This window comes from Ovis aries, chromosome 19 (assembly GCF_016772045.2).
Source record: "Ovis aries strain OAR_USU_Benz2616 breed Rambouillet chromosome 19, ARS-UI_Ramb_v3.0, whole genome shotgun sequence".
NCBI classification, from domain to species: domain Eukaryota; kingdom Metazoa; phylum Chordata; class Mammalia; order Artiodactyla; family Bovidae; genus Ovis; species Ovis aries.
Genome location: NC_056072.1, coordinates 52168356 through 52735483, shown reverse-complemented (window position 1 = coordinate 52735483; position 567128 = coordinate 52168356). Strand labels below are relative to the sequence as shown.

The window sequence follows — 567128 nt, the reverse complement described above, 5'->3', positions numbered from 1 at the left end:
GGGTCCTTTACAGTCTTGGGTTTCCAGAGGCCATACTCACCCTTGGATGCAGTGGGCGGCAGTCACTACCCAGTTGAGGTCAATGAGGGCCCCTCCACACACGTGCTCATTTCCCACTCGGAGGCTCACTTCCCAGGGCCAATGGCGAGACAGGTCCAAGTTCTTCGGCCACCAAGGTTGGCCACAAGCTTCAGGAACAGTGTGCCAGGGAGATACAGTTGGCCACACAGAGGAGGCTAAGGATGACTAAGACCAAGATGCCCCCAGGGGAATTTGCACAAGGCTGTAAACTCAGGGACTTGCTTCCATTTCAAACAAGGGGAAACTAAAGGTGAGAGAAGAGCAGCGGCCTACCCAAAGGCACTGAGCTGGACAGAAAATGACAATAACAGAGATAAAAAGCATCAAAACAGAGAGATGACAGGAGGAGGAGAGAGGTACTGAGACACACAGGGAGCGAAAAACACAGAACTTCAAAACTAGGGAGAAGCATAGGAGCCCCAAGACAGGAAATGTATTTTCTTCTGTTCTCAGGCCATGTTCCTAAAAGCTTTTCTGCATCTCTTAAATGCAAAAGGCCTCTGTCCCCATCCTACTCAGAGTCAAGAAAATCTCCAGACTTCTATGTCAGAAATCTTTACATAGACAATTCAAGAAAAAGCCCCAGCATGGAGCCAACAGAGGCCTCCCACTCACAGCTTACACACTGTTAGTTTGCAAGCAGTTTCAACAATCAAGTTGTATGACCATATGAATGTGAACATACATGCAGAATTGTAAATAAAATATTAGGCAATATTATATTTTTTAAAATAATGAACCATGATCATGTAGAGATTGTCCCAGGGCACAAGGGTAGTCCACAGTGGAAGCACTCTTGGTGTATTCTCCACATAAACAGTTCTTTTTCTCTAAGGAAAAATCATGTGCTTTTCTCAACAGATATAGAAAAGGGCATTTCAAAAACTCAACACAGCTTTATGACTAAAAAACAAACTCTTACTTCAGCAAAGTAAGAAAATCTACAGGAAACCTACAGGAAACATCATACAGCATTAAAGAACAAACCAAAAAAATTCTACTTTCAGAAGCCAGGAGTAATGATACTTTGTGGGAGGATGGCAAAGGAAGCAACTGGGGTGACAGAAGGGAGCTTCTGGGTGCTGGTACCACTCTACTTTCTGACTGGGTGGAGACTGCACAGATGCATTCACTGTGTGATAATTTCATGAGCTGGGTACAAGATTTGTGCACTTTTTGTGCGCATGTATATAATACTTCAATAGCTGATTTGTAAAATCAGTAACATTTCTCTACCCCAACTGACCTGAACGTATCACAACTATATTCAAAATAAGATACATTTTATAGCTACAAATTATAAAACACCCTGGAGTTCAAGTATTCAACACTAAGCCAGATGTCTGTGGTAATACATTTCAAACTCTAATAAAGGACACGGAAAATGACTGGAATAAATGGAGAAAGACCTAGTGTTTTAAAACAGAATAAATATTTCAGATGCAATTCTTCCCAAAATTAATCTGTAAAGTCACTTTCCCATTTCAAATTTTTAAGAAATTTGATAAACTTACTTTAAAATTGAAATAGAAAAACAAAGGTCCATAAAGTAGAGCAAAGAAGGGATACTTGTCCTAGCAGATACTAAGGCACACAACAAAGCCATAGTAACAAGAACTGTGGTACTGACAAGGACAGACAAGTGGACCCAAAAAAGGAACAGAGAACTTGAAATTGTTCCTCAGAATACAGGAACTTAATGTAAATAAAGGAGCTACCACAATCTGAGTAAATGATGGACTGTTGAGCAGATGGTGATGGGAAAACTGGCTCATTATAAAATAAGAAAAAAAAAAAAACAAAACTCAATTCTTCTCTAGTAGTACTTGAACACCTTGAAGGTAAAACTGTAAAGTTAACAGGCAAACATGTGACATAGGATGGAAAAGTACTCTTTAAACAAACCTCAAACCACAACCCATAAAAGCAGTAAACTGATTAACATGATTACATAAAAATCAAGGATTTTTGACCCCAGGAACAAGGTTAACAGACAGATGACAGATTAGTAGGTAATATCTGCAATGTCTAAGATCAATGCTTTTGTTAGGAATATACAAGGAACTCTAGGAAATCATCAAGAAAAAAGAACAATAGACTATGTACAAAGGGATAAGGACAATCAATTTATCAGAAGAGGAAATTCAAGGGGCCAAAAGCACAATGAGACATGCTCATTAGTAATGAGGAAAATCTCAATTAAACTAAAGAGTCAGTTTTTTTAATCTATTAGATAGGCAAAAGCTGGATGAAGCCAAGGGGTGGGAGGTCTGTAACAATATATACAACTTCACAAATTGCTGGTAGGAATGCAGAGGGCTGAATTTTTGAAATTCATAGGTTGTACTGTGATTACCTAAGAGAATATCCTTAGAAAATACACATCAGAGTATTCAGAGATAAAGAATTGTATGCTACTCTCAACTGATTCTGAAAAAAATTATGTATATGTATGTGTTCTTATACTATTTTCAGTCTTTTGTACGTTTAAAATTATTTCCAAGGAAAATATTTTTTAAATGGAGCTAAATGAAAAGAGGAGGAAACAGAAAGAGATCTAGAGCACATACTGTTTATGTAAGTTACAAATACATGCACATAAAACCACAATATGTATTTATGGCAAAACACAAAGATATGTATCGAACATACAAGAAAGGCTGGGAGGAGAGTGAAGAGAAGGAATAGGGGTGGGGCAAAGATATAAGAAGAAATAACTAACTTAATCAACCAAACAATCCCCAATAAATCGGGGTGCACCTGTTACAATGGAAACCTATGAACAAACAGGGGCAACACAACCCTCCACCGTTAAAAGTCTAAGGAAAAAGACAGGAAGATCTCAGAAGAGCCAGGCTCTGCAGACACTTCCATAAGGCCCAAGAGGCTCCATTTGTAAATGAACAGTTCAGAGCTCAAAAGGTTTCTTCCTGGGCATGTTCCCTGATGGGATACAGCCTCAGTTGAACTTGAAGAGGCTCTGCATTCCCACAGGAGGCCCAGATACTCTTTCATTGTGCACTGTTGAGTCTGTACTTCCTGACAGGCACAGGCTGTTCTTTAGAAAGCAGGCCATTTACACTGAGTTTCTGCTTCTTATAGACCCAGAAACACTAGCTCTGTGACCCTCTTCAGAATATACCCTCCCAGGATCCAAGGTTTTCTTGAGGCAGGGTCTTACCCTACCCACCTGGTTTGGTGCTGTCTCCTTTGTAACCTGGAGGAGAAACGGGGAACAGAGATGAAATAAGAGGTTGTAACAGGATGACAATGAAGTACATTTTTCATTAGTTCATTCAATCCTTCACCAATTATTTCCTAATCTCCCACTCTGTTCCCAGCCCTGGAGCCCAAGGACAAGGGGCTGGGGGTTGTATCAAGAGACAGAGGTGTATCAGACAGACCCATCCTGTATGTGCACTTGAGGAGCAGGTTGTCCAGAAGAGAAGTCACAAGTAAACACATAGTCACTCATGTGAGATCAAGTGGGGACAAGGCTCCAGGTGGGAGGTAAGTCCAGAAGAAGACAGAGAGGATTCTGGAAAGAGGGGTTATTGTGCCAGATCTTAAAGATGAGAGAGTAAAACAGAAATGAAAAGTGACAATGACATTCTTTATGAAAGAAGCATCATGGTGTAAGCTGGAGACTCTAGAGGATAAAGGACAAAGCCTGTGATGGCAAGAAATGACGCCAGGGGAAGAAAGTCAGGAGTCAATCAGAAGTGCCTTCATAAGTCAGGCCAAGAAGCCTGGGTGAGACTCAGGGAGGAGGGAGGCCAATGGAGGTGTGACATGGTCAGGCTTGTATTGTGAAGGCAGTGTGCAGATTAGATAGGAAGGTGAAAAGGCTGCGTGCAGTAAGATTTCACCAAAGCCGTGGCAGAAGCCAGGCTACAAATGAAGAGGGCTGCACGAAGTGGCAGTGGCAAAAGACTTGATGAGCTGGATGGGACTAAGGAAGATAGCCGAGTCTACGGATAACTCCCCAATTTCTGATTTTAGAGATAAACGACTACTATCCACTGAGTAAGAGGACAGAATAAGAGAACCTAGTTTACCGGAAGAAGAGGATCTCAACTTTGGAACCCAAGGAGCTGTGATGGCTCTAGGTCAGTCAAGAACAGGTGCCCAGTATGTTGCTGTGCATCCAGGCACATTGTTTCCTGAGGGAGCAGCATCACATAAATGGCAGCTGCAGCTCAATACCCAGGGCAAGTGAGTTCACTCAAGGAGCAGTGAAGAGGGAACCCAGACAAGACTTCTGGGAACACCAATAAGTCAGGGATGACCAGAACATGGGGCGCCTAGGAACACAGAAGAGCATGGGAGTCACTCTGAGGTAGAGGAGAATCAGGAACATGGCCTGAGAGAAGCAGAGGGATTAGAGAAAATCAGAGGGAGGAGTGGAAAGGTCAGCGATCACAGGGCAAAGACATGCCAGGAACACGCTAAGGATTGGTTGAGAAGGGAGGAAGCACCCGAAGGAAAGATGAAGTGAAAACTTACTTCGAGAAATCTGGCAGTGAGGGGATGAGACAGGGTGAAGAAACACAGTAAATAGAAAGGGAGAGGATACAGATCCATGAGCGCAGATGGAGGGCCCAGAGTCCAGAGCTGGGGTGAGCAGGCTAACCTTGAACAGGAGGCCTGGCTCTGATTCCTAAAGAAAGGGTAACACTCAGGTTTGGAGGGGCCGCCGGGCCTGAGGGAGTCAAGGGAAACAGCACCTGAGGGCCTGTGTTTTCTGAGGGAAAGAAGCCACTGCTAGTGAGGCCACCCTCAGAAGAACAGACGGTCTGAGAAGGTGAAGTGACCACACTGGTTTAAGTGTGGGGAGACCCTGGGCTTAGCCCTCACAGCAGGGGTGACTACCCTCGCACCATGGGGCCTCAGGAGGCTGTAGGGCTGGCAGGCCTAAGGGTAGACGCAGAGAGGGCGGGAGTTTGCGAGTCCTGGAACAAGGGAACCGCCCTGAGGGAGGCCCGAAGGCCCAGTAGAGGAGAAGGGGCTCCGGGCTGTCGGGCGGCAACAGGGCCCATCCCGGCCTCTCCCGCGGGTTGGAGGGCAGCGTCGGGGGAGGACGACCCGGAGCGGACGGGAGCGGCGCGGAACAGACGCCGCCCTCACCCGAGTTCAGCAGCAGCAGTAGCAGCAGCAAGAAGCTACGGCTCAGGCCTAACGGCCTCGAGGCTGCACGCCCTGCGCTAAGGCAGAACAGCAAGGCGGCCATAAGGCCCCTGAGGCGGCCTCTAGCGGCAGCAGCGGCGGCGCGCGTGAACCCCGGACGCCGCGACGACTTCACCCGCACTTGACGCACATGACGGAGCTTCAGACACGTGACGGCCCATCCAGCACGTGATGACGTCGATGTCGCGCAATGGTGCACCTGGAATCCTGAACGCTCAGCAACGCGTAGGCCCACCTCCTGCGGGCTCCGTGAAGATGACTGCGGAGCCTTGGGCCTCTCGTTGCCTCCTCAGTGGCCGGTGCCATGGAAGTACCCCCAAGTGCCTTATGTTGGTGACTGTACCCCCAAACCTGGCCAGTGAAGGCACATCCAAATCCTCAGACTGGTGTTGGCGACATGTCGCCCAGCCTCTGATCACAACCTTCTTTCCCTTGCGTTGAAGAGTTTCTCAGTTTATGTTGTTTTGAGACTCTGGAAAGATATAGAAAGCACCAGAAAAGAACACTAAGGCTAGGGAATTAGGGAAGATGTCCTTAGGAAAGTGACATTTAAGCTGGAAATCTGTATGCAGTTCAGGAAGCAACAGTTAGAACTGGACATGGAACAACAGACTGGTTGCAAATAGGAAAAGGAGTATGTCAAGGATGTATATTGTCACCCTGCTTATTTAACTTCTATGCAGAGTACATCATGAGAAACACTGGACTGGAAGAAACACAAGCTGGAATCAAGATTGCCAAGAGAAATATCAATAACCTCAGATATGCAGATGACACCACCCTTTTGGCAGAAAGTGAAGAGGAACTAAAAGCCTCTTGATGAAAGTGAAAGTGGAGCATGAAAAAGTTGGCTTAAAGCTCAACATTCAGAAAACGAAGATCATGACATCTGGTCCCATCACTTCATCGGAAATAGATGGGTAAACGGTGGAAACAATGTCAGACTTTATTTTGGGGGGCTCCAAAATCACTGCAGATGGTGACTGCAGCCATGAAATTGAAAGACGCTTACTCCTTGGAAGAAAAGTTATGACTAACCTAGATAGTATATTCAAAAGCAGAGACGTTACTTTGCCGACTAAGGTCCATCTAGTCAAGGCTATGGTTTTTCCTGTGGTCATGTATGGATGTGAGAGTTGGACTGTGAAGAAGGCAGACTGCCGAAAAATTGATGCTTTTGAACTGTGGTGTTGGAGAAGACTCTTGAGAGTCCCTTGGACTGCAAGGAGATCCAACCAGTCCATTCTGAAGGACATCAGCCCTGGGATTTCTTTGGAAGGAATGATGCTAAAGCTGAGGCTCCAGTACTTTGGCCACCTCATGCGAAGAGTTGACTCATTGGAGAAGGCTCTGATGCTGGGAGGGATTGGGGGCAGGAGGAGAAGGGGATGACAGAGGATGAGATGGCTGGATGGCATCACTGACTCGATGGACATGAGTCTGAGTGAACTCCGGGAGTTGGTGATGGACAGGGAGGCCTGGCGTGCTGCCATTCATGGGGTCGCAGAGAGTCGGACACGACTGAGCAACTGAACTGAACTGGTGTATCCAGGATTGGGCGATGACAACCAAGATTCCTGCTGCTTTGGGAACCACATTCTGCACCCTAGCATCTGCAGCGGTCCAGAATATGAGTTCCACTAATAGGAGGTGAGGAGAGGTGACGTGTGCCACTTCGATGCAAAGGCAGTAAAGAGAAGATTGACTTCTCTACTGTGTTGATGCAGAGCAGTGGCTCTCGAAGTGTGGTCCACAGAGCAGCAGGAGCAGCACCTGGGAACTTAAGAGATGTACATTTTTAAGACCCACCCAAACCTACAGGATGTAAAACTCTGGGAGTGGAATCAGTTATCTGTAGTTTAACAAGCCTTCCAGGGAATTCTGAGGTAGGTAAGCATGAACCATAGGGCTGAGAGGACATAATATAGAGAAAAGCCACTTGCTGACCAAGAACACCTGATTGGGATGACATAGGAACAAGAAGTTCAATTTATTTTGTTAACCCGTGAATATTCAGTGACTTCTTTTTTTTAATTTTATTGAGGTATAGTTGATTTATGTTAATTTCTGCTGTACAGCCAAAGTATTTATTTATATAGATACTTAGATTACATGGAGTGTCCCAGGTGGCTCAGTGGGTTAAGAATCCCCCTGTAATGCAGGAGACACAGAAACACGGGTTCAATCCCTGGGTCAGGAAGATCCCCTGGAGGACATGGCAACCCACTCCAATAGTGTTGCCTGGAGAATCCCATGGAAAGAGGAGCCTGGCAGGCTACAGTCCATGGGGTCGCAGAGTCAGACATGACTCAAGTGACAGAGTACAGAGATTATATAGATGCATTCTTTTTCCTTTTTTCTTCACCATGGCTTATCACAGGACATTAAATATATTTCCTGTGTTATACAGTGGGATTCCCTGATAGCTCAGTTGGTAAAGAATCTGCCTGCAATGCAGGAGATCCCGCTTTGATTCCTCATCGGGAAGACCTGCTGGGGAAGGAGTAGGCTACCCACTCAAGTATTCTTGGGCTTCCCTGGTGGCTCAGCTGGTAAAAAAAAAAATCCGCGTGTTTATCCATTCTATATATAATTGTTTGCATCTGCTAATCCCAAACTCCTGATCTAACCCTCCCTCACCCCTCCTTGGCAACCACAAGTCTGTTCTCTGTGTCTGTTAGCCTGTTTCTGATACATAGATATGTTCATTTGTGTCATATTTTAGATTTCACATATAAGTGATATCATATGGCATTTGTCTTCTTCTGACTTAACTTCACTTAATATAATCATCTTGAGGTCCATCTAGGATGCTGCAAAATAATGCTGGCATTATTTTGTTCTTTTTCATGGCTGAGTATAATCCGTCATATATATGTGCTATATCATCTTTATCCATTCATCTGTCGATGGACATTTAGGTTGTTTCCATGTCTTGGCTATTGTGAATAGTGCTGCTATGAACACAGGGGTGTGCACATCTTTTTAAATTATAGTTTCATCCATGTATATGCCCAGAAGTGGGACTACTGAATCATTATGGCAACTCTATTTTTAGTTTTTCTGGGACCCTCCATATTGTTTTCCATAGAGGCTGCATCAATTTATATTCCCACCAACAGTGCAGGAGGGTTCCCTTTTTTCCACATCTTCTCCAGCATTTTTTTGTGTATTTTGTTTATAATGGTCATTCTCACTGGTGTGAGGTGATACCTCACTATAGTTTTTATTTCTGTTTTTCTACTAATTAAAAATGCTGACGTTCAGCATCTTTGCTTGTGCCTGTTGGCCATCAATATGTCTTCTTTGGAGAAATGTCCATGTAGGTCTTCTGCGCATTTTCTGATTGGGTTGTTTTCTCTGTTGAGTTACATGAGCTGTTTGTATATTTTGGAAATTAAGCCCTTGTCAGTCATATCATTTGCAAATATATTCTCCCAGTCAGTAGGCTGTCTTTCATTTTGTTTATGGTTTCCTTTGCTGTGCAAAAGCTTGTAAGTTTCCTTAGCTTCCATTTGTTTACTTTAGCTTTTATTTTTATTGCCTTGGGAGAGTGATCAAAGAAAACATTGGTATGATTTAGCTCAGGGAGTTCTGCCTGTGTTCTCTTGTAGGAGTTTTATGGTGTTATGTCTTATATTTAGGTCTTTAAGCCATTTTACTTTTGTGTACAGTGTGAGGCTGTGTTTTAACTTCACTGATTTACATCAGTTCAGTTGCTCAGTCATGTCTGACTCTTCGTGACCCCATGGACTGCAGCACGCCAGGCCTCCCTGTCCATCACCAACTCCTGGAGTTTACTCAAATTCATATCTATTGAGTGAGTGATGCCATCCAACCATCTCATCCTCTGTCGTCCCCTTCTCCTCCTGCCTTCAATCTTTCCCAGCATCAGCGTCTTTTCAAATAAGTCAGTTCCTCACATCAGGTTGCCAAAGTACTGGAGTTTCAGCTTCAGCATCAGTCCTTCCAACGAATATTCAGGACTGATTTCCTTTAGGATGGATTGGTTGGATCTCCTTACTGTACAAAGGACTCTCAAGAGTCTTCTCCAACACCACGGTTCAAAACCATCAGTTCTTTGGCTCTCAACTTTCTTTATAGTCCAACTCTCACATCCATACATGACTACTGGAAAAGCCATAGCCTTGCCTAGACGGACCTTTATTGGCAAAGTAATTCTCTGCTTTTTAATATCCTATCTAGGTTGGTCATAACTTTTCTTCCAAGGAGCAAGCGTCTTTTAATTTCACAGCTGCAGTAACCATCTGCAGTGATTTTGGAGCCCCCCAAAATAAACAGTCCATCACTGTTTCCACTGTTTCTCCATTTATTTGCCATGAAGTGATGCTGTGAAAGTGCTGCACTCAATATGCCAGCAAATTTGGAAAACTCAGCAGTGGCCACAGGACTGGAAAAGGTCAGCTTTCATTCCAGTCCCTAAGAAAGGCAATGCCAAAGAATGCTTAAACTACTGCACAATTGCACTCATCTCACACACTAGCAAAGTAATGCTCAAAATTCTCCAAGCCAGGCTTCAACAATATGTGAAAAGGCAGAGGAACCAGAGATCAAATTGCCAACATCTGCTGGATCATCAAAAAAGCAAGCGAGTTCCACAAAAACATCTATTTCTGCTTTAATTTCTGCTTTATTGACTATGCCAAAGACTTTGACTGTGTGGATCACAATAAACTGTGGAAAATTCTGAAAGAGATGGGAATACAGACCACTTGACCTTCCTCTTGAGAAATCTGTATTCAGGTCAGGAAGCAACAGTTAGAATTGGACATGGAACAACAGACTGGTTTCAAATAGGAAAAGGAGTATGTCAAGGCTGTATATTGTCACTCTGCTTATTTAACTTCTATGCAGAGTACATCATGAGAAATGCTGGGCTGGATGAAGCACAGGCTGGAATCAAGATTGCTGGGAGAAATAGCAATAACCTCAGATACGCAGATGACACCACCCTTATGGCAGAAAGTGAAGAAGAACTAAAGAGCCTCTTGATGAAAGTGAAAGAGAAGAGTGAAAAGGTTGGTTTAAAGCTCAACATTCAGAAAACTAAGATCATGGTATCCAGTCCCATTTCATGGCAAATAGATGGAGAAACAGTGGAAACAGTGGCAGACTTTAATCTTTGGGGCTCCAAAATCACTGCAGATGGTGACTGTGGCCGTGAAATTAAAAGATGCTTGCTCCTTGGAAGAAAAGTTACGACCAACCTGGACAGCATATTCAAAAGCAGAGACATTACTTTGCCGACAAAGGTCCGTCTAATCAAGGCTTTGGTTTTTCCAGTAGTCATGTATGGATGTGAGAGTTGAACTATAAAGAAAGCTGAGCGCCGAAGAGTTGATTCTTTTGAACTGTAGTGTTGGAGAAGACTCTTGAGAGTCCCTTGGACTCCAAGGAGATCCAACCAATCCATCCTAAAGGAAATCAGTCCTGAATACTCATTGGAAGGAGTGATGGTGAAGCTGAAACTCCAATACTTTAGCCACCTGATGCAAAGACCTGACTCAGTTGAAAAGACCCTGATGCTGGGAAAGATTGAAGGAGAGAGGAGAAAGAGATAAGAGGATGAGATGGCTGGATCGCATCACCGACTCAAAGGACATGAGTTTGAGTAAACTCCAGGAGTTGGTGATGGACAGGGAGGCCTGGCGTGCTGTGGTCCTTGGGGTCTCAAAGAGTCAGACACGACTGAATGACTGAACTGAACCGAACTGATGGGAATGCAGACCTTTGGTAATAAAGTGGAGGTGACCAGCAAGCAGAAGCAGGGGAGGAGGAATAATATTACTCATGCCCCTGCCTGAGTAAGTTTTACTCCCACTTCCAGTCTCTCTTGATTCTCTACTCTAAGCTACAAAGGCTATGAAATTAGCGTACAAAGCTCCCCACAGACATGCTGATAACTATAATAGGAGTACAGGGAGCAGGAACCTGCTAGCTAAAACCATTCCTAGACTCATCAGTGAGTAAGTGTGGACTCACCTCCCTGTCTAGAGCTTAATGAGAACCATGAATAGTTTCTTAGCCAAATGAGAAACTAGTTTTCTACAGAGTATGTCATATGCAACCCCACAACTGCAAGGAGAGAAGAGCATCAGAACACAAAAGAATAAACATTTATTCAGCTGACATCAGAAATCTCCATACTCCATAACTGCCTCAACACAACTTGGGGTGAGCTTGCATGTGACCGCTGGAGCACTGAGAAGAAGGTTCCAAGACTGAGTTGCCCCAGGAAGATTTGTGTGGCAAAGAATGGGGACTCGGATGCACACTGGGCAGCAGGGGACCTTCTGCCAACCCAGACAACTGAGTCAGAAGCGAACACGGTGAGGCCTCCTCAGTCTCTCCTAACAATCACCACGCAGACTGGTTTGATAAAGTGTCAGGTCCAATGCTGTTGCACCGTTGATGATGTCTCTTCTTTGTTAGATGATGCCCAGACGTAGATAAAGAATCATGAAGCATCACCTGGCAGGTTGCTGTCCATCCAGCTGGGATGGTTTCACCCACTCCTTCCCGGCAGGCAGAGCACAGCCAAGGAGGAGGCATGATAATGCAGGTGCCTGGAACAGCAGGCTGGGAAACATCCAGGGTTCCTTCCTTGCTACCGCTTTCTGTCATGTGGATCTCCACAGGGTCAGTGGATCCCAAATGGAATTGAGGAAACAGCACTGAGTAGGAGTGGGAGGTCAGAGGCAGAGCTAATGTGAGACTCAGAAACGGGGGGGAACATGGACCAGGGTGATCACAGGGCCACCAGGAGGCCCAGGGGCAACACCAGGGACAGTGACAGGATCAAGAATCCAGCTGAGGCACAGGAGGACACCTTAATGATGTGATCAGTGATCCAGTCCTTGTACGAGCTAACTTCTGTATAAACTATAGGCAATTCACTGCGACCACAGGCAATGCCCCAACTCACAATCCCCACCTGGACCCAGGTATCATTAAATTCACAGACCAGGGGACCCCCAGAATCTCCCTGGAGAAAAAAAAAAAAAAGAAACAAGGATGTAAGGGGATCATCATCAAAAAAGGCTGATTTCTAGCAAGGCACTAGGGATCTTGCTAGTGTCACCAAGGTCCTTCCCCAGGTACCTAGCAGGCCCAGGTTTCCTTGAATGACATTTGAGAGCTGAATATTTTAACATCATCTGAGAAATACTACTGCTTCTCAGATGCTCAGGAACCCACAGGAGCTATAAGGCCAGTAAGCCCTGGACATCAGTCCTGCCAGGATATACTTAAATTCTCCTTCAGTGCCCCTAAGCCTCCCCTGCCCCTGCGCTTCTCCAAGCCTCCCAACACCCAGCAACTAAAGGGGCATCCCCTGGCACTGTGAGTAGCTTCCAGAACCCTTGTCGGGCTCTAAGGCCAGAGTCTATTCCACTGGTCAGTACTGGGCCGTGCCAGCTGTGACATTCTCTCACTATCATTCCAGCATGGGGGGGCCAGAGTCCTTACCTCTGGAGTCACCCGAACTCTCTGCCCGCCCTAAACCCACACATCCAACTACATCGTCTACCAGCAGCCCCTCTCTCCAAACACATCCAGACTTGCTAAACCCCCAGCTGATACACACACTGCACATCCTTCCTCAACCCTGTTCTGGTAGGCCCCTCACCAACCAGCTCATCATAAACTCAGAGTCCTCCTCAAGCTCGCCCTCACCCCAACCTCACATGCAGTCGGTGACTAGAAGTGGTGACACAAACTAACTCCTTTCCCCGCCCCCACCCCCACCCCCAGCGCAGGTCCCGCCTGCGGCTCAGCACCACGGCCCACACAATGAAGAACAAACTCCTGGCCTACAGGCCTGCCTGGACAGGACCGAGAAACACAGCACAGCCTGCAGGCCACACGTTCTGACTCCAGCCCCCTACTCTGGCCATACTGGCCTCCTCACTGCTCCAGACCAGAAACCCATTCCCTAAACATGGCCGGTGCGTCAGACCTTGAGCCGCGGACTCACTGCTCCCTCTCCCAGTGATGTTCTCCTCTTGCCAGGACCCAAACACTCATCCTCTGAGACCGGTCCCCTATCCCCTGCTCAGGAAGCTGCTCAGGGCAGAGGGGAGGCTGTGGGCCCAGGGCTCCTACAGGCACTCCCGGGGGGATCCGGGACTTATGTCTCTGGAGGGCCCACATCTGTATAATAAGATGTATAATGTCTAGGTGGAGGGTTGTGAGCTGGGAGACTGACCTAATGTGGGTGAATGCTCACACTGGCACAGGAAGTGACAACAGAAAGAACTCAGTTACAGAAACTACGTGATTATCATCATCACCCCCAACTTCACCACACCCGGAAGCACCCCCAGGATGGGAGGGCTGCTCCCTATTGGAGGAACAGGCCAGGCCAGCTCATGGGTATCTTGAGGGGTTCTCCCCTGAATCTCCTTAAGTAAAGGCTGAAAGAGGAGGTGGGAAATAACCCAGGCCCTGCTACTGGGGAAGAAGGAAACTGCACAACCTCAGTACAGAGGTGGCAAGGGACCCATCAACTCACCTTGCAGGGGCTTTTAAGATATTCGTGATAGCCACAGATCATCCCTTTTCGAACTAATGTACGACGATATCCTAAATGTGTCTGCAATTTCTCATTACATAATGTGTGGCGAAGAAGGATTTGGTCAGTCTCCTGAAGAATGTCTGGCAGCACTTTGGCTACAGAAAGACAACTCAGAAATAAAACGTTTGCTTGAGTTGACTAGAACGGGGCCCCCAGATCCCATGCTGGGTCTTTTGTGTTTGAGTTTTTGGCTGCACTGTGCAGCATGCAGGATCTTAACTCCCTAACCACAGATCAAACCTGCACCCCCTGGAGTGGGAGCGTGGGGTCTTAACCACTGGACTGCAAGGAAGTCCCACACTCTGGGTCTTGATCAGTGCATTCACACTCCTTTCTTCTAAGAGAAGGAAGGACAGTGGGTTCTGAACCATTTGATACAGAAGGACCTGAGGCCACCTGCTCACACAGGGAGCAGACGAGGTAAGAAGCTAAGCCAAGTCAGAAGGAGGAACGGATCAGGACACAAAGAGACAAGGCTTCTTACAAGGCCTGATACAAAAGCAAGTGTCATCACTCTGAGTATCAGCAATAGCAGTGACAGGTGTCTGTACAGGGCTCGGTCACAGACTCCAGGACAAGGAGTGCCCACGGGTACCAACCCAGCCTCTTCCCAGGGCTGCTCTGGCTAGACCCACATCCCAGGCACAAGAAACTCCCTCCCCACCTGGCAGGTAATTCCAGAGCAGGACAGCTCTGACTGGCAGACAGCTCATCATCCTGGAGCTGAAGTCCACCCTGGAGAGGACCCACCATACCAGGACCCCCACCCCCAGGTCTAACGCAACAGGAGGAATCCCTACTGCGCTGCAGTCACTCCCAGGCAGCCTCAGCTCCACCTCCTCCCTTGCCCACCTGTAGAGAACCAGCCTCCCTGACCCTCCCTTCAGCCGACTGGCCAACCCCAGGGCTCCAGATTTCCCCCTCAGACCCTGCCTGCCAGTCTCACCGTGTTCCTTCAGTTGGCCCCATCCAGTCACCCAGCACCGTGTCCCAGTTTCCGCTTCAAAATTCTTTACAGGGAGACACACCGGCTGGATGGATGCAGAATAATTCACAGAGTGGGCCAGCAGAACAAGAGCTATGTCATTAGTCAAAGTTCTAACATCATAAAAGCTATGGCAAACGATGTCTCGAACTGGAATGACCATTCCCAATTGGGGACGTAACAGTGTGCTTCCCATCCGCACTGTATATTCCTCAAAGCTGTGGAAAGAGAACATGGCCCTCACAGAGATGTTGGAGGGGCTACGCTCCCCCCACCCCACCCCTTCCAGGTTCTTCTCATCCTGATCCCATCTCCTGCAACAGCCATCAGGGCTTTCCAGGTTGCTCAGCAGTAAAGACTCTGCCTGCCGATGCGAGAAACATAAGAGACTCAGATTTGATCCCCAGGTCTGGAAGATCCCCTGGAGGAGAGAGTGGATACCCACTCCAGTATGTTTGCCTGGAGAATCTATGGACACATGAGTCTGATAGGCTACAGTCCATAGGGCCACACAGAGTCGGACACGACTGAAGTGACTTAGCACACATGACAGCCACTGGCCTTTTTCTCCCTCTAAACCACATCCCCTTGCAGAGCCCTAACCACTGGAGTCCGTGGTCTCCAACTGAGGTCCCACAGCCACTGGAGCAGAACGTGGGCTCTTGGTAGAAATGCAAAACTCATGTAGCACTCGCAGTGAACATAAACTAGGGACTGTGGCCTCTTTTTCAGATGAAGAAGAGGAAAGGGGCAGGAATGGCTCCACTTCTTAACAGCCTGAGCAGCAGGCCAAGCCCAGAACAGAAAACACTCACCCAAATATGCAGTGAGCTGCAGTCAGGACCCACCGCGGGGCAATGAGGGAGCCTCCGCACACGTGTACATTGTTGATCTGCAGGCTCACCTGCCAGGGCCACTTTCTGTCTGGGGCTGGCATTCCACCAACTATCCTCATCTTCCGATGGCCACATGTTCCTGGGCTCAGTAAAAAGACGGGCTGGAGATGAAGCTGCTGGCTCCCTTCTAATACCTCCACTGCCTTCCACCGCCACCACCACTGTCTTTGCATCTGCGCCCACCCCCATCACCGCTGAGGGAGAGACAGGTTTCCTCTCAAACCCACCAGGACAGTCACCCAGCCAGGGATGTGCTGCCTCTAGTTCCCAGGCAGGCCTGTAGAGCCCCGTGCAGAAAGAAGCAGTACCTGGTACGAACGACCCTCCAAAGGGAGGCGGGGTCTGCAGAACATCTTCCGCTGGGGGTGTAGGCAGCCCTGGAGCTGTTGGAACCGCCTCAGATTTCAGGGGTCCTGGAGCTGAGGGGGCCTCTGCGTTTGCCCGGCTCATTGCAGAATCCTCCTTGGGTCGGGCACGCTCACCTGAGGGAGGCCAGGGACCAGTGAGAAAAGGAGCGGCCTGGAGTGCGGCCCGTCAGCACCGGCCTCTGCCCGGGGCACCATCCCCAGCTCCCCCTTCCGTCCCCCAGCCCTAGTCCAGCCGTCAGCCCCAGCTGCCACGCATCAGTGCAGCCTAGCCACCTCCAGTCCTTGCCGGCCCTGTCTCACAGAGCTGTGGCCAAAGGAACAAGAGCCAGACCAGAAGGCCGAAGGAGCTGCCGCCGCCGCCACCGCGGGAAACTCCCAGAGACGCCATAGCCACCTCTAGCCGCCTCCGCGCTCTGCGGCGCCCCCTCGTGGGGGCTACGCGCCTGCCCTCCGGTTGGAGGGAACACAGAGCCGGGGCCTGCGGCTCCAACATCTTCACTTTCTGCTTCTTCAGCCGTGCTTCTTCAGTCCAGCCCGGTTGTGGTTTTAAGGCCCTTGAACTCGTAATTAAGTTCTCCACCTTCAAGTAGAGATATCAGGAATTAGATGCCTCAGCGTGATCTAAACACTGGAGACTTAAAAAAAAGAAGAAGAAGAAAAAATGCGATCTGCGCAATGAAACATAAAAGAAAAACAAATGGAAGTATGATAAATAGGAAAACACAGGGCAAAATGGCAGTTTCCAGCCCGAATATAATAGCGTCTGCAAAAAAACGTGAATTAGTTGAACATACCAAACAACAACTTTCAAACTGAAGGAAAAAGCAAGGTCCAGAAGTAGATCACTGAAGACACAAATTTACACGGAGATACAGACACCTGGGAAGTAGAGAGACAGAAAGCAGAATGCCAGGACACACTGGTGCAAAAGAAACCAAAAAACAGCTGGGATGATATGTTAACATTTGTTTATTAAATGAGAGCATAAAGAGAAGACTGTGTAAGGGACAGAGGGAGTCAGATACATAAGATACATAAGGAAACGCCTTTAAAAGGCGAAGCACAGGGGACCAATTGCAGGAAACTGGAAAGTTATAATTTCCTCATGATTTCCCTTTTAAAGAATGGCCATTCACTAGGGTTTTGACTTTGTTTCAGAAATATGGGATTTTTAAAAATTGATTTTAATATTATTGCTATGTGGCTCATGAATGGAATGTGTCTCACACAGATTCCCTGAGATTGTTGATTTTCCATAGGCTCTTTAACAACTTTATTTAACTGCACTGTGTTCAGTTGTGCATCCCACTCCAGTACTCTCGCCTGGAGAATCCCAGGGATGGGGGAGCCTGGTGGGCTGCCGCCCATGGGGTCACACAGAGCTGGACACGACTGAAGTGACTTGGCGGCAGCAGCAGTGTTTAGTTGTGGTACACATGCTCTTCTCAGCTGCAAAAGGTAGACTCTAGTTCCTGACCAGGGATCAAACACGGGGGCCCCCTCCCGCCCCGCCCTCCCTCCCGTCACATTGGGAATGCAGAATCTTAAAATTGGACCACCAGGGAAGTCCCTCTTTAGGCTTTTACTCTTCAAGTTCCCTGAGCATTCAAAAAGAGTAAGTGTTCTCTGTCGGTAGTTGTAAGATTCCTCATAGCACTGTTAGGTCTAGATGATAAATTGTGAGAGGCAACTCCTCTGTGTTTTTGCTTAATTTTACCTACATAACTTATCACCTTCCTGAGAGAAGCATATAAGAAGCTCCAGTTTCCAATGCCTAACACATCACTGTGAAGAAAGCTGAGCGCCAAAGAACTGATGCTTTTGAACTGTGGTGTTGGAGAAGACTCTTGAGAGTCCCTTGGACTGCAAGGACATCCAACCAGTCCATTCTAAAGGAGATCAGTTCTGGGTGTTCATTGGAAGGATTGACGCTAAAGCTGAAACTCCAATACTTTGGGCACCTCATGCGAAGAGTTGGAAAAGACTCTGATGCTGGGAGGGATTGAGGGCAGGAGGAAAAGGGGACGACAGAGGATGAGATGGCTGGATGGCATCACCGACTCGATGGACGTGAGTCTGAGTGAACTCTGGGAGTTGGTGATGGACAGGGAGGCCTGGCGTGCTGCGATTCATGGGGTCGCAAAGAGTCAGACATGACTGAGCGACTGAACTGAACTGAACACATCACACTTCTAACCAAGTACACAGGCTCCTCATCTCCCACTTTCTAGAGAGTAATGGATGCCATGAAAACTCCTCCAGTTAAATGGGAAACTCGTTTCCTAATATGCTATGTGTAACACCACAAACTTCAGGAGAGCACAGCTTCAGAACATACAAGAGACTCTCCAAACATGTATTAGTTTCACACCTGAAATTTCCACTCTCCTGAATGCTGAGTGGTGAGTTCAGAGGCGCCACTGCAGCGCTGGGAAGGTGGTTCCAAGACTGAGTTGACCCATGAGTGTTTGTGCGGCAGAGCCTGCACGCTCACAGAGCGATCTGCACTGGAAGCAGAGGACCTTCTCCCAACCCAGACAACTGAGTCCAATATGGAAATGACAAAGCCTCCTCCCTCCCTCCCGATAATCATCAGGTGGGCTGGTCTGATGAAGTGTCAGGTCTAACACTGCTTCACCGGTGACAATGGAAAAATGTTCTGCAAGACTCGTGCAGCATCCTGAAGCATCACCTGGCAGGTCGCTGTCCATCCAGGTGGGATGGTTTCACCCACTCCTTCCTGGCAAGCAGAGCACGGCCTACAGATAGGCCTCGATGAGGCAGGTTCCTGGAGCACCAGGCAGGTACCATTTCAGTCTTCACTTGCAGCCACTCTGTCCTGTGGATCTCCACAGGATCAGTGGACCCCAAATGGATTTGAGGACAGGGCATTGAGTAGGAGAGGCATCTCAGAGGCAGGGCTAATGTGAGACTCAGAAGCAGGAATGGCAGAGGCCAGGGTGATCACAGGGTTGCCAGGATGCCCAGAGGCAGCAACAGACACAGTAGCAGAATAAGGAATCCAGCGTCCAGACCCGATGCCTGACTCATTCTTTCAGTGATCCAATCCTTGTAGAAACTAACATCTGTGTACACTGCAGGCACTTCTTTCAAACCACAGCGATCACCCCAGCTCACAGTCCCCACCTGGACCCATGATGTCTGAAACTGACAGACCAGGGGACTCCCAGAATCTCCCTGGAGGAAAAGAAAGAAACAAGCAAAAGAATGGAGGAGATAATCATAACAGGTTGGCAACTATGAAAGGACTGGGGAGACAGGCACCAAGGTCCTTCCCCCGGCCCAGGTTTCCTTGAATGACATTTGAGAGCTGAACACTTTACCATCATCTGAGAAATACTATTCCTTCCCAAGTTCTAGGAACGCACAGGAGCTATACGGCCAGTAAGCCCTGGACATTGGTCCTGCAGGGATATACTCAAATTATCATCATAACCCCCACTTTACTGCATGCTGGCAGCACCCCCAGGATGGGAGGGCTGCTCCCTATTGGAGGAACAGGCCAGGCCAGCTCACAGATGTCTTGAGGGGCTCTCTACTGAATCTCCTAAAGCAAAGGCTTTAGGAGAAAAAGAAGGTGGGAGATAACTCAGGCCCTGTTACTAGGGAATGAAGAAACTTTCAGGGGACAACCTCAATACAGAGGTGGCAAGGGACCCATCAAGTCACCCTACAGGGACCTGTGCTCTTTATGTTCTGGGCACAGACCATCCCTTTTTGAACCCGATTGTCTGATTTGTTTGCTGTTTTCTCGACCATCACAGCACATTGCTTTAGGGGAATAATGAGTTGCTCAGCTTCCTGAAGTTAAGGTGATGTTGAACCTGGGTCTACAGAGACAATTCAGGAGTAAGAGAATCTGCATGAGTGGAACACGGCAGGGTCATTCAGATCCCACGGTGGGTCTTGATCGGGGCATTCACATTCCTTCCCTCTTAGAGAAGGAAGGACAGTGGGTTCTGTCCCATTTGACACAGAAGGACCTGAGGCCAACTGCTCACACAGGGAGCAGACGAGGTAAGAAGCTAAGCCAAGTCAGAAGGAGGAACGGATCAGGACACAAAGAGACAAGGCTTCTTACAAGGCCTGATACAAGAGCCAAGTGTCATCACTGTGAGTATCCACAGTAGCAGTGACAGGTGTCTGTACAGGGCAGGGTCATAGACTCCGGGACAGGCAGTGCCCATGGGTACCAACCCAGCCTCCTCCCAGGGCTGCTCTGGCTAGACCCACATCCCAGGCACAAGAAGCTCCCTCCCCACCTGGCAGGTAATTCCAGAGCAGGACAGCTCTGACTGGCAGACAGCTCATCATCCTGGAGCTGAAGTCCGCCCTGGAGAGGACCCACCATACCAGGACCCCTGCCCCCAGGTCTAACGCAACAGGAGGAATCCCTACTGCACTGCAGTCACTCCCAGGCAGCCTCAGCTCCACCTCCTCCCTTGCCCACCTGTAGAGAACCAGCCTCCCTGTCCCTCCCTTCAGCCGACTGGCCTACCCCAGGGCTCCAGACTTCTCCCCTCAGATCCTGCCTGCCAGTCTCACCAAATTCTATAATTCGGCCCCATCCAGTCATCGAGCACTGTGTCCCAGGTCTCACTTCAAAATTCTTTCTAGGGAGACACTGGCTGGATGTATGCAGAATAATTCACAGAGTGGGCCAGCTGAAGAAGGGCAATGTCATTAGTGATAAGGGGCTAATTAAAATCCGTATGCCAAAAAATGTGTTTAACTGGAACGACCACTGTAGTTTGGCAACCCGAAAATAAGTATGTGGTTCCCATCTTCACCGTAAGGTCTTGAGAGCTGTGGGAAGACAATATGCCCTCACAGAGATGCTGGAGGGTCTACTCTCTCCTCCACCCCTTCCAGGTTCTTCCCAGCCTGTTCCCATCTCCTATACCAGCCAACAGCCTTTTTATGTTCTAAACCACATCCTCTCCTGACACCTAACCACTGGAGTCAGCGGTTCTCCAAGTGAGGTCCCAGGACCACCAGAGAAACACCTGGGATCTTGGTAGAAATTCAAGACTCTTGTTTCACTCATAGTGTATATGACCTCCTTTTAAAATTAAGAAAGGAAAGCTCAGGTACAGGCTCAGGCAGGGGGATGTGAACGGCTCTGTTTAATGTAGCCCAAGCAACAGACCAAGCCCATTGGCCCAGATACTCTCCCAGTTACACGGTGAGCTGCCGTCAGCACCCACTGTGGGGTGATGAGGGAACCTCCGCATCTGTGCCAATCTCTGAATTGCAGGCTGACCTGCCAGGGCCACTTTCTTTCTGGGGCTGGCTTTCCACCAACCATCTCCAAAATCCGATGGCCACAGGCTCCTTGGCTCAGTAAAGGGAACTAGAGTGAAGCTGCTGTCTCCATTCCACCTTCTCCATCACCTCCACTTCCTCCACCACCGCCAACACCAACACTGCTTCCAACTCCACCTCTACCACCTGTGCCTCCCAAAGCAGAGCCAGGTTTCCTCTCAAATTATCCAGAATGGTCTAACCCTGCAACCCAACCCACCCCTGCTCCCCGACCCCTGGCCAGGACATGAACCCAGTTGGGCTCCAAGCTCAAGTACAGCCCTGTCCAAAGGCAGTACCTAGAGGAGGCAACCCTTCCAACACAGGGGTCTGGCTGGATCCCACAGTCTCTTTCGCAGTGGGCGTGGGTGGCACAGGAGCAACGGCGGGTACTGGGACCTGCAGGGATTGCAGGTGCCCTGAAGCTGTTGATGCCTCTGGGGTTGCCAGGCTCATTGCACAATCTTCCTTGGGCCTGGCACCCTCACCTGGGAACAGGAGGGTCCAGTGAGAAAAGCAGCTGGCCGCAGCAAGGACCCTCATCACCGGCTTCTTCCCAGAAAACCGTCCCATCTCCAAACCCAAATTCCGAACCCCCACCCCCGAACCCCACCTCCCAGTCCCAGTACCTACCCACGCCCCCTGCAAGCAACCCCCACCCTCAGCACCACGCAAGCAGCCTAGCCCATCCAAGCCCAATCCCTGCCTGCCGTGGTCTCCCTGAGTTGGGGCCAAAGGACCAGGAGCCGGACCAGGAGGTCCAGGGAGCCTCCGCCCCTACGGGTGTCGCTCAGAGAAGCCCTGGGCACCTCTAACAGCCTCCGCGCTCTGCGGCGCCCCCTCGCGGCATCCCCGCATCTGGCTTCCGGTTGCCAGGAACACAGGGCTAGGGCCGGATCCCAAGGCTGCTCCTCCAACATCTTCCTTCTTCCTCAGCCATGCGCTTCAATCTATTCTGGTTGTGTTCTTAAGGCCTTTGACTTAATTAAGTTCTCCACCTTAAAGGAGAGATATTCTGGATTAGATATCTCAGCGTGATCTAAACATGGTAGCCCTTTAAAAAAAGAAAAGAAAGAGACACAGATGCAATCTAATCTCTCCAGTGAAACATAGAAGAAAATCAAAAGAAACAAGGTAAACAGAAAGTGCGGAACAGATGGCAGTTTTGAGCCTGAATATAGTAGCATCTGCAGTAAGGGTGAATGCATTGAACATACCAGACAACATAACTTTCAAGTTGGAGGAAAAGCCAAGGTCCAGAAACAGACTCTCTGAAGAGACAGACTTACACAAAGAGATACACACAGGTGGGAAATAAAGGAATAGAAAGGGAAATGCCAGGTCACACTGGTGCAAAACAAACAAAAGCCAGTATAGCAATATGGTCATTAGATCATAGCGTTTAAAGCAAAAATGATACAAGGGACAAAGGGAGTTATGTACAGTAAGACCAAGACATAAAGGACAGGATACGATGACAGCCTTTAAAATGGAAAGCAAACGGGACCCATTTATGGGAAACAGGGACTTCTTATACACTCCTCTTAGGAAGCTGACAATTTACATAGGCAAAATTAGCAAAAATATAGACTACTTGACTCTCATAACTCATCATCTAGACCTAACAGTGCTATGATGAATTTTACAACTACTGAGAGAGAACACTCTTACTGAACACATAGGGAACTTTCAGAATCAAAGCCCTAAGGAAAATCAATAATCTCAAGGAACCAATGTGATACACATTCTATTCATGAGCCACACATCAATAACATTAAAGCCAACTTTAAAAAATACTCTATTCCTGAAAAAAAGCCAAAACTCTAGATAAAGGTGCACCTTTAAAAATTAGGAAATCACGAGGGAAATTTGACATTTTAGAGATCAGTACCAATGAAAGCATTACCTATGAAATTGTATATGATACAGCCACAGTGAACTTCCAGATGTTCCAGCTGGATTTAGAAAAGGCAGAGGAACCAGAGATCAAATTGCCAATACCTGTTGGGTCATAGAAAAAGCAAGAGAGTTCCAGAAAAACATCTACTTCTGCTTCATTCACTACATTAAAGCCTTTGGCTGTGTAGATCACAACAAACTGTGGAACATTCTTAAAGAGATAGGAATACCAGACCATCTTACCTACTTCTTGAGAAATCTGTACACAGGTCAAGAAGCAACCATTAGAACCCAGACATGGAACAACAAACTGGTTCCAAACTGAGAAAGGAGTACGTCAAGCCTGTATATTGTCACCCTGCTTACTTAACTTATATGCAGAGTACATCATGCAAAATGCCGGGCTGGATGAAGCACAAGCTGGAATCAAGATTGCTGGGAGAAATATCAATAACCTGAGATACGCAGATGATACCACCCTTATGGCAGAAAGTGAAGAAGAATTAAAGAATCTCTTGATGAAAGTGAAAGAGGAGAGTGAAAAAACTGGCTTAAAACTCAACATTCAAAAAACAAATATCATGGCATCCGGTCCCATCACTTCATGGCAAATAGATGGGGAAACAGTGGAAACAGTGATAGACTTTATTTTCTTGGGCTCCAAAATCACTGCAGATGGTGACTGCAGCCATGAAATTAAAAGACACTTACTCCTTGGAAGAAAAGCTATGACCAACCTGGACAGCATATTAAAGAGCAGAGACATATCTTTGCCAACAAAGGTCCATCTAGTCAAAGCTATGGTTTTTCCAGTAGTCATGTATGGATGTGAGAGTTGGACTGTAAAGAAAGCTGAAGAATTGATGCTTTTGAACTGTGGTGTTGGAGAAGACTCTTGAGAGTCCCTTTGAGTGCAAGGAGGTCAAACGAGTCCAACCTAAAGGAAATCAGTCCTGAATATTCATTGTAAGAACTGATGCTGAAGTTGAAACTCCAGAGATCAGTGAGGGCACCCCCTTGAATGCTGGGCTGGGAAGCTACCCGAAGCCAGACAAAATACCTCTTGAGAAGATTCTAATCAGAATGCCTGCAGGCCACAGGGGACCAAGAATAGTGCCTGGTCCATCTGCCAGACTGGAAAAACTCAAGATTCACAGAACATTCCCTAGGGTATTTAGGAAGGTCTTGCCTCAGCAACAGGGAACAGTCTCTACACTGAGAATCACTCCAGGCCTGCTAAAAAAGGTAAAAACAAGACCTGAGGACATCAGTTTCCAAGGAATTTAACTGCACGCCAAAATAAAGCCCAAGAATATTTCTAGGAAAATATCAAACACCATTGTAAAGGTCACAATGTCTGGTATCTAATCACCTAACACCCACATTCAATTAGCCACCTATCATGGGATTAATGAAACAATCATAATTAACCCAGAACTGACACAAATGTTAAATGCACAGGCAAGAACGGTAACACAGCCACTAGAACTGAGTCCTACATAGACAATTAGACTTTAGGTAGACATGCTGAAGACGTAAGAGGACTCCAATCAGACTCTAGGCATGAAAATTTGCATGAAGATGAAAAAGGTACACTGATGATGGGTTTAACACTATAATAAACAATCAGAAGAACTGATTGGGCAACTCAAAGATGGACAATTTAATTAAAAACAATTTCATAATGAAACACTGATACGAGAGCATAAAGTGCATTGTAAGCTGGGGACAAATACACGTGTGACTGAACTTCCAAAGGACAGCAGGCCAGAAGGATCAAAAGTAGTCAAAGAAATAATGCTATATATTTTCCAATCTGGTAAGAACTATAACTTCAGAGATCTTACAATATGCTCCCTGAACACGAAAATAAAAAAGAAACATGAAGACAAGAAGATCAACGTAAGACGTAAGCAAGTTGCTCAAAACAAATGAAAAAGTAAGAGGAAAAAGATAAAAATGACAGGACATAGAAACAGTGAAGTCACCGAAAATGTCGCTGGGCATTGTTGTTTCAGCTCTCATATGGTAAAGGGATGTCCTAATCCTAGACTACTCAGTGCCATATTTTTGCATTTCTGTGCTATTGGCTGGTGGTTTCACTGTTTTAAAAGGCCCTGCCCACACTGTTGCAGTGCTGTCTAGCACTCCTGAGGGCTCCAGCCTGGGATGTGCATTGCAGAAAAAACAGATGCGTCAGGACACCTCCACACACGTATCAACTACACTGCTGTTGGCCACAAGTTCAATGGCACTGAATCAACAGACTGTATTAAATAAAGTGCTTTTAAGCAAAAAGACACATAAAATAAGGTCACATATTTATCACTCAGTGAAAATACTATGATCAGAGGTTCCCAGGAGTCTAATCCTGCATTTGCCTGAGAAGCAACTCTTCAGAGTTGCCTAATTCAGTGCTCAGAGCTGCTTCATAGAACATATCACCACAAAACCTGATGATTTTACCATGAGGGCTTAGGGTGCTTTGTCACACAGCAATAGGTAACTGGGGCACTTACTGAAAGTCAGGTTGTCCTACCTTGGCCTGGCCAAGGGTCCTAGATTAGTCCCCTGGAAACACACTTTGAGACAGATCTGTATGCCAGGGTTTGTTGAGGAGTGCTCTGGGGAGGATTCACACCTGGAAGGGGGCAGGTGAGGCAGAACTGGGCAATAGGAGAAGCTTAGCAGTCATGGGGTTGTAACTGAGGTCTCAGCTGATCTTCAGGAAGCCCTTCCAAGTTGTCCTGAAAGGAGGCAAAGAGGCTGGGCCTTCACATTCCTGCTTGACAGACAGACATTTAACATGGGCTACCTGCTGCAAAAGGGTGTCGTCTTGAGTGAACTGAGTGCGGCGCTCGCCAGTGAGGGAGCTATGACCATATTCACAGATGCTGGAGGACACGTGTGACTTAGCAGAAATGCCACCCTTCACTACTGAGCTCCTGAGTCCTTTGGACATGATCCTAGGATCCTTGTCATTTGGAGACCTTGCTCACCATCTGGTGTGACAGGCTATTTCAGGGTGAATTCACACATTTCCTGGCCCACTTCTGGATATTACTCAAGCCATTTCTCCAAGAAGCCCTGGTTTCTGTGGGTAGAAAATTATTATTTCAAACCACAATTTGGGCATTAGAAACTCACATCAGTATGCCTCACTAATCCTTATGACTGGAAGCCTGCAGCATTTTCTATGGGTTTTGTGTCCTTGTCTTTTCAAGCCCAATATTTTTACTAGAACTCACTTCCTACCTGTCAATCTCCTCCTCTCCCTGTTACCTAGCTCTTTCAGAGGGTGGTTCCATCCACCACCAAGCCCTGACCTAAGGGTCATCCTAATGACCACCTCTTCCCTCCCACCTGAGCCCCACATCTTATTTCTGCTCAGGGCCTAGTTCCTAATCACAACAGAAAGTCCGTGTGTATTTGCCAGAAAGGGCAAACGTGGCTGCCATTACACTGGAGGTTGCCGCTCTCGCTTCTGAGAGGCCATGCCTGATGTTTCTAGGACCTAGAGGCTGATGCTCAACATCTGAGTTACTCGAACTGAAATCCCTTCCCCACCATAGGAAGAACATTCTCCTGTCAGCAAACAAAATGCACCCGAACTGAGGTTGTAGCCTTCCCAGGGCTTGGGACTTCTCCTCCAGCAGGGGCTGGAACATCGGCTTCCCGTGTGGGATTTCCCCTCTTTGACAAGACAACCTGGGAAGGAAAAGGAGGGCAGAGCAATGAGCTGAGAGGCCCTGAGAGAAAGGTCTAAGGTGACAGAGGAGACATCAGTATTCACTTTCCCTTCACTCACTCACTCACTCACCAAACAGTTCCTGAAACTGCTCTATCTGAAACCTGGAGCTAGAAGCGGGAAGACACAGAGCCTCTTAAGCTTGGGCACAAAATGCCACCGAGAGGAAAGCAGAGTAGGGAACCTGCCCAGGGCCACCAGTCAGGGGAGCCCAGGAGAAGCACATTTCACATCCCAGGGTCGTCCACAGGAGACACTCTGGGGAGGACTCAGTGCTCATATTGAGTCTCAGCCAATGTGGAGGCAGAGAACGGGAAATGAGGAGCCGTACTGACATTCTCAGCAGCAGAACATCACTGGACAGAGCAGGGGAGCGTGTTCTGAAAGAGGGCTGCAGGTGAGAATGGCAGGGAACAGCCAGACTCAGGCCTCCGAGTCCACGCGACTTTCATTTCTGTAAATAACAGTACTAGAATGTAACTGTGTGTGCTCAATCATGTCGGACTCTTTGCGACCCCATGGACTGTAGCTGCCAGGCTCCTCTGTCCAGGGGATTTCCCAGGCAAGAATACTGGAGTGGGTTGCCATTTCCTACTCCAGGGGAATCTTCCCAACCCAACATCTAACCTGCGGCTCCTGCACTGGCAGGCAGATTCTTTAGCAATGAGCCACCTGGGAAGCCCATGGTTCCTCTGAGGTCCACTTATATCTGGAAGCTTGAACACAGACCAAGGAAGGATGGGTGGACAGGACACAGAGCCTGGGAAAAGATCAGCAGCCAGTCCAGGTGACCATGGGACCCTAGGCCTGCTGACTGAGAAGCCACACACACACACAGAGCCAGACCCTCCATTCTAACCCCTGAGAACTCAGCTCTTTGGGTCTCCTCCAGGCATGTCCCTTATGAGGCGGCACGAGAGGCGCAAGGCTGTGTGAGCGTGTCACGCCCGCATCTCCGCCCTCCTGCCTCCAGGCTCCCATGCAAACTCACTTCCAACAGCCCTGCTTGGAGCATGCTGACGCCTACAAGAGGAGCACTAATGCCTAAAAGAGGCCCTGGACCCACTGCCTAAGACACCAGCAGACTTCCATCCAGGGACAGGCTCCTCATCTCCCACTTTCTAAACAGTAATGGACACCATGAAAGGTCCCTCAGCTCAATGGGAAACTCTTCTCTACAGCATGTCATATGCAGCCCCACAACCTTCAGCAGAGCAGAGCTTCACAACACGAGAGACTCTCTAAGCATTTATTGAGTTGACATCAGAAATCTCCGTGCTCCTTCATGTCTCAACACAACTTGGGGTGTGCCTGGATGTGGCCACTGGAGCACTGGGAAGGGGGTTCCAAGACTGAGCTGCCCCAGGAAGACTTGTGTGGCAGAGGCTGGACCCTCACAGATGGATTCACGTCGGGAAGCAGGGGACCTCTGGCCAACCCAGATAGCTGAGTCACATGTGGACGTGGTGAGGCCTCGCTGTTTCCCAACAATCACCATGTGCCCTGATATGATAAAGTGTCAGATAATGCTGCTGCCAGGGATGAGGTGAAGACGGTCTCCAAGATGTGGGCAAAGCCTCCTGAAGCATCACCACAGGTCACTGTCCATCCAGCCGGGATGTTTTCACCCACTCCTTCCCGGCTCCAATGTGCGGCCATGGTGCAGCATGAATGAGTAAGGGTCCTGGAGGAGTGGCCTGGGAAACCTCCAGAGTTCACTGCTGCTGCCAACTCTCTGACATGTGGATCTCCACAGGGTCAGTGGATCCCAAATGGGTTTGAGGAAACAGCATGGAGCAGGAGTGGGAGGGAAGGGGCAGTGCGGGCATGAGACTCAGAACCAGGAGGCAGTATGGGCCAGGGTGACCACAGGGTCACCAGGACGCTCAGGGCCAACATCAGACACAACCCATGGCATAAAGAATCCTCCTGAATGCAGAGGCCAGGGTGACCACAGGGTCACCAGGACGCTCAGGGCCAACATCAGACTCAACCCATGGCATAAAGAATCCTCCTGAATCCAGAGGCCAGGGTGATCACAGGGTCACGAGGATGCTCTGGGCCAACACCAGACACACCCGTGGGATAAAGAATCCTCCCAAATCCAGAATAGAAGCCTGACTCAGTATACCATAAACCCAATCCTTGTAGAATCTAACATCTGTGTAAACTACAGGCGCTTCTCTGAAACCACAGTGAACACCCCAGCTCACAATCCCCATCTGGATCCATGTGTCATTAAACTGACAGACCAGGGGACCCCCAGAATCTCCCTGGAGAAAAAAAAGAGACAGACAAACACAGGAATGAATAGGAATCATCAGTGGAATGGGCTGATAGTTCGCAAGGTCCTAGGGAGATAGGCAGTAAGGTCTTTCCTCAGGTACCCACCAGGCCCAGGTTTCTTTGAATGACATTTGAGAGCTGAAAACTTTAATATCATCTGTGAAATACTATTCCTTCCCAGGTGCTCAGGAACCTACAGGAGCTAAAGGCCAGTAAGCCCTTCTCCAAGAGGAAGAGACTGTGAATGCCCTGATCAAGATATGTGCAAATTCTCCTTCAGTGCCCCTAAGCCTCCCCTGCCCCTGCCCCTCAAACCTCCCACCAGCCAGAAACTAAAGGGGCATCCCCTGGCACTGTGAGTAGCTTCTAGAGCCCTTCTCGGGCTCTAAGGTCAGAGTCTATTCCACTGGTCAGTCCTGGGCCTTCCCAGCTGTGACATTCTCTCACTATCATTCCGGCGAGGGGGCGCCAGAGTCCTCACCTCTACCCTGAAATCTCTCCCAGTCCCAGCTCCACACATTCAACTACATCCTCTTCCAGCGGCCCCTCTCTCCAAACACATCCAGACTTGCAAAACCCCCAGCTCACACACACACTGCTTGATGTTCCCCAATACTGTTCTGCTGGCATACAGGCCTCCCTGGACAGGACCGAGAAACACAGCACAGCCTGCAGGCCACACATTCTGACTCCAGCCCCCTACTCTGGCCATACTGGCCTCCTCACTGCTCCAGACCAGAAACCCATTCCCTAAACATGGCCGGTGCGTCAGACCTTGAGCCGCGGACTCACTGCTCCCTCTCCCACAGTGTTCTCCAAACACTCATCCTCTGAGACCAGTCCCCTGTCCCCTGCTCAGGAAGCTGCTCAGGGCAGAGGGGAGGCTGTGGGCCCAGGGCTCCTACAGGCACTCCCGGGGGGATCCGGGACTTATGTCTCTGGAGGGCCCACATCTGTATAATAAGATGCATGATGTCTAGGTGGAGGGTTGTGAGCTGGGAGACTGACCTAATGTGGGTGAATGCTCACACTGGCACAGGAAGTGACGACAGAAAGAACTCAGTTACAGGAACTACGTGATTATCATCATCACCCCCAACTTCACCACACCCGGCAGTACCCCCAGGATGGGAGGGCTGCTCCCTACTGGAGGAACAGGCCAGGCTTGCTAGAGGTGTCTTGAGGGATTCCCCAGAAATCTCCTTAAGTAAAGGCTGAAAGAGGAGGTGGGAAATAACCCAGGCCCTGTCACTGGGAAATGAGGAAACTGCACAGCCTCAATACAGAGGCGGCAAGGGACCCATCAACTCACCTTGCAGGGGCCTCCACTCGTTTCATGATAACCACAGATCATTCCTTTACGAACTACCTTGGGAAATGGATTTTCCTGTTGCTTGATCATCCTATTACATTTCGCGTAGTGAAGAATGACTTGCTCAGTCTCCTGAAGAGTGGGTACACGTGACGGCTCTACAGAGAGGCATTCAGTAATGAGTGGATCTGCATGAGTAGAACATGACAGGGCCCCCCAGATCCCACGGCGGGTCTTGATCAGGGCATTCACAGTCTCTTCCTCTTAGAGAAGGAAGGACAGTGGGTTCTGTCCCATTTGACGCAGAAGGACCTGAGGCCAACTGCTGACGTGGGGAGCAGACAAGGTAAGAAGCAAAGTCAAGTCAGAAGGAGGAACGGATCAGGACACAAAGAGACAAGGCTTCTTACAAGGCCTGATACAAAAGCAAGTGTTGTCGCTCTGAGTCTCCACAGTAGCAGTGACAGGTGTCTGTCTATACAGGGCAGGATCATAGACTCTGGGTCAGGTAGTACCCACAGGTTCCCTACAGCCTGTAGGCCAACCCCAGGGCATCTGACAACCCCTCCTCAGATCCTTCCAGCCAGTCTCACCTAATTGTAAAGTTCGGCCCCATCCAGTTGCCCAGCACATTGTCCCAGCTTTCACTTCAAAATCCTTTCCAGGAAGGCACACTGGCTGAATGTACGCAGAATAATTCACAGAGAAGGCCAGCAGAGCAAGGGCAATGTCATGCCTCATAGTGCGATAACTATAGTACTTATAGCAAATGATGTCTTGGACTGGAATGACCACTGCATTTTGGGAATTCAACTGTAACAATGTGTCTCCTAGGCGCACTGTATATTCCGAATAGCTGTGGGAAGACAACATGCCCCTCACAGACATGCTGGAGGGGCTACACTCCCCTCCATCCCTTCCAGGTTCTTCCCCGCCTGTTCTCATCTCCTACCAGCCATCAGCCTTTTCCTCCCTCTAAACCATATCCCCGCCTCATCCCTAACCACTGGAGTCAGTGATTCTCCGAGTGAGGTCCCAGGACCACAGAACAGCCCCCGGGATCTTGGTAGAAATCCAAGACTCGTGTTTCACTCAGAGTGAATACAAACTCGGGGCTGTGACCTCATTTTAAGGTAAAGAATGGAAAGATCGGGTAGGGGCTCAGGTAGGGGGCAGGCCTGGCTGCTTCCTTGTCAGGCAGCCTGACCTACAGCCCAAGTCCACCGCCCCAAAACTTACCCTCTTACACAGTGAGCTGCCGTCAGTACCCAACGTGGTGCAATGAGGGAGCCTCCGCATCTGTGGACACTGTTGACCTGCACGCTCACCTGCCAGGGCCACTTCCTCTCTGGGGATGGCACTCTACCACCTATCTGCATAATCCGATGGCCACATGTTCCTGGGCTCGGTACAAAGGACTGGAGGTGACGCCGCTGCCTCCCTCCTAATAACCCCACCACGCCCACCACGCCCGCCTCCCCCACCCCCACTACTACCAGCGCCTCCTCTAACGCGACACCACGCCCACCGCGCTTCCGGGCAGAGCCAGGTTTGCTCTCAATTCCGCCAGGACAGCCTGACCCTTCAGCACCCCGTCAGCCAGGCAGGATGCCTCAGGGGATTCCAGGCAGGCCTAAGCCGTCCTGCACAGATGCGGTACCTTGAGGAGGCAGCGGTTCAAAAGCTGGAGTCTGTGCACGTTTCAAAGTCTCTCCCACTGCAGTTGTGGAAGGCGCAGGAGATCCAGTGTGTGCTGAAACAGTCACGGTTGTCGGGTATCCTGAAGTTGAGGGGGCCCCCTGCACTGTGGGGCTCATTGCAGAAGCCTCCTTGGGTCCGTCACCCTCACCTGGGGAAGATGAAAGAAAATGGGAAGAGACGCTGACCAGAATGCACCCTACACACCACTGGGCTCCCGGCATAGCAGCCTGCTCACCCTCGAACCCCACCTCCCATCCCCCACGACCCACTCGCCAAGTCCCATGACCCACCCCCACCCCCAGACGAGGAACCCAAGACCAGTCTCCTCTCATTCCTGCCCGCCCGGGTCTCACTGAGAAGAGGCTGAAAGACAAGGAGCCAGACCAGGAGGCCCAGGGAGCCGCCGCCACAGCGGGGACCACCTGGGGCCGCCATGGGCCCTTCTGCTCGCCTCTGCGCTCTGCAGCGCCCCCTCGCGGAGGCTCTGCGCGTGCCCTCCTGTTGGCAGGATCACATGGCCAGGCCGGGGACAAATCCCAAAGACGCTCCTCCAAGATCTTCCCCTCCGGCTTATTCAACAAAGACCTATTCTAACTCGTGTTCTTAAGACCCCTGAACATATAACTAAGTCCTTCGCCTTAGAGATAGTCTGGATTCTATCCCTTAGCGTGATATAACCACAGGAGCCCTTTAAAAAAGAAAGAAAATAATTCAAACTAGGCTTTCATTAATATTTCACCTCACATCTCTAATTATCAGACTGTATCCTGACTAATACAATAAACATAATCTGAGATTTAGTTCTTATTCTCAAAAAAAAAAAAAAGAAAAGAAAAGCAATCTGCCCAATGAATGATTTAAAGATTTTTTTAAAAAGAAGAAGAAAGTACGGTAAACAGAAAATACAGGGGAAAACAGCAGTTTTGAGTCTGCATATAGCAGCATCTGCAATACATGTGAATGAGGAAACCATATCAAACAACAAAAGGACTTTCATATTGGAGGAAAACGCAAGGTCCAGAAATAGACTCTCTGAAGAGACCAATTTATACAAAGAGATACAGACACATGGAAAATAAAGGAATAGAAAGGGAAATGCCAGCTCACACTGGTGCAAAAAAAAAAAAGCTAGGAGTAACAATTTGGTTATTAGATGAAGCATTTCAGGCAAAGGTTGTATAAGGGACAACAGGAATTACAGTAAGAACAAGACATGAAGAAGGGGGTGCAACAACAAGCCTTTAAAAGGTAAAGCAAATGAGACCAACTTATGGGAACTGGGGCTTCTTATATACTACTCTTGGGAAGCTGACAACTTACATAGGCAAAATTAAGCAAATATATAGACTATTTGACTCTCACAACCCATCACCTAGACCTAACTGCACTATGATGAATTTTACAACTACCAACAAAGAACACTCACTCTTATTGAACACATAGAGAACTTTCAGAATCAAGGCCCTCAAGAAAATCAATAATCTCAAGGAACCAATGTGTTGATTCTGTTCATGAGCATCAATAACATGAAAATCAACTTAAAAAAAAAAAAATCTTCCTGAAAGAAAGCCAAAACTCTAGATAATGATCCTCTTTTAAAAATTAGGAAATTATTTTTTTTTTAATTAGGAAATCATCGCTTCTCGGCCTTTTGGCTAAGATCAAGTGTAGTAAAATTAGGAAATCATGGGGGAAATTTGACATTTTGGGGATCAATACCAAGGAAAGCATTACCTATGAAATTGCATGTGATACAGCCATAGTAGTCCCAGAAAGGAATTTATACCCATGACTATATCAGAAAACAAAGACAACGGATAACAAATGAGCTAACTCAACTAAAAATGGGGGAAAAACCATAGAGTAAGCTCAATGAGAAAGTCTGGGAGAAAGGAGGAAATAATGAAAAACAGGAACAGGAAAAAAAATAAAATAGAGGAAAATTAAAGAGAGGATTGACACAATCTGAACTCTGTTCTTTGAAAAGCTTAATAAGAGACAACGTTTTAGAAAACAAGAGAAAAAACATATTACAAAATGAAAAAAGGGAAGCAACTTAAGCATATGTTTAATCCTTAAAGAATACTACTAAATGCCTCTGTGAATTCTCCTATGCCCAAGAGAGACCAATAGGCATTGCCCTTCCTGCCTCAAAAAGCCAAAAAATGACAAAAATATGAGACAACACTTTTCAAGACACTGGACATCAGGCCACAAAGGACAGACTGCTGATTGAGTGAGTAAGCCTACTACCCTCTGCTGACTGCCTGAGGCAGGACTGCAGGCAGACAGTGGGGAGAGTTTCAAAGGAATTTAACTGCACCCCAAAATAAAGCCCAGGAATACTTTGGGGAAATATGAAAATATGAGACACCAGGTAGAGGTCACAATGTCTGGTATCTAATCACCTAATACTCACCACTCAAAGAACGAGAAAATACAGCCCATCAAGGCAACAGTTAATCAATCACAACCAACCCGGAACTGACACAAACGTGAAATGCACAGGCAAGAATAGTGAAGAAGCCAGTCTGACTGAGTCCTACAGACACTCTCAAACCTTAGGTAGACATGCTAAAGATTAAAAGGACTCCAATCAGGCTCTAGATATGAGACCCCGCGTGTGAGAGATGACAAACATACCCTGTGATGGGCTTAGCACCATAATAAACAGCTAGAAGCCACTAATGAACTCAAAGGCATGACAATTTAAAAAAAATCACAAATGAAACACCAGTAAGAAAGCATAAAGAAACAGAGCACTGTGAGCTGGGGACAGACATATGGGTCACGGAACTTCCAAAGTGTTTCAAGAGACAAAAATACTGTAAGAAAAAATAGCAAATCCTCTCCAGATATGATAAAAGCTGTAACTCCAGTTCAGTTCAGTTCAGTTCAGTCGCTCAGTCGTGTCTGACTCTTGGCGACACCATGAATCGCAGCACGCCAGGCCTCTCTGTCCATCACCATCTCCCGGAGTTCACCCAGACCCACGACCATCGAGTCCCATAACTCCAGGGATCTAAAAAGCTCAATGAACATCAAACAAAGAAACAAGAAGATCAAAGTACAATATCAGAAAATTTCTCAAAACAAAAATATAAGAGGAAAAAAATGAAAATGACGGGATATTTTATAGCAGATACAGTAGAAGTGATGTTCTTAGTTGATGTCACCAAAGGTGGTGTTGGGGTTTCTTGTTTCAGCTCTCATATTATAAACAGATGTCCTACTCCGAGTTTACTCAGTGCCATATTTTTGCATTTCTGTGCTATTGGCTGGTGGTTTCACTGTTTTAAAAGGCCCTGCCCACACTGTTGCAGTGCTGTCTAGCACTCCTGAGCGCTCCAGCCTGGGATGTGCATTGCAGAGAAAACAGATGCGTTAGGACACCTCCACACACGTATCAACTACACTGCTGTTGGCCACAAGTTCAATGGCACTGAATCAACAGACTGTATTAAATAAAGTGCTTTTAAGCAAAAAGACACATAAAATAAGGTCACATATTTATCACTCAGTGAAAATGCTGTGATCAGAGGTTCCCAGGAGTCTAATCCTGCATTTGCCTGAGAAGCAACTCTTCAGAGTTGCCTAATTCAGTGCTCAGAGCTGCTTCATAGAACATATCACCACAAAACCTGATGATTTTACCATGAGGGCTTAGGGTGCTTTGTCACACAGCAATAGGTAACTGGGGCACTTACTGAAAGTCAGGTTGTCCTACCTTGGCCTGGCCAAGGGTCCTAGATTAGTCCCCTGGAAACACACTTTGAGACAGATCTGTATGCCAGGGTTTGTTGAGGAGTGCTCTGGGGAGGATTCACACCTGGAAGGGGGCAGGTGAGGCAGAACTGGGCAATAGGAGAAGCTTAGCAGTCATGAGGTTGTAACTGAGGTCTCAGCTGATCTTCAGGAAGCCCTTCCAAGTTGTCCTGAAAGGAGGCAAAGAGGCTGGGCCTTCACATTCCTGCTTGACAGACAGACATTTAACACGGGCTACCTGCTGCAAAAGGGTGTCGTCTTGAGTGAACTGAGTGCGGCGCTCGCCAGTGAGGGAGCTATGACCGGATTCACAGATGCTGGAGGACACGTGTGACTTAGCAGAAATGCCACCCTTCACTACTGAGCTCCTGAGTCCTTTGGACATGATCCTAGGATCCTTGTCATTTGGAGACCTTGCTCACCATCTGGTGTGACAGGCTATTTCAGGGTGAATCCACACATTTCCTGGCCCACTCCTGGATATTACTCAAGCCATTTCTCCAAGAAGCCCTGGTTTCTGTGGGTAGAAAATTATTATTTCAAACCACAATTTGGGCATTAGAAACTCACATCAGTATGCCTCACTAATCCTTATGACTGGAAGCCTGCAGCATTTTCTATGGGTTTTGTGTCCTTGTCTTTTCAAGCCCAATATTTTTACTAGAACTCACTTCCTACCTGTCAATCTCCTCCTCTCCCTGTTACCTAGCTCTTTCAGAGGGTGGTTCCATCCACCACCAAGCCCTGACCTAAGGGTCATCCTAATGACCACCTCTTCCCTCCCACCTGAGCCCCACATCTTATTTCTGCTCAGGGCCTAGTTCCTAATCACAACAGAAAGTCCGTGTGTATTTGCCAGAAAGGGCAAACGTGGCTGCCATTACACTGGAGGTTGCCGCTCTCGTTTCTGAGAGGCCATGCCTGATGTTTCTAGGACCTAGAGGCTGATGCTCAATATCTGAGTTACTCGAACTGAAATCCCTTGCCCACCACAGGAAGAACATTCTACTATCAGCAAACAAATTGCACCCGAACTGAGGTTGTAGCCTTCCCAGGGCTTGGGACTTCTCCTCCAGCAGGGGCTGGAACATCGGCTTCCCGTGTGGGATTTCCCCTCTTTGACAAGACAACCTGGGAAGGAAAAGGAGGGCAGAGCAATGAGCTGAGAGGCCCTGAGAGAAAGGTCTAAGGTGACAGAGGAGATGTCAGTATTCACTTTCCCTTCACTTACTCACTCACCAAACAGTTCCTGATACTGCTCTATCTGAAACCTGGAGCTGGAAGCGGGAAGACACAGAGCCTCTTAAGCTTGGGCACAAAATGCCACCGAGAGGAAAGCAGAGTAGGGAGCCTGCCCAGGGCCACCAGTCAGGGGAGCCCAGGAGAAGCACATTTCATGTCCCAGGGTCGTCCACAGGAGACACTCTGGGGAGGACTCAGTGCTCATATTGAGTCTCAGCCAATGCGGAGGCTGCTGCTGCTGCTAAGTCGCTTCAGTCGTGTCCGACTCTGTGCGACCCCATAGACAGCAGCCCACCAGGCTCCCCCTTCCCTGGGATTCTCCAGGCAAGAACACTGGAGTGGGTTGCCATTTCCTTCTCCAATGCATGAAAGTGAAAAATGAAAGTGAAGTTGCTCAGTCGTGTCCAACTCTTAGCGACCCCATGGACTGCAGCCCACCAGGCTCCTCTGTCCATGGGATTTTCCAGGCAAGAGTACTGGAGTGGGGTGCTATTGCCTTCTCCAATGTGGAGGCAGAGAACAGGAAATGAGGAGCCGTACTGACATTCTCAGCAGCAGAACATCACTGGACAGAGCAGGGGAGCGTGTTCTGAAAGAGGGCTGCAGGTGAGAATGGCAGGGAACAGCCAGACTCAGGCCTCCGAGTCCACACGACTTTCATTTCTGTAAATAACAGTACTAGAATGTAACTGTGTGTGCTCAATCATGTCGGACTCTTTGCGACCCCATGGACTGTAGCTGCCAGGCTCCTCTGTCCAGGGGATTTCCCAGGCAAGAATACTGGAGTGGGTTGCCATTTCCTACTCCAGGGGAATCTTCCCAACCCAACATCTAACCTGCGGCTCCTGCACTGGCAGGCGGATTCTTTAGCAATGAACCACCTGGGAAGCCCATGGTTCCTCTGAGGTCCACTTATATCTGGAAGCTTGAACACAGACCAAGGAAGGATGGGTGGACAGGACACAGAGCCTGGGAAAAAATCAGCAGCCAGTCCAGGTGACCATGGGACCCTAGGCCTGCTGACTGAGAAGCCACACACACACACAGAGCCAGACCCTCTATCCTAACCCCTGAGAACTCAGCTCTTTGGGTCTCCTCCAGGCATGTCCCTTATGAGGCGGCACGAGAGGCGCAAGGCTGTGTGAGCGTGTCACGCCCGCATCTCCGCCCTCCTGCCTCCAGGCTCCCATGCAAACTCACTTCCAACAGCCCTGCTTGGAGCATGCTGACGCCTACAAGAGGAGCACTAATGCCTAAAAGAAGCCCTGGACCCACTGCCTAAGACACCAGCAGACTTCCATCCAGGGACAGGCTCCTCATCTCCCACTTTCTAAACAGTAATGGACACCACGAAAGGTCCCTCAGCTCAATGGGAAACTCTTCTCTACAGCATGTCATATGCAGCCCCACAACCTTCAGCAGAGCAGAGCTTCACAACACGAGAGACTCTCTAAGCATTTATTGAGTTGACATCAGAAATCTCCGTGCTCCTTCATGTCTCAACACAACTTGGAGTGAGCCTGGATGTGGCCACTGGAGCACTGGGAAGGGGGTTCCAAGACTGAGCTGCCCCAGGAAGGCTTGTGTGGCAGAGGCTGGACCCTCACAGATGGATCCACGTCGGGAAGCAGGGGACCTTTGGCCAACCCAGATAGCTGAGTCACATGTGGACGTGGTGAGGCCTCACCGTCTCCCAACAATCACCACGTGCCCTGATACGATAAAGTGTCAGATAATGCTGCTGCCAGGGATGAGGTGAAGACGGTCTCCAAGATGTGGGCAAAGCCTCCTGAAGCATCACCACAGGTCACTGTCCATCCAGCTGGCATTGTTTCAGCGACTCCTTCTCAGCAGGCAGAGCACAACCCAGGTTAGGTGTAGATGCGGTAGGTTCCTGGAGCAGCAGGCTGGGAAACTTTCAAGGTTTCTTGCTTCCATTTCTCAGTCATGTGGACCTCCACATGGTCAGTGAATTTGAATGAAACTGAGGATAGGGCATTAAGTAGGAGTCAGAGGTCAGAGGTAGTGCTAGTCCAAGACTCAGAAACTGGAAGAAACGTGACCAGGGTGATCATGGGGTCAGCAGGATGCTCCAAGGCAGCACCAGACAGAGAGTCAGGCTGAAGTAGCCCATTGAGTCTGTATGAGAGGCCTTACTCACTCTAGCAATGATCCAATCCTTGTAGAAACTCACTTCTGTATAAACTCCTGGATACCCTCTGCGACCACAGCCAACGCCCCAGCTCACAATCCCCACTTGGACCCATGAATTATTAAATTCACAGACCAGGGGACCCCCAGAATCTCCCTAGATAAAGAGAAAGAGACAAACACAGTGATGGAAGAGGGACAACATCATGACAGCCTTGTAGCCCTGCAAGGCACTGGGAAGATGGCGTGCATGGGGCTCTCCAGGCACCGCGAGGGCTCCAGCAGCCCTAGGTTTCCATGTATATGAGATCTGAGAATTGATAACATTTACCCAAGTTGTGTATGGCGTCAATAAAGTCTATACCAAAACCTGAATATTCTCAAAGAAAATGTATGTACCCTGAGACATTAATAATGAATAAAATCCTTACCTGTTTACATTGCCTGTCACTTAGAAGAGGCTATAACATATGACTTGTATTACTGGTATTTCATGCCTGACTCTCCCCTCCTCCCCTGTCTCACTCTAGGCAGCATGAAGTCCTCTCTCCTGAAGCATCAGGTCAGACCAGCCCAGCAGGGCCTTGGCGGCTTATCCCCGTAAACCCTCAACTTGAAGACAGGTGACAGAGGCACTGCCAGACCATGTAGGCCCTACTGCCTGTGGATGAGGAACACCTGGGAGGACAGCCAAAATGCAAAGGCAGCGAAGGGCCCATGAACTCACCTGGCAGGCATCCTTTCCTCTGGAGCTGGTAGCACAGACAGCCCCCTCCTTGACCACATCAAAATGACTTTCCAACTTTTCGCTGAGCACCTCATTACAAGTCTCATAGCGAAGAATGTTTAGCTCAGCCTCCTGAAGCTCTACTGTAGCATCTTTTGATTCGTCTGTAGAGAGAATGTAGGAGTAGTTTAGATCTGCCTAGTGGGACAAGACAGGTGCTCCCGGTACCCACTCTGGATCTCTATACAATGTGTTCACATACAGACACCCTCTTAGGGGCAGTGGATATTGTTCCCGTTTGACACTACAGGACATGAGGCCCAGAGCTGATATGGCGAGAGGAGTGGTAAGACTCAAAACCAAGACAGGTAGAGAAGAACTAATAGAGGCAACCTGAGAAATCAAAACTAAATATCTGTCACTCTGAGCATCATTAGTAATAGCAACAGGTGTCCTGTCCATCAGTAAAGTATTTTTAGTTTAGAGCAGGATCAGACTCTCAAGACACATAGTACCCCGAAAGTACCAAATCCACCCTCTCCCTAGGGATAGAAGTCTCTACAGTTTCTTCCAGAAGCATCCAATGGCCTCTTAAGTCACAGGAAGCTCCCTGTTCACCAAGACCAGTACTTCCAGTTGGGACAGCTCAGATTAGCAGACAGATCAACATCCCCTGAGTTTAATAATCCACCCTGGAGAGAACCCACTGTGCTTGTCTCTCAAGACCCCAGGTCCTGACATACCAACAAAAATTTGTAACACCATCAAATCACTCCCACCAGCATCTTCTCCACCCTCCTTTCTTACCTACTTGCTAGAAAATTGCCTCCCTGTCTCTCCCTTTAGTTTGGAGGCCCACACCTGGGCACCGGGCAGCCCCTTCCCTAGCCCAAGTTTGCTGCCATCTTGCTTCACAGTCTCACCTTCTTCATTTACTTTTCCCCATCCAGTCACCCAGCACTCTGTACCAGCTTGGACCATGAAAGCCTTTTCAGGGAGGCACACGGGTTGGATGCTCGCGGAGAAATTCACAGGGAAGGCGAGCAGAGCAAGGGCAATGTCATTTTCGATTAGTCCAACAGGATTAAAATATTGGTGGATAACGATGTCTTTGACTGGGACCGTGACTGCCCTTGTGGAGGTATGCTGCAACTGTGTGTCTCCCATCTTCACTGTGTATTCCACATGGCTGCAGAGAGATCCTGGAAGCTCTACACTCCCCTTCCACATCTTCTAGGCTAGGTGTTATCCTCGTCCTATCTCCAAAGCTGCTCATCAGTCACCTCCCTCCCTCCAGACCACATCCCTTCCCAGACCCCCTGATCTAGCAGTTCTCAAAGTTTGGTCCCCAGATGAGCAGCACTGACGTCATATGAGGGCTTGGTAGAAACACAAATTCTCAGGTCCCACTCCTGACCTACTGAATCAGAAACTCTGGGGTTGGAGACACACAGTTATTGTTTTAACAAGTTCTGTGGGTATACCCATGCTCATTAAAGTTTGAAACCCCTGAAAGTAAAGCCAATTGATCAGCTACAGTCCATTCCCCTTAAATATTTCCTTTTGCAAGTCTTTGCACATATATTGTTTCCCAACTGGCATCTCTCCCCATTTCTTGCCACTTGACTTGAAGGCTAATCCGCACAGGCTTAAAAAAAAAAAAAAGTAGCTTTGAACCTGATTTGGGGTTTTGACTTTCCAGCCTATCAAGGGCCTAACATTACCTACCTCTGACTATAGCCTGAAGAGCTATAGTTGGGACTGTGACCCTTGGTTTCAGATGAGGAAGAGGAAGCTCAGGAAGGGGTTAGGACTAGCTCCAGGCCTGACCTGAAGCCAAAAGCCCAGAGCCCCCAAAACTCACCCAAATATGCAATGGGCTGCGGTCAACACCCACCGACTGGCAATGAGGGAGCCTCCGCATATGTGTCTTTGATTGACCTGCAGGCTGACCTGCCACGGCCACTTCTTCTCTGCGGCCGGCCTTCCACCAACTATCCTCGAAGTCCGACGGCCACATGCTAGAGCAGGTCAGTGAAGGGAGAGGACTGAAAGTAAAAGCCACTGACACCACTGCCTCTAGAGCCTGATGAGCCTCAAAAGTCTCAGAACCCTCAGAACAACGCCATGTCCCCTCCGAGCCCCAGGCCAGGTCTGTATTCCCCTAAGACTCCTCAGAGAATGGCCATGTCCTCTCAGATCTCAGGGGCAGAGTTGGGTCTGCTCAGATGGCCCAGGGAAAACTTGTGCCCCCTGAGAGTCTCCTCCCCAAGGGCAGGGGCACCTGCCCCTCACACCGGGCTAGTTCTCTGCCACAGGGCTTGGCCAGGAAACATCACCTGAAGGAAAGAGGGGTTTTGGGGTCTCTCCTGGTGCCTGTGAGGGTGTCATAGCCTTGTATGAATCAGAGTCCTTTAAGGTAAACGCCACCAAATTAGGGGCTACCGAAGTCATGCGGGATTCAGGGGCCCCGGAAGTTCCCGGGGCTCCTGGAGGAGGCAGCTTCCAACGGCGTGCTCCTGGGTCCTCGCGACCACCCCCCAAGGTAGGTGGAGAGGGTGAGGGCAGAGCTGCCCTGCCCTGCTCCCCATCCCCGCCCACCACGGCCTCACTGAGCCAAGGTTGAAGGGCCAGGAGCCAGACCAGGAGGCCCAGGGAGCCGCTGCCGCTCTGGAGCACACCAGGAGACGCCATGGCACCTCCGGTAGTCGCCTCCAGGCTCTGCGGCGCCCCCTCGCGGCAGCTGCACGCCTGCCCTCCTGATGATGGGGAAACAGGGCTCCGTGGGGGGAAACCAGTCCCGCCCCGCCCCCACCTGTGGGGTCATCAGTGGGGCGGGGCCTGGGCCAGGCAGCGCCACAGGGTTGTGACTTAGGCGAGTCCTTTCTCTTCCCTGGCTCTGAGCCGACTCATTAGTGAGGGGCTCCCAGATGCCTGCCATCCCCTGGCCAAGGTCCCTGGCCATAGAGAGTGACAGCCATACCACTGCCGCACAGAGATGCGTCCATCACTCCCTGTAGGCCTGGATTAGGCCTTTCCTGGCATTTCCCTCCCCTTCTTGTTGGCAGTAAAAATTTAAATTCCTCAATTTAAACGCTGCACTGAACGTTAGCAACACTGAGTTAGGCATGATACTGATATCTTTTTAAAAACCGACATCCACATTTAAAGAACCATTGGTAAAATGCAAATTAAAATCACAGTGAGCTATCACTACGCATCTAATAGACTGGCTAAACCTTGAAAATTGTGACAACACCAAATACTGACACAGATGCAGATATGCTGGACCACTCATACACCATGGTAGGAATGTAAAATATTATAGCCACTTTGGGAAACAGATTGGCAGTTTCTTATAAAACAGAATGTGCAATTACCATATGACTCAGTAATTGCACTCCTGGGCATTTATCCCAGTGAAATAAAGATTTATGTACACACTCATACAGGCACAAACACACAGATACTTTGACAAATGTTTATAGTGGCTAAATTCATGGTAGCCAACATCTGGAAACAACCTTGTAATAGACAGAATAATGGCTTCCCAGAGAAATTCCCATTCTAATCACTAGAATTTGTAACTATATTACCTTACATGGCAAAGAAAATGTGATAAAATTTAAAACTCTTGGGAAAAGAAGATTAACCTAGATTGCATACATAAAGTAGCCACAGTGCTTTGCAGTTCCTCCTGTCAAGAGACAAAATCAGGGGCTTCCTCAGTGACTCAGTGGTAAAGAGTCTGCCTGCCAATGCAGGAGACATGGGATTGATCCCTGATCTGGGAAGACCTCGCATGACGTGAGTAACCAAGATGTGCGTCTCAACTACTGATTCTGTGCTCTGGAGCCTGGAAGCTGCAGCTACTGAGCCCACACGCCACAAGTACTAAAGTCTGCGAGTCGTAGAGCCCGTGCTCTGAGATCAGAGAAGCCGCTGCAATGAAAAACCTATGCACTGGGACTAGGGAGTCGCTCCTGCTTGCCACAGCTAGAGAAAAGCCCTCACGGCAACGGAGACTGCACAGATAGCCGAAAAAAAGAAATAAACTAATTTTTAAAAGTCACTAGGAAGAGAACTCAATAGATTTTTGAAAGAAGAGAGAGGCAAAGTCAGACTGTGATAGAAGCCGCCACGTCGGGCTGTGCTGGGCTCAGTCGCTTCGGTCATGTCCGACTCTTTTTGCGAGCTGATGGACTGCAGCCCGCCAGGCTCCTCTGTCCATGGGATTCTCCGGGCAAGAATAATGGAGTGCATTGCCATGCCCTCCCTCCTTCAGGGAATCTTCCCAACCCAGGGATCAAACCCACGTCTCTTACGTCTCCTGCATTGGCAAGAGAGTTCTTTACTACCAGCACCACCTTGGAAGCCCCACTTGGTCTATCAGTTCAGTCGCTCAGTCATGTCCGACTCTTTGCGACCCCATGGATGCAAGGCTTCCCTGTCCATCACCAACTCCCAGAGTTTGCTCAAACTCATGTCCATTGAGTTGGTGATGCCATCCAACCATCTCATCCTCTGTCATCCCCTTCTCCTCCTGCCTTCAATTTTGCCCAACATCAGGATCTTTTCCAGTGAGTCAGTTCTTCACATCAAGTGGCCAAAGTATTGGTCGGTATGACCTGGAAAATCCTATGGTGCTAGAGTTTGCTGTGGTGAATTAAAATGCTTGTAAGAAGTCTTTGCTATGTCGTAATTAGAGAGTCACAGTATAGAGCCCTACAGTTCCAAAGCAAGACCACACTCTCTGCTGCAAAGAAACTATATTCTCTGAAAAGCAACTTCTGGCACACTACTGAATCCGAAAAAGAAACTAAATGCCAGACCACAGGACATTATGTGACTAAGAGACCAGTGCCTCCTATTATAAGGTGAATATTTAGCCAAACTAAGTCACCTGGAGTAACAGGCAAATTTGGCCTTGGAATGTGGAATGAAGCAGGGCAAAGACGAATAGAGTTTTGCCAAGAAAATGCACTGGTCATAGCAAACACCCTCTTCCAAAAACACAAGAGAAGACTCTACACATGGCCATCACCAGATGGTCAACACCGAAATCAGATTGATTATATTCTTTGCAGCCAAAGATGGAGAAGCTCTATACAGTCAACAAAAACAAGACCGGGAGCTGACTGTGGCTCAGATCATGAACTCCTTATTGCCACATTCAGACTTAAATTGAAGAAAGTAGGGAAAACCGCTAGACCATTCAGGTATGACCTAAATCAAATCCCTTATGATTATACAGTGGAAGTGAGAAATAGATTTAAGGGTCTAGATCTGATAGATAGAGTGCCCGATGAACTATGGAATGAGGTTCGTGACATTGTACAGGAGACAGGGATCAAGACCATCCCCATGGAAAAGAAATGCAAAAAAGCAAAATGGCTGTCTGGGGAGGGCTTACAAATAGCTGTGAAAAGAAGAGAGGCGAAAAGCAAAGGAGAAAAAGAAAGATATAAGCATCTGAATGCAGAGTTCCAAAGAATAGCAAGAAGAGATAAGAAAGCCTTCCTCAGCGATCAATGCAAAGAAATAGAGGAAAACAACAGAATGGGAAAGACTAGAGATCTCTTCAAGAAAATTAGAGATACCAAGGGAACATTTCATGCAAAGATGGGCTCGATAAAGGACAGAAATGGTCTGGACCTAACAGAAGCAGAAGATATTAAGAAGAGGTGGCAAGAATACACGGAAGAACTGTACAAAAAAATCTTCACGACCCAGATAATCATGATGACGTGATCACTAATCTAGAGCCAGACATCCTGGAATGTGAAGTCAAGTGGGCCTTGGAAAGCATCACTATGAACAAAGCTAGTGGAGGTGATGGAACTCCAGTTGAGCTGTTTCAAATCCTGAAAGATGATGCTGTGAAAGTGCTGCACTCAATATGCCAGCAACTTTGGAAAACTCAGCAGTGGCCACAGGACTGGAAAAGGTCAGTTTTCATTCCAATCCCAAAGAAAGGCAATGCCAAAGAATGCTCAAACTACCACACAATTGCACTCATCTCACATGCTAGTAAAGTAATGCTCAAAATTCTCCAAGCCAGACTTCAGCAATACTTGAACCATGAACTCCCTGATGTTCAAGCTGGTTTTAGAAAAGGCAGAGGAACCAGACATCAAATTGCCAACATCCGCTGGATCATGGAAAAAGCAAGAGAGTTCCAGAAAAACATCTATTTCTGCTTTATTGACTATGCCAAAGCCTTTGACTGTGTGGATCACAATAAACTATGGAAAATTCTGAAAGAGATGGGAATCCAGACCACCTAACCTGCCTCTTGAGAAATCTGTATGCAGGTCAGGAAGCAACAGTTAGAACTGGACATGGAACAACAGACTGGTTCCAAATAGGAAAAGGAGTACGTCAAGGCTGTATATTGTCACCTTGCTTATTTAACTTATATGCAGAGTACATCATGAGAAACACTGGACTGGAAGAAACACAAGCTGGAATCAAGATTGCTGGGAGAAATATCAATAACCTCAGATATGCAGAAGACACCACCCTTATGGCAGAGAGTGAAGAGGAGCTAAAAAGCCTCTTGATGAAAGTGAAAGAGGAGAGTGAAAAAGTTGGCTTAAAGCTCAACATTCAGAAAACGAAGATCATCACTTCATGGGAAATAGATGGGAAACAGTAGAAACAGTGTCAAACTTTATTTGGGGGGGCTCCAAAATCACTGCAGATGGTGACTGCAGCCATGAAATTAAAAGACACGTACTCCTTGGAAGAAAAGTTATGACCAACCTAGATAGTATATTCAAAAGCAGAAACATTACTTTGCTGACTAAGGTCCGTCTAGTCAAGGCTATGGTTTTTCCAGTGGTCATGTATGGATGTGAGAGTTGGACTGTGAAGAAGGCTGAGAGCCAAAGAATTGATGCATTTGAACTGTGGTGTTGGAGAAGACTCTTGAGAGTCCCTTGGACTGCAAGGAGATCCAACCAGTCCATTCTGAAGGAGATCAACCCTGGGATTTCTTTGGAAGGAATGATGCTAAAGCTGAAGCTCCAGTACTTTGGCCACCTCATGCGAAGAGTTGACTCATTGGAAAGACTTTGATGCTGGGAGGGATGGGGGCAGGAAGAGAAGGGGACGACCCAGGATGAGATGGCTGGATGGCATCACAGACTCGATGGACGTGAGTCTAAGTGAACTCCAGGAGATGGTGATGGACAGGGAGGCCTAGCGTGCTGCGATTCATGAGGTCACAAAGAGTCGGACATGACTGAGCAACTGAACTGGACTGAACTGAACTGAAGTCATAAACTCAGTTGGAAAAAGCAATTCATCAGTCACTGGAAGCCATATATTTGGGATTAGACCATGGCAGGTCCTGAAATCACAAGTAAGCTGTGCAAAGAAAAGGTGTAGACACCACCATCCCCCATCATGGCACTTATGTGTATTGAACTGAAGCTTCTCCGTCAGTTCACACTCATAGCCTGATAGGCAGTATCCTATGACCAATTGATGAAAGAAGAAAAAACCTGGGCCTGGCTCACAGATGGGCTCAAAATCTTAGTGCCAGCTGAAAAGAGACAGCTGTGGCACTAGAACCTCATTGAGTAGTTACGTATACACATGTATATATTCTTTATACAGCTAGCATTGCCTGTTGATAATGCCTTTGCTGACACCACTATCAGTGGACCCATGAAACGTGTAACTTACCATCATGGAATCCTGAATAACATCACCTGACATACAGGGGCCTGCTTTTTGATCAGGAAGGTGCCAAGTAGGTCCATGATGAAACGATCACTGGAACAATCATAAACTTCATTATACAGAAGTTAGATCAAATATTGGAATGACCTTTGTATTCGTTTTCTCTGTTCTGTAACAAATACAAATTCAGTGGCTTAAGACACATTTGCTACACGTTTACTATCTTCCAGTTCCTGTGGACCAGGAGTCCAGGCACAGTTTACCTGGGTCTTCTGTAAGGCTGCAATCAAGTTGTCAGCCAGGGCCAGGTTCTCATCCATCAGGAGACTCAACTGCAGAAGAGTTTCCATCCAGGCTCAATCAGTTGTTGCCTGAATTTGTTTTCTGTTGCTGTGGGACTCACGGCAGCTTGCTTCTCCAAAGCTAGCCAGGGAGAGAAAGACACACAGAATGAGTCCTCAGCAAGATAGGAGTTTTACATATTGCAACATAATGTTAAGAGTGACATCCCACTTCTGAAATCAATCAACTTTTCAAATGTCCTTGATGGGGAAGTAAAAATGATTAATTTTATTAAGTAGTGACCTTTTGGTCCACATTTATTTAAGATTTGGGGTAATGAAATGATTATGCACAAAGCACTTCTGCTATATAAAAAAGTAGGATGTTCACTCAAGCAAGCTGCACATCTGTTAAGCTGAATTATCAGTTTTTATCATGGGACATCAGTTTTACTTGAAAGAGTGACTAATAAATTGTGGTCATTTAGACTTGCATATTTGGCAGACATATGCTCATATAAATAAAGAATAAAGTTTTTTAAAAGAATCTGCAACTTTTAAGAAAACAAATGACAGTATTTGTTGCCAATGATAAGATTTGAGCTTAGAAGGGAAAAGTTTTGGAAAATTTATGTTTGCTATCATGATTTCAACACCTTTCCAATAATTAAATACTTTTCTGACAACAGTGGTAACATGGGTGAGTGTGATTTTTTGATAGTATGTAATGAAATGTGTCAACATTTGGGAAGTTTATATAACAAAGTGAACCAATATTTTTCAATGATTTACAAAATTATGCATAGTTTGAAAAGATCCATTAGAAGTGAAAGATAAACTTCTGAAGTTCAGTGTATTCCATATCCTTACTTGTCATCTGTGCCTTCTTTCTATAAAATGTTTGCTCACAACATCTATTCGGTTTTATATTTGAGCTGATTTTAAAGTACTTTCTGTTTAGTTTTTTTATCCTAATCCTTTGTTGGAGTGTTGGTGTTGGAGAAGACTCTTGAGAGTCCCTTGCACTGCAAGGAGATCCAACCAGTCCATCCTAAAGGAAATAAGTGCTGAATATTCATTGGAAGGACTGATGCTGAAGATGAAGCTCCAATACTTCAGCCACCTGATGTGAAGAACTGACTCAATGGAAAAAAAACCCTGATGCTGGGAAAGATTGAAGGCAGAGGGAGAAAAGGACAATAGAGGATGAGGTGGCTGGATGGCATCACCAACTCGATGGACATGAGTTTGAGCAAGCTCCAGGAGACGGTGATGGAAGGGAAGTCTGGCATGCTGCAGTCCATGGGGTCTTAGTCAGATACAACTGAGTGACTGAACTGAATGCTTTGTTAGTAATGTGTATTTCAATTATCATTCATAATCATGATTTGTCTTTTCACTTGATTACACGTTTTGATGAACAAAAGTTACTTAACTATAATGCAATCAGAAGTAACCATCTTTTTCTTTATCATTTATGCTTTTGGGGTCTTATTTTTAAAAGCCTTCCACACCCGGAGTTTTAAAGGTACTGTCCTATATTTTCTTCTGAAAGTTTTAAACTTTTGTTTTTCATGTTTAGTCTTTGATCCATGTATTGATTAAATACATAGCATGAGACAGGAATTCAGTTTCATTTTTTTCTACTTAACCATGTCTCCTAACACTATGTATTGAAAGGCCTACTATGCCCCCATTCACCAACAATGTCACCTCTTTTATGTATATACGTGTTCATAGATACTGAGTCTGTTTCTGACCTCTCTAGGCTTTCCATCATTCAATTCACCTATCTCTGTGCCAGTACTATGGTTTCTTGACCACCAGAGCTTTGGCGCATCAACAGATGAGAGAATGCATTCTCCTACCTCAACTTCTTCATTAGGGTTTTGGCTACTCTTGGTACGCCATACAAGTTTTAAAATAAGGTTGACAATTATTTAAACTGTTGAACATTCTATTTGAATTGCATTAAATCTAAAGACCATCTTGGGGAGAACTGCCATCTTCATGGTATTACCCTTTCCTGTTCATGAACTTGGGGATATCTCTCCTATTTAGATCTTCCTTCACATCTTTCAGTAAAATTTCATAAATGTTTCCATTAAGTCGCGGACATCTTTCAGAAATGCAATTTTATGTTATTCTTTTATTTAATAATGCTATCAAGTTACTTTATCAGTTTGGACAGTTTGTAGATTTTGGTGGGTTTCTATATTGACAACCAGGTCATGTACAAACAATTATATTTTTTCTGTAATGAACATGTTCTCTTTGCTCTTCATGAACATTCTCTCATTCTGTTTTGGTTAGTCCTGCCTTGCTTTAAAAAGAAAACTAACTAAAAATTATAAATTGTTTACACAGTCATGATTTTAGATATCTGTTTTTTCTTCTTTGCTCACTTTATCTGTTAAGGTACAGGCTGAAATGTGGTAACAGAGATATCCGAAGATACAGTGGCTTAATAAACAAAGTTTACTTCTCTCATACCAGTCCAACTCTAGGCAACCCAGGTCAGTTTCTGCCACCCTTAAAATGGGCATATACCTCTGCATCCAAGATGGCACCTTCATCTTTCTCATCTTCCACTTTGGGGAGGGGAAAGAGCCAAGAAAGTCTGCCCATGTCCCTTTGAAAGGCACATCCCCCCAACAGCACACGTTACTTCTATTTACATCTAATGAAACATAAATTAGAGACATGGTCCCCCTAAGCTTCAAGGGAAGCTGACAAAGGTAATTTTTAAGTGGGTGACCACACAGATCACTCAGGATCCATTTTACCTGTTTGGTGTACCCATCCCCAAACTGCTCTGGTTACAGCTACTAAGAACTCACACCTGCATCATTCTCAGGAGGTTTACCTTTGGGAACATGGAGTCTCATTACAGGAGGTGACAAGGAGTTGCATTCCTACTTTTGATCCTTCCAGTCATCCTGGTTTCCAATGTGCCCAATGATTTAGTGGTACTAGGGCACAAAAGCCCAGCTCCTGTGCCTTAAGACTGGAAGAATTCTCTAGTATAACACAGATCCCAGAATTATGCTAAGCATAGACTTCAGCTATCATCACTTTCTTACTAACTTCTTCCCCTTTCCCATCCTGCTTCCTTCACACTCATACAGATTTCCCCTGAAAATAACCCTCTTAAATGTTTGGACATGAATCCCTGTCTCAGAACTTGCTTCTAGAGTAATGATCCAGTGGGTGCTGGAGCTGTCTTGTACCAGTTCATGAGAGCCAGTTGTTAATTTGCAGCAATTTTGTGAGCTATTTGTTTAAAATTACTATTATTATTAAAAATTAAAGTATAAAGCCTACAGTTAAAGAAATTACATTAAAAACAAAGGTAATAAATAATCAAAATCCATCACTTTTTCATTATTTTACTGTATTTACCTGTGCTTTTGAGGTTATGCCTACTGTAGCTGTATGGTAGAAATTACGTATAATGGTGCACATCTCTGCACAACTCCAGACTCAATAATGTCATGTTATTTAACTTATATGCAGAGTACATCAGGAGAAACGCTGGGCTGGAAGAAGCACAAGCTGGAATCAAGATTGCTGGGAGAAATATCAATAACCTCAAATATGCAGATGACACCACCCTTGTGGCAGAAAGGGAAGAGGAACTAAAAAGCCTCTTGATGAAAGCGAAAGAGGAGAGTGAAAAAGTTGGCTTAAAGCTCAGTATTCAGATCATGGCATCTGGTCCCATCACTTCATGGGAAATAGATGGGGAAACAGTGAAAACAGTGTCAGATTTTATTTTGGGGGGCTCCAAAATCACTGCAGATGGTGATTGCAGCCATGAAATTAAAAGACGCTTACTCCTTGGAAGGAAAGTTATGACCAACCTAGATAGCATATTAAAAAAGCAGAGACATTATTTTGTCAACAAAGGTCCGTCTAGGCAAGGCTATGGTTTTTCCAGTGGTCATGTATGGATGTGAGAGTTGGACTGTGAAGAAAGCTGAGTGCCAAAGAATTGATGCTTTTGAACTGTAGTGTTGGAGAAGACTCTTGAGAGTCCCTTGGACTGCAAGAAGATCCAACCAGTCCATCCTAAAGGAGATCAGTCCTAGGTGTTCATTGGAAGGACTGATGTTGAAGCTGAAACGCCAATACTTTGGCCACCTCATGCGAAGAGCTGACTCACTGAAAAAGACCCTGATGCTGGGAGAGATTGGGGGCAGGAGGAGAAGGGGACGACAGAGGATGAGATGGCTGGATGGCATCACCGACTTGATGGACATGAGTTTGGATAAATTCCAGGAGTTGGTGATGGACAGGGAGGCCTGGCATGCTGCGATTCATGGGGGTCACAAAGAGTTGGACACGACTGAGCAACTGAACTGAACTGAACTGAATAGCTTGGAATCAGCCTGGATGGAAGTATTTCTATCACAGAAATGTGCAAATGTTACAGATCAGGACTTTTTTCCCCTACAGAGCAACTTGTTAAAAATTTTCAGGCACCTTATGAGAATTACCTAAGGCATCAGGTCATTGCATAAGACATCTACTGTTACGAAAGCAGAAGAGAATGGATATTGGGGCTAATTAGAATGCCACATAGGCCTGTTTTTGTTAAAAGCTGAGGCAGAAGTTTCATAAAGTAAAATACACAGATCTTAAATGCATGATTTAATGTTTTAATGAAAATATGGGACCCTATAACCACCATCTCAATCAAGATATAGAACATCTTGGAGTTCCCTGATGGTCCAGCGGTTAAGAATCTGCCTGCCAATGGGGACACGGGTTTGATCCCTGGTCTGGGAAGATTCCACATACCACAGGGCAACTAAGCCCATGCGCCACAACTACTAAGCCTGTGATCTAGAGCCCCTGAGCCGCAACTAATGAAGCCAGTGTGCCTAGAGCCCAAGCTCTACAACAACAGAAGTGAGTGAAGTCGCTCAGTCGTGTCTGACTCTTTGCGATCCCATGGACTGTAGTCTACCAGGCTTCTCTTGTCTACGGGATTTTCCAGGCAAGAGTACTGGAGTGGGTTGCCATTTCCTTCTCCAGGGGATCTTCCCGACCCGGGGATCAAACCCAGGTCTCCTACATTGCAGGCAGATGCTTTAACCTCTGAGCCACCAGGGAAGCCCTCACCACAACTAAAGAAAGCCTGCTTGCAGCAATGAAGACCCAGTGCAGCCAAAAAATATTAAGTAAATAAATAATCTTAAAAAGAGATATAGAACATGTCAAAACCCCAGAGAGTGTCTGTGTGCCCTCTTCAAATCCATCACGGGCAACTGCAGGCCACCTGTTTTGCTTGTTTGGTCTTCACATAAGTGGAATCAGAATACTGCACTCTTTCAGGTCTGACTTCATTCACTCAACAAAATGTTTTTGAATTTCATTCATGTTCCTGTATATAACAGCCGTTTATTCTCTTTTATTGCCAAGTAGTATTTTAGTGACTATCATTTATCTGTTGACAGACATTTGAGTTGTTTCCAGATTTGAGCTATTATGAATAAAGATGCTATGAACATTCTCAAGTCTTTGACTACACATTGTTGCTTCTTTATTCTAGTCTGTGGCTTTTATTTTCATTTTCTTAACAGTGTCTTTGAAAGAACAGGAGATTTTCATTTTGATGAAATCCCATCTTTTTTTTTTTTCTGAAACGGTTCATGCTTTTCTTGTCCTATATAAAGACTCTTTGCCTACTCAAGGGTCACAGAGATTCTTCTTCCAAGTTTCTTACATTTAGTTCTATAATCCAGTTTGAGTTAATTTTTCTATATAATGCAAGGTAAGGATTGAGGTGCTTTATTTTTCATTTATTTTGTATAGGAATGTCCCATTGTTCCAGCATCATTTGTAAAAATAAAACTATCCTATCTCCAGGTGAGTTATCTTCGCACCTTTGTTAAAATCAACTGGCCATATAAATGTGGATCTGTTTCTTAACTCTCTATTATATTCCCTTGATCTATATGTCTGCCCTTATGCCAATACCACATTCTCTTGATTACTATGCCTATATATTAAGTCTTGACATCCAGTAGTTCTTTATTTTGGCTATTCTAGGCCCTTTGCTTTTCCACATATATTTTAGAATCAACTTTTCAATTTCCACAACAAAACCTCAGGCTTGCTTGAAATTTTTCAAATTTGGAAATATCACACTACCAAATTTCAAGACTAACTACAAAGCTGTAGTAACTAGGACACTGTGAAGTTAGCATAAGAATATACAAACAGATAAGGAATTGAACAGAGTCCCAAAATAGATGCACATATATATTGTCAATTAATTTTTGATAAAGTATCAATGCAAATCAATGTGAAAATAAATGTATTTTCAACAAATGGTACTGGTATTGGATAAACATTAGAGAAAATAAAACCTTGTTCCCTATCTCACACTGCATCCCCAAATCTAATAAACCTCAGACTTCAATGTAAAATTTGAAGTTATAAAGCTTAGGGAGGAAAAAATAGAAGAACAATCTTTGCAACCACAAGTTAAAAAGTGAAAAAAAGCAAGCCACAGATTTAGGAATCAACAATAAAAAGATAAGCCTCTTGATTTTAAATGCACAAAAGAATTAGAAAGTTGATTCACAAAAGAAGATATACATATGATCAATAGTACAGGAAAACGCGCTCAATATCATTAGTTACAGGGAAATGCAAATTAAAACCTCAGTAAGAGACCACTTCATACCTGTTAGAACTGGCAATCTTCACCAAGTCCTGAGGCGGGAGGATATGGACCAAGAGGAAGCACCATTTACTGCTAGTAGGAGCGTCGGTTCAGTTCAGTTGCTCAGTTGTGTCTGACTCTTTCCGACCCCATGGACTGCAGCACGCCAGGCCTCCCTGTGCATCATCAACTCCCGGAGTTTGCTCAAACTCATATCCATTGAGTTGGTGATGCCATCCAACCATCTCATCCTCTGCCGTCCTTCTCCTCCTGCCTTCAGGATCTTTCCAGCATCAGGATCTTTTCAAGTGAGTCAGTTCTTTGCATCAGGTGGCTAAATTACTGGAGTTCCAGCTTTAGCATCAGTCCTTCGAATGAATATTCAGGACTGATTTCCTTTAGGATTGATTGCTTTCATCTCCTTGTAGTCCAAGGGACTCTCAAGAGTCTTCTCCAACATCATAGTTCAAAAGCATCAGTTTTTTGGTGCTCAGCTTTCTTTATGAGCCAACTCTCACATCCATACATGACTACCGGAAAAACCATAGCTTTGACTAGACAGACCTTTGTCAGCAAAGAAATGTCTCTGCTTTTTAATACGCTGTCTAGGTTGGTCATAGCTTTTCTTCCAAGGAGCAAGCGTCTTTTAATTTCATGGGCACAGTCACCATCTGCAGTGATTTTGGAGCCCAAGAAAATAAAATCTATCACTGTTTCCACTGTTTTCCCATCTATTTGCCATGAAGTGATGGGATCAAATTCCGTAAGCTTGGTTTTTTGAATGTTGAGTTTTAAGCCAGCTTTTTCACTCTCCTCTTTCACTTTCATCAAGAGGCTCTTTAGTTCTTCTTCACTTTCTGCCATAGGGTGGTGTCATCTGAGTATCTGAGGTTATTGATATTTCTCCTGGCAATCTTGATTCCAGCTTGTGCTTCATCCAACCTGGCATTTCACATGATGTACTCTCCATATAAGTTAAGTAAGCAGAATGACAATATATAGCCTTGACATACTCTTTCCCCAATCTGGAACCAGTCCATAGTTCCATGTTCAGTTCTAACTGTTACTTCTTGGCCTGCATATAGAATTCTCAGGAGACAGGTAAGGTGGTCTGGTATTCTCATCTTTCTAAGAATTTTCCACAGTTTGTCGTGATCCTCATGGTCAAAGGCGTTGGCATAGTCAATGAAGCAGACGTTTTTCTGGAATTCTCTTGCTTTTTCTATGTTCCAATGGATGTTGGCAATTTGGTTTCTGGTTCCTCTGCCTTTTCTAAATCTAGCCAGAACATCTGGAATTTCTCAGTTCATGTACTGCTGAAGACTAGCTTGGAGAATTTTCAGCATTACTTTGCTAGTGTGTGAAATGAATACAGTTGTGCGGTAGTTTGAGCATTCTTTGGCATTGCCTTTCTTTGGGATTGGAATGAAAACTGACCTTTTCCAGTCCCGTGGCCACTGCTGAGTTTTCCAAACTTGCTGGCATATTGAGTGCAGCACTTTTACAGCATCATCTTTTAGGATTTGAAATAGCTCAACTTGTATTCCATCACCTCCACTAGCTTTGTTCATAGTGATGCTTCCTAAGGCCCCCTTGACCTCACACTCCAGGATATCCTCCTCTAGGTGAGTGATCACACCATTGTGGTTATCTGGGCCATGAAGACCTTTTTTGTACAGTTCTTCTGTGTATTCTTGCCACCTCTTCTGAATATATTCTGCTTCTGTTAGGTTCATACCGTTTCAGTCCTTTATTGTGCCCATCTTTGCATGAAATGTTCCCATGGTATCTCTAATTTTCCTGAAGAGATCTCTAGTCTTTCTCATTCTATCATTTTCCTCTATTTCTTTGCACTGATCACTGAGGAAGGCTTTCTTATCTCTCCTTGCTGTTCTCTGGAACTCTGCACTTAAATGGGTATATCTTTCCTTTTCTCCTTTGCCTTTCATTACTCTTCTTCTCAGCTATTTGTAAGCCCTCCTCAGACAACCATTTTGCCTTTTTGCATTTCTTTTTCTTGCGGATGGTCTTGATCACGGCCTCCTGTACAATGTTATGAACCTCCATCCGTAGGTCTTCAGGCACTCTATCAGATCTAGTCCCTTAAATATATTTGTCACTTTCACAGTACAATCGTAAAGGATTTTATTTAGGCCATACCTGAATGGTCCAGTGGTTTTCCCTACTTTCTTCAATTCAAGTCTGAATTTGGTAATAAGGAGTTCATGATCTGAGCCACAGTCAGCTCCCGGTCTTGTTCTTGCTGACTGTAGAGAGCTTCTCCATCTTTGGCTACAAAGAATAGAATCAATCTGATTTCGCTATTGACCATCTGATGATGTCCATGTGTAGAGTCATCTCTTGTGTTGTTGGAGGAGGGTGTTTGCTATGACCAGTGCATTCTCTTCACAAAACTCTGTTAGCCTTTGCCCTGCTTCATTTTGTACTCCAAAGCCAAAGTTGCCTATTACTCCAGGTATCTCTTAACTCCCTACTTTGGCACATTCCAGTCCCCTATGATGAAAAGGACATCTCTTTTTTTGGTGTTAGTTCTAGAAGGTCTTGTTGGTCTTCACAGAACTGTTCAACTTCAGCCTCTTTACAAATAATTTGGAAAACTCTGGAATTTTCTAATAAAGTTAACCATACATCTATTCTATGAATGAGTAATTCCATTCCTGTGTTTATTCCCAAAAGAAGCAAAAGCATATAGGCGCGAAAAGTCTTGTACCTGAGTGTTTATCAGTACCTTTGTTCATAATAGCCCCTAACTAGAAACATCCCAAATATCCATCAACAAGAGAATTAATGAACTGTGAAAACTCATGTAATGGATAACTATTTAGCAATAAAAAGGAAGCAACTGATGATACACATGACAACATGGATTAATCTCAAAAACAGTATGTGGAATTCAATGAAGGCAGTCAAAAGGTACAAACTTCCAGTTATAAGATAAATAAATTCTAGGGATGCCATGTGCAACATGATTAGTATAATTAACAATATTGAATGTTACATATGAAAGCTGCAAAGAGAACAAATCATAAGAGTTCTCACAAGGAAAAGTGTATTTCTATTTCTTTAATTTTGTGTTTATGAGATGATGGCTGCTCGCTAAACTTAATATGGTAATCATTTCATTATATATGTAAGTCAAATCACTATGCTGTACGCCTCAAACTTATACAGTGCTATATGTCAATAAAACTGGAAGAAAAGAAGACAGAAACAGTATGTGGAAGACAGACCCGAAAGAACAGACTGTATGATTCCATTAACGTGAGGTACAATAATCTGCAACTCTAATGTGACAGTGAACAGAACAAAGGTTATCTCTGGGAGGGGATGATAGAAAGGAATATAAAGCAACATCCTGGATTAATGGAAATGTTCTCCAGCATGATTCTGGTGATGTTAACATGGGTATATATTTGTTAAAACTCATAAAACAGTACACTGCAATATGTGCATTTTACAATATATAAATTATACCTCAATAAAGAAAATAATAACAGAGAAACGCATTGAGATAATAGTCACTCATCGACATAAACTTCTAACCTTATCAATTTTTTAAATATGACTAGAGAAGGAGCGCAGAATTGATGCTTTTGAACTGTGGTGTTGGAGAAGACTCTTGAGAGTCCCTTGGACTGCAAGGAGATCCAACCAGTCCATCCTAAAGGAGATCAGTCCTGGATGTTCATTGGAAGGACTGATGTTGAAGCTGAAACTCCAATACTTTGGCCACCTGATGCAAAGAGCTGATTCATTGGAAAAGACCCTGATGCTGGGAGGGATTGAGGGCAGGAGGAGAAGGGGACGACAGGGGATGAGATGGCTGGATGGCATCATCGACTCAATGGACATGGGTTTGGGTGGACTCCAGGAGCTGGTGATGGACAGGGAGGCCTGGTGTGCTGCAATTCATGGGGTCGCAAAGAGTTGGACACGACTGAGCGACTGAACTGAACTGAACTGAGAGAAGGAAGAAATGGCACATAGCAAAGTAGGAATAAAAATAATTTAGTTGAAATAAGAAATGATTTTAAAAGCCTATATGCATAACAATCCAGAAATAAAGCTATAATACCAACTGAATTAGTTAAAGTGAGATTTTTCTATGAGTAACTGAAACTGAAGATGATGGTGGTTCAATTAAGAGAGAAGTTTATTTCTCTCTTGCATAAAGAGATGTGATGGCAGCTTTATAAATTCCAGAGAGTCAAGTTTCTTCTGAATTTCTGTTCTATACCCTTAACATGTTCCTCATGTTCCAAGATTGCTGCTCAAGCTCATCACCATGAATATACTCTAGCCAGCAAAGAAGAAAATGACAAAGGGCTTGTTCTCCTTTCTTTAAAAGGTATCCTTAATACCTTCCAAAATTCATACTCAACATCACTATTTACATTTTATTGGCCAGAACTTATTGCCAAACTTAAGACAGGTGGGAAGGTTGGAAATGTATTCTTTATCCTGATACCGTATATGCCCAGAAGGAAGGGTCCGAAAGAAGCCATAAGAGAAGACCATCAAGTTGACGTTTTTATTCACCTAACTATTCACATGCACCTTCTCCCCATATGCAAAATGCACAATCCTCTCCTAAAAGAAGGCAACCTCAAACTGTCATGAAAGAAATTAAGAAACTGTGAAGTGCTCTGCACAAGGACAGAGAGGTAATCTGGGACCACATGGTAGTGAGGGAAACAGGCCAGCAGAGACACACTGTGTGTGAGTGTTGGACCCTCAGTCATGTCCAGCGCTTTGCGACCCATGGACTGCAGCCCACCAGGCTCCACTGCCCAAAGAATTCCCCAGGGAAGAACATTCCTTCTCCAGGGGATCTTCCCAAACTAGGGATCAAACCCAGGTCTCCTGCATTGCGGCCAGATTCTTTATCATCTGAGCCACCAGTAAGCACCCCATACTGTCCCCTCCCTGAGTCTCAGTGCTGTTCTCCATAGCCTGGCCAAGGCAGTCTGGTGCTCCAGCCTCCATATACATAGACGGGGAGCAACAGAATCACACAGAAAGGTGGGGTGATGTTTGGGCACAACGCCCTGTCCCCTCTCCGGCTTCCAGGCTTCTCTCTCACTCCCTCCTTCCCAGATGCAGTGGCTAGCAAACTCACCTGCAAAGGTCCCTGCACAGACGCTAATGGCTACAAGGGACACAGCAGCAGGACCCAACTGCTAAAGCCATCTGTCCGCTCACATCACATCACATCACTTCACTCCAGGGCTTTAAAAGACCATGAATACTTTCCTAACCTAAATGTGAGATAAGTTCTCTTCAGTGACCCCAGACCAGTAGAGATGCAGAACACACACGACTCTCCAAACATTTATTGGGTTGACATCAGAAGTGTCCACATTCCGTAATACTTCAACACAACTTGGGGTGAGCCTGCATGTGGCCACTGGAGCCCTGGGAAGGGGGTTCTGAGACTGAGTTGCCCCCGGAGGGCTTGTGCGGCAGAGGCAGATACTCACAGGCGGATCTACACTGGGGAGCAGGGGACCTTTTCCGAACCCAGATAACGGAGTCACGTGCAGACGTGGCAGGGCCTCCTCGCTCTCTCCCAACAATCACCACACAGATCGGTTTGATAAAAGTGTCAGATCTAACACTGCTTCACGGGTGATGATGTCTCTTCTTTGCCAGATGTTCCCCGTGATGTGGATGAAGCATCATGTCCACCTGGCAGGTCGCTGGTTTCACCCACTCCTTCCTGGCAAGCAGAGCATGGCCAAGTTGTAGACATGGATGAGGCAGGGAAACTTCCAGGGCTTCTTGCTGCCAGCTTTCTGTCATGTGAATCTCCACAAGATCAGTGCATACCAAATGGAATTCAGGAATTGGCACTAAACTAGGAGTGGGAGGTCAGAGGCAGGGCTAGGAGTGAGACTCAGAAACAGGGGGCAGTGTGGACCAGGGTGATCACAGGGTCACCAGGAGGCCCAGGGACAACACCACACACAGCAACAGGAAGAGGAGCACCACTGGATACAAAGAGGCAGCCTTGTTCACCACTGCAACTAGCCACTTAGAGTAGACGGCGGTTTCTGTGTAAACTCCCGGCGTATTGTTACGACCACAGCCAACGCCCCAGCTCACAATCCCTACCTGGACCCATGTGGTACTGTACTGACAGACCAGAGGGCCCCCAGAATCTCCCTGAAAAAGAAAAAGAAATCAAACTTCAGGAATGGAAGAGCACCCACATCAGAGCAGGCTGACTGCGAGACGGACATCTGTGAGCCTTCCCCAGACATCTCCCAGGCCCAGATTTCTGCGATTATAAGAACTGAGAACAGAAGAGTCAACTGGAAAATTTTAGTATCCTCTGAAGGTATTATGACTGGTCATTTCCTATACTACGTGCCTGTGTGCTAAGTTGCTTTAGTCATGTCCAACTCTTTCAGCCCGCCAGGCTCCTCTGTCCATGAGACTCTCCAGGCAAGAATACTGGAGTGGGTTGCCATGCCCTCCTCCAAGGGATCTTCCCAACCCGGGGATCAAACCCAGGTCTCCTGTGGCTGCTGCACTGCACACAGATTCTCTACCACTGAGCCACCAGGGAAGCCCTCCTATACTACAGTGGTTGTTAAACACGTCAAATATGACTTCTGCACTGAGCCCCTTAATCCATACACCTAGCCTAAGTTTCTCTAGAGCTCCTGACCATATAGCCAACTGACTCCATATATTAAGCTACACTCTCAAGACATCCCACATACTCATCCCAGCTCATGCAAACACTGCACATCCTTTTCTAAAATTGCTCTGGTGCCCCCCCCACCAACCAGCTCAGTCAGAAACTCAGAGTCCTCTTCAAGCTCTCCCTCGCTCCCATCCTCGTGTGCAATCGGTTACCAAGAACTGATGACAAGGTCCTTAAGATCCCCTCCACCCCTCATGAGCCCAGGTCCCACGTGGGGCTCAGCACCATTGCCAACATGGAGAAAACAAACTGCTGGCCTACAGGCCTGCCTGGACAGGACCAAGAAACGCAGCACAGCCTGCAGGCCACGCATTCTGACTCCAGCCCCCCACTCTCGCCATACTGGCCTCCTCACTGCTCCAGACCGGAAACCCATTCCCTAAACATGGCCGGTGCTTCAGACCTTGAGCCTCGGACTCACTGGTCCCTCTCCCACAGTGATGTTCTCCTCTTGCCAGAATCCAAACACTCATCCTGAGACCTGTCCCTTGTCCCCTGCTCAGGAAGGCGGCTCAGGGCAGAGGGGAGGCTGTGGGCCCAGGGCTCCTACAGGCACTCCCAGGGGGACCTGGGACTTATGTCTCTGGAGGGCCCACATCTGTATAATAAGATGTATACTGTCTAGGTGGCAGGGTTGTGAGCTGGGAGACTGACCTAATGTGGGTGAATGCTCATACTGGCACCGGAAGTGCCCATAGAAAGAACTCAGTTAAGGAACTACGTGATTATCATCATCACCCCCAACTTCACTGCATCCTGGCAGCACCCCCAGGATGTGGGGCTCCTGCCTATTGGAGGAACAGGCTAGGACAGCTCACGGGTATCTTGAGGGGTTCTCCCCTGAATCTCCTTAAGTAAAGGCCAAAAGATAAGGTGGGAAATAACCCAGGCCCTGTTACTGGGGAAGAAGGATACTTTGAGGGGACAGCCTCAATACAGAGGTGGCAAGGGACCCATGAACTTACCTGGCAAGAATCCTTTCCTATACTATTATAGCCACAGACCACTCCTTCTTGCACTAAATCCTTATCTGTTCGTAGGGCCATCTGGAGCAGCCCGTTGCATTCTTCATAGTACATGATATACTGGTCGATCTCCTGGAGAACTTCAGACACAAGTGGGCCTTCTACAAACAAAGAAGAAACTCGGCAGTGGGTAGATCTGCACAGGTGAATGATAAGCCCCCAAACACCTTGAATCCCCCCTGAAGAAGGCATTATAGAGGTTTTTATCCCCATCTGACAATGGAAGAAACTGAAGCCCCAAGCTGACAAGGAGAGAAGAGAAGGTAGGAAGCAAATCCACGACAAAATAAGGAAGAACAGATCAGGACGGGAAGAGGCAAGCCTGACCATCGTGAGAAATGATAACCAAGCGTCTGTCACTCTGCGTATCAACAGTAACCATGAAAGGCATCCCTTACATCACCAAAGTGTCTTTACTTTAAAGCAGAATCACAGATGCTCAGACAAGGAGCACCTGAAAGCAACAATCCAGGCTCTTTCCAGAGATAAGAGGCCCTATAGCCTCACCAACAGGGGTCTTCTGGCTCTGCCAAGACCCCCAAGGACAGGAAGTTCCCTACGCACCAAGGCAAGTACTTCCAGCAACAGACAGCTCTGACTGGCAGACAGCTCATCACGCCCTGAGCAGAAGTTAACCCTGGAAAGAACTCCAGAGCATCCAGTTCTGTCCCCAAGGAACGTAAAAATACCCCCAAACCAGTCAGGCACACATCCCCAGAAATCTGCAAGAGACTTTGCCCATGTATTTCTTCTTCAGAGAACAGCTCTGGTTCCCAGGACTGGTGCCTTTCATAAATGGCTGGCATCAAATATTTGCGTTGCAACAAAAGATCTCAATCAATTTGAGCTCCAGCCATTTGGGAACCATTAACCTGGCTGCCCCCTTACCCACCTGCCAGGTGGTCAGCCTCCTCCCACCCCACCACTTTAGAGTTGTTGCTTACTCCAGGGATAAGGCTGCCCCCCTCTACCCAGGTTACTACCTTCCTCACAGTCTCACCAAATTCTTGCTTCCTTCCCCATCCGGTCACCCAGCACCTGGTCCCAGCTTGCACGTGGAAAGTCTTCTCAGGGATGCATATAGGCTGGATAACGCCAGTGAAATTTACAGGGTAGCGGAGCCGGAGAAGAGCAAGGTCATTTTTAACGGTTCCACTTGTTGAGAACTGAGGGTGAACGACGACATGGCTGACAGGGACCACCAACCCTGATAATATACCCTGGAGATTCCGATCTCCCATCATGACAGTGTACTGGTAACGGCTGTGGGAAGAGGACATGTCCCTCATAGAGACTCTGGGAAGCATCCTTTGTGCCTTTCCACACACATCAGCTGTTTCCCAATCTGGCCCCAACCTCCCTCACCACTCTCTCCAGGCCCCTATCCCCAAAAACCCCTCCTAATGACTCTCAAAATTGATTTGCTACAACTGGTTTTGATCATCAAATTACCATTCCTGGTAACAAGACTACCAAAATGCAGAATCTCTCCCATTTTGATTGTGTGGGCTTTGGTTTGGTTTGGGTTTTCTATCAACTTGCAGGGCAATAGAAACTAAAGGGTGTCTGAGGAGGGCAGGACTCTCGCATCTCCGCTGTCATGACTCACCTTAAAATGCAGTGGGCTGCAGTCAGCACCCACCTCTCTGTGACGAGGGAAGCTCCGCACACATGTCTGTTACGGACCCTCAGGCTCACCTGCCAGGGCCACTTCCCTTCCTCGCTGTCCTGTCCTCCCAAGATTTTCAGGAACACTTGGCCGCACGCTGGGGTGAGGACAAGGCAGCAAGGAAAACCTCTGAGAAACAGGCCCTGACTCCCGGGAGCCTCCGAGACAGCCAAGAAGGCCATGTCCTCCTAGGCTCCAGGGCAGCATTTCCAAATCCGCAGGCCTTGGATCCGCGCACGAGGCGCACCCCCCACCCTCGGGTTCCACAGCAGGCCTGCGCTGATTCAGACCCCAACCCTCCCAAGCCCCTGGGGAGCAGCAGCTCCCACCCTGGCGCCTCAGCCCGCCCCTCCGGACGCCCAACGCAGAGAGTCACCTAAGCTAAACTCCACCAACTTGGGGACTTCCGAAGCGCCTCCAGGGGCTGGCTGGACCGCCGTGCGGTTCTTAGTGCCGCCTCCCGAGGGAGCTGGAGAGGGCAAGGGCGTCGCCAACCCATCCTCCGAAGCCTCCGTGAGCCAGGGTTGAAGGAGCAGAAGCCAGACCAGGAGGCTGTGGGGGCCGCCCGGGGACGCCATGGGCTCCGCGACAGCCTCAGCGCTCTGCGGCGCCCCCTCGTGGCCGGCAGCTGAGTAGCGGCATGGGGACCACGGCGCATCTCGCCGCTGCAAGCCGGCCTGAGAGCGCAGTCACGCTCTCGCTCTCAGACCCTCAGCCGAGACAGTCTCCAGCCGAAATCAGCCCACGACCGAAGGGTTAGAGTCCATCTGAGGAGACTGTCCTTGCTAGGGGCCTGCCGATTTAATGTTTTTGAATTGTGGTGCTGGAGAAGACTCTTGAGAGTCCCTTGGACAACAAGGAGATCAAACCAGTCAATTCTAAGGGAAATCAACACTGAATACTCATTGGAAGGGCTGCTGCTGAAGCTGAAGCTCCAATACTTTGGCCACCTGATGCAAACAACCGACTCACTGGAAAAGACCCTGATGCTGGGAAGATTGAAGACAAAAGGAGAGGAGGGCAACAGAGGATAGATGGTTGGATGGCATCACCGATTCAAGGGACATGAACTTGGGCAAACTGGGAGATAGGGAGGGAGGCCTAGCATGCTGCAGTCCATGGGGTTGCAAAGAGTTGGGCATCACTTAGCGAGTGAACGACAACAACTTAAAGGCGGGCGCTTCCTGACACCCCTGCCTTTCTTGGTGTGGTACCTGGCCTGGAGCTGGTGAGGATGGGCAGTCTCGGAATTTGCTGAGGAGCTTTAATTCTCCATAACAGTTCCTCAAGGCAGGGCTCATTCACCAGACCTAGACTTGGAGGTAGGGGGACTGCAAATGAAGTGGGCTGGACAAAGGGCCTGGCAGCCATGCTCTTTCCGTCATGGGGATAGATACCTTTTAAAATGAGCCTCCGGCAAAGATACCTGTGGGTCAATCCATTCTTATTAGCTCTCTGTCCCTGATGTCTATTTGTCTTTGTTGCTTAAGTGCTTCTACCAGGCCTCCGCCTCTCTGGGTTTCATTATTCCTGTTGAAGTCAGGGGGAAAAACAACAATACTAATGTTTGAGTTTCAGTACTTCTCACTTTTCCCCAGCCAAAAGAGGATTGCCAGTTACAGTTTTTTTGAGGATGTGGGTGTTCCTCTCACAATTTATTTTCAGTGTCTTCTTGAGGGGGGTATGATCTAAATCCCTCTCTCTCTGCATTTCTCTCTCAACATTAAGCCAGGAAATTTCTGGCATATCAACTTCCTTTTGTACAGTCCACTACTGCATTCAGGTTTAAGACAACCCAATAAACAGGTATCCATAGAATCATTCCTACTTGCCTGAACCACCAAACTGAATTCCAAATTTCTAGCAAGTGCGCTCTTCGTAAATTTGGTCCCAACCCTACCCAATCAAGGGTCCCTCAAATCCAGTCGTATCCATATACCCCTTGTTTGTTCCCATGTAGATCAGCAAAATCTTGCAGTTCTTTTTGTAGGGAAGCCTTCTACCCTGGGTTATACTTTGCCCCTGTCCTAGAACATGCTGGGATCTTACGCTAGTTATTAGGTCTAGAAGCAGTGAAGACTGGGGTGGTATAGGCAGAGAACTGGTGTGCCCTCATTACGTAATTTACTCACATGAAGTCATTACAGTGTCTCTAAGGCAGAGAGACTAGCCTTATTGGATGGGAGGAGGCGCTGTTTCTGTTAGCAAGAGAGGCTCAATGTGGCTGGGGGTCAGGGTGTCCTAAATCTATCCAAATGTATACCCCCTTGTAGATTTTCAGGGTCTCACTCCCAAATCTATGGCCTAACTTTTTCATAAGAGTGCTGATGAATCTCTTAACTCAGTTGATGTTGAAAACCAGCAAACCCAAAAATCATGAGCCCTAAACCCTGTGCTCCACGAGAAGCCACTGCACTGAGAAGCCGACTTGGCACAACTGGAGAAAGCCCATTGCAGCGATGAAGATACAGCGCAGCCAAAGCTAAATTATTTTAGACAGAAAAACCAATTGCAAGCTTTCTATTAATGGTGAACTACAATGATATTTTATGCGTTCCATCGTTTTGTTGGTTTTGTTTTGTTTTTTTTTGTTTTTTTTGCCACATGGCATGTGGGATCTTACCTTACTTCCCCAACCAAGGATCAAACTCGCCCCTCTGTATTGGAAGTGCAGAGTCTTAACCGCTGGACCACCAGGGAAGTCCCTCTACATTTCATCTTTAAGAGTGCATCTCATGCAGAGAAGTGTCACCAAATGCTGCTAGTAACCCATGAACATATGGCTTGGAGCAAAAAAATCTTCACTTGAAAGGTATTTATTGAGTTCTTTTGGATTCTTCTCCTGTCATTTGCCTTTTATCCTGTCACTACATTGCAAATTAATCACTTCATTGAAGTTTAGGTGGAAGCCACTCAACCACCATGTTACACAGATTTTTGAAATATGTCAATCTCCTTTATGCTGACATTGAGGTACAAAAACTGCTTCTGGAACAGTAACAGAAAGCTCAGAAAACATATCTACTGCAAATGTGCGTGGAAATGCCTATCTTACATCTTGTCTTAGCTTTGGACAGCACAGGGACTTCATAAAGTAGCTAGATACAACTTGTGATTCAAAAAACGTTACTTATCATCAAAGTGATTTACCATAATAGAGATAATAATGGGCTTCCCAGGTGGCACAATGGTAAAGAATGCACCTGCCAGTGCAGGAGACAGGAAACACGGGTTCAGTCCCTTGGTGGGGAAGATCCCCAGGAGTAGGAAATGGCAACCCACTCCAGGATTCTTCCCTGGAAAATTCCATGGACAGAGGAGCCTGACTGGCTACATTCCAGGGGGTTAGAAAGAGGCGGACATGACTGAGTGATTGAGCAGAGCATGAAGACAATAGTGAGGGAAAAACAGAATCATAAAAAAGACTCCATTAATGTAAAGAGAAGGAGAAAGAGAGGAAAAGAGAAAGGAGACAGGACAAATAGAAAAAAACAAGCAAGATGGTAGATTTTAATCCAACAATAACAGTACTTACAAAGGTAAATGAATCTATTAGATTAAATTAGTAGTTTTATTAATTCATGTTCATGTTGTATTATATAAATTAAGACATACTGTCGAGATTTTTTTTAAAAGCACAACTATTTATCCACATTAAACATAGACAGGTTATAGGGGAAAGTATAGAATATAACACATAATGCAAGCACTAATCAAAAGAAGAAATGGCTAGATTACTATCAGGTAAAGTCAACATCAGAACAAAGAATATTGTCAGGGATAAAGATATTAATAGCATAGTGCTGTTGCTGCTGCTGCTAAGTCGCTTCAGTTGTGTCCGACTCTGTGCGACCCCATAGACGGCAGCCCACCAGGCTCCCCCACCCCTGGGATTCTCCAGGCAAGAACACTGGAGTGGGTTGCCATTTCCTTCTCCAATGCGTGAAAGTGAAGTCGCTCAGTCGTGTCCGACCCTCAGCTACCCCGGGGACCGAAGCTTCCCAGGCTCCTCCGTCCATGGGATTTTCAACTAAATATGTTAGGATCCTAAATGGAGCTTGCAACAAATCTTCAAAATTAACAGAGCAAGGGCAAAAAAAAGACATTATGACCACAATTAGAATTTGGAAATTTAACATATCTTTCATAATTGACAGAAAAAGTATACAGAAAATTAGTAAGTATATATAAGATCTGCGAAACACTATCAGTGAATTAGACCTAACTGACGTTTATAGAATACTCGACCCTAACAACAACAGAATATACTTTTTTTGAGTGCACATGTAGCATACACCAAAATACAGCATATTATGGACCATTAAACAAATGGCAGCAAATTCAAAAGAATTAAAATTATACAAAATATGTCTTCAGATTATGAGTATTAAGCTAGAAACCAATAATATAAAAATATCTAGAAAACAGCAAAATGTTTAGACAGATATTAAAACTATGATTTTGTACTTCCAGAATGGTTGCATGAGGAACTTAACTGATTCTCTCTTTAGAGAGCAAGCTATTTATAGCTGGTGAAAATTATTAGAAAAATAACTATTTAAGTTCTCTGGAAATTGGCCTGAGAGGACACAGAAAACTGAGAAATATTTATGCAAGAAAATCTAAAAAATCTTGGTGAGAACGAAGAGTTCTTGGCAAGAGTCTGTGGTATGTGAGCCACGACCGGCTCCTATCCCCACTCCTTAGCTTCGTATTATGGAACTCTGCTCTGGGCAAGTGGCCAAGTCAACGGGTCTCCCTCTCTCCCAACTACAGTTTCACTCAGAAGTAGATAGCTGTGTCTTTCACTCTCCCAAGAGCAACTGCAGAAGCTCTATTCTAGCAGGCGCGACTAAGAGAACCAGAGCTTCCTTCCCTCACTTAATTCCTGCTCAGAGCAGAGGCTCTGGTCCAGGCAGAGCAGGCTAAGAACCCCAGGTCTTCAATGGCCCTCTCCCAGCTCCCTCCCAGAGCAGAGATTCCACACCGGAGCAAGGGAGATACTGTCTCACTCTCCAGTGCCCACTCCTAGAACAGGAGTTTCACTCCAGGAGAAGCAGGCTGCCATCCGCTTCCCTAGCTCTGCTGCAATAATAGCTCAAACATCCTGCCCGGGAGAACAGGCAGGCTGAAAGAAGTGCTCTGTGACTCTGGTTGAAATAACTGAATTTATCATCTGGAACAGAGGGTGGAGAAACTCATGCCTAATGGAGTTGTTAAGAACAAAAGAGATCTTCCTGGTGAGCAGTTAAGAGAGCGTCAGTAGCTTCATGAAGCTAGCGACAGATTAACAGCAGATTAACCAGAAGTTTAAAAGAGAAAACCAGTGAAAGAGGTGGCCAAGAAGAGTGCTCCTGGAAGCACACTCATCCCCGGGGGGTCTAAACCGCTGTGCATGGGCTAGGCTACGCCAACCCAGGAACAGTAAGAACAGGAAGCAGGGGTTTCGCTGGTGGCTCAGTGGTAAAGAATCTGCCTGCCGAGACACAGGTTCGATCCCTGATCTGGGAAGATCCCACAGCCTGCGAAGCAACTAAGCCCCTGCGCCACAACTACTGAGTTTGCGCTCTAGAGCCGGGAAGCCGCAACTCGAGCTCATGCACCCTAGAGCCCATACTCCTCAACAAGAGAAACCACCGCAATGAGAAGCCCAAGCACCACAACTAAAGAGTAGCGTCCCCTTGCGGCAACTAGGGAAAACGTCGTGCAGCAACTAAGAGAAGCTGCTCAGTCATGTCCGACTCTTTGCGACCCCATGGACTCTTTGCGACGCCATGGACTGTAGCCTACCAGGCTCCTCTGTCCATGGGATTTTCCAGGCAATAGTACTGGAGTGGATTGCCATTTCCTTCTCCAGAGGATCTTCCCAACCCAGGGATCAAACCCCGGTCTCCTGCATTGTAGACAGACGCTTTACCGTCTGAGCCACCAGGGAAGTCCCGGGGAAGTCCTGGCAAGTCCTGTTGCTGCACGACGTTTTCCCTAGTTGCCGCAAGGGGGCGCTACTAACAGACAAAATAATAAATAAAATGATTTAAAAAAAAAAAAAAAAAAAAGAGCACGAAGTAGAGCAAATATAAATGCGCTTCCCAAACCATAGACAGATCTATCAGCAGAGGGCAGAACCCTTGCTAGTTCAGCGGATCAAAGCACAACCTCTGACCAAATACTGCCTGCACAGTGAGCTTTTCTGACCCAGGGGCAACTCCTAAAAAGCCCAGCTTAAAAATAAAATCACACTCATCCATAGTTGGCTGAGAGGCAGTGCACATACCAAAGGCTGTATCTTTTAGGAATGAATGGACAGGGAATTTCCAAGTTTCTAGTCATCAGATGAACATGTGGGGGAAAAGTAAATTCCCTAAACGGTGAAAACAGTCTCCAAGACATGCACACATTTCCAAAGGTAAACAGTGAAAATAAAACTAACCAAAGGGGCTTACACACAACCAGTGACCAAGAAGAGGCTTATGCTGATCCACGAGTTAACACTAGGAAGCCAGGCTACAAAATAAAAACAAGGAAAAAAAAAAAAAAAAACACTGAGCAGGGATATCAGAGGCTGCAAATTGAGGGGGAGAGACTTCACAAAATTATCTCACACAAATACTAAACAAATAGACAAATGATCACAATCCAGGGTAAGCAGGAATCAGTATCCAAGTTTGTTATACTACATTATCTGTGATGTCTGCTATTCAATGAAAAAATTACAAAACATACAAAGGGATGAAATAAAATTTTAAACATAAACTTCTTTCTCTGCCTGTTTGAGCCACTACCCCCTCATCTTTAGTGCGCATTGTGTATCTGCATCATATAACTAAATCCATTTAGAAGACACGGGAATGCCTACTCACCAAAAGAAAAGCAATTTCCTCCTGACACCAGAAGGTAACTCCTTAGGAGATAACATTCCTTTCTCAATCCTATAAGAGGTCACAGTAACCCTCTAACCTTACTGGACTACGTAAATTGTCAATATGTGACTCTGATACATAAACCTTGGTCTCAAATCTTATACAACTGTGCAATGACCTCTAAGAGGCAGAACAATACAATTCGGAGAACTTTCTAAAAGACTGTCTCCTGGATTATAATCCTCAGGTTGGCTCAAACAAAAGTTTCCATTTCTTTCTTAGACTGACTAATTTTTTTTTATCAATAAAAGATACACGAAAGTTTAACCAATAAGTAGGAAAACAAGCAGATAACAGAAACTATCTTTTAGGGACCCCATGTGTTGAACATAGTAAACAAAGGCTTCAAAATAGTTATTTTAAATATGTTCAGAGAAGAAAAATAAGCATGCACACACATACAAACACACATCATCTCAGCTGAGGCAAGAACATTCCTTTCTTTGGGATTCCCTGGTGGCTCAGACAGTAAAGTGTCTGCCTGTAATGTGGGAGACCCAGGTTCAATCCCTGGGTTGGGAAGATCCCCTGGAGAAGGAAATGGCAACCCACTCCAGTACTCTTGCCTAGAAAATTCCATGGATGGAGGACCCTGGTGGGCTACAGTCCATGGGGTTGCAAAGAGTCGGACATGACTGAGCGACTTCACTTTCACTTTTCAACACTCTTTCATAATTAAAAAAAAAAAAAAACAGTAAACTAAGAATAGAAAGAAACCTCCTCAATATGATGAGGGCCATATACAAAAAAGCCACAATGAGGGGCTTTCCTGGCGGCTCAGTGGTAAAGAATTCGCCTACCAATGTACAAGACATAGGTTCAATCCCTGGTCCAGGAAGATCCCACACGCCGTGGAGCAACTAAGCCTGTGCAACACAGCTGCTGAGCCTGTGCTCTAGGCCCAGGAGTCACAGCGACTGAGCCCGGGTGCCACAGCTACTGAAGCCCACATGCCTAGAGCCTGTGCCCCACAACAGGAGAGGCCAGCTCAGTGAGAAGCCTGGGCACTGCAGCTGGGGCCCCTCACTCACCGCAACCAGAGAGAGCCTGCGCAGCAGTGGAGACCCGCCCAGCCAGAAATAAACTAGATACATAAAGTCATATAGAAAAAGAGAAACACCCACTATGAACACCATACTTAATGGCAAAGGACCTAAGGCTTTTCCCCCAAGATCAGGAACTAGACAAGGAGCCCCACTTCCACCACTTCTATTCAACACAGTATTGAAAGTTCTAGCCAGGCAATTAGGCAAAATGAAGGCACCCAAACTGGACAGGCAAAAGTAAAACCAACTCTGTTCACATGATCTTATATATAGAAGTCCCTAAAGATTCCACACAAAGAAAAAGCCTAATAGAGATAACAAATGAATTCAGAAACGTTGCAGGATATAAAACCAACACGCAAAGATTTGTCGCATTCTATACAGTAATAGTGAACAATCAAAAAGGAAATTAAACCAAATATTAACCAGAAATCAATGACAGCTTAAATATCAAACCGAAAACTGTGAAACTCCTAGGGCTTCGCTCAATGGTAAAGAATCCACCTGCCAATGTAGGAGACACAGGTTGGATCCCTAACCTGGGAAGATCCCACATGCTGCGGAGCAACTAAGCCCGTGTGCCCCAACTACTGGGCCTGTGCTCTAGAGCCCGGGAGCTGCAACTCCTGAGGCCCGTGCACCCTAGAGCCTGCGCTCAGCAACAAGAGAAGCCACCGTAATGAGAAGCCCTCAAACCACAACTAGAGAAAGCCCGAACAGCAACAGAAATCCAGCACAGCCAGAAATAAATAAATAAAAATGTTAACACTCCTAGAAAAAATTATAAGGGCAAAAGCTGTGTAACCCTGAAGTAGGCAAATACTTTTGTGAAGTAATGCGTGCTTAGTCACTCATTCGTGTCTGACTCTTTGCAACCCCATGGACTGTAGTCCGCCAGGCTCCTCTGTCCATGGGTTCTCCAGGCAAGAATGCTGGAGAGCGTTGCCATTCCCTCCCCCAGGGGATCCTTCCCACCCAGAGACTGAACCTGTGTCTCCTGTGTTTCCTGCATTGCAGGAGGATTCTTGACCTACTCAGCCACTGGGGAAGCCCCTTTGTGAAGCAGACGCAAAAACAGTTGATCGAAGAAAAATCGATAAAGTGGACTTTATCAACATTAAGAAATTCTGTTCTTTGAAAACTACTGCTGAAAGAATGAAAAATTCAAGGCAGAGATTGAAAGAAAATATTTGCAATACATCTATAGGACAAAATATTTGTATCCAGAACACATGAAAATTCTTACAACTCTGTAAGAAGACAAATGGCCCAGTAAAAACAACAAAAGCCAAATACTAGTGGCAGGAAGCAGAGCAGTGGTTGCCTTGGGCCAGGGGCAGAGGGAAGAATGAACCGTGAAGGGACACAAGGGCACTTTTACAGGGCTGGAATTGTTCTGCATCTTGGATATTGTGGCTTTACAAATATATATATATATCTCAAAGCTAGTCAAATATGTGCAATTTACTGCACTGAAAAATACACCTCGCTAAAATTCATTTTTTAAAATAAAATTAGGATTAAAAAAAGGAAATTAAGAAAACAAGTCCATTTGCAATTTATATCAAAAAGAATAAAATACTTAGAAACACATTTAACCAAGAAGGTGAAAGTATACTGAAAGATACAAAAACTTCCTTTAAGGAAATTGAAGACTTAAACGGAAAGGCATTCTATATCGAAGAATAGGAAGACAGAACAGAGAGCTCAGAAAAAAAAAAAAAAAACACCTCACATATATAGTTAAATGATTTTCAACAAGGATGTCAAGAACATTCAATGAAAAGAGGATGGAATTTTCAACAAACTGCGCTGGTAAGACTGCATATCCTCATTGAAAAGAATGAAGTTGGACCCTTACCTTACACAATATACAAAAATTAACTCAAAATGGATCAAAGACCTCAGTGTAAGAGCTAAAACTATAAAACTCTTAAAAGAAAACATAGGAAAACATCTTCATGAGATTGGATTTGATGGTGATTTCTTGGGTATGACTCCGAAAGCACAGATACAAAAGAAAAAACAGATAAACTGGATTTCATCAAAATAACTTTTGGTTTACAAAGAACACTATTAGTAGGGTTGAAAGATAGTCCACAGAAAGAGAGAAAATATTTGTAAGTCATATATCTGATATGGGATTAGTATCCAAAGCACATAAAGAACTCCTACAACTCAGTGACAAAAACCCCAACAACCCAGTCCAAAAATCAACATAGGTGGTGGGATGGAGAGGATGGGAGGGAGGCTCAAGTGGAAGTGTATATATATATATACACACATACTTATGGCTGACTCACATTATTGCATGGCAGAAACCAACACAACTTTGTAAAGCAATTATCCTCCAATTAAAATTAAAAATAAATAAATTTAAATGAACATAGAAATTGAGTAGACATTTTTCCAAGGAAGATACAGAAATGGCCAGTAAGCACATGAAAAGACATCATGTTTTTTACCCAACATCACTAATCATTAGGAAAATACAAATCAAAACCACAAGATATTACTTCATACCCATTACGATAGCTAAAAATAAACTATCTAAAATCAACAACACAGAAAATAACAAGTGTTGGTAATGATGTGAAGAAATGGAACCCTGTGCATTGTGGAGAGGGGAGAGGAAGGAAGGAAGGGGAGAGAGCAGGGAGGCAAGCAGAGGGGAGTGCAGGGAGGGAAAGAATGGAAGAAACTGAGCTATTTATACACAGGAAAATCAAAATGCATCATTTGTGGAAGATATAATTGCTTTCTAAAACAAATCCAAACAAACCACCTGAAAAATTAATAAAACTATACAAAAACAAACTAAGAGGGCTGGGGGAAAAGATCAATATACAAAATCAATAACTTTCTATCTGTAGCAATAATAAATTAGAAAATGTAATAGAAAAAAAAAGATATTGCATTAAAGATAGCCGCACACATTTTTTAAAAAATATCTAGGAATTGGCACAAGGCTTTCTACCATCTGCCTGTGTTCCTCTGATCTTTCATTTTTTTAACTTTTTATTTTGTATTGGGTAGAGCCAATTAACAAAGTTATGATAATTTCAGGTGACTAGCAAAGGGAGTCAGCCATACATATACATTTATCCATTCTCCCCACGAACTCCTCTCCCATCCAGGATGCCACATAACAGTGAGCAGACTTGCACACGCTATACAGTGGTCCTTATTGGTTACCCATTTTAAATACAGCAGTGTGCACATGTCAGTCCCACACTCCCTATCCTTCCCCCATCCTTCTCCCCGGCAACTCTAAGTGCATTCTCTACGTCTGTGAGTCTGTTTTCTAAGTTCATTTGCATCTCTGACCCTTTCTTTCCACTCTCATCCTCATTTACAGGGCTCCAACCCTACTGGCCTCTTCCATGTGCCTCACTAGCTCCTGCCTCTGCCCCCAGATAACCACACAGCTTATTTCCTCACCTCCTGGATCTATACCAGGATCAGTAAATTTTTCCTGTAAAGGCCAGATACTAAATATCTTAGGCTTTGCAGGTTGAGAGACAAAAATCTAGTGTATGCAGGTACTTAGATAACAAGAAAGAGAGTTTCCACAAAATGTATATTGATGAAATTCAATACACAACGAGAAGAACTGAGTACTGGGTTTGTTTTGTTTTGTGTTTTGTTTTGTTCTGGTTTGGTTTGGGGTAATACAGGTCTACCAAGAAGAATGGAATTCTTTAGGGGGATAACGTCAAAATTAGTGTTCCCTATCATGGAAATGATTGCAAATGCTCTTCTGGAAAAACTATTCTTGGCTAAGAGGCGGTGAACCAGATTTGGGGTGTACTCAAATGTCTCCTCCTCACTGAGGCTTTCCCAGGACACCCTCTGAAAAAGTGTGCCCCTCTACTCTGCCCTCTTGATCACCCTTATCCTCTAATTTTCTCTGTGGCACTTCTCACAATTTGAAATACTATACGTTTTACTCAGTATATGTGGGCTGTCTTCCCCTTCCATACGTAAACTTTCTGGGGACAGGGTTTTTATCTGTCTTGTCACTGCTGGGGTCCCAGCACCCAAACAGGGCTGGCACAGAGCAGGCACTCAATAAGCATCTGTTAAATGAATGAATGAATGAATAAAACTCTGGGGAAGAGAATTGAGCAGAGTTGAGATCAGGCACCTGTAAGCACTGCCTGGCACATGCTTTGCTCGGTATTAGGGTTACTGTTGTTCCTTTCAGCGGGGGCCCAAGCATCCAGAAAGTATAAGCCCCAAAGCAAACAAATCTTCCAGCCACCAGATGCGTCCATCGCTCACCTATCCACCTGCTACAACCCCTCTCCCTGTCCCCCAGAGGGTTCCTGTTGCTCCACTGAAATCTGTGTCCTCCTCTGGCTCTCTTTGTCTCTCAGCTACAGACAGGGCTTCAGGACCAGTTCCCAGGGGCCCTCGCCCCCTCCAGGGCCTCTAACAGAGTCCCTACTCACTCCCGGGGACGCCTGGGACCCAACTGTCTGATTCCACTCTCCATTCTGGCCCCCACCCCACCTCTTCATTGCCTAAGTATTCTGGCCCCCCATCTCTCAGCCTGACTAACTGCACCTCACTCTTTGCTTTCTCCTCTGCAAAGCCTTTCCTGACACCCTTCCCTCACGGGGTGTCCTCAGCCCTCTATGCTGGCCCTTCACTGAACACTCTCATTCCACCAGGACATCTGTGCTGCCCTATTTATCTCCCCGCAGGCCCTTCCTTTACCTCCCAAACTCCGCTCCAGGAAGACCTAGACTGGACCCTTGGCCCCTTAGCTCTTGAGAGTCCCCGCCTCCAGCCCCCTGGAAATTACTTGTTCCTGGAGTCCATTTGCTCCCCCTTGCTGGTCCCCTCTCTAATCCCACAACAGCCCCATCCTACAGGGGAGGAAAGGAGAGGTTGGAGGTTAAGCGGTTTGCCAGGACCACACAGGAGGCAGGAGGGAAGCGGGACCCTGGGCAGGGCTGAGGAGAAGGGGCGCTGGTAGCACTGGCCTGGGGTGCACGACACGGCAGACAGACGGAGGGACAGATTTTTGGATGAGCCAGCCGCTGGGCTGGGGCTGGAAACCAGAACGCCTCCTCTCTGCAAGGCCAGGCGTCAGGGGCTCACCCTGAGGCGGCTCCCCCGCCCGCTGGCCCACCGCCAGCCGTCATCCCCGTGAGGTCAGCCACGGGGCCGCGATTTCGGGGAAATACCAGCTCCTTATTAAAAACAGGCGGTGGTCAGGCCCCTGCTGCTTTCCCAGTAGAAACTAGGCTGTTTGTTCCAAGAGGAACAAGAGTGGGCAGGGCCGCGCGGGGGCCAGAGCCGCGGTACCTGGCGGAGGGTCCAGGCGGGCCTGAGGAACGGGGGGTGAGGTGGGGGTTGGCTTCCCACGTCTTAGCGAAGGCAGCCGGTAAGAGGACTGCCGCCCAGCACATGGCCGCTAGGTCAGGGGCCGGGACCCGACACCGCGCGAGGCAGACGTGACAGGCTTCCCAGCAGCTGGACCTCGGCTCCAAACTCCGGGAGCCGGCGGCGCCTGAGACTCGGGCGGGTGGGCTAAGCCCCGCCCCTTCCGGGCGCAGCCCCGCCCCCTGTCCCGCGGGCGCCCGCTCGGCTGCGAGCCGCCGGGCCCTGCAGGGGGCGCCAGAGGGCCGTGCTGCACGCTCCGGGCGCCGGCCGCCGGGCATCTGGAGCGCGTTAGACCTGGGCGGCCGGCGGCGGCGTGAGCTCATCCCGGCCGGCCCCGCTGCGGTTTCCAGGCGCGGCGGAGGGAGCAGAATACAGAAGCTCCGCGCCGCTGGCCCCCCGGGGGAGCGCGGCGGGAGCCGAGCTCCTCCGGGATGTGGGTGTGAGCCGGGGCGGCGGCAGTGTGTGTGTGTGTGTGTGTGTGTGTGTGTGTGTGTGTGTGTGTCCCCGCAGGAGAGATCGCCTGTGCTAAGTTGCACACATCACAGCACATACTCCTCATTTTACAGAAAAGAAGCCTGAGTGCAGGGGAGAGAGGAGAGGGCCGGCTGGGTGACGCATGGCTATGACTCCAGGTGCCCCGCCCCTCAGCCTGTGTCCGTGTGTGTGTGTGCGCGTGTGTGTGCGCGCGCGCGCGTACCAGCGACAAGCCGGCCCATCGTGTCCCACAATGCCGGGGTCAGTGCCGGAGGTGGCCAGGGGGCGGGGTTCCTTCCCCCCATAAGACATTCTTCCTGGTCCCTGCCCCATCCCCTGCCCACCCGGATCCGCGCAGGACCTTGACATTCATTTCCTTCAGGAAGCACCGAGAGACTCACACAGAACCCTGGTGAACAGTGACACACACGTAGGTCCAGACTCGCACGTGGAGCTCACACTACACAAGAGAAAACTTTCAGTTGTCAGGGCTCCACCGAACTGGGAGGGCCAACAGGCAGGTTGCAAAGTGGTGACAAGCTTTGGAGGGGCCTCTTGGTGAGATGCCCCCATCTCTGCCAGGGAAAGGGAGCAGGAGGGGCTGGAGGTCACTGAACCCTGCATCCTGGGGGCTCCAGCTCCCTACAGGATGGGGGCACTTGTGGGCAGCAGCAGACGGAGGGGGAAGCTGGGGCTGGAGCAGGTAGCTCTGAGGGTCCAGGGCTCCCTAACCCATCAGGCTGCTCCTTCCCTTGAGCCCTCACCTCAGGGACCTACTGTCCCAGTTTTGGGTGGTCATCGCACCAGCTGTGCTGGAAACTTGAGGGACGTAGCCCAGCGCCCGCCAGCCTTCCTGGCTGGGCTCGAAGCTCTATTGTGCTGCCATCCTCCTCTCCTCGCCCCACAGCTGGGCAGAGGCTCACAAACAAAGACCCTGCCTGCAGAACAAGGCACAGGTCTCCATCAGCCTCCTCACTATTGCTCCCTGGGCCCAAAGCACACATCTGCAGGGGGCTGGGGATGCTGGGCTTGCTAGGAGCTCTGGGCCTCTGTGACCGCACTGTGTTGCCACCTGTGAAACACTGAGGCCATCCTGCCCTGGCTAGGCCTCCAAGGGAATGTAAACTGTAAAGGGCTGTGCAGCTACTGTGTCCCCAAGGGTCCTCAGCTCCCAAGACACTGGGGCCAGCTGGGTGAGAGATTTTTTTTTGTTTTAACTGGAATGACTCTGGTTTGCACAACCAGAGCTTCCAAATTACTTAGCAAAACATGTTTGCTTTTTAATTAACATGTGCTTGAAAAACAATGGTTTTAATTACAGTGGGTGGGGGAGAAAAGGGATGCTGAGGGAGAAGACTGTAAGTTCCAAGGCTCTGATCAGACTTCTTAAAAATAAAATGGGGTCTTTGCTCCAAGCTGGCAGAGGCTGAGAGGCCAGGATCCTTGGGGAGCCTTAGAAACGCCTACCTGACTTCACCCTCTACAGCTTCCTTTCTGGGCGTTTACCCTTTTGCTGACAGTTTACTCACTTACCCACTGTTCCCTGGGCCCCTCTGGAAAGGGGTGTTTTTTTAAGAAAGCAGTCTTGGGGAGTAGGTGAGTAGGGGTCCATCAGACAGAAGGAACAGTGTGAATGAAGATGGAGAGTGTAGACCTTGTTGGGGGAACATTAAGTTTACTGGGGAGGGAGGGAGAGGAGGTAGGGGGAGGTGACCCATAAAAAAGTCAAATGCCCCAGACTGGTGGGCTGGAAAGGCAGAGCTGGTCCTAGGGACACTGAGGTCCAAGCCCTGGTGAAGGCGCCAGGGGTGGTACTGAGCTGGGGCCAGGAATATAGGAGCGGAGGGGGGTGAGGCCACAGGAAACAGGAATCGGCAGAGCAAGGGGAAAGGCTATGGAGACTGGAGACAGGAAGTGGCCTGGGGCTTGGGGGCTTGCTGGTCGGATGCTGGTGGGCTCCGTGGATTTGATTGGTCCAGCAGGGAGGCAGTGTTGACCCCACCATCCTGCAGGCAGGAGACACGTCCGCGGCAAGTACTCAGAAAATGCTTACAGAAGGGCGAGGATGAGAAAATCCATCCAAGTCAGCAATACCAGCTCCCCCACTGATCATTCAGGGCCAGCACTGGGGTGCAGGCCCATAGCAAGGGTCAGCGTGGAGATGGGGCAGGACCCCCAGCCCCTCACCCATGCAGAAAAAGGGAGGTTGAGAGGAAGATTTTGGGGAGTGAGAGTACCCCCAGGGGTCGGGTTAGGTGACCTTGAACCCCCAGCTCCCAGTGGCCCATTCAGGACCCTGTTTCTCATTAGGCGCCTTCTAGCCTTCCCCAACCAGCACCCCCACATGAAACACGCCTCCCTGTACTTAATTCATTATGTGCAGGGTGGGAGGCCCAGTGGGTGGGGTTTATTTTTTACCCTGAGCTCAGACATTCCTTGCTTTATTATTCTTCACATTTCAAAGCAACTGTTGCCGCCCCTACCCCCATCCACACCCTCCCACCCCTGCTCCTGTCTGCCCCCAAACCCCCCCAGCCGGAAGCTCAGACTCCAGAAGTAGACTCTTCAGGGCTCAGAACAGAAGAGTTTCCCACACCTCCAGCCCCACATAGGAGGGAAACTGAGGCCCAAAGAAGAAGCCCCAGAGCAACCTGCAGGGGACCCCCCTCTCCCACAACACTGCCTTCCTTGCCTGGATTCACCCCTCCAGGCCTCCTTCCACAGAGGTGACCTCAGAGCCCTTTGTGGTGCAGAAACAGCCCTTGCCTTATGGCACCTGGAGCAGGTGCTCGGACAGTTCTCCGGGCCCAAGACAACTGAGCCCCCTCTGGCTCAGCAGCTTTACAGAGGGCAAGGCCCATCCTGGAGCAAGGGGTCAGCCTAGAGAATAGCAAGACTGGGGTCAGCCTAGTGGATCACAGTAGGGTCAGGTGGGATGGGGACACGTCTAAGGATCCAGTTTCTGAGAACTAGAGAGGCCTGGATAGGTTTTCACCCTACGTCAGAGAGCTGCCTGCCTGGCTGAGCGGTCTCAGCTGAGAGTGAGCTCCCTGTTGCTGGGGGTATTCAAGCAAGCAGCAGCTCATCAGACTTGTCCTGGAACAGATGTTGGCTCTGATGTCTGAGGCCCCTTCCTGCCCAACTGTAAGGTCGGAGTCGGGCTGGCAGGCACGCACTGATAAATGGAATCAGGGTCCCTCCCTGCTCACTCAGGTCTGAAATCATAGGCCACAGCAGCTGGGCCAGAGCCTGAGTTGGACCCAGCCAGGGAATTGTCTCGGAGAAGGCAATGGCACCCCACTCCAGTACTCTTGCCTAGCAAATCCCATGGATGGAGGAGCCTGGTGGGCTGCAGTCCGTGGGGTCACTAGCAGTCAGACACGACTGAGTGACTTCACTTTCACTTTTCACTTTCATGTGTTGGAGAAGGAAATGGCAACCCACTCCACTGTTCTTGCCTGGAGAATCCCAGGGACGGGGGAGCCTGGTGGGCTGCCGTCTATGGGGTCGCACAGAGTCGGACATGACTGAAGCGACTTAGCAGCAGCAGCAGCAGCAGCAGCAGCAGCAGGAAATTGTCTTAGCTCACTGCAAGGTGAACTAGTGAAGCGCAGGGAGCACAGCGGATCCATTATCACTGTGCAGTGATGGGTTAAATGGGCCCTGCGAGAGTCAGGGGAGGAAGGCAGCTGCAGGGGTCAGGGCCTCCTCCTAGGAGGGGACTCTGACCACACGGGAGACCCAGGCAGGAGCCCAGGCAGGGCAGGCAACCCAGGGGTGCTGGGGACTGAATTTCAAGGTCCCTCTTGCTGCTCTCACCATTTTGCCCCTGCTGACCGTAGAGCGAGGCCTGTCCGCCCTGAGTCCAGGACTTGACGGCTGGATCCTCAGGTGCCCAGGACGGTCGGAGTCACTCTGCCATGTGACCCTGGAGCCACAGCAAGCCTGGCGGTGTCCCTCACCTCCAGCTCTACCCTCCAGACCAAGGCACCCTTTTGGCAAGGGAATGCACAGAACCTGAGCTCCTGAGAGAGGGAGAAGCTGGCTACTAGCAGCCCAAGCCGTCTCCACCTAGAGCCGTGGGGGCTGGGTGTGTACCCTCTCGAGGGCTCCCGGCCCAGGCCTTGCAGAGGAACCCCCTGAGGCTCCCGGATGTGCCCAACTTCCCTTCTCACCCCTCAGCCCTGAGCACTGCTGCTCTGCGCCAGCTAGAAGGCCTTCAGTGTTTGCCTTTCTGCCCCAGCTGCCACCATCCCAGCCCTGAGCTGCAGCAAGGGAGGCGAGGTCACTACCACACTGACTTCCCACCAGAAGCACGCATAGTTACGGGCATCCAGCAGTTTGGGAATACCTGAAATCTCAGGATCCCAGATATTCCAATGCAGGGAGCTGAGGCATCTTTACTTGTGTGCTCCACCCTCCCCAGCCCCAACCTCACCAGTGCCTGCTTGTCCCAAGGGCTCATGCAGTGCCCCTGCCAAGCCTCCACTCCCCACTCCATCCCAACTGGCCAGGTCTCCATTAGTCACAGTTCAGCACAGTCAGCACCCGATTCAAACGAGCCTTGAACCTGAAAAGGACCTGTCCCATTCAAGGGCCTCTCTCTGGGTATCTGGGGAGATTTTTTTCACTGCAACAAACTGAGATTTCCTCAAAACTCAGAAATGGACTTGTAAGGTCTTATTCTGCCAAGTTAAGACACGGAAAACAACTGCCACCAGCTACCATCCCCATTGTTTATAAACGAAATAATATTCTTAAGGCAAAAAAAAAAAAAAGGCAGAATGTAATCTTTGACAAAAAACACCCAGGCCCTGAAGATGCATAAATTGAGTTTCATGGATAACATGCAACATGGGCCTTATTTTTCTCCAGTGAAAGCAGTCTTGTATACGTCGTGTGTTGCACCCTGGGACTTGGAAACACCCAAGTGCTTCCAATCTCCAGCAGAGCAAGAATCCCTTCTGCAGCTTTTCTGATTGGAATCGGTTCCCCTCTGCTTGCACACCCCTTGGGACAGGGTGCTCAGTACCCCTCCCAGTTAGCCTGGGAGCTGAGGATGGCATTCTAGAGCAACTTTAAGTGGCTTCCAAGCAAGCCTACTATGGAGAGAAGGAAAGAGATGAGGAGGGGAGTGATGGACGACGTACTGAGAGGAGAGAAGACAGGCCTCCAGACCCGGGGCAGAGGGCTGGTAGGGAAAAGGGGTGCTCATGTTCAGCTGGACCAAAGTATAAAAATTAAGAAGTTGGCCAAGATGTGAGACTTCCCAGGAAGCACTGTCTACCCCACCTCAGGAGCTGCAGAGCCTTCCACTGCCTTTCCCCATTCCCAACCCTCCAGAAAGGCTCTCATGCTTGCCAAGGCCTCAGGAGACGCCAGGTATCCAGATCCACAGACCCAAGAAGAGACTGGAGGTTGGAAGAAAATGGTGACGTCTCAGGTGTCCATAGTCCGGCTGGGGAGGAGCAGCGGGCAGTGGGCCCTTCCCCATCATGGGGAACCTGGGCCCTGGCCACTGAGAGTGGAGGGGCCTGTTGGGCGGGCGACCCTGGGGAGCCTCGTGTACACACTCACATACACTCCACATTCCAGCTGTGCTCTGTCAGGGTTTGGGCAAACCAGGATTGTGTGGCTTTGGGAGGGAGGCAACAAATAACCCCTAAACTTGGGCAAGGGCGGGCCTGGGGCTGGCTGGAAGGGGCTTGAGAGAACCCCAGGGAGGCTCTTCTGTGCTGGGTCACTGGGGTTCAAGGTCTGGGGTTTGCCTGCTGTTCCCTGAGGTGCCTGGGCTCCCTGGGGTGTGGCTGACCCGGTACCGAAGCAGGCTCATCCTTGCCGCCTCCCCTAAGCCCTCCTCACCACCCAAAACCTCAGAAACAATAGCAGAGCACTCCCAACCTGGCACCCCCAACCCCCCCTTGCACAGGGTGAGGGCTGCCCAATTTCCGTTTGCTGCCCGCCCTTCTCCGCCACCTCCTCTCCACACCCCACATCTGACTCTGAGCACGCCTTCACTTAGATCCTTTTACCCTACCCACCCCCCATGACCCAATTTCTCTTAAGATCTCTATCAGCTTTCTGTCAGCCTCTCTGCTGCAGTGCTTTGATCCCCAGAGTCCAATGTCTCATGCCCACAGTTTAACTTCCTTCCTCCTTGTGACCTGATAAGAGCCTCCTCCGATACCTGATTTCCTCAAGACCCTGCCTGCCTTCATTCCGCCCCAGCCTGAATTTCTGATCTTCTTGGCCCCGCATTCAGTGCTATCTGCCCCACATCCTGGTGGTGGCCCCCACATCCTTACAGATGGTGTCTGGCAAGAATATGCAAGTCATGGCAGGCTGCCAAGCGCCCCAGAGAGCTGAGCTGAGACCTCAGAGCAGAGAGGGCCGCTTACCTCTGGGGTCCTGAGGCTGAATTCTGCCCCTGGCTCCCCAGCCCCCTGATTGCCCCACTGACCCTGCCTGGACCAGGACTGGAGTGATGAATACTCCTGTCACCTCAGAGAGACCTCAGAGATAAGGCCTCGGACCAGATGGGGGAAGAAAGGCATAGGGAGACCCTAGACCACATTCCAGCCAAACGGGGCACATGACCTGGCACCTGAGATATGGAGGAGACCAGGCTACCCAAAGGCAAGCCCTTTGCCACCCACCCATCCCTTCCCACCGGCCTCAGGGACACCGGCTGGACCACCCTGCTTGAAGAGGGAGCTGGGACCAGTGTTTATGCAACTGTGGGGAGGCCACAGCCTGGCAGGGAGTGCTGCCTGCCCAACACAAGCACTGACTCAGCAGAGCCCCCCAGCACGTACACACTCAGACATGCACACAAACAGACGCACACACATACACAGAGGTAAACACACACGTGCATATGTGCAGACGCATGGGCACCTGCATTCACAGGTATGCGCCACACTCACAGACACAGTCACAGACACAAGTAGGCAGGCACACTTGTGGACGCACACACACATGGACACAGGGACACACAGAAACGCACACGCATGTCGCCCGGCCATGGCAGGTGGGAGGCTGCTGATCGAGAAGCCTCACCCCCACAGCTGAGTTCCACCCTCCAGGCCTCCTCCACTGTGACACTCAGACCCACAGTCAATGACCCAAACCCACATGGGGTCAGCACAGCCACATACAACAGGCAGAATGCCCCCAGAGTGGCACCACGGGCATGAGTGGGACGGAGACATTCCTAGTGGAGTAGAGCCCCAACAAGAGGGCACCAAACAGTCCCAAGCAGGGCTCAGCAGACACCATATCCCCAACTCGGCCTCTGCCAGCCCCTGCAGCCTGTCCACTCTCGGTCCACCCTGGAAGACAGGAGGGTGGGAGCTGCAAAGCGTCCTGTAGAATGTGTGGGGTATTCCCTTCCACCTCCAGGCCCAGCCAAGTAGGGTAGTAACTCCCAGGAATTAGGGGAGCCTACAGGACGGAGGGTGTGTTTGGGAGAAAACTTGGGGCCCTGCAGGACCATCCTAGAAACCAGAGGAGAGGTGGGCTTTCTTGGGAGAGCAGAGCACACATCCCCTGAGATCCCGCACCCCTGGAAACTTGGAGGCAGGATGGCTTCCTGCCTGGGGATGGTGACAGCAGGTGTGATCCCTGCTGATGGGACTCAGCCCAGGGCGGGCATCCCTGGAAAGAAGAAGCTGGACCACTCACCCAGGCGGCCCCTGGAGACCTTTGAAGGGAATCTTAGCTGTTCCTGGACTTGATGTCCGAGAGCAAGGTGGCTAGGACAGACAGGAGCTGGGGCCTGCCCAGAAGGATATCAGCCAATCAGGGGGCTCTCTTCCCTGACTGGGGCCAAAGGGAGACCCTGCTGTTGTCTGTGGAGGTCCTCAACCATCCATTGGCCAGGGAGGCTAGCCAGAGTCCAGCAGAGTCACACACGCATATGGACACCCCTACTAGAGCCTCTGTTTCCTGCCCCACCAGCCAGCCGCACTGTGCGCGATGGAAGGGCAGACCATGCTCCCCACCCCACACCAGATCCGGGGCTGGACTGGACTGTGTTTAGATAAGGAAAGGAAGAAGAAAGCCTCAAAATCTGCCCAAGGTGTGGCTGAGAGTGTTTTCAAAAATAACCTGGAATCTGATCGCTTTGCTCCATATCCACTGGACCAAGCGTGCCTCTTATCTCCCCTGGACCCTCCTACCTGGGGTCTCTGCTTCAGCTCCTGTCTGCCAGTCTGTTCTCCACACGGCAGCTGATAGAACATCTCCCCAGAGCGCACACCAAAGCCCTTCCCGTGGCCCAAGGACCCTCCTTCGCATCCTGTCGCCGCCCCACCGCACTCTCTGCTCCTGTCTCCACTGGAATGTCTCTTCCCTCTGATGCCCTCGTGGGTCCCTGGAGCAGACGCTGAAATAGTGCCTCACATGGATGTGCCAGCCTACCTCTGGGGCACCACCCCAAGCAGCAAAGGTGGGAGCTGGTGAATAAGTGGTCTGGTTCCCTCATCCCCTCAGTGGGACAACACCACCATCTCCTGGAGGTCCCCACCAGGGCTGAACCCCCAGGATGATCTGCTCTCATATGCCCAGGGGAATTCCTTCCCTGCCCAGATGCTTTCTCCTGCTCCCTGAGGCTACCTCCCAGGAACACTACTTGCATTCAAGTCCTTGTCTCACCCCTGCTGCTAGGAAAGCCCAGCCTAAGACAACACCATCTCGCCTCTCTTGTTTTTCTTTTCTTTTTTTAAATTTTATTATTATTTTTAAAAATTTATTTATTTTAGTTGGAGGCTAATTACTTTACAATATTGTAGTGGGTTTTGCCATGCATTGATATGAAACAGCCATGGGTCTTGTTTTTCTTATCTTCCACGACCCTTCCCCATCCCTCCCTCCCTGCAACCCCTGGCAAGCACCATTCTATCCTCTGTCTCCATGAATTCTAGAAACCTCCTTGGAGTGGGATCGTGCTGTAGTTGTCCTTCTGTGTCTGGCTTCTTTTACTTAGCATAATATCCGCAAAGTTCATCCGCATTGTGGCGTGTGTCAGAATTTCCTTCATTTTTAAGTGAGAATAATATTCCACTGTATGTATTGACCAACCACACTTTGTTTATGCATTCATCTGTTGATGGCCGCTTGGGTTGTTTCCACCTTTCAGCTATTGTGAATAGTGCTGCTGTGAATATGAGTTTACAAATACCTCTTCAAGTCCCTGCTTTCAATTCTTTTGGCTATATACCCAGAAGTGGAATTTCTGGGTCATATGGTAATTATGTTTTTAATTTTTTGAAGACTGCATACTTTTTCCACAGCAGCTGCACCATTTTATATTCCCACCCAGAGTGCCCAAGGATTCCAATGTCTCTCCCTTCTTGCCAACACTTGTTACTTTCTGTTTTCTGGATAATAAGCATCCTAATGGGTGTGAGGCAGTATCTCATCGTGGTTTTGATTTGCATATCCTAAAGCTATGATTTGCATATCCTAAAGTTATGACCAACCTAATAGCATATTAAAAAGCAGAGACATTACTTTGCCAACAAAGGTCCGTCTAGTCGAGGCTATGGTTTTTCCAGTAGTCACGTGTGGATGTGAGTATTGGACTGTGAAGAAAGCTGAGCGCCGAAGAATTGATGCGTTTGAACTGCGGTGTTGGAGAAGACTCTTGAGAGTCCCTTGGACTGCAAGGAGATCCAACCAGTCCATTCTAAAGGAGATCAGCCCTGGGTGTTCATTGGAAGGAATGATGCTAAAGCTGAAACTCCACTACTTTGGCCACCTCATGTGAAGAGTTGACTCATTGGAAAAGAATGATGCTGAGGGATTGGGGGCAGGAGGAAAAGGGAACGACAGAGGATGAGAAGGCTGGATGGCATCACCGACTCGATGGACATGGGTTTGAGTGAACTCCGGGAGTTGGTGATGGACAGGGAGGCCTGGCATGCTGCAATTCATGGGATCACAGAGTCAGACATGACTGAGCGACTGAACTGAACTGAACTGAATCAGTGATGTTGAGCACCTTTTCACATGCTTATCGTCCATTTGTATATCTTCTTCAAAGAAATGTCTGTTCAGGTCTATAGCTATACCACCCTAAATGCATCCAATCTCATTTAAAGAAATGTCTGTTCAAGCCCTTTGCCCATGTTTGAATTGGCTTGTTCATTTTGTTGTTGTTATTGAATTGTAGGAATCCTTTATATATTCAGGATATTTGCTCTTCTCTTCTCAGTCTTTGCCCAACCACTGCCTTCTCAGATAATCCCTGATCTGATTATTTAACAGGCCAACCTCCTTCCCAACACAGACACTCACATGCACACCCTAAACACACACACACTGCACAGCCCCTCCCCTGCATTGGGCCCCTGCCCAGCCTTGGTCACTGGCTGATACACTTTATGGCTTGGTGATTTGTCAGGTTTGTATGAGTGCCAACACGGTGGAGGGTTTGACTGTTTCCTCCAACCGCAGTATTCCCAGGGCCTAAAGGCATACAGTAGGTGCTCAATAAATGCTGAAAGGATGAAGGGAAGGTGAAACAGACTCCTACACACACACTCACAGGCCCTCACAGACTCTCACACATACTGCCAACACTCTCCACACACGCCTGCATACACACACCCTCACATGCAGAATCCTGCCATTCTCCCCATAGCATACCAATTCCCCCAGGCAGCTTGATCCATGCAAGCCTTCTCACCCGCTCTCACATGCCTGCACTCTCACCTCACAGGCAGGTGCGCTCATGTCCAGCTGCACCCTGGGGGGGCTGCCCTGACCTCCCGAGTCCTCCTGGCCTGCAGGCTGTTTCCTGCCCTGGTGACCCACCCTCCCCACTCTGGGCCCTTGATGCCCCCCACACCTCTTATCTCTAGGGTCCCCAGCCCTCCCTGCAGAGCACTGCTCTTCTTCCGCATCAAATCAGAGTAGATCACCTCCTCCAGGAAGCCTCCCCTCACCCATCCCACTGGGCTCTGAAAGTGGGAGAGGGCCTCACCCCAGGACAGGGAGCAGCAGTCAGGCTGGCACTGGTGGGGGCAGCGTATGCACCCCCGGTTGTCATTCCACACTTGTCTTCTGCTGAGAAGCTCAGGGCTGAGGAACCACTGGTGGCCCTAGGGTGCTGCCCCTCTGGCCGAGAATCACACCACAAGCAGAGAACCTCAACTTCCCATCCGTGTCAGGTGGGGGTCTAAGGCCTCCTCAGCCCTGACAGCCTGGGGACAATACTGGCTCCTCCCCCACCGCCCATTCCCACTGTAACTCAGGCAGAGCCGTTCTCCGCTCTGGGCCTTGGTTTCCCCACCTGTGACATGGGTGGCTCTGGGCCAGCGCCCCCCAGTTCCCTGATGGCTGGTCACGGGGTTAGATAGCCCGCACAGGACTCTCAGGCTGTTGGGGCATCCTTGTGTTAGAGGCCAGAGCATGACTGCTATCTCCAGAAGTTGGGGGTGGGGAGGGGAAGCAGTCATCCAGCTCAGCCCGGCGTCCTGGCAGGCAGGCGCTGAGGGTTTGGCACACCAGATGGCACAGTTTCTATGGGATAAGCTGGGAGGCGAGATTTCAAAATGATTCCCCCTCCCATTTTGTCCAGAGCTCACCCTGTGTGGCGGCGCGTAGATATTTTACAAAAGTCAACCAAAGGGCTACAGAGAAGAAAGAAGGCGGGAGGGGGAGGGCGGGGACTTCCCTGGTGGTTCAGTGATTTAAGAGTCTGCCTTCCAATGCAGGGGACGTGGGTTCAATCCCTGGTCAGGGAACTAAGACCCCACATGCCGTGGGGCAACTAAGCCCATGTGCTGCAATGAAGTCCCAGCATAGCCAGAGAAAAAGAGAAGGAAGGAAGGAGAGAAAGAGAGGAAGAAGGAAGCAAGGACGTTAGGAGGAGAAAGTAAAGAAGCCATTTATTCATGAGGCCCAAGGGGCGGAGACAGCGATGCAGTCACTGGCCAACCTAGCCTGATGGCAGTGATGACGGCCTGCAGGGAGGTCTGCAGGGTTGTGCAGAGAGAGCCTGTGTAGGCGTTTCCATGTGCTCCCCTCCGGCCCTTCACAACTCCAAGCCTCTGGTGTCCACATCACGAATAGAAGACGAACTGGCCCAGCGCCGTCTCTCCCAGGGCTCCCTGAGAACAAAGGTGGTCACAGGTTACTGCAGAGGGGGCAGCCAGACAGCGGGATGTCAGCTGAGGACTGACCCCCAGAGTTGCTGGGGCTGGGGAGGGGCAGCAGGGACGCTGGATGAAAGAGGCAGGAGAGGGACCACAGGACCGACATCAGCAGAGGTGGCAAAGGTGGTCCCAGGTTCGGAAGGGAGTAGGGCAGCCTCACCTGGGGTGAGAGGTTCAGCCGGCCATGATGTGCTTGACAAATGCTGGAAAGAAGGAAAGAGTGAGCTGCAGGGTCTGGCCCTGGGTAGCCAAGGGTGGGACCCTAGGACCCCAGTACCTCCCCGCAGCAGACTCCCTGCCTGCTGAGTTTACCTTCATAGTTGATGCAGCCATTGGAGTCTTCTTGCCCCGCCATCAGCTTCTCCACCTCATCTTCTGTCAGCCTCTCACCTAGCAGGAGTGGGAAGCTGAGTCAGCACTGTCGAGGTGCGAAGGGTGGGGGGACCCCTGACTGCCTCTGGACAGGTGGGTGTGCCTCTCCAGTATTCCCCATGCCTCAGATTGGTACACCCCGAAGCCTGAGCTGTCACCTGTCAGTTCTGAAACCAGGAGAATCAGTGACAAGTCAAAAAGAACAAGGCCTGGGGTGCAAGCCTGGTGCCCGCTCTGAGCCTAGACTCCGTCCATAACAGCACCATCTTGGTGTTCAGGTCCCCAGCACAGACTGTCCCCTGTCCTCAATAGGCTGGTGGGTCTCCCTCCATCAAGAGGAGACCAGGGAGGATGTGCAGGATAGACCTGGGGACCTTGGGGATGATCGGGAGGAGCCCTAGAGACACCACCACTGCTCCGCAGATAAGGCTGGCCCTTCCCTTTCCTGACTCTGTGCTTTTGTGTGCCGTGCTGGTCCCCGCAGTGGAACGCCCACCGCAGTATCCTCACAACTCCTACCTCCCCCAGCCACACACACTCACACACACGTACATAACCTCAGCGACCAGCGCAGGGCTGATCACACAGTGCTGCTGCTGCTGCTGCTAAGCCACTTCAGTCCTGTCCGACTCTGTGCGACCCCATAGACGGCAGCCCACCAGCCTCCCCCGTCCCTGGGATTCTCCAGGCAAGAACACTGGAGTGGGTTGCCATTTGCACTCAATAAATATCTGATGCAGAAAGGGTCGCTTTGAGCAGACACGATCTGAGCTCAATGAATATTTGCTGTAGGAAAAATTCTCTTTGCGAAGAGGACATTCCTGCCAGCCAGGCCCCTGATGGTGGGAGTCAGGATGCCCAAGAGGCAGGCACAGTACCTTCTCAGCTCCAGAATTTGACCTTGAGGCAACAAACACCAGGACTGGATTGACTGACCCTCCTTGGGTGCACCATCCCATCTCGCCCCATCCCCCGAGGCCTTTCAGCTCTGTGAGCTGCACCCACTGGCTTTCTTTATCCCCCACCTAAATTTCTAAATTCCCTGCATAGATTTTCTAGATCTCCTGCTGTGGAGGCACCTTGATGGCATCACCCTCCATTTCATGAGGGAGAAGCAGGCGGGGGACAGCGTGCTTTCTCCCAGATGTCCCCAGAAGGTGGGCTGGGAGTGGCGAGGAGGCCGCCCTCACCCAGCGTGGCCAGCATGTGGCGGAGCTCGGCGCCCATGACTGTGCCATTGCCCTCTTTGTCAAAGACCCGCAGCCCCTCCACGAAGTCCTCATAGGTGCCGGTGTCCTTGTTCTTGGAGATGTGCTGGAGCATGGGCAGGAAAGTGTCAAAGTCCATCATCTTGGAGTTGAGGTCTGCGGAGAGATGGCCGAGCACCTGGCTCTGAGGGGTGGGCGGGCAGCCTCCTCGCCATGTTTGACAATGAGGACCTATTCCCCTCACCCAGCTCCCCAGTGCACTCCACACCAGTTTGCCATTTACCAAGCGGTCCACCAGGCACTTTACAGTCAGCTGAGAAACGCATGACTGCCGTGGTGCTCTGCTGTTCATAAGAACAGCAGCACCACCATGGGCTGTCTAGCCCCTCTGTTCTCCTTTGGGGGAGCAGTTCTTCCTAGCACCTCGTTATTTTTCTTACAGACTCCACTCTCCCCGCCACCTGGGGTGGGACAAGAGCAGCTGGGCAAGTCAGAGACCTTGTCTGGGGCTTCTGTACCTGCGGCGGGGCCTTGGGTCTCAGTCTTCCTTGGGGCAAAGTGGGCAACCATCTCTGGCCAAGGCGGTGAGGGCAGCTGGCCCTGCCCCCTCCCCAGAGGGATGCCCAGGGGGCCAGGAGGGACAGGGCGAGCAGGTGGGAGACCCAGGCCAGGTCTCACACCTCCACTGGAGCTGGTTTGCGCTGTTGTCAGTCCCCGATGACCAGGAAGCCTGGCTAATGGGCATGAGGCCAGATGATACAGGGACCATCGCTGCTTGTAAGCAGCCCCCGAGGCTGGGCTCCAGGTCCTCCTCCAGACAATGGGAGGGTGTCAGAGGAATGCACAGTGGGGAGATTCCCATGTTGCCCACCCCCCGCCAGCGATGGCAGTCTCCCCTGGGGACTGGCGTTAATGGGGACATCTCAGGCTGAGCACACCCACCTTCCTGCTTTGGCTTCCCCAGGACGCGGAGCACCTCGGCCTGTGTCGGATTCTGGCCCAGAGCCCGCAGCACGTCCCCACACTGCCCGTACGTGATCTTCATCTCGCACTTGGGCGTGCGGTCAAACAGCATGAAGGCTTCCTTGAACTCTGCCGGGATGGGGCGTGAGCTGTGGACACTTCCAGAGGCAGCCCACCCGACTCGTCCCACACTGCTGGCGGGACTCTCAGCCTGGGGACCCAGGACCCAGCCCTGCAGCCCCAGGGCTCAAGACCCCCCAACACATACTCACCTTCAATCTGCTCCGGAGTAAACTCGATCTGAAAGGAGACCCCCCAAATTCTGAGTGCCGGGTTCAGAGGATGGGGCCAGGCCTCCTCCTGGTCACTCCACTCCATGGCCAGCCAGGGCCTCAACCCCTTGGTTGCCCCAACCTGTCTACATTTCAGGATCCCAGCTTCCACCGCCCAAGACCTCTTGAGGTCCACCTTGACTCCCACCCCCCACCTCCTTACCCCTCCTCACCTGTCCTACCTGACGGCCTTGAGTTTGTGCATACCCAGATCTGACACCAGTTAGGCCTCATCCGGGGAAGTGATGCGGAGGGAAGCCTTGTGCCCTGAATCTCCATCCCAGGGTGGGCCTTACCTGAGACCCCCTAGTCCTAGACAGACATGCCTGAGGCCACAGGATCTAACCACACTGGCTTTGCCAGCTCTGCTGGGCCTGGGGCCCAGTGGGCAAGTCTGTCTATGTGAGATGGGGGTGCCTCATCTCCCTGGGAGGGGTGGCAGGCGGCAGGAGGGGCTGGGCTGAAGGCACAGGCCAGAGAGCCCTGCAACATAAGAGCTCACCTACAGGAGGGGTGTGTGTGATGAACATGCGCATTCACACACCTGTGCGTGTGTCTGCCACCCCCACCCCCCCAGCCCTCAAGGCTGAGCACTGTCACCCACCTGGCCTCGCCTACACCTAAGTCTCACACACCCCCATTTGCAAGCCCAGGGCAGCCCCCAGCGTGGCACAGCAGGGGGCTGTTGAGTGTTTGCAAGACCATGGCAGGGGTACCTGAGGTCAGGAGGCCTCCTGGGACCCGGTTTCCCCCTGTTTCCCCCTCCTCACTCGATACCAGGTCTATTTTTATCACTGCAGTCACTCAGCCCAAGGTCAAGGGCGCACCAGGGAAAGGAGCTTGGGGGAGGGGGACTTGACTGGCACCTCGCCCACTGCGGCTCCTGTGGAGTCCCCGCCCCAGCGCACCCTAGCACAGAGCAGAATCCTGCCCCAGCCACCCTGCCGCGATGCCCCTCCCAGCCCTCCAGTTCAACCTTGTGTTGGGAAGACCCGACCAAGTTGTTTCTGGCCACCTGAAAGCTCCCTCCACCAGGAAGCCCGCCGAGATTAGGTGCCCTGGGGTCCTGGCCTGGCTTTTTGCAGGGTTCCCAGGAGAGACCTCATGAGTTCCTCTGCTCAAGGGCGAATCTGCAACCTCAGATCCAGGGAAACCACACAAAGCCACCATGGGCCCTGGGGTTGTCCAACCCTCTGCCTGTGGGATACACGCTTGAGGTCTGAGGGTGGTCGGGGTGCGGGCCGACTCCAGGGATCACTTGCTGCGAGTGGTTTCCGACAGCCTGTGAGGAGGGCTCATTGTCCCATTTCACAGCTGAGGAAATCAAGCCTTAGAGCAGCGACGGCAATGGAGCAGATTTGGGATCTGAACCTGTGTGCTGTGCTAAGTCGCTTTAGTCGTGTTCAACTCTGTGCAACCTCATGGACTGTAGCCCACCAAGCTCCTCTGTCCATGGGATTCTCCAGACTGAAGAATACTGAAGTATTCTTCAGAATACTGAAAATACTGAAGTGGGTCACCATGCCCTCCTCCAGGGGATCTTCCTGACCCAGGGATCGAACCTGAGTCTCTTGTGTCTCCTGCGTTGGCAGGCAGGTTCTTTACCACTGGCGCCATCTGGGAAGTGGAGATGGATCTGTGAGGACCAGCTGCAGTCTTGCTGGGGACCTTGAAGGGCTGGGACGGCTCCACAGGGCACCTTTGCCAGCAGCCAGGGCAGTGGTGGCCAGTAGCCAGCCAAGAACAGACGCAGGCGGGATGCCGGGTGCGTGCCACTATGTGGATGCCACAGGTGGCAGTCACGGTGCATTCTCCAAGTTTAGACTCTGAGAAAGACTTCTGAGCCAAGCTGGGGAAGGGCTCTTGGGGCCACTGGTCACAGCTCCACGACCAACTTTCTCCATGACCTACCCAGACTGGCTCAGCGTCGCCACCTCAAAGCTGAGGCCCCACCAGCTCTGGGGCTCAGGGACCTTGGCGGGGGTGACCGTGACCCAGCCTGAGCAGGAGGCTTGCTTCTCTTTGCTTCCCACCCTGTCTCCCCCCAGGGAACTTGGCATGGACTTAAAACCCCACAGTGTGACAAAAAAAGCCCCTGCCTGGCTGAGGGGGTGGGGGACACTGGCGGGCCCAGGATTCCCCAAGGATGTGAGGTCCAAGGAGAAGGACAGGGGAAAGTCAGTTTCCAACCACCAAAAAGACTGCCCCTTCAGCAACATTGGGGCAGTCCTGCCTGCTGTCTGACCACCGTCTCTCCTGCTGCAGCCCTCCTGATGCTGAAGCTTCCAGCTAGAGCTCAGTACTCACTTTCTGGAGCCCACTCTTCCACTGGGTAGGTCCACTCTGGGATTCACTTACCTACCCTTCCCTTCCTACCTAAAACACGGCCTCCGCACTCACCTTGATCTTGGAGGGATCAAACTCAGCTTCCTTGGAGGGCTCGGGTGCAGGTGCGGGTGCAGGTGCGGGAGCCGGAGCTGCAGCTGCTTTGGTGCCTGCCTTGGCCTCATCCTTCTTGGGATCTGGCTTTTTGGGAGCCATGGAGGCTGTGAGCACAGAGACAGGGGTGGAGAGAAGGAAGCCGAGAGCAGGGTAGGTGAGCCTCCTGCAACTGGCCTTTATCCCGCCTGGATACCTCATGACCCCAGCCCCACCCCTGCAGGGCACAATGGGGACAGGACCATAAAAGGACATTGGTTAGACTCAGGGGCTATTTTGGGGCCTGGGGAGGGCATTGTTCAAGCTCAGGAATGGGTGGGGGAGAGGGAGGGCTCTCCAGGCCTCCCAGTCACCTGTTGAGGAGAGAAGGGGGAAGGGTAGACAGAGGCCACTGCTCAGCCCGCATGCATACCCCGAAAAGCACACACACACACACACAAGGGCCTGCTGTCCCTTGGGAGGCCAATAAACTGAACAGGTGCGGCAGGATGGACCGAGGGCATGTTGGGTGTTGTGCTGGATGCCGAAGGACAGGGATTACCTAAGGGCACCCCTTGGGTTACACTTCCCATCTGCACCTCGAATTCCCTGTGTCTACATGAAGGCGGAGAGGGAGGGCCGTGTCTGTCCACATGCGTTGTCTGTTTGTCTGGGTGTTTGCATGCAGTGGGGAGGGTCTCTGCGTATCTCTGGTAGGAGGATCCGTGTCTCTGTGGGGCCCATTCCGGTCCATAGTGTTGCCTCTGTGTGTTTGGGTTGGGTGTTTATTGTGTCTGTGTGAGCGTCTGGCTCGCTGGCAGCTGCGGCCCCCAGCTCTGGGAATACCCTAAATGGCAGTAAAAGAGGGTCTGCTCCCTCGAGGGCCGTCACCCAGCCCGGTTCAGCAGCCCAGCAGCATCCACCGCCTCCTGCCCCAGCACCTGCCTGGCCCCGAGGTCAGCGTCTTGGTTTCTCCCTCGCTTCCTACGGCCCCTCTCCTACGACCCCTTTTCCCACACACATCAGGGTCTGCTCCCCACCAGACCCTCGTTCACACACCATATACCCTCCGCCTTTTCGCCTCCTCTGGTTGGCACATTCAAGGCGTGGCCTCACTGCACCCTCCCGGTCCCACCGCCCCAGGCTGCCCTCTGCCAACCTTTTAGCTGGGGCCCTGAGAGGGTCTGTGTCTCTGAAGGACCCCAGGGGGCTGGGAGGGGTGCCCCGGGGGTGTTCAGCCCAGGGCACCCCACCTTGTCCTACCCCCTAGTGCTACCCTGAAGTGCTAGCCCTCGGCGGATGGCAGTGACATTGGGCAGCCTAGCTGGGTGACCCTTGGGGGAGATGGGAGGGCAGAGGTGGCAGGAAGCCCTTCCAGGCACAGAACTTAGAGCCCTGGGACATCTTGCAAACACATTGGGCTCCGTTCCTTGCCAGGAGTCTGTGCTGGGGCGGGGGGAGGCGGGGGAAGGAGGTGTTCCCTGTTATTTTTAAATGCCTGGAGCCTTTGATAGAAACTTCAGAGGCATTGCCCCCCCTCCACAGGCCCCTGGGGATTTCCCAAGTGTAGCGAGGCGCTGGGGGTAGAGCTGGAGGGGAGGCTTCACCCCACCTGGGTGCCCCAGGTCTTCCTGCGGAGCCCAGGTCCCCTCTCATCCTGTCATTTGGGCTCCTGGTGAGGGGGGGGAACAGTGGGCCAGGGGTGGGGCCGGGTCCCCTCCTTGCTGGAACACAGGACGGTCCTCCCCTCATCTGGAGGACAGAACACCCACATCTGGAAATCTGACAACATCCGGCGCTGGGGGAGAGGCAAGTCTTTCACTTTTCTTCCAGATGTTTGGCAAGAGTATTGAGAAAGAAAGGGGTGGGGGAGGGTCCTCAGAGACCAGTCAGAAATACCACAAGAGGAGAAGACAGACAGAGGGGGACACACAGAGAGAGAGCTCTCTGCTGAACTCAGGACAACTGACTCTGGACGTCTTACGGAGAGTCCAGCCACGCACAGGCACAGCTAACAAGACACTACCCAACCCCCTTTCATTCATCGTGGGGGGAACATGGCGGACATACACAGGGGTGCCCAGACCCCCAAGCGCATTGATCCATCCGTATACAACTGCCATCCCCCAGAAACCACTCACACCAGCGAGCACGGGAGGAGATGAGTGACATGGCCTTCTTGAGGCTTGGGTCCCAGGTCTGTGACGGGGTGCGCAGACTCAGCAGGCCTACTGGAGCCACACAGCATCGCCTTCCTCTGCCTGGTGAGGGGGTCAGGCAAGGGGGCCCTTGGTCCCCTTCCCTCAAGCCCAGAACAGATACGGATCTGCAGTGGGGAGATTATGTACAGAGCCATCCTCCACCCCTTCCCCAGGACTCAGATGGAAGTCCAGACCTGGGCCTTTGACTGTCGGAGCTCTGATTCCTGGGGGCAGCGGTGCCCAGACTCTCCCCACAGGGCCAGTCTCAACCCATTACTAATGCCCAGCCCCCAGCAGGGACTCTGCAGGAATCAGCCCCCTTGACTTCCAGCAAGATGGACTGTGGAGGACAGGAGGAAAGCGGGGCGGGCAGGTAGGTGAACAGGGGCGGGGGCTTTATGACAGGGAGAGACAGGCATGGAGAGTAAAGACAAGCCACACAAGGCTTGGTGCTCACGCCTCTCTCCCAAGCCCCAGCCTGGGCTCCATGCCCTTTAGGAATGACAGCCCAGCAGACAAGATCCTGGCAGAGCCTGCGGGAGGAGAGGGAGTCTGGATCCTTCTCCTTTGACTCCCCCAGCTCCAGTGTTTGAGCTGTGGCCCAGCCAATGCAGATGGCACATTCCAGAGCCCTCTCTGGGGGCAGCCACCTTACTTCCCCCCGCCCCCGCCCCGCAGCTGAGGAACACGTGGGTCCCGACTTCTGAGGGGCCCATGGAGAGAGGCAGGAGACCCCTGGCCACACTGGCTTCCTTCTTAGTTCTTTCCAGACCCCATGCCTTTGCTATTTCCTCCTCCTGGTGTCCTTGTTTAGGACCCTGGCCATGGCTTGCTCCTTGTCACCTCCAGGTCTCAGTGAGATATCACCTCCACTTAGCAGCCTCCTCAGACTGCTCTGGACCAGCTCCACCCGCCTTGTGTCTCACCCTGAGCCCCCATGCTTGCACCGTGACATGAGGCTGCTCCCTTGCTTCTTATGTGCGCCCTTTTCCTTGAATGTCAGTTGGCATAGGAAGAATTTTTGGTCTTCCAGGGCTGCATATCCACAGGGTCTCAAACAGAGCCAGCAGTACCCAGTAGGCACTCCATAAATGTTGGATGAGCTGATGTCCCAAACATCTCAATTTACCGACCTCTCACAGGAAGACTGGAACCCTTGGCCACACCCCATCCCTGGAGTAGGGCCAGGGGAGATTTGCTGATGGAGCAGCAGTTCTGGTGTCTGCCAGGGGCGCCCCGGACAGCAGTGCAGCCAGCAGCTGCCCCTCAGCCCACCTGCCACCCCCTCAGCTTAGGCCTGCTCTTCACGACACTCCCATCCATTCTGAGACTCCTCTCAAGAGCCTGAAGCTGTGGGGACGGTCAGAAGGTACAGGCAGTGACCTGACCATAATGACCAGCCAGCAGGGGGCGTAGAAGGGACAGGAACTGGTCTTTGGATCCTGAACCCAGACCCTGGAACCCAGGATCCCAACTCAGACCCAAGACTCCAAATCTGGAGCCTGGAATGCCAAGCTCAGATCCCAGACTCAAGCCTCAGGATCTGACCAAACTTAGATCCTGAAACCCCAAACCCACGACCAGACCTTACTCTGAAGACCCAGACCCCAAAACCCAGGGTGTCCAATCCAGACCTGCCACCCAGACACCAGACCCCAGACCAAGGATTCAAGATTCTGAAAACAGAGTCCAGATCCAGGGCTCAATACCCAGGATCCAATTACTCGAAACCCAGACTCCAGACCCCGTAAACCCAAACCTAGACCCCAGAACCCAGACCCACGAAAGCGGCCACTGGTTTTCCAGATGGACACTGCCTGCTGCCCGGTGCAGACAAGGGCGGGGCTGGGGAGGGATGGGCTCCTGGCAAACAACAGAGGGGGAGAGCTTGGCAGACCTTCCCGCCAATGTTCAGAGGGGCTTAAGGAATGTCCCTCATCCTGTCACAGCCAATTAGTGAGCTCAGAATATGGTGGCCACATGCAGGGAGCAGTGGAGAGTGCAGAGAGGGAGGGATGGGTAAGGCCTGGCTGTCCCTGGGGCCCAGGAACCAGAGGCAGGGAAGGGGGGTCGGGCTCCCCACGTGCCCTGTCCCCCAGGCCGCAGGCTCCGCAGGCCGCCCTGGCCCGCCCAGGACCGCCTCTCCTGGCCCACGGCCCCTGGGCTGGGACGTGGGCCCAAACTTCCCGGAGGAGTCAAGAACGCGGCCTGGGCCAGACCCAGAGCCTTAGAAGTAGGTCAAATGTTGCTGTGCAGCAGGTCTCGGGGACCCCATTTGGGTGGGGGCAGGCCCGTGGGCGGCAGTCACCCACCAGGGCACACGCGTATACCCACACAGATGTGCGCTCATCGCAACGTGCTGGGCGCGCATAAACATGAACCCTGCGCAGAGCCCCTAGTCCCTGACCAACTGCTTAGATGAGGGGACCGAGGCCCCAGGAGGGGCGGGAGGAGCTGCCCAGCCTCTCTGGCTACAGGCGGCACGAGGCAGCCACGAGGACCCAGAGAAGGAGAGGAATTTGTGCGCCATCCCACGCTCCTGGAGCCTTGGGTGAAAGTCTGACTCCAGGGAGGACTTCCCAGCAGGGTTGCTCTGCCACCAACAGGATGTGGCCTGCTTCCCGGAGGCACAGCCCCAGGCCTTGAAAGATGGGAAGCAGCGGCCAAGGGGGAGGCCGGAGACTTCTGCTGCTCTTGCAACCCACCCTGGCTGGGCCTGGTTCCTCTGGGCCTCAGTTTCCCCATCTGTACAATGGCCGTGGGTGGGGCCCAGTGATCCCGAGTTGGAGGACAGTCACTGGCCCTGAGCAGTGATGAGCCCATCCCCACCACCCCCACACCACACACAGACAACTCTGTCCTCTGCAGGCCAAACACACCCCTCAGGCCCCTCCCTCTGCCCACTGTGCTGACGGGGACCAGATGCTCCAAACTTGTGGTTCTGGGGGTGGGGGTGGCAAGGCCCAGCGGGCTGGCAGGCAAGCCCTGGGTTTGGCCCAGGGACCTATAATCAGCTCCTGCCCCTCTGATCCCGGCCCAGGACTGACGCTTGGGGCTGTGGTGTCCTGGCCGGCTGTGGCCACGGCCGCTATATTTGGGAGCCCAATTGAGGATGAGGGAGGGCTGGGCGGGAGGCAGCCTCCAGGGACCAGCGCCTCAGGGGGGACAGGGTGGGGGACACTGTTGTCCCCCTCTCCTTGCAGGAGGGCTCAGCCTTGGCTACAGGGACCCACTTTGGGGGGGGGTGTACTCTGCTGTCAGGAGCCCAGCCTGAGGGGACATCAGCCTTGCCCTCAACGGCTGGTCTAAGGAGGTAGATTGGAAATCTGAGTGCGTGAGAAAGGGGTCGGCGGGGGGGCAGGGGTGACAAGATGAATGAGAGTGGGAAGGAAAACAGCTTTCACGGGGTAAGGTTTGGGGGAGAGGAGTCTGAGGTGGGAGGGATAGGAGAAGAGGGTGCCAACATGCTACGCAAAGGGATGGAGAAAACAGAGCCTTGATCCTGGGGTCCCAAGGAAGGGAGTGAGGTGCAGCCTAGCTCTGGTTCCCCCGTTCTCCCTGCTGGTGGAGCTTCTAGAGGGGCTCGGCCCCTCCCCCAGCATGGCCTGTGGCCTCCCTGAACTGCCCTGGACATTCCCCGCCGCTGGGCCAAACCCTGTACCCTCCCACCAGCAGCTTCCCAAAGAGCAAATATTTATTGTCCTTGGAAGAAAAAAAAAGAGTCCCCTTTTAGGATCAGGGTCTGGGAGCTGCTACTGAGGCTTGCAGGGGCTCCGCAGCGGCCCGAGATGACCACCTAGAGGCTGAGGGCAGAGGAAGGAGGGTGAGCTGGCCTCAGGGGAGAGGGGCCAAGTGCCCCAGGGTGCTACTGGGAGGAGGCTCTGCCCAGGTTTCCATCTCCCCAAGACTGCCCCAGAACGGGTCCAAGAGGGTATAGTCGGCGACCCCAGGGCATGAGGTATGAACGCGTGTGTGAGTGGGTAGATGGGTGCAGTCCGTGTGTGACAAAACGCATCCCTGTGTGCACGGAGATGGGAACACACACGGGGTGAGATCTTGCGGGCGTATGTTGTCTCGTGTGCTCACGTGTATTACATGAGGCTGTGACCCCACGTGTGTAAGAAGCATGCCTGGGCGCGCCTGGATCTGTGTGCGTGTCCATCTGGGAGCCCGTTCATCTGTTGGCATGGGGCGGGGTAGGGGCATGTGGACACAACCTCTGTTGAATGGGCAATTCAGTCAAAAATGCAAGTAAATTTAGCAGGGGGAAAAAAAAAAACCCTGTCAGTCAGACGAGAAGTCTGAATTGGGTGGTTGTTTGACTGGATGGACCGACTGTCTCAGGCAAACAGTTCACGCTGGCTGCGGGGAGGAACCAGCTCCCCTGGGCCGTCATGGAGAAACTGGAGACGGGGACCCTGACTGCGGCAGAGACCAGCCACAGAGGCTGACAGAGAGGTGGGGACGGGCCCAACAACCCCGAGGTGGAGACAGGGGCGGGAGGGTCCTTGAGGTCGGCCAGAGACAAAGGGAGCGCGCAGGGCAGGATGGAGCTGCCCAGAGCCTGCAGACAGTGCGAGTGCACAGAGCCCTCCGGCCCCAGCCTCAGCCCTGTGCCCAGTATGAGGCAGACTCAGTCTTCCCTTCCACTCCCCCTAAGGCAGCACCAAGTGGACAAGAAGGGCTCATCAACATGGGATGCAGGAAGAGAGGGCGGGATGGGCGCCACAAGGAGGCAGTGACAGGACTGTAGGGCAGGGAACAGGGATGGTGGGCGGCGGGTGAAAGCAAGGCGGCGAGGAGGAGGTGAGGTCGGGGTGAGAGAAGCCGAGGCAGTGGTGGCCGGGAGGGCCGCTCCCCGTCCCCTTGCAGGCCGCACCTAGCGGTGGTGGCCCCACCAGACCCCGGCTGTCCCCACCCTACCCTACCTAGCACCAGCTGTGTCCTTGCCTCCAGTGGCCACACAAACACCCTCTGTGGCTCAGGGTGTGGAGCTGCATTAAAAATGGCCCAAGCCCCCGGCCAGGAATAGTCAGGGTCAATTCCCGTACCTGCTGGTGTGGGTATTTATATCTCTGCGGCCCGCCTACCCGCTGTATTTATGTCTGAAGTACAACACACACATGTGCATCACACACCACACAGACCCACACACACATTCACAGGGTCCCCTGGTCAGGCTAACCCACCCGCACTGTGTGTCTGTGTCTGTCTGAAGACACCCACTGGTCCCTGGACGCTCCCCCCAAGCCACCTGATCCCTTTCTATCAACTCTGGGGCCGACCGGCATCAGAACAAAGTGCGTGCGTGCACTGATGCACGTATACGTACTCACAGGCTCACGGTCGCTCAGGAAGCCTGCCCGCAGGTGCTCGGACCATGAGCCGGCACACTCCTAAACACACACCTTTAAACACAAACCCTCACACTCTGTAGATGCCTTTGCACACACCCTCATACCCAGGTGCACATACCCTTTGCCCACAGATGCCCTTTGCACGCGAGTGTACACTCATTCACGTGCCTTTGCATACACACACCCCTGACACCTCACACCTTCAAACTTGTGGTGTAGAAAGAGCTCTGGGTGGGAATTAGAAGCTCTGGGAAGTAGGAGAAAGGCAGAGGGTGAGAGCAATGAGGGCCCCATAGCAGGCCTGCCTGATGATGGGGTCTGGGGGGCAGTGTGAGTGCACATGCATGTGAGCTTGAGCGTGTGTGTCCACAATCCTGGAACCTTTCCATGGCCTCCCCTCCAAACCCCCTGGAGAGCCATCCCTATCCCCACCCCGTTCACAGAGGGAAACAGAGGCCAGAGCAGAGCAGCTGGGCCTGGGGAGGTCAGCATCCCCAGGTTCGGGGCCTGCGAGCCTTAGCATCTGTGTTGTTCTTGGAACGCCCGGGCCAGATAAGGACCAGGGTCAGAGCTCGGCTCTCGTGGGAAAGGACTCTCCGGAAGGCTCCCGATCCATTCCTTTCCCAGATGTTGGACCCCAGAGCAGGCAGTGGGAGGGCAAAGGGGATGACGGGGAATAGTCAAGGGCCATTGCACTGGGCTGCAGAGCTGCAGGGAGACCACGGCAGATTCAGACTCACAAATGCCCAGGAATTCGCAGTGACCCCCTCAAACCAGTCCAGGGACCTCCAAGCATGGGGGCCTGGAGGAGAGACACAGAGAGGACACCCAACCCCCAGCTCTCTGCAAAATCTAGATTTGAGACCCTTGGCTCCAGAAAGCCTCTTATATTCTGGAGCCAGGGTTAATGGTCAGAGACTGAGAAGTCTGTAGCCTGGCTGGCTGGAGAAGCTGTTTTGGGGGTAATGGATGGAGTGCTGGGAACATCAAAGCATTACGTCCCATCCAAAGCTGATCTAGGCTCTGGTCCTGGGATTGGTTATCAGAGCCAGCAGGGGACCCCTGTTCCAATCCTGGCCCCTCACTGACTACTGAAGACACTTCCCCTCTGGAGACCTCAGTGTTCCCCACCCTGTACAATGGAATGGGGTCTTGGGTCGGCTCAGCAGACACACAGACCCCTCCGGCAGTCAGTTTGGGGGCATTTTTTGACATGGGTCTCCTTCCCCCACTCGCACCAACCTTTGCCCCTTGCCCAGGTCACAGTGCCTTGGAGAAGGCTGGAGCTTCTTTGAGGGAGTTTAGAGCTTAGCGCCAAGTCAACAAGGGAACAATCGGCTGGAATTCTGCATGAATACAGGGCTCATCCAAGGCTGCAGATAACGGAGGAGGGTCTGGGGGACTCCTGTGCCCCTTGGGACTTTTGCCTGCCTGTAAGCCCCACTCCTCTGAAATCTTGGTCTCTGGTAGGCATAGCAGGCCCCTCCCCAGCCCACTTCCCACCTAGCGTGCTCAAAATCCCCATAATCAATGTAGATGCAGTTTGGGGTCAGGAACCAAGAGGAACCATCAATTGCTCCAGCCAGGAGCCCTTTCCCCTTCCACAGCCCCCTGCTGGCCTTGGGGTCTCCCCAAACCCATCTTCCTACTGAGGTACTGAGGACAGAGGCCACAGGTTCAGCTGGGCTGGTCTAGCCTGGAGCACTGGAGTGGACGCTCCCTGCAGACCCAGGCCACCCAAGCTTCAGTCTCCTATCTAGGAGTTGGACTCCAGCCCCTCTGGCTGTTCCCTAGCTTCCCTGATGGCTCGGATTGTAAAGAAGCTGCCTGCAATGCCGGAGATCCGGGTTTGATCCCTGGGTTGGGAAGATCCCCTGGAGAAAGGAATGGCAGCCCACTCCAGTATTCTTGCCTGGAGAACTCCATGGATAGAGGATCCTGGCAGGCTACAGTCCACAGGGTCACAAAGATTCGGACATGACTAAGCAACTAACACTGTCCCCCCCCACAATCCATCAGGTTTAATCTCATGAGACTCCCTGGAAAAGAACTTTCTAACACCACAGGACAAGAGATGTGTCCAAAGGCTGCAGGAGGCTCCTTCTGAGATCCTGGGATTCCCTCCCTCCTCATGGGGAAACTGAGGCTCAGAAGAGGAAGGCCGTCTCCATAGCAACTGAGCGATAAGAGGGGCAAGAGGCAGTCCAAAGCTCCAGCAAGTAATTCTCCTCTCCCCCAGAGATACAGGATGAGACAGGGCTTGGAGATGACCCAGGGAGATGACCCACAGAGATTACCCAGTCCCTGCTCTCAGGGCTTGTAGTATCTCAAGAGAGGGGCAAGAATCAAGAATCTGAGGCCTCACAGAAGCAGATGCAGGAAGACCTAGAAGAAAAGGGGACATTGAAGAGCATATGAAACCCCACCCCCCCACCACTAAGCAATGAAGAGGAGGGCAAGTCCGGCAGTAAGGGGCAGAGACTCCTCGGGGTTCAGTCAATGGGAACCCCAGGGCAGTGGGGCCTGAAGGGAAGTGGCTCCCAAAGGCAGGGTGTCCAAGCCTCTGAAGCCAGCCCAACACACAATAAGGACTCAAGCATTTGAGGAGTAAGTGATTTGATTCAGGAGCGCCACAGAAAGGCATCTGATCAAAGGAGCGGCTTCATGAGGTCTGACTCTCCAAAATACTTTCCTTTTTCTCCCATCCCGCTCCTCTCTCTGCTAGGTCATCACTTCTTTGCCCCCGTCCACCCCCAAATAGCCCTTTGTGGTCATGCTTAAATTGGAAAATGTATGTGGAGCTCCGAGTGGGAGGGGCGGGGGTGGCCACCCTTCCATCTGCGACCCAGCTCTGCCCCCTCGGCCAGGAATGGCTTCTGGAGCTGGCTGTGGGGCAAAGGGCATTGCAGGAGGGGCGGGATATGTTAGGTGGCCCAGAGGTCAGTGCTCCTGTTCCCTGCCTCTGCACCCTCAACACCAGCTCGGGAAGGCAGGAAAGGAAAGGGGTGCTGCAGAGGCAGGGGAAGCTAAACTACCAGCCTCCCGGTGGAGAGCATGACTGAGTCCATGGTCCCTAGGGCCTCTGCTTTCCCCCTGGGAAACAGGGCTTGAGATTTTCATTCACTCCTGAGGAGGCAGAGGGGCCCCAGAGATGGAGCAGCGGCCCAGGACAGAGGAGCTGGGTGTGTGGCTCTGAACTGCATCCAGTCTTCCCTGGATCCAGCTGGTGAGCAGTGCCCCCTCCAGGCTCCAGGGAGGTCGCTGAGCCAGGCATAGCCGTTCTTCAGTCACCCCCAGATCCTCCTCCAAGGTGGTGACTTACGTGTCCCCAGCTGGGACCCTTCAGCCTCTTCCACAGCCATAGAGGGCCCTGGGTTTTGGGAAGGCTTGGGGACTTGGTCTGGGTGACCTCTGGCCTGCCATTGTCCCTCTCTGAACATCGCTCTCCCACACAGTTTTATAAACTTCCCCAAAGTACTTCCCCTTCTGGCCAGTTCAGCCAACGTCCACGGCGCCTCTGGGCCAGGCTCTGTGCCTGCCGGGTGTTGGACAGCCAGGCAGACACAGCCCTGGTCGCAGCCCGAGATGTCCCCAGTGTCACTGCCAGTTCACCGCTTCGCCCGGCTAGCGAGCCCTGAGGCTTTCAGGACGAGGGGAAACTGAGGCCCAGAGAGAGATGGCCCAGCAGTCCTTAAATGGCCTGGTCTGAACAAGGACCACCCACATAGAGGGTCCCTCCAGGCCAAAGAGAACCCCCACTTGCAAGAACTAGGGGTTCCCCCACCCAGGCCTCCCCACCACTGACCCCAGGCGAGACCCAGGGTCTGAGCTAACCCCCTTCCCACTCCTCCCTCCTCCTCCCTGGCCCCCTCGTCCCTTCAAACCGCAGTGCTCAGCCGGCCTCTGGAACGCGTGCCCAGGACCTCAGTGATATTTTGAGTTTAAGAAAACTTTGCAGTCGGCAGGAGCTCTTAAAGGTTATAAATAGCAGCAGCAGGAGCCCATGCCGGGAGAGGCGGAAACACGTGTCAAACACGCCTGGGAGGGGGGTATTCCGAGGCACAGACCCCCGTCCCCCCCCCCCCCCCCCTCCCTTCCCCCACCCCCACCACCACTAGGGACCCACCAGGCTTCAGGGGATTTTACAACCGCTGGAGCGGGAAGTCACACTCCACCTGGAAGGCGTCAGGGAAAGGAGACTCCGCTCTTGCCCCCAGCCAGGGTCCCTGAGGGGATGGCCAGGATGCCCCCATGCATGTGGGGGAGCTACTGAAGAGAGTCTGGGGTGGGAAGTCTTGCTCCCACCCTCACCCTCCCTGGCCAGCATGGAACCCCGGCGGCTGAGCGGAGTTTTGGATTGCATCCCCTCTGAGTCCGGTCAGAGCAAGCCCAGGGCAAAGAAGGGATTTTTCCAAGGTCACACAGGAGTTGGGGGTGGGGGGGATCAGGCCCCCAACCCACAGTTGTTTTCACGAAATGCTGTTGCACCCCTTCCATCTCAAGGGACCACAGGACAATATTCCACCACATCTGATTAAGCAGAGTGGGAGGATCGCGTGGTGGGGCTCTTGGTATGAACCACCCCTCCTGATCTGCGAGTAAGCAGACCTTAGGACCTCATCACTCAGTGACCCATCCAGTCCCCGCGTTTCCACTTCTCATGAAGATCTGCCTTTGAATAGATGAGGAAGAGAGCGCTGGAGACGACCAGGGCCTCTCTCCACCCCGGAGGGCTGCACACCCATGCCCACCTTGCCAGGGCATGGCTTGTGGACAACCCAAGGGCAGGCGTAGGGTCCTCACCAGGAAGTCAGCTCTGGTTTGGACCACCACAGGGTCAGGCTTGCCTTGAAGGCCACATGCTTGGAGGACATGTTCTCGGGAGCCTGGTCCGAGGGAACACAGCCATGAAGACCCCTCCGATTTCCCCAACTGCTCCACAGTGTACGTGGGCAGAAACCGTTATCCCAAGGCAAAGCTCTGGAAGCCAAGGCATGTCTGGGTCCCCCATGGCCATCCCAGCCTTTGCCTCCCTCATGCCCCACCTGCTGCCCACAGCCTCCAGCAGGTCTGGGGGCGGCAGCCAGGCCTGGCGTCCAGGCGCTGTGCACCTCAGGGAGCCCCGAAGGGTTTATGGGGCTCCCAATGAATGGGCCTGTTGAGCTCAGAGGGGGCCGGGCCCGAGTAAACATGACTGGGTCTGAGCTGCCATTCTCCCCCTGCCTCCTTCCTCAGGACCCGGGACCAAAATACGACTTCCTGTCCCCGGAGCTGAGCGCTAGACTCGCCCCTCAGAACCCTGGGCTGGGGCCCACTGGAGGAACACGGCCTGACCTGCACAGGCAAGCCCCCAAGGCTGATGGGGAGAAGGGAGCTCAGGTTTTCAGATTCCCAGGTCTGTGTCCAGGACCCAAGGGCTTGGGCACTTTATGTGGCCCATTCAGGCCCTGAGCTGCCCATCTGCTAATGACACATTGAGAAACCGAGGCCACGAACAGGATCCACAGGTCAGAACAGAACAGGCGCTGAGCCCCAGCCTCTTGCTTCCCTGGCCAGGAAGGATGGGAGCAGGGGGTGTGTGTGGGCTCAGAGGAGGGACAGACTCCATGGGGAAAAGCTCAGGGCGCTGGGAAGTTTGACACAGAGGGCACAGGAGGTCTTCTCCCTTGAACACAGCTGCCCGCTGACCTGTAAAGCTGAAGTCAGCCCCCCGCCCCTCCAATGGCCTTAGTCACAGAATGGTCTCCTTGCTCGGGATACTCCTTGGAGTCAAACACTGGGATTCGCCCAGGCCAGGAGCAGGAACCCTGCAAGCTCCTGTAAGAACCCTGTTTGTCATAGTCTGGCTACGTGCCCCTGGCCAGTCCAAGGCTACTCTCTAAGTTTCATCTTTTCTTTTTTTTTTTGGTGTGCCGGGTCTTAGTTCCCCACCCAGGGACTGAACTCACGCCCCCTGCAGAGGCAGTGCAGAGTCTTACCCACTGGACCACCAGGAAAGCCCCGCCGAGCCTCATTTTTCCCTACCTGGAGACCAGGTATTGACAAGCTCCCCACCCCTCTTTCCAGCCTGTGAACTAGAGAGTTACTTTCGAAACCACCCTCCTCCCCAGGAGCCTGGAAGACTGGGGGAGAGGTCGCCCCTGAGGTGGGGGGCCCTAGGAACATGCCCCAGACACTAGGGGTGGTTCCGGGCCAGTCGTCTCACGTGCTAAGCACTGGGGGTTGTGGCTGGAATGCGTAGAGCAGCAGCTACCACGTGAATCATTACACCTCGTCAGGCTGAGCCTGAGACTTCCAGACTCAAACCAGCTCAGACTGGGCTCCGGCAGAAGGGCAGCCTCTGAGCCCCGAGGTGAAGTCCCAGGATCTTGCACGATCTCCTCCTCACCATCTTCACCCTTGGCATCCAGGTCCAGCACTGGTTCTGCTACAGTTCATTGTGCAGAACCACAGAGGGAGGTCACCTGTCATCTGTCCACCACCCCCCTGTAGCCTGCAACAAGCCTTGGCAGGGGGCAGCTTGGGGACCAGTGGGGGTTGGGGGGGGCGGTCAGAGTGGAAGTGAGCAGCCTGTCAGGGCTTCCTGGCTGATTTCACATCAGGAGCACATGTTCCAGTGAGTAAAGAGTCAGATAGAGAGAGGGAGGCGTGGGTCTGCAGGGATCAAGACAAGGGCTGGATAGAATGAGGGTCCTCATCTCTCTTAGCTGGGGGACACTGGATGCCCAGTGCTTGGAGGGCAGACCTTCCCAGCCTCAGTTTTCCTGCTTGTGGCCTGGGTTTGAACTACTCTGGGCCATCATCTGATTTCTCCAGGTGTCCAAAACTTGAATGAAGTCACTCATAGGGGTTGTGCTCATATTTCATGGAGGCCTGAAATTTCTGAGATGCAGAAAATGCTGGAAGGGGCAGGCAGGGGGTACACAGGAGCAGACAGAAGGACAACTAGTCAGAGGAAGGCTTGGCAGGGCAAGGAGAAGACCACTGAGGCACAGACACACCTGAAGGGCTGAACTGGCCTGGGCACCTGGCAGGCAAACCCAGGGACAGTAGCAGAGAGGGACAGTAGCAGAGAGGCCCAGCCCAGGACACCTGAACACTGATTTGCTTGGACCTGCCTCTGCTCCTTGACCAGGGGTCTGGGACAAAGTCCTGGGCTAGTGCAGAGTTTGGTAAAAAAATAATTAATTTTTTTTTTTTCAAGTGAAAGCTCTGACTCAGGCCTTTTCCTGTCCCGGACAGCAACATCCTTGCTTAGGCCTGAACCGCAGAAGCTGCTCAGGGCTATCCATGGCCTTCCCATGGCCAATTTGAGTCTGCTCTGTGGCTCCAGGCCCTACTTGGACGGTCTTGTGGGTTCCAGGTGAGTGGGGTCCAGGGGAGCCCTGGGACTTGAGTGTAGCTGGAAGAGGAGAGACTCGGGGCACCTCGTTTGGTTAGTGTGTGTGTCCCTGTGCCCGCGGGACAGAAAAGGTATGCCTACTAGGAGATACTAATGGATCTGGTGTTACTGCAGCAGGGGGCTGTGATCATGTGACCAGAAGGGACAGAACTCCCACAACTACAGCCGCCTGCCCCTGCTCCAGGAGCGTTCTCTGCTTGGGACGGGGCAGCCCAGCCCCCTGTGTCCCAGCTTCCTGCCATTCACCTCCCTGAGAAGTGAGAAAGCCAGGCCTTCTGCTGCAAGGGGAGGGGGCTGCCCAACCAGCTGCCTGGGAGCCTCCAGTGACTCATCCGGGTGGGGGGTGTTTATGAGCAGCCGAAATGGCTGTAAAAGTGGCACCTCGGCTCACTTATGGCCTGGCCATCCCCTCCTCAGCCAGCCCCTTGCGTTGAACAGCTTCCAGAGGGGCCTAGGAACCTGGAAAGAGGTCTGGGATTGAGGCCTGGTGGAGGCTCAGCTTGGGGTCAGGGTTCAATCAGGGGTTAGAGATCAGACTGGGATAAGGATGCAGGGGTAAGGCATGGGGGTTAAGCTAACTCTAGGGTCAGGGCTGAGGTTGGGATTCAGGCTGACTTTGGGGCCAGGGTTGAGGAAAGATGGGGGTGGGGGTTTGCTGTCTGTGGGCTAATTCTCCCAGATAGCCTCCAGGCTAGGGCAAGGGGTTTTCTGAGGGAGTGAGGCCAGGCTGCAGAGGTCTCAGAGAGCCTTTGTTTTTCCTGTTTGAGTCTGGTGCCCACTCTGGCCCCAGGGTCTGTGTACCTTGGCCAGAGCCCTACTCATGGTGGCAGTGACGGCAGCAGAGGCCTGTCAGCCCAGGGCTGCTGAACCAGAGTCCGGCCCCTGCTCCAGTTCTGAGCTCCAGCAGGCCTTAGCCCCTCCTCCTAGGCCCCAGCCTGGGGGTCAAAGAGGGGCGTCCCTATGGGGACTTATTCCCACTCACCACCCCCAACCGGGCCTTTCCAGACACCATTGAAACTGACCTGAAACTGACCCTGGGGCCCTGGGGCTTGCCTGTCAAAAAGGGTGGGCTGTGCTCTGCCAGGCACTGGGGTGCTACCAGTTAATGTGTGACACCCCCCCAACCCCATGGTGGCACTTTAACCAGAGGCCTGGGGCTGATTTAGGGGGTCAGAGGCCCCACCCACAGTGATGGAATGTCCAGCAGAAGTCTGGACTGAGGCACATGAGTTATAGCTAAGGAAACACCCTTATGGGGCCCACAGCCCATTAGATCCTTCTCTGCAGCCCTATCCATAGCCCATCCTGGTCCTCTCAAGCAAAAATACTGTTTCTCAATCTCAAGGTTGATGGTGTCAGATCTGAGAAGGACCCCCTGCGTCAGCCGCTAGCTCTACCCCTCAGTGCCTCCAATCCCTCCATGAATGTTCTTTTCCTATCATCAAGGGCTGTGGGTCATCCAATCATAAAACTTGGAATTGAATTGCTTAGAAACAGAGACATAAAGCTTCTCTGGAGTGTTCCTGAGGTGCCTGCTCTGGGCACCTGAGCCTCTCTGTTCCTGTTCCAGAAGAGCCCATTCATCACAGCGAGCAGCCCCCAAATCTGAGCGGCTTCACCCTCCCCAATAGCAGAAAAGATGGAGATGCAAGGAGACAGAGATGTCCTTTATGTCAGGCAAAGAAGTATGATCCTGGAAGAGGAAACTACAAAGGCAAACGCAGGGGAGTGAACACAGAAAGAGGGCCAGGAGTCTAGTGAACTAGAGAGTCGCCTTTGGAGGAAACTGCCTCCAACAGGACAGTCCTTAAACACCAGGATGAGAAACTTCAGGGTAGTGGGCATGGAAGAGAGTATGGCCATAGAAATGTGAAGGAGACTGCTGTGGGTACAGTCTGGGAGATGGGGGGATTTGAGCAGGCACAGGGATGGGTTGCCAGGAAAGTTGGCTGCAACTGGATTCCAGTGGACTTAGGGCTTGTGCACTCATTCATCTTGAAGAAAGGGGCCAACCCGGAGACATGGGGGCTGTTTGAGGGCCCTGAGGAGCTCAATTTCCACAGGCTGAGCCTGGGGAGCCCTCAGAGTCCACGGGTCTCTGGGAAACCCAAGATACCCACCCTCCAAGGCACTAAAACAGTAAAGTCAAAAGTGCCCTTTGAATCAGCTGGTCAGCTTCCCATTTTACAGATGAGGAAACTGAGGCTCAGACAGCAGGAGAGTCGTCGTGTCCAGGATTACACAACTGGTAAGTGGGTGAGCTGGGGTTGCCACTTAGGGTCACGACAGTCACATTAGCTTCCTCCTGAAGATACCTAAAGCCCTCTGCTTCAGGCATCCCCGGCCTTCCCTGAACCTCAGCTTCCCCACCATATACTTCGAGGTCCTAGGTTTAGGGTCCAAGGCTCCCTCCTCTGAGCACTCCTCTCCGGGGCGGGGAGGGTGCTCATAAGCCCGGCCCCCACCCGGCCCCCGCCCCCAAAGCCTCCTCCCGCCCTTTTCCCAAGTCGAGGGTCCCCAGTGCGTCAGAGCCGGCCAAGAGTTTTGGGGGGTGTGAAAGGGTGGAAGGGAGAGGCGGAACCTCACGGTGGGGGGCTCAGCTGAGTCTAGGGTCTTGCAGCCTCTAGCCGCCCCGGGGTGGAGTCAGGGGCGGAGCTACAGAGGCCCGGCCGGCGTCTGGATGGGTAGAGATTCGGAGAGACCCGGACCCGGGAGAGAGACTGGGGAGGGAAGGAGAGGGGTGTGAGGCCAGAGACGCGGGCAGGGACGGGGGCGGGCCTAGGGTACAGCACACCGACCCACTCGGGAGCTGCCTGAGGCTGGGGGTCCAGGCGAGGGCGGGGCGGGCGGGAGGGCGGCGGCGGCGGCGGAGCCAGGCTCAGGGGCTGGCGGCCGAGCAGCCTCCCCGGGGATCCCGGTCCAGCCTGAGCGGGAGTCCCGCGGGCGGACAGACAGCGCTGCAGCCGGGGGCCCGCGGGGTTCCGCCCGTGAAGAGGGCCTGTTTGCGCGGCTGAGGGCCGCTATTCACCGGCCCGGGCCGGACGATCAGAAAAAAAATAAATAACGTCTGTGCCTTCCCGGAGAGGGAAATGAAGCGGCGGCAGCGGCTCGCGCCACGTTCTCGGGCCCCGATGTCAGAGCTCCCGGCCCCGTCCCCTGCACACTCACATCCCGCCGCTGTGCGACCCCTGGCCGCGGCCTCTAGGGAATCGTCCCGGAGCAGGGGCCGCGGGCTCCGCTCCGCCGCTCTGCACACCCGCGTCGGAGACGGCGGAGGGGAGCGGGGGGCGGAGAGGCCCAGGGAGGGCGCGGGGGAGGGAAGAGGCGCCCGGGCCGCGGGGGGAGGGGGAGCGGCAGACGCCGAGGCGAGGGACTCGCGCGGCGGGCGGCGGCTCGGAGCGGCGGCCGGGCGGGGGGCGCTGGAGGCCAGGCCGGCCAGGGGGGGATCCCGAGAGCTCCATGAAGTCCCCCCGGGGCCGCGGACGGGGCGCTGTCCTGGGGAGGCTGTCGGGGGATCCCCGACACCCATGGCTAGGCGGGGGCCGCGGCGGCGCGCTCGGAGTAAGTCGGGGTTGGGGGCCAGCAGCGAGGGGAGGGGGGTGGAGGTGGGGAGGGTGACTCCCGGCCCGACCAGGGCGGGCGGGCGGGCTGGTTTGTCTCGGGGTCAGCGGCGCCTCTTCCGAGCCCCGTGGAGCCGTCAGCCCCGCGCCGCTCGGCTCCGTGGCTTTTTTGGAAACTTGCAAATGTTTTCGTAGAGAGAAAAGGGGGAGGGGAAGGAAGGAGCGAGGGAGTGACCGAAACGGAGCTCGGGGCTGCTGGAGGAACGGAGGCCAAGGCCGGGGGAGCTAGAGACGGACTGACAGACAGGCAGACAGACCGAGCGTCCCGGCCGCAGGCGCGCTCTAGCGGCGCGGGAGCAGGCGGGGCTCCGGCCGAGGATGGAGAGGGAGTTGCCAGAGCCCGCCGCCGAGGGGATGGGGTTGAGGGGGCCGAGGGGCGAGGAGCTGGCGGCCTGATCCTCGAAGGGCTCAGCGTCGTTGCAAAGTTGGGCTTGAGTACCCAAGCTGCACGCCCGGAGCTGCGCAAAACGCGCCCCTCGCCCCGCCCCGCCCCCCGACTTGCGCTAGCGGCGGAGCTAAAAATAACAGTCCCGTTGGCCCCCCGCAGACCGCGACCCCAACCCCTCCCCCGACCCCTCCCCCACTGGGCGTGGGGGCAAAGCCACAGCTCCCAGTTCCCCAAAAGAAAAAAAAAAAAAGAAAAGGCGGCGCGCGGTGGGGGGGGGGGGGCGGGGGGCGGGCCGGGGGCGGGGGGCCCGGCCATATGGATGTGATTTCTCCGCTCGGAGGCAGACGGGCAGCTCCGCAGCTCTCGGCGCCCGCCCGCCGCCCGCCCGGCCCCCGGCTGCCTCCCTTCCTCCCTCCCTCTCTCTCTCTCCTTTGCGCTCGCTCGCTAGCCCTCCGCGCATGGGCCCCGCGCCGGGCCCCGGGGCCTCGGGCCGCCGGGCCTCCGGGGTCCCCTAGGCCGTGGCGTGGGCGGGGCAGCCCGGCCTGACGCAGCTCTGTACCCCACCACCACCACCACCACTAGGGCCGGCGGCGGCGGCTGCCCCGAGGGACGGGGCCCTAGGCGGTGGCGATGGGGGCCGCCCGGATCGCGCCCGGCCTGGCGCTCTTGCTCTGCTGCCCGGTGCTCAGCTCCGCATACGCGCTGGTAAGTCACCCGCTCACACTCCCGGACAGGTTTCGGGCTTGCTATGGGTTCCCCGGAGGAGGGATGTGTGCCCAGGGCTCAGAGGCTTGAGTTCTCCCCAGTAATCTGAACTTTGGGTGGGGGTCCCCTCCAGCCCGGGATCCTTGGTGCCTGCTGTCTCTGGGATGTCTGGACTCTGGGGTGCAGATGCCTATAAGGTTTCCTTATTTCTGAAGCCTGGGGTTGGGGTCCCAGGTTTGGAAATCTGTGTTTGGGATTCTCCTGTCTTCTGCTTCTGAGAGCATCTCTGCTCTGTGTCTCCCTTGAAAATGACAGTGTGATCTAGCAGAAGACGGGGCTTTGGCCCTGAGATAGGATCCCACAGACTTTGCTCTGGGGGCCTGTGTTTTCTGCAAGTTTTGTTTGCAATCTGGGACACAGGGCTGTTGGTCTGAGGTCAGGGGGTAGGGTTCAGGGACCCCCTCCAGTTTGCACCATTGCACACACACACACCCATGCTTGCACTCATGTCCAGCTTCACCCAGATTGGAAGATGTCTGCCCAGGGAGGCAGGTATGGTGTGGTATATGGAGGAGGGATGGAGGTCCCCTGAAGGAGACTGACCTTCCAAAACACTCCCACAAGAGAAACTTGATCGGGTGTGTGAGGGGACCCACGTTGTACCCTCCTGAGAGCAGAGGCCAACAGGGGACCAGGGGGAGAAGAAGCGACAGAATAGGAGATGAGGTTAGACAGAGAGAAGACAGAGACAGAGACAAAGAGGATGGGAGTGAGAGCTCCCCAGGGCAGGAGGAGTAGACAGACCAAGAATAGCAAATAAAAATAGGAAAAGACTGGCAGGGGCTGAGGGCTGGAGGCACGAAGCGTGAGTACCCTCCTCATTCTGGGCTAGGTCTGGGATCATTTCCTGGGGCGTCAGTCGGATCCCACAGCAGCCCTGTCTCGGGGGACCAGCCATTGCTGAGGAGACTGTCCGCCTGTGCGTCTGACTTCAAGGCCCCAGTTGCTCCCCCTCACCTCCCAGGTGCAGGTATTTGCCTTCTAGAGAGACAGGCAGGCGGCCCCCTCCTGCCCGGCTCCCTGTCCAGAGGAAGCCCCAGGTGGGAAGGCGGGAGCTCTTAGATTCCTCCAGTTCTGCCAGAGCCTGTGTAACCTTGTGCTGTCCTTGTCCCCACCTCAGTTTCCCTATCTGTAAAAAGACACCAAGAAAGAAACATTTGCCTAAGAATTCCCTGATCCGCAGCTCTCCTTTTCTCTGTTGGCTCTGGCACATCCCATTCACTGTTGTCCATGCCCACACAGCATGGCACCCCACAGCCAAAGACATCGCCGCATACAAGGATTTGTCGATGAGGAAACCGAGGTCCAGAGGTGATCAGCACCCTGTGCAGGCGTGCTGCAAAACCCTGGTGAACGCCAGGGTCCAGAGCTATTTCCCAGCCTCCCCTCGGGCCAGGGTCACCTTTCCCGGGGCCCCTTCCAAGGTGGTGAGCATAGCCACCGTGCAGAGCCAGCCAGCGTGGTCTGTGGACGTGCGTGTGTGCAAGCGACTGTTGAGGAATAGACGGAGTCATGGGCGTGGGTGACCTAAGAGTATATCTGTGTCTCCAAGAGGGGCACAGTGGGACTCGGAGTTTGGTATTCTCTGGGTCTGTGTGAGTGTGAGTGTCCGATTCCTTGTGTGAGTTCACGTGTGTCTGAGGCTGTGGGTCTGCACGTGACTTGCAGGAGCATGGTTGTGCATACGTATGTGTTGTATATTTGTGATCACACTTGCACCCAAGTCTGTTTTTTTTTTTCTTGTTTTTATTTAATAAATGCTTCTGTACTGCTGTCTACTTACCAAACACTGTTCTAAGCACTTTACAATATTAGCTAGTTCAGTCTTTGCAACAACCCTCTGAGAAAGGGTTCTATTTTTGTCTCCTTTAGCTGACCGTCACACAACCAATAACGACCATTATCTGTTGCGTGTCCACCATGGTCAAGCCCTGTGCCTCTATCAGGGACCCACGGGGACCCACACTGTTTTCCAGGGAAGCTGAGGCACATGCAAAGAATTTGCCTGGCTTAGCCCTGGCCCACGGCTGAGGGTAGGGAAAGAGAAAGGATGCCAGGGCTGGGTCTGCCCTGGGACCTTATTGGAACATCTGTGGCTGACACACAGGACATGAGTACATTGAACCTCCCCTGGCTCTGGGGATAGAGGATATGGCCTGAGGGTTGCCCCAACAGCCTGTGGGCCCCCTGGGCTCAGCTGGAGCCAGCAAGAAACTCAGTCTGCCTACATCCTCTCCTACACCCAGTGGATATCGCTTCATCCTCAGCAGATAGCGTCCCATCACCAAACCGACATACTGACCACCCAGTTGGCCCCAGTCCAGGGACCTCACAGTTGCAGGACCAAGAGGTCTCCCAGTGGAAGGACACTGGCTGTGGCCAGACTCAGCTGGTCCCTCTTGTGTCTTCCATCTTTTCTGTGCCAGAGAAGAGTAGCTGTAAGGTTGAGGGTCAGGTGGGGTGACGTTTGGAGGAAGAGATGGGCCGGCAGATTTTGAGTGGGGGAGCAGGGACGGGGTGGTCTTGTCCTCGGGGATGCCTCATCCTGAGGACACCCTTGGCATGCACATTGTGAAGGAGAAACTGAGTGGGAGCGGCCGAAGGTCGGCATTGTGGGGTTGGGAGGGGCAGGCTTAGAGTGTAGAGATATGACCTCAGGGTCAGACTCAGGAGCGGCCACAGTGGGTGGGACTCCACGGAAGCACTCCCAGCATGCTCCAAGGTCAGCTAGCCAAAGGGGCTCACTTTTACAGACGGGTAGGAACTGACTGTGTATTGAACAGTGGCTGTCCCCGGATTCTGAGCTAGAAACCACCACAAGTCTTTTCTCATTCCATCTGTTCATCCACCCATTTTATGGGAAAAGGCCCTGAGGGTCACACAGTGAGTCTGTTCCCCAGGTTGGATTTCAACTCAGGTCTTCAGACATCTGCACTGAGCTTCTTCCTCCAAAGTAGGGTGAGGGCTTCTGCTGGCAGGAGACCCCTATATCTCCCTCTGATTTCCTTTTTCCTCCTTTTCTTTCTTCTTTCTTTCTAGTAGAATCCTTTGGCTATTTTACTTTTATTTTCTTATTTTAATTTCAGAACTATACTTGAATATGTTCTTTCTTATAGAAGATTCAAGTAATAGAGATTAAAGAGACGTTAACCTTGATTCCTCCCAAACCCCATTCTCCGTTCTAGAGAAAAAGCTTTTTTGAAAAAGCAGTCTGGGTGGGAGATGTTCTCCTAGAGCTTTTTCTCCAAAAAGGTCCTTTTGGTGTCCATACAAAGTAGATAGTTTTAGTCTGTCATTTTCTGTTTGTTTTTTAATAAATGATGGCAGTTTGTAGATAAGGGCTCTGCCATATGCATTTTTCTACTTAAAGGTGTATCTTGGAGATCTTCATGTCAGTAAATATAAACCTGTCTTTTTTAATGCCGTGTAGTATTTCCAAAGCCTGAGATTCATTAGCAGTCCCTTGAAATGTACATTTAGATTGTTTCTGCATAATTTTCAAGTGTGTGTGTGTGAGAGAGAGAGAGGATTTCAGATGGCGGCAGGGAAGCCCCTTGAAATGCCCTCCTGTGTCCTTGTGTAACCATTTCCCTGTAGGATATTTCTAGATCCTGTCATTGCTGGGTCTGAGAACATGCGTATTTTTTTTTACTTCAAGAGACATGGCCAAACGGCCCTCTAAAACGCCCCTGCGGGTTTATACTCCGGCCCTAGGAGTGACCAGCAGGCCTCTAACGCATACTCTCCGTTTCAAGGGATGGTCTGAAGATTCTTTTCCTCACGTTTGCCTGGTGTCTCTTGTCATTTTAATGAGAATGACACTAGAAATAATGTCTCTTGTCACGTTAATTTGCTAATGACCAGTGAGCCTCTGGACTTGTATGTTGGTTTATGGCCCATCTTCTAAGAGCTTGCTCAGAGCCATTACCCCTCTTTCTATGGGTTATTTGTCTTTTTTTTTTGGTATTGATTTGCTGAAGCTTTTTATATCACCTGCCCTTAAACACCCCCACCCCTCCACCCGCAGCTCTGGGAGCGCCTGTGGACAGAGAAGGAGGAGGGGGCTGAACCCTCCCGGGAATTTGGGTTTTCTTCGGAATGTTTTAATGAGGCGTCAAGAGGCCTCCCCCAGATTCCTGTTGTGGGCCTTCTGGGGACACTCCCTTGTCCGGCCACCACATCAGGAAGGCAGCTCTTTCAGAAAGTCCCCAGGAAAAAGAAAGGGTGGGGTGGGGGGTTTGCAGACGCCAGAAATGGTCTGCAAAATACAGTGCGGCTGGGAGAGGGTGCAGTTTTGCTCGGATTCTCAGAGACATCAGAAACCCCCAAACCTTTCGGAACCCCCAGCTCTGGAACCTGCCTTGTGCAGAGGTAAGACTTGGAAGGATTCTGTCTTGCTGACCACCTTATGGTTAGGCTAGTTCATACCATCCTTTTGGGCCTCGCTGCCCCAGGCCAGGTAGAGGCTGCTTGTGAAGATCCACCGGGTCCTAGCAGCCAACTCTGCCACCCCAGGCTCCATCCCGCTGCCTGCCCTGAAGGCGTCCACGTTGGCCAGGATGAGAGGCGTCACAGTGCCTCCCCCCAGCCCCTCCCAGCCCCGAACACAGGCAGCCTGTTCAGGAAGGCCAGGCGAGGGGGAGGAAAAGTCAGCACTTGTCAGCGGTGGCGTGGCGGGGCAGGAGTGTCCCCGGCAGGGAACCCGTCCCAGCCTGCTCCGGCCAGCCAGACAGACGGAGGGCAGCAAGGGGCAGGGAGCAATCCCCAGCCAGCTGGCATGGGAGACATCGAGGGGTGCCAGCACAGGTCCCAGGAGTGGAACCTGGAGAAGAGGTGCAGGAAGGCCAGGAGGTCACCAGGGGGTCTCCTGTTAGCCAAGGTTTTCTCCTTGTGGCTTTTCTGGAGGTGCCAACTCCCCTTCCTCCTAATGTGTGAGTGAGCAGCTGTCCTCTGCCCAGGCAGAGCTGAGCAGAAGCTGCCATCACCAATAAACACTATCACTATCTGACCACCTCCACATCTATCTGCATCCCCAAATTACCTCTGTGGAAGCTGCTCTAGATGCTCTGCAAAGAGGCTCTTGCTTGACACAGTGAAAGATGCAATCCAGAAAGGCTCTGAGGAAAACTGGTATTGAGGCTGACTCTAGCGGATCCATGTGGTGGGGCATCCCCTCCTTTCTTTCCCATCCTCTGGAGTTGCTGCTGCTTTGGTTCAAGCAGACCTTGGCTCCGTTCCTGGCCCTCTTCTTTCTAACTGTGCTCTCAGCCTCAGTGGCGGCGTTTGTAAGACGGAGATGTGATGGAAGGTGGAGGAGAGGTGGTTAAAGGTCCAGGGGCAGTGGTGGGTGCCAGCCTGCAGAGGGGCTGTCATGGCGTGGGAGACACTGGCCACACCCAGTGATGAATAGCAGGTAGATCTGCTTTCTCTGGAGGTGATCAAGAAGCCAGCAGCTGCCTGACCCCCCAGGGGACCAGGCTGACCCTAGGCAGAGAGATGGATGAGATAACCCAAAAGGTCATCCTGAGGCAGATACCATCAGTATCAGGAGCCTCTCTCCCAGAGACAGGGGTGTCAGCAGCTGAAGAAGGATCCCTTGTATTTCCTCCTTCATTTTGCCTGGAGGAGGAGGATTGTAGGCATGTCTGGGATCACAGACAGCAAATGTGTGGAATTTGGCAGTTAAGAGACGAGGAGCAGCCCTCATTTGGTCAGGGGCATGGAGCTGGCTCTCCACCACTCCGCACCATCACACCATTGCCATCACCGGCCTCCACATCGCCCCACTGTCTGCCACCGTCTGTCTGTCCAGCCCTATTGCCACCATTCCTGCTTCCCCAGCTCCAGTACCATCCTCCGTGAGGTCACCCCGGGAGCCGAGTTAGAAGGAGCTGTTTGCCCCCACCCCTCGGCGGGAGGGGTACTGAGCAGATGGCTTTTCTCTCCCTGTGAGCTTCTGAACTCAGGAAATGAGAAACACATCCGGGCTTCTTGACCACACATTACTCTCTCCCTGAGACAGCAGCTTCTATGTTTGTAAATAACATACTGGCTTTCAGCCCCGCTCTGCACCCTGCCTGGAGCCCCATAGATACCAACTCTGGGCTCCCAGGCCACCTCTCTCCCTGCCTATTCACAAACGGCAGATCATGCACATGTGTGCACCCAGGAAGGGTCCATGTGGGATCGTTGAACATGAGGAGAGTGCTGCAGCCAAGCTCTACAGTGGTCAGGTCAGGGGAAGTCAGCCCTAACCTAAGACCCTAGGAGGGGGGTGGGAGGAAGCCGGATTCGGGACACCTGTCACCAGGGCTCAGTGACCCTGTTAGTGGTGCATATGGATTAACTGACCCTTGGCCATGATGCAGCCCCCGGCCCCTCAGTCCTCACCAGTGAGACCCAAGATGCACAGACTCTCTGGATCTAAAATGATGTAAGTCTGAGTCCTCCTTAACAGGAGCCAGGCCGAGGAGACCTGAACTCTGCAGGGGGAAAGGGGCTGGTTGAGGACTGCGCAGCGGAGGGCGTGGCCAGGCCAGGAGGAGAATCAGAGCTATCAGCATTTTCTGCATCTGTCCCAGGAGATACGACCTCCTCACTCAGGGCAGAAGCAGAGGAGGCAGCCCTCCTGCCCCTTAAGCCCAAGTGTGGGGGGTCTGGCAGTGAGTCCAGGGTGAATCAAGAAATCCACATCTGGAGTTGTTGGAATGCCTTTCACCCCCAAAGCTTGCCAAGTACACCTCACCCTGCAGGCTGTCCTGTACTCCCCCCTCCCAATCCTCCCTGGAACCCCATCCATCCCCGGCCCGTGCCCCTCACTGTGGCCCCCTGGACTCGGTCATCTACTCAATCTCCCGTGTCTCTCTGGGTCCCCAGCCTGGGGGTACCCATGGTGTCCTGCAGCCCAGGGGTCCATAAGCGCACTCGGAAAGCCACGACTTGGTGGTGCACCTGACCTGGTAGCAGTGGTAGCCTACAGCTTTCCATGGGCTCCACCTCCATGAAGTTCCATGAAGGTGGAGCGCTTTTCATGCAGTGCCTCGTTTAACTCTCACAGCAGCCCTGTTATTTATTTTTATCCTTGGTAGTGCTGCACAGCATGTGGAACCTTAGTCCCCCAACCAGGGATCGCACCCATGCCCCCTGCAGCGGGAGTGCAGAGTCTTAACCAGTGGACCACCAGGGAAGTCCCCCAAACAGCCCTCTTATTGTTCTGATTTTACAGGTGGAAAGCTAAGGCACAGGGGTTAAACAACTGTACCAAAGATACAAAGCCAGTTGGTGGTGGAGGTGGGATTCACGCTCCAGTGCTGGTGGCAGAATCTCCTTAGATGAGAGGGTGCAGGTGCAGGGAGACGTGGTGGCATCCCAGGCAGGGGTGCTGTGCTCTAAAGCGAGTGGGGAGGCACTTGGTGTAGGGCTGCCCTCTGTTCCTTGGGAAAGTGCTTATATGTGTGTGTGCGCTTACGTGTGTATATATATATGGCTGCATGAGGTCTTAGTAGTGGCATGCAGGATCTTTTAGTTGTGCCCTGTGGGATCTAGTTCCCCAACCGGGGGTCGAACCCAGATCCTCTGCATTGGGAGCAGAGTCTTAGCCACTGGACCCCCTGGGAAGTCCTGAAAGTGCTTTCTTGACTGACGTGAATTCTTCTTGCTGCAGTGGCAGTTCTGCTGTGATTGGGTGACAGACAAATGGGTCATACAGTTTAGAGAGGCCAGAGATGATGCCCCTGACCCTGTGGGTGGAGGAATCTGGGGGCTATCTGATGCCTGAAGCACATACCCTCCCCATTCCTGGGCATTCCCAGACCCACCGGGAAATGAGAGTTCTGGGCAGAGAATGGGCCTCCTCTTGGCCACAGAGAGAGTGCAGTAGTTAGAGGCTGAGCAGATGCGTTGGGCCTGTGAGAGGGTAAGGAGTGAGCTCCTGGTCCTCGCCCAGCTGCACACCTGCCTGTCTGTCAGTCTGCCAAATGGGCAGTTTTCAACCCACAACTGCCTGCCTGTCTTTAGTCCAGGGCACCAGCTGTGACACTCAGTCACATCAGTGGGCTAGTCTGTCTGTGGAGAGGGCCGGTGTGCCAGGCTTTGGGGACTGGTGGAAGTCTGTCAGCCACTCGGAAGGTTTCTGTCAGCTAGGAAAAAAAAAAAAAGTATGGTGAGTATCTTCGTCTTGAAAGAGATAAAGGTGGACAGGAGAAGGGGTGGTGGGGAAGGGGGCTGAGGGAGTAAGACTAAGATACAGGAAAGATGGCGCTGACAGTGGCTATGGGGCTGGTGGCAAGGATGGTGCTCATGTTGCCTTTGGTGGCTATGGTGCTGGAGGTGGTGGTGACGGTCGTGGTGGTCACTGTGCTGGGGGAGAAGGCACTGGTGGTGGGGATGGTCATGATGTTCCACCAGTTGTCACGGTGCTGATGGTGGCTATGCCAGTGTTAATAGTGGTTAGTGCTGCTGGTGGTGATGGTGCTGCTGCTGGTGGTGGTGTTGGTGCTGGTGGGGGGTGGCTGAGTTGGTGTTGGTGGTCAACGTGATGATGGTGCTAGCTGACAGAGTGCCAGTCGCAATAACGGAAATGGTGGTGAAAGGGTGCTGTCGTGGAGATGGGCTCAGACTCCTTAGCAGCCTGGGTCCCCAATGCCAGAGACACAGAGAGAACCTCAGGTTAGTCTGGGAGCTTCCTGGATTAAGGCAGACCGGAGTTGCCTCCCTCAAACCCCAGTTCTCAGGGCCACTTCTGCCCTAGTCTGCTCAGTCATAGCTGGAGGTGGGGAAAATGAGAGAAGCTGCAGGGGCCAGCAGCAAACACGTGAGAATCTCTCCAGCCCTTCCTGGGCACTGGGTCCAGCTGAGATCTCGGGGTCCAATTCAGATGCCAGTGATATGCGCGCAGAAGCACGGATACCCACAGGCATGCAGGCTAATAAGCAACCGTTATCACACACTCGCAGACACGCACACGCGGACCTTTGCCCAGAAACACCTTCACAGACACCTCAGGCTCACGTCCCAAATGTGCACGCTGGAGATCCCCACGTGAGAATTCACAGAGACAGGGGCACACACAAGTGCACACATCGCCAGACGGCGTGTGCGCGGCCACTTAAGGCTGTGCAGCCACGCACGCGCACGCGCGAAGACGCGCACGCGCCTCCGCTAACTGAAACCAGCAGAACCCACGTCCGACCGAGCCAATTGGAGACTCCTTGGCTCTAGAAGCCCTTGCTGCTGCCACCAAGAGACTCGGTCAATTAACTTCTCCCTGCAGCGGGCTCCCTGACCCGCCCGGCCAGCCGGCCCGCCCCCTAGCGCGGGTACCCGCCCCTTCCCAGGCCGCCGCCTCCCTCCCCCGCCTCCTCTGGGCTCTCCCGCCCTGCAAAGCTCCGCGCAGACTGGAGGGACCCGGCCCTGCCGGGGGATGTCTGAATGGATGCAGCTCCGCCCGCTGAAGGTCTAAGAGAACCAGGCTCTGCCTTGTGGAGTCTGAGGGGTCACAGCCCAGCTCTGGGTCTGAGTAGTCTCATGGGACACTTCCCCCAGTTCTGCGGCTCTGCAGGGACGCGGTCCTGTCTTGGAAGGTGAAGGTGGGTGGGACCTGAGGGGATGTATTAACCTCTTGTGGTCCCTCATAGCAGTGGCGGGGCGGGGCACACTGAGTTGTTCCCGGGGCAGGATGCTGCCTTTAACCTCTGACTCCCAACCCTACGTCAGGGAAACAGGCTCAGAGTGAGTCCCGCCCCCACTCTCCCCTGCCATGATGTTCCTGTTTCCGTCCTTAAAACACTGCCAGTGAACCTAGCGGGTGGCAGCCAGTACCCAGGGTGTGCAGTGTTGGAAGGAAAGGAAGGAAGGACATCCCGGGCCGAGGGGAGAGCAGGAACCAAGGTCTGTCCACATCACCAGAACACAGGGCCTACAGGGATGGAGGAAAGCTTCCAGATAAGCGATGGATGTGGGTGACTCCCACACACAGCCTGCACGCGAGTGCCCCGCCCAACCCAGCCACTTGCCAGCAGTTTCTCCATCCCCTCCCTCCTGGGACCTCAAGGGTGGGAGGGGCCGAGGCACTCGCCATTCATGCCATTCACCCATTCACGGGGAAAGCACTGACTGGGGAGAGGGCCAGGATGGAAATCGGTGACTCCTAAGGTCCCAGGGGCACTAGGACTTGCAGGAATCCAGGCCCCCCGTTTGTTTCCCCAGAGTTCGCCACCCTTACCCACCCCCTCCCTACCCAGGGTCCCCAACAGACGGCAAGATCCGGTGAGCATCCATCCTGGGACATTCCATCCCTTTCCCACGCCCCCTTGGGGAACAGACTGGACAGCGACTATCAGAAGCTGCTTTCTGTGGGATTACTATCGGACAAGTCGGGGACAGCCCCCCCTTCCTTCCCCTTTTTTCCCTCTGGTAGGTCAGGCAGGTCAGGCCGTTCCCCTGAAGCCAAGGCTGCCTGTCTGTAAAATGGAGCTACATAAGGCGGATTTCCCACATGCGCGCGCGCGCGCGCGCGCGTGTGTGTGTGTGTGTGTGTGTGTGTGTGTGTGTGTGTGTGTGTGTGTTGGGGGGCATCCCTCAAGGAGGCTGGGATAGTTGTGGCGTCCAGCACTCGGTGGGGAAGTATTGCCTGCAATCTGACCTTCTGCTCGGTAGGTGGATGCAGATGACGTCATGACCAAAGAGGAGCAGATCTTCCTGCTGCACCGCGCCCAGGCCCAATGTGAGAAGCGGCTCAAAGAAGTCCTGCAGAGGCCAGGTGGGGGCGGGGCTGAAGGAAGGTCTAGGGGGGCAAGGGCAGGAGACACAGAGGGGCCAGAAGAAGGTGGGAGCCCAGGAGGCAAAGGCAGGTGGCACCAAGGGAGGGCGGGCCCAGGTAAAGGGGGCCAGGCCACAGTGAGGACCAAAAGTGGGGTGAGTCAGGTGAGTTGAAAGTCAGCAGGTTCAGAGATGCCCTCAGCCTCCCCTCCCAGGGCTGGGATAGGAGGGCATGAAGGCAGCTACAGTCCGAACCATCTCTGATGCGTAGATGTGGTGAGGCCCACCAGGAGCAGGAGCACCAGAGTGGGCCGGGACTGCCTCCTAGAGGAGGAAGCAGTACCCAGTGCCATCCAGAAGCATGAATACGTCTTTGAAAGAGGCCCCTGGGCACAGGGCAAGGCAGGGTGTCCAGGCTCAGAATGGGGCTGGAAAGGAAGGAGAATAGAGGAATACGGATGGGTATCCATGTCGGTCATGGTCACTGTCCAGTAGAAGGCTCCTGAAGGGGTAAGAACGCTCCCTCCTACCAACACAGCATCTCCAGGGAACCCCGGCCACGGTCAAGCTGGGAGAGGTAGTCACCTGACCTCATAGCTCCCACCCCAGTCTCAAGATGGTCTCTTCCTTGAGTCCATTTCCTGGAAGCGGAAATGGGGCTTCATGAGCAACCAGCGCGGCCTCTGACTTCTATTTGATTAATCCCCTCGACCTGGAAGAGATCCAGACCCCACATGAGTGGTGGGCACTGGCCCTCAGCCCCCTGGGAGAGGGTGGTGATGTACACCCCAGACACAAGCGCACAGTGACATCCCCTGGAGCCCACAGCCCCTGCTTCCACTCACAGGGACTCACATGGTCTCTGCTGTCAGAGTCCTGCCCACACTGGCCCCACCAGTGGCTCCCTGGTCCCCCGCCCCAGTCACATCAGGGGCTGGGAGGGTCTGAACCCAGCCCTCTTTCTGGTTGTGGAAGCCTGGAGGCACCTCCCTCTGCTGTCTCTGTTCAACCATGGAGGCCTTCCCTTCTCACTCCATCACATCTTGCTACCCCCACCCTACTGATGCTCTCAGGTTCAGGTGGGAAAATGGGCACAGCCATTCTGTTTCAGCCCAGGGTGTCTGCAGTTAGCATCCCATTGTTGTCACAAAACCCAACATGGGAGGGCCAGGAGGCTGCAGCTGAAGGTCACATAAGGAGGAAGACTTTTCAGCGAGGAAGAGAGACCTCAGACTTCTAAGAGAGGGAAAGGCCAGGTCCCATCTGAGATGGAGAGGCTCCAGGGTCCCTTGTGGAAGCTGTGAACCCCTTATTCAGGCATCCCAGGGCAGGGGATGGGGTAGGTGAGCTCATTGGCCCTCTCCTGACAACTGCACACTCTTGCTCTTGTCTTTCATACCACCAACTTCTAGACCTACGGGGTGCTCTGGCCGGACTTCATTTTTGCTCTCTAACCTCTGCTGACATAACCACCACGGTCTGCTTTTGCCATACGCCCCCTGGTGGGCTTTGGCTACAACTGCTGAATCAGACACTTCTGCCCGCATTTACTGCTCAAACCACTAGTTGATCCCACACCTGAATGGCGTTCGCTCCTCTTTGAGCCCCTTGTTGACAGTCTGCATGCCTCCTGATTTCTTCTGTACCTGGCAGGCACTTTGCTGTTTGTAAAGCACATCTCTACCTGTCGTCAGGCTGGGTGTCAGCAGGGAAAGGGACAACCCTCACTGTGTGGAGGGGGAGTCTCCGAGGCAGGAGGGGACCCTGGGTCTCCTGCATAGCAGCACTGTTGACAGCCATAACTGCCCTGATTTCTCCAGCCGACATAATGGAATCAGACAAAGGATGGGCATCTGCGTCCACATCAGGGAAGCCCAAGAAAGAGAAGGCATCTGGGAAGCTCCACCCTGAGTCCGAGGAGGACAAGGAGGTGCCTACTGGCAGCAGGCCCCGAGGTACGTCTGTGCTTCGATGCAACCATCTGAGACCAACTTGGACCCACTTGCCCCATGGCTCTGCCACTTCCATGTGACGTCACGCTCCTCAGCTCTTGGAGGAAGGGAGGTGCTGGGAGGAGATGGAGTGGAGGGGGCAGGCAAGCTGGATGGACTTGGACCCCTAGAGGTGGGCAGAGAACTTGACCCACACACCTCAGGGGTAGACCCTGGGTTATGGCCCCTCCCATGGAGAGAAATGACAGAGAATCTGGGAAAGAGAGGAGCAGGGAGAGGCTGGGAGAGACATGGAGACAGAGAGGCAGAGGGAGACAGAGGGGGCCAAGAGGCACCAGGACGGGGACTCAATATGTCAAAGGAGGTGCATCAAGACACATAGTGGGGTGGTAAGGAGAGGGGGGGCAGGACAGGAAGGTGGCTATGAAGGGGTGGGGCCAGACAGGGGGAGGAGGAGGAGGGCAGAAGAGAAGAGAGGGAGGGATATGCGGGCTGCATTGTCCCTGGGGGAGGTAAGGAGAGACAAACGTGGAACCCAGGCTGCAGCCACAGGGCCGGTTTGAACCGGCTGGGTGGGCAGCAGATTCCAGATGGGCCACATCTGGGAGGCTGTGGTCACCCTGTGGCTCCCCAGGGATCAGAGGGAATTGTAGGCCTGGCCAGGCGGGGCTGGGAATATGGTGCCCAGGACAGAGAGCCTTTCACCAAGCCAGGGTGGGTCTAGCCGTCAAGGCAACCTTCCAGGGTGGCTGGAGAGTCCTGTGGTTGGAGCCCTGCAGGGGGAGAGAAGGGAGCTGGGGGTGGGAAGTGGAAAATTCGGAGGCTGGAGTCTTTCCAAGGTCACTTAGCGTCTGCTGTGAGGCTGGAGCCCCAAAGTGGGATGTGTCGCCCTGCCTTGAATCCCACAATTAGCACTTATAGATTTGGGGGATAATATGTCCCTCCATGAGTGGACACCAGAGTCTGAGAGCAGGTGCTCAGGGTGGGTCTCGGGTAGTGGCGGAAGTGCGTATCAATCCTGATTCCCCAGTGAAGGAACTGAAGTGCAAAGAAGGCGGACACCTGCATGAGGTGGGCAGTTCTTCAGGAGTCCAGCTGGCACTGGAGACGAGAGTTCCTGCCTCCAGTCCATGGTCCTTGGGCATGGATCACGCTGGAAGCATTCTCAGCTGAAGGAGAGTTACTCTGGGAACTTGCCCTTCTCCAGGGACACCTGGAAGGTGGGACCAAGAACAGAGAGAAAAGAGGGAGGCCTGGCCAGGGGCTGAGAACTTGAGGAGGGCAGGGCCCTGGGCTGTATGACCTTGGCAAATCACTCGCCTCTCTTGGCCTCTGCTAGCCAATCTAGAAAATGGGGCCATTGCCAACACCCACAAGGAGGGGCTGTAGTGAATCTATGAGGCCAGGGGGTGCAGGGCGCAGTCGGGAGTAAGGGCTCAATACATTCTCTCCAGAATGCTCCAAGCCTGAGTTCTCCAGTCTTGGGGTGCACCCTGTAGGAGCCAGCACAGGTGTGTTTATTCCTCTGGGTTACTAACTGTGGATCTGGACAGGTGTCCTCCACCTTTTTCTGTCTGTCTCTGTGGGCACAGGGCGCCCCTGCCTGCCGGAGTGGGACCACATCCTGTGCTGGCCGCTGGGGGCTCCAGGGGAGGTGGTGGCCATGCCCTGTCCCGACTACATTTATGACTTCAATCACAAAGGTAAGGCAGTCTGGAGTAGGGTGGGGGACCGCGGTCACCGTCAGGACTTGAAGCTCAGGGGTTCCAGACCTCACTGCCCTGACCTCCCCCTGCGGACCTGCAGGCCATGCCTACCGCCGCTGTGACCGCAATGGCAGCTGGGAGCTGGTGCCTGGGCACAACCGCACGTGGGCCAACTACAGCGAGTGCCTCAAGTTCCTGACCAATGAGACGCGCGAACGGGTGCGAGCCTTCCCCACCCCGCCCCCCCGGCCCCCCCCCCGCCCCCCTCACCTGACCCGGATCAGGCTGCCCCATCACTACCACCCCCGGTGACCTCTGACCTAGTCCTGACTCCTCCAGCAAACGTACCTGCGCTCTCCGACCCTTAACCTGGTGTTCACCCGAGTCCCAGGGCTCTGACGGTAACTCCCCACCTGCGCAGGAGGTGTTTGACCGCCTGGGCATGATCTACACCGTGGGCTACTCCGTCTCGCTGGCATCTCTCACCGTGGCGGTCCTCATCCTGGCCTACTTTAGGTGGGCGGGGCGAGGAGTGGGGCGGGGGCCAGTGGGGAGGGGGACGTGGGCGGGGCCGAGGGAGGCAGTGGGCGTGGTCAGGGGCATGGCTGGGTGGGGCCGAAGAACGGGGCCTCCCTCTGCCTCCCTGCGCCCCCCGCCCGCCCAGCGCGCGCCGCGTGCCCCCCGCCCACCGTGCCGTCGCGTGCCCTGCAGGAGGCTGCACTGCACACGCAACTACATCCACATGCACCTGTTCCTGTCCTTCATGCTTCGCGCCGTGAGCATCTTCGTCAAGGACGCGGTTCTCTACTCGGGCACCGCCCTCGACGAGGCCGAGCGCCTCACCGAGGAAGAGCTGCGCGCCATCGCCCAGGCACCGCCGCCACCCGCCGCCGCCGCCGGCTACGTGAGTGCCCCGCTCCGGCGGCCCGCGCCTGCCCGCCCTGGGCCCCTCGCCACCGCCCGCTTCGCGGGAGCCCCACGCACCCTCACCTGTCTCCTGCGACCACGCGCGCGCTCCGGGCCGCTCACATCCACCCTTTGCATCCTTCCATCCCCTGTTGCCTAGGGCTTTGCGAATCCCCTCCCCGCCCGGCGTGCACTTTCATCAACTCTCCTGCCTCAGCCCAGGCCCCCAACCACCCCACCTCTTCTCCATGATCCCCGCGTCCCCACCACTGTCCTGAGTGTCCTCCTATCTTTGCAGCACACACTCCTCAGCCCCTGCCCTTAGTAGAGCTTGTCCGATCTTACCAGCATCCCCTACCACTGTCTGCCCTCAGTCCCTCCCAGCCCTCCCCAGATGCAGGCCCTGCGCTCTGGCTAACACCAGCTGGTCTCCTAGGTGGGCTGCCGGGTGGCTGTGACCTTCTTCCTTTACTTCCTGGCCACCAACTACTACTGGATTCTGGTGGAGGGGCTGTATCTGCATAGCCTCATCTTCATGGCCTTCTTCTCAGAGAAGAAGTACCTCTGGGGCTTCACAGTCTTCGGCTGGGGTACGCAGGCACGTGGGCAGGGTGGGACCATGGACGGCAGGGTCAGAGAGGACCCTGAGGGGACACTGAGGGGAAGGCACCCACACGGCACATCCTGTGCTGGATGTGGGGCAGTAGATGCCCCACAGGCTGACCCCCCAGGCTCAGGGAACAGGGCTTGGCCAGAGGTTCACTTGGGGTTGGCTCAGCCTGAAGTTGGGGTTGTCCTGGAGGCAGGTTCACCTGGAGTTGAGGCTCAGGCCAGAAGAGGGAAGGGCAGGCAATTCTCAGGTCAAGACTCCACTCAGGATCAGAGTGGACCTTGGGTCAGAGATCAGCGTGGGGCTGGAGTTGGAAAGCAGCTATGCTTATCACTGTATCACCAGTACTGGAGCTGGCATCCGGAACACCCCCCTCCACCCCGAGTCCTGTTTCTCCACCACTCCCCATGCTGCATGGAGCTATGCAGGCCTCTGCCACCCCCGTGCACAGGGTCCGTGGCCCAGAACTGGAGGCCCTGGCTCTGTAGCATCCTCTGGGCTTCGACAGCCCCTCTGCAGAATGGGTTGCTGGGGCTCTGCCCTCCTCTCCGACGGGCTCCAGGATTGAGTTACTGATAATTGTCCATTATTGTTGGCAGCTCCAGAGCTTGGCCGGGCTCCGGGGCAACTGGCCAGACTGCAGAGGGGCAGGCTGGGTGGGTGGAGCCCTCTCCGTGTTCAGCACCTCAAGGCCCTCAGATCGATAATCCTAGCCTCCTAGCTCCTTGGTGGACACTCTGACCTTGACCTCACCCGTGGCAAGCCCAGAATTGCAGGCTGATGCAGGCTCTGGGGTAGAGGATGTCTGCACACAGATAAGGGAACAGACAGAACTTTGTGGCACAGGGACATCACAGCTCTTTTCCTTGCACAAACCCAGGTCATGCCCTGCCCCTCCCAAGGGTATGCCAGACCTAGAATGAAGTGGGAGGGGGTGGAGAGTGGGGAATGAGGCTCTTTCCTAGAGCAAAACTCACTCAGAGGTACCACGTACCATTTGAACTGGCTCAGGCTTAGGCACACTGAGACTCCTCTGTAGCTCCTGGCTCAACAACCCTCACATTATCCAGCCTCATCCATGGGGACTTTTCAAAGCAGGGGGGATTCTGGAACAGAAAACCCCTGATTGTAAGCTCCCCTCCATAGGGAGCCCCCAGCCCAGAACAGCACCCTTTAGGGCAGAATGGACTGGGTGTGGATAAATTAGTGATCCCTTATTTCACCGAGTGCCCATCAGGAGTGCATGTGTGTGGTACAAGATACAGAACCACGATGAGGGCAGAGGGCTGAACTGGGTCCTGGGGGCTGGAGCCCTGAGGGGAGGCTGTAGGGACCGCAGGGCAGCACATGTAAAAGCAGGGCTGTGTCACCAAGCAGCCCATTTGCCCAGGGTGAGCGGGGGGAGGTCAGGGACAGTGGGGGGCTAAGCCGGGGTCACCAGGGGTGAGGGGAGTGGCACAGAAGTGGGCAGCAGCTAGAGCCCCTCACACTCTGTCTCGCTCTGCCCACAGGTCTGCCTGCCATCTTCGTGGCTGTGTGGGTCGGTGTGAGAGCTACCCTGGCCAACACCGGGTAGGTCCAGGTGGAGAAGGGAGCAGGAGGCTGGGCCACAGGCCAGAGACACCCCTGCTACCCTCTTTCTCCGTAGAACATATGAGGGGGCACCTCTTGTCCCCTGGCCCTTAGCGGCCCCGGTTTCAGGAGTTTTTAGCCCAGCTTCAAGCTGGGTGCCCACTCAGGGTCACCAGACGCCACTGCAGAAGGGGCTCTGTGGGTGGCCTCGGGCCCGAGCACATCCCCACTCCCCTTCCTATGCTCTGGGGTGGGGGAGTGCATGTGTCAGAACCGACTTCCCCTGGAGCCTCCTTGTGGGGAGTGTGGGGACTGACAGCCTCGGCCTTCTTAGGTGCTGGGATCTCAGCTCTGGGAACAAGAAGTGGATCATCCAGGTGCCCATCCTGGCCTCCATTGTGGTGAGCAGGGGGCCTCAGGGCCGGGTGGGAGTGTGGACCCTGGGTCCTGATGATCAGCCCCTGACGGGGAACTATAGGGGCTCCCCTGGACCCCAAGGTTAGAGCCACAGGGCTAGAGAGGCAGCTGACCCCCACCCCAGTCCACATGGGGAACCAAGGACCTCACGAGCCACCTGGAGACACGCTTAAGCAGAGCAGAGCCTGGGCGGGGCTGTGGGTCCCAGAGTCCCCGCCCTCCCTGCTGGGGCTGCGGCCTCAAGACGCATGCAGCCCTGCCTCACTCCCACAGCTCAACTTCATCCTCTTCATCAACATCGTGCGGGTTCTCGCCACCAAGCTGCGGGAGACCAACGCTGGCCGGTGTGATACGCGGCAGCAGTACCGGTGAGCCACGTCCGCTGTGCGTAGATGCCTCAGACCCCAGGGGTCACTGGAGCCCAGCACCACATTTCAAAAGCAGGCAGAGGCCCCAGGGATGAGCCTGTCTCAAGGAAGGGCTCAGCTCCTGACTCCCTGGCTGGCCCTGCCGGCCATGGTGGGATCTTGCCTGGCTTCTGGGAGCACCCCCTAAGCCAGCCTGGGCCACATGGTGCCAGGCCCCTGCACTAGAGCTGGGGTCCGTGAAGGCAGGACAAACCCAGACCTCTCCTCAGAGAGCCGGTCACAGGGAGTCTGAGAGGCAGATGGGCAATGGGTGGGCTTGAGAAGGTGGAAGTTTGGCTGAAACCTGAGGAGGGTCAATGGGATAAGTGAGGGGAGCGCCAGCAGAGGGGCCAGCAGGTGCAGGGACAGGACGACAGAACTTATGGTCCACTCTGGGACACCTCAGAACCAAGGGGCCCTATTCACACTTTGCTGAGACAGCGAAGTGTCACTGGCTTAGGTGAACTGCCAGAGCTCCGGGCCTTTTAGTGGCTTCTAGAGCCTGGGGCTGGCAGGTCGAGGTGCACAGTGCCTGCTGAGGCCGAAGTGACTCCACCCTGACCTGCCTGCCCCACTGGCCCAGGAAGCTGCTCAAATCCACACTGGTGCTCATGCCGCTCTTTGGCGTCCACTACATCGTCTTCATGGCCACGCCGTACACCGAGGTCTCAGGGACTCTCTGGCAAGTCCAGATGCATTACGAGATGCTCTTCAACTCCTTCCAGGTGGGCAGCCCTGTCTGAGGGCAGGAGGGACGGGTGGGGCGGGGGAAGCTGCTCCCACCCTCTCCGGATGCCTCTCTGGGCCCTGACCCAAGACTCTTTCTCCACAGGGATTTTTTGTTGCCATCATATACTGTTTCTGCAATGGTGAGGTAAGCGGTGGGCCAGACTGGGGCAAGATGGGGAGGCCGCAGGAGTTCCAGGGGCCGGGGGTAGGGTGGGGTGGGGGGAACTCCCTGGTGGTCCAGGGGTTAGGATTCTGCGCTTCCACTGCAGGGGGCTTGGGTTCGATGACTGGTTGGGGAACTAAGGTGTGTGGTGTGCCCAAAAATCTAAAAACTAAAAAAAAGTTAAAGAATAAAAAAAGGAGTGCCAGGGGCTACCCAAGTCCTGTCCCTTCATTCTCCTGCCTGGTTCTCAATTTGTTCCTCCCAGAACATCCCAGAGGACATTCTGAAGGCAGAGAAAAGTCTTTCCAGATGATTCAGGCTCAGGATGTGTGGGCACAGCCAAGCGTTTTCTCAACCCCACGGTTGAATTGTCTGCCATCCAGTTTGAACACTCAGCCACCCTTGGGGTCATTTGAGCCTTCTACATTCTGGGTGTGTCAATTGCCTGCCGCCAGGCACCATGTTCTGAGAATGACGGGATTTTTCTTGGCCTTGAAATTTTCCAGTAATAGTGCTGAGCGTTGTTAGGGGCAGGGATGCGGGCACTGCTGGGGTTGGGGACATGTGGCAGAAGGGCTTGGGGCACACCTGACTGCCTGCCCTCCTACTGCCACCCCAGGTACAGGCTGAGATCAAGAAATCCTGGAGCCGCTGGACACTGGCACTGGACTTCAAGCGCAAGGCACGCAGCGGGAGCAGCAGCTACAGCTACGGTCCGATGGTGTCTCACACGAGTGTGACCAACGTAGGGCCCCGCACGGGACTTGGCCTGCCCCTCAGCCCCCGCCTGCTGCCTGCGGCTACCACCAATGGCCACCCCCCGCTGCCCAGCCACACCAAGTCAGGGTCCCCAGCTCTCCAGGCCACACCACCTGCCGTGGCTGCTCCTAAGGAAGATGGATTCCTCAACGGCTCCTGCTCGGGGCTGGATGAGGAGGCCTGTGCGCCAGAGAGGCCACCTGTCCTGCTGCAGGAGGAGTGGGAGACAGTTATGTGATCAGGGACCCGAGGGTTGGACCTGTGGACGTGAGGGTGGACAGGCGGACCAAGAGACGGGTTGTTGGACAGTTGCCCACTCAGGGCTGGGGCTGGGAGGACAAAAAGGAAAAAAAAAAAAAAAAAGAAGAAAAGGGAAAAGGAAACAGTGTCTGGCTTCCTGAGGTCTGAACTGGGTTCTCATTGCACCTCTCTCTGAGGTGGCGGGCCCTGTGCTCTGAGAGGCCTCAGGTCCAGCCGGCTTGGCCGTCTAGATGGAACGGAAGGACAAGCAACTGTCCAAAGGCCTGGAGTGGCCATGGAGTGCCATCTGCTTGGAATGGTGTGACAGGAGGGGCTGGGAGCCATGGGGGAGTTCTTGGTCTCATCTCAGGGGCAGGGTTTGGGAACCATGGGCCAGCCCCTGGTGTGTCAGGGCGCAGGGGCCAGAAGGGGCCCAGGAGAGGCCACTGTCTAAGCCTAGAGAAGCTCTGGCCCCCAGTCTCTGTCATGCTGCACGACAGAAGACCCCTTGGGTCCCTGGCCACGTCCCCAAGCCTTGGACCTTGCTTCAGGGCCCCCTTCTGCCAGTCTAGTGGCCACACTATGCCCTTTGGAGGCTGAAGCATGCAGGGAACCCTCCAAATGTGACCCCCAGCCCTGACCCTGGACCTGACACCCCTCTGGCCACAAGACAGAGGGTGCAGGAGCAGTGCCAAGGCCATCGGGTGAAAAGCGGGCTGGGGTCCCTGCTCTGGTGCAGGAACTGTTGGGGGAGCCAGGGCTCTGAGCCCAGAGGCTGGCTGGGGTGGGCGTCCAGGTGGTTGTCTGCGAGACTCCACACATCCACTCACCATGGATCCAGCGGGGTTATTAGCATCCCCACCCGACACCCACCCACCCAACACATTGCCCCCTCAGCCCCTGCCACCCGCCCCGTCGGGGACTCCAGAATGGCACAGGCTCTGCTCGGCCTGAATCTGAGAAATGACCCGACTGCATCTCCACCCCGTGTTCTGAGCAAGCTGCTTGCTCAGACCTGAAGACGGCCCTGCCTCTGGGTCTGTGCATGAGCTGGTGCCCCTGCCTAGCCCACCCTTTCTCTCATCTCCAGCTCCAACTTTTGTTCTTCTCCATGGACTCGGCAACTGGGGAGTGCTCCCTGTCTCTTATCCCCACTTCTGCTTTGCCCCACCATCAAGGGCTAGGAAAGAGGTCATGAGGCTACAACCAGAAACTCTCTTGAGGTGGCGGGCACTGTGCTCTGAGCGGCCTCAGGTCCAGCCGGCTTGGCCGCCTAGATGGAAGGGAAGGGCAAGCAACTGTCCAAAGGCCTGGTGCACCCATGGAGTGCCATCTGCTTGGAATGGTGTGAGAGGCACAGGGCAGGACCTGAAGGCCACTGAGTCACCAGGCTGAGCATCAAGGGTTCCTATGAATGCTGGGAGCCACTGGACGATCTGAAGGGAGAGCAGCAAGGTCTGAGCAACGTGCTCCAGGCCCAAGGAGGTTACACAGCGGTCAGGGGAGAGGTTGCCTTGCGGGGGGCTGGGGATAGGGGTGAGAGGTACTACTGTTAGGAAGGGCCCTGGATGAGCTACTGGCTGGGGGAAGGAGACCTAAGCAGGACAGAAGCCCCATTCCCACCCCCATCCCCAGAGGATTATGATGGGGATGACTGGGGATTATGATGCCCCCCAGTACTTCCAGGGCTTAGCCATGGGACCTCCAAATCACTAGGCCTTCAGGGCAACTCACCCCACCCACCCCACAGGCAGAGTCCCTCACCCCCAAGCTGGCTGGGCCTCAGGGCCCCATCTTCCAGCCCAGATTCCTCAGGAGGCTTCTGAAGTACAGTCCACCAGGCCTCCTCACCCCGAAACACTCACACTGGGTACCTCTAGGACAGAACCGTGTTTCCCTTCAGATGGGGTACCCCCCAGCACAGAGTGGAGCCTCCCCTCAGATTTCCTCTAGAACAGGGGAAGCTTCTTCCCACAGGCTGGGGAAGCTTTTCCACCCCATGCCAGGGCTGTGCTTACCCCTCAGAGTGGACTCCCCCAGGACAGGGCTATGTTCATCTTTTAGGTGGTTCACACCATGCCCCGCCCCCAACAGACCGGCCACCCCCCAAAACAAGGTTGCGCTCGCCCCTCAGACTTGTTACCAGCGTCCCTTTAGATGAACCCCCCAAATGCTTTGAGCTTTTCCTTTGGACTAAATGTCCCCGAGACATGCTGGGTAACCCCTCAGGTTGGTATCCCCATACAGGGCCATGTTCCCTCATATCCCCTTGAATGCCTCCTTCCCAAGGCCTGGCCCTCCTTCCTCAGTACTTTCGCACCCAGGACAAGGCCAGGCCTCCTCCTCTAGCCTGGGCACCATGTTCCTCCTCAACCGGATGGCCAGGATAGAACTGGACTTCTGACATCAGTCTATGCTTCTAGTCCAAGACAAGGTCCCCTCGCCTAGACCTGGAGCTCCTGGGCCAGGGCTGGCCTCCCCACTCAGAGGGGCCCTGAGCCCCGCCTGGGCCATCCAGGTGTTGGCAGAGGAAGTGGGAGCCCTCAGAGGGCCTGGCAGGCGGTCAGGACCCTGTTTGCCTTGAACAGGGGCTGGAGCCAGGTGGTCATTTCTCCCTTCAAGGCCGCTAGCCCAGCCAAGCCGCAGGGAACACGTAAACAGTAGCCGAGCCGGGCAGCAGGCGGGCAGGGTGGAGCACGCCAGGAGACCCTGACTCGTCAGGTCTCCTCGGCCGTGGTGTCTGGGCACCGCGTGGACTCCGACTGGGGCCAGTAATAGATGGGCTGCACCTCCCACCTGTCTTGGATTTGCATGGGCCCTGCCCTCTCTGGCCTTGTCTGCCTCCAGCCCAGGCTGAGAGGGGGACCTCTGAAGACGCAAGAGGAATGCGACCCCCGGGGGCTCCTGAAACACAGGCTAGGCTGAAAGGGGAAGCTGGGTGAGTCCCAGTTCAGAGTAGTTCCCAGCTCAGAGCAGGTCTGGAGAGTTCAGGGGTATCAAAGACAGGCCTCTAACGATCCTCACAGGCAAGCCTGTGGAGAAGAAATGACTGAACGGGGCCCATACGTGAGCCCGGAGGGAGCAAGCTTTCATTGTCTACTCCCACTAGTTAGTCTGGGGTGGTGGTAAGAGAGAAGACAGAATGAGAACAGAGACTCAGTTCCCTGGAAGATGAAAAGCACAGGACCCAGCCCGGAGGTCTGAGGAGAGCCTTGATCTGACGGTGTGCAAGGGGGACGTGGGTTTCCCTGGAGGACTAAGGGGGTCCGGCCATGCGTTGAGGGCAAGTGAGGAGACCGGACCCTGCCTGGGGATTCTGAGGGGGCACAATTCTGCTGTGGGGAGGCCCTAAGAGGCCTGACCTTTGCTCAGAGGGTATGTTGGGCCTGACCCCTAAGCCTGAGGAATCTGAGGGAACACAGTTTGCTCTGAGGGCGGGTGAGGAGACATATTTACCTTCCGTGAGGGTCCAAGGGGACCTAGCCCTGCTGAGGGTGAGGGACGTGACAAGATCCACTCTGTGTGCTCTGAGGAGACCCAACCCTTCACCTGTTGGCACATGAGGGGACATGGATCTTTTGTGGGTGCCTGAGGGAACAGAGTTCCCCTCTGAGGGCATGTGCTGACGGAGCCTGAGGGGAGCAAGCCCTGCTCTGAGGGCACCTGAGGGAACATGGACCTCTGGGGATCTGAGGGGAATAGAGCACTGCTCGGAAGGCGTGTGAGGAGACATTGGACATCCTGAGGGGTTCTGAGGAAGACTGAGAAATGATAGCTGCACTGTGTGGGCTACAGACACAATCTTTCCCTGAGGGCACCTGAGGGGATATGGGCCTTCCGTGGTGTCTGCCCCGAGGGGGAGTGAAGGCACAACGCCTGCCCTGAGGAGACAGAGCCTTTCACCTTTGTCAGGTGCCCGAGGGCGTCTGAGGGGACACTGGGCCTCCTGAGGGAGCGTGAGGGGACCCAGCCCTGCTCTGAGAGTGAATGAGGAGATGAGACTGGTCCTGCGTGGTCTAAGGACACACAATCTTTCTGAGGGCACATGAGGGGACATGGACTTTCCATGGGAGTCTGAGAGGAGACAGCCCTGTTCTGAGTGTGCGTGAGGGGACATAACAGCTGGGGAGAGAAACGCAGTGGGCACAGCCCTGCACTGAGGGCTCCTGAGGAGCATGGACCTCCTGAGGCGGTCTGAGGAGACACAGCCGAGCCGTGGCTGTGGGCAAGGCGGGGGTGGGGGGCATGGGCCCGCTCTCAGGGGTTCTGATAGGGTCCTGGCTCTGCCTTCATTTTTAGATGTGAGGTCTGGCTGTGGGGACCTGGTCAGAGGGTGCTTCTGAGGTGGCTCTCATCGCCACGAATGCTAGGTGGGTTGAGTTTAGCTGTCTCCCTGTTGTCTCCTCAGCCAACTCCAGAATGATTCCGGCGTGAGGCTCCCATGGCCAACTGAAACAAGCCTTGCCTGGGGCAGAGGGGCTGGGACTCCAGACACAGGCTGGGGTCTGGGCCATGGCTGGCTCCCGGTGTTCGCCGTGTGATCCAGGGCAAGCTGCCTGCCCTCTCTGAGCCTCAGCCGCACTTCTGAGACCAGGCTCCCATCTAGGTCTCTTGACCTGCGTGGTCTCAATACCCCTCTTGGGTCCCCAGGCTGGGTTTTAGCTTCCTGTACCAGGACTTTTTCTTGGGCAACTAGGAGGCCTCAGCACAGAAGACTAAGGACACCCCCTAGAGACAGGCTCCCTCCTTCTTCGGCATCCTGGTCATGCAGGCAGTGGGGGCCAAGGGGGATGGGTGCAAGGTCTGTGCAGCTTCTGCCCATCCAAAGGCTGGGGGTCAGGAAAAGGGCCAGGGGCTGGGGGGCAGAAAATAGAGGCCTAAAACCATCCTTCTGGGCCTCCGCCTGCCATCTGTGAGTGAAGGGCGGGGGTGGGGGGTGTGGGAGGCGGGGCCCTTCGTGTGCTTGCATTAATTTTGCTCCTCCACACCTGCAGCATCCATTTTAGGGAAGAGGAGAGCGGAGAGTTTCAATTCCCCCAAACGACCCCTGCCTGGAAGGCCGGGTCGGTCCATGGCCAGCAGCTCTGGTGAGGGTCTCAGCTGATGAGCAGCCCCATGAGGCTCCTGTTGGCCTTGCTTCTCAGCGGTGAGAAGGGAGGGGGTGAGGCCAGGCTGGGAGGACGGGCTCGGGGCACGGTGCGCTGGGCTTGTGGCCACCGCAAGCTCCCTTCTCAGAGCTTCAGTGCCTGTGGCTCCAGACTCCCAGGGCCTGGCACATGAGGCCAACCACCTGCTCCTCTGCCCTCCCCACACTGCGCTCTCCAGCCAGCCCTCCTGGGGGCCTCTGCCCTGGCACCCTGTTGCTGCTGCAGCATACATGAGTCAGGGGACAGCCTTGGTGTGAACCGCGCCCTGGCCCTGCACAGAGGCTGCACTGTCAGGATACCTGCTCCCACAAGCTCACCCCCACCAGGAGACAAGAGAGACGTGCTGTGGGTCTGTTGTTATGTATGTTCGAGTGTATGTGCCTGTGTGTTTGTGTTGTGTCTATGTGCTTAATTGTATTTGTGCATGTCTTTGTCTACGTGTGTTTGTATGTGTCTAGTCACGTGTCTGTTGTGTCTATCTGTACTGAGTTTGCAGTTCTATTTGTACAGCTGTGTGCTGTAGATGTGCCCATGTTTGTATGTGTCCATTCGCATGTGTGCATTTCCATGTGTCTATGTGTATGCAACTGTATCGTGTGTGCACCAGTGTGTCTATTTATATTTATTGGTATGTATGTCTGTATATATATGTGTGTCTATCTGTGTGTGTGTGTCTGTGTGGACCCGTGGTCTGAGAATGCCGCCTGTGGGTGGAATTTGGCCCGGAGATGTGTTTGGTTTGGCCCACAGAGTATTTTCGGCATCTTGAGCCAACATTTAAAAATCAGGATATTTCACATAAAAATTCAGCTTTTCAATTTCTCTTAAAAATTCAGAAGCCCTGGCAGCCTTGGGCCTGTGTTCCCATGAGGCCACTCTCCTCCGGAGCTGCACGGGAGCTGCCTCATCCTCCCACCCTCCACAGCCTCACCCTCCCACCCTCCACAGCCTCACCACTTGTCTTGCCCACCAGCACCTTGAGGATGACTGACTTGTGATCCCAGAGTGTTGTGGTCACAACTGAGCAGAAGCCTGCCTGTCAGGGAATGTGTGCATGAGTGTGTCTGTGTGTTTGGGGGGAGGGGGGTGAGTCTGCATGTGTGTATGCAGGGGTGTGGGTATGTGTGCATAAATCCATTCTGCAATGGGGTGGGTTCATGTGCGCATAGGAGGCCAATCTGTGTGACCGGGCTGAGTGCATGTACAAATGAGTGCGTGTGTGTATTAGGCCAAGCTGAGTGTGTGTGGGACATGGGTGTGCTTGCATGTTTGTGAGGCATCTGTGGATGTAGGAGTTTAGGTGTGTGAATACATGGGTGTGCAGGCACCCACACGGGGTGCGTGGCCATATTCGTGCCATGTGGGATGTGTGGGCCACCGTGGTCTGAGCACGCTCCGCATAGGAGCTTCTTCCACCCTCTGAGGGGGAATCGGATTCCGCCCTTCTGGCTGGGCGGCCTTGTGGGATTTATTTCTGTCTCAGTGCCGACCGGAGGCCTGAGTAATGGGAACATTTAAAGAAAACCGGTAAATACATAAAGAAAGGGCAGGCTGGCCGGGAAATAGGCTGGACACCCCTGCCCAGCCCACAGCTGCCAGAGGCCCTGAGGCCAGGCCTGAGGCAGGGAGGCAGGCAGCCCAGGGACCCAGTGTGCACACCCACTCTGCGCTATGGATGCCCACTTGCCTCAGATCGAGGCATCTTAGAAGCCTGGCTTTGAGGAACAGACTTTCAGGACAGGCCCCGGGGCTAAGGGGACCTGAGTCTCCAGGTGGGGCCCCTTCCCCAGCCAGGCTACAGACATCCCTGGGTGTCCTGTCCACACACCTCACACATGTGCAGACCCTCCCTCGGGAGGGATGAGACAAGGTTGGCACCCCCCTCAGGGCTGGGAGGGCACTCCATACCCTCCACTTGGAGCCCCCACACCCTGAAAGTGTCTGGGACCTGGGGAAGGCTGGCATGGGGGTGCGAGTGGAGGGTACTGTTGCTCCCCAGGACACAGCCACCACTATTCTGGGTTTTGGCTTGATGGAGCCCCACTCTCGGGATCACCTCTGATGCCAGCTCCTTAAATGACACAGGCCCAGGGGAAAAGACAGGGGTGCTTCCTCTGGTGGGGTGAGGTTAACAGAAGACCCACTTCAGCAGCGGGAAAAGCAGGCTGTGCTGACCCACACTCAGCAGGGGCCCTGGGTCGGTGTCCTCTGCTGCCCCCCAGCGGCCATGTGAGGACAGTGCGGGGAAATGAAGACTACAGGTTGACTCTTCATAAACGTCTCTTGGCTGAATAGAATCGCCCGGCCCTCGGGGTCCTAACCACTCACTAAGGCTCACTGTGATGCCTAGTCAGACGGTCTGGGGAAAGGAAAGTCTTTTAGACTGGTCTGACGGAAGGGATATGGCTCCTGGCACAGACCCCAAGACCACGTGGAAGGTCAGCTCCCGGATAGTAGGGCCAACGTCAGGTTCACAGCTGCAGCCTTAGCCCCTGGAACAGTGTTCAGCACAAGGCTGTTGTTTAGTCGCTCAGTCATGTCCGGCTCTTTTGCAACCCCATGGACCGTACGTAGCCTGCCAGGCTCCTCTGTCCATGAGATTTCCTAGGCAAGAATACTGGAATGGGTTGCTATTTCCTTCTCCAGGGGATCTTCCTGACCCAGGGATTGAACCCATGTTGCCTACATTGGCTGGCGAAGTCTTCACCACTGAGCTACCAGGGAAGACGTCGGCACAAGGCAGATAGTCAGGCAACAGGATGAATTAATGCCTGAATCCCCAGCTCCTGGAGGGGTGCTGCAGCAGGCCCCAGCTGCAGCTCAGAGTCCCAAGGAGGGGCCCCTGAAGGTGAGCGGGGGTCTCACACAGTGGAGCCCAGAGGTGGGGAGCAGCAGCGTGGAACCCCAACAGGGGACTTGACCTGGAGGATGCCACAGGCTTTAGGATGCACAGGCAGAGTCCAAGGGACTCAATTTGCCCAAACTGGCCAATTTCACACACTTGACCTGCAGCCCACTAGGCGGGACAGAACTTTCCCTCATAACTTTGGAGGCTGTGCCTCTCTCTGACCCAGAGTCCGCCGTTCCTCATGTGGTACCGGCCCTGTACCAGCCAGGATATCCACCTGGCCTCTAGGGTCCTGTTCCTGCAATCCCAGGTGTGACTTCCTCCCAGCCCTTGTGCTGTCCTCCCCCTTCTCCCCTCATCACCCAGAGGCACCCAGCCTGAGTTTCCGGGCCAGCAGGCCCTGTGCTCCTGTCCACTGCTTGGCAAAGGAGCATCCATGCTGTTGCAGGACATTTCAGGCCTGATACCTGTCCTGAGACGACCCAGAGGTCAGATATCCTTGAGGATTTTAAGCAGGAGGAGGGGCATGGAGCATTGGGAGGTCAGTTGGGGCCGTCCCAGAGGAGTGCCTGGCAGGCTGGGTAGCAGTGGGCACACCAGTGGTTCATCCAGAGAGCTGGGCACTGCCACTCGGCCCATTTCTTCTGCCCGATAAGAGGGGCTGCTGGGGCCTGAGAGCTCCCACCTCTCCCTCCAATCGAGAGTTCTTTATTATTCTAGACATGAGTCCTTTGTCAGATACGGGGTTTGCAAATATTATCTCAGTAGCTTTTCTCTTAATCCTCTTAACAGGGTCTTTGTTGGAGCAAAAGTCAAATTTGCTCCTTTTTCTTTCCTTTATGAATTATGCTTTCTCACGTCTGAGGACTCTGTTCGCCAAGCTCTAGGTCCTAAAGGTTTCCTCCTATGATCTACTTTAACTTTTGTAATAAGGTTTGAAGTTTAAGGTTCCTTTCTGAGGGGTCTATGGATGGATTTCCAATCAGTCTAGCACCATCTGCTGAAGACTATCCTTCCTTCATTGAGTACCTTTGCCAAAAATTAGTTGGCTGTACCTGTGTGGAGCTACTTCTGAGTTCTCTGTACCCTTCCATTGATCTATGTGCCTATCTTTCCACCAATACCACTATCTTGATTACCATAGTTGTACAGTAAGTCTTTAAATGGGTAGATCAGCTCCTCCTGCTTTATGAAAGTGGAAGTGTTAGTTGCTCATTCATGTTCGACTCTGCGACCCCATGGACTGTAGCCCGCCAGGCTCCTCTGTCCATGGGATTTCCCAGGCAAGAATATTGGAGTGGGTTGCCATTCCCTTCTCCAGGGGATCTTCTCCACCCAGGGATCGAACCCAGGTCTCCTGCATTGCAAGGAGACTCTTTACCGTCTGAGCCACTAGGGGCTTCATTCATCTAGTTGAAAATTGTTTAAGCTGTTCAAGGTCTTGTAACTTTCCTGATACACTTTAGAAATATTCTTGTCCATATATAAAGATCTTACTGAAATTCTGATGTGAACTGCATTAAACCTGCATATCAATTCTCCAGTAAAATTACCTGGGCTTAGAGAGTTCAAGAGGTCTCAAATTATTAACTATTAATTCAATATCCTTAATAGTTACAGAGCTATGCAAATTATCTTTTCATCTGGGGTGAGCTGCGGCAGTTTGTGCTTTTCAAGGAATTGGTCCATTGAATCAACCTGTCAAATTTATGTGGGTAGTTATTCACAGTATCGCTTTATTGTCCTTTTGATGTCCCTGGGGTCTACAGTGATTGCCTTAATTCATTTCCTAATATTCCTAATGTATGTCTCCTCTTTGTCGGTCTTTCTTTAGTCAATTCCTGACTTTTGCGCGGTTGACCAGTTTCTTCGCTCACCACTTCTTCCTGCATCCTGTGGCAGGCACTGCTGGCTGCCTTTCCAGCACTCTTTCTGCCCTTCCTCCTTTCTCATGGAACCTCAATATCAATCATGGTGGCAATGTGCCCAGCTTAAAATACCCTTCCTCCCACATGTCTGAAGTTAGGACTGAATTTGACACAGTGATGGCTGATCAGACGTGAAGGCAAGCATGGGGGACTGGGCTTGAAGCCATGGTTTCTTCAGCTGGTTTGCCCTTTATCCTCTCTCCCCGCCACCTGGAGCTTGAACCTGGAGGGAGGTGGGGGAGGCTCCTAGGGGAGCTAAGGATGGCAGCTGGGGGCCCAGAAGGAACTCATGTCCTTGGTGGTCTCAAGGAGTCACTAGATGTAACACAAGAACAACAAACCTCTCCTTAAGATCTGTAGGTGCACCTATCAAACGCCGTCCTGACTCCCGTGTCTCTCCCTGCCCCCACCCGGCTCCTGCTATGGAGTATCCTCTCAGCAAATTTCATGCACAGTAAACAGTGTCATGAGCCTGAAAAATCTGTCTTGCCCTTATTATTTATAAGGGAGCATTATGACATAATTGACATTTATGTTTCCTTGGCACTTAGGAAAATTTTTGTTTCCATTTCTCCTGCTGATGAAAGCGGAACTCATTCATCAGTAGGCAATCTTTCTGCGTTTTGTTTTCCTCCTGTGGCTTGTAGGATTTTCCTCTTTACCCATCTTGACCATTGTAGTGAAAATGCAGGTGCAGCATCACTTCAGCTACCCGAGTCCCTTCACTTTCAGTCTGTCTCCTTGAAAGACTGGGTTTAGGTTTCTTTTTAAACAGCATCAGACCGGGTTTTTTTTTTGTTTTTTTTTTAAAGCAGTAAGGTACATTAATAGTAATATGACATATTTGGATTTATTTGCCTCTTCTTTTTCTCTTTGCCTTCTTTTGGCTAATTTTTCTCATTCTATTTTTTTCTCAGTTTCCTTGGAAGGAAGCACAGTCTATGTTTATTTTTAGGGTTATTCTAGAAATGTCAGCCTTCCCGTGTACTAGAGTCTTTTCTCTCTTCCTGGGTGAGTTTGGTTGATGGCTAGAATTCCAGTCACCTCTCACTTCGGGACATACACACCATGGTAGTTATGTATTCTAAGTAGGTCTTTTTTTTAACTTCACAACACCTATTTGTTTTATAAGGTCAGTGCCTACTTAAATGTATATTTTCATTCTCTTAGTTTCTCCTTATATCTCAGATATTCTACCTGGAATTGTGGCCCTTCAGTCTGAAGACATGCATTTAAGAAAAATGGATCTTCAGCTTTACAGTCTGAAGACATTCATTAAAAAAAAAAAATCTTTATTGAGATATAATACATGCCTCATACAATTCACCCATTTAAAGGTACAATACAAAGGCTTGTAGCATATTCACAGACTCGTACAACCACCACCACAGTCCATTTCAGAATATTTTCATTACCTCAAAACAGATTTTTAGTCTGCTGGTGACAAAAATATCTGGTTTTGTCTAAAAATATTTTGTACTTGTCAGGCATGTTCTTGTCAGGTATAGAATTTTCAACAATTACCTTTGTCTGTTAACACTAATATTAAAAGGTACCATTCCAGTTAACGCTGGCTGTGGCTGAGATATCTGCTGTGGGCTTGGTCTTTGCAAGATGATATAATCTCTAATTTCAAGATTGTTTCTTGGTCTTTTTATCCTGACAGTTTATTACCCTGTGTCCAGGTATGTGTTGGTTTTAAAATACACCCTCAAATTCTTAAAGATTCCACCTTGAGGTGTAACCTACATCTTCTCCCTCTGAGTGTGGGCTGGATGGAGTGACTTGTTTCTAACAAGCAGGCTGTGGAGGAACATCACTTCCGAGACTTGGTCACAATTCCCCCTGCTTTCCCTTTTGGATCACTCATTCCACATGCGTGACGCTTCTCTAAGCACTGCTTATTTCTCGCTCTCTGCCACCTTTTGGATCTTCAGCTTTAATTCTGATTTATTAATTCCTTCTTCGACTATAAGTTATCATTCAACTCATTCAGTGAGTTGCTTATTTTAATAAACATTCTTTATTTTCAAGATTTCTCATCAGTTGTTTCTTATAACAAATCCCTGCGCTTGAGTTGTGAGGTGGGGGTTAGTCCCTCTTTGATCTCTCTGGTGATGAAACCAATGCTCATTTCAAAGCCTGTGAGGATGTTACTGTTTTACTTTCTTCCAGCAGAAATTCTCCCACTTGTGTTGCTGGCCATTCTTTATGGCATTGACTGGATTTTCTCACGCATTTTATCATTTCTGAGTACCCCTCATGGGTACAGTTTCTACTTTTCCTTCTCCCTCCCTACAGGGTGCCAAGCGGGGGCCTGCTTGAGGTGTCTGAATCCTACACTGCCACAGACAAACATCGTGCTTCCAACTGCAATCCCAGGAGGTGTGAGCATCTTTTCATCCTTTATGCCTAGGAAGGGAAACAGCTCTAGACCTCTGGCTATGCAGAGGGAGCCTGGCTCCAGCCCTGACACCTGGGGGCATGTCTGATCCCCGTCCCTTGTGAGGGGAATCAGTCCTGGCCTTGTCAGCCACCACTTTGGCCCTTACCTACAGCTGCGACTTTCTGCTCCTTTCCTAAGAATTGCCTTCTTAGGGGAGTTGCGTCACTGTGCGTTCAAGCGTCTGCTTTACTGTTCGAGTGTGGCAGTCTGTGTGCATGCTCATTGCCCTCCATTGCCTGCCTCCTCAGCACCGTCCACCGGAGCCAGGACACTGTGTCCCTGGAAACTAGCACAGAGGGAGCAATACACTGGGATGTGACCCATGACTGGGGCAGGAGGCTCAAGGGGAAATCCAGAAGGAAACTCAGGATCCTGGAGGAGACGAAACTAAACGGTCACAGGGACCTCGAGTCAGCCTTGTGGTCAGCCGGTCATTCTGGACAGTAAGCTCCACAGGGGAGGCTCATGGTCCTAAAGCCAGGACCCTGGGGGCCCAGGGTCCAAGGCCATTCCCAACATCCAGGCTATAATATCCCAGTGGTGAGCAGAATGGGCCACCCTTCCCCATGCAGGGGCCCTGTCCCAGGAAGCCAGAGTCCAGCTCTGACGGGTGAAGGGGGATGAAGGTTTTCTGGGGCTGAGCGGATGTGAATGAATGGTGCCGGGGCCTCGAATCTGTGGCAGCCCAGAGCTGAGGCTTGCCAGGATGCAGCGCACCCCTGTCAGGGGCCCAGTCTCTTCTCTCTCTCACTGTCAGGGGGTCTACAGAGGACGACAGCGAGAACCTCTCCACGGTGTCCCACAGATTACCGTGAAGTCCACAGCTGTCCCCTGAGGACTTTGAGATGATGACTGCTAACCAAGGATGGGGCCAGGACCTAGATGTCTGAAGGTCAGGCCTGGCCCTCCCCACCCCTCCAACCTCAACACACTCAGCCCAATACAGGGCTTCCTCATAGTAAGCATCACCTCTGCAGCTGCCCTCTTGGGGCCCAAACTCAAAACATCCCCAATATTCAGACGGTTTTCTGCCACACACAGGGGTCAGCGTGTTTCTATTTCCAGATAGAAAAAGAAGTTCAAAATACATAGAACAAGCACAGATACAGCATGGCCACAGGGCTGTTGTAGCCTCTCCCCCAACTCAGCATGGAGGGGGCCCTTCAGGAGACAAGGAGCTGACCTCACCCCAGTGGGATGGGTGAGGCAGGGAGTCAGTTCTGAAGGCAAACTGGAGGTGGTGGCAAGTCCAGGCTCTACCCTGGCCCAAGACCATCCTCCCGGAAGACAGGCCTGGTAGCAGGTGCGGGTACAGGGCACAGCTCAGTCGGAGTCACAGGCCTCTGGCTCGGTGGCGGCGGTGGTGGCCACTGCAGAAGCCAGGTTCTCCTCCTGGCCCTTCAGCCTCTCACCTGCATGGAGGCAGACGGGAGGAGTAGAGCGGGGCCACGCGCCTGCGCCACCGCCCGGAGGGCAGGGGCCCCCGCTGTGCCAGGCCCCACACTTACGGATCAGCTCAGCGATGGCCCTCTGGGTCCGCTTCTCCAGCTTCTCCAGTTTCTTGGCTACGTCTCTCTTGAGGTCCCTGGAGCAGGGAGGCGGGAGGAGGCAGAGGCTGAAGGCTGGCCGGTGCGGCCCTGGCGCTCCCTCACCTCCGACAGCCCCTCTGGCATTAGGAACCACAGAGGTGTGCCCAAGGTCAGGGTGCTCCTCTCTCTCCCTTTCTGTATCCCCCAAAACCCAGCAGCAGCCACCCTTCACAGCCCCAGGGAGGCAGGGGCTAGCACCACGGCCCGCCCAACCCAGGGGGCCGAGCCGAGGTGTGCGGGCCGGATGGCTCCCAGACCTCCCTCCCCGTCTGCTCCCCTTGGTCACCGCCAGGGAGTGACGCGCCCCGGCCCGCTGGGGGTCCTGCCCCTCCTCTGGCCCAGTTCCCCTAACCCCCAGGAACTTCCCCAAGTGCACACACAGTCTCTTCCCCCTGGTTCGGGGTTTCCGAGGACATGCGCCCCATCCTCTGTCTCATCTAATTAGAGCACCTTCAGCTGGTGCCCACTTGACACAGAACTGCACGCAGGAAGGGTGGGGGACCGGCGCCTCTGGCCCAAGGTGAACACCTGGCCCTCTCTCACCCTCCGTCTCAGCCCAGTCAGAGGGGCGCCAGGACAGTGAAGATTCCCATTTCAGAGAAGAGGGAACCGGGATCGAAGGGGGACAGGCTAGCTGGTGTCGGAAGCGGGGCAGAAGCCTACACCTGCCCTTCCCGCCATCTTGCCTCCACCCTACGGCTCCCTGAGGACAAGGGTCAGCCTTGGTCAGATGGAGCTCTCTGAGGCGTAGTGGGCCCTCATCCTTTCGGAAGGGACGTTTTGGCGGGGACTGCTGAACCCCCTCTGCCTGAGCCCCTTCCCACCCTCAGGTGTCATGCCCCGCCACGTCCCTCATTCTCCACTTACATCCTTCTCAGCACATACGTCAGACCATAATTATACCCCACGGCTGTCTGTCTCCACTGCCTGCCTCCTGCTGCGAGCCCATGCCGGGCACCAAGAACATCCAGTCAGTCTGCACTGGTCCTACACGGGCAACACTCACCAATCTGGCTTCCGGGGTGCGAGGTTGGCCAGGTCCTGGGAGGGAGCAGACACATGTCAGCGCTGGAGGGGCTCAGGAGAAGATGGGGGACAGAAGTAGGAAAGGGGGTGCAAAGGGGGGAGGGAGGAGAGGGCTGAGGGGAAGCAGGGAAGTAGAAAGGGAAGAAAGAAGTGAGGAGAAGGAAGGGTGAGTGAGGAGAGCAGGTGGGGACGAGAAAAGGACCCGCGGAAGCAGCAGAGGACAGGGTCACCCCCAGGCACTCACCACTTCCTCGATGACTGGCTCTGGCTTGGCGGCCTCCAGCTGCTCCTTCACCTTCTCTTCCACTAGAGGGCGCAAGACACCAACGGATGCCGGTCGGAAACCAGCCACCACTCCCCGATGTGGCAAACGGCCGCAGCCGTCCCCAGGAGGGTCTGCGCTTTCTTGCCCCTGACTCTCCCCTCAGCCCCTAACTCCCTAGAGGCAAAGACCTTGCCAAGGCAGCTCTGGAGGATTAGATTTGTGCTCTCAGGGCCCAAGGAGATGGGGAAGCAGACTGCGGGGTGCAGGTGGGGGGATGTGTGGCTGAGTAGCTAACACTTTATTCTTTTATAGGATAAACGTACTTAATTATTAAAATTGAAAACCAAAGAATAAAAACCAAGGCAGAGTCGGGGATCTGCATCATAAGAAGTGCCCAGCACCCCCCACGTGGATAGCTGTGGACAGGCCGCAGCTGGCCAGATGATTCCCATCCGGGGGGACTGGGCCAGGCCCCTCAGCCCACCAGTGAGGACACCTCTCCCCACTGTCTGTGCCCCAGCACTACCACTCCCAGAGCTGGGTGGGTGTCTGCCTGCCCATTGCTCTCCAGAAACCTGGACGGTCAGCCCCTCTTCAGGGTCTTTCTGACCCTCCAAGGGCCCACAGGACCCATCCTCCTATTCCTGCTGTCCAAGGGCCCAGGGCCATGTCCACCTCCCAGCTCAGACAGTCCTCTGAGGGACCTTCCCTTGCAGTCCCTGGAAGGCCTGCAAGGCAGGGTGTGAGCAGGACGAAGCAGGCGTGCCAGGCCGCTTCAGTGCCCTGACCGCTTCTATTTGTCCATCCACCGTGAGATGGTGACGGAGGGTCGCGGAGGCCCAGCTTCCAGCCCAGGCACTGCCAGTTATTCTCCAGGAGAGGGTGACGCCTGCCAAGGAGGAGGCAGCCGACAGGGCCACAGAGCCCACCTACCTGCGACTGGCTTGGCCTGGGGCACCCTCCTCTTCTTCAGGTCCTCATCCTCTGGGACGTAGTTCCGCAGCCTGAGTTCCCTAAAGGGCAGCGAGGACAAGCAGAGAGGAAGTAAAGTGCGTGCGGGACACAGTCTCGTTCATCTCTTACACTTGCAGGCTGGCATGAGAGGAAGACACAGGAGCTGGTCACTTTCCGACTTTGCTCTCTCTGCAGATGACCTGGGACAGGCAGACAGCACGGGGATAGAGGCATCTCTGAGCCTCAGCCCCTCATCTTCCCGTTAGCAGCCAGGCTGCGTGCTCTCCCAAAGCCCCACCTGCACTGGAGGTTCTCGAACAGAGCCGGAGCCAGGGGCACGCGGAGAGCACTCACTTTGTCTCTCTGGCACTCTTCCACTTGACAGCTGTGGGAACTGAGGGTCAGAGAGTTTGCGCCAGTCTTAGAGGGTCACACAGCAGTGGCTGCAGCATGAGACGAGGCAAGCTACGACCGCGAGCGAGGACCAGAGCTCTCGGGCTGAGTTACTCCTAAGAGAGAAACCAGCGCTGGTTCCCCAAGCCCGCCTCCCACTCACAGCCTTCGTGCCCCGGAGCCTCAGACACATGTGGCGAGGGTCTGGTGTGCTGGGAGTAGCCAGCCAAGGTTGAGCGAACAGGCATGGCAGTGTGCGAGGGCGGGAAAGCCACGATCCTCCTGGGCAGCCGTAAGTTCACACACCTCGCTCCTGCATGAGGGCTTGAAAATCGAGCAGGGCTGACCCCACGGCCTCTATGAAGGGGGAGCAGCCACGAGGAGCCAGAATCGCACACTGAGATTGGTCACCCATTGCGGTTGGTTGTTTTCCTCGCATCTTCTCGGGCAGGGCAGGCTGTACTAAGTGCTCCCTGGAGGCCTCCCTGGCTCAGCAGCTCATCAAATACCAAGCTCCACACACAGCAGCCCGCACACAGGCCGGGCCCTTGGCTAACTCCACAGGGCAGCAAAGAGAGAGAGGTCCTGGGAGCTGCTTCTTAATAAAAGCAAGACAGAGATACTGGGACAGACCTGCCACGCCCTGGGGGAGGCAGAAGTGCCCCCCACCCGCCAGCCTGTCAGCCAGATGGGACTAGATGTGGGTCCTTCTTCCCCACGAGCTCTTCTGAGCTCTCTGCACTGCTGGCCCCTCGGAAGTCCTGGGAACATTTCCCCAACAGGAGGCTTCCTGCAGTGTCTCACCTAGGGGACCCTGTGTCCGTGCCAGGGAAATGTGGCTGATTTCTCCAGCTGCGGCACAGGCAAGCTCAAGTGAAGGAGTCCAGAAGGTGTGTGTGGCTACACAAATCAGCACGGGGCATGGTCTCAACTCGGGGCTTTTGTGAGCCTCACCCGCCCTCAGCCAGGGCCCCATGGCCTGCAGTCCTGGGGCTTGGCTAAACCCCCATGTCCTGGGGCCATACCAGCCAGGCTGGTGTGGAAGAAGCCTGCTGCCCACTCCCAGGGTCTGCCTTCTCTATGAAGCAGGGACACCGCCCTGAATCCCATCCCCTAACGCCTGCCTCAGGCCGGGAGGTAAATGCCAGGTCCCTGAAGCACGCGGGGAAAGTGGGGCAGGATCGCTAACGCTGACTTTCATTTATAACAGGGTGGGGAGAAAAGCGGAAGAGAAACTGGGTGTGGGAAGAAACCTGCAGGGATTAGTGAGAATAAGAAACACCCGCCACTCTCAGAAACCGGCTCCAGGGCCAGGGTCCTGAGAGGAGGGGAGAGGAGAGTCCAGCGGGAGCTGAGCCCTGAGATCACAGCAGCCACACCCGAGCACCCCCTGGTGCCCAGGCTTCAGAAGGCTGGCCGGCATGAGGGGGACACAGCGGGGGACGGGGGGGCCAGAGGCATCAGCTGGTGGGCTGGCTGCTCAGCGACTACTGCCCCCACCAGCCGCGCTGCCTACCATTCCCCTATCCTCCCCTAGAGCTGAGCACTGGTCACACGGTCAAGAACACCCGGGTCCCAGTCTCTGTGGGACTACCCCATCCTGAGGTCCGATTTCCACACTTGTAAACAAGGAGGCCTGCTAGGTGTGTCCAGCTCTGTGGAGCACGGTTCAAGCCCTGATTCACTCAGCTGAGAGCTAATGAGGAGACTGACCCACACTGATGTCCAATTAACTGCTCCTCCCGCCCCACCCTGATTACTGCCAAATGGCGAAAGTCTCTGGACAGACTTCCTGGGGCACTTGGTGCTGCTCTAGGGTCTAGCCTTTCTAACAAAGGACCAAGGTTGAATTTCCTCCTTCTGCAACTTAAATTTAAAAAAAGGAGGCAGGGGCAGAATTCACTCTTCTGGAGGCCACTAGGGCCACACGCTGGTTCTGCTGCTCCAATTTTATGTTTTTAGAAATTTTTTGTCACCCCCATTTTGGAATGAAGTAGCTGCTCAGGGGAGGGGGTGAAAAGAGTTCCATTCTGCCAACACTGTGAAAGTGAAAGAGTGAAAGCCACTTAGTTGTGTCCGACTCTTTGCGACCCCATGAACTGTAGCCCACCAGGCTCCTCTGTCCATGGGATTTTCCAGAGAATGCTGAGGGTAGCTGTTCCCTTCTTCGGGGGATCTTCCCAACCCAGGGATCGAACCCGAGTCTCCGTCAGTGTAGGCAAATTCTTTACCATCTTTACCAGCCACCACCCTGGGCCCAAATCCCAGCTCTGATGCTTCTGAGACAGGACGGGAAGGCTCATGCTTTCACTGGCCTCCGTGTGAAAATCAAGGATTGCGTTTCTCTTGAGGCTGCAGATGATACAGACTGTGGACATCAACCCTGAACAGAGTGGTGCTCTGCAGAGCAGGGGTCAGATCTCACAGGCGTGTCCCACTGCTGCCCTGGAAGCCCCCTCCCAAACCCTGAGTGCTTTCTGCCTGTTAGGATGGCACGAAGGCAGACTGTCCCGAAGGCAGATGGGAAGGAACAGCCCAGCAGACACATGCAGCCTACAGAGGCTTCTTGCAATACTGCCCACGCAGGTGGCAAGTGGCCCACAGCATGGCAGGGATGTGCCTGTCACACACCAAGTGGCAGGGCGGGCCAGCCAGAGGACAGCCTCCCACGTCTCCCCAGTGAGTCCTGGAGCGGGAGTGACGCAACTCAGGGGCTGTGGGTGGGGGCCGCTCTCATCCTCACTGCCACGTTGCTCCCTGTCTGCTGAATCAAGCTCGCGTCACCGGTCTGTGAGACGCCCTGGTGCACAGCCACCATCCTGGGGACCCAACTGGCAGACAGGGGAAGGCCTGGCACTGACCAGCCTAAAGGGCTTGGGCACTGGGCCAGAGCTGGGCCGGGCCTCTGCTGGGGTGGGACCTCTCCACACAGGAGTTGCAGAACCGGTTCTCCATCCCCAAGAAGGAAGGTGAGTGGCCTACTTCCTTCTGCGGTACAAGACGCTCACCGAGGGGGAACCGCCATCCCTGAGCGGTGACTGCTCTGGCTGGGTGCTGACCACGATCTCAAGCCAGGGGCTGTGGGGGCTGAGGGTTTGGGGCTGGCTTGTTCAGACACTTAACAGGACACGCTCCTCTGCCCCGTGCCCAGTGGAGTGTGCAACGTCACTCGTTTCCTCCCACCTGGCTGGGTGGCCATGACTGTCAGGCACAAGCCCTACCCTCGACATACCTCCACGGCACACACCAGCCGACTTGGCATCAGGAGGAAGTGACTGAGGGCTTACGAAAAACACAAGCAACTGACATGAGTGTCCCTTTCTGAGGCCAGGTCTCCAGGGCTGTGGGGTCACCTCTTCTCTAGGCGGCAAGCAGGGAGGCTGTGTTAGAGATGAGCCACGAGGGAAGGAGGGCTGGGAGAGGAAAGACCCAGCCCAGAGGAGAAGCAGGGGTCCTCCTGGGGGTGGGAACATGTCTTTCCTTCACACAGTGCCTGGTCGGCCTTTGGGGAACTGACTCTCAGTAAATGGGGATTTGGTTGTAGGGGAATGGGGCAGGATTTATCCTGAAGAGAGTAAGAAAAAAAAAATGTTTTTCAGGTATTCTGAGTTATAGATTCCATGTAATACAAATTGAAACTCTAGCAAACTTTTTATTTATATTAGTTTATCATTATTTTTAACAAGTAGGCAACAATAGACACATACACTTATATGATGACGACGTTCTGAAATTTCAAGAGGAACTGGCATGAGACAGTGTGCCCCTCCCACCTTCTCTGAAATACCCACAGATGGGCCACTAAGGACTGGGTTAAGATAACAGGGAGGGTACCACATCCAGAAAGCCCCCCCTTCCTCTCCCACTTTCCACAGCACGTCACTGTCCCCCTCTGTCACCTTCAGCAAGCTTTTAAAATAGATATTAACAAGCTGACTCTAAAATTTATAAGGAAAGCCAAAGGAACTAAAACAGCCATGATTCCTAAAAGGTCTCTGTGGACAGATGGGCCAGAGGACGGGCAGAGAGGAAGGTGGGTGATTCCCCAGCAAGGCTGGTGAGGGGTGAGGTACCGGGGTGCCTGCCTCTCGTCCTGCTGGACTTTCCCATTTCCTCAGCCGCCACCCCTGACCCTGCACTGTATCTGGGCAGACGACTGAATCTGAGAAATGACTCAGGCTCCAGGCAGCAATCAAAAACCTGAGGATAAACCCAGAGGAAACCAAAGGGTCTCTCAGCAGTTACCACAGAAAGGAGAAAACTGCAGGCACCCACCGCCAAGCCCCTGAGCCTGTGGTCACTTGGCAAATAAAAAGCAACAACCTGGCCTTTGTCTCTGTCACCAGCGCAGGCTGCACAACGTGCTGGGGGCGCTGAGCCCCAACGAGAAACCACAGAGCCCAGAGCTGGGGTGACCAGGTCCCTGCACCAGCATGGAGCATCACCAGCCTCCTCAGCACAGGGCCGTCGCCATCTCTGAAAACAAGTGAGGTGGCGAGACCCCAGGGCCTCCGTGAGGACGGTGTGAACACACTTTGCAAACTGTGAAGTCACACACGTGCAGACACACCTGTGCCCCTGTGGGCTTGAAAAGGCCCCATCTCGTGTGAGATCGGAGCCTGAACACAAAGGCGCGGACGAGGCGCCGGCCCCCGGGGGAGGCTTCCACTCACCCTGGCGGAGGAGGCCAGGGCAGGCTGCGGTGTCGGGAAGTCGCCGGCCGAGCTTCCTCTGGGGGGCACCCTTCCAAAGCACAGCTCACTGGGATAAGCTTTCTCAGGGCCTCAGCAGCCAGTCCCGGGGACTTCCCTGGTGGTCAGTGGCAGAGGCTCCGCACTCCCAGTGCAGGAGGCCCGGGGTTCAATCCCTGGTCACGGAGCTCCAGATCCATATACTGCACGTAGGACCCAGCGCAGCCCAATAAACACACGTTAAGGAAAAAGAAAAGCTCCAGTCCTCACAGGGAGCAGGAACCCAGGCTGACGGCTGGAGCAGAGCCTGACACACCAGGGAGAGTCTGGACCTGATTCTGGGGTTGCTGCAGAACCATGCCACCCCAAGTATTTCAGAAAAGAGTGAGGAGACATAATGTGAGGGGTCTGGTGGCTAAAAAAATGGCCGGTGGCTGAGAGTCAGATAGCCAGTGAGGGCAAGGGTGCAGAAAAGGTCCCAACAGTAAGACTGTCCTGTCTGAACAAAGTGGCCATGGGGTGGAGAGGCAGCAACAGGACAGATGTGGACAGGATGATGCTGGGACGACGCGGAAACCGACAGGTACGGGAAGAGAGCTGAGTGCGAGGCGTTACCTGTGCTTCTCGCCTTCCTCCTCCCCTTCTCTGAGCTGCTTGGTGTTTGGCTCCCCGTCTTCCTTGTCCTGCAAAGGAAGGGAGAGAGACCACTGCTCAGATGAACACCCCTCCTTCCAGTCCACACTGCCCAGGCAGCTAACGGAGAATAGGACAGCCTGGCGAGGACCAGCCTGGGGTTCCGCCAAGCACACGCCTGCTGTAGCTGACAGGCATGTTGCTGGAGCCGCCCTTCCAGCCCTCGGCTCCCCCAGCAGAATTTAAAGCCCCTGACCCCAGCCCAGGCCCAGACCTGGGGAGCCCTCAGAGTGCATGTGCAGGAAGAGCTGGAAGGTCGTGGGTGCTGAGAGTTGACGCTGGTCAGGGTCAAGGAGGGCCCATGCTGGCAGGCCAGCAGCCACCCTCATGGGTCTGGATGGAGCCACCCTCAGGAGTCGGAAGGGACAGAGCGAAGACGAGTCACCGGGAGCTTTTGTCCCGCCTCCTGAAACAAAAGCTCAGGCCTCCTGAAACCCCTCCAGGCCAGAGGCTTCTCCAGAGATACCTATTTGGTTCATTGAAGAAGTATCACTCAAGTTAGGACTAGGCTTGTACAAGTTCATTCTTGCAATGTATTAAGTGGGGCAGAGGGCAGGGGAATTGGTTTGAACTTTCCATGGGAACAATTTCTTCTAAATCTGGTTCTATAAAAAAAAACATGTATTTATTTGGCTGTGACGAGTCTTAGTGGCAGCACACGGGATCTTCCATCTTTGCCACGGCATGCAGTGTGAACGCTTGGTTGCAGCAGGCAGGATCTAGTTCTCTGATCAGGGGTTGAACCTAGCCCCCTGCTGCGGGAGCGTGGAGTCTCAACCACAGGACCACCAGGGAAATCCCTAACTCTGGTTCTTTTATCTTCCTTGCCACGCCTGGACTTCCTTCCCCCACACCACCATCCTCCCCAGCCTCTCTGCAGGTCCAGAGGAGCCACGTCCATCTCAACCCTGACAGAGCACGCTTGCTCCCCAGGTATGCCGAGGGCGTGGCAGAAGGCCACCCCATGCTGTTTCCACTCCTTCCTTACCACAAAACCACGGCAGCTGGATCAGACCTGCCTGTGGACAAGTGAACACGGAGCCTGCTCTCACATACGCGGGCCCCCGTCCCCAGGGCCTTCCTGAGAGGCCCTGGGACACAGCCCTGTCTGGGGTCTCCCTGCACGCCAGGGCTGGCCCTCCAGAGGGAGTCCCTGTGCCCCTGATTACCAGCCATGACCTGCCTTTGACTCGCTGGAGCATGTTCCGAGGAGACAACTGGAAGCCCCTGCCATGGGGAACCTGCTGCCAGGGAGATAAGAACATATAAAGTCCAAGTAAAACAGCTGCTTGTGTCACCTCTCCTAGAGGTTTGTTTATGCCACTGACAACGGCCTCCCTGAAGGTGGCACTCACATTATGAGTCACTTCCTGCCAGTGTTTGTTGTGGAGACCCTGGGAGCCACCAGACTGTGCCACCAACCCCGGCTGGGAGCTCTGGCCCAGAGAAAGGTTTCTGCGATGTGAACAGGGCAAGATGCTGACCTGGTTCTCAATCCGGGTGGCCCAGTCTCCTGGGAGGAGGCGGCAGGAATGAATGACAGCGGCCACCTGAGTGAGGTCAACACGGACCGGTGGGGTGGGTGGGTGGGGGGCTTCCTGGCTTCCTACTGAGGGGTGGGCAGAATGCAGGTGTCATAGGATGGGGAGATAGGAGCAGGAAGGGCGTTCCCAGAGGGGAGCAAGCTTGAGCAAAGAGCGGGTGTGGTCTGAAGAATACACAGGTGGCTGGAGCACAGACACACAGGTAAGGTTGTCAAGGCAGGCGGGCGGTCACACAGGGCTCTGGCCAGGGTTCTTAGGCAACGGGAGCCAGAGGAGACTCGGGGGCAGGGAACTACAGGCGGAAGGACCACAGGCCTTTCCCAGAAGCCTGCTGACGAGGCTGGGCAGGGAGGCACAGAGGCAGAAGCAGATTTGGTGATGGCCAAAGAGATGGGAGAGCAGAGTATACACTCTTAACTAAAACAGAAGTCAGGGTTCCCCATGTGGCTTCCCGCCTGCAGACACCCCTCCCTGACAAATGCTAGTGATTACACAAGCCAGCGGAGCCTGGCAGCCTACAGTCCAAAGGGCTGCAAAGAGTCGGACATGACTGAAAGAGACTCAGAACACACACGCACAGAAGCCAGAAGCCAGGACATTCAAACTCCTTCCTGGTTGCCAGCCAATGGACTTCCAGATGGCCGGGGGTCCTGCCTCAGGGGAAGGAGGTGATGGACACAACACCCGGCAGCAAGGACAGAGGAGAGAACAACAAAGGCCTAGCTTTCCCCTCAAGGGGGCTGGTGGGCAAGACCCAGCAAAGCTTCTTTCCCCGTGGGCTCTGCTAACCTGGGCCAGCTCGGGGCAGAGGGTGGGGGCTGTGGGAACAGCCTTTGGGAGCGAGTCCTTTGCAAACCCCATGCCCATTTCCCAGACCCTGAGCAAGAACAAACTCAGCAGCGTGTCTGTCACCACCCTCCCGGGGTCCCAGAGACGCTCGAGTGTCTTGGCAAAGGCCAAGTTACTCATTAATAAGTGAGAAAACAACCAATGATCTAAATGACATTTACAGAAAATGCTGCGCACTCTGGTGGGCGGCTGCGGCAGTGGCGTAGGCTGCAGAGGTCGAGGAAGCCCCCTGCAGTCGGGAGAGCAGGGTCTGTGTGAGAGCAGGGGCTCAGGAACAGCACCCATGTGTGTTGGGGGAGTGGGAGCAGGTGAACGAGTGAGCAGGCCACGCAAAGGTGTGCTGCAGTTGCCCGTGCAAAGGCAATTCGGGTAGCGCATGGCTTGGGGAGGCCCTGGCCTGGCTCACAGGCAGCGCTCACACTCCTAGGCAAGGGGACAGGAGGCACTGGCCAGCCTCATGGTCCACCCAGCCTGAGACTCTTGAAGACCCTCAGATCTGAAGGACTCACAGGACCGCCGCCAAAAGCCCTCAATTCAACCCATGGGGGAAGCTGACAAATGGCCCTTATGGAAAGGAAACACTGGCTTGGGGTCACAGAACGTGTCAGCACTGGCTGCGGGTCTGGATCGAGGTCTTCCTGAACCCAGCCCTACATTCCTGCCAAGGAGATGGGAGAGGCACTTAGTTTCTAAAAACAGCTCTGGCCTCGGTCACTTCTGCCACGCTCCCCCCGTGGATCAGATCTGGACATGTGAGATCAGACCAGTCATAGCCAGCTGGGCTGACGTCTCCGCCCTGGAAGACACCTAAGCATGTGCAGGCAGACGGCCCGGGGTGCATGGTGTCCCAGGGGATCTGGAGACTCCTCACCAGCCCCCAGACCCTTAAATCCAACTCACTGCCTAGCCCCTCCGACGCACACCTTCCCCAAACCCCCACCCTTTCCCCTCCTTCCAACCCCATGTTCTAACCCGCGCCCACGGTCCCCACCGCAGCCAAGCCCACAGCTACTCCCCCTCCGCTCTGGAGAACACTGCGGCCTGCTGCATTCTCGCCTTGTCTTTTAATCCCTCTCCCCTACCTGTCTCTGCACCTTGTCCATCCACATGGATAGAGCGTGTGCTCTTCTCAAAGCTCTCATTGGTCCCCACACCCTCTGGACAAGCTCTGGACTACAGCATCCCCCTCGCAGCCTCCCCAGGCCCAGCCTACTCCCCGTACCCCGTCCGCATTGGCCTCGTCCACACACTGGACCCTTTGTCTCAAGTCCTGTCCATTCTGATAACCCCAAAGAAGGCCCACCCTTTGGCCCGTCTAGACGCCAGCTCAAAGGCCACCTTCCAAAGGCCGCCTTCGGAGGTGACTGGGCTCTGCTACTCCTCTGGGCCCAGGACACAGGCCTGCGATCATTCCTATTCATCATCAGCCCCCTTCCTCTCGGTGCAGGGGTATCTCCTGGACTCTCTCCAGGTATAGCCTAGAGCCAGGACTAGATCACCTTCATGAACTCTTTGCCAGCTTCACCAACTCTTCAATTCTCCTTACCAACTCCAGAAGAGCCAAATTCTTACAACACTGGTGGCTGCAGGGCAGGGAAGTCCTGGCCTGGACCGGGGTCCTCCCCACAGCCCACCTGTCCGTTCCTGGAGGTGCCCCACATTTCTGACCCCAGCCCAGGTTTCCACACGAGAGCCCCATCCCTGCTCTCACCCTTCTCAGAGCCCCCAGGAGGAAGGCACCGCGGAGGCAGGACTTCAGGGGTTCTCAAAAACAGCCCTACCCCAAACAGAGCCTGACTAACCTGTTTCATAACGCTTGAAATCCTTTCTCCAGGAACAACACTTTTATAAATAAAATTAGTGTTGTGCAAGATTGGTGTTATTTCTCCTTTACACATATGATAAGAATTCATCTTGGCCTGAAGTTTTCCTTTGTGAGGTTTTAGGTATAGGCTCATTAGATTTCCTCTTTCTTCTTGAGTCAATCTTATTATATAGTGTCTATCAAGAAAATTTCCATTTATACTGAAATTACTGGCAAAGTCACTTATAATATCTTATTATCCTTTTAATGTCTGCAGAATCTGTGGTGATATCCACTGATACTGATAATTTGCGTTTTTCTCTTTCCTTATTAGACCAGCTGGAGATTGATCAATTTGGGGATACTTTCAGACCTGGTGCTTTGCGGGGGCTGTTTTTAATTTGGGAGCCATTCCTGATTGAGGGACTAAGATCCCACATGGCACGTGGTACAGATAAATTTAAAAGAGAGGAAGAAAAGAGGCTCCAAACCTTAGTCCCCTAGGAAAAGGGGAAAGTGGCCTGGGTTTGAGCCATTCCAGCCCCTACTTGACCCAGGGTGGGAAAAGTCACAGAGAGACGGGCCCAGATGCCAGGATCAGGGAGCAGGAGGGGACTGACCACGTGGAGGGTGAATGTGGCATGTTCCACAGCACGACCCTGCACACATCTTCAGAGCCAGGGCACCCTGGGGGGAGGCACAGGGACTTCCTGTCAGGGGCAGCTGCAGCAGGAGCTATGTGCCAAGGGCACTTGAGGGAGGGCAGTCACCCAGAGTCTGACTCATCCTGAAGAGGCAATGATAAGAGCCACCATGCCTGGACATAGATGCTGCACAGCCCTCTACTGCCCAGAGATGGGGGAACGGGATGGGCAGGAGGGTCCAAGCCTCGTGGGCAGACAGTGATATTCGTGGGCTGTAGGGGCCCTGACTCTGGGCCCTGGCACTCAGCCTGCTGCTAGGACCACCTGGCCTGTGTGCCCACTGTCTGCCCAGGAGACAGGGAGATCCCTGAAGGCAGATGCTTGTCTTACCCACCTGTACCCTTGGGCCTGACACCGCCTACAGAAGGCATAGCTCATGGCCTTGATTTCACCTTGCTGTGTGACCTTGGGCAAGTCATTCAACCTCTCTGGTCTGGATTTTCTCATTTATGAAAAGTGTGAGGATCACACCAACATCATGGCCCTGTTTTAAGAAAGAAATGATCAGGGAAGAAAGAGGAAGGCCTGCAGCTTGGGTGACAAGACAGCAGACCCCGAGGGGAGGAAGGGAAGGGCTGCGGAGAAGCCACAGGCCACAGGCCCAGACTGCTGGCACCTGCGGAGGTCATGAGGAGTGTTCACTTTCACTGTCTCCACCAGGCATTCTCTGCAGTCCCGAGGGCATTAAAGTGTCTGCTTCACAAACACGTCAGAAGGCATGTCAGACAACTGGCATGCGGGGGACAGATCTCTTGTTCCCCTTGGTTCAGGGCTCCACCAGGAATCAGAGGTCAGCAGGGGAGGGTGGGGACTAACGGCCCCAGAGCCGCCCAGGCTCTTAAGGGTGCGGACAGTCCCTAAAGGCTTGTGAGCGGAGAGAACAAAGCTACAGGGAGCGGAGGGCTGGGAGGACAGAAAGGAGCGGGAGATAAGGCTGCCGATAAGAGCCTGGAACTAGGTCAGGGCCAGAGGGGGCGGGGTCGGGGGGGGCACAGAACAAGGGGGTGCCTGAAGCGGGAGGAGTCAGGGACGACTGAGGTCCTGACCTGGACTCACTGGGAGACTGAAGGCGCCTGAGACAAAAACGGTGCCAGGGCTGAGGGGACAAAGAGAAAGGGTGCGGTAGCTTTCAGGCTGTCCAGGGTTGAGGCCCGATGCCTGGACTCTGACGACGGTCGGCACGGACACAGGCTGAGGTTCCAGCGCACAGCCTCGCCCCGGACGACCGCTGACGTCCTGCGTGTGGCAGAGAAGCGTGGGGAGGTGGCCCCTAGCCAAGTCTGGTCCTGTTCTGGTCACAAGTGCAAACGGGGAACTAGTCATGCCCAAAGGCGGTGGCATGTCCTCCAGCAGCCTGCTGTTGTCCCTTCGTCGCCCAGCCGTGACCCCACGGGCTGCGGCATGCCAGGCCTCCCTGTCCGTCACCATCTCCTGGAGTTGGCCCAGGTTGATGTTCATTGTATCAGGGATGCCGTCCAGCCATCTCACCCTCTGACACCCCCCTCTTCTACCCTCAATCTTTCCCAGCATCAGGGACTTTTCTAATGAGTTATCTGTTCACATCAGATGACCAAAATACTGGAGCTTCAGCTTCAGCATTAGTCCTTCCAGTGAATATTCAGGACTGATTTCCTTTAGGATTGACTGGTTTGATCTCCGTGCTGTCCAAGGGACTTTTAGGAGTCTTTTCCAGCCCCACAGTTCAAAGGCACCAATTCTTTGGTGTTCTGCCTTCTTTACGGTCCACCTGTCACAACCATATGTGACCACTGGGAAGACCACAGCCTTGACTATACAGACCTTTGTCTAGCAGTCTACCAGTCAAGAAATACTGACTGGCTCCCTTCTGCTAGGCACTCCACACTGGGTGCCAAGAAGGAAAAAAAAGAACCAATAGGTACTGGCTGTTCACAGACTAACGTGGGCACTCAGCCTGGGTCCATGGACAGGATTTCATGATCAGACACACACGCAGGCCCGGTGTGCAAAAGCTCATTTTTCCGGAGGAAGAATCCACAGCTCTTCAGATTCTCAGCGGGGTGGTAGCCCAGAGGAGGAAAGGAAAGGTCACGGGGACTTCTTTGGGTGGCACCTGAGGTGTCTGAGGAGGCTTGCCAAAGGAAATACCACCTTTCTTTCTCTCTTGTTTTCTTTTTTTTCGGCCCTGTGGCATTTCGGATCTTAGTTCCTGAACCAGGGATCGAACCCGTGTCCCCTGCAGGAATCTCAACCACTGGCCCACCAGGGAAGTCCCCCGCTTTTCTTGCACTTTAAAGGCTGAGTGGGATTGGGGCTGGGAGGAAGGCAGCAGAGGGGACGAGCACCCTGAGTGTGCAGAGGGTTAACAAGGACCCTCCCATGGCCCCTGCAGGAAAGCCGCTGGGAGGTAACACTGGGGGAAGAGCAAAGACGAGTCGCCTTCTTTCCTTCACACACACCAGCCTGGACCAGTTCCCCTGCGCAGGAAGGCAAGGCTCCCAGCTCCTGCCCGGCCCCCCGGAGGATGGATGCACTGTGGTCTGCAGGAAGCTGGGTGGCAGGGCTGGACAGACCAGCGGTTGGAAAATCACTCCCCATCGCTTACTGGTGGTGAGGCCGTGGGCACCTGCAGGACCTCTCCGAGCCTCTGCTAAAGGCTCTCCCCACTCCGTTAAAGTGGGGCTGGTGCTCTGTCCCAGGGTGTTTGAGGATTAAAGGCACTAACTTGGGATCCACCACGTGGGGCAGAACCCTACACGATATCCAGGGTGGGAGAGAACTGCTGGCATCCTGGGATGTCCTGAGCCCTGGCCACCATCAGCGGTGGGGCCTGGAGAACCAGGCATATCCTCTCCTTTCCCCACCGCCACCTGCTTCCTTGAGCCCTCGGTATCCTTTTTTGATAGTGCTTCTTTATTTTCTGCCAAGTTCCTGTAAGTGACCAACTGTTCATTTTGAAAATTGAGACTCAAATGAAGAATGACCTGTCTGATTCCCTCAGGGGCCCCAGGCTGGAAGAGCAGACACCACATCTGTGAGGCTTCCCCACAGAAACCTCTTTCCGCATCCACCACAGAGCTCCACGGCAGCTGGAAGACGGTTGGTAGGTTGCGGCACTTTCTCCCCCGGTTGTGTGCAGGCTGAAGGTTACACCCCTTTTTAGCAGAAGGGCGTTCTTCCCAGGCAGGCCATCAAGTGATAACTGTCCCAGACACTTGATTTTACCTTGATTTGTCTATTCGAGATTTTGCTTGTCATCTGTCTTCCTAGATTAAGCTACAAAAGGCTTGCCCGTCACTGTTCGCCAGCACGTGACACACGGCAGCAGGTGACAATGGAGAGCGAATGAATGGGCAACCCGGGGTGGGGGGCAAGGAGAGGCAGGATGCACATGTTAATTCACCCTGACAGACAAGGCTCTCCTCCCGACGTGGTCTGGGCTGCCACACTGCACTCATGCACCAGGCATCGCTATCCTTTTCTCCAAGGACGCAGGGTCTGAGGCTTGGTGACACCTAGCATAGGTCTCTGTGCGTGTCGGACCCCAAGGTCTTTCTGTCAGTTTGAGACAGACAGACAACTGGAAGCCGGTTCCCTGCTGCTACATACATGGTTCCTTCTGCCAACACATCTGCTTGCTCACCCCTCAGCCATCTGTCCTACCCTCCCCCTCTGTCAATTATCTGCACTTCTTCTTTCCTGGAGAATGAGGGCCAAAAAATCCCAACCGTGCCTACTTCCTAAGAGAGTGGGAAGGATCAAATATAACAAGGTCCCACACAACATTAGAAGGCTCCCCAAGAGCAGGCGAGCTCTGGGGAGGGCGGGACCCAGCTGTTCTTCACCTCTGTTCTACGGTATCTCCTAGCAGTCATAACAGGATGCCAGGCAACTGACTGTTCAATGAATGGAAATAACACTATTTAATTCATCAGCATAGAAACATAGCAAGGTCAACACTGCCTTCTCCTCTCACAGATAAGAAAGTTGGAGGTGACGTTACTGTGAAGTAACTTGCCCGGAGTCCTGTTGCTCGGCCTTGCTGGCGCCCCAAGGGTAGGGTGGGCCTCCAGCCTCGGGGTCTCCACAGAACCTTGGCTCTGACCCTCCTCCCGCCCACCTCAAACACTCAGAGGATCTCACTGGCCTCTAACGTCACTCTGCCTCACATCACAGGGCTGACATCCCTTCCTGGTGTCATCTCTGGGAAACGCAACCAAACCACGAGGAGCCCCAGGTATGGCCGTTTCTGGGCCAGGAACTCCTGTCCCAGGAAAGCACCACAGGAGACAGAAGGGCGATGTACACAGAGGTGTGTCTCTCGTGATATGGAGCAGTGGGGCCCGGAGGAGGCTGTGACCTGCGGGCGCAGGGAGGCAGGCCAGCGGCTCGCGCCCCCCGCCAGAGCGGTCACCCAAGTAGCGACCTGACGGGCATTACCGTGAGACAGGACAGGATGGGGGGGGTGTGGAGCCACACACGTGAGCGTGAGCGGAACCATGGCAACACTGGCGTGGGACGGTCACACAACAAGGCTGTGGGTAGTGCTTCCTCCGTTTCCTTTCCTTCTGTTGTCAAATGACTTACGAAATGACTTAAAGACATAAGCGACCGGAGGCAGGGAGCTGCCTGCGGCTCCCTGTCTGGCCTGCGCTCTCACCTGGGACTCTCCTGACCTTCACCTGCCCCAGCGGGCCAGCAGGGAACCATAGGTAGCCCTCAGGCCCGACCCAGCCTCATCAGGGTTTAATGACCTTTCTCAAGCTGAAAACAAAAACAAAAACCCCAGCACTGCTGGGAAAAGAGGAGGGCAGAGGAGGCCTGCACATACCAGCGGCCCTAAGTGCCCAGGGACAAGGCCCGGCAGTCCAACCAGCAGCCACGCTGCAAGCCGAGCGCCTCCAATCAGGCCAAACATCTCCCTGTGAATAATCAGCCTGAAGATTTCAGTTACGAAGTTAACGGATGGTGATCCATGAGGTCACCCGCCTCCCCTCCGTGGCCCCACCATTTCCCTTTTTTGGAGGGAGGGGGAAAATGCCTCCCCTGCCACAAAGCAGAACTCACAGCCCCCAGGACTTCCTCACCGTGCCAGGCTCACAGCTAAAGCCAGAGCAAGTGAATCCCAATGGCAAATGGTAAGGTCCCCGAAGGCCCCTGCCCGGGGATGGGACAGCCACATGCGGCTCTGGGGGACTGGCCACAAGGGACAGTCAGAGTCACCAGGCCCAGCCAATCAGCTGTGGGGAATGGAACAGCCCCCCGGAACCCCATGGTGTCTGACTCTCTCCAGGTCCGCCAGGCTGGAGAACAAACAGCCTTTGTACTTAACTCTGGCTGGTGGGCGGGGCTCTGAAGCAGAGTCCTGGAGGGAGGCCCCGGGGTGCCTATCTCCCATGTGTTCACCATCCTGGATTCCATGGAAGCAGCCAGCAGGGGCCTGAAAACCGGGAGTGGCCCTTGAAATGACACCCTCCCACCTCCCCCAGACACCTAAGCACACATGCCTGTTTACACCGACGGTGGGTGCTGCCAAACGGTTCTCCCAACGGCCACCAACGGGACAGCATCAGGGCTCCTGCCACCAGTGTCACGTGGCTGGCTCTTTACAAGCCTGTGACCCGCTAAAACGAGCAGCTCTTCTCCATGCGCACAGCAGTCAAAGCAAGCCCAGTCCACGCCTGAGCAACAGACTCACTAGACTTCACACACCGTGAGGTTGATCTTGCTGGCATGGCTGCTGCCCGCAGACTTTTAAATAAGCCCCTGCTGCTGCTGCTGCTGCTGCTGCTGCTAAGTCACTTCAGTCGTGTCCGATTCTGTGTGACCCCATAGATGGCAGCTCACCGGGCTCCCCTGTCCCTGGGATTCTCCAGGCAAGAACACAGGAGTCGGTTGCCATTTCCTTCTCCAAGGCATGAAAGTGAAAAGTGAAAGGGAAGTCGCTCAGTCCTGTCCTACTCTTTATGACCCCATGGACTGCAGCCTACCAGGCTCCTCTGCCCATGGGATTTTCCAGGCAAGAGTACTGGAGTGGGGTGCCATCGCCTTCTCCCCTGAACTCCTCCCAAACTCCTGCTTTTCTTCCAGGAAAACCTCAGCCCAGCCAACTGCCAGATCCATGTGCCCGTCGAATTGCTTCAGTTCGTCGTTCTGATGTTCATGGAGTGCCCCGAGTCCTGTAACCTGGTGGAGGTGACTAAGACACGACCGCTGCCCTCAGGGAGCTAAGGGGCAGGTGAAAGAGGAAGCAGACAGGTGAATGGAGAGTTCCCGCAGAGCCGTGGGAATGCGGGGTGACTAACAGCTGGGCGGAAGATGAAATTCGAGCTGACCTGGAGGGACAGTCAGTCAAAGCAGAGCAGGCAGGGCAGCTCAGGGAGTGCCGGAGTTACTAGAAATACTGGGTGTGTGAGGCTGGGCCCTGTGTCCGAGGGGCGGGCAGAGACCCCCACAGTGCCCTTGGAGGAGGAAACGGCAGGGAAAGGCCTGCCCGGGGGCTACAGACTTCATTTACAAGCAGTGCGAAACTAGCGACACGCAGGTGGCAACAATGTGATGGGGTGTTATTGATAAAGAACATTTGGGAAGGGCCAGAAAGGAAAGGGCAGCGGTCATTGGTTGAGGCCACGGGAAAAACAAGCCAGGAATGGGTCAAAAAGGCCACGTCCTCACCCCAAGGCTGGCAGATGGCAGCTGCCCCCTTGGTGTGTCTGGAGGGACAGCCCCTGCCAGCCACATGGTGCCAGGCTGTGCTCACACAGCTGCCCAAGCTTCACCCGTGCACATGGAGCCTCTGGCCCCCACAGCTGCCCTGGGGTCAGGCATTATCATCCCATCCAGACGACGACGACGACGAGGTTCAGAACAGCTAAGGAGCTTACTCAACAGTTCACAGCTAATAAAAGACAGGTCAGCATTTAAACAGAGGTTTCTGATTGCAGCACGCCCCCAAAACTCTTTCAAATAAACAGCCTCAAGGCTTGGGAGTGCTTTCTGCACAGGAGCCACCAAAGAGTGACCATGTCCATTACTGAGTGAGAAAAGCAACAAAGCCACCAACTGCTAGAGCTGCAAAGACCTCAGAGAGCACCCGGTCCAACAAAAACTACATCCAGAGGCCCAGGGCATGTGTTCAATCAGAATCTTGCAGGGTAAGACTCAGGAATCTGCATGTTTCAAGAGCTGGCCCACTCCGAGGTCATGATTCTAGTGCATGGCCCCAGCTGAGGAGCCTCTGAGTCAGATCACATCCCTCCTCTCAAAGAGGCTGACCCAGGGGAGGAAATGACCTGTATGAAGCCACCCCAAGCTGCCTGTGGTCCCCAGGGTGGGCTCTGCATCAGAGTAGACAGGATGAGAAGAAACAGAGAAATCTCTCATGCAACATAAACACGGGCCACGAGAGACCCAGGCAGAGCACAGCACGAGAAGGCCAAGAGCTGGGCTGGTCTAGACCGGGGGTTTAGATTTCAATCGGACTGGTACTTGTCTATTTTATCATGTTGCCTGGAGCCATGCAAGAAGGTGACCGGAACTTGAATTCCCAGGTCATTCTATGGGCTGCCCAGTGCCCACCACACCCTTCCCTTACTTGGGAAGGTTCCATGTGGAGTCCTGGGAGAGGATGAGCCAGCTTCATGCTCTAGAAGCTAAAAGTGCCCACTACTCGCTGTCCCAGCAGAGAGAGGGGCCAGCAAACAGACTTTTCTCTGGAAGTGTTGGCAGCAAGCAGCTGCAGTGTCCAGACATTTGAGGGCAAGCCCTTTTTCTGTGAAATGCTGGGCTTCTTTCTGCCTGCCTGTCTCCATGGTATGCTCTCTTTTTTTACAAATGAACAAACCAACCAACCAACCAGCCAGAAGAGATTTCTGTTGCTTGCAACTAAGTATGCTGGCTTCATGTGGCCACATATAAGAACAGTCCAACATCATGAGCATCACTTTAAGCATTCCACGTTTCTTAGATACCCTGACTCATCTGATCCACAGGGAGGCCCTGGATACAAGCCAGGCAAAGGTCCTGAGGCCTGGTTTGCAAATGGAGCAGCTGGGCTGGGGATATAAAGTGTTCTGTGGATGTGTTTCCAGAATCCCCCCAGGTCCACCACAAAGGCCGATGGCAGATGCAGGCAAGCCAAAGGTCTCACCTGGGTTCCTCTCACTATCCCTCCATCCCAACCTGGAGCTGAGCCTGAAATGTGCAAGGCCCCCACCCTGGAACCCCAGTTCAAACAGCAAATTCTTGACAAGTCAACTCCCAGGCAAGTCAGCGGTTTACAGAGCAACAAAGTGCGCTGAAGCTCCTAGGAGACTAGAAGCTATTTTAACCTCTGATCAGCTGCTTCTCAGAGTGTCACAGTCTGAGAAGTACAGGGAAGACAGCTGTCTCCTCTCTGGTGCGATCTCCAAGTGATAAAGTCCTCATTAAAACCAAATTTAAACTACAAGCCAGAACTGGCACATTTATTTGTGGGGGAAAAAATTGCTTGAACAAGGTCTTTCGGTTTTCACCTACACATATTTCCTCTGGAAGCAAAGCAGTTTTTCTTTTAACCATGTGCTGGGCTGAAAGGTTGAGAAGCTGAACCACACAAAGCAGCAGAGCTGTGGGACTCCTGAATTCATGGCCCTCTCTGAGCAGCACTTTCCAAAAGTGCAGAGGGGTGTTAAATGAGGGAGCGTCTGTGACGTGTGGAGCTCTCTGCTGTGGCCGCACCATGAACAGTAGGCGCCGACCACGACAATGATGACAGTGGGGCCGGACGCTCTCACCTGCACCCTGAGCACGAGGCCCCCGAATTCCATCACCCAAGTGAGGCCTGCTCCCCTCACCCCATCTCTGAAAAGGGGCACATGACTGACTCCACACGCACTCCTCTCTCCTCCCCTCCCTTCATCTCGAGGAGAACCTAGGCCTTGCGCTTGAGCTGACCACGGTTTAGAAGGGCAGCTCCATCATGCGTGCAGGGGACGTGAGTCCAGGTCAGAAAAGCCAGCCGCAGTGTGCGGGGTTGCTGGGGCAGGGGCTTCCACAGGCGGTCTCCCTGAAGTCAGACACCTTTCCACCGGCCTATTCTGCTTCCACCCCACCCTCCTTCTCCCAGGGCTCCAGAGAGCCAGCCCCTCACACCCCTCCTCATGGGTTTTTGCGGCACCTCCACCAGGTCAGAGTTAGGCCGCCTGGAACACAAAGCCCAAATGAAGAGGTGACCCACAGGCCAGCCAATAAGATACAGGAGATTCGCACTGGGTCCAGGACTCCCTCCTCCACACAGCTCACCCCTCCTGCGCCTCTCCAGCTGTGTCACACACACACACACACCCGGCTCTCAAGGACTCCTGGACCCAGCAGAGAACCGCCTCTCCAGCTGTCACACACACACACACACACACACACACACACACACACACACACACACACACACACACACACACACACACACACACACCCGGCTCTCAAGGACTCCTGGACCCAGCAGAGAACCGCCTCTCCAGCTGTCACACACACACACACACACACACACACACACACACACACACACACACCCGGCTCTCAAGGACTCCTGGACCCAGCAGAGAACCGCCTCTCCAGCTGTCACACACACACACACACACACCCGGCTCTCAAGGACTCCTGGACCCAGCAGAGAACCGCCTCTCCAGCTGCCACACACACACACACACACACACACACACACACACACACACACACACACTTAGCATTCAGATCACCCTGCCAGACCCTGAGTGCAGCCCTGCCCTGCACACGAGGAGAGATGGGTTGGTTGGGAGGAGACGGAGTGCTCTCCTTGAAAGGGCAGCCACTCGCATTTTCTCTAGACAGAGCAGCTCTTGAGAGCCCAGAGTCAATACAGCCCTGGAGTGTAGATTTTACTCCCCACTGGGCATCGTTACCACAGCAACTGTTTCTCCTCTAGGAATTCTTTCAAGAGTACAAGCTGTTGCTTCCTTCCAAAACAAAACCGAGGAGAAGTCAGCCACCCAGGAGTGAGGGAAGGGCCCCGGAGGAAGCAGGGCCAGCCGTGACCCCCAGCCACAGCGAGCTCCGCCACGGGGTCTCCTAGATCTCTGCGGAGGCTTAGAAACTAGACATGCGAGTCCTCCCAGCTGTTCAGGATGTGTGTGTTGGGGGGAGGGCAGTGTTGAGGGCGTGGGGCGTGGGGCGTGTGTGCTTTGGGGAGTTATGGGATGCATACAGGGGTGGGATGAGGGGACTCAGGGTTGGGAGTACAGGAGGTGTGGGCGTAGCCTGGCAGGTTGCTGTTTGGGGTGTGTGGGGAGGTGCGCGGGTAGGGGGCTGGGGGTATGTGAGGAGGTGTGGGGTGCAATGATGCAAGGGAGTCAATGGGGGTGGGAGGTTTGGGGGTATACTGTTGCGTGTATGTGGAGGTGAGTTGGGGGTATCTGGGGGGTGGGAAAATATGAGGGTGTCTGTTGGGGGGAGGCATTCTTCAGTACCCCAGGACGAAACATGGGGCATATCTTCTCCTGAAACAAGAACACAAAGGGGAAAGGGGGAAAGAGACACACTGGGAAAACGGGACTCACGTACACACACTACTGCTGTGCTGTGCTTAGTCGCTCAGCCACGTCCAACCCTGCGACCCAATGGGCTGTAGCCCGCCGGGCTCCTCTGATCATGGGGATTCTCCAGGCAGGAATACTGGAGTGGGTTGCCATGCTCTCCTCTAGGGGATCTTCCAGACCCAGGGACTGAACCCAGGTCTCCCGCATTGCAGGCGGCCGTCTGAGCCCCCAGGGAAGCCCAAGCATGCTGGGGTGAGTAGCCTATGCCTTTTCCAGGAGATCTTTCCGACCCAGGAATTGAACGGGGGTCTCCTGCATCGCAAGTGGGGTTCTTTACCAGCTGAGCTACCAGAGAAACCCATACACATTGCTGCTGCTGCTGCTGCTGCTAAGTCGCTTCAGTCACGTCCGACTCTGTGCGACCCCATAGACGGCAGCCCACCAGGCTCCCCCGTCCCTGGGGTTCTCCAGGCAAGAACGCTGAATGGGTTGCCATTTCCTTCTCCAAAGCATGAAAGTGAAGAGTGAAAGTGAAGTCGCTCAGTCGTGCCCGACTCTTAGCGACCCCATGGACTGCAGCCCCCCAGGCTCCTCCGTCCGTGGGATTTTCCAGGCAAGAGCACTGGAAAGGAGTGGGGTGCCACTGCCTTCTCCGATACACGTCACTACTATGTATAAAATAGGCAACTAGTAAGGACCTAGTCTATAGCACAGGAACTCCACTCAATACTCTGTAATGGGCTCTGTGGGAGAAGGATCTAAAAAAGGGTGGACATATGTCTATGTGTAACTGATTTTCTTTGCTGTACACTTGAAACTAACACAACATTATAAATTAACTGGACTCCAACAAACACAGTTTTTTAAATAATAATAATAGCACAGATTGCATTTCAATCCTGGATTACAATACTTAGTACTACAGAGCAACCACATCCTGCTCCAAGGGTCAGCAGGCGGGAATGTCAAACACAAAGCCCGAGTTCAGACAACTGACCTAGAAGCAACTGCTCGAGGCAACTCATATTTCTAGTCAGAACACCCCCCAGTTGCTCCAGAGTGTGGACAGAGTGGACGGAGTCTAAGTGGCTTTGGGGAGCCAGGCTGACAGGCCCCCGCAGTCCTCATGAGTCCGAAATAAGTCCCTTCCGGTGCACAAAGCCAACAGGCTCAGAGTTATGGGACACAGAACACGCAGGACAACTGCCCAGGCCATGAAATGTCTAAATCCTTGTCAAAATAAATCTGAGTTGTCCCTGCTCCAAGGAGCTGCCTATCTCTTGGGGGGCTGGCATGAACTGGGACTCAGTAACATTCAAAGCAAAAAAAAAAACAACTCACTACTACTATTATTATAGTAACTACAACTACTATCAGATGCTGCGGGGGAATTCCCTAGTGGTCCAGTAGCTAAGACTCTGAGCTCCCAATGCAGGAGGCCTGGGTCCGATCCCTGGTCAGGAGACCAGATCCCACATGTCACAACTAAAGAGTCCACGGTCTGCATCTAATACCTGGCACAGCCACATAAATAAATATTTTTTAAAAAAAGAAGTTGCGGGAGATTAGCAGTATGTCTTATCAAGGACACTGCATGCCAAACATTCAGAGAGAAATAGTCTTCTTTCTAAACAAATAAATGCCAGATAATAAATAGTGCTGAGTCACTGATATCCATTTGGGGAGAAAATCTTGACATCTACTTTAAACGATGTAAAAATAAATTTCAGATGGATAGGCAATCTAAAGGTGAAAGGTAAAACAATAACACTTTTAGAATACAACACAAGGGAATATCAACATGACCCAGAGTATGCAGTCATTTCCTTAAATGGGCCACGAAGCATTAGCGGAAAAAATGGATAAATTGGCCTACGTTAAATGAAGAATTTCTCTTCATCAAAGAATGTGATTAAAAGCAAGACAGGTCGAGATCCAGAGAGACAGCTAGAGTACATATATAGAACAAAGGACGCGCTCAAGACTGGAATAAAGAACTCTCCAAAATCAATAGGAAAAAGTGCCAGGCAACCCAATGGATGGCACCATTGATTCAATGGACATGAGTGTGAGCAAACTCGGGGAGACAGTGAAGAACAGGGAAGCCTGGTATGCTGCAGTCCATAGGGTCACAAAGAGCTGGACACAACTGAGCAACTGAACAACAACCCAATAAAAGGCATAACAGGCACTTCACATAAATATACGAAAAGGTACAGAATTTTATTAGTTAGGAAGAAAATGCAAATTTAAACCACAAAGGGATACCCCTGCACTTCCATCAGCAAGGCTAACATGAAAAGGACTAACCATATCAAGTACTGGAAAGAACTCTCAGACACTGCCGGTGGGAGTGTAAAACTGTGTAAGCATTTTGGAAAACTGTTGAGTAAGTGATAGCTGCTCAGCTATGTCCGACTCTTTGCGACCCCATGGGCTGCAGCCTGCCAGGCTCCTTTGTCCATGGAATTCACTAGGCAAGAATGCTGGAGTGGGTTGCCATTTGTTTCTCCAGGGGATCCTCCTGACCCAGGGATCGAATACAGGTCTCCTGCACTGCAGACAGATTCCTTACTATCTGAGCCATCAGGGAAGCCTACTATTAAGAGACATTTCTAAGTATAAAGACAAGTCAACTTGAAAAGTATCACCAGATACATGCTTGACTTTATCTTATAATCTATAGATAATACAATAGAATGTGTAATGAATCCATATACCTTTTCCAAAGGAATATCCGAGACAGAAGTAGCAATAAAGTTATACACTGTTAGGCAGTATCTAACCCCCTTTGCCTCCAAGGCAAACCATTCAATATCACGGTAATCCAAGTCTATGCCCCAACCAGGAACGCTGAAGAAGCTGAAGTTGAACGGTTCTATGAAGACCTACAAGACCTTTTAGAACTAACACCCAAAAAAGATGTCCTTTTCATTATAGGGGACTGGAATGCAAAAGTAGGAAGTCAAGAAACACCTGGAGTAACAGGCAAATTTGGCCTTGGAATGCGGAATGAAGCAGGGCAAAGACTAATAGAGTTTTGCCAAGAAAATGCACTGGTCATAGCAAACACCCTCTTCCAACAACACAAGAGAAGACTCTACACATGGACATCACCAGACGGTCAACACCGAAATCAGACTGATTATATTCTTTGCAGCCAAAGATGGAGAAGCTCTATACAGTCAACAAAAACAAGACCAGGAGCTGACTGTGGCTCAGATCATGAACTCCTTATTACCAAATTCAGACTTAAATTGAAGAAAGTAGGGAAAACTGCTAGACCATTCAGGTATGACCTAAATCAAATCCCTTATGATTACACAGTGGAAGTGAGAAATAGACTTAAGGGCCTGGATCTGATAGATAGAGTGCCTGATGAACTATGGAATGAGGTTCGTGACATTGTACAGGAGACAGGGATCAAGACCATCCCCATGGAAAAGAAATGCAAAAAAGCAAAATGGCTGTCTGGGAAGGCCTCACAAATAGTTGTGAAAAGAAGAGGTGAAAAGCAAAGGAGAAAAGGAAAGATATAAGCATATGAATGCAGAGTTCCAAAGAATAGCAAGAAGAGATAAGAAAGCCTTCTTCAGTGATCAATGCAAAGAAATAGAGGAAAACAACAGAATGGGAAAGACTAGAGATCTCTTCAAGAAAATTAGAGATACCAAGGGAACATTTCATGCAAAGATGGGCTCGATAAAGACCAGAAATGGTCTGGACCTAACAGAAGCAGAAGATATTAAGAAGAGGTGGCAAGAATACACAGAAGAACTGTACAAAAAAGATCTCCATGACCCAGATAATCACGATGGTGTGATCACTCACCTAGAGCCAGACATCCTGGAATATGAAGTCAAGTGGGCCTTAGAAAGCATCACTATGAACAAAGCTAGTGGAGGTGATGGAATTCCAGTTGAACTATTTCAAATCCTGAAAGATGATGCTGTGAAAGTGCTGCACTCAATATGCCAGCAAATTTGGAAAACTCAGCAGTGGCCACAGGACTGGAAAAGGTCAGTTTTCATTCCAATCCCAAAGAAAGGCAATGCCAAAGAATGCTCAAACTACCGCACAATTGCACTCATGTCACATGTTAGTAAAGAAATACTCAAAATTCTCCAAGCCAGACTTCAGCAATACGTGAACCATTAACTCCCTGATGTTCAAGCTGGTTTTAGAAAAGGCAGAGGAACCAGAGATCAAATTGCCAACATCCGCTGGATCATGGAAAAAGCAAGAGAGTTCCAGAAAAACATCTATTTCTGCTTGATTGACTATGCCAAAGCCTTTGACTGTGTGGATCACAATAAACTGTGGAAAATTCTGAAAGAGATGGGAATACCAGACCACCTGACCTGCCTCTTGAGAAATCTGTATGCAGGTCAGGAAGCAACAGTTAGAACTGGACATGGAACAACAGACTGGTTCCAAATAGGAAAAGGAGGAGTACGTCAAGGCTGTATATAGTCACCCTGCTTATTTAACTTACATGCAGAGTACATCATGAGAAACGCTGGACTGGAAGAAACACAAGCTGGAATCAAGATTGCTGGGAGAAATATCAATAACCTCAGATATGCAGAAGACACCAGCCTTATGGCAGAAAGCAAAGAGGAACTAAAAAGCCTCTTGATGAAAGTGAAAGAGGAGAGTGAAAAAGTTGGCTAAAAGCTCAACATTCAGAAAACGAAGATCATGGCATCCAGTTCCATCACTTCATGGGAAATAGACGGGAAACAGTGGAAACAGTGTCAGACTTTATTGTTTTGGGCTCCAAAATCACTGCAGATGGTGACTGCAGCCATGAAATTAAACGACGCTTACTCCTTGGAAGAAAAGTTATGATCAACCTAGATAGCATATTAAAAAGCAGAGACATTACTTTGCCGACTACGGTCCGTCTAGTCAAAGCTATGGTTTTTCCAGTAGTCATGTATGGATGTGAGAGTTGGACTGTGAAGAAAGCTGAGCGCCGAAGAATTGATGCTTTTGAACTGTGGTGTTGGAGAAGACTCTTGACAGTCCCTTGCACTGCAAGGAGATCCAACCAGCCCATTCTGAAGGAGATCAACCCTGGGATTTCTTTGGAAGGAATGATGCTAAAGCTGAAGCTCCAGTACTTTGGCCACCTCATGAAAAAAGTTGACTCATTGGAAAAGACTTTGATGTTGGGAGGGATTGGGGGTAGGAGGAGAAGGGGACGACAGAGGATGAGATGGCTGGATGGCATCACGGACTCAATGGACATGAATCTGAGTGAACTCTGGGAGATGGTGATGGACAGGGAGGCCTGGCGTGCTGCGATTCATGGGGTCGCAGAGTCGGACACGACAGAGCAACTGAACTGAACTGAACTGAACCCCCTTTGCTGTCTAAGCTCTGTAACCAGGGGATCTCGTCTAGCCCCAATGCTTCGAATCCTCCTACACAAGCGTCTTTCAGCAGATGCCTGCCTGACAGTCTCTCTCCACTTAGGTGTCTAAAAGTCATCTCAGAACTAAAGTGGCCTAAACTGGACTCCTGATTTCCCCTGCAAGACCACTCTCCCCTGGACTTATCTCAGGAACAAGGGCCTCTACCTGCCCCTCCCATGGAAGCCCCTGGAGGCAGGGATGCAGTCTTATTCACGGGTTAGATCCCTAGTGCCTGACAAACAGCTGGTGCTCAATAAATACTTGTTGGGTGGCTGGCTGCAGAGTTTCTGCAGTTAGGAAGGGCTCCAGAAAAGGGAGTGTTCCATTTCCTTTTGTCAAGGGGGGATATCCAGGGAGTGATCGGGGATTTCCAGATAAATACCGTACCAGAATCATCTGGGAAACTTCAAAAATGCTCGGATTTCTAGCCACTATCCTAAGATCCCAATAGGAGGTTTCAGACGGAGCCAGGGAAGAAACTGCAAGTTGTCTCCCTAGGCGATTCTGGGGCACCAGTAGGTGTGAGGACCTCTGATTGATTCAACACCTTTATTTGACAAATGAACAAGTCCAGGGCCCTCTGAGGGGATGACTCAATCCAACGTTTCAATACTGGTTCGTCAACTGGTGTCTGTGTGGGGAGCCCACCATGAGGTTCTCCCTTTCACTGGCCTCTAAGACCTCGGGCTCCGAGCAGAGGTGGGGAAGTGAAGATTGGCCCTTAGGATGAACGGGTACAGCACACCTCATCCAGGTTGCAGCTCTGCAAATTCACTTTTTCTTTTTTTGGTTAATCTAAACCTCCTGCACTAAAAATGAATTCTGTTGATACCTTCAAGGAATCAGGGCTGGGCTGAGTAAAGTCAGGGGGCCAGGAGGATGTCCTCTTTGCTTCCGCTGGAAACAGGGTGGGCTCCACCCACTATCATCCAACAGAGAGGGCTGGAGGACCACCTGACCTCCCGCTTCCAGGAGGGCAGTAGAGACAGGACAGACACCCACGTTGGTAAAAGGCCCGTGTGCAAGACTTTAAGATGGACCCTTTTGGCCCCCTTCTCTGTGCTCCTGGCTACTGACGAGGTCTGGATTTTACAGACAGAGACAGGGAGGTCTAGAGCTTTCAAGATTTGCTCTCATCCCAAAGAGGGGATGAGTGGAGCTGAGATTTGAACCAGATAGTCTACACACAAAGCACAGGCTCTCTGCTTTGTCTTGCGGATCCCTCCAGGCAACCTGGTGGCAATTTCTGTACCTGATGGGAAGGTGACCTCTTCTTCAGGGCTGCTTGTTCCCAAGCTCCTGGGGGTGAGGAGTGGAGAGGGACACAGGGCCAGAGCTGAAGGGACCACTCAGGACTGACAACATGACAAAGCACAGACATGAGAGGTCCCCACAGCCCTAGGTCTCCTGACCTATTAAACAGGGAGTACTCAACGTCTATCTTAAAGGACTGCTTCAGGAATGAACAAGTCACGAGACCCTATAAGCAGTCATGTAAATGTTCGGTCTGCCAACCTGCAAAAGGCTGTCAACCCAGGAGACATAACTGCCTCAAGTGACCTAGCAATCAGGCTGCTGGGCATGGGGATGCGGCCACATGGGGTGGGGACAGAGACAGCTTCCTGAGAGATGAGCTGGTCACGGACAAGTCAGACTACCCCTGCCGCCCCAGCTCGCTGGACTCTCCTCCACCATCCCTCACTTGCTGCCACCCTCTGCTGCCCACAACCCATGCGAGCCCTTCCCTCAAGCTCCCTCTTATTCCCTCACCCCACACTGGCTAGGACTTTACCCACAACACCCAGGTCAGAGAGTTTCAACCCGCTCCCCTCTGCCGGCACTGCTTCCGCTCTCCATACGCTCGTGTCTTGAGTGTGAAGATCACAGCTGCACCAGCGAATTTCCGTCAGCATTCAACTCCAGTGGGTGCACACTCAAAAGGTCAGGAGTATACATCGGCTGGAGACACTGGCTACAAAGACTGACAACTTCAAAGCCCTCTACCCCAACTCTAAAACCCGAGGCTGACGTGATGGTCACCTGGGTTGCCACCTGCCCTCTCCTTCTTGGCTCTTAATGGGAGTTCAGGTGAGACACAGTCTCTTATGAATTGGATGAGATGGAGCAAGCCCTCCAGAGATACACTGTTCTATAAGGCAGTCATACATAAAGGATGGCTGTCCAAATATAAACTAATTTGCGTGTGTACTAAGTCGCTTCAGTTGTGTCTGACTCTTTGCGACCCCATGGACTGTAGCCCACCAGGCTCCTCTGTCCATTGGATTCTCCAGACAAGAATAGTGGAGTGAGGTTGCCATGCCCTCCTCCAAGGGATCTTCCCAACTCAGGGATCGAACCTGGGTTTCCTGCGATTCCTGCACTGCAGGCGATTTCTTTTCCACTGAGTCACCAGGGAAGCCCATGGAATAAAATTAACGCACGTTAGCCACATTTCAAGGGTTCAAGAGCCACATGTGGCTCGCGGCTGCAGCGTGAGACAGCACAGATTGTATGGAAAACCCTGAACAGCACTGTTCTGTTCTCTAGAGCGGAAAACAGGAACTGCTGTTGAACCTGAAAGCTGACAGCCAGACCTTGGCCCTGAGGTCACACCCAATCCCTGAGGGGCTGGCTGAGCAGACAACCAGTCTCCAAGTCTCGGGGCAGAAAGAGACAGTCCAATCCAGGCCAAATGTCAGAAGAACCAACAGCCAAGGGGCGAATGTTTGTGCCAACTGAATCACTTTTGGAAGCCTCCATCTGGCTGCTGATGAGGACGAGATCAGAGAAGAAAGTGGCCTCAAGGTGCCCTGGTGGCCAGGACGGAAGAGAATGACACAGAGCTTCATCGACAGCCTTGAACTGTTCACCTACTCACCTGGCTTGGAACTTCCGGATGAGCATCAGGAAACGAGGTTCCAATACTACAATACAGAAGTATGTGCCCAGGGAAGGCTGGCTGCCCTCCCAGCCGGAAGTTCTGGCTGCTGTAGAACTTGGCCACCGGACTGCCCAGCAGCACTTTCAGACCCCATTCCTGCCAACTGTGTGCTGTCAAACCCTCTGGAGCATCCCTGCTGGGCTCTCTGTGCCCCTGAATGTCCCCATCTCTGAACTGTTCCTGTGGAACATTCCTTTCCAGCTACTTTAATACTCCATCCTCAGTCCCATCCATCATGACTCAGCTCATGTTCCACTCTGCCTTCCCGTGAAGCATCCCTGGACCCAGCGTGGCTTTCCCAGGAACCCCAGGAGCATGGTCGAATATTGTATGTGGTCTCTCCACCTGTCACCCTGGACTGGCTGACTTGCAGGATGCTGCTACAAGTGAGGCTGCCCCTGAATAAAAGCCCCCTCTAGCAGAGGGTCTTGCTTGGGCAAGAATCCAGCAGAGTTACTTAGCCTTCATCACCTTGGGCATCCCAGCACCTTGGAACACAGCATCTTGCCCCCTCTCAAATCAGTGGCATCATGTGGGCTAGCAAGGAAGCACTCTGGAAAACTGCCGAGCTGCACAACCATGATGGAGCTTTACTACTGAATAATACATGGAAACCTGTGACCGGAATCTTGAGTCCGTCTGTCACTCTCTCAGGACAGATTCCTCTAGATGACACTACATTATGAGTTTACAGTCTTGTGAGAGAGAAGAAGATAAACCATGAGGAAAATCAACCTCATGCCTGAAACCATGATACCTCCAGCAAAACCATGCGCACAGATGGTATCAATGAAGGACCTGCCACTGAGTCTAGGGGGCCAGCAGGGAGCCACCCCCATGGGGCAGACAGGCACTCTCCATCAACAGGCTGAGGCAGTGCTCAAGCCTGGAGTCTGCCCCACGGCGGCCTCATCCTCACATCAGAGGAATGAACTATAAAAGCGGGGCACGACTGCCTCTCTGGGTGAGGAGACCCCTCGTTTCCTATCTCCTAGCAGCAGGCAGGCCGTACTTCCTCCCCACTCACAAGTCCCACAGGAAATGACTGTGGGCTGGAAAATTAACTCTGAGTGTAGACCCTTGACTGGCTTTTTCCCAGGCATCTACCCCAACAATAACGTCACTCTAGAACTGTGAAGATTAAATATGACACTAAAACCACAGGAAACGAAAGGTAAGAAAAGATAAATCAGCATTCATCAAAATTTTAAGAACTGTCGTGCATCAAAGGACACTACCGATAAAGTGAAAAGACAGCCCACAGAATGGGAGAAAATACTTGCAAATCCCATATCTGACCACAGTTTAATATCCAGAGTATGTAAAGAAATCAACCACAACTCAACAGCAGAAAGACAAACCACCTAATTAAAAACGGGCAAAGGACATGAATAGATATTTCGCCAAAGAACATATAGCAAATGGAAAATCATAAAAAGGTGCTCAACGGCAATAATCATCAGGGAAATGCAAACCAAAACCACAATGAGACACCACTTCACACCTACCAGGAGAGCTAGAATTTATTTTTAAAGGAACATCACAAGTCTTGGCAAGTATGTAGAGAGGTTGGAACCCTCATGCATTGCGGATGGTAGTGGAAAATGATACAGCTGCTGTGTGAAATAGCTTGGCAGTTTCTCAAAAAGTTAAACACAGAATTACAAGCAATTTCACTCCTTAGATATATACTCAGAACTAAAAACAGGGACTCAAAGATTTATACACCAAAAAGTACACCAATATACCAGTGGCAGTATTAATCACAACTGCCAAAAGGTGTCCGTGAACAGATGACTAAATAACATGTGTTCTGTGTATATACATATAAGGTGAGTGTGTATGTGTACATACATATATATAAAATGGAATATTATTCAGCTTTTAAAAGGAAACTGTTACATACTAGAATGGATGGACCCAGAATTACAAGCATTATTTCACTAAGTGAAACAAGCCAAAGACAAAAGCACAAATACTGAAAGATTCCTTTCTATATGAGATATTTACATTAGGCAAATTCAGAGAGACAGAAAGTAGGTTAGCAGCTACAAGGGGCCGGGGTAAGAGAGGAATGGGGAGTTATTGCTTAATGGCTGCAGAGTTTCTGTTTAGAGTGATGAAAACGTTGCAGAAATAGTGGTGACGGTTGCGCAACATTTGTGAATCTATTTAATGCCGATGAAAAACAGTTAAATGGCAAATTTGAGGTCACCCAGATTTTACCAAAATAAAAAAGCATATCAAAAAAAAGAAAAGGAACTGTGGCAAGTAAGGCCACACCCATCCTTGTTGGTGTGAAGAAGGGCCAGAATCAGGACTAGTTAGGGTCTTAATCAGAAAAGATTAAGGTATGTGGGCAGCTTGGATTGAGGTCTATACTTTTTTGCCACTGTTGTTTTTGGGGGGATGTAATTCATAAAACCTTAAGGAATCACAAAATACATAGGAAGGTTTCTCAACTTGCCCCACTCTGCCTCAGGGAAACCAGTCCAATCCAGTGAGTGAAGACAGCCACCCCCTGTTCTCGTGGTCCCTCCTCACCCCAGCGTTCATTTAGGGTACCTCCTCATTACGTGACAAATAAAACCGCCTCATGTTTATTGGTCTCAGTGCTTCTACCTACAAATCAGCCCTCCTCCTTCCTTCTTCTCAAGGTTGTCATCAACACCAGATAAGATAAGCCAGGCAGGTGGTATCATTAACCATGTTAAATCTGAAAATACTGTTGCCTTTAATAAAGAAATTAAACTGCCAGAGCTACTGAGTAAAAGAGGAGCACCAGCCACACCCCATCTCTCTTTTCTTCTTTCCTTTTCTTCATAACACCATCTCCATCTAACACAAGATGTATTTTGCTTGACCGAGTGCTCCCCAAGCTACATGGAAGCTGCCTGGGGCACAGGCTTCTGTGTGCTTGGTTCACTGTGGCACCTCCAGCGTCTGAACGGCTGGTGCACGGTGCGTGCGCAACAGACACCTGCTGAACACAAGGAGTACTAGCTCTAATAACCCATGTTCAAACAAACCAAACAACACTTCATCGCCTACCACTGCTGCACCGCTGACACCACTGTGTGGAAACTGAAGAATCAACTAAACATTCTAACTTCCCTTTGTAAGCAGGAAAAGGCCTATACGAGTGGAATAATCAAGAGCTCCTAGCTAGACCTGCCAAAAAAGGATGTTCAATGAGGACATGATCTTATATGCAGAAAACCCCAAAGAGCCCACCAAAACAGACAAACAACCCACCCAGATAAAAACAAATAAGAATAAAAATAAAAACAAAAAACTCAGGAACAATAACAAATTCAGCAAAGTTCCAGGATACAAAATCAACTGATGAAAATCAGCAGCACTTCTGGCAAAGAGCAACCTGAAAGGAATTTAAGACAATAATCCTATTTACAACAGCATGAGAAAGAATAAAATACTGAGGAACACTAATACCAATTTACCAACGAGGCTGAAGACTTGTACAGTATAAACTAGAGAGTACTGCTGAGAGGAATTGACGACTTAAATAACATAAAGACATCCCATGCTCTTGAACTGGAAGACAATATTGTTAGGATGGCAATATTCCTCAAAATGATCTATGGATTCAGAGCAACCCCGATCAAAATCTCAATGGTGCTTTTTGCACAAACAGAAAAAATGAAAGTAAATTCATATGGAATCTCAAGGAATCCCAAATAGCCAAAAGAATCCTGAAAGAGAATTAAGTTGAAGGACTCATTCTTCTTGACTTCAAAACTTACTACAAAGCTACAGCAATCAAAACAGTGGGACACAGCCCTAAGGACAAACTACAGACCAATGGACAGGAGAGAGAGCCCGGAAAGAAACTCCTGCATATACTGTTAAATGATTCTCAACAAGGGCACAAAGAACATTCAATAGAGAAAGGACAGTCTTTTCAACAAATGGGCCCGGGAAAGTAGGACCTTCACATGCAAAAGAAAGTACGTTATACCATATACAAACATTAACTTGAAATGGATCAAAGACCTAAATGAAAGAGCTAAAACTATAAAACTCTTAGAAAAAAAACAGAGGAAAAGCTTCATGATCTTCTATTTGACAATGGTTCATGGGGTGCAATACCAAAAGCAGCCTCAACAACAGAAAAAGAAAAAGGTAAAATGACCATCAAAATTTAAAACTCTGCACATCAAAAGACATTAGCAGAAAGTAAAACTACAACCTTGGGAGTGGGAGAAAATATTTACAAATCACTTATCTGATAATAGGCTTAAAATCCAGAACACATGAAGAACTACAATTCAACAACTACAGTCAAAACCCAATTAAAAAATGAGCAAAGCAATAGCAAAAAGAAAAAAATAGGGGGAAAGGATTGATAAACACTTCTCAAAAAAAAAAAAACCCCACACAAATGGCCATAGGCACATGAGATGTTCAACATCACTAATCATCAGAGAAATGAAAATCAAAACTATAACCACAATTAGTATCTAATGGTAAATTTTGTGTTTATGTATATTCTACACAACTTTTTTTAAAGCAAAGGGAAAAAATAGGCTCATTTTTTCAGCCCATTGAAAGAATCCCTCTTAAAAGCTGAGTTTTGGACTTCTCTGGTGGCTCAGTGGTAAAGAATCCGCCTGCGAATGCAAAAGACATGTGGGTTCAACCTCTGATCTGAGAAGATCCCACATGCTGCGAAGCAACTTAAGCCCAGGTGCCACAATTATTGTGCCTGTATCCCAGACCTCCACAAAAGGAGAAGCCACCTCAATGAGAAGCCCTGCGCACCACAACTAGAGTAGCTCCAGCTTGCTGCTGCTGGAGATAAGTCCACTCAGCAACAAAGACCCAGCAGAGCCAAAAATAAATATATAGTTTATTTAAAGGCCAGTTTTCTGATAGCCTGGGCCTCCTTCCCATTGCAAGGGGCATTGAGGATGCTGTTTTGTTCTTTGTGTTCTGCCCTCAAACCCAAATTCCAATCATCTGGGCCCTAAATCTAAGCCAACAGCTCCAGTCGACTAGCTACTGTTTATAAAGTTGAGGTCCTGAGCATCCCTGGGCCACGAAGTTTGCAGAGATGACTGACAGGACCGAAAAGTTGCCAATAAAAACAGAAGGCAATTCTGCTGGCTTTCACTCTCTATTACTTCCCCTTCCTCTTTTCTAGCAGGACATCAGAGAGCCATGCAGAAAAGCAACAAACCAAAGCGACCTGCCCGACTCTTTTTTTAGTTGGAAAATGGCCTCCCTGTTTTCCCCAATCCCTTGCAGGTCTAGATAACATCCTTTGTATTTTGCACACTTGAGGACAAAGTTTTTGCCCATCCAAACACAGCAGAATAAACAACGTCCATCCTCCGTACTCTACAGTCTCCAGTGCTCTTGCATATAGATAATCTAACAGAGTAAATAATCCAGTGAGAACGAACGTTTAGGGGTTGTTATCCTCCACTGGAGACATGAAGAAACCGAGGCTCACGGAGATGAAGCAATTTGTTCCACATCTCACAACCCCAAGTGACAGGTCCAGGGTTCGCACAGAAGCAGTGAGCCTCAGAGTTCTCCTTTCCCTCGATTACTTCCGAGAGAAGAACAAAGTAGAAACAGAATCAGGCCATTTTGGCTTCAAACAAGACCAAGGAACAACGCTTCCAAGTCTGGCACCCAGTAGGACTACACAGTCCAGCCCCAAAGAAGAGCCTGGTAAACAACTAAGCGCCCGCCTCTTTCCCCGAAGTCTACCCTAAATCTAGAAATGGATCTTTCTTGTCGGGTTTCTGTACTCAAGGCTTTCAGCCGGGCGCTCAGAGTACACTCCGTACTGCCATTCTCCGAGCGCTCTGGCATACAGGCCGGATGGTCATGCGAAAACGTTAGACTCAGCGTGTTCAGACGCGAACAAACCACGCCTAAACCAATGACCATGAGAAACTCGTAGTGGCCCTGGAGTCCCATACGGAAAACACAGGAGCCAAAGGGACTGCGGAGCGACGACCACTGCCCTACCCGTCGCTACGCATGCGCGACAGCACCTGCGAAGGACAAACAGCTCTAGCAAAGCCACATGGACTGGGCTGGCACAGACGCAGTGCGCATGCTCGAACCGCGCGCATGCGTGACCTCGGCCGTTGCCTTTTCCCAGCAGCCCCCTGCCCTCTCGTCGCTATGGCGGATCCAAATGTTGGTTACCTCAGCCACGGCCCTCACAGGGCATTCCTCACCTTGCGTCCGGTTTTCTCCCGTAGGGCCTTCAGCCGTTCCTTTCGCCGCAACGCCTCTTCCTCTAATCGGCCCACACCGGCCGCAGTCGCCGCCATCTTGCCCACAGACAACCCCCCCTCAACCTTCTTTCGCCCCTCAGCGCGCAGGCCCAAGGTGTAGATGAGCCTCTCACGGCCAATCCAGGGACGAGAATGGAAGAGCAGGAAGACCCGAAAGCCAACCAATGGACCCGCCTTCTTCCTCCCTCGCGACTGTCCGAATCTTCGGGGCCGGTAAAGAAGGCTCCAAGGCTCGATTCGTCCAATGCCAATTAGGGAAAAAGCGGCAAGAGCAGCCAGACCTGAGTGAAGGAGGATAGAGCGCATCGATCTCTCTGGTTTTTACCTAGGCGCCACTTTGCAATTGGCTGACCCATCTTTTTCTTCTGAGTAAACTCCGGGAGTTGGTGATGGACAGGGAGGCATGGCGTGCTGCAGTCCATGGGGTCGCAAAGAGTTGGACACGACTGAGCTACTGAACTAACCCATCTTTGTCCACTTCTGATTCTTCAAGGCTCGAATGCCTTCAGGAAGGCTTCCCTGACTGTCTCCATTCCGACCCCAGATTAAGTGGTCTGCCTTTCCTTTCCTCTTAAGATACCAGTGGCTTCCTTGATACACTTGTTCATGGGCCCCTGGGCCCTTCTCTGGCCGCTGTCAGCTCAGACAGAGCCTAAGCAGAGCAGGGCTTGGCTGAATGACCATTTTCCTCTGGGTTCAAGGATGCTCCCCTCCCACCTCGAACCCCTCATGGGGTGGCAGAGTACCCGGAGCCAGACTACCTAAACTGAAGAAGAGCAAACCCCAACCTGGGCCCAGGGGGCCCCAAGAGACCACTCTGAGCTTAGTTCCTGAGAACTAAGCTGACAGTTGGTGTGGCCTTGGCCAATAGGTGCACCGCTCCGCAGCTGGAGCTGCCACGGTATCCTTTCAAGTTAATTAACATGGCCTGACAACCGACAACAGAGAGACCTCTTTGGCCGAAGTCAGTATCTTCTGATAGCCTATCCAGATTCCCAGAGCCACACTTCCTCCCACCTCCTGAGGAGAGGAGCCCATGCCCTCCTCTTCCCCCCACCACCCACACCCACACCCGTGACTTGTCTCAACAAGGCCGTTCCCCGCTTGTGGTCTCCCTTCCCAGTCTGACAGCAGGTGGACACCCACTCCTTCCTTCCCAGTTCCCAACAGAGATCTCCAGGGCCACACAACCCTATTTAGCCTGTCCCCACAAATGACCCTCTTGACCTCTGTACCCTGGGCCTTTTGGTGCCCTTCCAGGTATCCAGGTGATACACAATAGGAAGGTAGTCAGTGCTCAGGAAATGTCAGAAGTAGGATGGATGGGGTAGGGAAAAAGGCCAGAGTGGAGGAGATGCCCGTGAACCCACGAGGACAGCACAGGATGGGTATGGAGACAGAGTGTGTCTCCTCTTGGCCACCCAGGGTCTAGTGGCTTCCAGACTCAATTCCTCCAATTGATGGTAACTCTCTGGGTCCTGCAACCCCACCCGCAGCCCCCCAGCAGCCCCAATAGAGGGCCTTACCCTTGGCCAACAACAAGGGCCCTCCTCACTTCTCAGGGTGCTGGGGAAGTAGGGAAAGAAGGATGCCCAGGGGTGATGGTGGCACTGGTTCTGAAAACTGTCTGGCATCTGTCCCTGTTCATGCTGCCCAAATGGTCCTCATTTGGCCCATCGGGGCTTCAGTTTCTCTGCCTGTCAAACAGAGGCACGAGGCACCCTTTAGCCTTTATTCTCTTGAAGTTAAAACAAAAGATGTGAACCAAGTGCTGAACCCTGGAGTGAAGGCTGCCTCCACTTGGAGCATCTAGGAAGGCTTCCTGAAGGAGGGGATCCAGGCGAGGTGAAAGCTACTGCTAAACAGGTGGAGGAAACTGCTCGCCCAGAGCTATTTGAGTTTTGTCCTAGTTTTCTTATCCCCTCGCCCCACTCCACACTCCCGTCGCACTATTCTGCTCCACTAACAATAGGATTAAAAAAAAAAAAGGTGGCACTTCGGTCTCCGCATAAAGCACTTAGACCAGCACCTGGCACGTATAAGTTCTACAAGTGGTCATCACGGTTATTGTCCTCACAACTTGTTGAAGGACACTGCCCATCTACCCGCGGCCCGCAGCCCCTTCCCCCAAGCCCGCGAGCCTCTCCCTTGCACGAATGGTGGCCGTCCAGCCAGGCGGGCTGCGTGTCAGTCAGGTCTAGACCTGGGGCAAGTCTGGAATCCCAGACCCCGACCCCAGTCCGGAAGGCTCAGATTGGCCCTACCCGAGGCACTGGTAGCGCGCGGATTTGGGGGAGGGGTGCGGGGCCGCTGGGCGCCCTCCGGGCCGCCCTGACTTCAGGCTCCTCCTCCCGCCGGGCTCCCCGCCCTCTGCTCGGTCCCGGGAGGGGCGGGGCGGCGGTGGCAGCCGCCGAAGTGCAGGAAGCCGGGCGGCGGCCGACCGGGAGGAGGAGCGCGGCGGGGGCCAGTACTACTTCCCCCAGTAGTACCGGGCCGCTCCGCCCTGGAGTGACGCCCTCCGCCCATGGGCCTGGCCGAGGGCAACCGGCGGGCGGCGCGGAGGAGGAGGCGGTGGCGGCAGGTGGCGTGCAGCAGCGCCGGAGCCCGATCGGGCCATGGCCGCCTCGGAGCGGCTCTACGAGTTGTGGCTGCTCTACTACGCGCAGGTGAGCCCGCCCCGCCCCGCGCTCGCCGGGCCCCCAGCTCCGCGCGCCCGGCGCCTGCTGCACCTGCGCTCGGCGCAACCTGGGCCGCGTATTTGCGCGCGAGCCGGGGTTGCTCCGGCTCCGCACGCACGTGTGCGCCCCCGGCCCGCTGGTGCCTCTGGCGTTTACACCTTGGGGTCTGTCCTCGCGGGCGCGCGCCACGCTGGAGCCTCTTGGGTGCTGACTGGGTAGCATCGGTTGTGCCGGAGGAGAGGGGCCTGGACCAAGCCGGCCTTTATCTCTTTTACACATGGGGAAACTGAGGCCCCGGCGGGGGGTCCAGGTTGGGAGGCTTACTTTGCATTTGGGCTTGCTCCTCCTGACGGCTGTGCCCAGTTGGGTAGTCTTGGTCTACGGGTCTGAGTGGGCTTGGTGGGAGGTCACTACTTCTGTCTTGGGTCAACTCATCAGATCCGCTGCAGCGAACTGACCGTGGTGAGTTCCTGACCCCAGCCGGCCCCATCCCAACCCCGGGCGCGGAGGAGGGTGTGGGTTACCGGGGGTCCAGCCCAAAGAAAAGATTTTCTCTGGATGCTCAGGGTGGAGATGGGGAATGCAGACTAGCTGGGAGGGATGTTTGAAAGGGATGGAGGGATACCATTTTCTCCTGAGATTCTCATCCTGCCTCATTGACTACCTTAAGTGGCCTCAAGGTGATGGGAGCAACCCAGGTGTCCCCCAAACTGTATCGAACACATAGGGCCCCACTTTCCTTCTGTATCCACAGCAAGGAGAGAACCCAGGGCAACACCCCTCTGCCCTTCACCCAGCACCAACTTTCCTCCTTGCACCTGCCTCGCATCACACTCCTGGCTCAGGCGCACCTTGGGCACAATGGACTATTGTGTGCTCCTGATCTGGGCACTGGGGGGAAGTTCATGCTCGTATCAGCCGGCCCTCTGAGAAGAGGCTAGCCCACTGTCTCTCAGGACTGCAGGCTAGGTCTGGGGCCCCAGGGACCAGGAATCCAGCCCACAAAGGCCATAGCTTCTTGAGCCCGCTCGGGTGGTGAGAAACCCAGGCATCTGGCAGGAGGCAGTGAATAGAGTAGAGTCCATCTTTGGTGTGATTCAGAGCATGCATGCTGTTTACACCCTGAGCTCCATTTCCATATCTGTAAATTTGGCACAGTCCTGGCCTGGAGTGGCCTGGACTCTGCAGAGGGGTAGCCAGTATGACTGGGGTAGCCAGTATGACTGGTCCAGGCCAGAGAAGCTTCCTGCTTCCCTGCTCCATTGGATCCGGTTCCCCTGGCTTCTCTGTCTCTATGTCCAAAGGCTGGTCCTTGTGATGGAGAAAAGCTTTAGGAGGAAACTTGCCACTGGCCCTTATGCTTCTCATTGCCCTCGTGGTTGCGGGCAGGTTCTTGGTCTTCACTTCCTTCAGTTGTAACCAGGTGAAGGGGGGCTTGGATGAGGTGATACATCTGAGGGATGTTAATTGTGCTTCTGATTGTCCCCGTGGTCGTGGGCGGGTTCTTGGTCGTGAGTTTCTTCTCTTGTGATCAGGTGAAGGGCTTGAACGAGGTGATGAGTCTGAGGGCTGTTAATGGTGGGTCTTCAGGCAGGGTGGCATGCTTCTGGGGGAAGGTGTGTCTTGGTTCCCCAGAACCAAACCTCCAACACGGGTGCCTCCTGCTGCCCCTTCTAGCTGAGTTCTGCAGGCAGTCAGTTCCTCACAGGTGTTTAGCATTCACCTGTGCTGAGTCCCTTCTCTGCCTCCCACTCCTCACCTCACTGGGGAGGTGTGGGGCACAGCCTAGCTGGTTGTAGCCTTGGAAGCCTGGGCAGGCAGGGGACAGCCTGGGGCCAGGCAAACAAATCCAGGATATGAGTGTGAACCCCGGAGCCGGGAGGGGCCAGGTTTCCTGGGGAGAGGAAGCTCCAGCCAGCCTCCCAGCACGGCCTTCCTGCCGGCTTGGTCCTGCTGCTCCCGGAACGTGGTCTCCACCCTCTGCACTGGGCTCCCAGGGAGTGGTTGGAGTGGTTGGTGGCTGCCCGCGTCAGAGCCCTGCAGGGACCTATTGTGTATGTGCTCAGGGGAGTGGAAGATAGGTAAGGGGTTGAACTGATAGAGGCTATTAAGAAACCCTGAGCTGGCCAGCCACCCAGCCAGTAGGTCCCCCAATACTTTCACCCCTCCCTTCAGCAGTGAGAGCTGACATCAGCTGGTAAACCTGTTTCCCCAGTTGTGGGTTTGGGCCCGCCCAGGGAGCACCCCCGTTTCTGCCCTTCCTTTCCCCTCACAGACCCTAGATTCAGCCCCCCTCACCCCGTACCTCTGGGGGCCACGAGTGGGTGAGGGGGCTGTGGGTGGCTCCTGAAGGAGGACCACAGTGAGCCCTAGACATCACTCAGTCTGAGCCTCCCAGGGCCTTAGCGGGGAAACCAAGGCAGGGTCGTACGCAGGTTGTCCCGCAGAGCTCCAGCCAGCCTCTGCCCTGCTTTCCTTTACCTAGGAAAGGCCTGGCTCCATGGGCAGAACTCAGGTGGGCCTGCGCCCTGTCCCCCCCACCCCGACCGAACTGGACCTCAGCCCAGGCATGTCCTGGTTTGCACCCTCATTGTGCTTGCTACTCCACGGTTTCACCTCACATTTAGTAGGTGCTTCCTGGGTATTAGCTGGATGGAGGCATTAGGCCCCAGAGCAGCGACTTGTCAGGGATATGGTGCCAGAGGACAGAGTTTGGGCCTTGAGATCTGAGGGCGCAGGACAGGGAGGATCAGGCACATGGCCGTGGGAAATAGAGGCAGGATGTCAGGAGTGAGAGGGACTGGTGGCAGCACGCCCAGAGGACCCCCCAGCAGGGCTTCCCTAGTGAGGGCTTAGGAAGTGGGCACAAGGATAAGGGGGCTGGGGACAGCACCCAAAGGCTGCAATTGGTGTGTAAAGGTGATGCAAAATATGCAGATGCGCGGCCCCCTTGCAGCTGGAGCAGCGGTGTTGCTTGGTAGCCCTCCAGTGAAAGGGAGCACTGGGGTGCATGAGAGCTGAGGGGCACTCAGGGGCCCAGAGGTCGGGACAGATGTTGAGGGTACAGGTGTGGAGCCCAGGCTGAACTCCATTTGTGTCATTGAGGACATGGGGCTCCAGGGAGGTCAGGTGAGAACTCCAGCTGACCTTGCTTTGCCCACCCCTCCTGGTCCCTCACCCTGAGCGATGAGCCCTGATGCATCATGGGAACCTACTCAGGCCCTCTGCTCCCTCTGGGACCTTAGCTGGGCCATATTTCTTCTTATGCCTCAGTTCACCCTCTTGAGATGAGGAAAAGGACCCCCTTGCTGCTTGGCCGCACCAGTCCCCTTCCATACCTCATGGGGGCAACCAGGGTTTCCTCCTCCCTGCCTTCATTAGTGAGGCAACTGAAGAGGGAGAGACTGAGGTAACGGGGAGAGTAGCATAGAGCCCAGAGTTGGGGGAGGGGCTGGTAATCACTGGGTACGTTGTTATGGCAACTGGGGAGCTGATGTGGAAGTGTGGGGTCCCCATGGAAACAAGTCGGTTACTATGGGGACCCTGAAAGGAAATTCTTGGTTTCCATGGTGATAGGACAAGGGGAAGGTTAAGCCCTAAGGGGTGTTACGGAGACCAGAAGGTCCATGCCTTTCAAGAGCCCCTCCCCAGGTAAGGGGAGTGGCTGGCCCAGCCACCTAGGCCCTTGAACCACTAGTCTCACTTGCCTTGGCCCTGGAGAAGTCCCCATCTTCGTGTTTCATTCCTTGGTCTGAGGTCCTCTGAGTCTGACCTCCAGTCTTCCTGGTGTAGCCCAAAGCCACTTTCAGCTTAACATTGCCATCCCCCTCCTGATGCTGACTGGGAAGACGCCCAGGCCTGAAAGAGGTCATCCCGATCGGGCTCCATCCCACCTTATCCCATTTCTGTTTGCCTGTTCCAGGAGAAGGGGTGCTGCCTGGGAGGAATCACCACTGCGGAGCCTCAGTCTGCTCTCCCTACCCTGCTCCTAACACTACCCCAGGGCCCACCATGATCCTCCCATTCCACTTGCCTGGACAACCCAGCTGGGGAGTAGCCCTTGGGACTTTGGTTCAGCCAGTGACCCAAGGTCTGCCACTCACCTGTCACTCATGGAGGTGGGTGGGGAGAAGAGAGTGATGCTGTAGATGCCAAGGGCTTGGAGAGGCAGAGCCCACTCACCTTAGCACATGCGGGCGGGTATGGTCGGGAAGCCTTTACCTGTTAAACAAAGCAATGATCTTTAAAGAGGCAGCTGAAACAGGTTAATGTCTCGGTTTTTCTGTGTGTTAGATTTTTGTTTGTATTGGAGTGTAGTTGCGTTACAGTTTGTGTTAGTTTCAGGTGTGTCGCAAAGTCAGTTACACGTGTACATATGTCTGTTCTTTTCCAGATGCTTTTCTCATATAGGTTATTTTAGAGTACTGAGTAAAGTTTCCTGTGCTATACAGTACTCCTTTATAATTATCTATTTTATATATATGTGTGTGTGTGTGTGTTAATCCCAACCTTCTAATTTATCCTTCGCCTCTACCTTTTTCCTTTGGTAACCATAAATTTGATTTCTAAATCTGTGAGTCTGTTTCTATTTTGTAAATAAGTTCGCCCATATCATTTTTTAAAAATTAGATTCCACATATGAGTGATATCACATAATATGTCTTTTTGTCTCACTTCTTTTAGTATGACAATCTCTAGATCCATTAATGTTGTTGTAAATAGCATTATTTTGTTCCTTTTTATTGCTGCATAATATTCCATTGTATATATGTACCACATCTTTTTTTTTTCCTCTGTTGATGGACATTTAGGTTGCTTCCCTATCTTGGCTATGGTAAATAGTGGTGCAGTGAAGACTGAGGTGCATGTATTTTTTTCAAAGAATGTTTTTGGTTTTTTTTTTTTCCCAGATATATGCCCAGGAGTGGGATTGCTGGGCCATATGATTGCTCTATTTTTAGTTTTTTAAGGAACCTCCCTACTGTTCTCCATTGTGGCTGTACCAATTTGCATTCCCACCAACAGTGTAGGAGAGTTCCCTTTTGAGAGATTACTGTTAAGTAAGCTACCAAGTGTAAGAATCGGGACTGGACTCCAGAATCCATGCCCTTACCCACATTCAGTGTGGGACCCCCGACCTCTGAAGTTCCAGAGAGAGCTGCATCTTGCGGGAGGTGCTGACTCTGATAGGGAATGTTCAGGCAGAGGAAACGCGGAAAGCCAAACACATGCAGACCTGTGGGGTTGGGAACAGTGAGTAATACCATGAATGTGGCGCATGAGGCTGGCAGTGACGTGGGCACCACGCCAGTGGGGCTTCAGCTGGAGGCGGCGGCAGTGGACATACCCTGAGCCTGTGGTAGGGCGGCTGGCCGGCTGCTGCAACAGTGGTGTAGCCAATGTGCCCTGGGGGGCGCTGGCTGCTGTTTAAGGAACTTTTGTGTTTGATGGTGATGGGGGATTTGGGGCAAAGTCTGGGCCCTGGGACACAGGGCAGCTTTCAGGCTTGGGGTAGGGCAGGCAGGTCTCAGGCAGCATGGTGCCAGGCACTCAGTGGTCCCTGTGCCCCCGACAGACAGCCGCGCCCACCCATCTTCCCGGTTAGCTCAGAGTTGTGAGGAAGTGGTGGTTCCCTGCCCGTCCAGGGTCTCGCCAGCCCTCGGGAGCTCCCCTCCCTCAGCACCAAGTGTCCTCAAGGCTGGTGGGGCATAAATTGGGGTCCCTAGAGGGGTAACTCTGAGAACCGCCCCCCACCCCCCACCCCGGGAAACTGACCTCCCCCACACCCACAGTTTTCTCCCCGCTGCAGGGCCCAGAGCGGAGTGTGGCTGCTACTGACCTTCCTGATGGGAGGGGCAGGGTTGGGACCCTGGGCCAGGCAGGTGGGGTGGGGAGTGGGCTGGCCTGCCCATGCTCCTGTTCAGAGCTGGAGTGGGAAGGAGGAGCCGGCGAGGCGGATCGTTGAGAGGAGTGTGGGAGCCGAGGCAGCACAGCCGCCTCTTTCAGGCTCTGGAACCTTCTGCACATGGCACTGCCTCCATGCACAAGGCCCCTGCTCTTCTCAGCTTCCCAGTCCCCCAGCACTGCAGCCTCAAGTCATAGGACCCAGGTCAGAGCCAGGCTGAGGCCTCCAGGGGTGAAGAGGTGAGACCCACAGAGTCAAGACAGGCAGTTACCCCTTCCCCTGCCTAGTCCTGTGCTTCAGAGACCCCTCCAGAACCCACCGAGGCTGCCGCCTGCACTGCCTCAGCCCTGAACCCAGCCCAGCCTGGACCTGTTGGAAGTCTGCAAGACCGGACAGGCAGAGGATATGGTTCTAGGGACAGGAAGCAGGAGGTGTGCAGAGTTTGAGGGGGCCCATCCGGGTCTGGGAGGGTTGATCGAGGTGATGGACATAAAGAGGGTGAAGGATTCCTGCTTAAGTACCACAAGCGCAAGTCACAAATGGCACCAGGGCCTGGGTGGGGAGCAGAGGCCTGCACAGGAGAGTGTGCATCACAGATATGAAGGCCAGACAGGCTGGAGAAGCAGGCCCTGGTTGGACTAGGGACCCAGGATGCCTGGCTTAGCAATTAAGCCTTTATCTTTGGTCCAGGGAGGGAGGACGTGATCATATGTGGCTTGTAGGTGCTCATCAGAGCTACAGTGGGCAAAAGAGACTCATGTTTTGGGTGGGAGAGACGGTGGCTTGACTAGGGGTGGTTTAGAGGAGAAGGCGGGATGGTGTTGGGACAGTTCTGCAGGTAGACTGGGATCTGTGGGATCACCCAGGCAGAGTTGTGAGTTGTGCAGTCAGCTCGGCTGACTGACTCTAGCCACCGTGAGTGGGCCTGGCCTAGAACATAGGTCTGGCTTTTAGCATCCTTCGAGGTACAGCTGCAGCTGTGGTGGTGCATGAGGCATCCCCTCAGGGGCCCCCCGTTTTCCCATCTGCCATGGGAAGAGTTCAGAAGAAATAGTCTTGAGAGCCCTGGCCAGCTCTGGTGTTTTCAGGGCTGGGCATGCTGGTGCCCTTGCTGGTCTGTGGAGAGGAGAGGTATGGAATGGACAGAGGTAGGTGAGCAGGGAGGCAGCCAGCAGCATAGGGTGGCAAGGTCACCAAGGAGAACTGACCGGCAGAAAGTCCTGGTGGTGTGCACCCCAGAGGCCGCACCCTCTCTCTGAGCTGCCTGGGTCTCAGCTCTGTGACAAAATGTATGAGAGGGTTCAACCACGGGGCGGAGGGCTGCTCTGCCACAGTTTCTGGGGGGCCTGGCCCAGTCTGCTGGGGTCAGGCCCTCTTCCCCTGGGGCCCGTTCAGTCCTGGCCCTGTGGTGTGAGGCCCACAAGTGGCCAAAACATGAGCTGTCCATGCAGATAGTTGTGCAGGTCCTGGAGTTGAGGTCTTGGCAGCCGGGGAACAGGCTTGGGGTGTTGCCTGTGATGAGTCCCTGGCCCGTAAAGTTTCTCCACCTTAGTCCCTGTCCTTCCCCTCTGCCCCTGGGAAAGAAAGTTGCCTTCTGGGCCCTACTGTTAGATGGGAGCTCCAGATGACGCCAGCGTCGAAGGAGGGAAGGTGGAAGGATGGAAGGAGGAGCTTAGTTCCAGGCCACCGCCCACTCTATGCCCTGGGAGGAGCTTAGAGGTCAGGGCTGTCTGGGGCTTACCTGTGTGCCTGCAGCAAGAGACCTGCAGGGCCAATGGGGAGCCAAGACAAGACTTGGCTTGAGGGCAAGGCAAAGGTATGGATGAGTCCTCCAGTATTATTTCCTGGGCCAGAGGCCTCAGACCCTGCTCAGGGAGCTGTGGGTGCCCTGAATGAAGGGCACTATTGTAGTAGGGACCACAGGCTGTCCCTAGATAGGCCGGACTTCACGCCTATACAGCTAGTTTCTGTCCACAAACTCCACCCAGGGCAGTGTGACCCCCGCCCCTTTGTGCTGCAGGCCCCACCCCCGGTGCTAGGCTGGGTCCTTCGCAGCTTCATTTGCTGGGCCCTGGGTGCCCCAGGCCCCCCCACATCCCTGCGGTCTGCCGGGAGGAAGCGGCCCCCTTCCCCCACCGTGACTCTGCGCTTCCTGCCCCAGGGGCCAGGGCGGGAGGGGACATTTCCCGTTCACACCAAAGTTTCCCTGGCTGGTGGCGCCCAGACCTGGGCTCAGCCGCTGTCGCTCTTGCCCATGGAACCAGCTCTGGGACCTGGGGTCCAGGTAACCAGCCAGGGTGGGTGGAGGTTCCTGGGGCGAGGTCAGGCATTGCGCCTGCACATGTGGGTGGGGTGTGTGTGCATGGCTCTGCCTGGTCAATGGTGCACATGCATCCTGAGATGTACAGTCCAGGAAGGTTTCCTGGAGGTGGTGCCTGCGAAGCTGGGAGAAGGTAGCAGACGAGAGCCCAGCCCATAGCTTTGGATTCAGGGAGGCTAGTGGGTTGGAGACCTGTAGTCCCAGCACCCTTGTGGGCCACAGCCACACTCTAGACGTGTACACACTTAAGCTCCTCCCCTGCTGGTGTCAGGCTTGCCTGGATCCCTAAGAGTTTAGGAAGTGGGAGCAGAGACCGGGAGGCCAAGAAGTGCAGACGGGGGTGCCTGGGAGTGGTCAGTATGTCGGGCAGTCCTCTGGTGCTGACCTTCCACTTCCTGTCTTCCCCCCCTTTCTCTCCCCACCCCCCAACCTCCCCTCCCGCTCTGCCTGCAATCTCTCTCCAACCCCATTCACTCCCCACCTCTGTCCACTGTGCCCCTTCTGTGCCCTCCCTTGCAGAAGGACCTGGGCTACCTGCAGCAGTGGCTGCAGGCCTTTGTGGGTGCCTTTGAGAAGAGCATCTCCCTCTTCTCTCTGGAGCCACGCAGGTGAGGCTGGAGCTCCTCAGAGGGTGGGAGACTGAGGGGTCCTCGGTGCCCAGTGACGCCTCCCTGCCCCCTGCAGGCCAGAGGAGGTGGGTGCCGAGGTGCCGCTGCTCCCTCTGGACGTGCTGCATGTGCTGGCCGAGCAGCTGGACGCCAGGGACCTGGAACAAGCCCTGCTGCTGCTCAAGCTCTTCATCATCCTCTGTAGGTGGGTCCCTGTTGTCTTCACGGTGGGAGGGCATGGAGCTGGGGCCCGGGGTAGGAGCTGGCATATCACTGGGACCTCTCCCATCATTCACTCATCAGGAACCCTGAGAACGTAGAGGCGGGCTGGGGCCGGGTGCTGGCGCCCCGGGTGCTGGCGCTGCTGACCCAGTTGGTGGCCGAGGTGAGGTGGCCTCTACCCTGGGGGTGGCAGGTGGTAGCCACGGCCCAGCTAACACCCTTCCACCCTCTCCGTCTGCCTATAGCTGAAAGGACCCCCATCACCGCAGGAGGACCGTGGGCCTCAGCTAGAGATTGTAGCCCTGCATGCCCTGCTTCTCTGTGAGGGCCTCTTCGACCCATACCAGACCTGGCGGCGCCAGCACAGGGGGTGAGAGGTGGCCCACTGGCAGAGGACCCAGAGAAGACCGGGGAGAGGATTGGGGTGGCCCACGTGCAGGGGTGGAAGGGGCGGGGTGCAGGCCCCTGAGGGGGTGTGACCCAGGAGGAGTGAAGCGCTGGCCTCACCTTGGCCCCTACCCTATCCCTGCCCCCCCAGGGAAGTCATCAGCGCCAAGGAGAAGAGCAAATACAAGTTCCCTCCAGCTGCTTTGCCCTCTGAATTCAGCGCCTTTTTCCGAGGTCAGGCCCCACCCCCATCCCACTCCGCTCCATCTGGCCCCGCCCTCAAACCTGAGCCCCTTCCTGTGGTTTCCCCATTGCACATGCAGTAAGGACCCACTTACTGCGGCTGCGCTTGGTGCTGGGAGAAGGAATGTGAATGGGCCTCTATAGGGAAATGGGAGTTTAGGGGCAGAGAGGAGAGGAAGGGCATGTCTACACAAAATGAGTAATGTCTTTTCTGAGGGGGGAATTGATTTGCCTTCCTGCTTCTCTCCTATCTCCTGGATCCCTCCAGTGACTTGTACCCCATTCTGGCCTGGACCGTTTTCAAACTGTCTGGTCCAGTCTTTTTGTCCCTGTAGCTCCACCCAGTCTCCTCACTTCCGCATGACAGTCTCTACAGTAGGTGTCCCCCCTTCCTGCTAACCCCTCAGCACATCTCTAGGCACCTGTTCTCCCTGGGCACCTTATGCCCCTGGGTCTCCTCTCTCCTCTCATTGGAAGGAGACTGGCCAGGATCTCAGATGGGCCTAGGGCAGGGTCTTTCCTGGTGGCTCAGATGGTAAAGGAATCCGCCTGCAATGTGGGAGACCTGGGTTCGATCTCTAGGTCGGGAAGATCCCCTGGAGAAGGAAATGGCAACCCACTCCAGTATTCTTGCCTGGAGAATCCCCTGGACAGAGGAGCCTGGCGGGCTACAGTCCATGGAATCGCAAAGAGTTGCACATGACTGAGCGACTTGCACTAAGCCACTACGAGGGCAGGGTGCTGCCTGGACAGGGGCAGGCCAGCTTGGGAAGGCGGTGGTGTATTGGGCTAGAAAATATCTCAGTGTTTCTGGGTTGCCCCAGGGAGCCGTGGGCTTGGGTCTGGAGTGGGGGCAACACCTCCAAGAGGGGAGATGCCCCTGGGGAGTTCCCTGGCTCGGCTGTTCCACAGCCTGAGTACTCTTCTTAATACATGCAGGATTTTGTTCTCCGTGCCGTAAATTCCTCTGTGGGGCCCTGACACCCTCAGAATCCCATCCTGCTCCTCCCCACAGCCTTCCTTTCCAGCCCCCTCTCACTCTCTGCTCTCCAGCCATGGTCCTGTTCCTAGGGAAGCCTCCCACCCCATCCCACCAGTCAAGGCAGCCCTGCATGGCCCCAGCCCCCACACACTCATGTGACCCAGAGCTGGTCCTTTCTGCTCTCTGGGTTTCAGTTCATGTCCTGGCATCCTGTCCAGCTTGGCTGGAGCAGAGCCAGGTGGGCCTCCCAGATATGACGCTGTGAAAGCCCCTAGAAGTCCCAGTGCGGGTGTGGGGGATGGGGTGTGGGGCATCTGTGTAGTAGACACTGAGGGCCCCCAGAGCTGCTCACGGCAAGCTCCAACTGTCACAGCGCAGAGGGACCAGATTTGCATCTAAGAAACTAAACCCTAGGTTGCCGTGGGGAAGTGTGTATGGGGGGCGCTCACCCTGGGGTCCTCACTTTCAGGATTAAGGATACAGGGGTCTGGCTAGGCTCTCAGGGCAGAGCCATGCCCCTTACAAGCTCCCCAAAGAAGGGCTGTGTCCTCCTGAGAAACCCTGGCACAGAGTCACGACACTTCAGAGGCTCCGAGCGCAGAACCAGTCTTCTCCCTGAGATGTGATCTCCCAGCCTCTGTTCTGTGGCCTAGCCATCCCAGGGCACCCACCTCTTGTGTGGCCCCTGGACCCACAGCCCTGCAAGCTTGCTGACCTTGTCTTGCCCCCTCCCCCGTCCAGAGAGCCTGCAAGATGCAGACCGCTTGCCTTCTGTGCTCCTGCTGCGTCTCATCCACCTCTTCGGAGCTGTTCTTGCGGGAGGGAAGGTAGGCTGGGAGGAGCCTGTGGGCCAGGGAGTGGCTGTCTTGGGGTCTCTCTGCTGGGTGAACCCACTCCCCATCTCTGCCCACACCTGCAGGAGAACGGGCAGAAGGCTGTGAGTGCCGGCTCTGTGCAGGGCCTGCTGGGTGTGGTGCGGGGCTGGGGCCACAGGCCAGCCCAGGACCCCCACCTGGTGCCGCTGGCCCTGGAGGTGCTGGTGGGTGCCGTACACGTCTTGCATGCCAGCCGCGCACCCCCGCGGGGGCCAGAGCTCCGAGCCCTGCTGGAGGGCTACTTCCGCGTCCTTAATACCGACTGGCCAGCCGGGCCAAGCCCAGACCCTGAAGAAGCCCATGTCACCCTGCGGGTCAGCATGCTCGGTGTGTATGGCCTCTCGGGGAGGTGGCATTAGCAGGGGAAGCCCCAAGGGTGATGGAAAGGCTGGCCTGGGCAGCATGGGAGGAAGGTTTTAGGCTGACCAGAGGTGCTGCTGGCAAGAGGCTTGGCGGGGCTGACCCTTGACCCCTCCACAGATGCCATCCCAATGATGCTGGCGTGCGAGGACCGGCCAGTGCTGCAGGCCACCTTCCTCAGCAACAACTGCTTTGAACACCTGATTCGCCTCATCCAGAACAGCAAGGTGGGCGGGGCCCAGGTCAGGGGCCTGGAACCGGAGGCTTGGGGGCACCATGTGTGGATGCTGAGCAAACGGGCTGGATGGGCTGGGGCTGGTGGGGTGGCTTGCTCTTCAGTGGGAGGGCCTGGCATCAGGATGCTCTGGACCCCATAGGAAGAGGGTGTCATAGAAGGATGGGAGCTGCCCTGGCCCCCCGTTTCCCTTCTCCCCAGTCCCAGGTGTCGGGCAGGAGGGAAAGCTCAGCTGTTTCGGATGCAGTGTCTACTCCTGCCCACTCATCTGCCCCCGGCGCTGTCCCTCTGGGCAGGTGTGGGTGGCTCAGCTTCCTGCTCTGCTCTCGTGCCGGGGGGCACTTGGCCTGGGGCTCAGGGCACATCCTTGCCTTTGGGGGGAGCCCTGGCAGCCTCCCCAGGTCCTGCTCTAACCCCACCCTTCCCTCATCTTTTCTCTCCTCTGCCCCTCCACCTTATGCTCTCCTGCATCCCCACAGCTGTACCTGCAGGCCCGGGCGCCCCCTGAGGGGGACAGTGACCTGGCTACCCGGTTACTGACTGAGCCCGATGTCCAGAAGGTACCACCCTCAGGCCAACACCACCTCAGTCACGCACATCCCTGGGCATGTACCCCTTGGGGCTCCCTCTGAGCCTTTCTGCAGTTTGCAGGGGGAGCCTAGTGATGGGGCTGGGTCCCCCACGCGCTCTCACCGGCCTTCCAGATCCCCAGCCCAAGGAGCCGCACAGGAGGGATCTGTGCCCTGCTTGGTGTTAGTCCTGGGAGCTGGGGTTTGGCTTTGCCGAGCCAGAAGGAACCTTCGATACTCAACCACCCACCTCCATTGCACCAAAGCAGAAACAGGAGGCCAGATACTCAGGGATTTGGCTGTGGGCACTCACAGAGGGGGTCCCTCACATGGGGCCACTTCTTTGCTTGAATCCTTGTACTTGCCCTAAGCAGGTCCCTGGGAGTTCCCCATCCCCTCATGACCTCATGCCGTGCCCCCTGCTCACCTCACCTGTGGGCTCCAGGAGGCTGTAGGGTGTTGGTTGGGGGCTCTTCTTGGGGTAACCCCTCTGTGGCTCAATACCTGGGCCCCCATGTCTGGAGCCCCGCCCTGGCTCTGGCCTCATGAAGCAGCCCCGTGTGTCTATGCACTTGGCTGTTTCCTGAGAACCTGCAGGTCCATTCCTCTACAAAGCAGGCGAGACTGGTGAGACCCCTGCTTTTTACAGATGAGGAATCTGAAGCCTGGACAGGGGAAAAAGATGGCCTGAGATCCCCTAGGGAGTCGGGCAGAGCTGGGGCCAAGGGCCCCATGGAGCTGAAATACAGTCTAGCACCTGCTGACACACAAGTCCTCCTGACCCTCACCGCCTCAGTAGGGCAGGGTGAAGGAGTAACATGCCTTGGGCTGTTGGGTCTGTCCAGGCTGAGCCTCTGTCCCCACCTGGATCTAGGGGAAAGGGGCAGGTTAGGACTTAAAGGTCTCGAAGGTTCTTTTGGTTCTAACATCCTGTGATTGATTGTCCCTAAATCCCCCGACTCCCTGTCAATCATCATGGGTGATGGGGCACTTGCCAGCCTGCCTGCACGTGTGTCTAGCTTGGGTGGGGATGGGTGGAGACCGAGGCCTATGAACCCACCAGACAGTGATGGGCAGAGGGCTGCGGCAAAAGTGTTCACTGGTGATCTTCCCAGGCTCGGCTTCTTCCAGCCTCTCTATCAGAGTGGGTCTTGCCAAGCTGTTCAGAGGGGGCCCTAAGGTCAGGGTGAAGGTCACAGTAGTTTGGGCAAAGGTAGACACTCTGGTGTCCATGTAAGGGTGCCACCCTCTTGGGGCCCCCAAGCCCACTCAGCTACTGGCCTGGGTGCTGCCCCTGTAGTGACATCCTGGCACCTGCCTCTCCTGACTGCCCCTCCTCACCCCAAGGTACTGGACCAGGACACAGACGCCATTGCGGTCCACGTGGTCAGAGTGCTGACCTGCATCATGAGTGGCTCCCCCTCCGCCAAGGTGAGGATGCTGCCATCGCGCTGCAGTAGGGCCATGGGGTAGGGTTAAATAGAGTGGGTCTGGCTGATGGCTGTCAGAGCAAGTGAGCTGGGGAGGTAGCCATCCTGCCCTCTGGGGTACAGATCAGCCCATGGGGCAGGTATGGTCATTCGTCATTAGTCCTAGGAGCTGGGTGTCTTGGCTGGAGGGGAACGGATGCTTGTGGCTGACCACCATCTGTAGCCCTCCGAGGCAGAGCCGTTCCCCCCCGTCCCGCCATGGGTCCCCGCCCCTACTATCACCGTGACCCAGAGTCAGAGCTGGGCGAGGGAGCCCTGAACCTCCTCCAAGCTTCCCATGGGTTGTGAGCGTGCCCTGGGGCCCACATCCGTGCTCACGCCTTTCCCACCCGTCCTGGCACAGGAGGTGTTTAAGGAGCGCATTGGCTACCCTCACCTGCACGAGGTCCTGCAGAGCCACGGCCCCCCCACCCATCGGCTGTTGCAAGAGCTGCTCAACATGGTGAGGGCAGGGGCTGGGGGTCAGGGCCCCCATGGGCAGCCAGGACTGAGTCAGGGCAAGCATGGAAATGAGCTCTCCGCTTTGGGGGACCATGCTGACTGTGGCCCGTACACAGTGTGACCTGTGTCCTGACCTTGTGTGTCAGGGTCATGGGCGAGGATTCCAAGCTGCATGGGGTCCAGAAGCTATTGCTTGTTAGCAAGTCCCAGGATGATGCAGGCAGTCCCACTGTTGCGAGGGTGGCCTGTCCCATGCCAGCTGGCTGGGGGCTAGCCCATCCTCTCCCCCAACAGGCTGTGGAGGGCGACCACAGCATGTGTCCCCCACCGCCGATCCGCAACGAGCAGCCAGTGCTGGTGCTGATGAGGTGGCTGCCGACCCTGCCCACGGCCGAGCTGCGGCTCTTCCTAGCACAGCGCCTCTGGTGGCTCTGTGACAGCTGCCCTGCCAGCCGTGCCACGTGCGTGCAGGCCGGTCTGGTGGGCTGCCTTCTGGAGACGCTCAGCGAGGGGGTAGCCCTGGGGGCCCGCTGCCAGGAACAGTTGTTGGCACTGCTGCAAGCACTGGGCCACGTGTCGCTAAGGCCCTCGGAGCTGCGTCGCTTGCTTCGCCCGCCACCAGGGTTGGACTTGGGGCCAGGCGGAGCAGAGGCTGGGCAGGCCCGCCACGCAGGTGCCATCATCCGTGCGCTCTCTGGCATGGCCCGGCACCAGGGCCCAGCACGAGCCCTACGCTACTTTGACCTAACACCCAGCATGGCGGGCATCATGGTCCCCCCTGTGCAGCGCTGGCCAGGCCCTGGTTTCACCTTCCATGCCTGGCTCTGTCTGCACCCCACGGCTGGAGCGCCTGCCCCTGCCCCCACCCCCACCCGGCCGCTCCAGCGGAAGCAGCTGTACAGGTAGGTGACTGCCAGGGGTCAGGGCATGCTGCCAGGGTGAGCGGGAGAACCAGCAGGCTTAACTGGCTTGGCTGGCCCTCAGCTTCTTCACCAGCAGCGGCTCGGGGTTTGAAGCCTTCTTCACGGCGGCTGGGACCCTGGTGGTGGCTGTGTGCACCCGGAAGGAATACTTGACCATGAGCTTGCCTGAAGTGTCCTTTGCCGACTCTTCCTGGGTGAGCCTCCATCCTCACGTGGCCCAGGGTGGTGCAGGGGGCACCAGGGCCTCACCTGATCTCGTGACTTCTGTTGTAGCACTGTGTGGCCATAGTCCATGTGCCCGGGCGCCGGCCCTTCAGCCAGAACCTGGTCCATGTCTACAAAGACGGCCATCTGGTCAAGATGGCACCCCTTCGCTGCCCTTCCCTTAGTGAGGTGTGCTAGGCTGGGTTTGGGGAGGTTTGGGTAGCTGGGGGGCCTTGGACAGGGTGGGCCCTGGAGCCCCTGTTTCCCTCCCCCAACCCAACAGGCCTCAGCCTCTGGGGTCTGTGCAGCCTTGGGAGTCCCTGAGGAAGGTGGAACCCCAGGCTGTAACATGACCTGACCAACTGACCCCCAACCCTGGCCCCCACAGCCTTTCTCGTCCTGCTGTATCGGGTCTGCTGGGCACCGCACAACGACCACCACCACGGGGCTGCCTGCGCCACCGGGCCCCACCGCCCTGGCTCACACTCACCCCTCACTCACCCGCTCCCAGTCAGTCCCGGCCACCACAGGGCTTGGCTGGGGGTCCGGGCTGGTGGCCCCCCTGCAGGAGGGCAGCATCAGCTCTACCCTTGCCGGCACGCAGGACACTCGGTGGGGCAGCCCCACCTCCCTGGAGGGCGAGCTGGGGGCTGTGGCCATCTTCCATGAAGCCCTGCAGGCGGCCGCCCTGCGCGTCCTATGCGCCCTGGGTATGCAGCGTGCTCCCCACGCCCCGCCCCAGCCCTACCCCTGTTCCCAGGACCCAAGAGGTTGGGTCTCACAGTGTCCAGGCCCGAAAGAAGGGCTCCAGTGGGGAGTAGGTATCCCCAAGGGTCTGTCCTCTGATCAGGCAGAGAAGAGGCAGGCTCTGGGTGGGGTCTGGCTGCAAGCCCAACCAGGTCTGAAGCCCCCTGCCCACCTCCAGGGCCCAATGAGACAGCACCCTTCAAGCCTGAGGGTGAACTGCATGAACTTGGCGCCAAACTGCTCCTCCATTACTCACCTCAGGTATGGGGGGCTGGGCAGTTGGCTCAATCTCCCCCTGGTTCCCGCCCTCTACCTCCTGCCTCCCCCTGTCCCACACTGAGCCTTGCTTACCCCCTGTTCCCAGGCCTGTAAGAACAACATCTGCTTGGACCTGTCCCCTGGCCATGGGTTGGATGGCCGGCTTACGGGCCATAGAGTGGAAACCTGGGACGTGAAGGTGTGTGCCCATGTGGACAGTGTGTGTAGGAAGTGTGAGCACTGCAACTTGTGTGCAGGGTGGGAGTGGCTCTGTGTCCTGGGAGGTCCTGAGGAGACCCAGGATTCCAGGTTGGAGGGTCTGCTTGGGTGGAGGGGGCAGGAGATGAAGCGGTGCTGCCCTCACGGAGGCTCCCTGCCCACAGGATGTGGTGAACTGTGTGGGAGGCATGGGTGCCCTGCTGCCCTTGCTGGAGCGAGTGGCTGCACAACCCCAGGAAGCCGAGGCAGGTCCAGCAGAAACACATGACCTTGTGGGGCCCGAACTGACCTCTGGCCACAATGTCCAGGGCCTGCTTCTCCCACTGGGCAAGTCCTCAGGTAAAGTGTCCCTGGTGCCTGTGTTGGTGAGAGAAGACCTTGGCCTGGCAGGGGGCTGGAGTGCTTGAGGTCTCACAGCCCGACAGGCCTTTGACGCACACCTGTCCCCTTCCTGGTGGCGGCAGAGAAGCGAATGGAGAAGAATGCAGTGGCTGCCTTTCTGCTGATGCTGCGGAACTTCCTGCAGGGCCACCCTGTGAATCAGGAGAGCCTGGTGCATTGCCAGGGCCCTGCCATCATCGGGGCCCTCCTGCGCAAGGTGAGGCCTGCTGGGGCAGGCGGGGCCTCATTTGACCAAGGGGCTGTTGGTTGGAGGGACAAAGCCGGGGCGCCTGATGCCATCAGTCAGGGAGGGCCTCCTGGGAGAGGTGGCATTTGAAAGGAGGGGCAGGGTTGGGCCGAGAGGGTCTGGGGAAGTACCAGCACAGGCTAGGGCAGGACACTCACACAGGAGGCCAGGAGCTTATACTTCAGGGGGCAGGGAGCCCCCAGAGGGTTTGGAGCAGGCAGGATGTTTGTGTCCATCTACCTGCGCAGGGCAGGGTGGAAACTGGGAGGCCTGACAGCAGGTGGACAGGGCCTGACATCTCACCCCAGCTCCTGCCCCCACCCAGGTCCCCAGCTGGGCCATGGACATGAATGTGCTCATGTCTGCCCAGCTGCTGATGGAGCAGGTGGCAGCCGAGGGCAGTGGGCCCCTCCTGTACCTGCTCTACCAGCATTTGCTCTTCAACTTTCACCTCTGGACCCTCAGCGACTTCGCTGTGCGCCTGGGTAGGTGTGCCGACTTGGGTGAGGGGATGCCGTCAGCCAGGGTGGCAGTGGACGTTCTCAGAGGTTATAGCCCTGTAGCTGATCTGAGGGGATGATGACCCTCCCCTGGTCGGGGTGGGGGGGTCTGGCAGTGGCATGGCCCTGTCCTGGAGGATGGAAGGGACCCAGCTCAGCATGGTGGGCTGAGCCCTCTGCTGATGCCCGCTCAGGCCACATCCAGTACGTGTCTAGCATAGTCCGTGAGCACAGACAGAAGCTGCGGAAGAAGTATGGGGTCCAGTTCATTCTTGATGCCCTGCGTGTCCACTACAGGTGAGGCTGGCAGGGGCAGATGGGCTGGGGTGCTGATGCTCCAGCCTCCGGCCTTGGGGGCAGGTCTGTACAGCCCCCAGCTCACCTGCCAGCCCTCCTTGTTCTCGCCTCCCTTCGGTGCCCGGTGGTTTCCCTGGCCCTGGGTGACGTCTCTGCTGGGACCTGCCCAGTCCGCAGCGCGAGCGCCCCCTAGCCGCCGACGACCTGCGCACAGTGCAGACGTCACTCCTGGGCCTGGCCCGGGAGTTTCTGGTGCGGAGCTCTACCGCTGATGACCTGCAGGTGGTGCTAAACTTTCTGGCGGCCTCGGGTGATGATGGCCAGGTAGGCTGGAGGTTGGCAGAGGTGAAGCCTGGATGAGGGGTAGAGCGTGGACCATGTTGCGGGCCTTGGGTGGGGGCGGGGCGCGCTCAGCGTAAGCCTTTGTGTCCCCAGGTGGTGGGTGCGCTCGACCTGCTGCTGGCTCTGCTGCAGGGCTCCCCAGCACAGGAGTCTCTGGCTGTCTTCCTGCTGGAGCCAGGGAACCTTGAGGTGCTGCTGGCACTGCTGGTGAGGCCGAGGCCCATGCCCTTGCTGCCCGACCGAGTCTGCAAGGTACATCTAGCTCCTCCCGAACCCTGCATTCTCATTCACTGGGGCCCCTGCCTGAGTCCAGGGAGGGGCAGAAGGCCCCGGGCTAGTGGGTGGAGCTGTCTTTGCAGGTCCCTCTTGGAGCCCCACCCCTGTGTGGTGGCTTACCCTCCTACAGTAACTCCTTCCCCTTGATGACCCCCACACAGATCCTACGCAGACTGCAACAGAATGAGCGCTTACCTGAGCGCAGCCGTCAACGGCTCCGGCTGCGAGAGTGTGGTCTTCAGGGTCTCGTTGCCTGCCTGCCAGAGGGTGCCGTTTCCCCCCAGCTCTGCCAGGGCCTCTACAAGCTGTTCCTGGGGGCAGGTACAACCTGGGTGGGGCCACGAGGCAGGCCAGGTAGAGGGATGACATGGATCCAGGAGACAGGGCAGGTGGGAATCAGGAAGGTGTTGGTCCAAGAGCCGAGGCTGAGCCAGCAGCGGGGCACAGTCCCCCTCTGGGGTCAGTCCCTCAGGCCTTTTCTGACCATCTTCCCAGATTGCCTGAATCTCTCTGATCTGTTGGCTGTGGTGCAGCTGTCCCTCCAGGCCGACCTCAGCGTCCGCCTAGACATTTGTCGTCAGGTGAGTGGAAAATGAAAGCTTTGTTGGGGTGTGGGGTGGCTTCCACCCTGAGGGCTTTGCCTGCCTAGGATGAGGGGTCTCTGCAGGCCTCCTGTGCAAAGACCCCCTGAGGAGGGGTTGGGACAGGCTGTTGAGTGAGTCCCTCACTTCCTGTGCCCTGGCCCGACAGCTCTTCCACCTCATCTACGGACAGCCAGACATAGTGCGGCTGCTGGCCCGCCAGGCCGGCTGGCAGGATGTGCTGACCCGGCTGTTTGTCCTGGAAGCTGTCACAGCCGGCAGTCCCCTGCCCTTTACCCCTGAGCCACCCACCTCCCCAGAGCCAGCCTCACACAAGCCACCCACTGAGTCTCCTGAACCTTCGGACGTCTTCCTGCCCCCAGAGGCCCCTGACCCTGATGCCTTTTACCACGCCCTCTCCCCGTTCGCCACCCCCTTTGAGCTGGGCCTGGAGCGGGCCAGTGTGAGCTCAGGGAATACTGCCGGTGGTGGCAGCAGCAGCGGGACTGTCACTCCGGCCAGCCAGCCTGGCACACCGTCCCCGCTTGATGGACCCCGGCCCTTCCCTATGGCCCAAGGCCGCCACAGCTCCAGTCTCTCCAATGTGCTGGAGGACGGCAGCCTGCCAGAGCCCACCATCAGTGGGGATGACACCTCCAATACCAGCAACCCTCAGGTGAGGCGGGCCCTGAGGTAGGGCTCCTTGGGGACCCAGGGCAGCCAGTGGAGCTTTTCCAGAGGTGTGGTACTGTTTGACATCAGGGCTGTGGCAGCTAGTCGGGTCCAGTGCTTCCCCCTCATAACTTTCCTCTGCAGTGTGTTCTCTCAGGGGTGGCAGATATTCCAGAGCAGGACAACTCGTGCTGAGACAGTTGGGGGCACTTGCCAGGCTTTGGAAGGCCCTTGAGAGCCTGTGGGCCATGGGCTTTTCAGGGCCGAGAGCAGCACGGCTCTAAGAGTCCTACCTTGTGCTTTCTGGATCTGGGGAGGGGCCTTTGCTTATTCAACACCATTCTTCCAGAGGGTTCCGGGATGGTCCTTGAGGCCTGTGAGGTAACCATGCAAACTGCCTCATCTCCTCTTAGGAGTCCTGGAACCCCAGGATCCTCCCCGGAACTCAGGTGGTGGTCGGGTCCCACACTGTTTGTCTAGGCCCTCAGCAGCACACTGGCTGGGCTGTTGGCCAAAGGCTCGGCCTCCTGCTATGCCTACTAGTGGGTGGGTGGAGGTGTTGAACAGGGAGGGTGGTGGGGCAGTGATTCCCTCCCTCCCCAGCCTGCACTCCACACGCCCCCTGTGTCCGCAGCAAACCTGTGAGGAGGAGCTTTGTAATCTGCTCACCAACGTGCTCTTCTCGGTGACATGGCGGGGTGTGGATGGCAGTGACGAGGCCGCCTGGCGGGAGCGCGGCCAGGTCTTCTCCGTGCTTACCCAGCTGGGGGCCTCAGCCACGCTGGTGCGCCCACCAGACTGCATCAAGCGCAGGTGAGGGAGCAGGGCCGTGGGGAAGCCTGGGGGCCCAGAAGGCAGTCAGGTAGACACCAGAGTACCTCATTCCCCTCCAGCCTCCTGGAGATGATGCTGGAGTCAGCCCTGACTGACATCAAAGAGGCCCCCACTGGGGTCCTGGCCAGCCTCACCCAGCAGGCGCTTTGGCTGCTGCGTCTGCTGCAGGACTTCCTGTGCGCCGAGGGCCATGGTAACCAGGAGCTGTGGAGTGAGAAGGTATGGCAGCTCAGGGCAGGAGCACTGTGTTCACATGCCCCGAGGGCTCCTGGTCTGCAAAGTGGCTGAGTACACATGTGCAGTCATGGGGACCTCAGCTCTGGTATCTGTGAGCAGAGGTCTATCTGTATGTGCACTCTCTGGCCCCCAGCCCAAACCTTACCTCCCTCTCTCCTCACGGGCTTCTGGCCTCATCTGGTGATGGCCATCTGGAATATATGGTGTGCGGCAGCTCTTCGAAGGAGTGTGTAGCCTGCTGGATCGCCTGGGAGCCTGGCCACACCTGGCCAACGGCACAGCGGACCTCCGAGAGATGGCGCAGATTGGCCTGCGCCTGGTGCTCGGCTACATCCTGCTGGAGGACCCGCAGGTGAGCGCAGGGCGGCTGTGGGGGAAGGGTGCACAGCGGGTCTAGAGCTCGGGGAGTAGCTGGTGACACCCCAACTCGTCCGTCCGCAGCTGCATGCCCAAGCCTACGTGAAGCTGCACGCGCTGCTGCAGACCGCGGTGCCCATGCGCCGAGAGGAGGCTTGCTACGTGCTCTCCAAGCTGGAGGCGGCGCTGGCGCGGGCGCTGAACAACTCCCCATCAGAGACCCCCACCGAGAACGGGGAGCCCCCGGCCGCCGCTGCTGCTGCAGAGCGCTGCTCATGGCTGGTGCCGCTGGTGCGCACGCTGCTGGACCGCGCCTACGGCCCACTGGGGCTACAGTGGGGGCTGCCTTCCCTGCCGCCCACCAACGGGAGCCCCACCTTCTTCGAGGACTTCCAGGCCTTCTGTGCCACCCCCGAATGGCGTCACTTCATTGACAAGCAGGTGCCTGGGGCCAGGGGCACGGGCAAAGAAATGGGGGCTGGGGGCCCACATCGAACGCAGTCTCTTCTCCCTGTCCGGTCCTCCAGGTGCAGCCCACCATGTCGCAGTTCGAAATGGACACCTACGCTAAGAGCCACGACCTCATGTCGGGCTTCTGGAACGCCTGCTACGACATGCTCATGAGCAGTGGGCAACGGCGCCAGCGGGAGCGCGCGCACAGCCGTCGGGCCTTCCAGGTGTGCAACCTGCCCTGTGGGCCCAGAGGATGGCTGCTGGGACTGAGAGGAGAGAGAGGAGCCCGAAGCACCCAGTGGGCCTCACCTGTTCCTCCACCCGCATCCCGCAGGAGCTGGTGCTGGACCCTGTGCAGAGGCGGGCGCGCTTCGAGGGGCTGCGATACGCGGCGGCGCTGAAGCAGCAGGCAGCGCAACACTCCACAGCCTTGCTGCACTGGGGGGCGCAGTGGCGCCAGCTAGCCAGCCCCTGCGGGGCCTGGGCCCTGAGGTGGGCGGGGCTCGGGCGGAGTCTGGTGGGGTGGTGCTTGGGAGGGAGGGGCCAGGAGAGTGTCTGAGGCGAAGCCTGGGAGGAAGGCAGAGGGGTCTGCAAACCTCTGCCTCCTACCTATGACCGTAAGTGGGGTCATATCTGTAGGGATCCGCCTACCCCCCACTGGAAGCTCTCCAGTGCTGAGACCTACTCGCGCATGCGTCTGAAGCTGGTGCCCAACCATCACTTCAACCCTCACCTGGAGGCCAGTGCCCTACGTGACAACCTGGGTGAGTGGGTGTGCCGAGCTGAGTCCACCCAACCTCATAGCCCTGTCTTGTCCAGCTCTGGTTGAGCACCCTTGGGCCCATTGCAGGTGAGGCCCCCCTGACACCCACTGAGGAGGCCTCACTGCCTCTCGCTGTGACCAAAGAGGCCAAAGTCAGCAGCCTACCTGAGGAGCTGCAGGAAGACCAGCTGGGCGAGGACGAGCTGGCTGCACTGGAGACCCCGTGAGTGGGGCTGGGAAAGAGCTGCCCAGGGCAAGGGGCTCTGTCTAATGTGTTCTTGCCAGTGGCAGAGGGATTGACTCCTCAGTGTACTTGCCTTCCTGCTGTGGGGCTAACCACCCTGAAGGGACGGTCCAAAATCAGATGGGAGGGTTAGGCAGATCTGTAAGAGTATGGAGAGTTCCTGTTTGATAGCCAGGCTTCCCAGAGCAGGACTGAGAAACCAGACCAGGATGTGCGCCCATGGGAGTGGGTGGGTGCTGAGTGAGGGGAAGCTGGGGACAGGTTGGTGTCCTGGCAGGAACTTCAGAAGCCCAGGTTTCAGGGTGGGGACTGGGGCCAGTCTGGACCCTGGGCAGCTCTTTTTCCTCCTATGGGATCATGAGCAGTGTGCCTCCTGACTTGGTGGTACTTTGAGAGTGTGGTCCTTGGGTTGGTTGGGAATGGGGGTCCAGAGCCTAGTGCCTAAAGTGGGTGCTGGCCCCCAGGTTGGAAGCCGCAGACCTGGATGAGCAGCATGAGAATCTGGTGCTGTCAGCTGAGTGCCAACTGGTCACCGTGGTGGCTGTGGTCCCAGGGCTGCTGGAGGTCACCACCCAGCACGTGTATTTCTACGATGGCAGTGCCGAGCGGGTCGAAACTGAGGAGGGTGTGTTCTGCTGGAGCAGGCTGGAGGGCCGGCTGGGATGGGGGCTGGGGTCTTGTGGGGCTGGGACGGGTGGCTCCAGCACCCGCTGTCCATCCCCACAGGCATCGGCCATGACTTCCGGCGCCCACTGGCCCAGCTGCGCGAGGTCCACCTGCGGCGTTTCAACCTGCGCCGCTCAGCTCTCGAGCTCTTCTTCATTGATCAGGCCAACTACTTCCTCAACTTCCCATGCAAGACGGGCGGGGCCGCAGCCTCATCCCCTTCCCAGGCGCCCAGGCCCCAGCCCTCCCTCATTCCACCCCACACCCAGGTGCGGAACCAGGTGTACTCCTGGCTCCTGCGTCTGCGACCCCCTACCCAAGGCTACCTAAGTAGCCGCTCCCCCCAGGAGATGCTGCGTGCCTCAGGTCTTACGCAGGTGAGAGCCCTGGAGGGTGGGCGTCGGGTGAGGTCAGAGCCCAGCCACTGCGGAGAGTGTTGGCAGCCCACCGGCTCACCTCGTATCCTTGCCCCCCCAGAAATGGGTGCAGCGAGAGATCTCCAACTTTGAGTACCTGATGCAGCTCAACACCATTGCGGGGCGGACCTACAATGACTTGTCTCAGTACCCTGTGGTGAGGGCCTGCTTCCCCTCTACCCACCCTCTGCTCCACCAGCCCTGGTCCACCCAAGTGTGGGTACTGATAGCGGGCCAAGCCCTGAGCTCAGTCCTGGGCTGCTGCCTGAGGCCTGGCCTTTGTTCCCGGCTCAGTCCCCCATGCCCTGCTGCCCCCACGCACACCCAGCCCCACTCCCTTCCCTTCCTGGCCTCTGTTCTTGGAAGGAAATCCTGTCTCAGACAGGCCCTCCTGCTCCCCTGAAGCCCCTCCCCATGGTGCACCCCCACCTGTGTGCTCCACCCATCTTCCTGAGGGTGAGGGTGCGGGCAGGGCAGGCTGGCCATATAGGCCATCAGAACCCTCATGTGGCTCCTGCCCGGGTGGGCGGCCAGTTCCCCTGGGTCCTACAGGACTACGTGTCCCCAACCTTGGACCTCAGCAACCCAGCCGTCTTCCGGGACCTGTCCAAGCCCATCGGTGTGGTGAACCCCAAGCACGCCCAGCTTGTGAAGGAGAAGTGAGCGCGTGAGCAAGGCTGGGCTTGGGGTTGGGGTGGACCGGGGAGGGCTTCCGCTGATTCCCTTCAACCGTGGCCCTAGGTATGAGAGCTTCGAGGACCCAGCAGGCACCATCGACAAGTTCCATTATGGCACCCACTATTCCAATGCGGCAGGCGTGATGCACTACCTCATCCGCGTGGAGCCCTTCACCTCCCTTCACGTCCAGCTGCAGAGTGGCCGGTGTGAAGGGGCAGGCAGATAGTGTGGGGCGGCAGGCAGGGTGGACGAGGGAAGGGTGGGTCTTCCAGGCATCCTGGACAGGCTGGCTCCCTGCTTGCCCAGGGCTGCACCTTTTCCTTCCCTGTCTCCCTTCTCAGGGCCTCACTTTGGCCCGTGCCCCTCCCCAGCTTCGACTGCTCGGACCGGCAGTTCCACTCAGTGGCAGCAGCCTGGCAGGCCCGCCTGGAGAGCCCTGCTGATGTGAAGGAGCTCATCCCAGAGTTCTTCTACTTCCCCGATTTCCTGGAGAACCAGAACGGTAGGCGCTGGGTGGGGGCGGGAGGCGTGAAGATGGAGGGTGGCCGAGGAGCCGGTGAAGAAGGCACAGCGAGACAGCTGACCCAGCCTTCTGTGCCAGGCTTTGACCTGGGCTGCCTCCAGCTGACCAATGAGAAGGTGGGCGATGTGGTGCTGCCCCCTTGGGCCAGCTCTCCTGAGGACTTCATCCAGCAGCACCGCCGGGCGCTGGTGAGATGTGCGCACACATACTGGCGGGTGGCCAGAGGGGAGGGCTGAGGCGGAGGGTCCACCGTTCCTGGACTGACGGCCACCTCCCTGCCCCCAGGAGTCAGAGTATGTGTCCGCCCACCTGCACGAGTGGATCGACCTCATCTTTGGCTACAAGCAGCGGGGGCCAGCTGCAGAGGAGGCCCTCAATGTCTTCTATTACTGCACTTACGAGGGTGAGCGGTGCCCTGGACCCCGGTGGGGGTTGGGGTGCAGAGGAGGGGGTGTGCAGGGGGCACAGACTGAGTCCTGACTGCCCCCCCCCCCCCCCCCCCCCCCCACCTGCCGATGCTCAGGGGCTGTGGACCTGGACCAGGTGGCAGACGAGAGGGAGCGGAAGGCACTGGAGGGCATCATTAGCAACTTTGGGCAGACGCCCTGTCAGCTGCTGAAGGTAAGGCCGGCCGGGAAGACCGTGGTCAGGGAGGCCCTGGCCGCGGTACTGAATGGTTCCTTGCCCACAGGAACCCCATCCGGCTCGGCTTTCTGTTGAGGAAGCAGCCCAGCGCCTTGCACGTCTGGACACTAACTCACCTAGCATCTTCCAGCACCTGGGCCAGCTGAAGGCCTTCTTTGCAGAGGTGAGAGGAGGCAGGGTCTCAACTTCCTACCTGGCGAAGTTCATTTAATTCCACTGTCCTTGCCAATCTCTTAGAGATGAAAAACCTAAATCAAAGTCCCTGATATTAAGACATCTTAGAAATAAGAGGTAAACACCAGAGGAAATACAAGGTAAACATCACTGAGTTTGCCGTCTTCAGGAGGGAGGGTTAGGCCAGGTTGACTCACCTGGTCATCCTTAGGGAGAACAGAAGGAGAGTCCGGCCTCAGTACTCTCCTCCCCTTCCTGCCTGCATCCCAAAAGGCCCCCAGCTCCAAGGTGTTCAGGCTCTCCTCTCCTGATGCTAGCCGACTTGGAGATTTGGAGTCGTGGGGTGGGATGACCAAGGTTGAAACCAAGCTTGAAGGATTTTCCTTGTCCATCTGGTTTCTCACTTCCTGAGATGCCCTGAAGGCCCACTGGTCTCTGCACATGATGCCCTGGGGCTGAGGGCCAAGAGGCAGGTAGCATGGTGGGGGCTCTAGCCGGCTGCTCGGGTAGCTAGTCCCGCCCTGCCCTTGCAGGTCATCAGCGATGGTGTGCCCCTGGTGCTGGCCTTGGTTCCCCACCGGCAACCTCACTCCTTCATCACCCAGGGCTCCGCAGACCTGTTGGTAAGTGCACCGGGCCGGGCCACACCTCAGCTCCACCCCCGACTCTGCCCCAACCCACCTCTGTCTTCTCACCCAGGTGACCGTGAGTGCCAATGGGCTGCTGGGGACCCACAGCTGGCTACCCTATGACCGAAACATAAGCAACTACTTCAGCTTCAGCAAAGACCCCACCATGGGCAACCCCAAGTAGGACAGAGGGTTGTGGGCTAGGGTGGGCTCTAAGTGCTCTGGCCAAGGTCTCTGAAGGCGAGGGTCTTCTGTGTATCCTGGCCTCACCTGTGCTCCTCCTCACTGCGTCAGGATGCAGCGACTGCTGAGCGGCCCGTGGGCTCCAGGCGGTGGTGTGAGTGGGCAAGCCCTGGCAGTGGCCCCGGACGGAAAGCTGCTGTTCAGTGGTGGCCACTGGGATGGCAGCCTGCGAGTGACTGCGCTGCCCCGGGGCAGGCTGCTCAGCCAGCTCCGCTGCCACCTCGGTATGTGCTGCCTGAGAGCTCAGGGTGTGCGGGTAAGAGCAGGGCTCCAGAGCTGGCCAGGGAGGGGTAACTGCTCTATTTTCCCTCTTCTCCCCTCGCCTCCCTCTTCCCCGTCCTGTCTCCTCCCCTCTCCCTTGCAGATATAGTAACCTGCCTTGCGCTGGACACCTGCGGCATCTACCTCATCTCAGGCTCCCGAGACACCACGTGCATGGTGTGGCGGCTCATGCAGCAGGTGTGCTGGGTGGCAGCCCCGTGGGCCCCCTTGGTCCAGATCTGCGGCCCATCTGCCCCTCCACTGGGCCTCCAGTCCTACCCTGCTCTCTTCCCCTTCCTACTGCTACTGTGAGCAAGTCTGGGGCTCCAACAGTCTGACTTTGGACCAGACCTTCGCTTTTCTGAGCTTTTAGCTTTCTCACTCTGGGGCCAAGGTGGTGGTGTGTCCCAGTCCTGAGCCAGCCCTGGTGTTCCCCACAGAGTGGTCTCTCGATGGGGCTGGCATCAAAGCCCGTGCAGGTCCTATATGGGCATGAGGCTGCCGTGAGCTGTGTGGCCATCAGCACTGAACTTGACATGGCGGTGTCCGGATCTGAGGTGTGTGTTTGCCTGTGCCCAGGGGAGGCTGTTTGCTGGGCCGTGCCCCTGGAACCAGATGCCTGTGCCCAGCACGCTAAGCCACCTTCCTGCAGGATGGAACTGTGATCATCCACACCGTACGCCGTGGCCAGTTTGTGGCCACACTTAGCCCTCCGGGAAGCACGTTGCCTGGACCTGTGTCCCACCTGGTGCTGGGGTCTGAGGGCCAGATTGTGGTGCAGAGCTCAGCGCGGGAGCGTCTGGGGGCTCAGGTATGGGAAAGGGGCGTCCAGCCAAGATAGGGGTAGTTGGGATTCTGTCCTTGCTAACACGTCCTGCCTCCTCCAGGTCACCTACTCCTTGCACCTGTACTCAGTGAATGGGAGGTTGCGGGCTTCACTGCCCTTGGTGGAGCAGCCCACAGCCCTCGCGGTGACAGAGGACTTTGTTCTGCTGGGCACGGCCCAGTGTGCCCTGCACATCCTCCACTTGAACAAGTGAGCCTCACTGTTTATGGGTTTGTGATCCCTCAGTTCAGTTCAGTTCAGTTTAGTCGCTCAGTCGTGTCTGACTCTTTGCAACCCCATGGACTGCAGCACGCCAGGCCTCCCTGACCATCACCAACTCCTAGAGCTTACTCAGACTCATGTCCATCGAGTGGGTGATGCCATCCAATCATCTCATCCTCTGTCATCCCCTTCTCCTCCTGCCCTAAATCATTCTCAGCATCAGGGTCTTTTCCAATGAGTCAGTTCTTTGCATCAGGTGGCCAAAGTATTGGAGTTTCAGCTTCAGCATCAATCCTTCCAATGAATATTCAGGACTGATTTCCTTTATAGGATGGACTGGTTGGATCTCCTCGCAGTCCAAGAGACTCTCAAGAGTCTTTTCCATCACCACAGTTCAAAAGCATCGATTCTTTGGCGCTCAGCTTTCCTTATAGTCCAACTCTCACATCCACTACTGGAAAAACCATAGCTTTGACTAGACAGACCTTGGCTGCCAGAGTGATGTCTCTGCTTTTTAATATGCTATCTAGGTTAGTCACGTGATCCCTCAGGTGGTGGTTATTGGCAGAGAGATACTAAGAGGTGCCCCGTGGACCCTAACCCCTTTACATGCCTGTGGACACATTCTTCAAGGCCTGTCTCTGTCCTCCCATCCTCCAGGGGGGAGATCTTGCCCTGGGCCTCCCTTAGGCACACACTTGTTCATGACTCTCTTATTTGTCAGGATTTTCCTCCAGCCATCCTTCAAATGAGGACTGGGAGGTGGATGGGAGAATGAAGAGACAGATATGTGCTGGATGCATAACTCCTTGCAGTTGCGAGTTTGTATATATCACCTTCTTCCCTCCCTCCAGACTGCTGCCAGCCGCTCCTCCTCTGCCCATGAAGGTGCCGATCCGCAGCGTGGCTGTGACCAAGGAGCGCAGCCATGTGCTCGTGGGGCTGGAAGACGGCAAGCTCATCGTGGTGGGCGCAGGGCAGCCCTCAGAGGTGAGAATGCGGGCAGGGTGGGCCTTGCACAGGGTGGGAGCGTTGATCCTGGCTGACCCATGCCTGTTCCCACTAGGTGCGCAGCAGCCAGTTTGCGCGGAAGTTGTGGCGGTCCTCCTCCCGGCGCATCTCCCAGGTGTCCTCTGGGGAGACCGAGTACAACCCTGGAGAGGCCCGCTGATAGCCCGCCCGGTCCTGCCGCGCCGCCCCGCCCCCAGCGGGCTTCGCCCCAGTAGGCTCCACCCGAGAGCCCATGGGGGGCGGGGGGCAGGACACCCCGCCCACACTCAGGCGGCGGTGGGCGGGGCCCCACCTCTGCCCAGCTCTCAGGGATTGGCGGGCGATGTCACTCCAGGAAATCTTGCCCCTCGCCGGCAGAGGGGCCGCCCGGAGTCCCAGCACTGGCCCCAGCGGCCGCACAGCACTTTTTGCACAGTCTGGGGTGGGGAGCCCAGGCTCCCGATCCCCGGTCCCAGCAGAGCACAGGGGCCGGGCTGTGGCCTTAATCCTAAGGGCGACCCCTCCCATTCTCGCATCTCAGCAATAAATATGGACTAGTTTTGTAGCTGTTCTGCCTCCGAGCATGTGTACGCGTGTCTCAACCGCCCTGTGCTGGCGTCCCCTGAGCACCCACACCGCACCGTGCCCCTAGCCCCCCAGCTACGCCGCTCCTGTCCCTAGGGGCCCGGGCCTGTTTTTCTGGCAGCTTGAGGCCCAGTCCCGCTTCAGGCTCACCTCCACGCATGTGCGCGTTCCTGGTTCGGGCGGGGCCAGACCGTGGGCGGCCCCGCCCCCATCATCGCCCCGCCCCCTCGTCCAGTCCTCTGCCGCCCGGTTTCGTCTCCGCCGCCGGCTGAAAACCTGGCCTCTCCAGGGACTCCACTGCGTGTTCCCTACTGGCTTAAGGCCGGGAGGCCCCATCCTGCAGGCAGAGCCGATCCTAGGACTGACGGAGGGTCAGCCACCACAGGTCAGGAGCGGGTTGGGGACACAGCGTCGGGTCTTCCTGGAAGGAGGGAGCCGTGGCTGCCTCTCTCTACCTCCCCCATTCTGGACCCAAAATCCTGCGCTGTTGTGGTGCCAGCATCTGGGTTGGGATGCCTGTGGGAAGTCAGGGTAGTGTGGGCGTTTAGGGTGTTGCTGTGTGCGCATGTGTGCATATTTGTGGGCCTCCAGATGGGTGTGTGTGGAGGAGGGGTTGGTAGAGGCTCCAGTCTCGCAGCTCGAGGTGGGTCGGGCACAAGGCCTGGCTGTCTCTGGGAGCTAGCGTTAGTCACAGGCTCACCCGCCAACTCCGATCCAGGCAGGGTTCCTTATGTGGTAAGTGACACAACTGTACATACACATCCTTCACGTTGCAAAGGTCGCCACAGGCTCCATGCCAGACCCACTTGGCTAGTGTGCATTTTGCTGTCCACATCCGCCCCTGGCCTTATGGAGGGAAGTGAGCTTGGAGTGCAGGGGCTGGGCCAGATGTGACTGTTGGGAAGTTACAGGACTTTCGCCTAGGTCTCATCTCCATCGCTTTTCCAGGCAAGCTCCCCTTCTCTGCCCAGTCCAGGTTCTCTCCTCCCCAGGCCTCAGGAGGGAGGTCCCAGCAGGATCAGCCCTGTAAGGGCAGATGGGTCCTGGGACTGCGTGTTCTTCAGATATCCAGCCTGCAGGCCCTTTCGAAATTCCTAGATAAGAAAGGGCCCGGGTACCTCTGGGCCCACACACCCTCTTCGTTTGCTGAACCCACCAAGGAAGCCTCCCATCCTGCCCCTGACCAGGAGGTAAGGGCTGGACACTGACCCTGGAGGCAGGAGTGGGAGTTAGTCACCCCAGGAACTGTGCTCTTCTGAGAACTCTGGGGAGCTTCCATCAGCCAGTGAGTCTCCGCCTGGCTCTGGCTTATGGGGGACGGGAGTCCCCCTGGTCTTCCTGTGCTGGCTCTGGACTCAGACCCAGGGTTTGCCAAGGTCTTTGAGACCGCTGCACTCTGGTCTCCTCTAGCTTTGGCCAGCTGGGACCAGCAGTATCAGCTTCACCCCATTTGACACCGGAGGAAACTGGTCCAGATTGGCAAGTGGGAAGATGGGGAGGTGAGCAGCCCTGGAATGAATCAGGATGACATGAGCCAGCAGAGGGGGCAGACTACCCCAAGGGACTCCTGACTTGCAGCTTGAGGGATTTCCCCCTTGTTCCTACACACAGCCCCTGCTGGACTCAGAGGTCTCCCAGCTCCTTTTTCTGTGCGCTGCTCACGACACTCCAAAAACCTTCTCCAAGAAGTGCAGCCACTGGGAGCACTGCTAGCTGGTAGAACCATGCTGCAGAACTCCAGCCACAGGGAAGCCATGGTCCATGTGGGTAAGTACTTTTCGATCCAGATTTTGGGTACTGGGTAGGATGGGAGGTATCCATGGGTCCCTGGCCTTGCAGACCACATGCAAGTCTAGTTACAGCTCTGGAGCGTCTTGTTGCTTGTGCCCTGCCTGCACTGGTTTGTAGGACAGCTGACTTGCCGGCAGAAGTGAGCAGCAGCATTTACTTGCCTTCCAGTTCAGTTTTTAATTTATTTTTGGCTATGCTGGGCCTTTGTTGCTGTGAGAGCTTTTCTCTAGTTGTGGCGAGCAGGGGCTACTCTCTGTTGTAGCGCATGAGCTTCTCATCGCAATGGTTTCTCTTGCTGTGAAGCACGGGCTCTAGACACAGGCTCAATAATGGTGCACAATGGGCTTAGTTGCTCCGCAGCATGTGGGGTCTTCCTGGATCAGGGCTCAAACTCATGCCTCCTCCATTGGCAGGCTGATTGTTTATCACTGAGTCACCAAGGAAGCCCCTGGTTCAGTTTTATTTTGTAAAAATTTGCAAGGTCTCCTGTGCGCAGAGGCTTCCACAGGGACTAGCATGAATCACTGTGCTTGCACAGACCAGACTCTCTGGGGATGACAGGACACAGTTTCGTGCCACTGTAGACAGAGGAGGTGCCCCAGGAGCCAAAAAAGGGAGAGACTGGGAGAGATCAAGGATGACCTCCCAGAGCAGGAGATTCCTGCTAGTTTGTCTGAGAGCAAAGGTAAACCAGCAAGCGCAGACGTCTGAAAGCCTGGAGAAGGTACATCTGGGGCTAGGTGTCCAAGCGTGGCGAGCCAAGGGGAGGCTGTGGGAGGTGACGGTAGGGAATGAGCCAGTCAGCTTTTGATGTCATAGTATGGGCTTTTGTCACTCCATAGTAAGGGGCTATGATTTCCAGCTTTTCTAGCAGCAAAATTGACCCCTGGCCTTGATTCCTTGCCGCTGACCCTGTCTGTCCTTTTCTCCACAGACAAGACCCGGAGGGAGCAGGACAGGGAAGGGGTATGGGCAGCGGCAGGGGGAGCCCTGGCCCCCAGCACCTCCTCCCCATTCTCCCCTGAGCCTCCAGGGGCCTCAGGCAGCATCATCCCTGTCTACTGTGCCCTCCTGGCCACCGTGGTCCTTGGTCTGCTCGCCTATGTGGTCTTCAAGTGGTAGGTGGTCTGGGCACTGCCCTGGGGTACCCCCCCTCCCCATCTGGACTCCCAGCCAGCTCGCCGTCTCAGTGAAGGCTGGAGCAGGCTGGCAGGTTCCCCCTGCTCCCCACAGCTGGCGCTCACGCAAACAAAGGCAGCAGCTGGCCAAAGCTCGGACCGCAGAGCTGGGGGCCCTCAGTAGGGACCAGCTACATGGGGACAGCAGTGTCTTCCGGGACTCTCCAGCCGGCCTGGAGCCCTGTGTCCCCAGCCAAGGTGAGCCGTTTCCCCTACCTGTCGCCCTTTAGACCTGCCCAGCCTCGTCGTACCAGAGTCTAACCTTCGCGTGACCCTCACATCTCCCATCCCAGGGCTGCCGCCTGAACTTGGCTGCCGGCTTTACCTCCACCTTCCTCGGCAGCAGCAGGAGGAAGTGGAACGGCTCCTGGAGGTGTCGGGTGAACTGGCCAACGGCTGGCGGGGCCTGGCGGGCCGCCTGGGCTACCAGGCTGAAGCAGTAGAGACCATGGCCCGGAGCCCGGGGCCCGCCTCTGCCCTGCTGAGGGACTGGGCTGTCCAGGAAGGCAGTGGCGCCACCCTAAGAGCACTAGCAGACGCCCTTGCTGCCATGGGTCGTGAAGACGTGGTTCGGGCCCTGGGTCCCCCGGCTGAGGGTTGCTCTGTGGTGTGAGTCATGGCTCCGCAGCCTGGCCTCTCAGGGAACCTGCTTTGGTGCTCCACACCACCCCCACCTCATATACCTTCCCCTTCATGGGCTTCCTGGCATTGGTGACCTCGGCTTGTTATGTTTCAGGGTGACACACAAGATCCTGGTACCAGTCACCTCCCCTCCCCCTGCCTTCCTCCAGGACAGGGATCAGGACGTGGGCGGGGGACAGCCAGACAGGGAGCAGCAGTCTTGCCCCCCGATCCCCACTCCACCTCCCTATACTTACTCTCAACTGTTTTTTCTACTTTTGTACCCCATATTAAAGGCAACTCTGGACTGTTGTTGGCTCTGTCCAGCTCCGTGGGCCTGGGAGACACTTGGGTAGCTAATGTGGCAGAGGCCCAGGAAAAGGCTGGAGTCCCTAAGGTGAAAGGCACCCCTGAGATGGCAGGCAGTGTGCGCCTGCAGAAGATGGGTGAGTTCTGCGGGCAGAGTCGAGTTCACATCCTGCATCTGCCATTCCCCAGCTGAAGTGTGTTAGGAAGCACTTTCCTTTTTGAACTTAAGCTTCCTTAGCTGGAGAACAATAGACTGGCACCTTCAGAAGCCTCCCACCTGCTGGGACTCTCAGGCCTTAGGTTTGAGACCATTTTCCTCACCTGGGCTGTGACTAGCCTCAAGGGGAGGCTGGAAGCCTGCCCCACCCCTGGGCAGGCAGTAAGAGGCAGGCTGGTCCTGGGAAACTAGGACTCTGTTACCAAGGGTCTCCGGGCATCTTTAGGTGAGAAAAAGGAAGTGGTTTCCTTTCAGGACCCACATTCCAGACTCAAAAAAGGGAGGTCCAAAGATGCTTCCACACAAGCCAAGGACAGGCAGGTCATCCCACCTACCTGAGGACAGGGTAGCTGCAGCCAGACCACCCGCACCCCTTGCATATGGCCTCCCTGAACGCAGGAGCAGCAGGTCCGTCACTGTGCTTTCAGTGTGTTGCTGCAGCAGACAGGCCCTGCCTAGGAAGGAATAATGCTACATCCTGGCATCCATCAGGATCAGAGTGCCGAAGAAATACAGCCATCTAAACTCAGCAGACTGGATCCAGCCACTGTTCAGGTGCCCAGGCTAGATCCCGTCCCCTCGCTGAGACGTGACTGGTGCTGGCTGTGCTGGGAGACTGCTGCAGCTGCTGTCCCTGTTTACCAGGGCTGCTTAACCCTGTAACTCTTATCCTTAAGATCAGGGCAGGTTTGGAGCCACCCTCACCTGGAGATGACCCTTGGGCAATAACCCAGGAGAGAAAGGCTTGGTGTTCGGTCAGCTTTAAACAGGCCAAAGCACTGGAGACATCACACCAGCAGGGAGTTGGCCAAAGGACTGTGGAGGATTAGATTGGCAATGAGTGTGAAATCCTGCATTGAGAGGAATGAACTGGCCCTGGATTAGCCAGTAACCCTCATCACTACTGAGGGGATTTGAGCCTAAAGGTTTCAAAGGGTGACTGGAAGGGAAAGATTTTGACAAAACAAAGACAACAAAACACTCCAGGGGAAATGAAGTAACATAATTCCTCTTCAAAGTGGTCCTTTCTAAAACCTGGCAACTCCCTGGTCACCATCCTTTAACAAAAGGGTGCCTGGATTTCCTGGGAACATGTGAAACCTGGAGCCTTGTGTAAAAGCATGAATTGGGCTTGGTTGCAGTGCGTATGGCTGATCCTGATGGATGCCAGGATGTGGCATTGTTCCTTCCTAGGCAGGGCCTGTCTGCTGTAGCAACATGCTGAAAGCATGGGAAACCTACCCCAAAGAGAAACACTTCTTTTTAATATGCTCAAACACGTTAGCTGAAACAGCTTCCTTAATAACACTAAAACGTTAAGGGGGTTAAATCAGGGTTCCTCCATCTGATATAATATGCTTGAGTTAGGGTTAACGGTGTAAGGCTGTAGCCCCACGGGAAATACTTTGGCTACCTTGTTAAATAGCATATTTAATGGGTACGCCTTTAAAATAGATGGGGGTTTTTTTGTCCCTTTTCACAACCTTTGATACAAAGATAAAGAGTTACTGAGCCTCTATGAACCTCAGTCTCCCCAATTCGTGTGCCTCTGGGCTGAGACGATCAAAGGAGCCCAACCAGAGCACTAAGTGCCCAGCAGGCAGTGAATGTTCCAACTGCTCCATGCCCCCAAGATCTGGCAGGCCCCAGCTTCTTCCCCAAGGGCATTGCTGCATTGAGCAAAACCACCCCACTGAGGAAGAGGTGGGACCAGCCTCCTTGCAAAGAGGGGCTGGGCCCCAGGCTGGCCTGAACGCCCTGGCCCTTCTCACCACCCGGGCAACTGGTCCATCAAGGGTGGGTGTGTCTCTGCTGAGCCCTGCGTCCTCTTATCACCTCAGCGATGTACCCCTTTGATGGGAGCTCCTTCTAGGATCCAAGCCCAGTGGTGGGGGGCATGGTGGGGAGTCAGGGAACCCAGACATCAGATGAGCATGGCTGGGAAGTCACTTCTCACCAGCCACAAGGTACAAAGGCAAAGAAAGACAAGTGCCTTTCTCTTGAGTGGCCTATTAACCTAAGTAAAGAAGCCCAGCGCCAGAGAGGTGGCAGGTCTACTTCCTTGGCTTGGAAATGCACGTGGTATGATGGCTAGCTCAGTCACAGTAGGACCTGTGGGGAAGGCCTGGGATAAACTCCAATCTCAAGGATTAACCTTAGACTTCACACACCTATGGCCACCATCTCCTTTCTCTCAGTGCCAACACTATAGACAAACGCGCCAAGTTCTTTAATTGATTTTATTTTTTACATAAAAAGTTCAGTAAAAATTGGATAAAGTAAAGTGATTTTAAGCAGTAAATCAATCTTATCAACATAGCACAAGGCTGGCCGAAACCACAAGGCAGCCTGCTTCGGAATATTTACATGATAACAAATCAAACCTTGCAGGAGAACTTAGGCCATCCTTACAAAGTCTTCTGTGATCCTAGCACACAGAGGCTTAAAAGCGAAACAAAAAACAAAACCCAGGAAAAACAAATTATTTTCAATATATTCACATATACATTAAAATATAATACAGATGGTCAGGGTCAGGGTTGTGGGTGGGGATGCGCATGAGCCTGTGCGCTGACAGCACCGCCAAGGAGGAGACCCAGGTTGGAGTGGGGTCAGGCTGACCAGGTCTCAGAAGGGAAGGTCTCAAGGGCCTAACCCCTCGCCTCTGATGGCCTCTACCAACAGCTCACAACCAGGGACCATGTGTTGTAGATGGAGCTCAGTATTGTGGCTTTCAGTTGAAATCCGCAGGTTTGAAGTCCCCAGGGTGTCGTGTCACCCGTAGCACACAGCCCTGACGGTGGGGTGGGGAGAGGGCCCACAGGATGCCTTCTCCCCGCAGTCTCTCCGACCAGCTTGCCCGGCCTCCCACCCTGGCCCCGTAGGTCACTCTAATTCAGTGTCCTCTTTGGGTTTGTAAACAGCCCCAAACTTCTGCATGTACTTCTTAATGTACTCCTTGGTTTTGTGTTTCACATTCTCATTGCACTCCAGGTCCTCGGGGTTCTTACAGTACTTCAGCTCCTTATTCATAACGCCATGAGTCAGCTGTCCAGGACACAGAAAGAGACCACAGGCCACCAATCAGAGTGGAAATGATTCAGGGGGGAAGGCAGTCTTCTGCCCCAGGACCCTTCTCAGTGAGACTGGGAGGTGAATTAGACCAGGGAGGTTGGGGCAGGCTGGTGCTGAGGTCATCAGAATTCAGCTCAGCTGTTAGAGAACCACTACCCTCCAAGAGGGTCACTTCCCTTCCCTAATCTTCCCCTTATGTTCCTGGGTCTCCAGCCTGGGCATGTGGCAAGGAAAACCTCCCCTTTTATGATGAAAGGGACCTTTTTAGGAGGTCTAATGTGCCGAGAACGTTGTCAGACCACAAGCAGGGGAGAATACCTTGCGAGCTAGGTGTTTGAAGTCTTCGGTTGTGGTAATTCTTCCCACTTTGCAGTCAGGTTTCCGGTAAGGGTTCAGGCACTGGACGATGAACTGCGACATCTGCAGGCAGGGGGAAGAGAAGGCAAGAACGTTGTCCCGAAGAAATGTAGAAAGGCAGCAAACAGAGCCAGCCCGTCCTTCCCTTTCCCTCACTCGGGCTGGCTGGTGTGGGTAGAAGGCGTCTAGTATGCCAGTGGGACAAGAGAAAAGGATCCGGGGTAGCCCCAAGAGGGACAGGGCTCCCCTGGATGGACTGGGCAATGGAGGGACAGAAGAGTAGGACGCCACGCTGGAACTCATGGCAGCCCCAGGTTTCAGCTAAGAAGTCTCCTGTCCTTCTCAAAGAGAGCAGCAAAATTCTCTGGCTCCTGCAGGCAGGGCAGAAAGGGCCTTTCTGTGCTACCAGGAGGCTCAGTGACCCCAGGAATGCAGGTATTTTGTTAAGACTGCTTAGATTCTGTAAGTGTTGCACTTCATGGGATTGACACAACATCAGTGTAAAGCAGACGGATGGTCGCATGTTAGAGCAACCTGTGGGAGACCATCTAGGGTACTTCCCACATCCTCCTGAGCTGTCTCTGTAGTGTCTGTCCTAGCCCGTAGCTCTCAAGAATGATCTAGGTGCAGGACCTCTGGAAGTATCTGGGGCACTAAGACACAAATTTGACTCCAGAGGACAAAGGGAGCACCATGACCAGGGTCTACCCATTCCTGAAAGTGAGCTTTCAGACACTCAAATGACAAGGCTGTATCACCAGGCTGGCACTGAATAAACAGCTGCTAGCTGGCTGAGCTGAAATGCTGATCATTTTACATAGTGACAGTGAAACACTAAGGTTTATCCTTGAGGAAGGCTTTTGATCACAAGTTTTTTCTGTGGTCTTCTGCTTCCGTACTCTGCCTTCAATCTGTTTCCCTGAGTACAACAGGGGATTTCATTATTCCCAGCTTAAACTCCTTCAGTGGTTCCCTGTAATTCAGTATGAAGCAGCACAATACTGTTTAGCCTCATCTTCCCCAACCCCTGCCACACCCTGAGCCACAGCCCCCCAGAGTCCAGCAAAGGGATGCCGCCTTCTGCCTGCAGTGCATATGCGGTCAATCCCGACCCCTGACTCAAGAGCCCTTCCTCACACCCTGAGTAGTGGCCTCCGAGCCCCATCACTTCTTTGCAGGTGTGCTTCCTCCAATGGACTATGAACCCCTTCAATGAATGAAGACTGGAGTTTAGAATCTGGATGCCCCGAGGCAGGAAGGTTAGTGTTCTGAGAACATACACATCTAACAGCATACAGAGGAGCTGCTTTCTCTCCATCACTGGAGGATTAGGCAGCCACCAAATGACTCTGAGCCAGAAGGCCCAAGTTCAAGTCTTCTGTCTAGAGCCTGTATCCTCTGAACCTGAAGAGCTCCTCCTCAAGAAGAGGAATGACAATTCAGTGCTTCTACCTTGAGTGCTGTTGTGGGGGTAAAATGATACAATGGACAAGAAAGTGCTTATTATCCAGCTGCGAAGGACCATACCCATGTGTCACCAAACAACAACTGCAGAGTCCAGCCACAGAAGCAAGGGGACACCCAAAGGCAGGGCCACCTAGTACTGCAAACAGCTGTGCCCACTTTGGACGAGAAGGAATGGGGCTCAAGTGTAAGTTTTCCAAGCTTAGTGCCCACATCCCAGCCAACCTTACCTCTTTTCTGAATACTTCTTTGCTCTTCTTAGCCAGCTCACTGGAGGTGTCTGCTTCTGCTGTCTTAGGCTTTTTTGAGGTCTAGAAATGGTAAAGAAAACACCACGGTGCAAGGATGAGAGGTCAGGTCAGTGATGCCCCCAGATGGGATACCCAACTCTTGGTATTATTTATAGGATCCTAATGGGACACAACCTGGAGTCAGCCGAGCTATTGTTATCACTCTCACTTCATGTCTAAATCCAGCCATCTGGCTCCAGCCTCATTTCTATAAAGCAAATTCTAATTCTCTATCCTAAGAGAAAGTCGATCTTGGGTATAGCTGGTAAACATTTGTTTCCGGTTACCTCTGCAAAGGAATGTGCTGTGTGACTTGGACCGCTCAGGTCCCCATTGTGAGATGCAGCGCCCCACGTTGTGAAGTTAGCCCCAGGGTCACCGACTCTACCTCTCCCATCTCTTGACATTCCAGGACTCTGGGACAAAGGTAGAATGTGCTTCCCACCCGATCGTGGTCCAAATACCATGCTCTGCATCCTAGTCTCCTAGACTGTAGGAGACAGTCTCAGTATGCAGAAGAGGCTCCTTCAAGGTTGGCAGCCTCAGTCCAGGAATGGAAAGACTGAAGAGGTATCAAGGTACTGGGGGTGGGAAGGGGAGGAGATGAGAGTCATCCAAGTCACTGACCAGATGACTAGATTCAAAGACAGAAGATCCTCAGTCTTAAGATGCTGAAATGATCACACACTTAGGAATGCTTCCCTCCAGCAGTGTGAGCAGGGAAGCTGCCAGTGCCTGCCCTCCCCCCGCCCCACCCCAATCAGGCACTGCAGAGAGGGAAGGGGCTGGCAGCCCTGGCATTCAGAGCATCTGCCAGGCAAGGCCATCTTGCCACATTTCAGATCACCGCCAGCCATCAAGCCCCTTCCTAGAAGTGTACTTGTCCATGGGAAAGATTATGAGCATCCCCCCTCAAATACAACTCGCCTCAGGTGGATGTAGGAGCTGCAGTTGGCATTACAGGTACTTCAGGTTTTTGCTGGCTGCTTACAGCAGTTTTTTCTAGTCCCAGCCTATCACCAGTTCTGATTCCTCTTTTTCCATCAACAGTATGAAGGTGCTGGTGATGAAGGGACAGTTCAACTCCCTCTGCTCTGGACTGGCTCCAGAGAAAGGTGGCGAACCCCCTGGCTTCTGTAAATCAGCTTTCTCTGACTTGTTATAAACGCTTTGCATATTTTCCCCTTTTCTACTTCCTGTGGCTGTGGGACCAGGAAAGGGAGGGCAGGGTAGAAAGAACACACAGATTCAACCTCTGGTTTCAGGAAACAAAACGCAAATTTTCAAATGTTTTGCTTTGAAATTTTGTGGTTATTTTTTTCCTAGCAGTAGAGAGTATGGGTGTGCTCCACAATAAGACCTCAGGTAGCAAGGGATCAACTACACCCTGTGTAAGCCAAGATAATTTCATCACACCCTAAACTATTCTCTTGTGGATCTCCGAAATGAGTAGCAACAGCAGTTATGTACAGAAAACCCCTCAAGGTATGACAACTACCTCAAGGCCCTGGGTCCTGTAGAGGAGGCCAGGCTCTTAGTGAGGGCACTGTGTCAACAGGCAGGTCCTGCTTCCCTCCGAATGGGGTATGTGTTCAGAAAGCAAAGTAATTCCAGCGCATTTCTAACTGAATCTCTGACTTGCTGAGGCTGTTTAAAACCAGTTACTGAGCACAATCACCTGAGCTCTGTCCAGGAGCCTGGTCCAGAAGAAGCTGAGCTATCAGAAACACTGCATGTGATTCAAACTAAATTCTGCAACGCATGAACCTGTACACGCCAATTCAAAGGTTAAGAAAGAAACATCCTTGAAAATAATAAAAAAACTCAGTATATTGTTTTGAAGTTCCTGCCACCTTTGATAACAAAAAGAGCAAAATAACTTCAGTTTGGTTCTAGACCACGCACTACATACCAAAAAGAGGCGTGGGGTGGGGGGAGGGCAGGAAGTGGGGAAACAGGAACAAATTGTTTCCACAGCACTTTCAACAAACAGGGGCTGTTCCTGGCCTTTTTCATATCCACTTGTGTCCTTAGCCCCAAGTGATGCCTCTCAGATGCCTCTGCATGAATCTTCAACATCTGCATTCTGAGTTCCTCACTTTGCCTAAACTATTACAATACTCCTCAATCTGGGTTCCACTGCTACCAACCTCATTTTTTCAAACGGGCCTGCTTCACTTGGGGACACACTTGACTGCCGGACTCACTGCTTTAAAAGCATCCATGGCTTTTAATCGTACAATAATCACACTGGGAGGACACCAAGATCTTAGATCATTAAAATCTGACATACTTTTCCGTATTTTTGTCTGGCTCACTACCCCATATGTACCCAAACTCTCACCATAATCAAATTATTTTTATTGTTCTCTCTCTATATATATGCTCTGTCTTGTATTGACTTTATACTTTACAAAAACTACTTTATTTGCCCAGAATCCTCTTTCTTGCTCAGCTTAGCTATAGGTCAACTCATGTTTTCTATGACATATCACTGGTGCATTTTCTTAGACCATTAATCACTGTATTCCCATAGCATTCTGTACATTCTTAAACTACAGCGATTATCCCATTGTATTTCAGGTTTATAGATGTGGCTATTTTCTTAGACTGAACTTCTTGAAGACTAGCACTCAGATTTATTTTTCCTTCTATGTGTAATACCTCACAAAATGCCTATGAATTAATGAAAATTTACAATATTATGGTCTTCACTTCCAAGGGCTTTAAAATCAAAATGAAGACCCTAAAGATGGGGGGGAAAACAAGAACAGAAGGAAGAAACACATACCCCACAGGCATCCTTCTGTCTGAGATGCTAGCTGGGTGAATACAGTAGGACACCAGTGAGGAAGATGATCCAAATAAGTCCCTGGTTATCATAGTCAGACTAGGTCCCCATGATAGAGACTATGGTCCTGGAAGAAATCCAAAGCCTCTGACTTGTGCAGGAGATGCAGATTTGATCCCTGGGTCAGGAAGATCCCCTTGGAGAAGGAAATGGCAACCCACTCCAGTATGCTTGCCTAGGAAATCCCACGGACAGAGGAGCCTGGTGGGCTGTAGCCCACGGGGCCGCAGAGTGGGACACGACTGAGCACACACACTTTCCTCTACGAGAACTCTCCCACGGAAACGTCACTCACTACTGGCGGACACGCACAGAGACGCAGCAACTCGAGGAAACAGGTGGACAGGTACTTAAGAAGTCAGACGCACATATTAACATTGTCTAACTGACCCAGCAATTCCACTCCTAGGTATCCACCCAAGAGAAATGAAAATGTATGTCCAAAGACTTGTACCCCACTGTTCATATACCATTATTCATAACAGTCAAAGAGTAGAAACAACCCAGATGTCCATCAACTGGTGAATGGACAAATAAAATGAGGCACATCTAATATAATGGGATATTAGTTAATGCAAAAAAGAAATAGGCTAACAAGCCATGAAAAAGTATAGGAGAACCTTAAATGTATACTGCTAAATGAATGAAGTGAATCTGAAAAGGCTACAGAGTCCAAATATATGACATCCTATAAAAGGCAAAACTAGAGAATAGTAAAAAGCTCAGAGGTTGTCGTGGATGGGGATGGGGGATGGGGGATGGGGAGCGACGACCCGATGCAGAGGGGAGCACAGAGGACTTTCAACACAGCGAGACCAGGCGGTGCACTCTAACAGGGGACACATGCTTCGACACGCTTGTCCAACCCACAGAAGCACCAAGAACCCCGAGGCAAACCACAGACTGAGTGATAACGATGTACCAACGCAGATTCAGACTGCAATGAGCGCACCACACCCCGGCAGGCTGTTACAGTGGAGGACGCTGTGCGTGTGTAGTGACAGGAGACGTATGGAAACTCTGTACTCAGTTCAACGCTGACAGGAACCTAAAACTACTCTGAAAAATAAAATCTACCAAGAAGATAAAGAGTTATGATAAGGACCTTTTCAGACAAACAGAAACAAGAGAACTCATCACCACTAGACCTGAAATACTCGAAATATTAAAGGAAATTCTTCAGACTAAAGGAATGCTAACTATAACACTGAACAAAGAAAAACATATCCCTCAAAGTGAATAAAATATAAAATGAGGTATGGATTTGTTTCCACTTTAATTCTCTCTTACTCCAATTCCTTCCCTACTTTTCTCTCCCATGTTTCTCCACTGACCTAACTAGTTAAGTGCCTCTTATTTTCAAATTAAATACTATTCAAATCTTAGAACACAGATATATTATCTTTGATTTCATTCAAGACACCACCTCCTTGGAGACAATGAGTCCTGTTCCAACTGAAAAAGGATAAACGTTGTTAATTCAATTCCTGAGAGTCACACTGATTTACATGACCTCTAATCCTAATTCGGCTGGAAGCTAGGAGCATCCCCTCAGCTTTAACAAGCACAACTGTCCTAAGTATTATCAAAAGTCTCCTGAGGAGCAAAACTGCTCCTAGTTGAGAACACTTGCATTAAAAAGCTAACAGTATTTATCTCCAGAGAGGGAATATGACGAAAGGGGAGCAATAAAAAGAAATTAAGGGTTTTTATTTTTTTTTCTACCATACCTACTTCTGTACTGTGGATCCCCTTCCACCTCCAAGCATGTTTCATACGCCTAATTCTCCAGAACAATAAGGAAAACAGAATTTCCAAGGCTAAGGAAAGTACATGCAGTAGGCGCCTGCCTATGCCACCCCTTTGCAGGTGAAGAGATCAATCATAACCGTACCTAGCATGTACTTGGAGCAATGGCTAATGGTACTTGTACATGGCTAATGGTACTAAAAAATGACAAGACAAAGACTCCCAGGAAACAAGTAAGCCACACTCACCTTCATGGGATTTTCATCATATGTCGGGGTCCCCAAGTCCATCTCAGCTTCATGCTCAAGGCTGGCATCATCTCCTGGGCTTTCCCAAGTAGGAGGATCCCACTGAGTCTGCCTAGAAGAAGGTAAGAGCAGCCATGCTGTCATGGCCAGAAAACAGAGGACCCTGGCATAGGCATCTCTGCTCATACGATCGTAAAAACATAACACGCAATCAAACACAGAGTAAGTCAGCTCCATGAGAGCGACATTCTTCCCAACAGCAAGAACTCTATCCCAGAGACATGTTCTTTAGGCCACTGTATTTCTATAGCCAACGTTGCGGCAATGTTTACTAGGTATCAAAGACAACAGTAAAACCAAATATTCTGTCTGGCTCTTATCTGGCTCGTAATGTCCTACATAAGGATTCAGCAAAGGCTAAGGAAAGTACATGCAGCAGGCGCCTGCCTATGCCACTCCTTTGCAGGTGAAGAGATCAATCATAACCATACCTAGCATGTACTTGGAGCAAAATAAAATAAATCACAACACCCTCCTCACAATCCTTGATCACGTGAGAAAACTCTTTCCTGCTTTAGGAGTCTTCTTGTTTGTATTATTAATAATAGTTTTGCTCCTCTGGTTTGATGATTGACAAAATGGAAAAGATGTGAACAGGTTAAAAACTTGTGCCCTCTGCTAAAAATAGTCTCAACTGACTACAAAAAAAAAAAAGAAAAAGTTCAACCATGTTAACTCTTTGCATGTTTTTTCTTTTTTCTTTTGGCTGCACTACAAAGCTTGCAGAGATCTTAGTTCCCCAACCAGGGATTGAACCCTGGGATCCTGGCCCAGAATCCTAACTACTGGATTGCCAGGAAATTACCTCATTGCATGTTCACGGTTGTTTTGAAGGTAAGCAGGCAAAAGTGGCTTTGTTTTTGTTAAAAAACCTAGATCTGTGAAGTAACAAGTAGAAGTAAGGAAACTCATATCCAGGAGTCAGAAGTCAGTTGTCACAAGAAATGCTGTTAAGGGGAATCACTTAAAATGTCAAAAGCCTCCAAGAAGCTAGCAACATACCTGACAGGTCCATCCTGTCATTACAGTCCTGCTCTTTTCTACCACAGCAATTTTTAGTCAGCAACGTTAAAAGCATTTGATGTCAGTCAGTTCTGTAGGTGATTATGAAAGTATCTTTAACTGACAGAATTAATTTTTTAAAAAGGGCTCAAGATTTCTATTGTAATCAAAGAACCACATGCAGTTGTGGGTTTTATTATGGGAATTAAACAGAGAGGGAGGTATTATACTCTTAGGTGCTAGCTGAAGAAAAACTAGAAAAGTGCAGACATAAATAAGAAATACAAATTTTTTTTTTTTCCTGGAAAAAAGTGATAAAGTTTGCTTTGGTATTGAAAAAAAAAAAAACAAAGTTCTGGTAAAATTTGCAGACACTGATTTTTAAAGTCACAACTCTTTCAGTCAGCAGTATAACAAGGGCTTGTTTTATAAAGACATTTTTACAGGAGTAATGAAGACCTAAGTAGAAAGGGAAAATATTTGACTGTATGAAATTTTTCATTTCCTTCTGTCACAAGACGTTACCAACAAGAACTTGCAATATTCTTGGATTAAGAGATCTAACGATGCTAACAGAAAATGGCAGATGCCCCAAACAAGCAATTCACAAGAGATAAAAATGGTCAATAATCTAATGAAGACTTTCCATCTCAAAAATAAAAGAACTGAAAATGAAAGTAAGATTTCTTATCTACTATCTTACATGAGTTAAAGAACCTACATAAAGAAAAAGGTACCTTTGTATATACATTTTGTGGGAGTCAAAATTGGTATGATTTTTTTTCTTTAAATGATAAGCTGTAAATACATGTTAATTTAAAATGTGTATCACTTTTGACCAAATATTTTGCCTCTAAGAATCTGCCTGAAGACGGTAGTAAAATTATTATTAGTGTCTGTAAGAATGTCTAGGTTTAGAGCTATATATAAAATAGTGAAAATCCATCCATCGGAATGGGTTAAATAAAATTTGGTATAGTCATACAGAAGAGCAGGGGTGAGGGGAACTTCTATAACGGATCTGTGACCTTGTGGACCAAATGATCTCTTTCACAACTAGTCTACTGTGACTGGAGGACGAAGCAGCTGTAAACAATTCCTAAATAAATGGGTGTGTTCCAAATAACTTTATTTGCCAAAACAAGTAGCCCATGGGATGGGCATAGTCTACTGACCCCTGCAACAAATAAGCAAGTATTAAAAATGATGTAGTTTTATATTAACTGATAAGGGAAGTTCTATAAATAGACTGGTAAATAAAGCAGATGATAAAACATGCACCCCAACAACTTACATTATATACCAATGTATACAGAACACATATATTCACATAAAGCTATCTGCCTAAAATATATTTTTAAATTCTAAGAATAAGATCAATCAGGTTTTTTATATACAGCGTGGGTCAAACTAAGACTCACGAATCAAATTAAGTTTACTCAGAACAAAGACATGCCCATTCATTTATGTACTGTCTGGCTGCTTATGCAACAACAGAAGAATTGAACAGTTGTGCCAAAGACTGTTAGGCATGTGAAGCCTAAAGTACTTATTCTCAGGCTTTTTACAGAAAAGGTCTGCCCATGACCTGAGAAATCTACTATGCTAGATGAAGTTATTACCATTTTTAAAAAAGATTCCTTAATTTTCTTCAAAAGAGTCTTGCAGATTAAAAACACCAGAATATTAACTAAAAAGGACAGAAGTCTAACATATGTTATAACATTTATGATGTGTTTCTGGAAAGCCAGCAGCCCTCAAGCACAATTAACAGCTAGCAACAAGTCTATCAACATGAAACTCTCTCGTGGAGGCAGCTTCTTTGGCCACCTGAAAGGTGATGTGGGGATCCAGCAGCTCTTCTTACCTGGTGACCACGTGGTAGTAGTAAATCTTGCCTTCCGGGTCTCGGGCTGTCTTCCAGTTGGGAGGTAAGACAATGGTTTTTGGTTTGGGAGGAGATGGGGGTGGTAAATCCAGGAGATTATTTGCCACAACCATTTCAGGCTAAAAAGAAAGACACATACAAGGTCCTGATCAGTTGATCAGTGACATTTCTTCTTTTTTTTTCTCTCACTTTTCAGCTACACCACATGGCTTGTAGGATCTTAGTTCCCCAACCAGGGATCAAACCCACACCCGCTGCAGTGGAAACATGGAGCCGTTACTGCTGGACTGCCAGGGAAGTCCCAGTGACATTTCTTTTAATTTGGCTGAAAAGGACAAAAGTAGTCACCTTGGCAGTATGTTTCAATAAAAACATTACACATACTTCTTATAAAAAAAAAAAAGAGGGTACAATCTGGGAAATGATCAGAGATGGTTTACATGAAGAGCTTTTAGTAATCTATCAGAAAATTTAGAGCACGCTCCAAGTTCACTACCCAGTGCAGCATATTTAAAAATATTCAGCAGCTCATTATCTAGAACAGTATTTTTTGATCTTAAAAAAAAACCCAATGCTAAATGGCATATAACTAACTCCAGGGTACTGATTAGCTGAATGGACTTAGGACATAAACAAATGTGATAGAACGCTAACATTTATCCATTATTTATTTTCTGTTTGAAATCTTATATTTACATTTAAAAAATATAGAAATGGGTGACGAGGTTGGTGTTTTTTTTTCCCCCAGTTTAAATTTTTTTTCCTAAACAAATAGCTTTTAAAAATTTAATGCTACATTATGAAAAAATATAAAAACTTCAGGCTCCTCTGTCCATAGTATTCTCCAAGGCAAGAATACTAGAGTGGGTTGCCATGCCCTCCTCCAGGGGATCTTCCCAACCCAGGGATCGAACCTGTGGTGTCTCCTGCGTCTTCTGCACTGCAGGAGGATTTCTTTACCGCTGGGCCACCCGGAAGCCCCAAAACTTCACTATTATAAACTGAATTCTGCCTCTCTAATTCATATGAAGCCCCAGCCCCCAATGTGACTGTATCTGGAGACAGGGCCCTTAAATAAGGTAATTAAACTTAAATGAGGTCATAAGAATGGGGCCCTAAGCCAACAGGTAGCCAATGACAGTTTTATCAACTAAAATATTTCTTACTGGCTGTAAGGGCTGGGGCTGCCCTGGTGCAACTATTGTAGTCACGGCTGCAGTTGGCTGTACCACCACTCCTTGTGGGTGAGCTGTGAAAATCTGTTGTCCCTGGATGTACTGAAGACTTGGCTGGGCATAACTCTAAAAGATAAAATGAAGAAATTCACAATTCATACATTTCTAGCTCTAATAAAGCAGTATCTGACTTCAAGTTGACATATATCTTGACTGGAAGAAACATTGATTAACTTTTTTAAACTTTCAATGTGAATATTCTACAAATTTGTAAAACAATCTTTTGTAAAAAGCTAAGAAAATTAACAGCCAAAAACCAATAATGCCTATTCTCTTACCAGCTGTATTTAGCACTGTAACATTAATTCTAAGCCAAACATGAAAGGAAAATCACACACATACAAAACTAAGCATAAGAAGATCCAGTGCAGTGGTATTTATAATTATGAAAAAGAACTTTCAATTTAAACAACTACTCCAGGAAAAACGGATAAACAATCACCTTACAAGCAAATGTATTATATAGCCATCAAAACACATATACATAAAAATACAGAATAATTTGGAAAAATGGTTAAGAATCATGTTAAGCAAAAAAACATCAAAAAAAACCTTCCAAATTCAAAATACTTAAAATATATAAACATGGTAAGAGATCATAAAAAATGAAGGCAGTTAATACAGTTTAGGTTTTCAGAATCAAAGCAGGACACTTTAAAAAGGGGGGGAAAAAAAGCAGGATACTTTGTCATAGTCTTCTGAGCAAAATTTTGGTACAGCTTCATCACACACACACAAAAAACTAACAGAAGTAAAAATTACTTCTTTTACTTCAATACTATGTAATGTATACAGGAAACATCTCAGGGAGTCTCTGCCATCACAACAATTCACCTTTAAGGGGTGATGAGGAATGATGGGAGGGACACAGCAATGTGATGAAGATGATGCCTTAAAACAGTCTTCTTTTTAAGAAAAGCTTAAAATGTATTGGTTTTACAAAAATTTTTTTTAAACTTGATTAAAAACCACAAAAATAGTCACCTTCCCTCCCTCCCTCCTCAATCCCTCTGGGGGAAACCAGCTGGAATACTATCAGCAGTCCTATTTAGAGTGGAGAAAGGAACCAAGACCAGCTAACAACATGTGAGTGAGCTTGAAAGTAAACGTTCCATCCCCCGTCGAGCCTTCAGATCACTACGGCCCTGCTTAACGGCTTAACTGTAATTCTATCAAAGACTGAGCCAGAACCATCCAGCAAAAGTGCTTCTGAATTCCTGACCCACAGAAACTATGAGATAATTACTTATTTTTATCTTAAGCTGTTAAATAACTTGTGACAAAACAGATAATTAGTATATTCAAAATTAGCAGCCTAAAAGTGCTCAAAGACAGGACATCCACCTTCATCAGATTTAGAGAAAAGAGGGTTTCCAAAATTAGTTACCTGCACAATTGGTGGAGTTGTCTGTGAATAGGGTGACGTCACACCATAGACAGTTGGACAAGCCTGTCCTTGGTAATATATGGTTGCTTGAGACTGTGCAGGAGAGTACTGCTGCTGTACGCTCACGGATTGTTGGTTTGAATCCCAGACACTGTAATTCTGTCCTTGGACTGGGCCTGGGGCTGGCACTGGCAAGACAGTGACACTGGAGTCTTGGTGTACCACAGCGTCACTTTGGGCCACATACTGTGAACTGGAAACTTCCACAGGGGCTGCCACATGTGGCACCACTGGCACAGGTGGAGGGGCAGCGAGGGGTTCTGTAGAATGTCCCACCAAGGGCTGAGAGTGATCATAAGCAGCAGGAGAACACACAGGGTCCATGCTGGGTGTGGGGAGGAGCACCTTTCCAGCATTTGGATTGCTGGGATCCACATAGGCCTGCATGGGATAACCTGGTGGGTAGCCGGCAAAGGGGTGATGAGGGGCATTGTAGCCAAGAGAGTCATAGGGCAGTGGAGACGTCATTCCCAGGTTCTGCATCTGCTGCTGCTGTTTCTGAGCCTCCCGCTGAGCGACCTCTTGCTCAAACAACTTCCGACGCTCCTCTGTAGAAAGTTTATTGCGATCTTTAATTCGTACTTTCTTTTTAGAAGTAGGTGTATCATATCTAGAAAGAAAACAATAAAGCACCACAAAAAGTTTTTCCCTAAATCAGAGACATAACCAAAGCACTAGCAAATGTTATGTCACTCAGTGCTAAACCAGTAACCACACCAACTCCAATCTGGCACTGGCTGAAAATCATAAAAAAAATACTCCATGATAAATATGAGTAGGAATCAATTTACAAGATAAAAAATGCTTTCATTCTGTGATCTGCACTGAAGGTATTACTAGCACAGTAACGTGAACAACGCGTAAGAATTAGAAAGGGAAACCAAAACAAATTCGTATGATATAGACTGTTGACAAGGACAAAAAAGGGGAGCTCGGGGCATAATGGGCAAAAAAAATTTTACACTCTTTAAATTAGTAAGAATTTTATATGCTTAACAAACATACGATCAACATATGCAATGGTCAACTGCATATCTGAACAGTAAAACCAGACTGAATATGTAACAAAAGGTATGTTTCTCAGAAATAAATACACCAAAAGATGTGTATTTTTAAAGTTTTCCTAAAGAAAACTATAAACAAAAACATTAATGAAAAACTTTACAAAAATATTAAAGAATACCTAACTAGACAGAGAATATGCAAATACTCAAAGCAGAGTCTAAGGAAGAATAAATGTGAGAAAAAGACAGGGACATCCCAGAAGATCAAGTAAGGATCTGTCCTACTTGCTATCAAGACTTAAGTCATAGGAGCCTAGTCACAGATCCTCCCGTATGTGAACACCTGTTGGGAGAGAGGCGGTACTGCAGATCAGTGGGAAAAAGAGGAGCTTTCAGAAGTAAATGATAATGGGGCAACTGGGTATTCACTTAGAAAAAAATGAGACCAGGCCCCTACAGTAAAATATATACAAAAATTAATTCCCAATGGATTAAGGACTTAAATCTCATTTTTTAAAAAAGTACACACACACAGAATCACCTTAAAAGTAGGGAAGAATTTCTTAAAATATTGTAAACATTGACTATAAAAGAAACATACAATACTACGATATATTCAATAACATCATAATTAATACATCCTGAATATTTAAATATACAAAAAAATCAAAACATAAGTCGTAAACTAGGGAAATATACTTGCAGAATATTTAGAATATAGAAAAAGAACCCCTAGAGCTTAAAAAGACAAAATTTAATGAACAACACATAATAAAAAAATCCTAACAACTGCATTACATAACTACTGCATCTCAATTTTTTTTAAGTATATTTAATTTAAAAAGAACTTCTTGTGAACAAGTGTTTTCTAGTTCCCAGGAGGTTATCATGTGGCCTGTTTTTCTACCAGCATGACAAAGACAGCCTCTGCCACAGGGATCAAACATTTTGAACAAGTATGGCACAAGAGTTATTAGAAAACAAAAGTTCTGAGTTTTGTTTGGAAAAATTACTATTATCTTTGAAAGGTTATCTCCCATCAACCGATACACCCCTTTAAAGAACAAATCTTTGGCTCCTCAAATAGCACTTAAATGTTATGAAGTCAAAGCCATCCGAGCAACAAAAACCTATTAGTCTTTACAATATTATTGTCAAAGAGACTATCTCAATATTTATGAATACTTTTATTACAAAAGCCCATGTTGCCCCAAATCAGAAGTGTGTTGCTTGGGCTCTCAAAAAATGACTTGCTCGAGACAGAGAATAACGCACAGAGGCCACTTACCTGTCATCTGGCCTTTTGGTTCCCCGCTCATAGGCAGAAGAAGGTGGTGAGAGGGAGCCCCTTCGTTTCCTTTTCTCTTTAATTTGAGTTTGTTTGTCTGGGTCTCTCTCTCTCGACCTGTTAGGAGTCTTTGGGGCAACTGTTTGATCTCTGAAGCCTACAGCATCCCTTCCTCGTTCGGTTACTAAGGAAAAAGGGTTTAAAAAAAATTTACTTGAAGACTTTTCTTCACATGATAGAGTGTAACTGTATGATAAAATTTCTATCCAACAAATGGATCAATGGACTCTCCTTCACATACCCAGTCCTAAAGTTGGACGAAACACAAGGTCTTGTATGCTTGTGTGCTTTACTCCCTAAAAGACTCTTCCATGAATGCCCTTTTCTACCTTTCTCCACCAAAGTCTCAGTTCAAGCTTTCATCATTTCTAACAAGTTCTGTGAAACACATACATGCAAGATGTTCCCGATACCTTTAATAAGGCTTTTCAATTTAAAATGCAAAAGCCTTTCACTGCCCTTATAATGCTGCATATTTACAATTTGTAGAAGAACAGCTTGGCAGGCTGAAGCATGACCACCTCAAAATAAAAGTCTCTTATTAAAAAAAAAAAAAAAATGGTAGTAACTAAGGAAGTTATTAAAGCCAAAGAGCTACATTTCAAAAAAACAAATGCCAGCTTGCTACTCAAAGATGGAAGCTAACTTCTTCACTGAGTCTCTGAAATGGCTCTCACCCAATTCCACTGCCACTGCCTCAAAAGCTGCCCTAAAGTACTACTCAGAAGCATTATCTGCTTTCACTTTGATCTGCCCAATGACTACTTCCTTCTTCAAATCTCGGTTCCTTTCCCTTGTGTTAATTTCCTTAAAATGTGGCTATTTCTTCACTATATATGTGTAAAATAAGAAAAGGAATCATACCAGTAGTATATATTTTGACTCTGTACCTTTGAATATGTGAAGCAAAGAAATTATCTTATATATAGAAGCTGATTTCCTCATATTTTAAAATGAGGAAAAAGCTAGACTACATATTTCCCAAAGTATCTCACAATTCTTCTGAATGTTAGAAGTTCTAAGCTTTTTAATTGCTTGACACTGAGGGTTAACATAGAAAATCAATGGGCTTCCCTTGTGGCTCTGATGGTAAAGAATCTGCTTTCAATGCAGGAGACCCACGTTCAGTCCCTGGGTCAGGAAGATCCCTGGAGAAAGGAATGGCAAACCACTCCAGTATTCTTGCCTGGAAAATTCCATGCACAGAGGAGCCTGGCAGGCTACAGTCCATGGGGTTGCAAAGTCAGTCATGACTGAGCGACTAACACTTTCACTTCACTTTTTTCATGCACAAAATATCTCTGAATACCTACTTGTGCTCTCCTTTTCAGTTTGACTTTTCTTCGGAATTCGATATACCTCCTGCAAAAACACAAACCAAAAGAAGGGTTGTTAGTGATGAGTGGAAGCGATAATTGCTTTGATTTCACATTGGAAAAAAGAAATGGGGAGGAATAGTCTGGTATTTAATTATTCTTCAAAAATTTACTTATATTTGGCTGGTCCCTTAAAAATATATAACACAAATACATATTTATTTTTAAACAGCTACCAGGCTTGCATGACCTCATTAGCCAAGGAGCAGATTAAGTAACTAGGGCATTATTTCTGGCAGGAATACACCTCCTGAAAAATCTTAATTTCCATAAACTGTCTGCATATAAAATGAAGTCATCTATAGTTTCTTTACTGAGAGTATTCATATGAACAATTCGAACATCTCACTTGCCATAGCTACTTACAAAAAGAAAAGGTTAGTAATAACAGCTTCACATCCCAGAAAAATTACATGTGTAAAGATAACTCCTGCTTTTCAGTATATTTTCCTACAAATACAGAATCAATTTGGCTAATGACTAACTGTAATTTACTCTTATACTGCTGCTATTATTTTTAAAAAGAAACATTTTAGATCACTGTATCTCTTCAAATACCATCTAATACTCTTATCAAGATTCTTCTTGAGAAATATAGACTAAGTCTTGAGGTAACTTTTCTTGCTGTATGAACCTAAAGCCTAGAAATGAACCTGCTTCCTGAAAATCTCTCACTGTTTTAAGTCCATCAAGCAGCTCTTAGACACATTCTTCCTTATCCAGTCACCTGGTTGAGTGGGCAAAGCACAGCCACACATTCTCAATAGCATATCATATAAAACCCTTGCTTTAGAGTTTTTTTGAAATACTGACCACATACAATATGACCTGGTAATCTCATTTTTTAAGGAACTGTACTCCAAGGAAAATCTTTCTACATGATTTCTGGTTCTAGCAACATCTGTGGAAAATGAAAATAACCCATATATCACACAACTGAGGAAAGGTCAAGATGTAATATTCAGCTGCCATTAAAAATGCCAAATGTGGACTATACACATACATGGCAATCTATATGAATATAGATTTTTAAGAGAACCCTTTAATAATACTCCATGCATGCTGACAAATTATCTACTATAAAGATGATGACACTATTAAATGTGCACTTATCCTGTGTGCACATTTCAAACACATAATCTTGAGTTTCGAAACAACTCTCATAGTTTGTTATCTCCATTTTACAAATGAGAAAACTTACTTAAAAAGCTTAGCAACTGATGCTATCAGAGCACTTTTGTTCTGACTCCAGAGCACATCTGTCCAGATGACAAAGTGGTACTCTTCTGGAAAGGAGTGCCGTTTTGTGGATTTATGCACAAATGTAGTAAAAATCCACCACCCCACCTATGTAGGGTGGAAATTCCTATGTAGGATTTCCACTAGAGCTGGGATTCTCAACTCTGGCGGCATGATTAGATCACTCCAGGAAACTTATAGATGTACTATCCCAGACAAACTGAACCTAAAATTCTGGGAATGAGTCCCAGGCATCTGTATTTTTTAGACGCTCCCCAGATGATTCTGAAGTCCAGAAAAGATTAACCACCACTGAACTACTGGCTTCTCTTAATAGGCCTCACTCATTTCTTCCTCATAGGGGAGAATCTAACAAAAGAACTATGTTAACACCCTCAGTTCAGAGCCATCTGGGTTCCTCCTCCTCTTGGACTGCAGCTGCCTATAGAGAGGACTCTATACATTGTATACAATGTATAGAGAAGACTACACATTCCAACCTATCCCTCTTCCTTGACTATGTTACCTACTGCCAATAGGTCAATGAGTGGATCTAAACTGGGATGTTTTCTTCCAACAGTCTCAAAAAGTACACATGGGAAGTTTGTTGGCAACGCATTCCAGCACATTCTTCTTCTTTTTTTTTTTTAAACACATTTCAAATGAAATCACAGAACAGACTGTAGAAAAAGGATTAAAACAAAATTACAAAACAATACTTTGTAAGATCACTTTTTCTGGAAAGTATAAAAATTTAGCACTGATTAGACTGTTCTTTAGCTAAGTAAGACTTTGAGAACAAAATACTTTACAATGAACATATAATTAAATTTTACCTTTTATTATATAGATATCAGATTATATATTCTGTGATAACAGATTTTTTTTTTACAACTAAGACTAGACTATTTTTCCCTGTTAGCAAGTACAGACAGAATTGTGTAGTATGCATCAAACAAATCTTTCTTCCTAAATGATGGCAAGACTAGAACAAAAAAGAGAAAGACTCTGAGCCAGGTGCCATTTTTATTAATGGAAGGGCACAAAAAAAGAAAATGTGAAAGCAGTTATGAGATATGGAGGCTCGAAGTTAAAGTGCCAACTTCAGGTAAAAGGAATTCTAGGAGAGAAGGAACTATTCTGAGAAATAATGAAGGTGATTTTTTTCAGGATTTGAGAAATATAAAATACTTCTGATTAAAAAAGCAAAGAATATCTAATGAAGCTGGGAAAGACTGAAGGCAGAAGGGAATGACAGAGGATGAGACAGTTGGATGGCATCACCAACTCAATGGACATGAGTCTGAGCAAACTCCAGGAGATGGAGGACAGGAAAGTCCGGCGTGCTGTAGTCCATGGGGTCACAAAGAGCTGGACACAACTGAGCGATTGAACAACAAATCAAATAGGCAACAAAAAGATTATGACTTAGCAAGTCTGCATCTGGGTTTATCGCTGCCTTCTCCCCTGCAATCTCATTCTGGCTCATATTAAGATAGGTAGAAAATCGGATCCGTACAATGGAGTATTATTCAGCCATAAAATGGAATTAACTACTGATACATGCTTACAACGTGGATAAAGTCTGAAAACACTATGCTAGGTAAAAGCACTCAGACACAAAAAGCCACGTATTTCATAATTCTATCTATCCTCTTTATCCAGAGATTCTGTATCTGTAAATTCACCAGCTCACTAACATTTATTTATAATTCTGAAATCATTATGTTGAGAGAAAACTTCAACTCTTCCCCCCAAAAGATGAGTCAACTGGTGACGTTTTTGTTATACTTTTTCCAAGTAATTAACTGATAACATGATGCAACACTCTTACCCAAGAGTACATGAGAATCTTTTCACTACTTTCTCTGAAAATGCTTCTCGTATACTAGTATTCCTGTGTATTTCTTTTCCAACTTCTTCAATATTATTTTTACTGACTTCACCCCAAAGTCTGACCTGCAGCCTGGTTCTTTAAGTATTCCTTCAACCCCAGCTAAGAATGGCTTTTCACATTTTTAAAGGGAGGGAGAAAAGGGGAGAGAAAAAGGAAAGAGAAAGGGAAGAAAAATCCCTTTAAATTTAATCATGGATCATAGGTTGATCTCTACAGCATTAAGGGAGAAAAGATACTTGAACAAAACACTAAAACGGTCATTTCTATGATTTAAGAATGGTTTCCCTGGAGGCTCAGATGGTAAAGAATCTGCCTGCAGTGCAGGAGACTTGTGTTCAATCCCTGGGTCAGGAAGATCCCAGAGAATCTGAGAAAGGAATGGCTACCCACTCCAGTATTCCTGCCTGAAGAATTCCATGGACAGAGGAGTCTGGTGGGCTACAGTCCATGGGGTTGCAAGGAGTTGGACACAACTGAGTGACTAACACTTTCACTTTGGTAATTATCAGCTACTAAAACAGAAACAGATGGAAGGAAATCTGAAAAGTATTCAGCAAAGGTACGTAACACGGGTTGTCCAGGAAGGGTATTTCAGTTGAGTTCAGTTCAGTCGCTCAGTCGTGTCCGACTCTTTGCGACCCCATGAATCGCAGCACGCCAGGCCTCCCTGTCCATCACCAACTCCCAGAGTTCACTCAGACTCGCGTCCATCGAGTCAGTGATGCCATCCCCCAAATCACTGCAGATGGTGACTGCAGCCATGAAATTAAAAGACGCTTACTCCTTGGAAGAAAAGTTATGACCAGGAAGGGTATAGTAATCACTATTTTTGGATCAGAAAAAGGAGTGGAAAGAATGTGGGATTTAAATCAGAAGACCTGAATTAATTTTCAACTATGTCGCTTAAAGTTAAACTACAACCGCATCGGCATGTTTCTTTCCATTTTACAGTTGATAAAAACACCACCACTTACTTTACAGGGCTGTAAAGATTACATGACACTCATTCTAGTATTTTCTGACCACCTATCAAATACAATATACATACTATGGATTCAAGCTGCAGTGTGGTACAACGGAAAAAGAAGGACCTTCACCCTTCAAATATTTATGAAGTGCCAAACTACATACCACACTCTCTCAGTGCTCTGGGGAGACTTGAGTGACCACGAGAGACCCAAGCCAAGCCCTGCACAATGTACCATTACGAAATGTTATCTGCTGTGACCGGAAAGGATGTTATGAGAGCATAAAGAAAAGGCAGAATACTCTGTCTTCGAGGAAAAGGAATGACTTTCAGGGGAAAGGATGAAACTTAAGTGAGAAGAGACATCTAAATGAAAGTCTTCTCAGAAATGAGTCACAGAGTGTGTGTGTGTATATGTGCATGAACATTAGTAGTATCATCCCACTGGTAGATCAGAAACGCTTGTGGTGCAAATGTATAAATAAGGACCAGATAATGACATGGTATGCAAGCTTCATTAAGAAAAATGGACTTAATTTAACAATGTAATGAGGAACCATTTAAAACTTTTCAGTACAACTTTGACATGAATGCAGGTATATTTCTAAAATGATCACTCTGGAGACTGAATGTAGCACAGACTGGAGGGGCACAGAGTATCATTCACTATTCGTAAGTGGTAACATTATTACAACTATTACTACCAAGACACCATGATAAAAGTAACTCTTATTACAAGGATTAAAGAACAGTCTCTGCCCTTGAAGATCTCATGGTCCTGTAGGGAGAAACAGGTGTCTAAGCAAGTAATTTTAGGAACCTGGTAAATCTGCTACCACTGTATAGAAATACAGAAAAAGGAAGGCTGGATTAGAAAATCACCATTTGTTAAAAACCATAGTTGCACGAGATTCAGGCCAAATCAATGGGTGGATAAATTTCACAAAAAACCAAGTATTTGTAATTTCTAAAGGTGCTCCTATATGACACGTTTTTTATACAGGGGAAAACAGTAACTTTACATTGGAGAAACCTAGGAGACACCACCTTAACCAAGCGATCAAAGTTGACAATGCCAGTAATGAGATAAATAAAACCAAATTGAGGGGTATTCTAGAAAAATTTTAGAATATTCAAAAATGTGAAATTTATAAAAGACAAAGATTGAGGAACTATTTCAGATTAAAGGGTACTAAAGAGATAAAACAATGTAACACTTGATCTCAGGTTACATTCTGAATCACAAATTTTCTTTTCTTTTTTTTCTATAGAGAAGAGTATATGCACAACTAGCAACATTTGAATGAGGCCTTTTTAAAAGATTAATAGTATTGTTTCACTGCAATTTGCTGATTTTGGTAAGAACACTGAAGTTATACACAAGAATATCCTTGTATTTGGGAAATAAACACTTAAAAATATCTAGGCACAGTGGGCGTCAGATCTGTTAACTTGCTCCTTTTAAAAGTTAAAAAAAAAGAAAAAGAAAATGATGAAGTAAATTTGGTAAAATGCTAACACTGGGGAATCTGAATGAAAGGTTTAGAGGAATGTTTTACTGTTTTTAACTACATTTATCACTGGAATGTGTTTTACATGAAGAATACATAAAGAATAGTATTCTTTCAGTTTTCCTATAAATCTGAAATTACATCAGATTTAAAAGAACATTAAGAAGGAAAATTTATATAGTCTCATTATGGTTATATATAAAACTGGATTATACCAACTTATCCGTACTCGAAAAACTTAAGTTTCCGACTAACTTGATCATGGTCCTGAGGGAAAAACAACATTCATTACAGGTGTTTTCGGGCCCAGAGATTCTATAACGTATATAATCTTCTTAAGATAAGTCCTACATCCAAATCACTCAAAGTAACTTATCCTAAACAGAGTCAAGGCTTTTTTAAAAAAAAGTAACTTCACAGGCTATGGAAACATGATCATTATGTCTTTAGGGAAATAGAATTAAGAGCTCATGTAAAAGAATAAACTGTCAAAATGACTTCATTCAAAATTGGAATGTTTCGAGCAGTCAGATTCTGTATCATTTAGGTTAGGTGTTGGCAAACTTTTTCTGTGAAAAACAACACAGTAAATATTTTAGGCTTTGTCGGCCATCCAGTCTGGTGCAACTAACTACTTAACCCTACCAGTGCAGTGCAAAAGCAGCCACAGACAGTATGTAAAGAAATGGATTTGGCTTTGCTCTCCCTAAAACTTCATTTACAAAAAAAGCAGTGTGGCAGATTGGGCCAACTCATAATTTAGATATTATCTGATAATAAACTAATAAGTTATAAACCATGCTGGTCTTTTATCAAGTCAGATATTTATTACAAAAATTCAACACAGTGGTATCCAAAATAGTGTTCTTTGGGGGCAATTCTGAATTTTAATGAAAAAGGAAAACTAATATTGATCCTTATGGATACAGAATAATCTTTACTAACGATTTTGAAATTTATAGAAATTCAGGGCACATCATTTCATTTTGAAATGTTGCACAGTAGATTTCACATATAATATTAGTTAGGAACCAAAATTCCAAGCAGTGACAAAACCTTTTTTTTTGGCCACAAGGCTAGTGGAATCTCGACTCGGGGTCAAACCAGGACCCTCAGTAGTGAAAACACGCAGTCCTAATCACTCGACTGCCAGGGAATTCCCCCAAGCTCAAAACTTTATAGTTGGGTAGCTCTATATTATTTAAAACTTCTGTACAGAGTTCGATGCTTAACTTTCTAGCAAAATAATGTTTAATAATTAAAGATGTTTTGAGGGACTTCCCTGGCAGTCCAGGGGTTAAGACTTCACCTTCCAATGCAGAGGGTGTGGGCTCGATCCCTGGTTGGGGAACTAAGATCCCACATGCCTCTCGGCCAGAAAACCAAAACTTAAAAGATAAATAAAGAAAGATAATGTCTTGATATAAAGAATAAGGATGGTCCTCAAGAAAAGTCCACCTTATCACATATACAAAATGTTCCTTAAATCACCTAATCCAGAAGTAAGTAACTACTCAAACTTCACCATAAAGAGACACACATCCTGTGACTTAAGTGTTCATAAAAGAGGCTCTGGAATCACTAGCCATCAGTCTCTCAGCTGTTTACCTGCAACTGATACTGCCAAATGCACAGGAACCTTACCTCTTCTTCTCATGATCCAAATGAATGAAGATTTTCCAGTCAAATTATAATTAATCATCACTTATAACCAGCTGTTTTGCTCTGTGAAGCGTAGGGTATATTTTCAGCACGAGGGGTGATGTACAATAATTCCTTTACCAACAGAAATATATGCACATGCCCCTGCTGAAAATGTCGCCCAGTTGATCCGCATGTGAAAATGAATACATGCTCATGTGTAGCAATGTGCTAAGTGATGTTTCTTGTTGAGGTCTACTTTAGGAGTCAAAAATGTGTAAGCCTTGTGGAACCAAGGCAGTGGTCCTGTGTATAGAGGTATAGAAAAAGTAGCTCACTTAATCCTTTCTCGCCAGGAGTCGGGATTTTCCCAGAACGACATCCATTGTCGGCAATGGACACACCAAAATAACGCCGGCGCCAGTGAGTTAACCACCTCTGTCCTCTTTTCACCTATTTTATTTTTCATGCATCATCCAACTTCCCAACCATCTTCCTGTTTCTTCACAGAATGCACGCTAGGTTCTTGTGTTTCTTCAGCACGAAGTTGGAAATGGAGTTGAGAAAAGGAGACACATGGTCAGCTGGTGATGTTAACAAGCTCCGTGCTGCCCTGAGAAGCTGGATGGAAAGGTTCAGGTTACAAGGGGGGTCATCATCAGGCCTGCGAGGACAGAGTCATTCCCGAAGCTCCACTCCCTTCCCTCCCACCCTCTTTCATTCCTTGGTGGTCCCTATGTCTGCCTTCACAGTTAAAGCAAGGGCTAAGAAACCCGAAGCAACCTCTTTGAGGTTCACTCCATCCAGTACGTAGACAGGCCAAGTGGAACACAATGTTACAGTGGCCCAGGAAGGTCAAGGAAGCTTGGAGTGGCTAACATAACCACAGTCTTAGAGCAAGGCTTTTTAGTGTAATCTTGGAATTAACACCAGCAACTAACAAGTGCTTGCCAACAGGTGCTTAAAAAAGGTTGGTTGAATAACATTTTCTTTTCTGCCAATGTTCACTCGAACACATAGGTGGAAGTCAGACAGAAGTAGTTAACTCTCTCAATGCCGGGAATAGGATGGATATATACAAATCATATCAAGGCAAGGTGTTTCTCTAAAACATGTTCAAATTATGGATCCCTAGCTAAAGTATATATATTTTAAGGACAACTGTAATCAGGTTTGAAATTAGAACCATGGTAAATGTTAATCAGAATGACAGATGAATTAAGAACTCCAGTACCAATGCATAACACAACATCACAGTTCAGTCAAGCAAAAACATTTCTCAGTACTGCGATTCTAGATGGGTAATGATTCCAGAGCAAATTATAAACTTTGAAGAAGGAAGATTTTATTTAATGACTTCCTTTATGCTAAGAACTGGGATAAATCCAAAGTATGAAGGTGAACAAGGATATGCTTCAGGTACAAGTAAAATTTTAAGTCTCAAGAGGATCAATCCAGATAGTACTGTGCAACCACGCTGATCTTTCAGATGGGAGGACAATAAGCAGGGAAAGAAATAATTCGGTAGGACTCAAAAAAATTTATGTCTGGAGTATGAATTTAAAGTACCAGTCATATCTGAGTTAAAGATATCCCAGAGAATAACATATCATTAAGATTATAATTAAAAAACTACCATATAAAGAAACAAAATGCTTATTCTAAATTTTAAGAGACAGTTTTTAAGAAATTAAGATGACTATGTCTTTTTTTAAAAAATTATGTCAACCAGACAAAGTAGGTGTGTCAGAGCTTTTCTATCTTCACCTGTGTGCCTGTCTCCACTTCCACCTCCCTTACTGAGTCAGTCTTCATACAGGCTCTAAAAGTAGTCTCCAAACAGAGGAAGGACTTCTTCCAGGGACTTCTTTGCCCTCAACAAAGCAGGCCTTAAATAAAGGTTCACACATGTGACTGCCCCAGGAACTCTTTCAGTTAACTGCAATTCCAGTCCCTGTGTCCACATGCTGTATCATAAACAGATTAACTCTGAATCTTTCCTTTTGTATTTATAAAAGGTCAGATTTCATAAGGCTTAAGAAGGCTGAGTTTATGCTGAGCTGTAAGTGATCAAAGAGAGTAGCATGAGTAAGAGCTCATATGGGCAAATGAGAGCTGAAACCACACCATCCTTAAGAAGGGTCTCAACACAGTAAATTACAAATGCAAAAATAAGCACAGTGCACAAACAACCGACTACTCATTCTGCTCAGTGTAAGGACAGTTCCCTACAGGCCCAATGGTAGGATATAATGAGTGAGTTTTGTAGTCATAAATTGGGAACTGAGAGGATCAGGTGTCCATTTTGCTACAAATCTGTATTCCTGGTTTATCTGGTTGTTCACCTCTGATAGAAGAAAGGACGAACAGAAAAAGTGGCTGGGTAGCAACCTATTCCCACAGAGCCCTCGAGACCTGGATCCCAGATCTAGATCACTTACAATCAAAATTTACCATATGTCTCCTAGGCTCATCCTGTTATTCACTTCTGTGTTTTATCCAAGACCCAGACTGGGTTCTCCGCAAAGAAAACCCTGCACATCATGCTACATACTTGAACAAATGATTATATATGTATTAGATGTAACGGTTCCAGAACTCTGTTTTTTTCTTTTGGCCAAAGAAACAGGCTTTTAAAACTAGGCCTAGTTCAGAAACAATAATAAAACTGATATGAATTAGCTCCATATAAAGTTGTTTTACTGGAGCAGATAATTTATGTTCAGTCATTTTTGATGAGAACCTGCTAGAGTACCCTGGCTTTCCAATTAATTTTAACTAATTTCTAGTTAATCCAAGAAATTAATTCCCAACTATTTTCAACATTCATTTTTTTTCTTACATAGACTCTTCAAATGTAGACTCACGTTTATTGCTCAAAGAATTTTTGTTTTTAATGTGAAGACCACTTGAATGACTAACTTTACCATTGTGATATATTTTTGCAAGCAAGGAAAAAGGGGATATCTGTGTATTGGTTTGGCTGGTATCTCTGGTCAAAGTTTAAAAGACATTATTTATAGAAACACGTATAATTGGCTGATAGAGAGACAGCATTCCATTTTTCAAAGGTACATACAGCTAGAAAAGTAAGTAATTCAACTGAAAGTTTATGGAACCCTAAACCTGGGTAATTCAGATTAAAATGAACAGAAATGTTCTCTTACCTTTAGGTCTTTCCAACTGTCCAGGAGCTTGGTGGCCAAATCACTTATATCTACTGTTTTGTCTGGTGGTTCCTGACTTCTCTCACTCTCCACATCAGATACACCCTCCTCTTCATCTTGGGATGGCGTTTCCTCAGCAATAGGTTCGTCGAGTTTTGCGCCACTGCTCTCTTTGTGTTCTATTTCAGCATCAGCCTCCAGTTCGGACGTGGGGAGCTTGCTGGCCTCTGCGGCAATGTCACTGTCGACTTTAGGCTCGGGCAGCTGCTGCACGAGTAGCTGCTGCGGCTGAGGCTCCTCCTCTTCTTCGATGGGGACATTCTCTAACTGGTCCAGGTCCTCTTTCCCGTCCTTGCCTTCCAGCTCGCTGGTAGCATCAGAGATTGCACTGTCCATGCTATTTTCACTTATAATTTTAAGTCTGCGAAACATGAGCTTCTTGGGGGTGTCTGTGTCAGCTTCTGCATTCAGCTTGGTGGAAGGATCAGGTGTGTTGAGCGGTGTGTGAGCACGTGATGTATTTTCACTAGAATACCCATCTCCTTCACTCAGCTGAGGGATAGCAGTCTTGGTTTGAGACCAACGTTGAATAATAGGAAGTACTTTGCTTTCCTCCAACATATTTTTAGTAGGAATAGGTAAATGTTCCAGAGTCTTTATAATCTAATTAAACACAATAAAAAAAAATCACTTTGTACAGTTAACTTTTCATGAGACTCAGCTCAACTCTGTAGAATCAGGGGTTTTTACTGTCTTATTAAATCAAGATCTAAGTCTTATAATCACAGACAGATTTAAATGTCATAATATTACTTTCCTCTAGCATGGAAGGAAAGGTGTTTTATTTTTTAATATTTTTCAGCTGTACCATAAGGCATTATGAGATCTTAGTTCCCCAACCAGGGATCAAACCTGTGACCCCTGCAATGGAAGCTCAAAGTTTTAACCACTGAACTGCCAGCAAAGTCCTGAAAAAATGTTTTAATAAGACTGACCAGCAAAAAAATAACGTGGAGCAGGTGACTGCTCACATATTATTAGGACTAATTTGATTAATATTCTCCACCAGTAGTTCTCAAACCGAAATAGATTTTTTTTGAAAAATATCACTACCGGACCTCATCTTAGGTATGTTTTTCTAAAAAATTTCCCAAGTGATTGTGATTAAATGGTTGGAAAGTATGCAACAAAAAATATAATTTAAATGTCTTATATACACACAAAAACACAGATATTACTTAACTTCCTTAGTCTTTGACAAACAGCTGTATAGCAGAGATTCTCTCTTCATTCCAAGTTAATCATCCATCCCCACTCTCTGAAAATCAAGAATTCTTTCCAAAGTATTTCCCCACTGTAGTTTTATAGAAACCCCAAGGCTTCCCCAATTCCTATTTGTTGCTGAATCTCGAGAGAAGGATGGAGGTAAGGCAGTCACTCAATTCACCACTCTCATATTTCCGTTTTTAAAAGTATATTATTAAACGACTTTGGGATTATATTAGAACTTATGATTAAAAAGAATTACATTTAAACCAAGTTAGAAAATATTGTGTGGAAAGGTATAAATATAAGAAGTCTACTAATGATGCTATCAATGAACATTTATCTAGATCTTTAAAAACACTTAATTACGCCTCAAAATGTTCTTACTCTTGTCATCAAAATTCAGCTCTTTACTAATTGTTTAGAACCTCAGAATTCAACTTCCATATAGCTTTCTAACTTTTAAAAACTATGGTTTTAGCAACGCACTGGCTCTTTCATTTAACAATGATATTGTATCTTGCTCTTGCAGTTCCCGGCTACCCAGTACTAACCTTTAAAAGATACCACAGGGAAAACCACTGGGCAAACTCACATCAAGAAAGGTGTGTGTAAAGTTACAGTTACAGAAATGATACTGAGATGATAAAATTTATGCAATTATTTAATATGGGTGATAATTACAGAGCTAAATTCATTATCCACCTGGCTTCCCAGGTGGCTCAGTGGTAAAGAATTCACCTGTAATGTAGGAGACACAGGTGGGTTCAATCCCAGGGTCAGGAAGATACCCTGGAGAAGGAAATTGCAACCCACTCCAAAATTCTTGCCTGGGAAATCCCATGGACAAGAGAAGCCTGGAGGGCTACAGTTCATTGGGTCTCAAAGAGTCGGACATGACTTAGGAACTAAACAACAACAAATTTATTATCACTGATATTATCACAATGCCCTCAACCTAAATAGTAAATTTAGTTGTTTTAAGAAACAAGCAGGTTGAATGTGCACTCACCTCTTCCTGAAGCTTCTGGTTACTTTCCCGGCCATCACCTAGTTCTGCCATCCAGATCCACAACAAAGACAACCCGTGACGTTCCAGAAAGGACTTCAGGCAAGACTGTGAGTGTGTGTTCTTCCATGGGGGATGGGAAGCAGGATGCAGGGTATTGGGGATTGGAGGAAGGAGACAGACAATACCAGAGACAGCATTAAAAAGGGCCCATAGAGAGGGCTGAAAAGTTCGTTTATATCCAAAAAGAAATCTATAAATTCTGTTTTAACTCAATTAGAATTGTGCAATTAATAAATGCTTTAGAGTAAGATTATAATCTCTTTTGATACCTAAAATGTCAACCTGGACTTTACTAAAGTTCAATTCTGGAGGATTAAGAAAAAAACTACATTCACCATTTTTACTGGAAAAGCTAAAGCTATTAAAAAAATTTTTTTTAAATTTTTATGATCCAACTTCTTGTGCAGTATTTAATATACTGGAATAAACATATTCCTGTTAAAATTCCCTGCTTTGAGATCATGTGGTAAAAATGGCCTTGGCATGCTAATAATCAAGTGAGCAGGGAAGACCTCTATTAAGAACTACTACACACACACACATACACAGGAAAAAAATCTCACCATGTTCTCTGACTAGAGAGAAAACAATATCTACTACTAGAGTAAATGATGCTGAACTCTTAAGACATTTTTAAGAGTACACGTTTTCAATGTCCTATAGAACTTGCAAAACCATTCTAAAAATAAGAGTAACTCTTATTAGAATTATTCCTTTTCATCATTCTGGATTGTAGTTTAAATGTCCCACCTCAAATTCAGAAATAAATAAAGTAATATCAAAGTGTTCACCTGTATGAGCTTGAGACAGGTAAGTTTCTGTTCCAAAGTTTCAATTCTAACCATTAGCCGGGATAAGCTGAGCACTTGGTTTTTATCAGAGAGACCCTCGCCATTCTCCATCAAAGCTTCTAGCTCCCCATCCACCTGAAACAGCAAGGGAAAAAATCTGGTTGTAAGACAAGAACAACAACAAAACTTCAACTAATCTAATAATCAATCTGAAAAGATGCTCAACCTCACCAGTAATAAGGGAAACAAAATTAAGACCACAGTAAGAAACCATGTTATACTCACTGTAAGAAGTCTGATAATATCGAGTCTAGGCAAAGACATGGATCAAAATGAACTTTAAAGAATGAACTTTTATACACTAATAATGAAAACAAACTGATATGATCAATTTGAAAAGCTTCATTCACTCATCAAATACTTATCAAGCACTTATATATATGTCAAGTACAGTTTTAGGTGCGGAAGACACTGCAAGAAAGCAAAACAAAAAAATTTGCCTTTATGGGAGGGAAAAAAAATGTATCAGGTGAAAAGTAGGTCAGAAAAAAATAAAGCATTAGCTTGAAAAATGAAATATTTGTATCCTCTATGCCTAGCAGTTGCACACCTATGAATAAACCCAAGAGAAACTTCTCCACTTGTGCATCAGAGAATCAGAAGAATGTTCATTGAAAAGCCATTCATAAGAGCAAAACACTGCCAACAACCCAAATGCTCATGGTCAGGCTGGATAAACTGGCATGTTCACATACTGGAATATACCACAATGAAAGGAATCAAGTGCAGCCAAATGCAACACAACTTATCAATATTTATAAATTCTTATTCTTTAGTAATACTTTAGTATTTTGGGATATAAACTATCTTTAATAGGCCCAGGCACTATTTTTAATACATTCTGATAAAATATACATATAGAAAAGTACTAGGTTGGTGCAAACATAATTGTGGTTTTGGATCATGAATTTTAAATCATTATAACTAGGCTCAAATTCATTTTAATTACTGAAAATAGGAACCATTACAATCAACACATCTTTGCCAACGAGAAATAAGTTTGTTTATTCCTATAGCATAAAAGTCCATGCTTAAGGATTCGACAAACTCTTGGAAAGCATCTTCTGCCTTATGCTGGTTGTAGAACCATTTTCCCTGCAAAAAGTTGCCAAGATGCTTAAAGGAGTGGTAGCTGGTTGACAAGAGGTCAGGTGAATATGACAGATAAGGCAAAATTCCACAGCCCAGTTCATTCAACTTTTGAAGTGTTGGTTGTGCGGCGTGCAGTCGGGCGTTGTCACGGAGAAGAACTGAGTCCTTTCTGTTGGCCAATGCTGGCTGCCGGTGTTGCAGTTTTCAGGGCAACTCACTGATTTGCTGAGCATACTTCTCAGATACAATAGTTTTGCTGGGATTCAGAAAGCTGTAGTGGATCAGATCAGCAGCAGACCTCCAGTGACCATGATCTTTTTCTGGTACAAGTTTTGGTTTCGGAAGTGCTCTGGAGCTTCTCAGTTCAGCCGCTGAGCTGGTATTTGCCAGTTGTCGTAGAAAATTCACTTTTCGTTGCACATCACAATCCAACAGAGAAATAGTTCGCTGTTGCATACAATAAGCGGAGATGACATTTCAAAATGACAATTTTTTTGATCTAGGGTCAACTCATGAAGCATCCACTTATTGAGCTTTTTCACCTTTCCAATTTGCTTCAAATGCCAAACGGTTATAGGGCGGTCAACGTCGAGTTCTTCAGCAACTTCTTGTGCAGTTTTAAGAGAATCAGCTTTGATGATTCCTCTCAACTGATCATTCTCAACTTCCAATGACTGGTCACCATGCTGCTCATCTTCAGGGCTCTTGTCTCCTTTGCGAAACTTCTTTAACCACTACTGCACTGTTCATTAGCAGTTCCTGGGCCAAATGCGTTGCTGATATTGCAAGTTGTCTCTGCTGCTTTATGACCCATTTTGAACTTGGATTAAAAAAAAAAATTGCTTGAATCTGCTTTTTGTCTAAAACCATTTCCATAGTCTAAAATAAAGAGCAAGCAATAAGTCATCAGCAAAAATAAATAAATGTGAGAAACGCTCATTAAAATAATGTATAACATAACCACACTTATTTAAGAATGTATACCAATATCAAACAGCAAAGGTCAACAGCAAAACCGCAATTACTTTTGCACCAACCTAAGATATAAACAATTAGCAACTAAATAGGTAAACAAGCAGTGGAGCAACATCCATAGCAACCAACACTCAGGTAAAAGGGTTGGGTGGGGTGATGGGGAGAACACTGCCGGTGTTCCTGAAGGGCTGTGCGTGCCGCTTCCTTGTTGTAATACCTTCTCTTCTCCACTCTAGAGATAATGTCTCCTAACTTTTTAGGAAATAGTTCACTGATTTTTAAAATAGGTTTACTTCACATATATAAATCACTAAATAACATAATTTTGTCTATTTTTAACTTTTTGCAAATGAAATCACACTGGACAAAATTTTTATGCCATGATTCTTTTGCAATCAACTTTACATTTTAAGAGTTAATGCTGTTGCATGTAGCCATATTATTTTCATGACTAGTTTTCTTATCACATGATTACATTCTAATTTAGTCATACTAATGTTAATGAGAATTTGAGTTGTTTCACTTTTTCTAATATAAGCAGTGCTGCTGTGGCTCCTGATGTGCATTTTAAACAAATCTCTCTCTGGTTATAGACCGACCCAGGAGTGCAACTGCTGGCTCATACAGTATACGTACATTCACCCTGAGTAAGAATACAAAAGTGTTTTCAAAACTGACTAAATCCATTTACACCTCCAACACTAGTTTATGAGATCTGTTGTTCCTGTGTATCATCAGAATTAATTTTTACTGATCTGGTGAGTACCCAAAAACACCTGAGAGTAGTTTTAATCTGCACTCCTCTGATTACTAATGAGACTGAACATCTTTTCATAGGTTTACTGGCTATCTGGAATACTGAAGTGTCTGTGGAAATTGTTTGTTTTTGCTTCAGGGCTATTTATTATTATTACTATTGATTAGATGGAGTTCTCTATATATTCTGGACACTTACGATTTGATTGTTAGCTGCTGAAAACAACTATTTCCTCTCTTACGTGGCTTTTTATGCTCTTTATTGTGTAAATTAGCTATTGTTCATTTGTTTCACAAACTCAAAAGAGATTAAGGTAAGTTTCAGACTATTTTCTGTTTATACTTTACAAACTACAAATCACAAATAACATCAGATAATAACAGGTATTTATTATACTTCCATCAACTAAGTATTTAATTAAGTAGTACTAGTTTATGACACCGGAGAAGGCAATGGAGAAGGCAATGGACGGAGGAGCCTGGTGGGCTGCAGTCCATGGGGTCGCTAAGAGTCAGACATGACCGAAGTGACTTAGTAGCAGCAGCAGCAGTTTATGACACACCCAAAGAAGGCAATCATCTGTTCCGGAAGAGCTTACAGTTTTGTTAAGCAGATAAACTATATGTATATAGCTGCAATCATAAGAGCAAGGAATAAGAACTGTTCACCAATCAAGGGCTAATATGGGGGGGACAGGTAGAGACTACAGTGCCATTAACATATCCCTGTTAACAGGCAAAATGCACAAAACTATATTTGAGACTGCTCCTCTCTTTCCCTCTCCTTGGCATCCCCTATCCAAAAGACTTCCAAAAACGAACACTTGGGGATTTCTTTCTCTTTCTCTTGGGGTGGGGAGGAGCGGGGAGGGGCGGGGAGGGGGTGACGGCTGTACCATGTGGTTTGCAGGATCCTAGTTCCCCAGTCAGGGATGGAACCCAGGGCTATGACAGTGAAAACACTGAGTCCTAACCACTGGATTGCCAGGAAATGCCCTAACATTTGGAAATTTCAAGAGGTGCTATTTTTGTGATTCTATTTAACTATACCTGACTAGAATTCAGAATCGAATAGGGCTTTCAGCCAGAATTTCAGTAAGAGACAAACCAATCAAAAGTGGAGTGAAGCTCTTCATGAGAGTCAAGGACAGATGACCTTTTTGGGATTCAGATTCATTCTGGGTCATTACTCTATCAGGGTAAAGTTTCATCCAAAACATTTCTGTTTGAGAACAGCTTCAAATTCACATCTGGAGCAACCCATGACTTCAAACCACCAAATGACTAGATTCACGTTACATCTAATTTAGTCTACAGCAATACAGAACACTGATATGGACACATTACTTTAAGAATAAAAACAAGCAAGCAAAAACCAGGAATACCTACATCTCGGTCCCTTGGAGTTGTTCCTGAATCTTACCAGGAAGGCAGAAAGTCATCTGTGATCATTACGATGCCAGCATAATACCACCCAAGAAATCATCACCTTATGAGAACTTATGAGAACACTCCCCACCAACAAGACAGTTCTTAATGCAAGTTTTGGAAACACAAAATAGCCAAATGAAAGCCTTTATGTAGATTTTAGCTTAGGTTGGAAAAGACCCTAATGCTGGGAGGGATTGGGGGCAGGAGGAGAAGGGGACGACAGAGGATGAGATGGCTGGATGGCATCACTGACTCGATACACATGAGTTTGGGTGAACTCCGGGAGTTGGTGATGGACAGGGAGGCCTGGCGTGCTGCGAATCATGGGGTCGCAAAGAGTCAGACACGACTGAGTGACTAAACTGAACTGAAACGTGTTTAATGACTGTTTTGTGGTTGTTCTGGTAAACTATCAACTCTATGAAATAAGCCTTAATAATAAAAGTAATCAATGAAGTTTTAAGAAAAATTTCCTGTTAACAGTAAAGTCCAGAAGCTAAATATAACCCAGTGACCCCACTTCCATGGATACACTTTACAGAAACATATACAGAAGAGACATGTGCAAAGACTGTAATTGTGACATGAGGAGTAAAAATTTGAAAACCCAAGTGTTCATGAGTACAAGTATATGTAAATGAACAGTTATATGATGAAAAAGTTTACAACAGTTAAATGTGTGAGTATATACCTCAACATGGATCAAATTTTAAAATAAGAGTAAAAACAAACTGCAGAAATATATATATGTATCATTTCTAAAACTACACAAAGGCACTCAGTATGGTTAAGAGCAAAGAAAATAACTAGGTAAGCTCTTTTCTATTGCTTACTGAATGACCTCGTAACCTCTCTGAGCCTTAGCGTTCTCATCTGTAGAGGGAAAATCTTTATTTCTAACTTAGAAGAGCTTTTTGTGAGAATCGAATGAGTTAATGTGTCAGATGATTAGAATAGTGCTTGACACACAGTTACAACACGTACGCTCTCTAAAAACAGAGCTGAGTGACAATACTCTAATTGTTCATCCTGGGTGGTACAAGCATACATGTTTCTTATAAACTTTCCTTTTTTACATTTTTTAAATGACCCTTTTGAGGGAATTTTTAAAGGGCCCTTTCCAATGCTTCCTACTATCTAAGTCTTCCTATAGAATTCAGATTCTCAATTCATTCTCTCCACAGTTAATTTGGACTTACTAAAATCACCTTTTAATTATTATCCTTTCCGTGTCTTATGTCTGTTGTCTGCTCATCTAAATAGTAAGATGGCTGTCACCTATGATTCTTAGTAGTATGGTTTCTGTAAAGCCTAGGAATGAGCTAGCTGCAAGAATCACAGATAGATTTGCTGGCTGACACTCAAGGCTCCCTGGCTCCTTCACCCAGCCCTCCCTTAAGATTCGCAGGTCTAGGGTTAGGTCCCAAAACGTGCATCTTTAGGACGGACCCTGCAGGTGGTTCTGAGGTAAAGAAACACTGCTCTCACAAAGGGATCCTCAGAAAAAGACAGAGGAGGTTTGAAAAACAACACAAAATTCTTGTCCCAGTTAAGAGTCCCTTCCGTACCAAGATACCACTCACCTGCAGTAGTGTCTCAGGTGTGAACTGAGGTAGGAAAAAGGCTATCAACCACTGGTATAATGGATTAAATAAAAAGACCATCTGAGACTATCCCTTTCTCACTCCTGAGTCATCTGTTACTTCTCAAAACTCACCTTGTGCTCCCAAAGAAGATTAGAGATTTTAAGAACACTTGCAAACAAATGAAAAAACTGGTATTAAAAGATTAGGAATGTAGATCAGACTTATGTGAGCAGATTAACAAGTTACTTATACGTAAGATTACAAATTTTACAGGCTTTTAAAAACTATTAGCCCATGTATTTTCAAGATGACTTCAACAGTTCTTAGTATTCAAGTGTAATCTCTATGAACTAAAAATAGTAACTGTACTTTTCCAAAATTATCTCATCTAACCCTGAATTTCTCTGGTTGTAGCGTAACTTTTCAGAGTTCAATAAGGAAAGCTACCTTCCTTCTTGAAACGTGTATGGTGAAAGCTAAAAGAAGAATGGAACACTTACTGAATCCTTCTTACGAGATCGTTCTTTTTTCATTTTCCCTCCTGCTGCTCTGATGCTGACTCTGTTCTCTCCTCCCAGGTAGCCCCGGCAATTAGCTGACCCACAGAAACACTTCTGTGCTTCTTTCCTGTGCAAGGAACATATGAAAGATGTCTGTTATGTGAAGGTAAACCATAAAAACTGTTGATAGTAGTATAGCAATTACCTACAAGAGAGGAGGCAATCCAACCTAAAGAAAAAAACCAAACAGTTATTTCAACAGATACCAACAAATCTGATACTAGCTAATGGAAATGCCTGAAAATTGCTCTTAAAAAATTCATTTTTTCCCAATCTTTTATTAGCTAGACAAAACTAGCCAAGAAGTTAATAAGTAATTTCTCCATTTATGAGAGCTCCTACTAATGTATGAAAATAAGAAATTATGTATCTATTTGGGCTAAGAACAAAATAGCTTAAATAGATCAGTACCTATTACTTATACATGAATATTTAACTGGCACATAGAACAAAATGTATTATTATGAATACATCTATCGATAATAAAATGCACAATTAGTAAAGGACACTTAGGAAGCACGTGGCTATTAAGAGTCATCATTACATGAGGGTGAGACACTACTAACACATACAGTAATAGTTATATGTAACCATGGAGCCAAGGAAAGTGGAAGAAAGAACAGGCCTAAGTTTACAGCCCTGGGTGTAAATCGCCTCTGCCAACTATTTACTTGGCAACCAGAGCTACCCAAGGAAAACGTGAAGGACCATTCCAAAAGCAAACTGATAGATTTTAGTATTTAACAGTAACAATCAGAGGCACAAAAATATTTGATAAATACAGCTGGGGATCACAAACAGATCTAATTTCTAGTTTCCCTTCTTTCAAAGGGTATAGTACAAATACGAGAGAGAAAAAAAAAAAAAATGGAGCCCTACGTGAAACTCGCTCAATCTCAGCATATCTATTGCCTAAATCGATTAGTTCATTAGGTGTTGCAAAATGGTGATACCATCACTACCTCATTTATTAGCTAAAATATCTCTATAAAGAATTCTTCTCACCAACTGCTTGCATCTGAAATAGAATTCACTTAAGAAAGGAAGGATAAATGCTTGACTTTTTTCCCTTTTTTATTTTTTAAATCAGTGGTTAATAGTAAGGGGAGATAAAGGGGAAGGGACAAAAGATGGATAGGGGATTAAGAGGTACTAACTATTATGCATAAAATAAGCAGACTACAAGGGCTCCCTGGTGGCTCAGTGGTAAAGACTCCACCTGCCAATGCAGAAGATGCAGGTCTGATCCCGGGGTTGGGAAGATCCCCTGGTGGAAGACATGGCAACCCACTCCAGTATTCTTGCCTGGAGAACCCCCCGGACAGGGGAGCCTGGTGGGCTACAGTCCATAGGGTAGCAAAGAGTCAGACATGACAGAAGTGATTTAACACATGTACACACGTAACTTTTGTACTACTGCACATCAACTATATTTCAATTAAAAAAACCATAAACTAGTTTTCAAAATCACAAATTGGTTCCTTTCAATTATGACTAATGCAGTTTTAAAGAATCATTAAACTCATAGATTTTATATAGTGTGTTTCAAACCACCAGTAGTTATTATTCTCACTGATGCTTAAGTCTAAATAAAAACTCTCCCACTTTCGGTAAGTGAGATTCTATTCAAGCTAGTCCCGAATCCTTTGGACATGACCTTCATAATCTTTTATAACTGGTTTTCTGGCATGAGGAGATAATCCAGAGTCATCTTGTTCCCTACCTGTCACAAACTTGACACCTTTCTTTTGGTGGGGTTTTATAAGACCACAATATAAATGAAAGGGGTATTCGGTGCTACTGCATCAGTTTTTGGTAGACAGAACTAGGTAACAAAAATATTTTTTCAGAGTATGATAATGATATAGATGAGACAAGATTAGCCATGAGCTGATAACTGACAGATGAATTATGGCTACACAGGGATTTATTATACTGTTCTCTTTATACACATCCACACCCTGTCGACATTTCTATAATAAAAAGTTTTAAAATTACATTAGAAACATAATTATATAAATGAGGTTCAGAGGAACATGTAGTTCCTGTACAATATCCCTTAATGGCCTGATGTGACATGCAAAAGGAAAATACTAAAACTAAAAGAAAACACTATAGGTAAGAACTAAAAGTACATATAACTTCTCAGTGATTCACATCTAAGTTTTAGACTCCTACATATAAACAGTATTTCCCCATCAGAAGCAGCAAAACAGAACAGAATCAATACTTACCCATATCTTTGGAACTGATAGTCAAATGTTAACTCTGAGCCTGAAGGAACCAGTTTGGTGGTAAAAAACCCAACTCTCAGTTGTCCATTCACAGTCCACTAAGGTGTTGTTTTTAAAAGAAAATAAATTAGTGACTGGTTAATCTTTTTTTTTTTTTTTTTTTTTAAGATCATCATTATCTGCCTTATTATGTATGTGTCTCTTTGGACAATAAATGCTTTTCCAAATAGCAAATGGAAGAATTAAAAAAAAAAAAGAAGTATCAATCTTATTTAATGAGCTACCAGTTGAGTATCATCTATAATTTATCTCTAATAAAAGTAACTGCTATTTTAACTTATTTTAAAATACATTTCCATACAGTAAGGATTCACTTGTACTAAAAACAGGCATATAGAGAATGTTTGGTATCACCAAGTACCAGACAAATTTGTATTACTTTATACTATGTAAAAAGTAACTATCTTCTAAGATAAGATGGGGCGTGGAAACAGGAAAACAATAATGGCAAAAGTTTAACTGCATGAAGCAGTGGTTATAATGCTGAGTGTACAAGTGAAACACCAGAAAAGAGCATAAAACTCGACAATTAAAATAGAGGTAAATAGATCAGAATTGGATCTTGTAATTCCAAAATATCTAAGATGTAAGTTGACTGGAGAGCTCCTGCCCAGACCTTTGAACATGTTACGGATGAAAAACCCAGGCTTAAAGAGGTGAAGGGACACAGTAAAACTAGAGTCTCATGGCTAGACATGTGGCCACCAGCTGCAATCAAAACTAGAACCAGAACTTAATTAAATAATTCCACACTGGGTTCTCCTAGTCATTATATGTTTCGGCACTTGGGAGAGCTACATCTGTTAGTACAGAGATCAAAGAGCAAAAAGTATCCAAGAGTCAAAACCACTATTTCAATATGAGAGGAAATTATTGATATATTTTTCTAGTGAGTAAATCCATAGCTTTCTTAACCTAAAACAGAACCACAATATTCTACTGTGCCTGTGTGTGAATATATATATGTATATATATTCATACACACACACACATATATGTACATGTCGCTGCTGCTGCTGCTAAGTCGCTTCAGTTGTGTCCGACTCTGTGCGACCCCATAGACGGGGGCCCACTGTCTCTGGGATGCATATATATTAAAACATATATATGATATATAAACATATTTATATACACACATATGTATATTATATATACGTGTGTATGTATTTTTCCTAAGCTGAAAACACAAATCAGAGGGTATGAAGATCATTAATGATCTCAAAATATTTTATCAAATTCAGTAAGGATTTATCAATTGTGTTAACTATGTGCCAGGCACAGGGACCTAAAGATAACCAAGACCTAAAGTCTGGCCTTGTTGAGGGTGAGCAGAATACCTACATGCATACCACATATTATCTTTCTCATCTGCAGCCACTCAGTCCCTTACAAATATTAAAACCACCAAATCTGGTACCTGGATAAGACGGATACATAATTGATATAAAATCTGAATACTACACATTGGACTTCATCAAAATTAAAATTTAGTTTCTCATTTTGGCACCTTAATAATATATAAAACTTATAGGCAAAGAGATGTGACAATTAAATGCACTTAGAGCTCCTGGATGGGATCCCAGACCAGAAAAATGACAGATGGCAAAATTTAAGCAAGGTCTTTAAACGAGTTAATGGTTAATAGTATTTCCTGGATTGGGTAACTGTACTATGGTTACATTCAGTAGACAGTTGGGGAAGCTAATGCAGGATAGCATACAGGAACTCAGTCCTCACTGTTTATTATTCTATAAATCTTAACTTATTTCAAAATAAATTTTAAGAACAGAGTAAGAAAGAATGATTAAAAACAATACCCACGGGTATCTCTGACACAGATCTAAAACCAACAGTCAGAACAGCAGTCGTAAACAAATATTTCAAACTCTTACATCCACCTCAACTTACTTTTTGAGTCTCACAGTTCGGTTCACAGCTGTGATTCATGAACCGGGAGCAATTTCCTTTCTGAGTGGCATCTATTATCTAGGGAAAAGGATAATTTAAGAGTTAAAAATGAGACCTTAAATATATGTGCATTTTGCAAAAGAAAAGCATCTGGCAAATTTAAGAGCCTTAATCGCCTGTTCCTTTAGAGAACTCTCTCACATAACTTTACACATCACAGTGTCAAATATCCAGCTTAATTCTGAAGAGATCGCTATCAACATTTCACCTCTAGGTCAAATTATCTCCATATTGATCAATGTCTCATTTTCTTTTGGCTATTTCTTACATCCTATTATACTATAATCTTACTTCACGTGTATAAAACTTCATTTTAAAATGCATGCATGAAATACCACAGTATGTAGCTCTCAAGTTTGGGTATGTATCTGAATCCACTGGAGAGGTTGTTAAAACTCTTGCTGGGTCCACTCTAACAGTGAGAAGTCAGCACATCTAAGGATAAATCCCTACAACTTGCATTTCCAGACTGAATAGAGGCAGACATAAGAATATAGCTAAATTTATTAAGCCAGTCATTAAAGAAATTGTAAATGGTGCTCCTCACTAAAAAACAACTTGGTTGGAAAACAGTTTTCATAAAAGCATATTTGTGTCAATATATAATAGGCTTACTGTCACTTTTAAATGGTTTAATAACAAATATTTTCAACTTCTCAGCTTTTAATATATTGATAAATATAATCCACATAAACAAAAGCTCTTTAGAAGACATCCATGATTTTTTAAGAATTGTAGTATGAAACATGCATGTTTACATTTACATATATATGGAAATTTCTCCCTCATCATTTTTTTAAGCAAATAGAAAAAAACTATACACATTGTTCAGCTCCTTATTTTTGCCACTTACATTTCAGAGATCAGTCTGTATCAATGACCCCTTTCAAACTCAACAATTTCCAGATCTGCTTCAAAACAAACGCATTCATGCCACTTACCTCATCATTCTTCAGGGCCATGAAATAGTAGTGGATGTTTTTGTTTCGTGCATACTCCTTTACCCGGGCTTTAAACTCTTTATGATCAAGTACCTCTCCACAATATTCCAGGACAAAGGTGTTCCTGGCCAAAAAAAGAAAAAGAAGTCTGTTAGTTTTCTCTAAGATTTATCAATAATAAGTTCTCTTCTTGGCTTCTTTCAGTTAGCTTCTACCCTTGATTGTTCTTCAGTAGTAACTTATCTGTTTCTTCTCTATTGAAGGTATTAATTCTCAGTCTCTTCTCTCTCCCTTTATAAAAGCTCATTCGCACCAATGATTTCAAATATTACCTCCATATAAACAAATACTTCTCTATGCTTTACTCCCAAGTTCTGACAAGAAATGACCTACCTGGAAGTTTTCTCTAATCCTTGCAAAATAAATATGACCTGGGAATTCCCTGGGCCAGTGTGTAGGACTTGGTCTTTCACTGCTATAGCCTGGGGTTCATTCCCTGGTCAGGGAACTAAGATCCCCTCAAGACACACAGCAAAAAAATAAACGAACATGCCCTAACATTAACCACTGGCATTCCCTGGTGGCTCAGTGGTAAAGAATCCACCTGCTAATGCAGGAGACATGGGTTCCATCCCTGATCCAGGAAGATCCCCTGGAGTAGGAAACGGCAACACATTCCAGTATCCTTGCCTGGGAAATCCCATGACAAAGAAGCCTGGTGGGCGACAGTCCATGGGGTCACAAAGAGTCAGACACGACTAAGTGACTGAACCACAAAGAATACCCAAGAGAATTTTTAAATGTAAAAATGTAAATCATTTGTATTTGCTATGATATACTGACAAAATCAGTATATTTCTTTTTTGGGGGAGGGACCATGCTAAAAAAATGCTATGCTTAAAACTTTAAGAAGTCGGAAACAAATATTTAGAATAGTTAAATCCACAGAAATGGCAGATTTAGAGGTTGCCAAAGGTAGGGAAGAGGGAGCAACAAGGATATTCTGCTGACTGGGTTAAGGGGTTTCCTTTAGGGGTGATAGAAATTTCTGTAACTAGACAAAGGGGATAGCTGCCCAACATCTGCTGATGCTCAATTGCTCAGTTGTATTAGACTCTCTTTGCAAGCCTTTCGACTCTAGCTTGCTAGGCTCCTCTGCTGCTACTGCTGCTGCTAAGTCGCTTCAGTCATGTCTGACTCTGTGCGACTGCATAGATGGCAGCCCACCAGGCTCCCCCGTCCCTGGGATTCTCCAGGCAAGAACACTGGAATGGGTTGCCATTTCCTTCTCCAGTGCATGAAGGTGAAAAGTGAAAGTGAAGTCGCTCAGTTGTGTCTCAGACTCCTAGCGACCCCATGGACTGTAGCCTACCAGGCTGCTCCGTCCATGGGATTTGCCAGGCAAGAGTACTGGAGTGGGCTGCCATTGCCTTCTCCGGAGTTCATGCCTAAAAAATCTCATGGATGGAGGAGCCTGGTGGGCTACAGTCCAAAGGGTCACAAAAAAAACTGAACATGACCGAGCAACTAAACACACAACATTAGTTCAACCTGGACAGCACTGCCTTCCATTCCTACAACCTAAAACTGGAGGGTTTGGTAGGGATTTTCTTGGTTTCTTGGAGTCTGTCATATTTTAACACTAACTAGTAGTTTTGTTCCAAATACCTACTTACACTGTGCACGTCTGACAGTATGTCCTTGTTAAGTGGAAATACTCTAAAAGTGAACATCTAAATAGCTTGGAATCTGAAGTTTATAAAACTGGTATTACCATCAGCATATGGAAGTTACATGAGTGAAGGTGTCAGAAACATGGAAGCATTAAGTCCCAGTATGTTTTACCAAAGCAGGGTTCTTTGTGAATAGCTGAGGAAAGCTCAAGAGCTTTAGGAAATTGTAACCTGCTATGTGAACCAGTCACGCACTTTCTCCTCTCCCATTTCCTTCTTCATAAAGGAAATGGATTTCTGAGCCAACGAATAGTCTCTGTTGCATATAAGAATTTATATATTTAAGTTGAAGCTATGTTAGTGCAGACGCTGCCAAAAGATAATAGTATCCATTACTACCCTGTAACAGAAGTTTATGTCCAAACTGGAATTTCTTTAAAAAATAAATACATTTTAAAAAAAGATTCTCCAAAAGAAAAACCTGGCTAGCCTGCATCTAGATCAGAGTTAGTGACTTTAGAAACACACTGGACTGCCTTGGGAAATACTGAGTGTGATGTCTAGTAACAGACAAGGGAAGCTTGTCTATGATTTATTTAAAATATTATAAAGGATCCACTGAGTTTGGATAGGGAATATATTTAGATGATTCTGTGAGATATGTTTCAAAGAAACAATTTAAAAATGGTTATGAACCAAGATATTGTGATAATACTTTGTAGAAAAGGGAAATATGATGTTTCTACTATTTACTTTTTTTTTAAATGAAACATTTTTCTGATTGGTTCTCAAAATGATAGAGTGATATGAATATCAATTCCGACCTTTCAAAAGATACATGAGGATTCCTGTCAGAAAACTAAAGTAGCTGGTTGCTTTGAATCCTCACAATAAAAAGATTAAAACCCCTCACCCCATTCCAATTCTCATTCAAGTGTGGCCATATGCTTAAGATTCTGAGAGAATAGCTGTGCTTTAGTCACCAGGAGCCAGCAACTGTCTGATTTTCTTCCTTTATTCCTTTGATGTATTTAAAAACATTCTTCCATCATAAACACATGTAATCTATACATACTTAACTTTAAAGAAAAAGACAATCAACTTTCATAAGAATACTTAAATATACTATGTATAAAAAATGAGTGGCTAAAGGAAATACCGAATATGGTAGAAAATAAACTGATCTTTTATTGCTTTACATATAAAAGTAACATGAGTTAGACAGAAGGCAACATTTATTCATTCAAAAATGTTTACTATTAATCAAGTATGCTTTAATTCTCTATTCTAATATCCTTAGACACTCTCCACCACTCTTATCCCAACTCAATTTTATACAGAATCACTGTTATAGATTCTGTCCTAACTCCTTTTTACAGAATTTCATGGGGATTTGGGGGTTCTACACAAACATTTGGTAATTTGGAATTAAAGGTAACATGACTATCAGACAAAGAAGGATTGGCCTATTCCAAACATCATAAGGGACAAACTGCTCTCTCATATATATAGAGAAGAGATTTCTATTTAATTTCCTAAAATAAGTGAATTAAAAAAAAAAAAAAAACTGGCTACCAAGCATCATTCTGCACAATAATCATTATTAAACTTCAGTGTAATAGGCAAATTATTTTCCTAAAAGGTATCTAATCAACTTCAGCAACACAAATGAAATGAAAGGTGATTAAAACCTAACTTACGAAGGAAGGTCTTTAGCAGCTCTCAAGCCCCAGCCTTTCTTTTCTGTGAGGATGACTTCCACATCTGCATGCTGTTTCCTCTGAAACCGTCTATTGGAACAATAATCCCCATTTGGACACCGAGAAGAACTGAAGAGAGACAGGGAGCAAATTAATTCTTCAAAGCAGCAAAAGAACTAAAAACGTGTTCACTAGAATTATGTAAATATATCCATATCTTTATGGCATAATCAGCAAGCATATGTGTGGTAAACCTCCAAGTGAGCCTTCCTCAATAATTCTTTCCATCATGAAAGGACTCCTTAGAACTGAGTGCCTACACTGTTAGTTAAACACATGGTGCCAGAAATACAGTCTCTCAACTAGTCACTACCCCTCCCTCAGAGTGCTAAGACACATTTTCAGACTGCATGGAAGCCTGCGGCACTCTGACAACTATGCAGAGTAACTTATCCTCAATCGGCGCACCTTCTCTTACACTCCACTCCAATCATCACTAATTTCATCTTTTGAATGTAGCTAATTACAAAGTCATTATTAAACATATCCTTGTTCAGAGTAAGCACAACATGAAGTAGCAAGACTCTTCCATAACGGATTCTGGAATAAAATAAAAAATTTACTGAATTCTTAATAGTCCAAAGCTGACAGGCTCCTCTGCCCATGGAATTTCCCAGGCAGGAATACTAAAGTGATTGCCATTTCCTACTTCCAAGGATTTTCCCGACCCAGGGATGCAACCTGCATCTCGTGCATCTCCAGCGCTGGCAGGTGGATTCTTTACCACTAGCGCCACCTGGGAAGCCCACCTATACTATAAAGCACCTTAATAATCTTTCGATGGTTAAAAATGATACAATTTTCACTCTGATTGTTTTTTCAAAAATCACATTTTTTAATGTAAAGATATTATTTATATGAAAAATACTGAACCTGTCTATCAATAGAAGATTAATATTTACACGTTAACTATGAATAGAGTACACAATATAGTCAAGGGAAAGATCTGGGTAGGTCAAAATATGTAGCTCTGACTAGGTCTCCAAAGCATATTAAAAGTGTATGTGGCAATTCTGGAAATAAAAGCAAAAATAAACAAATGGGATCTAATTAAAATTAAAAGCTTCTGCACAACAAAGGAAAATATAAACAAGGTTAAAAGACAGCCTTCTGAATGGGAGAAAATAATAGCAAATGAAGCAACTGACAAACAACTAATCTCAAAAATATACAAGCAACTTATGCAGCTCAATTCCAGAAAAATAAACGACCCAATCAAAAAATGGGCCAAAGAACTAAATAGACATTTCTCCAAAGAAGACGTACGGATGGCTAACAAACACATGAAAAGATGCTCAACATCACTCATTATTAGAGAAATGCAAATCAAAACCACAATGAGGTACCACTTCACACCAGTCAGAATGGCTGCGATCCAAAAATCTGCAAGCAATAAATGCTGGAGAGGGTGTGGAGAAAAGGGAACCCTCCTACACTGTTGGTGGGAATGCAAACTAGTACAGCCACTATGGAGAACAGTGTGGAGATTCCTTAAAAAATTGCAAATAGAACTACCTTATGACCCAGCAATCCCACTGCTGGGCATATACACCAAGGAAACCAGAACTGAAAGAGACACATGTACCCCAATGTTCATCGCAGCATCGTTTATAATAGCCAGGACATGGAAACAACCTAGATGTCCATCAGCAGATGAATGGATAAGAAAGCTGTGGTACATACACACAATGGAGTATTACGCAGCCGTTAAAAAGAATTCATTTGAATCAGTTCTGATGAGATGGATGAAACTGGAGCTGATTATACAGTGAAGTAAGCCAGAAAGAAAATCACCAATACAGTGTACTAACACATATATATGGAATTTAGAAAGATGGCGATGACGACCCTGTATGCAGGACAGCAAAGGAGACACAGATGTGTATAACGGACTTTTGGACTCAGAGGGAGAGGGAGAGGGTGGGATGATTTGGGAGAATGGCATTGTAACAGGTATACTATCATGTAAGAATCGAATCGCCAGTCTATGTCCGACGCAGGATACAGCATGCTTGGGGCTGGTGCACGGTGATGACCCAGAGAGATGTTATGGGGAGGGAGGTGGGAGGGGGGTTCAAGTTTGGGAACGCATGTACACCCGTGGTGGATTCATGTCAATGTATGGCAAAACCAATACAGTATTGTAAAGTAAAATAAAGTAAAAATAAAAATTTTAAAAATAAATAAATAAAATAAAATGCAACTCAAAAAAAAAAGCATATGTGGTAAGTGAGGGGGAACAAAGTTTCACAAAGTACATACAGTAAGAATTTCCTTTCTACACATAAAAAAAGGAAATGTCTACTTCTGCTGCTACAGGCATAAAAATTATCTGGAAAGATTACAAATAGAGGGATTGAGGCTTAGAACAAGACATTTTACTTTAAGCACTTTTGAAATGTTAGGATTTTAGTTCATTTTAAAAATTAAAAAATGCCAACACTGACTTCTCAGGACATGAACCTTACAAGAGGTAAAAGGAGACTGGGTAAAAACTGGTATTGCTATGTCAGCATCAGGGCTACTTTACAGAGCACGTTCAGTGTGTGTCATGATCTAATGCAAAATGTGAGGGAAATCTGTCTCCTTCTAAACTGGAGACTGGAGTTTTCATCTCTAGTTTCACACTCGAGATTTCATGGCTCATAAATACTCAACAGTAGGTAGGACGAGAAAAGTCAAAATTTTACTCTTAATAATTCTTCTCAATATTTAGAGATATTTAATAGAATAACCGAGCAAAAGCAGAGCATTCTAATTTACTTACCATTCAATCATGAGAAGACGATTAAGACAATCTTCCCCACAGGCTATTTCACCTTGAGCTCTTTCATCTTTAGAAAGAGGTGTACACTCACACTGCATTCGCTTAATATCCCGATGGGATTTATTCTTCTTTCTATTAGGTAAAATTTTATTAAAATTGGTTAAATAAATGTCCTAGCAATGATACAATATACACAGTCAAACAATGCCAAATTTCATTTGTTTTCCATTTAATGATTCTGGTTAAGTCAATCATTTAAAAAGACAAAATGTCAAACCACTAAGCATTTATGAGACTGAAAACACTAAGAACTGTGTTGCAAAACAGATGAGAGGAAGCCTCAGCCTTGGCAAATGGGAAGATGGGATAAGCTCAAGTCTATTATTTTGGACTCAGCCTTCTTTCCTAGTCCCTGTCATCTAAGCCTCAAATTCTGAGCAGTTTCAAGTTAGTACTCATATTTGGCTCCAGAGGAAAATTGGAGAACTCATGAGTATCAGGTAATATTAATTAAAGTTAAGAATCAGTCCTTATGGACTTGTTTGTGGTTCAGTGGTTAAGACTTCATGCTTCCACTGCAAGGGGGTAAAGGTTCAATCCCTGGTAGGGAAACTAAGATCCTGTATGCTGCCATGTGGTCAAAAACAAAACAATCAGTCCTCATGGTTATACAAATAATAGTTGAGATACTAGGCTGAGGAAGAAAAGGGGCTGCTAAAAAACAAACAAACTAAAAGAACAAAAATAGGACTTTTAAATCAAGAATCTAACTCAATCAAACCCTTTAGAGACTCCTTCAGCAACATCATTTTTGTGCAAATCCTGTTTTAAAAAAATGCAAGGACAGATGAATAAGTTCCCCTTCTTAAGATCAGGGAACTGTGACTTACTCTTCAACTAACAGACAAGTGAAGAGCACAGCTGCTGCTCTAGGAGACTGTCTTAATCTCCTAACTAATCTGCTTTCACCTTCAACATTAGTTCTTCTACAGTCCGTTTTAGAAAGTACCTAACCAGGGTCATGAGAGTTTTCACCAATTTGCAATAATAAGAATGATTCATCTGGATCAATTAAAGACATAATTCATTAATACACATAAGAATGTGCTTTGCCTGTAGAAAGATGACTAAAGATAAATACCTTCTCGCAAGTTCTTAAAAGCTATATATAAAAGCAGTTTTATTTTGTACTGCTCCAGAAGACCAGATGAGGACTAGAGAGCCCAGATTTCTTTCAGGCAAGCCTATTTTCACTAGACATAGGAATGCTCATACTTGACAGTAACTTGTCTCCTCAGTGGCTTCTACAAACGCCCAGCATATGTCAAGCACTTTAAAATGTTGCATATGTGCTAAGTTGCTTCAGTTGTGGCCAACTCTTTGCAACCCTGTGGACTGTGGCCTGCCAGACTCCTCTGTCCAAGGGATTCTCCAGGCAAGAATACTGGAGTGGGTTGCCATGTCCCTCTCCAGGATTTAAAATGTTGTATATATATAAATGCTTCCCCCTGCAGAGGCCCTCAAATGCCTCTCACCAACCAAATTTATCGTGTATAGTCTTATATGTATCTGAAACTCACTGCTAAATAAAATCCAGAGAGTTGGGTTAATTTTATTTCTATTCCTGTAGAAAGATCACGTAAGTTGCATGACTCTACTCACAAAATACCTAAGGACTACTACTTAAAATAGTCAGTATTTTGAAGTTAAACCTAATTTACAACTAGATACAAATGAATGTTACTATAAGCGGTTCTTTTTACCTTTCAAAAAAAAAATTAATTTTTTTTTTTTTAAATAGGAAAAACTTCTGATGGGTCTAACGTTAAGATGAAGTCTTTTACCTTTTCCACAGTGGAAAATGTCTTCATTTTAAAAAATTCTGAATGCTTAAAGGGATGATGGCTAAGTTGATTCTCAACTAGAGGAGAAATTTCCAAAAGGAGGTAGGTGATTAGGAGACTATAAACTTTTTAAACACATATTCAACATATATTTACATTGAGAAAATTAAGACTATCAGAAAGAGGTGAAAGAAAGTTGACCAAGAAGCTCTGCTCTAGAGGATTATGTTTTCATTAGCCTATTCTCATTATACCTTATTTCCTGTGAGGGATTTTACCATTTATTTCCTAAAAACTCGTTATCTTATTGCCAAGCTTAATCTATTAGCATCAGATTTTAAAACATGACAAAAGAACACTGTGTTTCAATCTAGTTCTAGTTTGTAAAGTACCTAAAGACATTCTTCGAAAATCTTCACAATGAAGAAATAAAAAAACCAACATAGCTTTTTTTTTTCTCTAAGAGCAGACTATTTTGCTGGAGTTTTGTTCCAGTTTCTCTTCCAGGTTCACATGTAAAAAGAAATTTAAGAAAAACTGGGTTGCTCTATATACTTTGGTTTTAATGTACTTCTAGGACCAGAGGTAAAGGGAGGAAAAAAAAAAAGCAGACATCCCCTCCCTGAGAGGAAAAAAAAATTGAGGGAGGGACTCTACCACCACCAAATCTAAATAGGCAAATATACTTTTTAGATTTTTTAATTTACATTTTATCACACAACCTATTTCATAAAGTTGAGCTCATATATTAACTTCCGAAAGCTAAGTTTTTTCCTACAAAAAGAGGTTAAAACTTCTCAGACAAGTATTAATTTGGCTTACCTTTCTGTTAAATAAACATTTTCTTCAATCAGATCAAAGTAACAAGGCATCTTCCCTTGCTTGGCATATTCCTTCCACCGCTGGGGGTCCCTGAAGTCCTCCATGACACAGGAAGGCCCAACCAGCGCTGAGCCGAGGGGCACTGCTGTCTCTCCCTGCTCTATCTCCACTCGAACTTTCTTTCTGTCCTGAAGCTCACCATCACTTTCAGAATCACTCTCCAACTCCTGTCTTCTTTTTTTAAGAGGTCCTCTATCTTTCATATCATTTCTGTCTAAGTTTTTCAGAAGATCTTTCTTCTCATTCACAGCCAAAGAGTCCTTAATGGAATTGCTGCTTATTTCAGGCGCTTGCACTGAACCCTTGTCCTTCTGAAGGGACAGAAAAAACTTACTGGACTGACTAGAAAAGTGAGATCCTCCACGTTGATCCCAATTCTCCTCCTCTTCTCGGTCATCTGTTAAGGAATCTGGTACCTGCCCTTGAACTCGATCATACACAAGCCCAGCTCCTGGCGGTCTACTCGCTGACCTTGGATCCCAGTAGCCGTTGCCTTGCCAGTAACTGCGCACCCCGCTACACTGTTCTGCACTTTGCTGATGCTTGTGTCCGCCACAGGCTCCATAGCTGCTGTCAGGCTGCTGGTATGTGCTGGTAGGCTTTTCTTGTTGAGAGAAGTCCCACCCTAGGTTTCTGAGCTCCTCTGATGAGCGGACGCCATCCATGCGGGAGATCTCATAAGAAGAAGAAAAGCTTGAATCTGTTTTCCCCAGTCGACTATCTGCCCTGATCGGAAAAGCAGTCTGTTGCCGAGACTTACTTGAGACATCTTCAAAATCATCAGAAGAATAAACTGGTAGCTCTTCTTGCTGCTGAGAAGCTATTTTAGTTTTCACCATTTCCTCAGAATTTGAATGCCCTAGAGGGTCGGATTTTATGTCTGGATGACTTGTACTATCAACCCCATCACTCTGAGGATGAGCAATTTCAGGCAGGTGATTATCTATCTGTTTTCGGCTGGGCTGTATAAAAGAAATTTCAGAGTTTTTCTCTGCTGCTTTATGAAAGAAGAACTTCTCAGTTTGAGGACAGGATTTACTTGTTATACTCTCAAATTTTTCCTCGTATGAATGTCTCCTTGGCTCCAATCTCTCATCTTCCCAGTGATCAGAATAGTGTCTGTAACTCTGACTGCTCCGAGAAGAACAAGGACTAGTTTCTTCCATGGTCAAAGTAGAATTCTTTGGCACAACCACAACAGACTGAAGACGGTTTCTTGGAATACTGCTATCATCAGAATCTGTATCCTCTGAATCACTTTCATCACTTGAACTTTCGGAAGAACCAGAATAATCTTCATGGACAGTAGATACAATCTCTGAGGCATGACCACTACTGTCACATTTTAAGGTATATGTTACGCCATCACTGTCCTCCATAGTTAAATTCAAATCACAAGAAGAAAATACAACTTCTGAGTCATCAGAAATATGTGCATGTCCTCTTCCACCTTCTTCATCTAAAGAGATCTCTGGTCTTCCTCTTCTATCAGGCAATAAAGAATTCCCTTCTTCATGAGCCTCCTGCACACATTTCTCAGACAGTCCATTATTATGCCTGCTATCCCATGAAGCAAATCCCCTTCCTGAATCAGGAAGGTCACCACCTACTTCTATTACCGTTTCTTTCTCTGCATGCTTTAAAAACTCTGAGTTTTTACTCTTCAGCACAGCATCCAAAACTGGAGATATATTCTCTCCACGTTGCAAGAGAGTTAAACTGTTCACTTTCATTCCTGGGGGAAGACTCTGAAGAGATGAAGCGATACATGAGCTCCCTGGAGTTTGATATAAATCATCAAAATGATTAACAGAAGCTGAGCTAGTACTACCAACACTCTGCTTATATTCTCCACATGCAAATTTTGAGTGCTGATCGGTTAGATTTCCATTATCACATATAACTGTTTTTGATTTCAAATGCACATTCATAAAGCTATTTGAAGACATCTTCGAGACTAAAGGCTCAGTATTTTCAGCTCCAGAATGACATGAAGAAGTGTGGTTGTCATTTGAAGTACAGTATATATCTGAATCTTTGGTTTTACAGCAAGAAACTCTCACCTCAACTGGTTCTTTAACAACTGTTTTGGAATAATCTATAGTTATAACTGGCAAAGAAATGAGTTGATCTTGGTGTGGTGACACCAGAGGTTCTGTTTCTCTAGATGCGCTTTCTGACTTACTATGCTTCATGCAAGTATCATCCAAGTCTTTTTCTTTAAATCTATTAGTATTTTGAAATCCATTTGATGAAAGCATGCATGTTTTGACCGAGGGGGATACCTCTGATCCAGTCACACTATCATCAGAAGACATCAAAACAGTGTCATGTTTAGAAGTGCAAAATGCTGCCAAATCAGATTCTGCCCCTGGAGACCCATTTATATTTAATTCTGTGGGACAATAACTTCTTAACTGATCATTCTTCACTTTACATAAAGAGTCTACTTCTTTAATACTATCATGGCTATCATGTCCTATAAATTCAGACTTAAAAACAGGCGATCCATCTAGCTTTTTAAAAGTAGGTGAATCATTTAATCGATTTGATGGAGATGGAGACCGAGTCTTTTCTCTCTCAGGAATTTTACTAATCACTCTTAATTCACTACCTTTTGAACAAGGAGTCTGTAAACTAAAAGAATGAGACTGTCTGGTTTCCTCATTCAATTCTGTACAACAGAAAGAATTTTTAAATTTATCAGACTTGGATACAGGTTTTGAAGGGGCAGATTTGTAACGGGAAGCATTGTTATCATGCTTGGAATATGATGACCCCCGTCGGAATCCGAGTTCATTGGGGGGAGAACAGCATCTTTTCATTGCTTCATTTTCTGAAGTCCTTTTGGATTCTCTTTCTAATTTGGAAGAATACTTTCCTCTTTTCTCAATCTCTAAGTAAGAGGACTCAGTTTTACAGTCTCGGTCAGATTTAGAATAGGATGATGATGTCCTTAGGTCTCTGTAAGAGGAAGAATGAGATGAGGTGCGCCTTGAGTATGTCTTCTTATACTCATCTTCTGAGTCAGAACTCTCTCTCGCCCTGCTATCTGTATATGCCCGAGAATAGCGAGTCCTTTCTCGATAGGGGGAACTCCTATGGTAGCGACGATCAGAGTCATAATAATGGGATCGTTCTGACCGAGAATAAGATAAACTAGTTCTAGAGCCTCTGTCAGATCTAGACCGAGATCTGCTCCTCCTTCGTTCTCTCTCTCTACAGCGAGAAGATATATACCGAGTATCTCTTTCAAGTTTTGAGTAGCTAAAATATTTATCATCTCTCTCTGTTTTAGACCGTGAAGATTTCCCTAAATCCTCACTTTTAAAAGTTGCTAAGCTCTTTTTTGAATCTCTTTCTCTGTCAATGTTTGCTGAAAATTTTAAATCATGTGATCTTTGACTTGAGGAAGTCCGTACAGAATCTTCATCAGATTCTGAACCAAGAAAGGTGCCTTCAGATTGTGAGGATTTCTTCTTAGAACCTGTTTTTTTAGAGCCCAGACTACTCTTAGAACTATCTGGAGTTTCTTCTTCCTTCCCAATATGGGAATCTTCTTTTTGTGAAGGAATATCTGCCTGCTCATGCAAACTGTGAGTTATGTGTTCTTCTGAACTATTAGATACAAGGTCCTGTTTAGTGTCCACTTCTGATGATTCTGGTACAACTGTTACTGGTGGCTCCTTCAAGGCTCTAGCAGCTACATCTACGGGTGCTGTCATCAGAACTGCAACTGGTGTGTGTGGCAAGGCCACTGGCTCTGTTACTGGTGCTGGTGATGAGGGTGTTGTGGCTTGTGGAGGTGGAGGTGGTGGAGGTGGAGATGAGGGTGGCGAGTCTACAGTTGTTGATTCTGCTATGACTGCTGGTAACGGTGCCATGGGAGGAGACAGAGATGCCACTGCTGTGGTAGCAGTCAGCAGTGGCCTGGATGTTACATGAAGCAGATGTTTCTTAAAATGGATTTTGCCCAATTCTACCCTTGATTTCGGTGGTGAAGATTCTTCTGTAGTAGATAATGTATCTCCAATGTCCGTCTTAACTTTAGGGGTCGAGTCTACTTGAAGAGGTACAACTGGGGAATTTGGAGTATCATTTTGCTTTTCATTGCCAAGTGCAGTCAGAAACCTGTTCTGCAAAGTTTTCTTTGTAAGGCTGAAGCTGAATGACACCTTCTGTCGTCCCTGTTCCTCCAAATTAACTTTTGTCTTGGTGCCTTTGGGCAAAAACCGACTAGAAGCAACACCTTTGAACATTGGTCCTTTGATGAAACCTGTTTTCGGCACATTTTCAATCTTTGCCTACGAATGAACAAAAAGAGCAGTTACTACTACAATAAAGTTACTTTTAAATGGCTAGCATCACAGTTTAAAATGTCAGAGAAATGAAAAGCCCTTTTTAATGACAAAAACAGCATGAATTTCATTAAGCTATAAAAGCATTTAAAAAATCCTCTTTATTATGGAAAATTTTAAACATACCCAAAGGTAAAATGGTTTAATAAACCTCTAAGTACCCATCCCCAGTTTCAACAATTATCCATATTTTTCTACTCTTATTGTCTTTTAAAGGATTTTACAGTTTTAGAACTATTTTCCAAGCAGAATTTTAAAAATAATCTGATGTGTATTTCAACATACATTATAAGAGGACATGGATAGACAGCAATAGCTAACATCTCCATCATGAAAATACTTTGTTCTTGTCCCTATCCTGTAAGAAACATCATAAGTCATTACAACTAGTGGTCTTCTGGCATCACACAGAATCATCACTTGCAGGGACTACTTGAGGGGACTTCCCTGGTGGTTCAGTGGCTAGGGCTCCACACTCTTAGTGCAGGTGGCCTGGGTTCCATCCCTGATCAGGAAACTAGATCCCACATGCCACAACTAAGAGTTCACATGCTTCTACTAAGGATCCTATGTGCTGCAGCTAAGACCCAGTGCAGCCAAACAAATTAATAGATTAAAAAAAGAGAGTCACTTGGGTACTTGGTAGAAATATAGATCTGTGACAAAACTCCAGGAAATATCAATTCAAGAGCTCTAAAGTGAACAAGAAGTTTGTTTTGTTTTCTGAAAACAAGCATCTCAGGCAACTCTGAGGGACTTCCTAGACGTGGGGAACCGCTGGTATAGAGCAGTTTCCCACCTCACTCATTTTATAGATGAGGTAACCAAACCAAATGAGAACCAGGCCTTTCTGCCTTCCTGGAAATCACTGTCCTGGCACATTACCACTACATCTGCTGGGCCCCATACATACCCAGGCCAAGCGGACTTACAGTCTTATCCTACTATAAGCAACAACTACAAAGTATGTATCTAAGAAGACTTTACCCTTCATTATTTGCCAAACCACCAAAGGAACTGGTGCGCTTCAGAAGTTAAAGGCTTAACCTCGGTTGTAGACAGAACATCAGGAAAGTCTACAGCAACAAACTCAAGTCTAAATTAAAGATAGTACACTTGCCATCTACAACATTTTTCTAATTGATGTTCTTTAATCAACTCTGGCTATTTAAGAGGACAGTTTTCCACTTCAACATGGTAAAAATCTGAAATCAGTTTTCAAAAATTATACAGTAACCATTCAAGTGGGAAAGTAAACATTTTTACATGCATTATCACAGAGCAGTGGTCTTCAAATATTTCTTAAGAAAGAGAATTCACTTTTCAAATTAAATCTTACATGGAAGCTCAATGCATAAAAACAGTAAAAATACACTGTCTCAAGTTGCCAGCTTCCTTTACCTTGACAAAAGCTCTTGAAGCTTGAAAGTTTAAAAACCATTTTCATGAAGTATACAACATCCCTCACCGGAATGAATTATTACAGATCCAAAAACAAAATTAAGCAAAAACTATTACTTCATTTCATATTCAAAATGATAGCTAAATTTTGAATGTTTTCAATCTCATAATCACTGAATACCTAGTTAAATTATACTTACCTCATTTTCTTCTTCTCTATTGTCATCCAGCCAAGAAAGCATGCAAAAGAATAAAAAATAAATCATAAATACTTAAAATGGAATGAAATGTAAATTGTTTATTAAAGCTTAGGATGCATACAACCTCCAGGTATATTCTATATGGGCTGTCCCTTCATAGCCTTAGTTACATTTAGCATAGCAAATATTCAATTAAGATAGTGTTATGCACTGTGCTAGGTGACGGAGAGAAAAGGTGATTAAAGCAGAGTCCTTCCCCTCAAGAAGCTCTTATGGTTTTCTGTAAACACGATTGTTCTAAAAGTAATTCCAACATAATGGAGCAAATAAATACAAGGATAGAAGTACGCACAAGTATAACAGCAAAGAGGAAGATAAGCAACTTAGTTTAGTGGAAGGATAGGAATGGAAAGAATTGTTCCTAAAAGATCTTTTTAAAGACATTAATGAAATTGTTAGGCCATAATTAATAGCAGGAATCAGCCACAAACGTTTTTAATAGAAGAACACTTGCTTTGGTAAATAATATAATGTCAGGAGCAAAGAATAGGAAAGTTTGAAGGAAAGTTAATAGAACAGGCGGGTAAGAAGTCACAGACAGTACTGAGTCTCCTGTGCCCTCGCCATAAAACATAAAAACATAATGCAAAGTCATGCATTTAACCTTCCAGCATGAGATCGTGCTAGAATGCCTTGTTTCTTCTTTGGAAAAGCTACTACAGAAGAAAACCCAGAGGAACATGCAGCCAATTTTCTGTCAAAAATGTACAGTATGCAGATCTGCAGCTTACTAAAGAACTGTATTTAAAGAATTTTAACTATCCGTGTCAACACAAAGACAAATCTCTGTTAGGTCACAGGACACACGTGGAAAAAAGATTTAATTAAGAGTCTTTGTCACAGAAAGCTCAAAGAACCAAAGAATGACATGATTATTCAAATCGACCAATCAACCAACTTCTCAGGAAACACAGGAAGTTTCCAAAGGGAGGACGCATATAATGAGAGAGATTTGGCCATATCAACAAGATTCATAAACATAAACAAGCCAGATAGTAAGGAAATGTATTTCAGATACCATGTTACACAGGAAATGGTTATACTTAAAAGGACATAATTTTATTTACTCTGGAAAAAGACAAGTTACAGGACCATAGCGATGTATCTCAAAGTATCAGAAAACTTAGAAGATAAAATAGCCTTATTTTTGTACAATTCCAAAAGTTGGACCTGTGACCACCAAAAGTACAGAATGACAGATTATACCTCATTTTAAGTTAGAATATGTTAGTTTTCTTTATTTGAAAAATACATGTACACAGGGAAAAACATAAAATTTACAAAAAGATATACAACTAAAATTAGATCTACCTAGTGGCGACTATTGTTATCTTTTGCATATCCTTCCAAACAGTGTGTGCTTATATAGGAATACACATTGCTTTTAAAGGAGAAAAGACATACACAAATGGAAATTATACCTCTCTACCTTTTCTGGGCTGAAAGCCCTGGATATAATTACACATCAACGTACTTAAGATATAGCTTCAGTTGTAGTTCTACCAGCCTAACAGATATCTATAGGTCATTGGCATTTTTTCTTTTTTCTGGGAAGTGCTTTTTTCAGCTCCTTTGCCACTGATTACCTACTGAGTTGTTAGTCTTTCTTACTGCTTTATGAAAACAAAATCTGAGGTAGCTGCAACTGGAATGTGCCTCTGTACTGGGTACTTAAGTTTCCTTGTCATCAGAAACATGTGAGAAAAATCTGGATAAGAACTTACCTAAGATCAGACACAATTCTCATCCTAGATATAAGGTTATAAAAGTGAAGCCCTAAAGGTCTCAATCCACGATTTCAGTTTATTGAATTTCCTAAACCATATATCAGATACAGCATTTTATCTTGATTTTAATAAGTAAAGGCTTTAAAAAGTCACTCCTTCCTAATCTTTAACGCTTTCTTACTAAAACTCAAATATTCCTCAAATACTTAAAGCTGGTGTTTCTCATATCTGAGTGACATATGGGCCTCTTTTTATTTTCTTATTTGCTATTACATGTGAATCTGTATTATTTTGCATTCAGTGCAGTAGATTTTTTTTTTTTTGCTTTTCTTTTTTTAAACACCGAAAACATTTTGTATTGGGGTATTGCCAATTAACAATGTGTGGCAGTTTCAGGTGAACAGTGAAGGGACTCAGCCATACAGACACACATATCCATTCTCCCCTAAGACCCTCTCCCATCCAGGCTGGCACATGGCACTGTGCAGGGTTCCCTGTGCTATATACATCTGCGGGATCTAGATGAATGGTGTATAAGAAATCCCTATTACTTTTGAAATCATTCTATAAGCCTGAAATTATCTCAAAAATTTAATTATTTTTCAACATAATAAAATGTGAAAAACTATTAAATATCCTCACAGAATCCTTCGTCCTTTAAGATTTTTTTTTTTTTTTAAAGAGACTAATGGACTCTTGGGGATCCTAGAGCCTCAACTGGAAAAACACTACCTGAAATCTTTCTAAACTCATATTCAGGTAGGCACTGAACTCAACTCTCTAATAAATAGAGTATAAAATTGCAGAGGCAGTATTGTGAAGAGATGAAAACTCAAGAGAAAGGAGAGGAGAACTGGCTGATAACAAAAGGAAGGAAGATAACTGACAAAACGGAAGGCTAGTATTTCATAACACTGCTCATAACATCTTAGTCCAGAGGTTGGCTTCAAGTAGGACTCTGAGCTCTCCAGGAGAAAACTGGTTTGCTATACAAACCAAGGCCCAAGTAAGAGCCATGGGAAATACTGGCAAGGAATCCTTCTCAAGTACTGAGTGATTATCTCCAATATTAGGAAAGAAGCAAAATTTCACAGCTGCAGCCACCCTCCTCCTACATCATAAACTTTGCAGAATGGCAATCACATATATAGCCTTGATTTGCATTTACTGTGCCTGTTTTCCTCTTTCCTTACAAAGAGACAAAGGTATCAAGATATAACAAGATGTTATACCTTGTCCTTACTGTATAATCTCCTTGGGTTTGCCAGGCCCATTCCTAGCATAAATTCTTATTACTTTTTGAATCAAAGAAATTTCTTAACAATAGTATCAGGTTTTAGCTTTCTCATTTTAAACAATTCTCAAAGGAAAAGAGGTCAATACCTCAAAACTGACCTGTAGAAAAAATTAGCCATACAAGTCATAAGTTATAACATTTGCCATCCTCTCATCCAAGAAATGGAACTCATGAGGACAAGTAAATAAAAACACTGATGAGAAATATGATTTACGTGGACAAAAAAATAGCCATGAATACCACTGCCTTTTATCAAAGGCCTGGAAACTTTAGGCAAAGCAGTTTGGAATGAATATACTAACCTGAACTAGTGACAACAGACTTGATAAACATAGGCGCTATTTCTCATTTGCTCTGACGTCCACATCTTCAACTAGCATAGTATCTCAAACATAGAGTTTTGACTCTACAAAACTGATACAGTCAAAACAGATGTATGTATACACGTATACAGATTAAATGTTATTTTTTAAATGTTATTAAAATTACAGCAGGAATATTCTCACAGTATGGCATCTTTTCAAAGCTATCTCTAGTTATATAAATAAATATAGGTCAAAACAGCATTTCTCTCTCCCATGTCATATTCATCACTCTTATATCCCCAAATAGTTGAAGCTTTATTTTATTGTGGAGTGTCTATAGTAAAGTTATCTTCTTTAAACAAGAAATCACTTTGTAAACACAGCTGATCTCCAATGTATCACTGAAGAGTTTCTAGTCAGTGAGGAAAGCTAAGAATATCATCCCAAATGTTACCAATAGTATGTATACCTGAAATGTTTCTAAACTGTTCTTCCAAATTAGCCTCTAGCAACACTTGCATGAACTATGTTCTCCTGTTAAAGTAATCTGTTTTCCAAAACTCATAATTGGGCAGAATGGGGATCTAATTTGAACATTTTAGGGCTTACTATATACAAATGAGTTTTACTACATTTTTCTGTTTTGAGTTAAATCTCTTAAATTACCTGTTTTATTTTCCTCATTAGCAAACTGTGGGAGAAGGTATAACCATTACCAAATAACCTTCAAAAAACATTATGTATAAATGCTGAAATTCATTTTTAGTACTAGCCAATGAATCATGACAGAAAGAGCTGAAGGCTAAGTTCTTAGTAACTGGACCACGTTATGTATACTACTGTCTTACAGCCAATCAGACTGCCAGCACCATTATAAGTAGCTAACAGAATATTTTCCATTTTCCCACGTATTTCATTAAATGCTTTACATACAACTAGCTCATCTGATCCTCAAATCTAAGAAGGGTATACTACATATCAGTCCCCATTTTCACAAATGAAGAAACGTAAGTTATAGCTAGTAATGTGCCAGAGCCAAATATTCAGGCTGTTTGACTGCAGAGCCCTTGCTCTTTAAGTCAAACATTAGCTATTACACAGAACTGGGAGAAAAAGAGTAAAAAGTTTCAGAGAAACATATTTTGATTTAGTGTAACAGTAAATGTATCTGCCTAGCAACAGAAGGGACTGCATCATGAAATAAAGAGTAACAGAAGTGTTCAAACTAGAGTCTTGATGATCATGTTGTCTGTGTTTCAGGGCAATCAAACAGCTGGTGAGTCATAGCTGTTCTTTATAGGAGAATTCTAGCTAATAAATGCAATAATCATCAATGGCAGCAAAACCTAGCAGATGAAAGGTTGATGAGGAACTTTTGTAATGAATGGATCAAGCCAACTACACTAGAATCTGATGATTAATTTTGACATCAATAAAATTAAAACAACCAGATATGTGCCCTCTCCTACCTGCGGCCAACATGATGCAGTATGTAACTGGAAAACTACTAGCAGGAAGGAGGTGGAGTGAAAGGCCTGATATAACTACCAGTCTTCAAAAAAATGTAGCAAACATATAAGACTATCACAGATTGAGATTTGAAATCTAGGAGTCACATGATTACTTAGATCTTGATGAATTTTTTAATAAATGAGCAGGGACAGTATACTAAATAACATTAAATATTTACTGCCAGTTGCACTAGATATGCCTGGAGAAGGACATGGCAACCCACTCCAGGATTCTTGCCTGGAGAATCCCCATGGACAGAGAGGAGCCTGGCGGGCTACAATCCACAGGGTCACAAAGAGTTGGACATGACTGAAGCAACTTAGAATGTACGCATGCACTAGATATGACAATGATATTGTGGTTATTTCTAGAGCCTCTCTTACTTAACTATGAAATGATAGAATACCTGGGGTGCTTTAAAATATTCCAGAAACAACAGAAGAGTGGGAGACAGATGAAACCAGAATGGCAAAGCATTAATAACTGCTGAAGCTTGCTGAGTACACTGGGCAGAGCAAAGCGTATTCATCATACCATTCTCTCGTGTACAAACATTTGAAGTTTTTCATAATAAAAAACGCTTACTGTTTAATTGCAATATGAAAGAGGATAACCAATCTGCAAACAAGAAACCATGTGTGCACATGTAGCAAGCAAAGTGCTAGCAAAAGATATGCACCCACCCAACCACCCACCCACACACAGTCAGGGCCCACTCACCTGGCTGTGGCTGAGCATCAAACCCTCGACCCAAGCAAAAGTAAGCACCAGGATTTACCCATCCGGTTTAGAATTTATTTCTATGGTTGTAAGATTTAACTCCCCAATAATTAACCAAAATAAAATCACAAATATGTAACCATAGCAAACATTATGCATGATGGAAACATTTTCTATATATTAACTTTTGCCAAATAACATCAATACACAGTTCTAGTTCAGAGTCATTTTATTTTAAAATAGTTAAGGTGAGAAACTTAAAAAAAAAAAAAAAGACCAGCAACAGTGATTATAAAGCAATTTTGTGTTTGGGAAGAAGAACACTAATATTCTGAATATTTTAACCTATTTTCCACCCATTTGCCAATCTCTTTGGATAAGGTACCACAGTGCTAAATTTCCACTTCCTGTGAAAATTATCTTTTGAGTTCTCAAAGTAAATCTATTAATAAAAACAGTATTCTGTATGTCATTTTGCAAATGAGAAATCTGAGTGCAATTTCCACTACCAGGTGCCAAATTCCAGATATATACTGTAATAATGCATAATAACTTCTATACCATGTGTTTCTAGTTTTAATTTGTATCTCAAAAGTCAAGTTACACTAAACTACAATTTTGAAAATGTAGTTTGGTCCACAGCCCTAGTCAAGTCCCAAAATATTCTAGTCATCACAGAGGGTCGGGGAGTGCCATCAACAGCTTATTGTTATGAGGTCAAAAGTTATGCTCTATAACAATGAAATACTTCAAACTGACAAGGGAGATGCCCACCTCACAGAGAAACAACAAAGAGTAAAATAAAATGATAGAAGGACTATGACTTGGAATTAACAACAGTAACTAATACCATATCCAGAAGTGCGACTAGGCGATTGGGTTTTCATGTCTACCATCAACACCTATGAGAACACTGAAAAATCAAGGCTGACACTGTGTAAAGACTGTAACTAGTACAGTGTAATGAAAAAAGTACTATATGACTCAGCCAGTTTTCTTTTCTAGGGCCTTTCGTTCAGAAGGCATGCTCTAATCCCCCTTCTCCCCTTTTGTGTGTTTCGAAAACACCTGATGGAGAGGCATAACAGAGTAATCAGTTCAGTCGCTCAGTCATGTCCGACTCTTTGAGACCCCATGGACTGCAGCACCACGCCACGCTTCCCTGTCGATCACCAGCTGCTGGAGCTCACTCAAACTCATATCCATTGAGTCGGTGATCCATCCAACCATCTCATCCTCTGTCATCCCCTTCTCCTCTCACCTTCAATCTTTCCCAGCATCAGGGTCTTTTCAAATGATCAGTTCTTCGCATCAGGAGGCCAAAGTACTGGAGTTTCAGTTTCAGCATCAGTCCTTCCAATGAATATTCAGGACTAATTTCCTTTAGGATTGACTGGTTTGATATTCTTGCAGTCCAAGGGACTCTCAAAAGGTCAGTTAAGTCAGTTAAAAGTCAGAAAAGTCAGTTAAACTGGATTTGAAAACCAACTCCAATACTTTTTCATCTATAATACTAAGAACTGAAATAGTAATACTGTAATTACTTCAAAGACAATGAAAGGAGAACATCTATTTAACCATAAAACTCTTCACACAGAAAATATTTGCAAACAATGCAACTGACAAGGAGCTAATACTCAAAACATACAAACAACTCGATTAAAAAAACAGCCAATCAAAATATGGGCAGAAGATCTTAATATAGACATTTTCCCCAAAAAAGACACGTTGATGCCTGACAGGTACACGAGAAGATGCTCAACATAGCTAATTACTAGAGAAAAGCAAATCAAAACTACAATTACCACCTCTCATTGGTCAGAATGGCCATCATTAAGAAGTCTACACACAACAAATGCTGGAGAGGGTGTGGAGAAAAGGGAACCTTCCTACACTGTTGGTGGGAATGGAAACTGGTGCCACCACTATGGCAAACAATATAGAGGCTCCTCAAAAAGCTAAAAATAGAGTTGCCATATGATCCAGCAATCCCACTCCTGGGCATATATCCAGAAAAAACTGCAATTCAAAAAGATACAGGCACGCCTATATTCATAGAAACACTATTCACAGTAGCCAAGACATAGAAATAATTTGAAAGTTCATCGACAGAGGAATGGATAAAGAGGCTGTAGTGTGTGTGTGTGTATTTATACACGCTATATATATATATAAAATGAACCACTACTCAGCCATAAAAGAAGAAACAATGCCATTTGTAACAAAATGGATGGACCTAAAGTTATCATACTAAGTGAAGTAAGTTCTAACACAAAGCACAATACACTGTCCTACCTAAGGCAGCAGTCATAATCTCTCTCAGACCACCACCACCAGATTTCTGGGTTTCATTAGTTTGTCTTCAACAAGATCAACAGAAAAAGCCTAAAAAGTATTTTGAGCACCAATCAGTTTCATAAGCTCAACACATACAACTCAATTCCCCGACCCCTCTGCTCCTAATCTAATAGTTATTTAAGACTGTCTTACCATCAGTGTTAGTATGATTATAATTTTCCTCACTTCCTCTGAGGAAAACAGGATAAAGACAGTTATGACCAATCAGATCAACTCAAACATTAACTAAGCACATACGACTATGTTCCCGGGCGCTACTTACTGGGATTCCTCCATTTAAAAGAATAAGTCTCTAAAACATACTTATCATGGTCCTTGGATTTTCTAGAACTAGGACTACAAAAGGCTTCCCTGGTGGCTCAGACATTAATGAATCCACTGACGTGCGGTAGACCTGGGTTCAATCCTTCGGCTGGGAAGATCCCCTGGAGGAAGGCATGGCACCCCACTCCAGTATTCTTGCCTGAAGAATCCCCATGGACAGAGAAGCCTGGCGGGCTACAGTCCATGGGGCTGCAAAGAGTCGGACATGACTGAGCACAGGACTACAAAATCCCTTAGATCCTAACAACAGAACCAACATGTCTAAATCATGGGACAGAACAGATAAACGCTAAGACAGGCTCCAATGGAATGTTAGCCTTTATTTGATGGTCTGTATGAGGAACCATCCAAAGTATCTTAAAAGTTAGAGAATTATAAAAAATACACATGCATACAAATGTATCTTTTAAAATATTTGTATGAAAAATTAGTAATAAAAATACTTAAAAGCACACGACTAACAAACTGAACAGCTAGTATGCGCATATCTGAAAAAAAGTTCCTGTCAGAGATTCCAACTGCTGCTCCAATTCCATAACCTCTGACACTATCATTATCCTCTCCAATAATAAAGAAAAGTGGCCAAAGAAAGATGAGCCCCAAATATTTTTTGGTAGACTCACTGTCTCTCTATAATACACAGGAGTATTCTATAATTGGGGAAATACTGGTTTTATATTTAACTATCACTGTTTCAATTCACTATTTAGTTATTAACCTTAATTCTTTATACAAATCGGTGTTAATCTGCCAAGAAGACTATATACTGTATTTTTCATAATGTAGACAACTGGTTTCCTAAATAATTATACTCTTATATTTATTTTTTAATGGATACGGTAAATGAGCGAAAATAAGATACCTATTACGGTGATCCTGAGGAAAACCTCAAGAGTCCATTTTAACCTATTTCTAACAAAGTGTTTTACTGTACCTCAAAACTCATCTGTTTTCTACAGATAATCTTTAAAATTTTTAGCACAAAAGCAGTAGCACAAAAAGTGTAGCTTATACTTTAGAATTGATATAGATATGAGAATTGAGGAATTAGTTGAAGAAATATACATTTAACCAGGCAATTTTAGAAAGTCGGTGTGTTCAGTCAGCATCAGAAAAATGGACTTCTCAAGAAAGGGTTTTTGCAGTCATCTACATAACTTATGAAAAACGTTAGCCCTACTTTACAGTCATACAAAAATTCATAAAAATTTTAAACACGACATCTTCTGCCTTCTAAAGTAGAGCATATGTAATTAACAATTAATCACCAAGAAGCTAAATATCACGCAAAAGACTCAAAACACAAGTTAGTCCATGAGTCTCCAAAGAGGTAATCATGAAGCAAATAGTGGTAATTACTGTACAGCCCTCCCCAAAGAGAGCCTAACTGCATTTGGCAGGAACTGGGCAGCAGGAAGAGCTACAATCAGAAACCACCTCTTGCTCCAGGTTCTTGCACACCCACAGCAGTGCTCCCAGTGAGCAGACCTGGTAGAAGCCTGCCAGCAGGATCAAATCCCTATCACTACCCACACCATCCTAAGGATATTTTCACTAGTGAGATAGCATGGGACAGAAAAGGCATTCTAAAATAAAAACACCTTGAGAACCTCAGACGAACTCTAAATCTCCATCTAAATGACCAACGTATTTGCTCAGTTGGAAAAGATACTGAAGTAATCATTAAGCTTAATTAAAAAAAAAAAAAAACCAACCTACCAATGTTATACAAGAATTCCAAAGCTGAGGGACTCAAACATAACACCTGATTAGCGTACAATAACCAAAAATTACACAAAATAATTGCCTCTCATTTGAATTCATGAAAGTACACTTACAAATATAAATCCCATTATGAAAAAAAAAACTTATTGAATCTTCAGTTGACTAGGTTGTTGGCTAGCTTCAAATTAACCATTTTCAAGAGACTGCTCTTAAATACCTTGAGTTGAGAAAACCAACTAATCAAAGTAGGGCAGGAATAAAAGCTATTTTAATCCATCAACACCAGACAAGACAAACAGAAATAAATATGGACAATAAAATAGAATTTTAAAAAAGAAAAGGAAAGAGAGAAGTGCAGGAATCAAACTCTAAAGAGAATCACGAAAACGCCATCATAAATTACCAGATAAACTCACCCTGTGGGAAAACAATTGGAAGGAGACACTTTCCATGCAGCTCATGTCCTAAGGCTTTTAAACTACTTAACATGATATAAAATAAAGCAACTCAACATGGCACATTCACAATATAGAGTATTCCGTATTAAAAAAGATAAGCACATCCTACACACAAATGCAAGCAGGCAGATGATGCAGTATGTGTAGTAGACAGAAAGATCTGGAAAGGTATACACTGAGCTGTGAGTAGTGGTCACCTCTAGGATGAGCTGGATTTGAAGAGATGGAGCCAAGAAGAGATGCTAAAGGTAGATTTTTACTTTTTCCTCTGTTAAGTATATTATCTTGCCTTTTGCAATAAGCATTTATTGTTCTAGTAATTAAGAAAGAAACCATTTCTGGATTTTCCCAGTGGTCCAGTGGTTAAGCCCCTGAATTTTCTGTGCTAGGGGAACTAAGATCCTGCCTGCATGCCTCCAGGTGCAGCCTAAATAAATAAATAAAAAGAAAAAATGAAAACATTTCAAACCAATATCAGACATTGTTACTGTTTCCAAAATATTTATGTTTAGTACAAAGAGTTAAATCTTCAGAGATTAAAAAAACATGACAATTAAACACAGTATGTAACCCTAGGCCAAAAAAAGAGGACACTATTGAAGTGACTGGCACACTTTAAATATGAACTATATATCAAGTATATTATTATAAATGTTAAATTGCCTGAAGAGCATTCTTGTTCTCAGGTTATACTATGAACTATTTAGGTAGGGGTAAAGCGTCATGGTGCCTGCACCTTACACTCAAATGGTTTAGCCCAAAACAAACAACAGTTTGGCAGAAAACAACAAAATTCTATAAAGCAACTATCCTTCAATTAAAAATAGATTAAAAACAAACAAACACAGCTATATATATTTTTATAAAGAAAGATAAAGCAAATGTGGCAAAATTTCAACAACTGGTCAATCCAGATGAAAATATGGGAGTTTTACTATGCTATTCTTAGAACTTCCCTGAAAGTTTGAATATTTTTTCCCCCAAATAAAAGATTCTTTCCCCCTAGAGAGCGGCTCTCTCTCAGAAAGGAAAAAGAAAGAATTCTAAGCCTGCATTTCAGTGACTATAGGTGTAAATGTTTCAGTTTCTAATAAGAATCGCCTTTCAGGCTCTTACAATAGCCCTCAGTACATACATGACAAAATAAGATACTCTACAGTATCTCACAAGAATTAACAGAAATTATGGAGCTGGTCAACGTTTTATTCTAGCATATGACTATTCTTGCTTCTCTGCAAAAACTGACAATGCTCACAGAACACTAAACATCAGGGTTAAGAAAGACTGTTATCAATATGTGTTGAGCAGTAAATCACAATGCATTACAATTTCAAGCGGAATTTGTTCTTCAGTCGCTAAGTCATGTCCAACTCTTCCTGACTGACTGCAGCACACCAGGCTTCCCCATCCTTCACCATCTCCCAGAGTTTGCTCAAACTCATGTCCATTGTATCAGTGATGCTATCTAACCATCTCATCCTCTGGTGCCCTCTTATCCTTTTGCCTGCAATCTTTCCCAGCATCAGGGTCTTTTCCAATGAGTCAGCTCTTATGGATTAAATCAATTAGTCACTACAGTGAAAAGTGGCAGAAAAGATTTGAAACACCAAAGTTCCACTACAACTAGAAAGGGACAACTGATAGGTATGTCTTGGCAGTTTGAACATTTCTTAGGAAACACAGCAACTGCTCAACAACAGTTACTCGATACCCTTTTAGAGACATAATCTATCAGTAGGAAGACTCGTTGGCTGGAAATCTAGACGAAGCAAGAGCAAAAAGAGGGACATGAAATCTGGAGAGATATACTCTATCCTGAGCTTCCCAGGTGGCTCAGTGGTAAACAATCTGTATGCCAATGCAGGAAGAATGGGTTTGATCCCTCGGTTGGGAAGATCCCCTGTAGCAGGGAATGGCAACCCACTCCAGTATTCTTGCCTGAATAACTCCATGGACAGTCCATAGTGTCGCAGAGAGTCAGACATGACTGAGCACACACACACATTCTATCCTAAGCAACAGAATAGTTCCATCAGGCTTACTGTGATCACCAGGAAACCCTCCGAGTAGTTGGCCTCCCATGTACCTCAGTAGCCCAAAGACTATACCTTGGCCTGAAGAACATACCTCGATCACTATAAAGCTATTTTTCTCTTATAAAATAACAAAAACTGAATTATGGACTGGCTGCAAAGCTCCTAAAGGTCCAGACTCTATGTGGAATCTTTCAGTTGGCTTCCTATGGCATCTCTAACCCCACTGTAACTTAGGTGAATTATGAGAATGCTATAAGAACATGACTATCCCCACTGCTTTATATTTAATTTGAACATGCTAAAGTATTTTTGCCAGCTAACAAACTTTATTTTTGCCAAATTCACCATGCTTTTCATATCACAGTGCCTTATAAAGTACTGTTCTTTCTAGCTGCATTTTTAGCCAATACTAATAAAAGTTTAAAGTAATCACCCTCCAATTAAAAATAAGCAGATTTTTCAAAAAACTTAACACTGTCCTATTTCTTAAATCCTCATAAAACCCTCTGCAGAAAATACTGTTATGATTCTTACTTCACCTACAAGGACACCAAGGCATTACAAAATTTGCCCGGGTTCATACAGCTATTAAGTAAAAGAGGTGAGATTCTAAACCAGGAGTTAGGATACAGAGTCCAATGTTTTGTGCCTTGGACCATTCTGGAGTCAGGTGAAGCCTGCAAATTGCTTTTCAGCTTAATATTTTTAAATATATGAAATAAACAAAGGAGACCAATTACCTTTGGGACAAAAACCCCAAATGTATGATACAGTACTGTATATGCTCCTCAACAATCTAGTGGTGGATCTCCGATCTACTGAAATTTCTATGTAATGATGAACGTAGATAATGAAGTATCTACAATAATCAAAACATAAAAAATCTGTGATTTGTACTAGCAGTAAAATCACAGATACTATATCATAGGCTAATAAAATCACAGGTTATAATACTACAGTTTTCTGTTTACATTAGTAATTAAAAGAAATTCTAACTTCTAGTTAGAGGTTAGTGAGGACATAATTTTCCCCCTAAGTTTATGGATGCTATCCATGTTAACACTGCCCTCTGTATCAATGCTCTTGGCATTGCAGTTAAGAAAAAGAAATTCAAGAAGCCAAAGTAGTTGTCTGAGGAGGTTTTACAAATAGCTGGGGAAAGAAGAGAAGCAAAAAGCAAAGGAAAGGGAAAGATATACCCAACCGAATACAGAGTTGCAGAGAACAGCAAGAAAAGACCACCTTTTTCAATGAACAATGCAAAGACATAAAGGAAAACAACAGAATAGGAAAGAATAGAGATCAAGAAAATTTGGAGATATCAAGTGAACATTTCAAGCACGAATGGGCATGATAAAGGACATAAATGGTAAGGACCTAACAAAGGCAGAAGAGGGTAAGAAGAGGTGGCAAGAATACACAGAAGAACTATACAAAGAAGATCTTAATGACTAGGATAACCATGATGGTGTGGTCACTAACCTAGGGCCAGACATTCTAGAGTGTGAAGTCAAGTGGGCCTTAGGAAGTATTACTACAAAGACAGTGGAAGTAATGGAATTCCAGCTGAGCTACTTAAAAATCCTAAAAGATGATGCAGTTGAAGTGTTGCACTAAATATGTCAGCAAATTCAGAAAACTCAGCAGTGGCGACAGAATTGGAAAAGGTGAGTTTTTATTCCAATCCAAAGAAGGGCGGTGCCAAAAAATGTTAAACTATCAGACAATTGTGCTCATTTCACATGCTAGTAAGGCTAAGATACAATGTGTGAACCAAGAACTCCCAGATGTACAAGCTGGGTTCAGAAAAGAAAAGGAACCAGAGAACAAATTGCCAACATTTCCTGGATCACAGAGAAAACAAGGGAATTATAGAAAAACATCGGCTTCATTGACTACACTAAAGCTTTTGACTGTGTGGATCATAACAAACTGAAAAACTCTTAAAGAGATAGGAATATGAGACCATCTTACCTGCATCTTGAGAAACCTGTATGCAGGTCAGGAAGCAACAATTAGAACCGGACATGGAACAGAACACTGATTCAAAATTAGGAAAGGAGTACGTCAAGACTGTACATTGTCAGCCTGCTGTTTAACTTATATGCACAGTACATCATGCAAAATGCCAGGGTGGATGAATCATAAACTGGAATCAAGATTGCAGTCTGGGAGAAATATCAACAATCTCAGTTATGTAGATGATACCACTTTAATTGCAAAAAGTGAAGAGGAACTAAAAAGCCTCTTGTTGAGGGTGAAAGAGGAGACTGAAAAAGCTGGCTTGAAACTCAACATTCAAAAACCTAAGATCATGATATCCAGTCCTATCACTTCATGGCAAATAGAAGGGGAAAAAGTAGAAGCAGTGACAGATTTTCTTGGGCTCCAAAACATATAGTTAAAGCTATGGTTTTTCCAGTATTCATGTACAGATGTGAGAGCTGGACCATAAAAAAGGCTGAGCGCTGAAGAATTGATGCTTTAGAATTGTGGTGCTGGAGAAGACTCTTCGGAGTCCCTAGGACTGCAAGGAGATCAAACCAGTCAATCTGAAATGAAATCAACCCTGAATATTCACTGGAAAGACTGATGCCAAAGCTCCAATACTATGGTCACCTGATGTGAACACCCAACTCACTGGAATAAACCCTGATACTGGGAAAACCAAAGGCAAAAGGGAAAGAGTGCAGCAGAGGATGAGATGGTTAGATCATCACAGACTCAACCGACATGAAATGGAGCAAATTCCAGGAGACTGTGAAAGGATAGGGAAGGCTGGCGAGCTGCAGTCCATGGTGTTGCAAAGAATCAGACACAATTTAGCAACTGAACAACAACAATAATCTTGTGTCCTTCTCTCTCTCCACATCGGATCCCTTGGTGCTCTCTCATCCAGTCTTGTGGCTTTGAATACTACCTAAGTGGCCGACTACAAAGCTTCTCTCTAGTCCAGACCTTTCTCCTGAAGTCCAGACTTGAATGACAATTCAACCAGAATATCTAAAAGGCATCTCAAACTCACCACTTCTAAAACTGAACTCATCCATTCCCCAAATGTGCTCTTCTCACAGTCACCCCTATTCTGGTTGATGGCAACCCCATCTTTCTCACTGCTCAGACCAAAACTCTTGGAATTATCCTTGACTCCTCTCTCACATGCCACATCTGATCTCTGAACAATTCACATTGGTATGATCTTCAAAATATATCCAGAATTCAACCATTTTTCACTATCTCCTGTTAACACCTTGCTAGAAGTCATGAGCCTCTCTCTCAATTTCCAGCTTCCTTATATGTATGTATCTCCCTGCTTCTACTGTTTGTTCCTCTCTGCAAACTTCAGTGATCATTTGGAAGCTGAAAGCAGACCGGGTCACTCCTTGGTTGAAAACTCCAGGCAAAGAACTTATAACGCTCTACAAAGCCCTGTGAAATCTGTACCCCACCCTAACATAATGTATTAATACTATTACTTTTTTGTTCATTCCATTCTAGTCATACTGAGCAGAACTCTCTAGGTCTGCCTCAGAGCCTTGGAATAAACTATTGGCTCTAACTTCCTCCCTTTTAAGTCTGCCTAAACATCACTCTCAAGAAGGCTCACCCAATGCAGCTCAGTTTACATTTCAACATCTACCCCAGAAATTCTGGATCCCCCTTATTGTGCTCCATTTTCCAAAGTAATTACCTTTGAACATTCTATATTATGTATTATCATCCCTCACTAGGAAGGGTGCAAACACAAAATTGTTTTGTACATCGCTCACCCCAGCATGCCTATGTTTGGCACAAAGTAAATATGCATACAATCAAACGACAGCAATCTCTGTAAAGGGTTTGCCTGTGTCTCTCATTAGAAGAACTCCTTGAAGACTCCAACTGGATTTAATTTGCAGTGTCCTCAACACCTGGCCCTGGGTCCGCTCAACAGCAGACACCCAATGCACAGATACTCAGGTCATTAGTCACTTTCACCTGAAACAATCCTAGATGCCTGAGGAAAAGCTAGGTCTTACAGCTGTGTCTGATTAAACAGTTGGTAGGAGACGAACAGAACATCAAGTTCCAACTGCTACTTCAATCAAACTGAATTTAAGTTTCATTATTCACTTCTTCATGTGTCTAGGAAATATTTCAAACTATCTACAGTCTGAAAAGGGCACTTGGTCATTCCTCCCCCCAGCCAGTGGCACCACCTCTCTAGCCCACCTAATCTTTTCATGCTTAACATCCTACCTCTTAAGCGTTCCTTGACGACCCCAGCTAGAAGCACTTACATGTGTCACTCTGTCAAGTGCTTTTCATCTATTATTCTCATTTGATTCTCCCAAAAGTCCTATGAGGTTGCTTCCATTACAACACCTATTTCAAAGATAAGAAAAACTCAAACTTAGAGAGATGAAGTCACTTGTTCAAGGTTCAATGAATGTTCAAACCCAGGTATGCCTGGCTCTGAAATCCAAGTTCTTTAACCACTATACCGCTTTTCTCTCTCCAGAGTTACGCACCCTAACTAGCTTATACAAACAACTTCATAGGATTTGTTGTCACTTGTTCAGTTGTTTCTTGCATCTGTTAAAGCAGGTGGTATCACTCAGGATGCTTCCTACCAAGACCCCTCCCAGTTCTTACAGTATTACAAAATAAAACATTTTATAATTCTTGACAATACTCCTTGTAGATTAACACACACACACACACCACACATATATTTTAGCACTTAGTCACTACAGAAATTAGAAATCTCCACTGTTAGGAAGCAGGACAGATAGAAAAGCGATAAAAAAAAAAAAAACCTCCAAGACCTTATATAAAAAAATATAACATTTCTGATTCCCCCCACATTCATGTCCATCAAAGATGCACTTAAGTCCATTATTCCATATAATATGAAAAGCTGTATTTTCTTTCAAGAAGTGTAAGAACGTGATCCTTAAGGCTTCTGTACTTCACCAAACAACCTGGTAAAAGGAACTGAAAAGCAAGCACTTAGGACCATTCAGGAACTAGCATGTTACTTTGGACAGGACAAGTGCTCAACAAGCAGTTATTGGATCATGACACAGAATTTTCCTTTTTGTGAGGTTTTCCAAGTCTCAAACCAAAAGAGCCTGTAAAGAGTCATAGCAGAACTAAGCTGAAATGTGTCAAAAGAGCAAATATCTTGGAATCATTCTGGTCATAAAAGTGAATTTCATTTGATATCTCTACCAACTGTTTAGGTTTGAAATATGCCATACATTCGTAGGTCCAGACTTGAGCCAACACCAGCAAATGCAGTTTAAGGATAACTTTTCAAAACAATAGTCTTGGGAGGACGTAGGGAAAGAAGTGATTCCAGGCTCTGGAGTGGAAGCTCTCTCAAGAAACCAGATACAGTAGCTGATACGGCCCTCAACAGCAATGTAAAAATGTCCCAGGCTTAAAATATACTACTGGTTTCTAGATATTTCGGTTTTCAAGAGCACTGTCTTCGTTAGAGACTCCTCAAGCGATTCCTGCTTCTTAACAAACTCTTCACAAGGAGTAGAAAGTCATCTATTCACAGCAAGAGGCTGCTGTTACGGAGGAAGTTGAGTGTCCGAAAGTGTGCAAATCTCATAATCTGGTAGAGAATGTATACCCCTCCGGAGGCTTTCATTTTCGGGCGGAAAAACAAACCCGGTGTCACCTCCACATTGGGGCCACTCAAACCTCGCCACCATTACAAACCGAAGTGCCAAAGGTGCAGAATGTGAAGCCGGAAGCACTACCAGGCCAGGATCAAGTTCCAGGAGAAGAGGGGGGAAAAAAAAAAAAATCAAAACCGAGAGTGCAGCGCGGGCCCCTCGGCCGCCCTGGGCCGAACGACGCACGCAGGCCCTTCCGGTCAGAGCCGCCGTCGCCGGGAGGCCGGGCGACGGGCCGGGCTTCCACCCGAGCCCGGGGATTCGCGGCCTACTCTTGCCGGTGCCCCCTCGCCGAGTCTGGCACCAGCTGCTTCTCCGGCTCAGTCCCTTTCGTAGGTAGCGCAGCCCAAGTGGGCCACGAGGATCCGGGGGAGACCGCCGATCCTCGGGCGGGCCGGATCGGTACAGACGCGGCGGCGGCGGTCGCGCCGCCCCTCCCCCACCGGCCCGGCCCAACCGCCGCGGCGACGCGAGCAGCGGCGCCAACGCCGGGCCCAACCACCGGCCCGTGGCGGCCCGGACAAGGGGCCCGTGGCGGCGGCGCGGGCCCGCTCTGCACGCCGCCCGCGCGAGTTCACCGCGGGCCCGTTACTCCCCGCGCCATCCGCCAGGACGCGCCGCCCTCGGCTCGGGCAGAGACGGCCGAGGGCAGCGGGAGGCCGCGGAGCTGATACTTACTCAGGGGTCGGGTGCTCGGGGTCGTAGAAATCCCCCATCTTTGGAGGCGGCTGCGGCGGCAGCTGCTGCTTCATCGGGAGCCGCTGGAGACCGCGACTCGAGCCCCCTCCCCGCGGCAGGGCGACGCGAGGGAGGGGAGGGGAGGAGGCCGCTGGTCCGACCGCGGCGGCGGCGGCGGCAGGGGCGGCCCGCGTCGCTGGCCCGCTCGCTCCCTCCCTCCGGCGCCCGCCCGCCGCTCTCTCCCCCACACACTCACACGGGGAGCGACGCTTACCCCGCCCGCCCCTTAGCCGCACAGGCCCGGCCCCTTAAAGAGACACGCGCCCGCCGCGCCTCGGCCGCCAGTCGGCGCGCCGGCCAGCTGCCGGTAGCCCTCTGAGAGGAGCGGCGGGGGGAACAGCTGTGCGAAGCCCGCCGACCCGGCCCGACTTCGCCTGCGACCTCCCGGAACAATAAGCCCCGGGCCCTAGCGCTGCTGGCCCAGCTCGGGGCGGAAAGCTGCTGCGCCGCGACCCCCCCCTCAGGCTCGCTGTGGCGGCCGGGGCGCTGAGGTGTGACACGGCGCGCCTCAGGGTTGTTTGCGGGCGAACAGCCCGAGCCCGCCCAGACACTACGAGCCTTCCTGCCCCGCCGCCCTCGAAGACCTGCCCTCCCGGAGCGCCGGAGTCCTCAGCGGCGCCGACGGCCCCTCCCCTGGGCTTGCGGGCTCTGAGGTAAGGCGGGCGCCTCTTCTCCCTAGCCTCTCGCCCCCCTCTCCTTTATTCCTCTTCGCCTTCTCTCCCTCTCGCCTCTTCATCTCGTCCCGTCGGCAAGCACGGAAGTAGAGCTAGGCCGGGGATTCGCGCTAAAGCCGCGCTCTGGGGACGCCCCTTCCTCCTTCCCGCCCCCGCCGGGTCGGCTGGGCGGTCGGCCCACCGCCCGGCTGCGTCCCGCCACCTCTACCCTCCACCCCAACAGCTGGGAGCGGTGGCTCCCGTGTTCTGCGTGGTTCTTAAGACCTTGGAGGAAATGTCCTTTAAGAAAAGGTTATGAATTGCTTTCCTGCCCAAATGACGTAGTAAGATTAAGTAGGATAACTTTGGAAAGGGCTGTGGGTTTTATTTTTGGAAGGATAAAGAGTGTATAAAGCCATTAGCTAAAGGCTAAGGGGGTGGGGAGGGTTTCATAAGATCTGATCTTTTTGTAATTTTATTTTTTCCACTGTAATTTTGAATCGGATTTTACAAGCAACTGGATGGAGGTAGTGTTAGGAACTGAATGTGTACTCCATCCCGTAAATTTATATGTGAAATTCTATCCCCCAAGATGTGGGACTTTTGGAAGGTGTTTAGGACTGGACTGTGGAGCCTGCATAAATGAGATTAGGGCCCTTATAAAAAGCCCTTTGAGAGAAGGAAATGGCAGCCCACTCCAGTATTCTTGCTTAGAGAATCCCGTGGACAGAGGACCCTGGCAGGCTACAGTCGGTGGGGTCGCAAAGAGTCGGACACAACTGAGTGACTGAGCACACACAGATTTTTTGCTATAGCCTTGCAGAGTTTCTGTCTTTTGCCTGTTTCTTCATGAGCCCATTGCTCGTGGGCTTCCCTGGTGGCTCAGATGGTAGAGAATCTGCCTGCAATGAGGGAGGCCTGGGTTCAGTCCCAGGGCTTCCCTGTGTCTGGAAGATCCTCTGGAGATGAGAATGGCAACCCACTCCAGTATTCTTGCCTGGAGAATCCCATATATAGAGGAATCTGGTGGGCTACAGTCCATGGGGTGGCAAAGAGTCGGACAGGACTGAGCAACTTTCACTTCACTCAAAAGCCCATTGAGCTCACTCTTGTTTGTTCTGAGGATATAAGGAGAAAACTCAGTCTGCAACCCAGAAGGTGGCCCTTGTCGGAACTCAGTCATACTGGCACCTCAATCTCCAACTTTCAATCTCCAAAACTGTTTAAGAAGTGAGTTTCTGTAGTTTATAGCTACCCAGTCTATGGTATTCTGTTTTAGCAACCAAAGTATATGAGAGTATAAAGCCTTTCCTAGCTCTTTTTTATATCCTATTTGTGTGTTTGTATGTAAACAAACACATTTTATATATTAGTGTCTATTAGTGCCTTATCATCATTGTTTCTCACTTGAGGATCATTTGGGCTTTTTTGTTGGCTTTTCGGCATATCCAGAACCCATCTGACTCCCTTGGTTCAAGTGTCTCATGGCCACTTCTTTACAAACTATGAATATTGCCTAATTTTTCTGCTTTTTCTCATTGTAAGATGAGAATATTAATGTGGACAGGACCTCACTGTTGTGAGGATCCAATGAGATAATGTCTGTAAACTTCAAACTTTCGATAAATGTCAGCACTTAGGCACTAGAGTGCAATGATTAAGAGCTACCAGGCATTGTATACCCGCCCTGCCACTTTCTAGCTATGTAACATGAGGCATGGTTACTTTTCATGCTTGCAGTGCCTCATCTGTAAAATAGAGGTATTATCTACTGCACAGAGTGTTATGATTATTAAGCTAAATTGTATAGAACATGCTTGCACAATGCCTCTCCCTGAGTAAAGTTATCTTTTAGGCTTTGAAAGAATAAATTGGAGCCCTATGCCTTGGATACCACATAGGCTATTGGGAGCCACTTCACACTGGACAGACTCGAAAGGACTATTATAATTATAGGTGGAGGTGGCTGAATAATGTTAAGTGTGAAGTGACAAAGACCTAAACTGAGATAAATGAGAAAAAAGCAGTCCGTTACAGGTCTCCTGTTTCCTAAATAACAAAGTAGATAGTTCTCTTGCAGGAGGTACCAGTTGATATCTATAATACCTAGTCTTAAGATAGCATTAGTCTGGTTAGAACCCAAAGCGATAAGCATTCTGAGCTGTGGGGTTCAGTGGGAAATACTAAGCCCCAAACATAAATAAATGAACCAAGTTTTTACAGGCAATATTGAATACTATTAAATGCCCGCATCTATGACTGTACTAGGAGTTCTCTGTACAACTATTTTAAATTCAAAGAGAATGCGTTCACAAAATGCATACTTAGGCCTGGCCTCTTGATCAAAGCTGTGGAATAATTTGGTCTATAACTGATCATCTCCCACTTTCTTGTTTAAGACTGCCTACAAATAAGTTTGAAGGAAAAATATCAAAAGTCTTAAAATGAAACATTATTATAAGAGGCATTCCATAAAATCCTTCATAATTGTTCCTGCCATTACTGTGCCTGTAGGCCCAAAGCACCCCATCTCAGGGAACCCAAACAAAGCCAGTAGTGACCCTGAAACAAAGTTGACTCAGGCATTTCTTGCCTTAGGGGAGGTGGAAGGCCAAAGATCAGACACTGCCCCCAGTAATGCTCTTGGTACCTGGATGGGAAAAGAAAAATAATTTTTTAAGGTGGAGAGAGTACCAGTTGATTGCTTGAGCACATTTTCCAGAACTACTATGTGTAAACATAATTTTTGAAGTAATGTGTTGACAAGATGGTTCTTAGGATTGGTACAACACAGAAGCAATACGATCAAGACAGCTAGCTATTTTGAGGTACCACTGGGTGGTTCCTCTTTTCAATGTGCCAGGCCAAAGCTCTGCCACTTCAAATGAGAAGCTGGCTAAGGCTCTAGGAGAGAGAGAAAGTTGTTTCCCCCTCAAAGTGACAGCTGGAGCTGAGTGAGGAAGCTGCCCCTACCTACTTAACCTCGCCTCCTACCATCCCATTCTGCCTTCAACAAATCCTACCCCCCACCTGAGGATTCTCAGAAAACTGTTCCCTGCGAAATGCCAACTTGGGAAGGACATACAAGAACTAGGCCTTCAGTCCTATGGCTCCCCAGAGTTCCTGTCTTTGCCAAGAGGGGGCAAGGTTGGCAGTGGCAACAAATCCAGTGTGAGCAGTGTGAGCCAGGGCAATGTGGGAAACCCTGTCTCTACCCATGTGCTCCCACAAATATCTTCACATTGGCAAAATTCGGCCCATTCTTAATGGCCATAGCCTGTGCTTAATAATGGTTCGCTGGTGTATAAAAGGTTGAATTTAATATCAGAGAGGCAGTTTGGGAGTATACATGAATGATATACAAGACTGGGTTATATCAAGACCAAATGTTTGAAAGTTGAGACTTTCCAATACAAGGTTTATGAAGATCACAGCAGTTTGTAAGACACCTAATTACTTGCCTTGATTATTTATCTATTACCTTGAATCTATTCCTTAGTGTTAATGATCCTGTCATCAATTTGTTTTTCTAGTCCAGTGTACTTTTAAATAGAGGAATTGTGTTACATATTCCAGAAATGTATATTTCATTATTTGTAATGAAAAAAGAAAACTGGCTGTTACTGTAGTTGCACATTAACCATAAAATCATGACTACAAACAAGTACTTCCTAACATTAGAATAGAAACATGATTTGGGTATCAATGAGCTGTTATATGGGCTTCCCTGGTGGCTCAAAGGGTAAAGAATCTGCCTGCAGTGCAGGAGACCCAGGTTCGATCCTTGGTTCGGGAAGAACTCCTGGAGAAGGGAATGGTTACCTACTCCAGTATTCTTGCCTAGAGAGTTCCATGGACAGAGGAGCCTGGCAGGCTACAGTCTATGGGGTCCCTAAGAGTCAGACAGGACTAAGTGACTAACACGTTCACTTTCAAGCTGTTATATAGGGTTTCCCAGGTGGTGCCAGTGGTAAAGAACCTGTGTGCCAATGCAGGAGGCATAAGAGACTAGGGTTCAATCCCTGGATCGGGAAGATCCTCTGGAGGAGGGCATGGCAACCCACTCCAGTATTCTTGCCTAGAGAATCCCATGGACAGAGGAGCCTGGCAAGTTACAGTCCATAAGGTCACAAAGAGCTGGACACAACTGAATGACTTAGCACACGCCATTTAATAAAAACTCTGTGTGTGTGTGTATGTGTATCTTTTGATTCAGCAAATTCTGTTTCTGAAATTCTGCTTCATAGACTATTCATACCAAAGAATATTGTCATCAAAAAGAAAAGAATTTTCACTGTACTAGATGTTCTGGAGGAGTTTTCATGAGGTTTGGGGATTTTTTGAATGGGAAAAGCAAGATTTTTAGACTTATATGTAAATATACATATATACATGCATATACTTATTTGATTTTGTGAGGATGATGAGAGATATGAACAAATATATGCCATTTAGTCAAGTTGTTTTGAGAGTTGGAGGGAGTGAGAAAAAAATAAGGAAAAATTACTACTACTATAACCTGATAAATATATATTGATCTATAGATGTTTGTATATATTTAGAGCTCCTTTAAGAAATTAGGAGGAAAAAGTGTGTATCTACTGGCTTAAAGGGGTGTTAACTTTAAAAAGCAAGTATTTGGAGTCTATGTCTATTAAACCAAGATATGCATGAAAGTGAAAGTGGCTCATTTGTGTCCAACTCTTTGCGACCCCATGAACTGTATGGCATGGAATTCTCCAGGCCACAATACTGGAGTGGGTAGCCTTTCACTTCTCCAGAGGATCTTCCCAACCCAGCAATTGAACCCAGGTCTCCCGCTTTGCAGGCAGAATCTTTATCAGCTGAGCCACAGGGAAAGCCCAAGATGTGCATACTAACATATTAATAAAAGCTTGTGTAAGTATAACCAAACAATGAGAAGGGTGCAGAATGATACAGACGAGTTTGTTAATATTACCAGTGTTTTGTATGTGGGGTATGAGAGAAAGAAAGAAATCAAAGATGAATCCTAAATTTTTACCTCTACACCTAGATAACTGGTGAAGACTTGAGACTGGGAGAAAGAGGTTGGAATTAATAATTATGCTTTCAGTGTATTAAGGCAGGAAGTGCTGATAAACATTCAGATGGAGATATCAAGTGAGCAGTTCAAAATACCCATCAGGAATCCCATGAGGATTCCTCATAAGAAAATAGAAATTTTGGAGTCCTCAGTATACAAGTGATATTTAAAGCTATATGACTGCACAAGATTTCCTAGGGAAAAAGTACAACCAAAGAAGAAAAGCAGATAAAAAGACAGTACTCAGGATTGAGCATTTGAGAACTTAGCCTTTACGAGTTATAAAGAATAATAAGCCAGCAAAGGGACACAGGTGAAATTAATAACAAACAGGAGCGTGTGGCCACATCAGTTCAGTTCAGTTCAGTCGCGACACGACTCTTTGCGACCCCATGAATCACAGCACGCCAGGCCTCCCTGTCCATCACCATCTCCCAGAGTTCACTCAGACTCACGTCCATAGAGTCCGTGATGCCATCCAGCCATCTCATCCTCTGTCGTCCCCTTCTCCTCCTGCCCCCAATCCCTCCCAGCATCAGAGTCTTTTCCAATGAGTCAACTCTTCGTGTGAGGTGGCCAAAATACTGGAGCTTCAGCTTTAGCATCATTCCTTCCAAAGAAATCCCAGGGTTGATCTCCTTCAGAATGGACTGGTTGGATCTCCTTGCAGTCCAAGGGACTCTCAAGAGTCTTCTCCAACACCACAGTTCAAACGCATCAATTCTTCGGCACTCAGCCTTCTTCACAGTCCAACTCTCACATCCATACATGACCACAGGAAAAACCATAGCCTTGACTAGACGGACCTTAGTCGGCAAAGTAATGTCTCTGCTTTTGAATATGCTATCTAGGTTGGTCATAACTTTCCTCCCAAGGAGTAAGCATCTTTTAATTTCATGACTGCAGTCACCATCTGCAGTGATTTTGGAGCCCAAAAAAATAAAGTCTGACACTGTTTTCACTGTTTCCCCATCTATTTCCCATGAAGTGATGGGACCAGATGCCATGATCTTCGTTTTCTGAATGTTGAGCTTTAAGCCAACTTTTTCGCTCTCCTCTTTCACTTTCATCAAGAGGCATTTTAGCTCCTTTTCGCTTTCTGCCATAAGGGTGGTATCATCTGCATATCTGAGGTTATTGATATTTCTCCCGGCAATCTTGATTCCATTGTGCTCCACATAGAGGCCATGAAAAGAAAGCTTCTAAATGAATTAACAAAAAAATTAAGAAGCAATATTGCTTTCTGCTCTTAGCTACTTTGCACATTTATTCTTTTATCGGTTCTCAATTGTCAGGCCTAGTGGGAAGCCAAAAATCTGCACTTCCATCCAACAAGAACAAGGCACTACTCCCCTCTGGGGTATCATAGAAGGTGAAATGGGAAACCTGAAATTTCACCCCCACCTGGCACTTAGGAGATGACACTCTATTCCATCTGGCCTAGTGTCAGAGAGGTCACTCTAAAATAGAAGGTTTACAAAAGATCCAGAGTCTCAATGCTTTGACGGTCCAGGATGCCATTTTAAAAAAATCATTCATCAGGAGAATTACAAACTGAATGACAAAATACAATTGTGAAAGATGCTGACAACAGAAGGAGAAAGACAAATACCATGTGTCACTTACGTGTAGAATCTAAAATATGACACAAATGAACCTATCTATACATCAGAGAGAGTCAGAGTCCCCAGAAAAGAGAAGAAAGAAAAGCTCAAAAGTACTCAAAGAAACAATGGCTGAAAACTTACAAATTTGTCAAAATAGATAAACCTACAGATCCAAGAAGTTGAACATATCCAAAACAGAATAGACCCAAAGAAATCTATACCCAGGTACATCAAATTTAAACTTCTGAAAACTAAAAAAAGAAAAAATCTTGAAAACTGTGAAAGAGCAATAACACCTACAGGAAACATTTTTTGGATGGCAGATTTCTCATCAGCACCATGGTGGTCAGAAGGAAGTAGCACAACATTATCCAGTTTCTGAAAGAAAACTGTTAGGGACTTCCCTGGTGGTCCAGTGGCTAAGGCTTGGCACTCCCAATGCAGGGGGCCCAGCTTCGATCCCTGTTCAGGTAACTAGATACCATATAGGCAAATAAAGATCCTGTATGCCACACTAAGACCTGGTGCGACCAAAATAAATAACAATAATAATAAAATAAGCCTATGGGAAAAGAAAAACCCTGTCAATTCCAAATTCTACCAATGGGAAGATTATCCTTCAGGAATGAAAGAAAACTTAGAAAAGCTAAGAATTTGTCACCAATGAACTTACTATAAAAATTCCTGGAGAATGTTCTTCAAATATAAAGGAAATAGTGAAAGATGGAAGTTCAGGCTATCAGGAAAAAGGAAAGCACGATAGAACAAAATATTGCTAAATACAATATACTTCCTGTTCTCAAGGTTTCTAAACTATGTTTGACGGTTGAAACAAAAAAATATCTCTATATAATATCTGATTTAGTTTGCAGTGACTATAGAAGAAATATCTAAGTTATAAATAGGGGAGGGTACAGGGACTTAAAGGGAGCTACGGTTTCTATACTTAATTTGAATGGGTAAAATATTAAAACCAGTTTAGTTCAGTTCAGTTCAGTCGCTCAGTTGTATCCGACTCTTTGTGACCCCATGAATCGCAGCACTCCCTGTCCATCACCAACTCCCGGAGTTCACTCAGATTCATGTCCATCGAGTCAGTGATGCCATCCAGCCATCTCATCCTCTGTCGTCCCCTTCTCCTCCTGCTCACAATCCCTCCCAGCATCAGAGTCTTTTCCAATGAGTCAACTCTTCGCATGACGTGTCCAAGTATTGGAGTTTCAGCTTTAGCATCATTCCTTCCAAAGAAATCCCAGGGTTGATCTCCTTCAGAATGGACTGGTTGGATCTCCTTGCAGTCCAAGGGACTCTCAAGAGTCTTCTCCAACACCACAGCTCAAAAGCATCAATTCTTCAGCGCTCAGCCTTCTTCACAGTCCAACTCTCACATTCATACACGACCACTGGAAAAACCATAGCCTTGACTGGATGGACCTTAGTCGGCAAAGTAATGTCTCTGCTTTTGAATACGCTATCTAGGTTGGTGATAACTTTCCTTCCAAGGAGTAAGCGTCTTTTAATTTCATGGCTGCAGTCACCATCTGCAGTGATTTTGGAGCCCAAAACAATAAAGTCTGACACTGTTTCCACTGTTTCCCCATCTATTTCCCATGAAGTGATGGGACTGGATGCCATGGTCTTCGTTTTCTGAATGTTGAGCTTTAAGCCAGCTTTTTCACTCTCCACTCTCACTTTCATCAAGAGGCATTTTAGCTCCTTTTCGCTTTCTGCCATAAGGGTGGTATCATCTGCATATCTGAGGTTATTGATATTTCTCCCGGCAGTCTTGATTCCAGCTTGTGTTTCTTCCAGCCCAGTGTTTCTCATGATGTACTCTGCATGTAAGTTAAATAATCAGGGTGACAATATACAGCCTTGACGTACTCCTTTTCCTATTTGGAACCAGTCTGTTGTTCCATGTCCAGTTCTAACTGTTGCTTCCTGACCTGCATACAGATTTCTCAAGAGGCAGGTCAGGTAGTCTGGTATTCCATCTCTTTCAGAATTTTCCACAGTTTATTGTGATCCACACAGTCAAAGGCTTTGGCATAGTCAATCAAGCAGAAATAGATGTTTTTCTGGAACTCTCTTGTTTTTTCCATGATCCAGCAGATGTTGGCAATTTGATCTCTGGTTCCTCTGCGTTTTCTAAAACCAGCTTGAACATCAGGGAGTTAATGGTTCACGTATTGCTGAAGTCTGGCTTGGAGAATTTTGAGCATGACTTTACTAGCATGTGAGATGAGTGCAATTGTGCGGTAGTTTGAGCTTTCTTTGGCATTGCCTTTCTTTGGGATTGGAATGAAAACTGACCTTTTCCAGTCCTGTGGCCACTGCTGAGTTTTCCAAATTTGCTGGCATATTGAGTGCAGCACTTTCACAGCATCATCTTTCAGGATTTGAAATAGCTCAACTGGAATTCCATCATCTCCACTAGCTTTATTCATAGCGATGCTTTCCAAGGCCTACTTGACTTCACATTCCAGGATGTCTGGGTCTAGATGAGTGATCACACCATTGTGATTATCTTGGTCATGAAGATCTTTTTTGTACAGTTCTTCTGTGTATTCTTGCCACCTCTTCTTAATATCTTCTGCTTCTGTTAGGTCCCTACCATTTCTGTCCTTTATCAATCCCATCTTTGCATTAAGTGTTCCCTTGGTATCTCTAATTTTCTTGAAGAGATCTCTAGTCTTTCCCATTCTGTTGTTTTCCTCTATTTCTTTGCATTGATCGCTGAAGAAGGCTTTCTTATCTCTTCTTGCTATTCTTTGGAACTCTGCATTCAGATGCTTATATCTTTCCTTGTCTCCTTTGCTTTTTACCTCTCTTCTTTTCATAGCTATTTGTAAGCCCTCTCCAGACAGCCATTTTGCTTTTTTGCATTTCTTTTCCATGGGGATGGTCTTGATTCCTGTCTCCTGTACAATGTCACGAACCTCATTCCATAGTTCATCAGGCTCTCTATCTATCAGACCTAGGCCCTTAAATCTATTTCTCACTTCCACTGTATAATCATGAGGAATTTGATTTAGGTCATACCTGAATGGTCTAGCGGTTTTCCCTACTTTCTTCAATTTAAGTCTGAATTTGGTAATAAGGACTTCATGATCTGAGCCACAGTCAGCTCCTGGTCTTGTTTTTGTTGACTGTATAGAGCTTCTCCATCTTTGGCTGCAAAGAATATAATCAGTCTGATTTTGGTGTTGACCATCTGGTGATGTCCATGTGTAGAGTCTTCTCTTGTGTGTTTGGAAGAGGGTGTTTGCTATGACCAGTGCATTTTCTTGACAAAACTCTTATTAGTCTTTGCCCTGCTTCATTCCGCATTCCAAGGCCAAATTTGCCTGTTACTCCAGGTGTTTCTTGACTTCCTCCCTTTGCACTCCAGTCCCCTATAATGAAAAGGACATCTTTTTTGGGTGTTAGTTCTAAAAGGTCTTGTAGGTCTTCATAGAACTGTTTAACTTCAGCTTCTTCAGCGTTACTGGTTGGGGCATAGACTTGGATTACTGTGATATTGAATGGTTTGCCTTGGAAACGAACAGAGATCATTCTGTCGTTTTTGAGATTGCATCCAAGTACTGCATTTAGGAATCTTTTGTTGACCATGATGGCTACTCCATTTCTTCTAAGGGATTCCTGCCCGCAGTAGTAGATATAATGGTCATCTGAGTTAAATTCACCCATTCCAGTCCATTTTAGTTTGCTGATTGTTAGAATGTCGACGTTCACTCTTGCCATCTCTTGTTTGACCACTTCCAATTTGCCTTGATTCATGGACCTGACATTCCAGGTTCCTATGCAATATAGCTCTTTACAGCATGGGACCTTGTTTCTATCACCAGTCCCATCCACAACTGGGTATTGTTTTTGCTTTGGCTCCATCCCTTCATTCTTTCTGGAGTTATTTCTCCACTGATCTCCAGTAGCATATTGGGCACCTACTGACCTGGGGAGTTCCTCTTTCAGTATCCTATCATTTTGCCTTTCCATGGACAGCGGCCCAAGGCCAGGGGCAGCGGCCGAGAGTAGCAACCCCAGACATCCAAGGAGTGGTGGCTGCGCGGCACAGGAGCGCCTAGAGGAGCTATTCCACGTTGAAGGTCAGGAAGGGCAGCAGTGAGGAGATACCCTTCGTCCAAGGTAAGGAGCAGCGGCTGCGCTTTGCTGGAGCATCCGTGAAGAGATACCCCACAGCCAAGGTAGGAGAAACCCAAGTAAGATGGTAGGTGTTGCAAGAGGGCATCAGAGGGCAAACACACTGAAACCATACTCACAGAAAACTAGTCAATCTAATCACACTAGGACCACAGCCTTGTTTAACTCAATGAAACTAAGCCATACCCACGGGGCAACCCAAGACGGGCAGGTCATGGTGGGGAGGTCTGACGGAATGTGGTCCACCGGAGAAGGGAATGGCAAACCACTTCAGTATTCTTCCCTTGAGAACCCCGTGAACAGTATTAAAACCAGTAGACTATGTTAAGTAATGTATGTATAATGTAATATTTAGAGTAAATACCCCCAAAAAAATCTGTGCAAGAGATACACTCAGAACATTATAGAGCACTTCCCTGGTGGTCCAGTGGTTAAGAGTCCGCCTGCCAGTGCAGCAAACATGGGTTCAGCTGCTGGTCCAGGAAGATTCCACATGCACAGAGCGCTTAGCCCATGCGCCACAACTACTGAGCATGCGCTGTAGAACCCGCGAGCCACAACAATATACTCGATCCGTATCTCACACCAGAAACAAAAAGTAACTCTAGAGGAGTCATAGGCCTAAATGTCAAACCTCGCATTATAAAACTTTGAAAAACAGGGGAAACCTTTTGTGACCTTGACTTAGGCAATAAAAGCTCAGTCCATAAAACTAAAAATTGATAAAATGGACTTTACCAGAATTAAAAGTTCCTGCTTCTTAAAAGACAGTGTTAGGAAAATGAAAACACAAAGCACAACCTAGGAGAAAAATCTTTGCAATGCATATATCTAATAAAGAACTTGAATCCAGAATATGCAAAGAATTGTCAAAAATCACCAGTAAGAAAAGAGCACAATTTTTTAAATGAGTAAGAGTTCTGAACAGGCACTTCATCAAAGAAGACATCCAGATGGCAAAGAAGAACATGAAAAGTGCTCAACATCATTAGTCATTGAAAGTGAAAGTTGCTCAGTTGTGTCTGACTCTTTGCGACCCCATGTACTATATAGTCCATGGAATTCTCCAGGCCAGAATACTGGAGTGGGTAGCCTATCCCTTCTCCAGTGGATCTTCCCAACCCAGGAATCGAGCTGCAGTCTCACACTGTATGTGTATTCTTTACCCAACTGAGCTATCAGGGAAGCCATTGAGGAAATGCAAATTTAAAATGGAACAAGATGTCACTACACACCTATCACAGCAGCTAAAGTCAAAAAGGTTGACTATTTTCAATATGGGCAAAGATGCATTTTACTTTCTTCTTGCTGGTGGGAGGTTCAAGATGCAATAATTTGTCTTTTGTTTTGGAGGTGACATCCCCGACTGCTGAACTCCTAAAATTTTTTACTGATGTGGTGGCCCCCAATTCTTCATAAGATTGATCTTCCAGTCGTTGTAGCACATAATGAAGACTACTCCATGCTAGCCATTTATTGCTTATTTGGTTCATTAATATGATGTCATCTACATAGTGGACCAATGTGATATTCTGAAGAATGTCCATATTATTTGGATTTCTCCATTTTATAGTTTGACCAAAGTCAAAGAGTTAAGGTAGCTTTGGGAAAAACTGTAAATGTACACCATCGTCCATTTCTAATGAATGTGAACTGTTTTTGAGATTAGAGATTGTCCAATGTTTACAGACTCTTTTAACCCTATTGTGATATGCAGAGCATCTGTTCATTTGGTTCATACTACTTAACCCTAGCATATAACTGAACATAATTCAGTATAGCCAAGTACCCCATATGGTAGAGATAGTTTTTTTTGTCATTTTGTCCCTTCTGCTGCTGCTGCTACTGCTGCTAAGTCGCTTCAGTCTTGTCTGACTCTGTGCGACTCCATAGACGGCCACCCACCCGGCTCCCCCGTCCCTGGGATTCTCCAGGAAAGAATACTGGAGTGGGTTGCCATTTCCTTCTCCAATGCATGAAAGTGAAAAGTGAAAGTGAAGTGGCTCAGTCATGTCCGACTCCTAGTGATCCCGTGGACTGCAGCCTACCAGGCTCCTCCATCCATGAGATCTTCCCAGCAAGAGTACTGGAGTGGGTTGCCATTGCCTTCTCCAATGCATGAAAGTGAAAAGTGAAAGTGAAGTCGCTCAGTCATGTCCGACTCCTAGCGATCCCGTGGACTGCAGCCTACCAGGCTCCTCCATCCATGAGATCTTCCCAGCAAGAGTACTGGAGTGGGTTGCCATTGCCTTCTCCGTCCAGTTGCCAACTCAGCCTAATACAGTCTAATTTCTGCCTCACCAGACAGCATTCACGACTCAGAGAGGAAACTCATGCAGTAATTTTCCATGCTTTTTTAAAATTGAGAAGTGGTTTGTGTCTAGAGAACTGATGCTCAGATCTTACTGAAAAGGATCATTTGTATTGAGTTACACAAATGATGCTCTTTGCTACTGTTTCATCTAACCCAAGGACCTAAGGAAGTTGACATTAATCCCAAGCCTGGAGTAATAAATTGGTAGTCTCTTCTTCCCTCTGTGGACATCCTTGTTTTTATTTTTTGGTTTACCAGTTACGATGGCACTAGAGAACTTTTTCAAAAACGTGCTCTTTCAACAGCAATTTCCTGACTCCTCTCTATCTGCCAAAACCTGTGGGTAGAAGCAGAGGATACAGAGATACATTAATCTCTGGCTTTGGGAGGCTCTCAGAGTAGCTGGGAAAACACTTTAAACAGTTCAGGGACAGTACTGTATTGAAAGTACTGTAAAGATGGAACCAGAGTGCTATGGGAAAAGGAAGTAACTCTTTATGTCTAGAGGAGTTTAGAAAGGACATGACACATAAGCTGAGCACTGATTAATAATCATCTGACAGAAAAGAGGGCAGATGAGAGCAATCTAGGCAGTGAATGTTAGCCCCATTAGCGAGTTTCTTAGTAACTTTGGGTTATACTTAAAGCCAAGTATGGATCATATGTGAAGAAGGGTTTGCTTTGCTACAAAGAACCAAAGCAGTGGTTAGACAGCTTTATATGCTAGGTTATGGGAATCTGAGGGCTTCCCTGATGGTAAAGAAGTCTCCTGCAATGCAGGAGGCCTGGGTTGGGAAGATCTGGAGAGGTGAACAGCTACCCCAGTATTCTGGCCTGGAGAATTCCCTGGACTGTATAGTTCACGGAGTCACTAAGAGTTGGACACAGCTGAGCAACTTTCACTTTGATGAGAATCTGAATGTCTTTACATGGACTTTCAACAATGGAGAAACAGCTAGCTAAGGCAAAAGACTACCTGAAATCAGTCTTAAATATTAATACATGCTCATCATGTGAGAATGTCTGGCTCATCTGCCATGCCTGGCTTCCTAGGGTTTGTGCTGTGCTGTAGTATCACAGCCATCAGGAATGAGCCTCCTAGCCCCTTGGAATACATTTTCACAGCTTTAAACTTTTCTAGTCCTTTACACATTCATGCAGAATGAGGAATCCAATCATCACTTATAGTTGGGCTCCTTGGTGGAGTGAGGGCTGCTTTTTTTCTCAAAGAATGCTTAAAGGATAGTTTGGGTCATCACGGTTGAATTTTGTCAAAGTTTTTAAACTGTTGGAAACATGACTCATACAAAATGAATATGTGTCAAAGATTTATTGTAATAACTTATTAATAAAGGAGCCAGTTAGTTAAAGCTGGTTATAAGAGCATGTTGAAGAATTGGGCATTCATAGAGATTTGTAAAAGAAGACTAAGAGTAAAAGAGGAATGTTAGAATTAAAATATTAGATTTGATATAAAAGAGGAGAGCATTCAAACTGTACCCTTCAGGGTTATTTTTTCTGTTGGATAATATCAAGCATATAATTTGAGATTCTAAGCTCATAATTGATAGTAATGACAATGCTTTATTTCCTTAGGCTAGGTAATGAAATAACTTTTGGACGAGACCACCAGCCCTGTTAGTTCCCAGTAATGCACTGAAAGTACGTGCCACCTACCTTCTTGCCTTTTTTCCAAGTAATTTTTCTTAACAACATTTCATGTTTCTAAAGCCAGGCATTTGAGCTGTCTTATCCCACCCCACCTCTGTCTGTCCCAGCATGCCTTTGTAAGCCTAACTGCCCTCTACACCTTACTCTCTACGCATACCACTCTCTTCTACTTTAGAGCTATTGCCCACCCTGTCCCATCAGCCAAAGACCCTGAGGTTCATTGCCAGAGGTCAAAGAACAAGTTATCCTTCAAGGGGAAATGCAGTTGGTACCCTCTTCTCACAATCAGTGCTGTAATGAATCCCACTTGATACTCTTCCAAATTACTTAGTACCAGTTTATCTTGGCTAGTCTAAAAAAAATGGTTTCTTGGGATTTCACTATTTTATTTGCTTGGAACATCTCTAGAGACAGCCTGATGTAAAACTAAGTCTTCAGCTATTAATGCATTTGCTCTTGTTTAATTGGATTTGATGGCTTGGGCACACCTGCACAAAAGCTTTCAAGTGAAATGTGCATTTTGTTGTGTGAGCCTAATTTGAAACTGGCCCTAGGGGACATTTTGTACAATTGGTGGGAAATTTGTGATATCATGTTGAGACTTAAAGTGACTAAATTCAGCTTTGACTGAATTTTTTATGCAAAAAAATAAATTAAAAAAACCTTGGAAATTGGACCACAAAAAGAAGGCTGAAAGGTCATTAATTCTGACAGTTGATCATGGGACAAACTGCATATCCAAATGCAAAAGAATGAATTTGTTATTATACTAAGTGAAGTAAGCCAGATAAAGACAAATATCATATATATGTTTTATCTGAAAAACATGATACAAATAAACTTATTTACAAAACAGCAATAGACTCATAGACATAGCAAACAAGCTTACCAACGAAGACAGGGGTGAGGGACAAATTAGGAGTTTCAAATTAAAATATACAAACTGTTGTACTATATGTAAAATAGATAACCAATAAGGACTTACTGTATAGCACAGGGAACTATACTCAATATCTTGTAATAACCTAAAATGGAAGAGACTATAAAAATATATATATAACTGAATCGCTTTGCAGTATATCTGAAACTAATACAATATTATAAATCAAGTGTATTTCAATGAAAAAATTTTAATGCAAAAAAGAAAGTGAATTTCAACTACTACCTCACACAATTAGCTCAAAATAGACCAAACACCTAAATGAAACTGTAAAACTCTTAGATGAAAACATAGGTGTAAGTCTTTTTGACCACGAATTTGTCAGTGTTTTATTAAATTTGATACCAAGTGTTTTGTGTATTCTCCCCATCTCAGATGGAGTTTATTTCCTTCTTGTGCTAAATCTACTTGTGTCTAATCCATGGACTGTTTTCTGAACCCATCCTCTGATTTAACCTTGTTCGTGGGAGAGCCCAGAGGACACTCCTTTTATCAAAGCAGTCAAGAATGCACAGGTGAGAGAGGTACTAGCATCAAGCAAAAACAGTGATGACTGGTCTTTGGAATCTGGGGCTAACAGTGGAGATGCTCTTAGACAACCAGCCTTCCTCATAGGATGCAAAGATATCAATAATAGAGGCCAAGTGATATAGCATGTAACTCTTAAGAAGCAAAGTGGGCACAATTATCTTAATTACATGAAAGCTCTAGAATGGGTTAATAGAAATGGTGTATAGTCATTGTCTTACTTTATTTTCCCAACAGTCCAGTGAGGCAAGTATTCGATCCCATTTTCTAGAGAATCTGCATGCAAGTCAAGGCTGAGAAGGACTGACACCTTTGCCAAAGATCCACAGAAAGGCAGACCTGGCCTCAACTCCAGGGCCACCTACCACCCAAGTCCAAGTATTAGCATCAGACCACACTGCTTAGGAAAGAAGTATGAGAGACACTTCCAACCCTGCCAGTGGCTGATAGATCTCTGGGAGACAGAAACAGCATGAACTTATTCAGAGGAGGAACAGAAATGATGTATGTTGAAACTTGATTTTATGGAATTTTCATGAGAACTGAGAAGTTAGCACTGAACTGCTTAGATCTACTGCATAAAGCTGATGAATTGAACAGCACAAAGGGTGCTGTGGTACATCACCCAAATCCCCCTCTGGACTTATTAGGCACTTACCTCAGTAGCAGCCCGTGGGTTCTAATCACAGGACGTAGAGCTTCTGAAATTCCATACCATGCTCTATGCTTGACCTCGTCACAGCAGTGGTGCTCCTTTAAAATTGTGGAGGATCATCCTCCTATCCTTGAACACTCTAAACTCACTTGCTCCCTTTACTTCCTCAGAGAATCACGGGTCAACTACTACAAAAATTTCCTTTATCTTTACCCTGGCATCTGCTTTCTTCCCTTTAGGAAGCTCTCCGGCTCTTAGACTGAAAACCTGGCTGCTCTGTGTCTAGACAGTAGAAGTTCTGGGGATGAACAGTGCTGATGGTTGCACAACATTGTGAAGGTACTTAATGCCACTGAACTGTGCGCCTGAATACAGGGCGTGTCATCAGTGTGTTTGCTTCATAACCTTGAGACTGCTACTTTCGTTCCTTTAAGAGATGGAAAATGTTAGCTATATAACCCAGTTGTTAACAACTTTCTTCTTTGCCATTAAATCAGAATTACTTACTACCAGAAGACATCTGAGTTTATTTTTTACATGAAACAAAAATGTTAATACTTACTTCAAGGAACATGACAGTAACCACTAGGAAATAAATCTTATAAGATTTTTAAAATCCATCAGGTTTAGTTTAAAGTGATACAGATCTAATATAATTAAGTTGTCCATTCTATAATTATCAAAAACAGGATAATATATTAATATACTATTTCTTAGAACTTTCTTGGTGGTCCAGTGGTTAAGACTCTGTGCTGCCAATGCAGGGGACCCAGGTTTCATCCCTGATCGGGGAATAGATCCCACATGCCACGACTAAGAGTTCTAAAGATGCTGCACGCCACAATGAACACCAAAGGTTCTACATGCCCCAGCCAAGAACCTGGCACAGCCAAATAAGTAAAGGGGTACAATATTTTAAATATATAAATATATTGTTTCTTAACTAATTTATAATACAATGTAATATATAGCTAAAATTATAAATCACTTATAAAGCAAAGAGGATGATCAATGCATGGTTTCCTTGGGTAGAATGTACATATGGATGTGATGTAAATTCTAGCATTTAGCTTTTAAAAAAATAAAAAATCAAGTATGAAAATAGTAAATAACTCAATTATTTTCATTATAAGAAATCTTTTCCTATTTAATGAAGCAGAAAAGTATTTATTACTAAAAAGTGATTAAACTAGCATGTAATTTCTTTCCTTTTTTCCCCCCAGGCCAAAAAACAAACCAAAAAACCCCTTCAGTTTTTAAAACAACAAAGATTTACCATAATAACAAATATTTCATGATATGATTTGATAAAAATTTTAACTACTTAGTCAAGTAATGCACAACAAATCTAAAATAAATCACTTAAAAGTTTTATCTGGGAGTTTTATCCAGTGTATCTGAAGAGACTTAGTAGTCCAATGAAAACATTCCAGGTATATTTAAAAGAATCACTGTCAATAGTTGATGCTTTTTTTCTTTCAGGAATGATCATTTAAAGACCTGCTTACATTACATAAATACAGAAAGATATTTTTGGCATTCAGGATAGAATTTCTTATGTTTTTTTTAAATTGAAGTATAGTTGATTTACAATATCATGTTAATTTCAAGTGTATAAGAGTGATTTAATTCTACACACACACACACACACACACACACACACACACACGCATATATACACATATATTCCTTTTCAGATTCTTTTCCCTTATAGTACTGTGTGTATGTCATTCCCAATCTCCCATTTTATCCCTCCTCCATCCCCTTTGGTAACCATAAGTTTTTTTCTAGGTCTGTGAGTCTATTTTGTAAATATGTTCATTTATCATATTTTAGTTTTCATGTATAAGTGATATCATATGATATTTGTCTTTCTCTTTCTGACTTAGTATGATAATCTCTAGGTCCATCAGCACTGCTGCAAATGGCAGTATTTCATTCCTTTTATGACTTATGCTCATGCTTTTTTTGGTCTGCTCACAAGTGATTATCTAACAAGAGCTAGGCATTCTTGGGCAATAGGGGATAGAAGAGACAAAATTATTTAATAAAAGTTACCAATATTCCCACTGCCTCACTCTATCATTTATCTGAATTCAGAACTTGGGGCAGAGTGCCCTGTTCTTAATTTAACCTTACTCTTAATAGAAATGAGCCCAAGACAGAGAGAGATCGGAAACCCCCTCCAAGAGGAGAGAAGGTTAAGGTGTATGCCTTTTTCTTATAAAGGGACAAAGGGCTGTTGGTTATCCAGACCTAGATCAGACCAATGTTAGAAAATTTATGGGCAATGAGGACCTGGAAACATGTATCAAAGCTATAGGAAGGCCTTCTCATGCGCTCAGGGGAATCAGATCCTACTTTGCAAGACCATACATCTTAGTCACAATGGAACTGGTGAAGCGATGTTGCCTCTTCACTCTGCCAAATTCAGCAGGAATTGGAGAAGTCCCTTCATCGGCCAGAAAAGGGAGGGACTATGGCTTTTTAATGAGTAATTAATAATACCTTTCTTCTTAATTTGTACACGGTTTTCATGAATACACTGTTTATTTTTATGTACTGTTGCTTTTATTATTTATGTCTAGTGCTCACACACACTGGTTTTCATGTTTATTTGACATTAAAATTATTGAGAGATCTTTTAATTCTGTTAATAGTTAGCCAAAATTTGATTTTCTTTTTAGAACTGTTTTGTTTGAAGATCTGTAATCACTTTGTGATTTTAAGTTCCTTTATTGAGACTACTCCCAACACTTTTTAAAGGCTCAATCTACCTAAACTCTTACGCTTGGGAAATGGCTCAAGAGACGCTAATTTATCAACATAATGAAATACCATGCAGTCAACAGCAATGTTGAAGGCAAACAATATGGACTTGCACAGTAGCATCTTTTTAAAAAATTGTTTTGCTTTATAGTTGACAAATTTGTGTTTTATGTGTACAGCATAGTGATTCAGTTATAGTGATACATATATTCATTCTTTTTCAGATTCTTTCCCCATATAATTTAATACAGAATATTAAGTAGAGATCCTGGTGCTATACAGTAGGTCCTTGTTGGTTATCTATTTTGTATTTAGTAGTGTGTGTATATTAATCCCAAGCTTAAATAGCATCTTAAATGCAGAAACTAGAACACTGATTAGAGTGAGTCAGATTATTTCAGTTCAGAGTTGAATTGGAAAAATTTAACATATTAAGTTGGGAGAAACATGAGGAATTTTTCCATTAAGTCGTTTTCTTCAACGTGGTTAAAATATGTGTTATACAATAAAAATATGCAGTGTATGTCAAGAGCAGTGATCATTGTTAACAAGTAAACTAAAATATTCCTTGAAAATTGATTAATAAAGAAAAGGACTTTCAAAGGGCAAAGAGCTTAAGTTATAAAAGGGAGAGTTGGTTATGGAAAAAATGTATTCCACAAAAGCCTGCCGAAAAGACCCAAAAAACATCTCTCCTGAGGGTAAATTCAAGAAAAGCCAAGGTAATAGGCTCCCAGAGGAACCAACAAATCTGTAGAATGCAGATCCAAGGACCTGTTGCTGTTGATAAGCTCGAATATTTTGACATTCCCCCCACACACCCAAAGGGAGAAAACCAGATATGGCAGAGGGAAATGTAGTGTATTTAAGCTCAACAACCACATATCAAATGTGTGTAAATCTCTGCCTCTGTGTTACAGCCTTTGCCCCCTGCTCACGGATTCTCCTCTTCTGACCCTCCTTCCTGGGATCCTAGGTAAGGAAGCTTGAATTGGGGAGTAGATGGTCCTTCCTTGTTAACCTGTGTGTACTACTTGGATTCTGCCTCTGTTCTGGCACCTCACTGGGATGTGCAGGCCAGCGAAGCTGAACTTAAGCTCTGCTGCCTGGGAGATCTCCTCAGGCCACGGTTACTCTGCAGCTCAGTTGCCTTGTTGGCTCTGATGTCATGTTGATGTAGCGCCGTGTGGGATAGAGCGCCACTGTGTCATGCAGCTGTCTGGTGATGCGCCGCTGTGCTGGTGGTGACAGCATGTAAAAGGAATTCCATGTCAGATGGAGTGCCACGTTGGCAGCAGTACCTCAGTGGCTGTAGCACCATGTTGGCAGTGGAACCAAGCAGAAGAGGGCATGTTGGTGGACCATCAGGGATTACTGAGTGCTGCACAGGCTTTCTAAGTGGCTGCTCCAGGGAACCCAGGACAAAACATCTACTCTAGGATTTCTCAGCTCAGTATCAGTTCAGTCGCTCAGTCATGTCCGACTCTTTGCAGCCCCACGAACCGCAGCACGCCAGGCCTTCCTGTCTATCACCAACTCCTGGAGTTCACCCAAATCCATGTCCATCGAGTTGATGATGCCATCCAACCATCTCATCCTCTGTCATCCCCTTCTCCTCCTGTCCTCAATCTTTCCCAGTGTCAGGGTCTTTTCAAATGAGTCACACTTCAAAACTGTGGGTCCTTAATATATATATTGTCCTTGGGAATTCAACACTGAGAGAAGTGTAGAACTAGAGCCCCTATCTCTGACATCTTCCTCTCTTCCAAAAAAATCATAAGAAAGTAAAAATCACCCACCTATTCCACCCTACATAGATAGCTACTGATCATATTTGCATAATAATATTCTTTGTGTATATATTTGAGTGAAATGGCACACGTTATACATGTTTATAGTATTTTTATTTAATAGTATATCTGTCAGTCTTTAGACTGTGGGTAATTTAATTTTTATTAAATATAATTGATCTACAATGTTGTGTTAGTTTCAAGTGTACAGTAAAGTGATTCAGATACATATAGATATATGTGTGTGTGTGTGTGCACATGTGCACACACACAGTCTTGTCTTAACTCTTTGCAACATGAACTGAAGCCCACCAGGCTCCTCTGTCCATGGAGTTTTCAAGGCAAGAATACTGGAGTGGATTGCCGTTTGCTGCTACAGGGGATCTTCCTGACCCAGGGATCGAACCCACAACCCACATCTCTTGCACCTCCTGCATTGGCAGGCAGATTTTTTACCACTGCACCACCTGGGAAGCCATATATATATATATATAGTCTTTCTAGTTTCTTTTTTATTATAGGTTAACATAAGATATTGACTATAGTCCCCTGTGCTATACAGTAGGCCCTTGTTGTTTATCTGTTTTACATATAGTAGTGTGTATATTTTAATCTCAAACTCCAAATTTATCCCTCCCCACGTTTCCCCTTTGGTAACCATAAGTTTTTTTCCTATGTCTGTGAGTCTATTTCTGTTTTGTAAATTATCTTTATTTTTAATGGCTATATACCCCTCTGTAGTATAAATGTACAACTCCTTTAATTGATCCCCTCTTCATTTTGGGTGCTAACAGTTGTTCGCTCTCATATGCAGGGGTGTTTATCCTTGCAGAGAAATCTGTTCACCACCATGATGTTTTCATTAGTAATTTCCTAGAATTAGAATTTCTGGTTCAAGGGATAAGCTGAAGTGATGCATGCTCATGGTGAAAATTCAAACAACACAGAAGTTTATATTGCTGATAGGTATGTACTCTTCCAGCCTGTTTTCTCTGCATGTTCCCACACTGTGTGTACGCGCGCGCGCACACACACGCGCTCATAAAAGGTAAAGCGGTATCCTATTATGCATACTGTTCCAAAGCTTGCTGTTTTATAAGAAGTACAGTAGACCATGAACATCCTCCTGGTATATACATTTACCTCGTTTTAAGTTGCAAAGATTCCAGAATATAGGTAAATTTTGTCAGCCATTCCTGTGTGGACAGACATTTAAGTTGTTTACAATTTTTCTCTCATAAATTTGGTGACAGTAAATACTCTTGTTAGTAGAACTTTCACATGTGTAAATCTGTAGGATAAATTTCTAGAAGTGGATTTCTAGGTCAAAGGGTGTTAGGAATGTACTGAAGTTCAGTCTCACTGTTGGTATTCTACCAAAATCTGATTTTTAAGTTTGGCTTTAGCCAAATATCAAAATACTTACCTCATGATCACTTCTGATTTCCTTAACCTTGTCATCAGTGCTCACATGGAGGCCTGGATGTCAACAAAATTCCTGCTTTACTATTGACTCTGGTTTGTAGAATAATGCCCTCCCCCAAAGATGTCCATTTCTAATATCTGAAGGCTGTGAATATGGTAAGTTACATGGCAAAAGGGGATCAAAGATGCAGACAGAATCAAGTTTGATAATCAGATGATATTAAAATAGCTTATCCTGGATTATCTGGATGGGGACAAGAAGGAAGCTGGAAAGGAGGGTCAGAGGGAGTCAAGACTATGGAAGACAGTCAGAGAGATGGCTCTGAAGATGGAGTAAAGGGGCCACAAGCCAAGGAATATAGGCAGCTTCTAGAAACTGGAAAAGGCAAAGAAATGGATTCTTCCCTTCTGTTACATTCATTTTAGCCCCATGTCAGACTTCAAACTATAAAATAGTAAAGTTGTGTTTTTTCAAGGTATTAAGTTTGTGGTAATTTGTTACCAGGGCTTCCCTGGTGGCTCAATGATAAAGAATCCACCTGCCAGTGCAGGAGATCAAGAGATGTGGGTTCAATCCCTGGGTCTGGAAGATCTGAAGTAGGATGTGGCACTTGGTTCCAGTACTCATGCCTGGAAAACTCCATGGACAGAGGAGCCTGACAGGCTACGGTTGGTGGGATCACAAAGAGTCGGACACAACAGACCGCACACACACAATTTGTTACAACAGCAATAGAAAACTAATACAGTGATCAGAAGGTTTCTGCGCTCACAGAGCAAATCTGGTTAAGTAAGTAGCATGGAAAATCAATGAAGAAAATATCTGTTGAGTGTCCAACAATGGAACACACATGGTAAAGATCGTGGGCAGTTTTGGACTCATAAGCATATAGTGTTTGGTCTGTAGCCTTCAGCAGTTTCTTCAGAGTCCCTTTAGTGCACAAGGATGTGTTGGTGAAAGGCGGAGATGGATGACTTTCATCACTTTTCTTCAGGCAAAGAATTACGTGACCTGTCTGAGATTCAGGAACTGTCTTGTCACACATATACAAGTTGCTCAAACAAGAAACTGCAGCCATTAGGTGCGACAGGATAACAAGAAACCTTATCATTCTATTTTGATAATACCAGCATAGTAGGACTTACCAACAACCAATGGTTGCTTACAACAAAAATAGTTTGCAGGAACCTGATAGGGAACTGAAACCAATTTAATTTCCTCTCTTTCGTTTTAAAAAAAAACTGGGACCAGGCATACTTTCCTGTCCTTATACACTGAGAACAGGCAAAAATAACTTGGCTGTTTGCTTCAGTAAAGACTTGATCGTAGAAGACTGTGAACAAGCAGAAGCTTACTTGACAAAACTAGCATTTTACTCATCAATATTTGCTTAAAGGCTATTGCCTCACAGTGCCTATCAATCCAAAATTATTGTTATAAACTCTGCCAAATTTCAGTCACTTTCCTGCTTTGCAAGATGTTCCTTAAATCTACCCAGTTTGGGTCCTGTGTGTGTGTTAGTCACTCAGTTCAGTCCAGTCACTCAGTCGTGTCCGACTCTTTGCAACCCCATGAATCTCAGCACACCAGGCCTCTCAGTCCATCACCAACACCTGGAGTTCACCCAAACTCACCATCGAGTCTGTGATGCCATCTAGCCATCTCATCCTCTTTCGTCCCATTCTCCTCCTGCCCCCAATCCCTCCCAGCATCAGAGTCTTTCCCAATATGAGTCAACTCTTTGCATGAGGTGGCCAAAGTATTGGAGTTTCACCTTTAGCATCAGTTCTTCCAAAGAACACCCAGGACTGATCTCCTTTAGAATGGACTGGTTGGATCTCCTTCCAGTCCAAGGGACTCTCAAGAGTTTTCTACAACACCACAGTTCAAACGCATCAATTCTTCGGTGCTCAGCTTTCTTCACAGTCCAACTCTCACATCCATACATGACCACTGGAAAACCATAGCCTTGACTAGACGGACCTTAGTCGGCAAAGTAATGTCTCTGCTTTTGAATACGCTATCTAGGTTGGTCATAACTTATCTTCCAAGGAGTAAGCATCTTTTAATTTCATGGCTGCAGTCACCATCTGCAGTGATTTTGGAGCCCCCCCAAAAAAAGTCTGCCACTATTTCTACTGTTTCTCCATCTATCTCCCATGAAGTGATGGGACCAGATGCCATGATCTTCATTTTCTGAATGTTGAGCTTTAAGCCAACTTTTTCACTCTCCTCTTTCACTTTCATCAAGAGGCATTTTAGCTCCTCTTCGCTTTCTGCCATAAGGGTGGTATCATCTGCTTATTTGACGTAATTGATATTTCTCCCAGCAATCTTGATTCCAGCCTGTGCTTCTTCCAGCCCAGCATTTCTCATGATGTACTCTGCATATAAGTTAAATAAGCAGGGTGACAATATACAGCCTTGACGTACTCCTTTTCCTATTTGGAACCAGTCTGTTGTTCCATGTCCAGTTCTAGTTGCTTCCTGACCTACATACAGGTTTCTCAAGAGGCAGGTCAGGTGCTCTGGTATTCCCATCTCTCTCAGAATTTTCCACAGTTTATTGTGATCCACACAGTCAAAGGCTTTGGCATAGTCAATAAAGCAGAAATAGATGTTTTTCTGGAACTCTTTTGCTTTTTCCATGATCCAGTGGATGTTGGCAATTTCATCTCTGGTTCCTCTGCCTTTTTCTAAAACCAGCTTGAACATCTGAAAGTTCATGGTTCATGTATTGCTGAAGCCTGGATTGGAGAATTTTGAGCATGACTTTACTAGCGTGTGAGATGAGTGCAATTGTGCGGTAGTTTGAGCTTTCTTTGGCATTGCCTTTCTTTGGGACTGGAATGAAAACTGACCTTTTCCAGTCCTGTGCCACTGCTGAGTTTTCCAAATTTGCTGGCATATTGAGTGCAGCACTTTCACAGCATCATCTTTCAGGATTTGAAATAGTTCAACTGGAATTCCATCACCTCCACTAGCTTTGTTCGTAGTGATGCTTTCTAAGGCCCACTTGACTTCATATTCCAGGATGTCTGGCTCTAGGTGAGTGATTACACCGTCATGGTTATCTTGGTCATGAAGATATTTTTTGTACAGTTCTGTGTATTCTTGTCACCTCTTCTTAATATCTTCTGCTTCTGTTAGGTCCATACCATTTCTGTCCTTTATTGAGCTCATCTTTGCATGAAATGTTCCCTTCAGTTCAGTTCAGTTCAGTCGCTCAGTTGTGTTCGACTCTTTGTGACCCCATGAATCGCAGCACGCCAGGCCTCCCTGCCCATCACCAACTCCCGGAGTTCACTCAGACTAATGTCCGTCGAGTCCGTGATGCCATCCAGCCATCTCATCCTGGGTCATCCCCTTCTCCTCCTGCCCCCAATCCCTCCCAGCATCAGAGTCTTTTCCAGTGAATCAACTCTTCTCATGAGGTGGCCAAAGTACTGGAGCTTCAGCTTTAGCATCATTTCTTCCAAAGAAATCCCAGGGTTGATCTCCTTCAGAATGGACTGGTTGGATCTCCTTGCAGTCCAAGGGACTCTCGAGAGTCTTCTCCAACACCACAGTTCAAACGCATCAATTCTTCAGCACTCAGCCTTCTTCACAGTCCAACTCTCACATCCATACATGACCACAGGAAAAACCATAGCCTTGACTAGACAGATCTTAGTCAGCAAAGTAATGTCTCTGTTTTTGAATATACTATCTAGATTGGTCATAACTTTTCTTCCAAGGAGTAAGCGTCTTTTAATTTCATGGCTGCAGTCACCATCTGCAGTGATTTTGGAGCCCCAAAAAATAAAGTCTGACACTGTTTCTACTGTTTCCCCATATATTTCCCATGAAGTGATGGGACCAGATGCCATGATCTTCATTTTCTGAATGTTGAGCTTTAAGCCAGCTTTTTCGCTCTCCTCTTTCACTCTCATCAAGAGGCTTTTTAGTTCCTCTTCACTTTCTGCCATAAGGGTGGTGTAATCTGTATATCTGAGGTTATTAATATTTCTCCTGGCAATCTTGATTCCAGCTTGTGTTTCTTCCAGTCCAGCGTTTCTCATGATGTACTCTGCATATAAGTTAAATAAGCAGGGTGACAATATACAGCCTTGACGTACTCCTTTTCCTATTTGGAACCAGTCTGTTGTTCCATGTCCAGTTCTAACTGTTGCTTCCTGACCTGCATACAGATTTCTCAAGAGGCAGGTTAGGTATCTCTAATTTTCTTGAAGAGATCTCTAGTCTTTCCCATTCTGTTGTTTCCTCTATTTCTTTGCATTGATTGCTAAGGAAGGCTTTCTTAGCTCTCCTTGATATTCTTTGGAACTCTGCATTCAGATGCTTATATCTTTCCCTTTCTCCTTTGCTTTTCGCCTCTCTTCTTTTCACAGCTATTTGTAAGGCCTCCCCAGACAGCCATTTTGCTTTTTTGCATTTCTTTTCCATGGGGATGGTTTTGATCCCTGTCTCCTGTACAATGTCATGAACCTCATTCCATAGTTCATCAGGCACTCTATCAGATCTAGTCCCTTAAATCTATTTCTCACTTTCACCGTATAATCATAAGGGATTTGATTCACGTCATACCTGAATGGTCTAGCGGTTTTCCCTACTTTCTTCAATTTAAGTCTGAATTTGGCAATAAGGACTTCATGATCTGAGCCATAGCCAGCTCCCGGTCCTGTTTTTGCTGACTGTATAGAGCTTCTCCATGTTTGGCTGCAAAGAATATAACCAATCTGATTTTGGTGTTGACCATCTGGTGATGTCCATGTGTAGAGTCTTCTCTTGTGTTTTTGGAAGAGGGTGTTTGCTACGACCAGTGCGTTCTCTTGGCAAAACTCTATTAGCTGTTGCCCTGGTTCATTCCTCATTCCAAGGCCAAATTTGCCTGTTACTCCAGGTGTTTCTTGACTTCCTCCCTTTGCATTCCAGTCCCCTATAATGAAAAGGACATCTTTTTTGGGTGTTAGTTCTAAAAGGTCTTGTAGGTCTTCCTAGAACCGTTCAACTTCAGCTTCTTCAGTGTTACCGGTTGGGGCATAGACTTGGATTACTGTGATATTGAATGGTTTGCCTTGGAAACGAACAGAGATCATTTTGTCGTTTTGAGATTGCATCCAGGTACTGCATTTTCGACTCTTTTGTTGACCATGATGGCTACTCCATTTCTTCTAAGGGATTCGTGCCCAAAGTAGTAGATATAATGGTCATTTGAGTTAAATTCACCTATTCCAGTCCATTTTAGTTTGCTGATTGTTAGAATGTCGACGTTCACTCTTGCCATCTCCTGTTTGACCACTTCCAATTTGCCTTTATTCATGGACCTAACATTCCAGGTTCCTATGCAATATAGCTCTTTACAGCATGCGACCTTGCTTCTATCACCAGTCCCATCCACAACTGGGTATTGTTTTTGCTTTGGCTCCATCCCTTCATTCTTTCTGGAGTTATTTCTCCACTGATCTCCAGTAGCATATTGGACACTTAGCGACCTGGGGAGTTCCTCTTTCAGTATCCTATCATTTTACCTTTTCATACTGTTCATGGGGTTCTCAAGGCGAGAATACTGAAGTGGTTTGCCATTCCCTTCTCCAGTGGACCACATTCTGTCAAACCTCTCCACCGTGACCCGCCCGTCTTGGGTGGCGCCACATGGCATGGCTTAGTTTCATTGAGGTAGACAAGGCTGTGGTCTGTGTGATTAGATTGGCTAGTTTTCAGCTATTGTGATTTGTGTGTCTGCCCTCTGATGTCTCTCGCAACACCTACCGTCTTACTTGGGTTTCCCTTACCTTGGACATGGTGTATCTCTTCATGGCTGCTCCAGCAAAGCACAGCTGTTGCTCCTTACCTTGGACGAGGGGTATCTCCTCACAGCCGCCCCTCCTGACCTTGAACGTGGAGTAGCTCCTCTTGGCCCTCCTGCGCTGGCGCAGCTACCGCTCCTTGGACGTGGGATTGCTCCTCTCGGCTGCTGCCCCTGACCTCGGGCGTGGGGTAGCTCCTCCCGGCCACCTCTGACCTCGGGCGTGGGGTAGCTCCTCTCGGCTGCCCCTGACCTCGGGCGTGGGGTAGCTCCTCTCGGCCGTTACTCATTCATGTCCAATTCTTTGTGATACCATGGACTGTAGCCTGCCAGGCTCCTCTGTCCATGGGATCTTCCAGCCAAGAATATTGGAGTGGGTTGCCATGCCCTCCTCCAAGTTTGGGCCCTAAAGCTCTAAACATATCCTCTCTGACTTTCCCTTCTGAGAAATTGTTATGACACTTTGGCAGTCTCTTTAATGCTGTAAGTTTATTACATTTAACTTTACTTGAACCGGTTTTCAGGGGGTCCTTTGGAGAGGTTTACTCAATAGAAGCAACCTTGAGAGTGCTAGTCTACTGTGTGCACATGCGCTCAGTCATGTCCGCCTCTTTGTGAACCCCATGGACTGTAGTCTGCCAGACTCCTCTGTCCATGGGATTTAAGAATACTGGAGTGGGTTGCCATTTACTTCTTCAGAGGATCTTCCTGACCTGGGGATCGAACCCGCATCTCTTGCATCTCCTGCACTGCCAGGCAGAAACCCTGCTCTGAAGATTCTCCTATATTGTCACTCCAGGAAAAATGCTGCAGTTGGTGTGTATGCAGTGGAAGCTGAGTATCACATGGATATTCATAGATAATTTTATTTTCTTAAACTCAAATCCCCTTGATCCATAGCAACAGTTCTTGGTCCAAGGTCAATGGAATCTATATATCAGAAATAAAAATATACAAGTGAAAATAGCAATGTTACCTCTGATATTTAGTGTTTCCTTCAAGTAAAGCAAAACGCTTCAGTTTGTGTGTTTGCTTCAGTGAAATTGTATCATCAGCCTAGCATCAAGTCCAGGAATTGAAAAGGAGATAAATCTTTACCCATCTGTTCACTATTAGAAAGGAAGGAAACTTTAATAACTTGATGACACCATCACTGCCAGCTGAACACTTTACTGCAGAATCTACAGAAATAAATCTGGCTTCTTTACTCACTGCTAAAAATGAATGACTATTTAGTATCTCAGAAGTACACACAGCAACTGACCAGCCATGGTACTTGGAAATCATGGTGCCCATGAGTATTAAAATGTAAAACTTACAAAATCTGGCAATAAATAAAATAATTATAATTATCTATAAAATAAATAATATTTTGAAATAATTTTATAATAAAATAATTTAAATTACATTTGCATTTGAACAAAATATGTTTATGGTACACATCTGTTACACACAATTGTTAAAGATATGGCCATATTTTTGTCCAAAAAGTTTATACTAATGCATAAAGTGTGTACCAGTATATATTGTTAAGCCTCTGGAGATACACTGCCTAACTGTCCTCCAGAAAACGAGCCAGTTGATTCTCCAACACTGAAGAATAATGTCCTCTTATCTGTTGTTAAAAGAGAATTTTTCACGGAAGTTATGAACAGGAATAAATAATGGGTATTTCATGTGCCTGGCCACATCTGTGACCACATTCTCTATGCTCTCAGTTTATCTCCTCCAGGGACTGGGAGCCCAGTTTGTACCAAGATCATCCATTCTGCGGTTGGAAAAGTCTTGTTCCATTTTTGCCTCCTAAAATAACAAAAAATGTCCCTTTTGGATTTCTCTCGTTATTTCTCCATGCAGTGGGAAAATTTTTTCTAGCTTACTTCTTTATCAGATGCCGCCACCTTTCTGCAAGGAGTTCCATTTTCATCTTCATATGAGGCATGCTGCTGCTGCTAAGTCGCTTCAGTCGTGTCCGACTCTGTGCGACCCCAGAGACAGCAGCCCACCAGGCTCCCCCATCCCTAGGATTCTCCAGGCAAGAACACTGGAGTGGGTTGCCATTTCCTTCTCCAGTGCATGAAAGTGAAAAGTGAAAGTGAAGTCGCTCAGTCGTGTCCGACTCCTAGCGACCCCATGGACTTCAGCCTACCAGGCTCCTCCATCCATGGGGTTTTCCAGGCAAGAGTACTGGAATGGGCTGCCAGGGGCCAAGTCTTATTTCTCACACTTACGTGGACATGAACACTCAAGAGCAACCATCCACTCACACACCTCCCAGACAGAGCTGGTTGACACTGATCACTCTGGTTTTCGGTTCTCCAGCTTCTGGCAGTTCCCTTTCTTTCCTACAAATTTAGCTTTGCATTTAAAAGAATGGTATACTTTTAGACAGCATCTCTGTTTGTAGTCGGAGTATCTTCAGGTTATCTTAATCTGTCACATTGATGGAACTGGAAGTCCCCTTCAGGGATGGCCATGATGATCAGGTTATCTCAGAAGGAACTACTTTCTAGAACAAAAGGCACATTTGAGTGAACATGATGCCCCTAGCTCCCTGTCATGTTGGAAGCATCTGCTCCTCTAAGGAGTTTGTGTGGAGGGTGATCGACTGAGCGCCATCCTGGCTTATTCCTGTGGCTCTGCCCACACTGATGATTACTTATTTCCTTTAGTGCCAGAACTGACCAAAGAGGCCTGTGTAATGATGAATGAGCTAGAAACAAACAGGGCCACTGCCATGACAGAGGCCAAGGCTGCCCTGGCCTGCGGGCCCCAGGTCTGGCTGCCCAGGAGTTCTGTCCATGGATGTTCAGGATGCCATATGCTATTCTAGCCAATGATGGGAAATGAAGGGAAGAGGGACTAGGAATGCTACAAACGGCTACTTCCTTTGGCACCCAACAAAATGTACACCTGTGTTTCTGTTGTTATTTAGTTGCTAACTCTTTTAAAACCAACTAAACTATAGCCTGCCAGGTTCCTCTGTCCGTGGGATTTCCCAAGCAAGAATACTGGAGTGGGTTGCCATTTCTTTTCCCAAGGGATCTTCCTGGCCCAGGGACTGAACCCAGGTCTCCTGCATTGGCAAGCAAATTCTTTACCACTGAGTCACCTTTACTATGTTCTACTTCCTGAGCTGTTCTAAAGACCCAGGAACCCCAAACAAGTCCTGGTAATGGGAAGGGCAACCAGAGAAGGGAAAGAATCTGAACTCTAAGGCCTCCAGCTTCTCGGACAATGAGTATTGCCTGGACACATCTGCCATTTGGCCACATTTAAAGGAAACATGAGGACTGACCATCAAGGCTGTGTGCACACTGTGAGTGCTGATCAGTGACAGCCCCCATGTGTCATCAAGGGGAATGAAGTCTGGGGACTTCACAGCTGCTCTGGGAATCTGTTTTAGGACCACTGTGCACCTGCCAGTCAGTGAAAGAGAAAGGGGCTGGACGGAAGAGAAGGGACAGCCCTCAGGGAAAGCCTTTCAGCCTTCTCTCAATAGAACCCCCCATCCAGCTGCTCACTGAAGGCCTGAAGAGCAGACTCACGGGGCCTTTGATTGGAAAGGTACTATTTAGTTCAATCTTGCAAATAGTGCAGGTTCTGCAATCTCCTTGTCAGACAGCCTCCCACCATGGGGTTCTCACTACTAATTTCATGGCAGGAATGATCTCATTTTAAGCCTCTTATTATTTTGTGATAAAAACCTGCCTTTCAGTCATTTCCACCTACACCCCATCCTCCCTGTTGCTGAAGAAGAGAGTCCTGCCTTCAACTGGCTCAGGAACACAGAGAGCTATGGCCTGAGCCATGAGAACTAGGGCTCCTCAGACCCAGCTCACCCAAGGATGGCCATTCAGGAAAGGAAAGAGGCTGACCAGTGGGACCAAGGCCTGCCAGGGGCTACTTGTCCACTTTCTAACTGGAGACTTGTTAGGACCCCACCTCTGCATAGGGAAGACATCCTCCCAGATAGGAAATAAAGTTATTTGGGGACTTCCTTGGTGGTACAGTGGTTAAGGTGCTTCCACTGCAGGGGGCACAGGTTTCATCCCTGGAGGTGGGATTGGGACCAAGATCCCACGTGCCATGTGGCATGACCAAAAATAAAAGCTCTTGGATGAGCACTGAAAGTCGAAACCAAAAAGTTATTTTATCCTGTCCCTGCATATAAGGCAGCGTATTGAAACCAAAAGCGTTCTGTGAACGTAGTCAAGAGTGTCCTTTGAAGGCTGTTCCGGCAGGCAGGCTACTGTGTTCCCTGGACTGGGTCCCAGTCTCGGAGCAGAGAGGTTGGAGTCTGGGCAGGAGTGCTGGCAGCTTCTCTAGAGCAGGCAGGACTTACTGGGGATCTCATCCTTCAATGCACTGGCCGTGCGTCCCTATTTTCTGTGTGCCTGCTGGAGGCCCATCATGGTTTTCACATAATTGTGCTGGACATAGAAAGGGGGAGAAAATAGGAACTGATTAGGACCTGCAGACCTAGCAAGGCCTCAGAAGCCACACACCTATATCCACCCCAACATTCTTCCTGCAGATATCACCGTTTGGGGACAAGTACCCCCTTTGATGAGTCCCAGTTCTGTGAGAAAAAAATGTTCCATTCAGTCTGTCTCATTCTTTCATCCTAAAGTGTATAAAATGTTTTAAATGTTGAAAAGCAGACATGCATGTTTCAAGGGCTCACTTGAAAGTTTCTCATAAGAATTAGGTTCAAAAAGAGAAAAGAAGAGGGCTTTCTCTCCAGAGGGATGGGGACCCATGTACTCTGGAGGGCTTTCCCTCTGCAAATCAACTAGATGTTCATGAATCCTTTTAATGCACTGCTAGGCTTTTGGGAAGCAGGTTGGAAAAGGAAGCTGAAACTACATCAGTGGGCAGGGCAGTGACCAAGCAAATGCCAAACCCACCAACTTGGAATGTGGGGGTGAATCCTCGATTCCCCACATTGTGAATTTGAACTGAAACTGAAACTTCCACTTGAAGCTGGAATTATTTTCTATTGTGATAAAATACACAAAAAATAAAAATTTCCACCTTGGCCATCTTTAAGTATACAGTTCGGTGGTACTGAATACATTCATAATGTATAACCATCACTACCACCCATCTCCCTAACTTCATCATCCCAAACTGAAACGGCATATGCGTGGAGCAATAACTCCCCATTCTCCTCTCCCGGTAGACCCTGAAAAGCACTATTATACTTTCTCCCTTTATGATTTTTAAGTCATTTTATTTTTGAAAATAACTTACTGGCGAATACTTGATTTACAATGCTATGTTAGTTTCAAGTATACAGCAAAGTGATTCAGTTATACATTATGTATACATATAATCATTCTTTCTTACATTCTTTTCTCATATAGGTTATCACAGACTATTGAGTTCCCTGTGCTATCCAGTAGGTCCTCACTGATTATCTGTTTTATATATAGTAGTGTGTGTATGTTAATCCCAAGCTCCTGATTTATCACTCCCTCCCCGTGTTTTCCCTTTAGTAATCATAAGTTTGTTTTTGATATCTGCGTGTTCCTGTTTTGTAAATTAGTTCATTTTTATCATTTTTAATTAGATCCCACATAGGAGTGATATCATATGATGTTTGTCTTTCTCTGATTTACTTCACTTAATGTGATAATCTCTAAGTCCATCCATGTTGCTGCAAATGGCATTATTTCACTCTTTTTTTATGTCTGAGTCATACGTACCACATCTTTATCCACTCCTCTGTCGATGGACAATTAGGTTGCTCCCGTGCCTTGACTGTTGTAAACAGTGCTGCAGTGAATACTGGGGAGCGTGTATCCTTTTGGATTATGTTTTTCTCTGGATATACCACTAGGAGTGGGATTGCTGAATCACATGGTTGTTACATTTTTTAGCTTTTTCAGGAACCTCCATACTGTTCTCCACAGCAGCTGCACCAACTTACATTCCCACCAACAGTGCAGCAGTGCTCCTTTTCCTCCACACCCACTCCAGCATTTATTATGTATTGTCTGTAGACTTCCCCCGCCTCAGCTTTATTGAGATATAAGTGCCACAGAATATAATACCGCCTAAGTTTAAGGTATACAGTGTGTTGACTTGACATATATTACAAAATGACTGCAACCATAGTAGCTAACACTTCTGTCACTTCCCATAATTACTGTTTCTTTTTCGGTGGTGAAATCCTTTAAGATCTACTCTCTTAGCAACTTTCAGCTATTGATATATTATTAACAGCATTATTAACTATAATTGCCATTCTATACATTAGACCCCCAGAACCTACTCATCTTATAACTGAAAGTTTGTATCCTTAGACCAACATCTCCCTGTTTCCCACACTCCACGCCCATTCCCTGGTGACCACCATTCTAATCTCTGTTTCTATGAGTTGAACGTGTTTGTGGACTTTTTAATGAGGATCATGCTGACTGGTATGAGGTGATACCTCAGTGTACTTTTGACTTGCATTTCTCTGATAATTAGTGATATTGAATGTCTTTTTATATGGTTTTTGGCCATCTGTATGTCTTTGGAGAAATGTTCATTTAGATTTTCAGCCCCTACGATTTTTTTTTTTCCAGCAAAAAACTTAGTTTTTTATTTGTCCAAGGCCAGCTGTTGCAGGCACTGAGGCCCCAAGACTTCCAGAAGGGATGGGGGGAGCGAGCCATCCTGCCTCCCAGGTGCTGCCTGCCCCATCCTGCTTCCTGCAGGAGATGGGAGAGTAGATAAAGTATACCCTTGTGCCATCAAGTATTTCCTCAATTTTGTGAGTGTGTCATTCATTCGTGTCCGACTCTGCGACCCCATGGACTATAGCCCACCAGGCTCTGTCCGAGGGATTCTCCAGGCAAGAGTACCGGAGTGGGTTGCCATTTCCTTCTCCATGCCCCTGTGATTTTTGATTACCTCATATAAGTGGAACCATTTATTTCAACTTACTCCATCTAAGTGAAACCAAGTAATTTCAACTTATTCAGGACTCCTAGAGTTTAAGTTCAATCACATTTTTGGTCAGCTGAATTTCAACAGGGGTACCAAACAGTTCAACAGAAAAAGAATTATTTTTTCAACAGTTGGTACTGGGAAAACTGAATATCCACACGGAAAAGAATAAAATTGAACCCCTGCGTCACCTCATATGCCCCCTCCTCTGGGCCGAGAGGGGTAGGCCTCTCTGTGGTCAGATAAGGAAGCTCCTGCATAGTGGCCACAGTTAAATGATCTCTGAGGCTGGGCTGCCTATGCCTAGTTGACCTCACTCCATCCTCTCTCATAGAGCCCTGCCTTTCCACAGAGGCACGGCCCTGTTCACTGATCTGGGCCTCCCTTCAGGGGCCAGGGTTAATAAAGCTTGATGCTCACAGCATAAGGCTAAGTGGCTGCCTGGGAAAAGCCATCCTCTTGCTGAAGGAATGGGCCCAGGCAACTCGGATGGGCAGGTGACCCTGCCCCAAGCCACAGCTGATTGAACCAACTGCACACTTAACACAAGGAGCGCCTACCTGGCCTGCGCCTCCATCGGAGGCCTCCATCCAAGAGGCTCTCCCCAATAGGCAGTGGCCTCGGGAGCCCCAGGCTCTGCCCTGGCATGCGAACCACACACGGGCTGTCTTAGCACTCACTGACCATGTCCACACCTGGCCAAGGTCTGTGGGACCACTACTGTGTGCCACTCTGGAGTTGGCAGAAGATACCCACTGACTCTGGGTGACTGGATTTCCCTGGGCTGGCGTTTTCCTCCTCTGCCTCTAAAGTGGGGAGGGCCATCCTGAGTGTCCCAGTACTGAGGTCCCTGAGGCCTTGCCTTCCTGGAGACCCAGATCCCCCAAGTTACCTTCTGTTCCATCTTGACTTTGGCATTGTAGAAGGAGACAGAGTCAGGGCCCTCGGGCAGCGTCGTCTGCTGCAGCTGGCCGAACCTGTCCTGGTCGTCTTCTCCCTAGAAGAAGCCCAACTCAGCACAGACCCTTCTCCTGGCATCGTCAGGATCTGCTCTGACAGGGCCTGTGGTGGGCATCAGGGCAGACCCTCATCGGGCTGGCGAACCTCCACCAGGAGCGCTCACAGTCCTTCAGCCCCAAGTTTCCCAGTGTCATCACAGATGCCTGTAACCGCCATCAGGACAAGGTGAGCCACTCAAGAAGGATGGCAGCAGCATGTGGTGTTTCCTGGGTCCTCATCCCCCAAAACTGGGGAGAGATCTGTGCCTGCCCACCTGCCTGGGGCAGCTGTAGGAAGGCTAGGAGCAGCCTGTCCACTGCCATGCTTGTGGAGGGGGCAGGGGGCACGGGGCACTGCCCTGTGCTCGTCCACCATCCCCATCCCCGCCCTGTGCCGCTCACCAGAGACACAATCTTGTTGAGAGGCATCATGCCTGGCCGGATGCCACCACCCGGCTTCAGTGCCATCTGCAGGTCCTCGGGGACGAAGAAGGACTCATTGTACCAGATGTCAAATTCTGCAGAGAGATGCAGAGAGCATCATGAGGGTGGGGAGTCTCAAGGAAGCAGGTCAAGGCTATGTGTGCCTGTGCTGTGCCTGTCACAGGCCTGCCCGCTGTTCACTTCCTGCTCCCTGGTCTCACCCTTTCCCATCTCCATTTCCTGCCCTCAGAGTCCTGGAAACACATCTAAAACCCCATCCCCCTGCCTCTGCCACAGAGAAGTTCTGAAGCCACTTCTAGAATCCAGCCTGTGGCCCTGCCCTGAGCCTCCTGGAACCCCAGGTGGCTGGCCAAGCTCCCCAAATGGCACACCCGTGAGCAGGCGGTGTCTACACTGGTCCACCAGGTGCTGGCAGTACTGGACCTCAGCCCTGAGGTCACGGAGGTCCTGATGCTCCGTCCGGTACTGCTTCTTGAGGTCTTTGAGCTTCAGAATCAGCAGGAATTCCTCCTCATCGATGATCATCAGCCCTTTGTTCTCATACTCGCCTGCAAGGGGATGGAGGAGGTCAGGGAATGAGGGGCCCACCTGGGGTGCGGGAAGGAAGGTGGTCAGAAAGAGGGCAGTGCTGGCAAAGCACGAACACAGGGCGAGGGGAAGGGCTGGCCGCGCAGCAAAGAGGTGGACAAGGCATGAGAAGGCTAGGCTACCAGCACAGGTCTCACAGAGAGAGGGAGCCCAGGTAAGGGGACCATAGGAGAGGCGAGCAGAGGAAATGGTACAGATGGCCCACATTCCATGGTTCTTTTGATCTTAAACCCCATTAACCAGAATATCCAGTAAATACCTATATTATACAGGTGTTTATCTTTCATAAGTTATATAAACAAGCTGCCACGACTGGCTAGTACCACAAGGCAGTTGGGCAAGATTCCTTATTAGCAGTAGATGTAAACCCAGATTTCCAATTGTCTTCTTAACCTCAGCATTCACCAGCTACCTTGTTAGAGAGCATCAGACATCTGTATTGTGTCTGGTGGCTGGCAGAGGGCTCCAGGAGGGAGGGGTCAGTCATCCTATGAGTCATGTCCTCTACTCACGGTCTCTTTGCACAGTCCTTTTTAAGGCCTGTCAGTTTGATGAGGGTTGCTGGGTTAAGACAGAATTATCTGTGGAGCCACTCACCCGGCGGTCTACTGCCTATAGCACTTGAAAGTTCAGCAAAAGCATCGTGTCAGTACCCAAGCCCAGGCTCCTGGAGAGTTAGTCCTGTGTGTGACTGAGGTGTGTGGCCAGGGTGCATGAGGCAGTCCCCAGTACCTGGGGAAGGCATTAGCACTTCCGCTGATGTTTATGGGGGGAGAAGTGAGGCACGTGAAGTGTCACTGACACCATTCATGGAGAGGCAAGGGCTCCAATTCAAGGTGTCTGCAGCGGGGAGGCCAGAGTTGCCCTCACCTTCACTGCAGAGCAACCTGATCAGCGGGCTGTGGGCCAGTCCCAGTGTGGTTACCTGATAGACACAAATCTGTCTTTTTTTTTTTTTTTTTTTTTTGAGCTGTACCATGGGGAATGTGTGATCTTAGTTCCCTGACCAGGGATCAAACCCACTCCTCCTGCATTGGAAGCACTGAAGGACCACTGGACTGCCAGGAAAGGCCCAAAAATCCATCACAGAGACTTTACAGCACTCTGTTGAGATAGGGAGTGATAACATCTCTTATACTTCCCAGAGGTTCTCTGAGTATCTCCAAAGAAAAAAATTTCTAAGAGTTGAACTTAAGATGATTTTCATTTTTCTTTCATGGAAGACATGCCTCATGTCTAATGTCCCAAATTAAATGACCACTCTGGGCTGACAAGTGGCTGCCAGTCAAGGTACCTAGCAGGTATTTTAAAAAATGAACTACTTGATCTATTCCCTTAAGATAAAGGTATTTTACTTGGTATTTTACCAACGAATGGGAAAACAACTGCTTGGAGGGTAGGGAAGGGCAAAAATGTTTTCTGATATTGATAAAATTTTAACTACTTAAAACTACTGTTTATTTTTTCTCCTTCCCATCCTTTAAAAATATACATTTTTCAGGCATATTGAGGAGTAAGTGATATATCAGCGTAATATGCATATGATTTAAAATATGTAAATATATAATCAGTTCAGTCACTCAGTCGTGTCCGACTTTGCGACCCCATGAATCGCAGCACGCCAGGCCTCCCTGTCCATCACCAACTCCCGGAATTCAAATATATAATAAGGTGTTGCATATTCAAAGACCTGGAGGAGGGTGTGGCAACCCACTCCAGTATTCTCACCTGGAGAATCCCCATGGACAGAGAAGCCTGGTGGACTACACACAATCCATGGGGTTGCAAAGAGTCAGACACGACTGAGCGACTAAGCACATATTCAAAGAAGGTATGGGCAGAGGGAAAAGGACTCTGGCTCCCCAGGGCTGACCAGAGCCAAGTGATGCCCCAGGGAGGAAGGCTGCACCCCGGCCTCCCCTGCGGCTCCCCTTCCAACTCTGTCCTCCGGTGCCCACATCTGCCCATCCTAAGCAGGGTGACTGAGATCCCACTGTCCCCCAACTACCTTCTCAGCACGCTCACCTTGCTTCTCTCGTAGTGATTTCTGTAAATTGAGTGCCTCTTTGGTCATGTCGATCTCCCGCTTGATGGCATTGATGCGCTGTGTGGTCTCGCTGGCCCTTTTCCTCCGTTCGTTCAAGATGGATTTGTTTTCTTTGAAGATGCGGTTGATCTCACTACCGCGCTCATTCTTAAAGTCCTCAAAGGCCACAGGCTTGGTGGGTGGGGTGCTGGGCCTGAAGATGGAGAGGGAGATGAAGGGAGAAAAGGGGCAGCTTGTCTTGACGCCACCGGGCACTTCACATTTCTTCCCTGGGGCTTCTGTGAGCTGGGGGTCAGAATTCCTGGGCACCACCTACCCTAGATGAGAGGTAAACTGTATAGGAATCATTCTCTCATCTCTGTTCTATTCAGCCCATTGCAGAAAATGAAAATAAGGAAAAATATAAAAAACAAAGTACCACTCATTATCTACTAGCAACCACACTTTAATGTATCTCCTTCAGGAATTTATTTGATAAGTTTTTTGATATTTGGATCATGCAGTATATATAATCCTGCATCCTTCTTCACAGAAGCATTCTTCCATGCTATTAAAAACTCTTTGAGAATCCTAGTTATTATTAACTAGATGTAAGATGAAGTGCCGTGTAGGTGAAAGTAGATTGTCTGCAACTTAGTTTGAAATCCGTTTTAAAAAAAAGTTGGATGAAAAGATGGAGAGAAAAACACGTGATGAAATACTATAGTAACAGTACAATCAAGAGGGTGTTCACTATACAGAGATTTCAACTTCTCTGAATGTTTGGAAATGTTCACAAGCTGGAGAAAAATTCTTCATGTGCATCTTTGTACATTTCAAGGGCAGAATCATTCATTTGGTGCCCTTTCCCTAATGTTTATTATTGAAAGTGTTACCAAAAAAATTTTCCTTTTGCTTTTTAAATTAATGACACAATCTTTTTATATAAATTTGTGTCTAAATCTCTGATTATTTCCTCAGGGCAGATTCCTAAAAACTTAATTACTCAAAACTCAATTCCTAAAAACTCAATGACCGGGGAGAGGAACTGGGTGGCTGGAGGAAGGCTCTCACACTTGAGAATTTTGTATCTTTTGAATACATTACTTAGCCATAATGTGCGAATTTAATTATTTAAATAATTGCTATTTGGAGGGTCTAAAATGATTTCGTATGTCCCTGCATCTTGGGTGGCCCCTGAGGTTGAGCTAGTTTGCGCCTGTATAAGCCACCGTGTTTCTCCTTTGGGGCTGTGCTCCTAGTCTTTGTCTGTCACCCTAGTTTATCTCTCTTCTGTCTGCAGGAGCTCTTTCCACGTCATAGTCTGGTTTTGTATAATCTGGCGCAGGAGCTAGCATTAGATGGTCACCTGGGTGGGCGTAATTCCTCCTTTGGCGAGTCAGAGGCCAGGGGCTCAGTATTGGAGGTCTCCCGGTCCCGCACAAGCATGTCTTTGACATCCCCATCCTTGGAGGACAGGATCATCTGGGTCTTGGAGGTGGAAACATCCAAGTCCTTGCCACTCAGAGGGCTGCTGGCACCCTCCTTTCTTGCTGAGGAGCTGGAAGGAGAAGGGAGGGAGACCCCGGGCTCAGTGTCTCTGATGCTGAGGGGAGTAATCCTGCTCAACACTCATACACCAGAACCCCATCCCACTCAGCTCCGGTCTTAACACACACCTCGGCCAAAGGGTGGAGAGTACAGCCCTAAGCCGTGTATGTGGGGAGGAGGAGGGGAGCATTTGTCTCCCTTTTATCAGAACAAGAGGTCCTCCCTTGGCCGTCCTGGCAGGAGAAACCTGGGAGGAATGGGGAGTCTCCAGTTTGGAAGCATGAGGACCTTGGGGTAGGCCACAGGCTCTAAGGAGCATCCCAGCTCCTGAGGCAGGAGTCACACAGGCACTCCTGGGAAGGAAAGCAGAGCCCTCACCCTGGGCACGTCTGTCTGAGGCCCAGCAGTAAAGACAGACACGTCTGCACCCCTGCTCTGACCAGCCCACAACCTGCTCGCCCACCTGCCATCAGTGCCCACACCACCTCCCGGGAAAAGAGCCCTCCCTCTCCACGTGATGGCGCCCAGGTCCCTGCCTCCCGAGAGGCAGGTGAGAGCAGGGCAGAGCTGAAGGAAGGCTGCCATGGCTCCCTCCGTGACTGCTTCCTTCTCTGGCCTTCTTGCAACAGGTGTGGCCTGGGGCCCAGGCCTCGATCTGCTGTCACACTGATTGCTTGACTGCAGCACAGAGGGGTGACTGCCCTGCCTGAAGAGCAGGAGGGGTCCAGGATGCCCCGCTACCCGACGCCAGTCCTGCACGGGACAGTTTGCTACCGCCAGCTTTGACCCATGTCCTTTCACAAGGAAAAGGTGATGATGGTTAACAACATGTTGGTACTGAGGTCTTCCAGGGACAGGGACTGCGTTTACTCACTTATCCTCAAAACCACCCCCGTGACTGATGCTATTATTATAATTCCCACTTAGGGGGAGGAAACCGAGGCAGAGAAGCTCTCATGCCTCACAGAAGGTGACCCTCTTGGGTGAGAGAAGTACACAGCAAGGAGGTGAGCCCGTGAGTTACCCTCAGAGTGGGGGCTCTGTCCACCACAGCACTTCCCAGAGAGGCTGGCTCATTAAGGGAACCTTGACATTCCTCCCACCTTGCACCTACAAATGTGTCTTGCCTGCAAGGTGGGGGTGGTTTTTAGGTGACATGGGTGCCAATTAGCTGGGTCACAGAAGGAATGTGGTGGGGGGGTGGGTTTCCACGTGAAGTACCAGTGGGCGAGTGGCAGCCCAGCGTCTCATATCCATCCTACCACTCCTCAGCAGTGTGACCTTGGAATGACCTCCCCTCTCTGAGCCTTGGTTTCCTCATTAGTAAACTGGAGACGTCAACTCCCACCTCACAGAGCCGCTGTGAGCATGACAGATGAGCAGTCCCAGCCTGGGCCCCACAGACACTGTCAGTATTGGCAGGGGTGATGTCCATTGTGACCACCCCCCCCCATCACTAAGACTGGGGGAAGGGAGGGACAGTTGTGTCCTCCCCTTCGCCAGCCAAGGAGGGCAAGGTGCTGATCAGCAGGAGCATCAGGAACATCACTCACCTGACCTGCTCTTTAAACATCTTCTTGGACTTGGATTTCTTCCCGGGTTTGACAGAGAAAGGGGCGACTCCAAGTCCAAAGCCTTGTCCGTCAGGCTCGCCCACTAGGTGGCCATCAGCGTCTACGAGCCCTGCCTGGACAGAGGCCAGTCACAGGTCTGCAGGTCAGATCAAGTGTTCAGGCTCCTGGGGGACCCAGGTGTATATGGACCAAAGGTGGACATGTTCATCCCACACACCGAGATGTGGCTCCTGCGGATGTCACTTCAGGCTGTGCCCACGTCCGCTGTCTCCGACCACCCCACCAAACATCCATTGTCTACACCAACTGTTCTCATAGCTGGGTGTCTCATCCATACTCTGAGACTCCTGAGGCCCACTTCCAACCTAACTGTGGCAACTGTCTTGTTTGCTGCTGGGCACATCTCCAATTTATGGAGATCATTTTGAATTCATACGTGGTTGACTCTTGCATGGGTCATTCCATGCTCATGCTGGTGTTAACCTTTACCTGTTACAACCCTAGATCTGCTTTAATGCAGGACACTCGCTGCTTCTGGCAAGATCTGGGAATGCAAAACTCAAATGTGAGTCTTGTCGGCAAGAGGCAGGCGTGCTTACCTTCTGGACAGCAGAGATGGCTGCATAGTCATTCTTGTCTATGAGGGTGTACTTCCTGCGCAAAGTGGACTCCACTTCCTGTTCCTGTTGGCTTGGGAGACAGAGTGAAAGAACCCCTTGCACCTGGGCAGGCTGAGCCCACTGGGGCAAGCACCAAGTTCTGGAGTTAGAAGTTGTTTGTGTGTGGCCTCGGAGACAGAGCCACGCCCTCATCATGAACCAGACCAGACAGAACATGCTCACTGCCCACCCCCCACTTCCCAAAGCATGTACCCACTGTCCAGTCCCCAGATCCACAGGGGTCACCCTATGTGTCAAGGACAGCTGCTCTAAGATGACCTTGGACAAGGACCCCAAGCCTGCATCATGCATCCCTATCTGTCTCTAACAGGCCCTTCGGAATCATGTGCCCAGCTTCTGTGATAACACCCAGCATGAGCCAGTCAGGCTACAGGTATGTCTGTACCCCAATAAACCACAAATCCCTCTTGAGGTGGGGAGGAGGGTGCCAGGAGCATCAAAACACCCTGCTCTGGCCACATAAAGACCTCCTGTCCAGTGAACAAACTCAGGAAACCAGGGACTGCCTCCTCTCTGCTTAGCCCTTAAAAGGGGGGCTGTCCCCACTTCCAGAGGAAGGGGAGGGTAGGAGGACCTGAGAGCTCAGAGGCAGACTGCTGGGATCACCCAGGGCTGCCATACCCAGAGGCCTCTGATCCAGCTCCGCGCACACCAGACAGAAGGCAGAGCGCCTGGAGGCCAGCACCCAGACCATGGGAAAGGAGAATGGCAGCCTGATGCAGGACTGGGTGGGTGTGGTGGCTCCCTTACCTCAGCACCATCCGGAACTGGTTGAACACCTCCTGGATCTGTCTGAGGTTGATTATCTGGAGAGGAGAGCAAGGCAGAGGTTAGACCAGGGGCACCACAGGACTAAGGCTGTGTCTGTAGAGAAATCAGGACCCCTTGACTAAGCCTTGGACCATGTGTCTCAAGAAGGGGACATGTACCAACACCCTCTCAGCAAAGTGCCAGTAAAGCCCTCCTCAAGAACAGAGAAACCCTTGATTAGTAATTTGGAAGCTATTTATTGAAGCTATTAAAAAAAAATCACCTTTTCTGACTGAAGATATATATAAAATTGAAATGACTCTAGTTCTTGAAGGTACTAAGAAAACATCTAAATAAAATTAACTGTCCTCAGCTCTCTCCTGCTTCCAAAAGGGTCCATTATGAACCATTCTGTGTGGGCCCAGACACATACACACACCTGTGGCTAAAGGGGAGACCATCGGCCTCTCTTGACCCCATTGCCCTCTAGCATTAGCCTTGACGGTCATTCTGGGGCTGCCCTTCCTAGAAAGACCAGAAGAGCCCTCAGCTGTCCCAGGCCTGCCTCTGGCAGCTGCTGACGATGACAGGCTGGACAAGGCTCTGGCCGTGAACCCCTGATGAGAGGCCTGCCAGCCTGTGCTCTGAAAACAGAATGCCTCTCTCCCCCTGAGAGCCTTCCCTTTGTGGCTACTCTATTCCTCCTTGGCCCACTCCAGCATGGGCCCTAGAGGGGTCCACCTTGTAGACAACCAGCATGACCATCATCCTTTAATGTCCCCCCTCTGCTGCCACAGACAAGCCCCTGAGGTGCTGCCTCTCAGTTCATCCCAGCCCGTTTCCCTCCCTACCGTACAGGTCAGACCACCAGAGTACACGAGCTTGAGCATTTTCATGATGCCACTCAGCAGGGAGACTGCTGAGCTCTGAGGTTCGACCCAGAGCAGCTTGGCTCTAGGAGCTGTACTGGTGGCCCCGTAATGGACCACCCCCACTGTATTCAAGGCTTGGACCACCTCCCCTGTGTTCAAGGCTGTGGGGCACCCACAGCCTTGCGACCCTAAACATGGATGCTGTGGCCTCAGTGGGCTGAAGGGCCCTGAGGCCAGGAGTCCAGCACCACCTACGCTATACCCACTGCACCCTCTCAGTGAGGTTCCCAGGCTAGCACAGCATACATCATGGTGTGGCCGGGAGACAGGCCCGGGCCAGCCAGACATGGGGGTCCTGAAGGGCTCCTTACGTCAATCTCTTCCAGTGTTCCCTCCAGGTACCTTCGCACCTGGGAGTTGATCTCCGCAATCTGGATTTCATCCATAGGGTCATAGTTCACGAGGGTACGGTTGGCCTTGGAGAAGGAAGAGGAACGTACTGTTAAGCTCCAAGCACCCGAGCCCAAGCAGGGTGGCAGGGACCATTCTGAGGACCAAAGTGGGGAGGCTGGGCAGAGAGCCTGGCTACCCAAGCCACTTTACTCCCTTCATCACCATGTCCTGGTAGGGAGGGCCTCACTCACAGGCCAGGTAGTCGGGTCAGCACGGGACAACCAGGTGGGGTAGGGAAGGAAAGGCTGCCAGACAAGGGCCTGCTCCTCCAATCTGGGGGGCTCTGCTGGCTGAGCCTCAGCAGACTGTGGGATGAGGGCCACAGGAGGGAGGGGGCGCCTCTGCCTTGAGACCCTCTGGACCATGAGCATGAGCTCAGACCAGCACTGGAGGTCTCCTGCTCCCCACCCCTACCTTCCAACTCCCTGCTGCCCCTAATAACCATCCAGCCTGTCCACCTCCCTGACCTTGAGCCGTCATCAGGCTGTCTGCCTCTGTACCCATACCTGCCAGGCCTGTGGCCCCTGCCCTTCATCCCCCTGCCTACTGCCTGGCTCTGCTCCCTGACCATCTGACAGCCCTGCCCACATCTTGTTCTTCCAGAGTCTCTGCCCAACAGGCATCCCTGATCCCCCAGGCCTTCTGCCCCCACAGTCTCTGTTCCCCCAGTCCCCTGTCTACTCAGCCCCTGGGCCCCCTGTCCACCCAGTCCCTCTGCTCACCCAGCCCACCCTCTGATCCACCCCTGCCCTGACCCACTGCCCCCTCCCACCTAGTCCTTCTGCCCACTTGGTACCCTGACCCCAGTCCCTCTAGTATTCCGCCCATCACCTCTAGCCCCTTACCAGGCTGTCATGGATGGCTAGTTCCTGCTTGAGCAGTGCTAGCTCCTTCTCCAGGTTCTTGACCATTCTCTGCCAGGGAAGCATATGGGGAGGCGGGGGTAGCAAGGAGGACAGTCAGAGAAGCCACTTAATAATTCCCCACCCTGTCCTTGGACATCCTGGCCCTTGCAGGCAATCTATGGAGTGTGATCTCAACATTTGGATGATTCCCTCCCAGCTGGTGACTTTTCCCCAACTGGGTGAGTTTAGGGTTTGAAGGGGTTTCAGCACTTCTCTGTCCTTTGCCTCTTACTTGCAGGGAAGACTGAGAACAGAGTCAGTATGGGCTCCACTAGGACCACCCTAAAGCCCAACTCCAGAAGCTCCAGCATACTTCAATCCACCACGGTCACTGCCCTCTCCATGCAGCCTGTGCCTCCAGGATGTCACCCTCATCCTCTCCAGCCACTACACAAAGCATCACCATTCCGCACTGACAGGTATGCCACCTCCATTTATTGCTGCTATAAACAATGCTGCAGAACACTTTGCTCTTACATCTTTGTGTAGGATAACAGTGACCTATGCGCTATGTCAGAGAAGGCGATGGCACCCCACTCCAGTACCCTTGCCTGGAAAATCCCATGGACGGAGGAGCCTGGTAGGCTGCAGTCCATGGGATCGCGAAGAGTCAGACATGACTGAATGACTTCACTTTCACTTTTCACTTTCATGCATTGCAGAAGGCAATGGCAACCCACTCCAGTGTTCTTGCCTGGAGAATCCCAGGGGCCGGGGAGCCTGGTGGCCTGCCGTCTATGGGGTTGCACAGAGTCGGACACGACTGAAGCGACTCAGCAGCAGCAGCAGCAATGCGCTGTGATCTGCCCCATTACTCCTTGTCTACGCTTCTGCCCCTGCTCATGCCACTCCCACCAAATGAGCACGCTCCTGCCTCTGTGCTGCCTGTCCCCTCTGCCTGGGACATGCTTCTCCCAGGTATTCGCATAGCTCACCTTCCTCAAGTCTCTGTTCAAACACTGCTAAATTAGGCACCCCTCAGTTACCCCATGTAAAACTGCAATCCCCTCCCACTCTCACACCACGCTTTTTAAAAATCTTGCTCTAGTTTTTTTTCATAGAACATACCCTAGAGCAGTACTAACAGAACTTGCTGTAATGATGGAAAGGTTCTGTTTGTGCCACAAGCCACATAAAGCTATGGAACACTTAGAGTGTGACTAGTGGGACAGAGGAACTGAATTTTTAAAAATTTTTTGATTTTATTTAATTTTACTGATTTCAGAGCACTTTCTTGGAGGTCCCGTGGTTAAGACCCTGCACTTCCACTGCCGGGGGTATGGGTTTGATCCCTGGTTGGGGAACTAGTATCCCTGTGGCATGTTCAGTTCAGTTCAGTTCAGTTTAGTCGCTCAGTCGTGTCTGACTCTGCGAACCCATGAATCGCAGCACGCCAGGCCTCCCCGTCCATCACCGACTCCTGGAGTTCACTCAGACTCACGTCCATCGAGTCCGTGATGCCATCCAGCCATCTCATCCTGGGTCGCCCCCTTCTCCTCCTGCCCCCAATCCCTCCCAGCATCAGAGTCTTCTCCAATGAGTCAACTCTTCGCATGAGGTGGCCAAAGTACTGGACTTTCAGCTTTAGCATCATTCCTTCCAAAGAACACCCAGGGCTGATCTTCAGAATGGACTGGTTGGGTCTCCTTGAAGTCCAAGGGACTCTCAAGAGTTTTCTCCAACACCACAGTTCAAAAGCATTAATTCTTCAGCGCTCAGCCTTCTTCACAGTCCAACTCTCACATCCATATATGACCACAGGAAAAACCATAGCCTTGACCAGACGGACCTTTGTTGGCAAAGTAATGTCTCTGCTTTTGAATATGCTATCTAGGTTGGTCATAACTTTTCTTCCAAGGAGTAAGCATCTTTTAATTTCATGGCTACAGTCACCATCTGCAGTGATTTGTCATGAGGTGTGACCAAAAAGAAAGTTTTGTTTTTATTTTTTTTACTGATTTCAGAAGCCATGTGTGAGTAGTGGCTACTGTATTGGACAGTGAAGCTCTAGAACTTAAGCTATTTTAGTTTTAAGAAAAATTATATATATTTAAGGTGTACAGCACTGATGTTTTGATATACATGTACACGATGAAATGACTACTACAGACAAGCTAATTAACATATCCACTAGTCACCATTTTTTGTGTATGTGGTACAGCTTCTGAGATCTACTTCCCTTGCAAATTTTCAGTATACAGCACACTACTATAACTATATTCACCATGCTATATGTTAGATCCCTGGAACTCATTCGTCTTAGGACTAAAAATATGTACTCTTTGACCCACATCTCCCATATCTCAGTCTGCCTGCTCCCACTCCTGGTAACCACTGCTCTGCTTTCTGCTTCTGTGAATTTGACTTTGTTAGGTTCCACATATAAGTGAGATCATGCAGTGTTTTTCTTAGTGTATGTGGCTTATTTCACTTAGCACGATGTCCTCAAGGTTCATCCATGTTGTTGCAAATGGAAGAATCTAGAACCGACTGATTTCTTATGTTTATTACATCTGTCTCTCCCATCTCTAGTGAACTGTCAGCTCTTTAAGACAGCTTTGTGTTTCTGTTGGTCCACTGACGTGTCCCAGGTGCTTCAAAAAGTGCCCGGCACATAGTAAGTACTCCATAAATTTTAGCTGAACGAATAAATGATACATTTCTAGAAGCAGAATTGCTTAGTCATTTTACATCTGATACTGTCCTTGAGTCTTTCATATAAGCCCAGGACTTCAAGTTGAGAACCTTCAGTGTGAACAATAGGCTTCTTTTAGTTGTTCAAAATAGCCACTAGAGGGAGCCCCTGACAGCTGGGTCTCAGGTTTAGTTCTTTGGTCACTACGTGATGTCTGACTCTTTTGCGGCCCCATGGACTGTAGCCTGTCAGGGTCCTCTGTCCATCTGGTGACCAAAGCAGTGACCAGTCTATAGCAAGGGGTCCCGGTGGCTCACTGGCAAATCAGAGCACAAAGCCTGAACTCAAGACCCATGACCAGGGTCCAAATTCTGACTCTGCCCCTCTGGGCAACCTCAAGATAGTCCTTCAGTGGACTTCCTATGAGGTGACTGAGGGAAGTCCTATGAGAGAGGACTGGCGGCCAGCCCCTACTCATCTTCATCCCCTTGTCCCAGCTGAGGGGTCTCAGTTCTAGAAAATGCACTCTACGCAGCCAGGGAAACTGGCTGAGCTGCTGGGGACCTCCAGCTCGATGACTCCTCCGTCCAGCGTGGTGTGAGGAGCCAGGCTGAGACCTCCGGGCCAGTCAGGAGATGGAGGAAAAGGGCCATCTGCTGCCCTGGCTCCCTAGGCTCCAAGCGGCACCCTGAGAGCGTGAAAGTGAAGTGAAAGCGAAGTCGCTCAGTCGTGTCCGACTCTTTGCGACCCCATGGATTGTAGCCTACCAGGCTCCTCCCTCCATGGGATTCTCTGCACCCTGAGAGCGTGGAAGCCACTTTCTCAAGCACTCGTGCACAGAAAGGAAAAGAAAGGCTCATCGCAAAGATTATAAACACATTTGCATTTGGCGACATGGCAACTTGGCTGTCCAGGACCAACAGTGCCGATTTCAGAACAGGAATTACATTAAAATGAAAGTCCTTGCCATCAGGTGCAATGCCCACCCAGCCAGGTTCACAGGTGGTAATGTGGTAGTCCTAAGCTAAGTGAATAGCAAATAAGAAAAATTAATAAGAAATGCTCCAAGCTACAGAAAAGCATAGAAAATAATGCCATGAAACTTTGGGAAGACCACCCTAAAATCTGACTTTTTAACAGCATGCTAAATACTGGCTGCAGGTATTTTTTGTTTTTAAAAGAAATAAAAAATTTAAGATAAATGTGAAGCCCCTGGACCCCACTCTGAGTCCATTCCCCACCCTGACATCCAGAGGGAACCCCCAGCTCAGTTTGGTCTTTTCACTCCTACACAGTTTTTTCTTTGGCTGCACACACATGTATGCACTAAGAATAATCAGCATTGCTTTTTATGTTCTTTATACTTGGTATGAATGATAGATGCCACCGTTTCAATCCCCAAGTTGTTTTCTCCCTAGAGATTATCCATGCTCAAAGCTCAAGCTCTGGCTCCCTCCCTCCACAACCTGCTTAGCTACTCTTCCGTTAAGGGCTATTAGTTGCATTCCTAACTTTTCACCATTGCAGTAAGCGGTGCAGCACCGCTTTCTGTAAGTCTCTGTGCATCTGTGAGAATGCCGCTGGACTGTACACCGAGGAGTGACGCTGCCTGTCTGCAGAACCGAGTGGCCTGCTAACTCACATTTCACTGTGCTAAATGATTTCTACTCGTTACCGTCCTCTTCACAACATCTCTTTGAGGGTGGACTCTGTTATTCTTCCCTTAGAAAGAACAAGCATCTCACTGAGGCTAGACAGCTGAGAGAACAGGCTACTGAGCCAGGATAGCCCAGTGCACGTGCCAGGGCTCTTAACTACAGGGCAAGTCGTTCTCCAAGTGAGGTCCCAGAACAGCAGCGCTAGGAACACTTCGGAGAAATCCGAACCCTCAGCCCCACTCCAGACGGAGGCAATCAGGAGCTCTGGGAATGGGTCCAGTGACCTGTGGTTCTGTGAGCCCTTGGGGTAATCTCTAAGCTCTACTTCTTCCTCAACCTCCACACCATGGTTTAGATACACAGAGCCCTGGGACTGTTATTTTCCTTCAGGATTTAAAGTCTGGAAAGTTTAGGTGATTTGTCATGGGTTTAGGGCACACATGTGCTCCTCTCCAATAACTATGATTGCATAAGCATCTTAAAGGAAAAGCAAATTATTGGTAAATGTATTTTTACTTCAGTAGATGTTGCCAAAATGCTCTCCAAAGTGGTTGGCAGTTACCCTTTGACAAGAAATAAATAAGATCTGCTGTTCTGCACATACTCACCCTGTTTTGCATTGTCAGAAAATGTCTAATTTTTGCTAGTCTGAAGGTGGAATTCCACTAAGGTTTTTAATTGCATTTCCCTGGTTAGTGTTGATGCTGAGCATTCCTCCTGATTGGTCAGCTGTATGCCAAGAGGGATCACTCAGGCTGGGAAGAAAGCGGTTCAGTAGTGACCTAGCCAGATGAGTCTGAGAGACAGCCCACACAGTTTAAGCTCAGAAGCAGCTCTAAGGACTCCCATGCAGAAGCCTGGGGTACTCAGAAGCCTTGCGGCCCCATGCATTGGGTGAGGCCCTGACCTAGCCCTTTCACCTTGGTGGCAGCCCCCAGGGGGGTCTCCAGGGACTCTGAACACTGACCTACCCCAGAACAGAAAGTGACTGACTCAGGACAGCATGGGTATCTTTGGTGGAAGCAGGGAGGGAAGCCAGGTTCATGGGACCCGGGCAGCAAACCCATATATCTTCCCCAGAGGGAGACACCTGCCTACTCCTTAATACCTCAGCGTCGTACTTTTCATTGATGGCAGGCTCGGTGGTGACCAGCTTCATCCTGCTGGCGAACCGCAGTGAAGACAACTGAAAAACAGATCAGACAGACCTCTATGTTCTTGGCAAATTACTTGTGACTAGAGATATTTGCTAAACAATGTCTAAAGGAGTACACTAGAAAGCAAATCTCCCCAAAGAGAGGAATGCTCCATGGGCCCATGGGGTGACATCTGGGGAGTCTTATCTGTGTCCCTCCGGGGGCACAGCCAGCCAGGGGTGATTTGGCTGGAGGCCCATGGGTAGGCACTTGGGAGACAGCCCCGGAGCACTGATGTTCCATGAGGAGTGGGGGGCTGTTCCCTGGTGTGAGGAGCAGCCAGAGGCACATGAGGCAGGCCCTGACATCCCAGCCTCAGACTATGCTGGACTGACTCAGGGCCTGAAGCAGGGAGGCAGACTCAGAGGAGGGATGGGCCACCCAGAAATAGCCTGAGGAAAGCCTGAAAGGGCTCTTCCACTGGACAATCTTAAGTGGTTAAGAGCTCTGCACAGACTGACCGACTGTACATCCTCAGATGGGTCTTGTAACCTCTGTAAAATCGAGGAGACCTGGCTCACAAGGTCACTGGGAGACTTAGTGCTTAGGTATGTAATGTGCTCTGGACAGAACTGGCCCACAGTCAGCCCTCAGAGAGGCCCCTGTCATTAGAGTTACTTGTGCGTGGGGTGAAAGCAGACTCCTGCTGCAAATACAGCAGCACGTGTGGGCACGACTCCCTTGTACACACAGGCAGGGTCACTGCATAAAGCAGCACGAATCACGACAGGCACTGCTTTAAAGTTAGAGCATTTGGAGAAGAGAATCATGACCTTCCACACTGGCAATCTGCCTTTGTCCCAAGCAGCTCCTCGGGGCTTCTGTGGGCTCAGTCCTGGGCAGAGATCCCAGGTGGTGTGGGTACGAGCCTCTGGGGGCAGCAGGTGCCAGGAGAGCTGCTTCCTGTGTGACCATCTCCGAGGTGGGCATCAGGGGAGAGAGTGTCTTCCACAGTCTAGGAGGACAGATTTCTCAACCAGGCAGCCAGGAGGTCCAATAGTCACATGACTCCTCTTGGGGTTCACTCACGCTTTATGATACTCTGAGACCACTAGGTCCTGAAGCCTTCCTCTGGGGATGCTGCCTGCACGTCAGCTGGAGCTCCCATCCCTGGCTTCCCACGTCCCAGGATGCTGAGTGTGCAGCAGGAGAACTCCCCCTGGAAGCTGGGACGGTCGCTAATGCACAAAGCTGGGAGGCCCCGCAGGAGCGTCTCGCCCTGCAGTGTCTGACCTGTTTCACTGAGTGGATTCTGCATACGACTGAAACTTGCCCTGAGCTGTCCACACTTGAGCAAAATGTCTATGGAGAGATTTCCAGTCCTATCTCACTTATGACGAGTTGGGAGGAGAGGCAGGGAGCCTCAGCTATGTGGACTCTCCTGTGTCACTGGCTTAGCTCGTATTCTTGCCTCTGGTTCTCATAAGCCTCTCGCCTCCTCAGATCACCTGTTTCCTGCTGCTGGGTTCATCTCCCTGAGTCACGAGTCTGGCCACAACCCTTTTACTAAAGCCCCGTGACAAGCCCTGCCATCTTCAGGAGAGCAGCTAAGGCCCAGCATGGCCACCAGGGCCCCTCCAGCCACTCACCTTCTCCTTCCTCTTTCCTGAGCCTCCCGCTGCGTGGGTCAGGAAACACAGTGCTTGCCCTACCCAGCTGATGCACAGCCTCATCTCCTCACAGAGGCCCCCACACTCAGCTTGCCCCCTGCCTTGCCTCTCCCTCGACACAGCTTCTGCCCCTTGGGACTTGGTATCTGGATCCCGGCTGGAGCCCTTTTGGCTCAGACTCATCCCCTGGATCCGTCCACTCTTGACCATGTCTGTGGCTACTGAGTCAGTTTACCCAGTCCGCACGCCTGAGGATGGATGCTAATCCGGCTGCCCTGACTGTCCTTACGTACCGTCTCTTCTAACTGAGCAGCTTCTCCATAGATGTTTGTCACGAGGACCATGTTGCAATTTCCCCCTGCAGAAAGCAAGACACAGTAGGTCCATGAACCATGTGGGTTTTCTGCCAAGACATTCCTTTGAGGCTGGTGGCGGTGATCTGTTATTATATGAGCGCTTGTGTCCCCTCAAACTTCATATGTTGAAGTCCTAGTGCCCAAGGTGATGGCATCTGGAGGTGGGGCCTATAGGAAGTGATTAACTTTAGATGAGGTCATGAGGGTGGAGCCCCATAATAGGATCAGCGCCCTTAAAAGAAGAGAGAGAGAGAGACCAGAGCTCTGTCTCTTTGTGATCTTTCTCTTTTCTTTCTCTCTCTCTTGGTCATGTAAAGGCACAAGGAGAAAGTGGCCATCTACAGGTCAGGAAGGCAGTGTTCACCAGGAACCATTCCTGCTGGACCTTGATCTGAGACTTCCAGCCTCCAGGAGGGTGAGAAACAGATGTCTGCATAGTGTAAGCCCCTCAGTCCATAGTGTTTGGTTCTAGCAGCCTGACCCGACTGAGGGCCAGAGAAGACACACGAAAGCATGCACAAGCCTGGGAGGCAAGGGGAAGAAGCAGAGAAGAGGGAGAGGCCGCCAAACGTACCTAAAGGAGGAGCTGGGGAGAAAGCAGAGGCAAGGTGGCTGGGGCAGGGCAGAGGCCTGTGGCCAGGGCTTTGCTTATGGGGGGCACATAGTTAATAATCACACACCCACCTTCAGGCCCAACGCAAAAGCTTGGGAACACAGGATGACAAGATAGCCCCTGCTCCTCAATCAGAGAGGCTGAAGGAAAGGGAAGACCTCACAGGAGAGGCCCTCCACCTGAGGCTTCAAGGCGATGAAGGATTCTGCCAGCTGGTTCAGGGATGGTGGGACATGATATGTTGCCCCCGGTAGAGGCCAAAGCTTAGGCAAAGCCTCTGAGGAGGGAGCAGAATGACATGGGGGACACGAGAGGGCACTGTGCTTGATTTTGCCTTTCCAGGTGTGTCTGAGGTCATTGTGAAAAGGCTGCAGGCAAGTCCATGCCACCGGGAGGGAGCAAGCCATCACCACCAGTAGCAGACACGCCAGTCCTGTCCCTCCTCCCTGCACACCAGCCACCCCTCACCTAATGAGTCCTTGAGGGCGTGGGTGAGCTTGCACTGCCGGAAGGGGATGTGGTCTCGCTTCTGGTCCCCGAGGGCAATGATGGCCTGCTCCAGGAATGACAGGGACTTGTTGATGTAGGTGGCTTCCTTCAGGACTCGGCCCTCAGACTACAAACCAAAGGTCAGTTCTGCTTCAGGCCAAGTGGAGAGGCTGCCCCACAAAAAACACTGCAGGTCTGTGGCCAGGCCAGAGCCTCCTGCCCAGAAGCAGGGTCTTCTCTTCCTGTCTTGTATTCCACGTTGGGCTAATAAGAACACTCCAAGGAACGCTGATGCAGATATTCATATGAGTGAATGCTCATATGAATATGAATACTTGTGTGAATATTCATATGAATACTCCCTTAAGAGTCACACTGTTATGAACACACAGGGGAATATTTGTGCAGATATTTGAGCAAATAATCCTGGGGAATATACAAACATTCATTCAACACACCAATACAAACATTCATCTGAATGCTCTTCTGAATGCTCTTGTGAATGCTTATGCTAATACTCATATGAATATGTATGTGAGATGAAAAATTCATGCAAATATTCATCATATGAACACTCATGCACAGAGAAATGCTAATATGAGCATGGAGCACTGACTGCCAGGCACTTTGCTAAGAATTTAGGAGCCATCATCTCATTCAGCGTTTACAACAGTCCTGCCAAGTAGGAATGGCCTCTCTGATGCAGCTGTTTCACCTCTGCTAGTTCTGTCCCCCTAGCTGAACTGTGCCTAGCTAGGAACGATGCTCACAAATGCCCAGTGAGGGACAGTCCACGCACACAGACACTAAGCTGGAAACAGGGCCATGGCTTGTTGAGGAGGAACTTCCTGCTCCCCCACTTACCCTAGACTTCCCCAGCCTCTCCGAGCCTGCTAGATCCACCAAGTTAATTTTGGAAGTGACGTACTTTTCATCTGATAAGGTCCGTGAACGGGCCTGTGAAACACCCAAAACGGAGGTTAGGCTGTCACAGTGAGAAGCCTCTTAAGGAACAAGCTCCATGGGAATCGACCTCCCTCCCAAGCTATTCAAAGAGCTTGTACTTACCTCCACATAGATGGTGAAAATGCAGTGTGACCTGGATGAGTTCTTGTTCATTGTGTGGGAGGCTATAATCCTGTTGGTCTCTCCCTAAAGAAGAGAGAAAACATGTAGATATTTTGACATATTGAAATAACAAGGCATTTGAGTCATTTTTTAACTATACAGAAATGATCTTTACATCACAGCCCTCGGTCAGGCCTTCCAGGGAAATCTGATTTATAAACTAGTAGAACAGAAGACAAATTGGAGTCAGACCTATATTTTCACTCACTGCTAGCGACATGTGAATTTGTATAATAGCTTTCTGAAAAGCAAAGTGGCAACAAAAACTATGAGCCTAAAAAATATTCATAGATATTGAGTCATAACCAACCTACATATCCAGCAATTCAGGAATGATCTGTCTGGAGAACAATGTTATGTGACCAGAAGAATGCTGACAAATAGCTTTTAATAACAATAATGCAGAATCCAAAAATCGGAGCAAACTGCCTTCAACAGCACAATAAAAGGACATATGCACCACAGCCAAATGGAATTTACCCCGGATCCAAGGATGGTTTGACATACACAGATCAATGTATATACATCTCATTAACAAAACGAGGGACAAAATCATATGATGGTACAATCTGAGGAATGCAGAAGCATTCATAGAAGAAAGAATTAAACAGATGGCGCTACCAAGATGTTACTAATGGTCACTTCTGGTTTGGAGTTTATAGGTGGATCTTTTATATATACAGGTTATGCTTCCATATTTTTAAAGTGAACATGAATTACATTTAAACATTAGGAAAAAAATCAGTAATTTGTATCTTTAAAGAGACAGCCCTTGCCTCTAATTCACAGGAGTAGGCACTATGACCAGAATACACTTAAAAGGAGACATGTAGAAATGGCTGTACTCAGAGAAAAAGATTTGTACAGGAGGGACTCCTGTCTCCTTAAAGGACCCTGAGAAGTGCTATGAAGAAACCCCAAATCAGCGATACTGCCTTCCCCTGCAGAGAGTGGAGCACCTAAAGAGGAGGGGAGGCCCTGGGCTGTGGAGGAGGCCTGGCTGGCTCCCAGGCTACATCCCCAAGGTCTCATTGTCACATTCAACTAGCCTAAAATTAAGCATATTTGTTCATCAAATTGACATATCAAGAAAAAAAGTCACAGGAGATAGAAAACAGCTGTAATACATACAACTGAGAAAAGAACTAGTTTTCAGAATTTATAAATTTATACAAATGAGAGGGAAAAAAGATATCTGTAAAGATAATAATCAAAAGACATGAACAGGGAAATGCAAATGGTCAATAAACACATAATGAAGTCCCTAATCTCACTGGTAATCAGGGAAATAAAACCCAATGAGTGGGGCCATAATGGGAAACACTATACACCAGCCAGACTGGTCAAAATTTTAGGATCAGAATAATGGGAATTCTGACAACCTGTTGAGGGAGTATGCCATTATTGGTATCGTTTAAGAAAGCTTAAGACACATACTCTCTGTGACCTAGCAATTACAATTCTTGGCTTTACCTAGAGAAATTCATGCTTATGTGCATCAGATATACATACAAGAACGTCCCTGGTTCTAGGTCAATAAACACATAGTGCCATTGTCTGATATATCCCCAAATTAGTAAAACCCAACTGTCCATCTGAAGTAGAATGGATAACTAAACTGTAGTATACTCACACAATGTAATACGATAAAAGTGGAAAACATATAACAATACCAGATGAATTGCACATAAACAGTAGGTAAGAGAAATAAGACAATTCATCCTACATGATTCCTTTTATATAAATTTCCAAAAAGGTTAACTTATACTCTTTCAGGAGATATAACTACAGGTGGTTAAGCCCTAATGAAGACCAAGGAAATGATTACAAGTCAGGAGAGTGCTTGCTTCCAGTGTTAGTTGCTCAGTTGTGTCTGACTCTTTGTGACCCCATGGACTGTAGCCCACCAGACTTCTCTGTCCATGGCATTCTCCAGCAAGAATACTGGAGTGGGTTGCCATCTCCTCCTCCAGGGGATCTTCCTGACCCAGGGATTGAACCTGAGTCTCCTGTATTAGCAGGCAGATTCTTTGGGGAAGCCCAGTTACTTCTATGGGTATGAATAAATACTTATTCATGATAAACTCTTCACAAACTTGGACCTTCTTTAACCTTAAGCCAAGAAATTTTTGGCAAACATCATTCTTCATGGTGAAATGTTAGGAGCAGCAATAAGATGAGAATGTGTTTTTGCTGCCTCCTGGCAGGCTCTTCTGTGTACATGCAAGGGATCTGTGTTTAAATCACCTCTGAGGACACCTAAGTGACTTTTTTTTTGAACTTTTATTTGACATATATTTTAAATATCCTAAGATTCACCATTTTAAGTATTATAGTTCAGTGACTTTTTGAATCAGTAAAATTACAGGGTTGTGTCACTATCCTCACAATTCTATTTTTAAAATGTATCACTCCAAAAAAGTTTTCTCAGGCCTATTTGCAGTCACTTCCTGCTCCCCTCCCCCAGGCAATGTTTTTCTCTATAGATGTGGCTATCAGGACATTTCAAATGAATGGAGTCATACATTAGGTGACCTTTTAAAATTTCTTTTACTTAGCATTTTTCCGGGGAGGGAGGAGGAGTTTCATCTATGTCATAGCATGTACCAATGTTCCATTTCTTTTTTATCGCTAGTTTTCTATTGTTTGGACATACCATATTTTGCGTATCCATCCTCCAGTTGATGAATATTTTGGTTATTTCTGGTCTTTGGCTATTATGAATAATCTTATTATGAATATCTGTGTACAAGTCTTTGTGTGCACACAGATTTTCATTTCTCTTAAGTAGATCTCTAGGAGCAGAATTGCTAGGTCCTATGAAAAAATTAATGTTTAGAGGGAGGTGGGAGGGGGTTCATGTTTGGGATCGCATGTACACCCGTGGTGGATTCATGTCAACGTATGGCAAAACCAATACAGTATTATAAAGTAAAATAAAGTGAAAATAAAAAGTTTAAAAAAACAATTAATGTTTAACTTTTTAGGAAACTGCCAAAATGGCTATAGCCCTTTATAGGTCACCAGCAATGCATAAGAATTTTAATCTACATGATTTTAAAAAGAATAACACATCCCAGGGAATGTTTTTTTATTGATTTCTAAGAGCCTTTATATTTCAAAGACATTAATTTTTATTTTTTTCTATATCACAAATGCCCATGGTTAACTTTTTAAAGGACAGTTTCAACTAAATAAAGAAAAAACTTCAAGAGAAAAAAAGACTAGAAGTCAAATTTATTGAGCCAAAATATATATTATTGGGACTTCCCTGGTGATCCAGTGGTTAGGACTCTGTGCTCCCAATGCAGAGGCCCAGGGTTTGATCCCTAGTCAGGGAACTAGATCCCACATGCCATAACTAAAGATCCTATATTCTGAAGACCGGTGCAGCCAAATAAATAAATATTAAATATATATATATATATATATATATATATACACACACACACACATTATTATTGTCATATGTAGAAAACAGATAAGTGAATTCTTTTTTGCTTCTATATTTTTTCATTATTATCTGAACTTGCTAAACAAGTATATACTAATTTTAATTCTGGTTATCAAAGTAACTAAGAAACTAAGGAGAGAGGAAAAGGGGAACAAAAGGAAAGGAGAAAGAAAAGGTTAGGGAGAAGGCAGCTGTGGTCCTGATCATCTCACCTCAAAGAGGAGGCTGAATGCATCCTCCTCCTGACTTGTGAGGTGGACCGACAAGCCCTTAATGAAGACCCCTTGAGGATTCTCCACGATGGTCATAGGTGTAGCCGAGGGTCCAACATAAGGCAGCGTGGACAGGAGATCAAACAGGCTCTCGTTATAGATTTCCAGGTAGGAAACGCGCACAGTAATGGCATGTGTGGGACGTTCTTCAATCATCCTAAAAACCTGGATGGGAGATTGGACAGCAGTCACCAAGAGCAGAGCACCAACGCCCAGCCAGGATTAGGGGAGTCCTGAGCTCCGGAGAGAATCCTCACCCTGAAAGAATTTGCCCAGCCAGGATTAGGGGAGTCCTGAGCTCTGGAGAGAGCCCTCATCCTGGAGGAATTTGCCCAGCCAGGATTAGGGGAGTCCTGAACTCCAGAGAGAGCCCTCATCCTGGAGGAATTTGCCCAGCCAGGATTAGGGGAGTCCTGAGCTCTGGAGAGAGCCCTCACCCTGGAAGAATTCGCGGTCTAGTTACTGTGATGGTCCTCATCATCAGCTAGTAGTTCATCGGGTGATATTCACTATCATCTCGTAGTTTTTTGAGGCCTGACTTACAGATTGGCTAATCATTACACAGTCTCAAGAAGTAGAGGAATGATGAACAGAAAAGACTGTGAAGTGGAAATATCATTTTGTGGAGTTTTACCACACAGAAGCTTCTTTCACATCCATTATTTGATTCTATCCTCCTAACTCCACTGCAACTGAAGCAGGGAAGGGGCCACACCCATGTGTGGTGGCTCGGCTAATAAGGGAAAAAGCCAAGCCAGAACTCAGCCTTCTCAACTCCGACTGCCCTCCCCAGTGCTTATCAGCAGGTGACTTTGGGCTGGTCTTTTCCCTGTCTCTGAACCTTAACTTTCTTATCTGTTAAATGGGGAGCTGGGCCGGATGATCCCTGAAGTCCCCCCTTATCCTAACAGGCTAGCTCTGTGCTGTGCCACATGCCAGACACTAACCACAGGTGGCTGCTCAGCACTTGAAATGTGGCTCACACAAATGAGGAATTTTATTTAACTTTAATCAAATAATTAGAACTGATACTAAATTCAATTACTGGTAAACTTTTAAGTATGTTTGGGACAATTTGTGTTTATGAGTCCACCCTTTCAACTGTCAATTGCATGAAATATAAATACAGAGAAATTATTTCTGATGAATATTTAGGGTCTAAATTGAAATGGGGACTTCCCTGGTGGTCCAGTGCTTAAGACTCCATCCTTCCAATGCAGGGAGTGTGGGTTCGATCCTGGTTAGGGAACTGTGATCCCACATGCTGTGCAGTGCAGCCAAAAAAAGGATGAAATGGGCTGTAAGTATAAAATACGTTGTTGTTGTTTAGTCGCTAAGTCATGTCCGACTCTTTGAGACCCCATGGACTGTAGCCTGCCAGGCTCCTCTGTCTGTGGAATTTTCCAGGCAAGAGTACTGGAGTCAGGTGCCATTTTTTCTCCAGGGGATCTTCCCAACCCCGGGATTGAACCTGGATCTCCTGCATTTGCAGGGGCGTACTTTACCACTGAGCTACCTGGGAAGCCCATGTAAAATACATTTCAAGGACTTAGTGTAAGGAAAAAGAATGTAAAATATCTCAATAATTTTCACACTGATTACATATGGAAATATTTTGGCTATATTGAGTTAAATAAAATATATTATATATTATGTATCATTTAAGTGAAAGTTGCTCAGTCATGTCTGACTCTGCGACCCCATGGACTATACATTCCATGCAATTCTCTAGGCCAGAATACTGGAGTGGGTAGCTTTTCCCTTCTCCAGGGGATCTTGCCAACCCAGGGATCGAACCCAGGTCGCCCACATTGCAGGTGGATTCTTTACCAGCTAAGCCACAATTCATTTCACTTGCTTTACTTTTTAAAATGTGGCTACTGGAAAACCTAAAACTGAGTATGTGAGTTACATTAAATTTCTGTTGGGCAGCACCGAGCTAGATTATCAAGGTCTAAGATGCTAAAGATGGCAGCTTCGGCAGTGAGGGGCGCTATGGTACTGCGTACAGATATCAGCCGACCGGTTGTGTTTGTCAGAAAAATTCCAGGGACGGTGGCCTCAAGTGAGCTGAGAGAACACTTTGCACGATTTGGCCATGTAAGAAAGTGTACTGTTCCTTTTGACGAAGAGACTGGCTTTCACAAAGGTATGGGTTGGATTCACTTTTCTTCAGAAGAACTTCACCATGCACTACAATGGGAAAATCATGTTATTGATGGAGTAAAGCTCCATGTTCAACCTCAAAAACCCAAAGCTTTACAAGAAGACCAAACATCTGATGAAGAGAGAGATTTTTGAGACCCTCACTGCCTACTGAATAAAGTAAATAAGAGGGGGAAGAAAAAGGTCTAAGATGCTGAGGCATTGACAGTGGGATATTAAGAATATTGCTTCAAAAAAATTATAGCATGGATGGTTATGCACAAGAGGGGCAACTTCACTTCCTACTGGACAGGGCTATAAAACCTCAAGTTGCTTTTCAGGGAAAAATCCTCTGCCTCCCACGTCCAAAACAAGGGTCCTCACAGAATACAGGCTGCTGCTGCTGCTGCTGCTAAGTCGCTTCAGTCGTGTCCAACTCTGCGACCCCAGAGACGGCAGCCCACCAGGCTCCCCCGTCCCAGGGATTCTCCAGGCAGGAACACTGGAGTGGGTTGCCATTTCCTTCTCCAATGCATGAAAATGAAAAGTAAAAGTGAAGTTGTTCACTCGTGTCTGACTCTCAGCGACCCCATGGACTGCAGCCCACAGGCTCCTCCGTCCATGGGATTTTCCAGGCAAGAGTCCTAGAGTGGGGTGCCATTGCCTTCTCCAGGAACACAGGCTAGCAGACTCCAAAGGAACGCCCTCCTGTCCTGTCTTCAGTCACACTTCTCAGACCCCCAGGGCTAGCTTGGTCCTGAAAGCTCATGTTGTGCCCTGCTCCTTCCCTTTGCTCTTTCTGGGGTGACGGTGGTGGAAGAAGCCAGAGCAGGCCAGTAAGGAAGCACTGCAATGGTCCCTCTCCCTCATTAAAACCAGGAAGGAACAGAACTAGGTCCTCCGTACCCTCTGTTACAGGGCCACAGGCCAACTGAGCAGCAAGAAGCCAGTCTGCACATCCGACTCACTCTTTACCAAATGGGAAACAAGCTTAGCATGGGAGTCGGTCAGAGTCAGTCACACACACACACACACACACACACACACTCACTCACTCACTCACTCACTCACTCACTCACTCCACCATGCATAACCTGTCTCCCCTACAGGCTGCAGCTCCTTGGAGGCCTGGATCCCACTGGCTCCAGGAGCTGGCCTGGGATGGGCAGCTTCTGTGTGCCATCCTGCCCACCGGCCCACTCTCTACCTGCTGTAGGGCACGAGGGAGGATCCCTCGGTGCTTGTAATTCTCGGTTGCCCCCGTCATAGTATACGTCTTGCCAGCTCCTGTCTGCCCATAACACATGATGGTGCCTGCAAACATTTCAAAACACATTTTGGTGACATCCAAGAAAATAGATCTAAGGACAGCTTTTCCCTCCCCCAGCACGCCCAGCGCTAGCCAGAACCCTGGTGTGAAGGTGGCCATCAGGAGCAGCTAAGGACATCGGGAATTCCTGCCATGTAGGGTGAGTGGCTGAGCAGGGAAACAGGATGTAAAGGGTCAAACACAGACAGCTGCTCTGAATCTGTGGTCCATGGAGGGCTCTACTGCTTCCCCTTCTAAGAGGGGATCTGATCCTAGGGCTTCTGAGGAGAGCAGGGAATTCCAGGCTACAGACGACCTGGGAATTTTCCTAGCAAGATGAGGGTGATGAGAGCATTGAACCAGCCCTTCTTCAGCAAGACCATGGACAGCCAGGCTCTCAGGGCTAGGTCTGCCCATGGGGCTGCCCAGACAGAAAGAAAGAAGAGCTTTCAAAATCCCCAGGAAGAGATGGGAGTGGGAAGGGCACTTTCTGTTACTGGTGAGAATTCTTTGTAGACAGCACATTCCCACAAGACTAAAGTTGGTCCCAGGCCACTTTCAGAAACCGAATACTGTGACTAGGCCCTGATCTGTCCCAGTGCCCTCTCTGGGAAGAGGGCACCTCACTTGTGCTTTAGGTCTTCCATCACCACCAGGCCCTGGGACACAAACCAGTCACCTTGGGCTCCACTTCCCATCTGCTCATCCTCCTGACTTGGGCAGCCTGAACCGGACCTAACCCAAAGGCTGCTTCAGTAGATATTCACACAGCAGAAATGCCCAGGCAACACTGGGTGGTGGAAATCAGTGTCTGCCTTTTCCACATGGATGCTCTAGTTCCTGGGATTGGTAGGTTTTAACACAAGAGGCCTGAATTCAGCATCTGCACTGGAGTCAGAAATAGTATCTTTAATCCTGCAGCAATGTGCAAGAAGGAATCAGTTTAGCTGGGACTCAGAGCCCATTTGTGGCTCCACAGCACCCAGAGCCCATGACTCTTAGCCTTCCTGGGCCTTAGCTCCTCTGTCTCTACTTCCTCAGGGCCACATCCCCTCAGGACGAATGAGGACCACATCTGTATATCACACACAGGCTACAATGTTCGGGCTTCTACACTCAACCGACTTTTAAACAGAAGACCTAAAACTTGCAAACGGGGAACATGCTAGTCAGGAGCCACCAGAGAGACAGTCTACAGACTGTGATGTATTTTTTCTAAGGATTTTAAAATCTTAGATTTTAAAACAATATTAGACTGAACAAGTTTGTAGAAATTTCCCTATAAATTTTAATTTGCTAAATGGCTTTTTTTGTTAAGCTTTTACCTTAAGAATATCAAACTCTACTCAAGTTTTTAGTGATATATGTAAATAACCTAATACTGGAATGGAACAGATTAATTGTGCTGGTAGGATAAATGGAAATAGCTCCTGGCAGGTAGCCAGGAGAAAAATGTTTTGACTCCATCAAATTTATCCTAAAGACATTGTTTCAAAACTAATATTCGAGGAATTTGAAACAGGATAATATTTGAATCCCCATGACCTATAGAGAGACAGGGTCATTAAATCGTCCTATGAAGGTAGGAACCCAGGACCATGGGTCACCAAAGTTTTCCACCATAAGAACATGGAGACAAACAAAAGTTAGTAAGATAAATTGTAGTTTATTTTATTCACCATAAAATCCTTGTACCTCTTTCTGGGTGGGGGTGTTCCCCAGGTTCGTACGTTAAAACAACAATTAACTAAATTACCGTTAAAGCCATTGAGGGCCTGAGAAACCACATCCTTCGCGACTGTCTCGTAAACCAAGTCCTGGGAGGCATCATGGAGAACTCTGTCCAGTTTGAATGACCAGTCTGTCTGCTGGTTATTGACAACTCCCCTCCGAGTATCTTTTTTTAAGTGAATATCAATGGTCTAGGAAGAAACGAAGACTCCTTAAGAAACTGGTATAAAAAAAGTCAACGGCAGCCAAGGCCTGACCTGGAGGAAACAGAGGAGGTGAACTCGAGGAAGAACAGGGACTTGTATGTGTCCTGGATGACCTTCAGGATGGGGGGAAGGGAGCCACTTCGGGGAGGCCAGACACCCTCAGGGTGGAAGGAGCAGGGGACGGGAGCACATGCTGGTTCCAGCACATCTCACCCTCATGGACAGGGGGCTGTCTGTCTTAGTTCCCTCCTCTGGGATATGGGGTGAAGCACGTTTATCACATTCTCATTAAACAAGTTTTAGGTAAGTCCAATAAGCATAGGAATGCTTTGAAACAGGCCAGAGAGAACAGTGTGCTTGGGAATGGAGGCCTGCGCTAGAGCCCTAGCTCTTGGTGACTGGAGGCAAGGCCTCCCTGAGCGTTGTGGCGAGCAACCACTCCCTCACACGCTGTGGGTCACGGGACTATTCCGACATAGCAACTCACTGGCACTAAAGCAAGCGTGCCTGCCAACTTGTAATCAGCACGTTTTCACATGCAAAGGTTTTTAAAAATTTTGTTTTTAGATTTTTAGACCCCTCTATGGCAGCAGCTGGTTTAGAAATCTATTGGGCTAGGCTAATGGTAGATTCCAGTCTTTGAAATGAGGACTTCTGATGTAAATGGACTCTCACTGGACTCTTACACTGGCTGCCTTAGACACAGAAGCCAAGACACAGCCACACGCAGAAAAAATAAGATGAACAGAGCAGGGCTTGGTCCATTCATAAGTTAAATGTTCTGTGCTTCAGGGTCACTGAATCCACGTCCAGCAGGGTGCACTTCACAGGGCTGCACCTGAGTTTCTTTCTGACTGCTAGGACTTCAGAAGTTTGAATAGTTGACCTTTGAATTGCTCCCTTGAACAATGTCTCCAGGCTGCCCATAGTAGAGCCACAAATGTTTGCTGAATAAAAACATTTCATAACTCTCAAGGTATGCTAAATCTGTCTCAGGCTTCAGAATAGTCCTCAGACATTGGTGAGGACATGGGGAGGGATAGATCTTTCCAGTTCTCGCCGTAAGAGTTTCTCCCACTCTTTGGCAAGCTGAACAATAATCAACTGAAGACATTCCTACTGTACTCCCTGGGAGATTGTACAGTGGGAGATCTGATCACCAGAAAGTTTTATGAGTGTGGACAAATGTCACCTTCCAGTGTCAGATACAAGGATAAAGGTAAACTATTAACCAAAAAGGCAATAAAAATGGGAGTTTCATGAGCTTCCTCATCAACAGCATTGGTGGGGGGAGTGCTCTGGACTTGAAGGACTCTAGATTCCACCTGAACTTTTACCAGTTCTGTCCTGGTCCTTACAAGGTGGTTTGAAAACAGTGTAGTGAGAAAGCACCGAGAGATTGTCAGGCAGGTGAAGGCAGACACAACGGTACTTACTTTGTTGTCATCTCTATATTTGATCATTTCATGAGCAAAGTCATCAGTGGGTCTGACACGGACAAACGCGTGAACTTTTTTCCTAGAACCCATTTTAGCTAAAAAGAAGAAAACAGCAACATTTTCAGTAGTCATCCTCAAGCAACCATTAGAAGGGAGATGTCACTGATCAGCAAGATTGGAAAGCATGATGTGTGGCCCATGTTTTCCTCTCTCAGGAGCCAGCCTTCCTTTTTGCCCCCTAGCATCTCAGGGCTCTGCTCACAGGATCCTGCTCAACAAGTCTGTGTACATCCAACTTGATCAGGTGCCTCACCGTTCTCCACCGACCCCCTAAGAGACCAAAATGCAAAACAAAAAGAATGCTCCCTTCAGTGGCCTAAGTTTAGACGTGGATTCTAGAAATGTTCCGTATCAGAGTCCACCTACACTTTGCCTTCTTCATTGTATTTTCCTCTTAAAATACTTACTATGAAACGCATTAGAACTAGTTTTTTTTTTTTTTCATTAACATACCTTACCTGAGATGTAGCACCTCATCCTCTACCTCCATTAGACTAACATAGATCAGAAAAAAGATTTCCTGGAAGTATAGTTAATGGAGCCTGCAATCAAATATTCTTTCTTCTCCACCACTCCACTGAGAGGAAAATCAGTCCCCTACCTCCTCTGCCTCTCTTAAAACCTAATTACGTGCATTCTCATCATTTTCGGGTAGACACACATATGTTTGTATTCCTTCATTTATACTATCATGAATGATTACCATGTGTTTCATCAAATAGGATGAAGGCTTAAAGCTGTAAGTGACAGGGAGGGAAACTTAGGTAAATAACATTATTATGTAGAATTTTCCTATAGTGGAAAAGACTCTCAAAATAAGGACTATAAACATCTTAGATAGTCAAGCAGGACACCAATTAGCAGAGATGCTAGAAAAGGGGCTGTTGTCAATTAGATCTCTAATATCTTTTATGACTAAAGTATTTCACAAACATTAAAAAAAAAATTGTACCACACCCTCCAAATGATAACTAAGAAATCTCACATTTTATTGGATACTAGTCTCATTGGTCAAATCACACTAGGCTCTCCTCAGAATGTCTGTGTAAATATATTTAATACTATCACCTAGTAAATTCTGGTTCTAACATTGATCAAGAGTGGAGAAGCAAAGAAAGTTATTAAATGGAATAATCACACTGATTTTTACTGCTTTAAGGGGGAACTTAAAATGTAATCAGATCTTTAGATGCCTCTTATACACTGATGACAAAAGATGAAGTACTGAGAGAAACTGTCAACAAATTCTAAGGAAAGCTAAAAATCTTTCCATTTTTAGAAAATGAATGTGAAAGATATTCAGGTGAGTAAGGATCGTGCCTTGTCCCATTTCAGGTCTAAAAATTTTGTTTGTAAGGTTGAGCTCTAGAAACAAAAAGTCCCAAGTAGCTCTAACAGGACTGCCGAAATGAGAAAACTGAAGGGATTATCTCATCTCCAGGTTCACTTTGATCTAGGCTATGGGAAAGTGGAGAGTGGAGGGAGGTGTGCTTACTTAGGCAAGCAGTGTCACTCTCTAAAGTTCCCCATACCGGTCTGAGGGCCCATCCTCCTGCTCAGGGAAGTTAAGATGCTGTCCAGGGTGCCCTCTGAAAAGGAGCATGTTCTGGGGCAGGTGCCTAAAACTCCCTCCTGGCAGCCCCTACCCACGGACAGCCCAGGAGCAGCACAGGCCAGCTCCAAGCATCACCCTCCCCTCAGAGCCTGCCCCCTTTCTGCCCAGGAATTTGCCAACATGCACATGCAGCCATGCTATCTGTGCTTCCCAGTTCTCCCCATGCTCGCGCCAGGAGCCATATTCTCCCCAGACAAACCTCCTGTATTAACTGCATGCCTCCTTTGTGCCCCTCAAACACCAGACATTTAGGGACCCCATGCATGCCATCTTGCACTTACTGAAATAATGCTTGTTACTGTTCTTAGACCGCATCATTTGAGACAGTTGCAGCTCCCAAATTAAATGACAAGCTGCTTGAAGGACTGGATGGTGCCTTTTATCTCGTTTGAATCCCCCCGCTAAGTCCAGAACAGTGCCAAGCACAGAGCAGGTGCTTAAGAAATGGTGACTGGTGATGGTGGTGGTCATGGCTGGAAGTCAGAGCGTGGCTGAATCTCCATGTGTGGGTCCATCTTCAGTCACTACTGAGAGAGTCCCAAAGGGCACAGGATGTCACTCCCTCCCCTCACCACCACCAACCCCTGAGCCCACAGCCCTTCCAGGAGGACACTAGGTTTCCAGGCACCATTTGGAAAAAGCCATCTCAGCTCCTCACCACGCTCACCCTTTTAGTAGGGTCCTTCTCTCTAGGATCTTGTGGGGAATGCCTCTCCCTCATGGACACCACCCTTAGATATTTCTGGTGTAAATAAGTGAACCTCTGAGTAGTCGCCAGGAGCCCTCTCTGCTTAGAGGCTCACAGTTTCCTCACTTGTTGTAGGGGTGAGAATGAACAGATTGCCACCCGGCACCCCTAAAATGGAGAAAAGGAGAGGTTCAGATGGGTTCCTGTCTTCCAGCGCTCCTGTCCAGAACAGACTCTCAAGGAGAACAATCACAGCCACCAAAAAGGCAGCAGCATCTTAGGTCCGCAAACTCGGACCCAAGCCGAACTGGCCTTTCTCCTTTTTCTAACCCAACGGGCTGGACCTGTGAGTGGAGTCTGGGAGGCAATGGGCCTTGGGACCATTTCTGTGTCTCTCTGGAGCGGTTTCTGTATCTATAAAGCAAAGGGTTGGGACTGGTAATCCCGAAGCTCTCTATAGTAAGTCAGTTCAGTCGCTTAGTCGTGTCCGACTCTTTGCCACCCCATAGACTGCAGCACGCCAGGCTTCCCGAGTTAGAAAACCGACGAATAAAAAAGGTCGAGAAGAGCAGAGGTCCCTGAACCTCAGGCGCGACGCAGAACCTTCGTAAAACCAGGGAATATTAGATCCGAAGGCCCTAAGCGGCAAAAAGGCTGAAAGAATCCCCTCGACACCGCACCTTCCTCCGCCCGGTGGAGGAGACCAGTGAGCCAAGCCTGGGAACTCCCGCGAGGAGCGGTCTTCAGATTCCAGCAGCTGTCCGTCAGCGGGCGGACACCCCCCTTTCCAGCCTCCCTTCTCCCCATCCCGAGCGCGCGTGACCCCTGCTCACCGCTCGGGAGGCAGGAGCCCTCTCCCAGCCGGACCTCTGCATTAGCAGCTACGGAATACCGGCAGCGCTGCTGTCAGCCTGTGTATACGGTCGCCGTGGCAACGGGCCGCTGCTGGCTATTCCGGAAGTACGAGGTCGTGGCGGAAACGAAGTCCGCGGTCCTCTGTTGCGATACGAATAAGGTCAGGGCCGAAAGAGGAGGACAAGCGATGGGGCTGATTAATCCAGAAAGACTGCGGGAGCTGCAGGCACGAAGCCAGGGTCTGGGTAGCTGGGGAACGGAGCCGCAAGACCTGGGAAACCGCGAGGCCCGGCTTCCGGCGCAGAGCAGTTTGAGACTACGGCGGCCGCGCAGGCCCATTCGACGCCGGCCCAGCGCCTCGGGCCGCCGTCCGCCCGCGCCCTCGCCCCGCCCAGTTTAGTTCCGAGCCAGCACAGCCAGGCCTCGCAGTCTCGGCGGCCGGGGAAGATGGTGGAGGACGGCGCGGAGGAGCTGGAGGACCTGGTGCACTTCTCCGTGTCCGAGTTGCCTAGTCGCGGCTACGGCGTCATGGAGGAGATCCGGCGTCAGGGCAAGCTGTGCGACGTGACGCTCAAGGTCCCAGGGGCCGGGCAGCGTGGGGCTGAAAGGCCCGGGGGCCGAACGGGGAGGGAAGAGAGATGGGGGCATCGGGGAAGAGAGGTCTAGCGCGCTGAGGGATGGGGAAACGAGGTGGGAGTGAGAGCGACCGGCGGGGAAAGAGAGGTGCCGAGCGGCAGAGGGGGCTTGGGGCTGAGGGGGTAGACGGACAGGGTCAGCCTCTCAGTCTCAGACCTTGGAAGGAAACGCTAAGAGGTGCGCCGCTGAGGCCCTCGGGGACCTTGGGGTACCCGCCTCCTTTTTCTGTCACACGAGGAAAAAAAAAAAAAAACCAAAACGCGGACTTGGAGCCGCTCTGTGGAGGAAGGGGGCGTCGGCTCTTTTTACCTTCTGATGGGCACCACGGAAAAGCACCTTTTCTTGTCACCACAGACGTGCCCCCTCCGAGTTAGCTGCGGTGTGATAGAGGCGTGGGCTCTTCCTGAGGAGTCATTGCTCGCCCTGGACTGTTAGATTACTGCCTTGTCGCGTAATAAGAGCTTTTAAAATCGCATCTGGAAATCTTTTGAGGTGGGCCACTCCCCTGACCCCACACTGGAAGTCACGCTACCAGCACCGCAGAGGTCCCGGAGAATGGACTGATGGTCTCGCTTGGGGACAGGGCTCTCTTAACCACCTGTTCCTTGTTGGCATTCTGGGTACAAGACCCAGCCTTCCTCCCGTGCTTTTGTATCCATTCCTGCTGGGGAGGCATGCTGTCCTGCTCCGCGGCCGAGCTGCTGAGCCAGGTGGAGCCCTCCAGGTGGAGATGCTGGAAATCCTGTTCCCTGTTGGGCTTTGGCTAGAAGGATGTTAGCATCTGCGAAGGACCCTGTTTAAAAAATAAAACTATGCAGAGATCTCTGTGCTCTTCTTGTTTTCCGCAGGGTTAAGGAAACTTCCTCTTCCACATTTCTGAGTCAGACCTCCTGAGACAGTGAAGTAGAATGGTTAGGAGTGTGGCTTTGGAGATAGAAGAAGGATTTGGATTAAAATCCTTGGGCAAGTTACTTAAGCTCTCTTAGCTTCAGCTTTCCAAATGTGAAAATAGGGATGATTTCTAATTCTTAGTATTCATATGAGGATTAAATGAGAAAACTTGCGGTATTCTTTGCGTAATGCCTGGCCTAAGGTTTTTGTCACTCTAAACCCCTTCTGAGACAGAAACCAACACAGTATTGTAAACCAATTATCCTTCAATTAAAAATAAAAAAAAATTTTAATAATAATTTTTAAAAAGCCCTCTTGAAGGAGGTTAGTTTTCCAGAAGAGGAGTGAAGTGGACAGCAAGGGGACAGCATCTTTCGTGGGGAGTGAGCGGTTTGAGAAAAATGAGCTGGACTAAAGGAAACAGAGAAAATAAATATAAATGAGAGGGTTTTTGTTCACAGTGATCACATGGAAGCAGGTGTTGAGGGTTCTAGAGATTTGTAAGCAAGAGAATGATCTGCTTGTAGCAGTAACGCTTGGGGTGAGTAAAGACTGGTGAAAAGCAATAATGGGGGTGAATTTTTGGATTAACGTTTAGGCTGTAAGAGTAAGCCAGGGAAAGCTTAGAAGACACAGAGATGAAAAAAGGACATGATGGAGTAAGATAGTCATACTATATAACCCTAACCCACTAAACCCAAGCACACAATTTTCACTGAAGCTGACTTCAAGGGCCACATACTTGAGTCTGGAATCTTGCCTAATTTGTTGTCCTACTGATTTTGTGATGAAAGAGTAGGTGGAGGCGGATATCAGGAAGTGAGGTAAGGACTTGTTGGTGCACGCCATTTTTATGTCATGTGTTGTTAGTGAGTTGCACTAATGTATAATTAGAGAGCTAGAATAATCATATTAAAAGGCGCCATCGAGGTCTTCTAACAAAGCCATCCATTTCACAGATGAAAAAACCCTGGGGCTTAGCGATATTAAGGGATTGCCCAAGGCACAAAGCTGTATTAGCTGAGATCCAACACAGCTGTTGGTTGGTGGAAGCGATGCTTTTACGTCCTCTGTCAGATGACTCACCTGCCCTGCTAATGGTATATAAAGCAGAGCAGGAAACAAGCTGTCCTCTGTCAGCAGCGTCCTCTGTGAGCACAAAGGACAGTGATGGGTATGGCCAGGTGCAGTATCACTCTTCTGTTTCAGGACAGGAGACAGACACGGGCTTTTTCTGCTAGTCTTCTGGACCTAAGACTTCTTGACTCTTGATTTGGAAATGACCCTGTATTGGGAAGTACTGTGTTTCTGAATATTGTTCATTCCCGGGGCTCTCTACTCACTTTTTTCAGGTAGTTGTGTTTCCTTTTCAGCCTTGCCTCTTTTTGATGAGCAGTTAAAATTAAGGGGAAGAGTGTGTTCCGTTAGAGCACCTGTTCACATATCACAGTGGGCACCTGTGTTATGAATTCATATTCATCAAAAAGTCAGTTTTGCTCTTTTGTGAGTTATGTCGGGGGTGTTGTTAAATTTGGACACTGATTTAGGTGAATGAAGGAGCTTGATGCTGCCTGACTGTAGGTGGAGAGAGTTACATGGTCAGGGTACTCAAGATGGCTGTTGTCTTGCTCTCTGTACATCTCCTGCCCAACCAGTACCTGCTTCATCTATATCCTGCTCACATGACTGGCCTTTCCACCCTCTTATTCCCCGCCCCTCACCCCGTGATTATTCTTAGGAAAGGAGCAGGGGGCGGGGGGTCCCTCTTTGTTTCCCTGGTGACTGATGAGCCCACCTGACATCAGGTTCCCTACTACTGGTCATCTCCTTCCACTTGGGAGTGAAGACTACCCCCGTGTCCTGCCTGCCTTCTGCACACAGTGGGATGTCACTCCAGGACCTTGTTTCAGACGTATAAGATCCCCGCTATCCGTTAAACCATTGATGGCTCTGTTGCTGACTTCAGGTTCTTTCTTTGGTCTTAAAGTTGGGCCCATACAGGCCTTGTAGGCTTGCTGTGTGCAGCCCAACTGAGGTATCTTGGAAAATCAGTTCCTAACTGAGCAACATTCACTGGGTTCATCCTGTGGCCTCTGGCGCTTGGCCAGCCATCTGGGTGAATGTCAGAAGCCTGTCTTTGGGGATGCTTCTTACTGCAGGTGGTTCCTTTATTGTTTTGTACATGAGATCCCATTGTTTGCCCCTTGGCCACACCTGGTTCAACTTGTGTGCTGATTGATGGAAAATGAGACCATGTCCTTTCTCCAAGATGTATTCCTAGCCCCTCGTGAATTACAAGTATGGCATCTGCCTTCCTACTTTAGGTTTGTTGACTGTTGGCATTCCCATTGTCTCCCTGGCATAGAAACCAGCCAACTTCCTCACAGTCCATTTAGGCCTTTTCTACCCAAACAGCAGGATCACATCATTGTTTCTAGTTGGGGAGAAGAAAGAATGAACCAAGATGTGTGAACCAGGAGCTGGCAAGCATTTTCTGTAAAGAGCCAGATAGTAAATATTTTAGGATTTGTGGGTCACACTGTTTAAGTTGCAGCTATCCAACTCTGGGTGTTGTAGCACGGGAACAGCTGTACGTAGTACATAAATGAGCAGGTCTGGCTGTGGTCCAGTAAAACTTTATTTATAAAAACAGGTGTTGGCCAGACCCATTGGCTGACCCCTGTTGTATACTGATACAGCCTCTGTAAAGTTTAAGACTTGTGGATTCGGTTACACTTGCTTTATTGCCCCAGCGTCTACTTCTGTGGTTTCAGAGATTGGAAGCAGCTCTTGTTAAAGAGTACAGGTGAATCAGAAAAGAAAAACTTTTTTTTTCCCCCCGCTCACAGCAGTTGATCAAGGGACTGGCCTGGTCTGTGACCGATAACTGACATAGGAGAAGCTACTGTTACGTTGTGCATCTCATCTTTTTTAAAAATTATTATTTAAATATTTATTTATTGAGCTGTGCCGGGTCTCTGTTGTGGCATGTGGGTCTTCTGTCTTCTTTGTGAGATCTTTTTAGCTGCAGCACGTGGGATCTAGTTCCCTGACCAGGAAGCAAACCTGGGCCCCCTGCTTTGGGAGCACCTCAGCTTCCAGACCCCCAGAGAAGTCCCAGTATCTCATCGATAAAGCCTTGCAGCTCTGTTGAAGCTTGAAGCTAACTATTCCGAAGTATTAACCAAAGACACCATGGTCCCTTTCTATCTCAGTGGTAGCTGAGGATGCTTAGCTGCTTGCACAGGGGCAGGCCAGAGGAGACCGTGATGGCTCCTGTGTTCCCATGGGCCTGACTGGCTGTGTGCAGGGCTCGGAAGGTAAAGGCCAGAGTTCGGGCTTGTGGCAGGCCGGGTAGATCAGTAGCTCAGGTGCGGCCCAATATGTCTGGGCAGTGTGCTGCATATCTGATGAAAATACAGAAATGCTTTTTTTGGAAAATAAGCTCAAGAACGGGTATTTGTACAAGCAGGTTCATAGCAGCACTGTTCACAGTGTCCAAAAGACGAAAGCAGCCCAGTGGTGTGCTGCGTCAGTGGATGAATGGATAAACAAGATGCAGTCCGTTTTGTTCCATACATGCAGTGCAATAATAGTCCATGTATCCACTGGAATATTACTCAACCTTAAAGAGGAAGGCAATTCTGACCCTAAGCGCAAATGGATGAACCTTATAGACATTATGCTGCGTTTCAAAATAAGCTGGTCACGGAAGGACAGATATTGTATGATTCTTCTTAAATGGGGTAACCAGAGTAGTCAGATTCATAAAAGGAGAAAGTAGAATGGCGATTTCTCAGGGCCTGGGAGGAGGACATCGGGGTCAGTGTTTCATGGGTACTGAGTTTCAGTTTAGGAAGATGAGGTTCTAAAGATAGGTGGTGGTGATGGTTCTGCAGCAGTGTGCCACTGAACTGTACACCTAAAAATGGTTAAAACGGTAAGTTTTATGTATATTTTATTGCAGCCATGAAATTAAAAGATGCTTACTCCTTGGAAGGAAAGTTATGACCAACCTAGACAGCATATTCAAAAGCAGAGACATTACTTTGCCAACAAAGGTCTGTCTAGTCAAGGCTATAGTTTTTCCGGTCATGTATGGATGTGAGAGTTGGACTATGAAGAAAGCTGAGCACCAAAGAATTGATGCTTTTGAACTGTGGTGTTGGAGAAGACTCTTGAGAGTCCCTTAGACTGCAAGGAGATCCAACCAGTCCATTCTGAAGGAGATCAGCCCTGGGATTTCTTTGGAGGAATGATGCTGAAGCTGAAACTCCCGTACTTTGGCCACCTCATGGGAAGAGTTGACTCATTGGAAAAGACTCTGATGCTGGGAGGGATTGGGGGCAGGAGGAGAAGGGGACGACCCAGGATGAGATGGCTGGATGGCATCACCAACTTGATGGACCTGAGTTTGGGTGAACTCCGGGAGTTGGCGATGGACAGGGAGGCCTGGTGTGCTGTGATTCATGGGTTCGCAGAGTCGGACACGACTGAGCGACTGAACTGAACTGAACTACTACAATTTAAAAAGAGATAAGCTGAAGACTTGTTAGCTAGTGGGCCAGTGAGATTACTTACAGTGCTTTGTAACTGGAAAGACACTAAAAACAGAATTTGTCTCTCTCCCTAGATCCACTGGTCAGAAACATTTCATGCTAAGGAGCAATCTTCCTTACTCTTCAGTGTTTGCAATAAGTCGCTTCAGCCGTTAGGAACCGCATTTTTTATTAGCTCAGCCCCATGACTGCACTTCAAATGGTCACGTAAATGAAATCAACTTCTAAGAGATGTACATTTAAGTGAGGCACACACGTTATAAGGTTTTTATTTCTGTGGCGATTTGTAAAATGTAAAAGTCATGTCATCTTAACAGAGCTAGAGGATCAGCGAAACACATTATGCTAACCTGTCTTCCAACAGCATCTTTCTTGGCATAGTCTACAAATTAGAAATGCCTTTCAGATCTAGGTTTCGACCTCTTGTTTCACTCCTGAGCTCCGAATCTGTATTTCCATTTGTCCTGTTGACCCTTACGCTCATTGAATGTAAAATGAGGCCTCTTCTAAACCATCTCTTCTGCTTGCTTTGTTTAAAGATGGCACACCACCCGTCTAGTCATGCAGGACTGAAACTCTCAGATTGGCTTTATCTCGTCCTCTCTCTTTCACGTGCCTTTTGTGACATTTATCAATAATGGTAATTACACAGTTATCTACAGGATTATAACTCCGTGAGAACAGGGGCTGTGAGTGCAGCACTTAGTGAGGCTTCTGCAGAGCAAGTGCTCAATAACCCACTGTCCCAGTTCAGACCCTCTTCACCTTTTCCTAACCCGGGGTTTCTTTAACTCTGGCAGCGTGCTGAGAATCGCTGCAGACCCTTTATGGGATGATCCTGGTGCAGCCGGGGGATTGGTTTCCAGGTGTGACCATGTCATTCTCCTGTCCTGAGTGGCCTCCCTTTCATTCTCACTCAACAGGGTATCAGCAGATAATGTCAGCACCTTCCCTGAGTCAAGCACTGTCTGAAGTGCTGGGGCAGGAGCCAAGCAGGCAGAGCCCCGCGGGTGTGAGCTTACCTTCCCCAGCGGGGCACAGTGAACAAATGAACAGGTATAAAATGTCCAGCGGTGACGTGTGCTATGGAGAAAAGTCAAGAAGAATAGTAAGGGGACTGGGTGCTGGGTTTTTTGGGGGGACCTGAGCCAGTCTCTGAGTAAAAGACCCGAAGGAAGTGAAGGAGGAGTCCATGAGCGTATCTGAGGGAAGAGTATTCTAGGCAGAGCAAATAATCGGCACAAGTGAAACAGGAGCATAGTTCGCGTTTGTGGGGACAGCAGGCAGCTGGTGTGATAAGAATAGAGTGGCCCAGGAGAAAAGTAAAAGGACACAAGATCGGAGAGGCAGCCCCCAGCCCAGCGTAGTTCCTTGTACAGCACAGTACGCCACATAGATACGTGTTGAATGAGCATGTGAATGAATGAAGCCAGATCACATTTATTTATCTATGAATGAGGGGACAATGAAGGCAAGGCAGAGCGGGCCTTAGAGGTGTATCTAAGGTTGCAGGTGTATCAAAGGTAAGATGCATTTTCCACAATTCATGAAGCAAGCAGACAGTATCGTTTGCACTTTCCTCTTCTTGTCCCGCTCAGGAGGGAGAATGCTAATGGCCGGAGCAAGAGACCAGTTATGGCTTGTTCTTGAAGGAACGTCTGTTCTTCCACACCACAAAGAAAATCAGAGGTTAGAAACTTGTTGGCGGATCAGGAAAGTAGAACAGAGCTGCTCAGCTCTTGGTGGGTTTCAGAGGGGCTCCTGCCCACGTTGGGTGAAGCTCATCTTTTGTCCCGCATATCCGTAGGCCGTCACGTCTCTCTAAGTCGGCGAGATGTGGGGAGAGCCGTGGGGTGCTGGAGCCCAGGAGCAGCAGGCGGTGGCTGGTTTTCCGTAGGATGGATGGAAGGACTGCTGATCTAACTGAACCTCTGATTATCCTAAGCTGCTCTCAGAAATCCGTGGCTGCCTCCTGTGAGCTTTAAGAGGGAGAAGCTTAAGGATGTTCTGGGGGTGTCTACGGCCACCCTGAACAACTTTTCTAGATCTCCACCTGTGTTCTCGATACTCCAGTTCCTTCAGACCCGACCCCTCTCTGCCCTTCTCTCCTAGCTGCCCACAATCTCAGCTGCTGACTCTGTCTTAGGACATCAGTTCTCCCTCTTCTGGGCCTCCGCTCTAATATTCCCGGGGCTTGGAGTATCCGCTCCCCTCGGCCAGCAGAGTCCTACCCACGCTTCACAGCTCCTTTTGCAGTTTTCTCAAAGGGAGAGAAGCGGCCAAACACTCCTTCCTCTGTTCTCTTAAAACACTTTGCATTTGTGTCTGTTCAGCACTGTCTTGTGGTCCTAAATTTGCACACCTGACTCCCTGCCAACCTGTATGGGCAGAGACCTGTGCCATCTGCTTTCTTTTGCCCTATCACGGTGGGGAGATGTGTGAAATATGACAGTTTTCTCACCTCCTTCCAGGTATAGTTAATCTCTCCCACTTTACTTCAACCCCTGCTTACTCAGAATAGCGTCATGGCATCAGCCTCAGCCTTGCCTCAGAGCCTGTAAGCAATGCAGACCCTCAGGCCCCACCCTGGAGCTTCTGAAGTAGACTCTGGTGATTGTTGCGTCCTGTGCACCTGCCCCCCCCCCCCCATCCCTGCTTAGCACACTAACACAGAGACATGTGAGAGAGTCTTTCTCCCCCTCTAAACGTTGAGCTTCGGAAGCATGGGAAGCATCTATTATCTAACACTGTTCTTGGCATGTTTCAAGCTCTCAAAAGTGTTTGCTGAGTGCCCCTCCAGGGCCTCTGGCTTAGGTTGGAGATACTCCTTCAGTCAGCATATTGTTGCAGTGCATTTAGCTGTGCGTGATGCTTTGCTGCGTGTGTGAGGCACCCTGCCATGAGTGGGAGTCAGCCCCTTTCTTTGGCCTTTAAAGATTGGTAGGGGGAAATAGATAGCCATCAGTTAACTGTGAGACAAGGCAGAGGGTGGTAAGTTCCGTAACTGCACCAGTATCACCAGAGGGATGGCAGTTACTTCCAGTTCAGAGGGTTTGTGATGGCTTCATCGAGAGGATGGTGTCTCTTTGGTACTTTGCAAGATGAATAGGACTTTGACAGACAGACATGGTAGGAAGAGCCTGGGGAGAGCTGGTTCAAGGGCGCAGACTTGCAGGAGTGTATGCAGGATGTTTCTTGAGCAAGTAAGACATGGGGGAGCCAGGCGGAAGGTGCGATTGGGAAGGTGGGTGGAATGCTGACTGAACTCCTCGAATTCTCACGGTCAGGCATCTGAGCTGGTGAGAAACACTTGCAAATCGAATGTGGTTGGTATGGTTAGATGCTCAGTGGTTTCTGAGGGCTCCTCCCTCCCATCTCCCTTTTTCCTCCCATCCTTCTCTACTGGACGCGGGTGAAGCGGGGGTGGGTTTGAAGGAGGTGGGGACAGGCCTGAATGTTTAGCCAGCTCTTGACTGGCTCATCCGTGGGCCCATAGCCCCAGGTCTTTTCTTAGTGCTAGCTGGTCAACCACTTCCTCCCTCACCCCCTTCCTGAATCACTTACCCAGGGAGGCCCCCTAAAGCGGAGAGACCCAAGCTTCCTCACAGAGGGTTTCACACTGTGCTTTTTTTGTTGTTGTTAATTTTTATTTTGTATTGGTGAAAGTGAAAGTTGCTCAGTCATTTCTGATTCTTGGCGACCCCATGGACCATACAGTCCCTGGAATTCTCTAGGCCAGAATACTGGAGTGGGTAGCCTTTCCCTTCTCCAGGGGATCATCCCAACCCAGGGATCGAACCCAGGTCTCCTGCATTGCAGGCGGATTCTTTACCAGCTGAGCCACAAGGGAAGCCAAAGAATACTGGAGTGGGTACCCTATCCCTTCTCCAGCGGATCTTCCAGAACCAGGAATCGAACCGGGGTCTCCTGGATTGCAGGCGAATTCTTTATCAACGGAGCTATCAGGGAAGCCATTTTTTGGATTGGGGTTTAGCCAGTTAGCAAACAGTGTTATAGTTTTCAGGTGTGCATGCAGCAAAGGGACCCAGCCATACATATACATGTATATACCTGTACATACATGTACATATACATTCTCCCCCAAACGCCCATCCCATCCAGGCCACCACACACACTGACCAGAGTTCCATATGCTGTAGAGTAGGTCCTTGTTGGCTATCCATTCACAGAATGTGCTTTAAAACAGCATCAAAACCCCAGACTGAACCAGTTCTGTGCTTTCTGTTGTACTTGTCTCATTCCCAGCCCCGTGGGTTTGTGAGGACTAAACATTTCTGCTTGTAATGGGATGAGCATCCTTCTGCCCCTGTCCAGGGCTAGCAGGCAAGCTATCCAGGAACACAGCCCCACCCCCTTGTTGGACATGGCCCTGAACCGGACAACTACAGCGAGGCTTGTTTATTTCTTCTAGGGTCCAAGATGCACTGTTAGTGTGGAAGGCAAGCCCTCCGCGGGTTGGCCCCAAGCTTTATCCTCTTTTTCTTGAGGCTTTTGCTTCAGCTGATGAATTTTCAGATAAGGTCAGAAAGTAATGCTCCTTACCCTCTCTTTAGTCAAGGGCCAGTATCTTCCTTCCACTGGCTCCCCCAGCCCTGAGCCAGAAAGATGAGGTGAAACTCATCAAAAGTTGTGTGACTTGTACCCCGGATGAAGGACTGAGAGCTCTCACCTTTTAGATGAAATCATTTTAGGATTGATTCCACAGATTAAAGAATGAGGCACTGTTTTCAGTGCTAGGATTCAGTCTTTCCTTTCCATGGGAAGATTCTTCAGCCTGGATGGGAAGACATTCATTAGGGGCAACATAGTGTGGTATATCTTATCTTCTGTGCTGGAGGCTCATATCAAGTGTGCAGGAACGGAGGAGCCTGCTGCCTGGGGGTCAGGGAAGCCCCTCAGAGGAGGGAGCATTTGAGCTGGATCTTCAGAGGTTGAGGAGTAAATCACCAGGCAGAAAAGTAAGGAATAAGGATCCAGGCAAGGGAACAGGGCCATGTAAGGGAACTGGCAGCAGCTCAGAAGAGAGACACGAAAGCGTGAGTCGCTCAGTCTCGTCTGGCTCTGCGACCCCATGGACTGCAGCCTGCCAGGCTCCTCTGTCCATGGAATTCTCCAGACGAGAATGCTGGAGTCGGTAGCCATTCCCTTCTCCAGGGGAATCTTCCCCACCCAGGGACTGAATCCTGGTCTCCTGCATTGCAGGCAGGGATTCTTCCCACCAGGGAAGCCCGGAAGAGAGGCCATGGTGAGGCATGAAACTGGTTAGGTAGATGGGGGCCAGTTTAGAATTTGGATCTGACTCAGGCAGTAGGGAGCTCAACAAAGTGGGGACTGACATGATCAGACTCAATTTTAAATCGAGTTGATTTATTCACAAGCTTCATTCATTCAACATATAAAGAGTGTTAATTGCTAGACAATCCAAAGAAACATGAGAAAGATTGCTCCTTTGGTGGAACTCGGGATAGGTAAGTCCATCATGTCAGGGAACCACCATCTGCTCTTGTCAGGGTTACCGGTGACCTCCGCTTCCTCAGGGCAGAGCTGCCCCGTGACCTCAAAGATGTCCCTCGCGCTGCCCCTTCATCATCACATCCACGCCCTCCCTCCCACCATCCCTAATTGCTGGCAACCGCTGATTTGTTCCCCACCTCTCATTTCAAGAATGGTGTATAAAATGGAATCACAGAGTATGTGACCTTTGAGATTGGCTCTTTCCACTCCGCATAGTGCATTTGAGGGTCATATACTTTGTTGTATCAATAGTTTGTTCTTTAATAGATCTGAGGAGTGTTCCATGGTGTGGATGGATGTACCACGTTTTGTTTAACCATTCACCCACTGAACCTTTAGGTTCTTTCCAGCTTTCACATATTACGAGAAAGGGTGCTGTGAACATTCATTTACAGGATTGTGTATGAATGTCAGTTTTCATTTCTCTGGGATAAGTGCCCAAGAGTACAATTGCCATGCCACGTGGTAAATTGAGTTTCAGTTCTAGAAGAAATCGCCAAATTGTTCTGCAGAGTAACTGTGCCATCGTACATTCCTGCCAGCATGTTTGGTGCAGTGGTTACTTTTGTGTGTCAGCTTGACTAGGCTGTGATGCCCAGTTGTTTGAGCAGACACCAGTCTAGATGTTGCCCTGAGAGTATTTTTTTAAGGTGTGATTAATGTTTAAAAAGTAAACTTAGAGTAGAGCAGATTACCTTCCAAAATGGGGTGGACCTCATCCAATCAGTCGACAGTCTTAAGAGCAAAAACTGAGGTTTCCCAAAGAAGAAACGTTTATTCAAGATTACAACATAGAAATGCTTCGTGAATTTCCCACTTGCTGGCTTGCTCTCAAGATACCAGTTAATTTTTGTAAAAACCGAGGTGTATGTCAAAGTTCTTTTTTTTGCTAAGGGTGTCCAGCTGCTCCAGTCCTGTTTGCTAAAAAGACTGTCTTTCTCCCATGTGTGGTGCGCAGATGCTTTTGTACATTTGTGAGAAATCAGTTGGCTATCCCTGGATGGGGCTTCTGGGTTCTCCATTCTCTTTCGTTGGTGAGTGCCTCTCTCCCTGCTCCAGTACAACACTGCTGTGCTTTCTCTAGCTTTATGTGACAAGTAGTGAAATGGGGAGAGTTACTCCTACCCCTTTGTTTATTTCATTTTACCTGTTTCCCCCGTTTGAACCATTTTTAGGCACACAGTTCAGTGACATTAGATGCATTTGCAATGATGTATAGCCAGTGCCACTGTGTATTTTGGAAACTTTTTCATCAGTTGAAGCAGAACTCTATAAACATTAAGTAACAAGTCCCCAATGCCCCTCCCCCCAGATCCTGGTTTCCTTTGTTTTATAGGGCCGGCCAAAAAGTTCGTTTGAGTTTTTCCATGACATCTTATGTAAAAACCCAAACAAACTTACTGCAGAACCCAGTATTTTCTTGTCTGTGTGGTTTTCACGATTCTACACCCTTCATATAAGTGGAATCATATAATATTGTCCTTTTGTGCCTGGTTTATTTCGCTTAGTATAATGTTTTCAAGATTCATCCATGTTGTAGGGTGTATTAGAATTTCATCCCCCTTTAAAAAAAAAAGTCTTTTTTTTTTTTTTAGAGCAGTTTTAGGTTTGCAGCACAACTGAACTGAAGACAGAGATTTCCCATACACTCCCTGTTGGTGCTGCACACAGAGCCTCCCCACTGTCAGCACCCTGCACCCAGGTGGTACATTTGTTACAATCAATAAGCCTATATCGACACATCAGTATCACCCAAAGCCTGTACTTTACGTTAGCGTTCACTTTTGGTGGTGTATGTTCCAAGGTTTTTGAGGGATGAATGGCGCGTATCCACCATTATAGTGTCACAGAGCCGTTCCATGGCCCGGAGGCCCATCTGTGCTCACCTGTTGGCCCCTCCCTAACCCCTGGCAACCAGTGAGCCTTGTACTATCGCCATAGTTCTCGCCTTTTCCAGAATGTTAGGTAGTTGGATGCATATAGTATATACCTTCTAAAGATTTTTTTTCTTTTCACTTGAATATGTATTTAAGGGTCGTCTATGTCTTTTCATGGCTTGATAGCTCTTTTCTTAACTCCTTTGGGAAAATTCCAAGGAGCGTGATTGCCAGATTACACGCTAAGAATATGTTTAGCTTTGTCAGAAGGTGCCGAACTGTCTTCCAAAGTAGCCATCCCGTTCTACATTCCCACCAGTGATGAATGAGCATTTTTGTTGCTCCACGTCTTTGCCAGCATTCAGTGTTGGCAGTGCTCTGGGTTTTGGCCATTCTAGTGGATATGTATTGTTACTTCATTGTTTTAATTTGCATTTCCCTGATGACATGGTGTGGAGTGTCTTAATATGCTTATTTAATACACTTATTTTTTGCCATCTGTATTGGGGAGATGTCTGTTAAAGTCTTCTGCCCATTTTTAAATTCAGCTGTTTCTTATTGATGGACTTTTAAAAGTTTCTTGCATCTTTTGAATAACAGTCCTTTCTCAGACATGTGTTTTGCAAATATTTCCTTCCAGTCTGCGCCTTATCTTTGTCTTGATTCCATCCTTTTTAGGGCAGAACGGTGATCTGTTATATGTATATGCCGCACTTTGTTTATCCACTTATCTATTGACGGGCGCCTGGGTTGTCTCCATCTTTCGGCCACTGTGAATGCTGGCGCTGTGAACACGAGTGTACAAGTAAATCTTTGAGACTCTGCATTCAGTCCTTTCGGATACACACCTGGGGGTGGGACTGCTGCATCAGATTGTTACTCTGTGTTTAACTTTCTGAGAAGCAGCCAGACTGCTTTCTGCTGTAGCTGCGCCATTTTGCATCTCACCAGCAGTGCACACGGGTCCCCCGGTATTGTCACATCTTCATCAGCGCTTGGTATTTTCTGTTTGATTTTTCTTTTTCTTTTCTTCCTTTTTTTTTTCTTCTTCTAATAGTAGCTATACTCATGAGTGTGAACTGGTATCTCGTTGCAGTTTTGATTTACATTTCCCTGATGACTAATGATGTTAGACATCTTTTCATGTGCTTGTTTGGCCCTTTGCACTTAATTTTTGTTCACAACTGCTTTAGGTATTTTAGTTCCTTTGCCTTTCCGTATAAATTTCGGAATAATCTTGTTTATAGCTATAAAAAGACTCTTGCTGGAACTTTGGTAGGAATTGCATTAAATCTATGCACTAATTTGGAGAGAAGCGACATCTTTATTGCGTTGAGTCTTGTAATCCTTGCACACGGTATGTCTCTCCATTTGTTTAGATCTGTGATGTCTTTCATCAGCATTTTGTAGCACATCAGTCCTGCTAACTCGTTAAATTCACATCATTTAATTTTTTTGAGCAATTATGTAATTATATTTTAGATTTTGACTTACACATGTTAACAGATAGTATGTGGAAGTACAGTTGATTTTCTATGATGATGTTGTGTCCTGCGGCCTTATATACTGTGACCTTGCTGAACTCACTCATTGGTTCTAGGTTATTTCTGGTTGGCGTTTGGCATTTTTGTGTATGTGGGGAGGGGACTGTGGGGGTTGGTAGATTGCCTTGGATTTTGTACATAGACCATTGTGTCATTGGCAAATAAGGAGACTGCTCTTTCTTATTTTCTGATGTGTATTCCTTTTCTTTGGCTTTGTTACCTTACTGCACTGGCTGGAACTTTCAGGACTGTGCGTAATAGCAATGGTAGGAGTAGACAGCCTTGCCTTTCTCCTCTTCTCAGGGAGGACTATTCCGTCTTTTACCAGCAACTATGCAGTTAGCTAACGGTCTTTTGTAGATGTTCTTTATCAAGTTGAGGCAATTCCCCCTATTCCTAGTCTTTTTAGAGTGTTTATCATGAATAGGTGTTGAATTTTGTCAAATGGTTTTTCTTTTGTACATCCCTGATTGAGAGGGTCATGTGATTTATTTTTCTTCTAACCTGTTTTTATGGTGGACCTGTTTTTATGGTGGACCCAGGGATCGAACCCGGGTCTTCCGCATTCCAGGCAGATGCTTTAACCTCTGAGCCACCAGGGAAGCCTAACCTGTTTTTATGGTGGATTATATTGAAAAAGTTTTGAATATTGAATCTGCTTTGGATCCCCAAAATAAACCCTATTTGGTTGCAGTATATGATTAATTCTTTTTGTATTTTGTTAAAGGATTTTGCATCTGTATTCCTGAGGGATATCGGTCTGTAGTTTCCTCTCTTTTTGTGCTCCCTTTTGTCTACTTTGAGTATTAGCCTAACACTGACTTCAGTTTGAGTTGTCCCCTTCTCTCCTGTTGTCTGTAAGAGATAGTTTAGAATTGGTATTAGTCCTTTTTTAAATGTTTGGTAGAATTCTCCAGGTCTCAGCCTGGAGACCTTCTTTTCGAGACTTTTAAAATTAAAAAATCAATTTCCTTATTAGCTCTAGGGCTATTGTAATGATCAGGGTCTCATTTTGGTGGGCGAGGGGGGAGAGGGGAAGGTAAGCTAGGAGTCAAATTGCTCCGGAATCCACTGTTCACACTTACAGAGGAGGGCACCCAGTGGCCCTGGTTCCTGTCCACCTGACCTCAGAGAGGTCACATGCCCCAGTTATGATGGGCAGTCGGACACTGGGTGTGTTTATCCCTATCCAGAGTCAGGATATTTTCCCTGATTCAAAAAGTGAGTTATCTTTGCGGCAGATAGCTGTCCACCATTTCTGCGTCCCCTGCAATGTGTTCCCAGTCAGTCCAGCACTGTGGTTGCTCTGTCCTTTGATGCCTGCAGCAGATGCCGTCTCCATGGCGTTTTCATACATGGGGTCCTTGAAGACCTAACTGGTGAGCTGAGTGGGGGCCTGCAGGTAACCACCAGGGGGCAGTCAGAGCTGAAACCACCTTTGGTTAGAGCCCATTTGTTAAGACCAGGAAGGAAGGTCCCCCTTTCTTGCATTTTCCCAGGGCTTTCTCCAGACCACAATGCTCAGAACTCTTAACTCTTAATAGCAGAACCAGCCTCAGCAGTCTAGACCAGTCATTCATTGTCTCATGTAATCAAACAGGAGAAAAGATGGGGGGCTGAAGTGCTGCCAAGGCTCTTGCCGTGTGTGGTCAGCATCCTCCCACCGCAGACTGCTTCATCACACACGGAGTTGTTGGAGCCCCCACCAGCTCCTTGTTACCTGGAGCTGTTCTCATCATCATTGTGCTATTACAGAAGATTCGTAGCAAATATATTATTAAACATTATTCATACATAGTTAATAACTTAATATTACATAGCTATATAGAGGTCATCTTATACCTAGGTGATAATGAATATTCGTGATAGATTGTTGTTGTACTAGCCATCAAGCGTTGTGGTTATTTGAAGGTTTACGGTATCTGGTGGTAGTAGTTTAGTCACTAAGTCAAGTCTAACTCTTGCAACCCCATGGACAGTAGCCTGCCAGACACCTCTGTCCCTGGAATTCTCTAGGCAAGAATACTGGAGTGGGTTGCCATTTCCTTCACCAGGGGATCTTCCCAACCCGAGTCAAACCCAGGTCTCCTGCATTGCAGGCAGATTCTTTACCAAACGAGCTATGAGGAAAGCGTTACTGTATCTACTTATATATGTAAAAAGTTTTGAAGGAAATGAGTAGAAAATTCACAGTGCCCCCTGCTCAGTCTTCCATATTCTTCTCTAAATTTAACTGAAGGAAGCTGTGGTCCATTTTGGCTATCACTTTTAGTGAAACTGCCGTTGTTTTTCCTACCATATTAGTTTATTTTTGCAAAGATTCATTGATTTTCTGGGTAGCCATTAAGGATGGAGTTGGTATTTTAATTTCAATAAATATTTACTGAACTATTTGGGGGATGTACATGACCCTTATTTCCTCAAGGAGTTTGAAGTCCACTGGACGGATAAGAACAGAAAAGTATCATGCTTAAGACTGAGGCTTCACATCTCAAACATGGAGGAGCCGTAATGTCTGACACGTGAATAAGATTCTGGTTTGGATGGACAGCTGGGCCTCACTGGCTTTGTGCTGGGCAGTTGCTGAATAACGTGGGGGGATTGGTAGGTTCCTGAGGTCTGAAGGCAAGTGCTTCAGGGCATCTCCAGGCAGTCCACCTCCTGCATTGCTGATGGACAAGGCTGCATTATTTGCTGAGGCTAAATAGCACTGAAACTCCATGGGGGTGTTGGAGAAAGGATGATTGATTGTGTAACTATGGTTAAGAAGCTGAAGTTTAAAAAAAGGCAACTGGTGGTAGCAGGCCCATACAGGCCATTCATGACTCCTCTGTGAATGCCTCTATCTTTCAGGCTGAGCTCACTTCCTTTTCGAAAGGAACAAGTGTTTTTGTGTTAGACCCTGTATCTCAGTGTTGGGTTCCACAGGGTGTAGACGGTTCATTCTAGTTCAGCAGGGTGTGATCTCTGAAAATCAGGTGTGATGTGGGTGGGGCATGGGGTGGTGTCTCAAATAAGTGATCAACATCTTTCCCTTTCTAGAGAATGTGTCCACCTCCCTCTTCATAATATTTGTTCCCTGTGACTCTAGAGCAGAGGTCAGCAAACTTTTTCTGTAAAGAGGCAGGTAGTAAATATTTTAGGTTTTGCGGGCCAGTGGTCACTATCATAGCTACTCAGCTTTGCTATAGTATGGGCATGTCTATGTTCAAAAGCAAAAACTTTATATCTGGTTACTGAAAGTTGGATTTTATATGATTTTCACATGTCATGAAATGTGAGGCTTGATTTTTTTTCAACCATTTAAAAATGTAAAACCTATACTTAGCACAAAAATAGGTAGGGAAGCCAGATTTTGGCCCATAACCATGGTTTGTTGACCCCTTCTTTAAAGGAATTAAAAATAACTTCTGTGAAATTCTCAATATAAGGACATTTTCTTTCTTTCTTTAACAAGCACTTATGTAACACATCATATGTGCCATGTACTGTTTTAAATGCCTTGCATTAAATGCCAATATAATCCTCCAAATAACCCCATGAGGGAGGTACTGTTTACCCCACTTTTGCAGATTTGTGAATTGAAGTAGTAAAGTTAAATGACTAGCCCAGGGTTACACTGCTTGTAAGTGGCAGAACTTAGATTTGAACCCAGAGTAATTAATATTTAGCTAATTTAGTTCCAGAGTATCTGTTCTTATCTACCATGATAACTGTCTGTCTTAAAGAGACAGTTATTGACTTTCTAGCCAGAAGGAATTTTACAGATTAACCCAAGCCTACTCATTTTTATAGGCTCATCCTTACCCACAAGATTCATAGCTTTTATGATTCAAATGTCTGCCTTAGTGAAATTATGGATTACTACTTGTCATGCAATTTCAGCATCTCTTGTGACTGCCTAAAAGCTTAGTCTTAAACCCCACTGATCCCAAGGGGATTCTGTCTGTACAGGCAAGGCACTTAACTGTTCACTTACTGTTTTATTTATGTTTATTGTGGGCTCCTTGAAGGTAGGAGGAATAGTATCAAAATGTTTGCCATCAAACAGAAATCTATTCTAGGAGTAGCTCTTGCTTTCTTTGGGGACGCCTGTCTCAGATTACTCCCAACTCAGATTTCGCCCTGCTGCTTTTCCTGCCTGAACAAGCAGCTAGTTGAATCTTGAGTCTCACTTGCCTTTGACAGGAACAGAGTTCGTGGTATTTCCAGAGATCTGGGCAGGGTCAGGAATGAAAGATATCTTAGTCTTTCCAAGGAAGAAAATGGAAAGAGGTAGGGGGGTGTGTGTGTGCGTGCGTGTGTGTGTGTGTGTGTGTGTGTGTGTTAAAGCAAGTCACAACTTGTGTGTGTGTGTGTGTGTGTGTGTTAAAGCAGGTCACAACTTAGGTAGAACTGAGGTGCTTAGGATTTCTGGTTGCATTTGCTCAGTCAAGGTCTCAGACACCGCTAACTAGGAGGGATCTCCAGGTACCTCTGGTGCAGGGGTTCCCATGCTAAAGGGATTCTGCAGAATTGTTGCAAAGGGCCCTCAAATCAACATCTGCAGCAGTCTGTGGGTGAGATAAATTATATTGTTCAGGTGTAGGTACAGCTATTTTTCAAATACATGTAGGTGCCATCACCTAAAGAAAAATTAGTTGTTCCCCTTAACTGAACACGGAATTCAGATGTAATCTGGCTAGCATATCCCAAGATAGGCCTGTCGTCTCTTTAGCTGAGCTTTTTTGGGAAATCAGGTCACCCAGTTCGTGCACATACAGCCTGTCCTTTTGTCTTCTGTTTACTTTCTACATGAAAAATAAATGCACAGGAGTTTAACACAGCAAATTGAATACACATTTTATCCTCCATTCCTTCCTGTAATACCGTTAAAATGATAGTAAGAGGGAGAAGGGGGCTCCCTGGGTGGCTCAGTGGTAAAAGAATCCACCTGCCAGTGCAGGAGACACCCAGTTAGATCTCTGGATCAGGAAGATTCCCTGGAGGAGGAAATGGCAACCCACTCCAGTATTCTTGCCTGGGAAATCCCATGGACAGACAAGCCTGGTGGGCTACAGTTCATAGGGTTGCAAAAAGTCAGACATGACTCAGCACACAGAAAAGGGAGAAGAGAGATCTGCAAATGAGAGGTCATTGGAATGTCGAAGCCAAGAAGCGAGTGTGATGAACTTAATGGACCTGAGGAACTGAAAGTTCTTGCTGGAGGTGGGGGGAGAGAAGTAACAAGAAAGAGGATTTGTAATGCGGAACCCTGGATTAGCTCCAGAACTGGAAAAACCAAATACTGAAAACAGGAAGATTAGTTAAAAGTCTGTGTAAAAAACAGATGCCTACAGCCCCTCCCCTACTCTTTGCAGGAGACAAAAATTTTAGTCTTAGATATTGAATCAGAGGCACACCAAGCACAGAAGATGGGATGGAGTATGGAGCAAAACTGAAAATAGCGGCTTTAAGACAAAGTTATAAATAGTGATTAGTAGAACAATTCCCCTCTCTCACAGTTTTCAGAATATTTGCAGGCAGGTGCTCCCATGCGAAAGACTGAAAGATCTTTCTCTGATAAATATAGTTCCAGAGAAGAAGTCCTGAAGATACTGCCTACTTTGAAGGACCCTCAAAAAATGGCAGATTCTTCTTGCCCGATTACACTAATGTGAAGTGCACAAGCTGATGAGCTTAGCCCTCATAAACAGAGCTTTCCAGCAGCTTTCAAAGTCTGAGCAGATAGCCAGGTTTACCATTTCCTTCTCCAGGGGATCTTCGCAACCCAGGGATCGAACCCGGGTCTCCCACATTGGAGGCAGACGCTCTAACCTCTGACCCACCAGGGAAGCCCAGTGAGACACTTAAAGGACGTAAAAGACAGAGTCCAAAGCAAATGGGAGAGAAAAGAACTCAGAGGAAACAGTAAAATCAAGGAGAAGAAGAAGGAAAGATTTTAATTATAATGTCTTGAGAGAGATAAGAGAAAATATTGCATTCATAAAAGATGAACTAGATTCTTTAAATAAAAAGAACCTCCAGAAAAGAAGACTTCTTAGAAATTAAAAGTATGATAGCAAGTATGAAAAATACCACACAGAAATATTGAAAGGTTAAGTAGATTCCCAGAAGACAGACCAAATGAAAGAGATGAAAAATTGGGGAGAAGAGATAAATTATAGAGGATCATTCCAAGAGGTCTAATACCTAACTAATGGGAATATGAGATGAAATAAACAGTAGACAGGAGGAAATTATCAAAGAAATGTTATGAAAAGATGTTCTTAGAACTGAAATAATGTCTATAGAATGATGCTGCACAGTAAATTAAATTGACTCCAAGTTACAGCCTTATGAGGTTTCAGATCTCTGAGAAAAAGAGAAAGCCCCAAAAGCCTCTAGAGAGAGCAGTCACATACTTAGGGTTAGTATTCAAAATGGCATTAACTTGCCTGAAAGTAACAAACTAGAAGACAGTGGAACGATACCTTGAAATTCTGAAAGAGGGCAATTCCCTGGCAGTCTAGTGGTTAGGATTCCACACTTTCACTGTCAAGGGCACAGTGAATCCCGTGGTAGATGCCTGGTTGAGGAATTAAGATCCCTCAGTACTGCTCCCCCCCCAAAAAAAAAATTCTCAACACAGAATTTTATAGCCAGCTAAAATACCACCCAAGTTTAAAGGTAATAAAGACATTTTCAGACATTTTGTGCATAAGCCCTTAGATATTGTGATATAATAAATACATATTTGGTCTTTGTCCCTGATTCCTGGCACAGAGCTCTAAAAAAGCCTTGTAATTTTCTGACATCTTCTGTTGTAATACTTGCCTTTTGTTCCCAGTTCCCAACCCAAGAGCTTCTAAAACCCTTGGAATTTTGTAAGTAATAGGGGTAAGAGGAGAAGTCAGCCATACCTGTTTATGCTTATGAGGTAACTCTGTGGGCCCCTCCACAGCTTCAGAATGAGAACTGGTTGCCGGAAGAACCAACCGTGTGATCAGAGGTTTGGCGCTTTCAGCACCACCTCGCTGCCTCTAGAGAAGGGGGAGGGACTGGAGATGGTGTCAATCACCAGTGAGCAATGAGCTAATCACTCATGCTTACTTAAAAGTACCATTCTAGCAAATTCTCAAACCTGAAGAGGGGGATTGTGGGGAACCCCACCCTCTTCTGACCTTATAACTGATTGGTCAGAAGTGCGAGTGGCCCAGATTTGCAGTGGGCATCTGAAGCAGGAGCAGTCTGGTGGAACTGTTAGGGGTCCGCACTAACTCTAGATAGTGTCAGATTTGAATTCAATTGTAGGATACTTTGGCCGCCTGATGCGAAGAACTGACTCATAGGAAAAGACCCTGATGCTGGGAAAGATTGAAGGCAGGAGGAGAGCGGGATGACAGAGGATGGGATGGTTGGATGGCATCACTGACTCGGTGGACATGAGTTTGAGCAAACTCCAAGAGTTGGTGATTGATAGAGAAGCTGGCGTTCTGCAGTCCATGGGGTTGTAGAGTCAGAAGTGACTATCTGAACTGAACTGTAGGATACCAATTGGTGTCTTGAAAGTTGGAGAATTGGTTGCTGTGAGAACAGAGCCAACACATTTGGTGTCAGATATGCTGTGAGTTCATAGTACACCTTTTTTAAAGATGCTCTGTTAGAAGACACTTTTCACCAGAAAAAGGCAATTAAGTTAAAAGAGAATTAAATGGGATCCAAAAAACAGAGATTCCAATACAGGTTGCTGCTGCTGCTGCTAAGTCGCTTCAGTCGTGTCCAACTCTGTGCGACCCCATAGACGGCAGCCCACCAGGATCCCCCGTCCCTGGGATTCTCCAGGCAAGAACACTGGAGTGGGTCGCCATTTCCTTCTCCAGTGCATGAAAGTGAAAAGTGAAAGTGAAGTCGCTCAGTCGTGTCCAACTCAGCGACCCCATGGATTGCAGCCCCCCAGGCTCCTCCATCCATGGGATTTTCCAGGCAAGAGTACTGGAGTGGGGTGCCATTGCCTTCTCCGCCAATACAGGTTAGGGGAAAGGAATTCCCAGAAAGAGTTCTAGTATAGATATACCACAGGAACAAACAAGTAGTTGATGGAACACGTTAAAGGGAGTTCAATACTTTATTATCTTCAGGGAAAATAGGCTTTATACCAACAAAGAAATGCAATCATAGTATACATCTTGGCTTGGCTACAAATACTATTCACATAGACCTAATAGTACAACTGTTAATGCTAATTTAACCAAAATTTGTCATAATTCTATAGAAAAATTGAGAGTAAGCGGAGTAGTATGTGACGGAAGCATTAGAACAAAATCCTAAATCTTCCATCATAAGAGTTAAATAGAAAACATCATAGTTATATTTTGCTGCATAACAAATTACCCTAAAACTTAGTGACTTAAAATAGCAGATATTTATTGCCTCACAGTTTCTGTGGGTCATGAGTTGAGAAGCCCTCATGGGGTTGCAGGCCACGTGTCACCTTGGGCTGTAGTCCTGTGGACCTCTCCTTAGTGAAAGTCACTCAGTCTTGTCCAGCTCTTTGCGACCCCATAGACTATACAGTCCATGGAACGCTCCAGGCCAGAATACTGGAGTGGGTAGCCGTTCCCTTCTCCAGGAGATCTTTCCAACCCATGGATTGAACCCAGGTCTCCTGCATTGCAGGCGGATTGTTTACCATCTGAGCCACCAGGGAAGCCCGGACCTCTCCTTCAGATATGTTGTTATCTGGCTTCCCTGAGAGTACGTGATCCAGGAGACACAACCAGAAGAATTTCCAGTGTGTTCTGTGATCCAGCCTTGAATGTGACCTACTGTCATCGCTTCTGCTACGTTCCATCAGTCATGCAGACCAACCCTGAGATATTGTGGGAGGGGCCTGCACAGGGACAGGGATGCCAGGAGACAGGGGTCAGTTAGGAGCTGTTTGGAGGCTGACTACCACAAGTAATAACTAGCAGTGAAAATTCAAGAAATAATTGTTGTTGTTTATTTGCTAAGTCGTGTCCCCCTCTTTGGGGACCCCATGGACTGTAGCCTGCCAGGCTCCTCTGTCCATGGGATTTCGCAGACAAGAATACTGGAGTGAGTTGCCATTACCCCTTGCAGGGTATCGTCCCCATCCAGGGATGGAACCTGTGTCTCCTGCATTGTCAGGCCGATTCTTTACCACCGAGTCACCCAAGAGGCCTCAAGAAATAATATTATAGGCGTATTACTTAGAAAGGTGGAGAGAAATACCTCAAGAAAGAGGCTGCCCTTAGGAGCAGGAATCGGGGGACCAGAAACTTCTGGTTTTCGTTATAAGCCTTGTAGAACAATTTTAAGAAATATTGTGTGTATTGGTGTGATTTTTTTGTTTTTAATTAAGAAAGACCCTCAGCATGCAGCCATATAATATCACCAACGGTGGTAGTAGAACAACACGTGGATTATAGGAGGAGCGTAGAAGCTGAATCTGGTTAAGGATCCTTTGGTATTTAGAAGGTGGTGTGCCTGTTCTTGAAGCAGTGAACAGATAATAAACCTAAAGGTCAGTGAAAAGGAGGACACGGTGACACAGCCTGAGCTAGAATCCTTGAATAAATGTGACCCAAAGAGATGAGTATAAGGCAGTGAAATGGCTTTGGCATTTCACTAATGTGGGACTTGGATGAAAAAGGAAGAAGAAAACCAGACTGTTTTGCTCTTTCTGATGCGTAGAAAGTTCTTAAGTGGAAATGTTTATGTGTCTTGGAGCTATAAATGGCAAAGCTTGTTAAAAGGAATATCCTTTTGGCAGATAGTGGGAAAGCACTTTGGAGAACTCCCCAGGATTAAGGATGTGTCCATGAGGGTTTGGTACAGATTAGAAAGAGTCTGCCTCTGTCCCTGTGAGCCCTGTGAGCTGTGCAGAGCGCCAGCCAGTCCATAGCCCGAGTCCTTCCAGCCACTGCCAGGGTCACGTTCCTAAGAGAACTCTGGGCTCCTTGTGTTCTACCACAGCCTGCTTGGCACCCTGGGACCCCATAACATCTGTGCCCATGATATGCGCTCTGTCCTTGATTCCTGCATGTGCCTCCCGCCCCCCAGCACTTTGCAAGCCTGGTCTTATTTCTCATGTGTTTAGTCCTCTTGAGGAGCCTCCTGTTAAGTGCTTCAGGGCTCTTGGCTAGTTTGTCTCTTCCATCTGAAAATTGGGATCAGGAAAAAGGGTTCGGGAAGTCAGGTCTTTGAGTTGCTAGGAGATCTTTGGAGGGCTGCAGTGAAGACTGCTGTGTAAATAAAAACTTCTAACTAATACCTCTTAAAAATGTGCTATTTGCATTCTCCTACTATAACTGAGTGTGCTGAGTTTAAAATACTTCAGGGTCTTTGTGGAGTGCCTCAGCCATCACGTGCTGGGATGCCTTCAGTACCTCTCCATTGGGCAGACAGTTGACCTGCGGAAGGAATAGTGTGGGTTTCCACATTTGCGTTGCTCAATGTCTGTCTTTGTATTTTACTCTGCCCACAGATCGGGGACCACAAATTCAGCGCTCACCGGATCGTCTTAGCAGCCTCTATCCCGTATTTCCATGCTATGTTTACAAATGACATGATGGAGTGCAAGCAGGATGAGATTGTAATGCAAGGAATGGACCCAAGGTACGAAATTTGTCCATCAGGTTCCATAGCCTGCTTTCAGCCTTGTGTTTGGTGCCCTTTGAGGGCCTTCCAGTGGGACCCAGTATCTAGCACGGCTCCACACACATAGTAGGTGCCCAGTAAACGATCTAGAACCTCAGCCACTGGCCTGAGACAGGGTTAAAATAAGGAGTTTTGATGTGTTTTTCCTGTTAGAGTAACATGTCTCATAGGAATGAGGGTTCAATACAGAGTTGGTGGTGTATTATTCTCTTCACTTTTCTCCCAGCCTTTTAAGCTGACAGAGTAGTCTTTCCAATAAGTGTCTTCATTCATTACCCTTTTCATCAGTCAGGAACAGCGTTATTCATTAGAGCTTCCTGTATTGATGGAGATGTTCTGTTTGTTGTCTCCAAAATGGTAGCCCTTAGCACATGAGGCTGTTGAGCACTTGAAATGTGGCTGGTAGGACCGAAAGACTGAATTTTAAATATTATTTAATTTTAATTAATTTAAATTTAATTTTAGGGGAATCCCCTAGTTGTCCAGTGGTTAGCACTCCACGCTTTCACCGACAGGAGCCCAGGTTCAGTCCCTGGTTGGGGAACTAAGGTCCTGCAAGCCACATAGCATAGCCAAAAAAATAAATGAAGTAAATAATAATAAATTTAGTTTTAAATAGCCACATGTGATTTAGATATTCTCCTGATCAGGAGAGTTTTCCCATGAAGACAATCTAGATGTAAGGACAACTTTAAATAAGTGCATAAATGATGCACTTTCAGGGTTTCCTGAAATTCCTGAAACTCCTGACCCTAAAATTCATCCAGGGCAGAATTTCTCAGCCTCAGCGCTCCTGACATCTGGGGACAATGGTTCTTTGTTATGGAGGGCTTTCTGGGACACTGGAAGACATTTAGATGGGACATATCTGATACTATGCCTTTTTTATTTTTCTCCCTGGAGAAGGGAAAGGCTACGCACTCCAGTATTCTGGCCTGGAGAACTCCATGGACTGTAGTCCATGGATCGCAAAGAATCAGACACGACTGAGCAACTTTCATTTTCTTATGCCTTTTTTGGGCCTTGAGAGGAAAAAGGCATATTTATATGAAATAGAAGAGTTGATTGCAAGTCTGTGAATCAGGGCTGTTTGTTTATAACCCCGGCTACATTCAGAGGTCCATTGCACCTACTCTGCCTGGCGTTGTGCTGGGGTCTGGACACACAGCAGCAAAGAGGACACACGGGATGACTCTTGTTGGGGGAGAGACGAGAAACCAGTGACTCTAAAATATTAGCCAGTAACCTGTCCTCTGTCACCCAGCTTCCTAATCTCCCAGCGGTGAAAACTCGAAGGAGCAGCTAGGAGACTGTGCAGTGTCCTGTGGATAACTGAAGGTGACCTGCCCCAGCACAGGGCGATGGTTTATATACCCACTGCAGGGGTGCGATCCCAGGCCAGCTACCTGTAAGGAGAGGCACAGCGACGTGTCTATCTCCACGGGCAGTTGAACATGCTCTTCTCTGAGGTCTGCGTCTGATGGAGCCGTGCTAATCACCACGCACCATCCAAGTGAACAGGTAGATGGAGCACCTGTGAGCTGTGCTGCTGTAGGCACTGAGACACAGCGTTGAGGAAACAGCACCTCTTATTCCGCCAGCTTCCTAGTAGCAGTGATCTGGCAGTAGACAAATGCATGATACAGCTGGGAAGTGCAGAGAAAATGAGGTAAAGCAGAACAAAGGCTAGCGAATGATGGTGGGGGTCCACGCTATCTCAGGGTGATCAGGGAAGCCCTCTGCGTTGAGGTGACATTTGAGGGGAAGTGAGGGAGTAAGCCATGCGGGGGAGGAGCCCTCCAAACAGAGGGAGCCGCCAGTGCAAAGGCCCTGAGGTCAGAGTGTGTTCAGCATGTTGGAACAGAGTAAGGGGAAGAGTGGCAGGTGGAGAGGGGCCAGACCACAGATAGCCTACAGACAGAACTTGGATTGTGTGCTTGGTGTGAACTGGAAGGCAGAAAAAGCCTCATTCTGAAAGTTTATCCCAAAGAAATAATCAGAAAACACTATTTGTAATAGCTATTATGCTTACCAAAAAAGAAATAAATTATAGCATATTTATGTGTTGGACTACTATTTAGCACCTGTTAAAAATGTTAAACATGGGGAGTTTGCTGATGATCCAGCGGTTAGGACTTGGTGTTTCCACTGACATGGCCTGCGTTCAGTCCCTGATTGCATAACTGAGACCCTGCAAGCCTCACAGTGCAGCCAAAAAAATCATGAATACAGTGTAGAAACATCGGAAAGGGCTTCAAAATGATTATATCCGTACAACTTAAGCATACAGGCAAGTAGGAAATGAAAATGAACCTAGAAACGACTACAGTTGACTCATTCAGTAGTGAGATTCTGGGTTGTTGCTTTCTCTTTGTAGAACTTTCTGTAATAAAAATATTTGGGCAGTAAAGACACCCTAAGAAGTAGAATTATAGCTATGGTGAAATGATTATTCTTTTCAGGTAGATTCTCAAAGGACACGGGCTAATTGTATCTGCGAATGGGGGGCCATCCATTGTCAGGTAACAGTGTCAGCTCACTGAGGGCCTGAGTCTCCTGTAAGCCAAGCCCCATCTCTGAAGAGAATCTTTCCTCTTTGCTCTAGTGCCCTGGAAGCTCTGATCAACTTTGCCTACAACGGCCACCTCGCCATTGACCAGCAGAACGTGCAGTCGTTGCTGATGGGGGCGAGTTTCCTGCAGCTGCAGAGCATCAAAGACGCCTGCTGCACATTCCTCCGAGAACGGTGAGGTGATGTGATGGGCGTGGCCCACGGTGGCGAGCAGACCATCTCATTCCTGGAATCCTCTGCCAGTTTGCTGAGTCTTGGGGCCGTGGAAAGTCTTATGAAGGGAGTGAGGAGCTGGGAAGATAACTGCAGAAATGACCTTTCTTGAAATCAGTCTGAAGCAGTACCCAGTTCTTTGGGATGCACCTTTGAGGAGCAGGATTTATGGAGCCCTGTCTGCACTCTCCTTGGCCTGATGTGTACGTCCTCTCCCGGTCCTCTCTCTCCGGTCTGACCACCCACCTCCTCCAGATTTGGTCAGCATTGCCTAACTGTTCCACAGCTGTCTCCATCTTTGTGTGGATCCTTCCCCTGCTTGAATTTCTTAGCCTTCCTTTTTCCTTCTGCTCTGAAAGACCCCTCCCAAACTTTACCTGCTAGAATTCTCTGTCCCCTTTAACCTTTAATCCCCTGGGAACAGTCATTGTATGCTTTTAGGGTAAGGGCCATGCATTATGGCCCTACTTATGTCCAGTACTTGGCCTTGACCTTTTGAGGACTTGAGCAGATAAAAAGGCTCTTCCTCCCCCTCAAGAGGCAGAGATCTTAGTCACAAAGTAAAAGCTGACTCTGAACACTGGAGGCTCAGGGCTGAGGGTTAGTGCTGGGCCACACACAGCCAGAGACAAACCAGAGCAGCACCCCACAGCGCTCCTCTATCTGTGGTCTCTCCAGGGCCTGGCTCCAGCTGAGCTCCCCTAATCACAGGGCCCCTGGTCTCAAGACCAGCATTCCTCTCGCCTCACACCCGCCCTCCTGAACCTCATCCCCTCTGAGAGCCCCTCTCCCTCTCCCATTTCTGCTTCTCAGCCCAAATCACTTAACAGCTCTGTGGACCCCCACTGCCATCCATGTCCTGCCACGTGGTGCTTAGGGGCAGCAGTGAGCACTGCTGTGTGTGCCACTGGACTCAGCAACTGTGGCAGTGATGCTAACAAGCAGGGGCACCCTTTGCTGGTTTCCCTGGGAGATAGGTGGTCCTGTTTGGGTTTTGCAGCTGGAGACCATGTTGTGCGAGGAACCCCAAAGCCTAACTTGACCTGCCCTAAGATGCCTTCTGGGTCAGGCTGCGTGTGGCAGGCCATGGGGCACTCACTGTCTCTCCTACTCACGTGTGAGCTTAAGGACACAGACTGGACTTGATTCATCCCTATATTCCCACAGAACCTGGAGACTGACTAAGGCCCTCTGGAAGGGAGGAACGTTGGCCCTTCTCATGAGGGGACAAGAGCGCCACCTAGTGGCCTTTGAGATCCTTGCTGTCAACACTGGATCCAGGCTCTATTACAGAGTCACTGAAAAAGATTTTCAGACCGGTGCAGTTTTTACATAGACCAATAATGACATCTCAGGAAAAGCTGCTTAAACACAAAGCCTGATGTTTTGAGTCCGTCCTTGACATTTTTCTGTTCAGCACTGGGAGCCCCCTTCTGAAGCCTAAGCTCCCACCTTATTCCTGTTTTTTATTCCCTGCCACAGGCCCCAGAGGCTTGGCCTCCTTTCTGTTTTCTTTTCAATGGCTGCCATCACTGCCCGAGTTTCTGGGCTGTGATTCTGCCTGAGGCTGACTGCAGAGTGTGATGGGGTCTCCCAGCTGCCCCGTTGATGACACGTACGTGGGCCCTTCACTTTCAAGGTCTGATTACTAAAGACTTGAGGGAAGCCATCCTGAGTGGTAGTGGAAAGGCCAGGGCTTGGCAGCACAGAGAAGGTAGGAAGCCATCAGAGCTCTTAGAGCAGTAGTCCTGAAGCCAGTCTGCCTGTGAGGCCTGCAGTCTGCTGATACTTTTTTCCTCATGAGATTGGGGTTGATTTTTTCCTCTTGGCCCTTTTTCCAGCCGTTAGATGAATGGACCTCCCTGTTTTTAGGTGGACATTAGAAGTGGGTATTTTCCAAAATCTCCTCTCAGAACTGGATCAGAACATCAGATGCACCCATGAACCAAACCAGTAACTTACTCAATTCAAGTCGCCGCTTCCTGCCTCCGATAAAGCATTGCATCTTATCCTGGTCGAGCAGTGTCAGCCCGGAAGGAGACTGGGAAGCAGCTCTTGACAGATGTGGGCCTCTGTCGGCCCTGTGGGTTACTGTCCCTCTTGTCTCCCTCCTTCTGAGTGGCCCCCTGTCCTGCACAGCTCTCCCTCCTCCTTCCCCACCAGTTGGCTTTCAGACAGGCTCCCCACATCCCATCCTCTCAGATGTGAAAACCCACTTCAGTGGAAGGTGTGTTTTGTACTCAGTGTCACAGCAAGCCAGTCAAAGCCAGTCAAAGCCAGTCAAAGCCAGCAAAGCCAGTCAAAGGTGAGATGCAAGAATCCTGACCAGAGGGAGGGGCTGGACATGTGTCCCGGGCAGCAGTGTGGATTGTCCTTTCCATGTCTGTGGACTCTCCCAGCTCCCCGTCCATGGCATTTGAACTCTCTTCTTGATGTCAGAGCAGTGGAGTTGAGTGAGCATGTGCATATAGAGGCTGGAGTGGGGTAGGGGGTCTCTCCTCGTATCTCATCTGCCAAATGGTATGAGGTGCTTTGAGCAGGTCTCATCCTGAGAAAGGCTAATGATATCTGACAGATGACTGAGCTGACACTCTGACCCTGAGCCCTGTGTTCCCCCCTGGCCGTGCTGCTTGCCCAGGGGTGCTCCGTGCTCATGTTTCCTTGGCCTTTGAAACTACACTTAGCTTTGCAAAGCAATGGACAGAGCCATCTCAGGCTGGGACAAAAAACAACTATATAGAATTTAGTCTAGTCATAAACCAGGCTCCCGAGATGCTCTGCCTTCTCAGTCCCTGATAGGTCTGCTGCTGGCGGGCAGTGTTGAATATTGGTTGGTAAGTATAGCTTACTGTAACCCTTAAATCAATAGGGGTGGGAGAGGAGAGAAGGCATTCTCACAAGGAAAGGTCAACCTGGGCAGTTTTTAATGTAATATTTACCATCTCCCACCACAAGACTATCAGTCACAAAATGAAAATAAGAAAAGCGTTGTCCCTCAGGGTCTACTGGTACCATCAAGATTTCGGAACCCCATTGAACTCACTGGGAATTTTCTCAGATGCAAAATAGTAAGAAAAACAAGCATGCTAGAAAGTACTAGAAATTAAACCCGTAGCTGACTTCATACCAGATGCCATGCTGAGTGCATTTCCTACGTTCCTGCCTAGTCATGGCCACAGCCCCAGGAGGTGGGTAGCTGTTGTCATCACCTTTTTCTAGGTGAGGTTACTACTGACACTTGAGGACCCTAAGGAATCCCCTCAAGTCGCCCAGGGTGGCAGGGCCAGAATTGACCCCGGGTTTCCCTGGCTCTGATGAGCACACGTCTGCCTCAGGGCTTTGGGAACGTTCAGTCTCAGCATCCCCACTTGCTTGTAGAGAGACTGTGAGCACATTTCTTTGTTTCTCTGAGCCTCAGTTTTCCACCTAAAAATGAGTGCAATTACTGTTATTTTGGGGTGTTGTTTAAAAGATCCTAGAGAGGGACTTCCCTAATGGTCCAGTGGCTAAGGCTGTGCTCCCAGTGGAGGGAGCCCAGGTTCCTGGTTGGGGAACTAGATTCCACATTCTGCAACTGGAAAAGACCCTCATGCTGCAACTAAGACCTGGCCCAGCCAAATAAATAAATTTTTTTTTAAAAGAGATCCTAAAGAATGTGTATGGAAGGCCTGGCACCACATAAATAATGTGTGTCACTGTTGTCTGAGCAGTCAGGCCCAGAGAGTCTCTTTCTGTTTATAAAAAAAAATTTAAAAAGAAAAAGAGAAAAAACGTGGAAGAGTCCTGATATAAGAGAATTCATGTCTCCATGTGATTTAAACTTGCATTCTACAACTTCAGGGCCTTCCTGGTGCCCAGAGGTGGACCTTCAACCGAGATCGTCAATGCCCAAAGGAAAGCACAGTTTCCCAGAATGTGCTCCGTTCTTCTCTCCCAAAAGCTGCTTCTCAGGGCTTCCCATAAAGCTGCCTCCACCCTGGTGACACTGGAGGCCCATGAGGCAGATGTCTTTGAGGAAAATCTGCCTTAGTTTTATACCTTTAACAAGTGGAGTCCCAGAGAGGCTCGGCCGATGTCACCAGGGAGTTTCCAACAAAACTGAGGGCCAAGCTTGTGTTTTTTTCCCCATTCTGTAGCTCCGCCCAGAACCAACTCGAGAATGATGCAAGATCACGTTCCTCCTCTTAACTTTCTTCTTCTCACCTTCTCTTATGCCAAAAGGCTTCACCCCAAAAACTGCCTGGGCGTGCGCCAGTTTGCTGAGACCATGATGTGCGCCCTGCTGTACGACGCGGCCAACAGCTTCATCCACCAGCACTTTGTGGAGGTGTCCATGTCAGAGGAGTTCCTGGCCCTGCCCCTGGAGGACGTTCTCGAGCTGGTGTCTCGGGATGAACTGAACGTGAAATCGGAGGAGCAGGTCTGTAGAACAGAGTCTGCAGGTGACACGGGGGCTGCTGTTCTTTCTCATTTTTGGAAAAAAGTAAACCAGAACACGGTGTGCAGTTCGTGGTGTGGGTGCCCCGTTGCTGCTTATGGGTTCGCTTTATCATACCATCTGCATGTTTCATGAGAACTTCTTTCCCACACATTTTAGGATCTAAATAATACTCAGCTGATTTTACCAACTGCGTGGTCCTCATTCTTCGATGTTTGGGTTATTTTCCAAAATCTACTGTTAGAAGTAATGTTTCCATGAACTGGAAATGAGCACAGATAACTTCTTGAAAGAGTCTTACTCTAAAGGCGAGTAGAGATAGGGGCAGTGGCTAGGGGGATATGAAGTCAAGAAGGTCTTGATTGTTCTAAGATGAGAGAAATTCCAGTACAATTGGACTGTTGATGGGAATTTTCCAGAAGAGGGAAGAATTGGAAATGTAGGAGAAAGGGGAGATTGTTTTCCTGAGGTAAATGAGAACAGACAGTGTAGGGAACAGGGAGAGTGTCTGAGAGGAGCTCGGGCCGCTTATGTCCACAGCGGAAAGGAGAGCCCGCGCCCAGCACGGAGGGAAGGGTGGTGCTGAGAGAGTCTGCTCACGTTGTCTTCTGGTTTGTTCCTGTGCGCTCAACTGAGAGCGAGGGTGAGGGAGGAATGTTAGACATCTGAGGGGAGATGAAAAGGTACAAGCTAGGCATCGAGGAAAGAGGGGAGAGTAAATGGACGCAGCTCGGGACTTGGAGAGGACTGGATAGGAGGCAGGGCCAGGTGAGATCTGCAGTCGCGAATGTAACATAAGCTGGTCAGCCCTGTTGTGTGTTGTCTGGCAGCTGTATGTACTGGTGCAGGGTAGAGAGTGGGTTGCATTTGAAGAGCTGGGCTTCATCAGGGTACTCGTGTTTTTTCCAGGTAAGTGTGACTAAGAGAAATAGGAGACGAACATGGGAATGATAACCCATGGAACCCGTGTAGGTGAGAGCTGAGGAAATGGCTGGAGGGGGACCTGAGAGGGAGGTGTGGGTGAGGGAGAGCCGTGCGCAAGGCAAGGTAGAGCTGGTTGCTGAGCTGGAAGGATTGGAGGCAGTGGTCAGGTGCTGCTGCTGCTGCTAAGTCGCATCAGTCGTGTCCGACTCTGTGTGACCCCAGAGACGGCAGCCCACCAGGCTCCCCCATCCCTGGGATTCTCCAGGTGAGAATACTGGAGTGGGTTGCCATTTCCTTCTTCAACGCATGAAAGTGAAAAGTGAAAGGAAAGTCACTCAGCCGTGTCCGACTCTTCGTAACCCCATGGACTGCAGCCCACCAGCCTCTTCCGTCCATGGGATTTTCCAGGCAAGAGTACTGGGGTGGGATGCCATCACCTTCTCCAGATCAGGTGCTAGTACACTGAAAATCATGGAAGGTACTGGCCAAGCGAGGTGTGGGTGATTATAGGGTCTTCTCAGAATAAAGACAACATCTTAGAGTGGTCAGGAAAAGCTCAAATGAGGGGCTTCCCTGGTGGATCAGTGGCTAAGTCTTCACACCCTCAGTGCAGACGGCCCAGGTTTGATCCCTGAGCCGGCACCACGGAACCAGTAACACAGGCCGCAACTAAGAGTTTGCATGCTGCAACTAAGATGCCACACAGCCTAATTAATGACAAAAGAAAAGCTTAAATGAAAGCGTACGGTTTTAGTAGCCAGAGAGGAGTGAAGGTCATCCTTTCTGTTGAACAAAAGTGTGGTGCAGGTTGTCTTAAGAGGACAGTGAGTCAGAGGGCACTGAGGGCTAGGCACTGAAGGGCATCAGCCGCAGGGTGGCAGGGAGGTATATTTGGACCCAGCAGTACAGACACCCAGAGCACCATGGCAGCAAGGCCCCTGCTCAGCTGGTCACGGGTCCTGGGGTATCATGAAGCTGTACCTTGGCCAAAGGAGCCCCAGGCTCGGCAGAGATGTTAGTCCATCAGACACTCGGCAGAGATGTTAGTCCCAGCTCAGCTCCTTTCCTTAAAGTCCGAAGAGTCCTCTCCCCTGCATGTTAGTGACCGTTAGAGAAGCAAAGCCTGAGCTCAGCAACATGGACCCTGAGATTTAGAGGAACACGCCCCATCCCAGGAGCAAGAGGCCCTGTCCCTGGTTCATCCGCTAGTTAATATGGTCCAGGGCAGCTTGCATCTACTGTGATACATTCTTCAAGGGCCTTTGGGCTTTAGAGGGAGAGATCCTTATGGCTGGAGCCCCTAGGGAAGGCTCCTTGGAGAACCCGGTTCTGAATCCAGGCCTTAAAGAAATGGGAATGAGTTTAGATGGAAAGGAAGAGATGCGGGCATTCTAGGTGAAGGGGACAGCCGGCATGCCTAGAGAAGAGGATGCAGGAGCTGTGAGAATTAAGGTCAACAGTGCTTTGTTGCAGGAGAGAGGAAGAAGGAACCTCGGGCAGGTCTTCATTAGGAAGTCATAATGAAAGCGAGGATGGTGTTCCAGTAGCCTCGGCTTGCCCCTCAAGAGACTGGACCAATTGGGTAGCTGGGGATGTGGAGAGAAAGTGGTGGATTCAGGAGACAAGTTGGAGGAAAGATGGGTGGGCCCAAGGAGCGGAGGGTTTGAGATTAGGGGGTACCGGGGTGCAGGCTCTGGATGGACCGGTTGCCACCAGCGCTCCTCTCTCTGTCGTGGCAGGTCTTCGAGGCTGTGCTGGCCTGGGTCAGGTACGACCGGGATCAGAGGGGGCCCTGCCTGCCTGAGCTGCTCTCCAATATCCGCCTGCCCCTCTGCCGGCCTCAGTTCCTGTCGGACCGTGTGCAGCAGGATGACCTGGTGCGTTGCTGCCACAAGTGCAGGTGAGCGGAGGTGGGCCTGCACACAGATGCTGCCCAGGGTCTGGTGGGGAAGAGAACCTGGCCGCTTGGTTCAGGGGAAGAAGCATTTGGAGTGGTCATTCTGAATTTGTGGCACACAGATTGATCTTCCTTCTGCCTAGAACCTACAAGGGTCCAAGTCTGTCACGTTGAGCAGAGAAATGTGCCTCGTGGAAGCATCAGGGCAGAAGGGTCTTCCTCCCCTAAGTTATCTGAGGATTTTCTAGCATCTCCATCCATGGAGCTGTTATGAGCCTACAGACATCTATACTGTGTGCCCTGACCCTGTTCGCACCAGCAGCTGACTTAGTGGTGACTTCCTGGGGCTCCTCGTCCTCCGTAAACATTCGTCAGTGTGCTGGCCTCGGGTGGGTTTGTCCAGCTGCAGTGCTGGGCAGGGTTGAGGGGGGGGGGTGCACATTTAGAAACAGGTAGAAATGGTACCCAGAGTAAACCAAAGAGACTGTGATGCGGCAGAGCCACCAAAACAGCTCAGGAGATGCCAGCCACGGGGGAGGAGGTCATAAAGTAGAGCAGCAGAGGAGCGTCTGCGTCTTCCTTCTGCTTGCTCATCAGTCGCAGCTGGCTCAGGAGGAAGTCAGCGGTGTGGGGCAAGCAGTGTGAAGGTGTGTGTCAGGTTGGGCTGAGGTGTGGCTGGAGGCAGCTGAGCCCCTGGGATGAGCAGTCTCAAGGATGCTGTTGGGGAGTTTGAGCTTGGTTCTGTAGGCAGTGGGTAGTTACGGAAGGGTCTTAATTAGAAAACCAACCTGGACGGCAGGGTGGAGGCTGGCCTGGAGGCAGGGGGTCTCAGGAGCAATTGGCTTCTGCTGCCTCAGTCCAGGTGAGATGGTTCGTTGCAAGGTGTGAGTTACAGAAACGAAAAGGAAGAGCTGGGTCTGAGTGGCAACAGGATGCAGGCAGCTTGTTGAGCCTCCCCAAGGCCAGCTAGTTTACAAAAGACTGCTTTTCTTCTGTTTAGCTAGCGGAGGTGGGCTCCACTCGTCCTGACCCTCCGGTGTCGAGCAGGTCTCAGTGGCTGTGTGTAGTTTGCCCTGGACTCACCTGCGTTCTTTGAGACCAAACCTTCCTCCTAGGCTTCCCCTGCAATTGTGGGTGGGACCTGAAAATATGGGCCAAGAGGAGAGAGTCCTTCCTGTCCTGGATTCTTGCACTTTATTCCAGGGACCTGGTAGATGAAGCAAAGGACTATCACCTCATGCCGGAGCGCCGGCCCCACCTGCCGGCTTTCAGAACTCGGCCTCGCTGCTGCACGTCTATCGCCGGGCTCATCTATGCTGTGGGGGGCCTCAACTCAGCAGGTATCTTGCAGCTCCCCTTCATAGAGCCCCGTCTTGGCCGCCGTGGTTGAAGCACCCAGCAAGCTAGCCTGGCTCCCTTGCTTCCTCCCCCGGTGCCTCTTGATTTTATATCATCGCTCTGCTGTTAGGGCATGTCAGATATTAATACTCTTGAAACAGAATATCAGAGCACAAAAGGTCTTTAGAAGTCCCGCAGGCCTGGCCCCCTGCCTTCGCAGTGAGGAAATTGAGGCTCAGAGAACTTGATCTGTGTTCACAAGTTCTTTGGGCTGAGCAAGGGCCTGGCTCCTGGGCCCGCACTCATTCTCTAATATCCCATCAGCTACGGGATTTACTCGGGCTCTGGATGGGATATCATCAGAGACCCAGGTCTGTTACCAGGCTAATCACGTCGGGTCGTGTGGCCCTCTGGGCTTAGACTCTGAGCATGTCACCGTAAGAAGGAAGATTCTCCAAGTGCACAGGGTCTGCACTGTCGATCCTTCTCACTCTTCAACTCTTAACCTCTAGTGAGATACACGTGCCTTATAGTCCTCGTGTTCTTGGCAGCTCTTGTGTCATACGGTCAGGCTCTGAGGAACGCTCCCTGGAGCCCGTGCCCTCCTGCCCACCCTAGGCGTCACTGTTGGGCGGGAGTATTCTAGGAGAGGGCAGTGGAGACTGCTGAGTCCTTGCAGTGCAGAGGCACAGGGAGTTGTCACCTAGGATGTGAAGGCCTGGCCTCTTCAGAGTCAGCCAGGCTGATGGGAGGTGGGGAGCTGGTGGGCAGTCCTGTGCAGTTTTGCTTTTGATTGAAACTTCGTGGGGAGATGGGTCCTGGCCTCTGCTGCTTGTTAACCGTATGACCTGGAAAAGGTAAGTCCTCAGCTAGTGAACGTAGAGCATGGCAGGTGCTGAGTGTCCCAAAGCAGAATAAAACAGGGAGGGGGTCACTTTATTTGATCTTTAAAAAAAAAAAACAGTGGAAATGGCGGGGTTGGAGTTACTCCTGCTGCTGTGGTTACTGTTTGTTGAGCACGTGGTATAGTCTAGAACTCTGCTAGGTGTTCTGTCCTTTAATCCTCATGGGAACTCTGCCCTGGAAATGATCTCAGGTGTGAGAACAGAAGATGGGGATGCCAAGCAGCTTGCCCAGGGCCCCCCGCTAGGAAGCGACAGTCGCACCGGAGCCACGGCCTGCTCTGTGGCATGCCGCCCGGGTCGGGGAAATAGCGGACCCCGTTTGCCTCCACCTTTGCCTTTCAGCAGGTGAAAAACCGCCTTGCCACTTAAAAGCGCCCTGTCTAGAAAGGAAACAAGTGCCTCCAGTCTGCTTCTGATTTCCCTTAAAGAATTAGGTTTGAGGTTATCCCTGGCTCCAGTTCCTCAGGGGGCCCTCCAGCCTTGAGTGATTGTGTGGGAAGAGCTGATAAGATCGAGTCGAACATGCCATATAATCATTGCCCAGCAGCTGTGATCTAAACGAGCGGTCTCATTTGTTTTAATTTGAGTAGCAAATTTTTATGCAGGTGACTCCCTGAATGTGGTGGAAGTGTTCGACCCTGTCGCCAACCGCTGGGAGAAGTGCCATCCCATGAGCACAGCCCGCAGCCGTGTCGGCGTGGCTGTGGTGAACGGGCTCCTCTACGCCATCGGCGGGTACGATGGCCAGCTGCGGCTGAGCACCGTGGAGGTCTACAACCCAGAGACGGACACGTGGACGCGCGTGAGGAGCATGAACAGCAAGAGAAGGTATTCCGGGAGCGGGCTGCGCGTCCTGGTCACTCTTTGGGACCCCGTGGTCTAGGATGGGGGCACCATCCTAGATCAGCAGGACACGAAGTAAAACAAACGCAAGCTTCGGCTTGGGGATCCCTGCAGCCACTGCCTGTACCTCCTGGGAGCCAGCACCCCCGTCTGCTTGTAGTAAAACCCCTGCCTCGTCCTTGGAGGAACCTGGGGAGATGACACAGGGGCGTGTGGACGTTGTACTGTAACTTAAGTGCCAGATAAGGACTGAAAGTTTTTATTATGGAAGACGCGAGGAGGGAGAAAAGCTGGGCTGGAACGTCAGGAGGGTTTCGGCGAAGAGGTGCCGGGACCACAGTTTGAAAGCTGAAAAGTAAGGAGGATTTAACTTCATCAGTCACATGAGGGAGTTGGAGAGAATTCCTCTCTATGCTCGCTTTCCCCCTAGGATCCCCGCCCCACATGCTTTCACTGGCAGGGGCTTTGTGGAGCGCAGCAGTGCTCTTTACCTGGGGGCTTCACACGGTCCCCAGGCCTGAGCACACAGCTGGCTACTTGTCTGCTCCTGCCCATGTTTCCTGAGTAAGACGAGAGATGAGAGGACATCCACACAGAGCCTCCGGTTATCCTTCTTCATGCTACAGTGACTGGCGATGTCTTTCCTTACCTCAGTTGTGTGTGGACTGTCCTGGTTGGACAGCGGGAGCTTTGGAGTGCGAGAGTGTACCTGGACAGACTTGTCTGTTCTCCTGCCCTCGGGGCGGCGGCACAGATCAGTGGTGTCATGGGACACGCTGCTGTTTCTCTTCCGAGACTAACAGCAGAGCAGTCAGCCATCCAAGGCGCCCTATTCGTTTAACCAGAATAGTTCTGCGTTGATCTCTTTTACGTATTGCGTCTCCTGGACATGTGCCCGACTTTGGGAAGAAAAAGTTAAAATGATACTATTTTTGAAAACCTCTGGACCAGCCTCCCTTTAAGGGCCTTGTCTGCTTTTGTAATTCTGTGGCCTGAGTATTTACCTCACAGACCCCTCTGTCTGGCCGTGATTTGGGTTTTGTCCTCGTAAGCTCATGTGAAAAAAAGAGAGATAGAGATGCCAGTCACTGTGTGTGTGAGGAAGAGGAGTCATGTTTCAGCGTGGAAGTCCTTTGCCACATGGAAGAGCCACAGCCGTGATACACGTGGTCCGCATTCAGCCGTGTTTGTGTATGACCTCGAGCAGGGAGGAACCTGCCTTTGTATCAGTGAGATTCACGAAAGGCCAAAGAGCTTCGTTCTTGGAAGAAAACATACGTAGAAAAGCTCTCCCCTCTCGTGGTTCCTTCTCCTCCTGCCTCTGCCTCGGGGCTTCCCCTTCTGGCTCCTTCGGTCCTTGGCAGCTTTCTGTGGCCTCAGGTGGCTCACTGCTTAATATCCGCCATCAGGAGGGCCTCTTTCGCTTTAACGGCCATGAGTTGTTCTTCGTTGTGTGTCTGCTCTGGGCTGCTTGCTAGCTGCGATGTCACAAGGTCTGGAGTGCTGTCTGGGAGGAGCCCGCCGGGTGGCGCCTTCCCTCACAGTGGTTATTAGGCACACAGGCCCAGCTCCACTGCACCCCCCTAAAGTGACAGACTGCCTTAAAATGTATGTGGTCACGTCTCCCCTGATGAACCACATGCCTTCTCTCCTGCTGGCTGGTGACAGCCTCCTTTCTACCATCATTCCCTGCCCTCCTCTAGTCCTGCAGGCTGCTTGCCCAGAGCCCTCTCCCACGACTGTTCCAGTCCACAATGGTCAGTTCAGTTCAGTCGCTCAGTCGTGTCCAACTCTTTGCGACCCCATGGACTGCAGCACGCCAAGCCTCCCTGTCCATCACCAGCTCCCGGAGCTTGCTCAGACTCATGTCCATCAAGTCGCTGATGCCATCCAACCATCTCAACCTATCTCCCCCTTCTCCTCCCACCTTCAATCTTTCTCAGCATCAGAATCTTCTCTAACACCACAGTTCAAAAGCATCAATTCTGCAGCACTCAACTCTCTTTATAGTCCAACTCTCACATCCATACATGACTACTGGAAAAACCATAGCTCTGACTAAATGGACCTTTCTCAGCAAAGTAATGTCTCTGCTTTTAATATGCTGTCTAGGTTGGTCATATTAACAACCTCAGATATGCAGATGACACCACCCTTGGCAGAAAGTGAAGAAGAACTAAAGAGCCTCTTGATGAAAGAGAAGTGTGAAAAAGTTGGCTTAAAGCTGAACTTTCAGAAAACTAAGATCATGGCATCTGGTCCCATCACTTCATGGTAAATAGATGGGGAAACAGTGGGAGACTTTTATTTTGGGAGGCTCCAAAATCACTACAGATGGTGATTGCAGCCATGAAATTAAGACGGCTTACTCTGTGGAAGGAAAGTTATGACCAACCTAGACAGCATATTAAAAAGCAGAGACATTAGTTTGCCAACAAAGGTCCATCTGGTCAAGGTTATGGTTTTCCAGTGGTCATGTATGAATGTGAGAGTTGGACTATAAAGAAAGCTGAGCGCCAAAGAGTTGATGCTTTTGAACTGTAGCGTTAGAGAAGACTCTTGAGAGTCCCTTGGACTGCAAGGAGATCCAACCAGTCAGTTCTAAAAGAAATCAGTCCTGAATATTCATTGGAAGGACTAATGCTAAAGCTGAAACTCCAATACTTTGGCCACCTGATGCGAAGAGCTGACTCATTTGAAAAGATTCTGATGCTGGGAAAAATTGAGGGCAGGAGGAGAAGGGGACGACAGAGGATAAGATGGTTGGTTGGCGTCACTGACTCAGTGGACATGAGTTTGGGTGAACTCCGAGAGTTGGTGATGGACAGGGAGGCCTGGTGTGCTGCAGCTTATGGGGTCGCAAAGAGTCGGACACGATTGAGCAACTGAACTGAGGTTGGTCATACCTTTTCTTCCAAGGAGCAAGCGTCTTAATTTCATGGCTGCAGTGATTTTGGAGCCCAGAAAAATAGTCTGTCACTGTTTCCATTGTTTCCCCATCTATTGTCCAAGAAGTGATGGGACCAGATGCCATGATCTCAGTTTTTTGAATGTCGAGTTTTAAGCAAGCTTTTTCACTCTCCTCTTTCACTTTTATCAAGAGGCTCTTCAGTTCTTCTCTGCTTTCTGCCTTAAGGGTGGTATCATCTGCATATCTGAGGTTATTGATATTTCTCCTGGCAATCTTGATTCCAGCTTGTGCTTCATCCAGCCCAGCATTTCACATGATGTACTCTGCATATAGGTTAAATAAGGGTGACAATATACAGCCTTGACAGACTCCTTCCCCAATTTGGAACCAGTCTGTTGTTCCATGTCCAGTTCTAACTGTTGCTTCTTGACCCACATTCAGATTTCTTAGGAGGCAGGTCAGGTGGTCTGGTATTCCCATGTCTTGAAGAATTTTCCACAGTTTATTGTGATCTACACAGTCCAAAGCTTTGGCATAATCAACAATGCAGAAGTAGATGTTTTTCTGGAATTTTCTTGTTTTTTCTATGATCCCGCAGATGTTGGCAATTTGATCTCTGGTTCCTCTGTCTTTTCTAAATCGACCTTGAACACCTGGAAGTTCACAGTTCACATACTGTTGAAGCCTGGCTTGGAGAATTTTGAGCATTGCTTTGCTAGCGTGTGAGATGAGTGCAGTTGTGCGGTAGTTCCCCTTATCTCTTCACACTGTCTTTACCATTTCATTGAAAGGTAATCTCACATGGTTTTGTGGCACCTCTCAATCCTTCTCACATTTTTGTTGAATTTCACAGTTATTACTTTTGTCTACTTCTAGAAGGACAGTAACATGTCTAGTGAGTTTGTGGCCTTCCCACAGCCCTCTCCTCAGGCAAGTCCTCGTCCTCTTCCAGGCTGACTCAGGGATGTCGCATGGACCACTGTGATTTGCTGTGTACATTAGAAAGAGGGCTGTAAAGTCTGGCATCCTTTATCTTACTGTTTGTTAGACACCAAGATTCGCTTTTAATCTTCTTCAGCATCAGGTCTGAACACAGTGAGTCGGACAGCTTGGCACTCATGTTTCATTTTCCATGAGGCTTTGTGTAGACCAGAAGACTGTATGATTACACCAGAACCCTGGTTCTTTGGTATTAGGAGAGCTTGGCACGATGAACATTGTGGGAGACAGGCTTGTGGCGTTGAAATCCAAGGCAGGCCCTCTGGGCAGCCCTGAGGAGATCGCCTGGCCTCCTCAAGCCACAGCTGCCTGTCTCTGCAGGGGTGATGGTGATGCCTCCCGTGGGATGTGCTGAGGGTGCGAGATAGCAAGTAGAGAGCACCTGCTGTGTGCAGTGGGTGTGAAATAACTGGAGCTGTTGCCTGACCCCTCAGACAAGTTAGGGGACATGCAGGGCCATGTATGTAACAAAAAGATGTCTGCCATACCTTATAGTGATTTGTGTGGGGAAATCATAGTCACCCATATGTTGAGGGCTTGTTCCTTACAAAGCACCACACTCAGCAGTGTCAGGGTCTCACTGTGAGGACCCCTGTCTTCCAGGAGGTCCCCAATTGTGAAGAAGTGGCGGGTCGATGTCTGGGAGCCCTCTGGGCAGGGCCTTTGGCTTGCTCGGCTCTCTAGACCCGGTGCCCCGGGCGGTGTGCCTGGGGAGGGCCTGGTGTGCTGGACAAATGGGTGACTGACAGCTGTGAGAAAGGAGCTGCGCTGGGAGGGCGGGGTCGGGAGGGACTCATTCTTGCTGGGGGATCCAGGATGGCTTCTGGAGGAGCAGAGGGAGGAATTTGACCCGGGCCTTAAAGGTGAATCCGACCCTGAGCACAGCAGGGCAGAAGAGCGTATCAAAGGCTGAGGAGGAGGTGGAGGAGGCACCCCAGGCAGGAAGGGCAGGAGGCAAGAGGAACCCCAGGGCAGTTCCGTTTCCATTTTACACTGTTGCTTAGGCACACACCTGGGATTTAGGTCTGCTCTAGAAGGAGGCAGCTGGGGGCTCGGCTTACTTCTCTGTACATGAGGGTGCCTCGGGAAGTCTAAAGCCCTCGGGGTGACAGCTGTGTCTGTTTCAGTGCCATGGGGACTGTCGTGCTGGACGGACAGATCTACGTCTGCGGTGGCTACGATGGCAACTCTTCTCTCAGCTCTGTGGAGACCTACTCACCTGAGACAGACAAGTAAGGAGTCCTGCTCCCCTGGGGCATTGGAGCTCGCTAGACAGAGTATGAAGATCAGAAGTGCTTTACTCATGCTTCTCGAGGTTAAGGAAGATTTCTCCTATTTAGGTCCTGTGGTGTATGTTAGTTGCTCAGTTGTGTCTGACTCTTCACAACCCCATAGACTATAGCCCTCCAGGCTCCTCTGTCCATGAAATTCTCCAGGCAGGAGTACTGGAGTGGATTGTTCCCTTCTCCAGGATATCTTCCCAACCCAGGGATCAAACCCTGGTCTCCTGCATTCAGTAAAGAATCCAGGCAGATTCTTACTGTCTGAGCCACGAGGGAAGTCTAGCACCTGTACTTCCTTGCATGTAATAGGTATTTAATAACCTTTGATTAAATGAATGAATGATTAAATAAATTTTAAAAACAAATAGTCTGCATAGGTACTTGGAAACATTTGCTACTGCTCTGTACACTTAAATAAATCAACTCATTTTAATGGAAATGCAGGTGAAAGGGCATGGGAAATAGATGAATAGCACTTTCCAAAATGGGTAATATATGATTTTGGGGGAAGAAAAGTTACACATTAAATGGTTAAAGAAGCTTGGGAAACATTGATGTCTGTACCACCAGAGGCCTCGTCTTCCCATAACATATATTAACGTTTTAAACGACTGAAAAATTCTGCAGTAGAGAAACCTCTTTAATTTCACTGTATCTGTCACCATCCTGTGGTCTCATTTTGCGGAACACTCTTTGAAAAACACCAGCAAGGTTAGCCCAAGATTTTCATTTCAGTATTTTAATCTGCTTGTATTCAGTATTTGAACCCTACAGTATAAACACATTGGATCCATCACAGAGCTTTTAAGCCTTTATTCCACGCACTTAACCAACCTGTTAAGTGTCAGGCAGCGAGCGGGATGTCTAAGATGCTTAAGCAGCACCTCGTCTGCCGGGGCCGCTGCACGCAGCGATGGCCCTCCTCTGGGGACCTGTGTCTGGAGCTCCTGGGTACAGAGTGGGGAGGGTTTCCATCTTCCCACGGCTGAGGGGACAGAGTCAGGTTGCAGAGATACCTTCTGAGGGGAAGTGTGCATCCCAGGAGAAGAGACAGCAGGGAGAGAGGCTTGCAGATAAGAAAGAGCTGCTGTGTGAGGTTGAGGAGCAGGTGTGGGTGGCAGAAGGTACAGCTGGAAAGGTGATGAGGACCCAGTGGCAAAGAAGCATGTTAAGGAACTTGGAGCCCGCCGTAGAGGAAGTAGGAGTCATCAGAGGACATTCCGTGCCCAGGTGGGATGGGAATGATCTGAAAGCCAGGCCCCTCAAAGCAGGCAGTTGCAGTGGTCCCACAAGAGGCCACAGCCAGCGCAACAGTGGTGAAATGGGGACAAGCAATGACCAGGAGGCAAACCAGCGGAGATATGGTGACCACAGAATGTTGATGATGGAGAAGTGGTCTTAAAAAATTCTGAAACTATAAATCTAGCAGCTAGATGGCTGGTGGTCCCATTCACAAGACCAGAGGCATTAGGGAGGAGCAGATCTGTCAGAGAGGCCTTGCTTGGGCATCCTGACTTTGAGTGCGTGGGCCTGAAGCTTAAGCAAAAGGCGGCAGCCAGAGTGACCTGAGCAGAGGTGGTGGAGGAGGCCGTAAGAACTGGGGGGGTTGTCCAGGCTGGGACAGAACAGAGCATAGCTCCTCCAGATCCTCCTCCGCCGTCTTGGGAGGGCAGGACCCCCCGATCTCATGGCTCCTTTTCTCCTTTGCCTCTTCCTGAAGGTGGACAGTGGTGACCCCGATGAGCTCGAACCGCAGTGCCGCAGGGGTTACAGTCTTTGAGGGCAGGATCTACGTGTCGGGCGGCCACGACGGCCTGCAGATCTTCAGCAGCGTGAGTCTGGGCTCCTCCTGGGCTAAGGGCACCTACACTCCCTTTACCTGCGAGAGTTATTTTGAAAGGACGTTCTTTGGAAAAAGGCTCAGCCTGGCCACTGCTAGGGAAAGTGTCACCTCGGGGCCTCAGGCCATCTGCCACGTGCTCTGAAATGCCGCCTCGGAGCATGGGAACCCGTGTGCACAGAGAGGGTTAGAGTGTGGCCTTAGCACTCTCACTCCACCCTGGTCATCTCCTCAGCGAACAGCACCTGAGCCCTGCTGAATTTCCCGCCCAGAGGAAGTGCAATCGTAGACAGAGTGGGAACGTGCAGATAGTTGCGTTCTTCTGGCCACTTGACTTGAAATTGCATTTATTTTAAAAAGAGCTCCAGAGCCATTGAGTGGTCATTCCACTGTCCGTCAGGGCTTCAGGGGGACCAGACGGTGGGGATCTCGGGAGACCCCGCACGCCCGCTGCTCTGTCACCACACAAAGCAAGCGCATTGCAGCAGCTCCTCGACTTCTTTCTGTGGGTGTAGACAGAGCTGGTGAGGCCAGGCCGTCTCCCTGTCGCCCATGCCTGTCATCTCACAAGCAGGTGTGCAGCTGAGGAACGTGGGCTTCGGGGCCAGGGCCCAGCCCGGCAGAGCTCCTCGTCCCCTCAGCCTCTCCCTGGGCACGGAGGGCAGCCGGGCCGCCGGCAGCCGAGCCTGGGCCTGACCACCCCTCTCCCTGCTGCAGGTGGAGCACTACAACCACCACACGGCCACATGGCACCCGGCGGCCGGCATGCTCAACAAGCGCTGCCGCCACGGGGCCGCCTCCCTGGGAAGCAAGATGTTCGTGTGCGGGGGCTACGACGGTTCGGGCTTCCTCAGCATCGCCGAGGTGTACAGCTCAGTGGCGGACCAGTGGTGCCTGATCGTGCCCATGCTCACGCGCCGGAGCCGGGTCTCGCTGGTGGCCAGCTGCGGGCGGCTCTACGCCGTGGGGGGCTATGACGGACAGTCCAACCTGAGCTCGGTGGAGATGTACGACCCAGACACGGACCGCTGGACGTTCATGGCCCCCATGGCCTGTCACGAGGGCGGGGTCGGTGTGGGCTGCATCCCTCTGCTCACCATCTAAGGCGCAGGGGTGGGCCGTGGTGGGGCAGGGATCTGGTACAAACACAGGCAGCACTCCCTCCCGGGGACCGTCCCCCTGGGGAGAGGTGCTGGACCAGACGACAAGGTGAAACGTGAGCTCGCCGGAGGTCCAGGGTTTCAGGTGCTTAAGTCCTCCTTGGCTGTGCAGCCCTTGTGATCTTCAGGCCTGGGTGACCAAGATACACAGCAGGGGACAGAGCCCCTGTGGGTCCTGCCGCCGCTTACAGGGCGGCTTAGCTGGTCCACACATCCGCGGGCTCCATCCAAGCCCACCTCCCAGCCGCCGCAGCTCCGTGGGCCGCCCCTCTGCCGAGGGCTTTCCATCTTGACAGTCCTCGCCCACCGCACACCAGCCATACCGTGGCCAGTTTGCAGGGGGGCGGCTGCAGTGGCTGAGGCCGCTGGAAACTGCCGGATGTGGCCGGGGGAGAGGGGACACAGGCCAGAGTTCCTCACTGTGAGCCTGCAGCATGGCAGGGCCAGCTGCACATGGGCCCCTGCGCCTCCTTCCATCCAAGGGCCCCGAGGATTCTTGTCTACATTGCTGAGCAAGCAGGGAGAACAGAAACTTTTCCTGTGTCTAATTTTGGGATTGCCACGAGGTCTTTTTCATCTTATTCGAGAGAAACCGAGGGAGAAGAAAAAAAAAAAGATACTTGAAGGAAACTGAAGGAAAGTTAAAGCAACACTTGAAAGAAACTGGAGGAAAAATACTTTTTTCAAGTGAGCTTTTTTTTTTTTTGGCAAGAAGAAAACATAAAAGACACTAAGGGCAGTTATGTGTTTAAATGGAAAACCTCCACCCGCCATGAAAAGGGTGGTACCCGCTCCCACATTCTTCGGATCCCAGGGTCCCGAGGCCTCGTAGGGCACGCAGGGTTCCCTCTGAGCCCCCCGCGTGTCTGGAACCAGTGCACTCTCACCCTGTCCTGTAGCACGGTGCTCACGGGGTTTGTCTCCACACCCACTGTCAGAGGACTTTTTTAACTGTAGGCTTAGCGAGTTGGCTGTTACCGCCACCCTTCTAGGTGGGAGCTCCCAGCTTGTTGCCGGCGGCTCCGCGGGCCCCGGTGGTCCCCTCCTGTTGCCACTCGTGTTCCTCCCTTCCTTGACCAGATGCTCATTTGCCCACCTGTCCTCCTCGGATAGTTTTCCTCATCATGACGCTTCTGAGGCACATCGACCATTTGTACCTCGAGAACCTAACCAGGGACTTGGTCCTTCCACCAGCCCCGGGGCTGGCTTGATCCAGCCACCGCCTCTCCCCCGCCAGTCCGCTGCTCCCCCATCCACTTGCCAACTCCAGGGGTCTGGCCTCCCCTCCAGTCCTTGGCAGACCGACCAGCAAGGTGGACCTTTACACTCTCGCAAAGCCGGCTTTACACCCCAAAGAAGTAAAAGCCGAAAGAATCTCTTGCTGCTGCAAAGAACAGATTTTGTATTTCTTCCTATGATCTTAGCAAACGACCTCTTGACTCCACGCTCCTCCTTCGCCCTCCCTGGATAGGACCTTGACGTTGCACAGTGGGAAACCGACAGGAGGACACTTCTGTGACCAGTGCGCTGGGCAGGGGAGCTGTTCCTCAACTGCTGCTGCCAAAATTAGGTTTTCCTAAAATTCTTCCAGTAGAGACTTAAGAGAGGATACGTTTCCAACGCGAGATTGGGTCTCAGGGTCCCAGTCTCTTCTTGGTTGGTCTCTTGCCCATCGCCACCTCTGCCCGGGTGTCCTGGAAGCCCTTCAGAAAGGCAGGAAGTGGCATTCTGAGACATCTCTCCTACCCTGGGACCAGGAGGCTTACCAGTGTGTGCAATCGCCATATTTCCAGAGGAAGTACCTTTGACACCTGCCACTTAGGTGGAGCTGGGCCTCTGCTAAAAGCGCCCAAAAATGATGTTTTTATTTTAAAAGACTTAACAGTCTGATCAAGTCTAAGCCCAGGCTCACGGCGGAGCTCCAGCATTTCTCACTCCCTGTCTGTCTGCCTCTTGAGGTAGACTTGGAAGGAGGGTGGGGTCTGTGTTTCCTGTTAAGAGAGGAGTTTCCAATGCACATCTTATAAGCCCGTTCCTTTTGTGAATTTGCAACAGCACTGACAAGCCTGAGCTGTGAATGTGTTAAGAATCAGCAAGTGGGCCTCGCCAGGTCCTTAGGATGCTGATCCAGATTTTGCCATCGGGGTTGAGAGCTCAGTTTCCCACGATCTGCCACTCCTGTGGTGGCCTTCCTATACCCACTCCCACCTCCTGGCGCAGAAGTCATACTGCCACACCTGGGCTCAGTGTTTCCGAGTAAGGTGGTGCTTTGACTTGGGCTCTCAGCACAAGTGAGCCGACACCAACATTTCACGCTCTCCACAGTAGGTTCCTTAGTCCGATGGTCATAACTTTTCACAGGTGGCTGGTCTGACCCTTTGGTGTTGGAGCCTTTCCAGGAAAACCATGAAACGACATCACCCAGAGATACTGTGGAAAGAATGTGGGACAGACACTGAACAGTGAGCCTTGGGGTCCAGCCCAGCTCTGAGCAGAGGGCCGTGGCATCAGCCATCCTTGGGTATTTCCCCTTAGGTAATAACACAAGGAGCCTTCTCTTCTGGGTTTCATCTGAGAGCAAAGCCAGGATGGGAGCTGAAGACCAGCCTTTTGACTTGGCCACAGAGATGTGAGTAGGTAGGAATTCTGACTCTCCCTCCCCCCAATTTATTGTTTCCCAGAAAATCTTCATTCCTTTTATTTATAGAACGCATGTCTTTTGTGTTAAGAAACCAAAGAGAAATAAAGAGTACACTCCTAATACCTTCTTGCCCTTCCCTGATTTATTTGTTTCTTTTAATTAGAGGTGAATCATATTTTTATTGTAATTCAGTGTAAAAATATTGAACAAAGTGAAAATGTTTCTGTGAAAATAAGAAAAAAGCCTAACTGGATGGCAGATGTAGTTTTCAAAGAGACGTGTGTGTATTTTATAAGAATGGGTTCCGATGAAAAAATACGCAAAAAACTTCATGAACATGTTGCATGCTTGCTCCTGTCCATATCACCCCTTTCTTGGATCTCCCCCCTTTTCTTTACTCTGTGCCGTAAAACTCCACAAGAGTTCCCCAGCAGAATGTGACTGGCCTGTGACTGCCTGGAACCGAAACACCCAGCTCTTTTTTTTTTAATACTCCAAGCCAGAGGTACCTAGCTTTGGCACATGTAGAAGTCACTGGAAAGGTTTTAAACCACAGATTGACCCCCTTCCCAGAGACTGGTTCCCTCGGACTGGAGCACAGCTCAGGTCCCTATGCAGGCGAGTCTCCACCATGGCTCATAGGCTCATCCCTGTGTGAGAACCGGGCCCCTGTGTATAGTTTCCACTTCCCCAGATGGAGCCACGTTCCACATCTGTCTCCCTGAGACTGCACGCTGGTTACTGTGGTGGTGGACCTTAGGACAGTGCATCCACACTCTTCCTAAAGTCAGCTGTTGGCCAGTCTCATCCAGTGGGTAATGATTACACTCTCGGATGACAATTAAGGTTTTGGAAGGGTATGTCACTCCCCCATACACCCCACCAGCACTGTTGATTCTCTCTTGGTCATCTCAGTAAGTAACCTCCACGCTCAGGCTCTTGTGCCCGTTACTACCAGGTAACGTGGCTCATTTTAGCATAAAGAAATGATCTCAAAAGAACTGAGCAACTGACCTGATCTCATCAACTAGCCGATAGTATTGTCAAGAACCGAGGCCAGATCTCCACGCTCACTGTCCAGTTCAGCTGAGGGGAGCAGTGCTTTCGTCCTCTGGAGCAGCTGATCCTGCGAGCCCACAGCGTGGAGGCCTGCTGCCCAGCACCATGACGGGCCTTCGAGAAGCAGGCTGGGCAGTGAGGGAGAGAGAAGAAACCATGTTTGGATTATGGAAACAGGTACCTTTGTGTCGAAACAGGAGACCAGATTAGCTGTGGGAGAAAGGCCAAATGCCTGTGATGTGCTAACAGCCCTTTCCGTGTAACCTACACTGCTTTGCTCAGAACCAGAGACCCTAGGAGCACAGGGTAGCCCGAGCAGCTCTGGCTCGGCTCATCTGCTTGACTTTCCGTTTCCCTGTTGTTGTTCACTGAACTCCTCTGCCTTCACAACTAGCAACAGAGCCCACTCCTCTTCACCCCAAAGACCAGCGGCACTGGTTTTTACTGCTGCTCACAATAACATAGTTTTACCCAACCGAAAAATGGCAGGGGAATCTCACGGTTCTTACCAATTATCTCCCAGGCTTACTATTCCCTATTTCATCTCAAGTGATGACACACAATGTTTTTCTCTAGTGGAGCTCGGTTCCCTGTTTAACTCTTTTTCTAGGTTTGCCGTTCAGGGTAAAAATGCAGACCACCTAGCGGGGCAGAGAAGGCTGCTGTGGTCTGGCCTCTCTGGTTGGCCTGGCACGTCTCCTCCACGCTTGTTTCTAACGGAACCCCAGCTGGGCAGTGGCCTGTGTGCTTGTCTCACTCACGAGATGGTGAGCTCCTTGAGTCACCCCTATTGTGTGTCAGCGCCGGACACATAGAACAGACACAACCATTATTTTCTTGAAGAACTTGAGGGCAGTCAGGTATATGCAGATCCAAAGTTCACCTAATCATGCTTCCTAGTTTCCCTTTGTTTTGCATCACTGGGTTTTTAAAAATAATTTTATTGAGGTATAATTTATTCACTCATTCTAAGTGTGCAGTTCAATAGTTTGTAGTAAATGTGCAGAGTTGTGCCACCATTGCCGCTGCCCCGCGTTACGATATTTTCCTCACTGCATAAAGTTTCCTGGTGCCCATATGCAGTTTGTCCCCATTCTCACCCTCATCCTTGGGCAACCACTATTTTGCTTTCTGTTTCTGTGGATTTCCTTGTTCTAGATGTTTCATATAAATGGGATCATACAATATGTGGTCTTTTGTGTCTGGCTTCTTTCCTTGGAGTACTGTTTTTGAGATTCATTGATGGCATAGAAGGTATTGGTAGTTTGTTCTTTTTATTTTATTGTTCCTGTGAATAGTATTCTGCTGTAAGCATATACCACATTTTGTTTATCCACTGTTTTTTTCACCAATTGATGAATGTTTAATTTGTTTCCAGTGTGGGGCTTTTATGAACAGTACTGCTATGATGTACAAGTTTTTGTTCTCATACATTTTCATTCCTCAGGTAGACTGTTAGGAGCAGAATTGCTGGATCATACATACGGTAAGCTTACATTTAACCTTTTAAGAAACTGACCATTTGTAAAAAAAAAAAAAAGAAACTGACCATTTGTATTTCTCTAATGGCTAATGGTTTTTCAGCATCTTTTCATGTTCTTGTTAGCCATTTGTATATCTGTAATAAAATATCTACTGAAAACTTACCCTTGGTTAGTTGGGTCATATGTCTTATTGAGTTAAAGAATTCTTTACATATTCTAGATACAAATCCTTTATCCGATAAATGATTTGCAAATGTCTTCTCCCAGCCTGTAGCTCATCTTTTCATTTTCTTAATAGTATTGAAAAATAATATCTTAATAGTGTTGTAGAAGTTTTTAATTTTGATTAAGTTTAGTTTTATAAATTCTTTTATGGATTGTACTTTTTGGTGTCATATCTTAAGAGTTTTGCCTAACCCAAGGTCATGAAGAAATTCTTCTAGAAGTTTTATAATTGTAGCTTTTGTGTAGGTGTAGAATCCATTCAAGTTAATTTTAAAATTCATTTTGTGTCTGTGTGTGTGTGTGTGTGTGTGTATCCATTTGTCCCAGCACATTTGTTGCAAAGGCTATCTCTTCCTCCATTGAATTGCTTTGGTACCTTTGTTGAAATCAGTTAACCATAAATATAAGGGTTTATTTCTAGACTCTCAGTTCTGTTCCACTGATCTATATGCCTGTCCATGAGCCAACAGAATAGTACTGAGCTTTCCAGCTTTAAAGTAAGTCTTAAAAATAGATAATGTAAGTCCTCCAGCTTGGTTATTTTAAAAAATCCTTTTGAATATTTTAGGTACTTTGCATTCCGATTAGCTTTTATAGATCAGCTTGTCAGTTTCTACAGAAAGCTTCCGGGGTTTTTAAGAGATGCTGCGTTGAATGCACAGATCAGTTTGGAGAGAATTAGCATGCTGACAATGCAAAGTCTTCCAGTCCGTGAGCATGGAATGTTTGTCATTTGTTTAGATCTTCCTTGATTTCTCCCAGCAATATTTTCTCATTTTTGAAGTGTTACACTTCCTTCTGTTAAGTTGATCCTAACTGCTTTTGTTTTTTATGCTGTGTGGATGGAACTACACTGACTTAATTGTATTTGGGGAGGTGTTTTTTTGCTAGTATATAGAAATGCCATTGGTTTTTTGTATATTGATCTTGTATCCTGTGACGTTGCCAAACTCACTCATTAGTTATTCTTTCTTTCTTTTTTAGCTGTGCTGCACAGCTTGAAGGATGTTCCCCAACCAGGGATTAAACCTGAGCCGTGGCAGAAAGCCCCAAATCCTAACCACTAGACCACCGGGGATCTGCTAACTACTACACTACCAGGAAATTCCCTTTAAAGTCTTTATCTTTAAAAAAATTTTTCACATATGTGTATTCCTTGGGATTTTCTACGCATATAATATTCCATCTGTGCATAAAGATAGTTTTATCTTTCCAATACAGATGCCTTTAATTTTTTCCTGCTTTGTTGCACTGGCTAGAACCTCCAGTATAGGGAGTTCCCTGGTAACCTCGTAGTTAGGACTCAGAGCTCTCACTGCCATGGCCTGGGTTCAATCCTGGTTGGGGAATAGATCCCACAAGCTGTGTGCTCTGGCTCAAAAAAAAAATAGAAAAGAACCTGCCATACAGTGTGGTATATAAATGGCACAAATAGACATGGTTGCCTTGTTCTTAGTCTTAGGTAGGAAAACATAATCCTTCACCAGTGAATATGTTAAGCTGTGGGGTTTTCATCAGTGACCTTTTTCAAGTTAAGGAAATTGCATTGTATTCTTACTTAGTTGAGGTTTTGTCATGAATAGGTATTAGATTTCATCAGATGCTTTTCCTGCACCTATCAGCTTTTCCTGTCCTTTGAGCTGTTAATACAGTATATAACATTAGTTGATTTTCAAGATACTGATACAACCTTGAATTCCTAGAATAAATCCCACTCAGTCATGGTGTATAATCCTTTATATGTTGCTGAATGGCTTGCTGATATTTTTTAAAGGAGTTTTTTATAATACATCTGTGTTCACTAGAGCTATATTCTGTGGTTTTCTTTTCTTGTGATGTCGTTGGCCGGTGGTACTGGCCTCATAGAACGAGTGAAGTGTTTCCTCCTTCTTTATTTCTGTAAGAGTTTGTGAAGAAGTAGTATTTTTTTTTTTTTAATATTTGTTAGGATTCACCAGTGAAGCCATCTGGGCCTGTTATTTGAAGGATGATTCTAAATTTCTAATTCAGATTTTTCACTTGTCTCCAGGTCCCCTGAGGGTGGATACCCACTTCTCTTAGGAGATTGGAATGATTGATGTTTTGATACAACATAAAAGAATCTCAAAATAATGATGCTTAGTGAAAGAAGCTGGTCAAAAAAGGAGGACATTGCCGTGTGCTATGTCTTGGTCTGTTCAGGCTGCAGTAAAAATTACCAAAGACTGACCGGCTTATAGACAGCAGAAGTTTATTTCTCACAATTCTGGAGGATGGGGAGTTCAAGATGAAGGGACTGGCAGATTCAGTGTCTAGTGAGGCCCCGCTTCCTGGTTCACAGACAGCCGTCTTTTTGCTGTATGTCTTCACATGACAGGGATGGCATGCGAGCTCGCCACAGTCCCTTTTATAACATCAGTTATCCCAGAGCCCTCATGACCTAATACCAATACATCCCAAATGCCCAGTCTGCAAACACCATTACTTTAGAGGTTAGGATTTCAGCATGTGAATTTTGAGGGAATACAAACCTCCAGTTTAGAGCAGATTTCCATTTATATAGAACTCTGCCCAGCACTTCATGGCAAATAGATGGGGAAACAATGGAAACAGTGACAGACTTTAGTTTTCTTGGGCTCCAAGTGGACAGTGACTGCAGCCATGAAATTAAAAGACACCTGCTCCTTGGAAGAAAAGCAGTGACCAACATATTAAAGAGCAGAGACATTACTTTGCCGAGAAAGGTCCAGACGTCTAGTCAAAGCTATGGTTTTTCCAGTAGTCATGCATGGATGTGAGAGCTGAACCATAAAGAAGGCCGAGCGCTGAAGAATTGATGCCTTCAAACTGTGGTGCTGGAGAAGACTCTTGAGAGTGCCTTGGACTGCAAGGAGATCAAACCAGTCAGTCCTACAGGAAATCAGCCCTCAATATTCATTGGGAAGACTGATGCTGAAGCTCCAATCCTTTGGCCACCTGATGGGAAGGGCTGACTCATTAGAAAAGGCCCTGGTGCTGGGAAAGATTGAAGGCAGAAGGGGACGACAGAGAATGAGATGGTTGGATGGCATCAGCGACTCGATGGTCATGAGTTTGCGCAAGCTCCAGGTTGTTGAAGGACAGGGAAGCCTGACATGTTGCGGTTCACAGGGTCACAAAGAGTCGGAGACGACTGAGTGAACAACAAGTAGAAAATGTAAACTAACGTAGCAACAGAAAGTAGATCACGGAGTGCCTGAGGACAGCAGGGTTGATGAGGAGGCCGTTGGGGAGGACTCAGAATTTAAAGGGTGTGAGGGGACTCTGGAGGGATGGTGGGTATGTGCACTATCTTGTGGGGATGGTTTCACAGATTGTACATTATGTCAGACTCATCAAATGTGTACTTTGAATATGTGCAAGTTATTCTATGTCAATTACAGCTCAATAAAGCTGTTTAAAAAAAAAAAAGTTGGACACTGATTTGCACTGTGGCCTCTAAGGCCCCAAGGTTTAGTGTCTCTTCTGGGCTCCAGATCCTGGGGTGCTCTTCAGGCTGAGATGATGAGGGGACCTGTGGACCCCAAGGGCTCTCTGGTCTCCATCACGTGGAGACAAACCCAGCTTAGCAGGTCCTTTGCTCGAGTCTAACACAAGCATTTTCCTTGATATAACATTGTCTTCAGATTTACCTTAAAGGCTATACAATATGCAATCCAGTGAGTATAACACAAATTACTTAACCATTCCTCTAGTGGCTGGGCACTCAGGCCATTCCCTATTTCCAAGTAGCATAAATAAAACTGCCAGAAGAGCAATATTGCTTAACTGCTGTCTACAATCCTAGATAGTAATTTAGCAATATATTAAGTTCTTAACATGCTCATACACTCTGATACTATTTCCATTCGAGGAACTTATTTTTATCTCAGCATTGTTTAAAAACAAAGCAAAAAACCGGAAAAAACTTCAACAGCAGGAGTAACTTAAATAAATGGAGGTCTAGTCACCCAATGGAGCATAAGACAGAAAAAAAAGAAAAAATGTGAGCCAATAGTGACTGAAGTGTATTGGCTGATAGGTTAAATGAAAACAAGCTGGTTGTAAAATGGGACACAAAATGGCCATGGTCATTTTTTCTTTTAAAAAATAAAGCTCACATCATATCTGTCTATGGTGATGGTGGTTTAGTCGCTAAGTCCTGTCCAGCTCTTGCGACCCCGTGGACTGTAGCCTGCCAGGCTCCTCTGTCCATGGGATTCTCCAGGCAAGAATACTGGAGTGGGTGGCCATTTCCTTCTCCAGGGGATCTCCCCGACTTAGGAATTGAACCTGGGTCTCCTGCGTTGCAGGCAGATTCTTTACCAGCTGAACTACAAGTATCTGTATAGGGAGTGAAAGTTGATTTCTGAACACATTTAGATGTTAACCTAGAGGTCTGTTCACTCATTGTGTTCCCACGGCCAGCCCCGGTGAATTCTCCCTTCTCAGTCTTGCTCTGATAGCTCTGAAGACTTTCAGAAGCTGCCAAGGCCAAGAGGCTGAGCTGTGTTTGGTGCCGTCTCAGGGCCTGCTCGTGCTGGGGCTAGGAGAATGCAGCAGGGCAGCCCAGCAGAGCCTGGTGGCTGGTCCCATAGGCCTGCCTCTCGCTGGGTACAGTATGATGGGCCAGCTTCCCCGACCGTGTGTGATGGGGCATTGACTGCTACAGATGAGTCTTGAACCTCCGGGGAGAAGTTGCTGAGCCCCGTTAGTGTCCAGGGCCCCACAGAAGACCTGGCTGAGGCCTGGGAGTACTCTCTCGGGCTGGAGGTCAGGCAAGGGAGTGATAGATGGTGTGCCTCGGCTCTGGCACCTCCTGTGAGGCTACAAGGGCCTTCTCCAGGTGAACATCATCACCCACCACAGAGAGATGGTCTGCGGTCTAGTTTATCCTGGTCCACACAAACCTGCCCATTTCCCACCTGAGGGTCACTCCCTCAATTTAGATTTAGATTACATACTCGTAGATTTAGATTACAAGGGGGTTGGAGTGTGGACTACAGTCGAGTCCACCAATTTCCTTGAGGCATAGTTTTCTCACTAAAAGTTGCTGGTGATGCATGCACCTTGCAATACTGTTCTAAGACCTGAGAAGTGTGTTTCCGTTCACTGGGAAGTAGCGATCATGAATCATGGCTATTATCATTAATAGGAGTCCTTGGCTTCCCTGTGCTGTGCTTAGTCACTCAGTCATGTCCGTCTCTTTGCAGCCCCATAGACTGTAGCCCACCAGGCTCCTCTGTCCATGGAATTCTCCAGGCCAGAATACTGGAGTTCGTGGCTTCTCCTTTCTTCAGGGGATCTTGCCAACCCAAGAAGTGAACCAGGGCAGATTCTTTACCAGGTGAGCTACCAGGGAAGCCCTGGCTGAAAAAACCCATTCCCCCGAGGGGCTCTACTCCATGGCCCCTCAAATGAGAGCGTTTCCCACAGATACTTCTCTAGCAAAGACTTGAAAAGGGGGGCCTACTGGTAAGAAGAAAAGGGCTCTCATCCACTCAACAAGTATTTACTGAGCAACTGCCATGTGCCAGGCCCTCTTCTCAGGGCTGGATGGATCAGGAACCGAGACCAACTCTCTCCAAAACCAGACTCTCCCTGAGAGACAGCAGAGAGTCTGAGCAAGGCTCAGGTCCTTGGGTGGATGAGGCTGCCATCAGCTGGATTGGGCTGGGATAGTCACTAAGAAGGGCGGTCTGGAGGGAAGATTCTGAGTGGGTGGCGCCCCTGGGACGTCCATGGGGCAGCGTCTATGAGGCCATCTGACGTGCGAGTCTGGGGATCCGGAAGAGGTTCTGGCTGGAGCTTTATGATAAAGGAGGAAGAATAAAAGTAGCTGAGAGGAAGGAAAGGTGGTTCCAGAATAGCCTGGGGGCAGGTTACTTTGCCTTCTTGAGCTCCCAGGATGGCCCTCAGATGGCGCCCCTCATTATCCCGTTTCTCGTCATTGTCCCTGCCCTGACCGCAGGGAATCTGTGTGCCCCAAGGTGCACAGTGGAATCTCACCCCCAGGACCTGCCTCCTTGGTCTCTTCCTCCCAAGTCCAGCTGGCTCATCCCTGACACTTGATTCATTCACTTATTCACATAATCGTTTAACTTAGAAACTTTTTATTGAGCTTCACTCCTGGCGCTCTCAGTAGAGGGTGCCCTGGCCCCCTCTTGGGGGTGCTAGATATATGAAGGGACATTTCATTGTCACAGTGACTGGGCAGGGAGCAGGGGCACTCAGGGTCCTGCCCAGAAAGAACTGCCCTCCCGGGATTCGGGAGCACTTGGCAGAGAAACTCCCTCCCAGCCCCCTGCAGCTGGCACAGGAGGGCCCGCTGGGAGGAGAGACAGTGCTCTGTAGCCTGGGACGCAGCTGGTACTTGCCAGCGTGGTTTGAGGATCGTGACTGCACCACGGACCGGAGAAGAGCAGAGAGGCTTCCCTGGGGAGGTGACTTGGGACCTGTGCCTGGAAGGGTGTGGAGCAGACACAGGATGGGCAGGAAGTCCCCGGCAGAGGGAAGCAGGTATCCAAGGCTGAGGGGTGAGGGTGGGCTCGTTTTCCGGCCAGGGAATGCAAAGGGCAGCAGAGCAAGAGAATGGGTGGGAATCGCAGCTCGCTGTGGGCTTGCAGGGCATCCCTTCCCTTCTCCAGCCCTAGAAATTCCTCAGGATGTTGGAGAGGATGTCGTACTTGGCTCTCTCGTACAGGTCCCTGGCCGCAGGTGGCAGGTTGGAGCTGTCAAGTTGTGGAGGGTCTTCCCCCCGGAAGACTCAGCAGAGTCCTCCCCGGGCGGCGGGGCTGCAGAAGTGATGCGGCGGTGAGCGCCCTCATCGATCGCCTCCCCGCTTCCTGTCCCGCGTGTGGCCCCTCTCTCCCCAGGTGGGGATGAGTCTGGAGGCCCAGGCAGTGACCTTGGTGATGGCGCTGGAGGGGACCCCAGTCAGGCCCAGAGGGGCTAGGAACGCCTGCTAGTCTTGTCCACCCCGGCTATTGCACTCACTCACCGGGAGGCTCCACCTCCGGCTTGTCTTCCCGAAAGTGGTATGGGGAGGCGGGTTACCAGAGCTCAGGGTCCAGAGAACAGCCGGTGGAAGACTGAGTCCCCTCCCAGCCCCAGGAGGAGGCCATCAGTTCCTGTCCCCATCCCCTTCTACCAGACGACTAGCCGTCAATCATCAAGGTCTGGCCACGCCTCTCCCCTCCAGACTACTTGCGTTTAGACCGGTTCAGTTTCCAGGTCTAAGGTCTGGGACCTCCAGAACTGAGGTTCCACGCGCCTAACTCAGTGGCCCAGGTGAGGGACCCTCGATCACTGGGGGTCACCGGGCAGAGCGCCGCTGAGACTGGAACTGGGGCAGGTGAGGGCGCAGGGGCTCACCTCTGGCTCCAGCTCACGGTCCGGCACGCAGTTGAGCGACAGGAGGCGGAGTTGCCGCAGCATGAAGAAGGAGCCGGTGCAGTTCCGCTCTTCCTGCCGGGGAGCAAGCACACTGGCTGCAGCGGACGGCGCCCTCGCCCAGGTCCCCCGACTCCGAGCTCCAATCCGCCCGCTAGACGCCGGAGGGAGCAGCAGTCGCTGGGGACACCCGGGCAGGCTCCGTGCGCGCCCGATAGCATTGACTTTCCTGCAAGTTCTTACACGGGAAATGGTCTCCATAAATTAGCCGAGAGAGAGTAATATTGTTTAAAACACTCGTGTGTACATCAAAAAGGCACCGAAGATGACACACCAACAGTTAATGTTGTCTCCTGAGTAGTGGGGTTGCAGATTTTTTGTTTTTTACTTCGCTTCTCTAAATTTTGTTAGTTTGCTATAATAAAATATTTTCCTAATTTTAGAAAAGCAGTTATCTGTTCAGTTCAGTTCAGTGGCTCAGTCCTGTCTGACTCTTTGCGACCCCATGAATGGCAGCTCACCAGGCCTCCCTGTCCATCACCAACTCCTGGAGTCCACCCAAACCCATGTCCATTGAGTCGGTGATGCCATCCAACCATCTCATCCTCTGTCGTCCCCTTCTCCTCCTGCCTTCAATCTTTCCCAGCATCAGGGTCTTTTCAAATGAGTCAGCTCTTCGCATCAGATGGCCAAAGTATTGGAGTTTCAGCTTTAGCATCAGTCATTCCAATGAATACCCAGGACTGATCTCCTTTAGGATGGACTAGCTGGATCTCCTTGTAGTCCAAGGGACTCTCAAGAGTCTTCTCCAACACCACAGTTCAAAAGCATCAATTCTTCGGCTCTCAGCTTTCTTTATAGTCCAACTCTCACATACACACATGACCACTGGAAAACCATAGCCTTGACTAGACGGACCTTTGCTGGCAAAGTAATGTCTCTGCTTTTTAATATGCTGTCTAGGTTGGTCATAACTTTCCTTCCAAGGAGTAAGCGTCTTTTAATTTCATGGCTGCAGTCACCATCTACAGTGATTTTGGAGCCCAGAAAAATAAAGTCAGCGGTTATCTGGGTGGATTATAAAAGCATCAACAAAAACTAAAAAAAAATTTATGCTTTTCAACTGTGGTGTTGGAGAAGACTCTTGAGAGTCCCTTGGACTGCAAGGAGATCCAACCAGTCCATCCTAAAGAAAATTAGTCCTGAATATTCATTGGAAGGACTGATGCTGAAGCTGAAACTCCAATACTTCGGCCACTTGATGCAAAGAACTAACTCATTGGAAAAGACCCTGATGCTGGGAAAGATTGAAGGCAGGAGAAGGGGACGACAGAGGGTGAAATGTTTGGATGGCATCACTGACTCATGGACATGAGTGTGAGTAAGCTCCAGGAGCTGTTGATGGACAGGGAGGCCTGGCGTGCTGCAGTCCATGGGGTCACAAAGAGTCAGACATGACTGATTGACTGAACTGAACTGATGTGGATTATGGTCCCCCTTTGTTCTTTCTCTTTTAATATTTAGTCACTTCTTTTAGTGTGTATTGCTTTTCTAATAAGGATGGACAATTTGTAGTAAGAAAAAGCCATAAGGAAAAACCCAATTTAAAAAAAAAAAGCTTCCACAGTCAAACCTCACCTGTCTGTGGATGGGTGGAAGCAAACTCGGCCTCCGGGAAGGAGGTGAGAGAGAGGGGAGATTCCTTGTCCTGCTCACTGGGGCAGGGAGCCAGGGGATGGATGGGAGACTCACCCCGCCCTCCCTGAAAGGACACTGTCGGGGTCTTCGGCGGTACCGGAACAGGAAGCACACAGTCTCTTTAATCCTGAAGTTGAGTGGGATCGTGGTCGAGTTCTAAAGAAGCAGGAGAAGAGTCACGGTCATCTCCCTTTTACACAGGAGAGAACAAAGGCAGGGAGGAGAGAGATCACAGTTCCAAGTTGACAGGGCTTGCCCGAGGTCTGCACTTCCCCCCTAAGAGAAGCGGCCGCTTCAAACAGCCTCAGCAGAGACTGAAGGCACGCAGGGCTTCTGGAAACCAGCAGAGGCCACCACTTCATGGCTGGACCGCCTTGAGGGGTCACCTCCCATCTCTGCACCTCAATCTCCTCTTCTGTGACAAAGGACCTAGAATACTTGCCTCCCAACTGCCAGGAGAGAGGTAAGGGGGTGGGAAGGGGGACCCTGGAAGGCCCTGGTGAGGTGCCTTCTGGTGGGACCAGTCTGGCTCCTGTCCATCCTTTGAAACAGCTCTGCTTACTCCTTCAAGTCCAGGGCCTGAGAGCAGAATGGACTCCCAGACCCCACATTCCACCTTTGGGCAAATCCCGGAATTGATCAGCTAGCCAGCTGTCAGGCCAGAGAGAGAGTACCAGTCTCCATTTTACCTTCTGAGTAGAGAAACATTATAGTAATAACACCAGCATCTGCTGTTAACCAAGCACTTTGTGCCTGTTTGGGGCACTCGCTCCTGCCTGCTGGCCTCATGGGATGTTGTGAGGTAGGTGGTACCCGCTCCCCAGGCTTGAGACCCTGACCCTCACCAAACCAGGTGGCGGCGGGGTGCTTTCCAGCAGGCCAAAGATGCGCTGTCCTCGCCGCCCCTGGTTGAAGAACTTCAGGGCCTGGGTGACAATCTCTTCATAGCTCAGACCATGCTGGGCCACACAGGCCACGGCTGCCAAGCCTGCTACCAGCACCAGTGCCTTCCAAGCCCCTGCCATCGTCCCTTCTCGGATCCTCTGCCACTTGCGGCCCCTTTTAGGTGGTAATCACGCAGCCTTGCCCAAGGCCTGCTGGCGACATGCGGGGGCTGAGGCCTTCCTGAAAGGGGCCTCTCTTTTCCTTTGCTAGGCACCCAGTGTTGGCCAACATTCCAAAATACCAGTGAGTAAGAGGCAAGTAGGATTGGGCAATAGGCCTAGGAGTGAGGCAGCCCCGAGCTGGGGGCAGGAGACCAGTGCGAGGCTGGGCACGACCCTTCACTCTGGTCTCAGTGGCCGTCTCTCCCCCAACCCTGTGCCACAGGGAGGCCACCTCTGGCTCTGATACTCCAGGACCCCGTGCCATCTCTTGCCTGGTTGGTGTGGTTTGGTTCCAAAATAGCTGCCTAGGATCCATGAGTTCTCTGTGTGACCGCTTCTCAGCTGAAGCACAGACAGATGGTCCGGTCGAAGGCTGTACTCTGGCTGACACCTACCATGCATATATTTTAAAAATACTAGTTGTTGTTGTTTTAGTTGCTCAGTCATGTCTAATGCTTTTTCTAATGCTCCTGGACTAGCCCGCCAGGCTCCTCTGTCCGTGGGATTGCCCAGGCAAGAATATTGGAGTGGGTTGCCATTTCCTCCTCCAGGGGATCTTGCCCACCCAGGGATCGAACACACATCCCCTGCGTTGGCAGGCAGATTCTGTACTGCTGAGCCACCGGGGAAGCCCTAAAATACTGACTGTCAATCCTTAAAACTCTGGATGCCTGACTGACAAAAAAAAAATCATAAGCTCTGACAATTCATGGCTCACTAGTCCCTCTCACTGGGTTTGATGGCAGCAACCTCTCCAGGGAGAGCCTCGCTGCCCACATCCCCCAGGCCGATCCCTGCAGGCAAAGAGGGGAGGCTGTCCCCAACAGGATCAGGGTAGGGACCCCTGGCTGTTGACACAGGCGGCCCCAGGCAGCAGCCCGCAAGGGGAGCCGCAGGAGCCTCCCCCTCCTCCGAGGGCTCCCATTTTCCTCCGCTCCCTGTTACTGGGGCCAGCGTGTTGACTTGCCAGCCCGCCCTTTGTTCTGGGTTCCTGTTCCGCAGGAGACTCAGAACTGGGGAGGAGGGGAGCAGCTACCGTGTTCTCACTGAAGCCCGCCAGTGGGGAAACCAAGGCACAGAGCAGCCCACCCTTGCTCCAGAAGCTAAGGGTGGAGCTGTGGAGCGGAGAAGGACAGAGCCGGAAGTAGGGAGAGGGGGCAGAGCACAGAACAGTCCTTGGCAGACCCAGCAGGTCCTCAAAGGCCCGAGTCTCATCATCAGATCCATGCAGCCGTGGCGTATAATGGTGAAAAATTAGAAACAATAGAAACGTGCTTCAACAGCAATTTGGTTAGAGCACTTGGGGTATTTCTACTCATGGAATACTGCTACTACTTGTTGGAATACGTATCCAGTTGTCAGCGGGATTGCATTCATCAGAGGTTCTTAGCTGGAGAATGAAGGTTCTGCTGCAGCTGATCTTGTGTCCATCCTAGGAAGTGTGATAGGGCGAGATGGCAGGTGCTCACTGTAGAATCCTATGCTCTTCCTATCATGAAACGTCCTAATTTCTCCTCTGAGTTAAAATGCAATGAGAATCTGTGTGCTAAAAAGGAAAGTGCAGTTTTAATTTTGCTGCTCACAAGAAAGCGTTTCCCTAACTTTCACACTGGCACCCTAACTCACTTTCAAGTCCTCAGGAGGACTTCCTCCTCAGGCCTTCCTACGCCCCCATCTCTGCTTTCTCATTCAGATACACTTTTCTTCATAGCACTTGCTGTTGAGTAACAACAGTTGTTTATTGTTTATTTTATTTCCCACTTTGAGGGTAAGCTCCTTGAAAGCTGATTGTTTACCCAGTGCCAAGACAAGTATCTGGCATACAGTAGCTGCTCAGTAAACGCTGGCTGAGGGAATAAATGATTTTGCCCTTGAAGGATTTTATGCATAGCTCAAAGACCAGTTCCTCATACCCCACACATTTCCACCCAGTATGGCTCAGCGAGATGGCAGCAAGGTTCTCTGACACTCAGAACATCCGGAATGGAATTTTGTTACAGCCAGGCCTCTTTTGTTTCTGGATGTCTCGCTGCAGCATATATTCCATTTCTGGTACAACAAGTTGTTATAAAATGTTTATCAGTTTGAAGGATGCATTCTGATGTATTTTCCACGCATATACATGGAAAGGGAAGCAAGGATTCCCAGCTGGGGAGATTTTGCCCCTGGATACCCAGGACAATTGTCAATGTCTGGAGACAGTTTTGAGTGTCACAGCTGGGGAGAAGGCGCAACTAGCACCTACTAGATACTGCTGATCACCCCACAGTGCATAGGGCAGCCCCCATAAGAAGAATGGTCCAGCCCCAAATGTCAGTGTCCTGAGGCTGAGAAATCCTGAGACAGAGCAACACCCCAGACGAGCACATAGCAGCTGGACAGATCGGTCTTAAACACATGGTGCTTGGCCAGAGAGGAAAGAAATAGAATGAGATCTGTAACAACCCCCCCTCCCACTTCTCTCTAGCCATGTATATGTGTGGAAAACACATCAGAATGCATCCTTCAAACTGATAAACATTTTATAACACCTCCAAGGCACAGGTAAAAATGAATGATGGTTGAGAGGGCAGGAAATGGTATGGGAGGGAAAAAAGGCAGAGAGGGGGCTTGCACAGATCAATACAGCCCCCACTGTAAGGTTCAGTTCCTTGTACAGAAAAGTGTACACTGGTCAGTATCCATGACAACATCACCAGCAAGGTGCCTGAAAGGATGTTTGCTAAAATGTTAGTAATGATTACCACTGTGTTCTTCTCTGAATGGAGCTGGCAAAGGATTCTGAGGGGTTTTTTTTTCTCTTCAACTTTATTATTTGACAATTTTTTTTTACAATAAACATCTTTGTTTTACAAAAACAACAAAAATATTTTTATTTTTTAAAATTATTAATTTTAATTGGAGGCTAATTATGTTATAATATTGTAGTGGGAAAACGAAAATATTGTTAAAATACTCATATGGAGTCTATGTTTTATTTCATATCTGCAACTGTTATTTTTTAAAGATGAATGGAGCTCTTTTTATTGAGGTGAAATTCACATTATCATAAAATTTGCCCTTTCAAAATGTACAACTCATAACATTTTCATCCTCCTAAAAATAAACCATGTGCCAATTAGCAGTCACTCCCTGTTTTCCCTTCCCCTTTGGCCCTGGCAGCCAATAATCTTCTTTCTGTCTTTATGGGTTTCCTTTACTGGGCATTTCATGTAATTGAAATCATAACATATGCGGTCTTTTGTATCTGGCTTTGTTTACTTAGCATCATAGTTTCAAGGTTCATCCATGTTTAGATTAATTCCTTTTTATGACTGAGTTAGATTTCATCATATGGATAAACCACATTCGTTGATCCATTCATCAGTTTATAGACATTTGGATTATTTCCACATTTTTGCTTTTGTGAATCATGCTACTATGAATATTCACATACTAGTTTTTTATGTGGACATATGTTTTCAGTTACCTTGGGCCTATACTTAGGAATGGAATTTCTGGGTCATATGGTAACTCTGTGTTTAATTTTGTGAGGATTTATCAAAGTGTTTTCCAAAGAGCCTGTACTGTTTTACATTCTCACCAGCAGTCTGTGGTATTCCACATCTCGCCAACAATTATTATTGTGTCTCTTCTTCTTATAGCCATCCTAGCGGGTGTGAAGTGATATTTCATTATGGTTTTGATTTGTATTTCCCTAAGAGCTAATGACATTGAATATCTCTTTGTGTCTGTTTATATATCTTCTTTGGAGAAATGTCTCTGCAAATCCTTTGTACAATTTTTAATTGGGTTGCTTGTCCTTATATTGCTGAGTTGTTCACATAATGTTTTTAAAATTAAAATGTTTTAGATTTCCATTGGAGGGCGAAATACCTCCAGTAAAACCAAGGCTTTAGACGTGTAGAATATTTCTTCAGGGACTTTGCAGGCCCCCATCTCATGGCTCCCCATCAGCGTGAGAAGCTCCAGTTGTCCCCAGCCTTGATCAGTGAGGCTGATGAGGCCTGGAAAAGCTAGTAAGCATGCCCAAGTTACACAGTTGAGTCCTGTGTAGAATGATGGGGAACTGGGAAGTTTTATCTCGAGGAGAGGACTGACAGGGTGACTTTGATTCCCTGCTCTGTCTCTGAAAGGCTGCCATGAACAAGAGGACCAGATGGTTTTTGTGGACTCAGAGGACAGAGACAGAACCAAAGGTTGGATTCCCAGGAAGAGATATATCAACAAGAAAGGTCTCAAATCCAAGAAAGGTCCCCTTGACAAAAGCTGGAGTGCGGCGTGGTGGAGGAGGCCTGGGAGATGTTGAACTGAGTCTGGAAGACCACTTGGCAGGGAAATTGTAGACTTGAAGGGTCATTTGACGCCTGGCTTCCCTAGCATCCATTTCCCCCACCCCTTCTCCCTACCAATGAGGCCCAGGTCCCCTTAGAGGATCTGCATGGTTCTGGGAGAGGAAAACTCAACTTGGTCTAAGTCAAGAGAACCTGTCATCTCTCCACCACTATTGATGATTGATTCAGCCTGTGCATGTGATTAAGCTGCTCCGCTTAGAATACATCTCAGAATTTTCAATGGGAATGCTAGGCACTTGCCCTCCTCCTGGAAATAAACAAGGAAGAGTGACTAGCTGTGACAAAGAAAACATCTCGGGATGTGAGGTAGGCCCCTAAGAATGAGGTCAGCACCACAGAAGACAGAGAGAAAAACAGCTCCTGATGACATCACTGAGCTGCTGGGTCACACCTGGCCTGAAAGTGGAGGGCCTCGGGATGTTACCCTTTAAGTGTCTCTGAATGGGCTTTTCTGTTACTTGCAACACATTACAACACATTTAGCGTTCAAACATCCAGTAGAGAGGCATAGGGACAAACTATGTAGCCTTTATAATCCCATCAAATCGTAAGACTGACATGTCCAGAGGTTTGAGGTTGGATGGCATAGTCAGGGCTGGGAACTCAGGTTGGGGGCTCTTCAGTGGGAAAAAAAATTGGGATTTTTTTTTTTTTTTGACAGGTAGACTCTACAGAGTATGAGTTCAAAAGGTCACACTCTGTGATAGCCACATAAAAATCCTTCAATACTTTGTGCTCAGTAATTGACCTAGAGCAATGCAGAATACAGCTGTCTGAGCCCTGCCTCAGCTTGAGGATTCCATAGATCTGGGTTCAAATCCCACTGCTTCCACATCTCCACTGGTTCTTGGCCAGTCTCTCTGGGATTCAGTGTTGTTGTCAATTGCTCAGTTGTGTCCGACTCTTTTGCGACCCTATGGACTGTAACCCTCCAGGCTCCTGTGCCCATGGGATTTCCCAGGCAAGAATACTGGAGTGGGTTGCCATGTCCTTCTCCAGGGGATCTTTCCCGCGCCAGGGATCGAACCCACTTCTGCACTGGCAGGCGGCTTCTTTACCACTACTGCTATTCAGTAGGTCTCATCCTTGCAGCAGAGATAACAACTCTTACCTTGTAAGTACGGTGAGAGCTCTAAGGCTAATGTGAGTGGAGGCAGCTCAGGTGTGGTGGCTTTTATTTAAGGCTGTGATAAGTCAGTTGCAGCTGAGACCATTAGCAAGCACGGAGCTCTTAACCCTCCAGTCTCTGACAGAGGGACTCAGTTTTGCAGAGAGACCCTGATTACAGGGCTGGTTAGTGGAAGTGCCAGGATTCCAACCCTGGGTCCCAGGGTCGTGTCCTCCACCGTGCCGCTCTGCCTTCAGCCTGGGGGCTGCGTGTCTTATTCCCTGCATGCTGGGAGCTGAGCTGCAGAGGGTGAGGGCAGGATTCCACGTGTCCAGCAGGAGGTTTCTCCAAGACCCACCCAGCTTGTGACTGGACCCTGGGGCCTGAGGTTGGAGCAGGGCATGGGTGAGGCTCTGGAGGGCAGCTGGGGGTGCAGGGAGCAGGAAGTGGACACTCCAGGGAAATGTTTACCACCTGCTGGAGCTATGAGATCCCATTTGAGTGACCGTTTCCACTGCACATTCTGCTGGCCAGAACCACAGACAGCTGAGACCCCTGACTCCTCCTGAATGACCCCATGGCTTCCATGCCTCCTTGAAAAGATGGTTGGAGCAAAAAACTTTCACAAGGTCTGAAATAATGAAGAAAGAAGCCTGGTAGGATATTGGGCAAGCTCTGCCCTTCACGGGCCTCAGCTTTCTCCTGGCTGTAACAGGGTGGTCAGGAAGGGGACACAGATTTCAGAAACTCTTAGCCCTTGCCCAAGTGACCTGTGCAAGTCCAATAGGGTGTGGAGAAAGCGGCTGTGGCCACATTGGTCCCCCGGGGACACACATCTGATGTTCTACAACCAGCAATCTGGATACAAGCTGCCCCAGAGACACAGAGACTTAGGAAGACTGTGGCCTCAGTCCCACAGGTTGACCTTAGTCCTGAGCTAGCAGGTTTATACCCCCTGCCCTGCTCCACCCCCCACCAGGGGGTGCCACCCAGCCTCCAGGCTCTCACTGGCAAGGCCAGAGTGTCTCAAAGTTCTGCCCCATGTGGCGCGCTCACAGCCTGGCACCAAGCAGTTGGGAGGGTGTGTCTGGGACATCCCGAAGGCTGTCTACCCTGAGGCTCTCCCTGGCAACGCCTGAATGAGGACATTTGTCCTCGGCAAGGGAGGAACGAATCCCCCATTGCCCTCCTTCCACTCACAGACACCCCAAGAAGTAAACCTGGTTCTGAGCAAAACAAAACATGTCCCTAATTTCCAATTCCAATCTACGGGGCTTTGGTGTCCCAGGATTGCAACTGCTTCGTTACAACCCTGTGGCCTTGCTGCCATCTGCTGGCCAAGTAACTTGGGTGCTCGGGAGAGGTTCGGTTTCGTGACTGGGCCTCAGAGATCCCCAACCTTCTTCATATTAGCAAATCTGTCTTCTTGGAACCTTTTCTGTAGGGAGAAAGTAACCAATGCCTCAAGGGCTCCTAGAGGGCTCTGGACACTCTGGAGGGAGGAGCAGCTACTTCTTCGCTGCTCTTTCTGAACCAGGGGAGCAGGGGGCCACCTCCGCAAGCGCCAGGAACACGGATGTTGGCCGAGACAGAAGAGACACAATGGCATTCTTCTGCCTCTGGCCTCTAGCCTGCCAGGTCTGAGACCAGGAGAGCTCCCATCTTCCCTTCACCCTTCTCCTCTCCCTTCCCTGGCCACAGGAGACCTCTCCTCTGACCTTCCCTCAGAGGCTCCATGGCGTTTGGGACAGCTTCTTTCCCCTCTCCTTGCCTCAGTTTCCCCACCTGTAATGCAGTGATTCTGGATTCGCATCTAAGAAAGGTGGCCCCAGGGGAGGGCTCCATGCTTCCTGTTTGGGTGGCTGTGACCCTTCTTTCTGGACACACCTTCTGGTGTTCCCTGGGCAGGAGTTGTTCAGATGTCCTGAATACCCTGTATTCACACACCCAGCAATTCCACTGCTGGGGCACAGGGGACATAGAGAGTTGTCAACTGAAAAAAGAAAGAACAACCTAAAAGTTGAGAATTCTGTTTTATTCAGAAGCCTTAGTGAAGACTTAAGCCTGCGATGTAGTCTCTCAGCTCGGAGGGACTGTTCTAAAGATGTAAGGGAGGAGCCAGAATGTATGAGAGTTTTTTTTTTTTTTTTTTTTGCTGAGGAAAAAATGTGCAGTTGGTCATCCAAGGGCTTCCCAGGTGGCACAGTATTAAAGAATCCACCTGCCAATGCAGGAGATGTAAGAGACATGGGTTCAGTCCCTGGGCTGGGAAGATTCTCCTGGAGTGGGAAGTGACAACTCACTCCAGTATTCCTGCCTAGAAAATTTCAGAGGCAGAGGAGCCTAGTGGGCTACAGTCCATGGTTGCAAACGTCCTCGCTCATTTCCTTCCTTCTACTTTTGCCCCAACAAACCATTCTCCATTTTACGTGTTTTTAAAGCTAGGTAATATATACATGATTTTAAAATCCTTGCTCTACAGGTCATCTCTTCAGAGCTAATAACTGTTCTCTGCTCCCTGGTCCCCTTCCAGACTGAAAGGCATTCCCGAGGCTGTATATAGTCATCCCCACCCCCATCGCTCTAGGCCTCTCTCTCTCTCTTTTTTCCCCTTACGCTTTACACTTCGTTTACCAGTTCTCTCCCCATCATCAAAAACGGACTTGGCCGTCTCTTAGGCAGTGCCCGGTCTTACAGGCTCAGCCGAGCGTGCCAGTCTCCAACCAGTCACTCCTCTGTTCCAAAACTCGACACCTGGGGTGCCACGCCTTTGCTTGTTAGCCCTGTCTCCTTGGCCAGGCAGCCCCTACTCCAAGGCTGTTTTTAAGTCACTGCTTCTGGGGGTGGCCCGCCACCACGTTATCTCTACCAGAGCATCTGACCCCATCTACCAAGGCCCTCGACACTACTTAGGGTCTACAAGTCTATGGCTACGTTCTCTAATGTCCTTCCCCTGAGTGGGGAGAGCCTGGAGCCCGAGCCAGGTCCCTGCGGTCTACTTTGCCCAGGAAGAAGAAACCAGTTACCTCCCTGCTTAGCAATTAGATGCAGATAGACTACGACTCCCAGAAACCCTTTCGCCTCGGGCTGGAGGTTTGCCCTCTACACGTGCCCGCGTGCAAGAAACTGAGCATGCGCAGCGGGAAATGAGCATGCGCAAAAGCCTACAGAGGAGGGGACAGCCTCTCCCAGCAGGCAGTAGGGGCATTTTTTTCATCCCCGCGTGACAAGTGACTTCCGGCGTGGAGGGGCGGGGTGCGTGGCTGAGCCTGCAGCTGCGAAAGCTTGGGGGGCGGCCGGGAGGCCGGCGGGTGCCTGAGGCCATGGAGGCCGTGCCCCGCATGCCCATGATCTGGCTGGACCTGAAAGAGGCCGGTGACTTCCACTTTCAGCCAGCCGTAAAGAAGGTGAGGGCCGCTCCTGCTCCCCGCCCCCTCCCCTTTCCTCCCGCGTCTCTCCGTCCGCCTGCGCGTGACGCCCCCTGCGCGTCTATCATCTCCCCAGGCCCTGTCGCAGGGGCCGGTGAGGCCAGGAGGGGCCTCCACTGGCTTTCCTTCGCCTGGCGCACCCCCATCGCACCTTGTCTGACCCCTGCGCGCTCGAAGAGCGTCTCCGTCCCCTCCCCCCGACCCCGCCAGCCCCGGGTAGCCCCCGCTGTCTGATCGGAACCTGCTTTCCGATTCCGTCCCCCGGCCCTCCGCGATCCCCGCCGAGGCACCTCACTTCCTCGGTGTGACGCTTTGAACCTAGGTCTGCTCCTCCCCTCATCCACGCCAGCACCGCCCTGGGAGAATCGGTGGGTGGCCCTCCGTAACCGTCAGGGTGGAAAGGCTGTGCCTGGCCTTCGTTGTGCTGTCCGTCTACGACCGGACTGGGACGGACGCCGAGGATGGCTCAGGATGTGTTTTAAGGCCCCGGCCAGCCTGACCTCTGCGGTTGGAGTCGCTCTAACACTTGGTGCAATTCTGTCTGGTCTCAGAAGAAGAACCGTAATCTGGAGCCCCTTTGGACCGAAAGATCCAACTTTTAGGGGAGCGTTACTGCTTTCGCGACTGCGCAGAGGGGATAAATAGCATTGTAGCTTCCAGAGCGACCCAAGCAGTCCTTTGTTTACTCTTCATTTGGATGGAAGAGACAGGCAGTTTTGGCTTTGAGGGAGGCAAGGGATCGCTGTGGGGAGATCAGGTGTGGCTGGTACAAAGCAGGACCAGGTGTGTCGACTGGGCATCAGGTACCCTGTGAGACATCTGCCTTGGGAAGGACTGTCTGGTACCGTTGAAGGACAGAGCAGAAGTGAAAAGGAACAACCAGGAGGCAATGTGGCTGCTGCCTGAATATTGACGGAGCCCCAGTGAGTAAGGTGGTGGAGAAGAAAAAAAATAGAAGAAAGAAAATGGGTCGGGGAAGAAGTTTTCCAAGAAGCTCTCCCTTTCTCGGTTCACACTGCCGCTGCCTTCCTTCACACACTAACAGTTTGTATTCCTTTGAGTCCATCATTTAATCTCTTTGGGCATCTTTTTCCTCATTTGTAAAACCAGAAAATTAGATTAAAAAAAAAAAAATTGGCTGAGCTTCCCAGCTTATGGGATCTTAGTTCCCTGACCAGGAATCAAACCCCAGGCCTCAATGGACCAATGGAGACATCCAATAAATTAGGTTAATTGATCTAAAGTTCCAGAATTTTACTTCTTTCCCAAAGTTTGGTCTCCTTTCCATCTACTGTTTTAATTCCAAGATGTATATCAAATTAAGAACAGAAGCTAAACACTCCCATCATCCATGGGGGGGGGAAAGAATGCACAGAGGAATGAGACCATGTTAGTACCAGAGAAAGTGAAACAAAATCTTTACCCTGGGAAGTTTGGCTCAGAGTTCTAGAACTGCCATTGCTGATCTCTGGTTTCCATTTTTCTACTGCAAAAGAATGCCAGGATCTGGTGATCTCATCTACCCCTGGTTGCTCAGCTGGTAAAGAATCCCCCTGCAATGTGGGAGACCTGGGTTCGATCCCTGGATTGGGAAGATCCCCTGGCGAGGGGAAAAGCTACCCGCTCCAGTATTCTGGGCTGGAGAATCGCAGGGACTGTATAGTCCGTGGGGTCACAAAGAGTTGGACATGACTGAGTGACTTTCACTTTCATCTGCCTACAGAATTCTGGGCCATTGGTTTCTTGGTAAAAGGGCAGAGTAATGTCACAGAAATAGACACTGGAATCAGGCCAACTTTGGTTTAGGTCCCACCTTTTCGACTTAATAGCTGAGTGACGTCAGCTGTTACAGATGATTACCTCACTAATCTGGGCCTCATTTTTCTCACCTGTAACAGAACTAATACTATGCTTGTAAGCTTATGAGCATCAAGAGTTAACGCAGGGACTTTGCTGGTGGTCCAGTGGTTAAGAATCTGCCTGCCAATGCAGGGGACATGGGTCTGATCGTGGTGCAGGAAGATTCCACATGCTTTGGGACAGCTAAGCCCGTGTGCCACAGCTACTGAGCCTGGGCTCTAGGGCCCACGTGGTGCAACTATTGGAGCCCTGGGCCCAGAGCCTGTGCTCTGCGACAGGAGACGCCGCCACAATGAGAAGCCTACGCATTGTAGCAGAGCAGTTACAAAAAGCCGGAGCACAGCAGCAAAGACCTAATGCAGCCAAAAATAAAATAAAAGAGAAAAACAAGATATACTTAAAAAAAAAGAGTTAATGCATTTGAGTCCCCAGTACAGGCCTTGGCATATTGTAAACAACACTTTCAGCTTAGCATCCTCTTTCTCTGTTTAGGAAATAGCTCAAGTCCTATGACAGCTCTGTGAGTTAGAGCGGGTAATTGTTGCTCAGTAGGTAAGTCTTGTTCAGCTCTTTTCAACCCCATGGACTGCAGCACGCCAGGCTTCCCTGTCCTTCGCCATCTCCCAGAACTTGCTCAAACTCATGTCCATTGAGTCGGTGATGCCATCCAGCCTTCTCTTCCTGTCGCCCCTTTTCCTCCTGCCCTCAGTCTTTCCCAGGATCACGGTCTTTTCCAGCTAGTCGACCCTTCATATCAAGTGGCCAAAGTATTGGAGCTTCAGCATCAGTCCTTGCAATGAATATTCAGGATTGACTGGTTTGATCTTCTTGCTGTCCAGGGGACTCACAAGAGTCTTCACCACAATTCAAAAGCAGCTACTATGAACACCATATTACAGGTGCAAAACCAAGCCCTGGTCTCATAGCAACCTAGGGTCACAGCCAGGACTTCCTCTGTTTTGGTGTTTGTCTTTGGAAAAAGTCTTTCCAGCCTGTGTATTTGTAACTTATAACTTCTTTCCCTGCTTTTTCCTCCCAGTGGCTCTGAACCCTGGACATGCTTTCAACATGACACTGTTCACAGGTCTCATTGTTTGCTCAGGAAAAAAGAAGCCCAGCTTCTCCAAAGCCTCTGCTCCATTGACTCACCTTGTGGCCAGAGATTTGTTTTCACTTCCCTTTTTTTTGGTGTTTTATGAGAACTGTGTTTAAAAAATAGAAATGGATTGGTCTGATGTGTGGTCAAGAATATGGGCTCTGGAGCCCAGACCCCGGGTTTCCAGTTGGTGCTCTGTTGGTGGTTAGTGCTGTGACCTTGGCGAGTGTCTTACCTCCCTTGCCTCAGTTTCCTCAGCTGTAAAATGGGGGCGACAACGCTGTCTACCTCTTTGGGTTGTTATTAGGGCTGAGTGACTTACTGGGCACTTGGCAAGTGTCTGGCCCGTGGGCAGGAGCTCTGTGTTTGCTGCAGATCTTGGAGGAGGAATAAGACAGGTGGACAGCCTCCTTCGGGGACAGTTTGCTGCGATCAGAGGCATCATCTCTCACCCCGTCACCACTGCGTGACCGCAGGGCAGGTGTTCCCAGCGGTGGCAGCTGAAGCCTTGTTTCTGGGACTCAGATGTCACTCAGATCCCTTCGGCCTCTGTCCCACAGGGCCTCTGGGCTCCACTTTCACTGTCGCCTCGGGGTGAGCAAACAGAAGCCTCCTATGAGAAGGGAGTTAATCGGAGAAAGAACATGTTCCTATTTAGATAGTCAAGTTTTACCCTATAGCTCAGGTCACATTTTATGTCTGTGAATTGGGGGACAGGCGGGGTGAGGGATTGGCTAGATCACAGCGAGGATTGTAAACCAAGAGCCCATAAATGGGCTTCAGCGTGTCTGTAAACCCCCTGAACATGTTGGCAGATCCTTATGTTTATGCATAGATGGACATTGGTGGGGAGATTGTTTCGTGGCTTTTATGTTCTCAAAGGATCCAACAAGAGGCTAAGAAATGATGACGTAAGGAAAGTGTTTTTTTAGGTATCATTTAGCTCAACAACTCATTTTTTTTTGGCCGCATCGCTTGGCCTGTGAGATCTCAGCTCCCTGATCAGGGCTTGAACCTGGGCCACAGCAGTGAGAGTGCCAAGTCCTAACCGCTAGACCACCCAAGATTTCCCTCAGCAGCTCTTAAGACATTCATTTTCCAGATTTCAGACGTACAGAAAAGTTGAAAGAATAAGGCAGTGCTCGCCCAAATTCCCTCTACTTAATTTTGAGAGTTGGGCTTCTCTGGTGGTTCAGTGGTAGAGAATCCGCCTGCCAATGCAGGAGGAGCGAGTTTGATCCCTGGAGAAGGAAGTGGCAACCCACTCCAGTATTCTTGCCTGAAAAATCCCGTGTCCAGGGGAGCCTGGTGGGCTGCAGTCCATGAGGTCATGCAAAAAAGAGTTGGATGTGACTTAGCAACTAAATGACGACGATGGTAATAGTTACATTGCACCGTATTTGTGTTCTCTCTCTGTAAACACACACAGACACGCATTGTACCCGTATCAGCAGGTCCTAAGAGGATTTTCTCGTGTAGAACTATACTGTTTTCATCACACCTTAGAAAATCCACAAGCATTTTCTACTATGTTTTATATTTAAATTTCACCTGTTATCCCCAGACATCCTTTATAACTGTTTTTTTCCAAACTCAGATCCAATCACGGTTCTCGTAGGGTAGTTGTTCTTTTTTTTTCTTTAATCTCTTTTAATCTACAATAGTCTGCTCCCCTCTAGCCCCCTTAATGGTACTTGTCTTTCACAGAGGCTGAGGTAAGTGTTGGGTGAATTGTCACACCGTCCCAGTTTTTCTGAGTGCCTCCTGTGGTCTTATTTAGTGTGCTCATCCATCCTGTGCATTACCTGTAAAGGCAGCCGTTTGCTGAGGGTCGAACACATCAAATCAGGCCCCTGCCATTCCCGACAGACTTGTCGTTTGAGGTGGGGGTGGTCGCTGACATGTCCCTGCTGGGAGGCGCCCAGTCTGATGGAGGCACTTTCTGAACGTGGGGGAGAGCAGGAGCTGATGCTACGGGAAGTGATATTTTAGCTGAGTCTTAGCAGAGAAGGTGGTGGGGGCAACATGTGGACAAGCGTTGAGAGCCGAGAGCGGTCATTCCAGAGTACTGTTGGCTGGGTGTCCCTGGGAGCTGACGGCTACTGGGAGCTGCCTGTGAAGGACCGTGAACTCTGCTCTGAAGATTAGATTTGGTCCTGGAGGTTTGGGGAAGCACTGTTGTGCACATTCTTCTCAGAGTACTTTTTTTTTTCCTTTAGATTACAGCTCTTTCTCCATAATCTCACTGTCCTGAGCAAAGCAAGCTGGGCTTTATTGTTTTTTCCCCCAGGAGTGCGTGTGTTTCAGAAGGATATAAAGCCAAGAGTAACACTGGAGTCACGTTAGACGAATTTGACCATCGGATGAGGGGTGGGTTTGACGGGGTGGGGAGTCCGGGCCAGAGGTGGACGGGGATAGCAAACTGGCAGGAGGTAAAGCCAGTGGAAGCGGGTCGGGCTCAGAGATTTGGAGCTGCGGCCAGATGGAGCTGAAGGAAGCTCAGGACTTGCTTCCCTCTGCCTGTCCCTCCTCTCGCTTCCCTGCCAGGCGGCTAACGCGGTCCCACGGCCTCCCAGGTTCCCCACCACGTGGCCACGTGTCACAGCCCCTGGGGAGGGGCCCAGGAGACGGGTGGGCCGCCACTGGAGAGAGCAGGCCACCCCCGCCCTTCTCTGCCTCACAGACCTTGGCTGGGCCTTAAGGAGCCTTGGGGGCTGGTGCCCTTAGTGCATGTGGGGTGACGGACCTGGGCCCTGAGACTGCTGACCCAGACGCCAGGTCCCCCAGCAGGAGTGGCGGAGCTGCCGCGATGTGTGTGTTGTCTTGGTGGTCCAGGCCCCGCCTCCAGGCTGGTGGGTGTGCCCACCGTCCACGAGAGTCAGCCCTGCCGTGGGCGGGCGTGCCAGCCCCGCCTCTGATGTGGGGAGTGACCTCCCCTCCTCCCTTCCCCCGGATCATTCCCATCACACCGCCGCAGGCCTTTCCTCACCGAGGAGGACGCTTATTTCTGTGGAACCCTTTCCCGAGGAGGGCGGGCTGGTGGGGAAGGCTTTGCACGCCCACTCTCCTGTGACTCTTCCAGACATTGGTTGGTGGGTTGGGATTACGATGGTGATCCTGGGCCCCTGCGGGGCCCCAGACACAAGGGAGGCTTGAACTCGGGGCCCGTTTACGAATGCTCAGTAGGATCCCACTTCAGCTGACTGAGTTCCCCGACTTCCTGAGCTGGCCCAGTTCTGGGTTTGGTGGGGAGGACAGCAGCATGGCGAGGGCCAGCCAGGGGATTCCAGCCAGGTTGTGCAGGCGTATTTTCCATTTTGCTCAAAAAAGGAGGCTGCCCCAGAAAGTGTCTCGGTGCTGCCTCACTACAGAGGCCGAGTTCCCAGTGGGGCAGGAGAGGAGATGCTGGCAGAGCCATGGCTGGTGCTTGCTGAGGACTCCGAGGGCAGAAGCGGGAGCAGGGAACGATGCTCTGTGCCTGGTTCACAGCCTTCCCCCCCTCTCTCTCTAGTTTGTCCTGAAGAATTATGGGGAGAATCCAGAAGCCTACAATGAGGAACTGAAGAAACTGGAGTTGCTCAGACAGGTAGGAGGACAGTGTTTTTACACAGGTGTGAACAGAATTGGTTTGATTGGGAGAAAAAACTGTTCTTACTTAAATTCAGTCATTTTTCCTCTGTAAAAGCAGAATAATGATGGAAAATATATAAACTTGTCATTGCTCAGTCGTATCCAAGTCTTTGGGACCGCATGGATTGCATCATGCCAGGCTTCCAAGTCCTTCCCTGTCTCCTGAAGGGTGCTCAAACTCATGTCCATTGAGTCGATAATACCATTGAGCCATCTCATGCTCTCTGAGTCCTCTTTCTGCCCTCAGTCTTTCCCAGCATCAGAGTATTTGCAATGAGTCGGCTCTTTGCATCACATGGCCAAATTTTTAGATTCAGTGTCAGCAACAGTATTTCCAGTGAATATTCAGGGTTGATTTCCAATCGGATTCACTGGTTTGATCTCCTGGATTGATGTTTGACTAGCTGAATGGGACTGGCTTATTTCAATAAATGACCTTTTTCCCGACCCACAATTTGCCTTTGTAAGTTATGATTACAGAGTGCACAGTAGGTTGCGCTACGGTGTAGCATAGGTATCTTCCAATGGTCTGTTTTCCTTAGTTGAGTGTGTGTCTTATCCTTTGAATATATCCCTCGTTTCCTCTAGGTATACCTCTGGTAAAATAAGCTTGTTTTCTATGAGTGACAATTGGCTACCTTTGCCAGAAAGCTCGTGGGTGTCAGCTTTCAGACGTCGCTGCTCGTGGTTGTCTGGATGGATCCCTTCTCGTCTTAGGCGCTCTGTAGCGTGTGTGTGAGTCTGTGTCGCCAGTGGCGCCGCTTCATTCTGGGCGGGGCTGATCTTAGTACACTGTAAAGCCCCGCTGCATGTGCTTTTCCTGCAGGCCCCTGTGCTTGGGAGTTTTGCTTCTGCCCATGTCTCAGTTATTCTATTGCTTCAGGAAAGGACACCATCCGTGGGTGTTTTTGATCAGGGGTTGTCCCCTTGATATCCAGCCTCATGTGGACCTGCTGGACCATGTAAATGGCTGTCAAGCTCTGCCCTTAGGGACCCTCCTTCCGGGTCTTCATAGTGCCTGCCGCCAGTTTCCTTTTCTCCCCACATCTTTGGGGCCTTCCGTTTTCTCCCTGCTCTGTCAGCAGTCTTTTTGTTGATGTCCATTCTGAGCTGGGCAGGAGATACCCCATTGTAGCTTTCATGTGAATTTTCCCGTTGATTAGCGATGCAGAGGCAGTGTTCCTCAGCTGTCATTTAGAAGAGTCCCAGACCAATTTGTACCTGGTGAACAGGAGCTCTGGAAGGTGGGCCCCTTTTTGAATTCTGTTTTGATTACCCACCCCAGGACATTTCTGGAGGGCACGTGTCATTGAGAGCCCAGCAAGCCTTGAAAATGCGTCTTGAGTGTGTTCCACAGCACCGGGTTTCAAGCTGCTGTTACGGGAAACGGCCACAAGAAGGCAGCACTTTTCCTGCCCAACTGGTGACTCTGGCAACCGGGGCCTTGGAGAAAGTCCTGCTCCTGGGCTGTCAAATAGAGGGGGATGTCCCAAAAAACACTGAAGGGCTGGGGTCCCTTGCTTCTTTCTCCTCACCTTTAACCCTTCAGACACGTCCCACCCCCTGGAATCAAGGTGCTTAGGTGTTGTTGTTCATGAGTGGGCCGAGTGTCAGGATGGAGGCTGGAGATGGGATGTTCAGCACAAAGAGGCGCCCTGGAGGTGTTCTTTGAGCTAAGAGCTTCCACCATCCTTTGGGAGTGCCTGGCTTGGTTTGAGTGCTTGAGGGCCTAGCTGAATCTGCAGATGGTGGTCCCATGCTGAGGGTTCAGGCCCTCCAGGGGCAGATCGGGGGCTCACTGGCTGACTTGTAGTCCCCAGCTCCCCGGGCCAGCCATGCAGTCCTGCCTTGATCCCAAGGCTGCCCAGCCCCAGGCATGCGACAGCCACACCTTGTCACCTAGGCTTGAAGTCCTTGTAGTAGACTCTTTTTTGTCATTTAGTTCTTTTTTATTTGCTATTTCATTTGGAGCTGATCAGTGCATAGAGTATTTTTGACGTCATATTTATTATTGGTTACTACTAAGTCACTTCAGTCGTGTCCGACTCTGTGCGACCCCACAGACGGCAGCCCCAGGCTCCCCCGTCCCTGGGATTCTCCAGGCAAGAACGCTGGAGTGGGTTGCCATTTCCTTCTCCAATGCATGGAAGTGAAAAGTCAAAGTGAAGTCCCTCAGTCGTGTCCGACTCTTAGTGACCCTATGGACTGCACCCTACCAGGCTCCTCCATCCATGGGATTTTCCAGGCAAGAGTACTGGGGTGGGGTGCCAAGTGTACGTAACTGAGGTAGCCAGATACATGCGCCTGTTGTTTACTTTCTACTCATTGCCTTTGTACGTTATATTCCAGAGTGTGGAACAGGTTGCCCGTTGCTGTAGCATGCGACTGTTTCCTGACGATCTCTTTTCCCTAGCTGAGTGTGTGTAGCTGTGTCTTACCCTTTGAACTTATTCCTCGGTTCCTCTTTGTCTGCCTCTGGTAAAATCAGTTCATTTGTTATGTGAGAAAATCTGCGTGCCTTTCGTCACGTAGTTCCCGTGTATCAGTTCTCAGACATCACTTCTTGTGGTTGTGCTGTGATGGGCCCCTTTCTCTGTCTGTCTTAGTGTACTTTGTAACACTGTGTCTTGATCTGTGTATGGCGTTTACCGATGGCCCACTTCCATTTTTGGGGGGAGGGGGTGTTCAGGCTGATATTATTACACTGTAAGGCTGTACTGATTTTTTTTTTCCAGGCCCTTGTGCTTGGAAATTTTGCTTCTGCCCATGTTTCAGTTATTCTATTGCTTCAGGAAAGGACACCATCTGTGAGTGTTTTTGATCAGGGGTTGTCCCCTTGATACCCAGCCTCACGTGGGCCTGCCGGATCATGCAAACGGCTGTCAGTCTCCGCCCTTAGGGACCCTTCTTCTGGGTTTTCATAGTGCCTGCTGCCAGTTTCCATTTCTCCCCATATCTTTGGGGCCTTCTGTTTTCTCCTTGCTCTCTCCTGGTTTTGGTCAATAGTCTTTTTGTTGATGTCCATTCTGAGCAGGAGAAGGTGGTACCTTGTACTTTTCATGTGAATTTCCCTGCTGATTAGTCATGCGGACGCTGTGTTCCTTGGCTTTCCTTTAAAAGAGCCTGAGTCCAATTTGTACCCCATGAGTAGGAGCTCTGGAAAGTGGGCCCCTTTTTGAATTCTGTTTCGATTACCCACCTCAGGACATTTCTGGAGGGCACATGTCATTGACAATCCCAGCAGACACAAGCACAGGTCTTCAAGCTGCTATTACCAGGAACGGCCACAAGATGGCAGCACCTTTCCTGCCCGACTGGTTACTCCAGCAGAAAGCCTTAAGGAAAGTCCTGCTCCTGGGCTGTCAAATAGACGGGGACGTCCCAGAAAAACACTGAAGGGCTGTGGTCCCTTTCCCCTCACCTTTCACCCTCAAAACACATCCCCCCCGTGGAATCAAGGTGCCGTTAGGTGCTGTCGTTCCTGGGTGGTCCGAGTCTCAGGCTGCAGGCGGGATGCCCAGCACAAGGAGGAGACCTGGAGGCCCTCTTTCAGCTCAGAGGTTCCACGGTCCTTTGGGAGTGCCTGCTTGGTTTAAGTACTTGAGGGCCCAGCTGGATCTGCAGATGGTGGTCCCATCCAAAGGGTTCAGGCCCTCCAGGGGCAGATGGGAGGCTCACTGGCTGACTTGTCCTCTCCAGCTCCCCGTCAGCCACGCAGTCCCGCCTTGATTCCAGGGCTGCCCAGACCCAGGCATGCGACAGCCAGACCTTGTCACTGAGGCCTGAAGGCCTTGTAGGAGACTCTTTTTGTTACTTAGTTCTTTACTTGATGTTTCATTTGGAGCTGATCAATGCATAGAATATTTTTAACATACTTTTTATTGGTGGAGTGTACCTAAATAAGGTACCTGGGTATATGCAGCTCGTTCACTGCCTTTGTACATTGTGACTCCGCAGTGTGGGATAGGTTGCCCGTTGCTGTAGCATGAGTCTTTCGGATAATGTATTTTCCCTACTTGAGGGTTGTACCTGTGTCTTACCCTTTAATATACCCGTTTCCTATCCGTCTGTCTGCGTTCTGTCACGGAGGTCCTGTTACCAGTTTTGAGACGCCACATCTTGTGGTTATCCTGTGATGGGTCCCTTTCTGTTTGTTTCTTCGTCCACTTTGTGACGTGGTGTATGGTCTCTGTATGGTGATTCCAGTGGCCCAAGTTAGTTTTTTTTTTCGCGGGTGGGCAGGGGCTATCACTACATTGTAAAGCTGTGCTGCATGTTTGTCCAGTATTTCTACACTCTGTCATTTTGGTCTTTTATTTTAAATTTCATTTCAAACATATCAGTGCATAGAGAATACTTTTCATGTTTATTTTTCCTGCGCTGTGGTTGGTTGATGTAGTGCGATACATGTATGTTTTTTCTTCCCCTGGATTATTTTTTTCGTGCACTGTTATTACAAATTCTGGAATAGGTTCCCCCATGCGGATCTGGAGTTACTGGGCTGCCCAGAGTGGACCAGGCTCTCCACCAAAGGGGCTGCTCTGTTTCTGGCATACACTTCCCACTGCCTCATGCCCAGTGCGCTCCCACCCGGGAACGCTAGCCTGCCTGGGTGGGTGACGTGTGACCCAGTATAGGTTACAGAGGCCTCATGGGAATAGAGCAGGCGGTTGTTTCAGGTTTTTTTGTTTTAATGCAGTTTTATTCTCTCTTTGAGTTCATTTACAATTGTGTATGTACTTGAGATACAAGGAACATAATTCACATATGCATATGGCAATTCTTTTTCCCATTCTATTTTCATATACATCATAGAGTGGTGAGCAGATTTCCATGTACTATTCAGTTGGACCTTTTTGTTCATCTTATAGATAAGCATATTAATGTTCTATGTATACATAGTATACACTTTATATATAGTATAAAGCATGCATAGTTTATATATGTATAATTATGTATATCTTATTCAAAGTGTTTTATATCTCCATCTTCTCCAACTGTCCTTCTATGACTCTAAATTTGTTTAATAAGTCAAGAGTAGGTGTTTGGCAAGTTCATCTGTATCCAGTTCTTTATCTGTGATGTTATAGAATATTCTTCTCTCCATATCTGACTGACCTGGGGTTGTCATCTCCAGATCCATCCAGGTTGCTGCCTGGGACACTTCTGCATTCTTTTCTGTGGCTGCTCGTCCACTGTGTGCACACAGCCAACGCTGTGTCAGCTGGTGTGTGGCTATAGGCTTTGGACGCTTGCATCCTCACCTGTTGTAGACAGTGTCCCAGTGAGCGTTGGGTGCACGTGTCTTTTGAAGGATGGTGTTCTCTGCATCACTCCTAGGAATGGATTGCCACACGGGCTGGTCGCTTGTCTCCGTTTGTGAACCTGCAACTGTAGCCTTCTCCATGGCAGCTCTTAGCAGTTTACATTCCCATAGCCGAGCCGCCGTGTAGGATGGTTCCCTTTTCTCCACGGCTTCTCTAGCATTTACTGTCTGTAGACTTTGGGCTGAGTACTGAGAGATGATACCTCATCGTCATTTTGATTTGCACTTCTCTTTAAGAATTAGGAGTGGTAAAGGTATTTTTATGTGCGTTTTTACTTTCTAAGGATGAGTAAGATTTACTTTGGAAATTGGCTTTTGAAAGCCATTGCTAACGAATTCTTACCTACCGCTATTTCTAGAGCATAGGTGTCTTTTTGAGTCTCATAGGCCTTGTGACTATTATGCGTTCTTAAGCACAGGTTTTCCAGTTGTTGTTACCAGAAACGGCCATAAGATGGCAGCATTTCTTCAGACCCAGCTTTAGTCTCTGGAGCAATCAGAGCCTCAGGAGAGAGTTGGGTTCCTGGGTTGTAATTAGAGTGCAGAGTGCACAGAGAATACGCAAGGGCTTGCGTCTCACTACTGCTTCCTCACCCTTCACCCACCAGTCAGCGTAACCGCAGAAAGGTGCTTTGCTGGGGGTGCCGCCAAAGGTCTGTGGATGGACTTTAAGGAAGGAGGCTGAAGTGGGAACCCCACGAGGAGATATGAAGAAAGGGTTGACTTTTCACAGCTCTTGAACCCCAGAATGCCCACCAGTTTTGGGGTGCTGTAGGCTTGCAGTAGCTATGGGAGGGCCGGCCTGGATCTAGAGTTTGGGGTCAACCAGGCAGTACAGATGCAAGGAAGGCTCACTGGCTGCCCTAGACTGCCCAGCGCCCTCAGGCCTGGGACCCAAGCCTGCTCAGTGAGGATGTGACAGCAACGCAGGTCACCGAGGCTCGAGGGCAATACTGCAGGCCTTTCTTCGTCTATTTCTTTGTGTAAAAAGTTTATATATACGTACAGTGGATTGATTTGCAGTGTTGCTTTAGGTGAATAGCAACCTGATTTTTTATATTTTATTAGTGTTCTAACATTTGAGGGGAGACTTTACTTACTAATATAATATAATCAAAGATGTCCCTGTATATATGTACAGAGTTTATCCAGGGATCACTTATCTCTTTGGTATGGAACTGTCTAGATTTTTTTCACTTTGTATAACTAGATGGATCTATTTCTGTATTATTTTCAACAGTGAGATTATGTTGCTCATCTGCTAGATGATTTTTTTCTCCCCAATAGTAAATGTGTTATGGACATGTTGACATGTCAGTAGAGAGCCTTGTCTTCAGTTTTCACGGCTATTGTATCTCATATTTTTAGATATAGAGATATGGGTCAAACATTAAGTACAATAAAAATTTTAATGCATGTTTTGTGGAAAAGTGGAGCCGATCTGGTGGAAGCGTCTGGCCGGCGGGCTGGTTGTGCAGGGACTGCAGGTGGCTGTGGGCTTCCTTTGGCTTCTTACGCTGCACAGTCCACCAGCTCCAACGTGTCCGTCTGGGCATTTGTGGGCACACAGGCGTGTCTTCCGCTCCAAATGACAGTCAGCCTCCTCTCACCCTCCCGCAGAACGCCGTCCGTGTCCCACGTGACTTCGAGGGCTGCAGTGTCCTCCGCAAGTACCTGGGCCAGCTCCACTACCTGCAGAGTCGGGTCCCCATGGGCTCGGGTCAGGAGGCCGCTGTTTCTGTCACCTGGTGAGCGCGGGCGGGCAGAGCCGGGGAAGCCTGGAGGGTGCCCCTCTCCCCTCCCCGTTTCCTTGCTGTAGAGGACGGGGAGCTGCTTGGGGGGTTTCCCCAGTCCTCCTTCCCTCCCGCCCTGCACTGGGAGGAGGCTCGCTTCACCAGCTCCCCCCTCACAACTGTGGTGGCCTGTCCCCAGGACTGAGATCTTCTCCGGGAAGTCTGTGGCCCACGAGGACATCAAGTACGAGCAGGCCTGCATTCTCTACAACCTTGGTGAGCTGCCTCCCCTGCCCCAGGGCCCCCTTGCTCCTGGCCCTGCCCCTTGCAGCAGAAGACACCTGGATCCTGGCCCTATCCTGCCTTCCCGCAGCTCTGCCTGCCTCCTGGGCTGCAGGGAGCCCCCCTGGTGGGAGGCTCTGCTAGGCTGCCTGCTCTTGGAGCTGCTGTTGTGTGCTCCGGGCACAGAGGTGGCCTCCCCTCGTTGTCTGGACACCCCATATCCCCTCGAACCCCTGGTGGCTCAGGTTTGCTTCTGGCGGGAGACCAAGGCTGGCCTAGGCTGGCCTTGCCATCAACCCTGCTGGTGCAGCCTCAGCCTGCGGAGCAGAGTCCTATGAGGACCCCTTCCCTACCCCCGTTCCTGCCTGGCGCAGAGCTGGAGCTCCATCCCCCCAGATCCACTGGCTTCCCACACCCCCCGCCTCTGCCTGGGCGCCGACGTGGGCAGTAGCCACAGCTGAGCCCTGACCCGTGTTCCTTGCTTCCCCAGGGGCGCTGCACTCCATGCTGGGGGCCATGGACAAGCGGGTGTCTGAGGAGGTGAGGAAGCGGGGCGGTGTGCTGAGTGCTGTCAGCTCCAGAGTGAAGCCCACCCTGGAGAGGCCCCGCCTCTGACAGCCCCTCTCCCCCAGGGCATGAAGGTCTCCTGCACCCACTTCCAGTGTGCGGCCGGCGCCTTCTCCTACCTCAGGGAGCACTTCCCCCAGGCCTACAGCGTGGACATGAGCCGGCAGATCCTCACTCTCAATGCCAACCTCATGCTGGTGAGGAGCCACCCTCGCTGGGGCCGGACGGTGGCACACAGGTCAGGGAGGGACAAGCCGGGGCCTGGGCTGCGACCCTCTGAGCCCCAGGTGGGTCAGGAGCTGCTTGGAGGGGAGGCTGGGTGGAGAGGGGTGAGCGCGGTCTGTCCCGGTGAGGAAGGAGGGCCTCTGTACCCACCGTTCCAGGGCCAGGCACAGGAGTGCCTCCTGGAGAAGTCCATGCTGGACAACAGGAAGAGCTTCCTGGTGGCGCGCATCAGCGCACAGGTAGGCCTGGGGAACGTGGCCCTCCAGGGACTGGGGCCGGCCTGGCCTCCTCCCAGTCCCCGACAGAGCCCATCCCGGCCCCCAGGTGGTGGATTACTACAAAGAGGCATGCCGCGCCCTGGAGAACCCCGACACTGCCTCGCTGCTGGGCCGGATCCAGAAGGACTGGAAGAAGCTGGTCCAGATGAAGATCTACTACTTTGCGGCCGTGGCTCACGTGAGGGCACTGCGGGTGTGGGGGTGGGGCGGGCCGGCGCCGAGATGTCCCCCCCGGTAAGCAGGGCTGTGTCTTCCGTCCAGCTGCACATGGGGAAGCAGGCGGAGGAGCAGCAGAAGTTCGGGGAGCAGGTGAGCGAGCCGGGGCCAGGAGGGCACTCAGGCTGTTCCAGCCCCGTTGGATCCCCAGCGGGGGGGTGGTCCCCTCTTTCACCCTGGGTCCCTGCCGTCCCAGGGGACAGGCGTGGCAGGCTCCCCTCTGAGTGGCTGCCTGGAGGTGTGCACTGTGGGCAGAGCCGCAAGCAGACACTAACCTTGGTGCTGTGGGCTGGCTGGCGTGTGGTGGCTGCTCAGCCTCCTGTCTCGTCTGGGCTACCTGCTGGTCAGACAGGGGAGGCAGGAGCAGCAGGGTCTACACGGAAGGCTGGACCAGGCTCTGCTGGCCCCTGCAGGTCGCGTACTTCCAGAGTGCCCTGGACAAGCTCAACGAAGCCATCAAGCTGGCCAAGGTAATGATGGGGGAGAGCCTGGCCAGGCCAAGGGGGTCCTGGCGCCGGCCGTGGTTGTGCTGAGCTCCGCTCCTCCTCACAGGGCCAGCCCGACACTGTGCAGGACGCGCTGCGCTTCGCCATGGACGTCATTGGGGGAAAGTGAGTCTCTGGGCCTCGAGGGGCTCTGGTTCCTTCTCTGCCTGCATCGTTGGGAGGCAGCCACCAGGGCCAGAGAGCAGGGGCCCACATGGCAGGGGCGAGGTCCTGGGTCCCTGCTGACCACTCAAGACTGCCCCCCTCCCATGCCAGGTACAATTCTGCCAAGAAGGACAATGATTTCATCTACCACGAGGCTGTCCCAGCACTGGACACCCTTCAGCCTGTGAAAGGTCTGAAGCTGAAAGGAGCCTGGGATGGGCTAGGGGGCGAAGATGCTGCACAACAGAGGCAGTCAAGGTTGGGTGGGCCTGGTCTCCAGGACTCTCTGCCTCTCCCTCCCAGGTGCCCCCTTGGTGAAGCCTTTGCCGGTGAACCCCACAGACCCTGCTGTTACGGGCCCTGACATCTTTGCCAAACTTGTACCAATGGCAGCGCATGAAGCCTCATCACTATATAGGTGAGTGGACAGACAACCTTGTTAGCCCAAGTTGGGGTATCTCAAGAGACATGGGCTGCCAACAAATTGGTCTGTCCCCTTCCTGCAGTGAGGAGAAGGCCAAGCTGCTCCGGGAGATGATGGCCAAGATTGAGGACAAGAACGAGGTCCTGGAGTGAGTGCAGAGCCAAGGCGGGGAGTTGGGGGTGGGGGTGGGATCCTCTAGTGCAGTCTGCGGTGGAGGGAGGGAGGGGGTGGTGAATGGCCACGGAACAGCAGGCTCCTGGCTCAGCCTCTCTGGCCAGGGCCTCGTGTGTGTTTCCAGCAGTGCCCAGGGCAGGTTTTGTGCTTCTAGGCCCTTGGACGTTGCTTCATTTGCGGGGTGGGGGGCGCTCCTCCTATGTGAGGGGTTGAGCCCACACCCACCTGGTCCTGTTGCCCCATAGCCAGTTCATGGATTCACTGCAGCTGGATCCTGAGACAGTGGACAACCTCGATGCCTACAACCACATCCCACCCCAGCTCATGGAGAAGTGCGCGGCTCTCAGCGTCCGCCCGGACACTGTCAGGAACCTCGTCCAGTCCATGCAGGGTGAGTATGGAGCAGGTGGAGGTCACCTGCTGTCCCCTGTCAGGCAGGGACAGAGGTTCCCACCTCCCCCGGCACAACACCCACCCGCAGCTGTGAACCAGCACCCCCGTGCCCTGTGGCTGCACTGAGCTGCACGTGCGTGTGACGGGGCAGTTGTGCCCCAGGAGCTGATTGCCCCATGCGCCCGCCCCGTGCCCGCCCGCAGTGCTCTCAGGGGTGTTCACGGACGTGGAGGCCTCCCTGAAGGACATCAGGGACCTCCTGGAGGAGGATGAGGTGCTGGAACAGAAGCTGCAGGAGGCAGTGGGCCCGGCGGCGGCCAGCACGGCCGTGTCCAAGGCTGAGCTGGCAGAGGTGAGGCGAGAGTGGGCCAAGTACATGGAGGTCCACGAGAAGGCCTCCTTCACCAACAGCGAGCTGCACCGCGCCATGAACTTGCACGTTGGTAACCTGCGGCTGCTCAGCGGCCCCCTGGACCAGGTGCGGGCCGCCCTGCCCTCGCCAGCCCTCAGCCCAGGTGAGCCCTCCTACCCCCACGGGGCGGTCTGGGGTGGGTTGGGGGCTCTGGCCTCACCGCTGCCGCTGCTCCCAGAGGACAGGGCGGTCCTGCAGAACCTGAAGCGCATCCTGGGCAAGGTGCAGGAGATGCGGGACCAGCGTGTGTCCCTGGAGCAGCAGCTGCGAGAGCTTATCCAGAAGGACGACATCACGGCGGCGCTGGTGACAGCCGACCACTCGGAGATGAAGGTGGGCTGGGTGCGGGCAGCGGGTTGGCTCTCGGCACCCTGCCTCAGCGGCAAGGCCCTGAGCGCCCGTCTTCCCCACACCCCCGCAGAAGCTGTTTGAGGAGCAGCTGAAGAAGTACGACCAGCTGCGGGTGTACCTGGAGCAGAACCTGGCCGCCCAGGACAACGTCCTCCGGGCCCTGACTGAGGCCAATGTGCAGTATGCGGCTGTGCGGCGCGTGCTCAGCGACCTGGATCAGAAGTCAGTATCCAGCCCTGGGCCCGCCTCCCGGAGCCGGGCTGCAGCGGCTCACCTCCCGCTCTCTGCCTGCCAGGTGGAACTCCACGCTGCAGAGCCTGGTGGCCTCCTATGAGGCCTACGAAGACCTGATGAAGAAGTCCCAGGAGGGGAAGGACTTCTACGCAGACCTGGAGAGCAAGGTGGCTGCTCTCCTGGAGCGCGCACAGTCTGCCTGCCAGGCCCGAGAGGCGACGCGCCAGCAACTCCTGGACAGGTGAGTGTGGGGACACCCCGGGCACAGCTGCAGAGCCAGGCCGGGCTGAGGGGGCTCTGACTCCCCTTCTCCTTCGCTTACCCAACAGGGAGCTCAAGAAGAAGCCCCCGCCACGGCCCACAGCCCCAAAGCCGCTGCTGCCCCGCAGGGAGGAGGGCGAGGCGATAGAGGCTGGGGACCTGCCTGAGGAGCTGCGCAGTCTGCCCCCCGAACCCTTCCTGGGGGCCGCCACCCCACTCCACTTCCCTCCTAGCCCCTTCCCCAGCTCTGCAGGCCCAGGACCCCACTACCTCTCTGGCGCCTTACCGCCTGGTACCTATGCAGGCCCCACCCAGATGCTGCAGCCCAGGGCCCCCCAGCCCCCGGGGCACCCAGGGGTGGCCGTGGCCCCTGGACCGGCTCTCTACACGGCCCCCGCCTACGCCCCGGAGCTGGGCCTTGTGCCCCGGTCTTCACCCCAGCATGGCATGGTGAGCAGCCCCTATGGGGCGGTGGGGCCACCCCCTCCGCTCGCTGGCCTCCCCTCAGCGCCCCCTCCCCACTTCTCAGGCCACGAGTTGGCCGTGGGGGTTCGGCCAGCCACCACCACCGTGGATAGTGTCCAGGCCCCCATCTCCAGCCACGCAGCCCCGCGGCCAAACCCTGCCCCGGCCCCTCCCCAGGCCTGCTTCCCGGGCCCCCCACCACAGCCGCTGCCCCTGCCCTACACCTACCCGATGGGGCCCAAGCAGCCCCTCACAGCGCCCCCCACGCAGCACCACTTCCCTCCCGGGGTGCCTGCAGGCTTTCCAGCCCCAAGGATGGCACCCCAGCCTCCCCCACAGCCTCTTCCACTCCAGCACCCACATGTCTTCCCGCCCCAGGCTCCAGGCCTGATGCCCGCCCAGGCACCCTACCCGTTTGCCCCTCAGCCTGGGGTCCTGGGGCAGCCATCACCCGCCCTGCACACCCAGCTGTACCCCGGGCCCTCTCAGGACCCTCTGCCCCCCCACTCTGGGGCTCTACCTTTCCCCAGCGCAGGGCCACCTCAGCCTCCCCACCCCACCCTGGCCTATGGTCCTGCCCCTGCCCCCAGACCCCTGGGCCCGCAGGCGGCCCCTCTCTCCATTCGAGGCCCCCCGCCTGCCATCCAGCCGGCCCCTACTCCCCACCTGGTGCCTTCACCCGCCCCTTCCCCAGGACCAGGCCCCGTGCCTCCACGGCCCCCTGTGGCAGAGCCGCCCTCCTGTCTGCGCCGAGGCAGCGCCGCTGCTGACCTGCTGTCCTCCAGCCCCGAGAGCCAGCACGGAGGCCCTCAGCCTCCTGGGGGTGGGCAGCCCCTGCTGCAGCCCACAAAGGTGGACGCGGCTGAGGGCCGGCGGCCACAGGCCCTGCGGCTGATTGAGCGGGACCCCTATGAGCGCCCCGAGAGGCTGCAGCAGTTGCGGCAGGAGCTGGAGGCCTTCCGCGGCCAGCTGGAAGCCACGGGGGCCCTGGACACGGTGTGGCGGGAGTTACAAGACGCACAGGAGCTCGATGCCCGGGGCCGCTCCATCGCCATTGCCCGCTGCTACTCGCTCAAGAACCGGCACCAGGACGTCATGCCCTACGACAGCAACCGCGTGGTGCTGCGCTCCGGCAAGGACGACTACATCAACGCCAGCCGCGTGGAGGGGCTCTCACCCTACTGCCCGCCCCTGGTGGCCACCCAAGCCCCCCTGCCTGGCACAGCAGCCGACTTCTGGCTCATGGTGCATGAGCAGAAAGTGTCGGTCATCGTCATGCTTGTGTCAGAGGCCGAGATGGAGAAGGTGAGGGAGGGGCTGGGTAGGCGCCCAGTAGGGACCCTGGGACACTAGCCCTAACTACCTGTTTGTGCCTCAGCAAAAGGTGGCTCGCTACTTTCCCACTGAGCGGGGCCAGCCCATGGTGCACGGGGCCCTGAGCCTGGCCCTGAGCAGCGTCCGCACCACTGAGACGCACGTGGAGCGGGTGCTGAGCCTGCAGTTCCGTGACCAGAGCCTCAAGCGCTCCCTCGTGCACCTGCATTTCCCGACGTGGCCTGAGTTGTGCGTCTGCCGCCCTGGTGGTGGTGGGAGGGGTGATGTGGGCTCAGACCAGGTCTGGCTCAGAGACCCCCTCATCCCTCCGGCAGAGGCCTGCCCGACAGCCCCAGCCACCTGCTGCGCTTTATTCAGGAGGTGCATGCCCACTACCTGCATCAGCGCCCGCTGCACACGCCCGTCGTCGTCCACTGCAGGTAGGTGTGGGCAGCTCCCGGGGCTCCTCGGGGGCCTGGGGGCCAGCCTGACCCCGTCTTCCGGCCGCAGCTCGGGAGTGGGCCGCACGGGGGCCTTCGCACTGCTCTACGCGGCCGTGCAGGAGGTGGAGGCTGGAAGCGGGATCCCCCGGCTGCCCCAGCTGGTGCGGCGCATGCGGCAGCAGAGGAAGCACATGCTGCAGGAGAAGGTGAGGCTCAGTGGGCGGGCACGCGCCCTGCCCCGGGGCATGGCCCCAGCTCACCAGCCCGCGCGCCCCCGCAGCTGCACCTCAAGTTCTGCCACGAGGCGGTGGTGAGACACGTGGAGCAGGTGCTGCAGCGCCACGGCATGCCCCCTCCCAGCAAGCCCACAGCCGGCACCGGCGTTGCCCAGAAGGTGAGTGGGGCCCCTCCTGGGGTCTCTGAGCACCTTGTGCGCCCTCTTCACCCACTCGTGTCTCCCCAGAATCACCTTCCTCAGGACTCCCAGGACCTGGTCCTTGGCGGGGACGTGCCCATCAGCTCCATCCAGGCCACGATCGCCAAGCTCAGCATCCGGCCTCCTGGGGGCGTGGACTCCCCGGCGGCCAGCCTGCCAGGCCCTGTGGAGCCCCCCGGCCCGCCGCCCCCCAGCCTCCCAGAGTCCACCCAACTTCCCCCCTCCTCTCCACCCCCCCTTTCTTCCCCCGTGCCCGAGGCCCCCCAGCCTGAGGAGGAGCAGCCGGTCCCTGAGGCCCCCATCCTGGGGCCGCCCTCCTCCTCCTTGGAGCTGCTGGCCTCCCTCACGCCTGAGGCCTTCTCCCTGGACGGCTCCCTGCGGGGTAAGCAGCGCATGAGCAAGCAGGACTTCCTGCAGGCCCACAACGGGCAGGGGCTGCGGGCTGCGCGGCCCACCGATGACCCCCTCAGCCTCCTGGACCCGCTCTGGACGCTCAACAAGACCTGACTGGGCGTGCCCGCCTGGTCCTCACTATACCGTCTCCTGGGCCCGTCTCTCTCATTCCTGCTGCCTTCAGCCCTGCCTGGCCCAGCCCGCACTTCTCTGGGGTAGCGGGTCTTGGGTCAGGCTCCGCTCCTCTGTGGGACCTGTTTTTCAGCTCTTTGCTATCAAATAAACAAACCTGTTCTGTGGCCAGTGTCTGCCCGTTGCTGCTCCTGGGAGGCCGCCCTGGCTTCCACACTCTTACCTGGTTACACAAGGAGCGTCTAGAGCTGGTGCCAAGTCCCCCCCCCACCTTGTAACTGCCCTGTGACTTGATGTGGCTCCTGGCAGGAGCCGCTCTGAGCTGAGCAAGATCTAACCCAGTGCTGCACTTCAGGCACCAGGAAGGTGTGAGTGATGGCAGAGCTCGTCCAAGGGAAGACACAAGGGGCTCAAAAGGCCCCTGGCTGATGTCATTTAAAAAAACAGGTTTAATATTACAGTCATGAGGCAGGACAGGACAGTCAGAAGCAGCTTCCCCAACACTCAGCACTCCCCCCAATCCAGGTCCAGTGCGTTGCCCACCGAGCTCCTCAGCCAGAGGGGCAGGGAGGCCCACCCTCAGTCCAGCTTCTCCAGCACAGAGGGCACGTACACCAGGCTGAGCTCGCTGCCAAAGTTGCAGACAATGGCAGCGTTGTCCAGCACCAGGATCTGGCGGGCCGGCTGGGCCTCGCTGTTCTTGCCCAGGTAGACTGTCTGTAACAGGTCCCCGTAGTTCAGGTCCCAAAAGGAAACACAGCCCTGGCCGCCGGTCACCAGCAGGTTGTCTGAGATGACACCCAAGCTTGCGCCACAGCCCAGATCCTGGAGACAAGGACAGGACAGGCTTGAGGTCTGGAGCCCTTCCTGACACCCCGAGGCCCCGTGGCCCCCACACCTACCTGCTGGATGGAGTAGAGCTTGATGCCTGTGCTGCGGTCCCAGATGCTGATGAGGTCGTCCAGGCCACTGCTGATGACACATGAGGTGGTGCAGGTGAGGGAGGTGACATCCCCACGGTGAGCGAACATGTGGCTGACCCGGCTGCCGGTCAGCACGTCCCACAGGCAGATGGCCCCATCTTGGCCTCCGCTGGCCAGCACCATGGTCTGTGGGAACAGGTGTGGGGACCTGGTCACTGTGGAGCCACCTGTCCCCAAGGTGTCCTAGTGCCCGGGTGGGAGGGAGCCTTGGCCTGCCTCTTGGAGGCCCTGGGACCAGCTCCCAGGAGTCAGAAACAAGGCCGTGGTGGCTCTGGCTCCATCCACACCCCACCCATGGCCCTCACCTGGTCGATATACACAGTCGTGATGGCCCCCGAGTGGCCCTGCAGGGTGAAGAGGCAGCACGAATCCTCCAGACGGAACACCTGCGGCAGAGACAGGCCTCAGGTGCTGAGCTCTTGGGGTTTTCTTTTAATTAGAGGATAACTGCTTTACAACATGCGCTGGTCTCTGCTGTGTGTTACCAGCTGTGAGTATCCACGTGTCCCTCCTTTCTGTGTCCCCCACACCTCCTCCTGTCCACCCCACCCCTCGCGGTCTCCAGAGAGCGCGGGCTGCGCGCCCTGTGTCGCACAGCAGCTTCCCGCCGACGAGCTGTTCCACACACGGCGGTGGATGCCAGTGCCACTCTCAGCTCATGCCCCCTCCTTCCCCACTGTGTCCACAGTTCCGTTCTCTATGTCTGCATCTCTATTCCTTCCCTGCAAATAGGTTTAGCAGCACTATTTTTCTGGATTCCACAAATACATGTGATTATGTGATTTTCATTTTCCTCTGACTTCTCTGGGTTTTTCCAAATCACACTTCGGTCAGGAATTCCCTTCCACAGTTCATCCAAGACACCTCCAGCCTCTCCCCGACTGACCCCAGATGCCCCCCAACCCCTGTGCTGGGCTACCCCATGCCCAAGAGATCGTGCCGACACTTACTCTCAGTGTGTGGTCCTGGCTGCCAGTCACGAGGCGCCCAGCAGCTGCCTTCAGGGCTGTGATGGGCTTCTGGTGTGCGCAGGGCACGGTGTGGGTCAGGTGGCAAGCCACCCTGTCACTGCTGCTGCAGACAGGGGAGACGGGGGAACTGCCCCGCCCCGGGGCCCCTGGGGACAACAGGCCAGGTAAGGGGCCTCGGAGAAGACACCTGCAGTGGCCCCCGCGCTCCACCCACTAGGTGAGGCCCCTGGCCTGCCCAGGTCCCTCACCTCGGAACTGCAGGGGGCTGAGGGCAGCGTGGGTCTCCAAAGAGAAGAAATCGAGGGAGCCATTGAGCCGGGCGGCCACGATCCTGAAAGACAAGGGCGGCTGCCAGGGGGCTTGCCCTCAGAGCCCCTGGCTGCGGGGCTGAGTGCCACGGGCCTCCACAGGCCCGTCCCACCGGCCGGGGAGCAGTGAGGCCATGAGGGACCTCGGCCAAGACGGACACCCAGGTGCTGGGACCAGCTGCAGAGCAGGAGGGCCCTGCAACTCCAGTGCCACCCTCTGTGCCTCAGATACTTCATGTGTGAAATGGGAACAACCGTGTGCACCTTGGGGAGGCGGGTGGTCATGAAGAGTAAATGAGCTGATGATAGTACCTGGGGAACATCACGAGTAAGACTGGAAATTTAAAAGCCTGGGGGAGGGGAGTCCCCCTCCACAGCCTGGAGCCACAGGAGAGGCCTCAGTGGAGGAGAGAGGAGCTGAGGTGGGGCTGTGAGGAGCCACAGAAGGCACTGCTGCCCTACGACAGAAAGGCAGCTCCGACACAGGCACTGCCTCCTCTGTTTCCTATTTCCACAAAGAGATAAGGCTTCCCTCCACCACCTGGGATTCCCAGGCGCAGGCTGATGGGCCGAGATGGAGATGTGTGTGCTCTGTGGCCCCAAAGCCGTAAGGCGACTGGGCTTCACAGGTTTTCAGCCCATAAAGCTGAATGGTCCACAACAGAGCTGGAGCAGAGGAAGGAGAGGGTGGAGCCAGGGACTCAGAGCTAGGCTGAGGCATGTGGGCTTTCCCTAAAATGTCAAAACACCACCAGTGGGGGAGAATTCCAAGCTCAGGGGAAGCCAGTGAACTTGGCCAGGCTGCACGGTAGGATGTCAGCTGAGGCGTGAGCAGAAAGCCAGGCCGTGGCGGCAATAACAGCAGCAGCCACCAGAAACTGACAGCTCAGGGCAAGGGGTGGCCCCACCACAGAAAACAAGGCTCAACGCTAGCTCAGATGCTGGGCCACACACGCTCAAGGGCCTGGAAGGAAGAGCCAGCCAGCACGACGGAAAACTGAGGCGGTCACCAGAGGCACCTGGGTGGGTGAGCCCTGGGTCTATCAGTCCAGAGGTGCGTGGGCCCAGGATGAGTAGCTGTGATCCCCTCCCCACCCCACCCCCACCCCCACAGAGGCAACGGTGTGATGGTACCCTGGGAATACCCAGCCAAAAGGCATGGTGAAGAGGGAGGCGGGAAGAGTCTACAGCATCAAAGCGGGAGGCAAGTTTTTACAAGGCAGTAGTTCTAAAGATGCATTTTTCTGGAACTGAACACCCAGAAGGGTCAGTACTGACGGGCTACCTAGACAGGTCTGACCTCAAAAGGTGAGAGGAAGACTGCATTCTGCACTGTCAGTGGTGAAGGGCCCTCTTTCACTCCCCACCTTTACCCTCTTGAGTTGTCACCTCCCATCAAGGCAGACTTCCTGCAGCTCCCAGGTGTGGGTCCTGTCACACCAGGGAAGGGGAAGCAGGGCTCAGTGTGTGTGGAGCTGGCCGTCTAGGGGTGAGGCAGGCGTCCTAGCGCTCCCACCTTTTGTCTAGGAAAACGAGGGCCGTGATGCCTGACGACACTTCCTCACTGCTGCAGCGCAGGGTGCCCTCGATGGCGTCCCACACCTGGGGGCCCAGAGGCTGTGAGCACCTGTAATTGGGAACACCCACGACCCCCCTGCCTCCCTCCAGCTCCCGCTGCCCACCTCCAGCCGGCCACTGCTCCGCCCCACCACGATGAGGCTGCCCTGCAACTCCAGACTCCAGATGGAGCCGTCTGCGCTGGGGGCCCAGGCGAAGGACGGGCAGCTCTTCTCGGAAGGAAAGCCAGCCTCATCCTCAGGAGCCGGTGGGAACGTAGGCCCGGGAGAGGGTGGGCGCAGGGCTGGCGTGTGCACGGGAGCCATGCTCCCCTCCTGGTACACGCGCTGCACCAGGCGGCTGAAGTCGTAGCCTGAGGAGTCTTGAGCGCGGCGGCCTGCCCGGTACCGGGGCTCAGGCTGAGCCGGCTCGGGGAGCTGTGGTCGCGCAGAGAAGTTGGTGTCAATCAAGCAGGTGAGGTCTGGCTGGTCCCCAAAGAGAGCGGGTGGTGGAGGGCCCCGGGGCCGGTGCCGCAGCGGAGGGCTGTCCCCAGGCTCCTCCGGGCCACCCTTCCCGCCGTCCGACAGCCGTTCCCAGGTCTCCTGAGTCTCCAGCCCACTGCCAACACCGCTGTCCCGCCGCTGCCTGCTAAGGGCGGGGAGACTGGGTGAGGGCGGGGCCTGGGTGAGGGTGAGGTAGGGGCCAGGGTAGGGTGGGGTTGGTCGGGGCTGGGGCGGGGCTGGGGCGGGGCTGGGGCAGGGCGGAGCACCTACCCCGGGTGCGGGATGCGGGTGAGACAGTCTCCGGTCTGCGCGTCCCATACACACACGTGGCCTGCCAGGCAACAGCTCACCAGCAGCATCCCGTCGCTGGCCAGACACTCGATGTCCTGTGGGAGCGCGGCATGCACATGGGCACTGGCGGTGGCGCGGCTTGGTCCCCCGCGCCCCCGACCCCGCCCACACTCACCATGAGGTGCCCGCGCAGCACCAGGGGCACAATCTCCGTCTCGGGAGGCGCGTAGCCATAGTCGTCGCAGGGCAGCTCCCCCCGCCGCCGCCGGCCGGGCCCCGCGCCGGGCTGCCCGTAGTTGCGCGGGCAGAGCACACGGTACAGGCAGAGGAGCAGCAGCACAAGCACGATGCCCGAGGCCAGGCCAAGTGCCGCCACCCTGCATCGGGCAGAGTCTGGTGAGCCCTGCCCCGGTCCCCCACCCCGCGGCCGCCCCACCCCCGACCCGTGCGCCTTACTTGTACAGGGTGAGGTCTCTGTGCGCCTGCGCCGTGCCTGGCCCCTTGGGGCCGGCCTCCCAGAGCCCACCCTGCCCGGGCCGGGGCGGGGGCCAGGTGCTCCGGCCGTCCTGAGGGTGCCGGCCCTCCAGAGCCTCTCGCGGGTTCAAGCGGAGCGTGACGGGGATGACAGGCAGCAGGCTGACGTACCTGGGCCGGGCAGCGCTCAGCCTCAGCGGAGACACCCGGGCCTGTTGCTGCCCAGGGCCCCCTCTACTCTCTCCATGGGACTCGGCCTGCCCTGCCAAGCTGCAAGAACATCCTCCCAGGACAGTCTTCCCAGCAGTAGGTTCCCTTCCTCCAGCTCTGGCACCCCAACCTTGCTGTGTCACGGACGCCAGCACCCTAGCAATCACTGCCCCCTCTGTCACAAATTCTGGCAGAGTGGGAGGAAGTGAGGTGTGGATCTCATTTTGGCTAAGTAGCTGACAGCAACCTATGACCTCCCGCCCAGGGACTCAGTTTGTGGCTACTGGGAGTACTGCTTCCAACCCCACAACCTGATGGGTGTTTATTTGAAAGAAAATTCAGAATTCAAACCCACGGGTCTCCCTCCTGAGGGAACGGGTGCTCTGGGGGCAGTGAGCTGACACGACCAGGTGGGAGGGGGGGACCCAGCTCAGCCGGCCCACCTCTTGGCCAGTGTGATGTTGTAATAGCTGAAGAGCGTGGGCCAGTGGCGGAAGGACAGTTTCCTCCAGAGCTCCTCGTCTTCGGGCCCCCAGGTGACCTCTGGGGCCGGGCTGTCATGGATGCCCTCGGCTGGACCCCCGGGCTCAGGCGGCTCCCCTGGCAATGTCTGATTCTCGGGTAACTTGGAGGCGTCCGGCGGGAAGATGGAAAAGGAAGGGTCCGGGTGGCTGGCAGGCAGCACGCCACTGGGCACAGGCAGAGGAGCCAGGGCACCCTCACCCAGTGGGCTCTGCTCCGTTACCTGGGCGGCCAGGTAGGTGCGCAGCCCAGCTGGGTCCGTGTACACAAGGATGCCGATCCAGACCACCGTGCCAGCCTGCAGCAGGGAGTGGGCGCTCAGCAGGACCCCAGGGAGGAAGGGGCAGCCCTCACCCGCTGCACACTTGGCCCTCACGCTGCAAAGCGGCAGGACCAGCCTCAGGCCAGGGGGTAGAGAAAGGACACAGGCCACCTGTCCTTCCCTTCTGCCTCAAGTCCTCTATGACTAGGACCAACTGCCCCCATGGACAGACCCAGCTCCCTTTCCAGGCTCGAGTTTGAGACTCCTGGCCGAAACAGAAAGAGGCACCCTGGGTTTGATACATAACTTTTCCACCCTAACCGCCCCCTCAGCTTGGGCCCCACGGTCAGCATAGTCACAGGGACCAGCTGCCTGACCTGCTCCAGGGATACCACGGGTCTCAGTCCTCAGAGGGCCTCAGCCCCGTTCCCCTCTCTCACTTCAGCCAACCTTGCTCCTGCTCCCCTCTGCCCAGCCAGCATTTCCTGCTGCCTGCACAGTGAACCCTGACTTGGGGAACCACCTGGTTCCATCCCAGAGCACCCGTCCTGGTCACTCTGGGCAGACTCCTCTCCCTGATGACACTAGCTGCTTCTCCAGAGACAGGCTTCTCACCCCAGAAACCACAAGGTCTGGGCAGGAGAGAAGGGGAGGCTTCCCAAAGCCAGGCTTCCAGAGGCCACGAGGGCCTGGGGAGCAACCCCCAAGACAAATGCAAATGGCAAGAGGACTCTGAGTGCGGGCCTGCAGGCGGGGGTGGCCAGGTACCATGATGAGGCGCTGTGCCAGGCGGGTTCGGGCCAGGAAGTAGATGACACGCAGCCGCTTGGGGAGACGCAGGTTGCGGAAGGAGGACGGCTGCAGCGTGATGGTGTGGGGCATGGACGGCCGCACAGTCGGCTGCCGCTCAAAGCGCGTTGGCCGCCCCACCGGCTTGGCTGGGGGCAGGCAGGCCTCAGGGGGCAGCCGCTTGTTCAGGTCCGCCAGCTGTTGGGGGTGCAGTGGTCAGGGCCTGGAGCCGCGGTCCCGAAGCTCCCACGGGCGGCTGCGGCCCTGCCCTCTCTTGCCCAGAGACCCCTGAGTACAGCCAGGGCTGAGGAGGAGGTGGGGCAGTGCTCAGCTCACTTCTACCTCCATCCGGCGAATGTCAATGGACAGGACAGTGGTGAAAAACAGCATCTGAAGGAAGAAGTCAGACACCAGGCCCACGACGGCAAAAAGGCAAAACTCCTGGAAAAAAGGAAATGAGAGGAAACTGCGACCTCAGGGCCCAGCACTGGAGAACTAGTTCCCTGCCTACTGCGGCTGCAGCCCCACGTGGGAACCTCCAAACCATGGCCGTGGGCCCTGACCACTGCACCCCCAACAGCTGGCACCCTGGACGCTGCAGGGCAGTTTCTTGCCAGGCACAGCGAGGAGGAGAGATGCTGGAACTTTGACATCTGGGAGCCGCCAAGGAGGCTGCAGCAGCAGCTCCGTCCCTCCTCACGAGGGGGCAGCAGAGACCCCTTGTACTGATGCCCCAACCTGGAGAGTTCTGAGTGCCAGCAGCCTGCAATATTCCAAAAGCCCTACCTAACTGAGGGCCCACCCCTTCATGTGCCAGGGACCAACACCTACTGCGAGCCCAGGCCTGGCCTGGTTTGGGGGCTCTCAGAAATTTCTTATTCCTGGCCAATGACTACACTGGACCAATGAAAGGAGAGGAATAGCACAGGGGAGAATTAATTCTACCCAGAAACTGAAAAGGGGAGTCTCTTTTCTCCCCAAGCTCTGTGGACAGACGGAGTTTTCTCGGGTTTGGGTTTTCCTCCTCTGCCCTTGTTGAGACCTCTAGTGCATCACCATGGCTTCTACTCAAATGTGAGTAAAATGAAGAACGGAGTGCACGGTGGCACGTCAGCCCTCATGTCCCGAGACCATCCGCGTCCTGCAGACGCCCTCTGGTGGGGTAGGGTGGGGAGCCTGGGGGCCCTGGGCTCCTTCCCAAGCCTCAGCAGGCCTGCCAGTTGTGGGGAAAGGACAGGAGGCGATGACTCGTTACTCCCTTCACAAAACTCCCACAACAGGCAGCAACAGTGGGCTTCCCGCTCGCAGCCCCACGGCTCAGCAAGGGCTGGCGGCTCTCCCAGGGTGGGGCCACGTGTCTCGAGGGTTGGGAGTGGGTCAGGGCTCAGGCTTTAAAAGGCAGGGGGGCCTCACCATGTTCTGCCTGAGAGCTGGGAAGCGGGGCCTGACTGGACTGTGCTGTGGGCAGCCAGCTTCCCCTCCTGCCACTCAAGTGAGAGACGGCAGCAAGCGGCCACGGGCGAGAGGTCATGGGTCTCAGACTGCCAGGCCAGAGCTCGGCTTACTGAGTCCTCCTCCTGGGCCAGTTACACCAGGACCTCTTTGTGCACAGTGACAGCCAGCCTGCCAGCAGAGGGGCCACCTCACAGGAGAGGGCAGCAGCAAGGCGCAGTGTGCCCTGCACAGCTGGGAGGCTCAGTAATGGGCTCCACGCGGCCCAAGCTGCAGACCCGGAGGCCTCACCTGGATGGCAGGCACGAGGGTGAAGTAGCCAATGAGGACGATGCCCAGCTCTGTGGCCATGTTCTTCATGATGGACCAGCTCTCACTGCTCAGGCCTGCAGGGGACAACGGGGCCATAGGGCAACACATAACCTCTGTCCACCGCATGTGGGCCGATGACTGCATGGCTCACAAGACAGCCGCCCACCAAAGTGCCCCAACCCTAAGGACTCTGCTATGGGCACAGCTCTACAGGGAAGAGGGGCCTGGAGGTCCGGAGGAGAGCTCCGACCATCTGAGGAAGGGAGAAGTGGGGTGCTGACTTGAGCAAACTCAGGAGAGCTACATGCACCCAGACCGGCATGTCCAGCCTCACACATGGCAGAGGGCTCAAGGGACAGGAGAGCCGGCTGTGTCCTACCTCAGCCCCTCCCGGGCCCCAGGCTACCACACAGTCGCACATTTAAAGCTCTGAACGCCTAGTGGGCAGTGGCCGTTTCCCCTGGTCTCCTCGGAACCCCACGTCTAGTGCAGGGCCTGGCGTCTCACACAGGCTCACAAAGCTTTGCTGAGTGAAGGAACAGCCTGCCTCTGGCCCTGTTCCCACAGACACGGGCTGAGGTGGAAGAGGAGATGTGAGAGTTCAGACCTCCGGGCCCAGGCTCTTTCCCCACTTTCCCCAGAACCCAGTTCCTGCCACTAAGGCCACATGGGTCTTTCCTGGCAGTTGTGGAGGCGCCTCTGAGTTGACCGGCTCCAGGGGCCTGGGCCTCATGTGATAGAGCGGGGCAGGAAAAGAGCAGCTGCCAGCTGGACAACGGGCCAAACACATGAGCCCACAGCAGAGGCGGTTTGTGGTCTTACTGACACGTGGACCTGGACAAAACAGGGCCCTGGGCTCCATGGCCACACAGGGCTCACGCTAAGAAGTGGGCGTGTTAGTGGAGGCCGGGGCGAGGTAGGCTCCTGGGCTCCCCGTTCCCTCGGCAGGAGGAGGTGCAGCACAGCCCCCGCCGCCATGCCCCCGAGTCCCCTCCTGTTACCTTGGGCGATGCGCAGCTTCACCTCGAGGTCCACCGGGGTGGAGACGACGGACTTGGTGAGCACCAGCACGTTCTCCAGCCCAATGACCACCACCAGGTAGGGGAAGATCTCCCTGGGGACAGAGTGGGGGCGGGGGGAGGAGGGTGCTGAGGGAGCCCCCAATGCACGGCTGCTCCTCAGCAGGCCTGGCTCCTGGGGGCCTGCGAGGTCTGGCCCACAGTGGGGGCTGCCAAGCAACTCCCACATCACAGGCCTGGAACCCCACCCTCCAGGAGGCCTCTGTCTACATGGCTTGCAGCTTTCAGGCCGGCTTCCAAGTCGTGCCAAGGAGCCAGCCACCATCCTGCTCTCCATCTGTCTAGTACCATGGGAAGAGGCCCCCACTGCCCAGCTGCCAGAGCACAGCTCCCCAGCCCTTCCCACACCACACCATCAGCCAGAGGAGCCCCCACTGCAGCACGCCGGGCCAGGCCAGGCCATCAGGACTAAATGGAAGGGGATGAGGCCAGCCTGAAGCCCTACTCGCCTCTGAAGAAAAGCTGCGTGTGGAGAAGGGTGATCGTTTCTAGAGAAAACTCCCCTAGCGCTCTCAGACCCCAGGCTCCTGCTCCCTGACTAGGGAGCACCAGGCTCTGGGGGGCGAGGGGAGGGGCTCTGAGGAGGCAGAGCAGACAGCTATTGTGGAGGGCTGATTAGCACCATCAGGTCTAGGAAAGGAAACGAGCGTTCTACAAACAGGGGAAGGAAGAGGAAACACACGATCACAAGGGAAGGAAGAGGAAACACACGATCGCTGTTCCTGGGAGCAGCCTGACAAACCAAGGCAGGGCACAGGCCAGTTGGCCATGATCACTAACAGGCTGGTGGGGTCCAGGGCAGGACCGTGTTTCTGAGAGAAACGGAAGGGAAGCAAATGATGGGAAGGTGACAAGTCAGAGTGTGCTTATGGCCTGTGTCTTTTAGAAAGCTTACTCCAAAGGGACCCACCAGGCAATTTAAATGTTTTAATATTGAGCAAGGAAGATACGTACTGTCTCTACGTTACACTCATCTATGGCTTCAGCTGTCGAGAAGCAATGTGCACATGTATTTAAAATATATAAATACATGGTCGGATGGCATCACTGACTCAATGGACACGAGTTTGAGCAAACTCTGGGAGACAGTGAAGGACAGGGAAACCTGGCATGCTGCAGTCCACGGGGTCGAAAAAGTTAGACACAACTCAGCAACTTAACAAAAACAACTCACACATCTATATACCCTCAGACACACAGACACACACAATACATACCCACATATATGCATAAACACATACATACACACATATACTTACCCACATATACACACATGGAAATACACACATGAATATACATATACATACACACGCCTATGGATGTATTACATGTAAATATACATATGGTTTGTATATACATATGTATGATCATAAGCCAGGTAACTCAAAGAAGAAAAGACACATACCTCTTAAGTGTCAAAATAACCATGTGAAAATATGGGTAACAGCAAGTGTCCAGCACAGGGTGCTCCGGCCTGCAGGCCCACCCTGCCACCCAGGGGAGCCTGCTGGGACCTACCCGCCATTGAGGGTGGGCGTCAGGCCGAAGAGTGTGCAGAGCCCCACAGACATGAGCAGCGAGCTGAGCACCGTGACCACAGCAGCCAGAGCCAGGCCCCACTTGGACTTGACCATGTCGATCTTGCCTGGAGGGCAAAAAGCGCGTCAGGGCAGCCTCTCCCCAGAGCCTGGCTCACCGGGCCCTGCATCCTGAGAGCTGGGAGCGGGCATGCCTGACGGTCGAGGAAGGGAAGGCCCTGGTTTGTGCAGAGAACGTGGACCCTTCCCAGTCTCGGGGCACGGTGTCCTTGGAAACCTTCCCAGGAAGGGACTTTTTGTGAGTAGTGGGAGGAGCCCTGTACCTACCCAAGCCCCTCAGGCCCCGCTAGGGGATGAAGCCCCAGCTTTGGTGACCAGCTGGCACATTCTACATCTCTGCCTGGGCCCCTGAAGAGGCAGGGAAGGAATGATCTGGAAATGCCCTATTATCTGGGAGAAAGCCCCAGCCTCCATGCTGTGGACCTACGTGTGGAGAAGTAGATGTAGGCAAACAGGATGATGTAGGTGGTCACCAGGGGGATGAGCTCAGCGATGCCAATCTCCTCCTTGAAGTGCACATGGACCAGGCTCTCTGCCCTGAGGCTGCAGTTGGGGCTGGGGTGCAGGAGCATCAGGCGGGCCCGCAGGCTGCCCAGGAACCTGGGTGGGGGGTGGGAGATGGCCTGTCCCTCTCTGTCCGGGGGACAAAGGCAATCCCTGAAGGAAGGTCTGCTGGGGATCCCCTCCTCGCGGCGTCTAACCTTCCCTTCAGTCTTGAGGGGGTTGGCCCAGCTGTCTCAGAGCGCCACTGATCACCCCACTCCCAGCCTATCACTGCACTCTGACTGCCACAGGCCCAGAACAGCCCATCGGGGGCCCCCTCCGTGCCCTCGCCCCTTGGGGAACTGTCTGCTGCACTCTCCCAAGTCACATGGGGCTCTGCAGTCACCAGCTGGGGACCCCCACCCGAGGCTCCAGAGAGACCATGGAGGCACCAGGACCCTGAGCCTGCCTTTCCCCCCGTTCTTAGCCAGCTGTCAGGTGGCCCCCCTCAAGCATGAGCAGACAGCACCCTGAGGGACATGAACATTTTCAGCAGAAGGCCTGAGAACTCCGAGCTCCCAGGGGCACTGTGGACACTCCAAACGGAAAAGCTGCCTGCCATGCTGCAGCCCGGCCTTACTTGGCGTGGTAGTGCTGGAAGACCAGGGTGATGGTGTATGAGACCAGCCGCTTCCTGGTGTACAGGCTCACCCCGCTGTACTTCCCAGGGACGCCGAACAGCAGGTCTGCAGAGGGCAACAGGTGATGACAAAGGAACGGCAGCTACGTAGAGCCACCGAGGACCCCTCTCTACCCCACCCTGAGAAACTCGGGGTAACTGCAGATCTGCTGGAGCAGCCTCTGAAGAGGACATGGTGACTGACAGGCCCCCGATGGCTCTCGAGGGACTGCCCCGGCACCTTTGAGTGTGGCCGAGGTCTGCAGGGTTTTGGGCTCGTGCTGGTGGATGGTCCTGATGATGTCGGGGTCTGCGTGGAAGCGCTCCCTGTCATTCTGCCAGAAGTTCCCCGGGGACAGCAGCAGGCATCCATGCTCGGGCAGAAGGTTGCGGAGCTTCCTGAGGCCTGGCAGCAGGTCAGTCACCTGCAGGCACACGTCCTCTAGGCTTCTGGTCCCGGAGCTGTGCAGGGGACAGGACAAGGTGCTGCCGAGTCTGCCAGCCCCGCGTGTGAACCTCCCAGGCACTCGGTGTCTCAAAGGGCCGAGAACAAGGGCAGCCGGGGAAGTTCTTCCAGGGGCTCAGCCACCACGCTGGGAGGCAGCCTGACCTTCCAAGTGCAGGTGGAGCCCCAAAGCCCAGCCCCTCCAAGGAGAGGCGTGCTCGAGAGTGAACAAAGCTCCCTCACTAGAACTCCTGCAGTTCGGCAGGCAGAGGAGGCAGGGTGAAAACCAGGGGCTGTGTGTGGTCCAAGCCCTCAGCTAACCTCAACTAGCACTGAGGCAGCCTGCAGGGCAGCACGCCCCAGAGAAGCACTGTTGGGCTGGGACTCCTGGAGGGGACCTCTGGGCACAGCTGGCTTCTCGTCAGCTTGGCCACCATCACACTTGCATCTCACAAGCCCTGGGCAGTGAGCCCTCAGGGCCACCAGTCAACTGGGTCTCGGAGAGCCTGTCCCAGGGTCAGCCCAGTGGACCTGTCTGTGTGAGGCCTGGGGACGAAGCTCAGGGCTCTCCCTGGGCTATGGGCACAGGTCTGAGGGGAATACAGCTGCAGTGGACCCACTGCGTGCTGAGAAAGGTGAAGAGAGCTCACCCACCCTCTTAGTCTCGCAGAGCTGGCCAGCCCGGTGGATTTATGTTGAGGGCCGCGCCCCACCTTAGGTGCGGAGCTGGGTCAGGGAGGCTGGGCCCCAGCATGGATACCTGTCTTTCAGCACGTGGTTCCGAATCTCCTCCACCAGCTGGAACGCCCTTGAGAGAGGTGAGCGGAACACATCTACTGCTAGGAGGTTCTTGTGCCAGGGAGACACAGAAGACTTCACAAATATCTGCTGGATATAAGCCACCGGGGGCCCCACATACTGCGGAAGAGATGGGGGACGGTAGAAAGGTCAGTGTTCATGCTGGGAAAATCCCGTGGACAGAGAAGCCAGGTGGGCTATACAGTCCATGGGGCTGCAAAGAGTCGGACACGACTGAGTGACTATACCACCACCAGAAAGGTAGCTCAGCACAAGAGGGAGAAACACGGCCGGTCCTGGGTAAGGACTGACTGAGCACCTAGTATGGGCAAAGCCATGCAGCCCTTCAAACACGAAGATGCCCAGGGACTTCCAAGGCAGCCCAGTGGTTAACACTCTGAGCTTCCACAGCCGGGGACTCGGGCTGGATCCCTGGTCAGGAAATGGATCCCACATGCCACGAGTAAAGATCCCGCATACCCACAAAGATGGAAGATCCCGCGTGCCACCATTCAGACCTGGTGCAGCAAAGTAAGTATTAAAAAAAAAAAAAGACTCTGTTCTTCCACCGCAAGGGGTGTGGGTTCCACCCCGGTCAGGGAACTAAGATCCCACATGCTGCATGGTGTGACCAAAAAAAAATTTTTTTTTGCAATGAAGACATTCACAAGGGCCTTCTCACCACCGAATAAACCACTTTCCTACATATTTCTCAACAGAACAGCGACCACAGGCCATTAACTGAGTCTGGCACCTGTTTTACTAAATAAAGTTTTCCTGGAACAGAGCCACGGCCGCCCCATTCCACACTGTTCTGCTTTCACACCACGAGAGGTGAGAGTTCACAACAGGTGGAGTGACTCTCAAAGCCTGCCCAAGACCTGTATTACCTAGCCCTTGACGCCAAACGCCCGAGGACCTGCCAAGAGGCCACAAGCTCCCCAGGCGTAGAACCTATTGTGCTGACCCTGGTTTTGCCACTTGCAGGTCAGTGGATTTTGAGCTCAGCAGATCCAGTTTTAAATCTCTGCTCTCCAAAGTGTGTGGCTTTGGAAATAACTTTGATGTCTCTGGATTTCAGTTTCCTCAGTGTGACATGGGGATAATGACATTCACACTGCAGCATCACTAGGACGCGTGTACACACACACACACACACACACACACACACACACACACAGTGCACACAGACAAGTGTCCATGGACGCGTAGGCAAGCACAGGTGTGGCTTGCACAGGTGTCCTCTCACTGGCTGGCACGACTCTCCTATGAGAAGCAAAGTGACTCCAGGTCTCAGGACTTGAGCAGGATGGTGTGAGGATTCATACCCAGATCTCACTGAAACACCACACTTCCCTCACTAGAACCTGCCATTATATCCTTAAAGGCACTTAAGTGACAAAGTGACACACACGTAACAGGAAAGGAATGACTCTCGGTGGATGTGTCGAGGAGCAGCCACAAAACAAGACTGGACTGGCTGCGGCAGGGTTATGGCCGGGAGGAGCTGCGTGGGGGCCACAAGGTGGGGAAGGGTAGTGGCGGGGGGCGAGAGGGGTGGTGAGGCAGTGGGGAGGGGTGGTGAGGCAGTGGGGAGGGGTAGTGGGGGAGCGGGAGGGGTGGGGGAGCGGGAGGGGTGGGGGGGCGGGAGGGGGGGCGGGAGGGGTGGTGAGGCGGTGGGGAGGGGTAGTGGGGGGCCGGGAGGGGTGTTGAGGTGGTGGGGAGGGGTGGGGGGAGCCTGAGGGGTTGGGGGCGGGAGGGGTGAGAGGGGTAGTGAGGCGGCAGGGAGAGGTAGTGGGCGGCCAGGAGGGGTGGGGGTGGGGGGCGAGAGGGGTGGTGAGGCAGTGGTGAGGGGCAGCGGGGGGCAGGAGGGGTACTGGGGGGGCGGGAACGTTGGTGAGGCGGTGAGGGTAGTGGGGGGCCGGGAAGGGTGGTGAGGCGGTGGGGAGGAGTAGTGGGGGGCGGGAGGGGTAGTGGGGGGCAGGAGGGGTACTGGGGGGGCGGGAGGGTTGGTGAGGCGGTGAGGAGGGGTAGCGGGGGGCAGGAGGGGTACTGGGGGGGGCGGGAACGTTGGTGAAGCGGTGGGGAGGGGTAGTGGGGGGCCGGGAAGGGTGGTGAGGTGGTGGGGAGGGGTAGTGGGGGGCGGGAGGGGTAGTGGGGGGGCAGGAGGGGTGGTGGGGGCGGGAGGGGTGGTGAGGCAGTGGGGAGGGGTAGTAAGGGGGGCAGGAGGGGTGGTGAGGCGGTGGGGAGGGGTGGTGGGGAGCGGGAGGGGTGGGGGGGGCGGGAGGGTTGGTGAGGCGGTGGGGAGGGGTAGTGGGGGGCGGGAGGGGTGGTCAGGTGGTGGGAGGCAGGAGGGGCAGGAGCAGCCCAGACAGCACAGAGGCGCCCTGATGGGAATCACAGAAATCACAGACCAAGGAGGGAGCCGGGATGACGCCTGACTGAACTGTCTGGATTTTAACCAGGTGACGAAGAAAAGCCCTGACTATCTCAGAGGGAAGGGCGACCTTACAAAGCAGTGCTCCAGGGAACACTAAAGTTAGGCCATCATCCACCCGGGACAGGGAAGGCCAGCCTGCAGCCCTGGGGTGCTGTGAGGTGCCGGCTGGAGGAAGCCAGGCCTGGTCGGGGATGGGGGGACGTCCCGACACCTGTGCGGCCGTCAGGAATTCTGAAGGGCAGGTGTGAGCAGAGGACGCCATCCACCAGCAATGACGCTGTGCTCCAGCATGAGCACGGGCCAAGATACTGATCACACAAAGCACCCCAGGCACCACCTGAGCCTTGGTGAAGTGTGCACTTCTGACAGGCGCTGGGGACAGAAGCCTCGCCCGCTTAGCCTTCTGCATGGACCAGGCCCAGCGGACGATGCCAGGAGGTGCAGAGGGACCTGCACAGAACGGACGCCACCTGAGCTCCTCGACTCGACACAGCTCACAGCTCCACAGGAGCACGGCACTGGGGTGAGCACCCTCCAGCATCTCCGCGAAGGACACAGCACGGCACCCAGGGACAGCTGGCCCCGTAGCGCCGCTAGATTCTGTTCCCAGTGGGCACGAGGCTGTGACCGCAGAGACCACCTCCTCCACCCCCCACCCCGAGGCCCAACTGAAGCTTCAGTTTCCAAGCAGGACTGCTCCCTGGCCCTCCAGTCCAAATCCAGCCCCCGCCAGGCCTCCATTTCAGCAGAGCAACAAAGACTGTACTTCAGAACCAGAGCTCTAGATCACGGCTCTTGGGACGGCCCCAGGAGTTCTGTGAGTACCACATTTCTGCTCAGATTTCTTCTCCGAAGTGTATCTACTATCATCACCTCGTCACTGTTAGGGGAGAGGATCCACGGCTTTCAGACTGCACAGAATCTGAACCCCCTCGGCCCTGCATGCTTCTCTCTGCTTTGACCTTCCATCCGCTCTGGTAAACCCCCCGGCTCGTCTGCTTTCACTCCTCAGCAGGTGAGGCTCACCAGGCAAAACCACAGAGAGGACAGCCCACGCTCAGCCATGCGCTTTGCCTGGCTGGCCCTCCGTCTGCAGGCCGGCCCTCACTCGCCCTCCTGACTTCCAGCTGAACTCTCCAAGCAGCTATCCCACATCCGCCCAGCTCTTTCAGGATGTTGGGTCAGTCCAGCATGTCTGTATCAAACTCATCGTCCAGTGTATGTGCCCTCAACTCCCCTCTTCCAGGCATCCAAACTCTCTTATGGCGGTTTATCTAACAGGCAGGAGCCTAACTCCTGTCATTCATTCACTGTCCCACTCACTGTCTCGGCTGGGGTTCCCCCAGCAGCAAACCCTGGACACACGGTGTCCTCAGGAGGTGGTGGGAACACGGGGAAGGGAGCAGGGACGGGGCAGGGCAAGGAAGGCCGCCACCACGGGTAGGCTGCTGAGCAAGTGACCCTTGTGGACGACGGTTTAGCTGAGTTACCCCACATAAAGGATGACAGCTGAGGTTACTCACCAAGTCCTCCTACAGTTACAGATTAAGGGCAACTCCCAGGGGATGTGGATTCTCCGGCACCTCAGGCCTTCCGTGCCAGAGGTCTCTGACAAATGAGATGCGGATGCTGGTGGCTGGCAGGCACGACCATGGGAGCACAAGAGGTGGGCAGGACCTACCGCTCACTGCTGGGCCTCCCCATAATCCCTGCTTGAAACTCAAGACGCAGACATGGAAGCCTACGACATGGAAACAGACGACACAAGGTATCCTAAGTGGGTGATGGAGAGCGCGTAAGGGCCAGTGGGCTCCAGGTGCCTCTGGGAACAGAGGGAGGGGCCCTCACAGATGGGGGCTTCTAACATAGCCCCCAATAAGCCCCACTTCCTCATGCTCATGCCCAACGGTAATTCCCCTGGACAGTGGGCTGGACCTGGTGACTTGCTTCTGAGAATATAGCAAAATGATGAGCTCTTTATTTCTGAGATTGGGCTATGAAAGACTATTACTCTTAAGGCCATTATGCTAAGTGAAATAAACCATGCACAAAAAGGCAAACACCACATGATTCCACTGATATGAGGTGCCTAAAGGAGTCAAATTCAGAATGTCAGAGAGCAGAAAGATGGTTATCAGGGGTTGGAGAAGGGGGAATATAGTTATTGTTTAACTGGTGCAGAGTGTCTGTTTTATGAGATGAAGCATTATAGAGAAGAATAGTGGTAACGGTTGTACAATGTGAATGCATTTAATGCCACTGGACTGTACACTTAGATATAGTTAAGAGAGGGGATTCCCTGGTGGCCCAGTGGTTAGGGCTTGGTGTCTCTGCTGCCACGATCTGTCTTAAATGGAAGGAAAACATTCTGACTCTCCCACGGCCCCGTCCTCACAGCCACCACTCTGCTGGCATCAGCCGCACTGTGACATGCTCCAAAAAGGTCCGCAAGGCACGGAACTGAGGGGGTTTCCAGCCAGCACACAGTGAGGGACCAGGGGCCGCAGCCCCGGCCTGCAGGGGGCGTGCTTCCCTCACTGTCTGACATGGATGCAGGCTCTGAGACAACTGCAGCCTTCATAGCGTGACTAAGAGACCCTGAGCTAGAGGACCCAGATAAGAAAATCAGTCTCAGAGAGATGACAAGAGTATGCCCAAGGCCACACAGCAGCAGAGGCAGGATTCAAGCCTGGGGCTGCCCAATTCCCAGCCTGTGAGTCCTACATGCCGGGGTGGTTCTGAACCATGTGGGTCCCATGGACAACAGGGCACAGAAGCAAAGGCCCAGCACAGCAGTGCTGGAGGGGAGCTGAGGTCCTAGGGCCTGCGGGGTCTAAGTTGCCACTGTCTCAGCATGAGAGCCCTGACCTGGGCTCCTCGGAAACCTCACATTCAGGCTTAGGATGCCACCACCCACGCTGCAGGGCTGGCCTGGAAGCCCAGGCACCCAGGCGGACCGGCAGGCAGGGTCTGGCATGAGGGTCAGGTTTCCATGATGAGTCAGTCTAGCAGGGCCAAGCCAGAGCAGGACATCTCAGGCTTGCTGTTGCTTTAAACACAATCCCTGGGCCTCCCTGGTGGTCCAGTGGTAAAGAATCCGCCCGTCGATGGACACAGGTTTGATCCCTGGTCTGAGAAGATCCCATGTGTGGTGGAGCAGTTAAGCCTGTGGACCATGTCTGTTTAGCCTGTGCTCTATAGCCCGGGAGCCCTAGGGTGCTGAAACCCGCGCACCCTAGCATCGCAACAAGAGAGGCCACTGCAATGAGAGGCCCGCGCATGGCAACTGGAGAAAAGCCAGTGCAGCAACAAAGACACAACGCAGCCAAAAATAAAGAAAATTAAAACAAAAAAAGCTTGTACACACACACACACACACACTCTCTCTCTCTCTCTCTGTCCTTCACTTTCAGAGAAAGCATCCTAGAGCTCCAGGCCCGTTGCCTTTGCGCTGACATACCCAGGAGCCCCTGAGAGCACTCCCACTGCTCAGCTCCTGGAGGACAGGGCTCCTGCTCCTTGCTCCCCAGCCCTGGACAGGCGGGGAATGGCTGTGGGGGGCGGCGCAGGGGCCATGCTGGGGTTCACATTCTAGCTCTACCCCCAGCTGCATGCCTCGGACAAGGGTCTCTACGCTCTCCAAGCCTCAGTCCCAGGCTTACTGAGGGAAATGGGGACAGACCCTCAGAACTCGGCAGATCACTGTGCGGACGGAACAACACAACACCAGCAACCAGCCAGTGAGCCAGGTGGCCCGGCGCACGCCAGTCATACCTAGTGGCGTCATTGTGTCCTAAAGCTCTTACATGCAGCCTTGCGATCCCTGTAAAATGAAGCCCCCTTTGCCTCTCTGCCCCCTCACCCTCCTCCTAGGCACCATCATCCTCGTCTCCAGGTTTCTCGAAGACTGACCATCTTACCACCACTCTCACCACGTCGCTGCCTCTAAGGGCTCAGCTTCCCACTGCCGAGAGGATTCATTTAAACTCCAAAGCCCAGGATTTAACTTGGTCCCAACTACCTGATCACCTATCAAGCTTCAAGAAGAAAGCCTCACTTCAGACTTCTGTCTCTTAGTGACACATACGCAGAGCACGCCTGGTGCACTTAGAACCTCTGAGCACAGGACCCTCTGCCCTGCCCTCCGCTCTGGCCAGATGTAAGCAAGGACAGTGGTGACAGCCAGACTCATTTACAGATCCAGTGATGGGCCAGACACCGACCTGAATTTGCATCCTTTCACTTCATCCTGTGACAACTGTAATGCAGGTATAACTATTATCCCCATTTTACGAGTGTGGAAACCAAGGTACAGAGTCGTTACATAACCTGCCCAAGGTCACACAGTTAAGAAACGGCAAGTCTTCACCTTTCCGCTTTGCTCTGGTAAAAACACCCTGCCTCCCAGTGGGAACTGACCTCCCCGTACCCCAACATGGGGGTGATCAGTGACTCCAACACATGCCAGGCCTAACCCAGGGCACAAGATGCCGGCAGAATTGATTGCAGTCCTTTCTGGAGGACACACACACACGAGGCCCAACTGCAGGGTGCAGCCTCCATCCCACTGCAGAACACGTCAATAAAAGGGGAAAAGAGGGCTACACAGAGAGATACCTCCAGCACACAGAAAGAATTATAACTCAGTAAAAGAAATCCATCACCCACACACCTATGGGCACCTTATCTTTGACAAAGGAGGCAAGAATATACAAAGGAGAAATGACAGTCTCTTCAATAAGTGGTGTTGGGAAAACTGGACAGCCACCCGTAAAAGGATGAAACTAGAACACTTCCTAATGCCATACACAAAGGTAAACTCAAAATGGATTACAGACCTAAATGTAACACAAGAAACTATAAAACCCTTAAGAGGAGAACTTAGGCAGAACACTCTTTGACATAAATCATAGCAAGATCTTCTATGACCCATATCCTAGAATGATGGAAATAAAAACAAAAATAAATGGGATCTAATTAAACTTAAAAGCTTCTGCACAGCAAAGGAAACTATAGGCCATCATCAAAATATCTACAAACAATAAATGCTGGAGAGGATGTGGAGAAAAGGGAAACTTCTTGCACTGTTGATGGCAATGTACACTGATTCAGCCACTGTGGAGAACAGTATGGAACTTTTCTTTAAAAACTAAGACTAAAACTACCATATGACCCAAAAATCCCACTACCGGGCATACACTGAAAAAACCATAACTGAAAATGACACCTGTACCCCAATGCGCACTGCAGCACTGTTTACAATAGCCAGAACATGGGAGCAACCTGATGTCCACTGACAGATGAATGGATAAAGAACCTGTGGTACATATATACAATGGACTATTACTCAGCCATAAAAAGGAACACATCTGAGTCAGTTCCAGTGAGGTGGATCAATCAAGGGCCTGTTATTCAGAGTGAAGTCAGAAAGGGAAAAACAAGTATCATATAGCACTGCATATATATGGAATCTAGAAAAATGGTACAGATGAACCCGTTTGTAGGGTAGCAATAGAGATGCATGGGAGATAAGTCATGTATCTTACAAGTCACACTCATCTCCCATGCTAGTAAGGCTATGCTCAAAATCCTTCAAGGCAGGCTTCAGCACTATGTGAAATGAGAACTTCCAGATTTGTAAGCTGGGTTTAGAAAGGCTGAGAAACCAGAGATCAAACTGCCAACATTCTCTGGATCATAGAGAAAGCAAGGGGATTCCAGAAAAATATTTACCTCTACGTTTAGAGGTAAACATTTAGCTTCATTGACTACACTAAAGCCTGTGACTGCGTGGATTGTAACAAACTGTAGAAAACTCTTAAAGAGATGAGAATACCAGACTATCTTACCTGTCTCCTGAGAAATCTGTATGCAGGTCAAGAAGCTACAGTCACAACCTTGTATGGAACAACCAACTGGTTCAAGACTGAGAAAGGAGTATGACAAGGCTGTTTATTGTCAACCTGTTTGTTTAAACTTTACACAGAGCATATCATTCAAAAAGCCAGGTTGAATGAGTTACAAGCTGGAATCAAGATTGCTGGGAGAAGTATCAACAACCTCAGGTATGGAGATGATACTACTTTAATGGCAGAAAGCAAAGAGGAACTATAAAGAGCCTTTTGATAAGGGTGAAAGAGTGAAAGTGAAAAAAGTTGGCTTAAAACTCAATATTAAAAAAACACAGGTCATGGCATCTGGTGCTATGACTTCATGGCAAACAGAAGGGGAAAGGTGGAAGCAGGGACACATTTCCTCTTCTTGGGCTCTAAGATCAGTAAGCAGATGGTCGCCGTGGGTCACAGAAGGTCTTGCGATGATTTATGTCAGAATGTTCCGCCTAAGTTTTCCCCTTAGTAAGGGTTTTACAGTTTCTGGTGTTACATTTAGGTCTGTAATCCATTTTGAGTTTACCTTTGTGTATGGCATTAGGAAGTGTTCTAGTTTCATCCTTTTACGGGTGGCTGTCCAGTTTTCCCAATACCACTTACTGAAGTGGATGGTGACTGCAGTCATGAAATTAGAAGATGACTGCTTGGCAGGGAAGTTATGACAAACCTGGACAGTGTGTTTAAAAGGAAAGATACCGCTTCGCCAACAAAGGTCCATCTAGTCAAGGCTATGGTCTTTCCAGTAGCCATGTATGGATGTGAGAGCTGGACCATAAAGAAGGCAAAGCACAGAAGAATTGATGCCTTCGAACTGTGGTACTAAAGACTCTTGAGCGTCCCTTGGACAGCAAGAAAATCAAACCAGTCATTGGAAGGACTGATGCTGAAGCTCCAATACTGTGGCCACCTGATGCGAAGAGTTGACTCACTGGAAAAGACTCTGATGCTGGGAGGGATAAAAATTTATCTTTTTTTTTTTTCTTTTTGTAAAAGCAGTGCAAGTCTATTGTAATACACAACCTAAAAGTAAGTGTTGTTTGCACTTTAATGGATTTGATACTAGTTTTTTCCCACGCACCAGGGCTTCCCTGGTTGCAATGCAGGAGACCTGGTTTTGATCCCTGGGTTGGGAAGATCCCCTGCAGTGGGAAATGGCAACCCACTCCAGAATTCTTGCCTGGAGAACTCAATGGACAGAGGAGTCCGGCGGGTTACAGTCCATGGGGTCACAGAGTCAGACATCATTGAGCAATTAATACTTTCTCTATGCATGTATTTTTTAAACAGTTGGTATAGTACATGTAGTGTTTTATCTTTGGCTTTTCTTAATTAATCTACTTTGTTGAGCTTAAAAATCTATTTAATGGGTACATTCAAGTATCTGGCTATACTGCAGCCATGAAATTAAAAGACGCTTACTCCTTGGAAGAAAAGTTATGACCAACCTAGACAGTATATTCAAAAGCAGAGACATTATTTTGCCGACTAAGGTCCGTCTAGTCAAGGCTATGGTTTTTCCTGTGGTCATGTATGGATGTGAGGTGGACTGTGAAGAAGGCTGAGCACCGAAGAATTGATGCTTTTGAACTGTGGTGTTGGAGAAGACTCTTGAGAGTCCCTTGGACTTCAAGGAGATCCAACCAGTCCATTCTGAAGATCAGCCCTGGGTGTTCTTTGGAAGGAATGATGCTAAAGCTGAAGCTCCAGTACTTTGGCCACCTCATGCAAAGAGTTGACTCACTGGAAAAGACTCTGATGCTGGGAGGGATTGGGGGCAGGAGGAGAAGGGGACGACAGAGGATGAGATGGCTGGATGGCATCATGGACTCGATGGACGCGAGTCTGAGTGAACTCCGGGAGATGGTGATGGACAGGGAGGCCTGGTGTGCTGCGATTCATGGGGTCACAAAGAGTCGGACACGGACTGAGCGACTCAACTGAACTGAACTGAAACTTTAGTTATTTCTCTATTTAAAGGATATCTAGATGATTGCACGTTTTCCATTATCAATATACTTCTTTGAATAGCTTTGCATATTAAAAAAAATCCACATAACTCAGCTCAAAATGAGCAAAATACTGAAACACCCTTCTTGTCACAAAGGAAGATGTGCAAATACAACAAGACCTCAAAAATATTCATCTGGAAAATGCAAATTTAAAACCACAACTAAGCACCTCCCTGATGGCCCGGTGGTTAGGAATTCACCTGCCAATGCAGAAGACATGGGTTCAAACCCTGGTCCAGGAAGATTCCAGATGCTGCGAGGCAACAAAGCCTTGAGTGCGGCTCAACTACTGAGCCCGAGACCCACAACTACCAAAACCTGAGCACTCTAGGGCCTGTGCTCCACAGCAAGAGCAGCCACCACGATGCGAAGCCCACACGCCGCACCTAGAAAGCAGCCTCCACTCGACACAACTGGAGAAAGCCCACTTGCAGCAATGCAGACCCAGCACAACCAAAAATAAATAAAATTCTTAAAAAAGAAAGCCATAGCTAAATTGTTCCATACTTCTGTAAAAAAGACTAAAAACAAAAAAACACAAAAAACCCCCTGATGGTACCAAGAACTTTAGAGCACAAAGACTAAACTTTACTGTACAGAAATTTAAAAAATACTTTAGAAGGCTGACAGACATGAAAAGAGTGACACTTGACCTCCGTACTCTTCCTTCTAAAACCCCACAAGCTGAGACTAGTCTAGAGAGATAGAAACAAAGCCCCGCTTGAGAAACACTCCTCAAAACTGTCAAGGTCATCGAGAACAAGCCAAGTCTGAGAAACTATCACCAAGGCAAAGTAAGGAAACCAGATTTCCTCAGCTTGTCCCCACGTCCTTTCTTCTCTCCCGAGATCCCATCCAGGATACGATGTTATATCCAGCTGTCCTGTCTTGTGAGGCTTCTCTTGGCTGGGACAGTTTCTTGGACTCTTTTTTTCTGATGACCTTGACAGTCGTGAGGAGTGCTGGTCGGGACTGTGTAGACTACTCCTCACAGATGTGTCTGATGTTCTTCTCATGATCAGACTGGGATTATGGTGTTTGCGGTGGAAGAACATAGAGATAAGCACCCTTCTCGTCACACATCAAGGTACATACCATCAACCTGATTCACCACTGCTGATGGTGATCCCGAACACCGTGTCGAGAGCCACCTATCAGGGTTTCCACTGGAAACCCACTCTCTCCTCCCCTTTCCACTTGGCACTCTCTGGAAGGAAGTCACTGTGCGCAGTCCACAATGAAGGAAGGTGGATTATATTCCACCTCTCTGAGGGCAGAGCGGCTACATAAATTCAGAATTTTTTGCTCAGATTTGTCTATTCTCCTCCACTTAATTATTCAATCATACAGGCTCAGCTATGTATGTATTTTGCTGTGAAATGTATCTTCTTTTTCAGCACTGACCACTGGGAGCTCCTGGGGCTGGCTCCCGTGTGCTGTTGACAAAAGAACCCACATCTCCGTGTTCTCTTCCCAAGCACCCTGGCGTCTCCTCCGGGGCAGTGAGGCTCCATGTGTCCCCACGATCAGTCTGCCAGGCACACTGAAGACAAGGAATAAACGTGCTGAATAATAAAGGAATGGATGAGGAATGAAGGACATCACAGCTTCCTGCTATGAGCAGCGGATGCTTGTGCTGTGCTGCCCAGGGCCTGCACTTCCTAATCTTCCTTTGGAAACAGCCTCTCTCACCCGCAGCATGGTGATGAGGCCAACCAGCAGAGCACCTCCCTGCTCACAGGGTCTCGGGTGGGGGTGCCAAGCGGGCACCCACAGGGTTGAATCTGCTGTAGCCCCCATTAGGGAGAGGACACTGAGCTGACCCAGAGGGGCTACAGTTGAGGGATGGACTCCTTCTGAGGCCTAACCCATGCTGTCTGTTAGTAAGTCCTGCCTGCGGGTGAGCTCTATGACCCCAAAGTGCCCTCTCACTTCCCCAGGTTTGGGTTGAGTTTTCTGTCCCTTATAATTAAAGCAATCCTTACACGTCCTGCATTGCTGACCTTTACTGTTACAACAGTCAATCCTGGTCAGGTAACTGACCACAGAGAGGCCTGACACCAGGTGACTGAGCCAGGGCCTACGTCTCTTTCTCAACCTTTCAGGGGCTGGGGACCCCAGTGAGAAAGAGAAACCCTCAAGCTATTTTGTACCCCCACACTATCATCATCCCAGGCCAAAAGAGGACATCAAGGAAGTGGAAAGGGCTCACAAACAAGTGAACCCCTGCCCTTGGATAGACCCCTAACTGTACCATCAGGCCCACTGAACTCTACTAGTCACAAAGCACTCACAAACGCAGACTACCCCACTGTGGCCAGGAACCATCAACTCCATTATGTGGTAAAATCCTATCAAGAGGTTAATGGAGGGACTTTCCTCATGGTCCAGTGGTTAAGAGTTCGCCTTCCAATGCAGGGGACACAGTTTCAATCCCTGGTTGAGGAACTAAGACCCCACACGCTGCTGGGCAATTGAGCCTGTGCACCTCTACTAGAGAGAACCCCGCATGCTGCAATGAAGACCCAGTGGAGCCATTAATAAATACTTTTTTTTTTAAAGAGAGAGTGAAGGAGACAAAAGGCTTGATCCCACAGTGAGCAAAGTGTCAAGCTGAGACATGAAGCTATGAACTGGTTTCTGCCTCATCAGCTCACCCTAACCTTCGTGGCTGAGTACCACTGAGCCTGTGTTCTGCACTTCCTCCTGAAACCATGTGGAGTCGTAACACACACCTATCTAACCAGCTCTCCACTTTAGCAACATTAGAGCAAAGCTGACATCAAGTTACCAGGCCGCTACATTACCCGGAAAGGCAACAGGAAGGAATGTGCAATCACTGGCACAGAGAAGGTGGGAGAAGAGGAGCTGTGTGCCCTGAGCTGGGCTCTGCTCCTCAACAACAGACTCAGCAAGCCCGGCACCAACCCACGGGACCAGGGCCCAGCACACGAGGGAAGAACATGTCATCCACAGCTGGCAGGTATAAGCCAGCAGGACGAGCTCATCATTTCCTGTAAGGTTTCCAAATAATGAGTCCAGAGTTCCCACAAGTCACCTGCCGCAGCCCAGACTCACCTGGGGGTTTTGCATTCCTATAGGTCTTCTTCCTGTTTCGCATTCATGCTCAGCTCAGAGACAGCTGGCTGAGGAGAGCACGATTCAGAAGTAGCAGCTGGCTTCAGGTCAGGAGATCTGGAGTTCTAACCCAGCGGTGACCCCATGACAACTAAACTGAAACTGAGTCACACTGTCATTCCCAGCCTGACTGCACTGTGAGGATAAAACAGCACCTACCAGATTTGAAAAAGCTAAGTGCTCACTGCTAATATTAAATGGTGGTGGGACTCAGAAGATAAAACATTCTCCAGGGATACTCAGTAGTTCCCGCAACCACTTGGGCTCAAGGAGGAGGTCCTGTTCGCCAGGGCACTGCCTGGACTGAACACCCACAGTATGGACCCAGAGCTAGCCGGCCGCAGCTACGGCAACCACAACCCGGCTTTTCTAGGACAGTCCCCTTCCTTCCATGTCGTTCAGTGTTTCCTTTCAAAACAGGAACGTGTGACTGGATGTACTATTAAATGTAAGCTAAACACTTTCAGCGCCTTTATAAAGTGGTTCAAGTGCTAAGCATTTGCCCATCAGAAGCTGACCACCCTCGCTCCACACAGAACCCCTGCCACGGCCAATCCGCACCCAATGCCCAGGGCGCTCCTCAGGACACGCTGAGCACCTACCCATTCTGGCTGCTCATTGGGCTCTCCAGGCTTGTGGTCAGAGGTCAGAGGTGGGGGTGAGTAATCTTTCACAGGAGTGGTGAATTCCACGGGTCCTGTTCCTGGCAAGGGCAGCTTCAGCAGTGGGTAGCTGGGATGGACAAAAAGGAGAGAAGGGTCAGGACATGATGGCAGGTAGAATCCATGCTGAGATAATAGTGACACAGGAATCACTGCAGCTGCACTCGCCTCCTGTGCTAGAACTGCACAAGTGTACAAAATACTAGTCATCAAACTTTAGGGCTACGAGGAAACGCAGGAGCCTCTAGATTAGAATTTTCAAGCTCCTTTTTGGTCACAGGAAACCCAATTCATAAACTACTTAATGAAATAGATTACTGGCTGAAAATGTCTAGAGATGTAATAAGGCAAGGTGCTAAACAAACTTCTGGTCATATCAGACACACATAAGACAACGAGAAAAAACTGGGGAAGGACTTCCTTGGTGGCCTAGCTAAGACTCCACGCTTCCATTGCAGGGGGCACAGGTTTGATCCCTGGTCAGGGAAGTTCCGCACGCCAGGCAGTGTGGTCAAAAAAGAAAAACAAAAAAAAAAACAGAGAACCAAAACTCCAGAAGGATCCTGATTCAGACTGCTATGAAAATTGCTTTAGTTTAAAAGGACAGACCATAAGATTGTGTATAACACATTGAGGGTATGGTTTACACTAGACCAAGCTGAACTGAAAACAATGGATCCACCACTGGCAAAGGAAAAAGCCTGGACTAACATCAAAAAGTTGGCAAATGGATATGCTTTTGTTTCTGACTTCATTTCTTAAAAAAAAAATTTTTTTTTTTAGAACTTCCCTGGTGGGCCAATGATTAAGATTCTGAGCTTCCAGGGTCTGCAGTAAATGCAGGTTCGATCCCTGGTCAAGGAAGTTATGCATGCCACATGTGGTCAAAAAAAATTTTTTTTAACTGAGAATTAAGATTTATGTAATACAATGCACAAATTTTAAGCATACAGTGAGTGCAATGAATATTTACACATACATACATCTGTGTACCCACGATGTAGATCAAGCTACAAAATATTTTTAGAACCTCAGAAGGTGGCCTTGTGCACTAGTGAAGAGCATCGTCTACCACAAACCACTATCAGAATTTCTATAATCACAAATCAGCTCTGTTTGTTTCCTCTAGCATATAACTGAAATCACCCATTCCACTGCCTACTCATTTGTGACTGGCTGTTTCAACTTACATCCACCAGATTCATCCACACTGGTGCGGGCAGTTTCATATACACGCACTGTTTCATGCATACGCACTATTCCACCAAGTGAACATATTACAGTGCATTTATCTATTCTAGTGTTGAGGAGGAACATTTGGCTGTTTCCAGCTGGAACTATCAAGAAGAGAAATTATGGAAATTTTTATGTATACACTCATTCTTATGTAAGCACTCGTTTCTGTAAGGTATATCCCTTGAACGAAATGGCTGGGTTGTGGAGCATACACACATTTAGCTTTGTGGATAACACTAGATTTCCAAAGTACTTATTTGAATTTATGTTCCCGCTGGTTGCGCGATGGGAGTTTCAACTGCTCCACCTCTTGATCTTGTCAGTCCAATTAACTGGAACCATTTAAAGGAGGAGGTGCTGGTATAGCTCTGTGGTTTCAATATATAGCAAACAATGTACGCTTATCTTTCATATGCTTATTGGCCACCTGGATAATCTGCACATATTTCCAATTTTCCTTCTTTTCTTGATTTTTAGTTTCATTCCACTGTCACTGGAAAAGATCCTCTGTAGGATTTCAGTCTTTCTAAATTTATTGAAACTTGTTGTGATCTAACACAGGGTCTAACTGTGATCTAACACATGTTCACGTAGGAAGAATGTGTACTAGTCTCGTTGGTTTCAGGGTTGCTCAGGTCCTCCATTTTCCTTGTTGATTCTGTCTGGTAGTATCCATCACTGAAAGCAGAGACCCACTGTCACTGGAGAACTGTGTATTTCTCTTTACAATTCTGTCCATTTTTGCTGTATATATTTTAGGAGTCTGTTAGGTGTTAAGAGGTTTATAATCATTATATCCTCCTGTTATACTGAAGCATATATATAGTGTCAACATATCAATATAATCAATATATCATCAACATATAGTGTCCTCCTTCTTTGTCTCTAATAAACTTGCTAGTGTTGTTTGATAATAATATAGCCACGTCAGCTCTCTTTTGGGTATCATTTAGCATGGAATATCATTTTCCATCCTTTTCCTCGCAACTGCTTTGTGTTCTAATATCCAAAGTGTAGTGGATACCTACAGTGTCTCCCCAGGCACCACGACGGGACCTGCAGGCCACAACCACTGAGCCCACACACTCTAGAACCGTGCCCTGCAACAAGAAGAGACGCTTGTGTGCCGCAACCCAGAGCCCAGGTGTCGCAACAGAGACCCAGCGCAGGCAAGAACAGAGAGCACGCAGACACTTTTCTTAAATATACAAATCGTGCTGCCTTTTTGTGCTGTTGCACTGGGTCTTTGTTGCTACGCACAGGCTTTCTCTAGCTGCAGCGAGCTGGAGCTACTCGTCTTTGCAATTCGCAGGCTTCTCAGCGCTGTTGCAGAGCACAGACTCTAGGTCTGTGGGTCTCGGCAGCTGCAGCTCACGGGCTCAGCAGCTGGCTCGTGGGCCTAGCTGCTCCTCGGCATGTGGGATTTTCCCACGGCATTTGTGATCTTCCCGGACCTGTGTCCCCTGCATTGCCAGGCAGATTATTATTATTTTTTTTACTATTTTAAATGTTTTATTTATAAAATTTTACCTCATATATAGAAGGAATTCTAAATAATAAATAATTAGGTAAAATGTTATAAAGATAAGCTAATAATTATTTTTACTAGCAACAGATCCTTGGTCCCCGGTACTCCAAGGGATTATACTGGTAATCCAAGGCAATTTTAGCAATAAAGTAGGAATTCTGTATATAACTGGATCTGGATTTTTCAAGTGTGTGGAGAGCAACAGAATTTTCAATGGTATTTTCATACATTTTCAATGGTTTTTTATTAGCAGTTATTAATCAGACCCTTAAGAAAAAAAACTTTCCAAAAAATAATCCTTGAAAATGGTTTAAATTTAAACCCATTAACTTCACAGGGTTTCTATTTAGTCATATATCTTTTAAATGTCAGACTGTCAGGCTTCCTTCTTGAAGGGAGTATAACAGTGCCTGTATCAGAGAATAAAACTATTTATAAATATTTTTAAATTTTCTAAAATATAATTTTATATAAATGGTAATTAATTTGGGAAATCAAAATTTGATTATAATTAAATTGCAAATTATAGTATTACACTGAATACACTTTATGTTTTTGGCCTATAATAAAGATACAGGTTGCTGTACATCAGGAAGTAAAAAAAAAAATCAATGTAAAGTAAGTTGAAGCTTGAGAGGTTAGCTCTGTTCAGAATCAGTGTTGATTTAAAAATTAATGCAAGTTGAAACAAACATGCTTTGCTTTATCAACATAACGTGCATAACACTAAGACAGAGTAAGAAATGCATTAAAAAAAACCAAAAAGGTGCTTTCAGCCTGTGTGTGGACATGAAGAGGTGTGCACAGAAACACAGAGCTGGACAGGGAAGTCTCGATTCTTTTAAAATCAAATTGTCTTTTAGCAGGAGAGTTTGATCCACTTACACTTAATGTGAACACCGACAGGGAAGGACTGGCTTATGCTGTGCAGCTATTTGTTTTCTGTTTGTCAAATGACTTTTGCTCGTCGATTCCTCCATTGCCTTTTTTTTTTTTTAAATAACAGGGAAGGGTTGATTTTTTGTAGTGTGCCACTTCAACTGACTTCTACTTTCCTGTTCTATATATCTTGGAAATTATTTTCTTAGTGGTTACCTTGAAAGTGAAAGTCACTCAGTTGTGTCCGACTCTTTGGGACCCCATGGACTATACAGTCCATGGAATTCTCCAGGCCAGAATACTGGAGCAGGTAGCCTTTCCCTTCTCCAGGGGATCTTCCCAACCCAGGGATCAAACCCAGGTCTCCCACATTGCGGGTGGATTCTTTACCAGCTGAGCCATGAAGGAAGCCTGTAGTTACCTTGGGAGTTCTATTATTAACAACTTATAGGACTTCCCTGGTGGTTCAGTGGTTATTAGGAATTCACCACTAATTCAAGGGACACATGCTCAATCCTTGGTCCAGGAAGACTCCACATGCTGCAGGAACTGCTGAGCCCACGCTCTGGAGTCTGTGAGCTGTAACTGCTGAGCGCACGCGCCGTAACCACTGAAGCCACCCGCCCTAGCGCCTGTGCTCTGTAACGAGAGTGCCCAGCAGGGAGAAGCCCACAGACAACAGCAAAGACTCCGCACAGCCAAAAACTAAACAACAGCAAAACCATGTAACAATCTAGGCTGAACAGTATCATTACAGAGGAGTTCAAAAGCAAATCTGGGCAGGCAGAAGAAAGGACCACCAATCACGAAAATAAGACAACTGAAATTAAGCAGACTGAGAGTGTTGCATCCACAGTATACACTCTGACAGTACATCCTGGTCTTTCTCCTTTTATTTTGTTACTGTCACAGATTACACTTTACACATTTCTTCTCATTAACATAGCTTTTACGTTACATTTAATACACATGACCTTTAAATCACACAAGACAAAGAAAGAAATTACAAACCAAACCAAAAGCACAGCAACATTGATCATTTTTGCTAGTGTTTATTAGTGGTAACAAATTTGCTCAGCTTTTGTTTATATGAAAATTGCTTAATTTGTCCTCCAATACTGAAGTACAGTTTTGCAGAAGATAGAACTCTTGGTCGAGTCTTTTCCTTTCAGGACTTTAAATGCCTCCATGGTGAAAAAGTTGTCTTAAAACTCAACATTTTGGCATCCAGTCCCATTAAGTCATGGCAAATAGATGGGGAAAAAATGGAAACAGTTATAGATTTTATTTTGGGGGGCTCCAAAATCACTGCAGATGGTGACTGCAGCCATGAAATGAAAAGACGCTTGCCCCTTGGAAGAAAAGCTATGACCAACCTAGACAGCATATTACAAAGCAAAGACATTACTTTGCCAACAAAGGTCCGTCTAGCCAAAGCTATGGTTTTTCCGGTAGTCATGTATGGATGTGAGAGTTGGACTGTAAAGAAGGCTGAGCGCCTAAGAATTGATGCTTTTGAACTATGGTGCTGGAGAAGACTCTTGAGAGTCCCATGGACTGCAAAGAGATCAAACTAGTCAACCCCAAAGGAAATCAGTCCTGAATATTCATTGGAAGGACTGACGCTGAAGCTGAAATTCCAATACTTTGGCCATTGACTGCAAAGAACTGACTCACTGGAAAAGACCCTGATGCTGGGAAAGACCAAAGGCAGGAGGAGAAAGGGACAACAGAGGATGAGATGGTTGGATGGCATCACTAACTCAATGGACATGAGTCTGAGCAAGCTCCAGGAGCTGCTGATGGACAGGGAAGCCTGACATGCTTCAGTCCATGGGGTTGTAAAGAGTCGGACAAGACTGAGTGACTGGACTGAACTGAACTGATGGTTTCCGAGAGGAAATCAGCCATTAATCTATTGAAAATTCCTTTTATGTGAAGAGTTGCTTCTCTCTTGCTGCTTCCAAAAGGTAAGGTTCACCTGTTTGGAAGCAGGTATCAAGGGCTGTCCCTGGACTCAGCTAAGGTTCTGCTGGGGGAAACTGCACGAGGGCTGGGCTGACCCCTGGGTGTAGAGAGGAACCCAGGGCCCAGAGCTAAGGCTGCTGGAGCTTTAGCTCTACTAGAAGATGAAGGCGGGCCATATGCTTTATTTATCTACATTCACTTTCCACACAGTAGCTGCTCAAAACACACTCACTAAACTGAAAGCAGCCTGTTTCTCAAGATTTGAAATATTTAAAACATCTGTGAATTCCAGGACTTTAAACATTCCTGCAAGGAAATCAAATTAGTCAATCCTAAAGGAAATCAATACCCTGAATATTCACTGGAAGGACTGATGCTGAAGCTTTAATACTTTGGCCACCTGATCTGAAGAGCCTGCTCACTCGAAGAGATCCTGATGCTGGGAAAGACTGAGGACAAGAGGCAAACGGGACGACAGAGGATGAGATGGGTAGATAGGATCCACTGACTCAATGAACACGAACTTGGGCAACCTCCACGAGATAGTAGTAAAGAACCGGAAAGCCTGGCATGCCGCAGTCCATGGGGTCCCAAAGACTTGGACGTGACTTAGTGACTATACAAAAACAACAACAAAACATTCTAGCAGGAAAAAAAAAGAAGGGTAGCACACCCCAGAGCATCCACTTTCTTAGGATGAAATCTATTCGGAAACAGCCACAGACCTTGAGATACCTAAAATGGCTCACGGTCATTCTCCAAGCTTGCCCTGGAGCCACATACAACTCCCCTTCTGCTTCTGAGGCTCTGCACCTGGCTGACCACTCTTGCCCCTTCTTCTTCAGGATAACTCAGTTTCAAGCCTCAGCTGCAGTATTCCTTCCACAGGAAGTCCTTCCGCTCCCCCGCAAAGTCCAGGTTAATAAGGCCTCTCCTCCTCCTGCTGCTGCTGCTGCTGCTAAGTTGCTTCAGTCATGTCCAACTCTGTGCAACTCCATAGACGGCAGCCCACCAGGCTCTGCCGTCCCTGGGATTCTCCAGGCAAGAACACTGGAGTGGGTTGCCATTTCCTTCTCCAACGCATGAAAGTGAAAAGTGTAAGTGAAGTCGCTCAGTCGTGTCTGACTCTTAGCGACCCCATGGACTGCAGCCCACCAGGCTCCTCTGTCCATGGGATTTTCCAGGCAAGAGTACTGGAGTGGGGTGCCATTGCCTTCTCTGGCCTCTCCTCCTAGGATCTACCAAAGGGCCCCATACTCCTCCCCAAATGGTCCTTACCACTGACCGGGAACCTGTCTGTTTCTGTCTCTGTAACAATGACAACAGCTTCTAACTCTCACTGAGAACCTGTGATGTGCCAAGTGCCTTCCATCTTTTTGCTCATTTAAGCCTCACCACCGCCCAACGAGGCACGCAGAAGCTATATCTCCCCCAAGAAAGTGACAGAACCAGTATGTGAACACAGACAGTCTGGGCCCAGAGTCCACTCTCTATCATGCTATACTACCTGGTATTACATACAGTTTTGTTCTGTTTTGTTTTTTCAAAAATGACCATAAATTCCTTTTAATATAAGCACAAGAAAAAGATTCTACAGAAATACAAAATGCAAGGTAATCATCACCATCCACGGCTACCAAATGTGAGACCAAAAGGAATGCTTGGAAGAAAAGTGTCGGGCAATTTTACAAGCAAAAGCACTCACTTTATCAAGGTCAGAAAAAAAAGACCAAAGACAGAAACTGGAGGTTTCTACCACCAACCCACATTGCTTCTGCAAACTCGTTTCATAGGCCAGATTCTGTCGTGGCTTACTCTGACCTTACAGGGGCACAGGGAAGGAATCAAGTCTCTAAACCCCTCCCTGAATTTCCTGTCTCAGCTCCACCCATCCAGCTGCTCAGGCCAAGCACTCTGAGCTTGCACTCTCTCGCACTCCACACCTGGTGCTCAGAAAAATCCTAAAGACTCCATCTTCAAAATACATTCAGACTTGGCCACATCGCACCACCTCCAGGGCCTCCCCTTAGACTGAGCAACAGCTATCGACTCTTATCTGGAGTAATGGATGCACTAGCCCAGCTAGACTTCCTGTTTCTCCTCCTGAAATCACTTGTTTCCTCATCAGGTGCAGGTCACTCTGAATTTCCCCATCTCCCAGCCCACACACCTCTCTGCTGCTGTGCCCGCAGGGCCCACGGCCAGCCACCCAACACCTCTCCAGGGCCTGCTGCTGCCCTACCCTTGATCCCCCTCATCTGATCTCTGGACATGCTGGCTCAATTTCCAGCTGCCAGCACCGGCATCTCTTCACCTGAGAGTGTTCCACTGCTGCTGGAGGCCTCTCTGCCTCACAGAGACGGGCCCCAAGTACCAATTGAGGATTAATGCTAGCTGGAAGCAGCCCAGTCGGTGGTTCCTGTTATTACTGTATAGATTAGGGGTTGGCAAACTACAGTCCATGTCCTGTATTCATGTGGTCTGTGAATTCAAAGTGATTTTTACATTTTAAAAGGGTTAAAACCAACAAGACCTTCTATAATTAACAACCCCCCCCCAAAAAACGATGTCCTTTCCACCACAGAGGACTGCAATGCAAAAACTGGAAGTCAAGAGATACCTGGAGGGAAAAAAAAAAAGAGATACCTGGAAGAACAGGCAAATTTAGCCTTGGAGTACAAAATGAAGCAGGGCAAAGGCTAACAGAGTTCTGTCAAGAGAATGCACTGGTCATACCAAACATCCTCTTCCAACAATACAAAGAGACCACTCTACACATGGACATCACCAGATGATCAGTACAAAAATCAGACTGATTATATTCTTTGCAGTCAAAGATGGAAAAGCTCTATACCGTCAACAAAAACACCACCTGAAGCTGAGTGTGGCTCAGACCATGAGCCCCTTCTTGCCAAATTCAGACTTACGTGACGAGAACAGGGAAAACCACTAGGCCATTCAGGTATGACCTTAATCAAATCCCTTACGATTATACAGTGGAAGTGACAAACACATTCAAGGGATTAGATCTGATAGACAGAGTGCCTCAAGAACTATGGATGGAGGTTCATACACTGTACAGGAGGTAGTGACCAAAACCATGCCAAAGGAAAAGAAATGCAAGAAGGCAAAATGGTTGTCTGTGGAGGGCTTACAAATAGCTGAAAAAAGGAGAAGCGAAAGGCAAGACAAAAAAGGAAGATACCTAACTGACTGCAGAGTTTCAGAGAACAGCAAGGAGAGATAAGAAAGCCTTTTTAAATGAACAATGCAATGAGAAAGAGAAAACAACAGAATGGGAAAGACTAGAGATCTCTTTAAGAAAATCAGATAATAAGGAACATTTCATGCAAAGATGGACACAATAAATGACAGAAACAGCAAGAACCTAACAGAAGCAGAAGATATAAGAGATGCCAAGAATACACAGAACTGTACAAAAAAGGTCTTAATGACCCAGATAACCATGGAGGTGTGATCATTCACCTAGAGCCAGACATCATGGAGTGTGAAGTCAAGTGGGCCTTAGAAGGCATTACTACAAACAAGGCTAGTGGAAGTGATGGAATTTCAGCAGAGTTATTTCAAATCCTAAAAGATGATGCTGTTAAAGGGCTGCACTTAATATGCTAGCAAATCTGGAAAACTCGGCAGTGGCCATAGGACTGGAAAAGGTCCATTTTCATTCCAATCCCAAATAAGGGCAATGCCACAGAATGTTCAAACTACTGGACAATTGTGCTCATTTCACATGCTAGCAAGGTAAAGTTCAAAATCCTTCAAGCTAGGCTTCAAAAGTATGTGACTGAGAACTTCCAGATATACAAGCTGGATTTAGAAGAGGCAGAGGAGCCAGAGATCAAATTGTCAAGATCCACTGGATCTAGGAAAAGCAAGAGAATTACAGAAAAACATCTACTTCTGCTTCACTGACTACACTAAAGCCTTTGACTGTGTGGATCACAACAAACTGGAAAATTCTGAAAGAGATGGGAATACCAGACCACCTTATTTGCCTCCTGAGAAATCTGTATGCAAGTCAAGAAGCAACAGTTAGAAATGGACATGGAACAGACTGGCTCTAAATTGGGAAAGGAGTACATCAAGGCTGTATATTGTCACCCTGTTGATTGAACTTATATGCAGAGTACATTATGCGAAATGCTGGGCTGGATGAAGCAAAAGCTGGAATCAAGATTGCCAAGAGAAATATCAATAACCTCAGATATGCAGATGATACCACCCTAATGGCTGAAAGTAAAGAGGAAATAAAGAGGCTCTTGATGAAGGTGAAAAAGGAGAGTGAAAAGGCTGGCTTAAAACTCAACATTCAAAACACTAAGATCATGGCATCCGGTCCCTTCACTTCATGGCAAACAGATGGAGAAAAATGGCAAGAGTGAGAAACTTTATTTTTTTAGGCTCCAAAATCACTGCAAATGGTGACTGCAGCCATGTAATTAAAAGACCCTTGCTCCTTGGAAGAAAAGCTATGACAAACCTAGATAGCCTATTAGAAAGCAAAGACATCAGTTTGCTGACAAATGTCTGTATAGTCAAAGGTATGGTTTTTCTAGTAGTCATGGACCATAAAGAAGGCTGAGTGCAGAAAAACTGATGCTTTTTACCTGTGGTTTTGCAGAAGACTCTTGAGAGTCCCTTGAACTGCACAGAGTTCAAACTAGTCAACCCTAAAGGAAATCAACCCTGAATATTCACTGGAACAACTGATGCTGAAGCTTCGATACTTTGGTCACCTGATGTGAAGCGCTGACTCACTGGAAAAGACCCTGATGCTGGGAAAGACTGATGGCAGAAGGAGAAAAGGGGACAAGAGAAGATAAGATAATTGGATGGCATCACTGACTCAGTGGACACGAGTTTGAGGAAACTCCAGGTGATGGTGAAGGGCAGGGCAGCCTGGCATGCTGCAGTCCATGGGGTTGTAAAGACTCAGACACAACTGAGCGACTGAACATCAACATATAAAACAAAACAACCAAAGAAAAATATGTGATGAAGGCTCCACGTGGCCCTCCTATGCGGCCCTGCAGGGGATGAGTCTGCTGACCCGGCGGAGGGTGCAGCTCTCCCCATCGGGGAGCTCTGAGGCGGACGACCTGCACTGTTCCTCAGTGTCCCCAAATGTGACTCTCAGGCGGCCCACGGTATAAACTTGCCAGATAATGTGCCTCCCTTTCCAGCCCCCTCTCCCACCCGCTGACCACTATTCATTCCATCTTGCACATAAGCTGCTGCTGCTGCTAAGTCGCTTCAGTCGTGTCTGTGCAACCCCAGAGACGGCAGCCCACCAGGCTCCCCTGCCCTTGGGATTCTCCAGGCAAGAACACTGGAGTGGGTTGCCATTTCCTTCTCCAATGCATGAAAGTGAAAAGTGAAAGTGAAGTCGCTCAGTCGTGTGTGACACATAAGCTACATGCACTCAAATCCTTGCCTCGAGGAGCCCAAACTAACACACGCCCTCTACCCACTAAATGCTAACTAAACTCCTGTGTATCCTTCAAGGCCACCTCATCTTTCCAACCCAAGCAGTTAGGCACCTCTCTTCTACATTCCCATGACAACCTGCAGACACCGCTCCTCAATTCACCTGCTTAATTAATGTAAGAGATGTGAGGTGGGAACATGTCCTTCTAACTTTCGCATCCTCATACCAGCCACATGGAAGATGTTCAAGACATGTAGGCTGATTTTTAACCTACCAGATGCTGTACTGAGGACTAGCTTCATGGTGTGCACCTATATGGCTGCATAAGACCCCACGTTCAGAAGGGCCTGGAGCTTTGGGTTTAATGCTCTGCAGTAGATATATAGAAATTCTTAACAAATCTATCTTTTGATTTGTGTTTCATAAGCCAAGTCCATCACAACGGCACATGATGCGGAGTATAGGTTCACAGGCGGTCCCTCCACCCTCGGCCAGGAGTGTGACCATCAGCGCCCCTGCCCGCCTGCGTCCCAGGATCTGGCCATCCCCTCTCAGGCCAGGTGTCCATGTGCTGCTGCTGCCTACAGGCACCCGATCAAAACCAGTAGGGCTGTTCAGCAGCGCACCCCTCACCGTGTCCTGGAGCTGGGCGAGGCACCGGCCGTGGCTTATCCCAGGCTGGCTGTACCACAGCACATCGGATGGGCAGGAGCAACTTGGCAGGAGTAAGCCTTTCACCCACTCGCATCTGAGCATACTCCAGAACCTTTAATGGTACTTTTCCCTTGCTTTTTGAGGAGGCAGCCCTGCACCTTCATGCTGCACTGGGTCCCACAAATGATGGTGTTACGATGAGAGCTCAGGCGACACCAAAGACACACAGGAAGAGCACCCAGAAAGATGGCACGCAGAGGCATGGCACAGGACTCCCCTCCAAAGGCACCAGCAGTCGGACGCGCTTCCTCTCTCCCCTTCTCAGGGGACAGCAGTGCAGAACTAGGGTTGGGTGGTGAAAGTCTACAAGGGGAAACTTCGGAGATCTCCTGATCTCTCTTCTGTTTGAGGAAGTCTGGGTTGATAAGGGCACCTCTGATCTCCTCCAAGCCCTTCAGAACTTTTCCAGAGTTTGTGTGTGGGGCCAGGGGTAACTTCTGCTTGGAGGGAGCCTCTGGCTTCAGAGTGCTGAACAGGACCTAGGAGCGGCTGCTGTAGCTGGGCCGCAGGCTCCTGCATCTGGGCTTTGGGACACAGGTCCGTGGTGCTCTGGGACATCCTTCCCGGCCAACCAGCCCAGCTCTCAAAGCACAGGTGCAGACCCGGCTTCTGTTACTCAGATTTCTTTTTCATTCATGAAAAGAATCTAAGCATGTTCAGAGTGGTCACAGGGTACAGAAAGAAGAAGCCTGTTCTATAAGCCCGGGTGCCCACCTGCAAAGGGGCGACGACAATAATGGGGAAACCTGAGCCACGGCAGACACGGGAGAGAGAGGTTGAGAGCAGAGGCCACCACAACCGAGATGTCCGGTCTCAGCCTGAACGGGCTGCTTTGCTCCAGAGAAAAAGGAGGAAAGGGCCATGTCTGCTCTCAGACATCCACACACCCTGCAGGATTCGCCTCCTTTAGGGGGTTCGGAATGGTCTCATTGTGATTCCAACTTGCTCTCTAAGGTAAAATTCACCCTCTGTAACCATGAGCAGCACGTTATGGAATCACAAGTGACCCAGTGACCCCCACATAAACCTCTGACCCACAGGGACGGCAACCCAGCTGGCCTGGCACCCAGACACTGTTCCTTCACACCACAGCATGCCCACCGCTTCCCATGGTAGACCCAAGCGACAGGACTCTGCCTTGCTGGGCCGCTGCCGGGCATCCTGGTGGCCTAATTAGCTCTAGGAAATGTAAGTAGACACCTGTCGCCACAGTGCCTACTTGCTACAAGTTTCATCAGATTTTCCCAAAGGAAAGAGCATTCATGGCTCCCAGGGTGATCCTGTGATGAACAGGCGCACAGCTCAGGAAGCTGCTAGAGCCAGAGGGAGCGAGAGCAGCAGTCCCTTCATCAGGCTGAACAAGTTTCTCGTTCCACGTAGAATACAGGTAAGCAGTTGAATGGAGCCTGGGCATCTAATGAAACCACTATAAGCGGTCTATTCACTTCTCCAAAGAAGACATACAGATGGCCAATAACCTCATGAAAAGATACTTGACAGCACGAATTATTCAGTTCAGTTCAGTCACTCAGTCGTGTCCGACTCTTTGCAATTCCATGAATCGCAGCATGCCAGGACTCCCTGTCCATCACCAACTCCCGGAGTTCACTCAGACTCACATCCATCGAGTCAGTGATGCCATCCAGCCATCTCATCCTTGGTCGTCCCCTTTTCCTCCTGCCCCTAATCCCTCCCGGCATCAGGGTCTTTTCCAATGAGTCAACTCTTCACATGAGGTGGCCAAAGTATTGGAGTTTCAGCTTCAAAATCAGTCCTTCCAATGAACATCCAAGACTGATCTCCTTTAGAATGGACTGGTTGGATCTCCTTGCAGTCCAAGGGACTCTCAAGAGTCTTCTCCAACACCACAGTTCAAAAGCATCAATTCTTTGGCACTCAGCTTTCTTTACAGTCCAACTTCACATCCATACATGACCACTGGAAAAACCATAGCCTTGACTAGATGGACCTTTGTTGGCAAAGTAATGTCTCTGCTTTTGAATATGCTGTCTAGGTTGGTCATAACTTTCCTTCCAAGGAGTAAGCGTCTTTTAATTTCATGACTGCAATCACCATCTGCAGTTAACTTTGGAGCCCCCAAAAATAAAGTCTGACATTGTTTCCACTGTTGCCCCATGTATTTCCTATGAAGTGATGGGACCAGATGCCTTGATCTTCATTTTCTGAATGTTGAGCTTTAAGCCAACTTTTTCACTCTCCTCTTTCACTTTCATCAAGAGGCTTTCCAGTTCCTCTTCACTTTCTGCCATAAGGGTGGTGTCATCTGCATATCTGAGGTTACTGATATTTCTCCCGGCAATCTTGATTCCAACTTGTGCTTCTTCCAGCCCAGCGTTTCTCATGATGTACTCTGCATATAAGTTAAATAAGCAGGGTGACAATATACAGCCTTGACATACTCCTTTTCCTATTTGGAACCAGTCTGTTGTTCCATGTCCAGGTCTAACTGTTGCTTCCTGACCTGCACTAATTATTACAGAAATGCAAATTAAAACTACAATGTGGGGTTGGGAGGAAGATTCAAGAGGGAGGGGACATATTTACACCTATGGCTGATTCATGTTGCTGTATGGCAGAAACCAACAGAATATTGTAAAACAATTATCCTCCAATTAAAAATAAATAAAATTAAAAAAATACTACACTGAGGTACTACCTCACACTGGTCAGAATGGCCATTGTAAGACTGTCTACATATAATAAATGCTGAAGAGGATGTGGAAAAAATTTACATTCCCACCAAAAGTGGTGGGAATATAAACTGGGACAGCGCTACAGAAACCAGTATAGAGGTTCCTTAAAAATCAGCTCCCATACAGCCCAGCAAGCCCACTCCTGGGAATCTATCTGGAGCAAACTCTAATTCAAAAAGGCAACAGGCGCTCTTAGGTTCACAGCAGCACTCCTTACAATAGCCAAGACATGGAAACCACCTAAATGCCTACGGACAGATGAATGGATATGGAAGATGGAGCATGTATATATGAAAAAAGGAATATTAGTTATAAAAAAAGGATGAAATAACGCCATTTGCAGCAACATGGACGGACCCAGAGGTGATCGTACGAAGTGAAGTCAGCAAGAGAAAGACAAGCACTATATGATATCACTTATATGTGAAGCTAAAATATGACACAAATGAACTTTACAAACAGAAACAGACACACAGACACAGAAGTTTAGAACCAGTTGCCAAAGGGGAATGGGGAAGGATAAATAAGGAGTTTAGAATTAGCAAATACAAACTACTACATAAAAAACAGATAAAACAAGGTCCTCCTCTACAGCAAAGGGAAGAATATTCAATATCCTGTAACAAACCATAATGGAAAGAATATGAAAAACAGCATGTATACATGGATAACTGAATCACTTTGCTGTAGAGAAGAAACTGACACAACATGAGAAATCAACTATCCTTCAGTTAAACACAAAAATCACAGGAACTTCCCTGTTGGTCCAGTGGCTAAGGATCTACCCTGCAGGGGCTTCCCTGGTGGCTCATCGGATAAAAATCCACCTGCCAACGCATGACACGTGGGTTTGATCTCTGGTCCAGGAACATGCCACATGCCAAGGGGCAACACAACCTGTGCACCAGCTACTGAGGTCATGCGCCTGGAGCCCGTGCTCTGCGACAAGAGAGGCCACTGCAATGAGACGCCCACCACAACTGCAGAGTAGCCCCGCGCGCAGCGACTAGAGAAAAGCCCGTGCAGCAAGAGGACCCAGCACAGCCAACAGACATATACAAAAATTATTTTTCAAAATAATAATAAATGCACAAACTTAAAAAAAATTCAGTGGCACTGCAATCGTCTCTCTCAGGCTGAGACTGTGGGAGTGTCTGTGTTCGGCATTACTATCTGGCACGGCTCTTGGCATATACTACAGCCATCTAGATTGAGGTGGCTATAAAACCCAACTGCGTGCACTCTCCTCAACGTCTATTATGTAGGACCGCTACCTCAAAAAGCCTCTCTGTCCTCTGTCTAGGCAGATCCTGGCCCACTGGCCACTGGCCCACTGCAACTGAGACTCTTTCTCCGGCTTCTTGGTCAAGGAGCAGACCCCTGCAGTGACAGTTATCAGCACCAAAGTGTTCCTCATAAAGTTCACATCACCACAGTGAAGTGGAGAAACCACAGATGTGGATCCACCACACAGACCTATCAGCTGCCGCACACACCACTTACTGTCTCTCCGTACAAGTGTCATCATCAGCAGAGGAACAAGGGAATAACTGCCGCCTTCAAGGATGTCAGGCGAGCAAATGAAACAGCATGCGGGGAAGCGCTCGCACGCGAAGCCAGTGCTCAGTGAAGATGAGTCTCCACTCCCTCTAGCCAGCCCAGCCCCACCCCGAGGGCCCCCACCCGCTTCCCAGGACTGATGTTCCTCCAGAAACACGTGTGGGATCTAAGACAGGCATCTGCCCAGCTGGGCTGCAACTGGGCTGCTGCTGCTGCTGCTCAGTCACCAGGCTGCGGCCGACTCTTTGTGAGCCCATGGACTGCAGCATGCCTGGCTTCCCGGTCCCTCACCATCTCCCAGAGTTTGCCCAAGTTCAAGTCCACTGAATCAGTGATGCCATCCAACCATCTCATCTTCTATTACCTTCTTCTCCTTCTGCCTTCAATCTTTCCCAGCATCAGGGTCTTTTCCAGTGAATCGGCTCTTCACACCAGGTGGCCCAAGAACTGGAGCTTCAGCTTCAGCGTCCGTCCTTCCAGTGAGTATCCAGGATTGGTTTCTTTTAGCATGGACAGGTATGATCTCCTTGCTGTCCAATGCATTCTCAAGACTCTTCTCCAGCACCACAGTTCGAAAGCAGCAATTCTCCGGCACTCTGCCTTCTTTTGTGGTCCAACTCTCACATCCATACCTGACCACTGCAAAGACCACAGCATTGATTATATGGAACTTTATTGGCAAAGTGATGTCTCTGCTTTTTAACACACTGCCTTGGTCATAGCTTTCATTCCAAGAAGCAACTATCTTCTAATTGTAAGGTTGCAGTCACCATCCACAGTGATTTCAGAACCCAAGAAGAGGAAATGTATCAGTGCTTCCACCTTTTCCCCTTCTATTTGCCATGCAGTCATAGCAGCAAATGTCATGATCTTCATTTTCTGAATGCTGACTTTTAGCCAGCTTTTTCACTCTCCTGTTTCACCCTCATCAAGAGGCTCTTTAGTTCCTTTTGCCTTCTGCAATTAGAGTGGTATCATCTGCATACCTGAGGTTGTTGATATTTCTCGCAACAATCTGGATTCCACCTGTAACTCAGCCAGCCCAGCATTTCGAATGATGTGCTCTGCATATGAGTTAAATAAACAGGGTGACAATGTACAGCCTTGGGGTACTCCTTTCTCAATTTTGAACATCAGCTGTTCCAAATAAGGTTGTAACTACTGCTTCTTGACCTGCATACAGTTTTCTCCAGAGACAGGTAACATGGTCTGGTATTCTCATCTCTTGAAGAGTTTCCCACAGTTTGTTATGATGCACACAGTCAAAAGCTTTAGCGTACTCAATGAAACAGAAGTAGATGTTTTTCTGGAATTCCCTTGCTTTCTCTATGATCCAATGAATGTTGGCAATTTGATCTCTAGTTCCTCTGACTTTTCTAAACCCAGCTTGTACATCTGGAAGTTCTTGATTCAAGTATTGCTGAAGCCTAGCTTGAAGGATTTTGAGCATAACATTACTAGCATGGGAGATAAGTGCAATTGTCCAGTAGTTTGAACATTCATAAAGAAAGCTGAGTGCCGAAGAATTGATGCTTTTGAACTGTGGTGTTGGAGGAGACTTTTGAGAATCCCTTGGCCTGCAAGGAGATCCAACCAGTCCATCCTAAAGGAGATCAGTCCTGGGTGTTCATTGGAAGGACTGATTTTGAAGCTGAAACCCCAATACTTTGGCCACCTGATGCGAAGAGCTGAATCATTTGAAAAGACCCTGATGCTGGAAAGAGTGAGGGAAGGAGGAGAAGGGGACAAAAGAGGATGAGATGGTTGGATGGTATCACCAACACAATGGACATGGGTTTGGGTGGACTCCGCAGTTGGTGATAAACAGGGAGGCCTGGCGTGCTGTGGTTCATGGGGTCACAGAGTCACACACAACTGACTGACGGAACTGAACTGAACTTGAACGTTCTTTAGTACTGCCTTGTTGGGAAACTGGGATGAAGACTGACCTTCTCTAGTCCTGCATCTGCTGCTGGGTTTTCCAAATTTCTTGACATACTGAGTGGATCACTTTAAAAAGCATCATCTTTTAGGATTTTAAGTAGCTCTACTGGAATTTCATCATCTCCACTAACTTTAGTGGCAGCAGTGCTTCTTAAGGCCCACTTGACTTCACACTCCAGGATGTCTGGCTCTAGGTGAGTGATTACACCATTGTGGTTATCCGGGTCAATAAGATCTTTTCTGTACAGTTTTATGTGTATTCCTGCCACCTCTTTTTGATCTTTTCTGCTTCTGTTAGGTCTTCACCACTTCTGTCTTTTCTGTGTCCATCACTGCATGAAATGTTCTTTTGATATCTCAAATTTTCTTGAAGCCATCGGTAGTCGTTCCCCATTCTGTTGTTTTCCTCTATTTCTTCGCACTGTTCATTGAAAAACGCCTTCTTGTCTCTCTCTGCTCTTCTCTGGAACTCTGCATGCAGGTGAGCATACCTTTCCCTGTCTCCCTTGCTTTTTGCTTTTCTTCTGCAACTGGGCTACAATGGTCGCTCAATACTGTTATTATCACATCTGCCTCTTCTCCTATCCCCCACCCCATTCTAATTCACCTTGAGTCAAGGAATCTTCCATACTTGAGACCTTAGCCCCAAAGGTCAGAAAGTTTTCATACCAGAGGCCCTTATCACAAATCCAAGGACAATTTGTTTTGAAACACATGTGTGATTTCAAATTATTCATTCAAAGATAAATCCCAGTTGTACCCAGCTACATTCACAGCTGCTGCCCACCTCACACACTCCCTGTCTGGGAAGCTGTCTGGACCCGGCTGGCCAAATCCAATCCTCAGAAGGTGAATGGCAAGAAGAAACACCCTTTCCTTTCTGGTACTAGAGCTGTCCTTGTGGAAAGGGAGTCACAACTACCTCTTCAACTGCCCATTGAGAAAACAAGTTTAATTCAGGGTGTTCATCCATTATGGATTTACTTAACACCCTTCCAGGTGCAAAGGCACATACACAGAGGCTATCACAGAAGTGAGAATTTATGACAGGGGAGCTGGACACCACCCACCCCTACAGAAGGCGAGAGGAGCAATAATGACCATGAGCGTCACCACTGCTGCTACAGAAGTCAGAATAAAAAATACTTTTAGCTGAGATGTGGTAGAACTTTTCAAGAGAGACACACAGTCTAGTGTTCTCAGCATGTGGGCCCCTGGCCTGGGAAGCTGTTTAGAGACGCAAGTTCTTGGCTTCACTCAGACCTGACGAACGAGAAACTCTGGGGTAGAGCCCGGCAGTTTCGTTTAACGGGCCTTCCTGGTGATTCTGATGCTAGCGCAGCTTTAAGAATCTCTGCCCAAGCACAGGAGCCAGACCTAGAAAAGGATGATTCTGAAAGACAGAGATGCATAAATTGACGTAAAGGAAAGAATACAAGCAAAACCAAGAGCTGGGTTCTCCGAATACTCCTAATTCATCAGATGCAGGATAAAGCCATAAGCATCTTATCATGTACAACACAAATTATCAAAGTTTAAACAAATACACTGAGCCAGAGTGAGGAGACCGGGGGAACACAGTGCCACAGCTGCAGGCACCAGGATCCCTGGCCTGGATCTGAACTTGGTTCCCTGCTCATTGGTTGTGTAGACCAGGCAAGCTTTAATCTTCCATTCTCCCTTTGGTTAAATGGAAATATAACTGGACCATTTCCCAAGGTTTTTATGAGGATCAATGAGACATTTAATTATATACCTGCTGAAGCACCCAGCAGGAAATTCTCAATGAATATGCTCATCTTTCCTTGTCCTAATTAAGGAAGAACTTGGGATCATTAACAACTGAACAACGAGTTCAGTCCTGAACCATCCTTCTTCCAGCACAGCAATGCAAACTTCTATAAACATTAGATGTGCAACAAATCTGAAAACCAGAATTCTTCCCAGAGACAAGGACGAGGTGGGCTCTTTTCTTGTCAGTGTTTGAGAGCCAAAGGGGACCACTGGTTGTCACCTTACATCAAGCCTCTCCTTCTACAGTGTCTTCATCAGCCGCAGCTTTCAGGGTTCTCCAGGGCCCTGGGACAGCTCAAAAGACATGGAGAGAGGGCGGCACAGCCTCCCAACAGTGCGGTGAGTGCGGCGGCCCTGGGACCAGAGGTCAGAGGAGGCTCCCCAGGAACCCAAGAAAATGACTGGAGAGGGAAGTGCCTGGTGATCCAGTGGTTAAGAATCCACCTTGCAATGCAGGAGACACCGGTGCGATCCCTGGTCCAGGACCTAAGACCCCACATCCTGCAAGACAACTAAGTCCAACATGCCACAACCAGAGAGCCCGCACGCTGCAAGTACTGGGCCCACACAACTGGAGTCCATGCGACAAAAGATCCCGCGAGAGGCAATGATAGGCCCATGTGTAGAAAACCCTATCCTGGGATTAGCCTGCAACACTGATGGGATCCCAAGAAGTGTTGAAATGGACTGTTCTTGCAACACTCCAAGGCTCCTGCTCTTAACCAGATACCAAAAGGAAGCTACCACTGCTGAGAAGGAAAATTAAAAGATCACACTTTTATTCACCCTGCAGTTTCTTAGAAACATCTCAACGTTATTTTGAGAACTTCTCAATAATATGAACAAACCTGGCGACTTACTAAATTAGGGTGAGCCTGGGCTGTTTTAGTGCAGCGGCTTCCACCCCAGGACTAGAGGTTCCCACTGGTGGCCCGGAATGAGCCTCAAGTTCCACTGTGTAAAAAGACACAGTCCAAGGGCTACACAACAGTCAGGGTTAGGAAGTCGACTGGCCTACCATATCCAGGGCAACCTGGAAACATACCAGCAGGCTAAGATGCAGAGCCCCGTGAAGAGAATGATGGGGATGGGGTAGGACGCACAGAACAGCCCATGGTTGTAGAAGGCCTGAGATATCTTCTCACGCAGCCTTTCAGTCAGGGTCATCCTCAGCTGAAGTCACCTTGCTGCCATCCCGGAAAGTGACCATGGATCAGCCTGGCACACGCTGGATGGCACTGACAACGTACACCATTTGCAGACACCTGGCAAGAAGGGAGAAAAGCGAATTAGCAAGGAGGACCTGGCTGTGAACACTAGGGCACCCAGGGGAGGTGGCAGGGACGTGGAGACCGAATCAGGATGTGTACAGGCAAGAGCTGGAGACATCAACTCCAACCCCCACACTCATATACACACGTGCATAATCTTGGTCAGCTCCTAGTGACTGTGGGCAGTGTCCAAGTAAGTCTAACCAAAGAAACCAAAAAACTGCCCCTCTAGCTCTAGTGACAAACTGTCAACCATCTTCCACATTAGGCACTTTCTTAAAAAGGCCACTTCCTCGAGAGGGCATTGTTCTCACATGTGGCACAGGAGAGCATGCCTGTGTAATTGAGAGCAACTTCAGCTGCTCTCGGCCAAATGGACATTCTGGAAACCCTCCCCCCTGTTCTCTGTGCAAAGGCCAGACCAAGAGAAATCCTTGGGAAAAACCTTCAAGGACTGACCCCTCAAAAAAACACGTTTCTTGCACAAACAGTGATTCACTGATAAAGAATGTTCAGTAAGGTCAGCCCTCAACGTAAAAACACCAGAAAGCCTAGGCCCCTGGCATAAAACAAACTGCACTGCAAGGTGGAAGTCTCTGCTTCTGGTCCCCCGTTGTTCTGGGAACATGTGGGGCAGAGGGCCCCTTCTGCTCCTGCTGCCCAAGCTGTCTCCTTCTTTGAGTGACAGCGCCCAGCGCGACTCAGAACACCAGCTTTCTGCACAAGATCAGCCCTGCACGGACTGTCAGTTAAGGTCCCCTCCCTGACCCCCACCAGGCTGGTCATGTCTGTCTCCCTGGACTTTGACTTCTAACAAAAAGAAGCAAAACTGGACATGGCGGTACTGAATCCTCCCCGAGAGGTTCTGGCTCCCAGATCACTGCGCTGCTCTGGCTCCAGTCCTTTCTGAAGACTCATTAGGTCTTCCTTCTGGCCATCCCATAGTCTTCCAATTAAATCTCTGTTTTGTCTGTGCGTTGCTTCCCAACAGAGAAACTTACACCCAAAAAATCAGAATATAAAATTCTAATAGAAAGGCCCAAAGAATTCCTTTCCCTGCTGAGCTCTCCAATGAAATTCACGTTTAAATCTACTTCTGGAATTCCCCAGTGGTCCAGTGGTTAAGAATCTGCCTGCCAATGCAGGGGACACAGGTTCAATCCCTGGTCTGGGAAGATTTCACACGCTGTGGAGCAACGAAGCCCATGGACCACAACCACTGAGTGCGTTGTACTAAAGCCCATGAGCTGCAACTACTGAAGGCCGTGCGCACTGACAGCCCGTGCCCCACAGCAGCAGAAGCCATGGCAAGGAGAGACCACGCAGCACTAGAGAGCAGCCCCCTGCCCGCTGCAACTAGACAGGAAGCCAGCGCACAGCAATAAAGACCAAGCACAGCCATTACATTACCAGATAAAAATAGAACTATTTCTTAAAAAAAAAAAAAAATCGACTTCTCCTGTTCCATGTTGCTATTTTCCAGTCTGTGCTACACAAAACCTGCCCAGATGTGTGTCTTGGCGTGATCTGGTTCACTGATGAAACCCAGGCCAAAGAGGTGATGCCTCAGCAGTGTGACACCAGAAAAGAGAAGCAAAAGCAGTCACACCACAGCCGGTTAACAAGAAGGGATTCACTCCATCCGCCTTCCCGGAGGCACACGCCTCAAGCATGCGTGCAATCCTCCAGTCCAAGAACCTTCTAAGGAAACATGACCCAGAGCCCTCTGTGGGTCAACTCAAAAGGCAGCAGGCAGGGGAGCCAGCAAGTGACAGCTCTGCCCAAGTAGCAGAGCTGCTAACAAGAGCCCAGCCCCCCAGGCTCACCTGCAGCCTCAGAGCTCACGAAGGTCTCAGGCCAGGGCCCGCGGCAGGACCCCGCAGCTGCGCTCCCCGCCAGCATAATCCAGGACTCTGGGGAAGCGACCTTTCTGCTCCCACGCCCCTAACCCTCCGTCCTGCCCCAAGGGGGAAACAAACACTAATGAGAAGCCTGTTTGTAGAAAGACACTGTCAGGAACAAGCTGGAGCTTTTCCAACCTCAGTCCTCTGCCAAGCCCCACATCTCTTCCCTTAAAGGTCCCCAAACCAAGCCCACCAGGAAACTGTGATGCTACTAATCCTAATCTCCTTCTCAGGCCTCTTCTGTTCTCTTATACATGAAATTACTAATATGAGAAAAAAAAAAAAAAGAAAAACATCTCCCTTCCATTCTGCAGCAAGTACAAGTCTTTCTGACATGATCTTAGTCATTTTCAGTTCCCATTCATCTTGATTACGGAGTAAAGTTATGACCAACCTAGATAGCATATTCAAAAGCAGAAACATTACTTTGCCAACAAAGGTCCGTCTAGTCAAGGCTATGGTTTTTCCTGTGGTCATGTATGGATGTGAGAGTTGGACTGTGAAGAAAGCTGAGCGTCGAAGAATTGATGCTTTTGAACTGTGGTACTGGAGAAGACTCTTGAGAGTCCCTTGGACTGCAAGGAGATCCAACCAGTCCATTCTGAAGGAGATCAGCCCTGGGATTTCTTTGGAGGGAATGATGCTAAAGCTGAAGCTCCAGTACTTTGGCCACCTCATGAGTTGACTCATTGGAAAAGACTCTGATGCTGGGAGGGATTGGGGGCAGGAGGAGAAGGGGATGACAGAGGATGAGATGGCTGGATGGCATCACCAACTTGACGGACGTGAGTCTGAGCGAACTCTGGGAGTTGGTGATGGAGGCCTAGCGTGCTGCGATTCACGGGGTCCAAAGAGTCGGACACGACTGAGCAACTGAACTGAATTGAATTGTTCATTTTCATAGCACCCGGAAAACAAAATCATAAAACAAACAAAAAAAAGAAATCCAAATTCTAGTTCATTACACAGCCCACCTACCTGAACCTGGCAAGAGAATTACTTATCTTTCCTCTACTATGTTCACTTTGACACAAAGCTATTCTAAAGCACAATTTATCCAACCTGAACTGAAATTTTCTTTCCTACATTGCCCCACACTTATAAATTTCTTCAGCTCAAAATCTACACTCTGAACTCAGCTTCCTGAATTTAAAGAGACACAACAGTTTTTATGTGATATATACACATACAGTGGAATGTTATTCGGCCACAGAAAGGAATGAGGTTCTGACATACACTACAACATGGACAGACCCTCCAAACATGCTAAATGAAATAAGGCAGACGCAACAAGACAAACTTTATATGATGCCACTTATAAGAAACATCTAGATTAGGAAAATTCATAGAGACAGAAGACAGATTAGAGGTTACTAGGAGCCTGGGGACAGAGAGGATTGGGAGTTACTAATTACAGCTGCTTTCTGGGGTGATGAAAAGTTTTAGAAATAGATAATGGTGATGGCTGCACAACACTGTGAATGTAATTAATGTCCCTGAATCGCACAATTAAAAATAGTTAACATGGAAAATTTTATGTTTATACATATTTTAACACAATAAAAAATAATTTAAGAAATTAAAAACATAATTAAAAAAATAAAAAATAGTAACTTAAAATAATTTTTAAAAATTAAAAACAGACAGAATATGTAGAAGGGATGGAGGCTCTGGGGGCCTGAGCGGACCTATTACACAAAAATGCAAATGATTTTGTCCAATGCCTTCATGGGAGACCCTGCTACAAGCAAAAACAAAGGGCTCTGTTGTTATAGACCCAAATTACAGAGCTGTATGTATAAAGAAAAAACACTATTGGAACCAGGACAAAGAACAGCCCTGGAGGAAGTCTATGGAGAGGACAAGCCCAGATCAAGTCAGACCCACTGGCTCAGAGGACAAAGGGCACAAAGAACAGGAGGAGTCCCTGAGGGCGGGCTGGGGAGGCAGACTGGTGCCACTGTGTCACGGGCTTGCCGAACCCGTGATTCTGAACCTGCCCCGAACCAGACCACAAAGGCCCAAGTTTTAGAAAAATCCATACACGTAACATACATTAACATAGAACATTACTTTTTTAAAAAAGAGATGATGGTCTATTTTGTGCCTGTATTCACCAAACTTTCAGCATTTAAAATTCTCTTCAACCAACTCACAAAAGTTAAACACTCAACCAAGAAAAATAAATGTGTCAAAGCCCCAAGAAGAGAGTAGGAAAAGAGATGCAAAAGACAACATAGACTGCAGGCTCTGTCTCAAAGCTTTCCAAGACCGCTTGTTGAAAAGCCTTACCATCTCCCCTAAATTTCAGCCATACTGGACCCATCATGCTTATTCTTACCACAAATATTTACTCTCTCCTTTCTCTGGAATAAATACCCAGAAGCGAAACTGCTAGGAAACATAAAATGTACTATACAACCTAAGACTGCCAACATATTTTCCAGAGTGCCCACACCGCTTTCCACCAGATGGACTTTGTTTCTTGGCATCCTCACCAGCATTTGATATTGCTACTATTCTTTATTTTAGTAGGATTAATAGAGTGTATAGGTATCTCATTTGATCTTGATTTGCATTTCCCTAATGGATAGTGAGAGGAAAAGGAGAAAAGGAAAGACACACCCATTTGAATGCAGAGTTTCAAAGAATAACAAGGAGAGATAAGAAAGCTTTCTTCAGTGATCAATGCAAAGAAATAGAGGAAAACAACAGAATGGGAAAGACTAGAGATCTCTTCAAGAAAATTAAAGACACCAAGGGAACATTTCATGCGAAGAAGGGCACAATAAAGGACAGAAATGGTGTGGACCTAACAGAAGCAGAAGATATTAAGAAGAGGTGGCAAGAATACACAGAACTGTACAAAAAAAGATCTTCATGACCCAGATAACCACAATGGTATGATCACTCACCTAGAGCCAGATATCCTGGAATGTGAAGTCAAGTGGGGCTTAAGAAGCATCACTATGAACAAAGCTAGTGGAGGCGATCAAATTCCAGTTGAGCTATTTCAAATCCTAAAAGATGATGCTGTGAAAGTGCTGCACTCAATATGTCAGCAAATTTGGAAAACTCAGCAGTGGCCACAGGACTGGAAAAGGTCCGCTTTCATTCTAATCCCAAAGAAAGGCAATACCAAAGAATGTTCAAACTACTGCACAATTGTACTCATTTCACACGTTAATAAAGTAATGCTCAAAATTCTCCAAGCCAGGCTTAATAGTACATTATCTGTGAACTTCCAGATGTTCCAGCTGGATTTAGAAAAGGCAGAGGAACCAGAGATCAAATTACCAACATTCACTAGATCATCGAAAAAGCAAGAGTTCCAGAAAAACATCTACTTCTGCTTTATTGACTACACCAAAGCTTTTGACTGTGTGGATCACAATGAACTGTGGAAAATTCTTCAGGAGATGGGAATACAAGACCACCCTACCTGCCTCCTGAGAAATCTGTATACAGGTCAAGGAGCGACAGTTAGAACTAGACATGGAACAACAGACTGGTTTCAAATCGGGAAAGGAGTATATCAAGGCTGCATATTGTCACCCTGCTTATTTAACTTATATGCAGAATACATCAACATCATGTGAAATGCCAGGCTGAATGAACCACAAGCTGGAATCAAGATTGCTGGGAGAAATATCAATAACCTCAGATACAGATGGGCAGATGACATCACACTTACGGCAGAAAGCGAAAAGCCTAGAGGAACTTCAGAGTCTCTTGATGAAAGTGAAAGAGGAGAGTGAAAAAGTTGACTTAAAACTCAACATTCAGAAAACTAATATCATGGCATCCAGTCCCATCACTTCATGGTCAATAGATGGGGAAACAATGGAAACAGTGAAGAGACTTTATTTTGGGGGGCTCCAAAATCACTGCAGATGGTGACTGCAGTCATGAAATTAAAAGACACTTGTTCCTTGGAAGAAAAGCTATGATCAACCTAGACAGCATATTAAAAAACAGAGACTACTTTACCAACAAAAGTCTGTCCAGTCAAAGTTAGTTAAATCTTCTTTAAAGATTTGACAGAATTTACTAGTGAAGCCATCTGATCTTGGGCTTTTTCCTTCTGTGTGGGAAGTTTTTAAACTATTAACTCAATCTCTTTATCTGTCAAGTCTATTCAGATTTTCTATTTCTTCTTGAATAAATTTTGTTAGTTTGTGTTTCCAGAAATTTGTCCATTTCACCTAGGCTATCGAATTTATTAGCATAATATTTGCTGTTCATAGTGTTATAGTCATTTTTATTACTGAAGGTTGGTGGTCCCGTCCCGTCCCCACTTTCTGTAATGATTCCAGTTATTTGAGCTTCCTCTTATTCTCTGTTGATCTTTTAATAAAACAAACTCTAGCTTTTATGTACTTCACTATCTTCCTAGTCTCTCTGCATGTGTTTACACTCTAGTCTTTATTATTTTCTTCCTTCTGTTTGTTTTGGGTTTATTTTTCTCTTTTCTAGCTTCTTTTTCTTCTTTCTCTAGTTTCTTAAGGTTACTGATCTGTTTTTTCTTTCTTAATACAGGCACTAACAGTTGTAAATTTCCCTCTAAATACAACTTTAGTTGTATCCCACAGCTTCTGTATTTGTGAATTTTTGTTTTGTTTTCATTCATCTCAGAAGTATTTCCTAATGCCTCACGTACTTTCTTCTTTGATCCACTAGGTATTTAGGAGTTGCTGAGATTTCCTTATATAATATATTCTAGATATTCTAGATGTAAGTCCCTGCCAGATATGTTGTTCACAAATATTTTCTTCAAATCTGTAACCTGTCTTCTTAAAAATTCTTTTATTTATCCTAATTTATTTTCCCCTTTATGGGTCATGCTTTAGGTGCCATGTATAAGAATTCTTCACCAGACCTCCTTGGTGGTGCAGTGGATAGGAATCCACCTTTCAAAGCAGGGGACACAGGTTCGATCCCTGGTCTGGAAAGATCCCACATGCTGAGAAGCAACTAAGTCAGTGGGCCACAGCCACTGAGACGGCGCTCTGGAGCTTGCAAGCCATAGTTACTGAGGCCACACGCCACAACGACTGAAGCCCACGCACCCTAGCGCCTGCACACCGCAACTACTGGAGCCTTCACTCTACAGAGTCTGTGCTCTGCAACCTGAGAAGCCACCACAATGAGAAGCGATGAGAAGCTCGTGCAGAGTAGCCCCTGCTCGCCGCAACTGGAGAAAGTCCATGCAAAACAATGAGCACCCAGCACAGTCAAAGGGAAAAAAATTAAAATGCTACAATAGACAAAAAAAAAAATTTTAAAAAAGAATTCTTCACGAAGCCTTACTTCTGAAATTTTTCTCTGATGTTTTCTCCTAAAATTTTTAATTCTTGTATATTAGTGGCTCAGTGGTGTTGGACTCTCTGCGACCCCATGGACTACAGCCCACCAGGCTTCTCCGCCCATAGAATTCTTCAGCCGTTTCCTTCCCCAGGGGATCTTCTGGAACCAGAGATCAAATCTGGGTCTCCCGCATTGCAGGCCATTGTTTACTGTCTGAGCCCACCTTAATTCTATGAAACATGTGAGTCACTTTTTTGTGTAGATGTGAGGTTAGGTGTGCATTTTGTTTTTCCCCGTGGATAACCAATTGTTGCAACACCGCATTTTAAAAAGACTACCTTTCCTCCACTGAATTGCCTTGGCACCTGTCTTAGCCCTCTGGGCTGTTACAACAGAAATAGCATACACTGGGTTGCTTAAACAATAAATATTTACTCTTCCCACTTCTGGAGTCTAGGAAGTCCAAGCCGAGGCACTGGCAGGTTCAGCTGCTGCTGAGGGCCCATCTCCTGGTTCACAGACGCCGTCTTCTCACCGTGCCTTCACATGACAGAAAAGGCAGTCAGAGCTCTCTGCGGCCTCATTTACCAGGGCAGGTTCCCATTCATGAGGACTCCACCCTCACGACTTAACTATCCCCCCCAAAGGCTATGACTTCCTAATATAATCACACTGAGGGTTTCAACATAAGAATTTGTGCGGGACACAAACATTCAGTCAAAAAGCAACTGGCTGTACTTGTGAGTCTATTTCTAGGTTTTCTAAACTGTTCCACTGATCTGTGTGTCCATCCCTCCCCCAACACCACGAGGTCTTGATGACTGTAGCTCTAAAGTCTTGAAATGGGTAAAGAGATTCCTCTCATTTTACTCTTCTTCAAAACTGTTTTACCCTTTCTAGTTTCTTTGCCTTTCCATATAGATATTAGAGTAATCTTGTCTATGTCTAAAAAAAATCTTGATAGGAATTACAATAAACTTGCATTATCAATTTTGAGAAGAATTGATGTTGCTCCTATGTTTAGTCTTCCAACCTATGAACAAAATATCTCTATTTATTTAATCTTTTATTCCACCCCCCACCCCCCGCCCTTGGCAGCACTGCAGCTTATGGGATCTTAGTTCCCTGACCAGAGATTGAACTCATGTCCCCTGCAATGGAAGCATAGAGTCGTAACCCCTCACAGGAACTCCCTCTTTAATCATTACTGTATTATTTTAATCATTACTGTTTTTAGCGTACAAGTGTCGTACATGTTTTATTAGATTTACACCCAATTTTTTTTGACTGGTTCTGTTTTCAATTTTAGTTTCCCCATGTTAATCGCTAGTACAAAGGAATATAACTGATTTCAATATGTTGCTCTTGTATCCTGCATTTGTGCTGAACTCGATAATCAGTTCCAGTCTTTTTTGTACATTTCTTGGGATTTTCTAAGTAGAATATCATGTCAACTGCAAAAGAAACATCTTTCTTTCTTCCTATAATGTCCACACACACTTTTACTGCACTCCATCTCCACTCCTTCTGAGACTTTGATAACATGAAAGATAAACATTTTGTTATTTTCCCATGGGCCCCTGAAGATCCCTTCATTTTCCTTCAGTTTATTTTAAAAACCTGATGTTCAAATACATACGTTTTACCCTTCTACCTTCAAGTTAACTGACTTCTTAATATATCTCTATTCTGTCACTGAGTTCACTCAATCAATTTTAAATATAGTTTCAGTTATAAAACTTCCAATGTAAGTGTCTATCTTTCCATTTGTTTCAGAAATGCTCACCGTCGAGAGGAATAATGTGGTAGTCCAGGGGTAGAGAATCTGCCTGCCAACGCAGGAGACATGGGTTTGACCCCTGGTCCAGTAAGATCCCAAAAGCTGCGGAGCAACTAAGCCCATATGCCGCAACTATGGAGTCTGCGCTCTAGAGCGGGGGAGCCGCAACGCCTGAAACCTGCACCTACAGACCCCGTGCTCCACTACAAGACAAGCCTCTGCGACGCGAATCCTGTGCGCCACAACCAGCGAGTAGCCTCCACCTGCCGCAACCAAAGAGCCCACGCAGCAACAAAGACAAAGCACAGCCAATATAAACAAACTTATAAAAAAGAATGTGCACCCTCAAGTATTAGAGCCAGGTTTTAACTAATAATTATAGTTTAAATTCCTTTGTTGATTCCAACATCTCTATTATGTCATGACGGCCATCTGTTGACTGTCTTTTCCCCTTAGGAGATGATAAGATTTTCCTGATTGCTTATATGTGGAGTAACTTTGAATGTTTGGATACTATGCTACAGTATTCTGGATCTTGTTCAAGTCCAATAGAAAATGGTGGGGTTTTTTTTTTAGTTTTTAATTGGATGATATTTGCTTTACAATATTGTGTTGGTTTCTGCCATTATCAACATGAATCAGCCAAAGGTATACATATGCCCCCTCCCTCGTGAACCTCCTCCCCCCTCCCACCCCAAGCCACCCCTCCAGGCTGTCAGAGTCCCTGATTTGAGCTCCCTACCTCATACAACAAATTCCCACTAGCTAACTGTTTCACATATTGCAGTGTATATGTTTCCATCCTGCTCTCTCAATTCGTCCCACCCTCTCCTTCCCCGACTGGGTCCACGAAAGTCTGTTCTCTATGTCTGTGTATCCACTGCTGCCCTGCAAACAGGTTCATCAGTACCATCTTTCTAGACTCCATATATATGCATTGATATGTGGTATTTGTCCTTCTCTCTCTGACCCATCTCACTATGTGTAACAGGTTTCAGGTCCATCCACTTCATTAAGACTGACTCAAACGTGTTCTTTTACTGGCTGAGTAACATTCCATGGTACACACGTACCACAACTTCTTTATTCACTCATCCGTCAATGGACATCTAGGTGCTTCCATGTCCTAGCTATGGTAAACAGTGCTGCAGCAAAAACTGGGGTACATGTGTCTCTTTCAATTATGGTTTTCTCAGGGTATATGCCCAGTAGTGGGATTTTTGGGTCATATGGTAGTTCTATTCCTAGTTTTTTAAGGAAAAAAAAGATGAAATACTTCAGGAATTTGCATGTCATCCTTGTACAGGGGCCATGCTAATCTTCTCTGTATTGTCCCGATTTCAGTGTATGTGCTGCTGAAGCGAGTGCACATTTTTGTTTTAGCAGCAATCTCCCTGATTAAGTCCAGTCCACAAATCCTATCCTCTCTCCCTGGGCTGTGGTTCCAACACCAGATCATTTCAAAGCCCCTGCGGTATCATTCTGACTTGTCTCAAGCGTACTGCGCAGATTCCGGCACATGACTTGGGCAGCAGTCTAGCCTCTGGTGTGCTGTTTAGGGTCAAATGCACAGATAATATTTAGGAGAATCTAAGAGTTCATACACGGTATTACGGGTTCACTTTGTTGAGTTCCTTCCTGTTTACAGGGCTTCCCTGACAGCTCAGCTGGTAAAGAATCGCCTGCAATGCAGGAGACCCCGGTTCACTTCCTGGGTAAGGAAGATCCGCTGGAGAACGGATAGGCTACCCACTCCAGTATTCTTGGGCTTCCCTTGTGGCTCAGCTGGTAAAGAATCTGCCTGCAATGAGGGAGACCTAGGTTTGATCCCTGGGTTGGGAAGATGCCCTGGAGAAGAGAAAGGCTACCCACTCCAGTCCATGGGGTTGCAAAGAGTCGGACATCACTGAGCGACTTTGACGTTCCTCTTTACAACCTCTCCAAGACATTCCAGCTCCCAGAGGACCTTTAGTGGGTCTACTGGCAAGAAAGGAAAGAATTTCATTTCTTTCTACTGCTGAGCACCTCCCACAACTATGATTGCTTCCCAGGTCAAGTAGTAAGAATTGAGAACAAAATCAGCAAATTTCTCCATGCTCTTGAGACCATAATCCCTGTAAATAAAAGGATTCCTCTCCCTGCTGGCTGCCAATGTCATTATTGCCTTCACCACCACAAAATTTCATGGGGGACAAGAGCAGGAGAAAATGGAAGGGAAGAAAACAAACAAGACACCAGACTTTCCTCCTGCATCCCTACCCTCCAATCTCTTAAGAAATCCCATTCTCACTCCTCAGCCTAGAAGGACAGGCTTCTCTTGGAATTCTGTCTAAACCTAGTGTCCAGTTCCAGGTTCTGGGTTACCTTTGAGTCCATGCTAGAAGATACTCTATGGAGAGAAAAAACAAAAACAGTTTCCTTTCCAACCGCTGGTCCATGCCATCGGCCCTAGTCATTTAAGTGTATTTAGCCAGGACTTCCCAGGTGACACTAGTGGTAAAGAACCTGCCTGCCAATGCAGGAGATGTAAGAGACGCAGAGAGAATGGGCTTCCCTGGTAGCTCAGCTGGTAAAGAATTTGCCGGCAATGCAGGAGACCCTGGTTCAATTCCTCGGTCTGGAAGTTCCCCTGGAGAAGGGACAGGCTACCCACTCTAGTTTTTTGGGCTTCCCTGGTAGCTCAGATGGTAAAGAATGTGTCTATAATGCGGGAGACCTGGGTTTGATCCCTGGGCTGGGAAGATCCCCTGCAGGAGAGCACAGCAACCCACTCCAGTATTCTTGCTTGGAGAATCTCACAGACAGAGGAGCTTGGCGGGCTATAGTCCATAGGGTCGCACAGTTTCGGACACACTGAAGCTACTTAACACACATGTAGCCAGAGACAAAGGGTACTGTGTGCTTACCACATGCTGAGCAAAATCAGAACCCTTACATTTTCCCTTGTTTGTTTTAAGGCCACGCCATGCAGACTTAATTCCCAACCAGGGATTGAACCTGTGCACCATCCATGGGGAGCATGGAGTGTTAACCACTGAACTGCCAGAGAAATCTGAGAACCCATTTTTAACCTAAAAATCTTAAATTTCTGGGTTCTTTGCCATTAATGAAACTTTCCATACTATGGTCCTTGGCATCATTTTGTCAATCATATTGTTACTCCATTGTGAGAAGCATGGCCTTACTGTGTTTAGCAACTTTTCAAAGAGAACATGTACTTTTCCAATCAGAAAAAAAATTAAGTAAAGGATACAGGCAAAAGACAGACAACAGGTCTTTCCTGGTGGTCCACTGGTTAGAAGACTCTGCACTTCCAATGAGGGGGCATGGGCTTTGTCCCTGGCTGGGGAACTTCCACATGCCACGTGGTCAAAAAAAGCACAAGAGAATGGAAAGAAATGTTGCTAACAGTGCTTGCTTTTCTCCATGTGATATTCTTACATGCAAAGGCAGTTTAAGTCAACTTTCTGTACTTTTAACCTTTTTATAACAACTATTGAGTCAACATTAAGTAAACTTTTAAAGTTTAGCATAAAATATTACAGAAAAGCACATATTATAAGCACACAGCTCCATGAAAGTAAACAAAGCCATTTGATCTAAGTATAACTCAATCAAGAATGGGAGTATCACCTCCAAGTTACCTTTTATGAGTTGAAATGGCAATTACTTTTCAATTATAAAAGTGGTATACATGGACTTCTATCAAACAGTACCAGAAGGCAGTTCTGATTTTAGTTATTTTAATGCTTATTATCGTCATAGATTGTCAAGATATGTAATATTCACTTTTTCAACTCTTACAAAATCTCCCATATGTTTTCTACAGGTTGATTCTAAAACTCAATAACCATTAAAAAACCATTTCAAGTAGCTGCTAATGAAATTTTCATTTTCTGAGAAATCCCTAGCAGGGCTGACAGAAGCTGTATCTCTCCTGAAGCCTGGAAGAGATGATGGCTTCAAGTGCAAAGACAGCAACACGAGACTTCACGGAGTAAGAAAACTCCATGAAACATGACACCACCGAAGGAACACAGTAATTCTTCAATTACTGACCCCAAAGAAATGGAGATCTGCAATCTACCCAACAGAAAATTCAAAGTATTTGTTTTAAAGATGTCCTCACTGAGCTGCAAGAAAACAGACAATTCAATGAAGTCAGAAAAATAATACATGAACAAAAGTGTTGGTTGCTCAGTTGTGTCCAACCACAGACTTAATCAAGCAGAAGAAAAAAAAATCCATGAAGTCAATGACAGGTCATTTGAAATTATCCAGGTTAAGGTGAATGAAGAGAAAATATGAAAAAGTGAAGAAAGCCTTCACAAATTATGGGGTATGAAGAGAGACAACCTAACAACTGTTGGAGTCCCCAGAGGAAGAGAGAGGGAGAAAGGGGCAGCAGAAAACTTATTTAAAGAAATAATAGCTGAGATCTTCCCAATCTGTGAAGAGATTTAGACATCCAATGGCAACCCACTCCAGTACTCTTGCCTGGAAAAACCCTGGTAGGCTGCAGTCCATGGGGTCGCTAAGGACTGAGTGACTTCACTTTCGCTTTTTACTTTAATGCATTGGAGAAGGAAATGGCAACACACTCCAGCTTGCCTGGAGAATCCCAGGGACGGGAGAGCCTCGTGGGCTGCCGTCTATGGGGTCGCACAGGGTCGGACACAACTGAAGCGACTTAGCAGCAGCAGCAAAAGATCTCAAGACACAACATAATGAAATCACCTAAAATCAAAGACAAAGAGAATTTTTAAAGCAACTAGAGAAAAACATTCCTCACATACAAGGAAACTCCCATAAGGCTACCAGTGGATTTCTCACATATTACAGGCCAGGAGAGAACGAAATGATTTATTCAAAATGCTGCAGAAAAAAAAAAAAAAGAGAGAGAGAGAAATCTGCCAACCTATATCCAGAAAAGCTGAAAACTCTAATTTGAAAAGACAGATGCACCCTAATGTTCTCAACAGTACTATGTACAACAGATAGGAAAGGAAAGGAAAGTTGCTCAGTTGCGTCCGACTCTTTGCGACCCCATGGACTGTAGCCTACCAGGCTTCTCAGTCTATGGGATTTTCCAGGCAAGAGTACTGGAGTGGGTTGCCATTTCAGATAAGTACCCCTCAAAAGATGAATGGATAAAGAACATGTGTTCTTTATGCGACACACACATACCCCTACACACATGCATATAATGGAGTATTTCTCAGCCATTAAAAAAAGAAAGAAATATTGCCATTTGCAGCAACATGGATGGACCTAGAGTACATCACACCAAGGGAAGACAAAAACAAGTATTATATAATACCACTTACATGTGAAGCCTAAAAAATAATACAAACCATCTTATTAACAAAAGAAAAACAGGATCACAAAGCAGGTCTTGGTAAATTTAAGAAAGTTGAAATTATATCAAGCATCTTTTCCAACCACAACGCTATGAGATTAGAAATAAAGTACAAGGCAAAAAAACTATTAAAAACACAAACACACAGAAGATAATATGCTACTACACAGCCAGTGGCTCACTGAAGAAATCAAACTGGAATTCAAAACATACCCAGTGATTAACGAAAACAAAAGCACAATGATCCAAAACCTGCAGGATACAGCCAAAGCAAACCTAAGAGAGTATTTTACAGCAACACAACCTTATTTCAGGAAAAAAAATATTAAATAAACAATCTAAACTTACACCAAAAGCAACTAGAGAAAGAACAAACAAAACCTAAAGTTAGTAGAAGGAAAGAAACCATAAAGATCAGAGCAGAAACAAATGATATGGAGTAAAGCAATGACACTCCAATAAAAATAAAATAAAGATATAGATGAAGGAAATAATATCAAAGGTGAATGACACTAAAAGCTGATTCTTTGAAAAGATAACAACTGATAAACCTTTAGACAGACTCTTCAAGAAAAAAAGGGAAATGACTCAAATCAAGATCAGAAATGAAAAGGAAGTTACAACTGACAGCACAGAAATACAAAGAATCATAAGAGGCTATTACATTTTTGAAAAATATAAATGTCCAGGTATTGTTTTTTTCCTCCAAAGCTCCAGAAATGTTTCTAATGAGCAGCCATGCTTAAAAACAACTGGACTATATGATGATCTTTCACGTTTATCTAGTTTGTTCCACTTTTTCTATTTCATATTCAGGGCTTCCATTTCCTTTATGTTTTCTAATTTCTCCATCCCTTCCTTTTTTTTTACATTCTTTCTCAAGCCTTTATCAAGCATAGTATATACAAATACATATAGCATGTATAATATGTATTTTAGAAAACTAATGAATTTTTGTCTAACTAAAAAATTTATGACATTTTGATTCCACTAGTTTGACCCAGTATGAATAGAATGCTAGATTTCTAACTGAAAAAAACAGATATGCAACAAGAAACAAAAGTTCACCATATAGCACTGGGAACTATAGTTAATATCTTTAATAACCTATAATGGAAAATAATCTGAAAAATAATATATGTATATATGTGTAACTGAATCACTTTGCTGTGTACCTAAAACATTATAAGGCAACTATAGTAATATATATTTTTTAAAAATAGACTATTATAGCAACCATACACCAATGAAAAGGACAGCTTGGAAGATATGGAGAAATTCTTAGATACTATTTTCTAAGACTGAAACAGGAAGAAACAGAAAATATGAACAGACCAATCACAAGTACTGAAATTAAAACTCTGATTAAAACACTCCCAACAGGACTTCCCTGGTGGTCCAGTGATTAAGAACTCGCCAGTCAATGCAGGGGACACAGGCTCCATCCCTGGTCCAGGAAGATCCCACATGCTGTAGGGCAACTAAACCTGTGCTCCACAACTACTGAGCCCGCAGGCCTGAGAGCCTGCGCTCTGCAGCAAGAGAAGCCCATTCACCACAACGGAAAAGTAGCCCTCGCTCTCTACAGCTAGAGAAAGCGCACGTGCAGCAACAGAGACCCAGTGCAGCCAAAACAATGACTACTGTTTTTAAAAAAATTAATATGTTAAAAAAAAAGAGAAAAAGAAACGTGTCTACCTTAAAAAAAAAACAACAAACTCTCAACAAACAAAAGTCCAGAACCAGATGGCTACACAGGCGAATTCTGTCAAACATTTAGAGAAGAGCTAACACTTATCTTTCTGAAACTGCTGCAGAGGAAGGAAGTCTCCCAAACTCATTCTGTGAGGCCAACTATCACCCTGATACCAAAACCAGACAAACATACCACACACACACACAGAATAACAGGCCAAGATCACTAATGACAGACACAGAAATCCTCAACAAAATTCTAGCAGTCGAAATCCAACAATACATTAAAAAGATTATATACATCATGACCAAGTGGAGTTTATCCCAGGGATGCAAGGATTTTTCAATATCCATAAATCAATGAGATACACCACATCAACAAATTGAAGACTAAAAACTATACGATCATCTCAATAGACGTAAAGAAAACTTTGGACAAAATACAACATCCATTTACAATAAAAACTCCCCAGAAAACGGGCACAGAGGGAACCTACCTCAACATCATAAAGTCCACTTATGACAAACTTACAGCTAACATCATACTAAATGGTGAAAAGCTGAAAGCATGTCCTCTAAGGTCAGGAACAAAGAATACCCACTCTCGTCACTTTTATTCAACAGAGTTTTTGGAAGTCTTAGCCATGGCAATCAGAAAAGACAAAAGAAATAAAAGGTATCCAAACTGGAAAAGGGAAAGAACCAGTGAAATGTCACTATTACAGATGACATGATACTATACACAGGAAATTCTAACACTACTAAAGCTCATTAATGAATCTGGTAAAGTTGCAGGTTACAAAATGAAAACATAGAAGTCTGTTCAATTTCTATACACTAACAATGAAAGATCAGAAAGAGAAGTTCAAGAAACAACTCCATTTACCATCATATCAAAGAGAATAAAATACTGTACCTAGGAAGAAGGAGACAAAAGACCTGTGTTCTGAAAATTATGACACTGATGAAAGAAACTGGAGATGACACAAACAGATGGAAAGATATATCATGTTCTTGGATTGGAATAATCAATACTGGTAAAATGACATACTACCAAAGGCAACCTGTAGATTCAATGCAATCCCTATCAAATTACCAATGGCACTGTTAATAGAACTAGAACAAAATATCTTAAAATTTGTATGGAGACACAAAATATCCCAAATAGCCAAAGCAATCCTAACAGAGAAAAATGGAGCTGGAAGAAAAGGCCCCCTTTCTTCAGACCACACTACAAAGTTATAATTATCCAAACAATATGGTATGGGCACAGAAACAAAGACAGATCAAAGGAAGAGGACAGAAAGCCCAGAAATAAACCCATGTACCCATGGTCAGTTAATCTAAACAAAGGAGGCAAGACTATACAATGGAGGAAAGACAGTCCAAACAGTGCTTGGAAAACTGGACAACTCACATGCAAAAAAATAAAATTAAAACATTATTTAACACTATACACACAAAAAAATTCAAACTGGATAAAAGATCTAAATGTGACACTGGATACTATAAAACTCAGAGGAAAACACAGGCAGAACACTCACGACAGAAATCTCAGCAATATCTTTTTGACCCGTCTCCCAGAGTAATGGAAATAAAAACAAATATAAACAAATGAGACCTAATTAAGCTCAAATCTTTTGCACAGCAAAGAAAACCATAAACAAAATTAAAAACAACTCATATAATGGGAGAAAATATTTGCCAGTGATGTAACCAACAAGGGATTAGCATCCAAAATTTACAAACAGCTCATGTGGCTTAGTATCATCAGAAGAAACAACCCAATCAAAAAATAAGCAGAAGACCCAAACAAACATTTCTCCAGAGAAGACTTACAGAGGGCCAAGAGGCACATGAAGAGATGTTCAACATGGCTAATTATTACAGAAATGCAAATCAAAACTAAAATGGCTATCACTTCACAGCAGTGAAAATGGCTATCATCAAAAGCCACAAACAATAAATGCTGGAGATGGGGTGGAGAGAAGGGAACCCTCCTACACTGTTGGTGGGAATACAAACTGAAGCAGCCACTATGGAACAAAGAAGTACGGAGATTCCTAAAGAAACTACAAATAGAACTACCATAAGATCCTGCAATCCCACTCCTGGGCATGTATCCAGGGAAAACCTGGTCTGAAAAGATACATGCACTCCCCAGTGTTCTTTTTAGCACTGTTTACAATAGCCAAGACATGGAAGCAACCTAAATGTTCATCAAAAGAAGAATGGATAAAGAAGATATGGTACATATTACAATGGAATATCACTCAGCCATTAAAAAGGACGAAATAATGCCATTTGCAGCAACAAGGATGGAGCTAGAGACTGTCATACTAAGTGAAGTAAGTCAGAGTAAGAGAAATATGGTATGATATCATTTATATGCAGAATCTTTAAAAAATTATACAAGTGAACATATTTACAAAACAGAAATAGACTCACAGGCTTAGAGAACAAACTTATGGTTACCAGAGAGGACAGGTTGTGGGAGGGACAGTTAGGGAGTTTGGGACTGACACGCACACACTGTTATACTGAAAAAGGATAACCAACAAGTTGTTATAACCAACCAAGGTTGTTATGAAACAACCTAAATGGGAAAATAATTAAAAAGAACAGATACATAAAAAACATTGAATCATTTTGCTGTACACTTGAAACTAACACCAAATTGTGAATCAACCATATCTCAATAAAACAAAACAAAGCAAAAACATCTGCCAACCAAGAATACTTTACCTGGCAAACCTATCCTTCAGAAATGAAGGAGAGATAGATTCTCCCACACAGGAACCTTCTTGTTGGTCCTGTGGTTAAAAATCCACCTGCCAATGCAGGGGACATGGGTTAGATCCTTCGTCCAGAATCTAAGATCCCACAGCCACAGGGCAGCTAAGCCCGCGGCCACAACTTCTGGAGCCCGTGTGTCCTGGAGCCCATCTGCAACAAGAGAAGCCACAGCAACAAGCCCCCAGCACAGCTAGAGGGCAGCACCCACTGGCCACAACTAGAGTTTGCTCATAGCAAAGAGTCCAGTGCAGCAAAAAAGAAATATATAAATTAAAAAAAAAAGATTTTCCCAGTCAGACGAATGTGTAGAGCATTCATCATCACTAGATCTGCCTTACAAGAAATGCTAAAAGGCGTTCTTCAAGCTGAAATGAGCGGACATTAATAACACGAAAACATAAGGAAATATAAAACACACTGGTAAAGGCAAGTACACGGTCAAATTCAAAATACAGTTGGCCCTCCCTATTCAAGAATTCCACATCCACAGACTGCAAGAAACTGACTGAAAATATTTGAGGAAAACAAACTCAGAAAGTTCCAAAAAGTAAACCTTGAATATGCACTATTCCAGCTACAATTTACATAGTATTTACAACCATGTACATGATATTTACACTGCATTCGGTATTATAAGTAATCTCAGACGACTTAAAGTTTATACATAAGCACTACTCCATTTTATCCAAGGGACTTAGACATCCTGGATTCTGGGTATACACAAGGGATGGGGGGGTGTCATGGAACCAATCTCCCACATACTGAGGATGACTTTAGTACTGTATTATGCTGGTATGTTATCTCTTAACTCTAGTATAAAGGATAAGGCACAGAAGTATTAAAAATCACTATAGCTACAATAATTTCTACATGAAAAGATGTAAAGTGATATCAAAAACATAAAGTGGAAGAAGAGAGAAAAGCACAGAATTTTTATATGCTATCAAAGTTATTAGCTTAAAATTGATTCTTATCACTGGAAGGTGTTTTCTACACACCTGACAAAAATCACAAAACAGAAAACTAGAGCAGACAGATAAAAGATCAAGATCAAAACATGCCACTAAGGATTCTCCAAAATATAAAAGCAGTGCAGGCAGCTCAATATCTGAAAAACAAACAACCCAATTAAAAAATGGGCAGAAGACCTAAACAGACATTTCTCCAAAGAAGACATACAGAAGGCCATCGAACACATGAAAAAATGTTCAACACCACTCATTATTAGAGAAACGCAAATCAAAACTACAGTGAGGTAGTTTGAATGGCCATTATAAAAAACTCCATAAACAATAAATGCAGGAAAGGATGTAGAGCAAAGGGAGCGCTCTTGCACAGCTGGTACAAATGTAAACTGATATAGCCACTAGGGCGAACAGTGTGGAGATTTATTTAAGAAAAAAACTAAAAATAAAACTACCATAGGACACAGTAACCCCACTCCTGGGCATATATCCTGAGAAAACCATAACTGAAAAAGACAAACGTACTCCAATGCCCAGCGCAGCACTATTTACAACAGCCAGAACACAGAAGCAACCTAGATGTCCACTGACAAATGAATGGATAAGGAAGTTGTGATACATATACACAATGGAATATTACTTAGCCATAAAAAGGAACAAAAGTAAACAAAAAGGAATAAATCTGAGTCAGTTTCAGTGAGGTGTATGAACCTAGAGCCTGTTACAGTGAAGTAAGTCAGAAAGAGAAAAACACATATTGCGTAACAATGCATATATACAGAATCTGGAGAAATGGTACCGATGAATCTATCAGCACGGCAGCGACAGACGCAGACAGAGAGAACAGACTGTGGACACAGAGGGGGAAGGAGGGGGGCCAAACCGAGAGAGCAGCGCCGACACACGTCCATCACCACGTGTAAGACAGAAGCCAGTGGGACGCTGCTGATAACACACGGAGCTCAACCGTGCTCTGTGACAACCTAGAAGGGTGGGATGGGGGTGGCTGGGAGGGAAGTTCAAGACGGAGGGGGCGTATGTATACTTATGCTGATTCACACTGTTTTATGGCAGAAACCAACACAACACTGTAAAGAAATTATTCTCCAATTAACAAGAACAAACAAACAAAATTGTTAAAATACAACTCTTCACTTTACATTGCAGGCTGATTAGATGGGTCTGTTTTATTTATTGTTTTTTTTGTGGGAGGTGATAGATATGTATATTATCTTGATTGCAGTGATAGTTTCAGGATGTGTATGTGTATATATATATATGTTAAATTCATCAAATTGTACTTTAAATATTGTGCCATTTATTGCATGACAATTTTACCTCAATTAAGGCACTAAAAATACTTAAAAAAATATATACCACTAAGGAAAATTATCAATTCAAAAAGAAATATCAAGAGAGGAAGAAAGGAACAAAGGAACTACAAAACAGTCAGAACATAATAAGATACAACCAGCTGAGCCAACAAAAAGACCTAGTAAATCTTTACCTATCAATAATTGCTCTAAATTTTACATCTTTAAATCATCCATCTATTCAAAAAGCATACAGTAGCTGAATGGATTAAAAAAAAAAAAATAGACCCAACTATATGCTTCCCACAAGAGACTCAATTTAGATTTTTTTTTCATCATCAAGGAGAAACTTTATTAGAACAGGTAACCAAATGACATTCTATATCATCTATTCAAAGAGACTCAATTTAGCTTTGCTGCTGCTGCTAAGTCACTTCAGTTGTGTCCGACTCTGTGCAACTCCATAGACAGCAGCCCACCAGGCTCCCCCGTCCCTGGGATTCTCCAGGCAAAAACACTGGAGTGGGTTGCCATCTCCTTCTCCAATGCATGAAAGTGAAAAGTGAAAGTGAAGTTGCCTAGTCGTGTCCAACTCTTTGTGACCCCATGGACTTTAAGGACACAAAAAGACTCAAAGTGAAAGGATGGAAAAAGATATTTCATGCAAACGAAAACCAAATGAGAGCAGAAATGGCTATACTTATACCAGACAAAAACTTAACAAGAGGGCTTCCCTGGAGGTTCACTGGTAAAGAATCTGCCTGGCAATGCCGGAGACATGGGTTCAATCCCTGACCCAGGAAGATCCCACATGTCATAGAGCAACTAAGCCCATGAGCCCCAACTACTGAGAGTGAGCTCCAGGGCCCCTGCTCTGCAACAAAAGAAGCCACCGCAGGGAGAAGGCCATGCACCAGGACAAGAGCACAGCCCCCGCTCACCACAACCAGAGAAAAGCATGCGCAACGAAGGAGACCCAGCACAGCCAAAGATGAACGAAGACAAAATCAACAAAGATACTTTTTAAAGCGGGACAAGAGACAAAAAAGGTCACTATATCTAAATATGCTAAACAAATGCTAACAGATCTGAAGGGAGAAAAGGACAATACAGTAACAGTAGGGGACCTCTACACCCCACTGTCAACGAAACAGAGATTGTTCAAACAGAAAATCAATAAGGAAGCATTTGAATTTGAACTAAACTCCAGAACAAGTGGACCCATCAGACATACATGGCACAAAATATTTCATGCAAACAGCACTGGAACACACATTCTTCTCAAGCGCACACGGAACATTCTTCTCAAGCGCACATGGAACATTCTTCAGGATAGATCCTGAGTTGGGCCAGAAAACAAGTCTTAGAAAACTAAAGAATGAAGGAGGGACTTCCCTGGTGGTCCAGTAAAGAATTCGCCTTGCATACAGGCGAGGCAGCTTTGATCCCTGGCCAGGGAACTAAGATCCCACACGCCAAGGAGCAACTAAGCCCGTGTGCCGCAACGACTGAACCTGCACCACAACTAGGCAGAGGCTGGGCGCTGCACGAAGACCCTGCGTAACGCAACTCAGGCCTGACACAGCCAAAGAAAGAAGCCAATACCTAAACAACGAAGGGTCTTTTCTGACCACAATAATATGAAACTAGGAGTCAGTAACAGGAAGAAAAATGGAAAACTCACAAATGTGGAAAGTAAGCAACAAACTCTTGAAGAACCAATACATCAGAGAAATCAAAAGAGAATTAAAAAAATTTTTTAAATCATGATACAAAAATGGAAACCAACATACCAAAACTTATGGAATGCAGCAAAAGTAGTTTTAAGAGGAAAGTTTATAATAATAAAGGTCTGTGCTTAGAAAAAACAACTATCTCAAATAGACAGCCTAACTTTACACCTCAAGAACCAGAAAAAGAAGAATAAACGAGGCCTTCTACTTAGAAGGAAGGAAATAACAAAGATCAAAGCGGAAACAGTCTAGAAAGACAACAGAAAAGATGAATGAAACCAAAAGCTTGTTTTTTGAAAAGACAAAACTGACACAGCTTTAGCTAGACTCACCAAAAGAGAAAATTCAATCAGAAATGAAAGCAGATGATATCATAGAAACACAGAGGATCATAAGAGACTTCTATGAAAAATTAGATGCCAACAAAATTGACAACAACAACAAAAAAATGAATAGTACCTTAGAAATATACAACCAATAGAGTTGACTCATTGGAAAAGACTCTGATGCTGGAAGGGATTGGGGGCAGGAGAAGAGGATGACAGAGGATGAGATGGCTGGATGGGATCACTGACTCGATGGACGTCTGAGTGAACTCTGGGAGTTGGTGATGGACAGGGAGGCCTGGTGTGCTGCAATTCATGGGGTTGCAAAGAGTTGGACACAACTGAGCAACTGAACTGAACTGAAGATTAAATCAAGAATAGAAAATCTGAACAGCCTGATTACTAGTGAGAAGACAGAAAGTTTTAGCCACTCAGTTGTGTCCAGCTCTTTGTGACCCCGTGGACTGTAGTCCACCAGGCTCCTCTGTCCACAGAATTCTCCAGGCACAAATACTGCAGCTGGGTAGTTCCAGCTTCCAGTTTAAGATGGCAGAGTAGAAGGACACGCACTCATCCTCTGCCAGAGCACCAACATCTCAACTAGCCGTTGAACAACTATCGACTGGCAGGACCCACCATCCTGACATCCAACACCCAAAGACAAAGAAGAAGCCACAGTGAGATGGTAGGAGGGTTGCAATCATGATAAAATCAAATCCCATAACTACCAGGTGGGTGGCCCACAAACTGGAGAACAACAATATCAAAGAAGTTCTCCACTGTAATGAAGGTTCTGAACCCCACATGAGCCTGCGGATCCAACAAAGGGAACTGGGAGTCCCCAGGGAATCTGACCTTGAAGACCAGTGGGATTCGATTATAGGACTTCCACAGGGCTGAGGGAAACAGACTCCAGTCTTGGAGGGCACAAACAAAATCATGCACGTACCAAGGCCCAGAGCAAAGGAGCAGTGACCCACAGGTGACTGAACCAAAGCCACCGGCTGGTGCTGGAGGGTCTCCTGTGGAGGCGTGGGTCCGCAGGGGCTCCCCACAGGGATGGGGGCACTGGCAACAGCAGTCCTAGAAGATTCCCCTTGGAGTGAGCCCTCCTGGAGGTCACCGTCAGCCCTACCATAGAGCCTGCAGATCCCAGAGGTGGGTCACCTCAGGCCAAACAGCTGACAGCTAGAGAGTGCAGCCCCAGCCACCAGGAGACAACTGGATTAGAGCTTTACTGAGCAAAGCCTTGCCCACCAGAGCAAATCCCAGTTTTTCCCCACAGCCATTCCCTCCCATCTGGAAGGTTACTCAAGCTCGTTACCCTCCTCCATCAGAAGGCAGACAGAAGAAGCAAGAAGAGCCACAATCCCACAGCAGCTAGAACAAAAACCACATTACAGCAAGGAAATCAGGGTGAAAAAGCAGATAGTTATGTCCCAGAGGCAGGGACTACATAGAACCGCAGCAAAACAACTAAATGAAGTGGAGATAAGCAACCTTTCAGAAAAAAAAATTCAGAAAAATGATAGTGAAGATGATCCAGGATCTCAGGAAAACAATGGAGAAGATGTAAGGAATGTTTACCAAAGACCTAGCAGAGCTAAAGAGCAAACAAACAGAGATGAATCATACACTAGCAGAAATCAACCGCAGGATAGCTGAGGCAGAAGAGCGGATAAATGACCTGGGGGACAGAACGGTGGAAATCACTGCCAAAGAACAGAATGAAAAAGATAATGAAAAAAAAGGAAACAGCCTAAAACACACCAACATTTGCATGACAGGGGTCCCAGAAGGAGAAGAGAGAGAAAGGACCTGAGACAATATTTGAAGAGATAACAGCTGAAAACTTCCCTAACATGGGATAGGAAATAGTTAACCAAGTCCAGGAAGTAGAGGGTCCCAGGCAGGATACACCCAAGGAAGAACACACCAAAACACATAGTAATTAAACTGACAAAAATTAAAGACAAAGATAAAATATTAAAAGCCACGAGGGAAAAATGACAACAACCTACCAGTTGATTTCTCAACAGAAACTGTACAAGCCAGAAGGGAATGGCAAGATTTATTTAAAGTGACAAAAGGGAAGAACCTGCAACCAAGAATACACTACCCAGCAAGAGTCACATTCAGATTTGATGGAGAAATCAAAAGCTTTCAAGACAAGCAAAAGCTAAGAGAACTCAGCACCACCAAACCAGCTTTACGACAAATACTAAAGGAACATCTCTAGACAGAAAACAGAAGAAAAGGAAAAGACCGACGGAAAATAAACCCAAAATAATTAAGAAAATGGTAATAGGACCATACATATGGATAATTACCTTAACTGTAAGTGGATTCAATGCACCAACCAAAAGACACAGACTGGCCGGGCAGATGAAAAAATGTGCACGTGTGCACTTCACTTACACGCCATTCTGCTTGACCACCCCCTCCAGGTTGTAGCTATTTATTTTATATTGACAGGTTAATCATGTTCCTATTCTGGCCTGCAACTGCAATCACCTTTTATTTTTCGCCCGGCTATTGACTGTGAAAACTGATAAGCATCTTTTACTATTGTGATTATGTAACTATTACTCACATAATACCACTGTATCATGATTGGTCAATAGAAAAATAGAATTCTGTATCACTAAAACTACCATTTAATAGAAAAAGTTGTAATCACTTTTTAAAACCCAGATGCATATTAGAATTATCTTGGAATTTAAAAATAAAAAATGCCCAGGCACTGCTTTTTTCCCTCTCCAAAGCTCCAGATATCTTTCTAATGAGCAGTCATGTTTAAAAAAGAACTGGACTATACGATGATCTTTTACGTTTATCTACTTTGTTTCACCTCTTTTATTTCATATTCAGTGCTTCCATTTCATTTAGTTTATATTTTACAAATTCTCCATCACTTCATTTTTGATGTTCTTTCTCAAGCCTTTATCAAGCATAGTAGAAAAGCTTTTGTATACATAAATAACATACATTTTATATATATTTTAAAACTTATGAATTTTTGCCTAACTAAAAAATTTATGACATTTGGGGGCGGGGTGGGTGGGGAAGAATATTGGAGTGGGCAGCCATTCCCTTCTCCAGGGAATCTTCCCAAATGCAGGGATCAAAACCAGGTCTCCTGCATTGCAGGGAGATTCTTTACCATCTAAGCAGCCAGGGAAGCCAGAAGAGACTGAAGTGGAAATCAAAACCCTCCCAACGCACAAAAGCTCAGGACTAGACGGCTATACTGGTGAATTCTACCAAACACATAAAGAGGACTTAATGCCAATCCGTCTCAAATTCTTCCAAAAAAACTGAAGAGGAAGGAACTTTTCCATACTCATTTTAAGAGACCAGCATTACCCCAATACCAAAGCCAGACAGGGGACACTGCGAGAAAAGAAAATTATGGGACAATATCCCTGACAAAAAGAAAGTCAAAATTCAACAAAATCTTAGTAAACTAAATTTAGCAGCACACTGAAAAGATCACACTCTTCCCTGGTAGAGAATTCCCCTGGTGGTCCAATGGTTAAGAATCCGCTTGCCAATGCTGGGGACGTGGCTTTGATCTCTGGTCCAGGAAGATCCCACATGTCACGAAGCAACTGAGCCCACATGCTGGAACTACTGAGCCCAAGGGCTGCAGCTACTGAACACCTACACAGCCTGCGCTCCGTAAGGAGAGAAGGCCCTGCAATGAGAAGCCTGCGCACTCCAGTGAAGAGCAGCCCCTACTCGCTGCAACTAGGAAAAGACTGAGCACAGCAACAAAAGCCCAGCACAGCCATAAGTTAGTGAATTATTTAAAAAAGATCACACACTATGACCAAGAGGTTTTACTCTGGAATATAAAAATGGCTCAACTTGCAAATCAATAAAGATGATACGCCACAGTCACAGAATAAAAATCCTATGATCATCAATACAGAAAAAGCATAACAAAACTCAGCATCCTTTCATGATAAGAAAAAACTCTCAACAAACTGGGAACAAAGGAATGTACCTCAACATAGTAAGGGCCATATATGACAAGCCCACAGTCAACATCATAATCAATGGTGAAAAGCTAAACGTTTTTCCTCTAAGAGCTGGAGCAAAACAAGGGTGTCCATTACTTTTTTTTTTCTTGGCTGTGCCATGTGGCTTGTGGGATTTCCTGTCTCTGACCAGGGATCAAACTCAAGCCCTCATCATTAACAGCATGGAGTCCTAACCACTGGACCACCAGGGAATTCCCATGAAAGTGAAAGTTGTGCAGTCATGTCTGACTCTTTGCCACCCCATGGACTATACAGTCCTTGGAATTCCCCAGGCCAGAATACTGGAAAGGGTAGCCTTTCCGTTCTCCAGGTGATCTTCCCAACCCAGGGATCGAACCCAGGTCTCCCTCATTGCCGGTGGATTCTTAATGAGCTGAGCTACAAGGGAAACCCAAGAACTGAACCAGGGTCTCCTGCATTGCAGGCAGATTCTTTACCAAGCTACCAGGGAAGCCCTGGGAATTCCCATGGGTGCCCACTATTGCTGCTTCTATTTAACATGGGACTGGAAATCCTAGTCAAATCAACTAGGCAAGAAAATAAAATTTTAATACTCAAATTGGAAAGGAAGAAATAAAACTGTCTCTGCCTGCAGATGACATGATCATATGTCCTAAACTCCACCAAAAAAAAAAATTCACACCGATAAATTCAATATAGTTGCAGGATATAATATCATCAATACACAACAGTCACCTGCATTTTTATTGGGTTGACCAAAAGGTTTCAAGCTTTTCTGTAACGCCTTACAGAAAAATCCAAAGGAACTTTTTCGCCAAGCCAATAAATATTAACAACAAATTGTCAGAAAAAGAAACAAGAAAACAATCCCATTTAGAGTATCATCAAAAAGAATAAAAGACTTAAGAACAAATTTAACCAAGGACATAAAAGACCTGTACACTGAAAACCATAAGACATTGATGAAATGAATTGAGGAAGATAGAAATAAATAGAAAAATATTCCAAGTTCATGAATTGGAAGAATATTGTTAAAATGTCCATATTATCCAAGCAATCTAGATTCAATGCAACCTCCATCAAAATTCCATTGGTGTTTTTCACAGAAACAAGAAAATAATCCTATAATTCGTGTGGAACCATAAAAGATCCCAAAGAGCCAAAGCAATCTTGAGAAAGAACAGTAAAAGTTACAGGCATCATATGCTATAATAATCCAACAGTATGGTACTAGCATAAAAACAGAAACACAGACCAGCGGAACGCCGCAGCTAAGTTCTGATTGAACCGTACATGTAGGGCCAACTAGTCTTTGACGAGGAACCAAGAATACACAATGGAGAATGGACAGTCTCTTCAATAAATGGTGTTTGGAAAACAGGATATCCACATACAAAAGAACAAAACTGGATCCCTATGTAAGTGGTGATCCCTTGCACCACTTATAAAAGTTAACTTAAAATAAACAGATCAAAGACTTAAGTGTAAAATCTGAAATCATAAAAATCCTAGAAGGTTACATAGAGAATATGCTCCTTGACACTGGTCCTGGCAATGCACAGGCCAAAAAAAAAAGTAAAGAAAAAAAGTATTAGGTTGGCATACAGTTCATTTGGGTTTTTCTGTATCATGAAAAAACCAGAACAAACTTCTTTTTGGCCAAAACAATACTGCATTAAAGTACAAGGCTCTATCCAGCAAAGGAAACAATCAATAAAATGCATAGACAATGTATGGACTGGGAGAAAACATTTGCAAACCGTTTATTTGATAAGGGATTAATATCCAAACACATACCACTCGAGAGCAAAAGAAAAAACAAAATAACTTGATTAAGATATGGGTAAAGGACCAGAACAGACATTTTTCCAAAGAAGACAAACAAATGGTACATGAATAGATGCTCAACATCATTAATCAGAGATATACAAATCAAAACCACAGTAAGACATCATGTCACACTATTAGGATGGTTTCAATAAAGAAGACAATATATGCTGGCAAGGATGTGGAGAAAAGGGGATTCTTGTACACTGCTGGTGGAACTGTAAATTGGTACAGCCATTATGGAAAATACTATGGAAATTTCCCCCAAATTTAAAAACCAAACTACCATTTCTTCAGTAAGGAGTCCTGGGAAAACTGGACAACTACATGTAAATTAATGAAACTGGTACACTCCCTAACACTATACACAAAAAAGAAACTCAAAATGGATTAAAGACCTGTATGTAAGGCTGGATATTATAAGACTCTTAGAGGAAAACATAGGCAGAAGACTGTTTGACATAAATTGCAGCAAGGTCTTTTTCGATCCACCTCCTAGGGTTAGGAAAATAAATAAGACCAAATATAAACAAATGGAACCTAAACTAAAAGGCTTTTGCACAGCAAAAGAAACCATCAACAAAAGGACAACCCTCAGAATGGGAGAAATATTTTCAAGTGAAGGAACCAAGAAGGGATCAACCTCTAAAATATATTAACAGCTCATGAAGTTCAATATCAAAAGACAACCCAGTCAAAAGGTGGGCAGAAGCTCAGGCTTCCCTGGTGGTTGAGTGGTGAAGAGCCCACCTGCCAGTGCAGAAGAATCCCACGCGCCTCAGAGCAGCTGGGCCCGTGCTCTAAGCCCAGCAGACAGCGTTACTGAGCCTGCAAGTCGCAGCTACTGAAACCTGCACAGCCTGGAACCCATTCTCTGCAACAAGAGGAGCCACTGCAAAGAGAAGCTCGGGCCCCACAGCTAGAGGGCAGCCCCACCAGCCGCAACCAGAGGGAAGCCTGCACCGCAACCAGCAGTACACGGGGCCAAACACAAAGAATCTTTTTCAAGTGGGCAGAAGATGTAAATAGACATTTCTCTAAAGATGACATACAAATGGCTAAAAAGCACATGAAAAGATGCTCAACATCATTTATTATTAGAGAAAAAACTATAATGAGGTATCACCTCAGACGGGTCAGAATGGCCATAATCAAAAAGTCTACAAACAATAAATGTTGGAGCAGGTGCACAGAAAAGGGAGCTTTCCTACACCGTTGGTGGGAATGTAAGTGGCACAGCCACTGTGGAAAACAGTACGGAGGGTCTTTAAAAAAATGAAAGCAGAGCTACCATGTGACCCAGCAATCCCACTCCTAGGCATATATACAAAGAAAAAAACCATTTGAAAAGATACATGCATCCCAGCGTTCACTGCAACACTATTTACAATAGCCAGGGCATGGAAGCAACCTAGAAATGCTCATTGACAGATGAATGGTTTTAGAAGATGTGGTATATATATACAATGGAATAATACTCAGCCATAAAAATTAATGAAATAATGCCATTTGCAGCAACAGGGATGGACCTATAGATTGTTCTAATGACTGAAGTCAGACAATCAGACAATCATACGATATTGCTTATATGTGGAATCTAATAAAAGGGTACAAATGAACTTATCTACAAAACAGAGAGCTACAGATGTAGAAAACACACTTATGGTTGCCAGAGGGTAAGAGCAGGGAGATAAACTGGAGGACTGGGGTTGACATATACACACCACTATACATAAAACAGACAGCTAATGAGGATCTACTGTAGAGCACAGGGAACTCTACTCAATACTCTGTAACAGCCTAAATATGGGGAAGGAATCTAAAAAAGAGTGGATGTATGTGTAACTGATCCACTTCACTGTGGACCTGAAACTAACATAAGACTATAAAGCAACTATACTCCAATAAAAATTTAAAAAAAAAAAAAAATCAGCCTACCATATAATCCAGCAATTCCACTTACGGGCATACATCCAAAAATACCATTTCTTGAAGAGATTATCTGCATGCCTAGACTCAGTTCAGGATTATTCACAATAGCCAAGATAAATGGAAACAACCTACCTGTCCATCAGGAGATAAACAGATAAGGTAGGGTTGTGTGTATTAACATACTACTCAGTCATGAGAAAGAAGGAAATCCTGAAATTTGCAGCAACTTGGAAGAATCTAGAGCACACGATGGTAAGTGAAATCAGCCAGAAAGACAAATACTGTATGATCTCCCTTGTAAGTGTAATCTAAAAAAAAAAAGTGTCAAACTCATAGAAACAGAGTGGAATGGTGGTCACCAGGGCCTGGGAGAGATGGAGCGATGCTGGTCAAAGGGCAGAAGACTTCACTGATAAGATGAATAAGCTCTGGGGAATTTAACACACAGCACAGTGACCACAGTAAACAATACTGTGAGTACCTGAAAACCGCTGAAAGAATAGACTACAAGTATTCTCACTACAAAAAAAGAAAAGGTAACTGAGGCGATGATGTGTTGACTAACCTGACTGTGGTAATTATTTCACAAAATACACATTATGTCAAATTACCATGTTGTATACTTTAAATAAACACAATTTTGTTAATTACACTTTAATTAAACTGACAAATGCTTGAATATTTACATACATATTTACATTTTAAAATATACAGTAAGATACAGACTTCAACTACATATTTACATCCTTCTCAACCTCAAAGCTAAAGTCAAGCCCAATGGGAACACATTAAAAGACTTCCCACTAAAGCCAGAGGCCAAACAAAGCTATGTACCTCACCACCAGTATTTACTACTGTTGTAGAGGTACCACCAATCACAAAAAGACAACAGAAGGAAAACACAGGTATACAACCAGAGGAAAAATTTACTTATGGATAATATTATATACCTAAAAAATCCAAGAGGAGCAACTGAAGACCTAGCATAATTAATTAAAAATCAGGTAAGATGATGAAACTTAATATATACAAATCAACACTTCCACATGCACCATCATCAAGTCGATAGAAGGGAAAATGCTTCAGGATTAAAAACAAACAGGAAAGCCCTGAGAATACACTCGGCATAAAGCCCAAGTGTGTTAAGAAATCCATCAGAACTAACCAGACTCAAAGAGAAAGGCATGTGATCTCAATAGGGAAGATTCATCAGCAAAATGGCACTTTTCTTACACTCACCTACAACTGCAATTTAGTCCCAACAAAAACAAACAGGGCTTTTAGCGAACAAACTTGTCTTAAAGCTCATATAGAAAAACAAAAAACAGCAAGGAAAGTTGTGAAAAATAAAGATAATGAATTAGAATTTACTTTACCAAACACTGAAATATGCTATAAAACTAGGGTAACTAAAACAATACAATACCAACACATTAAAACATGGATTAATGCCTACAATCGAAAGTCCAGAAACAGACCCAATATACATGATATGTGGCAGAGTATATCATACATAGTAAATGATAAAGGATATTTAAAGAAGTGGGGAAAAGATGAATTGTTCAATAAAAGGTATTTCAACAAATGAGCAGTCAATTGAGAAAAATTAAGTTGGACCCACACTTCATACCAAAAAAATTCCAAATGGATAATGACTAAAAGGTAAAAAAGGAAACATTAAAAGTACTTTAAGAAACCACAGGATAATTTTTCATACACTTCTACCAGGGAAAATCTTTCTATGTATGATAGAGAACCCAGAAGCCTTAAAAAGTCAATTAAAAATCAATTTTTTTCATGCCAAAACCATCCTAAGTATCAATAAAAAATTTTTTTAATCTATAAAAATATAACTGCAATTCCTGTCACCGACAAAGTGCAAAGTTCCTTCCTATGTAAGTTTTTTTATGAAATTAAGAAACACTAAAGCCCAGCAGAAAAACAGGCCAAGGATACAAACTGACTTCACAGAAAACAGAAATGGCCCTTAAACCTTAAACTAACTTTTCTACAGGATGAACTAAGAAGTTTTGGAGGAAAAAAATCTAGTTTTTTTTTTACCTAACAAACTGGCAAAGATCAGGACTTTCTGGTGATTCAGCGGTTAAAAATCTGCCTTGCAATGCAGGGGACACGGGTTTGATCCCCGGTCCAGAAGCTAGATCCCACAGGACTCGGAGCAACTAAGCCCGCGAGTCACAGCCACTGAGCCACAACCAGAGAGACCATATGATGCAACAAAGATCCCCCGCGCTGCAACCAAGACTCGACACGGCCACATAAATACATTTAAAAACAAACCAAAAAACTGGCAAAGTCCAAACTGTGAGATACCACAGTGTTGGTGAGGGTGTGCCATACTGGCTGGGGGCTTAAGTGGACAAAACCTCTGCTGCTGCTGCTAAGTCACTTCAGTCGTGTCCGACTCTATCCGACCCCATAGACGGCAGCCCACGAGGCTCCCCTGTCCCTGGGATTCTCCAGGCAAGAACACTGGAGTGGGTTGCCATTTCTTTGTCCAATGCATGAAAGTGAAAAAGGAAAGGGAAGTCGCTCAGTCGTGTCCGACTCTTAGTGGCCCCATGGACTGCAGCCCACCAGGCTCCCCGGTCCATGGGATTTTCCAGGCAAGAGTACTGGAGTGGGTTGCCATTGCCTTCTCCAGGACAAAACCTCTACGGAGGTTTAACTTGTAAGAGCTAGCAAAACCACAGAAGCACATACTCACCGCCCAGTACTCCTGCCTCAGGTAAGTGAACGGACACATGCCCGTGGCCACGCGTGGACTGATGCATACAGAATGCACCTCAGCGGTGTCTGCATTAGCAAAATGTAAAACACCTTACATATCCATCCACAGAGCGCTGGCTAAATAAAAGTACATCCTGAGAATGGAATATTTTCCAGCTGTAAAAGACAATAAAAAGCTCTTTCGTATTGACAATGATCTATCACAAACAGAGAAAAGAGCAAGTGCGCTACTTTTCATGTAAAAGAAAGGAGCTCTCTGTGTATTCGTCTGTATTATGCATAGAACAGGCCTGAACAGACACTCGAGAACTTGTAACTCTGGCTGCCTCTGGGAGAAGGATCTGGTGGCCAGGGGCAAGATGGAAGGGAAACGTTCTGGTATATACCGTGTTGTACCTTTTAAATTTTGTGCTCTGTGAATACAGTACTGCCCTGAAAAGCTAAGTTAAAAAAAAAAAAAAAAAAGTGAAAGCCTCCTTCTAGGAGCAGCAGCCTTCTGCTCTGAGCTTCTGTAACTGTATTTCGACTTGGCCCTGTGTTTATTCTGACTTTCCCAGCCTCCACTGACTGACTACAGTCCCTCCTGGGAGGTCACGGCTGAGTCACCTTTGTGTTCCCTAGAGTGGTCAGGACTTCATTTGGTGCCGAGAGGAAAGTCACTATAGGTCTGTTCACTGTCTACTGGTGCCAAGAATTCACCTTTGGAAGGCAAGTTGATTTGCAAAGTGGATCAATGATCAGGACAGGAAATTCTGCTTCTCTGAGCATTAAAATTACCCAAATAAGCTGGAAGGATTTTCAGCAGACTTAACTGTACTGAAAAAAGAAAGGAGTTTCAGTTAATGAATGAAAGCTGATTTCAAAGAATTTGAAGCCTGAAGACATCACATTCAAGAGGATGACTACTGCCACAATTAGGGTAATTGTTGGGATGGCACAGCAATACTCGTACTGAAGGAAGACCAAATTAAACGGTTGTGATGATCATCGCAAATAACCATTACAGAATGCTGACCCCTCTGCACAATTCAGCATCAACAAATACAATGAAGACTTTCTTCCACAACGCCAGCAACCTACATTTTCATTCCCTCTTGACATGGTCAGCACTGACTAACAAATGAATTGAACTGACTGCTAAGAACATGGGCAAAGAATCTGTTTTAAAGCTAGAAACAACGCAGGAGTTCAGTGAGGCAGCCCTGTCATTTCGTAAGACTGCTGGCCCAGAGGTAGGGTGCCCTCAGCCTTGGTCTGAGAAGCACAGCCAGGACCACACTCCTGTTCTCAGCCACACATGGCTATGTCCAGACCTCACGGAACGGAAGCCTCTTGTCTGTGGCTTCCTGAGAGAAGTGTGTTCTTCTGAAAAGTACCATGCTTCTTGAGAGTTTTCTCAAAAGTGAAGGTGCGATGAGTCTAGATTTTATTACTGTCTCAAGAGGTTTTAATATAAACACTATATGGAAGATGGTTCCATTCCAAACACAAAGCATGCAGAAGACCTGTTAGTGAGGGAGAGAGTGCCGAAGAGAGCCAACAGATGAGAGGGACACCTGGTGAAAGGTTTTTTGGCAACTGGTGCTGGGAAAACATGACAGCCCCATGCAAAAAAGTTAAAGTGGACCCTCATATCATATGCAAAAACTAACTCAAAATCGATCAAAGACCTAAATAAACAAAGAACCAGAACTAATAACACTCTTAAAAACACAGGGGTAAAACCTTCATGATACCGATTCTGAAAGGATTTTGTGGATGTGACACCAAAAGCACAGAAAAAAACAACAGATAACAAAATCCTTTTTGTACATCAAAGAAAACTATCCACAGAGTGAAAGAACAACCCACAGAATGGAAGAATATATTGACAAATCATGTATCTAAGAAGAGACTAATATCCAGAATATAGAAAGAACTGCCACAACTCAGCAACAACAAAAAACTCGATTCAAAAACGGGTAAGTAGGGACTTCCCTAGGGGTCCAAAGGACTCTGTGCTTCCAATGCAACGGGCACAGGTTTGATCCCTCGTCAGGGAACTAAGATCCCATGTGCCTGCTGCATGGCCAAAAAAAGAAAAAAAAAAAAAAAGAGCAAAGGACTTGAATAGATACATTGAATATAAATGGTCAAAAAGCACATAAAACTGCTCAACATCACTAATCATTACAGAAATAGAAATCAAAGCCATAATGAGATATCACTTCACACCCAATAGGTCGGCTCTTATTTCTTAAAAAAAGAAAACTAACACGTGTCAGGACACATGACTGGGCTTGCAATTCATCTAAAAACTAAGACATATTATTTCAGAGCATGTAATGTATTAAGGAATTCGGAAGGAAATCGCTACATTACTTTATATGCAACATACATTGTCTGTATGTCCTGTATATGTATAATCAATGCACTAATTCTTCTCAGTCTGGTTCTGGGAGTTATATGAATGCACAATTATTAAAGTATCCCCCACAAAATAAAAGGGACTTCCCTAGCAGTCTAGTGTTTAAGACTGCGCTTCCAATGCAGGGGTGCAGGTTCCATCCCAGGTTGAGGAACTAAGATCCCACATGCTGTGTGGGGTAGCCAAGAAAAAAGTATCAGTAAGGATGAGATGTAACTAAGTGATACATCACAATGGATCACTACTCTCTGGTTCTGTGTATATTTCAATTTAATGATAATAAACATTAAGAAGCAGAGAAGTCCTTTGAAATGTACAAGGCTTTTTCAGAATGTACCCCTTTACAAAATTTAGCAGCAATGAATACACAAGGATCAAAGCTCTGAACTTAAGACTATAAAAACTCTTGAAAGGAAACAGAGGGCAAAAATTCACATTAGATTTGGCAATTCCTTGGTATAACACCAAAGGCACAGGGAACAGATGAAACATAAACAGACTCAACTTCATAAAAATTTTTAAATTGTGTGCATCAAAAGAAACTATCAACAGAGAACTTTCTGGGATCCAATGGCTACGGCTCTGCATACTCACTTCCGAAGCCCCAGATTCGACTCCTCGTTCAGGAACTTTTATCCCGTAAGTTGTGCAGCATGGACCAAAAACACAAAGATACTGTCAACAGAGTAAAAAGGCAACCCACAGAATGGGAGAAAATATTTACAAATCATATATCTGATAAACGATTAATATCTAGAATATAAAGAAAAGTCCTAAAACTCAACAACAGAAAAATTAGATATAAAGTTAAAAGTTTAAAAACAAAAAAATTTTTAAAGTGATCTGATTAAAAAATGGGCAAAGGGCTTGAATAGACATTTCCCCAAATAAGATATACAAATGGTTAATAAAAGCATGAAAAAATGCTCAACATACTGATCACTAGGGAAATGCAAACTGAAATTACAATGAGTCAATAGCAACCATGGAAAACACTTCAGAAATATTAACAGAACTTGCTCTGAACCCGGGACAGTGCTAGTGCTACAGCTGCTGGGATTAAAAATACAAAAGCAAAACCCCACCACTGAACTGTGTCAATCCAGACTCCTGCCCATTTATAAACATTTAGGAAGGCAGGATTTAGCAACGTGAAGTGAAGCAGGGGGCTGGTAATTTGAGACAATATACAATCAATACTGGGCTTCCCCAGCGGCTGAGGTAAAGAATCAGCCTGCAATGCAGGAACCACAGGAGCCACGGGTTCAATCCCTGGGTAGGGAAGATCCCCTGGAGGAGGGCATGGCAACTCACTCCAGTATTCTTGCCTGGAAAATCCCATGGACAGAGGAGCATGGCGGGCTATATACAGTCCATAGGGTCACAAAGAGTTGGGCACACTGAAGAGACTTAGCACACATACACAATCAATACTAGGTTGTGGGTTCAGAATGTAGACTCATAATTTCTTTCTTCGTGAATTAAAGCAGATGCCAGTATACTTAGATAAATATTGCTGCAACCTTACATCAGTTAGACATCTCCTCTGTTGTCTCTTTCATCCATTGTATAAACTGTAGAAGCACAAATTTAGGGCAGTCTTTGCTATTTTTTACGGAGAAGGCAATGGCACCCCACTCCAGTAGTCTTGCCTGGAAAATCCCATGGATGGAGGAGCCTGGTGGGCTACAGTCCATGGGGTCGCTAAGAGTTGGACACGACTGAGCGACTTCACTTTCACTTTTCACTTTCATGCACTGGAGAAGGAAATGGGAACCCACTCCAGTGTTCTTGCCTGGAGAATCCCAGGGACGGGGGAGCCTGGCAGGCTGCTGTCTATGGGGTCGCACAGAGTCAGACACGACTGAAGTGACTTAACAGCTTAACAGTTGCTATTTTTTTTAAATTTATTTAATTGGAGGCTAATTACAATATTGTAGTGGGTTTTGCCATACATTGACATGAATCAGCCATGGGTGTACATGTGAGTATTTACCATTTAAATTATAAATATTTTAAAAAGGTTTTAAGGTCAAATTGAGTACATGAACTTCAAAAATATTTTAAAAAATGGTCAGCTCTGTGATTATGATATTTAATTGTTAAACTGCTTATGCTAGAATAAATTTCAAAGTACACATGTAAAATGAGATTTAGAAATGCTGCTCTCTTCTAGGCTCATATCTTCTAGAGTACACTTTCACTTCTGCCTTAGTTACTGAAGATATCTTTCTGAATCAGTGTCTGATGCTGTCAATGGATCCTATCTCAAGTCATAAGTCTTCATTTGCAAACATTAAGAAAGTTGCTCTTAATCTGAATACTGATCAAGGGATAAATTTTAATTGTATTATTTGTTAAATGCTGGACTATATTATGGGAAATGTTTTTTCAAGAAATCATTTTAAGTATATAGATCAGTGTTTTTCACAGGTAAAATGCTAAAATAAGCTGCCCATGATAGATATGAATATGTTTGAGTTTTATAGGATATTACAAATTAACAACAGAAAAAATATTTAATTTATGCAACAGTTATGTTCACACAAATTTGTAGGACTTACAAAGAATTGATATTTGAGAAAAGCTTTGGTTCACTTACACTACATATATTTTCAGAGCATTAGGTACCTTGTACTTTAAACCTGTGACAAACTGACAAATTTTCAAAGGGGAAATATTACTGTAAAATGAACAATTACGTATTTCTAAAGATTGTACTGCTGCAAATTTGATTGGTAAAGCTCTTTATTCAGAGTTTTGAAGAAATATTCTCTCTTCAATTAAACATTTTCATACTGGAATGATGTAAGTTAAAGTGATAAAGAGTATTATTAAAATAAATGTTTATATATAATAAAAGAAAATTATTCTTAAAATGTATTCTCAGTGAATAGTTGAGATCTATACTATGCAACCATTTTCTATGTTGATTTTAAGTGATCTTTTAAGAAATTTGTTCACCAAAAAAATATTTTAAAAAAACTACAAAAGAGATAATCACCTCATAGGCATTACAATGGCTACTATCGAGAAAACAACAAGTGTTAGCAAGGATGTGAAGAAACTGGAACCCTTGTGCATTGCTGGCAAGAATGTAAAATGGTACAGCCTCTGGGGAAAACAGTCTGATGGTTCCCAAAAAATGAATCATAGAATTACCATACAATCCAGCAATTCCACTTCCATACTGGCCCAAGAGAACAGAAAACAAGGACTTGAACCAATATTTGTATACCCACGTTATTAGCAGCATCACTCACAACAGCCAGAAGGTGGAAACAATAAAAATTTCTATCAACAGATGAATGGATAAACAAAATGAGGAATATACACAGAATATTATTTAGCTTTAAAAAGGAAGTAATTCTGACCCATGCTACAACATGAGAATATTATGCTACATGAAACACACCAGTCACAGAGACAGTAACAGGGTATAATTCCATTTACATGATATACTTAGTCAAAATCATAGTTATATAAAGTATTTAGGATGGTTACTGCCAGGTACTTGGCAGAGGAGAAAATGAGTAACTACTTAATGGATATAGAGTTTCAGTTTTGCAAAATGAAGAGAGATACAGAGAGAATGGGCTTCCCAGGTAGATCAGCTGGTCAAGAATCTGCCAGCAATGCAGAAGGTCCCGGTTCGCTTCCTGGCTCAGGGAGCTCCCCTGGAGAAGGGATAGGCTATCTACCCCAGCGTTCTTGGGCTTCCCTGGTGGCTCAGACAGTAAAGAATCTGCCCACAATGAGGGAGACCTGGCTTCGATCCCTGGGCTGGGAAGATCCCCTGGAGGAGGGCATGGCAAACCACTTCAGTATTCTTGCCTGCAGAATCCCAAGGGCAGAGGAGCCAGGTGGGCTACAGTTCATGGCATCTCAGAGTCAGACACAACTATCCACAGCACAGAAAGAATGGTGGTAATGTTGCAAAAATTTATAAATGTTTTTTAATATCATTGAACTGTACACTTAAAATGGTTAATATGGAAACTTGTATATTTAGCACAATAGAAAACTGGAACAACAAAAAACAATGAGGAAACGGCAGGGGGCAAGCAAAAGCAGAGTTCAGAGGGACTCAAGCGTACAAAAAAAATGAAAGGATATAGGACAGCAAGACAGATCTGAAGACAGGAATGTAATCACTGTAATGTTTAGAAAAGACATGAAATGTGTTTTTTATGGTAAAATTTGAGAGAAGGAGCAAAATGTCTAGCCATTAAAAAGAAAAAAAAAAATGTTATAAGCCAGAAGTAAGAACACACAAGCCAGGGGACTCTGAATATAAATGAGACTGTGAGCTCCCTAGGGAGCAAGGCAAAGAGAGACCCATTGTGACACAGTTCACAGTATGGTTTAAACAAAATCAAACCAATGGTTCAGAAGAGGTATGACCACTCCCAGGCACTGGACCTGAAGGAAATTTCTATTTGGACTCACAGATTTTCTTGGAGACTTCTTGTACAGCTCTTAACACAAGCTAATGGGGCAGTGCGAAGCAGGAGGAGGCCAGAAATATGCTGCTAATGATCCAGTTTCATTCAAAGACAAAACACTGCCTGGAACAGGTGCACCGAAGCATGTGCCAGAACAATCCCATGGACATTCTTTACCACAGCTGAGTTCAGGATAGCTTTTGAGGGGGTGAGGAAGTCAAGTTTATCCTCCTGACAGGAATATGAGATGCAACATTCTCTGCTGCCTGCTGAAGGCAGGTCTTGATATTCCTAACAGTCACTGTTGCTAGGGGGACAACTGAGAATGAATGTCAAACCCAACCAGGGCTCATGCCTGAAAGATGAGAACTAATTGCTCCCTGAAGCTGGGACGGCACAGGGCTTCCCTGGTGGCTCAATGGTAAGAATCCACTTGTCAATGCAGGAGACACGGGTTCAGTCCATGGTCTGGAAAGATCCCATGTGCCTTGGAGCAACTAGGCCTGTGCATTGCAACTGTTGGGCCTGTCCTCTGCAGCCCAAGAGCCTCAACTGCTGAGCCCATGTGTCACAACTACTGAAGCCGGGGTACCCTAGACCTGTGCTCAGCAACAAGAGAAGCTACCACAGTGAAAAGCCCGCACGTGGCAGCTGGAGAGTAGCCCTCACTCACTGCAACCAGAGGATCCAACACGGCCAAAAATAAATGAATAAATCATTTTAAAAATTCTTCCATCCAAGTGGCCTCTTACAAAAAAAAAAAAGATAAGGCAGCGTAAACACTGCCTGGCAGAGGGAAGAAGGGGTGGATGTGCCAGCCTGGGGCAGATTATAAGAATGGGGAGCTACTGAAGATTGTTGAGAAAGAGAGACCATGATTGAAGACTTTGTGAGTGACAGCGCAGTCTTCTGAAAGGTGCAAACGAAGCCCAGAGCCACATGCGGCAGGCTGGACTGGACAAGGCTGCTCAAAGTGAAAGCCACTGAAAAACATCAAAATAAATGAGAGCCCATGTTTAAAAAAAAAAAAATGTTCTAGAACAGTTTTATACTTGAAAAAAATGTTCCCACAGAAAATGGATACACAACAGTATGAACCCATTACACAGAGAAAGAAAAGAAGGATGAGCAAGAAAGAAGCCTGAGAAGAGCCCTACAGGTGGTTGCCACTGGGGTTATGGACAACGCAAATTCTGTGCGCGCACATGGGTGAGGTTACCAGTTTTTAAGAAGACAAGTGATTCGGATTAAAAAAACAACTCTAATTCCTCAACTTAGAAACTGCAGGGAAAGCAGAAACAGCACTACAGTTGAGAATATAATTATGACATTATCCACAAATAAAAAGGAAATTGACTAAAAACAGGAGCCAGAGACGCACAGATCTTCCTCAGTTTACAGAGGAGTTACACTCTGATGTGTGTGCGCGCGCATTAGCCGCTCAGTTGTGTCCAACTCTAGGAAACTCCGTGACTGTACCCTGTCAGGCTCCCCGGTCCCTGGGATTCTCCAGGCAAGAGCACTGGAGTGGGCTGCCATGCCCTCCTCCAGGTACGTGCTGATAAACGCATCCTAAGCTGACAACACTGTAATGCCGAAATTGCGTTTGCTACACCTAGCCTGCTGAACGTCATCACTTAGCCTAGCCTACCTTAGATGTGCTCAGATCACTGACATTAAAGTTGAGCAAAATCATCTAACCCAAAGCCTATTTTATAATAGTGCTGAATATCTCATGTAACTTATTGAATACCATACTGAAAAATACCAAAATGAAAACATGGTTGTCTGAATACAGAATGGCTCTAACTGTATTAGTTGGTCACCCTCATGAGGACATGTCTGACTGGGAGCTGTGGCCCAATGCCGCTGTCCAGCATCACGAGAGTGTTGCTGTCAACATATCAGAACCCTGAAAAGATTTTAAAAATTCAAAATTTGGAGCATGGTTTCTACTGAATATGGGATTGCTCTGGCACCATCATATCACTGAAAAATGGTAAGTTGAGTCATCATTAATTCGGAGGACTGCCCGAGCTTGGCAAAACTGTAAGGTGATGCTGATGAGATTCCAAGTGAATCATGAAGACACTGACCTCGTGCTCTGGTTTTAGAGCCAGGGCTCTCTAACTGTGGTTCCCTCAGGCAGCAGTGGCTCAGCAGTAAAGAATCCACCTGCAATGCAGGAGACACAGGAGAAGCAAGTTCAATCTCTGGGTCAAGAAGATCCACTCAAGACGGACACGGCCACCCACTTCAGTATTCTTGCCTGGAGAATCCCAGGGACAGAGGAGCCTGGCGGGCTACAGTCCACGGGGTGACCAGAGTCAGACACGACTTATCAACTAAGCATGCAAGGCAGCAGTAGCAGCACCTAGTAACTTGTTTGAATTTCAAATTCCAGGGTCTCCCTCTGACCGACAGATTCTGGAGGTGAGGTTAAAACAACTCCTCCAGGTAATTGCAACTCACACTTAAGTTTGAGAACCTAGGTATGAAGTAATACTATCTCATCTGGATAATACCAGCTTATATAATTAGGAAACTATATTTCTTGCTCAAAACCCATTCTGTTATTTTAACCTAAACTCCTAAAGAACACTAATCTAGTCAATTGTGAAATAAGCTGGAAGATGACAAAGATATTTTTTAATTAGATACAATTCTGAAACCACTCATTCTGAAATAATGCACTAACCACTGTAGTGGAATGAACTAAAGAATCTAGTTTATAAAAAGTGATAAGGAATCAACATGTTTAGAATTTCAACATTTAGATGATTTGAAAATATTCTAAGGTTGCAGAACACCACAACTCCAACTATTACAAATGCCATATTTGTGTACACTGATTAGTCTCTTGGGCTTCAAACTCAATTAAGTTGTTTAAAATAGAAGAAGTTCTGCTGCTACAATGCTGGTGGGAATGCAAACTGATACAGCGAATAAGGGGAACAGTATGAAGGTTCCTTAAAAAACTAAAAACAGAACTACCATATGAACCTGCAATCCCACTCCTGGGCACATGTCCAGAGAAAAACATAAGCTAAAAGCACGCACGCACCCGTGCTCCCTGCAGCACTGCTGACAGCAGCCAGGACGGGGGAGCAGCCTCGGTGTCACCAACACGGAATGGACACAGGTGCAGCACGTACATGCAACGGGACGTCGCTCAGCCGGGAGAAGAACGGAAGAACGGCGATTGCCGCAACACACAGGCACCTGGAGAGTGAACTGAGTGAAGTGAGCCACGCAGAAGAGAACTACCTTATGACATCCCTTACATGTGGAATCCAAAAAGAAATGATACAGATGAATTTTCTTAGAAAGCAGAAAATGATCTTATGGTTGCCAGGGGGAAGGGAAAGTTAGGGACTTTGGGAAGGCCATGTACACACCACTCTATTTAGAAGAGATAACCGACAAGGACCAACTACATAGCGCATAGGATTCTGCTCAGTGTTACAGTATGTGACACCCTGAGTGGGAGCAGGGTTGGGGAGAGAATGGATACATATATATGTATGGCCCGTCCCTCTGCTGCTCACCTGAAACTACCACAATATTGTTACTTGGCGATACTCCAATATAAAATTAAAAAGTTAAACTCTGAAAAAAAAACAGGAAAGGTTCAACAAAATTTTAACTTCCTTTTTTTTTTTTTTTTTTTGCCACATCACACAGCTTGTGGTACCTTAGTTTCCTGACCAGGAATTGAACCCAGGCCCTCATCAATGAAAGCACAGAGCCCTAACCTCTGGATAGCCAGGGAATTACCAAAACTTTAACTTCTAAAGGGCTATATCAGTCACTATAGCTTCAAACGTAAAGAGTACTACCATATTTGCAACATAAAGGCTACTGAGAAACCAAATCTTTGACACTCAGAATACAATTTCTAAAAGAATTTATCAGTGGTCATTAATATGAAATACCCTGATTATGCAGAATTACACTGAACTTCACTAGACTTCCAACTTAGGAACAAACAGCATGACACTTTACATATTTTATGAATTCAGAAAATGCTGAGTATTAAATAAACCAGGGGGTTATTAATGTTTTTACAAACTCCCAACAACAAAAACTCAAGTACATATCCCCAATATGTGTGTACATATCCCCAGTTTTTGTGTAAAAATTATATGTATGTTCTACTGTGATCAAGATTGCCAGGAGAAATATCAATAACCTCAGATATGCAGATGACACCACCCTTATGGCAGAAAGTGAAGAAGAACTAAACAGCCTCTTGATGAAAGTGCAAGAGGGGAGTGAAAAAGTTGGCTTAAAGCTCAACATTCAGAAAACGAAGATCATGGCATCTGGTCCCATCACTTCATGGCAAATAGATGGGGAAACAGTGGCTGACTTTATTTTTTTGGACTCCAAAATCACTGCAGATGGTGGTTGCAGCCATGAATTAAAAGACGCTTACTCCTTGGAAGGAAAGTTATGACCAACCTAGATAGCATATTCAAAAGCAGAGACATTACTTTGCCAACAAAGAAAGGTCTGTTTAGTCAAGGCTGTGGTTTTTCCAGTGGTTATGTATGGATGTGAGAGTTGGGCTATAAAGAAAGCTGAGTGCCAAAGAATTGATGTCTTTGAACTGTGGTGTTGGAGAAGACTCTTGCGAGTCCCTTGGACTGCAAGAAGATCCAACCAGGCCATCCTAAAGGAGATCAGTCCTGGGGGTTCATTGGAAGGACCGATGTTGAAGCTGAAACTCCAGTACTTTGGCCATCTGATGTGAAGAGCTGACTCATTGGAAAAGACCCTGATGCTGGGAAAGATTGAGTGCAGGAGGAAAAGGGGACAATGGAGGATGAGATGGTTGGATGTCATCACCAACTCAATGGACATGGGTTTGGTAGACTCCGGGAGTTGGTGATGGACAGGGAGGCCTGGCGTGCTGTGGTTCATGGGGTCGCAAAAAGCTGGACATGACTGAGTGACTGAACTACTGTGATAATACCAACTATACTTATAAAATACAAAATAAAAATTAAATAAGGCTGAAATAAAAAGACTGGCTTAATTTTTTTTTCCTGAGACCCATGTGCCCCCGTGATGCATACACATACCCACTTTGGACTCTACTGCAAAGTGTCCATGGCCCAGCAACCCTGCAAGCTGTGTCCCAGACCACTCAAGGGAGAAGCTATGGAATGCAGAGGTCAAATGAATATCTCCTTCCTGTTGAGTTGGACCATCCCTGACTCAAGTCTGTGACTCTGGGCTTCTCCCTTCACCCCAATGTCGTCTTCTGCTACCTCTCATTTGGTGGGTAGTGGAGAAGACTGTGAAGCCAGCAGATGCAAGAACGGCATAAAAGTATGGACTCTGTTTTCAGACAAACCTGGATTTGCAACTGGGCTCGGCTTCTAATTCACCGGGTTACCCAGGGCCAGTCAGATAACGTTTCTAAAACTAATGAGTAAAGAGGGTGATAACAGGGTCATCTCTCCTGGTTATTATGATGGTTAAGAGAGATAGGCTGCCATGAGAGCACTCAGCAGAGACTCTAGATAGCCCAAGTGCTCAATAAAATATCTTACCCAGAATTATTACTTCAGGAGGCAAAAGAAGTCACCTGGACTTTGTTTCAGCAGCCAACTCAAGAAGGGAATATGTTACTTTGGAAGGCCTCCCTTGGGGCTCAGCTAGTAAAGAACCCGCCTGCAATGTGGGAGACCTGGGTTTGATTCCTGGGTTGGGAAGATCCCCTGGAGAAGTGAACGGCTACCCACTGCAGTATTCTGGCCTGGAGAATTCCATGGACTGGATAGTCCATGGGTCGCAAAGAGTCGGGCACGACTGAGCAGCTTTCACTTCTACACTTCTACTGTGGAAGTAGTAGGTAGCGCAGTCGGGCAGACTTGGTTTGAAGGTCTGATCCCCAGTGACAAGCTGGGTGACCCTGGCAACTCCCTTTCTCTCTGAGTGGGGAGTCTTCTTATCCGTTCAATGGGAGTGTTGATACAAACTCTACATGAGATGCCTGTCAGAACCAGTAAAACTAACAGTCTCTCTCTTTGTTGCTAAGTCGTGTGCGACTCTTGTGACCCCATGGACTGTAGCCTGCCAGGCTCCTCTGTCCATGGGATTCTCCAGGCAAGAATACTGGAGTGGGTTGCCATTTCCAACTAACACTAGTGGGAACCAAATGGCCACCGAGGGTGAGGATAAGCAAATAACACATAAACCTAAGTGTTATTCCAGAGTCCTTGGCACACGTTCAAGTACACGCTAAGAGTAAGCATCCTCTAAAGTCTACCATCAAATGTTAATAAATGCCTATGTAGCAAACCCCACAGGTATGGGTCATTTCCCAACTGGACAGGTGACTTCCTCATAACTGCTTGAATTCTTCAAGCAATTCACAATCTTCATCCTCCACTGTCATAAACTGGGTGCAGTAGAGTTTTCATACCCACCTCCGGACAGTAAACGAATCTAGATGAGGGGGCGGGGCGGGGGTGGGGAAGACCTAAACCACCGCATGGAGACCACCCGGAGAGGTGCCGTTTTTGTCACAAGAGCAAAAGAAAAGCGGGGTCTCTCAAACACCAGAGGAGTTCATAATCAATGAGGATTACTTCAGCTTCAACAAACCACCGAAAGAATGACTGTAGAGATATATCAATACACAGTTTGCATTTTTTTACATCGCGTGTCCCCCACAGGAAATGCTGCAAAATGTGAGACACCTAAAACTCTCATCAGCATAAAATTATAGATACAAGCCGTCAATTAGAGGAACACCTAAAAATACACCCAACCGGACACCCTTGCCCCTGACTCCCTTACAAAAGCTTCAGTTTTTAGCTCGATACCCTAAGATGGCAGCACCCCCATAAGGACACTGCATAAGCCAACTTCACAAACGTTGGGTCAGAAGCACACTCAAAGCTAGCATCGTGAAAGAAACCTTTACTAAGTCCTCTTCACAAAATGTATTGCAAAATCCCCAGGAGTTTAATCACCCAGCTCTATCACCACAGAAGGTGCGGGCAGCGAGTGAGACGACCGGGGAAAGTCACCACGGCCAAGAGCATGTCCATCTGCACAACCATCCTGACTTCAGGCTCCAGCACGGTACACTGGGGCGAGAAGCCCACCCAGAGTATAAACAGAGGCGACAGTAGTCAGCACGTTGATTGGTGAGGGAAACAGAAAACTAGACACCAGGCAGAACCCAGGGAAGCAGCTAGCTACGTGTTGCCTCTCAAGCAGATCACGCAGAACAGACAGGTGCGGACAGCGTGCTCTCCCCTCCCCGCAACACGCAGACAGTCCAAAAGCAGGTTCTAGAACCGGCAGCTCCCCGGGACACGGCGGGGCCCCGGGGGCGCAACAGCGCGACCCCCTGTCAGGCCAGCGGTCGCGGCGGGGGGGGGGGCGGGGGGGAGGAGGGCGACGGGCGCGCGCGGTGGGCCCGGCTGGGGGCGCGGCCGCGGGGAGGGTGGGGTCGCCGCAAGCCGGCCCCCTCTCCGGCCGCGGTCTCCCGGCGCGGCCCTCGCGGCTGCTGGACAGCGCCCACGCCGGCGCGCTCGCGGCCCGCATCCCGGAACCCCGCGGGCCGGGCAGCGTGAGGCCCGGGCCGGCCGGCGGACGCTGAGGGGACGCGCGCGGAGGTACCTGTGGCAGCAACAGCTTCTCGGCGGCGGCGGCCGCGGCGGGAGGACGGGGGCGGGGCGCGGCGTGCGCGCTCCCGGCCCGCGCGGTCCGGGGCGAGGCGCCCTCCCTCACTCCCTCCCTCTCTCTCTCCCCGCCGCCCGGCGCCCGCGCAGCTCTCCGCCCCTTCACCTCTCACCTCCTACCTTTCCCCTCCCGCTCCCGCCCCCGCCGCACTTCGCACGTGCTCCCAGCGGCGCGCACATGCGTAGTCGAGCCCTGCCGCCCGCGACTCCCGCTCGCCCCCTGGCGGACGCCGGGCCGAACGACTCCCTGGTAGAGAAGATGTCCGGGCGGGGCCGGCGAGGCAGAGCGTCACGCTGGGACAGAGCCCCGAGTACAGCACCGGAGCTTTTTAACAGGGTATATTAACAGGGTATATTTAACAGGGTATATTAGCAAGAACACTCACAGGACGCCCGTGTTCTCTGTTTTATAACAGGGAAAACTTAAAGGCAGGGGAAGTATGCAACAAATGCAGTTGGGTCAAATTATGTCCATGAAAGTGACTTTCTCTAAGGCCTTTTGAAAACGATGTTGCTAAGTCGTGTCTGATTCTGTGATCCTTTGCGCTGCAGAAAGCCAGGCTCCACTATCCCCCGGAATTTGCTCAAGTTCATTGGGTTGGTGATGCTATCCTACCATTTCATCCTTATCTTTAAAAGGATGTTTTATGAATACTTAACTAATGTGGAAAGATGTTCTTAAGAGGAGGTTCAGACTGAGCTCAATTTTTTTAAAAATCCAAGGAAAGGATTCTAGAGTGATGCTGATGTGTGCTCAGTGGATACCTCTGGGTGAAGGATTAGGGTGTTGACATTTTTCCATTTCCAAAAATCTCCATGAGATTTTTCCATGGGCACACATGAAACGTGGAACACTTGGTTGTATTCCATGGAACACGTTTGTTGTAATAGCAATATCTATGTCCCGTTTACTCCGTGCCAGGTGCTTGAAACCAAGACACCCTAAAACCAAGTTCCTCTGTGGAGTTTATGATTAACCTCTCTAGCCAAAATGTTCCTCCCTTTCTTGTCCGACACCTGTTTCCCTCGAGACTGAGGAGTACCAGAGTAAAGAGGGGATTGAAACCAAGCAGGACCCTGTGGTGCCCTCCAATAAGCAAGTAAGTTAGGGGGTGCCCGGAGAAAGAATAACAGATGTGGCTTTCTTGACATTTTTTGATCCAGTCCTATGATTTAAGGCCCTGTAAGGGCCACCACGATGCTTGTCCTTCAACAGGTGTCAGTAATCAATGATCTTAAGGGAAGACAGAAATGCAGGAACAGAAAAAGCCATCAATCAACAGTGCAGAGATAGAGCAGAGACCTAGTTCCCCCTCAAGGGATACACACACCATACATCTTTGAGTTCTGCAGGAGCCAGGCCTGCACCCAATGGAGGATGGAACAATGGTGTTGACCCTCCTGACTTCAATCAACTAAAGCTTGGATTGCAGGTTCAATCCCTGGATCAGGAAAACTCCCTGGAGTAGGGAAATGGCAACCCACTCCAGTATTTTGCCTGGAAAGCCCATGGACAGAGAAGCCTGGGGGCTACAGTCCAGGGGTTGAAAAGAGTCAGACACGACTGAGCGCGCATGCACCCTTAGCATAATCCTTCCCCAGTTTCGCTGTCTGGGGAGACACTGCTTTGGGAAAGATGCCTCGTGTTCCTCTTACTTGCTGCAAGTAACCATCAAACGTTCCTTCTCACAAACTTTGAGTTGGTTGTGTCTGTTGCCTCAGTATCCACCAAGAGGCGAACCCGATTTTCAGGTAACACTCCTGGGTAAAAAAAAAAAGCCTATCGTGGTGTCCCTGTTTCTTGTTTGTAGGAAAAAGGCTTGACCTTCCCTGAGTTCCAAAGGGCAAATTCAAACAGTTACTAATCCAGGAAGTGAGGGAATGCAGAAACAGAGGGAAACAGTCCCTGTTCCTCCACCAGGGATTGATATAACAACAAAGCCCTTGAGTTCCTCTGCTTGAAGGAAGGCCCCCAGCCAGGTGGACAATAGTAACTTCAGGCTGAGTACAAGCTTCCTAGACCACCACCCTGTTCATCACCAGCCAATGAGAAGAAAGTCACACACTGCAGCCCTCACCCCTAATTTTGCCTATAAAACCATGAACACCATGGTGGACATTCAGGTCTTTCAAGCACGAGTCGCCCATTCCCCTCAAGTGATCCTTGGAATATATCTTTCTCTGCTCCAAAGGCCTACATTTCTGTTTGTCGGGCCTCACTGTGCACCCACCATGTGAATTTGGGTTGGACAACATAGCTGAGCTGAGCAGTTTGCACAGTCCTTGCATCTGATCTTCAAAAAAACCCCGAGTTAGGTCTTGTTACCAGGTCTCTCAAGAAGAGGCTCTATCCGAGATGAGGGTACAGGTCCCAGTGGACACACTGCTGGTACATTCCCGGGATGGGTAGTGATCGTCTGCGGGTCTGAGGGAACCTTGGCCTGATCACGCCACACACAGGTCTCAAGTGTCAGGGCTCAGCCTCACCCCATCATGCTACCCTGGGCACACTCCCCTCAGAGCTATCTGGACATAGAGACGAACCCTGTCCTGCCCTTGAGGGTGGCATCGCTGGGGGTGCATAAAGGGCAGATGTAACCACACCAAGGTTAAAATCAGTGGCCGCCCTTCGGGCAGCTCCAGCTCCCATCACCCCTCACAGGCCAGTCATGCCCCTCCCATCAACCCTGTACCACCATCTCCAAAGCCTTGCCCTCCTCCTCGCTCACACCACCGTCATAGCAAAATGAAACGATATTGGTGTTGGGCTGCATCCCCACAGGCTTACAAGCCCTGTGCTTGCCCACTTCAAGACGGAAGAACGAGCCTGGAGTCAGCAAGAGAGACACCAACAGCGTGAAGAGGTGGTCCCCAACCTCTTTGGCACTGGGGACTGGTTTTGTGGAAGACAATTTTTCCATGGACTGGGGAATGGGGGTCAGAGGTGGTTTGCGGATGATTCAAGAGCATTGGAGAAGGAAATGGCAACCCACTCTGGTGTTCTTGCCTGGAGAGTTCCAGGGATGGAGGAGCCTGGTGGGCTGCCGTCTGTGGGGTCGCACAGAGTTGGACACGACTGAAGCGACTTAGCAGCAGCAGCAGCAGCAAGAGCATTACATTTATTGTGCACTTTCTATTATTATGTCATCAGCTCCACCTCGGATCACCAGGCATTAGATCCTGGAGGTTGGGGACCCCTGCTTTAAGGATGGGGGAGCTTACCTAATCTAAAGCAAGGTCCTGGAGCAACACCCCACCAGTGGCAAGCGGGACATGGAAGAAAGGGAAACTGATTACCAGCTGTAGGGGAATTGATGTCAGGTGGGCTCATAAGTTAACAGGGAAACCAGCGGGAGGAGCATGCACCAGATGGGCCCTTTGATCAGAAGAATCACCAGCTGGGGTGGGGCAAGTACTAGCAAGGTCAGGCACGTGAGCAGCGTACAGGTGAAGCAAGCATATCTTGGGCAGGGGAATGTACCAAGAGCAAGAGAACAGCCATCTTGAGTGGCCTGACCATACAAATGGGGATATTGACCTCGGCCCAGATTGAGCTTTTAACATTTTGCCCTGTATTCAGACTTGGCTTTTGGCTTTAAAAGAGAATGTTTATTCTATAAAGGAAGAATTTTTTGGT

At 48.7% G+C, this 567128-nt stretch overlaps 16 protein-coding genes, 5 long non-coding RNA genes and 1 other non-coding gene across 89 annotated transcripts in view; 9 read left to right on the top strand and 13 right to left on the bottom strand.

Moving 5' to 3' along the window:
* The window catches only part of LOC101115913 (serine protease 45), a 7090-nt gene extending 2425 nt beyond the window's left edge, over window positions 1–4665 (bottom strand). Inside the window, exons 1-2 of the mRNA XM_042235943.2 lie at window positions 4588–4665; window positions 41–246 (exon numbers count right to left, since the gene is read on the bottom strand). Coding sequence (XP_042091877.1) covers window positions 41–246; window positions 4588–4665 — 284 coding nt within the window. The remainder of the gene's footprint in view (window positions 1–40; window positions 247–4587) is intronic.
* A 6717-nt stretch (window positions 4666–11382) lies between these two features.
* On the bottom strand, window positions 11383–16338 carry LOC101102519 (serine protease 44-like). Its single transcript, XM_042235942.2, has 5 exons — window positions 16054–16338; window positions 15665–15824; window positions 14811–15067; window positions 13802–13959; window positions 11383–12274 (listed from the first exon to the last, which is right to left on the bottom strand). Exons 1-5 carry the CDS (start codon window positions 16193–16195, stop codon window positions 12038–12040), a joined length of 954 nt encoding a protein of 317 aa, XP_042091876.2. The 5' UTR covers window positions 16196–16338; the 3' UTR covers window positions 11383–12037.
* Window positions 16339–17064: 726 nt separating this feature from the next.
* On the bottom strand, window positions 17065–33458 carry LOC121817312 (serine protease 44-like). 2 transcript variants are annotated; one of them, XM_060402932.1, is made up of 10 exons: window positions 32738–33458; window positions 32344–32532; window positions 31923–32082; window positions 31277–31539; window positions 30684–30841; window positions 26944–27045; window positions 26337–26431; window positions 22248–22436; window positions 21738–21926; window positions 18444–19311 (listed from the first exon to the last, which is right to left on the bottom strand). In XM_060402932.1, exons 1-7 carry the CDS (start codon window positions 32817–32819, stop codon window positions 26402–26404), a joined length of 984 nt encoding a protein of 327 aa, XP_060258915.1. In that variant the 5' UTR covers window positions 32820–33458; the 3' UTR covers window positions 18444–19311; window positions 21738–21926; window positions 22248–22436; window positions 26337–26401. The 2 variants fall into 2 exon arrangements, with proteins under 2 accessions (XP_060258914.1, XP_060258915.1); XM_060402931.1 differs by adding an exon at window positions 27713–27845 and having other exon boundaries at window positions 17065–19311; window positions 23345–27045; window positions 32344–33458.
* Window positions 33459–38835: 5377 nt separating this feature from the next.
* Window positions 38836–48117, bottom strand: LOC132658218 (uncharacterized). The gene is made up of 2 exons (XR_009597522.1): window positions 47962–48117; window positions 38836–40433 (listed from the first exon to the last, which is right to left on the bottom strand). It is a non-coding gene; the product is annotated as an uncharacterized LOC132658218 (long non-coding RNA).
* A 12137-nt stretch (window positions 48118–60254) lies between these two features.
* LOC101115659 (putative serine protease 42) lies at window positions 60255–64932 on the bottom strand. Its single transcript, XM_027957976.3, has 5 exons — window positions 64719–64932; window positions 64283–64439; window positions 63674–63936; window positions 62614–62774; window positions 60255–61101 (listed from the first exon to the last, which is right to left on the bottom strand). Exons 1-5 carry the CDS (start codon window positions 64918–64920, stop codon window positions 60865–60867), a joined length of 1020 nt encoding a protein of 339 aa, XP_027813777.2. The 5' UTR covers window positions 64921–64932; the 3' UTR covers window positions 60255–60864.
* A 25112-nt stretch (window positions 64933–90044) lies between these two features.
* Window positions 90045–95806, bottom strand: MYL3 (myosin light chain 3). 2 transcript variants are annotated; one of them, XM_027957729.2, is made up of 7 exons: window positions 95613–95806; window positions 93153–93180; window positions 92860–93009; window positions 91900–92073; window positions 90650–90727; window positions 90498–90540; window positions 90045–90292 (listed from the first exon to the last, which is right to left on the bottom strand). In XM_027957729.2, exons 1-6 carry the CDS (start codon window positions 95751–95753, stop codon window positions 90512–90514), a joined length of 600 nt encoding a protein of 199 aa, XP_027813530.2. In that variant the 5' UTR covers window positions 95754–95806; the 3' UTR covers window positions 90045–90292; window positions 90498–90511. The 2 variants fall into 2 exon arrangements, with proteins under 2 accessions (XP_027813530.2, XP_060258913.1); XM_060402930.1 differs by having other exon boundaries at window positions 90045–93009.
* Window positions 95807–110402: 14596 nt separating this feature from the next.
* Window positions 110403–135720, top strand: PTH1R (parathyroid hormone 1 receptor). 8 transcript variants are annotated; one of them, XM_027957725.3, is made up of 16 exons: window positions 110403–110551; window positions 112781–112838; window positions 115181–115303; window positions 126020–126122; window positions 127942–128076; window positions 129666–129776; window positions 129880–129998; window positions 130201–130295; window positions 130491–130683; window positions 131122–131275; window positions 132807–132867; window positions 133202–133268; window positions 133558–133652; window positions 134275–134416; window positions 134524–134565; window positions 135203–135720. In XM_027957725.3, exons 3-16 carry the CDS (start codon window positions 115229–115231, stop codon window positions 135578–135580), a joined length of 1770 nt encoding a protein of 589 aa, XP_027813526.1. In that variant the 5' UTR covers window positions 110403–110551; window positions 112781–112838; window positions 115181–115228; the 3' UTR covers window positions 135581–135720. The 8 variants fall into 8 exon arrangements, with proteins under 8 accessions (XP_027813526.1, XP_042092294.1, XP_060258908.1 ...); XM_042236360.2 differs by having other exon boundaries at window positions 129627–129776; XM_060402925.1 differs by lacking the exon at window positions 112781–112838 and having other exon boundaries at window positions 129627–129776.
* Window positions 135721–146782: 11062 nt separating this feature from the next.
* CCDC12 (coiled-coil domain containing 12) lies at window positions 146783–190007 on the bottom strand. Its single transcript, XM_004018503.6, has 7 exons — window positions 187572–190007; window positions 157485–157552; window positions 151765–151844; window positions 150811–150872; window positions 150547–150581; window positions 149460–149536; window positions 146783–149363 (listed from the first exon to the last, which is right to left on the bottom strand). Exons 1-7 carry the CDS (start codon window positions 187935–187937, stop codon window positions 149275–149277), a joined length of 777 nt encoding a protein of 258 aa, XP_004018552.4. The 5' UTR covers window positions 187938–190007; the 3' UTR covers window positions 146783–149274.
* LOC121817258 (uncharacterized) lies at window positions 166912–174252 on the top strand. The gene is made up of 2 exons (XR_006057089.2): window positions 166912–167580; window positions 168533–174252. It is a non-coding gene; the product is annotated as an uncharacterized LOC121817258 (long non-coding RNA).
* A 167-nt stretch (window positions 190008–190174) lies between the features above and the next one.
* NBEAL2 (neurobeachin like 2) lies at window positions 190175–220319 on the top strand. Of its 7 annotated transcripts, XM_042236338.2 has the most exons (55): window positions 190175–190297; window positions 194232–194427; window positions 199054–199142; window positions 199219–199347; window positions 199446–199527; window positions 199610–199734; window positions 199903–199985; window positions 201718–201803; window positions 201896–202178; window positions 202332–202438; window positions 202926–203006; window positions 204363–204446; window positions 204849–204947; window positions 205241–205848; window positions 205931–206063; window positions 206143–206262; window positions 206462–206783; window positions 206999–207081; window positions 207185–207277; window positions 207462–207636; window positions 207762–207895; window positions 208251–208410; window positions 208620–208722; window positions 208893–209046; window positions 209158–209316; window positions 209502–209661; window positions 209836–209921; window positions 210091–210597; window positions 211228–211406; window positions 211487–211646; window positions 211879–212016; window positions 212106–212462; window positions 212549–212698; window positions 212809–212966; window positions 213114–213238; window positions 213325–213460; window positions 213946–214106; window positions 214208–214524; window positions 214625–214720; window positions 215098–215222; window positions 215305–215445; window positions 215613–215743; window positions 215843–215952; window positions 216050–216167; window positions 216288–216385; window positions 216456–216572; window positions 217117–217206; window positions 217283–217392; window positions 217507–217679; window positions 217820–217914; window positions 218157–218273; window positions 218369–218527; window positions 218604–218752; window positions 219619–219754; window positions 219831–220319. In XM_042236338.2, exons 2-55 carry the CDS (start codon window positions 194422–194424, stop codon window positions 219933–219935), a joined length of 8202 nt encoding a protein of 2733 aa, XP_042092272.1. In that variant the 5' UTR covers window positions 190175–190297; window positions 194232–194421; the 3' UTR covers window positions 219936–220319. The 7 variants fall into 7 exon arrangements, with proteins under 7 accessions (XP_042092272.1, XP_027813521.1, XP_042092273.1 ...); XM_027957720.3 differs by lacking the exon at window positions 194232–194427; XM_042236336.1 differs by lacking the exons at window positions 190175–190297; window positions 194232–194427 and adding an exon at window positions 198407–198498.
* A 257-nt stretch (window positions 220320–220576) lies between these two features.
* LOC101114909 (death domain-containing membrane protein NRADD-like) lies at window positions 220577–224241 on the top strand. Of its 3 annotated transcripts, XM_012100151.4 has the most exons (6): window positions 220577–221529; window positions 221750–221838; window positions 221951–222106; window positions 223065–223248; window positions 223364–223506; window positions 223602–224241. In XM_012100151.4, exons 3-6 carry the CDS (start codon window positions 222064–222066, stop codon window positions 223919–223921), a joined length of 690 nt encoding a protein of 229 aa, XP_011955541.1. In that variant the 5' UTR covers window positions 220577–221529; window positions 221750–221838; window positions 221951–222063; the 3' UTR covers window positions 223922–224241. The 3 variants fall into 3 exon arrangements, with proteins under 3 accessions (XP_011955541.1, XP_004018551.1, XP_060258907.1); XM_004018502.4 differs by lacking the exon at window positions 221750–221838 and having other exon boundaries at window positions 220577–220724; XM_060402924.1 differs by having other exon boundaries at window positions 220577–221838.
* Window positions 224242–226681: 2440 nt separating this feature from the next.
* On the bottom strand, window positions 226682–303078 carry SETD2 (SET domain containing 2, histone lysine methyltransferase). 4 transcript variants are annotated; one of them, XM_042236343.2, is made up of 22 exons: window positions 302821–303078; window positions 300710–300835; window positions 283949–283964; window positions 277930–282293; window positions 275264–275395; window positions 272437–272565; window positions 269064–269187; window positions 268063–268140; window positions 266095–266192; window positions 263801–263927; window positions 257401–257535; window positions 256550–256669; window positions 254272–254934; window positions 243787–243835; window positions 242414–242597; window positions 240062–240731; window positions 238606–238740; window positions 237419–237558; window positions 234490–234601; window positions 229582–229662; window positions 227849–227950; window positions 226682–227503 (listed from the first exon to the last, which is right to left on the bottom strand). In XM_042236343.2, the coding sequence occupies exons 4-22, from the start codon at window positions 282246–282248 to the stop codon at window positions 227342–227344; spliced, it is 7560 nt and encodes a 2519-aa protein (XP_042092277.1). In that variant the 5' UTR covers window positions 282249–282293; window positions 283949–283964; window positions 300710–300835; window positions 302821–303078; the 3' UTR covers window positions 226682–227341. The 4 variants fall into 4 exon arrangements, with proteins under 4 accessions (XP_042092277.1, XP_042092275.1, XP_014957942.2 ...); XM_042236341.2 differs by lacking the exon at window positions 300710–300835 and having other exon boundaries at window positions 283949–283988; XM_015102456.4 differs by lacking the exon at window positions 300710–300835.
* LOC132658217 (uncharacterized) lies at window positions 229658–236223 on the top strand. The gene is made up of 3 exons (XR_009597521.1): window positions 229658–233748; window positions 235269–235383; window positions 236070–236223. It is a non-coding gene; the product is annotated as an uncharacterized LOC132658217 (long non-coding RNA).
* Window positions 303079–303156: 78 nt separating the features above from the next.
* Window positions 303157–423300, top strand: KLHL18 (kelch like family member 18). 26 transcript variants are annotated; one of them, XM_042236347.1, is made up of 20 exons: window positions 303157–303533; window positions 314208–314351; window positions 318277–318342; window positions 319667–319806; window positions 320057–320323; window positions 320714–320813; window positions 324164–324219; window positions 345447–345627; window positions 345745–345824; window positions 347382–347444; window positions 350290–350470; window positions 399042–399172; window positions 401820–401960; window positions 406221–406419; window positions 409101–409261; window positions 410462–410598; window positions 412092–412329; window positions 417382–417486; window positions 419258–419369; window positions 420095–423300. In XM_042236347.1, the coding sequence occupies exons 12-20, from the start codon at window positions 399108–399110 to the stop codon at window positions 420479–420481; spliced, it is 1545 nt and encodes a 514-aa protein (XP_042092281.1). In that variant the 5' UTR covers window positions 303157–303533; window positions 314208–314351; window positions 318277–318342; window positions 319667–319806; window positions 320057–320323; window positions 320714–320813; window positions 324164–324219; window positions 345447–345627; window positions 345745–345824; window positions 347382–347444; window positions 350290–350470; window positions 399042–399107; the 3' UTR covers window positions 420482–423300. The 26 variants fall into 26 exon arrangements, with proteins under 26 accessions (XP_042092281.1, XP_060258894.1, XP_042092285.1 ...); XM_060402911.1 differs by having other exon boundaries at window positions 314208–314410; XM_042236351.1 differs by lacking the exon at window positions 314208–314351.
* Window positions 336403–375056, bottom strand: KIF9 (kinesin family member 9). Of its 4 annotated transcripts, none has more exons than XM_004018499.6 (22): window positions 373489–375056; window positions 372249–372494; window positions 370290–370387; window positions 368673–368838; window positions 366815–366921; window positions 363403–363627; window positions 359677–359760; window positions 359473–359565; window positions 358588–358735; window positions 357444–357508; window positions 355453–355530; window positions 349992–350060; window positions 349065–349169; window positions 347822–347877; window positions 346991–347081; window positions 346371–346504; window positions 344636–344827; window positions 343266–343480; window positions 341024–341200; window positions 340611–340726; window positions 340103–340207; window positions 336403–336701 (listed from the first exon to the last, which is right to left on the bottom strand). In XM_004018499.6, exons 2-22 carry the CDS (start codon window positions 372436–372438, stop codon window positions 336651–336653), a joined length of 2565 nt encoding a protein of 854 aa, XP_004018548.2. In that variant the 5' UTR covers window positions 372439–372494; window positions 373489–375056; the 3' UTR covers window positions 336403–336650. The 4 variants fall into 4 exon arrangements, with proteins under 4 accessions (XP_004018548.2, XP_011955530.2, XP_060258891.1 ...); XM_012100140.5 differs by having other exon boundaries at window positions 372249–372491; XM_060402908.1 differs by lacking the exon at window positions 372249–372494 and having other exon boundaries at window positions 336403–340207.
* On the top strand, window positions 365307–365798 carry LOC105603555 (SRA stem-loop-interacting RNA-binding protein, mitochondrial-like). The gene has a single exon (XM_042236359.2). The coding sequence runs from the start codon at window positions 365422–365424 to the stop codon at window positions 365761–365763; it is 342 nt and encodes a 113-aa protein (XP_042092293.1). The 5' UTR covers window positions 365307–365421; the 3' UTR covers window positions 365764–365798.
* An 8739-nt stretch (window positions 423301–432039) lies between the features above and the next one.
* LOC101122819 (15 kDa protein B-like) lies at window positions 432040–436069 on the bottom strand. The gene is made up of 4 exons (XM_042236335.1): window positions 435879–436069; window positions 435088–435189; window positions 433318–433410; window positions 432040–432737 (listed from the first exon to the last, which is right to left on the bottom strand). Exons 1-4 carry the CDS (start codon window positions 436056–436058, stop codon window positions 432678–432680), a joined length of 435 nt encoding a protein of 144 aa, XP_042092269.1. The 5' UTR covers window positions 436059–436069; the 3' UTR covers window positions 432040–432677.
* Window positions 436070–444830: 8761 nt separating this feature from the next.
* Window positions 444831–466492, top strand: PTPN23 (protein tyrosine phosphatase non-receptor type 23). Of its 3 annotated transcripts, XM_027957710.3 has the most exons (25): window positions 444831–445009; window positions 451498–451572; window positions 458563–458690; window positions 458875–458951; window positions 459448–459497; window positions 459590–459721; window positions 459908–459988; window positions 460074–460205; window positions 460289–460336; window positions 460657–460713; window positions 460796–460854; window positions 461005–461084; window positions 461197–461311; window positions 461400–461465; window positions 461737–461882; window positions 462088–462399; window positions 462475–462629; window positions 462718–462869; window positions 462943–463122; window positions 463211–464912; window positions 464986–465170; window positions 465257–465361; window positions 465432–465570; window positions 465645–465758; window positions 465828–466492. In XM_027957710.3, exons 1-25 carry the CDS (start codon window positions 444926–444928, stop codon window positions 466305–466307), a joined length of 4854 nt encoding a protein of 1617 aa, XP_027813511.1. In that variant the 5' UTR covers window positions 444831–444925; the 3' UTR covers window positions 466308–466492. The 3 variants fall into 3 exon arrangements, with proteins under 3 accessions (XP_027813511.1, XP_042092253.1, XP_042092254.1); XM_042236319.2 differs by having other exon boundaries at window positions 465645–466492; XM_042236320.2 differs by lacking the exon at window positions 451498–451572 and having other exon boundaries at window positions 465645–466492.
* On the bottom strand, window positions 458333–463979 carry LOC121817256 (uncharacterized). Its single transcript, XR_006057086.2, has 2 exons — window positions 460519–463979; window positions 458333–460288 (listed from the first exon to the last, which is right to left on the bottom strand). It is a non-coding gene; the product is annotated as an uncharacterized LOC121817256 (long non-coding RNA).
* Window positions 466493–466754: 262 nt separating the features above from the next.
* SCAP (SREBF chaperone) lies at window positions 466755–566782 on the bottom strand. 18 transcript variants are annotated; one of them, XM_060402598.1, is made up of 27 exons: window positions 563430–563587; window positions 558850–559007; window positions 557882–557960; window positions 551935–552015; window positions 522885–522989; window positions 515013–515232; window positions 494122–494251; window positions 480004–480161; window positions 479040–479260; window positions 478760–478865; window positions 478064–478236; window positions 477557–477683; window positions 475961–476073; window positions 474939–475033; window positions 473532–473636; window positions 473175–473393; window positions 472066–472442; window positions 471395–471583; window positions 471114–471315; window positions 470918–471033; window positions 470270–470792; window positions 470104–470189; window positions 468528–468610; window positions 468259–468425; window positions 467614–467694; window positions 467228–467434; window positions 466755–467150 (listed from the first exon to the last, which is right to left on the bottom strand). In XM_060402598.1, exons 6-27 carry the CDS (start codon window positions 515132–515134, stop codon window positions 466905–466907), a joined length of 3846 nt encoding a protein of 1281 aa, XP_060258581.1. In that variant the 5' UTR covers window positions 515135–515232; window positions 522885–522989; window positions 551935–552015; window positions 557882–557960; window positions 558850–559007; window positions 563430–563587; the 3' UTR covers window positions 466755–466904. The 18 variants fall into 18 exon arrangements, with proteins under 18 accessions (XP_060258581.1, XP_042092260.1, XP_042092259.1 ...); XM_042236326.1 differs by lacking the exon at window positions 522885–522989; XM_042236325.1 differs by lacking the exon at window positions 522885–522989 and having other exon boundaries at window positions 551935–551969.
* Window positions 471210–493982, top strand: LOC114109329 (uncharacterized). Its single transcript, XR_003585973.3, has 2 exons — window positions 471210–480572; window positions 482507–493982. It is a non-coding gene; the product is annotated as an uncharacterized LOC114109329 (long non-coding RNA).
* Window positions 525491–525599, bottom strand: LOC114109466 (U6 spliceosomal RNA). Its single transcript, XR_003586152.1, has one exon. It is a non-coding gene; the product is annotated as a U6 spliceosomal RNA (small nuclear RNA).
* Window positions 566783–567128: the final 346 nt, after the last annotated feature.

Bases quoted from the DNA above. Each gene is read 5' to 3' on its own strand.
- MYL3 (XM_060402930.1), bottom strand. From the start codon at position 95,753: ATGGCTCCCAAAAAGCCAGATCCCAAGAAGGATGAGGCCAAGGCAGGC. The intron at 93,181-95,612 runs GTGAGTGCGGAG...GTCTCCTTTCAG, and splicing joins TTGATCCCTCCAAGATCAAG to ATCGAGTTTACTCCGGAGCA. The intron at 93,010-93,152 runs GTGAGTATGTGT...CCATCCCGGCAG, and splicing joins TACTCCGGAGCAGATTGAAG to AGTTCAAGGAAGCCTTCATG.
- LOC101114909 (XM_004018502.4), top strand. From the start codon at position 222,064: ATGCTGCAGAACTCCAGCCACAGGGAAGCCATGGTCCATGTGG. The intron at 222,107-223,064 runs GTAAGTACTTTT...TTTTCTCCACAG, and splicing joins GGAAGCCATGGTCCATGTGG to ACAAGACCCGGAGGGAGCAG. The intron at 223,249-223,363 runs GTAGGTGGTCTG...TGCTCCCCACAG, and splicing joins GCCTATGTGGTCTTCAAGTG to CTGGCGCTCACGCAAACAAA.
- PTPN23 (XM_042236319.2), top strand. From the start codon at position 444,926: ATGGAGGCCGTGCCCCGCATGCCCATGATCTGGCTGGACCTGAAAGAG. The intron at 458,691-458,874 runs GTGAGCGCGGGC...GCCTGTCCCCAG, and splicing joins GCCGCTGTTTCTGTCACCTG to GACTGAGATCTTCTCCGGGA. The intron at 460,206-460,288 runs GTGAGGGCACTG...TCTTCCGTCCAG, and splicing joins ACTTTGCGGCCGTGGCTCAC to CTGCACATGGGGAAGCAGGC.
- LOC101115659 (XM_027957976.3), bottom strand. From the start codon at position 64,920: ATGGCGTCCCCGGGCGGCCCCCACAGCCTCCTGGTCTGGCTTCTGCTC. The intron at 64,440-64,718 runs GTGACTCTCTGC...TCCTCACCCCAG, and splicing joins GTTGGTGGAGTTTAGCTTAG to CGTGCGGCCAAGTGTTCCTG. The intron at 62,775-63,673 runs GTGAGACTGTGA...CTTTGTTTGTAG, and splicing joins GGGAAGGAAGCAAGAATTTG to AAGGCCCACTTGTGTCTGAA.
- LOC101102519 (XM_042235942.2), bottom strand. From the start codon at position 16,195: ATGAGCCGGGCAAACGCAGAGGCCCCCTCAGCTCCAGGACCCCTGAAA. The intron at 15,825-16,053 runs GTACTGCTTCTT...TACTGAGCCCAG, and splicing joins TGGAGGGTCGTTCGTACCAG to GAACATGTGGCCATCGGAAG. The intron at 15,068-15,664 runs GTGAGTGTTTTC...CTCTTTCCACAG, and splicing joins GCAGCTCACTGCATATTTGG to CTTTGAGGAATATACAGTGC.
- PTH1R (XM_060402925.1), top strand. From the start codon at position 115,229: ATGGGGGCCGCCCGGATCGCGCCCGGCCTGGCGCTCTTGCTCTGCTGC. The intron at 126,123-127,941 runs GTGGGGGCGGGG...TGATTTCTCCAG, and splicing joins AGAAGTCCTGCAGAGGCCAG to CCGACATAATGGAATCAGAC. The intron at 134,417-134,523 runs GTGGGCAGCCCT...CTTTCTCCACAG, and splicing joins TGCTCTTCAACTCCTTCCAG to GGATTTTTTGTTGCCATCAT.
- KLHL18 (XM_027957717.3), top strand. From the start codon at position 373,958: ATGGTGGAGGACGGCGCGGAGGAGCTGGAGGACCTGGTGCACTTCTCC. The intron at 406,420-409,100 runs GTCTGTAGAACA...CTGTCGTGGCAG, and splicing joins ACGTGAAATCGGAGGAGCAG to GTCTTCGAGGCTGTGCTGGC. The intron at 409,262-410,461 runs GTGAGCGGAGGT...ACTTTATTCCAG, and splicing joins CGTTGCTGCCACAAGTGCAG to GGACCTGGTAGATGAAGCAA.
- KIF9 (XM_004018499.6), bottom strand. From the start codon at position 372,438: ATGACCACCACCATCACCAGTCACCATTTCTTAAGCACCTGCTCTGTG. The intron at 347,878-349,064 runs GTAAGGAGCCCT...TCTCCTCTCCAG, and splicing joins GAACACTGGAAGAGATTGAC to ATAATCAACCTCAGACAGAT. The intron at 344,828-346,370 runs GTGAGTGATGTT...TTCTCCTTCCAG, and splicing joins ATGTTTAAAGAGCAGGTCAG to CTCCTCAGCAAGAAAGGAGG.
- CCDC12 (XM_004018503.6), bottom strand. From the start codon at position 187,937: ATGCGCTCTATCCTCCTTCACTCAGGTCTGGCTGCTCTTGCCGCTTTT. The intron at 151,845-157,484 runs GTAACGCCTCGC...GCTGCCCTTTAG, and splicing joins GAGGAAGGCGAGAAGCACAG to GGAACTCAGGCTGCGGAACT. The intron at 150,582-150,810 runs GTGAGTGCCTGG...GCTCCCTCCCAG, and splicing joins AGCCAGTCATCGAGGAAGTG to GACCTGGCCAACCTCGCACC.
- LOC121817312 (XM_060402931.1), bottom strand. From the start codon at position 32,716: ATGAGAGGAGACTGGTCTTGGGTTCCTCGTCTGGGGGTGGGGGTGGGT. The intron at 31,540-31,922 runs GTAAGTTTTGGG...GTCTTCCCACAG, and splicing joins GCAGCTCACTGTGTAAGAGG to CTATTCGGAATATACAGTGC. The intron at 30,842-31,276 runs GTGAGACTGGCT...GCCTCTCTGTAG, and splicing joins GGGCCGAACTTTACAATTAG to AGCCGTCACGTGTACCCACT.
- LOC105603555 (XM_042236359.2), top strand. From the start codon at position 365,422: ATGCTAAAGATGGCAGCTTCGGCAGTGAGGGGCGCTATGGTACTGCGT.
- SETD2 (XM_042236341.2), bottom strand. From the start codon at position 302,894: ATGAAGCAGCAGCTGCCGCCGCAGCCGCCTCCAAAGATGGGGGATTTC. The intron at 269,188-272,436 runs GTAAGTTAGGTT...TTTTTTGGCCAG, and splicing joins GCTGCTAAAGACCTTCCTTC to GAACACCTTTGTCCTGGAAT. The intron at 242,598-243,786 runs GTAGGTATTCAG...CTTTTTCCTTAG, and splicing joins AACTGAAAAGGAGAGCACAA to TAACCGAACGAGGAAGGGAT.
- LOC101122819 (XM_042236335.1), bottom strand. From the start codon at position 436,058: ATGGCAGGGGCTTGGAAGGCACTGGTGCTGGTAGCAGGCTTGGCAGCC. The intron at 433,411-435,087 runs GTGAGTCTCCCA...GCTCCCCGGCAG, and splicing joins GTCCTTTCAGGGAGGGCGGG to GAAGAGCGGAACTGCACCGG. The intron at 432,738-433,317 runs GTGAGCCCCTGC...TCACTTCTGCAG, and splicing joins ACCGTGAGCTGGAGCCAGAG to CCCCGCCGCCCGGGGAGGAC.
- NBEAL2 (XM_027957720.3), top strand. From the start codon at position 190,247: ATGGCCGCCTCGGAGCGGCTCTACGAGTTGTGGCTGCTCTACTACGCG. The intron at 199,348-199,445 runs GTGGGTCCCTGT...TTCACTCATCAG, and splicing joins CTCTTCATCATCCTCTGTAG to GAACCCTGAGAACGTAGAGG. The intron at 199,528-199,609 runs GTGAGGTGGCCT...GTCTGCCTATAG, and splicing joins TGACCCAGTTGGTGGCCGAG to CTGAAAGGACCCCCATCACC.
- SCAP (XM_060402601.1), bottom strand. From the start codon at position 515,134: ATGACCCTGACTGAAAGGCTGCGTGAGAAGATATCTCAGGCCTTCTAC. The intron at 479,261-480,003 runs GTATCCATGCTG...TCCCCTGCACAG, and splicing joins AACCACGTGCTGAAAGACAG to CTCCGGGACCAGAAGCCTAG. The intron at 467,151-467,227 runs GTAGGTGTGGGG...CCTTGTCTCCAG, and splicing joins AGCTCTACTCCATCCAGCAG to GATCTGGGCTGTGGCGCAAG.